This window comes from Onychostoma macrolepis, chromosome 06 (assembly GCF_012432095.1).
Source record: "Onychostoma macrolepis isolate SWU-2019 chromosome 06, ASM1243209v1, whole genome shotgun sequence".
Lineage (NCBI taxonomy): Eukaryota > Metazoa > Chordata > Actinopteri > Cypriniformes > Cyprinidae > Onychostoma > Onychostoma macrolepis.
Genome location: NC_081160.1, coordinates 30,007,310 through 30,551,133, shown reverse-complemented (window position 1 = coordinate 30,551,133; position 543,824 = coordinate 30,007,310). Strand labels below are relative to the sequence as shown.

Below are 543,824 nucleotides of genomic sequence, written 5' to 3'. Positions count from 1 at the left end.
TTTTAATGAGGGGGAAGTGAGAATGAGTTCATTTTAAAGGTATATTTTGGGTTAAATGCAAGTGAACGTCGTCTATGACAGAAAATAATTAGGATTTGTACCTCTCTACGTGAAAATGCATTGACATGTATGTGCCTACAATTGAAGTCTGTGGCAAGTGCACTACTTCCATTGAAAGGGCATTTCCCTACACACTTTTTTTTTTTTTTATATGTTTAATCTTACTAAGGTACCAATTATTTTCTGTTGTAGCATTTGCATTTATCCGAAAAAATATTCTTTTTAATTTGTATTCTTGAGTTGTTGCTGTATGTTGAAATGGCAGATTTGGAGCTGGAACGCTCCAAATAATATTTTAATGCATAAAGGAGTTTTGTGGAGTTAATTTGGTTTAAATCGTGCCTCTGTGTTTGGTATGATGGAAAGCTTCTTGGATGTTTATATCTTGCTAAATATATCTGAAAGGCTGTTTTACTCACCATTTTCTGTTTTGCTGCAATGGTTAGGCAATTTCTAAGACATAAACAAAACAAAACATTAACAAGTCTCCTATAATGTTTTTCTTTATTGGTCTATTTATTGAGATAAACGTTGGGTCATGAAGATGAAAGCGTTTAAACAAATTTGCTGCTATCCTGAAGCAGTATGCAAATCAATGAGCCCAAATTGACCTTTCCGTGAAGGCAATAGAGATTCGTGTCAGCATGTCCTGTTAAATTTAACACATCAGGCAATTCTTGTCCGTTTTCCCCCCCAGTTCTATGCACCTGGAAAATTTCGCCATTAACGATACCGACATTGCGTCCAGTGTTTTAGAAATGCTGTGGCTTCAATTTTACATTGCAAATGATCTATGCAGTGTTTTAAGGGACAGTCCCTTCCATATTCCAAAAAGTTGCACTCACAGTTGAAGCATAAAAGAAGTTAATGTTCTGAAACTGGTCACCGTTTTATGTTGCCGTTAGGACAGAAGTACACTGACGTTTCGCCTAGTGCTCAGCCCATAAACAGCTCACTGGATGATGCTATCACTTCATCAGTCAAGTCTTCCTTTGAGCTGTTCTTAGTGAATGTCCTCATCCCAAGCGCTGCACACTTCACAGCCTCCTTCCAATTTATAATTACACTCTGGATGTTTTTTTTTTTTTTTTTTTGGTGTTGCTTATGCACGTGAGAAGTGTGATTGATTCATTGCTGCATTATTGTCTTTTTTTCTTATTTCTTTATTTTTTTCTGTTAGATCTGTTGGGTTTTCTGCACCGTGGCATGGTGTATGACTGAGCGGAGAGTTTGCATAGAGTCCTATGATAGCACAGTGAAAAAGAGAAAATATGAAAAGCCTTTTCCTGTATGTATAATTGAACATTTGTATGATTAAATTAACACTGAAACAAATGATTCTGTCGTCTCGTGTTTTGCATGCAGCATACGTGAGCAGTGTGATTTGTTAATGCAGCTCCCAAAAGAAATGATAAACTTCTTGCCCTTTTTTTTTTTTTTTTTTTTACCTTGAAGCATGACAAAGCAAAAAAAAAAAAAGTAAAATAGTTCACCCAAAAATGAACCTTTGCTAAAAATGCACTCACTCTCTAGCCATTCAAGATGTCGATGAGTTTGTTTCTTCATCAGAACAGATTTGGAGAAATGTAGCATTCCATCACTTTCTCACCAGTGGATCCTCAATGGGTGCCGTCAGAATGAGAGACCAAACAGCTGATAAAAAAACATAATAATCCACGCGACCCCAGTCTATTTTTTAATGTCTTGAGAAATAAAATAAAAAAACTGCATGTTTGAATCAAATCCATCATTAAAGGGATAGTTCACCCAAAAATGAAAATTCTGTCATCATTTACTCACCCTCAAGTAGTTCCAAACCTGTATGAATGTCTTCGTTCTGCTGAACACAAAGGAAGATATTCTGAAGAATGTAGGAAACAGAGCAGTTCTGGGGCACCATTGACTTCCATAGTATTTTTTTTTCCTACTGTGGAAGTCAATGGTGCCCCAAAACAGCCTGGTTACCAACTTTCTTCAAAATACCTTCCTTTGTGTTCAGCAGAACAAAGACATTCATACAGGTTTGGAACTACTTGAGGGTGAGTAAATGATGACAGAATTTTCATTTTTGGGTGAACTATCCCTTTAAGGCATTTTAACTTTAAACTGCCACGTCTGGCCAAAATAGCCCATAATAACACTTATTTCAGTGAGAAAATCCAAATTCTTTGTTTAGAGTTGCTTTGGACTTTTGTTTTGGCTTGTAAACAGTGCTTGATATGTGCATATTTCTCTCCTGATTCCTGATTCAAAGTTGACCTTTTCACTGGAGGAAGTGGTATTTTTAGCTGGAAGCAACAGTTAAAACTTGTTATATTTTTTTTACACATCTTTTCACAAAGATATTAATTGATGGAGTCATGCGAATTACTTGCGGATCATTGTGATGCTTTTATCAGCAGTTTAGACTCTCATTCTGATGGCACCCATTCACTGCAAAGAACTTCTTGTCCCCAAAGCCTGAATGTCATTATGTGGGACCTTTGTCTCTTCGACTACACTCTTAAAAATAAAGGTGTTTCAAATGTTCTTCAAGCGATGCCATAGAAGAACCATTTTTGGTTCCACAAAGAACCATTCAGTCAATGGTTCTTTAAAGAACCTTCTTTCACCACATAGAACCTTCTGTGAAACAGAAAGGTTCTTCAGATGTTAAAGGTTCTTTATGGAACCATTTAGACAAAAAGGTTCTTCTATGGCATCATGAAGCACCTTTATTTTTAAGAGTGTAGCTTCACTTTTCTTCATCACCTTTGAAGTCTCAATGCCTTTTAATCCACTTGAATTCTGGTGATTTTTAATGGATGTATGACGTCAGATCTCCTCAGGTTCATCCAGGTGTCAGAGAAACCACAGGTGTTTGTCACATTAACAATGGACATGTTCAAACTTAACTTTTACAACCAAAATACCGTAAAATCCATCAAACTTATTTTCTGAGGTATTTTGCTTAAAATGTACTATTTAAAATAATCACTTAGTGTGATATTTTTATATCTAATCAGTGAGATTAACACATCTTTACCTGATTTTAACCCATTTAAAGATTCCCAAGTAATACCAAATAGTGGAAGTATATGTTTATGCCTTTTACGACCAAAACCATGTCTATTTCTCATCATAAACTGAATTCCAGTACAACCCTGATGTTCTATGGCCCTTCAGGAAGAATATAACCTTGTTTAAACTAATTACACATAGATGGGATGTGTTGATCTGTGCCGAGGAGACCATATCTGGGCAAATATTTGCTCACATTTCAGGACTTGTGCAACTTGACTTGGCACTATCATATTATTACCCACCTAACAAACATGTAAGATCATAGAAGGCCCTTAAACAAATGCAAAGCATTTCCTCTTGGTTTGACAGCTGCTCTTCCCCAAGACTCACAAGCAATTGTGTGGATTGTAGGAGTTGATGTGGCAGGCAAATTCTGTGGTATTGAGCTGATGTTAATGGGGTCTTGTATAAAAACACTGATTTAAGTCAAATGAGCCTTAAGCATTTTGTTTTGAACTATCAGCAAATGTTTCCTGGTGTGAAAAAGTTTCACTCTGTTTTATGCCATTTCCCTATTTAACTATATAAATCCAATTTTTCCTGGTGTCATTAAAACCTCACGTAAGGCGACAACTGCAAACAAGGAAGTTTCAGACTTCAGACCGCAGGGCATTGTCATTTGTGTATTTCACCAGAACAACTTACTTTAATACTGCAAGGTATATATCATCCAAGACTGTGCGTTTTCATAATGTTTCTGTAGTGTGAGGGGTAAACACAAAAACAGACTTGGTATTTACACAGTTGGGTGTAATAGTTTGTTGGTATTGTAAGTAAACCTGTCAGGCAGTCTCGAAGGGCAAATATCTAATTCCTAAGAGCTGATATGCAGCACTCTTGGCTGATAAATCACAAGCCAGGTGACTATCGAGGTGATACGATGTTAGCCTGGTCAGTTTAGTTGTTTACATGGCGGTTTGGGTTTCGTCAAGCTATTTAAAATGATGTATGTGTGCAATAGCAGCTTGATTACACTGATATCAGCACTGGACTGACCGTTTCTAACTGACTGCAGAGACTTTGACATGGGACTGCAGGTCTATATGTACATTTTAAGATGACTTATCATCCGTATACCTATAGGTAAGGTAAATACAGGTAAAACTGGGTACTTTCTGATTGGTATTGTTTTTAAAATCATTCCATACTAGTTTAGCATGAATTACATAAATGATGAACAATATCATAAATGAGGTAGGTCAATACCTAAGTGTCCCACTTTACCTGCTGTAGTAAGGCGATTGTTTAGCTGATGAAATGTCAGTCAACTGGCTTTCTGAAATAACTGAAAGAAAAAAAACTTACAAAAACTCCATAAAACTCCATAAAACAGATTTGAAAAGTGCAAATTGTGAAAATTACTTAATCTGGGATCTTTATAAAATGTGTGTCATTGTGAAGATTGCAAGTCTTGTTTTCATCCGTGTTAAATTTCATTATGGCGTCTAACAGTTTTAGTCTTAAATGCTATTCAAGAAATGACTCAATTCAATGTGCTGAGTGCTTAAATCGACAAAACTGTTTTTTTGTTAGATTTACATCGATATACTAAGGTATAACACAACACAGTAGACGCTAGATAGTTTTAAAAGAAGCTAGTTTGTCCTTGAAAATCCTAGCATAGTTTTACAAACTATGTTTGTACAACTTTAACTGCTTCATGAACTTGTGTACATCTAGAATAAAGTGATAAATAATGATGTTTTGCGTTAAAATGTCCGTTAGAGATTGCCAGGAAAGCGGCGCTCTAGCGGTTACTGTTGCTATGGTTACTACCTCAGGCGAACGCGCGAACTGTTTGGCGCCAAGTGATGTGTTCTGACGTATACAATCTAACTTTTCAGTTTATTTCGCTATACTACAACTTGTTAGCTGTACTGCTACTAAAACAGTGCATCTTCTCACGTTTCTACATTTAGGCTAATCACTTTCAGATTGTGAGGCCTTACCTTAGGTGATCCTAGTTTTGTGCATGACTCACTTAAGTATCTGTAGCAACACGTTTTAGTTTCGTTTAACCCTCTAGAGGTAACATTTTACAATTGTCTGCTATTTTAATTGGGCAGGCTAATGTGTTTGCTTTTTCCATCCACTATTATAATAATTTGCGTAGTTATAAACAAACACATGCAAAAGTGCCTGTATGCTAGTGATAACATCTGCACATTGTTTAATAATCAGAAAGTTTCTTGTCTTTTTTAACTAACTGAATCCTCTGATGAGGGTAAAGATGATGAAGCACACTAAAAACTTGGAAAATGGTTAATCGTGCTTATAAAAAATCTTTAACATTAGTGTTTCATTCTGAAATCAATGTAGAAAGGAACTGTTCAAGTTCACAGTTAAGTTTTACATTGATATTTATCAGTAATTTATTTTTGGAAATCTGCCCGTAAAGTGAATTCTAGTGAAAGTTCACTTTAAGTTTAATTTAAATGGAAAAAAGCAATGGTACATAACTGTTTTCGGCATTCTTGAACATAGGCCTATTTGTCATCCCCAGATTTTAATTGTATATAGTCATTGTCAGATTTTGTGAGTTTAGTCATTACAAAATATCTTACAGAATTTATTATAGAAAGTTTTGTGGGAAAAACCCAGGGTATATGCCACAAAAGAGGCCTACTCTTCGTTACTTGCAGCAGAACTTTCTTAGTTTTCTTTTAGCTACTTCACTTACACACAGTTGTGATAGTGACCACAAAAGCTACAAAATAAATTCTTCTCATTACCATCTTGCACAATGAACAACGGTGCTAGAGCATTTTGTTCTTTTCATAACAAGTTTGGTTAGCTAATTTTAGGTTTCAACAACAATACTTCCTAATTGACAGCCTTTTATGAGGGTACATCTACACATAAATAAACTTATGCCCAAAAGGCACTATTCCTAATGCTTTCAACATCCATCATGGAGAAGTCTGATGGATTATGGATTGAACCCAACTCAAACTCTGGCTTTCATGTGTACAGTCTCTTTCACAATGAGCCATTGACAGCATCAAGTGAGTTCTAGGTGTGCACGTTCTGACAAATGGCTCAACTGAACTTCATCATAAACGGACACCTTTGGCGGTAGCAGTAACCTTTCTGTCCATAAATGGTTATATAGTGCATGAGAAAGTTGTTTCAAAGCAAGACGGTGAACAGAGCACATCTTATACCTGCGGTCTTTCTAACTGCCATGCAAATGAACCCCCTCTGGGAAATGTGCTAGACAAACAAAAATACAGACAAGGAGTGCAAAGTAAACCTTTGTTTGGAGCAAGACATTCCACAAGTTTCCCAATTCTTATCTGAGCAGTTGTCGCTTTTTATAGTATGGAAATAACATTCAAACCTGTGTTAACCTGTTATAGATATTCAGGGATGATATTATGCTGCGTTTGGACTAGAGCACTGCAAAAATCCTAATCCTAATATCTTTGTAATTTTTTCACAGTAAAAGTATCAAAATATTCTTAAAACAGAATAAATTGACAGTGTAATTTTATTTTATCTTGTTGCATTGGCAGGTTTCTTCACAGACATTTTTTTGCAATGTAAAAAGATACTAAAATTATCAGGTTTTCTGAAGAAGTCTGTGGAATAGCATGTAAAATGATGGTCTGATATCAAGTCGTTCTCTCTCTCTCTCTCGCTCTCATTTTCTATTATCAATAAAGTCTCTATTAAGTGTGTGTGTGTGTGGTTTGCATTGGTGTGTCTGTTTAACTGTGCAAACATTTTGGCCTGCTGCGTGCTTGCAGACGTATCATCAGCACATTGACGCACAAACTCTCACACTCAAATGCGCAGAAATATCTGGAAATGTACTGTGTTTTGCATCACAATTTGTTACCAAGAGAAACGCCTTGAACAGTGATATATCTGTAACATCTGCACATAGATAAATATAAAATTAAAAGAAGGCACGCATTTCTACACATATGCATCGTTCTAACAGATTTTTGTTCATGAAACATCATGAGAAATGAATTATATTTTGCATAAAGTATAATTATTGTATACAATTACTGATAAAATCGTTAAAACTTTTTATATAATTTGCTTTATGTAAAAGATTCATTTCCTATGGTGTGATATTTTCTTTTTATTGTGGGGTGACATTTTTATCTTTGACCATTTCATATAGTCCAAATAAAAATTGTATATATTTTTCAGAAACTTATTCTATAAAATTATAATTATAATAATTCATTTCTTTCTGTGGTTATATGATTTTGTGCACATACGACAATAAAATAAAAACTATGGACTGAAATGAAATAAAAATTCACAAAACATCTAAGCCATCTTGCCATATTTACCCTGGTCGTATTTCTCATAACTGTTGTCATTTAAGATTAAAAACCGGATGTCAGACATTTAATCAGGCAGTTCCTCTGGTGTCTTTCCTCCTTTGAGGGTGGGAGTTAGTGGTCCACAACAACGGACTGGCATGTCAAACGCCTTCAGGCTGGGAATGGGACTCTGAGACAATGTTTACACAACTTAATAAGGCCTGTGTATAAAAGTGCGACGGGAGTCAATGAAGCAGGCATTCCTTCACTAACTCTTACTTGAAGTCTTGAGCACACCCACATCAGGTGCAGTCACACACACACACACGCTCGTGTCACAAGCAGTATTAGTCATTGAGGTTAGTAATGTGGCACTCCAATTCCAGCGTGTCGTGTTCCCTGCTGAGTCTGTAGGAGGCCTAGAATTAAACCCACATTTGAGAAACAAGCAGAAACCAAAGGAATCAAGCAGAGGCCTTCCTGATCGCACCTGCAACACTGTCTTCACCTGGACAGGTAAGTCTGCACGGCTACCACTTTCAAGGGCAACAAACCTGTTATTGGTATTTTTATCTGTATTTAAGAAGGAAAAGCAAATATTTTGTAGTGTTCATCACCAATCAAGAGTTTCAGACACATTTGACTGAATTTCTGACATTAAAAACCTGCGTACCCAGCTAACAGTGAACGTTCTCAGAACGTTCTGACAAGGTTCTCTCAACATTATGAACAAATATTCATTCAGTAACGTTAATAGAACATTCATTCAAAGTTATAACGTTCTCAAAACATTAGCAAAAAATATATATTATTCATGCATTTTTTATGGAATTTTTTCTGAAAAATTTTGGATATTCGTCTGATGGACATTCAACATTCAAAAGCAACGTTCCTCTAATGTTTGGAAAATATTAAAATAAAACGTTCCCCTTTTAATTTTGCCTTCACAAACATTCACATGATCAAGAAAAAGTTTTTTAACATTTTCATAGGTTAATGGAAATGTTAGCACAACATTCTCAGAACATATTTTTGCAAATGCCTGAGTGCTTTTGAATTAGTTTTGGCTACCCCTAAATTTTCATGTAAAACTATTAAAATTGCATGTGTTGGAGCAGATAGTAAAGAAAAAGCATCATTGCACATGTTCATCTTTCACTATAGTGTTTAAAAGCATGCCAGGATGGGCCTCAATAAGTTGGGAAGAAGCTCAGATTTGCAACATGTGTTTGTCACTAAATCATTCCCATTCTTTAATTTTCACTACTTTATCATTTTTATGACTTTACTATTCTTGTCAAATGAAGAAATTCGTCAGAAAGAAGGAGGAGGTCCAAACCTGTTCAAACATTTGACCGGTAATGCAGTTTTTGTGTGGCAAAACACACAAATGCATTCATAAATATACAAATTTAAGTTCTCCAGGTAAGCAAGCAATCAGCCTTATCACCAGCTCATATTATTGATAGGGGCCGATATGAACTCGGATGATTCTGAATGCACCTGTTCTCAAGCTGACAGTTCACCTGTCGTTCACATGCGATGTGTCCTTATATAGAAAGATAAAGAGAACTTGTCTCAAAAATTAAAAGGTGTAAAGCTCTTAGGTTTTCGAATGTCATCTGGCTGGCTTCCAGAACACCACCAGCAAACCACAAATGACAGTTTTTTTCCCCTGAAGGGAAAAGTGCAAGTGACTTGTGCTCTGGCTCTCATCCAAATCCTTCAGAAGAAGAAAAGTGCTCAATTCCCAAAGGCAAATGTAAAGTTTCTATTGATTTCCACTGAGGCTAAGCACGGTATTGTGACTAAAGTGTTACATTGTACTGAGTGACTTGGACTAAACTGATAATTGAGTTTTGTTGAGCTTACAGTAAATGTCAACTTTTCCTTTAAGCAATAGATCAAAAGTCTCATGTTCCAAACTTGCATGACTTCTAATTTTTCTCTTTTTTTCTTCTTCTTCTTTTTTTTTTTTTTAATAAGAGTCTATATATAACTTAAAATATAGTGCATGCATTGCATGAACTAGCCTACTTTTACACTGCAAAAAATTATTTTGTTATTATTTAGATTTTTTAAGCTTGACAGTAAAAACCACAATTTGCCTTCATTATATGGAAAACAGTTGCTCAAATACAAAATTAGGGTTTGGGACGACACGCAAATTACAGAATTTTCTTTATTTTTAAGTGAGCTATTCTTTAAAAAATTAGATATCTGATTCCAATTTTTGGTCACAGTATCAAATGGTGTCAAGTGAGATTGTAGATAACCTAATTAAGATGTCTGAGAAAACCTGGCACAGGTACATCACACCTGCTCTGGAGGTCGAGGAAATAGAACAAACACGTTAGCAGAGGAGAATAAATGTGATGTTGAATAATGAAGAAATCCCCTGTACGATTTCACTTGAGCTCCCAGAATGAATCAGAGATACTTATCAAAGGCGGCTCTCAGCGGTTGAGTGACTTAATATGGCACTTTGCATATTACCATGCCATGCCAGTTTTTGTTCAAACAGCTGGGTGGGTTGTGTTTGTAAAGAAATTATGGCAAAATTCAAAGTTTTTACAGTCTGACAAGATAGATGATAGCCTTATAATGTCACAGAACAATGCAACAAATTTGCATTTTCATTTTACATCAGTGAGATGCACCATAGCATCTCTAATCTTTAAAACCATAGTTTCCTTACTATTGTGGGCCAATAATTCCAATCCGAGTTTGTTTATTAATGAAACAACAAAATTGTGAATATTCATATATGACATGAAATTTATTATAAAAAAAATATTTTGGCTATTAAAGCCCCAGCAACACTTTAGACACTTAAAACACACTTGAAAATGTCAAGTGTCTTGTATGGTTTGGACATGGGCTTTTCACACTTGAAATAGTTAACCCTGGGTCATTCTAATCCCAGGTAAACACAGGCTAATCATGGATGAGTTATCTTGATTCACCTTTCATAGTGCTCACAATTGACATAGTTAACAATTAATCTTGGGTATCAAACTTGTACACTGTAAATTCCTAGACTCCGTGTTAACGTTATTATGTGCATATTTTCGACGTCAGTGTCACTGACCGGCTACATCAATTTTTTCCTGAATGAACTTGTCGGACGATGAAGGTAAGAAAAAAAATTACCTTAAATCTAACTGACCCGTTTTCCGTCATCATCTGACATATTCCCCTCAACCGCTGAATCTGTTTACACAACGCGCCGTATTTCCGTAACTGTCCAAAGCACGCGAATATGAGCTACGCGATTGGCTTACGGTTGCTGAGCGTCTAGTCATAACATTTAACTTTGCGTTGTTTCGGATGTTAGAGCAATACCGGGTTAACACCGCAAAAGTGCTGCAAACTGTCCTAACCCCGCTTATAAAACGGATAGTTCCGGTCCTTGATTCTGATTGGCTGAGCCACGTTCGAAGCCGTTGAAAATTACGCTACAAACCTACACCTGACCTTTGTTTACCTTGTGTGTTGCTTGGCAACCACTTTGCTCCAACCATAGGTTCACAACTGTTTCTGAGGAACTACATTGTTTGGTGGAATAATACTGTTTTTATTAATATCATTACACTTATTTGCTCTGTTTTGTTTTGTGAAACCTAATAACCGTTTTATAAAAGCAATGAGCCCCGAGAAGCCATGGTTTACAGTGAATTTATAACAGCTAAGGCCCATTTTTTTGTTTTGAAAACTAAAAAAACTAGTTTTTTTATGTTGCTAGGCAACCACCAAATCAGCTGTCCTGTCAGTCTAATCAAAGGATTATAGTGGGAACGCTCTAAAAAAAACTAAAAACTTTGGTTTTTGCTGTTAAGTAAACGTGTCATATTAGCAAAAACCTTAAAAAATAACACACGACAGACACCAAAAAGTTTCTCCTCCATCGTTGCAGTCTCCGGACTTTCTAAGCAACCGTAAACATTCGTCACCACAACGGAAGGCTCTCCTTTCATTCGATTGGACAATGGAAAAAAATGCAATGACGTGGGCCGCTTTTTCCGCTCAGAGTTGCTTTTTTTTCAACTTCAGGCTCCTTGAAGTTGAAACTTTTTCAACTCCGCTTCACGTCGTGCCTAACAACGCCTCGGCCTTAGTTGTTATAAATTCACTGTATACCACGGCTTCTTGGGGCTTATTGCTTTATTCTAATAGGCCTTTTCACACTGAACTTAACCCTGGGTTATAGAAACCTCGCTTTTAACCCCGGCTAAAAAGAACTTCCCAGATTCAGTAGGCTATATTCAGCGAAGACTTGATAGTACAGAAGGCAGTATGTAATATTATAATACCCAATGGTAGATTAAAGCAATAAGCCTTGTTAACAACCCCCTTAGCTGTTATAAATTCACTGTAAACCACGGCTTCACAGGGTTTATTGCTTTTATAAAACGGTTATTCCATATAAGTAGTAAGGTTTCACAAAATAAAACAGAGCAAATAAATTGTAATGATATTAATAAAAACATTATTCTTCTTCCAAACAATGTAGTTCCTCAGAAACAGTTGTGGCTCCAACAAAGTCGTTGCCAAGCAACACACAAATGTAAACAATGGTGTATGTTTGTCGAGTAATTTACATCAGCTTCGAACTTGGCTCAACCAATCAGAATCAAGGACTGGAACTATGAGTTTCACAGTTAACTATAAGAATTTTATAAGTAAACATGTAGCATGCTGTGTTCGTCCAATCAATGACACTGACACTGCCCTGTTAACCCAGGTTTAATAATGTAGAGTGTCATTTTATGTACCCATTGTTATTTGTTGACCCGGGGTAAAACAGCAGCAACTATTTCAAGTAATCTACCTGCCCTAACCATGATTTTATAGTAAAAGTGTAGTGACTGTTTTTGGACGGATTGCTTACCATTTGTATAACCACAGTTTTACTACAAATACCACGGTTAAGCTATGGTTAGTATAGCAAAAGCATGGTTAATTTTTGGTTAATATGGGGTAACTAGCTACTATAACCATGGTTTTTGGTTTTATTTGGAGTAAAGCCATGGATAAATTTTGTAAGGGTGGAGTTAAAAGCAAGGTTTGGAACAATGACGATAACCCAGGGTTAAGCTCAATCTGAAAAGCCATATTTTGTTATCTAATATTTAGTCAATTTTAGACTCTAAATACTTTTTGGGGCCACTTTACGTGGATATGAGCATTTGTAGCAAGCATTTTGACCTTGGATAGTGTTTTTATTGGTTCTGTTGATGGTTTTTCAGAATCAGCCAGTCGTTGTGCGACACATCACTGGAGCTCAGTCATATGTTGGGGGAGCCAGCGCACTAATTGCTTGTAATGATTGCCAAATCTTTTATGTCCTTATGATGTGAACAAGCTGAGTATTGCGCAGCTGTTGTTGAAACCCTGCAGTCGACGGAGCATTTCTTCCAGTAAGAGACGTTTGCTGTGAGCACGGCATGTGCACACTGATACACAACCTAATAGACTCATTGAGCGGTGAGACTCGTTATTAATAGGTAATGTTTTGCTATTGAACTAAGCCATGCTGGTTGCTATGCTGGGAGAGAGTCCAACACATAAACATATAACGAACAGAGAAACTAGAAAATTAGGAGAGCTAGAAGAAAATTAAGCCTAATATGGTATTTAATTAATAAGAAAATTATGTCACATTGCAACAAAATATATATTATCTTTTATTTTATTTCCTGTATGCTTTTAAAAGTACACCATGCATAAATCATGCATACCATTTAATATGTTTTTTTGTGTTTGTTTCTTTTATCATTTATTTTTGATCATTTATTTTCTCTTCTGTGTGTTTTTTATTTTTATTTTTATTTTTTGCACCATGCATAAATGAATCACTATAACTGAAGTCTATTTTAGGTCAATTATAGATTCTTATGAAAATTAAAGTTTTATTTATGGACTTTTTTTTTTTTTTTCAATAATTGATTATTATGAATGTTTATTACTTTATTTTTTAATCACTGCAATATAATGACAAAAACATTTTTTATTACCTTTTATTTTATTATTATCATTTATTTCCTTTCCTGTATGCTTTTTAGAGAAGTGCACCATGCGTGAATACAGCAGGTCTTCTGGTGTGAAATGCTGATAAACAGTGGTTATTTAGCACTGAATGCTGCTGACCTGGCAAATGGAGCGGCTCTTAACCCTTCCAAAATGAATTTTAGAGTCTTTAACCAAACTCATTTAAGGATCAGTCACGGGCCTAATCCCGTGCCTGGGGAGCGTGTTTGCATCTCCTCACCGCTGTTTTTTCTCCGCTGGCCAGAGTCAATATGACTAAATGTGCCTGTCTAATGGGCTTATCGCAAGCTGTTGCGAGCAAGAGTGGACACTAGGTTACAGACATGAAACTAAGCCGGCCCCAAAAGCACGCTCCATTTTTTTCCTTGGAGAGGAGAGGGAGGGGGATGTGAAATCAGCAGGCGTTTGGAGATGAGAACAGGGATTCCAGGAAGGATAACTTCATTTCCTTTAGGGTTTACTCCAGGCCAGCTTCAAAGATATGGTCCGGGGCCTCCATTTGTGTTTGCATACAGAGATGTGAAAGAGCGAGAGACAAATGGTTTGACCTCTGGCCCTCTGCCATTCCATTGCCACATCCAACGTGATACATGCAGCAGCAGCAGGGCCGTTTTGACACGTTGTACTACTTGAAGTCTTGACAAATGAAACACCATCAAATTATGCTTGTCATACATCCTGGAATTGAAAAAAAAAAGTACTTTTCATACAACAAAAAATAAATGAATAAATATACTTAATTTATAAAGACTCAGTTGTTTTCAATATTTAACATGATGATAATGATGGCGATAATTCGTTTTTTTATTTATTAGTTTTTTATTCTTTTTTTGTTTTGTTCAAATTAAGAATTAAAATATAAAAGTACAAATTGTACACATAAATGGCAGATAAACTGAAATATAAAAATTATAATAAAAGTAAAGTATAAAAATAAAGTATATTAAAAAAGAAGCTTGATAAATACTAAATGTATTGTTAGTTGTTAGTCAATGGATTAACTAGCATTAAATAATTGCAGTTACCACAATATAAGTTAGGGGGGGGAAATAGCGGGGAAAATTGAAAATGCAAAGATAAATTTTTGCGATTTTAAAACTTTATAAATTTATTATAGGGGTGAATGAGGTCTGGGACAAGGGAAAAGCACAAATTATGTCACATGTTACTTTTGAAAGCTTTTAAAAATGAGGGAAAAGTCAACTGAGAGACACAACAAAAGCTTTAAGCCATTATAATCTTGAATGATTGTTTTCTTTTTATATCTCTTTTCCTCTGCTATCGCTGGGTGTGGAGCAATCTCACCATTTTATGAATGACGGCAGTGGTGTGTCCAAACAAACGGAGGTTGTCCAAGAACATGTGGTAGATGGGGAATGTCCTGTAGACATACGCTCTAATGACAACAGATTACCGACAAGTGCGTCTTACTCTCCATCTGTGCCGTGAACTTTAAATCAAACTATTACGGCCACATATTTACCTATGAAGAGAGGAGGCTGCCCAACAAATACCCTCACAGGATCTAAATATGAAACTTTTATGGCTATCAATAAAACATACGAAATCCAAAGCAGTGCAAAGAGGAAAATGTCAATGCAGGAAGATCCAGAAATCAGAGATGTGGTTGCATGCATGAAACTTCTGTCATCATTTAACGACTTACCTGTACGACTTATGCAAAACACAAAAGATGCGCATTTGATTTTGAAATGATGACCGAATTTTCATTTTTGGGTGAACTGTCCCTTTAAGACTGGAGAAAATCTTGAAGATACTTGTTAACCGTCTATTTCTGCATTTACAAACGCAACTGTGACATTCGAACATTCAGTGTGTCCAAATTACAGTTGTACTCACTTGACCTGAAGCTTTGTTCGTTCCGACAGCCCCTCATTGGCTGCCTGTGATGTTCTTCATGTTATGTGGAGGCCCTGACAAGACCTTCATGACTTATTATGTTCCTTGTTTCTGTCACATGGAATATTTTACAGCTTTCTTGCGTTTCCTCAGAGTAGTTTCTTAGATGCCCCTAAGATATATTTTAATATTACACAGCCTTCATTCAAAGAACAACTTTTATTTTTAGGAAAGGTTCAGTGTCATCATCCACAGCGCGTTTGCATAATTGTGGAAACCTTTGCATGGGAAAGAACCACTCATATTTTATGAATAAGAAAATATAGTACAGTTTATTAATTATTTGATTTAGCTCTTCATTTTCATTTTAGTGTAAATTTCAGTTTAAGTTTTGTTATGTGCATTTTGGCATTTTAATTGATTTTTTTTAACATTTATTTGTTTGTTTGTTTAGTTATTTATACATTTATTTCAGTTAGTTCCAAAGCAATATTTCAAATTTAATTTAATTTAGTTTTTCATTTACTATTTATATTGTTTTTTTCAGTTACTGAAATTTAATATATTTCTAATTAATTCATATTCAATCATCTATTTTAGTTTTAGTAATTTTAGATTGATAAATAAATACATTTTATTTAATAAATAAACACATAAATGAATAATTATTTAAATATTAAAATATTTTTTATATGAATTACAAAATATATACATTTTTCATCTATTATTTATATTTTTACAGCTTTTTTTTTTTTTTCAGTTAACAAAATCATCCCTGGTTTATATCGATGTATATCACCGTTTTGACAGCCATGTGTTGATGTGACCCGTAGTGTCCAAACAGCTTGTCGTCTTTGTTCTTTAGCTTGTTTTTCCTGCAATATCTCTTCTCGTTTTACATGAAGGCATATTTCGCTTTTGTAGATAACTGTTTCAAGACAAACTGTTTAAGGAAACTCTTGCTTTCAACCGGCAGTTTAAAATGATGGCTATTAGTGCTTCGGAAGCATAATTATCTTCCAGTGAACTTGTAACCCGAGCTGCTCTTTCCTTCAAGCAATCTTCCCACCTTTGTGTCTTTACCTCTTGGCCACTGGAGATAGATATCAGCTCTAGCCCCGTCTCTGCTGTCATCCTACATCTGAAGCATCTTTTCCTCTTTGCGATTTGATTAAAAACTCATGCTGACACAGGAGACAGGAGACCGGGGACGGCACCTTGAAAGCAGTCCTCCAAACCGCTGCTCTGCTCCAGTGTCAGTCACCATTCTGTACAAGTGACCCATGAGTAAGTGACTCAGTCAAATCTAGTTTGCTTCCCCCATGCTGCACTGACATTCTTCCTGGAAGCCTTAAAAACAGAAACAGCATCACTTTGGCTCAGAGTTCTCTTTGGGTGGGATGAGTTGCTTGGCTATGAAGCACCTTCAAGAACCAGCAGTTTGCTGAATGTTCTTGTGTACGGCTGCTCTTTCACACACTACATAGTCGTAAAATTGTATAATATCAAGGCATATGGTTTAATAACAATTCTTCTCTTTAATTTCTGTAGGAGATAATGGCCAGTCCTGTCCGAATCCAGTCAGACAGCGCTGTTCTTCAGCCGCCGCACTCCACAGGCTTCACCGAGAGCTCGCTGGCCCTCCTTAAGCGAGAAGATGGCTTGGAGATGGTGGACCATAAACCCCGTCTTGACAGCTCGGACCGAGGACATCCAGGACTCTATCTGTCCTGCTTTGACATGCTGTTCACCGAGGACGCCGCCTGGCTGGTGAGGGTGTCGGATTCGTCCACGCCGGCGGGCGTCGGGCCCAGACTGGAGCCGTGTCAGGAGCCAGAGCAGTGTCCGGTGATCGACAGCCCTGGACTGGGAGCCTCCCCGCTGTCTCCTACTCTGGAGGAACAGGTGGAGGAGAGATCTTTAGAACAGGTGCAAAGCCTGGTAGTGGGAGAAGTTCTGAAGGACATTGAGACCGCTTGTAAACTTCTCAACATCACACCAGGTAATCATTCTAATCATTCCAATTAAATCTAAATACTGAGAAAATCACCAATGCATATTACTAATCAGAAATTAAGTTTTGATATATTTAGAGTAGGAAATTTACAAAATATCTTCATGGAACATGATCTTTACTTAATATCCTAATTATTTTTGGCATAAAAGAAAAATCGATCATTTTAACCCATATTGTTGGCTATTGCGACAAATATACCCCGTGCTACTTATGACTGGTTTTGTGGTCCAGGGTTACACGTATCACAATATTAATATTATTTAAATTAAATTAATTAACTATTAAAATGATTAAATATTACCTTTTAAATTATTAAATTAATTTAAAAATATACACATTTTAAAGAAAAAAAAACTAACATTACTCAAATATTATTTTAATTAATAAAGATAATAAAATGTATGAATATTTATATATTTAAGAAATATAATAATAAAATATATTAATTGTATTTTTAAATAAAATATTATTGCAATATATTTTAATTCATTAAAAGTAAAGAAATACATAAAATGCTCTTTTTGGTGCAAAATTTTACAAAGTGTTACAATGTATTTCATGTATTTAAAGTGTTTAATGTTTGTTAAATAATCCTCAACTTTAAAGATGCTTAGCCAAAAGATAAAATAAGATTGTACAATCTGAAACTGCAAAATAAGATTAGATTTATATTAAAACAATTTTTTTACTAAAGAACCATATAAGTAGCTATAGTAATATATAATAAAGATATGATATTGATGCCAGATACATACAAATAATGTATTTAGACAATATTAAACTGCTATGAATTCAAATTTTGTTTACATTAGATTCAGATTATAATTCTATATGCAAATATATCATGCATATTCACATATAGCAGAGTGAGACATGTTATACATTCAGAATATGTTCACAAGTATATCACCTAATAGACAAATACTGTAACACACTTCTCGTTCACAGCCTCTGCAGTAAAACACAACAGGGTGATATTATCATGACACTTATTCAAATGAACAACTCGCCATTCATCATTCTTGTTCAATGTGAGTGGCAGACAGATCTGAGTTATGATTGAGCTGTGCAAACAGTCATAATGAAACTGTTAGAAAAGGCCTTTGACTCCAGCAGCCCTGAAGGCAGCTGAAAGCATATAGACCAGGATCTGCCTAATCCTCCGGAGTTTCACTAATGTGCTGAGAGCTTTCCTTAAGGACATCAAACCCCTCCCGTATAACGATGATGAGCAAGCAAACATTCAAATACGTCTGGCAGATATTATTTTGAAATATCTGTGCATCTTGAAATATCTCATAATTGTCAGCGGCATGTCATATTACAATTTATTGATTTGTCCGTATTTTACTAGCACGTTCATGCAATTTGTGGTATCATGCTTAATTTTGCGTCTTTATACAGTCACACCACCTTACGTAAACACCCATCCCCACTGTTTGCTCTTCTGAATGGCGCTCTCCTTCAGTAAGACGTTTCAAAACATTTGAAGTCTGTCCAAACAGCTCTGAATCCCAACAGTGTGTTTTGTCAGAGATGCCTGAGCGCTCCAGACTGATCGCTTATCTGATCTGATCTGATCTTTCAGACCCGATGGAGTGGAATTGTGGAAACGTTCAGAAGTGGCTGTTGTGGACGGAGCATCTCTACAGGCTCCCGCAGGTGGGAAAGGCCTTCCAGGACCTGGATGGCAAAGATTTATGCTCCATGAGCGAGGAAGACTTCCGTCAGCGTTCGCCTCAGTGCAGCGAAACTTTACACGCACATCTGGATATATGGAAATCAGGTGAAATACAAATAGTCTGATCACTGTGTGCTGAGTTAACTATGTTACTACAGTGCATGCAAAGGACTGTTTGAATTTAGGGCTGTGCAAAATTCAGAATAAAAGAATTCACTCCCTTTCATTGAATCAGCGTGAATTTGAATTGAATTAGCCAAACAGGAAGTCGAATCAGATTTTGAATGGCAGGAAACTTACTAAAATGCAATTCAAGGAAATACAGCACAGTGACAGTGTTGTTATTGTTAACTAAAACTAAAACTAAAACTATTCGATATTGTTTTCATTAATTGAAATAATAAAATAAACTTCTAATAAAAAAATAGGTTAAAAAGTTAAAGATTAGAAAGTTGAACTTAAACTTAAAAACTAACTGAAATATAGTAAAACTAAAACTGAAATGAAATAAGTTAAAGCTAAATAGAAATATTTAAAAAGTAATCAAATTCACAACAACACATAACAAAATCACTAATTTCATATGCTATTTCATTTTTTGTGATTAACTTTGACTAATAACACCTATTTTATTCTCCTACTGTGTGTACAATGCATTTTTTATCTTATTTTTTAAGACCCATTTCTTTAAGTTAAGAAATACTGCAAAAACAATTAACAGAGATTATTAATGTTATGTTTACAGGAAATTCATATAATGAAAAATAGTATTTCTTTATCAGCCTACTTAATTATTTATTATTAAAAACGACTTTCAGCAGCTATTCTTGCCTTTTATTTAATTCCATTCCATTTGAATTCCACTTCCTTTTATTCAAATTCACATTTCAATTTTGCATCCTGTCTGAAACCATAAATTCATAAGGCAGCTTTAACTCAGTTCTGTAGGCTGAATGTTTGCATGCATGTGTATTCATGCTGCATTTCTCTCTTGTTTTGTGCATTCAGCTGCTTGGATGAAGGAAAGATGCACTGGTGGAGAGACCAGGATGAGAGGTACGTCACAGAAACATCACAGATGATACCGATATACAGAAAAATACCATGGCATTACCTTACAAATAGACCACAGACAGAGCATGGCACTAGTGAAAGCAAAGGACTGTCATTGTCATGTAATGATTAACCTGTTCAGATCAGATCGATTAATACCAATAAACAAAAGAGGTTAACGTGAGACATTTTCCATAAAGAATTTTCATTGAAATTTATATCACACAACTTGTACAAGTATTCTGGCAATGTCATAGTACTGATGCTTACAATATTCATATACCATTTGATTTCCATGGAAGTGTTATTATTGTTAACTGAAACTAAAACTACTACTAATTGTTACTTAAAATAAAGCTGAAATAGAAATAAAAAAGTAAGTATTGTTAAAAACTTATTCTACTTCAGTGTATTTCATTATATTTATATTTTTGTGTACGTTGAAGTATAAAAATGACTAAAAAACTGAAATAGAAATGAAAAATAAAGCTAAGTAGAAAAAATAGAGAAAAATGATGATGATGATTTAATGTACATTACTAAAGCTTAAACTAAAAATTTAAATTAAAACTGAAAATCTAAAAATAAAGCTAGTTCAAAATATTAATAAATACTAAAATGTTATATATAATACTAACACTGGTCCATGATACATGTACATGTTGATTTATATTTTCTTTAAATTACACTTTCACTCCATCTGTACTGCAAACAAACTGTGTGACAAAACAAAACAGAACACTCCCATTATAATCAATGAAGGGATGTGAAATGATTGACAGAACATGCTTGTGTCACGCACTTTTAGACCAGACAGACTTATTGATTTTTGAGTTCTGTCACATGCTTGTAGTTCTTTTATAAAAAGAATAGCTCTGGCTATGATTTATTCTGACTAAATTCAGTTTTTTTTATTATGGGTTATTACTTGAAATGTAACTATAATGCTGTATGTGTGTGTGTTGCCTCACAGAAGGTGAAGAGCTGTGGTCTGAAGCGGATTCATCTTGTTCTGGTCAGCCGATCCATCTGTGGCAGTTCCTCAGAGAACTTCTCCTCAAACCTCACAGTTACGGACGCTGCATCCGCTGGCTGAATAAAGAGAAAGGTGAGGACATGACAGCTCTCCTGCACAATAATGGCAATAATGGATGCCTATGGTCTGTTGGGGCCACACTTTCCATGATACTTTACACCATGCTGCATTCTTAAAAATAATGGTTCTTGGTATCTGTGGTTCCATTAAAAACCTTTAACATCCATGGAACCTTTCCATTCCACAAAATGTTCTTTATAGTGGAAAAATGTTCTTTAGATTCTTAAAATGTTCTCCAATCTAAGAACTGATCGCTGAAAGGTTCTTAAGGAACCTTATAGAATCGCTGCAAAACCCATTTTGGAACCTTTATTTCCTCTTTAGATGGTAAAAACATGTTTCTTTTAAGAACTGTTCACTTAGAGGTTCTTTGAGGAACCAGAAATGGTTCTTTATGGCATTGCTGGGAAAAAACAACAACAACAACAAAATTTTTTATGATTGTACATATCCAAGACATTGTAGTACCATCCTGCTATTTCGTGTGTTAGTAAAGTTTCTTAGCTAAAGCCATAACGGACGTGTTTTGGATGTGTGTCTTCTTCACAGGGATCTTCAAAATCGAAGATTCAGCTCACGTGGCGCGTCTCTGGGGTTTGAGGAAGAACCGTCCGGCTATGAACTATGATAAACTCAGCCGCTCTATTCGGCAGTACTATAAAAAGGGCATCATCCGCAAGCCAGATGTCTCGCAAAGACTCGTCTATCAGTTCGTCCATCCGGTGTAAGAGAGATAGTGAACTCAACCACTGAGAACTGACAAGCCCTCCTACACATCTCCTGAGACTATTTCTGGGTTTTGCATGACAGTGAAACCAAGAAAAATGCAAGAAAGTTCCAAGATTTTCTATGTGTAAAATATAATTGTGCTTGGAAACGTCCAATATATACTTGCACTCTTTTAAAAACTCCTGTGTGTCTGTTAAAATGTAGTATCAGCTTTGCACTGCTACTTTCTGTTACTTTAAGAAAAGCCTGTCAAATAAATGATGATGTTTAACAGAAGCACTAAGAGAGACTTAGTAGATGTTCTTTGAAGTATGTTACAGGTTACTCGCAAGGTCTGCCTGTCAGCTCATAGTCAGCGTGTGACTCCGTGCCAGCGTGTCTCTGAGCAAACCTTGGTTTCCCTGCCCATGATTTGCAGTGGAAAGACTCGAGTTTGCGTTAATCTCTGGCTGCCACCCAACAAACATCCCCTTTTTTCTGGTTTGTGATTAATTGCACTGCAAACCTTTCAAGTCTGCCCATGTGAACTTTCTCCACGTTCTTCTTTGCACGCACCTCCCTGCTCACGTCACGTTTCACACTGATGCAAATGAGGGCTTATAGCGGCCCGTGGATTTTCATGTGATGTAACGGTTAATTGACAGGTTTAAGTTAGGAAGTCCGAGTTTAGGAGAGAAAGTCATTTGGAGCCTGAGGGAGGTTTGGTTTCTATTGTGTATTTTTGTAAATCTCTATTGTGAAGTCTAATCTAGAAGAGTCACTGGATAACAGTTGTTTTCACTAATGCCAACATTACGAAATGTTATCTGTACTTATACAGTTATTTCGAAGCAGAGAGGTAATTTTTCATGTACATTCAGTTGTTGTTCCTTATGCATTTCTTTATTAAATATTCTTTTTTCATTTTGTTGTGTCCTGTATCATTCACTTGATCTTTTACAATCATTTTAACACAATAGAATAATAACACATACATTTTTGGACATGAAACTACAGTAGAATTTTGATATCAAAGTACAGTACCATGGTATTACCGTCAAATCTATTGCTGTACCATTATTATTTATTATATATTTAGATTTAAGTTTGTTACATTTGAGATTTTTCTGCTGACATGTGAATAAAATTAAGACACTTTTCAGATGAAATGTGACCCTGCTTGTAGCAATAGCCAAAAATACATTGTATGGGTCAAAATTATCGATTTTTCATTTATGCCAAAAATCATTAGGATATTAAGTAAAGATCATGTTCCATTAAGATATTTTGTAAATTTCTTACCATAAATGTATCAAAACTTAATTTTTGATTAGTAATATGCATTGCTAAGAACTTCATTTGGACAACTTTAAAGGCGATTTTCTCAATATTTAGATTTTTTTGCACCCTCAGATTCCAGATTTTCAAATAGTTGTATCTCAGCCAAATATTGTCCGATCCTAACAAACCATACATCAATGGAAAGCTTATGTATAAATCTCAATTTTGAAAAATTTACACTTAAGACTGGTTTTGTGGTCCAGGGTCACAAATATTATACATATATAATTTCATAATTTCAATATTTTATTCTAATAGTACTTATATTTATAAATAATTAATTATATTTTTTATGAAACATAATAGTAATTAAATTAAATCTACAAAGCTTAATTTTCATTAAGAAAAATATTACTTATTGGACACTATAATCAGACTAGTAAAGGACTTCTGCAATCCTGACCTCTAGTGGTGACCCAAAGCTTTGGATTTCACTCATTTGCATTGGTCTCAGATTCATGAGGTTTTTTATTGTGAACTTGAATGGAACAGTTACTACACTGACATGAAGAGTAAAACACGTCAGTCCGGTCTAAACATACAGTATATATATACACACACATCACCTCTTCCATCCACAATCCATAACAGCTGAGCCTGAGCGAAGCTCTCAGGCTAAAAACAAGGCTACAGTGTTAAAAACATGACAAATTAAATCACCATAGATTATTATTAACATTGTTGCGCTACAGTAAGGAGTTTGCCCACTGAATCAGTTATAGATCGCATGTTAAAAGACATTCCCAGTCTCATAAACAGGCAAAAGGCAGAAGAAAAAGCATTTGAACACACTTTTCAATAGCATGTGCCCAGATACCACTGTGAACCACAGTTCAATGGTCATGAAATCATAACTAATATCCCGACTCAAACATTCTGAATTTGTATCATTAAATCTGAAAACTTCCATCAGCAGTCCTGTTTCTAGACACTTCTCCAAAGTTCTGCACTCTTTTAAGAGAAAGCTTACAATTTGTTCACAGGATTTTACATTTTCTTAAAATAGGTTTTTAAAAAAAAGAAGAAAAGTGAATTCAATGTGTTTTGAGGCATTATTTACATTTGGAATTTTTTTTTGACGCATTAAAGCAAAACTGACCCTATTTACACACGTTTCTGGTATTATTGTGCACAATTCATCGAGAAAAATATGTTAAAAAAATACAAATGCTCCGCCTCTACAACGACTCTCCTTGTTGAATGATGTCATCAAGCCCTTTAATTTTCAAAGCCCTCCCCTCAACCATACGGATCCATTCTAGTATGAAACGCCCGCTCTTCTGCATCCAATTAGCATAAAAGCAAGTCCCGCTCTACATTTTTCTCACTGAATATCCATAAATACATCAAATTATGTAAGCGAAATAGATTGAAAATGCCGTTTCACGTTGATACACGAGAAGGGGCCACTAGGTTTAACACAGAACCTCCACTTCAAAATAAAAATCTAGTATACACATTGCATAGCTGATTCTCGCTATGCTAGGCTTCATGGACGTCATTACATTAATATTGTTACAGGAGACCATACGCGAACACATGTCAGCAGCACAATAATTCATACTGAACATGGCTACACAGACGCACAGAATCATTCCCTGCTCTCGTTGGGGTAGATATGTGTTTTGGATACTGTAGGTTTTTTTCGTTATGGTATTAAGGAAATGCTGCGTAAAGCTTCTCAGCAAGTCAATCAGGCAAGGAAATTGTAGTTTCTCTGAAATCTCTTAATAGTCTTTAAGGCCTTCTTCACCCCACAAGGCAACTAAACATGCTCGACGTAGTTAGCTGGGTACAAGCCAAGCTGACCGCTGTCCAACCGGCCTTTGCACCAACCCTGCTCGTCCTCGTCCTCCAGTTTGGTCAGCTCTTCTCCTGCGAAAACATATGGACCTATGGTTAATATAATCATTTTAAGAATAATACACTGATTTTGTAGTAACTGTGCTAGTTTCATGCCTCTTGTCTTTTGATCCTTTTGTCTTTTTTTCAGGGTTCTTTGAGGAATAGAACGTTTTTTTTTTTTACATTTAAAATAGTCTATTTTAACATTATAGATGTCCTTACTGTCAATTGAATGCATCCTTGCTGAATAAAAGTATAGCTTCATTTTAAGAATCAACTAAAGTTTAGTTCATCAACAGTTCACTGGCATATCGATGACCTCAAATGACATGAAAAAACATAATAATGAATGCTTTATATTCATAAAAAAGACTAGAGACTTAGATCTAGATTTTAAGGATCAAACACCAATTTTCTAGAAGCTGTTTTTGAAAACATTTATAGAACATAAATTGTAGGCTATAACATTTTCAGAGAATAAATAAAAAAAATACTTTTATTCATCAAAGATGCATTAAATTGATAAATAGTGACAGTAAAGACATTTATAACGGTACAAAATATTTATATTTCAAATAAATGCTGTCCTTTTGAACTTTCTATTCATCAAAGAAGGTTTTCGCAAAAATATTAAGCAACACAACTATTTTCAACACTGATTGATGATAACGATAAGCAGTCTCTTAAGCAGAAAATCAGCATATCAGAATGATTTCTGAAGGATCACGTGACACTGAAGACTGGAGTAATGATGCTGAAAATTCAGCTCTGCATCACAGGAATAAATTACATTTTACAATATATAACAATAGAAAAACGTTATTTTAAATTGTAATAATATTTCACAATTTTACTGCATTTCTAATCACATAAATGCAGCCTTGGTGAGACTTCTTTCAAAAACATTTAAAAATCTTACCAGTCCCAAACTTCTGAAGGGTAGTATGGCTCTCATAGGCTCACCTGCTTTAAATGTGAGCTCGTCTTGTTCTTGGCCGTCGTAGTCATACAGCGCTCTCACTCGCACTCCTTTACTCTCCTCTTCGAATGGATTTCCACCGCCGTTTGTTTCGCTGACTGGTTGAGCCGCAGGCGGCGGCTCGTCATCGGACCATTCGGCAGAATACTGCTGGTTCTTCTCATAACTGCTCACGCTGAGGAGAACAACCAGATGAGAGAAGCTCACGACAGTTTCTTCATAGATTAGAACAATAACAAAATGCTTAAATAGCACAAAAACATCAGTACCTGCCCCGGTTTGAAGTCTGAGGTGTTCCCTGATCTAAACCATGTGTGATTTGAGTCAGCGTGACTCCATCATGGTTCCTCTTCACCTTCTCTTTCTTATTAATGGAGTGGCTCAGCTCTGGGTTGAACTCCTGATCCAGAGACAGGATGGATTATGAGTAATCAGTAACTAGCACCAGATATGTGTTGTTGCACATCCTCAGAGATCCCACATACGGACTTTACCTCAAACTGTGGCCAGTTCATGTGCATGCCTGGCCCGTGGACGTTGTTGAACCACTTGAGGTCTTCCTGAGCACTGGCTGAGGCGACGCTTCGCTCTAGTTCCCTGTAGACTGTAGCATAGCTGTAGAGATTGAATTATAGAGACTATTAAGAGACTGATGACTGGTTTAGTAAATGCAATTTTCTTATATATTCACGTATTTCCTATTTCAATAGGAAGTTAGGGCAGGGCATTGAAAGGCTATTAAAATTATAATTTGTGAATTTTGTATATGGGCCAGCATAAATATTTACAGAAAGACTGTAAATTATAAATCATATAGTTTGGGAACGGTATGATTTTTAATGAAAAAGTCTATATAATATGTAATGTATGTGTGTGTGTGTACATATATATTCATATAGGTTTGGGGTTGGGAAGATTTTTTTGTTGTATGTCTTTGAAAGTCTGTTCTGCTCACCAAGGCTGCATTTATTTGATCAAAAATTACAGTACAAACTGTAATATTGTGAAGTATTATTAAAATTGAATAGAACTGTTTTCTATTTAAATATATTGTAAAATATAATTTATTCCTGTGATGGAAAGCTGAATTTTCAGCATAATTACTCCAGTCTTCAGTGTCACATGATCCTTCAGAAATCATTCTAATATGCTGATTTCCTTTATAAATAATATCTTTACTGTCACTTATTAATTGAATGCATCTTGGCTGACTGAAAAAAAATCTAACTGACCCCAAACTTTTGAATCTGCCAAAAGTTTAATTCCTCAACAGGACACTAGCATATTATAGATGACCTCAAAAGACATCAAAAACCAGAAATCAAGTATGTTTATGAATGTATTATGTTCATAAAAAGAGAAGACTTCAGACCACCAGGCTTAGGAGATCAGATCTGTGATTTGAAGCTTACGTTTGGCTCTCGGTGAGGTTAAGATGGCGTTTGACATCCAGAAGCACTTCCCGGAGGAAGTTCAGCCTCTTCTCCTCAAACTGCTGGCACTGCTCAAACACCACCTCCATGTTCTCCATGTACTGCGGCGTGCACTTGCTGAGCTCATCAAGGCTCTTCTCGTATTTCTCTTTGGCCTGAAACACAAAACAAATAGCATCTTAAACCCTCTGACTTGCTGCATATGAGATGCCTCATTTATGCAAATGTGAAGAGGTGAGCCAATCATAACAGAGAGTTCTGTATTATTAAAAAAGTGTATATTATTATGCTGATTAATTTAAAAATAATTGTATTACAGTAATTTAAGAATCACCATAATACTGAAAATAAGAAAAAATGCTTACGAAATTATGAACACACCAAAATAATAAACATTTGTGAGGGAAATGTGACTAATTGTCTTGAAAATAATGACGAAATGTTAAGATCATTTTATGTGAATATCTTGATGAAACATGAGTAAACCTGCGCTTCTAACCTGCAATACTTGCAACAGCATGCACAGATTATCATAATTGACTAATATCATTATATGGGTTGGTTTTAGAAATGCACATGGGATGGTTTCATAGACAACTACAGCCGTCACTCAACTGTCCAGCTTGTCTATTGTTGTATTGTGGCTCAGCTGATTCCTCTGGGACTTCTAATGGATGCTGGGTTAGGTTAAAGGCTAATGAATTGGCTGTACAGTGCGTTAGAGGGCCATTTATTGAACGTCCCTGTGTTGTTTCCCATTAAATGTTCCAAAGGCAGAGTAGTAATATGAAAGGAAGCTCTGGGGAGTCGGACCTGCTGGTGTAATGAATAGCGGATGAAATTGCTTGAGGATATTTCCATTCGCTGCCGTCTGTTGCTTCTATTGTGTTGAACTTTAAAAGCTGATTTTTTTTTGCTAACGGACCGGTGAAAGAAATGCCACATAAAGTGCAACATGAATTTTACATAAAATACATTATCGAAAGAAACCAAGCCAGCAGGTCAACATTTTATGGATACTGCTAAAATACAAAACCAAATATTGACAATAATTTATGCCATTCACACAATTTAAAGGAATGTCCCAGCTGTTCCATAGACTTTCAATGTAAGTGCATGACCGTAAACATACTTTTGGTTTGCTTATGCTATGAAATTGTTATTAAAATTGCATGTTGTGCATAATATGCATTATTTCCTTCCTGACCTTTTGAACGTCGTTTTTGCACTTGTCCAACTTCTCCTGGAGTTTCTTTTGCTGATCTGATGTGACTGACGCCTCTCCTTTGCTATTGGCCTCCCTTGTGGATGCAATTTTTTCTTCTTTGCAGGTCATGTGGTACACTTTCTTTGCTGTTTCCAACTGCAGATTGAAGATAAGATGAACTTGATAAGTCAATTGTTTGTAGTTTTGAGAGAAGATATTTCCAAAATATCTTGCAATTCCAAGTCAGGACATAACATTAAAGGTGCACTAAGTCAGTTTTTGTCTATGGCTATATTTGCAGTGGAATACTAGAGCACTGCTTGCTGTGTATGTGAAACAGAACACATTACTTAATGACAAACATTTCAAACAGTAGTATGCCTACTTGCATTGCGTGTTTAATTCATGTTTTATTTTGTATTTTTAAATCTATTATTTTACTGATATTGATTCCATTTGTATTGTCACTCTAAAAATGCAATGTAAAGTTGAGCACATTGCATTCTGGGATATAGTTGTCCCACACAGTGCTTTAGGCAAATATACTCTAGTCTAGTATTCCATGCATACAGAAAATATGCACACTGTGCACAGTGCAAACACTATTTAGTACAGAAATAGTATACCAAATTGCCTCTAATTCATCAGCATTTATGTTATTTCACTTCAGGTCACAAAAATAAGAAGCTGATATTCACTAGCAAAGATATTTTTTTTGAAAATAATATTAATGTTTTTGATTGGGAAAATTACTTTGTGTGCCTTTAAAAATTGTAAATTATAAATGTGCACACTAATGTTCAAAGTTTTTGGGTTTGGGTTTTGATAAACGTTTCTTTTTTCTCACCAAGACAGCATTTATAAAAAAGTACTATTGCGAAAAATTATTACAATTTAACAGACTGTTTTCTATTTTAATATATTTGAAAATGTAATTTATTCCTGTGATCAAAGCTGATTTTTCAGCATCGTTACTCCAGTCTTCAGTGTCACATGATCCTTCAGAAATCATTGTGATATGCTGATTTGCTGCTCAAGAAACATTTATGATTATCATCAATGTTGAAAACAGTTGTGCTGCTACACTTTTTTGTGGAAACCATGATACATTTCATTTACCAGGATTCTTTGAAAAAAGTTCAAAAGAACAGCATTGCACACTGCATATTTAAAATAGAAAGTGTCACAAAGCTCTGTCTGCTCACCTCTTTGAGTTTTTTGGACCAAGGTTTCTGGGCTTTCCGGAAACCCTCTTCTGCCTCTTTGGTTTCTTTGAAGCCGCCCATCATTTGTTTGTGGTAGGCCTCTTTCTGCCAGTTCTTCACCTTCTCCAAGTCCTCGTTCAGCAGGTTATTTTTCACCTCCTGGTGCAAGTCGCTCACCTTTTCTGCTTCTGTCATCAGAGCGACCCAGGCTCTCTCCAATGTCCCGTACTGCGGCCCTGCGAGCGGCAATAAACAACGCATTCAAACTGATTGAGTGAGAAAGCGAGGGTGAAAGAGAAGCTTATTTAGCTTAAAAAGCAACAAAACATTTGCTTTTAAGATTGTCACTTTAAATCTATTCAAGGATTTGTGCACAAACACGGTTCTCCGTGGCCACATCATCAATCATTTAGCACCTCTCTCCACCAGCTGCCTCCACCTCTTGGACCAGTCGGTGAGCTGCTGGGCATAGGCCTTCTCGATCTTGGCACGCTCCTGGATGCAGCTCATCATGTCATTGCAGAGTCGATGGCCATCCTCGATTCGCTTTACTGTACGCTTGTAGTTCCCAACCTGAGAAACATGGATACATTCTGAATTAGGTCAAGTCACGGACAGGGCAGCAGTACAGCATTAGAGCCAAATGATCAGTAATTCAATAGAAAACAGTGACTGTCCACTTCTTCGGTGTCCTTGGTTCCATATAGATTTTAAAAAAAACATACAACAAACAAATGTAATCTAAAAAAAAAAATTATCTAATCTAAAATACGAATAAGAATAAATCTAATTAATTTAACCAACCAATAAAATTTTGATTTGAAATGAAAAAAGTATATTCAGATCATCTAAAAAAATTGTTCTCTCAATAGTTTTATATTGTAATATATATATAGTATTAATATTGTACTGTTCTATTATATTTATTACATAATACTATACGTGATATATCATGAAAAATGATATAACTAATATTCAAAAATTACATAAACATTTTAAATATGAAATTGCATAGTGTGTGCCGTATGCATACTATATACTACAGCAATAGTAAGAGTAGTATAACAGTATAGACATAGCCCATCTTCTTAATCAACCAATAAAATAAATAAAATAAATATATATATATAATTTTAATTAAATATAATATATTTTATAATGACATAGTTTAAGAGCATCGGGATACTTAATTACGTCATTTGGAAGATCTCACTTAGGATTATGGGTACAACCAGAAATTGTATTCTATCAAACACATTTTCATATGGAGTCAAAATGACATTTACTTGTTTGTAGCAATCTCAAGTCTCACGGTAGGTCGGGCTTGAAAGGTTTATATTATCTGTTAAAAATAGATTCCTCTGCGGAGAAAGTGAATGGGATCTTACTAGAGTCTGCTCTATAATTTATGGCAGATAAATCAACAACAATGACACAGTTTTACTTCTAATACTATGCTAATACCATGCTGATCAATACAATGTTTGGTTCCCTTTGGCTGTATGACACACTTCCACATCACTGAAAGTCGATTAGTCAATATGATACAACATCACGTGACAGTCGCTAACAGCATGTTTGGCATCTAATCAACCACCAGCGCTTCACAGCCGTGGTTGCCTGTACATGCCTGGACGAAACAGATATTTAACCTACATGTGTGATTAATAATATTAAAAAACAACATGTAGAAAGATTTTGAGCCTGACCTCCCAGAAACTGTCCGTGGTCTCGTCGGACATGGCGGACTCATCGTAGGCACCCGACATGCTGTGAGATTTGGCAGAGCAGGACTGAAGCTAACAAATGAAATTCACCATGTACTGCAGAAAAGAGAAATGAGAGAAATGATGAGTGTGCAAAAACTTACAAAGAACAACAAAGTAAAGTATTTTACCCTCTAACAGGACCTCCTACATGAAAATTATCCTTTGTTAAACACATTTAAAACATCAAAATGTCAAGTTGGACCACGCATTTAGTAGTTTAAAAGAACAGTTCACCGTAAAATGCATTGGATACTCTGCAGTGAATGGGTGCCGTCAGAATGAGAGTCCAAACAGCTAAAAAAATCATCACAATAATCCACAGATAATACACACCACTCCAGTCCATCAATTAACATCTTGTGAAGCAAAAAGCTACAAGTTGGTACGAAACAAATCCATCATTAAGACGTTTTAACTTATAACTGTTGCTTCCGGCTAAAATATAACGTCCATAATATTGCTTTCTGTAGTGAAAACGTTGTCTCTTCTGAATCATGAGAAAAATCTGCACAGATCAAGCAAAGTTTACAACCAAAAACAGTCCTAAACAAAGATGTTGGTGGATTTTAATGAGCGTTATTATGAATTATGAACTAACGTTAGTATTTTGGACAGCTGGGCGATATAACGTTACTGGTTTCAACGGTAAATCGGTTTGAATTACGGACACGGTATAAATTAAAATAAATCATAATAATAAAAACATGACGCATCGGTACGTTACAAGCGGCAAAGCGAAGTTAACTGCATACACTTCTGACTAATGATTGGAGAACTTTCAGAACCATTGATAAATTAATGCTTAGTTAATTAAACCAACAGTAAACGGCTGTTGAGGCCAGAGACGCTGAAGACGAACGCGAAGAAAACACTGTAAGGTTATCAGGCAGAGAAAACTCACTTCACCACGAGCGAAATATTGGAAGAAAATCCTACATGCTCATTTGGGAGTGGGGGGGGGGGTTGACATGTTCAGAAATATTTAGATGGTATTTTCTTCTCATCTTACCTTCATATTGCGTATTAATGTAGTATTTAAAAGAGCAGCGCTGCTTTGTTTACAGCTGTAACCAAGGAAACGCTTAGCTGTTCCACAAGCGCCCCCTCCTGGCAGAGACTGAATTTGTTACATCCATGTTTTATGTGGCTTAAGTTCACAAAGTTAGTCAGAGACCATTATGTTTTTGCTTCAAATTGTGAAATTATACGGTCCCACTTTATATTAGGTGGCCTTAACTACTATACTTACATTTAAATTAATCATTTGATACAATGCACTTATTGTGCACATGCATGTTTTTACATTGTACTTATATTTTTAAAAATACCTGTATGTAGTTACATCTGTAATTACATTTATAATTACTCTGTTGACCCATCCCTTACACCTACCCATACCACCAAACCTGTCCCTAACCTTACGCGTATCCCACCTCAATAGCAGTAAAAGTGTTTTGCAATACAATAAGTACATTGTACTTATTTTTTGATGCAAGTACATAGTAGTTAATGCCACCTAATATAAAGTGTGACCAATTATACAATCTAATTTACATCAAAAGCTGCTCATGTAGCATGTTTGTTTGTATCTTAATTCAAATGCAGTGGTTCTGTTTCATGCATTCTGATTCATATAAAGGGGGTGATATAAACCGTTAAATCAGAATCCTAAATAAAAAAAATAAAAAAAAACATTTAGTGCCCAGCACTAGCCAGGAGCTATGAAGTTGAAGTTAAAAACGTCTTGGAAATGTCTAGGTTCATTTCAAACATGCAGCTTTTCACTTCACAAGATGTTAATTGATGGACTGGATTGCTTGTGGATTATTGTGATGCTTTTATCAGCTGTTTGGACTCTCATTCTGACGGCACCCATTCACTGCAGAGGATCCATTGGTGAACAATGCAATGCTACATTTCTCCAAATCTGTTCCTATGAACAAACAAACTCATCTACATCTTGAATGGCCTGAGAGTGAGTACATTTTCAGCAAAATTTCATTTTTAGGTGAACTATTCCTTTAAATAATCCAAAAAGCATGAAAAGTGAAGTCTTTTGTTTTGTGTTAGGCATGAATTTAGTTTTCTGAGCATTCAAGACTAATATACAAACTTGCACAGATGTCCATAATGGGTGACCTGTCACTAATTATTACCAACCCAAGTAGCCAGGGCCGGATTATCCATAGACGGGATTGGGCGAGTGCCCTGGGGCACCAGCCAATAGGGGGGCACCAAGTGATTACGATAATGACAAGACCTTTAAAATATTTTTTCATGTTTTGTATATATTATTTTGCTGGAAGAGATACAGATGCATAGAAAATGAACAGTTAATGATACAATATACAGAGAGAATATCAAATATATGCACGCATATAAAGAATTGCGATTGGGTCAGGTCCCAGTGTATTTGCCCCTCCCCAGTCAGAGTCGAGCATATTTATTCACAAATGGATAGGCAGCATCGACTTGGCGGTTGTGCGAAACGTAAATTTAAAAAAAGAAGAGAAAATATCATGACACATTGCCAGGGCTATACAGGGCGACTGAAAAGTAGCTACTGTGTGCGACTATCAAAACATATTTAGGAGCACCTGTGCGACTAACCCGATCAGCCAACCCATTCTCACTCCCAAGGCGTCAAAAACTGAAGCATGGTCAAACGCCTTTCGCGTCACTATGAAGACGCCAAAAGTGCCCTAGGCGTCATTATATGACAAAATAGGAACTCCATTGCTTTCAATTGCTTGCTTTATGCGTCAGGTCAAGACGCTTATGGAAAATGACAATCGTTCTCCGCCGTTGTTTTCAGTTGTTTGTCTTAGTTTAATGGTTTGCATGCATTTGTAAAAATATAAATAATTTTATATACATTTATACTTTTATTGGAGCACCTTACCCACCCCTACCCTAAACCTACCCACTTCAGAACAACATAAAACACGTAACAGTTAACAGGCAAATGTAAGTTAAGTCACCGGTGTTTATTGCAAAACTGCCCATAAACAAGCAGTATAAAAGCATTACAAACAAGTCGTGCTGCATTCCAGGTCTTCTGAAGCCATACGAAGTCTTTATGAGAAGAAGAGAGCAAAACATAAGGTTTTAATCGCTGAAAATGATCCCGCTCCGTTAACGCGCTCACATCTCATTCAAAAGATACTCAAGTCCCGTAGCATGACGCAATTGGTCACGAGACACAGAAGAGCCAATAGCCTGTCAGAACAGCAAAACGCAATCGGTCACGAGACACACAAGAGCCAATAGCATTTCACAACCAAGGCTTCTTCTGGCGGCATTTTTGAATTCGCGCACAGACTGCATAATGGGATGAGCTTAACGCGTCTACTCCTCTCACAAATCAAATGTTTTGCCTCGGAAGACTTGGAATATTAATATTTTTGAATAAATTATGACAGTAGTTGTATCTGCCTGTTATATCTTGTGTTTTATTGACAAATTTAGGGGCAGGGGTTGGGTTATGTGCTCATAATGTGTAAATAATGTAATATAAATAAAACTGTTGTGGCTGTTTACATTGAAAAATCACACCCCAACATATATGCAATAATGGCAATGTTATTACACAATATATAATTTAATTATGACGATAAAATTCCCAGTATGGCGTCGGCATATTGACGCTAAGGGTTTCCTATTTAAAGCAACGGAGGACCCTGCAAGTCGAAAAATGACGCTAAGGGTACCTTGAGCGTCAAAAGCGACGCCAAGTGGTCCTGACCAAGCTTCAATATGTGACGAGTTGGGTGTGAGAATGGGTTGGATCAGCATAGGCTATTTGTGTTTGCGCTGAGAGGAGCTTCAAAGATTTCTACTTGCGTGTTTGTGCAGCGTTGAGTAATGTATCGCAGACATATGTTGATTCCTTGAATGCAATGTTAATCAGAATCCACTCACTGCTCAAAATACTTTTGTTCATTGCTGAGTTATGCACGCTCACAAATGCTCTCGTTATAACAAACAAAGTGTAGATGGTGTAAATAAGAGATTCGTTGTGCAGTGTAGAGAGCTTCATTGATTATAATGGAGTTTTGTGAGATTGCTGAAGTGAGTAACAGCTTTTAAAGATTATTAAAGGTGTTTGTAAATGTGATATTAAATTAATACAACAGCTCAATAAACAATAAGTTATATAAAGTGATGTACATTGTATGACTTTTAACAATATTGCCTGATTTTGCTCTATTTAGTCAAGGAACATAGTTTCAAACAGTCACAGCCGAGCAGCTGCGTCTCCATTTAAACATAGCGGTGTTTCATTTATGAATGAACCTGCGTTTTTAAATGAGTCTAGTGAGTCAGTGATTCAATTACCCACTCATAAAGTGAGTCACTTGCTTCGTTCCTGAATGAATCAGCTGTTCAAACGAATCAGTGATTTACCGCCACCTGTTGGCAGTTTTATTTTTATGTTTAAAGTGTCCTTTCAGTTATTTAAATAATTTCAATCAAACAATAGTTCTATATTCAAAATGTTATATTTAAAACATTAATCTCACAACATTGTTATGAATTTAAAACATCCATGCCACCTCTGAGCCTCTCTAAATGTCTGTAAATTTACCTACATGCCACTTTTGTGTTCTTCTGTGCCACCTTTGTAGTGGAAACTAATTTTGTTAAATGATTTCTTTTGATTAGTAACTTATTCTTCTTATTCTACCTGTTCTTATGGAATTTTTATTTTTTTATTAAAAAACGGGGGCACTTCAAATGTGGTCACCCTAGGGCACTACACTGTGTTAATCCGGGCCTGCAAGTAGCCTCTTCAATATTAAAAATGTAATTTGGTTACATGCCTTTTGCTAAATCATTGACAAAAACAAAAACAAAGTGAAGCCCAAAACAGCCCTGGAGGAATCTTTTAGCAATCATGTGGAAACTAGATCTGTTGTTCTGGACATGCACATTCTCAGATGGATCGGCAAGGTTATTTTAAACCAATATAGTTCCTCCACTAACCCAATATTTCTGCGAGTGACGATTCATGATAATATGTTCATCAAAACAGAGACGCTGTCTGACAAAGCATGTCGCTGCGGTTTCCTATACAACACAGGGAATATTTGTAATAGTAATGGCTTGTAAGTTATATTGTTTTGTGTTTATCTAAACCCAGACAATACCTAATTGAATCTGTCACAGGAAACTTAATTAAAATGTCATTTTTGCCAGTACAAAACATTCAATAACATGCTAATGTGACAAATTAGTAATGTAGAGATCTATGTGATTGTTCTGTATATATACACGTCTATATTCTGATATATATATATATATATCTGACCAGATTACACAAATGATTCAGTATGATTAAATCCCACTGCCACTTTATATCTGGCCACATTATGCTCGGAAACAAACACTCGGCTTCAGTTTGTGTTCATGATAATTTAACTCTCTATCAGTGATTGACAACCATCTCGTCAAAGTGATGGACATCAATCAAAGTGAAAACACTGAAGGAAATGAACGAGAACCCAGAGACAAGAGACATATCCAATGTCATGGTATCATACAAACATGACCTGAACGCACAATAAAATCTTAAGACATCTAATATAACCTTGGAAGAAAAATTATGAATGCCATACTATGGCTCGCTGAAGGCGTACTATGAAAACGAACGAAAACGACATTGACAAATGACTCAAGTGACTTCTGAGTGTTTGCAATGATAATAAAATTACAGGCGAGCCATGATGATGTCATGCCATTATTCAGACCTGACAAGATGAGACGTTCTGATTTAAGGGCCTCCGGTTATTTATTAAGACACCGGAAGGGGGGCTGAATAATAATTGTGTCAATTGAAACCAATAATTTTGAACGCAGTTCAGAGAGACAAAAACAATGACGGCACAAATGCACCAAAATTAGCAACAAAGAAATCTTAACCCTATAAGGCTTACTGGATCATATTTGATATGCAAATTTCTAAGGCTTTTAAGTGATCTACATGTTGCACACAATCCTTTCTGTCATCTGATTGATAGTTCGTATCACAAAGCCTTTTAGTATCACTGTACAAACATCCACCTTCAGATTGTGGTTCATGTGTCTTTTTGCTGTGAAATCTTTACTAATTTTTATAAAGCAAATGTATAATAACTTGCGAATATTGTAAGTAATGAAGGTAACACTTTACAGTAAGGTTCCATTTGTTAACTATATTTAATGTATTAGCTAACATTGAGCAATATATTGTTACAGTATTTATTAATCTTTGTTAACACTAGTTAATAAAAATACAACTGTTCATTGTTAGTTCATGTTAGCCCAGGTCCATTAAATGTTATATATTAATAGATAAAATTTTTGATTTTAATAATGTATTAGTAAATGTTGGAATCAAAATTAAGATTAATAAATGCTTTAGAAGTATTTGTCATTGCTAGTTTATGTTAACTAATGTTGTTAATGACACAAATGGAACCTTATTGTAAAGTCTTACGGTAATTCTTCAAGATGAACACTTTATGGACTTTATGGACTAAATGTTTTCTATTTATTTGTTCATCTCTCACCATCATGTATTGTATTGCATTGCATGCAATATTATATGCATGTATTGCATTTTATGTTTTAAAACTGCAAAGCTTTTATGATAAAGATTTTATGTAAATATCTGCTATACTCATTGATTTACATTAGAACCAGAATTTCTAAGTTTTTGGTCATATAAATATCAGCATCTTGCACACTTTTGCTCAGTTTGAGCTTCTTAATAAACCTGAGGTCTTTTTTCTTGAGTTTGAGCTCCATATTCTCCTCTGCATCATATATGAGACATAAAAGTTGAATACATCATATATGAGTTGTGGACCCCAGGAAAACTAGCAACCACTTTGTGGAAGGTAATGGGATCCAAATAAACAATAAACAATAAAAGCCTGATGTATCAAAGACTCCAAAAACAAAACAAATGCAACTTTTGACAAATATTTTGTCTAAAGCTTCAAAAAACTTTGCAGGGTTAAAGAAATTATTGTGCAAGTTGCTCAAAACAATTTGGAAAAATGGCCTCAATTTGGGCAGCATGTTCAGTTAATCCATAAAACTGGCAGTGGGCGGCGTTTTAATCATTGCACATGACTATTTGGCACATCAGACAAAAGAACTGTAAAAGTGGTTGGGCATCCTAAACTGTTGATTGACTTAGATCATAGCAACATTCAAAACATTGCATCACAAATGCATGAAACAAACACTCGGCTTCAGTTTGTGTTCATGATAATTTAACTCTCTATCAGTGATTGACAACCATCTCGTCAAAGTGATGGACATCAATCAAAGTGAAAACACTGAAGGAAATGAACGAGAACCCAGAGACAAGAGACATATCCAATGTCATGGTATCATACAAACATGACCTGAACGCACAATAAAATCTTAAGACATCTAATATAACCTTGGAAGAAAAATTATGAATGCCATACTATGGCTCGCTGAAGGCGTACTATGAAAACGAACGAAAACGACATTGACAAATGACTCAAGTGACTTCTGAGTGTTTGCAATGATAATAAAATTACAGGCGAGCCATGATGATGTCATGCCATTATTCAGACCTGACAAGATGAGACGTTCTGATTTAAGGGCCTCCGGTTATTTATTAAGACACCGGAAGGGGGGCTGAATAATAATTGTGTCAATTGAAACCAATAATTTTGAACGCAGTTCAGAGAGACAAAAACAATGACGGCACAAATGCACCAAAATTAGCAACAAAGAAATCTTAACCCTATAAGGCTTACTGGATCATATTTGATATGCAAATTTCTAAGGCTTTTAAGTGATCTACATGTTGCACACAATCCTTTCTGTCATCTGATTGATAGTTCGTATCACAAAGCCTTTTAGTATCACTGTACAAACATCCACCTTCAGATTGTGGTTCATGTGTCTTTTTGCTGTGAAATCTTTACTAATTTTTATAAAGCAAATGTATAATAACTTGAATATTGTAAGTAATGAAGGTAACACTTTACAGTAAGGTTCCATTTGTTAACTATATTTAATGTATTAGCTAACATTGAGCAATATATTGTTACAGTATTTATTAATCTTTGTTAACACTAGTTAATAAAAATACAACTGTTCATTGTTAGTTCATGTTAGCCCAGGTCCATTAAATGTTATATATTAATAGATAAAATTTTGATTTTAATAATGTATTAGTAAATGTTGGAATCAAAATTAAGATTAATAAATGCTTTAGAAGTATTTGTCATTGCTAGTTTATGTTAACTAATGTTGTTAATGACACAAATGGAACCTTATTGTAAAGTCTTACGGTAATTCTTCAAGATGAACACTTTATGGACTTTATGGACTAAATGTTTTCTATTTATTTGTTCATCTCTCACCATCATGTATTGTATTGCATTGCATGCAATATTATATGCATGTATTGCATTTTATGTTTTAAAACTGCAAAGCTTTTATGATAAAGATTTTATGTAAATATCTGCTATACTCATTGATTTACATTAGAACCAGAATTTCTAAGTTTTTGGTCATATAAATATCAGCATCTTGCACACTTTTGCTCAGTTTGAGCTTCTTAATAAACCTGAGGTCTTTTTTCTTGAGTTTGAGCTCCATATTCTCCTCTGCATCATATATGAGACATAAAAGTTGAATACATCATATATGAGTTGTGGACCCCAGGAAAACTAGCAACCACTTTGTGGAAGGTAATGGGGATCCAAATAAACAATAAACAATAAAAGCCTGATGTATCAAAGACTCCAAAAAAAAAAAAAAACATATGCAACTTTTGACAAATATTTTGTCTAAAGCTTCAAAAAACTTTGCAGGGTTAAAGAAATTATTGTGCAAGTTGCTCAAAAACAATTTGGAAAAATGGCCTCAATTTGGGCAGCATGTTCAGTTAATCCATAAAACTGGCAGTGGGCGGCGTTTTAATCATTGCACATGACTATTTGGCACATCAGACAAAAGAACTGTAAAAGTGGTTGGGCATCCTAAACTGTTGATTGACTTAGATCATAGCAACATTCAAAACATTGCATCACAAATGCATAAAACATGCCACATTATTTAAGATCATAAACTTTAATCACTTTCTATCTTTAGATCACATTAAAAATGTCTTCAAATAAGTCAGATATCCTTATCTTGGCATTTAATACTATCTTTATCTCATTTCAAATGATATGAGACTGTATTTGAATGTGCTTGTACTATTTAATACAATCTAAACGCTGATAGATCAAAGGTCACTGAATGTATGAATGCACTAAAATACACACAAAAACAGAGACTCCAGCCAGTTGCATGAGCATGTAACTCTAATAAATCATAATTAAATGTATACCTTGAATGCAATGCAAGCAGCATGAAAGCGTCTGCCAAATGCATGAATGTAAATATGAATCACAGACAAAAACAAAACCCCACGCTTCCCCCAAACAAAGCTCTCCTCCAACACATGCATCATCTCCTCCATACTGATGACGAACGCTCCAGCCACGACAAAAGAGGAAAAGCAACAAAAGGCTCACCGATCCCCCACGTTCAGCCAGGGCACAGGCTGCCTTCAGATCCCAGGCATGTGGGACCCGCGCACCGCCAAAAACCAACCCAATCGCCACTCCTCTAAACACTTTTGTTCAGTTTCACCTCTTTGTTCCTGGGTTGAGCGTTTCGTTAGGCTTAGAGTAACTGCAGACGCAGTCAAACTCACTGTATCTCTAATGTTGGGTAGTTAAAAATGCTTCTTGGTGAAAAAAGTGGGTGTTCACAAGTGCAGCAGTGTGTGTGTGTGAGTGAGAGAGAGAGAGAGAGAGAGAGACTAATCACATTTGACTTGAATTATTCTGACAGAGTGAGGTGGGGGGCTTGGGGTGAAGGGGGGTGAATTCAGCTTTAAGGCTTCTATTTATTTTCGACAAAACGACACTGAAGAAAATATTTGATGGTACTTTCAACAGATTTGTATTATTTTATTAACTTATCTTATAGTATATAGAATATTTTATAATATATATTTAATATAAAAATTATTTAATTAATATGACAGTACATTAGGTTACACTAAAGTCATTTTTAAACATCAGATCAGACTAACTAGAGAAAGTCTCACAAATCTCACAGAAATTATATAAAATTCTAACTGCAAGATATTTTATATTGGATTGGAATTCAGCTTTAAGGCTTCTATTTTTTTTTTTTTTTTTACAAAACACTGAAAACAATTGGTGCTGTTTACAATGGATTTCCTTCATAATTATAAATGTATAGCATTTTATTCCAGTTATACAGCAATAGTATGATAAAACAATCTCATGAAATGATGGAAATGATGCTTTACAGTTATGTTATATATGTGAAAGTGATAAACAAAGACCAGGAATGACAGAACCGCTGGAACATTTCCTGACATTTTTCTATGACAGTATTAAAAACAGTGATGTCAATGATTGATGAATGAGTTTCTGTGTTATAAAAAGACAGGGACATAATAATGTCTAGTGGCATGTTAACGACTGTTTACCAACCAAAGCTTAGCATACATTTCTCATTTCTCATCAGGCCAGTAATGCAGTTGAGTATTAAGTAGGGATGCACCGAAAATTTTCGGCCGAAAATGGCCCAAAAGTGCATTTTCGGTTTTCGGCCGAAAGACTTTTAATCACCGAAACAATACAGCCGAAATGTTGTGATGACGCAAACAGAAATCGCGACCTGCACGTGCTTGTCTGAAGCAACATGTCTGCGGTGTGGACGGATGTTTTCAAATGGAGCGGCATTTAATACACAGAGCCGTAGTTCACTGACAAGCTACGCAATATCACGTTCAATATCGCGGACGATTCATCTGCGATTCTGAGCGCGAATTGCGTAGTTTGTCAGTGAACTACGGCTCTGTGTATTAAATGCCGCTCCATTTGAAAACAGGTGATGGAGATTTAGCGCTAATCACGGAACCGGCTTTACTGACGAGATGCGCATGACTATCGCATGCAAAACATTCCGATCGCTACGCTGAATATGAGAGGAACGCGGCACAGACAAGGAAAACGCCTCCGAGCACGCCCACTCCGTCTGTGGCGGACGTTTTTGAAAAGGCAAGGAAGTTTCCCAGTGATGGTGTCAAGGCAAAGGGCATAAACATACACAAAAGTTAACATATGGGCTATGGCAGTCTTTGTTTTGATACACTATTATGTTGAAGGCCTACAGAGAAAATATTACTGTATCTTTAAGCAGTTGCACTTGTTCTGAATGCACTTTCTTGTAGTAGTCCTACAGAGAAAAATTTAAAATGCACTTGACCTAAATGCACTTTGTTTTTATGAGAGAACATTTAATTTTACAACCTTTCAGCAGGCCAGTACATTATTATTTAATGTACACATGAGTGGGGTCAAGTTAAACATTTTAGTTTGAATTTTATTTTATACTGTGCATTGTTGCAATGTGCTAAATAAATATTTGCATAATTTGTAATTGATTTATTCTTTGAAACTTTAATATTAATTTATGCAATTGCAATGCCTTGATTTTAGTAAAGTTAGTACACAGTCATGGCCATAAATGCAATGGTACTAAAAATTGGCAGAATTTCTTTCGGTGTTTCGGCCTTGGTTTCCTCTTTTTCGGTTTTTGGTTTCGGCCAAGAATTTTCATTTCGGTGCATCCCTAGTATTAAGTTATAGTTAAAAACAATCTAACCAGTTTGTTTGCTTTTGGAAATACCGAAAATGTAAGCAGATTTAATTATTCTAAATATATACTACCTTTCAAAAGCCGGGGGTCTGTAAGATGTTTTAATGTTTTTGAAAGAAGTCTATTTTGCTCACCAACGCTGCATTTATTTGATTAAAAACAGTAAACCCAGTAATATTGTGAAATGTTATTACAATTTAAAACAATTGCTTTCTATTTGAATACGTTTTAAAATCCAGTTTATTCCTGTGAATTTTTAGCATCGTTTCTCCAATCTTCAGTGATCCTTCAGAAATCATTTTAATATGATGATTTGCTGCTGAAGAACCATTTAGTTTGAGCGACGAATGGAGCTCAAGCATAGTTCAAGCAGACCACGACGTGCCTGCTGCATTAGCTGATCGTAACTCCTCCCACTACAATTAATAAGTTATATAAGTTCATCCATACTCACACTTGCCATAGTCTGTCGCACAGACATGCGCTTACCCTCCTCCATCCCCAACTCCTCCTTATGCAGATACATGATCACTTAACTGCTTGCCCACAGAGATATATCATCGGTCCAGCTCATTGCTAAATTGTCCAAATTTATTCAAAGTACTATATTACTCTACTTGGAATACACAACTGTTGCATGTAAAATATCTGGCAATTGCTTAGGCTTCAGGGGGTTTAAAACCTCAGCGAGGTTTGCCTGCATGTGGATAGCTCAGAACTGAACCCATCAGAGTGAAGCCTGCTGCCAAATAAAAAGTTCAGGACCTCTACAATATTCGGACTTGAACAGAGTGGTCCTGACTGAACTGATTATTAAAAAAATAATAAGACTGCATATTATTAAGCTGCTTCATATTCTTGTGGAAACCATGATACATTTTTCAGGATTCCTTAATGACCAGAAAGCTCAAAATGACAGCATTTATTTGAAACATTTATAAATATATTTTATAAAAGTCTTTTGATCAATTTAATGCATCCTTGTGCCATGAGACAGAGCAAATTAAAGGAACAGTTCACCCAAAAAAAAAAACAATTCTCATATCATTTACTCTCCCTCGTGTCATTCAAACCCAATAGTTTTAGATGAACTATTCCTACAACTCTTTTGACAAATCATTAATCAGTTATCATTTACGTATATACTGTATATATTAAAAACATTAAAAACACACTATATGACACCTTTCAGCATTACAGAATGTCCTGAATAAAAGTGTCATCATCAGGTCAAAACCGTGATGAATGGAGTCTGACCACATCACAGATACTCAAAGGAATGCTGCTGTTCAGATAACTTATCTGAAGCTGCTCAACTGCTGTTCAAAGTCTGAAGGTGTATTATGGCTATGTGTGCATGTCGACAGCCCACATCACGCTCAATCACAGCTAAAGAGAAACCCAGCTAAGAAAATGGAAATGATATCAAAAGTTAGAGATAACAAAGATATGTTTCTACCGGGGGAATTTTTAGGCAAAGAGTGAAGCAGGACCCCTTAAATCACTTTAACATGTCACCTCAAGTGGATTATTGCTTTTATAAAATGTTAAAAATGACCGTGAATTTAACAGTAAAAGACTGTAAAAATGCTACAGTAAAAACCTGTTAAATGATTAACAGTAACATTAAAATGTATGCAGATGACACTGTAATTTATATACACGGAAGTAGTGTGTCACAAGTTGCAAATGAACTTACAGAATCCCTGGTTCATGTTACAGCTTGGCTAGAACAATGTTGCTTACAGTTAAACATCTCTAAAACAGTGTGTATGTTCGTTACCAAAACTAAGAGTTTAAGTGTAGTGCCAGATGTATTTGTATCGGGGGAAAGATTACAAGTTGTATCTGAATACAAGTACCTTGGTGTTCTGATTGATTCCAAACTTTCATTTAAGGCACAGGTTAAAAAGGTCTGTGACCGGGTCAGATTTAGTTTATCAAATTTTAGATTTATTCGTGATTATATGTCGTCTGAGGCCGCTTTGATGTATATGCATTCCATGATTATTTCTCATATTACTTACTGTTTAACTACTTGGTCGCAAGCTAGCATTACTACTCTGAAACCATTAGAGTCTTTGTATAAACAATCACTAAAAACTCTTGATAAGAAATCAGTTCAGTTTCATCATTGTTCAATATTACAAAAATACAATTTGCTAAGCTGGGATAACTTGATCAAATATGTACATATCTGTCTGCTATTTAAAACTATGCATAGCCTGACTTCGCCACTAAAACAGTTTGTGAATATTAGAACAACTGCTCACCGATCTACAAGGGGTGGGGAAAGAGGGGACTGTATCATTCCTCTCAAAAGAAGTAAATTCAGTCAGTCTGTATTTTCAGTCAAAGCAGCAAGGAATGGAACTCCATGCCAACAACAATTAGAAGTTTACATACTTTTGGTTCTTTTCAGTTTCATCTTAAAAAATGGTTACTGACAACTCAGCACTGTCAACATTAGTATTGTATTTTTGACAATAGACTTCCTTGCACTAATTGCTCTTGGCTATGTTGCCTTCTCCTGTTGCCATCTCTCTCTCTCTCTCTCTTTTCATTTCCCTCATGTTTACTTTTTTTTAATATATATATATATATATATATATTAACTTATGTTTTGTATTTTAGTAGCAATTTTGTTTGTGTGTGAATTTTAAGTTTTTTTTTTTTTCTTCCCTTACTCTCTCTTAATATGATGTGTATATGTGTGATGCTTTGTCTTTGTTTTTAGGGTGACGTTTTAACATTCTGTCATGGGTCTACAGATGTAAAATAGCCTTTTGGGCTAATTCTGGCACATTTACAGTTATGTTTATTAATGTGCATTGCCCCTGTAAGTAAATAAATAAAATATAAAAAATAAAATAAAATAAAAAAATAAAAAGAATGTATAATTTACAGTGAATAACCATAAATTGACATTCCCAGAATTCCCTGTGTTACATTTCAAATTTGATGGGTTTTTTTTTGTTGTTGTTGAAATAACAGTTTCTTCTTATCAGTTTTGTACATTAGGGTTGTATGTTACATCTAATGTTGTTAAATTAATGTTTATTGCATTATTTCAGTTTCATGTGTCTTACCATTATGGTGTTTAGTGTTTGTGTGAATGACACTGTGCACCTTCTATATATGCGATTATTTAAAAGCTGTTTGTGATGGGCTTTGGTTCATCATGTGACTTTCTCATCACCTTCTGCATTTGGTGGTTATCAGTGCATTACAAAGGTACAAAACAGATTTCAGTACTTCAATAGGTTGGTATATTAACATTATATCAGTTAATGAAATTACGGTATTTAACTGTAAATTTAAGTTAAAAGTGTAAAACCTAAAATGTTGCTACCATATTTTTTATGGTAAAATTCCGGCAACCACAGCTGGTGTTTTTTTACTGTAAATTTTATGGATTTTTTTTTACAGTGTACATATATTGCAAGTAAAATCTGCAGTATATTTCTCTGGTATGCCTCAAACCACCAACCTCACATGAGATGGAAGCAAAAAGGATGGAGTGAAGAAAGAGGTAATGAGAGATGGATGAGGAGGAGAACTGACTCTTATTGATCAGTCAGCAGGAGGAACAGCATGAGCAGCAGCAGAAGTCAAGCCTACACATACACACACTCAAACCTTAAAGAAATTTAGCCATTTTTATGGCAATGCCTCTTAAAATGTAGAAATATAATTTGATAAATATAATAGATAATATAATATAAAACTTAATTTATAAATATTATTTTATACTATTTTTATAGTACAAATTAATATAAAATAACTATACAATTTTTTATATTTGATACTTAATTAAATATTTTATACTTAGCTAATTTTTATATGTTATATTTTTGCTGTTTTATATTCATTTCTGTTAAAAATGTGCAGAAGTAACCTCATAGAAGCTATTTCTGTCTGATCAGATGTAACCTAATGCAGTCAGGTTAATTCAGTTTATAAAATAAATAATACAATATAAACATTTATTTAAATTAATTAAAAAAAATAATAATAATAATAATAACAACAATAACTATTTTACTTAAAAATGGTTAATTTATATATTACCAACTTTTTGGTTACCTGACAAACAATTTTTACAGTCTATAACAACTCGCTCTTTCCTCCATTCTAAGGAATAGTTGAATGAAGGTCTTCAGTGAATACTGACTCAAACTGTTCACATAGTCTGACCTGTAATAACACTTAAAGCCCCTAAAGTGTCCTGCTGCTGTACATCTGCAGTGACTGCATCTCTGCAGTCCTCCACTGCAGCACTCATGAGACCTGCAGATCAATAAAGACAAGCACAGCCTATACGCCGCTTCCGTACCTCAAACATACACGCGCTTCCAGATCACAGAGCCTGACGACTCCAGCTGCACAGAGTTCCATGGAATTCCAAAGAATTCTGATGCTTGTTAGTCATTCATTTAAACATATTCTCTTGCGTTTGTATGTTCGTTTGCTGAAAACTTGGTCTAATTTGATCATGCTTTCAGCTGCCAATAAAAATCTGGCTTCTGTTTTATCACATATCCAGCTAACAGGGAATGTTCTCAGAAAAAGTTCTTTTCTCTCTAAAAGTTATGACCCACACTGTAAAAAAATTCGTTTTCAAATGTATTATTTGTCGTGCATTCAGTTTCAGTCTTTCTACTTCAAAATGTCATATTTAATTCGATGTGTTGCCATTTCTTTGTAATAATTTGTGAAATTTACTAGCAATTTCTGGGTGAAAACTGCCAGCAAATTCAACACCGTTTTTATTTTCAGTGCACGTTTGCCATTTCTGAAAATGCAAGAGTGGCAGGATTATGATCAGCTGTTCTTCTGAGCCCAGGACTGATGAATAATTAATCGCCTTCAGTTAACGGATCACAGCGACAAACGATTCTAGAGTCCCTGCATACCCACATACGTCAAAGCACTATAACTTGAGCCATGTGGGCTGTATTTTCTCTCGGTCGGCTGAAATGCTTCATCATGCATGTGTGATGTGACCCCGGATCTGATGTCACGGCTCATGATGCTGATTTCTAAAGGTCTCATAAGATGCTGTATGGACATCTATTCTGATAAACAGCTTTACATTTGGGCAACTGACACAATGTTTTAGATGTCCAACAGTGTCACATGCTATATAGCCCACGGAAAACTACTTTAAACATATTTTTTATCATGCATTGTTTGACATCACATCAATTGAGAAAATATCTGGAATATAGAAATTTTTGTCAGGACTTGGAAGTGAACTGCAAAAAAGAAAAGTGGTGATATTTGTTTTTTGTTTTTTGTATTATTAGCAGGGTCCAAAATATGAGACCCCCATTGAAAATTCCTCTATTTTCCATTTTACTGTCCTCTAATACAATATTTTAATATCAATGCATATAGACACTGTAAAAAATGCTCACCATTTCTTTTCAATTATTTGTAAATAGCATTAGAAGTTTCTGAGTGATTTTAGATTTTCAGAATTTTGCTTTTTTTAATTTTTTATAAATACTACAAATACTAAAATAATGCTACTAAAATGTGCAGAAGAAACCTTAAAGAAGCTGTCACCTAATGCAGTCAGGTTGATTCAGTAATAATAAATAACAACATAGAAGTTATAGAAAATTGCTTCAAAGTAAAATAGAAAAATGATACTATACTATTTTAATAATATTACTTTTATAAATATTTCTATATTATAAATTATATTTTGTTTTGTATCCATTTCTATCACTGTTAAAAAGGAAAATGTGCAGATGTAAGAATGTGCAGAAACTGTTTCTCAGAAGCCAATGCAGTTTAAACAATGTTATAAAAATGTTTCAAAGTAAACCCTACACCAATCTTCTTTCAGTGTCTTTTTTCTGCATATAAATGTGTGATTTTCTATCCCTTATTCTCCTCAGCAATGACCGGCTTCTCTTTGCTGTCTGCAGCTATAAATAAAGTATATTCAAGCGGCACCCTGCACCGAAACTAAACACCTCTCTCCCAAAAGCACTCCACACGGCCAACAAAAACAGGCCGGCTGTCCAAACACACCGAGGCCGTCGCTGACACGCTGCCCTGCACAAGTCAACACAATTTCTGCCTATCGGCATCGAGTTGATTAGAGCGGTCCTGAACGGTGACGGTACTGAAATAAGAGAACACGTAATTTCCTGAGCTGAGAGGGAAAATCTTCAGCACATCCTCAAGCAAGTCTGTGATACTGACCAAAAGCTTCACGTTACAGCAATAGGGGCTGTAAAAGCCCTGTAGATCAGTGGTTTTCAATCCTTTTCCTCGGGACCCACTGCTCTGCACATTTTGCATGTCTCCCTTATCTGACACACTCATTTGAGTTCATGGAGCTCTTTCCTAATGAGCTGATGATCTGAATCAGGTGTGTAAATTAGGGAGACATGCAAAATGTGCAGAGCAGTGGGTCCCCAGGAACAAGTTTGAAAACCACTGCTGTAGATGACACACTCAATCGTAATGCATGATGTCACTTTATTAATGTGATACTTACAGGCATATTTGCATAACTGACGTCTGATGTCACTGGAATTTCTTTCATTCATCATCATTCAATATAACTCACAAATTTTCAACTTTTGTCATCTTGACTAACGTTCCAATAAATTACATTTCACCGCAAAATCAAACTACATTATTTATGTGATGATTAAGTATATTTTGTTCTAAAATTCTTTCATTTTTATAATGCATCTAGATGTTTTCATTTAGATTTTTTAGTTTTTTGTAAATTCTATTATTATCAATATTGATTCTAAGTAGATTCTATTCTATTATTTTTATTATAAAATAACTTAGCAAAAATCAAAGCCAATACAACAAATATCATGATAAATAAATTATTAAATAAATGATTATGTCATAAATAAATTACACTATATCCTTATTTTTCACATATTGGTAATCATATAAAAAAATAGGCTTAATTGTATAGACTGAAAAAAGTGTTGAATTTACTTTGAAACAATTACTAGTAAATTTTACAAATAAATAGCAAGCAACATTGAATTAAACATGAAATTTTGAGTAGAAAAAACAGTATTTTCTTATACGCTCCAATAATCTGTTGTATTTATAACGATAAAAAATACTTTTTACAGTGTATGAGCATAATATAATATAATATTTCTTTTGATTTTGGTGTGAAATAACCTCCTGGACAGGTTTCATGACATTCACCCTTACACATGCTATAATTTACTCAAGACAGACGTTCAGTATTTGGTTTAGACTTAAAATATTTGTTCAGTATAAGACAATGCCTCACCTGGTGAATCCAGCCAAAAAAAGCAAGATGTTCCAGGACCTGCGAGTGACACTGGATACTCCTGACATCAGACCAGTGTTGGACTAATGGGTGTGTCTAAAGCTGCCAAACGTAACTTTACCCACTCTCTATTACAGATACACACACACAGTATACATTCATTTAGAAACATTTGCTCTGACACACACTCATGCATTAAAGTGAACTTTGACAACCCCACCCAGCAAGATGGCAGACGATCAATGATTAGCCAGAGCAATGACAGGTCAACATTACCACACACGGAGTCTTAAAAAGACAGACACAATCTAAAATAACGCAGCAAAAATAATCAAACTCATATTTCAGGTCAAGTCTTCATTGAAGGGATGTTGTTTGTTACATGTTACACACCCCTTTTTAGTGCATACCGTTTAGTGCATACTAGTAAGTGAATTGGGAAGCAGACATGGGTAATGCCCCAAAAAGTAGGTGAGAGAAACATTTCTAATTTTTTTTTTAAAGTGTCGAGACTAATACTGATGGATACAGTGTTGTTCAATATTGTGTCCAAAAAAGGGAGCAAAATGGTGCTAATTGGCAACTAAAAGCTATTCAGCACACAGTGGACTGGATCTGGTCCACCACAGGAACCAGTCAATAGAATTGATCCGGCCAGACTGAGGCCAGCAGATATCAATAGCTGAGATGCTCAGTGCTGAGACTATAGGCTAACTAAACGGCTCATGTTAGTAGAGTTTGCAATTAGCTGGCTATTGCTCATACTGAGGGTTAATGATTCAAACAAACCAATAACTTTAAGTGTTAAAATTGCTGTCTGTGCTGCAGACATAAATTATGCTTCTAACTCTGTGGCTCATGCCACAAGCACAAGAAATGCTTTTTTTAAATTATTTTGTTTTAAATCAGACTTTCGGTTTTTGCAAGGTGAGAAAAAAGGGGAACAATTTTAAAGGGATAGTTCACCTAAAAAATGTATCATTTATTCAAACCTGAATGATTCGTTTCTTTTGTATTTTGAAAACTATTGGTAACAAAGCAGTTTTGGTTACCAATGACTTCCTTTGAATGAACGAAAAAAAATGTTTCTCATATTATCTTCTTTTATGTTCCATAGTTTACGTTAGGCCATTGTAGCCTAAACATTTATGTGTAATAAATTTTATGTTGAATCAAATCAAATATTTATTTTTTAAACTACTATTTGTAATGCCTACTTAATACTTTCTCATTTAACACAAAAATAGCTTTAAATAATCTTTTCACAGCCAAATGTAATTTGCGATTAATTAGATTATTTAATCAACACATCATGTAATTAATTAGATTCAAAATATATATATATATATATATATTAGTGCTGTCAAACGATTAATCGCATGCAAAATAAAAGTTTTTGTTTGCATAATATGTGTGTGTTCTGTGTATATTTATTATGTATATATAAATACACACACATACAGTATATTTAGAAAACATGTATTTACATGTCTATATTAATATTCATATAATTTATATTATAAATAAATGTTTAATATATAAACATAACATATTTTTCTGAAATATATACATGCATTTGTGTGTATTTATATGTACATATATAAATATACATAGCACACATATATATATATATATATATATATATATATATATATATATAAAAGTTTTGTTCTATTCTGCAGTGACTGTACTGATCCTCACAGTGCATATAATGACAGAGATGATGCAGGGTTTGCGTGGGAATCAGAGTTTGATAGGTATCTCGCTCGTCTTTTCGTCTTTAGCCAGCTCAGCGCCTCGAGTCAGGTTAATTGCACTGGCTAATTTCCAAAAGATGAGCCTCGCAGATTCACTCTGCTAATGTCTTGCCAATTTCACATGAGTTCAAACGCAGTTCACGCTGACAATAGCCTTTTCTTCACCTTCAGAAGTCCAATTTTCTCTACGACCCAAAGGGAAATTCAAAGGGTGCTCTTCTATTCTGTGCCTAAATAACCATATTAATGTTCAGGCCGTGTATTTTCTCTCTCGGTTCGTTCCTCAGCATGAAATCCAATCTAAGAGCAGCTCGCTGCAAACCGGATACTAATGAAAGCCACATAAATGAAGCATAACAACTAAAATGAGCAGTCAGCAGCTACCAGCAAATGAGTTTTTTAGGCCTTTACATTATTTCAAAGTTTCTTTGCATAAGATAGACCCGTACGGTACATGCTTCTCTCGTCCTCACGCTTGAACCTCTGAACACAATAAATAGATATCTACCACACATTTCTTGGCTCCTGTTCTGTGCATTCAAGTGTGAAATACAGTGGCTGAGGCAGCACAGAACATCCATTACCAACACTGCATTCACACACACACACACACACACATCTGGTTTGCTATCCTTGTGGGGACTCTCCACAGGCATAATGCTTTTTCTACTGTACAGACCGTATATTCTATCGCCCTACACCAACCCCACACCTAAACCTACCCCTTACAGGAAACTACAGGCATTTTTAGATTTTCAAAAAACTTCATTCTGTGTGATTTATTAGCTTTTTTACCCATGGAGACCTCAATTCAGGTCCCCACCATGACATGAGTGTCCATGAGTCTGTGTGTATTCAGGTTTAAGTCCCCACCTGAATAGAAAAACAGTTACACACACACAGCCCTGAGCTCAATAACACTAAAGTGACAGGATCTGTTTGACATGAGAGCCAACAAATGTTTACTGCAGTCACACTGACTGGTATAATAAAGGAGTAGTTAACCCAAACATTTTAAATTTGCTGATATTTCACTCACCCATAGGCCAACTAAGATGTAGATTAGTTTATTTCTTCATGGGAACAGATTTGGAGAAATGTGGATTATTCTGATGTTTTTATCAGCTGTTTAGACTCTCATTCTGACGGCACCCATTCACTGCAGAGCATCCATTGGTGAGCAAATGATGCAATTTCTCCAAATCTGTTCCGATGAAGTAACAAACTCATCTACATCTTGGATGGCCTGAGGGTGCTAAAAAAATTTTTTCTTTTAATTCATTTTTGGGTGAACTATTCTTTTAAAGAATGATGAAAAATAAACTTTGAATATAATTTAATTTTGAATATAATCTGACAACAATGACATAAAATTTTTTGCCTCTTTAGCTCAAATTTTCAATAAGCTGGTTGGCGTATTTAACTTAAAGGCAGAATTTACGTTCCCACAGCAGCCATAAAAGTGATATAATTTATGCAAAACAATTGCATTAGATAATGACTTTGTTCGTTCCTGCATTTGGCAGAGGCAAGGTTTAAAACACAGATTTTGGAGTTCGTTCAAATCACTAACTCTTAGTATGAGTGTTATTTTAGTATTATTTAGATACTATTGGAGTATTTATTTAAATTTTCATTTTAAGTTTAAGTTTCATCTATTTTTATTTCAGCTTCACTTCAATCAGTGATTAATAGTTAAGATGAATTAGTTTCTGTTAACATAAACAATACCACGAAGCATGAGCAATAACAGTGGTTCCTGCCAATAATAACCGCCTCTGATTAATGGAACGCAAGTGCTGTGTTACTAGTGTTAGTGAAATACAAAAGCTCCACAGCTGTGTTTGGATTTGAACATCACAGGTGATGCTTTGTGTAAGAAAAGAGACATAAACAGAGTGATTCATTCATTCGGTGAATCCTCAAGAAAGCGATGCACACTCCCTTTATCTCTCTTGTGCATGCGTGTCTTAATAATGTGTTGGAGGGGTTGCGTAACTGCTAACAGCACTGATGACAGTCACACCCCAGAAAAGCAGCACCGCTGAGGCTCTGAAATCCATTTGAACAAAAAAAACACTCTTAAAAATAGACGATTCAAAATGGGGGTTTCACAGCGATGCCATTGAAGAACTATTTTTGGTTCCCCAAAGAACCTTTCAATGAACAGTTCTTAAAAAAAAAACATTTTCCTTCTTAGTGTGAAGAACATTTGAATAATTTAAAGAATGTTTTTCCTCTGTAAAGAACCTTGGAATGGTTCCATGAATGTTAAAGATTCTTAATGAAACCATTGATGCCAATAAAGCGTCTTTATTTTTAAGAGTATAAGAGTCATTCACACAATGAGTGTCCAATAATATACAAATCCAAAACAGTTTGAAACAAATGGATTTTGATGTTAGAGGACAACAGGGGAGGGATTTGTTCATTGGAGGCAGTGTTATTATTACTATTTTGGCCAGAAGCAATGGTTAAAAACAACTGAATAATGGATTTGTTGTTTTACAAACATGCAGCTTTTCACTTCAAAAGGCATTAATTGATGGACTGGAGTGGTGTGGATTATTGTGATGTTTTTATCAGCTGTTTGGACACTCATTCTGACGGCACCCATTCACTGCAAAGGATCCATTGGTGAGCAAGTAATGCAATGCTACATTTCTCCAAATCTGTTCCTAATGGACTATTCCTTTAAGAGACTGAAGTATGCAAGAATTACTCTCAATCTTGGCAAATTTTAGTCAGTAAAAAGAAGCCTAGGCGAACAATAGAGATTTTATAGAGATCTCATTTATGATTTTTCTTTCTTATGGGTGGGGTTGTTGAAATATCTAACAAACTGTACTTAGTTCTCACTCCCACATCTTTTTAGCATTCGTGAGGCACAAGTAAACATCTTCAGAGACGTTTAGAAACCAAGAAAAGGATTATTTATATCGGATTGCTGCAGACTTGCTGCTTGGCAATGTTCAAAGCATAAATCTCGCATCTCTCCTCAGCATCTCATTGGTGTCTTCTTCTCTCAAGCGTTTAGTCTCAATCGATATGTCCTACCATCCACCTCTTCAATTAGTTTCTCTCTATCTCTGTCCATCTCACAGACAGACAGAAACTTGGGCAAGCAGAGAGAGATCAATGCAGGATCTGGCAGCAGCCAGAGTCGTATCTGTGCGGATTTGCATGTGTTCGTGTGGTAAGGCAAGGTCACAGCGCAGCTGATATCCACACCGGCTCAGACACACATGAGAATCTGTCAAAAAGCAAGCCAGCCTCCTGGTAATACGACGCTGGAGAGCTGCAGCAGCTGAGATCTTGTTGCATGGATTCCCTAAGGCTTCAAAGAACAGCGTAATCTATCCTATAAAAGACGTCATATGGGCCTGGACTCTTAAAATGCTCTCTATACTGGTTCTTCGCAGCAGCTCAGGTTCAAATTTGACCAGAAACAATGCTTTGATCATATCTCTCTCTCTCTTTTTTACCACAGAATTCTGCTCTTCCTGTACTGTCTAAATAAAGATGACAAAAAGATCAAAATCTACATTTTATAAAGTCCTATACTGAAACCACATATTGATTTGAATCATGTAAATAATAACAAAGGAATAGCAAATAATTTTTAAAATAAATATAAATGTACAAAATACATTTATTTTATAAATAAAATAGTAAATTAATTTTATTAAAAATGTTAAATTCATTTTAATTAAAAAATACCAAATAACATATATGAACTACTGAACTAACTATAAATAAAATGCTAAATAACTGCATTAATAATACAAAATTACTTTTTAAAATAAACTACTAAATTACTTTTATAAATACATTTCAATTAAGTATTAATAAAACACTAAATTACATTTTGAAATTAACTACTGAATTAATTTTCAAAATTAATAATTTCAAAATTAATTTTGTTAATAAAATACAAATTACATTTTAAAAATTCTACAGAATTAATTTAGTAAACAAAATGCTAAATTAATTGTATTAATAAAATAGCAGATTATGCTTAAATAAATCATATATAAAATGAAATAATTGAATTATTTCATAATTGAAATAATTTTATAAATAAAATGTATTAATTCAATATCAGCTTACATTTTCAAATAAACTACAGAACTAATTTTATAAATAAAATGCTCAATTTTATTTAATAAAATACCAAATTGACTTTAAGTATACTAGAAAAGTATTTTACAAATAAAATGCTAAATGTTTTAAATAAAATACTAAAATTAATGTTATAAACAAAATGTGAAATGAACTGAATTAATAAAATACTAAATTAATATTCTAAATAAAACAATTTCATATTATTTTCTTTATTATATTCTTTCTATAAATTATTTTTATAAATAAAATATTAAATGGATTTTATAAACTGAATTAACTTTAGAAATACAATGCCAAAGTGATGATACAAATACTAGGTAGCAAATAAAATTAGCAAAAAATTACAAATCAGAGTAAGTAAATCAGAGCAACAGGAATTAGCACTGTAACCAGGTTACAGGTTGAATCCCACGAGAGGTGTAAAGGATGAAAGTAGGATGAAACCCGGGTGATAAAATCTGTGCCTTTGAGCCTGACCCTTGACCCCAATCATCCTAAAGTGAGCAATGACACAGCCCTGCTGAACTCTGGGTCATCCTTCACAGTGACAGGCGCTTGACCATGAACTTGCTTAGACTGATAAAATACAAATGATTCAGTGTGGGTTATTCAACCAAACAGACACATCATTCAGAATGGAATAGTGTGCTACTCACTGCATACAAGTATGTGATACATTAGGCAATATGCAACGATAATATACTTTCTAAAGGAATTTCAGCAGAGTTTTAAACTGAAGCATATCTTCAGTTGCACTGAGATTTTTATCCCACTGATAAGCGTTCAGACTGTAAGGACCTTGTATTGTCCCTTGAGTTTAGTTAAAACCCTCTAAGGACACGCTCTCCTTGGTTTTAGTTGCCATCTGAAGCTATATAGAGGCTGAAGGACAGATTCAGAATGAGATTTCAACAATATAAACATCAAGGTGAATGAGTCCTCCAACACAATCCAGTTGAAGAGCTACTGTGTATTTTATTAATTAATTAAGAATTGCAAGATATAACCTCAGAACTGTGACATATAAACTTGATATGAAATAAAAAATGTCAGAATTGTGGGATTAAAAATTACCTTTCTTATTTTTAATTCTGTGGTGGAAAAATAAAATACATTTTTCTCAGAACTGCAATTTTATTTCTCACAATTCTGAGTTTATATCTTGCAGATATATCTTGCAAAAGACAGAATTGATAGAAAAATGTCAGAATTGCAAAAAGTAAACTCAGAGACAATTGTCAGATATTAAAAAGTCTCAATTGTGAGATCGAAAGTTGCAATTACCTTTTTCGGTTTTTAAGCTTCCGTACAAATGAGATGAAAATGTAGAAAAAAATTAATATACATAAGATTAATACTAAGCACTACATAGAATCTAAAGTACAAGAAATGCCAAATTCCACCTAAAACAGCATAGAAATCAGAAGCTTTCCCTGGCAGAACAAATATGAACTGACCCAGAGCTAAAGAGTTCAGGTGCCAAGGGACGATTCAGGACCTTGGACAGTTCAAGACCCTCCGAGGGGAGGATTTCACCTTTGACTTGAACAGAAGAAGTCAAAAGGACATCTGGTGTCTGTGAAGCAGCAGTTCACTTCAGACACACGCTCACATGCGTATTTACTGTTGGTGGAGACAGATGGGATCAGCAATGTAAGACCAAACTAAATGACAACAAAAACAAACATCAGACATTTGCTAATCAAATAACACACTGTTGTAATGATTCATCTTCACAGCTGTGAGACCTGCTATTGATTTATTAAAGCAGACCTTTGCAGTTTATCATGCAAGAAGATAGTAAAGTCTCCTTTGGGAGCAACAGAGATTGCATTTACTAAAACAGTCTATTGTGCATCTCAGAATAGAGGACTGGGATAACAAGTGCCCTAAATTAGACTCCTAATTCACATGCCACACCAAGGTATTTCAATGGCACCATGTCTAAAACCATACTGCTTGCAAATTTTTTTTTTTTTTTTTGTATTAATTAATTAATTAATTAATTAATTAAATTATTATTTTTGTTACTACAAACCTTTTTAAAGACAAAAACTGTCAATTTTAAACTTTCAAGTTGCTAACCCATTTTAGCATGATGATTTAAGTCAAATTAATGAGCTATTCATAACTTTAAAGCATCATATTTCCAATATATATAGACAGCAGTATTTTAAACAGATATTCTAAACAATTATATTGAAATATGGTACAAAAACACAAGGTACACTTATAAAAAAAAAAATTTTAAAGTACAAAAAAAGTATTAAAAAAGTAATATTTTAGTACATGCAACTGCATTAGCATATGATGCCATCACTGCACCATGGTACTTTTTGCAAGCTTATCATGTCCAAAAAGATATAGCCTATATGTGCCATACATGTTCATAACTTCAGAATAGCTTATCTAAACATTAATTAGTAAGTACATTCTATAAATAGGCTATTAAAACAATCATCCTTAAGTCTCTCTGTAAAATGGCTTTAAAATATGCAATGTTTTCTAATATTAATAGTTAACCTAAGTAGTTTATTTTTGTTCCAATACATCATATTTTGCTAAATGCATGCAAAACGGTATGATTGTCTATAATGATGCAGAAAAGTCTAATTTATTCATGTAATTCAACTTCATTCGACACACGCATATTAATTCAGGTGCACACAGCGTTCACTGTTCAGCATTGCGAAGAACCGCAGCGTTCTTAAATGACTGCGCAAGCGTTTAGAAATAAATGACATAACGCGAGACTAGACGTCTGTCCGCATATATCGACACGCAACCTCATTTCTGCTGCTAAATGACAACAAAAGCATGCGTTAAGACATACCAAATACAGATGAACGAGAATCCAGCCTCTCTGTGATACACACGATCCTCCACTCTAGTAAACACAATAACGGTGAGCCGTCTGATTCAGTTTAGGGAATCGGTTCGCTTTAGCGAGTTGGCTCAAATTCACCGAGCCTGTTCGCAGAAGTGAACAGTTTCATGTAATCAAATAAGTATTTCGATAAACATTTTGTTGAACACGGAATGTTCATGTATTTGCTGTAACCATACAGTCGTAGTTACAGTGAAGCGGTTAACAAACGCATTGCAAAACTGTTCAAATGAATCGGTTTGAATGAACGAATCGTTCGCGAATAGAACATCAGTAAAACACAAAGGTATCGGATGAACACAGCCAGTGTTGTGCTGCTGGTGTATCAAATGGGGGATGGTCAGCCAAGAGACCCACGTTACATATTAATGACTTTTACTCAAATAAGCACAGCACTAAGATCAACGAATATGTGAAATATATTTGAATCATTCACTTTCCAAATTTTCGTCCAAGACTTACAATTGACTATATTCAATTCAACTCCTAATTCAGTCTATTAACAAAAACAAAACAAAACAAAAAATGCACGGTTGGGATGTTTTACCAAAAAATAAAAAATAAATAAATAAATAAAGGTTGTGGTACCATGATACAGTGATGTTAATACCATGGTATATACTATGGTACTGAAATGTAGCTGTGTGGTATTTACAAGGGTTCACATAAGGGTTCATTTTTGCCACCTATTGGTGAAACATTGCTAATGCTTACTTATTGGGGGCTTCAATGTGTGCATATTGCAGTAAAAATTACATCATAATATTTTATACAATATTCATTAGGCCTAGCTACTTTTTGCATTAAACCTGCCACTTATAATATCCAGGGTTATTATCTTTTAACTAAAACTACAATGATAACAAAAGTCATTACTTGAAAATAAGTTATGAAAAATATAATAAAATATAAAAATATGTAAACTTATTTTAATTCAGCCAGTTTCAACATTTTCTCATTTTTGTTCAGTTCTAAACTAAAGAAAACTAAATAAACTAAAAATATAATTTGTTTTTTGTTTGTTAATATACTGAATAAATAAATACTTAATTATTCATTTTAAACTTCAACTAAAATCAAAACAGAAAATATAAAAATAAAATCTTATTCTAATAAATACATTTACAAATATATAGAAATAACCTCAATGATACTAAAGTAAGAGTGGTAGTAACCATTTCTTGCAATCTGCTCTTAAATGTAAGATTATCTGAATGGAATTTGACTGCAAAGCCAGTGCGGCACAGGTGGTCTGTGTATGAAAGCAGATGGAGGTGTTGCAATGTTAACTTCTCAATTTGTTGGCACAGGTGGAACAACAATCAAGGTTCATTCCCAAAAGTCCACAAACCTCAGACACTATACACATCACCGCCTCGCAACACAGATGGGAAACAGGAAAACACTGTTCGCTGCCAAACGCAAACTGCCAGAGAAATGAGCTGAACGCTGAAATATTAACCGACACATTTCTCGTTAACGCATCCAGTGAAGAGGTTTAGTCTGCAATTGAATTGAGCAATAGCTTTTGAAATGTTCCCAGATCTCATGCCAAAACCGAAACTTCAAGAAAAAAAAAAAAGAAAAAAACACTTAAAATATAACTGTTTACCTGAAAACAGCACATAAAACCATACATTTGATTTCTCTCATAATATAGACCTACCTTAGTTCAAAGGTTGACATAAAAACACCTTGTTTCTCATCAACCAAAGAGCCAGTAACTCTAGAATCAGGTTTGAATCCATACTTTGAGTTCATTGCAGATAAAATATAAAGTAATCCATGAAATGAAATAATTAAGAATAAGAGGTCACATACCATACACATCCTTGATACTGTGTACACTCAACTTCATTGTTAAATTGCATGCTTACTTCTATGAAGGATGTGGGTGTTTTCTCTGTCTCTAGATGGTGATTGTGAGATAGAAATATACTCCTCAAGCAGCCATGCAGGGAAAAAGTAATTTCTTTTAGCATTCAACTCTATCCAGCCAGAAAAAAAAGGCAGGGCGGAGAACTGACTACTGAATAAATGGTTGTGACTGTATTTGATGTCACAACAGGACAGTATTTATAGTCAAAACAGCCAATGTCTGAATTGAACTGGTCACTGTTTTCCATGCAATTACAATGAACGAGCACTGACGACATCCACTGTTTTTCAATATTTTTAAAAATGATTTGAAAAACACCTAATGAAAATTCTATATATAGCCTATCTTTTTATTTTAATTATGTCTCTATATATTTAGATTTGCAGAGTCACAGGGCTCAAGTCCAAGTCTTGAGTCATTGTGGTCAAAGTCCAAGCTTCTTTGATTATGTCATGTTACAAGTCCTCAAATTTGGGACTCGAGAGACCGAGTCAAGTCCCACAACTCTGACAGTTACAGTGTAATATTTAATTAGCCCTGTAAAAAAAAGTTGAGCCAACTTAAAAAAGTAAGTAAAAATAAAAGTAAAAATTTTTGAGTTTTCTACAACAAGTTTATACAACAAAAATGTGAGAATCTCCCACAAAAATAAGCTGAAGCTGGTAAAAAATTTTTTTAAGTTAGTTCAAATTTATTACTTTTTTTTTTACAGTGCACTGTTGTAATATTACAACATCATTTTTAGCTTGACTAAAAAAAAAATCCCTGCTCATGTTTTTTTTTTTTTTTCTCGAGAAAGACCACATTTATGCAATTAATAGGTCATGCTTTTCTGGGACTGAATAAATCAACATTCAAGTAAGAAAAATACCTAAAATATTTTTTTTTCTGTGATTAGTAATATGCCTAGATCATGTAGACATTAAGGCATTGTCAAATGCTTTGATCATTTTAAATTTTGAGCTTGTTATGTCAGTGTTGTAATTTTCTTAAAACATTTCCCAAAAAATTTACTAAAATGTCAAAACCCATTTATTTCTGCATTAGAGGCCTCCTACAACAACGTTAACAAAGAACTTTTCCGTATTGTATTTATATATACATCTGTGACCCTGGAGCACAAAACCAGTCTTAAGTCGCTGGGGTATATTTGTAGCAATAGCCAAAAATACATTGTATGGGTCAAAATGATCGATTTTTCTTTTATGACAAAAATCATTAGGATATTAAATAAAGATCATGTTCCATGAAGATATTTTGTAAATTTCTTACCATAAATATATAAAAACTTCATTTTTGATTAGTAATATGCATTGCTAAGAACTACATTTGGACAACTTTAATATTTTCTCAATATTTAGATTTTTTTGCACCCTCAGATTCCAGATTTTCAAATAGTTGTATCTCAGCCAAATGTTGTCCGATCCTAACAAACCATACATCATGTACACATTTATGTATAAATCTCAATTTTGAAAAATAAGACTGGTTTTGTGGTCCAGGGTCACACACACATGTATATATATATATTCATGTTTGTTTATTTTATTCATTATTTCTTATTAAACCAATCTGTGACAAATTAAAAACACCTCCAATACACTAGCTGGCGCCTCGCGCTTCACATGTGACTGAATAAAGCGCAGCGAACTATTACAGGAAGTAGAGCCGAGGACGTTCTTTCCGGCTCCGGTCTCTCAGCAAGAGTAAAGGTAGGCCGTAACAAGAGCCGAAAATCCGTTCAAAATCTTCATCATCTTACTATTTGATGTGTTGTTTCAGCCGGATTTATTTAAAATAAATCCTTATAATGAATATATCTTAGTCTTGAGGTAATATGCAGGCGGAAAATACTATATATAAGGCAGGATGTGCGTCTGTTGTTCGCTACGGCGAGAGAGTGCTTCACGAGTCGTATTATCAGTCAATATAGGAACACGAAATGAGAAAATAAACTTAAGTAAAGGCATTTTAGATGTTGTTACAGAAAATAAGTCAATTAATTGCAAAAAAACCCATTGAAACCGTTATTGTGTGTACATCAACACGTTTAGCATGCTAACTTAGTGCCTTCAGAGCCGCGCCGAATGTCAAAGCTGACAAAAATGACCATGTTATTACATGATGTTTCTGGCCTTGGTACTATCAGACTACTATATTTGTGTTTTAGTATGTACATTTAATACCGTTGCATTATCATCACTGTACTGTGGTACTACAGCAGTACTTCCTTGTATGTGGCTGTACTTTGATTCAGTGATATTTTATAGTAATAACAGTGCTTTTAATGAAATACAATGTTACTGTTTATCGTTTATAATATGCAAATGTATTATGTTAAAGAATACCGTGATATGTATGGTGCAAGTCTGACACGTTGCCTTTAAACTATTCTCTTAGGAAAATTGGTCTCTATATCATAAAATGTATGAAGACATGCTTCCATTTCTTGACTATCCTGATTCTTAATCTTGTCTAATAAACCTAGCATCTTTGAAGATGCTGTGGGTAAAAGTGTTTGCTAAAAGCATAAATATGAACTGGAATAATTGTATTTCTGTTTTAATAGATGTTGATGCCCAAGAAGAACCGCGTTGCTATCTATGAGCTCCTCTTCAAAGAGGGCGTCATGGTGGCCAAAAAAGACGTGCATCTTGCAAAACATCCAGAGCTTGCTGACAAAAATGTACCCAACCTTCATGTGATGAAGGCCATGCAGGTCAGTCCTTCTGACCATTATGAACTTGGACCAGTTAATGACATGTAAATGTATATTAAAATACTTCTACCTTGACAGTCTCTGAAGTCATGCGGGTACGTCAAAGAGCAGTTTGCTTGGCGCCATTTCTACTGGTACCTGACCAATGAGGGCATCCAGTACCTGCGGGACTTCCTCCACCTGCCCCCAGAGATCGTGCCTGCCACCCTCCGCCGCCAGACCCGCCCCGAGACCGCCAGACCCCGTCCCAAGGGTAAGAGGCTCATATTCCTCTCCTAAAAAGCGTTTCAAAATGTCATTTATCTTTGAAGAAAATCCATAGAGCTTTTCCATGCAATGATGTTCACAAAGAACAAAAAGCCTCATTCACTAATTTGTAAAGTCATTAATACTAGAAAGCTATATTATGGGTTCTGAAGAGAATGAATATAGTGTTTCAACCACTTATTCTGTTCCTATTTGGCGCTTTACTGATAAATGGTTGTATGTTAAATGTCATTCATAATGTGCTGTAGACCTTGACTAGAGTGTAACATGGTGTTTTTCAGGTCTTGAGGGAGAGAGACCGGCCCGTCTGGCCCGTGGCGAGGGAGACAGAGATGCTTACAGACGGTCTGCAGCTCCGCGTACGTACACAATACATACTGTCGACATCAGCGTATTCTTCTGCCTCTGTGCGGCATTGTGTTAAACTAAACACTCTTCGTTCTACAGCTGGTGCAGACAAGAAGGCTGAGGCTGGTGCAGGTGCTGCCACAGAATTCCAGTTTGTAAGTATTGCTGTTTAAATACCATTTAAATGCATGACTCCAAACAATTACATAAACGCAAGCTTGAATTATCCTACTGGGAAACGGAAATTGTGACCCTCAATTTTGCATGCGCTCTCTTTTGTGTTTTCAGAGAGGTGGTTTTGGCCGTGGCCGAGGACAACAGCCACAGTAATTTTCCAGATAATCTCTTGTACAATAAAGGTTCAAAAGTGCTTCTCTGTCCGACTCGTTCATATATTGGTTTGCAGGTTCTTGTTAATGCATTCAGTGTGAGATTAAATGCCTTAAAGGAACTGTTTATCCAAAGCTGTAAATTTGCTACTGATGAGTTCAAACAGCTGATAAAAACATCACCACTCCAGTCAATTAACACCTTTTGAAGTGAAAGAAACTAATTCATAATTAAGAATGTTTTTTTTAGCTTTCAGCTAAAATAAGAGTCCATAATATTGGTTTCTCCAGAGAAACAAGTCATCTCATCTGAATCAGAAGAGAAATATGCCGTTTACAAGGCAAAATGATCCTAAACATGTGGGAGAACAACAGGGGATGGACTTTTTCCACCAAAGGAAGCGTTATTATGGACTCTAATTTGGGCCAGAAACAGCTGTTTAGAATATCTTAATGATGGATTTGTTTCTTACAAACATGCAGCTTTTCATTTCACGAGATGTTAACTGATGGACTGGAGTGGTGTGGATTATCGTGATGGTTTTTATCAGCTGTTTGGACTCGCATTCTGACGGCAACAATTCACTGCAGAGGATCTGGTGAATAAACAGAGTTATGCTAAATTTCTCCAAATCTGTTCTTATGAAGGAACAAACCCATCCTCAACTTGGATGACCTGAAGTGGAGTAATTCTTCTCCAAATTTTTATTTTTGGATGAACTTTTTTTTTTAAAAAAATGTTTTTATTTTCTTTTTGGTCCATCATCCTGGAAGGAACCTGTAAATCTTAAATGTACATATTTTGACAACATTTTAATGTTAAACTAGCATATGTAGTTTTCCTCAAAACACAATGTTAAGTAATTCAGAATATTTGGCATGTGAAAGCATTACAAATTTAGCATGTGGTACAAAGTCACTGAGACCTTGAGGTGAAATACTGGTGTTTATTAGTTGGCACATTTATATTACATTCTTATACTGGTTGATTTCACAATCCCAAAATGAAAAAGCAAAATATTCCAGTGAAGGGTACGGCTGTGGAACTAAAGTCTCAGCTTTTGTTTAGGAGTGTTGGGAGATTTCAGTCCTAGTTCCAGCATCCCATTTAAACCGATTACATCATGTTTACCAGGCTGAACTCTTATTGTACCCAAGTTTACATTCAGAGTCACAAGCAGGGCAAATTTAAGGTGCTTTCCGTGAGATGTTCGTCAAGGATATGGGTATTTCACATGATCTGTGATGTACTTCAAATGCAGCAGTTTAGATTTCACATCCTTGTTTTTTAGGACTTTGAAACGACTGTGCTCAAGAGAAGATCATTCACAGCAATGATCGGCTACAGACGCAGCCACTTCCACTTACTACAGAAGTCAAAAAGTTATTTTATATGCTGCTGTGCTAAATGAGGGGTACATTAGTATGGCCACCATCACGTATCTCAATCAAGAAAACAGAACAGATTTGCTATTACATGCTACACTAAAAGTGAAAGAGAAAGACTTGCAATCAGCTGCAAAATCGATGACATTAGCGTTGACATTAATCGAAGGCATGTAAACATAAATCACTGATAAATGTATGTTCATTCACGTTTTAGATCTTGGGTTCATCATTACTCATTCTTGCAGTCAGACTAACAATAAAATGAAATCTTGAATTAAAAATGTACTTCATAAGGATTTTGCATCATAACGCACTTAAAATTCCCAGAGGTGCGAAAATAACGCGGTTCAGTTTCCAGGAAATAAATCACCCAACCTGTGTGTACCATATCTATACATAATGACAAGCACTGGAATTTGACGTTTTGATCTGTACAAGAGCGATTAAAAGACACCAAAACATCTGGCTAACTACAGTGGCTCAAGATTCACAGTATTGCGCCAAGCGCTTTACAGAGCGTGCAGTTCGGCTTCCAAGACGTATTTGACATTTCAAAAGAGAAGATGTTTAAATGAGTTGTAGATGATGATATGGTCATTTCTAAAAAGGGTGAGAGGTTAAAACAACCAAATACCTCATCAGCAGGACTTGAAGTCCAAGAAAACAGAATGCCAGAAAACACCTTCGGCAACTGTCAGAAAAATATTAATAGCCAAATCTACTAAAGGAAGATGAAACCATTTCTGGGGTCTGCTGAACGTTCATAAAAAGTGCCCTCAAAAACATGATGTGAAAACTGTCCTAGTGCAGACTAGAGCTAGTTTTGTGCAAAAAATAATATGCTATATAAACATCTCCCCTGCAATAGCTCTTTAGGTGTCATTTGAGAGTTGTTATGGTATTAACGAAATGTAAACATCTGCTAACAGCTAAAATGAACATGAAACCCATTTTACTTCCTTAAAGAGATAGTTCCATTTAAAAAAAAAAAAATCCTGTCATTATTTACTTACTTTCATGTTGTTCCAAACCTGTATGAGTTTCTATCTACTGTTGAACACAAAAATAGAATCAATAGTTAACGGTAGCCATCGACTTCCATAATATTTTTTTCCCATATTATGGAAAAAGAAACTCATACAGGTTTGAAACAACTTGATAAGTAAATAACGACTATTGAAATATTCTGATATATTTCAGTATGTTCCATAAGAAAAGGAAAAAAAAGTGGTTTAATTTGATCCAAGTTCAACTGCTCATTATTGATGGCATTTTTTTCCCTCTGAAACAACGAACTGAAATGAATCATGCTCAATAATACATTAAACATATCGAGAAAGTAAAAAGCGTCTATTTTGATTTCATGTTGTTTGCAAAGATTTATGAAACCGCCAGGTAACATAGTTCATCGTTTTTTTTAACAGATTGCTTTGAAAATCGAAGTGAATCTTCTAGTTTAGGGAGAGGATTTCCAAGCTACTTCTTGATTTAACTGTCCACTCTATCTACCGTGGCACTTCTTAAAGTCAACATAGTACGTGCAACCCATTTTACTTCTGTAAAATGTATAACGTATTGTAAGGAAGAAATTAAATGAATCTTGAAAAATGGGTGTTTCGTTCCAGAATGGGATTATACAGTTGCATGGTGCACCGATGAAACCAAGAAAATATATTAAAAAGTAAATTGAGTCCATTTTGTTTTCATGTTGATTTTAAAAAGTGCTACAGAAAACCATTACAGCACAACAACAACCTGCCAAATCATACCACCGCTCTATCACAGTCTGCTTAAAAGGGAATTGTTTTGTTTCTACATCACTAGCAGCACCAAACGGAATTACAGAAATAATGTCCGAACAATTTAGTTGCAATGAATTGGTGCTGCTAGTGGCACAAGTTTACACACAAGATTCATTGTAAAGTTTGCAATACTAAATTCAAAGTCCTTCAAACCTCAGCGGGTTGGGGAGAAAAATGTACTGGATTAAACAAAAAGTGCGCTTGTAGAATTGCGCTCCAGTCTAATCAGGTACTAGTATAAATTAAATATGTTTTTGCAGGCCCACAAGTTATTTACAAGATGGCAAGACAAAAAAAAAAAAGGGTAAGTTAAGAGCATTGATTTAACACGAAGTACAGGTTAAACATTCATCGCATCACGCAAACTCATAAGACAAATAAATACCAGTGTTCATGCAAAACTATTAACTTCTCACAGTTCCACCATTCAGAAGACTAAACGTTTCCTCTCGCAACCACAGAAAGAGAGCTAATGAAAAACTCGTTCACACTCGTTCACGCAGAGGAAATCGAATGTGTAAAAATACTGAAAGCCACATGCTGACGCACCATGTGAAGATTTTTACATCACAACAGTAAAAAGTAGTTCTTGCATTCGTTTAATCTCACTCTTGGGCCGCTAAAAGGACGTGGGTCGCGGGTTTCATGCAACAGTCCGCATGAAAGGAGGATTAAACAGGAAAAAGCAAAAGTGTTACATTTACAAAACATCGTTTCGAATATTCAACCAACACTTGATATCTGCGCCACCTTCTCGGTGCTCAAAAAGCCTTGGCACCCGTTGTTTTTGTGTCTTTTTTTTTTAAAGAAAAAGAAAAGGATAGAATAAGGAAAGTAAGAGCAAGAGTGGTGGAAGCATCCGAAGTGTCTATGTTTTGCATTAGTTATCTGATATCAGAGACGGAGCTCTGATTAATGCTGTAGGTGGGCGACAGGTCTCCCCCTATCGTGGCCACCAGGGGCGTCCCGTTACTGTTCAGACAGCCTTCCTGTAGGGCCGCGAAGTAAGTGGCCTGTACTGGTTTGTGACACTGCAACACTTCTATGGCATCTTCGATTTTGAACCATTCCCTTTTTCTCCCTGTCAAAACAAAAAAAAGATAAGCAGCTGTTATGAGCCAAATAATGTGATAATGGCCAACAGAAGACAACTGTACATTAGATTTTTCACACTTGCTAATCCCACAATGGCTCTGACGAGAACAGTCTGATATTAATTCGAATTTGGTCATATTATGATGAGATGTCCGTGACATTGCCACATGCCTGCGTTCATCTGAATAATGGGGTCACGTATGCACTTTATTCAGTATATATGCTGTAAAGAACCATTCTTTCATACCGTTTCGAAAATTTGGGGTTAGTAAGATTTTTTGTCCCTTGCTTTTAAAAGAAATGAATACTTTTATTCAGAAAGGACACATTAAATTACTCAAAAGTGACAGTAGAGACATTTATACTGTTACAAAAGATTTCTATTTCAAATAAAGGCTGTTCTTTTGAAGAATCCTGAAAAATAAAATGCATCACGGTTTCCACAAAAATATGAAGCAGCACAACTGTTTTCAACATTGATAATCAGAAATGTTTCTTGAGCAGCAAATCAGCATATTAGAATGATTTCTGAAGGATCATGTGACACTGAAGACTGGAGTATGATGATGAAGATTCAGCTTTGATCACAGAAATCAATTATTTTTAGTAAATAAACAAACAAGTTTTGAACTGTAGTATATTACTCTAAAGTACTAACCAATGTTTAATGAATCCTCCCAATCTTCTAGAACTTCAGTTACGATGAGAACGTAGACGTACGTTCTGTGTTTCCTATCTTGATTCTAAATATAAACCAAAACGTTATTTAAAACAGTCAAGACAAACAGCACAACACTTTTACAGAAAGCCATTCTTTCTTATAGTACTTACCTCAAATATTCCTACCAGTCTTCCTAAAGTGCCCTTGACACCAGCCTGTAAAACAACGAATGAACAAAACCAAGTCATTGCGTTTTTATTATAATTCTTATTATTTTAAAGAGACAGTCATTACTACATGATCAGGTCTTTCAGTTTATTGTCATCAATGCAGAACCAATAACTGATGCATTAATTAGTAAGTGAATTTGACAACTGATATGTTTTTGGAGGTCAAGAAAAGAGTAATGGTGAAAACAAGCAGGACAGCATATCAACAGGAACATGAAGGCATTCTTCAGTCTGTGACAGTCTACACCTGTCCTGAGTGATAGCGATCCATCATGACGCTGTTTAGGCCAAATGTCATGTACACAACATGGCGCTGACCTCAACTTGAGTAGCTGATTGTCGTCAAACATGGTCTAAATTTAGTCTTGTTTACATAGTGATGGTCCAAAAGTCTGAGACCACTAGTGAAAATGTTCAATTTAATATTCACTACCATTTTCTTCTGCTCATCAAGACTGCATTTATTTGATCAAAAATACAGAAAAAACAGTAATATTATTTCAATTATAAAAAAACTGTTTTCTATTGTAATATATTTCAAAATGTAATTTATTCTTGTGATCAAAGCTGAATTTTGGGCCATTCATGAGTGTCAGAAATTATTCTAATATGCTGATTTGCTGCTCAAGACAAGCTATTTATTATAAGTAAAAATTATTTGTAACATTATAACTGTCACATTATAATTTATCAATTTAATGATCCTTGCTAATTTAAACGTATTTGTTTAATTTCTCTCTCTCCAAAAAAGAAAAAAAGATAATACATTTAAATTAAACAAAAAATATATATATATATATATATATATATATACACACACACGGATTTAAAAATAAATAAATAAAAAAAACTTACTGACCCTATATATATATATATATAACAAATAACATTATCAGGATAACAGTTTGAGAAAGTTTAAGTTTGCTTTCTTTTGCTTAAATGGCCTGATGATCATGTTCTTCAGCATGATTCAAGATCCAAAGAGCATGTTAAACTAAAGAATATCTGACCAAGAGTCCCGTGATCAAAAAACACTCATTTACATTTGATTAGTCACACAGAAATGCAGAATATTCATTACTATTTTAACATCATAACATTACATTTAGATTTCGAAATCTTAAAACTTTTCAATATGCTCTCAGACTTCAGGACAATCCCACATATGCAGTTCCTTCGAACACAACATTGTGTCATGGGACGTTTATAGTGTACGGCCGCTCTTGGCTACTGTCTGGCAGTGGAGGTGTGAAGAGCAGCTCTTAATCTGAGCGTAATGCCCTTTAAAACTGTAAGGCGATCGTCCCGGCAGAATGAGCCACATGTTTGCCGTTTGTCAGATGGCCAGCGAAAGTAAGAGAGTATGGTGGGTCTCAGCTGATGGAACATTATCACTTCTCTTTTATGAGAAACCCCATAGGTTAAGTGTCAGCAGAGAGAAAACCTAGAGTTTCCATGTTTGCACAATGGATCGAGTCAAAAATATATGGCAAAACATCAATTATTGCGAGTAGTGAGAGGTGATCAGCTGATTAATCAGGGGATATTTGGCCATATTAAAATGATCGGGTCCATCAGTTGTGTTTTAGAGCCAAAATTGACTGATACTGAATCTATTTTAAGTAAATATTGTACAAAAATGAGTGTGAAATTAAATTGCAATTACAATTTTAGGCATCAAAAAATCATGTAAACTGTATATGATAAATTAATGATATCTACTACAAATGGCGTGAGAAGCTTTTTGTAATGGACAGCTGATTATGATAAATAATAAAAATGATCATCTATTTCATGCATAATCCTGGAGATGAAAGTCAAACCTCTTCACAGACTTCTCGGACAGCAGCGACGTTGGGCTCTTCCTCGGGCTCCATTCCTCCTCCAGGTACGATCCATTTGTCTGGATATCTGCTGCTGCTCACCAATAACACCTGTGAGGAAACATTTTACAAGTGTTCAGTCTGTTGGACTGGATGACAGGACAGTAAATCGGCCTGGCCAATTAATAATGGGCCATTGAGAAATAATCACTGCTCATGAACAAAAGCAATAGTTCAAAATCTCCCGGCAAAATTGTTTTTAACTAATTTTGAGTCACTGTTTGGTACAATAGATGCAATATCAGCATTTTTTGTGAAACTCTGGGGCCTCATTTGTAAAGATTTGAAAACAGTTTCTGAAGTGTTTTTATGAATGATTTATATAAAGCATGTTTCTAAATATATGCATCTTTATAAATCTTTAATATTTATATATTGTCAATAAAATCGATCTATAAATGTTTTTTTTTGTTTGTGTTTTGTTTTTTTGGAAATCATTAATATAATTATACAATTCATATAATTTTAATTTTAAAATGTTATTAATTAAATATCAACAGTACTGTAATTTGCGTTTGTGAAGTAATACTAGTATGTAAATACTAATATGTAACGCATTTCTCACAAATAAAATGAAAAGAAATCACTATAATCAATTAACATACAAATAAAACACTAATAAATACAAATAGCTGTAAAAGTTACAGATGGCCAAAAATATCGGCACCCTTGGTAAATATGAACAATGTAGGCTGTGAAAATTAATCTGCATTGTTAATCTTTTATTTTAAAAATTCACAAAAATCTAACCTTTCATTGGATAATAAGAATTTAAAATGGGGGGAAATATCATTATGAAATAAACGTTTTTCTCAAATATACGTTGGACACAATTATTGGCACCCCTAGAAATTCTTATGAGTAAAATATCTCTGAAGTATATTCCCATTCATATTCACAATTTTGAGCACTCCAGGGTGATTATGAACATGAAATGATCCAGTCATGGCTTCCTGTTTCACAGAAATATAAATAGGAGGAAAAACAAAGCCCAAATTCCCTTAATCATCCGTCACAATGAGAAAAAACAAAGAATATATTTCTGATGTGCAGCAAAAGATAATTGAGCTTCACAAATTAGTGAAGTGGCTTTAAGAAAAGAGTTAGAGCAGTGAAAATCCCCATTTCCACCATCAGGGCAATAATTATTTATAATTATATTAGAAATAATTATTTCTGCCGGAGGTCCTGGACATCTTGTTTTGACGCATGGCATCATGGATTCTATCAAATACCAACAGATAAAAAAAATCAATAAGTGACTGACTCTGTTAGAAATCTTATAATGGGCCATGTTTGGATCTTCCAGCCGTACAATAATCCAAACACAAACCTCAAAAACAACACTAAAATGGGTCACTGAGCACAAAACCAAGCTTCTGCTGGCCATTCCAGTCCTCTGACCTGAACCCTGTAGAACATGAGTGAAGAGAAGAGAAGAGAAGAGAAGAGAAGAGAAGAGAAGAGAAGAGAAGAGAAGAGAAGAGAAGAGAAGAAGCAACAACATGGAGCTGTGAATGTAAAGGGTCTGGAGTGATTCTGGATGAAGGAATGGTCTCTTGTCAGATAATTAATGAATAAATTTCATTTAAGTAATTATCACAAAGCAAAACAGTTAAAATGTTGCTCATTTTGCTTATATAGCATTATAAATGACGCCTTTATATAAATCCTGATTTGTTCCTCACCTCTGCTGAACTCCATAAAATGTGTGGAGCTAAATGAGGCCCTTAATTATGCTTTTACATGATGTAATCAAATGCTTTTTTGTAAGCGATGGTCCGATCATCAAAGAATACCATGGTACGTCTCGTTAGCGGTGCTCAAAATAAAAAGTACCATGGTATTACGGACATTTACAATATGGTTTTCCATATTCATGAAATACATGCATTTCAGTACCATGGTATATTTCAAAGTACTATAGTATTACCTTATACCATCATTGCACCTCCACAATACTTGTTTTAGACATGGTCCTCCAAATATCTTCAAAGAAAACCATGGTACTTCTTGTTAGTGATGCTCAAATAAAGTACCGCGGTATTTTGGACACAATGGTGGTACCATGGAAGTAACATGAAACGTTAAACGCCATATTTCAAATGACCATATCGGATATACCATGATACACCACAGTACTTTATTGCAAGAGACTCTTTAAAATCTCTCATTTGAGATTTAGCATTATAGGCTAACCGAGGCATGATATAGCACTTAAGTTACATATTATTGCTCTTTTGTTGGTTTTGATTGCCATCATTTGTAATTCGCTTTGGATAAGTTAAATGTAAAAGTAGCACATGATCTCAGATCAGATGTATTTCAATAAATCAATCGAGCTGTCAACGAGTCGCGCGTTCTCAGCGCAGCTTCATTGATTATCGCTTGTCGAGACGTTTAACGCTAGGCTAACTCCGCTAATCAGTCCGAGGCTAACCGCTGCTAGCACGCCGCTACCGCGCTGCCAAAGGGCTTGAGATCCGCCAGTTGACGCGCTGAGATCCGCATCGCACCGCACGCATCGCGCGTTCCCCGGCGGCGCGACTCACCTCCTGCTCGGTGTCGTTCCTGAAGCACAGGCAGGCGGCCCGCTTCTTGAATCCGTCTCCATCATAGGTGCGCGTTTGGTTCGACTTCAGCTTCATCATCTTAGGCTGCGCGTCGCGACTGAGATCGGAACCTGAACCAAGAGAGGCAAAGTCCGTCCGCGAATGGAAACCCCGCGTCAATCACTGGAAATAAACTCTTCTGCGCTTCATTTTTCCAAAGCCGAGCGCATCTCGGAGACAGACGCCATTATCGAAACCGCTACGGGATGTGCGCAACTGGCACAGCGCAGATAGATAAAAAGCACGTTGTTGGTTTTAGAGAATAGGGCCTGCGGATATGAAATTCCGCATAACAATCCGTTCATTGTGTACGCGTTAATATTATTGTAATTAATAAAAATAGTTTTATTAACTTTTGTTAATTAATTATTGGTACATTAACAATTATTAAATTGATCTAATCAGTAGGCTATTGAATAAAATATACAGAATATGCAATATTATATTATTTTTTAAATTAATATTATATCACTTTTATTATTGTACAATACTGTATTTTGTCTTATAAAAAGATTTTTAAAAATCTGTATAGCCAATTAATATACAAATAAAATAACAATAACAGTGACAAATAGATATATACAGATCCATCAAATACTAACTATAAACCAAAACATCTTTCAAAATATAGGCCTATCTATTACCTCACTTTATTTAGTATTTAAATTGAAGTGGAAAACTTCATAAACATAAAAAAAAAAAAAAGTAAACATAAATATCTCTCTCTCTGAATTAAATTAAATTCTCTCAAAATACATCTATTTTTTCTGTTGCACCGTATTTTGTAAAGTAGCAGTCTAACACATTTCTTTAAATTATTATGATATAATAATAAAATATTAAATATGACAGTAACTATTAGTCTTGAATAATATGAAAATGCACAAACAATTTGAAAAAGTATTTTTTTATTAAGATCAACACACACTATACATACAAATAAAGTCTATAAATCTAATACACATTTTATAACTCTAATATTGTATTAATAAAATGTCATACACCATATGCCTCTGTAGGCTATTTACTGCTACACGGACAATCACCGCTGAATAAAGGGTATTTCTACCACAGAAGGGATTGGCGTTGTCTTGGGCTTTTGCTGTTTGTTAATGACACCGTAATACCTGAGGTGAATATTTCAGAAGTTATGAGTGCTTGAATGCATAAAATGCAGTCCAAAAGTGGATTAATATAGGCTATAATTTACATTGCACTTTTGCTCAATATATGTATTTCAAGGGAGTGTATACTTTAATTTTTTAGGGACCCTGAAAAGAATAAATCTGAATCCTTGAGAAGCATAGCTTATTGTCACTGTTGTGATCTGTCATGTACACAGCTAGATGATTCAAATAAATATTCTAAAAGCACTTGGGTGTGGAGAACCTTGAGCTGATACCTGTAATGCAAACAGTCCTTTGAGGGAATGCTGTAAGAAGGTGGTTTGTGAATGTTATGTATTATTGGTATTTGAATACATTTCAATGTTCGTTTTTAAGGATTTTTTTATTTACTTTTTGGTACCTTGAGTCACCACTTGATGGCGTCCTGAAGCAAAACCACCCGAGAACCATTTCTATAAGCCAAGCATATTAAGGGAATTATTTCAGTTGATGTGTAATTTCTTTCTTCACCATTACATTTTTATGCTTAAATCTCTTTTTAACTGTGTAAGAAACAAAGTGCTGTGCCAAATTCATTCCCCATTAGGAATTAGTACAATAAATGTCATCATGTAGTTCCAAAACACCAATAGCTGGAATTCTTCTAACACAATACACCAGCAAAGACGTCTGTTTTCTGCGAATCAGTTTAAAAGTGCAATTTGTACCCGCAAGGTCGGTGTCAGTGATGGCTTCAAAATTTAACAATGCTTCCATAAACTTCAATAGTGACAAACAAATACAAACAAACACAGAATTATACATCCAAATACAAACCTTTGCTATTATCCTCAATGCTGATTCCTGGGGATTCTAGTGGAAAACATCACATAAGCTGCTGTTAAAGGAATAGTTCATCCCAAAATGAATATTTGCTGAAAATGTACTCATGCTCAGGCCATCCAAGATGTAGATGAGTTCGATTCTTGTTTCTCAAAATAGATTTGGAGAAAATTAGCATTACGTCACTTGCTCACCGATGGATCCTCTGCAGTGAATGGGTGCCGTCAGAATGAGAGTCCCCATATTGTCCTCTCACACCAAAATCCACCCACATGTTTGTTTAGAATTGTTCTGGGATGTTTTGTTGTTGTTGTAAGTGGTGTTTGATCTTTGCATATTTCTCTCCTGTTTCAGACGAGAAGACTTTTTCACTGGAGGAAGTAATATTATGAATTACGGACTCATATTTTAAGTATATATGGATAAATATGGATTTTTTTCTTACAAACACGCAACTTTTTGCTTCACAAGATGTTAATTGATGTACTGGAGTGGTGTGGATTATTGTGATGTTTTTATCAGCTGTTTGAACCCTCGTTTTGACGGCACCCATTCACTGCACAGGATCCATTGGTGAGCAAGTGATGTAATGCTACATTTCTCCAAATCTGTTCTGATGAACAAAAAAAAACTCATTTACATCTTGGGTGGCCTGAGGGTGAGTACATTTTCAGCAAATTTTCATTTTTGGGGGAACTATTCCTTCAAGCTAAATCTATGTGCTCCCTCAAACCTGGCCTGGGTAACTTATATTTGATTACAAAATATAAGAACCTGCCTTGAAACAAATTTTCACTGAAGGTTGCACAGTAATATACTCTAACAAAAAGCTAGGTAAACTGTTAATTGGTAAACTGTAAACAGCTACATTCAAAATGAATGCATTCTATGAGAACTATTAAGCCCATGATGTTACACATTAAATTATAGCTTGATCTAAATCTAGTCTACAACATGGACAAATCTAGTCTACAACTACAAACAAAGTATAAGTAGAAAAGCACCTCAGTCCGATAGATATATAGTAAAAGTAACTGGATACACATGACATTTGTATGCAGTGTGATTCTGGTTTCTACAGTATATTTGATCTAATGACGTAAAACTCATGTATCTATTACTGTCCTTTTGTGGCTGTAGAAAGATGTGAATGACATTCCATGTTATTCACAGGTTGGAGAGCAGACGGTTGGTTGGTTGGTTGGTTTGTTTGGTTGAGTATGAGGTAGTGCTCCAGTTAGATTGTTACTGCTCCTCCTCGTCATCTTCCTCAGCATCCTCAGATGAGTCCTGAGGTTTTTCCTTTTCCTGTGTGAAATGGAATCAAACATTTGGGGATGAAATGCATGGAAGCAAAGCTTCTCTCTTGCATGCTATATTTGACATTTCCAATGCCATTTTAAATAGGTTTAGCAAGATAGTTTGACCTTTAAATTTGCACATTAATTCTGTGCAACTAGAAAAGAAATATAAAATTTAAAGGGACAGTTCACCAAAAAATACACTGCCAGCCATCAGCAAATTAGAATGATTTTTGAAGGACTGTGACGCTTAAATTCAGCTTTGCATCACAGGAATAAATTACATTTTAATTCATATGTTCTTACCACAGGTGACGTTTCGAGCCTAAAAGCTCTTCATCAGACAACATAAATACATATTTTCTGCTTTTGGAGCTGTGGTGTGCAAACTTTGCTTTTCCTGCTTGAAATAGTTTTTGTGGTTGAGCACCCACATTGAACTTTTGGCCTGTTGGATGTGCGCACTTTGATTGCAATTTGAATACATATTAAAATCTGTTATTTTGAATAATAATATTTCACGTTCCTGTTTTTACTGTATTTATGATCAAATAAATGCAGCCTTGGTGAGCAGAAGAGACTTCTTTCAAAAACACTTGAATTATTTCAAACTTTTGACCAGTAGTGTACAATTACTGAACATTTACTCTCATGCCATTATGATTTTCTTTGTTCCATGAACATTATGCACAGAACTTGATGCTGCAAAAATGCATGTTAAATATATTCAACAGGGCTCTGTGCTTTTAATGCATTGGCCAAGCGTTCACATCTGTATACTTGCATAAAGTATAGATTTTTTTCCATAGTCAATATATGCTGCAAAAACAATAACATAACATAACATAATATAATATAATATAATATAATATAATATAATATAATATAATATAATATAATATAATATAATATAATATAATATAATATAATATGTCCAGATTTGTGTTCCACAGAAGAAAGTAAATAATGATAGAATTTTCTGCACCTCTTTCTTCGGTTTTCCCTTAGGTTTGCTGCCAGAAGCCGATGATTTCTATTGAACAGAAAATGAAATTAACAAACAATTATTCAAGTGTCAAAAAATCTGTGACTTAGTTGTAGGCAATAAGCCCTCCCAGGCTAAACCACTGGATAAAACCAAGGGCGCTTCTATTTTTTTCAAATCATTTTCACAGGCCAATGTGGCATTGCATGGCAAGTGCACAGTAGAGGGAGCCTGTTTCTGCACATGACAACAGATGGAGGGGGCATTGAGTTCATTGAGGACTCTTGAGGCGGGAGCTGACAGTGCATTGCTCAGGGCTAAGTGGCTAACAGCAGGTCACCTGCATTTGGTCAGCGGATGAGCTGTCGACGAAAAACCTGCATAACACTATTCATAATTAATAATGCATATGTCTCTGTGTGTTTGCAAACCAGAGACAGCTGTGTTGTACTACTCGGCAATAGTGAGAAAAATAGTGTCTATATTTACATGGCTATGCCATAATCACACAAAGAGACTAATTATTCATGGTGTGAGTTAATTAAAAAGAAGAAGGCTTACTCTCTTGGATGGGCCTTTGTTTTTGCTGCCTTTTGGCCGCCCTCTTGGTCTTTTCGCAGTTGGCGACCCACTCGATTCCTGCAAGAAAACATGTTTATTAAGAAGTTGCCTTAATTCAACACTGTAATGTTACTAAAACTGGGGATGCATCGACTATATTGTTATTGCATCACTGACAAAATAAAAGCCCCATGCATTATTATATTCTTTTCGCCCAGAAAGTAAACTGGTTTAATATTGATCACAATAATTTATCACTAATAACGCAGTGCTATATTATACCTTTGGATGTTTCCTTGGTCTTCCTCGTCCCCTTTTCTCAACTCCGTCCTTTTCTTTAAGGGAGACTGTTTGTTTCTCTGAATCACTCATGTTTCTTGGCTGTTTAAATAGAAATTCATTCAAAACCCCTCCTTAACTCAAGTATCAAAAGATCTGGATGCAATGAATGACTGATTAAGTTTAAAGGAAGGATATATTGTGATCATTTTCACGCATACAGCATTGAGGGTCTCTGGGACATTAAAACAATGCACAGTCAGTCTCAGAAAGTTTAATAATTGCATTCATGTCTGTAACCCTTCTGGATACTTTGGAAAATAACTGGTGTTGATGCACAGGCGAGGCGCTCAGTCGGTTATGCAACGATAAATCTGTATGGAAGCCATATAGCGCGCGCTGCACTTACAGACAGACGTGCAAATGAGCATTACAGTCCTCCTGCAACCATTTAAAACAGAACCAAACATTCACTTACATGCACTTACAGGAAAATAATGGTGTGATACGCGCTGTTCTGTTCGGTGGCCCCACCTCCCGCACGATGTCTGCTGATTGAATTAGAGCGCAAACGACCGTCTACCAATAAACCACGGTCTAATTCCGAGGTAAACAGACGTCTGCGTGTGGAAAAGAGCGAAATTAACTCTGTCGCTTCCGATCGTATCGAGGGAGACGCGGAATAGATGCGATTAAAGCGAGTTCAGGAATAGCCGCCTGTCACTGGAATAAAAGGCCAATGGAAAAGCGGGATGAGCCGCAGGTTGATGGGAAGAGAGGCGGATCTCACGGGCCATATGCTGCATATAATGGCTGTGACAAATTACTGGCGCCAAGTACAAAATCAACTTGAAGAAAAATAACAGAAAGAAAAGAGAGAGAAAATAAATAGATAAATAAATAATTCGTCATACTTCTTTAAATAATAAAATAATATACAAACAGCGGCACAAATAATATATAAATAAAACAAACTACAGAGATAGATAGATAGATAGATAGATAGATAGATAGATAGATAGATAGATAGATAGATAGATAGATAGATAGATAGATAGATAGATAGATGATGGAACGTCTTCCATGCAAATTACTTATACCAAGTATATTTAAAAAGAATAACATTATAAAAATAATTCTAAATAACTTTTACTTTTAATTAAAAAATAAAATAAAAATAAAGTTGACAAGCTTCTTTAAAAATATAATATAATATACGCATGGCTTCACAATAAATAAATAAATATTGAAACTACATGTACTTAGATAGATAGATAGATAGATAGATAGATAGATAGATAGATAGATAGATAGATAGATAGATAGATAGATAGATAGATGATGGAACGTCTTCCATGCAAATTACTTATACCAAGTATATTTAAAAATAATAACATTATAAAAATAATTATAAATAACTTTTACTTTTAATATAAATAAAAACACTAAAGTTGACAAGCTTCTTTAAGTATATAATATAATATACACATGGCTTCACAATATATAAATACTGAAACTACATATACTTATATAGATAGATAGATAGATAGATAGATAGATAGATAGATAGATAGATAGATAGATAGATAGATAGATAGATAGATAGATAGATAGATAAATGATGGAACGTCTTCCATGCAAATTACTTATACCAAGTATATTTAAAAATAATAACATTATAAATATAATTATAAATAACTTTTAATAAAAAATAAAAATAATAAAGTTGACAGGCTTCTTTAAAAATATAATATACACATGGCTTCACAATAAATAAATATTGAAACTGCATGTACTTAGATTAGATAGATAGATAGATAGATAGATAGATAGATAGATAGATAGATAGATAGATAGATAGATAGATAGATAGATAGATAGATAGATAGATAGATAGATAGATAGATAGATAGATAGATAGATAGATAGATAGATAGATATCGTATAATTTTATAACTAAAATAAAATAAATTCCTTTTACTTTTAATTAAATAAAAACTAAAAAGCCTAAATGACAATAATATAATACAATATAATATAATATAATATAATATAATATAATATAATATAATATAATATAATATAATATAATATAATATAATATAATATAATATAATATAATATAATAAGACAAATTATAATTGCAATATTATTACATTTTACAAAAAAGAATGAATAATACGTGACTGGACCTAGTCGGTTCGTTTACGTGACATGGCGCGTAAATGTGACGTTGTCAGAGTACGTCATTGTGCTTGAAGACAGCAGACCAGAAGAATCAAAACAATGAGATGTACATGATCTGTATGTATGCGTTTCACATGATCTTTTATTTGAATGTATTCTGGAATGAAACCGAATCGAACTGATGAACTGAAACGCGTGGTAGTCGTGTTTTGTTGTGTGTTGAATGGCTGTGAATGGCTTGTGTTGTTTACATTGCAAACAACTCTAGAACATACAGCCTTATTAGTGCAAGTCAGTAACATTTTGAGGGGGAAAAATGTGCGTTCGTACTGCAAATATATTGGATTTCAAAGATTTGTAAAATAGTGGTTGGTTGAAGTGACGCTCTTTATAGGCATAATCAGATAGCCTGCTAACTAACTGGGATTACAGCTTTAACCAGCGGATCTGTGTGCTTAGAGACTGTTGAGAATGCTGGTGTATCAACAGAGGATGAAAAACTATTTTTAACATGCTTTACTAAAATAGTAAAATACGTGTATGATTGTGATTTATTTATTTAAAAAAAGATAACTAGACAGGTCAGGTGGTATGTTGCATTTCCTATAACAGTTACCATCCACAAAGGCACTGTTTACTCGCATCTGGTGCTTGGTGAGTGTTCATTTTGGACCTTGCCTCCAGGTATTACCGACTATAAAAAGACCTGACCACAGGTTCTTTCTCCGAGTTCAGAGAGCTAGTTCAGCCGCAGCAGTGCTTTGAAGCCACACCACAAGCCACACATGCCCAGATGCATTGCCATATGTTGCCTTTACGGCAGAAGTCTGTAACATACTCTCTGTTTTCCAGGACTGAACTGACGTGATCTGCTGGCCGCTCCGCCTCCTCTACAGTAATGTGTTGTCAATAAAAATGGGAGGCAGCGGATCCAAAACCAAAGGAGTCTGGCCTTTTAGCAGCTCAGGAGCCGGAGGAGAAGCTCCCGGTGAGGTCAACGAACAGTGTTTAGCACGTCTACGAGGCTCCAAAAACACACCATTTGTCTTTACAAGGAGAAGGTAAATGTTCAGGTCAAAAAACCTTTAAGATCTGAGATCTGTTAAGTTTAGCCTGGTCAGTTATTGGTGGTTTGGGCCATGTGAAGTCATTCTCATGTCAAGAACGCTTCATTTTTCACCTCAAAACCAAGAAAAAGAAATAAGAAGATATATTTTGTTCATAGAACGACACATTCTTTGAGAAATTGAGAGCATTGAGAAAAATGGTATTTACAATAACAGCAGTGCATTTCAGTCAGGTGTGCTCAAATTGAATAATGCCAGAATCATCCATTCATACATACATATATACATGCATAAATAAATAGTTCTTTTAAATAAACATTTAATTTAAGAAATAAATATTTCATTAAAAAAATTAATACAGACTTTCTTAACAATTTCTTGTTTTTTAGAGGGGTGAAAGGAGACCTGTGTGTGTTTTGTGATATTCATCCGGCTGCTGTTTGTTGTTGCAGTTCCTTGTATTTTGATGAAGATGGAGATCTGGCTCATGAATTTTACGAGGAGACTGTGGTGACCAAGAACGGCAGAAAGAAAGCTAAATTGAAGAGAATTCAGAAAAACCTTATACCTCAGGTGAGAGATGCATGGAAATGTTTAGTGCAAATTGACAGGATCAACTCAGGAAATCATTTGAAATGTAAATATAATGATTAGAATTTATCATGATTAAGACTAAATTAGATTTGATAGGAAAACCCATGATTTGCTACTTGATTTTTCTGGTCAGTAGCACATGAAATTTATAGTTTATTATGAAATATTTTTGGTCAGCTTTTCAGTAATAAAAAACACACCAAATAAAATGTGTATCTGCAAAAAAAACATTGACTACAAGCCTATTTTTTTATTGTATTATGACTTGACTTGACTATTTATCTAAACATTTCTTTATTTATTTCTATTCATTCATTCATTGTCTCTCATCTAAACATTTAATTTACCTTCATTCATTCATTCATTTGATAGGCTATTTGTTATTAGTCTCTTATCTCAAGACATTTTTGTTCTTGGTGTCTTATGTTAACATTTCACTTACCTTAAATCACATAATTTAGCTTTTAGAGCATTGTTTTGTATGTTAATTTTTTTCACAGTATTTTTGATATTTCATGTCTACAGGGAATCATTAAGTTGGATCACCCACGAATCCACGTCGACTTCCCTGTCATCCTGTGTGAAATATAAGCTCACAGACTCTGTGGGAAGTGTCATGACTCTAGGAGCGTCACAATCACCCTAGACTTCCTTCCACCTTCGGTGTTCTTCTGAGAGGATTCTGTTACGACAGCGAGGGTGTTCTGCCCTTCACGTGGCTTTGACCAAAAACATGAATCATATTTTCTGATTTGTATTTTGGTGTATAGACAGCAGACATACGGTGTCTTGTCTTCTGTGATGTACAGTAAGGAATGCATGCGTGATGAGAGCGTGTAAGTATGGAGCCTAAAGCAGTGCAGGGATTGTACAGAAATCACTCATGTTTGTTGATGTCGACCAACTGCAGTGTGTGTTTATCGTCGTATTGTATATTATAATATTCTGTTGAATCAAAGTCTGACTCTGTTTGTTGGGTTGCAACCCACATCTGCACTTTTTTCTCATTTATTGTACAGTAAATTATGAGTTGATATACTTGAATAAAACAGTTTAGCAGATTACATTATTATTAGTAATTATTTAGTAATTTATTATTAATTATGTAAGACAGTCACAGTCCATTTTACATCCATAATGTTAAGGTGAAACAAAATATTCAGTGAGAAAAGATAGTGCTGAAAAAAAAAAATTGGAGACTGAGAAATTTATCTGCACCATATCAGTTATTAGTCGATATTAGAATATTTGAATGCATCTGTATCAGCTGATATTGGATATTTAATTGTGGATATTTAACACTGTTAAATATAATCTTTAGCAAATTTCAAAATAAATATCTATTTTTTCAAACGGTACATAGTGTTGTGACCAGTGGTGTTTTAGTATCACTGATATACTATTGCAGTTTTTGATCATGTTTTTAATTCGATTTCATTTTCATATTTTCTGTTTTCATTTTAATTTTAGTTAAAAGTTTTAGTGCTTTTGTCTTTGTCATTTTTATTACTTTGTTTAATGTCTGTATAGTAAACTAACTTACACTAAACAAAATGAGAAATGTTAAGCTGAAATAAAATACGTTTTTAAAAATCTATTTTATTTTATTATTTTATTTTCAAGTAATGAAAATGGGTTTTGTGGTTTAGTTGCAACCTTGAAATTAACAGTTTTTTAGTATTTTGTTTTTAAAAATAAATGATTATTTATTCTAAAAATGATGGACATTAATAATAATAATTTATAGTCATTATTAATTTTCATCTATGCTATTTATCAGTTTTTGTCACTGAGATTAAAGTAGTTTCTTGTCAGAATCTCACTACTGGTGCAACACAATGTAGTTGTAATACAATAGAAAAAGATTTTACAAATACATTTTTTACATTTTTTTAAATAATTCATTCTGGACTCTTTCTCTCTGGGTTGTGAACTGAATATTTAGTTTATTTTGGCTGTGGGTTCTGTAGTTCGCCTGGCACTGGGGATCTGGGTGTGGTAGATGGTGAAATGTCAGAGGTTAAGCTGTTTTCAATGTTTCCTCGCTTCTTTGAAGTTCACCGCCGGGAGGCTTTCACTCCTGTACAGTGGCTTGATCTCCATCGACATGAGATAGACGCTTTATCAGAGCCGGCCAGGCCCTCAAAGTTAGGTTTCATTAGAAACAGATGCCTGTCTCGATGAAAATGACTTCACTGGGAATGTTTGTTCAACCCATGTGAATGAAATACAGGAAGCTCCGACAGGATGCCATGTCTGCGCACAATCACTGACACTGATAAGAGAGAATAAACGCTTGGAGGGTTTATGAGAGAATGCGTGATGAGACACGTGAAGGTTACAGCGGCCCTCAGGGGCTTCTCTGTGTGTGAAAGTACTGTTAAAGGAACAGATCACCCAAAATTATAATTCTGTAATCGTCAACTCACCCTATAATGCTTCAAATGTATATGACAGGGCCGTAAGTAACCACCATAAACAATTAAGGGGACAAGTCCCACCCCCCAATAATTACAAATAACTAAACTGTCAGTCAAATTAAAGTAGGCAGACTGAACAGATTGTTTCCAGAAAGATATCCAAAGATGCAAACCACTCAACTTTTTTTCACAAACAGCCGTTTTGAATTGAAAATATGGTTTAATTTTTCTAACTGAATTCAATTCCTAATTTAATGTGATGAAACATATTACATATTACGCACAGCTAACCAAAAAGTGCATGTGTGGATATTTTAAAATATTAGCAAATAGTTCAAAATGATTAGCCTACTTCACAACTATTTATATACAATGGTGAAGGAAATTCTATGTCTAATTCTAGTTGGGTAGTAGGTTAATCATTTAAAAAAAAATGTATGTGTGTGTGTGTGTATGTGTGTGTATATATATTGCTGTTCCTGTTCACTTAAAGGAAAGGCATTTTTCAAAAATCTGATAAAGCTGCCGGTTGACCTTTGACCTGAGGGTGTGCTATGGGAGTGTCTTATAGGAGTAGAGATGGAGTGATAATACAGGGGAACCACTGTCTCTGATCTCTCCTTGCGCTCGAGGATGTGAGTTTGCCATTTTTGGGAGGCGGGTGTGATGGGTGTGTGTGCGTCCAGTTCCTCTCATATTGTTAAAGCTTCCTGGCTCTGCCTAGTTGGAAGAAACGGTGATGTAAAACCCCAAGAACGGGGAGAAAAGGAAAAGGCCCGAGGAAGGAAGCGGCCCTCTCTCTTTCATGAACACACACATGCACTGACAGAGACGACACATGAGTCAGCAGAATATGCCGCTACGGCGGAACAGGATCTCTGCAGGTCATTGTCCGAAAGGAACCACTTGAAAGCCGCCCAATGCTACTCTGATTTCATATTCATCATGTGCATCCTCAATCAGAAAAAGTTTCAATGAATCCATGCTATTTTTGCTCACACAGTTTTATAGACCAAACCAAATACCTAATATGGCCAAATATTAAAAGGAATTTAACCTTACATTCATATTACAGTTATGTGATGGAAGAGAAATTTAAATAAAAAATTAACTTAATGAAACAAAACTAGCTTAAATGGTAAATTGTTTATATTATTATTTATAAAAAAAAAAAAAAAAAGAATTTTTTTTTTTTTAAATTACAATTTGTTTTAGAATCAATATATATGTCCAAAGCATTACCTTATTTATTTATTTATTTAATTGGTGTTAACAGTGAGCACGTTCTTTTGGACATTTGTACCTTTTTATTTTATTTTATGTTTTTATTACCCCTCATTTTAAAAATAAATTTACTTTTACTGTTTTATTTTTATTTTTTTTACATAATTGTATAGTGTTTAATATTTAGGTTTGAAGGAAAAATTGTGTGTAAAATGTCTTTTGGGCCCGCAATGACCACGTTATAGGCCTATATCATTTGCATAAAGGAAAACACGCCCTCAGTGAGCTGTAATAAAACCACGCCCCCTGCACCTAATCAATGAAACTTATGAGAGCGGCGCTTTGAAGTTGTTGCTCTGCCGCAAAGATAAAAGCGTTTCAGATGAAGATGTGAGAACATTGACAGATAAGACCTCACGCGACATCAATCCGCCTGATCTTCAAGTCTTCTTGACCGGAGGAACACTCGCGAAAGTCTCTCTGTAGGAGGCAACAGGCGACGTGGTAACAGCAATGATTTACATCGCAACCACAGGATGGAGTTATTTATCTGGGAATGAATGTTATTTTTAATGTCAAAGGTGAGTTGTTTCCATGAAAAAGTTATTTTTTTTGCTCTATGAATGATTTGAACAGGCTGATGTTGGTTTTTAATTGTATTAAACACTCACAAAAAGTTTCATGGCACTACGCTGATAGCCTGTGTGTAACTAACATGGTACTACCACGATGAAGTTGCATGTATATGCCGTGAATTTCAGGACCGTGGTATTTAAAGTATTGTAGTTTTACAATTTATTGTTCAGATGTTGATTCTTAATAGCGCTGGAAATTTAATGGGGTTGTCAGTAATGTTTTATTTAAACATCATCAACCACAGTCCAATAGGAGAAACAGACATAAATGTGTCAAATGTCAACAAAGAGTAAAAATATTAAGCTATAAGATAATGTGGAGAGCGGAAGAATTTAACAAATTATATCTTATATAATGTCTTATATCTGAGTAACATCTGATGAGCAGGAGATTTAAGCTAAATTTCCCATTTGCTCTTTATTTAATCCTATTAATGTACAATTGATATCAAAGAATTTTGGTCATTTTTGCTTTTACTGTCCCGTGGGTCACTGCCTTCAGCCATAATATCATATACATAAAAGTAGCATTTAACATTTCTTTAAAACAGTTTATTAGAGCTTCCTGCAAATAATATATGTGCATAATAAAATAATATTATTTATTATTACAATTAACTATTTACTTATATTAAATATTTATTTAATTTGATAATATTTTATATAATATTAAATTCAGTAAGTGGGGAATAATTTTATAATATTAACCAACTTTATTTCAAATAAAAACTCACCTCCAAGTCATAATATCTTTGATTCATTTATCTGGGAATAATTGTTATTCTTTAATGTCAAAGGTGACATATTTCATGAAAAAGTTTTTTTTTCATGGTTGTTGATCTATGGATAATGTGAACCGGATGATGTTGGTTTTTAAGTGTTTTAAACACTTTTACACTCCTAAAATGTTCCATGGCACATTGGTGCCACGATAACACTTTATTACTATACTATTATTATACAATTTTAGAATATTAACCAACTTTTGTTTCAAATAAGAACTTCTCTCCAAGTAATAATATCATTGATTTATTTTTCAGGGAATGATTATTTTTAATGTCAAAGGTGAGTTATTTCCTCCAAGTCATGATATTGTTGATTTAAAACCGACTGTCGTATTACGTTTGCTTCAGTAATTATGTTTCCTCTGTGAAAGATTTGTGCCTTCTTGATTCCTTTTTAAATGAACGCTGATACCAGAAAGATATCAAATATCAAAATTAAGCTCCTAATGGATTGTAATACACAATGTGTGTTTTTGTTTTTTGTTTTGTTTCAGCAGAAGTGAAGGCCTGAATTGCGAATGACTGAAGTCATGGCTTGTTGGATCCAGCTTCATTGGAGAATCTGGTTGTTGGTTCCACTGGCTCTGGATCATCTTGCTCTTGCTGAAGATCTGAAGCCCACCAGATGGCCTCTTTACCCTCAGAAGCCTCTGGTTCTGGTCTGGAATGCCCCGACAGAAGACTGCAGGCCTCGGCACAACGTCCACCTCCAGCTCGATCAGTTTCAGATTGTGGCCTCTCCGAATGAAGGCTTCACCAAGCAGAACCTCACCATGTTCTACAAAGACCGCCTAGGCCTGTATCCATACTATCAGGATGGAGTGGCCGTCAACGGTGGACTACCACAGATCGCCAGCCTCACGGAACACGAAGAGAAGATGCCGGAGGGGATCGCAAAGTACATTCGCGACCCGTCTGCACGAGGCCTGGCCGTGATTGACTGGGAGGAATGGCGTCCGATTTGGATACGGAATTGGGACACCAAAGCCATTTACAAGAGCCAGTCGCAGCTCTTAGTGGCCCAAAAAAAAACAGAGTTGACTCAAATCCAGATAAACAAAATAGCCCAGCAGGAGTTTGAGATGTCCAGCCGTATGTTCATGCTGAAGACGTTACGGCTGGCCAAAAGCTTGCGTCCAAACCAGCTTTGGGGCTTCTACCTCTTTCCTGACTGCTATAACCATGACTATCTTCGCAGTCTGGAGAACTACACGGGACGCTGCCCGGATGTGGAGGTGGCCAGGAACGACCAGCTGAAGTGGCTGTGGACTGAAAGCACGGCTCTGTTTCCATCCATTTACATGAAGTCTGTGTTGCGTTCGACATCCTCCGCTCGCCAGTTCGTCCGAAACCGGGTGAAGGAGGGAATGAGATTGGCATCAGTGGGAGAGGGATTGGCACGTCCTGTTTTTGTCTACAGCCGCCCTACATATGACGATGAGCTGGAACTGCTGACAGAGGTGGGTTTTTCTAGAAATACACTTGATTTGCAGTAACAAAAAACACAATTTCAGCTTATTTAGTTAAGCTTTGCCCCCCTTAATTACTGTAGGTAACTCAGACAAGCTTTACAGAACGTCCCATAGGAATGACCTGAAGAATTCTGCAAAATTCTGCAGAAACACCAAAAGTAGTAAACATTCATTGGATGTTATTCTTATGTAAGCTAGAATTAAGTGCAGCATTGCAAATTATATTGCTGCAAATTATATTTATTAGGCTATTTTTTTTTAATTTATTTTGTCTTTAATGATCTTCTGTGATGAAAACACGTCAGATTATCTAAGAATTTAAGAGAAATTTTACCATTTGCTCTTCATTTAATCCCATTACTGATTTTTGTGAAGAGTGTGATTGTAGAACCACAAAAAATGGTAATATTTATTGGATATTATTCTTAATATTGTACTAATAATCCGAGTCAATGTGAAAATGAAAGAACATTAAGTTCATTTAAAAATGTTCATTTTTGATTTCTGACTTTGCAGATTAAAGTTACGATTATATCTTGTCAGATTTGAGTGGTTTGAGACACTTTTTTTGATGGAAAAACATCTAAGACTGAAGCAAAACTCAATACTTTAAAATGGATAAAATATGCCCACAGCCATATCACCCTGCAGCCCAAGACCGGTTGCCCATGGAAGCTAAGCAGGGCTGAGCCTGGTCCGTACCTGGATGGGAGACCTCCTGGGAAAACTAGGTAGCTGTTGGTAGAGGTGTTAGTGAGACCAGCAGGGGGTGCTCACCCTGTGGTCTGTGTGGGTCCTAACGCCCCAGTATAGTGATGGGGACACTATACTGTCAAAAGAGCACCGTCTTTCGGATGAGACATTAAACCGAGGTCCTGACTCTCTGTGGTCATTAAAAATCCCATGACACTCATCGTAAAGAGTAGGGGTGTAACCCCGGTGTCCTGGCCAAATTCCCGCCACTGGCCTTTGTCAATCATGGCCTCCTAATAATCCCATCCACTTGATTGGCTCTATCTCTCTCTCCTCTCCACCTGTAGCTGGTGTGTGGTGAGCGCACTGGCGCTGTTGTCCTGTGGCTGCCGTCGCATCATCCAAGTGGATGCTGCACACTGGTGGTGGTTGAGGAGAGACCCCCCATGATTGTAAAGCGCTTTGGGTGTATAGCAATACACAATGAAAGCGCTATATAAATGCGTCGTCAGTAAAGAATTTTTTTTTTATTATTATATATATATATTTTTTGCTATGAAATGTTACTCATGGTCTGCACTCTAAAAATCTCTTTATTATTTAAACGGGAGATAAATACAAATAACAAACGTTTCGTCTTGCTGCCTGTCACGAATCCAGTATGTGCACTTCCGTTCATTCACCACCAGAGGTCACTCGCTCATCATATAGACTTTCACACCACACATCACATGGACTGCATTTCCCATCAGCCATCTCACCAATCACACGCACACAGCCGTCACCAATCACTCATTGCACTAATCACACGCACACTTGATCACACAGCTCTCACTAATCACACACACTATTTAAACCCTGGACTTTCTCTCCCTTGTGGCCGAGTATCGTTTGCGTTTACCGCTCCCCTAGCCGTAGCACTCTACAGAGCCCCTGTTAGTTTTTCCTAGTTTTCCCCTGCCTGTCTTGGTTTGTTTTCCCGTGTTTGATTCTAGCCCGTGTTCCCTGGATTATCTCTCTGCCTTGCCCACTGGATTCTGTTCGCCGATCATCGACCTTTGCTTGCCCTAGGATTACTCTTTGTCTTGTCCCTGCCATACCTGTTTGCCATTGCTCGACCCTGCCTGTATTTATGACCATGCCTATAAATAAAAGCTTGCACTTGGATCCGCATGTCTCACGTCTCGTCAGCCCTGTTACACTGCCTTTGTCAGTGTCAGTGTTTTTTTTGCTATGGCCTTTAATAATCTGAATCAATATGCAAATGAACTAACATTTAAATTAGTAATTTTACATTTAAAAATACATTTATTTAACTAAATGTATTACTTTTATAATAATTATTTATTTAAAATATTATAGATTTAAATTTTTACATTTAAAATATTTATTTACATTTAGTATTTAAATTGATTTAAATCTAGGGGGGGGTTTACTGATGTTCTAAATGGTCATTGATGTTCACAGATTTGTAAAAGTGTATGGGAACAACATTTTACTACAGTTTTAGATCATTTCTGTGAAAGTACATTTAAAACTATCCAAAGATACAGATTCTCTATAGATTTACAGCAAGCTTGTCTGATAGTATCGTGGATGGCAACGGTTGCTAAGGTAGCAGAGCCTTGTAACATTTGTAAGGCAGGGCTTAGCAAATAGAAAATTAAATATATGTAAATTGCTTTGTATGACCCGCATGTGACAGAATGTGCGGAAATGAATGTTGACCTTAAAGGACGAAATATTCCATTCAGCTGTCAGTGACTGTCCAGTCTGTTTGTTCAAAGGCCAGAGACGTCTGCAAATAAGTCTTCTATTGTGTACATTAGAGAAGTTCACATGCATAACTGTTTTTGTCCCCATAAAGATATTCAGGTTTTATGCAAAAAAAAAAAAAAAATCTAAACATCTTAAAAACAAGATATATTCATAAAGATTTTAAGTTATAATAGGACTTAAAGGTTTTTTTTAGATTTATTTTTGGCATTTTTTGCCTTTATTATGATAGAGAAGACAGGAAGTGAAGTGGGGGGGAGAGAGAGGAGGGTGGGATAGGTCCTTGAGCTGGGATTCAAACTCGGGACACCTGTAACGCAACAGTGTCACATGTCCCTGCAGTTTTAGTGAAGATTAAAGCGAGTGTATTGTGTATATGGTCTTTGTGTGTTTATCACAAAACGTTTCCTTATGTAATCATCGGTGGCCTGTTGCATGAAGCTAGCAGAACAAACTCAGAATTTCAGAGTAGACAGAAACCGGCTTTGTGCAACAGGCCTCTGCTCTTTATCTTTGTTTATTTGTACGTGTGTGTGTGTGCAGGAGAACAGGAAGGGTGCTGGTTACACTTACAGTGCCACCACCCACCACACCAGCTGATTTCCTTCTTTATTTCCACTGTTTAAGTTGCTGTTACATTCAGTATGTGTGACCTAAATGAGCTAAATTAACTTTTTGTTTTTTGTTAAAACTTTGTTTAAAAAAAATCAAGAACCTATCACAGTGATTCCTTTATCTGTGTCTGTGCAGATGGATTTGGTGTCCACCATTGGAGAAAGTGTGGCTCTGGGTGCAGCTGGTATCGTTTTCTGGGGTGAAGCTGCTTATGCCAGCAACAGTGTAAGCACTCACACACCACATTATATCAGAGATAGTGCTTGTTAAGGGGTTTCTATTGATGCTAGTTCTAATAATAATAATAATTTTGTTAATGGTGCTACTATTGATCATATTAACCATATAAAGCCTACTGTATCATATATGTGACCCTGGAGCACAAAACCAGTCTTAAGTCGCTGGGGTATATTTGTAGCAATAGCCAAAAATACATTGTATGGGTCAAAATTATAGATTTTTCTTTTATGCCAAAAATCATTAGGATATTAAGTAAAGATCATGTTCCATGAAGATATTTTGTAAATTTCTTACCGTAAATATATCAAAACTTAATTTTTGATTAGTAATATGCATTGCTAAGAACTTCATTTGGACAACTTTAAAGGCGTTTTTTCCTCAATATTTAGATTTTTTTGCACCCTCAGATTCCAGATATTCAAATATTTGTATCTCAGCCAAATATTGTCCGATCCTAACAAACCATACATCAATGGAAAGCTTATTTATTCAGCTTATTTATTCAGCCTGGTTTTGTCGTCCAGGGTCACATATGATACTGCATTATATTTGATGCACAAATTTCTATGGCCTCTAGTTTAAATGATCAGCCTGATCAAAACTTTGCTGAATAACCTGTCATACACAATCCAGTACATGGCGCCTGATTGATAGTTTATACTTTTTGTTGCAATTTTTTAGTTGAATTGAACAGCCACCTTCAGCTCATGGTTCATGGGTCAGTTTGCTGTGAAATCTTTACGGATTTTTATAAAGTAAATGCAAGAATGACTTTTATGTTGTTGTTACTAATATTTCAAGATGAGCATTTACTGGACTGAAGCAACTTATATTTATTTGATTATCCGTACATCATTTTCTATAACAATCATGTCAAAATGTAAGTATCAAATATGATCATCAGGCAAGTTTATTTGTTCATCTCTCAATCATTGTATTGCACTGCAATATGTTTTAAAACCACAGAGCTTTGATCATAAAACTATGCATTTAAATATCATCTTACTAAGACATATTTTGGGGTGATATTAAGTGACGGCTTATATTTATAGCCTAAGTAACTGCTATACCGTAATAACAATCTCACTGATTTACTTAACAAGCTATCAAAACTTCATCTTACTTTTTGACCTTATAGATAACAATGTCTGAAAAAAATGTGTACCATAACAAAACAAAACAAAAAAAAAAATTTGAAAAACACCTTAGCAACAGCATAGTGATATACTAAAGTGCCTAAAACACTCTAGCAACTGCCTGCACTTACAATTTCTTCAATAAATGTACAATTCTAGATTTTACTTGACATAATTTCCTTCTCTTTATCTGTTTCATCATTCAGGCCATTTGTTCCAGTTTGAACCAGTACTTGCGGGGTCCACTGGGCCGTTACCTCCTCAACGTCTCCACAGCAGCCGAGCAGTGCAGTCGCTTCCTGTGCAGTTCCCACGGTCGCTGTCTGCGCAGACATCCGGACACGGACACGTATCTGCATCTTGACCCACAGACGCACACAATAGTAGGCCAGGGGAGCGAACTGCGCGTGAAGGGAGACGTGAGCGTGGAAGAGCAGCGGCGGCTGAGCGAAGACTTCCAGTGCCAGTGTTTTAGTGGGTATCAGGGCGAGAGGTGTGATCTCGTGGACCCTCTTCAGCAGCGAGGAGACGGACATGCACTGAAAGCATTATGGATTTACCTCCTAACTCCATTGCTGCTGCATTCACTGACCTGAGCACACACCATAGACACTTGAACTCGTTTTCTTGCTTATGAAATGTTTGACTGGTCAGTGCGCTCCAAATGCTGTTGTGAAAAGGTCCTTTGCTTTCATGAAGTCATGTGGGTGAGCTTGAAATCGAAATTTATAAGTATAAACACAGGAAACTGAGTTCCTCGGAGTTTAAATAAGCACTTTTGTTTGTTGTCACACGTTACTCACACAACATTTGAGCCAGATGTAGGATATTGTGCAACAGGAAAATCTTAATGAAGATTTATGACTAACTGATGAGTGGATTCATTCAGAAGAAGTCTTCGCTTGTGTCACTGTTAAAACAATTTGAAACGGTGCACATTTGGTTTTAAGTGGCAGTCTTGGTTTGAGTGTAGATTTGAGATACGAGCAAGCCTTAAAGGAACAGTTCAGCCTAAAATGAAAATTCTGTCATTATTTACTCAATATTACATCCTTTATATTTAAGTCTTTACCTGAATGACTTCAGAAGACTTGGAATATAGTACATGAGCTGCGTGAACCACTTTTAATAGTTGTTAAAGGAATATTTCACACAAAAATGAAAATTTGCTGAAAGGTCAGGCCATCCAAGATGTAGATGGATTTGAATTTGTTTCCTTATCAGAGCAGATTTGGAGAAATGTAGCATTGCATCACTTTCCTCTGCAGTGAATGGGTGCCGTCAGAATGAGAGTCCAAACAGCTGATAAAAACATCATTACAACAATCCACAACACTCCAGTCCATCAATTAACATCTTGTGAAGGCATTTTTAACTTTGAACCGTGCTTCTTTTCATTTTATGCATGTTTCTCTCCTGATTCAGGACTTGTATTTTAGCCAGAAGCAACAGTTTGAAGTTCCAACAAATCCATCAAGATGTTTTTTTTAAAATCACAAACTAACTTGTTTAAAGGTTCTGGATTATTTACACTACTTGTAAATTATTTTTTTATCGGCTATTTGGACACTCATTCTGACGGCACCCATCCATTGATGAATCAGTAATGTAATGATAAATTTCTTAAAATCTGTTCTGGTGAAGAAACAAATTCTACATCTTGGATGGCCTGAGGGTGAGTACATTTAAAGCAAATTTTCATTTTTGGGTGAACTATTCCTTTAAGATGAGACTTCTAGTGTTGGAAATGTGGATGCATGTCATGCAATGTCGCTTATGCTGGCTGACCTGAGTTTGAATCTGGCTTGTGTGTGTCATTTCCTGATCACAACCCCCATTTCCCATCCTGTCCTGTTCTATAAAGGCAAACCCCCCCTAAAAAAATAACTAAAGAAGATACTACTAAAGAACTGATAGTTATTTATATCCTGTTATTTAAAAGTGTTTGGCAACTTTGGACTGTATCCTCTTTATTACTGTTTCATGGACTAATTTAACTGTTGCCAAATCAGCATATATTTTTATGCACATTTTTTGCTTCATTCAGCATCTCTATCAATGTTGTAACAGTGATTGTTATGTTATGAGAGTTATGAGACAGTGCTTATATTCGTATGTGAAAAAGGCACTGGACTGTGAGAGAAGAAGCAGATTTTCATTATATCTTTAAATTGCAAAAACAATTGTGACATTATTATGAATTAGATTTTCTGAAATAGTGATGCATAGAGAAATGATTTTATATGTGATTGAAATGATTTCTGCGTTTAATTAAAAAAATTGACTGGTAATATTGTGCATTAATTTTATTCATTAATTTTTGTTCATTTCTTTTCACATTTGTTGTCTCAAATTGATTTTGTCCAGTAACCATTCAGTGTTTCTCACTGTAAGTTTTTCTGAGGAAAAAAGAACTAACTATATGGAGGAAACATATGAGACTACAAACCTTGGATCTGCTCAGCACAAGGACCAGCCCAAATTACAGGGTTTACAAACCAAGAAGTTATATTTGTTGCTTTTAACTCTGTGAGCATTTACTCAAAATAGAATCGGAAGCAATATGAATTATGGTGTGTTTGTTAATCTTTAATCATTCTAGAAATGACTTCAGATGCTTTGCATGCAGCTGCAGAGTTTTATGGTGTTACCCACAAATCTAACTTTCCGTTCCCAATTAGTTAATTTTAGCTTTTTGCACATATAAAGGATGTTTTCTGACTATCGAAATAAGAGATCTGAAAATTGCTTCCTTGTTTTCGAGAATTAAGGTCATAATTTTAAAATGTTGTTACCCACATGACCATAAATGACAAGCCATACATGGAAAGCAAATTTCCTTTAAAACAATGACATTTAGAGCAGTTTTTCAGTAAAAAGGTACAATAGGTTGTACTATTGCACAGTAATAATTTGATATAGGCCTATACCATGGCACTAAATGTTTACCATATTGATGTGGCATGGCATTTACAATGATATTTCAAATATATAACCAAACATTGCAAAAAATATGATATTGCTGTGGTCTAGTAAGTCGTCATTTTAAATAAGTGCTTTAAAGGGAGCATTTTGATAAGTCTTATCCTATAAAAGACATTCAAATTGTATAGGCCTAAGTCTTTCCTACCTGAAATAGGCATATGTAAGAAATATGTGATGAATGACCTAGAAAGCACAATTTTATAAAAATTAAACAAAACAAAAAAAGTATCTAGATATAATTTTTTTGTTTCATACTTTGTTAGTGTATAAAGCGGGCCAATTTGATACACTACTGTATCACTGTACTAACATGTTTTTTATACATTTATTTATTAATTTGTACGGCCCGACGTCCACGCGTCCTGTGTGAACGTCATGACGCTCCTCTTTAGACCCCGCCCCCTCTTTCCTATTGGTTAGACAGGAGTCGTCCTGCTTTTAACAAGAGAGAGAGTCACGGGGTAAATCTTAAAACATTTGTTGTTTCGTGAGTGATTCTTAAAGATTTACTGGATCAGTAAGTACGATTTATGTTTAGATGATATGATCGCTTGTATTTCATCACATAAACAGCGTGAGTTGTGTCTACATTCTCGGTGTCTGTCGGTTTTCTTGCTTAAAGTCACAGTTCCTCTTTTTAACACAATCGAAATATAAATAACAAAATGCATTTCACTATAATTCTTCTAATAATCATAAACATCTAAACTTATTTTGTCAGATCTTGACAATGTAATGAGTGTCTTTAAATTCACGTTTTGTGTAAATTACCTTGGTAGCCAACACTAACATAAAGGTACCATAGTAATACCATGTTTTTTTGGCTGTGGTACACTTCCCTTAGAAAGTATTGATAGTAATACTATAGTGCTTTGAAATCATGATACTACAAACTTGTACTGTTCGATACTTATGTTTTTATTTGGATACTTTGTACTAACTTTACCATATAACAGTCAACACAGATGTAATATTCATATATCAAGACATTAATATGATACTCTCAGATATTTCAAAGGATATTATGAAAATACCATCATGATTGTGTCCAAAACACCACGGTATTACCGGTATTATAATATAACATTATTAATATAATGTTAGTAATTTTCACTTTGAAAGTGAAATCTCTACCTGCCTCTGTTTCACAGTGAAATGAAAAATCATGTACATTATAAAGTCACGTTTCAGGGGAAAGGTCTGCACACCACACACACACTTAATGTAGTGCTTCCTGAAGTGGATGATTATTATGGATAATGAGTTGTTCAGGATAAAGTATACCTTTGTTCAAAAAATTACCTCTCATCATTGAAATTACCTTTTGAAATTAGACTGTAGCTCGGCTTCATTTCCATTTAAATTGCCTCTGCTCATGTGACATCAGATGTGGAGCTGGATGCTAAATGCTCTGCGTTCCCGTCATTGCAGGTCCAACGTGTCACCTTTTGCAGGGATGGACGGGCTTGGACGTGGGACATGTCCTCTGGCGGTGTTCGCCATATGTTTTGCGTCTGTTCTGGGCCGTCCATCCTCCTTTCTCACCCATCTCCCGTTTTTTTCCGTATGGAACGCGCCAACAGAGCGATGCACGTCTCGATTTGGGGTCGAGCTGGATTTAAGTGTCTTTGACATTGTGCACAACCGTGACCAGGCCTTCATGGGAGACAACATCACTATCTTCTACTCTGACAAGCTGGGAGAGTATCCTTACTATGGGATTGGCGGTCAACCAGTATATGGAGGCGTTCCTCAAAACGCCAGCCTGGACCAGCACATCTGGAAGGCCGACAACGACCTGAGGACTGACATCCCAGATTTGGGATTTCACGGGCTTGCTGTCATCGACTGGGAAAAGTGGAGGCCGCTGTGGGAACGTAACTGGGACACTAAGGAAATCTACTGGAATGGCTCCAGGGCTTTAGTGAAAGCCAAACATCCTACTTGGAAGCCGGATCAGATAGAAAAGGAAGCGGTGAGGGAATTCGAGGACGCTTCACGGGCCTTCATGGAGGAGACATTAAAACTGGGCCGTAGAGAGCGTCCTGGAGGGTTATGGGGGTTTTATGGCTTCCCCTGCTGCTATAATTATCAGTACAAGAAGAATGAGACATACACAGGTGAGTGTCCTGCTCTGGAGATGAAGAGGAATGATAAACTGGCCTGGCTGTGGAACGTCAGCTCGGCCCTGTACCCTGATATCTATCTGGATCTCGGGCTCCGGGGCCGCGGTCGGGATATCTTGCTGTACAGCCGCCATCGGATCCTGGAGGCCCTGAGGGTGAGGGAACAGACCACCCATCTGCCTCCATCTGTCTTCCCCTACGCCAGGATCGCCTACACCTACTCCATGGAGTTGCTCTCACAGGTCAGCACAGAGTAAAGGCCCGTTCAGTTTCTTACCCTTTATTATACAGTTTTATATCTGTTTAACAAAGATCTTAGTCGGGGTAGCGCCAGGGTTATTATAGTTAACTACAATATTAAAATTCAAATCATAAAAATAATTTTTGTAACTTGAAATAAAATTAACATTACCTGAAATAAAATTAAATAAAAAAAATTATTTTTTTAAATGTTTTGTTTCCAAGGCAACATTTCTCAATTTCATTTAGTTTAACTTGATGTATTAAATAACTTAAACTGAAATTAAAAAATATATATTTATAATAAATAAATAATTTTATATATTAAAAAAATGTATTACGTCAGAAATACTTAAAATGAGAAAACACCATAAAATTACTAAAAATATAAAAAATGTAATACATAAAATATTAATAAAAGCTATAATAGAATCTCAGTGATACTGAAATAACATTGGGTAGTAAAAATATATGAAAATGTAATTTTTGACTGGAAAGAAAGTTAGGCTTAAATTCAATTTGTCGTCTAATCTAAGGTCTATACATGTTTTGATATTCAAGTGATTCACATGATTATTGATTATGATCTACCTTGCAATAAAGGCGTGTTCACACCAAGAAGGATAACTATAACAATAACTAAATGATATTGTTCTGTTTATTATAAGCACGTGTGCAGTTTGGTCACATGCTGCTTTAAATGCTTATGCTTTTTAACTCTGATTCTGAATTCTGATTTGCTTTATCTATCGTTATAGTTATCGACTGTTGTGGACTGGCCTAAATGCTAAATATAGTTGATCTATGTATCAAGGTTTAAAATATGTAATTTAACAAAAGAGGTTTGTGTCACTCATATGTGTTTTCAGGAGGACTTGGTGCACACTATCGGTGAGAGTGTAGCTCTAGGAGCTGCTGGTGTCGTGCTGTGGGGAGATGGAAACTACTCTCAAACGAAGGTTGGAGCGATGTTGATTATTACACAAATGCACTCATACACTTCTAATAATTGTATATTAGTGGTTGGCTAGAAAGCTGAAGTGCATTATGCATTGACAAGCTGTTTTCAGATCTGAAAAAATGACTCCTAGGGAAACTGGTGTCACACTAGAATCATTATGTCAACTCATTCTCATGTGAACACATAAAAGCGGGTACGCAAGCACATATCTTTTTACTGTATACAAAATAATTCTAGTTCAGTTAACTCTGACCTCCAAGTTCACTTAGTCTGACCAATAAAGCATGTAATTGTTACAGATTCATGCCCTTTTTAAAAAATAGAAAACCTGAAATAAAATAAAATGTAAATATATGATGAATAATTTCAGCTTAAACAACATTTTTAACTCAAATAAATGTTTACGTTGGACTGCTAAAATGATTAAAACTGAAACAAACTGAAAGAAGCTAAAGCAAAATAGAAATATTAGGAAAAAACTAAAAATGACAAAAGCATGTAACAAAACTACTAGGACTTAAATTAAAATTAAAACTGTTGATATAAAGATAAAACTAACTTCAGTTAAACAGAAAATCTACATGGTTTGCAGTGTTATAAGAACATTTATTATTATCAGTGGAATTTATTTATAACTTCTTATTTATACAAAACACAGATTTTTGCTAATTCATTTATATCTGATAAATATTTAAATTGTTTCAGAAATGTATGATATCTAGACATTGGAATGAATAATTATAAAAATTATAATTGTTTAGTCATTTTTAAATTCACATCAAGCACAAATTTTATTTTTTATATATATATTTTTCAAAATATTAAATTATTTTGGGAAATTGGCTTCCTATGGTGTAACATGCTTTGCTATTTTAAAAAGCATTTTGTTTTTATTATGCTTCACCATATATTAAAAGAGATTTCTATAAATTAAATAAATTATAAATTAAATGACATATTATTAGAATTTAAATAATTAAATATAAATAAATGATTATTTGTAATGAACTAGTGAAAGAATTAAAAAATAAAATGAAAAACAGACCAATTGCCATACCTAAGATACATGCTTTCTTCTCTTATAAATGTATATAATTTTTAACTTCCACATTTAAAGTGTATACACAAACCACATATACTTGCACACATAAACACAACAAATGGCCATGGCTTGTCTCCTCTGTGCAGAAGGCCTGTGAAACGGTTCGGGACTACCTGGATTACACGCTTGGCCACTACATTGTGAACGTGACGGAGGCGGCATTTCTCTGCAGCCAGACCGTGTGCTCGTCAAGGGCCGGTGTATCAGGAGAGACCCGGCGGCACGGCCTACCTGCATCTCGACCCAGCCGAATGGTCCATCGTTCCCAGAACTAAGCTGCTCGGGCCCGTTAGCAGGGGTCCGTCTTATGTAGCCCACAGGAGGTTCAGGACGGTTGAAGGAGAAAGTAGTAGATTCGCAGCCAGCTTTAGGTGCCAGTGTTTCCCAGGCTGGGAAGGAGAACAGTGTCAGAAACCAGTGCCTGTAGAACCGTTTACATGATAGAAATGACTAGAAGACTGTGGGGTTTAAAGCTCAGGGCGGGTCACCTGAAGCTGAACAACATATTACCATATTGTGGACTTGACTTTACAGGGTGATTGTGGCTTTAACAAATATACTTGAAGTAATTTTTGACTGGAAAGAAAGTTAGGCTTAAATTCAATTTGTCGTCTAATCTAAGGTCTATACATGTTTTGATATTCAAGTGATTCACATGATTATTGATTATGATCTACCTTGCAATAAAGGCGTGTTCACACCAAGAAGGATAACTATAACAATAACTAAATGATATTGTTCTGTTTATTATAAGCACGTGTGCAGTTTGGTCACATGCTGCTTTAAATGCTTATGCTTTTAACTCTGATTCTGAATTCTGATTTGCTTTATCTATCGTTATAGTTATCGACTGTTGTGGACTGGCCTAAATGCTAAATATAGTTGATCTATGTATCAAGGTTTAAAATATGTAATTTAACAAAAGAGGTTTGTGTCACTCATATGTGTTTTCAGGAGGACTTGGTGCACACTATCGGTGAGAGTGTAGCTCTAGGAGCTGCTGGTGTCGTGCTGTGGGGAGATGGAAACTACTCTCAAAGCGAAGGTTGGAGCGATGTTGATTATTACACAAATGCACTCATACACTTCTAATAATTGTATATTAGTGGTTGGCTAGAAAGCTGAAGTGCATTATGCATTGACAAGCTGTTTTCAGATCTGAAAAAATGACTCCTAGGGAAACTGGTGTCACACTAGAATCATTATGTCAACTCATTCTCATGTGAACACATAAAAGCGGGTACGCAAGCACATATCTTTTTACTGTATACAAAATAATTCTAGTTCAGTTAACTCTGACCTCCAAGTTCACTTAGTCTGACCAATAAAGCATGTAATTGTTACAGATTCATGCCCTTTTTAAAAAATAGAAAACCTGAAATAAAATAAAATGTAAATATATGATGAATAATTTCAGCTTAAACAACATTTTTAACTCAAATAAATGTTTACGTTGGACTGCTAAAATGATTAAAACTGAAACAAACTGAAAGAAGCTAAAGCAAAATAGAAATATTAGGAAAAAACTAAAAATGACAAAAGCATGTAACAAAACTACTAGGACTTAAATTAAAATTAAAACTGTTGATATAAAGATAAAACTAACTTCAGTTAAACAGAAAATCTACATGGTTTGCAGTGTTATAAGAACATTTATTATTATCAGTGGAATTTATTTATAACTTCTTATTTATACAAAACACAGATTTTTGCTAATTCATTTATATCTGATAAATATTTAAATTGTTTCAGAAATGTATGATATCTAGACATTGGAATGAATAATTATAAAAATTATAATTGTTTAGTCATTTTTAAATTCACATCAAGCACAAATTTTATTTTTATATATATATTTTTCAAAATATTAAATTATTTTGGGAAATTGGCTTCCTATGGTGTAACATGCTTTGCTATTTTAAAAAGCATTTTGTTTTTATTATGCTTCACCATATATTAAAAAGAGATTTCTATAAATTAAATAAATTATAAATTAAATGACATATTATTAGAATTTAAATAATTAAATATAAATAAATGATTATTTGTAATGAACTAGTGAAAGAATTAAAAAATAAAATGAAAAACAGACCAATTGCCATACCTAAGATACATGCTTTCTTCTCTTATAAATGTATATAATTTTTAACTTCCACATTTAAAGTGTATACACAAACCACATATACTTGCACACATAAACACAACAAATGGCCATGGCTTGTCTCCTCTGTGCAGAAGGCCTGTGAAACGGTTCGGGACTACCTGGATTACACGCTTGGCCACTACATTGTGAACGTGACGGAGGCGGCATTTCTCTGCAGCCAGACCGTGTGCTCGTCCAAGGGCCGGTGTATCAGGAGAGACCCGAGCGGCACGGCCTACCTGCATCTCGACCCAGCCGAATGGTCCATCGTTCCCAGAACTAAGCTGCTCGGGCCCGTTAGCAGGGGTCCGTCTTATGTAGCCCACAGGAGGTTCAGGACGGTTGAAGGAGAAAGTAGTAGATTCGCAGCCAGCTTTAGGTGCCAGTGTTTCCCAGGCTGGGAAGGAGAACAGTGTCAGAAACCAGTGCCTGTAGAACCGTTTACATGATAGAAATGACTAGAAGACTGTGGGGTTTAAAGCTCAGGGCGGGTCACCTGAAGCTGAACAACATATTACCATATTGTGGACTTGACTTTACAGGGTGATTGTGGCTTTAACAAATATACTTGAAGTCATTTTAGATAAAGTGTGTACTAAATGACTACGTGCTTCCATTGCTTGCTAGCTAAACTTTATAAAATATTATTTTTTTAAATAAATCAAGATGCAGTTTAACTTTGAGTGTTTGTTTACATCAAACATGCGCAAAACCCTGAGAATGCAAATTAATGTTGATTTTATTAATATTATTAATCAAATTTATTCATAAACAGCATCAAAAATCAAATCATTGAAATCCCATGGAATATATGGAATAAACTATTTTGACAAATTGTGTTGGTCTACTTTTTTTTTTTTTCTTGTTTTCCATTATGACTGCGTTTTATACAGTTTTCTGCCAAAGAAAAATTTCTGTTATACAAACAGTTATGCATGCATGGTTAAGAATTGTTTAATTTACTGTAAAATACCCAAACTGAAAAGCCTGTGAGGCTGAAACAATAGTATTAAAATCAGGTTTTTTATTTTTTGGGTTTTGGTCGATGGTTATATGCAAAAAGCTATATCTGACTGACACCATCTTTATAGTGTAAAAGTGGCGATAGATGAATAAATGCACGCAAGAAACAAAATCACTATTTAGTATGCAAAAAGATAATTTAGCATCCAAATATCATAACAAGTGATATCATCAGTCATATTTTGAATGCAACTTTCTAGCAATGTAAATCAAAAATCAACATGAAGTTAGTCAAGCTGATAAAATAAAGTTTTGTGGCTGTTGGATTTGAGCTCATTTAAAAGCTAGAATACTCCTAAATTTAACAAAATCAACGTTTAGCAGATATATGCGTTTAAATCATCTTAAAATCATCTTTTAAGCATTTAAAATACACCGTCTTTCTTTCCTGGGTAAACAAACATCGCATACTTTTCTTGCATTCAGGTATATGGAGATTTTGACCAATAAAACGCTCTCTAGATTTAGCATGCCCCGCCCACTAATACCACCTAATCTGGCCAGCAAATCAAAGTTCAGGGATTCAAAAAATTATATGAGGCCAAACGGTTTTGTTCCAATAAGAAAGAAATACATCAGCTAATGGATGACACTAAATTAACTGAAGAAAACTGTGAGGAATAATACAAAATTTGAGGAAAATCAAAACAGTGCAGCCTTGTATGAAGGTAAGCTGACGGTTTTGTTGGACAGTTGCTGTTCGCCGTGTCACTGTAACGTTAAGTGAAAAGCAACTCAAACCGTCTGAAAGGGCCACTAGATGACAGTAGACGCACACTGTCAAGTGTACTAAGATGACTGGTAACATCCAGTTCAAAACTCTTTGTATAATATGTAGAGATGGCAAGCATGAAAGACTTGTTTACTAATTGTCTGGGCTAGAAATACTCCGGCAACTCAATGAAACTTAGCATGAATCACGATAGCTTTGATCAGATGTGGATGTGTTTGTTTGCTAAGGTGTTTAACTTGGTCGTTGGCATGTTACTTGGCCTAATTGTTAAAGATGGTCTTTAGAAATGGCTTTGTTATGTGTATTACTTCGATTTGTTCAATAGAAATCGTCGGCCTCATTATGCATTTAACCTTGCTTGTACTATGAATATTGCTATTGCTCATACTGTTGATAATTCCACCGAAATCATAATTCCAATCCAATGTTTTAGACATGTCAATTATGTAGATGTATTTCTCTTACAAAATGTATTGTTGTGAGACCATGATACAGTGATGGTAAAACTATGATACTACATGGTACTGAACAACATGGTAATTTACATGCTACCCCAAGGTACTGCAATAGTACATGTCCAAAATACCATGGTACTACCATAGTATTTTACTTTCTTGTAGGCTAAGTGTTGTGAATAGGCTTGGATTTAGAGAGTGAAAAGAAAAGGAAATCTTTGCAATCATAGATGTAATCTCCTCCTCGTTATTGCATTATCTTGGAGAAAATGGAAGTTATTTTAAGCTATTTGGGTTTGACCTTTATGGGGGTCAGAGAGACCTAGCACACTATTAAGGGAGTATTTTTCAGTTGCAATAGGTTACAGAAGATGACTCCAATCAGCAATTTGAACAAAATAATTTAAATTTTAGAATTTGGTTGTAACTAAATGTAAAAGTTCATTCGGGAATTGGAAAGAAGCTCCAAATTGATCAACCGCTAATCTGAATCTTTTTGAAAAAGATTTTTATGGCATTTTTGTGTTTTTTTTTTTTAATATATTTGGTGCATAGAGACATCCAAACCTATGCACTGTAAAAAATGATTTTATCAAAATTGTGAAGAAGAAAAAAAAAAGATGATGCATTTTACAAGAAAATACTATTTCAGTTTTTCTATTTGCCATTTCTTTGTAATTATTTGTGAAATTTGCCAGCAGTTTCTGAGTGAAAATTGATCAATGTAAATCCTACACCAATTTATTAGTGTATAGGATGTGTAAAAGTGTAAAAAAAAAATTGTTTAAATATATTAATATTAATAGGGTAAACGTACCTATTAAGCTCACCAACGTCTACATTGAGACATTTTTAGTGCACAAGATATTGCTTTCAGTACAAAAAGTTATGTTAAAATAAAATATTAATCTCTCACACAAAATATTTATTTTTATTTTAAATGACAAATGCATTTCAATTAAGATATACATCATTAAATTCAAAAAGTCTGGCTGTGCTTAATGGGTACATTTTTGTATCCTTTAAGCACACCCCTGTTCCCATTAAGCTCACATCATGTTTTATTAAAAAATCTTGTTTATTTTAAGGAAACTTTTTTTTTTTTAAAAGAATAATTGTAAAAATATATATTTTTTGAAGGTACAAAGTCAATCACAAAAAAAAAAACCAGAACACTAAAATCAAGCAACAAGGCATTCAATTCGATCAATAATATATTCATAATGAAGTGTCATTTAAACACATTGCAACATCTAGACTAGTCCGCGTTTAGCTAAGTAACACAGTCAAAAATCAAATAAAACAAACCAATAAAACATTTAATTCATGGGGATGAACACAGAAACTAGCCTCATTATGAAACCTCTTGTTAAATGGATGTCAACTTATCTATAGTCTCTTATGGCTGGAATACACTACACGATTTCCCCCCGATTTTCCACAGATTTACAGTCTGGAAAAGTTGATGCTAGTTGCCAAAGATCAGAGCCAGTCTGCAGATTTGAGTCGACAGAATCCATAGAAAATCGATTAACTTAACTTTAAATATTTAAAGTCTGTTTATGAAGTATTTACATAGCTGTTCAATGTGGAAGAGCTTACAGAGAGCACACTGAGCTTAATTGGTACAGCAACAATTTTTCATAAATATATTTAATGTAATATTTATTAAAATGACAGGATTTGTGCTAAATAAATAGTCTAGGTCATGTATTAAGTTCATACATATTTTAATATGAACAACTATTATTAACAATATCTATGAAGCTATACTTTTTCTTATTGATGTCACACTGAAGCTGTGTGATTTTCATAGTCGTGCACCCTTTAAGCTCACCTTAAAATAATATGAAATCTTTAAAAATTACAGCAGTGCAAAACCACAGACCAGCAATAAACTATCAATTTATAATATTATGGATGTAAAAGTACAAGCCAGTAATGCCTGTGAAGTAATATGTTAGCGTAGCACACACAATCTTATACAGCTAGTCAGCTAACCGTGTTCTGTAGCATCTGCACTGTGCCTGACAGTGTGAACACACGGAGACTCGTATCTTAGTGTGCAATGATCTGATTGACTTGAAATTATAGGAGGTATATAGTAACAAACATATCAATTGGTTAAGACATCAAGTAGGATAATAAATTATTTTTTCTTTTTATAATCTGATCTCAAAAATGGAAGTGTGCTTAATAGGTACGTTTACCCTATTTAATTTGTAATGTAGGCTATACAAATCTGTATAGATCTATTTGACTAATTGCTTGGATGTCTTAAATAAATAGGCTGCTTTTAGGTTTATCTGAACCTAAACTAATGAACTTTTGGTTGTTGAATGACTAGTCGAATTATCATCCATTGCAAGCCATCCATAGAACATCTATACTTAGTGTTTTGATGAAGTCTGACTCAAGTGAGACTTTTATTTAGTTAAACTACTGAATCCAAATGTCCTTTTCATGGTTGATTGCCAGTACAAAAAAATCACACATTAGACAAAACCTACAAAAATGGCCGGATCACTGATTAAGAGAAGAAAAACTTAACATTTCGGTCATTCTGGTCTGTGGCAGCGGTGAGAGAATTACCCGCGCTCATGAGATAAGGTAAACAAAGGCCGTTAAATTTAGGCTCACTTCCATTCCCCCAGAACTGATTGCATTGACCCAAAGTCACACATTTAGACCGATAAGCAGCCGCAGAGCATGATAATAGACGTCCCTTTGCAACTTTTGTGTTTTATCGGTCTCCAACCTGGAACAGCGGTCCCTTAAGACAGCTCTCCACAGTCTGAGAGACAGCAAGTCTGTCCAACATCTGAAAAACCCTGCTTTTACAAAGTTAGTAACATTACGTCTGCTAAGATCTCTTCATCTGGTCTCTTCTTCTCACCAAGGCTGCATTTATTTGAAATATTGTTAAACTTAAAAATAACTCTCTTCCATTTGTATATATATATATATATATATATATATATATATATATATATATATGTAGGTTATTCCTGTGATCAAAGCTGAATTTTCAGCATCATTACTCCAGTCTTCACAGGATCGTTCAAAAATCATTTTAAAATGCGGATTTGCTGCTCAAGAAAAACATTTCTTATTGTTTTCAATGTTGAAACAGTTGAGTTGCTTCATATTATTGTGGGAACCATGATATACTACTATTCAAATTATTATTTTTTTAAATAAATTTTCTTTTGTTCAACAAGGATGCATTAAATTGACCAAAAGTAACAGTAAAGGCATTTATAATGTTACAAATTATTATATTTAAAGTATGTTGTTCAGTAAACTTTCTATTCATCAAAACATTCTGAAAAAAACAGCTTTCAACATGAACAATAAGAACCATTATTAACAGACCACCAACAGTACTTGATAAAAATTGAGCAACAAATCAGCATATTGATTTCTGAAGGATCATGTGACACTGAAGACCAGAGAAACGATGCTGAAAATTCAGCTTTACATCACAGAAATAATTTACATTTTACAATAAATTAAAATAGAAAACAGTTATTTTAAATTGTAATAATATTTCACAATATTACTGTTTTTTTACTGTATTTTTAATCTAATAAATACAGCCTTGTTGAGCATACAAGACTTCAAAAAAACATTGATAAAATCTTAAAAGCATCTGTAATCCTGTGCATGCAGTTCAGGTGAACATATTAAAATTAGCATCTGATGGTGCTGTTTTAAAACGATTAACAACTTTTCCAGTTCAACAGTATTACAACCTTCACCGTTAATTAAAGCTGTTGTTGGTTTCAGATACCCACCTAACCGTTGCCAGACACTAAACTCCATTTTTCTGCTTCTGTTCCTCTCGTCTATTTTCTTTGGTGTCGTGACCTGAGTCCCGTCCTCGGTCATGCTTTCCATTCCCCTGCTGTTTGGTGGTCTGGCGAGCGCCAGCATCATCTCACTCTCTCGCCGCTTTTAATAAGCGCTCCGTCACGCACGGCCTCTGTCCTTCAGAATGAGTGGGCACACAGATCGCATGTGAGGGGACTCTGTATTTGACCAAGACTCTGTCTTCAGTCATGGCTGCCTATCTTTTTACTTTATTTTGGAGTTTGGAGTTGTAGACCTTTTGGAGATGAGGGCCCTTAATGTTTGTACTTCACCTCTTTGGACCCTTATGTCAAGATATTCAATAAACAGGTTTGACGTTGTTAATTCCAGTGTATCTTGTAAGCAAATAGTGAATAATGACTTGAATTTCAGCCAGTTTATCACACTAAGTTATAGTATCTAAATTTGAATGCATACAATTTCCATCCATTACACAGTTTTAAACAATGTAATGCATATTTATGAGTCATAAATGAAACGGGTAAGAAACTGCACTCAAAAAAAAATCATGGCCTAGTTTATTATCTATTATTTGAAGCTATTGGATATTATTAAATAATCAGTTTCAAAATGCATTTATTCAAATGCTTAAATTTATGCTTAAAACCAGTATAAATGTTTTCATTGTGAAAACAGTTTAAATTTATTCAGTTAAAGTACAAGCATTAAAATATGATTTGCTGTGGAACGAGAAATACTAAATTCGATAAATGTATAATATTGAAAGAAATTGGATTTATTGATGATAAATATATAAACCTGGTTATAGTGCATTCAAAAGCATTCAGTTTTTAGTATTATTACAGACATCTGATCTGTTTTTATCTGTTTCGTTATGTATGACTGACAAATATGCATCACATTATGTTTTTTAGTTTGTTTACAACTCTGTAATCCAAATGGATGGAAATTTTATATGGAATTTAAATACATAAATCTTAAATTTAGGCCTAAATATTTTTTTGAATGATATAGCATATACTAGTCGTGTGGATAACCTTTATAGTGCTTATTTTTTATTTTTAGAGCATTTCGTTAAAAAAATTAAAAAACATGGCAGAAGCAAATTTGCATTGGTGAGTATTACATGTTTACTGTAAATGTTGACTGCACAGTTTTATTTAGATATATTTTGTGTACTGGTGAAGAAGATTAGCTGGAAATATTGCAAGAAAATACTATTTATTTTCCAAAGAGGCAGCGGATTTTGGAGGGGAAAAAATACATGATGAGATTCATAAGCACCATTTACAGAACTAAAGTGCATCATCTGCGTGTTATTTATTTGTTAAAACTTTCCTGTCTTTGTCAGTAAGTGGAAAAAAGAGCAGAAAATATGAACTTAACCAATGCGTTTATATTTTTTTCCACCAAACCAAAGTTAAACATGCAGCCCTGTCATAATTATGAATTGCATATTTTGTTCCACAGAAGGAACAGTCTGGAGTAATAGATTTTGAACACTCTTTTTTTAAAAAAAAATTTTTAGTTACAATAATCATGCAACTTAATTTTCAGAGATGCATATATTTATTTGGAATTTGCATTTAAAATTGAACTGAGATTGAATTGATGTGACAGTTTTATTAGCCTACGTTATCAGACTACGTCAGACTTCGCACTTCCGCTCAATTTCATTTCGCTTCTGTACTCTCTAGAGTTTGGTATTACCAGGCTACAGTTTTATACAGTATGTATCCACTCGAAACTAGTTTCTTACAACTTCTTACCTGAAACCATCATAAGCACACACTCAGATAGACTTTGAAGATCCAAAAGAATGCAAAGACTTTGTCAGATCTGATATCATCAAACTTTGGCATGTATGACAACCAGTCAAAGATGAAAATCAGGCATTGCAGTCAAATATACAATTTGCGCATTACAGCCATTTATGCATTAATATGCGGACACATGCCGGTATAATAACCCATTTACCTCCTCAGCCACATTTATTAGTATTTCATTTGAAAACCTTCTGTTTTTATAATTAATTTAAATAAGATTTCTGCTATGCATTCCCATAATCCAGTTTTTTCAGCATTTACTCGCTAGCCATTCTGAATAAACATTTCTCTTTCTCTACGCTAATCTGGCTAATAAATTGGATAGCGCAGGAGCAATGTGTTTGCTATCGGTGCCGTGTCGCTTCACTGCCCATCGGGCCGCCTCGCCGAAGAATTGGAGTGACACCGTGGTCACTTATTTGAAAGTGTGTGCTGATTGCTCTCGCAAAAATGGCAACCACACTTTTTGTGTGAAGGATTACAATTTATCTGCAAGGAGGAGAGAGACTCTCTAATCAACCTTCAGAGAGTTTCTGTTGTCACAGGCATTGGTTATTTGGTGTGTGTAGCCTGATATTTGACCCACACTGCCTCTGTTTTTACAGGTTTTAGGGATGGTATATCAGTTTTCATCTTAGTCATTCATATATTTGATTTCTAGGTTTGTTTATGTACTGCTTGAGTAATACTAGCATGCAGTTTAGGGACAGTTTTATTGCTTGTTGACAGTAGTTATGTTTGGAATGGGAATAGTGTATTGATTACAGCATAATGCTCATTATGTCCTGCATACTACGTATATACTACTGCATATATGTATATATATAAGTTACAGTGCATATTGTTTCACACACTGTCTTTTTAAGTAATTAGTATGCAGTATGTAAATAGATTTTCAGTAAATAAAATATATATCATAAATATGAAATACATAATTAATGGAGTATTAATGGTGTAATTCAGTGCTGTCCAGTCATAGCAAGTAAATGAATAACTGTATAAAAAAAAAAAAATAAAACAATAAAATATTTATGCTTGAAGAAATTATTGCAAACTGTATATGGATTTTCACATACCATTTTTAAGAAATACATAAATTGGTACATAAATATAATATAATATAATAAAACAATATATATCTTTATTTGTTAAAGCACATTACAAGTTACATATCCTTTTGATTTGTAGTAATATACATTTTGTAATATAAAATAAATATTGATTACATTTTATTAAATAATCAAATACTCATTTTAACATAAAATATTCTTAAATAAATTTAGCAAATACACTTAATTTAATTTTGTGTAATATGTTATAGTCCTCCTGTCAAGTAATGAGAATTAAAAAATCTTGGTTGCTGTCCTTCTGGTTCAGAATAACCTTAAAAGGTCAATGCATTGCTTAGTGGGATACAGTATTCCAAGCAAAAATAGTGTGTGTATTTGAAATAAGTATAATTATATTGTATGAGTCAAAGATAATGTCATTGCACCCACACTTTACACCTTAGTGTGTGTGAGAAAAAACCCTGCTAGATAAGAGATAAGCATCTGTGATCATCTCGCGGCGCAGTGGTTGAGGTCTGTGGTTTGATAGAATCTGTTCAAACCTAATGCTGTCTGAACACAAACCACACGCATAAAACCAGCACGACTGGGTCTGATTAGAGCTCTTTCCATTTGCACTTTTTTCTGCACATCATTTGTTATCCCAGTTTCAGTCAAATTAGCCTGCTTGCTCTTATCACTCACCCCAATGCATTGTGGGTTATTGAGCAAGGCTTTCTTTTAATTAACTTACAGGCCTTAGAAATATGTGCTTTTTTATTTTGAAGAGCAGAGAATTAACTTTTCTATTGTATCTTTAGGCATTTGAGGCTGTGCTGTATTGTTAATATAGTTACGCCTGAACACCATAGGGATACACGAGTTGCCTTATTGTTTTTTATGAGACGATTATTATAAAATAAAAACATTAAGGTCACACATTCTCATTAAAATACTTTTTAATTTAGCACATTCATTAGGTGCTGCCCTTCGTCTGAACATTGGATATTGAGTGTCAATGTGACGCTGTTTCTATATCATATAAAAGAAAATGGAAAAAAATAAATTGGCAAATGTTTTTTGTTTTTTTTGGGGCTTCTACAGAATGACAATTTGAATTTGAACCAAAATAAGATAAGAGTTCGATTTGGCACTAGGGTTGTCCGATAGACGATGCCATTGTCCATTGCCGATGGCTGATAGACATCACGATGTTGAGCCGGCATCGTGACCCCCGCAATCCGCCGCATCACAATACTGCATTCAGAAAGAAAATGACGGAACCTAAAGGGAATAAATACGAGATGGGAGGAAATGATAAATTTCAATACTTTCTCTCGCAGTTATATCATTGGGTAATTATACATACTGTATATAAAATTGCGGGCATGAGGGAACCGCCATTATGCCTAGCATTGAACTGCTTTTGAATGCACGATCGCTTTTTAGTTTCATTTTCACTTTCGAGATTCGGGATCACACGTACTCTGTTTATACTATGGAGTGGCATTTACTTACCGCTAGGGTTGGGTACCGAACTCAGTACTTTTAAGGGTATGGACCGAATTGCGTCGGTACTACCGAGTATCGATTCACATTAAATCATTCGGTACCAAATTTCGGTACCTGAGAACGCATTTGGGCGCATACAAGAGAGAGAGAGAGGAGACCCTGTGACTTGTCACCCCTGCAACTCTTTAAAACACAACACAGAGGGCAAACCGAAATGTTCTGAAGTGTGCTTACATTTCTAGGGTCATATGACGCGGACAGGATGGCGGAGTCCATTCATATAAACGGAATTTACTCTAAATCGCGGAATGCCACGGAATTCGGCAAGTTTTGGATGAATAAAAGAATGTCTGTCACTTAATTCGAATCGCGATATGAACTAGTGTATGTGAATATTAAAGCAAAAAGACGGTTTAAATATGAATCCTGCATGTTCCGTTAGCCTCGGTATGTATGAATGGCGGAGACGCGGTTTTGTTTAGTTAACAAATACTGAAGCACACGTGAACTCGCGGTGATTTTCGGCCTCTGCATCTCACTACATGAACACATGAACTTACAGGCTGTGAGAGTCACTTCATGAGAATTTTACCGTTTCATTTGAGAAAACCAGCATCATATCATACTGTATACACACAGAAACTTCACGGCAACCTGTCAAAATAAAAGTGCGGTTTAACATGTAACAGAAATATATTACTCTTGTATTACTTTTGTACAGTATAATGTACGTCTTTATATATTCCATTTACTGACAAATTTAAATAAAACAATTAAATTCTAAAAATAATTATTACTACCACATTAACGACTTAATTGTAGAAAAAAATACAATTATTATTATAATTTTTTTAAAGGTATATTCACATAATTTTTCTACCATGTATTAATTTTAACAGTAAACCTCTGTTTGTTAGCCAAAAAAATAAAAGGGTTTAATTTTGATTTGATTAATAATAAATAAATGTTTCATGCCTTCATTTGATTATCAGAAAAAAAATAAAACACAAGAATTTCTGGAAGAAAAAAAAGAAAAACAATTGTAGGGTCCTATTGTTCAAAATGTTGAAATTGAGAGTTTTGGACTTATTTTTTCACTGAAATAAATGTTTTTGTTATTACACAGAGAGTAAAGTACCGAAAAAAGGTACTGTTGGGTACCAGTACCGAATTTCAGATACCGGTACCGGTACCGTACCGGTTCAAATGTGAACGGTACCCAACCCTACTTACCGCACATTTTACAAGATTAGATTGTCAGTGGTGCTCAGTATCTGTAAATCATTCACCATCATCCTCATTCATCTCTTCTTACTCTGTTTATGTGGTAAGTGAAATTTTATGTACTGTAATGTAACAGGCAACCATTAGCAATTACTATTTGTTTTCCGTGCCTCTCTGAATACGGACTGATGCTTCAGTCACACCCCCCAACCCCCCCACGATGTCATTGTCCATCGCGATATTTCACTGTAGACATCGTCTGATGCCAAATTTGTTGACATCGCCCCAACTCTATTTGGCACATGACCTTTACAATCAACAATGAAAGATTTCTTTGAGAAGTGAGAAGTCTTCCCCACTATTAATATTAATTTTAACATTTAACAGTCTGATAAACATCAGTAATGAAAGATATGGGAAGTCTTCTCTGCCAATCTAATTATATAAATATTAATTTTAACAAAATTTTGCAAATACATATTTAACACAATTTTGTGTAAAATATTACAGACATATCAAATAATGGGAGTTAAAATCACATGATCTTTGACCTCAACAATCAAAGGTGTTTGTCATAAGTATTCTCCACTAAAATGTTAATTTTAGCATAAAAATATTTACATTATGATCAATTAAAGAGAATTGAAAAATTGCTGTTAATCTATTTATATAAATATTAAAGCAAACATATTATTTAATTTTTACAAATTAATTTTTTATATTCAATTTAGTGAAACAAATTACAAGTCTTCTGTGCTAATATTTATATAAATAAATAAATGTTAGCAAGTACATTAATTCAATTTTGTGCAAAAATTTTACAGTATGATCAAGTAATGATAATTTAAAAATCATGTGACCTTTGACGACAATAAAACATGGGAAGTCTTCTACCTTTTTTATGAGCCTATTTACCGTATTTTTGTGATTTTTAACAGTGCACGAGTATATGTGACCTTGGACCACAAAACCAGTCATAAGGGTCAATTTTTCGAAATTGAGATTTATACATCATCTGAAAGCTAAATAAATTAGCTTTCCATTGATGTATGGTTTGTTAGGATAGGACAATATTTACTAATCAAAAATTAAGTTTTAATATATTTACGGTAGGAAATTTACAAAATATCTTCATGGAACAATAATCTTCACTTAATATCCTAATGATTTTTGGCATAAAAGAAAAATCGATAATTTTGACCCATATAATGTATTTTTGGCTATTGCTACAAATATACCTCAGCAACTTAAGACTGGTTTTGTGGTCCAGGGTCACATATGGCTAGTTGTATTTTATTTAATTCCCTTTAGGATCACAAGAGATCTGATTCCCATTTTTGTGTCACACTGCTCTAAAGTATTGCAAAGAAAGTCAAAAACTCCTGGTAAGCGCTGTGATTCAGACTCTTTACCCTCTTCATTCCTTCTCATATTCTTTCTCCTCACACACAGACATGGCCACACATACACGTACAAAGTGGGCCACTATTATTAAGAATCTAGTAGTTGTTGGTTTCAGCAGAAATGTCAGCGTGCATTGTAACCTTTACTCGAGCATGTTATCTGCCTCCATGGCAATGCAATGGGAAAATGAAGGATGGAGACAACGCAAAGGGATTTGAAAGGTCCCCATCAGCGTCTGGCCCTGAGGCGTTCTCCCCTTCACAGTTCAACAACGCGGATACACGGCTTTATGCGTGCGCGCACACACGTGACCCCATGGAGAGAGCTTCAAATGTTGCTATCTGTCTCTGTGCATCTTTATCTGGCCATGTAGGGCTCAACATGCACTGGGGGAAGCGGCTAAAGTCACACAAACAGCTTTGCTAAGCGCATTTGCTTGGACAGTGGTAAGTCTAACTGACGCTGTTTACTGCAGTCAACAAAATCAATAATCAAAAGGTGGAAATGCTTACGGTTTGGTCAGCCGGGGATGTACGTGCTGTGTAATGTGATTTACACTAGTGGGACATGTGCATCAACACTTGGCAGTCAACTTTGGGGTCAGTAAGTTTTAAATGAATGCTTTTATTCAGCAAGGACACATTAAACTGGTCAAAACGGCCAGTAAGATCATTTATAATTCAATTAAATGTTGTTAAAAGAATCTGGCGAAAAATATGACGGTGTGAAAATATGAAGCAGCACAACTGTTTTAAACATTGGTAATAAACAGTTTCTTGAGCAGCAAATCAACATATTAGAATGGTTTCTGAAGGATCATGTGACACTGAAGACTGGAGTAATGATGCTGAAAATTCAGCTCTGCAGAAATAAATGCTATTTTAAAATATATTTAAAATAAATAAAAATTATTTTAAATTGTAATAATATTTCACAGTTTTACTTCATTTTTTAATAAAATAAATGCAGCCTTGGTGAGTAGAGACTTTTCAAAAACATAAAACTTGAAAAAATTAATTAAAAAATACAAAATATCAAGCTTTTGAAAAGTAATGTATAAATATACAACCCGAATTCCGTAAATGTTGGGACATTTTTTAAATTTGAATAAAATGAAAACTAAAAGACTTTCAAATCACATGAGCCAATATTTTATTCACAATAGAACATAGAGAACATAACAAATGTTTAAATGGAGAAATTTTACACTTTTATCCACTAAATGAGCTCATTTAAAATTTGATCCCTGCTACAGGTCTCAAAAAAGTTGACACAGGGGCAACAAAGGGCAGAAAAAGCAAGAACTTTTGAAAAAGATTCAGCTGGGAGAACATCTAGCAACTAATTAAGTTAATTGACATCAGGTCTGTAACATAATTAGTTATAAAAGGGATGTCTTAGAGAGGCAGAGTCTCTCAGAAGTAAAGATGGGCAGAGGCTCTCCAATCTGTGAAAGAGTGCGTAAAAAGATTGTGGAATACTTTAAAAACAATGTTCCTTAACGTCAAATTGCAAAGGCTTTGCAAATCTCATCATCTACGGTGCATAACATCATCAAAAGATTCAGAGAAACTGGAGAAATCTCTGTGCGTAAAGGACGAGGCCGAAGACCTTTGTTGGCTTTCATCAACTTAACGTTACAGGTTATAACGTTTATTGTAGCTATATGGGCTACAATTAGCTTTTCTTGTTGTTTAATACACCTGGCCAAAATCTCTGATATGAAGCGCTATATGCACAGGATATTTAAAACGTACAAATGTATACTGGCTACAACTAGACGGCAAATGTAGGCTCACTCTTCAAACACACAAAAAATTGGCCTTTAATTAGCCAGGCATAGTGTTTAAGTAAAGAAAACGCTGTTCTTATTCAAACATAAGTTATTTATTTACCCTTGCATTACGACCAAGCGGAGATCTGTCTCCAGGCTGTGCACGGCGCTTCATTCTGACTGGAGGCAGGGTGAAGTTACGAGGTTTCGCTGATAGTTTGAGGATCCAATGGCGTTACGAAGTTTCACTGACAAGCTCTTTTAATTGCTTTTCATTAAAGGTTTTTAAAGCCCTCAAACAGACATAAGGAAGACCAATAGTACTGATTTAAAATGATATTAACAAAATATAGAGATATGAAGTTTGGATAATTTTCCATGGCACACCTGACACGGCGACTGCCATACTCTGCCATACAGAAACGCCGCCCCTGGTCCCTTCTCTCTCACGCACGCTTCAGTGCTGCTGACGTGAGGTGAGGAGTTTGTACCATCACAGTTTGCTCTTGAGTTGCTCAAGAATGACTGGTTTACTCATTAAATATCTTGCAAAGATTTAATACCATGGCAATCCAGTGATTTAGTTCTAGTTTTCTTTTGAAAATTGTCCATAGAGTGAAAATTTACTATTACTATTTTAGGCATTTATTTTGGTATGTCCAACCCAAACAATCACTTAAAGGGATAGTTCACCCAAAAAATGAAATGTACTCACTCTCCAAACATTTCTCTGTCAACAACAAAATAAGATAATTAAGAATTTGACGGTAGCCATTGACTTCCATAGTATTTTTTTTCATACTTTGGAAGTCAATGGCTACCGTCAACAGTTCAGTGTTCAAAATATCTTCTTTCATGCTCAACAGAAGAAAAACTCCTACAGGTTTGGAACAGCATGAGGATGAATAAATGAAGACAGAATTCTCATTTTTGAATGAACTAACCCTTTGAGTGATATTCAGAAATATTATTAATCTAGTTATTTATTAGTGTGATATTTACAAAGCCATTGATTTATTTTTTAGAGTGTAATGTGAGCTATTGCTTTAAAGGACAAATTCAGTGATATACCCATGCTTTATCTTCTTGTTGGGATCTCCGATGCGGTCAACATGTTTTTTTTGCCATACTTTGCTCTACCTGCTCCTGCTGAGCATCTGTACACACACCATTCCCTTCTTCTCTGCCGTTTTTATCGCCATCTTCCCGGTGCCAGTCCTGTAACGGTGCGTCCGAGCCTCGCATTATCGGCATGGGAGGCTGGCTTAATCTGGCAACCCATCTTTTAATGCCGGTTCATAATTGAGATTTTTTTTCTGAACAGGTGATATCTGTCAAGCATGACGAATGGGATCTCTCTCACTCTCGCCGTCGCCGACTCTCTCTCTGCTTTCTCTGTGCTCTTTTTCCAGCGCTATTAAGGGACCTCTGCCATTTTCTTTCAGCCGGGAAAAAAATAACAAAATGGGAAATTAATGAAGATGGTGCCTGTCACAGGGAGAGGGCTGGTTAATTGCTTGTTTCCACTTTTACTACAGATAGATGAAGTGTCTTACAGCTGTATCTCAGCATCACTGTGACCCTGAGTGTGGAGTAAAAGACTGATCCAAGACCAGCAGACCACCTTGGGCCGGTTTAAACTGTGGCTTTTGGCAGGGAGTTTATGTCGGTTTCTGCTAGAGGAAGGAAGCTTGACATTGGTTATGCATGTGGTTGACATTGATTATGGATGCGTGATGAATGAAGGATCTTCAGTGGCAGCATCTAATCTGTCTGTTTTTATGCTCCGTTTTCTGTCATGGTGGAGCAAAACATTTTTTCATGCACTGGTCAATTTTGTGACCTTTTTATTCTTTATTTTTTGACTAGAAAGAATCCAATTATACATTTAAAGTGTTTGTTTAATTCGGTACACTTCATCTATTTGCCTCTGTAAATTTCAGGTAGCCTGCGGTTTTCATCTCCACTTCAGCAGTACTTACATTATATTTTAGAGCTTTACTCATTCTGTATTACTGTATGAAGGATTTTATAGGAGGGCTTCTTCATATATAATTCACCTGATTTTATACAACATTTTAGCATGGTGATTATTGCCACTTAAAATAGATATGCACTTTAAGTATGTACTACAAGACCGCATACTTTCAATGTGTTGTCTGCACACTTGTAAAAATATGTTTCAGGCCTATTAGTGCTGTGTCTGGGGATTGCATATTTGATCTGATCAACTAAGTAACTGTGATATTAAAGTATGTTTTGTGTCAGACTCAGTACTCTTGTTGCCCTTGGAAAGTACCCTACATAAAGTAGTGAAATCTGTTTTATTTATACATTAAATTAATCTGAAATCAACATATTATGAAAGATAAGAATCACAGTATTAAACTGTAAATTTCATCATAATGCCAATGCCTTATTGCTTTTACTGTACATCAGCTGACATTTATGCTATGAAATGACTTGTGTATATACATGTGTGTGTGTATGTAGGCTATATGTGTATATTATATTATCTTATATTGTAACTTATTATATTATAATTTTTTTTTATAAGTAGATATTTATTTAAAAAAATATTTTTCATTTGATTCATTTGATAGTGTATTTATAAAATTGAGAATGATGCATGCCTAATTTTATCTATCAGTAAGATAAAATAATTCTAATCAGAATGCTAAAAGTATTAAATGAAGTGATTTTTTTTTTTTTTTTTGTATTTGGCTTTACACAAAGCTTGCCTTAATGTCTTAAAGTCTTTGGTGAGTGAATGAAAGGTGACTGGTAAGGAAAAAACTTTTGAACAATGGATGGGAAACACCTGGAGAGGTTCGATTCATGGTTGTATGCCGGCAGATTACAGTCTGTACTGTATGTTGACACATTGAGTTTGTTTCTATGGATTGTGTGGGTTACTACAAACTAGTGTTAAAACTTTGTTCAGGTTAGATTTGATTTTAAAAGCTGTTGCAAGCCTTTGGATCTCCATCAAGCTGAGATAAGGGGATTAGAGAAATGTCATCCTGTGGTAACCTTTTCTGTTGTGTGCATTTAGATGACAGATGCTTGGATAGGTTTGGGCATTGACCAGTCCGAAATGAGACGAGTTCATCTCGAACGCATCGTGAATTACCATCCTGTCATGTGTGATTTGTGATTTCTCGAGAGCAGATTAGGCGTAAAACGGTCTTTGTCGTCTCAAGGTCACTTCATCAGAGCGGCTCGCTAAAAAATCTGCACCCCGCCAGTCTTGGGCTGCCTGCTACGTTCTCCATCCCGTCTTCAGAGTCTGTTTTCCTCCTCCCTCTTTTCCATCACTGCTCTTTTGTTCATTTTACCCCCCACCTCAAGTGCAAGTGCTCTAAACCAGAGAAGTCTGTGTGAAGCTCTGTGATTGGCTGCGCTGGGTGGCGGTGTTCACAATCGATTATGCCACGCCGCTCTCCGACTAACAGCTTCTGTGTGCCGCACACTCTTCTTTTATACCACCGTGCCGCCTGCACAAATCTGTAACCCCTCTGCCCTCTGCCCCGCTCACCCAATCTGCTCTTTTTCTATGGTCTTTTCTTCCTCCTTCCCTCTTCTTCATTCTAGTCTTTCTGCGCCACACCGTCAATTCACTTCTGGCCAAATCACCTATTTCATTCTCCTCTCTCTCTCTCTCTCTCTCTGTGTTTTTCTTTCCAACCAGTTCTTCCCATAGGAAAGAGACAAATCACAAATGAGATTTCGTGTAATGTCTCGAATGCTTCTTCTAGTAGACAGAAATGAGATTTAATGGAGCAAGAACATGAACTCCAAATGGACCTCATTAACTTTAATAGTTATAGGTCTTAAAAGTGCACAAATCATGAATGTTAATCTTATGCTAGAACATAGGCCTACATGTGTGTGAATATGTGAAATGTGTATTATGAAAGTAAATAGTGTCTTTTTTGAGTTTGTGATGTTTGTCTCCATAAAGTCTCCTAAGCTAAGAAAGAGCAACATCTGAGCAATAACATATTTATATTTATATTTATATTTATATTTATATTTATATTTATATTTATATTTATATTTATTTATTTATATTATTATTATTTTATTTTATTTTTTTAAATTCTAGATGCATTATTTTTTCCATCAATCCTTTTTCTGTCTCTATTTTTTTTCTTGAAAGAAAGGAAAAAAAAAAAAAAAAAAAAAAAACCCTGTGTGTGGCTTTCTTACACTTAATTTACCAGCTATTAAATTATTACCCGGCCATTTCTCCCCAATGATCTCCTATCATTCATCCAGCCTCTCTCCTTCAGCCACAGGGACAAAATGGCCTATGAAAACCATTATGAAAATAATTCGTCTTTGTGTTTGAGAAATGTGGCATACATGTTTGGAGCTTCTTGATTTTGTTCCTTTTTGTGTGGGTGTGTTTGTGCTGCGTTTTGTTGAGGTCAGCGTAGAGAGAGGAGAATTGCCTGGAGAACACTGGATAAAATGTTTCTCTTTCTCTTTTTTTTCCATGTTTTTTTTTTTATTATTGAAAGGCAGTGAAGCGTTCCCATAGAAGCAGCGAGATGAGAGCTGGACGGGGAACGCCTTCGTCTGCCTGGACACAATGTTCTGTCTGTCTCTCGCTGTCTTTGACTCAATTTCTCTAAGAAAAACACAGAAGTCAAATGTACCTTGTGAAAATGAGCTATCCCACCCCATATGATTCCTGTGTGTTTGTTACTTGCTGGTCTCTGTGTTTTAAGGCCAGTCGTATTCTGTTAGAGTCTTCTAGCGCTGGGCCTTTATATTAAAACCAGCTATAACACTTTGTCAGTGTTTTGATGATACAGTATCAATATTAGGGGTGTAATATTGTTTCTCACAATCCTCAAAGTAACTAATGATAAAAATCCACCCAGTGTTTTTTTTTAAATCCATATTTGAAAATCCCCTTTCTCAAACCAGGCTGTTCTGAGATTCCTGTCAGAATGATGTAGTTCTGCACAGGCCGCTCCCACAATAGTTGATTGACAAGGCCGTTTTACCTTAGACCTGCCCTGAGTGAGCTGTCATCCATCCGCCATTGTGTCGACTCCGGTGCAGGGGAAGACAAGAATGTCTCAGATTAAGCGATTGAAGTGTTTAGTTGTTGGATGTAATAATGAACATAGCAGTCGTCATTTACTCCCGACATCTGAGCCGCTGAAGACGCAGAGGAAACGTTCAAAACGTTGCTTTTGTTTTGAAGGAAATGTACCGATCCCCGATCTGCCTAAATGCGTCTATGTTTGCCCGAATCATTCGTGATCCAGCTTTATCTAAAGAAGAAGTGAGTATAAGGGATTTTATGAATCTTTGCAAATCGCCTTTCCTAATAATGTGCTATTTAGCCAGTTTCATGGCTGAAGTTTACAGTCTGCTCCATAGATATATATATATATATATCTCTATGCCTCATTATCGACTGTTTCTATGGGCCGCGATATGTAAGCCATCTACCAATTTTGGAACGGTCTGCGAATCATTGAGCGCAGTGACTGTGTGCGTCTACAACAGGAAGTTATACGTGTGTATATCTTTGAATATTCATTGATAATTATGGTGAATGTGAGATGGCTGAAGTGTCAATGTATCTGGAGCGGTCGAATAGGGAATCTACACATATCTATGGTCTCCTCGTCACTCCACGGAAGAGAGGGGTGGAGTCAGCAGAGCTCATTAGCATTTAAAGCAACATGGACTAGAACAGCGTGCTGAAAACAGAGCTGATTTTGACAGGGTAAAAAGGGTGTTTTTTTTACACTACCATTGAGAAATTTGAAACAAAGTATGTTATAGACTTTTCATTAAGACCCTAAAGAATCATATCAACTTGTGTAAAATTGGCATCCGATGACCCCTTTAAAATTGAATAGAGAAAATAATGAAATAATTTAATAACTAAATAATTTTTAATTTAATAATGAAATATTAATAAATGTTTAATTAAAATAATGGCACATCACTTTCAAATATTTCTCAATCAAGTCAACATTTCTTCATTTTTTTCCCTCAAGCAATCATTCAAGTAAACCGTCATAACCAAATAGGCTAGTTAAATTAAGATGATTTTCTTTTTTTGTCTATTTTTTTAATTATAATAAATTATATATGATAATTATTTTTTTATTTTTTTGTTGATTTTTGTAGTACCTTATGGCTGTCAGTATCTATCTATCTATCTATCTATCTATCTATCTATCTATCTATCTATCTATCTATCTATCTATCTATCTATCTATCTATCTATCTTTATTAATTCAGTATATTTATGCATGCAATGCATATGCTAAACTTTCACTTTGTCCGAGGCATATACAAACTAGCTGCAGTGGCGTCCTTGCAGACAGCGAGATGAGCTTTGGCTGAGAACGGTGAGCGGTGAGATTTCTTCAGGGGTTTGGGCCGGTGGGCGGCCGGGAATTGGCCCGTTTGTGTGTGGAGTGTGTTGTCTTTTTTGATTCCTCTTACTAAAGGATCCCTGGAAAACGCCCTCTCGGATGGATAAGGTCATCGGCGTCGGTAACAGCCAGCATGGATTCCTCTATTAAATTAACTCGCTAACTCTGTGAAACACTGACTCCATAGCTTTCTCAAGGTCAAAGTGCATCAGCATGTATTTCAGCGCTCTCAGGCTGCTATTGATTGGTGTAATGAGGTTATCGGGTTATCAGAGATTAGACTGAGTGCTGATGTAAATAATCTTGGGATATGTGGGTGATGTTTTCTGGAGTAATACGGAAAATATTATTTCTAGGGATGTGATGAGATTTCGTGGCACGCTTATCTTCCGTCAGGAGGTGGCGACAACACGTTTAAAAAATGTTTTTGACATTGAATCATTCATTCAGGAGATTCCAGTAGTGAAACAAGCCTTTATGAAGTGAGACACTAACTCCTTCATTTAATTTAATTATTTTTTTTTTTTCAAATGAATATATATATTTTTAAAAGACTTAAGCAATGAACATTTTGTCAGAACAATTAGTAAATTGCGTTATTTTGTGAATCGTGATCTCCAATTTATATATAAAAAAAAAAAAATTGATTCTCAATTTATCCAGAATCGTGCAGCTCTAGTTTACATGTTGTTTATTACTGCATATAATTCATTAAAATAGAAGTTTAATTTCATAAAGTATAAGTTGATTTCAAAATGCACCTACATTTTTTTGCATTTTGTGTTTTTCAGTTGAATAAAATACTATTTTCCTTATGTATTTCATCATTGAGGATTTTTTTTTTTTTTAAAGTCTAAAAATCTCGTCTCGTCGTCTCATTCTCGTGAACTCAGTCTCGTGTCTCGTCTCGTGGGATAAGTGTTTTGTCACACCCCTAATTATTTCTATTTACTTGCACTGGTATTTTACACACATAGTTAGCAATGACAGGAATTATGGGGAAATATGCAAGCTAGACTTTTGAAGTAATGGCAAGTACTGCTGGTAATTGAGGCAAAAATATAAGAATAAACAAAATAAGTAACAAAAATAAGACCTTTTTGTGACTTTTCACATTAAAAATGATAAAATATGGAAATTAGACAATCTGTTTTGCATATTATATCAGAAGTTATATAGATGCCACTCTGCACAGATAGCCTGTTTTATTTTAGCTTTTATTTTTGTCGATCAGTAGTTGGTCTTCTTCAAAAATATTTACACTACCATTTAAAACTTTGGGGTCAGAAAGTTCAAATAAATGCTGTTCTTTTGAACTTTATTCATCAAAAAAATATAATTACAAATATAATACAAAAAAAAAAAATCACATTTTACAATATATTCAAATAGAAAACAGTCATTTTAAATTGTAATAATATTTCTCAATGTATTACTGTTTTTACTGTATTTGTGAACAAATAATTGTAGCCTTGGTAAGCAAAAGAGACTTGCTTCAATTGTTTTTTTGTTTTTTTTCTTCTATATCTTACCGACCCCAAACTTTAGGGGTCGTAAACAGTAAAAAAACAGGAGTGTACACTAGTGCTGTCAAATGATTAATCGCATCCAAAATAAGTTTTTGTTTACTGTGTACTGTGTATATTTATTATGTATATGTAAATACACACACATGCACGTATATATTTCAGAAAAATGTGTTTACATTTACATTTAGTCATTTTGCAGACGCTTTTATCCAAAGCGACTTACAATTTGGGGAACACATGAAGCGATTCATCTTGAAGAGGCAATTCGACAAAGGAAGTGCTTGTAACACCAAGTCTCAGGCATTGTTTAAATAAGTACAAGCTAGCAAGGGAAGGAATAAGTAAGGAGAAAGATTTTTTTTTTTTTTTATGTGTAGGTTGAAGTCAAGTAGTGTCGAAAGAGATGAGTTTTCAGCTGTTGCTTGAAGATTGACAGGGATCCAGCACTCCGAATATGGGTGGGAAGATCATTCCACCAGCCAGGAATGGTGAACGAGAATGTTCTGGAGAGTGATTTTGAGCCTCTTTGTGATGGTACCACGAGGCGTCGCTCACTAGCAGATCTCAGATTTCTGGAGGGGATGTAGATTCTTAATAGTGAGTGCATGTAGGTGTTTGTGTTATTATGTGTTATTTTTATATATTAAATATATTTATTTATAATATAAATTATGAGTATAAATATAAACATTATTTTCAAAATATATACTGTATGTGTATATATGCATAATAAATATACACAGAACACACACATATATTATGCAAACAAAAACGTATTTCGGATGCGATTAATTGTTTGACAGCACTAGTGTATGCATATATGAGATGTATGAACAAAATGTCACTTTTTAAAGTTTCTTATAATTTTTATTCAAAGTCTAAATTGTTAAATGTTTCTAAAATCATTCAGGTTACTCCTGTAATAGTGTACTGTAGCTAAATAATGGCTGCTTTTGCTCTCAGGATTACATTAATAAGGTTTCTGTATTTTCACTTCAGTGTAAACTTGAAAAGTTACATGATATGAACATCTCAGAATATTACCATAATTACTGGTTGATTTGATCCACACTCTGACCTGTAGGCTGCCTTTGTACTTGTGAGATCAAAACATTACATCCATTTGCACTGTGGCTGATGAGCTAGATACACCGGGACAGCAGCGGTGAGTAAGGTAGATTACAGCTGACAACTAATGCTATCATAATGCAAGTGTCTGCTCATCACTTTGAACTCCAATAACTCTCCATATCTCATTTCTCACCCTCTTTAGTCATTTAGTGTGCAGACAGGCAGTCTACATATTAGCACATGAAAGCAAGACACTGAGACTATTACAGACTCATGCACTCCCATCTGCCTGTTTATAAGAACCAAAGCTATAGACTCAAAAAATATACTTTATCACCAAAGGATCCTTTGCAGTGAATGGGTGCCGTCAGAATGAGAGTCCAAACAGCTGATAAAAGCATAACAATAATCCAAAAGTAATCAATACCACTCCAGTCCATCAGTCTTGTGAAGTGAAAAACTGGAGTTTGTAAGAAACAAATCCATCATCAAGATGTTTTAACTTAAAAATGGTGCTTTTGTTTAAAATAAAAGTCCATAATCCATAATATTGTTTTTTAGAATGTCCACCTGTTTTTAATGATTGAAAAACTGCGGCAGGTGCTGTATATGGATCACAAGTGTCCAAAAACTTTGTTCACATATCTTGTGTGTTTCCTGTTTTTGGAAGTGATCTAAATATTTGTGGCTTGAAACAGGCCATTGCTTTGGTTCCAGTCATGTGACCGAAAACTGAAAAAAAAAAAAAAAAAGTCTGCATGTTGATAAAGTACAAAAAGTCAAATATTCTTAACTTTTAATTGCACCATTAATGCAACATTTGGACTGTCAAATTTGCATAAAGTGCGCATGCATTTGCATGAACTTTTCCAAAGTTTACAGTCAGGTGGTTTTGTTTTTTAATTACTATTTTTGAAAGCCGCATGTACCCACAAGTTTAAAACCCTTTTTGTACCACAACAGTTTAATTATAGTTGAGTAGGTAGTGCTTTGCCTTTGTCCGGGATGCATTAGAATAATTAGCATTGTTAATTTGCATTAATTATGTAGTCTGGGTGATCGAAAATACACAGCATGCTCGATTATTAAGTGGAAAAAGTTAATTTTTAATTATAGTGTGAATCAGTTTGATCAATTCTTCTAGGTACTGAATGAATTATATTCTAATTTGGAATCTTGAATATTTTTTCAACCTGGTTTCAATGCATTCTAGGATTCTGTTCTCCAAATAGTGATAATTTTGTAGGCCAACCCAGAAGTTAGAATCATGTTTCCCTTGAAAAAAAAATTAAAAATCAACTGGATTTTGGATCATCCCTGCAGAACTCTATACCAGCCTCCTCCATGTAAATCAGTTTTTTAGTTGGTCACTGGATTCCTATTTCTGCAGTGTCATGTTGTGAAGCTCCACCCACTGGTTCAAAAATCCACTCCTAACCCTGAATATTAAACATCATGTGTGTTCTGATTGGCTGCCGCTGCACTGTGCAGAATGTTTGCTTTCTGTGTGGACAGATACATTACAGCACCTGGTTAGCATACCTATGATGCCTTAGAATGATGTCTAGGTAGGCAGCACACTAGGGTTCGGAGCAGAGCTTATGTGTTCAAACGCGAACGCTCGATGACATGAGATGTGTCTGATCTTACATGGCCTCCACCTCTTCCTGTACCTTCTGCCACCCCTGTTTTTTGCAGTCTGTTTCTCCTCGGCTTGTGGAGAGGTAATCACAGTGTGTCAATGTGCCCTGTTCTAATTGGCCTGTCACCCTCCATGTGCAGGCAGGGAGGGGACGGCCTTTGTGTGGCTGCCATAGCGACCGGCCGAGTTAATGAGAGGGAGAGGGCTGTGACTAATGACACTGGTCTGTCCATCTGAGAGCAGAGCAACAACAGCACATACATTCTCACACAGCAGACGGGTGCATCTTCTGTTTGTGCTTTACATCTTTTAACATGCAATATGCTAATACCATGGTAGTTCTTTTGAATATGCACTATATTAATGCTAATGTCATGAAAGTAACTTGATTTCATTACCCGTTCAAGATATAATGATGGTATCAAATGATCATTAAAATATACCATGGTATTATTGGTAATATTAACCCCATGCACGGCACTACCACTATCTTGGTACATTTTGCTACTTTTTTTGTAAGTCCTGTAAATAAAAGTACCATGGTATTACCATGTTGTAGATATTGTTACTGCATAATTCTACCATGTTTTTGGATATATACCATATATTGGATATATGGGTTTAGATGCTACCATGGTGCTGTACTATGGTACTTTAAAATATACCATGGTATTGAAATTTATGTACTATGGTATTTATATGGTACTCCAAGAAAGGCATGGTACTACCATAGTACAAACCTTTATTACTGTGGTACCTTCTGGTACTTTTTTTGTAAGTTCAGTAAATAAAAGTATCGTGGTATTACCATGTTTTAGACGCTATCATGATGGGAATACCAATGTTGGCCTATTGCTTAAAATTAATCATAGTAGCATGTTTTTGGATGACGCTGGTCCATCCATCTGAGAGCAGAGCAACAACAGCACATACATTCTCACACAGCAGACGGGTGCATCTTCTGTTTGTGCTTTACATCTTTTAACATGCACTATGCTAATACCAAGGACAAGTCAAGTCCATCAACACCTGGACAAATCAGGAACTTATGTGAGGATCCTGTTTGTGGACTTCAGTTCGACCTTCAACACCATCATCCCAACACTCCTCCAGACCAAACTAACCCAGCTCTTGGTCCCTAGCTCTATCTGTCAATGGATCATCAGCTTTCTGACAGATAGGCAACAGCTAGTGAGACATGTCAAATTCATGTCAAACTCCACTCCACCAACACTGGTGCCCCTCAAGGTTGCGTCCTCTTCCCACTGCTCTTCTCCCTGTACACCAATGACTGCACTGCTAAAGACCCCTCTGTCAAGCTCCTGAAGTTTGCAGATGACACCACACTTATCAGCCTCATTCAGGACAGTGACGAATCTGCCTACAGACAGGAGATTAAAAGAGCTAGCTGTCTGATGCAGTCTCCATGCAACCTGGAGCTAAATACGCTCAAAACTGTGGAGATGATCGTGAACTTCAGGAGGAACCCCCCCCCAGCTGCTCTCATGAACAGCACTGTGGCTGCAGTGGAGACATTCAAGTTCCTGGGATCCATTATCTCCCAGGACCTGAATTGGGACACTCACACCGACATTGTAAAAAAAAAAAAGCCCAACAAAGGTTGTACTTCCTTCGCCAGCTGAGGAAGGTTAACCTGCCACAGGAGCTGCTGAAACAGGTCTATTCAGCCGTCATCGAGTCTGTTCTGTGCACTTCAATAACTGTCTGATTTGGCTCAGCTACAAAATCAGGCATCAGAAGACTACAGAGAACGGTTTGGTCTGCTGAACGGATTATTGGTGCTCCCCTGCCCACCCTTCAAGAACTGTATACAGGTGCATCTCAATAAATTAGAATGTCGTGGAAAAGTTATTTTCTTTTGTAAGTTATTTCAAAAAGTGAAACTTTCAAATATTTTAGGTTCATTATATGTAAAGTAAAACATTTCAAGTTTTTTTTGTTTTATTTTTGATGATTAGAGCTTACAGCTCATGAAAGTCAAAAATCAGTATCTCAAAATATTAGAATATTTACATTTGAGCTTCAATTAATGACCATCCCTACAGTATAAATTCCGGGTATCTCTTGTTCTTTGAAACCACAATAATGGGGAAGACTGCTGACTTGGCAATGACCCAGAAGACGATCATTGACGCCCTCCTCAAAGAGGGTAAGTCACAGAGAGTTATTACTGAAAGGTGTGGCTGTTTACAGAGTGCTGTATCAAAGCATATTAAATGCAAAGTTGACTGGAAGGAAGAATTTGGGTAGGAAAAGGTGCACAAGCAACAGGGATGACCGCAAGCTTGAGAATACTGTCAAGCAAAGCCGATTCAAACACTTGTGAGAGCTTCACAAGGAGTGAACTGAAGCTGGAGTCAGTGCATCAAGAGTCACCACGCTCAGACGTCTTCAGGAAAAGGGCTACCAAGCCACTTCTGAAACAGAAACAACGTCAGAAGTGTCTTAACTGGGCTCTGGAGAAAAATAACTGGACTGTTGCTCAGTGGTCCAAAGTCCTCTTTTCAGATGAAAGTAAATTTTGCATTTCATTTGGAAATCAAGGTCCCAGAGTCTGGAGGAAGAGTGGAGAGGCACAGAATCCATGTTGCTTGAAGTCTAGTGTGAAGTTTCCACAGTCAGTGATGATTTGGGCTGCCATGTCATCTGCTGGTGTTGGTCCACTGTGTTTTCTGAAGTCCACAGTCAACGCAGCCATCTACCTGGAAATTTTAGAGCACTTCATGCTTCCTTCTGCTGACAAGCTTTATGGAGATGCTGATTTCATTTTCCAGCAGTACTTGGCACCTGCCCACACTGCCAAAGGTACCAAAAGCCGGTTCAATGACCATGGTTTTGGTGTGCTTGACTGGCCAGCAAACTTGCCTGACCTGAACCCCATAGAGACCTGAACCCCATAGAGAGCTACTGCCGTGCGAGGTGAGCACAATATTCTTTTTTCCTCGAGAGACATCATGGCTTGCAAACGAGCGACAGGACAGCCAGGCAAAGGTTTCTTCCCCCAGGCAATTCACCTTATGAACAGTTAAATGTTCCCAACCATTATGCAATAACAATGTGCAATAGCCTTATATTTATTTGCTACCACCTCCATCCTAGTACATCCCTGCATCTCTTTCTATTCTATTCCATTCTATCATCAATAGCACAAGTGTACATACAATTTATTTATTTTTCAAATGAAATTAAAAAAAAAAATTGAATTGTTTTAAAAAAATTTGTGTATTTATATTTACATATGTGTATTTTATTTATTTTTTTATTCTCATTTTATTTTTATTGTCTATGTGTCGTTGTTGTCTCTGTGAACTGGAAGCTTATGCCACTAAAACAAATTCCTTGTATGTGCAAGCATACTTGGCAATAAAGCTCTTTCTGATTCTGATATATATCATGCAGTGTTATTTTAGTATTATTTAGTAATATGTTTTTTTTTTTTTCAACAATGTCTATTTAGGTTCAAATTAAAAGCCTATGATATGTGGTTTCAAATGTTACTAGGCAGGGGACTTTACTATGGTACTTTAAAAGATAACATGGTATTGAAATTCAAATTCTATGGTATTTATGTGGTACTCTAAGAAAACCATGGTACTACTATGGTACCTATAGGTAATTTTTTTTTTTTTTTTTTTGTAAGTTCAGTAATTAAAAGTACCATGGTATTACCAAGGCATTCATTGAAATACATTAGTGTTTTTGGAGAGTATGTTTTTGGAAATGTACCATGCAGTGTTATTATTTATACATTAAAATTCATTCATTCAAGTTTAAAGGTTTAATATTTATTTATCTATCTATTTTTTAGTTTATTGTTCCTCATAACAGTTATCATTGGTTGTTTTTTGTTGATTAAAGCCATCTCACTCCTGCAGCACATCCCAGCAGAGCTTCAGATGAATGTGGAATGATTTAATGTAACACAGATTGATAATCTCTGACTGCATGGCTAACTCTCATTATCTACAGTACAGAGTTCACTGTAAGGAGACAGATGGTCATGTCGTGTCTTTACACAAGAGAAACCAACCATACAGCCAACAAGTATCGACAATAGAGATTATCCTTGTCATTCATCGGCCTCTTTTCATTTCACCTTTTAAAATTCCATTACGAAAAATCCCGCTGGAGAACCTCAATTGAAATTGGACATTTATTTTGTTTTCTATTGAATTGTTCTGATCCAAATTGATGTTTTCAGGTCTTAGTATCTGTTCTGAGCCTTTGTTGCGTTTTTCTTTATAGAGCATTCATAAGTTTCATTTAAAGAATTATGTGTGCTCTATTAAAAAATCAAGTTCCCTTTTCATAATAGAAATTTTCTTTCAGTGGAGCACAGAATATAGCAGTCAGAATATTCTGACTGTTCTGGCATTATTATGTTTGGCTCTTAAAGCATTACTGTTCATAAATGTGTGTTCTGTAAGATTTTTACGTTTTTGAAAGAAGTCTCTTCTGCTCAGCAAGGCTGCATTTATTTGATCAAAAATACAGTTAAAACAGTAATATTGTGAAATATTCTTACAATTTCAAAGAACTGTTTTCTATTTGAATATATTGTAAATTGTAATTTATTCCTGTGATGGAAAGCTGGATTTTCAGCATCATTACTCCAGTCTTCAGTGTCACATGGTCCTTCAGAAATCATTCTAATTTGCGGATTTGCTACTAAAATAAAAAAACAAAGTCATCATTATGATCAAAGTTATGTTGATAACAGTTGTGCTGCTAGTTGTTGATGGCTTAAAGTTTTAATGTTTTTGTGGAACCATGACTTATATATTTGATGAATAGAAAGTTCAAAAGAACAGCATTTATTTGAAATACAAATCTTGTTACATTATAAATATCTTTTCTGTCACTTTGATCAATTTAATGCATACAGTACATGCTATTTACAGACACAGATGAAGGTCAGGCTGGGTCAGGTCTCACTCTCTGTCTCTCACACTCACTCACACACCCACCCACACCCACCTGTCGCTCTGAATTACAGATAGACCTGCATCATTTCTGGCAGTGATATATTTCAGAACTGACTAGGTGTGACTCCATTTCCACACAATTAAACTCATTCCCTTTTAATTACTGTCTCAGTTTGATACCAAACGTCTCGCAAATCAGAGTAGAGATTAACATGCTTGGGGAAACACAGTCAGAGTTCATGATGATTGAAATGTTCCTGTGGAAACATTCCTAGTGTCCTTTATCTGCTCACACTGCCGGTGACCCCTGTGTAGGGAACGGCTGTATACTGGATGTTTACAGTATTGTTGGTATGTTTGTTTGTTTTCAGAGTATTTATTGAATGATGGAATATTTATTATTTATAGTATTGTTTGATTGTTAGTTTTTGTAGTATTTTATATAGTATTTATTATGTTTACAGTATTGATTGCTTTATTGCTTTCAGAGTATTCACTGAATTTTGGAGTAGGCCTTTTTATTATGTTTGTAATATTGTTTGATGTAATGTTTTCAGAGTATTTACTGTATATATTATGCTTATTATTTGATTGTTTTCAGAGTCATGTTACTAATTCTGTAAGTAGAATTTAATAATTTTTTATGACTTCTATTTTTCACTGTGAGCAGTATTTTATAGTATTGTTTGATTGTTTTCATAGTATGTATCAGACTTGGGAGTATTTACGTTTATAGTATTATTTGATTGTTTTCAGAGTATTTTTTGGATTTTGGAGTATTATTTTTTAGTACTTGTTTTCAGAGCGTTTATTGAATTTGACAGTATTTATTATTTTATAGTATTTATTGGATTGTGGAGTATTTATCATGTTTATAGTTTGATTGTTTTAGAGTAGCTGTGATGTTATTAAATGTGATTATTTTCTGACTTCCATTTCTGACTCTGAGCAACATTTGAAGGTGTTGAATGATTTATTCTTAATTTTAGTATGATTAAATGTGATTATTTATGGGAAATTGTTGTCTTCAGCTGGCATATTTCTGCTCCTGCTAGTGAATATGGATAGCAAAAGTGACTTTTAACCAAGTTTCTGAAGCATTTGAGAACCCTTTCAGCACACTTTCTGTTGCTAGACCCCCACAATACGCGCTCAGGGGAGTGGTAACCATGGTGAAAAAGAACATCGTCGCCATGACAGCGTTCTACCTGACCGCGGTTGACAGTTTCAGTCAGCGTGTGACAAATTACCTGTCATTAGACCCTCAGCAGCAAACAATACAGTCCCCGCCACGACATTAGTCAGCTAACAAACACGTAAATCCATCTGCCGCAACAGGATCCAGGCATATGCTCCAGAGAGATGTCTGTGTGTAAAAGTGCTCTTGAAACTCGATGATAGAGCATGTCTCATTTGTCCACTCTTACACCTGCGCACACACAAAGCTTTTTAGTGTGTCACCGATGCAGCCTCTGCCCAAAACTGAAGGCAGCTGCGTCGCTGACTGATCAGACTGGTTTCAGATGGGCTTTTAAGGCACCATCACGTCATGTCTGGTGATCGAATACAGTGGTTTTCAACTGCTGGGTCATGACCCACGGGTTGCAGGTCAACAGTATTAAATGCAAATAGTAAAATGGGTCTAACCATATACTTGTGTACAACTTTAAATAGGCTTCTCATGTCTTTTGTTGTTGATGTCAAAGGTCATGTGCTCAGTCATTTGGCTTGTGCCCACTGTGTTTTGAGTTATTTAAAACCATATTCAAGAGACATTTAGAAATGAAAATGGCCATCATTTTAATATGATTTCTGTTTATGGTCATATTATTTCAATTAAATGTTTTGTTTTTAATGTCTATTTGTTTTAAGTATATTTTTGTTTAGTTCTACACAAACATGTAAAATATTAGTTTTAAAATTTCAAAACAAATTCAGTTGAGAACTACTGTTACAAACTACTAACAGCATTATGTAATTTAATTACAAAATAAATGTAACTGTACTCCATTACAGTTACTGAGAAAAATGTGTAATTAAATTAGATATTTATTTAAATGTTAACGATTACAAAGAGGGTTGCATCTATTAATATTTTCTGCAAAAGCTAGCATATGTTGAATAATATTATTTGTTTCTTTGCCTGTTTTTGGTATGCAAAGTGCTTCCTGCCATTTAAAGGCCGTTTAGTAAAGCAGTGCTATTCTGATGCTTTTGATTGGTTCTCGTTTAAATTTGCAGCGCACCACATCTGCCAATTACATCAATCTACATTGCCGCTGAAAGCTTTAGGCTTCAACCTGTCATGGTGAGTCATAAAAATGCATTCCAGTGCTGGGAATCAAAACCATCTCAAAGTAAAAAGAGGTGTTAAAGTCTGATTTTTGTGGTGGCTGTCATTAAATTAAAATCTTAATTCAAGTGATGAAGAATTTTGAAAGTCTGACAGTACTACTGTAAGGGTAACGCTGCCTGGTTGAAATGTTTGAAAAAGATTGACATTTGAAAACACAAGTTAGAAATTTAGAAAAGCCTTTGCAAAACGTATTCAAATGCAATCAGTTACATTACTTTAATAAATTAATTGAAATAGTTACACTACTTAGGCCTATGTTTTGAATAGGGTAACTTGTAATCTGTAACAAATTACATTTCAATGTTTTTTTGTTTTTTTTCTCAGTATAAGTGGAATCATTCTAAAAATGTATAAGTTAATTTATGTAATTCGTGTAACTATAATACATAACTATACAGTCATGGCAAAAAATATTGGCACCCTTGCAATTCTGTCAGAAAATGCAACACTTCTCTCAGAAAATTGTTCCAATATTACATTTTATATCCAACTCAAAAATGGACTGGACAAAATTATTGGCACCTTGTCAAAATTGTAAGAAATAATTGCTTTTCAAGCATGTGATGCTCCTGTAATTTGTATTTAGACACACCTGTGGCAAGTAACAGGTGTGGGCAATATAGTAATCTTGCAACCAGTTCAAATGGAGAAAAGTTGACTCAACCTTTGTGTTGTGTGTCACACTGAGCATGGAGAAAAGAAAGAAGTGTAAAGAGTTGTCTGTGGATTTGAGAGACAAAATTGTGGAAAAACATGGACAATCTCAAGGCTACAAGTCCATCTCCAGAGATCTTAATGTTTGTGTGTCCACTGTGCTCAATATCATCAAGAGGTGTACAGCCCATGACACTGTAGCTAACCTCCCTGGATGTGGACGGAAGAGCAAAATTAATGAAAAATTACAACAAAGGATTGTTCGAACGGTGGATAAAGAACCCCGATTAACTAACAAACAAATTCAAGCTGATCTGCAGACACAGAGTACAACAGCGTCAGCTCGCTCTATCCGTCGCATCTGAATGAAAAGGGACGACCCAGGAGGACACCACTGCTGACACAAAGGCATAAAAAAAGCAAGACTGGAGTTTGCCAAAACTTATGTGACAAAACCACAATCCTTCTGGGAGAACGTACTGTGGACAGATGAGACAAAAGTAGAGCTTTTTGGTAAAGGACATCATGGCACTGTCTACAGAAAAAGAAATGTCCCTACAGTCAAACATGGCGGAGGTTCAAAGATGTTTTGGGGTTGCTTTGCTGCTTCTGGCACTGGATGCCTCGACTGTGTGAACGGTGTCATGAAATCTGATGATTAACAAAGAATTTTGGGGCGCAACATAGTGGCCAGTGTCAGAAAGCTGCGTCTCCACCAGAGGTCATGGGTCTTCTAGCAGGACAATGACCCGAAACACACTTCAAAAAGCACTCAGAATGGCTCGCCATTGAACAGAGTGTTACAAACTACTCTCTATCTTCTTTGCTTTTTGCGGCACCTGTACCACTCAAAAAAGTGGCCAACACAAACATTGCGATTAGTAGCTCTCTCAAAATATGGTATCAGGTACGGAAAGCATTTGCGTTGTCATCTACCACACTGTCCCCTACTGCTTGCAATCATGCCTTTAAGCCATCACTCAAAGGAATGGTCACCATGAGAGACTTGTATGTGGATGGTAAATTTGCTACATTTTATCAGCTGAAGAAGAAATTTGATCTTTCACCAACGCATTTCTTTAGATGCCTTCAGCTGAGAAATTATGTTCGCACGTCAATCTCACAATTTGAACTGCTTATAGATGAAAATGAAGTATATAAATTGCTTTCTGCCTCCTCTAATGCCTTTAATTTGATTTCCCGCTTTATGGGTGTCTTTACCAGTCAGCTCAGCATATCTACCTTATATCTGAAAGATTTCTGGGAAAAGGATTTAGACATTCAGATAACCGACGAGGACTGGCTTGAGTATATCAAGGCCATAAATACATGTTTTATTAACTCAAGGTACCAACTAATTCAATATAAAGTAGTACATAGGCTTCATTACTTCAATTTACCCGTCCATCTCTTCTAAATGTACCAAATGTGAATCTGCAGAGGGCTCTCTGGGACATCTTTTTTTGGTCATGCCCGAAACTTTATGAGTTTTGGAGTGAAATTTTCAGATTCTACTCAGTGGCTTATTCCTGTGACCTCTCCCCTGACCCAGCAATTGCTGTCTTTGGCTGGTCTAACTCTCTTCATGGCTTAGGCCATCAAATTAAAAAAGCTGTCCAATATGGAATGGTAGTAGCTAAAAAAAAATCATCCTTTGTCAATGGAAAAAGGTATCAAAACCACTTTTTAAATCTTGGTTGACTGAACTTACTGCCACTTTGCATTAAGAGAGACTCGGACACAACCTTTCTGGTAACATTGCTGGCTTTGAGGCCATCTGGGAACCATTTCTTAAATGTTTAACAAATGTCCAAGGTAATAGCTTAAAGGTTTGACCCTTTTACTGTCTGTATTATCATATTGCTCGTTACCACTGGTCTAGAAATAGATGTATAACATCATAAAAAATGTGTATAGAACTGTCTTTTTCATTTCTTGTCTTTTTTTAACTTTTTTAAACTGTTTTATGTTGTCATAATGTTGAAATAAAAATATATCAAAAAAAAAAAAAAAAAACAACACTCAGAAATGGTTACAAACAAAGCGCTGGAGAGTTCTGAGTCCAGATCTGAATCCCATAGAACACCTGTGGAGAGATCTCAAAACAGCAGCTGGGAGAAGGCATCCTTCAAATCTGAGTGACCTGGAGCAGTTTGCAAAAGAAGAGTGGTCCAGAATTCCAGCAGAGAGGTGTAAGAAACTCATTCATGGTTACAGGAAGCCATTGATTTCAGTTAATTTTTCCAAAGGGGGTGCTACCAAAGTTAAGGGTGCCAATAATTTTGTCAAGTGCATATTTTTGGGGTCTGTGGAATTGTATCAGATTTGACTTTTCTTCTCTGTTTTTTATGTTATTCCAATGCAAACAAAAAAAATTAAATAAACGTGAGTACCAAAACATTTGCAACTGCAACAATTTTCTGAGAGAAGGGTTGCATTTTCTGACAATTGCAAGGGTGCCAATATTTTTGGCCATGACTGTATATAGGAATTAACTTAAAAATGGAATACTATTAAGTATACTATATAGACAATATAATACATACTCTGTACAGCTCTATCTGAACGTCACACAGAATTGTGGGATATTATAGGCAGCGAAGGATAGGATACATCTACTGCATGCAGCCTTCTTCAAAACAATATTAGCTGCAAATTTGAGATTTGTTTGTGCCTTTAAGTCTTTGTACCTCTTTGTCCCTACAGTCCCAACCTGCTTGTGAAAGCAGCTTTTTCATGTTTGGAATACAATCAGCAAGCAGCAGCAGCATAATCTCTCTTGTTTTACCACTAGCTTGATTGTTTTTCCTGTTGGACAGTTTCGGACACACATCGCTCCGCTCTCTCCCACACACATCACCCAGAACGTGGAGCGTCACAGCTGTAATATTACCGGGAAATGATGCGGTTTTCATAAGCGTCCGGATCACCCCATGATTTAGAGTGATACAGCGCATCAGTCTCCTGCTTTGTCCAAGTAGCCATCGCAGAATCGATATCAGCTCCAGCAAACCGCGAGCAGTTTAATGGCGTGTGAAGTGATAGCAGCGCATGCAACACAGTTTTTATGTTTTAGAGATGGTTGGCAGGTGGCATCCCACTGTCACTCATGTGAGTGGCTGTTAACGGTGACCTTTGACCCCTGTAATCTCACTAGTCATCCAGAATCCTTCACACTGTTGAGAGGAAAATACACAGCAGATCAATGATGGCATATTGTTTATTGCAGTGTTTATGACTCTGCAAATGTAGGCTACTTGATTCAAATGTATTGTATTGCTGTATATTTGAATTTACAAAGAAAGGTTTGCTTTGTTTTCCTCCATAAATATTCTCAAATTATCTAGGCCTATATTGTTTTTTGACCTGTGACCACATTTGGTATATTATGGATGGATATGAAGGTCTTATTATGTGGTTTGATATATTTTATTTCAGCAGTGAATATGGAAAGGTTAGTCAGTATATATTGGTCTTCTTTTATTGCTATTATTAGTGATTATTATTTTTTCTTTATTATTGGTGGTATTGGAATTTTAATTGTGAATACTCATTTCTGCCATCTGCAATTTTCTGCCATCTTCTAGCACTGACTTAGCAATAAGTTTGTACTATCCATTCAATATTTTACCTTTTTAAAAACAGTTTATTTTAATTTTTGTTTCTAGAGTTTTTTTCCTGTAATATAGCTCCCATTAGTTCTATTATAATAGACATAACTTTTTCTCTTTTTTTTAATTCAAACTGTCTTTTTTTCAAAATGAATAGCTATTTATTATATTGCGTATTTCATACAACAAAGATTAGCAAAAATGTTAGTATTTTATTTTATTTTATTTAAAAATTTTTAAAACCAAATAATATAGATTTTTTAAAAAGATCTATTTATCAGTTTAAAATAAAATAATATAAAAATAATTAGCATTTTTCTGTTGGTGCATCCCTGTTAGTCAATGAAGTCAAATAAAAATATAAAATGGTGCAGTTTTAAATTATGCAAATAATTTCAATGTAGATAAATTCTAAATGTATTTATTAATAATTATTTATTAATAATGACATACAATATTTCTGTCATACAAATAAATGAAATGTCTAAAGAAATCTAAATTCCTCCCTTTCTAAAATACTGTTTAGTCTGTTTAAAGTAAGTGTGATATTTTAATAGTATATTAACATAAAGATGACTTAAAATCTAAAAAATATGGACTAAAAACCATCATTTTGTGGATTGTATTGCACATTCTTATTGTGCAATTATAGTGTGTTATTTCGGTATTGTATATTATGTAATTTATGGACGCTGTGATGTTAATGTTACTATAAGTGCATTTTGTCACTGTTGCTAGGCGATGTGGTCTAATGGGATGTGTTGCTGTATAAACGGAAAATTTAGTGGAATGGATTTTGTGCAGTCACTGTTTCAGTGAATTGGTGTGACCAAGCAGGCGGCCCACCGCTCAGCGACTGAATTATACAGTGTCATACACTCAATTTACCCCTGGAAATACACTTAACAAGGGACCCAGCCACACAAACACACTCACTAGGGTACGCCACACGCAATAGGCTTTCCTTTTTAGCATGTTTCTGAGGTTCCTGCCATCCTAATATCACATTCAGATGAGCTTCATAGAGCACGTTCTGTCTACGGTATTACATTTGCTTCGTGTTTAAGGGCACGAACCCACACAGCTTCATTATCAATCTACGCTGTTGCTCACACATTAAACAATTTCCTCCTGCTGCAGTTCCACAAGTAATCACTCAGACCTGCGCTATTGAGACAGCGTTTGACTTTTTCAATCTGCATTTAACGTAGCAGCACTTAGAAAACAGAGGGAGAAAGAAAAATCATATTTTTTTTTATTAAAGCTGCTGTGTGTAATTTCTCAACTTGCATCGCACATCGCATTTTACATTCTGTAATCATTTCAGCAGCACTTGCCCTTGAAAAACCCTTGTCACTTTGCAAGGGTGTTATGATTGGTTGCTAGGGAGTTGCTATGCAGTTGCTGAATTATGAATAATTTTATGTGCATTGAGGTTGCTATAGTATTATAAGTGGTTTCCAGGGTGTTCTGAATGGTTTTGTGTGCATTTGGGTTGCTAGAGTGTTATGGTTGGTTGCTGAATTATTATGAATGAATTGGTTTAAGTGCATTGTTATATGGTTGCTAGGGTTTTATGGGTGGTTGCTAGGGCATTGCTATGCGGATGCAGAAGTGTTCTGAATAGTTCTGTGTGCATTTGGGTTGCTAGAGTGTTATGGGTGGTTACTAGTATAATGCTGTGCAGTTGATGAATTATGAATGGTTTTGAGATTGTTAGAGAGAGTGTTTTGGTTGGTTGCTAGGGTGTTGCTATGCTGCAGTGTTTTGAATGGTTTTAAGTGCATTACTGTATGGTTTCTAGAGCGTTGCTATGCAGCTGCTGAAGAGTTGTGAATGGTGCATTGCTGTGCGATCGCTAGGGATGTATGGTTGGTTGCTAAGGCATTGTTGTGCAGCTGCTGAAGTGTTCTGAAAAGTGCTATGAGCGGTTGTTAGAGCGTTATGTTTGGTTGCTAGGGCATTGCTATGCAAAGTGTTCTGAATGTTTTTATGTGCATTGCAACAGTTGCTAGGGTGTTCTATTTTTTTACTTGCTAACTTTATTCTTTAAATTGCATTGCCATCCGGTTGCTAGGGTGTTGCTATGCAATTGCTGAAGTGTTCTAAATTCAATTCTAATAATAGTTTCTCCTCAAATAATGGAGTGGATGTGCTGCTCCTCCATACGTCTCTTGTTCTCTAGCTGCTGTTTGTGTGACTGTATGTATCGACACTCATCAGTGTGTTTCCTTGGCTCTGTGTGTATTTGTCCTCATCCATCTGTTTGGGTTCCGCTCCTTCTCTTGCTAAGCGCTCTCATGTCCCTCTTTAATGCGATCTGCTCAGTATGAAAAATTCATTGTCATGTCTTTGGCCGCGGATCATCAAGGTGTTCTGCCCTGGTCGCTAGCCGCTCCTCTCCGGTGGCGTGGTGAACAGCTGGTGGAAATTAGACACCAGATTGTGTTACTTACACCAGGCAGTAGCAGAGACGCTGATGGCTCCATAATCCAGAGTGCAGTCTGTCAGATCCCAGGCTCTTGGGGTACGGCGACCAACCCCGGGTGCAGCTCCGGGTTTATTTGTTTGTTTGTGTTTTGTTTCTGTGGCAGTTTGACCTTAGCCTGTAAGGAAACTGAGCAACAGCTGTCTCTGTTAGAATGGGTTTGAGGCGTAGAAATGAGCTTATTTTGTTGTGCCCATCACTTGCATAACATCTTATTTGAATTAATTGCAATTATTTTTATGTGATGATGAAAGGAATAGCTTAAAATGTTAATAAAAATGATTTATTTTACATTATTAAATGGGTTTAAAGCGACCTTGATGTCGCTTTAAACCCATTTAATGTTCCTTCCTCTGTATGTTTTGATGAATTTCCAGGTGGTTCTTGTCCAGACAATAGAAGTGGGTGACCAATTGCTGTAAAGCTCCATAAAGGACAAAAATGGTGTATAGAAATAGTCCATAATACTTTTTTCTGAAGTCCTGCAAAAGCTTTGTATGATTTGTAGTTTAACGTTTTAAAATTTGCATACTATGCACTGAAAGTATGCACTACATTAATGATAGAACAGCGTGCCAGTTTATGGATCTAAGTATCACGTTTAGTTGGTTAGTCCAGTTAGAACATTGTCCTTTACTAGCGACTATCTTGAGCTGTGATGTCAGAGTCAACAGACAAGGAAATATTACCTAATCAATTTTATACTTTTAAAAGCCTTCCAAAAAAAAAATGTCAGCTACAACTATATTTATTTATTTATTTATTTATTTTTGCCTATTTTATTGTGTGATTTAATTTAATTTGATCTGTTTTGTCACGTTATTTTCTTTTTTCTTTTGTAATTTTCTCTTTATTTTATTACATTTTTATTATTGAGTAATATTGACACATGATTTTTTAATTTTTTGTAATTTTTAATTTATTTTATTTTATTTTAGAAAATACAATGCAATGCAGCTATACAGCCCGTCATTTAAAGATGCTCTTTGTCAGCAGAATGGTGTAATTGTGACATCTACCAGCAGGGGCTAATTAGAACATACTAACTGGACAAATTTTGACATCTTTGATTGGATTTGTAAAGTGCTTAGTAGTATATTGCTAAACACTGAAAACTAAGAAATCACTGTTTATACAGATTAAATGTGAACGTAATGGGACTGATGTTAATACAGTGCAGTAAATCTAAGCAAATAAATGCCCCGGTGCTTACTCGACTGAGAGTGATAAATGATATTGAAACGTTGCTGGTAGCAAGTGTAGTCATGCCAGATCAAGTTCAGTCTCATTTGCAACACTAGAGCGGCGTTCACCGCGCTGAATGCTGTGATTGACGGCTGTTGCCCTGTAAAAGGGAAAGCGTTCGTTGCATCTAGCTGTGCTTTCAACAGCACAAGTTTTCTTTTTGACACTGTGGCCGTAACACGTTTTGTAAGCATATTTTACAGTCATCAATCAACAGCATAATCTGCATTGACAGTGTTGCTTGTGCTAAGGCATTTTTTGGAGTTTGCTTTGATTTGATGGGGGCTGCAGTGAATTTAAAGTGATCTGAGAACACAGAGCTGACAGTTCCAGACAGATGAAATTTATACCGAGCAAGATTTCTATCTCTCTCTCCAGTGACAAAATGACCATATGTAACCCTGGACCACAAAACCAGTCATAAGTTGCATGGGTATTTTTGTAGCAGTAGCCAACTTGTATGGGTAAAAATTATCTATTTTTATTTTATGCCAAAAATCATTATTTAGTTCCATGAATATATTTTGTAAATTTCCTATTGTAAATATATCAAGATTGTATTTATTATTAGTAATATGCTTTGCTAAGGACTTAATTTGGACAACTTTAAAGGCGATTTTCTCAATATTTAGATTTTTTTGCACCCTCAGATTCCAGATTATCAAATAGTTGTATCTCAGCCAAATATTATCCCATCCTAACAATGCATACAACAATGGAAAGCATATTTATTCAGCTTTCATATGATGCATCAACCTCAATTTTTAAAAAATTTACCCTTATGACTGGTTTTGTGGTCCAGGGTCACACATATGTATATAATATACAATACACATGCTGATATGATTCTAATATATATATATATATATATATATATACACAGTCTTTGAAATGTATTTTCTTGCAGCCATTTTATAATATATTTTGAAGTTTACAGTTTTGAAAGATTAGAAAATTATGTATTTTTAAGTTTTTCTGTTACAAATTTAACATGTATTTGCAATATATTTTGTATGTATGGGTTATTGATGGTTAATAGTCTTTATGATATTCAGTTCTCTAAATATGTCATATTAATGTAAGTATGTGGGATTTGTTTGTGCACATTTTAAAGTCTGATTAGACATTGGTTAGCAATAACATACAGTAGATACATGATAACCCTAATACGAGCAATAATAAACACCCCGACAAGTAAAAACCATCCATCCTTCTGCTATTAACTTGCAGGTTGTAAAAAGTACTGTCCTTTTCCTAAGCGGAACCTAATAAATGAACACTTCTTCTCCGAGCATGTCAGCCTCTCCATTGTTATTCTGACTGAAAGACGACACCATGCTAATGCTCCCTAAGAATATTACAAATGATGACCTTTAATAACCGCCTCTTACAATCAATCAGTTTTTAATTTTTCACCCTCAGAAGAGTTGGAATCGCAGACAGTCGTATTCCAGCCATCATAATGCGAGGAGGACTGTGATTGATGAGCGTTTCCTCAGACGGAGACAGCTAGCAGATTGTGATTCATTTTCTGACAGCAAGAATCTACTACAATCGTCCCCCCGAAACGTGACTTTTTTTGGGGGGCACTCGGGTGTCATTGACCGGATGCGGGCGCTGGAGCTCTCGGTGCTCTCTTTAATGCATCTTTTCATTTGCTTGTGTCACGGCACCCGAGGCCCGTGCCGCTGCTTGTGATGCAAATTACCCAAACCATTCAGTCGTGCGTTCATATCGTTTAAATGATTCTTTATTACGAGCTGGGGTTTTTAAGATGAAAACGAATTACCCTCTGACAATGACTTCCAATTTGTAGAAGCTTTAGTACAGTGAGATGAATTGAACGACCTCGACTCAATCGAAAATGGATAGTTCCCATTGTGCACGAGTTCTATTTTTGACGCTGGAATAAAATCTTTATGAGCGCGAGCAAAACGTGGAGTGAGAAGTGCCTTCATTGCACATCTTGAAGCATTTGGTTTGATTCGGTGCATCTGCTTGGCGTGACTTGAAGGTTTTCTATTTTTTCATGTCTGTCAATGCTGTAACTCAGACAAATAAACAAACAGATTTGTATGAGCTGCCGTCACCGAGCAGATGCATTAAAATCCACGGCTGCTCTCTGCCAGGTTAGTAATTGCTCTTTTTATGGTGGTAATTATTTCCTCTAAGGTGCGCACTGTTGCACAATGCAATTATACATGTGCCACTATCGGCGAGTGCTGGAGAGGGCTGGGGACTTTCATTTGTGTTTGTGTGTGTTTGAGAAAGAGTTATATATTGACGACAGAATGGAGTGAAAGACAAAAGCCATCGACTCTTGGCTGCTCTTAAAATGGTCCAGGAAAACTGTTAAATAAAAACCAATAGTATTAATTAGTGATATTAGCTAAGACATGGGCTACAACATTATTACTATTGCTCACACTAAGCGTTAAGGCCCAGGTATACTTATATTTTTGCTGCTTGATATTGAAAATTGGTGTGTCTTACCATATTATTTTAATGTATTATCTTAATTATGGAAACACTGTTTTGTAGTGCAAACAGTTTTACCGTTTACATCAAGTTTATTCTTCTCGTTATTTCCCTATGGCTAATGAACCGGAAGTCTTGCCCACAGGTTTACCTCTGCATTGAAGAAAAAGGTGGATACTCTGCCATGAATGAGCGCAGGTGGATGCGTTCGACACATGTGCAGTACCAACCATAGACTGTAAAAAAAAAAAAAAAAATAGACGACACGTATCCACTTCCTTCCACTATAGAAAATATAGTGTAGATATCCCAGATATGGCTGCTGTCATCTTCCGTCAATGACTTCATCTAGAGCAGGGTTCCTCAAATCTTACCCTGGAGGTCCAATCCACTGCAGAGTTTAGCTCCAACCCTGATCAAACTCAGCTGTCTGTGATTTTCTAATGATCCTGAAGACATTGATTAGCATGCTCAGGTGTGTTTGATTAGGGTTACAGCTTAACTCTGCAGGAAAGAATCTCGTGGTCCAGATTTGAGGATCCCTGATCTAGAGCCTGAGTCTGTGTAGTAGTGATTCATTTGGAGCCTGAGTCGGAACAGTGAAGTATTTCATTTTGAGCTCGAGTCTGCACACAGTAGTGATTCATTGGAAGCTTGTGTCTGCACATTAGTGATTCATTTGGAGCCCGAGTCTGCACACAGTAGCTCACTAAGCTCACAATGTCAAATGCAGAAACGTTAATTCATGCGTTTATGACCTCATGGTTATATTATTGTAATGCTTTATTGTAATGCTATATTCTGCATGCTTAATAAACAAACTCCAGCTGGTCCGAAATGCAGCAGCTAGAGTTCTTGCTAGAACCAGGAAGTATAACCATATTAGCCCGGTTCTGTCAACACTGCACTGGCTCCCTACTGAACATTGTATACATTTCAAAATCTTGTTAATCACTTATAAAGCCCTGAATGGTTTAGCTCTTATTGCATTATAGTCCTGCAAAACTCTGGCCATTTGATAATCAAAATCAACTGCGGGTGACAGATCCTTTTCCTATTTAGCGCCCAAACTCTGGAACAATCTACCTAACACTGTTCGGGAGGCAGACACACTCTGGCAGTTTAAATCTAGTTTAAAGATCCATCTCTTTAACCTGGCCTACACATAACACACTAACACATTTCTATAATTCAAATCCGTTAAAGGATTTTTAGGCTGCATTAATTAGGTCAACCGGAACCAGGAACACTTCTCATAATGGCAGAATGGCATCTCAGAATGGCATCTACGCTAATATTAGCATCCGCCACTTCCTACGCAAAAGTTGGGATTTATAAAAACAAACTTGACGGGAAAATTTGCGCAAATTTTTAGCGAGAACAATAATCAATGCACTTACTTAGAACAACAATTTAGTGCACTTACTTCGATATCATCGCGGACACTGCTGGATTCGGTGGTCGAACGGTTTTGTTTTTATAAATATTTTGATATATTTATTCTAAAACATAACAATGATATTTGATGATTTTTAGCAGTAAAATTCAATGTATGGCACAAATGGCATTTATAGTCCATATTTCCTTAATCTCTTGTACCTTTGACAGTGTTAAACATGGTGTCTCGTGGATGAGAATATGCATGGAAGTGATATGCAGATGAGGTTATGCATAGTAAAACTAGGTGTTGTAAGCTCCATATATGGTGATTTCGGGGAGGAGACGGGGTGGAGATGCACGTACGCACAATCTTCCCCTGACTGGGATTTATAAAGGGATTTTTGCGCAGGTTCTGGCATACGCATGGTTTTATAAATCTGAAAACTTTTGTGCATATGCAAAATCTAGCTTTTGTGCATACGTACACTTTTAGGATGAAATCTACGGAGAGTTTTATAAATGAGGCCCCAGGACACCTAGATGAGCCCCAGAGACGATCCCCAGTGAAGACCTCGTCTCCTAGACGGCAATCGGTACAGGACCACGGGAACCAGATGAGTAATCTGCACAATCTGACTCTGCTGCAGCATGGAACAACCTGCTGGTTCGTCTGGCCAGAGGAGAACACACTATCTCCCTGTTTAATACTGTAATGCTGAATGCTGTAATTGACTTTGATCTATTGTTTGATCTACAGGAATGCATTACAAGGAATGTAAAGAAAGTGACGTGACATGTGGCCAAGTATGGTTACCCATACTCGGAATTTGTGCTCTGCATTTAACTCATCCAAAGTGCACACACACACCATGAACACACACCCGGAGCAGTGGGCAGCCATTTATACTGCGGCGCCCGGGGAGCAGCTGGGTGCCTTGCTCAGGGGTACCTCAGTCATGGTATTGAGAGTGAAGAGAGAGATTCACTCCCCCCACCTACAATTCCTGCCTGACCTGAGACTCAAACTCGCAACCTGAGGCCAACTCTCTAACTTCCCCATTAAGTCGTGACCATATTAGATCCGGGAGACTGCAGTGACCATCTGATCTGGATACGGACTGGATCTGGTGGCTACGGTGACCTCGGAATAAGAAATAAACAGACTAATATTAGTATTATAAGTCGTGACCATATATATGTATATATAATACTTAAGTATTATAAATTTAATGATTTGTGATGGATTATCAACTAATTATGCACCTTCCTTGTAGGTGTGTTCAGAGAGTATATATATATATTTTTAAATTATTAATCTCAAATTGCATACAGCACAAAGTCTGGCAGTTAGGGCAAATTCTGTTAACACTTGTTTGAAATATATATATTTTTTCTTGTGCTTGCAGGTTCATTCTGAGAATCAACCCTGGTGGCATACCATTCATTCAGATGGAATTCTGCAAAGAAAAAGCATCAGCCTGAATCCCCTCATGGTGTTTCTCACCAGAGAGCTTGTCAACTTTGCCAAAATTACTGAAATTTAACACAACGACACAAACTAATTTTTACTGTATTTTATTTCTGTGAAGTCTGTTTTGCCATGCTGCAGATACAAAGTCCCCAGGGGACTGTGATGATGCCCTTTTTCAGCTAGCACATGCTAGAGATAAAGATTTGTATTTTTAAAAAGAACATGTTCAACAATTAAAAAGAATATTATAAAGACAAATGCTAATGAGTTATTGTGATCATTATGGGGTTGGGGTTGTAAAATAATATGGTATACAGTGTTGTACTGCAATTTGAATAATAATAAAAACGCTTGCGAGCATCTTCCGGAGCGGACAGCAGCAAATGCCAATAAAGGTACATTTTCTTTCTATTTTTGAATTCACTCACTGTTATACTGTACATTTGTTTATAATTTAAATATATTAACAAATATATTTAATCGTCTTGTATATGACACTCTCATAATAATCTATTTAATTAACTGGTTTATCTTTTAGGAAGCCTTTGTGAGTTGAAGCAGGGATGGGCAAACGTGGTACTGGAGGGCCACTGTCCTGCAGTCCGACGGAGGTCGGAGCCCGCTGCAAATGGGTGGGCCAGAGCGGGCCAGCCGAAAGTGGGTGGGACTTAAGCTGCAAGTGGGCTGTACAAACCAACAGAAGATTTTGATTGGTTTGTTTAATATCAAGGGGGGTGGCGGTAGTGGGCGAATTTTTTGCGATCTGTGAAAAACACGAAGAAGATGACTTTCAGCGGCAGCACGGTAGATGAGTGGAAGAGGTAAGCGTGATGTACAATTTTTGTTTGTTTTGTTTTGTAAAAAGTATTACAAGCTGTGAAAAGTGCATTTTCTTGGTGGCTTTTGTACATCGTTTTCTTAGTACCACACACAGTTTACAATCTGTAATGTGCCTGACAATATATTTTTTTTCTACAAACAACTAATTTGCTCTCCAGGTTATGGATACCGAAGACCATAAGCAGGTAATGTAATTGCATGGCATTGTAATGTTGTAACACTTTCTATGAAGCCCATATTTATAATACATTATAAGGGTATTTGTAAGGCATTATAATGAATGCATAATGCATTATAAAAAACCTTATAATATGTTATATCATCTTATGCATATTCATAAGAACAGTTTTATATGTATTATAATATTTACTTATTAGTGGTTATAGCTTTTAAGAGTATGATGATTTGTAACACACAGTGAACACGTTGCATCCACTTAAGTTACAATGGATTATATTTCTCATAGTTATAATGTATTATAAGTGTCATATCTTGCCACCTTTCTTATGCTACTTTACTTAAAGCCATCAGTGACCACTTATAAGTATAGTAATAATAATAGTAATATTGTTTTCTCTCAAACAGCCATAAGATCAGATATCAGATCAGATTGCTTTGAACTATTTTTATTTTAATATCAGTTTGATTATTTTGATGGTACCCTTTAGACAGCTGTTGTTAAGTAACTCTGCAACTACGTCAACTAGCAGTCATTGGAGTATTAGTAGTATGTCTGCTAAATATACGCTAACACTTTATTTTGATGGTTCCCCAACAGAAAAACTGACTTTTTTTTAGGTGTTACCAATTTGTTTTGTTTTTTTGTTTTTTGTTGATCCAACTGTTCACTTTTTACAGTGTAATTTTCTAAAGAATAAGGTACATTTTCAAAAGTATTAGAACACATCTCCTAACCTCCTAATCCACAATGCAATATAATTAAATACTAATAATAATCAATAATCAGTTTTGTGTAAATGAATGGTGAATTTTTGTTTTTAAAAGGAATACTTCGTTTAAAAATAGTAATAAAGTCTAATTTACTTGGCCTAATGTCGTCCCTTAAAATTTCTGGACACCATTTACTTGCATAGACCTACAGAGCTGAGAAATTATTCTTAAATTTGTTTGTACATGTTCAACAAGAGAATAACGTCATGCATATTGGATGGCATGGGGAGAATGTTTTAAATTTGGGCTAACCCTAGTGCTCATTGTGCTTCTTGTGTACCCACCAGGTTATGTTGGGAAGGGCAAGCGAGGCGAGCTCCTTGGAATTTACTCTGAAGCAATGCATCCAGGCCCGTCGCCAAGGGGGGGACATTAGGGGGCAGTGCCCCCCCAAATGACTCGACGTGCCCCCCTGCTTACAAAATCACGAGTGAACTTAATATTGAGAACGAAAAACGTTTATTTTATTATTTTCTATTCTATGAATATTGCGGGGGAAAAAATCATGTATTCAGCAAAATTTAGCTCAAAGAACCACTAATCTCTACAACGGTAACTTATTAGGAAGCTAATAACACAGTGGCGTAGTGGACAGGCACGCAGTGCGGGCGCGCAAATAGCAGCACATAAGGATTCAAACCGTCACCTCACGCACCCGCAGCGCTTCTGTGTAGGGAGAAACGCATAATAAAACAACATAGGCCTATAGAAAAGTAATAAAATAAATAGTCATGAACGAAATGTATTTCACTTAAATAATTAACAAAAAAAAAAACCCTGCGGACATGTCTACACTGAGTTTCGTTTTATTTTTGGACCGCAAGTTCAAGGAAACCGAGAGGACTGAAAGCTCACCTTATTTGTTTTATTTATTTTACAAAAGCACAATGTTTTGTTTTTATTGTGAGGCCTACACAAATAAAAGTGAATCCAAGCAATCCTGCCGGAGCCTCTCGTGGGATTTGTCATTTGTATTCGTGCTGAATTCAGTTTCTCTTTAAATACATTCGTTTTGGCAGGATTTTTATATGTTCCTTATAATGAATGCCATTAGGCTATAAAGTGTGTTTTATTTTATGATTTGTATATATAAATTTATACTATAATTGTATAGCTGCTTAGACTCCATTTTCTGATTTTTATGTTCCTTTGTTCTGAATACCGTAAAATTTAAATGATTTGTTGACAACTTGTTTTTTCTCTCAATGTAATTTTGAGATATGTGTCTAGGCTATAGCAGATTATTTAATTTATTTTTAAAAAAATATAATCCATGCAGCAAATGTTTTAAAAATAGCTAAAAAAAAATTAGCAAATTAGGCCTACTTGATTGCATTACAGGTGCTTTTAAAGAACTTTTCACGATTAACTTGTATAAAAAAATTTATAAAACATTGTCATAAATTCGTTGTATTCCCTTTTTAAAATACAAATTCACTGTTATAAGCCTACAGATAGCAAAAAAAAAAAAAGTGTAGCATGATGTATAGATAAATCATATAAGATAGTGTCTTAACTTTAAAACATAGCCCAAAACCCTTAAATTCCTTTAAAAAAAAATCTCCCTTTGCTCAGCTGCGCATGCGATCTTGAATCAAATTTTGGCGGTGACATGCAACAAGTTTATCATGTAGGATAAGTGTTTTAATAAAGCTCTCAGGAGATTTCACTCAAAGACCCTCAGCCTTCAACTATTTTAATGGCGAGGCTAGTGCGCTAATATGCTTTATAGGCTATTACCAATTTTATATTGCTATTGTTTTATTATTATTGTGTTGTTGGAAATTAAAAAGCTTTAATTGCGAGTCATGTCCTTAATGCATAGACACGTTTTGTCCGATCCATTGATATGGTTATTACATAGGCTACTGCAATTTCGAGAGTAGGCTAAATCTTTCATTTGTGGATGTCACTCCGAATAGGCTACTTTGTAGAGTGTACGTGGCATTTGGTTCTCTTAGCAGCATGATAAACAAAACTTATATTCAAATTCTGAATGGATAATATATGACATAGAAAGCTCCCTTTATAGCAATTAAAAAGCTGTCACCCATAGTTCATCACAATCTCACAAAGTTGTTATAATCAACAAATCTCTCTCTACACTGCACAGTGAATCTCTATTTAGCCTATACATAGTGTTATAAAGAGAAGATTCGCGAGCGTGCAGAACAAAACTCTGGCGATTTGAGCGGTGATTCTAACATAGCCTACATAAAAGCCATAATATAACATAACACAAAAGTCGACAGATTATGGACAGACTACCTTTTTAAATATGTTTTAATGTAGAACTTGATCAATTTAAGTAATAATACAGGTTGTTATTATTTTGGTGAATGTCTGTTTCTGAGATCATAAAAAAGTGTGCCCCCCTATGAAAATGAAATGCCCCCCCACTGAAGATTTTCTGGCGACGGCCCTGAATGCATCTGGGATTTTGCAGTGTCCACTGCATGCAAGTCTATTGTGCTGAATGAATTGTACATAACTTGATTAATCAGAAATAAAATCATTTACCCACCCTGAGATTTCAAATGAATACATTGATTTGTGTAACATCTGAAGAAGAACATCAGTTCTGTCATTTGATTTAAAAAAATATGCAAAATAAAAAATGTGCAGTACAGGCAAATGGTAACCACATTTTCTCAACAGTACTCAACATTTTATTTATCTATCACACATTTACCTCCTAAGTGCAATTGCATCTCACTTTAATGTTCCTTGGTAGGCTACTGTAGAAGAATTGTAGAAGTAAAATGTAATATCCAGAAATATGCTTAAATTAATACAGTTAAAGGATTTAAAATGACACCATCACGAAGCATGGCAAAAGGTGTAAAGACATGATTTCAGTGTTGACAGTGAATGGTATTGGATACAAACAATAATGACAATACTAAGAATAAGACATGATTTCAATGTTGACAGTGAATGGTATTGGATACACACAATAATGACAAAACTAAGAATTTCAGTTTAAACTACTATGAAAATGCGTATTTATATCATTTTAAACTACACTGAAATCCAGCCTACTTGCAGCATAAGCTCCTCCCACTTGCTGTTCTTGGCTTAAGCTCCTCCCACTTGCTGTTCTTGGCTTAAGCTCCTCCCACTTGCCGGTCTCCGGGCTGCAGCGATAACTACATGGAGTGGCCACCGCTGCCTCTACAGATGCACAAATCACTTTTGCTCCATTTGTCACACAGATATGTGGTGCAAAAGGGAGAGTGCACGAAACTTGTCATTTGCAAGTGAAAAACAGCATCTGAGACTCGTAGCAGCAGATTCAAGCCGTTGTCATTACGCACTTGTGTTTGTGCTAGAAAAAGCATCCAAGAAAAAAAAATATGTGTAAGAAAACATTCTACAAGTGTGCAAATCTCATTGCAAGAATTCACATACTGATTTACGGATTTACAAAATTTGTCTGCGACTTCACATTTTTGATGCAGGTGTGTGAATGTGTTTTGCACCATATTTACTGCAGCAATAGTAGCAAAACATGTGAGCGTACGAGTTTCTTGATTTGTGATTCGTAGAATAGGATTTGTGTATCTGCAATGAAGGATTCGAGAAGGTGTAACTGTTGTGTTGTGTTTGTGGGAGAGAGAAAAAATCTTTGCAACTTTTGTCTACGGCTTCATATTTACTGATACACATGTGTGGCTATTCTCTACAACTACAAATACTGCTGTTACGGACGCTCAGTTGTTTTGCACCAAAAATACCTTCATACATTTGGAGCCCGAGTCTGCACAGTAGTGATTCATTTGGAGCTTGAGTCTTCACAGTAATTCATTCGAAGCCTGAGTCTGAGCAGTCAAGTATTTCATTTTGAGCTGGAGTCTGCACACGGTAGTGATTCATTTGGAGCTCGAGTCCGCACAGTAGTGATTCATTTAGTGATTAATCTGCACAGTAGTGATTCATGAGCTGGAGCTGCAGTATCAAAGTCTTGCCTAAACTCCCACAAACCCAACTGTATGCTCACAATCATGATGCCACACCTCGTTTATAGCATCAAATAACTAATTGAAAATAAATTTGAACATAAAAATGAGCATTTGAACAAACATCAGCTTGATAATAACTACCTAAAATGTTGGAAGCCATATTTGGCTAGATTTATTTGATGTATAAATTGGTTGGGGTCTATGATCTGTAATGCAGCCAGCCACCGGATGGCGATCAAAATATTTTGGCTTCACTTTTCAGAATGTGTGCGACACACTTAGTACCACCTGGTGGACTCGTTCTGTCTCGGCCAAAGAACATGGCTGGCCAAAGTATACTTTGGGCTTTAGTTTAGTTTAAATCACTAACCCTAAGTATTAAACTAAAGTGTGTAAGTCGTATGATTGATACCTCACAGGTGTTCTTTTTTTTAATTGATTTTGCCTGACTGATGATAAAACGGGTGTATAATTCCAGCAGATTTACTTTAAAGGAGGGATCTGGGACCAGAAGCAACACACTAAAAGCAACTGTACTGTATACAGTAGCAATACCAATGCAACTGTTCAGAGCAATGCATAGCAGCTCAATAACAGCTGCTTAGGACACACTAGGAACCACTCAGATTACTTTAGCAACAGTGGCACCCTGGCATTCACTCAGAACACCTTAGTAACCGCCTGGCAACCATGTAGCAACTTAATAAACATTCCAATCCCCTTTGCAAATGCAGAGTGTTCTGCCATAAGATTTTCTTTCTAATCTAGTTAGTACTGTTTGCTGTCAGACCTCACAGTCACAGTGCAGCACACGAGTAGAGTCGCTCTACAGAATCTAGAGGGCTAAATTTAGTTTGAAAGCATTTGTTGTCTGGAAGCACAGGAGGTGTGTCAGCTGAATTAATCACAAATTACATTTTTAAACACCAGCCAATAATCTCATGCTTCCTTAAACATCATTTCATGCTAATCAGAGAGTTAATGCTGTAGCACAAAGTTTCACCGATTTCTCAGAGGTATGACAGCAAAATACAACACAGTTAAAGGTACAGTTAGTCATTGTTTGCTACTACTACTAACTACTTATTTACACATCATGTGAGCAACAATTTCACAGAATATTGTCATTTATTTGATAATGACTATTAGCATAAAGAAGATGATATACACAAGACGGTCAGCTGATATATATTAGCATCCACACCTATTTTATTTGCAGTAAAATCACTGTTGCACAACCTCTAATGGCTTATTGGTTTATGGTATAACTTGAGATCATTAACAGTCTATACTGTAAACTACCAGCGCTAATGCTAAAGTGAGGAGGTCTGTCATCTCGAATCTTGTGCGCGCTCATTCGTTTTGTTGACAATCAGCAGCAGATTGTTATTGTGGCACCACTTTGTCAGTTCCGCCACCTCCTGCCTTCTCATCATTGTGATTGATTAGCTCAATTATCCTGCTTTCATCATGAATTTGGTCTCGTGGATGTTGCTTCATGCTGGGAAACACTCGTGAGTGAAGCAAACAGGTACTGGTAAAACAGCAGCATTTAAGAGCACAGCCGTTCAGATTTAATCTGATTACAGTGATATTTGAACTGCTCCTGCTCTGCATGCTGGGAAATCTGTTTAGTTACTGATGTCACTGCACATGCTTGGAAGAAAAGATCTTGCTTGGACAATATTTTAATCGAAGAGCATCATGGATGTTTTATTTGGATAATCCAGGTTTTTTTTAACCTATATAAAAAAAGCAACTGCTTCGTTCTAATTTATGTGTATGTGTGTATGTGTGTGTATATATATATATATATATATGTATATGTGTATATATATATATATATATATATATATATATATATATGTGTGTGTATATATATATATATATATATATATATACATATACGTACATACATACATACATACATACATACACACGCACACACACATACACATACATGCATGCACACACACACACACACACAGAGAGAAATAAATAGAAAGGTAACTGCAACTTTTTTTTTAATCTCACAATTCTGTTCAGTTTTTATAAGTTTATATCTCAAAATTTTGAATTTTCTCCTCAGAATTCTGTTTATTTGTCCGAATTGCAAGATAAAAAGTCAAAATTGTGAAATTAAAAGTCACTCCAAATATTCCTTGGCTGAAACATGCTTCCATACTTTTATATGTTTTGGTATGATCGGATGTAGATATTGTGTAAATGAGAGCTCAATACAGCTGGTCACCAGCATACTGTATGTTGCGTTTTGGATTCTTCAGATTGTTTCAGTTTAGCTTTATAAAGGTAAAGGGTTTTTGGATAAATGTTTACTGAATTAAATGAAATTGCAAAATAATGGTTGTTTCAAACAGGTGTCTCTCTGCCATTGGTCAGCCAATCACATAGTCCCGCCCCCAAACTCATGCTCTTTCCAATAGAGAGAGTAGAACCACAGATACGGTATCATTCAGAATATATTCATAGATCTGTCTGTTATAAGTGGACCCGTGTCACAGATGAAAGAAAGTGCTGGTCTTTCTGTAACCATATAAAATCACACGTCTACACTTTATCACCGCTCCAACCATGGAAATGTCACTGCATGCTTATCATTCAGGCATGACTGGGAATGTGACACAAACAAAATCGGCGCAATAAACATTGAGAGCAAAAGGTTGAAAATATCCTGAACGGCGGAGTCATCTATCCATGTTTTCAGGATGTGTAATATTCATTGTCAAGGCCAAACGCTTCACGAGTTTCTCCTTTCAAGAGTTTTGAGCATCTCATCTTCCTTGCTCGCTGAGAGCTTTAATGGCAGGTTTAGTGTTTTGAACCTAAAAATGGGCATGAAGGTAATGCATTTGTATTGTGCCGGGATGTTTGTGAAAGTGGGTTGCCTGTTATTCCCTTTGTAGTGAGTAATAGCCAGCAGTCTTGGCCATATGGTGAGTGCTTCCCAGCTGTGACTTTGTCTTTTGTATTCTGTCTGCTTGCATGATCAAGGTTATATCTGTGTTTTAAGCAGTTTCTTTCAAAGGAACTTAATGCAGCATTTTTTTTCTTGTAGGGATGAAGAAGGACTATAAGTAGCCCTTGTGCTGGTTCTCATCTCAAATTTTGATTGAGATGGGTTTAACCCTGAATGACCGCAATCTACCACCACATGGACACTGGTGTCTGATGCAGTGCATACTGGAGAAATATGCTAGATTGTTCCCAGCGTACAGTGCATACTAAAACCTGATTTGAACATTGGCTAAATGTTTCTTACATATAGTGCACTTGAAACAAATATTGTTTGAATATTCTGTAAATGTTCCAAGCATGCAGTGCATACTAAAGAGGCATGTGTTGAACACTGGCTAAATGTTTTAGTATATACTGCATACTAAACAAAAATTCTTTGAATGTTTCGTAAATGGTCCTGTAGTGAAATGCTTATAAAGAATCCTGATTTGAACATTGCTAGAACATACTGGAGTGCAAGCTAAACAAACATTCTTTAAATTTTCTGTAAACGTTCATAGCATGCAGTGCTTACTGAAAATACAGGTGCTGGTCATATAATTAGAATATCATCAAAAAGTTGATTTATTTCACTAATTCCATTCAAAAAGTGAAACTTGTATATTATATTCACTCATTACACACAGACTGATACATTTCAAATGTTTATTTCTTTTAATTTTGATGATTATAATTGACAACTAAGGAAAATCCCAAATTCAGTATCTCAGAAAATTAGAATATTACTTAAGACCAATACAAAGAAAGGATTTTTAGAAATCTTGGCCAACTGAAAAGTATGAACATGAAAAGTATGAGCATGTACAGCACTCAATACTTAGTTGGGGCTCCTTTTGCCTGAATTACTGCAGCACTGTGGCGTGGCATGGAGTCGATCAGTCTGTGGCACTGCTCAGGTGTTATGAGAGCCCAGGTTGCTCTGATAGTGGCCTTGAGCTCTTCTGTATTGTTGGGTCTGGCATATCGCATCTTCCTCTTCACAATACCCCATAGATTTTCTATGGGGTTAAGGTCAGGCGAGTTTGCTGGCCAATTAAGAACAGGGATATCCTGGTCCTTAAACCAGATACTGGTTGCTTTGGCACTGTGTGCAGGTGCCAAGTCCTGCTGGAAAATGAAATCTGCATCTCCATAAAGTTGGTCAGCAGCACGAAGCATGAAGTGCTCTAAAACTTCCTGGTATACGGCTGCGTTGACCTTGGACCTCAGAAAACACAGTGGACCAACATCAGCAGATGACATGGCACCCCAAACCATCACTGACTGTGGAAACTTTACACTGGACCTCAAGCAACGTGGATTGTGTGCCTCTCCTCTCTTCCTCCAGACTCTGGGACCCTGATTTCCAAAGGAAATGCAAAATTTACTTTCATCAGAGAACATAACTTTGGGGACAACTCAGCAGCAGTCCAGTCCTTTTTGTCTTTAGCCCAGGCGAGACGCTTCTGACGCTGTCTGTTGTTCAAGAGTGGCTTGACACAAGGAATGCGACAGCTGAAACCCATGTCTTGCATACGTCTGTGCGTAGTGGTTCTTGAAGCACTGACTCCAGCTGCAGTACACTCTTTGTGAATCTCCCCCACATTTTTGAATGGGTTTTGTTTCACAATCCTCTCCAGGGTGCGGTTATCCCTATTGCTTGTACACTTTTTTCTACCACATCTTTTCCTTCCCTTCGCCTCTCTATTAATGTGCTTGGACACAGAGCTCTGTGAACAGCCAGCCTCTTTTGCAATGACCTTTTGTGTCTTGCCCTCCTTGTGCAACGTGTCAGTGGTCGTCTTTTGGACAACTGTCAAGTCAGCAGTCTTCCCCATGATTGTGTAGCCTACAGAACTAGACTGAGAGACCATTTAAAGGCCTTTGCAGGTGTTTTGAGTTATTTGGGTGATTAGAGTGTGGCACCAGGTGTCTTCAATATTGAACCTTTTCACAATATTCTAATTTTCTGAGATACTGAATTTGGGATTTTCCTTAGTTGTCAGTTATAATCATCAAAATTAAAAGAAATAAACATTTGAAAAATATCAGTCTGTGTGTAATGAATGAGTATAATATACAAGTTTCACTTTTTGAATGGAATTAATGAAATAAATCAACTTTTTGATGATATTCTAATTATATGACCAGCACCTGTACGTGTTGAACATTGGTTAAATGTTCATAGTATGTACTGCATGTTAAATAAATAAATGTTGTTTTCCAAAAATACAGTGCATAGTAAAAATACTTGCTTTGAGAAATTTTTTGAAATGATTCTAATATGAAGTGCATGCTAAACAAACATTCTTTCAGTGTTGTTTGTAAATGTTCCCAGCATGCAGTGCATACTAAAAATACATGCCTTGAACACTGGCTAAATATTTATAGTAGCTATATAGTGCATATTAACCAATCCTGATTTGAACATTGGCTAAATATTTCTAGCATGCATGCAGTGCATGTGAAATAAATATTCTTTCAATGTTCTGTGCAAATGTTCCAAACATGCAGCGCATACTAAAGAGACATGCTTTGCACATTGGCTAAATTTTCCTATAGTGTATAATGCATGCCAAATAAACATTCTTTAAATGTTCCGTAATTGTCCCTAGCATGTAGTGCATATTAGAGATTAGGCATTGAAAATTGACTAAAGGTTTCTAGTATATAGTGCATGCTAAACATTCTTTGAATGTTCTGTCTAAATATTCCTAGCATGCATTGCATACTAAAGAGACATACTGTAGTGCGCATTCCTTGAATGTTCCATAAATGTTCCTATAATGCATTAAATACTAATTCATCCTGATTTGAACATTGGCTACATGTTCCAATTATATACTGCATGCTAAAAAACATTTTTGCATGCTAGAAACATTTATGGAACATTCTGTTTATATTGTGCATGTTGAACAAATGTACTTTAAATGTTCTGTGTAAATGTTACAAACATGCAGTGCATGTTAAAAATTGTAAATATTCCTGATTTGAACACTGGGTAAATGTTCCTGGTATTACTATATAGTGCACGTTAGACAATGTTAAATGTTCTAATCACGCAGTGCATGTTAAACATACATGCTTTGAACATTGGCTAAATGTTTTTAGTATGTAGTTCACAGTAAAAACTTCTTTGAATGTTCCGTAAATGTTCTAAGCATAAAGTGCATACTAAAGAGACATATATTGAACATTGGCCAAATGTTTCTAGTTTATACTGTATATTAAACAAACATTCTTTGACCATAATGCATTGCATACTAAACAGACATTGGCTAAATGTTTCTAGTATATACTGTGTGCGCTAAATATTCTTTGAATTTTCATATATAAGTGCACACTAAAGAATCCTGATTTGAACAATGTTCCTAATATATAGTGCATGCTGAAGAAACATGGTTTAAAATGTTCCTAGTATGCAGTGCACGCTGTTTTGATTCATGGCTTTTCCTAAATGTTTGCATTTCCCATTTTCTGCGGACATGTACTAGGATGCCAAACCAGCAACAGATACTCAACAAATACTGTCTGAAATGGGAAAAACCTTGAGTGAGGTGTGTGTGTGTGTTCGTGGGTTGTGTGTCTATATTTGTTTGAAATAGGTCCATTAGTGGAGACTGTATGTCTGACAGGCTGAATTGATTTATACTCAACAGATAAAAGCACTTTTAGGAAATCTCAAATTAATGTTCCTCTTTTAAATTGCAGGATATGGCATGAATGTATTTGTTATTTTGCCTTCATTTTTGTTTCATTTCTTTGTCACATTTTTGTTTTGCTTTTTATTTTATTATGTTTGTTAATTTATAAGAATGAGAATTATTCTAAATTCTAGTATTTATATTCTGCAAAATGTTACTTATGTTCTGCTAATCTTTCTCAGTATTGATGATAGATAGATAGATAGTAGTGCTGCTAAATGATTAATCGCGATTAATCGCATCCAAAATAAAAGTTTTTGTTTATATTATATGTTTGTGTACTGTGTATATTTATTATATGCACACACAGAGTATATATTTTGAAAATATTTACATGTTTATATTCCTATATTTTATATTACATATAAATATATTTAATATAAACAAAACATATTTTCTTAAATATATACATGCACATGTTTGTATTTATATATACATAATAAATATACACAGTATACACACACATATTATGTAAACAAAAACTTTTATTTTGGATGCGATTAATCGTTTGGCAGCACTAATAGATAGATGGATACATTTAAATGATCCTATAAATTGCACTCATAAAATAATCTGAAGTATTCTTGAAGTTGTGTATCTTTTAGTTCTGATAGTTTGAGATCAAAGTATAATCCTGCAAGTTTACTAAATTAGTTATTTTAATTAAAAAACATTTAAAAGGGAAATTCATGCATTTCATACAGGAAATAAGCAATATTATGGTGCCATTAACACAGTTCATGATGTTTGCTTTGAGATTGTATTTGTCATCACTCTCCAGTCAGAATTATTGCTGTTCATCTTCTGTAAGCCTGTCATGTCAGCTTAGAAAACATTGTCTTTAACAGTGGAAAAACATCTTATCTGTTGTAGCGTGTGGAGATGCCGGTGTGTTTTAATTTCCCTCTCTCTTGTGCTGGCTAGCATTCTCAGTCCAGATAATCGTCCTGTTCCCGATCTGCTCTCATGACCTCATTTTGTAAGATCCAGTCTTGCAGGTGAATCTCTTTCATCTGCAGCAGAGTGGTTTGGGAGCAGCTCACAGCTATATTTATCATTTCTGTCTCGTTTTGAACACTTGAAGACTTAGTTATCGTAATTCATCCTGAGATTTGCCAAGCACCTCCCAATTAACCCGCCTCCCCTCTCCGGGTGACCTCATCAGTGACAGCGTTACACCCGCACGCTCGCCAGGGCCTCTGAAACACACACACACACACACGTTTGTTTTTGTGAAAGTGGGGACATCCCATGGGCGTAATGGTTTTGATACTGTACAAACTGTATGTGGTATTGCCCTACACCAACCCTACACCTAACCCTACCCCTCACAGGAAACTTTCTGCTATTTCAGATTTTCAATACACTCCATTCTGTGTGATTTATTTATAATTTGAAAAGTGGGGACATGGGGTAATGTCCTGAAAAGTCACCTTCTCCTTGTAATACGTATGTCATCATACCCTTGTCATTATACAAATTCATGTCCTCATTTGTCACAAAAACGCGCGCACACACACACACGTCAGACGGTCTGAGAAACACCACGTGCAAGACTGTTACAGATTCTATCACAATATCACTAAATACACTGCAAGTGTGAAATGTCACCCTCAGAAAGCTAGTTAGTGTGAATTCTGTTAACGTTCCCATTCATTTAAATTTTAGTTATTCAGCTAGGTTAAGGGAAATATTTGAAATGATATTTGGACTGTTTATGGTTCTTTTAGCTTGAAACTGTAATAAAAAATAAATTAATTGTAATAACAAGCTCCTACATTATTATGTTGATTCAAATGAAAGACTCATGTTTGTTTATTTAATTATTTATTTTATTTATTTTTATATTAGTTTGGTTATTTTATTTTACTATTTTGTTTAGTTTTCCCCAAATTGTTCATATTTTATATATATATATATATATATATATATATATATATATATATATATATATATATATATATATATATATATATATATATTTTCCCTCAAATTTAAATTTGTATATATTTTTATTGAATGTGTTGTGTGTGTATATAAGTGCTCATTTCTAAGTAGCTTTTACAGATACAAAATATTGTCCAGATTGTAAATTGAATATGTGTTCTGCATTCATGCCATGTGTCTTCAGCATTATCTCATCCCAGTGATGGTAATGTGCACTGCTCATAAGTGCTGATATTCTTCTTGATGAATGAGTCACACGTGCCTCATAACTCATATAAATGGCCTTATGCAGCTTTGATTTCAACCTCTGCTGTCCTATTGTATGTAGTCCTAAATTATACTGGTATATTCATCAACTTCTCTGGAGTTGAAATGAGGGACTGCTTTGTGTAGAGAAATTACATGTAGAGACTGAACACGTGCAGGTGCTGTTCTACCTCATCTGACCCTTGCTAGCGCTTATACTCTGAATTAGAGATTTCAACAAACCCCTAACATCAACTTTGGTGTGCAGACGAGATGTGCTGTTACTTTATTAAGTGGCCAGATTTGTGCTTCTATTTTTTTTTTTTTGCCTTGCAGTTGACAAAAGACCAGAATATAATGGAGATATGAGAGTGGACTCTTTTGACTTGGGCCAGTAAAAAAAAAAACACCTAGCAACACCTTTGAGACCAGCCACAAAACACATAGTGGTGGTGAGCAAACTTATCTATCTGTTTGTCTGTCTGTCTGCCTGCCTGTCCGTCCGTCCTTCCTTCCTTCCTTCTTTCCTTCTATCTATAACTTATATATCATGCAAACATGTGCCAACCATCTTATCAAGCGCTTAACCAAAGAAAAGCTTTAAGGGCTTTTTGTGTGTTTTTTTGTCAAAATAAAGATAAAGAAATTAAGACATAAATAATTACTATTGTAATTTTACAGTTGTAATATGAAATAAAATGATATTTTCTTAAATACTTTTAAAAATATTATTTTACAGTGAAATATTACTATAGTAATATTTTGTATTTTATTTGTAGTATTTTTTTAAAGATTTTTGTAATAACTAAATTAATCATTTGTAGTGAAATGTTAGTTGTAAAACACAAATTATTATTATATTAATAGTTTTAGTTTAACAACAACAACAATAATAATAATAATAATTGCACAGTTATTAAATTATTAATATTATATTGTCTAAAATACTTTTAAAAAATTATTTTGTATTATTTTACAGTGAAATATTAAAATAGTAATATTGCATATTTCTTATTTGAACACTTTTAATAATAATAATAATAATACATAGTAATTTTACAGTTGTACTGCAAAATAAAATTATTAATATTATATTGTCTTAAATACTTAAATTTTATTATTTTACAGTTAAATATTAAAATAGTAATATTGCATATTTTGTCTAAAATAACTTTTTTTAAATTTTTAATAATGATAATAACTAGTATTGTAATTTTAAAAAGTTAATATTATATTATTTTTCTTATTTTAAATTGAAATCACAATTTTTCATCAGAAGATTTGCAATTCTATTTCCCCCAAATCTTGCATCCCTAATTTAAAGTAATTTTATGGTATGTGTTTTTGGATATTTTTCAGCACAAATCACCATCACCCGCTTGGGGAGCGAAAAGAGCAGCGTGAACATTCATCAGAACGTCTCCTTTTGAGCTCATATGTATTTGGAACGACACGAAGGTGAGTAAACCATAACACATTTTCAATTCTTGACTGAACTGTCTCTTTAAATGTATGCATGCATGGTATGCTTTGAATAGCATATATGTGCTCCACTGTATGTGCATGATTGAATCTGTCAGCGGTTTGTGCCTGCAGCCCATGTGTGAATACAGTCAGCAGTAGTGTTGGATCAGACAGAGATAATGAGAGATTAATCACAGGGATGTGATAATCACAACAGTCTCTGTCTTTACAGCACAGCGGGCTGACGCTGCTCTTATCAGCATGTCCCATTTTCTTAAGTCATCACCCCATTCCTCCATCCATCCCCTCCCCCCTAGAGCAAGATAAGAGTGATCGTGCAACAAGAGTGGAGGAAAAAAATGGACAATAGATAGAGAGTGCATGGTACAAATGGAGAGAGAGAGAGAGAGAGAGAGGCGTACAGACGCCTGGCTGGCTTTTATTCAATTACGCTCGCTGACGAGCATCGGCAGCTCGGAGCTGATAAGATAGAGAGGCGGAAAAGGCCTAGTTAACATGAGTCTTATGCTCCGGAGGTTGTCACCACGGTTACCGCTCAACTGCCCCCTCACATCCACCCAGTCCCACCCTCAGCGGCCGCCCAGGACCACTGTGTTGTTCTCGATAAACGCTGCGGCCATCGTTGGCTCGTTCCCGGCCGGTCGCTCTGTGCCATGTGGTGATAAGAATGGCCTCCACACCTGTGGTGGCACCCTTTGATAAAGCGCGGTTTGTACCGCCATTTGTTGTTGCCGCCGGTGTCGGAGGAAACAAATATTACACTCTCACCCCAGGAATTAGCCGTGGGGGCCAAAACAGAAATCTTCCAATTTAAAAACATACAAGCGATTAAGTGTTGCTGCTGTTGTTGTTGTTATTGCGCTGGCACTTGAGCGCGCTCGCGGAGGGTATCATTAACGCTAATATGTAGTTTTAAAACACAAAGCTGATGAAATGTCTGCGCTAAGCAGTTATTTATTTCTCGTGAGCTGGCAGGCATTGTAATACAATAAATGCTGATGATAACAGATTTGTTTATTTGGCTGAGTTATCAATCGCTCTGGATGCCGCTAATGCTGGGATGCAGTACGTGTGATTGCACATAGGTGGTGCTGTAGAGTCCTCGTGATTGGGTTATACAGGAAATTGAAGTGATCAGTCCGTAAAGACCTTTTAGACAGCTGGATAGTCTAATGTCTAAATAGTTTGAATGTCTAAATAGAGAATCTTAATAGTTTGATGTATATTGAAAGCGAAACAAGCCCGTATTTATGCTCTAATATTGTGTAATCGCATGGCACAAAAGCTGTGGAGTAAAAGTGCCATGTAAAAATTTACGGGATTATCAATTTATTAATTTTAAATTTAAAAATGAACAAATACGCAATTGGTAAATAGGCCTACTCTTTTAAAATGCACATTTTGCATATATACAAAGTGAACTTATTTTATTTTACGCTACATTTTAAATTTTGATTTATATAATTTTTATGACCCATGAAATCATGGGTTTCTTGGCTTTTAGGCCATGTCTGTCAATTGTGATGTTATTTATATACTATTATAGCATATTTTGAATTAGCTAATTTTCAAATAGTCAGTTTTCAAATTACTCTAAAATACTCTTTTAAAATGCATATTTTAAAAAGAAATGAACTAAAAAAAAGTATTGTTTTATTTTTTAAATATGAAATCAATAGTTTTGGCCACGTCTGTTAGCTGTTATTTTAGAATTATTTATACACTATTATAGTATATAGTATTATAGCATATAATCACAAAATTATACAAAATAATTGTATGTGCTTGTTATTTTTTTTAATTATTATTTAAATATTCATATTTAAATTTATTCAACTTTAGTTAAGTACATAAACTTGCAGTTATTTCAGTTAGTTGCTAAGGTTTTCCATCTAATAATTATTTCATAAAAATGGTTTGATTTATTAAAGTGTTAGTCATTTATAAATATCAGGAGTTTTTTTAATTCTATGAACATTTCGCTACTTCAGTAGATGAGAAACAGTTGTAGTTATCTGAAAACTACCTGAAAACACCACAGGAACAAACGGTCTTGTAAGCACCGTATAAGAGTTGCTTGTGTCTTGCGTTGAGTTAAACTGGTTCTAGATCAGTCCTCCATCACAGAGTCCCGCTGGGTCTCGAGCGCAAACGGCCGAATCACCAGCAGGGATGCTGCTGCATTGTGGGCCGTAATTGTAATCTTCAGAGCCAATGAAAAGGCTTGTTATGTTTGTTAATTAAAACCGCAATCAAATTTCTCCTTTTAACCATCTGCAAAAGCAAGTCTCTGTGCAATTCAATTCAATCTCACCTACAACACACAAACACCAGGGAGAAGAGAATGGAGGGCAAATTGTGTCACATGCTAGTCTATTGTGCAATTGACTGTTCCCACTTGATAAAATGGGCTGTGTGTGAGGAACATTAGAGAGAAATTAGATCCAAACAATCAAGAAAAGTAGTGAGCTGCATAGACAGCATTTTTAGGCGTTCAAGTTGTGTGCATTCATTGTTGTTTTCATCGCACATTGTTCTGTTGTTATAAACCAAGCTATAAACATGCCGACAGTTTAGCTAATTTGAACTAATCTGCTTGGCAAGATTCTCTTCTGTCTGTAGTTAACCTAAATGAAGAAGTCTATTTATGTTTATAACCTGTGCAACGCTGTTCGTTCCATTGAAAATGTAATGCGCATTTGTGTTGCCTTATGAATTGCATTGGCATATTTCATAAAACATTGCATTAAATTGGGCTTGTGTAGCTAGAAGCATCATGCGTTTGTGTAGACTTGATGGAAAGGCACTCCCAAAATGCATTGCAGCATTTACATTGAAAAATACTGGATGGAATTAATATATAATATTAATATTTTGATTTGGGGGTTTTTTCAAACTTTTTTGTTTCAGATCAAATTTTGTAATTTTACTGTTTGTGCCATTTTTAGTAGTTTTTTGGGTTTATATTATTATTATTATTATTTAAATTTGGAGACTTAATTTAGTTAAACTAAATAACTTTTTTTTGTATATTTATTACTTTATTTCACTTAACATTTATTTTATTTCAAGCAATGCATTTTTTGATGGTTTTAGTTTTAATTAACTTATTTTAGTTTTGGTCACAGATTTGTGAACAATATTTGAGAGAAATAGGCCTTTTGTGTACATAGAAAAAGTCTTAGATCTTTGAGTTCAGCTCATGAAAAATGGGGGCAAAAACAAAAGTGTTGCATTTATAATTTTGTTCAGTGTATTTAATTTTTTTTTAAAACCAGCATAAAGTTGTTTTACAAACTTGTCAATCTAGTTATCACAGTTTTTCTTAAATGCTTCCACACAATTCAAATACACAGACTACTTTCCTGCCCAGTGAACACTTGTGAGATCAATAACACTGTAACAAAAAACTCTTGTTAGGATTCTTGGATTATTTTGCAGCCCAATGTCTGTCACTGTATACAACATAAATTAAATTACAGATACAGATGTATAATACAGCAAGGAACTTTTGGGGGGAAAAAATAATTTTCCTTTTACTACTGTAAATTAATCTTGAAGTAGGCCTAGATGAAAAGCACTAGAAAGGTTCAAATACCAAAGAATTGTATATGAACTTGGTATGCACCACAAAACAGTACAGTACAAAAATAAAGTTAAATTCAGCATCCTCTACGCATTTGGCCAAATTTCATTACAGTATACAGTACTATAGCAGATTTTTGTCCTGACACAAGACCTCTATAGGCAGTCATTTCTCAGTTCTGCAAAAATGCAGTAGCCTACACATAAAAATGGTCAACAATAAAAGTTGACAATCACACACTTGACGGTGTACAACATGTGCTACAGTTTATACTGTACAGAATAGTGAAATTTCCATCATCTAATGTACTTGTACTGTGTAGGCCTACTGTAATTATACTGTATGCGTAAGTAACTACAAAACCCCTGTAGAAGGTTGGTTCAGCTCTCTCTCTCTCTCAATTGTTAGGAATAGGATGCAGAGATTCTGATGTGTCATCAGTTTTGCTACCTAATATTTACTCATTGTTAAACATTTTGAGAAATGTGTCTTTGTTTTGAGAATTGAATTAATGGTTTAGGAAAATGGGCCAACTTAAATCACTTATATTATGTGAGCAATCGAGAAAACTGCAATACGATTGCAACTTACCTAACTCTGCTATTAGTGTCCGTGATTGGCATCTTCTTATTGATTTCATATTATTGTTTATCGGATGGCAAAAAGTCCGATATCCATGATGAAAGTGGAGCGGGCAGACGGAGAATCAGATCAACAACAATACGGGATGAATCTCAGACATATCCGGACGGGATAAGATTTCTCAGAAGACTTCTGAGTTAGCCGAGAAGCATAATTTTATGATTCACGAACAAATGTAAAAACAATTCGTTAGTGAATTGGGCCGCGCTTTGTGTTTTTGACTCACAAAGAACCGGCTCATAAGAGTCATTTGCACCCATGCACCCATCATGCATAGTTATTGAAAGACGTGCTTTCTTGCCATTATTTTACATTACGCTCATCGCTGCTGCTGAAAAGTAGCACATAATACTGCTTATATTTATATTTTATTATGTGGTTGTTCTGGGGTGGCAGGTGGGGTGCCACCCCGGAAGATCCGCCCCTGTGAGTACCACATTGTGAGTCAATCCTTTAATGTAGAGCATTCTAAATCAGTCACATTTCAGTTTTTTTTTTTTAGGATGCTAACTAAATAGCTTACATGGTAGCTGTCTATGTAGGCTGTGTGGTAATTTGTAGAACAGAGCTTGTAGAGTTTGTGTGCATCTGCATGCATACAAGTGTGTTTGTGTGTGTGTGTGATTCCTCCGAGTGTATTGATTCAGCTGGATTCGATTAGTTCCTTTGAACTGCTGTGTGATTTCACACAAGAGCTGCCGCTACATATCAGCCTGCCTCACTGAAGAAACACACACACACACACACACACACACACACACTGAGTCTGTCACCTCTGATAACCCTCACCCCAGCAGATGGCCTTTGTTTGCTGTCCTGCTAACCTTCACCTCTTTGTATTCACAGACGTGTTATATAAGAGCATGTACACGAGTGTGACGCTCCGGTTTGCATGATAAATGACGGATGATCTGCACTAGTGTTTGTCCTGTTGGTTAATGTTATCCATTAGAAGCAAAATCTTTTAGAACAAACAAATCCGCTGCCGCAGGCAACGAGAAAACACGAGCTGGAAACTGATCTCATATTCACAGGAAGTTCTGCAGAAGGCATGCTCATGCACATGACAAATTTTCACATTGCATATTTGTAATTTTTAACTAGCATCTTTGTATAGTTTCTGTAATAATATCTTGTTAAATTGTCATTAAAACAAGATACATTTACTTTTCATTTTACTAACTTTCTATGAGATAACAAGGTATTGTAGATACATTCTCTGTGTGGCGTTATCTATCTATCTATCTATCTATCTATCTATCTATCTATCTATCTATCTATCTATCTATCTATCTGTCTGTCTGTCTGTCTGTCTGTCTGTCTGTCTGTCTACCTATCTATCTATTTATCCATCCATCCATCCGTCTATCCAACCATCCATCCATCCATCAAACCATCCATCCCTCCATCTATTGTCCCATCCATCCGTCCATCCATCTATCCATCCGTTCATCCGTCCGTCCATCCATCCATCCATCCATCCATCCATCCATCCATCCATCCATCCATCCCTATCTGTTGATCCATCCATCCATCCACTCACCCATCATCCATCCATCTACACATTCATCCATCCATCCATCCATCTATCCCTATCTGTTGATCCATCCAACCATCTGTCCCTCCCTCTCTATCGTTTCATCTGTCCATACAACCATCCATCCATCCATCCAACCAACCATCCGTTCCTCCAATCATCCATCCCTCCATCTATTGTCCCATCCATCCGTCCATCCATCCATCCATCCATCTATCCATCTGTTCATCCGTCCGTCCGTCCATCCATCCCTATCTGTTGATCCATCCATCCCTATCTGTTGATCCATCCATCCATCCATCCATCCATCCACCCACTCATCATCCATCCATCCATCCATCCATCCAGCCATCCATCCATCTACCCATCTACCCATTCATCCATCCATCCATCCCTATCTGTTGATCCATCCAACCATCTGTCCCTCCCTCCCTCTATCGTTTCATCTGTCCATCCAACCAACCATCCGCTCCTCCATCCATCTCTCCATCTATTGTCCCATCCATCCGTCCATCCATCTATCCATCAGTTCATCCATCCGCCCATCCATACCTATCTGTTGATCCATCCTTCATCCATCCATCCGTCCATCTGCCCATCCATCCCTATCTGTTGATCCATCCGTCCATCCATCCATCCCTATCTGTTGATCCATCCGCCCATCCATCCATCCCTATCTGTTGATCCATCCATCCATCCATCCATCCATCCAACTGTCCATCTATCTGTCCCTCCCTCCATTGTTTCATCTGTCCCTTCATCCATCCGTCCATCCATCCGTTCCTCCATCCATCCCTATCTGTTCATCCATCCATTCATCCATCCGTCCATCCGTCCGTCCATCCATGCATCTGTCCCACCCTCCCTCCATTGTTTCATCTGCCCATCCAACCATCCATCCATCCATCCATCCGTTCCTCCATCCATCCCTCCATCTATTGTCCCATCTGTCCATCCGTCCATCCGTATGATTCTCTCTCTTCATCTTGTGGTTTTGCTCAAGAGTTGTGAAACGTAATAATGGCTGCTTCATCACTGTAAAAGACAAAGCTCTTCCCTTAATTCTGCTGTCAGCTCATTCAAGAATTCATATATTCAAAATTCAATATAGTTTTTCAGATCTAATAGGCTGAATTATACTTTTGACCTCTAAAGACGACACTGAATATATCAACAGCTACTTTGAATGCAGTTGTAGTGTGATTCTCTACATCTCTACATCAGATATTTCACAGACAGTCATATCTGGTATTCTCCACCTTACAATGAAGACTTTCATTACAGCACAAATTTCACTGCGTTTCTTGTTGCGACATCATTTTGTGTAAACAATCAACATTTTCACCTCCATTGCACTCTGTCCAGCATCTCCTGCTCTCTCTTTCAAACAATTACAGGTTGTGTACTCAGTGTGCATGTGTTTGTGTATGTGGTGAATGGCTCCAGTCATGTCTATAGAACTGAAATGAGAATGAGCTTTTGCAAACAGTAAACGGAACAAGTTCATGCTGTGAAAACTCATGATTGCTTTTTGCTTTGTTACTGTATGTTTGTGCGTGTATTTAAGTGTGGACATACATTTACTAGACATTATACAGCATTCATTCATGAGATTTACTTTATTTTATAATCCAACCTGCACAAATCTAATTGTGTAGATTTAAACATCAGTTGCTAAAATTATAATGCATCAAACAAGGTAATAATTGTATATGTTGTAAATGGAAATGTTATGTTCACATATGTACAGCGTAACTCATTTGGCTGCTGTTTATTTACTGTAGGACAGTGAAGTCTCTGAGGTGCTGTGTGTTTCTTCATGATAAGGATTGGCTGTGTGTGTGTGTGTATTTGTGTGTATGTGTTTTCTATGAGGTTTATCTTTTTCCATAAGCAAAGATGTTTGAAAACAAAATGAAATTTGAATCCGTACTGTAAACAATTTTTTTCCTTCATTTTAAAACTGGCACTTGTGATTGCCAGAGAGTTATGTTAAAGTCTCAGGCATTACTGTATAAGATGCCCTTTTGGTGATTTGTATATTGTACAGTTCATAACTGTATTCATCATTAACTGATGTGAATGGTCATTCAATAACTTGACTTTCTACATGGTGATCCATACTTCACAAAAACAAAATTTAAAACAATATTTTATGGTAAAAAAACATTAATACATAAAATTTTACCATCTTAATTTGTTTACATGTACATCTTTATATTAAAGCGATTGTAGTTATTTACATTTTATTTAGAATATTTTTAATTACTTTAATTTATAGTTTTTCCTTCTAAACTGCTTACCAAGGCTGCATTTATTCCATCGAAAATACAGTAAAAACAATAATATTGTGAAATATTATTACAGTTTAAAATAACAGTTTTCTGTTTGAATATATTTTAAAGTTACTAAATTGAATGCCCTTTTCTACGTAAATTATAAGGTGATTCATATTTCATTAAACATAACTGTACAAATTTCTAAAAGTGTTTCACTGGGGGATATTACCTTAAAAAACCTTCTATTTATATACATATACATTTAGCAATTTTTTTGCATTTTTAGTCATTTATTTATTCAAATATTTTAGATTTTTTACTACTTTAATTCAAAGTTTTATAATGCAATATCTAACCCATTTAAAAAAATTATTATACCATTTTGGCATATACTTTTTATACAGTGCAGAAGATAATTAGTTTAGTGTTTTGATACATTGTGTTTGGTACAGTGATTTTTATTTATTTATTTATTTTTAACTAAATAAAACAAAGATTATTGGAGTATGTTTTACAAGAATACTACTTTCTACTTCAAAATGTCATGTTTAATTCAATGATACTTGTTACTTGTAATTGTTTGTGAAATTTACTAGACATTTCTGAGTGAAAATAGGTTCTACAACAATTTATTTTTGTGTCTGTATGTATATGTGTGTGTGTGTTCTTTATCTCTTGTGTGTTTGTTGTACGTGTGCTCATTGTGTGTGCTTTGAGGTCAGTGTTATGTAACCTTATGGCATATTATGGCTCAGCTATTAACCCCAGATTAACCTCAGACAGCAGAGGTCAGTGAGGAGAGAGATGACAGACAGCGGGACAGCCGTCTCACATCCGCAGATTTCAGCTTTATGAAATGGATATACTTTCTCGTTCTCCCTCATTATCTCAAATACTAATTCAAAAGCCTTTTCCAGCCAACTGCCATAAAACCTGATGAGATTTCACTGTGAACAGGGACCCACAGCGCCGTAGAAATACAAACCAAACCACTGACAAACTGGTATATTGTTCTTGTTTTATATATGAAGTACATTACATTTTTACATGTTTTTTCCATTGTGTCTCATAAATCAGTCATAAAATCCAGCATGATCTGACTGTGATATTACAGTCTTTATACACATATTTGTATTTTATCATCTTTATTTTTCTTATTGTCATTTAAGTCATTTATTTATTTGTATGATTTATTTTTACTTAGAATTTCTTAATTTCCCTTCTAAGCACAATTTTTCTTTTTAAATACGATTTTATTATTATTATTATTTTTAAAGAAGTCTCTTATGCTCAATTAAATGAGCATAAAATTGATCAAAATTCAGTAAAAACAGTAATATTGTGTGAAATATTATTACAATTTAAAATGACTTTTAATATATTTTAAAATAAACCAATGACTTGAATGCCCATTTTTACAGATTCATACTTCATTAGAAACAAACAACAATGGCAAACATTTTACAAATTGAAAGCAATATTTTACTGGGAAATTATATTACCTATTTGTATACTTGCAGTCTGACTTATTTAATTACAGACATTTAGTTATTTAAATTTGATTTAGAATTATAATTTTTTTTAATTACTTTTTATTTTCTTAGTTTTTCCCTATAAAAAAACATATATTGTAATATAGTGCTGGCTTATTCTGTTTTAAAATTAGCCAAATTTTCCACTGTCAAAAATCAGTTGCTGTCAGTTTAATATGATTTAAGTATCAAATGAAATTATATTAAACTAACCTTAAAAAAATTAGATGAATCTCGTATTACAAAAGTTGAAATTGTTTAATTAATTTTGATAAGTTCACGTAATGTGTCATAGCTTGCCATAGCTTATTAATTATATAATTTTTAGTTTGTCAGGGAAAAGACTTTTTAAAGAACATTGTGAGATCTGCTTAATCTTTATTGATTGATAACCATTATCTGTACTTATTTAGTTCAGCACTTTTGTTTTTCAGAGGGAATCATTTTTGTTTGTGTTTTTGTTGGTTTTCTCTTTTTTGGCAGCCCTTACTGAGAATCTTTGGCACACAAACAAACACACACACACACACACTCAGCAATGCATTACCCTACAGTCCATAAATATAATCCATAAATTGGTTTAAAAGTTCCTATAACTCTAAATCCTGTTAGCAGAGCCATTTGGGATTATTGTACCTTCTGAACGGTATTAACGCAAACACGTTGACCAATCGGAAGGCTTTGGTTGGCATTCATACAGCTGTAACTCAAACATTGTGTTTGTATGACCTTCACTAAACGTGTTTGATTCCTCCGAGACTTTGAGAGAGTGCAGCGGGATATATTTATCCAGGAGTTTTAGCGTGCGACTCCAGAGGAGTTGGAGCAGGATTTGTTTTATTGAGGCCCGATGATGGAATTTCAGGAGAGGGAGGAGGCGGTAAAGCAGCCATGAAATTGGTGGTCGGATCAGATGTGAATCAGAGCGCAAGAGCGAAAGGAATAGAGAGGTAAGGAGAGGAGAGAGACCCTGCTGGCTGAAGGTTGGTCAGGATTAGAGGACTTCTGGGCTCTGGAGAGCCGCTCGAGAGCCAATTTTATTCTCTGGTAACTCAATCGAAGAGAAAGTCACTGGAGCCCTTTGTGTTTTGTGAGAGAGAGAGAGAGATGGCAAGAGGGAAACACACCAATTCAGAAAATAGACAGATATTGACAGCTATGTTGCATTAATTATCAACTATTTATCTCTAATATTTCTCCTGCAAGTCCTTCAGAGAAATAAAAATCCAAATGTACTGCAAAAAACATTGGAGTACTGTTCAGAATGCTTGGGGCTGGTAAGAGTTTGAATATTTTTGAAAGAAGTCTCTTCTGCTCACCAAGGCTAAAATGATTTGATTAAAATACTGTAAAATCAGTAATAACGTGAAATATTTTCTTTCTATATGAATATAATTTTAAATAGAATTTGATGCAAAGCTGAATATTCTACTCCAGTCTTCAGTGTCGCATGATCCTTCAGAAATCATTCTAATATGCTGATTTGTCGTGCTGTTTCATATTTTTGTTGAAACCATGATACATTTTTATTTTCAGGATTCTTTGATGATGTCATGAATCTGGTCTGCACTCCCGTTCATTCACCACTAGAGGTCACCCGCTCACCACATGGACTGCATTTCCCATCAGCCATCTCACCAATCACACGCACACAGCTGTCACCAATCACTCATTGCACTAATCACACGCACACCTGATCACACAGCATCACTAATCACACACACTATTTCAACCCTGGACATTCTCTCCCTCGTGGCCGAGTATTGCATGCATTATCGCTGCCCTACAGAGCCCCGTTAGTTTGCCTTGCCTTGCCTTGCCTTGCCTTGCCTTGCCTTGCCTTGCCTTGCCTTGCCTTGCCTTGCCTTGCCTTGCCTTGCCTTGCCTTGCCTTGCCTTGCCTTGCCTTGCCTCGCCTCGCCTCGCCTCGCCTCTGTTGAATCGTGTTTTCCCCTGCCTGGACTTTCGCTGACGTTTTGGACTACCTCTCCTTTGGATACTGTTTGCTGATCATCGACCCACGCTTGTCTCTGGTTACTCTTTGTCTCGCCCCTGTCATACCTGTTTGCCACTGTTTGACCCTGCCTGTACGACCACGTCTCTGCCTAATAAAGTCTGCATATGGATCCGTACATCTCCTGTCTAGTCAGCCCCGTAACAGATGAATAGAAAGCTCAAAAGAACATCATTTATTTACATCGTAAATGTTTATTGTCACTCTTGATCAATTTAATGTGTCCTTGCTGAATACAATAAAAAAATCTAAAGAATTTCTAAAAAATCGTGTTGACCTCAAACTTTTGAACAGTAATGCGTTTTTTTTAGATAAAATGAAATAGTTTATTTTTCCATCAGATTTTTTTTCTTGTTTTCAGCATTAACTTATTTTTAGTTTAGTTTGGTGCTGAAAACATTTAAAAAAAAATCTTAATTCAATAAATATTCTCTAAAAACACATCTCTCTAACAATTATAAAAATAAAATAATAATAATAACTACTGACTAAGTACATTTACAAAGAATTTTGCATTCTGGAAAATTTGACTTTACAAGTTTTTGATTCTGCTGATTTGTGGACAGTGCTATAATTTTCAGTAAAATGTGCTTAAAAATCCAAATCGATACTTGTGTACTGGACTGAATTTGTGACATTCTAAAGCATTTTATCTGCTTAAACTTGCTTTAAGGAATTTATTAAATTATGCACTAATGCAATTACAATAAAATAAAAATTAAACCGCAAAAGTCACAGTTTGTGCTCCATTTAATCTCACTGCTGTTGAAAGATGGATGAAAAGGGAAAAATTAAAAGTAATTGAAAAAATTAGATCAATTAGAGACCTAAAATAGTAGAGGTTGAGACTCGGGTTCAATCTTCTGCTTTTAGACTTCAAAGATGTGCTCATTTACCATTAGCATTAGCACAGTCACGTCAAGAGCCTCTCATGAGCACTTGAGCTGGATGACGGAAGGATCCTGAACATTAAAGTTTGTCTGAGGAAACTCTGCATTCTCGTCAGTCTTCCTTTGAAGCAACCTTTCATCAGTCCACATCAGACTAGCAGTGGGATGTTACTGTTACCATGGCAGCTACATGCTAGAAAAACACCCTCACCTCCACGTCTCTCACCTCCACAAACACTCCGACAGCCACGGCCTGCCGCAGTCATTCACAATTCAAAATCTTTATCATTAAAAGCTGTGTAGTGAAGACAGACTTTGGTTTGGATGGTGCATTTTAGCTGATTGATTCATTCAGTGAACTGGTTTAAAAAAAATGCTGATTCATTTGTTCAGTTGTGTTTGCAAAAGTCATTTTGGACTGTTTAGTTTTGGTGATTCAGGTGGTTCATTTTAATAAAATTAATAAATAGATTTATTCATACATTTCTTTACTAAATAGTGTTAATAAAGTCAGATTATATATATATATATATATATATATATATATTGTATATGTATGTATATATTTTGTATATGTATTTATATTATGTTCTTAATTAGCTTCAGAGTAGCTACTTTTTGTTAGTATCTTATGTGTAGTGGACTACTTTTCAAAAACTTTGAACTGATTTAAATGACTCCTGTTTGATCACTTATCTGTATGTGAGTGAGTATGTGTTTGTGTGTGTGTGTGTGCAGGGCTGGACTGGGACAAAAAATCGGCCCTGGCATTTTTTGGTCCTGGTGGCCCACCACCATATATATATATATATATATATACACACATACAGGTGCTGGTCATATAATTAGAATATCATCAAAAAGTTGATTTATTTCACTAATTCCATTCAAAAAGTGAAACTTGTATATTATATTCATTCATTACACACAGACTGATATATTTCAAATGTTTATTTCTTTTAATTTTGATGATTAGAGCTTATAGCTCATGAAAGTCAAAAATCAGTATCTCAAAATATAAGAATATTTAAATTCTGGGTATCTCTTGTTCTTTGAAACCACAATAATGGAGAAGACTGCTGACTTGGCAATGATCCAGAAGACGAACATTGACACCCTCCACAAAGAGGGTAAGTCACAGAAGGTCATTACTGAAAGGTGTGGCTGTTTACAGAGTGCTGTATCAAAGCATAATAAATGCAAAGTTGACTGGAAGGAAGAATTTGGGTAGGAAAAGGTGCACAAGCAACAGGGATGACTGCAAGCTTGAGAATACTGTCAAGCAAAGCCGATTCAAACACTTGGGAGAGCTTCACAAGGAGAGAACTGAAGCTGGAGTCAGTGCATCAAGAGTCGCCACGCTCAGACGTCTTCAGGAAAAGGGCTACCAAGCCATTTCTGAACCAGAGACAACGTCAGAAGCGTCTTAACTGGGCTGTGGAGAAAAAGAACTGGACTGTTGCTCAGTGGTCCAAAGTCCTCTTTCAGATGAAAGTAAATTTTACATTTCATTTGGAAATCAAGGTCCCAGAGTCTGAAGGAAGAGTGGAGAGGCACAGAATCCATGTTGCTTGAAGTCCAGTGTGAAGTTTCCACAGTCTGTGATGATTTGGGCTGCCATGTCATCTGTTGGTGTTGGTCCACTGTGTTTTCTGATGTCCACAGTCAACGCAGCCATCTACCAGGAAATTTTAGAGCACTTCATGCTTCCTTCTGTTGACAAGCTTTATGGAGATGCTGATTTCATTTTCCAGCAGGACTTGGCACCTGCCCACACTGCCAAAGGTACCAAAAGCTGGTTCAATGACCATAGTGTTATTGTGCTTGATTGGCCAGCAAACTCGCCTGACCTGAACCCCATAGAGAATCTATGGGGTATTGTCAAGAGGAAGATGAGAGACACCAGACCCAACAATGCAGATGAGCTGAAGGCCACTATCAGAGCAACCTGGGCTCTCATAACACCTGAGCAGTGCCACAGACTGATCGACTCCATGCCACGCCGCATTGCTGCAGTAATTCAGGCAAAGGAGCCCCAACTAAGTATTGAGTGCTGTACATGCTCATACTTTTCATTTTCATACTTTTCAGTTGGCCAAGATTTCTAAAAATCCTTTCTTTGTATTGGTCTTAAGTAATATTCTAATATTTTGAGATACTGATTTTTGACTTTCATGAGCTGTAAGCTCTAATCATCAAAATTAAAAGAAATAAACATTTGAAATATATCAGTCTGTGTGTAATGAATGAATATAATATACAAGTTTCACTTTTTGAATGGAATTGGTGAAATAAATCAACTTTTTGATGATATTCTAATTATATGACCAGCAACTGTATATATGATATACACTACCATTCAAGTTTTTGAACAGTAAGATTTTTCATAATTATTTTTGAAAGAAGTCTCTTCTGCTAGCCAAGTCTGCATTTATTTGATCGTGAAATATTTTTACTATTTAAAATAACTGTTTTCTGTTTGAATATATTTTAAAATGTAATTTATTCCTGTGATCAAAGATGAATTTTCTGCATCATTACTCCAGTCACATGATGTTCAGAAATCATTCAAATATTGTGATTTGCTGCTCAAAATACATTTATTATTATGTTGAAAACAGCTGAGTATAATTTTTTTTCAGGTTTCTTTGATGAATAGAAAGTCCAGAAGAACAGCATTTATCTGAAATAGAAATCTTTTTGTAACATTACAAATGTCTTTATCATCATTTTTTTTATCAATTTAAAGCATACTTGCTAAATAAAATAATTTCTTTCCCCAAAAAAAACCAAAACAAAAATTATACTGACTCCAATCTTTTGAATGGTGTATTGTATAATGTTACAAAAGCTTTTTTATTTCAGATAAATGCTGATCTTTGGATCTTTCTGTTCATCAAAGAATCCATTAATAATAATAAATATTTCTTGAGCAGCAAATCAGCATATTAGAATGATTTCTGAAGGATCATGTGACACTGAAGACTGGAGTAATAATGCTGAAAATTCATCTTTGATCACAGGAATAAATTCAATTTAAAAATATATTCAAATAGAAAGCAGTTATTTTAAATAGTAAAAATATTTCACAATATTACTGCTTTTGCTGTATTTTGGATAAAATAAATGCAGGCTTGGTGAGCAGAAGAGAACTCTTTAAAAAAACATTCAAAATCTTACTGTTCAATAACTTTCGACTGGTAGCGTAGATGTGTATCATTGCATCTAGTTGTTTTGGATAATAAAAAAACGTCAGGTCTGACAATATCGTGTCTTTTTGAATTTAAATCTAGATTTATTCGCATTGGCCCATGGAAACCTCTATGAACACACTTGACATGACTTGGCCAAAGAATCACGGTGGACGAATTTACGTTTTATTAAAAAGTGTTCGCTTATTCTGCACTAATGGCGCGCGCACACAGGATAGATGCCTGACTCCGGTGCGAGTCCCGATCAAGCACTTTACCGATTCAACTGCTCTCCTCTCCTCCTCCTCCTGGATCTTTACGCCGCATCACTCACCGCAGAGCAAGCCTGTTCTTGATAAAGCTGCTGTGAAAACGTGGCAAAAGCCGACGAGGAAGAAGTTGGGGTGAAGCGTTCTTTATATAGGCGGAGCAAAACACTTCATGGCTCAGTCTATAGCGCATTGTGATTGGGTGGTTTACACTGTCAATACAGGAGACAAACCAATTCAGTGCGTCGGCCCACCGGGAAAATGCCTGGTATGCCCGAATACCAGTCCAGCCCTGTGTGTGTGTGTGTGTTTGTGTATGAGGTGGTCATTCTGCAGTGTCACTTTGCGCTCTGCTGATTTAGGATTCGACCTCATCAGAATTCCACTCTTGTCAAGCGTTAAAGTAGGAGAGAGAATTGACTGTCACTCCTTAATTGATAAACTCAGGCTCTTTCCCCTCCATGAGCAGCAGCAGCTGCCAATCAATAATCATTGTGCTTCTGCAGATGAGGGAATGTTTAGATACATCTAAAATCCTCTGTGCGTGTGTGTGTTTGAGACGTATTTGCAGATTAACGCTAGGACACGCTGCCTGCAGTGAACACTAAGAGAATTCCTGCTCCCTACGACTCAAGGGCAAACGTGTGTTGGTGTGTAAAGGGCAAATGAGTGTGTGTGGGATGTGCAGTGTCTGTCAAACAGTGTGCTTGTGTATTTGTCTTTGAAAAGAAATTGTATGTACATAATATTTGTCACCTGTGTGCAGAACAATAGAGTGCCGCCACCATCTTTCCATGATGTTAAACAATTATTTTACAAGTAAGTTATAAATGAAAAATATTTATGATTATAATAAAATTATCTTAAATAATATATTTTAAAAATTTTATCGAAATTATTTTTACTTTATACATTTGTAAATACAGCATCATTACTAAATATATTTCATGAATTAAAATCATATAATCTCATTCATTAAAATATCATGAGTTTTGTCAAATTTTGTAAAAATGTAATTGATTATTTAAGTTATATTATGCATAATTCATCCGGGCCACGTTTACAATTATTCTGTGGTGCATTTTGTTGTTTTGAAGATTGATAGCCCTAGTCCTGATTTAGTTTTATTAAAGTATATGGAAAGTAGAGGCCAGTATGTTTTCAAAAAAACACTTTGTGTGTTTCAAATAAGAAGAAAAGAAAGAATGAGTAAATGCAGATCATTTTATTTTACATTCTTTGTGACATTTATAATTTTTTATGTATAATTAAGCATACAGTATTTGAAGCAATCACTCACAACATAAAAGCTATTGCTTTTAAAAAGCAAAAGTTTTGCATCGTCTGGCACCACTCAAATTTGCTTTAAAAAATGTAACTTTAGTTTTTATAAAGCCACAAATTACAGAAAATCTATGTGATGGCTCCAGTAGTCTGTTGTGTGTAATTTTGTCGTTCTGCTTTAATGTGTAAATGTGTTGAGCAGAAGAGTTTATCTGAAGATATTCAGTGGTAATTCCTGGGAAATCTCTGCGGGAAGCTGCGCTTTCTCCAAACAACCCTCATTCACTATCTTACCTCTGCATCTGAGGTGCGCACGCGCGCGCGCGTGTGTGTGTATTATGCCCGCTCAATAACTTTAGCATAATTGTCTCAGAGGCTGCTGCACTTATTTCTTTGTAGACATTATCTGTCGTCTAATCAGAGGGAAGATGATTGGGAATGCCTGGAATATACTCACTCATACATTCATACAAGCCTCAACCAATCAAACACCATCAGTTATACACAATCTCTACTGGTGGTGTTTCAGTCTGTCAACTTCTCAAAGATAGTGAGACTTATTCCAACCAACTGCTTCAAGTTAAAAGTGCTGTATGTCATTTTTTGACTGTTTAGTAATGCATAAAATACCATAATTTCTTTGCAGATATTTAGGAAACATGCTTAGTTCACATACTTGTTTCTCTGAAAAACAATGCAATAGCCAGTTATTCTGCTTCTGAAATGTGCGTTCCATGTCAGAATGTTTATGTTTTGGTCTGTGTGACTCCACCCACTGCAAATTTAGTATTACAGATGTTGGAAAACGCTTCGTTTTGCAGCCATGGGAGCCAACAGTCACAGTTATTTACCCAACCTAAAATGCCTCAGCATGCATCTAAAAATCTGTATGACCCAGAGTCATATTAAACTGATAAATTAATGCATGAACAGTGTAAGGCTTGTCACCATTGTTACTTGTACTCGTTCACATTTCAACCACTAACTGCCAGTATTACATACTGCAACATTAATGTAAATGCTGTTTGAAATCGCTGTAAAAATAACCATTCTTTATTGGCATTGATGGTTCCATGAATAACTGCCATGTACATTTTCCATTCTACAAAAGGTTCTATAGTGGAAAATGTTCTTTTAATTAGTAAAATGTTCTTCACACACACACACACACACACATGCAAATGTTTTTGTTTTGTTTTGTTTTTTTTAAGAAATTGACTTAAAGGTTCTGTTGGAACTAAAAATGGTTCTTCTGGCATTGCTGCTCAAAAAAGAAATAAAATTGGAACCTTTGTTTTTGAGAGTGTTTCTAATAAGCATCTTTTTTTCCTTTTTGCAATAATATGCATTGGTTTATCATTAAACATAAAAACAGAATTTTAGAGTATTTTAATGTATTTAGGAAAGTAAATATGGCCGATTTTTATATCAGTAAGTATATTCCCAATATAAGCCATAAGACTTTTAGTATAATATCCATGTTGTGAAGTGTACATGCTAGAACATTTTGCCAGAACATTGTGCTTTCATGCATTCCCCCAGTGGTTTAAATTGGTTAAACATGGCACTCACATTCATTATGCCATACTTTAATGTTTTTAGCATGTGTATATAGAAAATACGTAGTCAAAAATCATCCTAGAATATGGTAATTTTCTTGGCCCGTTTTATGCGGCACGGCAAACCCAGACTCTTGTCCAGAAACAAAAGCCATGTGTGTATTTGGGATAAAAAGAGTGTTTTGGTGTATGTGTATGCCATCATGTGTTTTGGCATTTAAAAGCCTGCATCCAAGATAAGCATCAGCGTTTAATGTATGTTTGTGAGTTGATGAACACTGGTAATTGATGATGTGCTGCCAAAAAAATGTCTGACAGATTCCCAAAAGTAAAAAGATATTTTGGAGCAGATAAACAGAGAGGGATTTTGAAAGCGCCGGTCTGTGCCCATAGAGAGCCCATTAGTCTAATTGATGGACGCTCGCCACAGAGTCCAGCCTGCTTCAGACCTCTTATGAAGCCGCTGCACGTTTAAAGGACACAAGGAAACATTTAATGGCTTTGCAAATAAACAAATGAACCGCCTCCCATATAAGAGTATGAGTTTGTGGGTCGTTCTAAGCAGGTGCCTGGTTTAGTTTCATAAGATGATTTTTAAACATTCTCTATCAAATAAATAACGTGGTTGTGTCAGTAAATTGCATCTTGTCATCTCAAACTGATCTGAAATATTATGTCCGGATGAAAATATGCCTTCAGAAAGATAAGTTAGACATGGTTTACTTTAGCATTGCAAACCTTGTACTCAGAGTCATGAAACTACAGGATGCGTTGTAGAAAGAGAATTTAATTTAAATATTCTGTTTTGAGTATTATAAATGATGCATGCAAGACTGACAAGAACAAAATCTGATAAAACTAACTTTAACTTGTCCCTGAAGAGTTCAAAAACACTTCAGAAACAGAAGGAATAGTTCATGCAAAAATAAACATATGCTGAAAATGTACTCGCCTCAGGCCATATACGATGTAGAAGAGTTTGTTTCTTCTTCAGAACAGGTTTGGAGAAATGTATAGCATTACATCACTTGCTCACCAATGGATCCTCTGAATGGGTGCCGTCAGAATGAGAGTCCAAACAGCTGATAAAAACATCACAATAATCCACTTAAAAACGCCTAAATGATGGATTTGTTTCTTACAAACACGCAGCTTTTGACTTAACAAGACATTAACTGATGGACTGGAGTGGTGTGGGTTATTGTGATGTTTTTTTATCAGCTGTTTGGACTCTCATTCTGACGGCACCCATTCAGAGGATCCATTGGTGAGCAAGTGATGTAATGCTACGCTTCTCCAAATCTGTTATGCAATAGAAACAAATTAATCTGCATCTTGGAAGGCCTGAGGGTGAGTAAATATTCAGCTAATTTTCATTTTTGGGTGAACTATCCCTTTAAGGATATAGATAAATACAAGTGATGACAGACTTTTCATTATTGGCTAAACTGTCCTATTAAAGCTCATGTATATGATAACTCACTGGTAATTAAATCAGCTTCCCATTAATTGTGTTTATTATTTGAACAGACTTTTCTGTAGAGCAGTGTTCATCACCGGTCTGTCTGCAAAAACAGAAGCACTGTTGAACCGTTTCTATGTTTACATATCTAATTATACTGCAGATACAGGTTTAATTATACAGATATCTGTTGTGCAAATTGTTTTTTGTGTGTCTGCTCCGTGAGGTCTCTAGTGTCTCCTTGTTGGATACAAACACAGATCCACACATCACAGAGCGCACATGGTGTGTATAATGTGACCAGCTCAGTGTGGGTTAGCATGTGTGCCATGCTGTCCTGCGGGACTGAGAGACGCATCTGCAGCCGAATCACTGGAAGACCAGACCAGACCTACAAACACAGTATGACAACGAAAATGGTATTAGAGGGTATTATGGAGGTGGTGTTTTTTTGTTTTTTTAAAAAAAAAACTAAATAAAAGTACATTTTAAATGATTAAATTTAAGTAAAATTAGCATATGAATTACTGATTGTATTTGCTTTGCTTTTGTCAAATGTTATTGGGATATTAAATAACAAATACCACCGTGGAAATAGTATGTAAAATATAATTAAAAAATAAATATATATGAATATAATATGTTGCCATTATATTGCCACATGCACAGCCTTTTTCCCCACCTAACTTGGTAGCAATGTAATATGTCAGCCAATCAGTGGTATTTTAGTATTATTGAGATACTATTAAAGTTTTTATTAATATTTTCAGTTAATTTTTATATTAAAATTTCCCATTTTCAATTGAATTAATTAACATTTTAGTAATTCTTTTTTTTTCAGATTTATTGTTTTTTTATTTTTATGCAACAATATATTTTTTCAGTTTTAGTTTTTGTACATCAAATTACAAAAAAAAAAAGTAAATGTAACAGAAATAAAATAAGTTGTAAATATATGTATCCGTTTATTTCAGTTAATGTTTATTTTATTTAAAGAAAAAAATGTTTTTGGTTTTAACTAACACTGTAAAAAATATTTCCAAGTTATAGGCCTAAATATAACAAAGATTTAAGTTTTACAAAAAAATTATTTAGGTTTTCCATCTTCAAAATTTCATGTTCATATTACTGTGTGACATTTACTAACAATTTTTGAGTGAAAATTGTTTCTACACCATTTTCCCCTCAGTTTATAATAACTACAGTAACCAGCTAAGAAATATTGTTCATAATGTTTACAGTTTGCAAATTAATATAGAAATCAACTGACCAGATTTTGTTTTATGAAAACTATGTTTTACTTATTTGCCATGATGAACCCTTGATAAATGGCTTTTCAGACATGCTCTGCTGCTTAGTACCATGAACTCATTAGTTAACTCATAATTAAAACAGATTACACATGCATATAGATAAAGTCATCATCACGAGCCGGCATGCCTTGGCTTTAGGGGCTTTTCTTATACAGATTTACCTTTTGAACAGCTTTGTTTTGTTTGGTTTACCTTGTGAACTGGCCTTTTGTTCTTTTCTGTCCACCGTCAGGGTTTGTTTACCATGATGACTTTAGCATCTAGCTGAACCCCAGCCACAGCGCTGCAAAGTCTGCCTTAAACAGCATCCATACAGTTCAATGGCCTTAATTTAGACAATTATAGCTGCCAAACAGTTCATTTGCAGTCACAGGTGTTTGTGTATATCAGCTATTTTCATGAAAGTGTCAAACATGGCTCATCCAATCAGATTACAGAGTCTGTTTAAAGTCCATTTTACCATAAAGTGTAGCCTGTGTGTGGTATAATTAGGCCTTATCTCTTAATACACTCATTAGGACCTTATCAATGGTTTAATGCTAATTAAGACACAGTTTAAAGTGACAGCTAATGAGCAACCAGATGCAATGTTCACTACAATCTGTTAGCACATGAGCATTCTGCAGTTAACACTCATGCACTATAATAAATTCACACTACAGTCACACACTTTCATATTTACACATTAACATTCATATAAACAGTCTTTCTCGTACAGATCAACACCAAAGCATCTGTTGATGTCCCGTTTTCGTTGTAACCCTCTCATTGACCCGAACACCGGCCAGCCTTCAGTTCTCAACAGTCTTCAATTAAAGCCAGCATGTGTTACTCAGATCCTCCTCTATAAATATCCACCGACTGTTTTAAATGGCACTTTTCACTGCATCCGTTCACTGACTAGCATTAATCAAACCAGAACTTCCTCTCCAAATCCACATAGACCCAGACTGCATTGCATGTTTTATTTTATTTATTTATTTTGGACATAGGCTGGGGGCCAAAAGTTTAAGATTTTTAATTTAATTTTTTTTCTCTTCTGTTCACCCAGCCTGTGGTTATTTGATCAAAAATGCAGGACAGTCAGTAATAATGAGTAATATTAATACATTTTACAATAACTGTTTTGCATGTGAATATATTGTAAAATGTCATTTATTCCTGTGACGCAAAGCTGAATTTTCAGCATCATTGCTTCAGTTTTCAGTGTCACACGATCCTCCAGAAATCAGTCTAATATGCTGCTCAATAAACATTTCTGCTTATTATCAATGTTAAAAACAGTTGTGCAGCTTCATATTTTTATGGTGTATATGAGAGATGTTTTTTTTTTAAATATAATATTTTAACATTATAATGGTCCTATCAGCTTTGATCAATTTCATGCGTCTTTGCTTAAATCATACTTTCCTCACGTTTAAATGGTAGTGTATACCATTTTCCATAAAATATAAGCAACTTTTTTCAACATTGATAATAATAAGAAATGATTTTTGAGCAGCAAATCAGCATATTTCTGAAGGATCATGTGACACTGAAGACTGGAGTAATGATGCTGAAAATTCAGCTTTGCATCACAGGAATAAATTCTATTTTTTAAATGTATTCAAATAGAAAACTTTTACAATATTACTTTATTGTATTTTTGATCAAATAAATGCAGAGGAGAAGAGACTTCTTTCATAAACAATAACAAAAACTGAATTATTGCAAACTTTTTGCCACCAGTGTATACCATGATGATTCCTTTATATGTTAACAACAATATTTTGCAGAGCTTTATGGGTATTCTGGATTGTGGGCGTCTCTCTCGTGTTTTGGGGCAGTAACTATAGAGTGTTTTGGCACGGGACCGACTCAGTTCTGCACTCCGTTGGAGACGGATGCGTTACACGCTCAGGCCTGACATCACTGTAGGTGTTATTAAGATGGATGAAGAGATGAGCAAATGCAATCGGATGTTTTTAACAGCATAACCCTGAAGCTCTAAACACTTTTGAAATCCTGAGACGGACGCGGTATCTTGTTAGAGGTGTTTGCTAAGGCAGCACTGCTATTATTATTGCTTTGAATAAGATTTGAAAATTCGCCAAGTACATTTATGCTTACGTTTATGGATTTAGCAGACGCTTTCATCCAAAGCAACTTACAAAAGAGGAACAAAAGCAATTTGTCAAAGAGCCAACTATATTTGTAATATTCAGTGCAGGTTTATTAGACAACTAGATTAGGAAGCAAACTAGAGCAAGTAGCAAGTACAAACATTAAGTACTAAACATCAGTGCATTGTTTTAATACCTGCTTAATATTACTAGCATCATGTTGTTCAAATAAAATTGAAATTCTCAAACTAAGCATAATATTCCATTTAATATATAACAAATTTATAAATTTGGTTAAAATAATGAGATAAAGTCAGTAAAGTATTATACTGGCTGAATATTTTCAAAGAAATAGTATGTTATGAAAAATTATTTTTTTAAATATTTATTTTTTAATATATAAATAATGTATTCTCTCTTATTTTACATTTAATTGTAATATTTGTAAAAAATTATACATATTTAAAATGTGTATTAAATATAAAACATATGTAGAATTTATCATATTATGGATATGTTATGTTGAGTTTTTCCCCTGTATGTGTTGACTCTGTTCCATTTTTACCTCTTTCCATTTATCTTTCCTTTTGCTTTTCCCCATTAATCAGTTTTTCTTCCTGTCCTACACACACACACACACACACACACCTCCTCTGCTGAGGCATGCATGAAAGAGGATTTCCTGAAGACCAAAGAGGTCCATTACCCAGGGGTCATTAGGCCTCAAGTAGAGCATGTCAGCGCTGTAACTCTATTTGTGGGTGTGTGTGTGTGTGTGTGTGTGTTCATAACACACATTTGCATGAACTTCTGTACATGCAAGAGAGATGTGTGTCGCACGTTTTCATGTAGCTGCATGTGAGTTCAAAAATGACTGTAGACTCTGATTTAGCCAACACAAATACTTTATTTTAAAATTTCAACATTTACATTGTTTTCAATCACCAAATAACATTTGGTTTATTATTTTAGACTTCATTTGTGGTTATTATTCAGTCATTCTTCTATTCAGTTTTAGCTGGACAGGCTTTGGTTGTCGTCTTATTTAAAAACAGCATTATTCTTGACATTTAAGAAGGTCTATAGCATGATCACCCCCCTTAAAGTACATTTAGCCCCTGCTGGCTCCTGCCGGTTAAAATGCCTGAGAAACAGCATTAAAAGCATGCATATTTTTATTGCTCATGCAATATTCAGAGTAAAATGTCTTTTACAGTCACATGTCGTCGTGGGAGTTAAAAACGGGATGGAGAGAAATCTTCCAAATGCACAAATCTTATCATAATAGAAATGAAATTTGTGAAATTGCATTTTTTTTTCCAGTCGAACACATTTAAAAGCATTATTCAGATGGGACTGCATTTCCCTAAGGAGGTACATTTGTGTTTCACAGACAAACTTTGTCATTTCGGTTCCATTCAAGCTCTAAACTTATTCTGCTTCACTCATCTGGGATAGATTGAGATATGACATACAGTATGGCCTTTGTACTCGCAGTCAAATGTTGAAATGTTTGCACAGTTTTTCCCAGGTCTCCTCACACACTTTGCATTTCTTCAGTCGAAATGATAAGGGCTCCACACAGAGACTAATGTTTCTTCAAATGTTTTGCTTTGTTCTTTGCTGCCATCTTGATGCACATTAGTGAGCGTCTGGAACACCCACATCCAGAATATAAGCCAGAGATCCAGTCCTGTCTGAATCAGTGCATGACAGATGCTCTGTGTTCATAACTGTAAGTCAAGAGAGCTCATTCAGGCCAAATAGTGATAAAAATGTCTTCAAGACATCTCAGATCAGCTGTTAGTGCACTTCCTCCAGCTCTAATGAATCTGACTGATGAAACATCACTGCCTTACGCCATCTCTGAGGGTTGTCTGAGTGAGTGTGTGTGTGTGTGTGTGACTCATCATCAGTTTAAGACACTCTGGCATTTGAGCATAAAACTCTCAGAATGCCCTGCAGCTGGTGGGAAAGGTCTCTGCTAGTGTTTTGCAGTCTGAGGACGACACTGTTATCTCCTGTCAGCCGCTGATGAATCTTTATTGTAAATCAGATGATGCCCATGACAGTTTATTGACTTGCCATTATGAATTCAGTTTGTTTATTTAGCTGTATAATGTAAAAGACAGCTAAGTTTTTTTTAATGCCAGGGGGTTGCAAACAATTGGAAATATGAAATGATTTAGAGAGAAAAATAAAAATAAAGCTTTAGTGTTACAGAATTTGAGATTATTACAATTTAATTTTGCTTTAAGATGGAAATGGTTGGAAATCATGAAATATGATTTAATATATAAAATGGTAAATATTGAAGAAAATATGTATGTATTTATATGATTTATTTATTTATTTATTTTCAAGTTTTTCTGTACTGGTAAATATTATTTATCATAACAAAATAAATATTTATGTTTATGTACATTATTATAATACTACTTAATTATAATAAATTATTATTTATTATATTATTTTATATTATATTATTGGCTTAATTGTTCAACAAGTGTTATTTATAATAAATAGAGAATGAGTAAATACATATTTTAAATATATAATTGATCGATGTAAAATATAATTAAAAAGATAATTAGTTAAATTATATATTTTATATTTTTATATTATATTTAATTATCTTTTATTTTTTATGTTTTAATTATCTTTTATTAGTGTAATTGTTCAACAAGTCTTCTTTTAAGTATATGTATTTTAATTATATGGATTCTTTTTTCTTTTAAATATATAATACATAGGCTAATAAAATGGTAAAATAAATTAATAAAAATCAATTATAAATAAATAAATAAAAACCAATCAATCAATCAATCAATCAATCCATCAATCAGTCCTCATATTTGGGGTGGATTGTCCTCCCTACTGAGTTCCATGTTTCACTAAATACATCACATCACGGAGCAAAATGGGTTCTGTTTTTGTTTTCACGCTGACTGGAAGTGTGAAAAACTATAGTAAGAGCTATTATCATAGTTCCTTGGTTTTTCCCAGGCTTATATCAGCAAACCTAACTCTGTGTGGTGTAGTAAAGCGGTGTTAAACACAGACCAGCACTGAGGGTCTGTGCACTCGGCGGGCAAAAGGTCTGTTGTCCAGATCGTTTTTTCGTAAGCTGAACATACCGCTGCACGGCCAGAGAGAGGAGAAATGGATAAAGAGAGCAGAAGATAAGACAAGCGCGCGTGGGCCACTGGAGCCCGCATGTGGACGGGTTATTTTAGTATTACTGAGAGAAAGCTTCGTGCCCTCTTCCTATCTTAGAGACAGGAGCCATACGCTATGATTAATTTCTCTCCAAGCATGTCCTACTTGCGTGTGTGTGTGTGGGCCGTGCATGCATGCATTTATGTATCCAGGTATGCGAGTTTCCCCCTCGGCTCTGCCTTCAGCATCTGGGATTAACGCTACTCGTTTCTGCCTCTTTTCCCTGATCAGTATCTGATGGCTCCTGACAGGCTCTTTCACCACTCACGGCTCTCAGCCCGGCGGGGATCGATGGAGTTTGAGGCCATTCGTCTGTGTGTTTTACTCTCGGCCGTCGTTCAGATGCTCCAGTATGCTGTGTCTCGTTGAGGAGAAGAGCGATTGCATTTTACCTTATTTCCTACCTTGTCTGTCTTTCTGCCTCCTGTAGGAAAGGAAAATCCCAAATGTGATCTCCTTAACAGCTCAATGGTTTTTCCTAGACAACATTCAGATTAAATGAAGACTGAAATCAACATGAAATCATACTGATTGTATTTATGTTCCTGGTTAAGTTCATTGATGAATGCAAATCCAAAAATAGTTTGTCTTCACAATCTTTCAAAAATTATAATTGTAATTTGCTCCGCCGCTGAAACGACTTTCCGTTTTGGATGATGTCACCTCGGCCGCCCAAGCTGTTGGCATCGATGTTCTTATTATAAATGTTCTAATTATTATGATAACATTTGTTTTATTCATAAAAAGAGTTTGAATGCTGTTTTACAGGGCTGCATGATTAATCGAAATAAACCCGAACTTAGAACATGGCTTTGTGCAATTATCAAATAAATAAATAAATATTACAATAAAAAGTTTACGGCTGTACTGTAGATTTTTCCCCAAATCATGCAGTGAACAATCCCAGTTGTCAGATGTGTCTCCTCTAGATGTTAAAATATCTTGACTGTCTCAAACTATGCTCAGATTTACCAAAGTCTGACAATTAAAGATCATATATCTCAATACAAACATCACTATTTCTCATTAAATTCTTCTAAGATCAAATAATCTGTATGTAAATTATGCTATACGCATTCATTTTGTACAGTAGTATTATAGTGATTGTCATACCAGCACCGGCAGTGACAAACACACATTTTTTCAGAAAAAAATCTATTTTTCTTTCTTCGGGCATTTTAGGAGAAACATCTGAGAAAGCTGATCCTTAAACGAAAGCGAACTGTGAACTCCATTAAGATCAGCCTCCGAGCTATGAAATTTTCCTCTAGGCTTTTCACTTTCTCTCTGTCTCTTCCGCAACACAATGTAAGACTCAATTAGGGAGAACAGCGATCTACAGCAATGCCAAACACACTCCATTGGTCTCCTCTATGCTCAGTTAAGCTGCTTGTGTGTCAGGCGCGTCTGCAGAGGAAGAGGGATCAGTGCCTACTTCTCATTTTCAGCATTGGCCACTTCCCAGGAATCAATACTTTTCTGATGGTTGGCTGGATTCGGGAAAGGGGGCGGCGGGGTCTCCTCATTACGCTTTCACTAAGGGACTGATGCTTAATGTGTCTAGCCTGAAGGAGGCCTGCTCAACCCATTTACTCTGGTAAAAATAACATATACACTCATAATTATACTGAGATTCAGTGGCAGTGTAAATTACATATTTCACATTTAAGAGATCTGTTCACGTAAATGTGAGGGTTGGAAAAAATAAATGAAATTCTAAAAACACAATGGTTATGCACAGCACATTGTCACGTTCAGTGGCATATTCATAATTTATTCAGTATTTATTTCGTTTACATAAAGTTTGATTTTTTGTTTTACTTTTTACATTTTATTATATTTTAAACTTTTAAAAGTATTTTTATTTAATAAATTTTTTTTAAATATTTAATTACATTTTTTATTTATTTTATATTAATTTAAATTGAATTAATTTTTTAATATTTTTAATTTAATGTGTTTTATATTTTTGTTTTGTCGAACTTTTTTTTATTAGAATGAATAACATTAATTTAATTATTAATCTCATTATTTAATTATTTTATTAGTTGTGTTTTGGTTGATTAATTGTTAAATCAATGGTCAGTGTTTATTTAAACGTGAAGGTGAATGCACTAGCAATTCAGAGGTTGCCCTCCATCTAAGGTGACTATTGATTATCATTAATCCACCTATAACTACAGCTGAATTTACACGACGGATCAATACAGTATGCAGCTTTCTACCACTTTAGCTCCTTCCCAAAACATTTTCCCTGCATCTCCCTCTCCTTAAATGCCACATATCTTTAATCATGTTCTCTTGAATCTCTGTGCATTTTTATTCAGTCGCTCTCTCTCTCCAGTCTGTCTTTGCTTCTCCTTCACTCTTATCATTCAGGAGCGGTGTGATGTGTTTTTACAGAAACTCTGATGCACTGGGCTCTAAAGAAATATGCCATCATCATGCATTAGACAGTCTAATAATTAATGGCCAAACATCTCAGGTTTTACATGTCAGCATGAATGCATTCTTATATCCAGCCAATCAATTCTTCTCAACTCAGTGTGAAACTGGACTCATGAAAGTTGCAAAAGCAAGTTGACAGTAGTGAATTAGTGACTACAGAATTAGTATTAATCAAATACACCCTAAAGACCAAAATGGTCTGTCATAATATCTGATCCATATCTGTGATCTTAAATCATACTGTAACAATTAATGAGAAAAAATCTCATTAGCATTTGTATTTGCACTTAACATTTACATAGACATTTATGAATCATTTTTATTTATAGTGTTTATCATAAATAAATATTTGAAGTATGATGCTTGATTCTCCTCATTATTTTGTGCTTAATTATTTATGGTAAGATGTAAAATTATAATAATATATTAATCAGAATGAATACATTATTTGCTTATATTTACATCCACATTTTATGAATCATTTCTATTTAGTGTATACCATAAATAAATGAATAAATATAAGTATGATAATAAGTATGAGCAATTTTTTTTTTCAAATTGTTTTTGGTCCCTAATTACGTAAAGGTGCCATAGAATGGAAAACTGTATTTACCTTGACATAGTTGAATGATAAGAGTTCTGTACATGGAAATGACATACCGTGAGCCTCAAACACCATTGTTTCCTCCTCCTTATGTAAATCTCATGAATAAAAAAGACCATTGAAAAATAGGCAAATCAGAACATAACACCTTTACATAACACATTTCACTTACCACATAAACAGAGTAAGGAGAGATGACTGAGGATGATGGCGAATGATTTACAGATCCTGAGCACCACTGACAAGCATCTGATCTCGTAAAATGTGTGGTAAGTACTGCCGCTCCATAGTGTAAACAGAGTTTGTGCGATCGCGAATCTCGAAAGTAAAAAGCGATCGTGCATTTGAAAGCAGTTTCAGTGCCCTGCATATTAATAGTGGCTCCCTGATGCCCGCATTTTATATACAGTATAAATTACCTGACGATATAACTGCGAATATATATTTTCCTCCCTGTATTTCCTTCCTGCTGTGTGTGAGCTACTGAAATGAGCCGCACTGTGAAACAGCCAATCAGAGCAGAGCAGAGCTCAACATTATTATTCATGACCCTTCCAAATAAGCCAATAACAGACCATTTCATTCTAAGGAGAAATCCTAGGGCTGTAAATGCACATGTAGAACCGTTTCTGGAGAATTTTTGCCCTTACCTAAGCCACATACCTTCTATGTAGATATCAGAGAACAATTTAAAATATTGTATCAATGCATTCTATGGCACCTTTAAAGTAAGGTGTAAAATGATAATATATATGTGCATATTCTAAGTTTACATCTCACTTTAATTGGCCACCATTAAAGTCGAAAATATATAAGCTAAATCAAGCATTATTATTACTATTGCTTATAATTAAAAATGTATTAATATATAATATTTATTTTTAATAAAGATTTATGTTTCTAAAGCTGTGCATATCAAGTCAAGTCAAGTCACCTTTATTTATATAGCGCTTTTAACAATCCAGATTGTGTCAAAGCACTTAACAGGATCAAATTGGAGGATAGAGTGTCAGTAATGTATAATGATAAGATTAAACACAAGGCATTTCATTCTTGAATTCAGAGATGTCATTGTTTAGCTCAGTTTAGTTTAAATAGTATCTGTGAAATCAAATTGACGATAATCGCTGGAAATATGCAAGCATACTGTCAGTACAATTATTTCCTATTATTTTCCAATTACATTTAATATTAATATAGTGTATACCTTTAAATTACTAATAAAATTCATATATTTTTTAAATTCCTAATTTAAACTCAAATACTTATCAAGAATATGAAAAATGTAATGTACCGTGACAATCATTTCAGTTGCAATTTTCTAGAGATTTTAAATTGTCATTGTCAGTCTCTTCAGAGTCCACTACTGCTTTCAAAATGGACAAAAGAGGTTTACTTTGTTTGAATCTTTCGAACGTGTAAATGATTACAAACACACAGCAGGGAGCAGAAAATGAATGGAAAGGAACTTAACAGATGCTGCCAACCTAAATCATCATGCAATTATCCATCATGCAAACGCACACGGGAAATAAGGACACACTGAATGCAGGAGTGACAGTGTCGTGTGTGTGTGTGTGTGAGAGAGAGAGAGAGAGAGAGAGAGAGAGAGGGAGGCTGACACTGTGTTTTGTCAGCTCTGATCAATACTGAGTCAAGGGCACCTGAGACGGCGTGTTTGAGGAAGAGGCACTGTGTCGTTTGTCCCTTTCTGATCGGATCGTGCGATAACATCCTCGTGACGCAGCGGCCCTGAAGGACATCTGTGTTTCATGCTCTAACTAGTACAGACAACAAGAGAATAACCAACTCATGAATTAGGGAATTCCCACAAGATGGAATGAATTCAGGCTTTCTGCTCATTGAGCACAGAACACAAAGCCAGTGTTTGTGTATGTTCACTTTTTTGGACTATCTGTGCATTGATTAAATGTAAATGTCATTGGATTATATAACACGGTATTGAATGCTGCAGGAATTTTTCTCTTCACTGACTTCACTGTTCTTCATTTTCGCTCGATGTCTTATGATCAACTGGTGTTTTTAATCTAGCTCCTCGCAAACATTTAAAAAAAATAAAATAAAAAATTATATATCTATTGTTTTATCATCTGAAGCCTAACAAACTTTGTTTTGTGAAAAGCTGTTAGACATTTAAGCACATGAATTTCAGTTCAATAGTAGGCTACATCTCTCAAAGTACACTATTACTATGTGAAACCACGTTATCATGATGTTGTGACAAGAATATCACAATATGAACTGACATCGATTCTCTGTCAGCACGATTTTGGCTGATACCTCAAAACATGGCGTGATACGATTATGATTTGATTTAATATTTAATCGAATCTCTAAAAAATGCAAATCTTGTATCCCAGTTGGGAAATCCCCAACAAAAGATACACTTTTAAATAATAAGGAAAAATAAAAATGATATTTGCCTTAAGTTTTACACATTTTGCACATTTGGATACATGCTGCACACCATATGGTTGTGTTGACTTGTGTGTTTACATACAGTGGTGGCCAAACTGATTAGAACACTAGTATTTTCACCAGCTATAAAATAGTTTTAAATGAGTTATTTCTATCTTTTGCTGTAGTGTGTCAGAAGGAAATATCAGTTTACATTTCAAAACACTCATTTTGCCATTAATTGTAATAATCCAGTGAGATTTTTGTCTGACAGCAGCCAGTGCTCCACACAGAGATCTGATCCGATCATCATCAGTCTGTCTGGAATGACATGAAGAAACAGAACAAACTGAGACAGACTAAATCCAGAAGAACTGTGGCAACGTCTCCAAGATGCTTCAAGAGACCTACCTGCAAAGCTCCCTGAGAAACTACGCTCAAGTGCAAAGAGGGCAAAAGCTGCTTTAAACGCAAAGGATGCTCACACCAAATGTTGATTTAATTTAGTTAGAAGTTTATTGATAAAGAAATTCTATTTATGACATTATTTTTGACAGCATCCTCATTTTACAGCATTTTTACACAAGTGTCTAAAACAGTACTGTAGTTTTGCGGGTAGGTTTCTTGAAGCGTCTTGGAGACGTTGCCACAGTCCTTCTGGATTTAGTCTGTCTCAGTTTGTTCTGTTTCTTCATGTCTTTCCAGACAGACTGGATGATGACCAGATCAGGGCCCGTATTCATGAAAAATCTTAGTGCTAAGAGCTGCTCCAAGTAACAATATTCTAAGAAAATTCTTAGAAATGTGAGTGTTTCCTCTTAAAATTAAAGAAAAGATCCTAGTAAAGAAAAAAGTAATTCAGAAAGCATCTTAACCCTTAAAAGAGGTCTTAAGGTCCAAAATTGTTAGGAGTACGAACGAGGACTTTTAAGAGGCTTAAGAGTTTCTTTAGCAGTGGAGAAAATGGACGAAACATGAAGAGGGAGAAGAAATGTGTTGCACACAATGCATGTCAGTGAGTTAATAAGACGCTACATATTAGATTGTGCAGGGATCATGTTTGTGACCGATCTTATTAGAGATACGCTAACACCGAGCAGAAATGCCATAGCGCCAGAAATGGAAGTAATCACTGCATTAACTACATGAACATATTTGGAAAAATATGGAAAAATACAACTATGCAGCAGTGATGATTTGGGTCTGTCACAACCTTCTACACTGTAAAAAAAAAAAAAGTTGAACCAACTTAAAATTTCAGGCAACCAGCTTCAGCAGAGTTTTCTCAACTTGTCGTTTTAAGTTAATACAACAAAAATTTGAGAATCTCCCACAAAAATCTGCTGAAGATGGTTGCCTTAAAATTTTAAGTTGGTTCAACTTTTTTTTTTTTTACAGTGTATAAGCAAAGTGATCACACAAACAATTACAGCACTTTCAGAACCTTATTGTGTCGCTGTTCATTTCCTATCAAATACGTTAAGTACAACATTAACAGCATGGCAAATAAAAAAATAAAGAATATATAAACATATATAATGTGTGTGTGTGTGTGTATGCCTATAATTTCAAATTGACAGCTTATATTAGACCCTACTCTTAAAAGTGCTCTTTTATTTCCTTCTTGGACAACCAACCAATCACTTCAAAAAACTGTGTCATAGCCAGCCCCGCCTCCTCAGTAAGATAAAAGTTTTTGTCTTTTCCTCGCTCAGAGTTGCTCTTAGATTGGTCCTGAATCACTTTTAAGCCAAGACTCCTATGTAGAAATTTTTTAACTAAATTAGGAGCTCTCAGAGAGCATTCTTATAAGCTTTAAGAATATGGGCCCTGATCTCTGTGTGGAGCACTGGCTTTTGTCAGACAAAAATCTCACTGGATTATTACAATTAATAGCAAAATGAATGTTTGGAAATGTAAACTCATATTTCCTACTGACACACTACAGCAAAACATAGAAATCACTGATTTAAAACCATTTTTAGCTGGTGAAAATACTTGTGTTCTAATAAATTTGGCCACCACGGTAGCTTTAGAAACATAGATATCTTCATTAAAAAATAATGTATATTTTAAATGTATATTAAAAATGAAAACACATATATACAGGTGCATCTAAAAAAATATCGTGAAAAAGTTCTTTTTTTTATGTAACTTATTTCAAAAAGTGAAAATTTCATATATTCTAGATTGATTATATGTAAAGTAAAACATTTGAGAAGTTCTTTTGTTTTAATTTTGATGATTAGAGCTCAGAGCTCATGAAAGTCAAAAATCCAGTATCTCAAAATATTAGAATATTTCCTAAGCTCAATCAAAAAAAAAAAAAAAAAAAAGGATTTGCAAAACAGAAAAGTTCAAGTTCTTTAAAGTATGTTCATTTATGCACTCAATACTTTTTTCTCCTTAGCCCAGGTACTATGCTTCTGATGTTGATTCTGTTTCAGAAGTGGCTTGGTAGCCCTTTTCCTGAAGACGTCTGAGCGTGGTGACTCTTGATGCACTGACTTCACTCCTTGTGAAGCTCTCCCAAGTGTTTGAATCAGCTTTGCTTGACAGTATTCTCAAGCTTGCGGTAATCCCTGTTGCTTGTGCACCTTTTCCTACCCAATTTCTTCCTTTCAGTCAACTTTGCATTTAATATGCTTTGATACAGCACTCTGTGAACAGCCACACCTTTCAGTAATGACCTTCTGTGACTTACCCTCTTTGAGGAGGGTGTCAATGATTGTCTTCTGGACCATTGCCAAGTCAGCAGTCTTCCCCATTATTGTGGTTTCAAAGAACAAGAGATACCCGAAATATATACTGTAGGGATGGTCATTTAATGAAACTCAAATGTAAATATTCTAATATTTTGAGATACTGGATTTTTGACTTTCATGAGCTGTAAACTCTAATCATTCAGATTAAAACAAAAAAACTTTTGAATTTTTTTTACTTTACATGTAATGAATCTAGAATATATGAAAGTTTCACATTTTGATATAAGTTACATAAAAAATTTACTTTTTCACGATATTCAAATTTTTTTGAGATGCACCTGTATATATATTTTTTAATTATAAGCAATAGTAATATTAATGATGCTTGATTTAGCCTCCCTAGATTTTTTCTCATTTAATAGTGGCCAATTACAGTAGGGTGTAAAATTAGAAATAATTAAAATATTAAAATAAATGTATGTATAAATACTGTTAAAAATACAATTTATTTTTACATAATATAGCCTAGAAAAATAAATTAATAAAATTTCCCCTTAAATCTTAAAATCGATTTCTATCTTTTTTTTTTTTTTTTTTACATTATATTGATACATCACATCACTTGATTGATGCAAAAAAAAAAAAAAAAAAAAATATATATACATATATATATATATATATATATATGGTGCATGTTCAAAATAATATATGGGATTATCATGGTATCTTGGCTAATAACTAGTGTGGCCTGATTCTCACTTTCTATACAAAAAGTAGCACAAGCACAAAAAACACAGTGGTGGTAAAATGCAGTGATGCTATCAGGTGGTGGTTATGTAACGCACAATCAACTGCTAGCTGTGCATTAAACGGTTTGAATGCACGACGTGGAGGCGAAGAACCACCCGACGCGCTGTTAACTTATGCCATGGTCATTTGCCAGCATTCACATATCAAAGATGTTAATAATATTTGCGCTGCAATATTTGACCGGAACTATAAAAATGACTGTTATTTTCGTCTGTATTACTGTATGTTACTATGGTTACCAATGTTTATAGGAAGCGCATTAATATAGAACGTGATTAAACTGACCTGGAACTACCTGTGCAGTTAAACGAATTTAATCAACACCTGCCAGCCAATCAGAATCGAGTATTCAGACAGACCATGGCATAAACTCAAATGTAGGCTACCGGTATTATTTATGTTACATACTTCAACGAATAGTTTTTTGTTAGTGTATACGGACATTATATTTCACATACAGCCTTTGTCTTATTTAATGAGTGTAGTTTGGATAACTACTGGACAAGAGGGTCTTCTTAAGACGCGCGCCCCCGTCTGTCGAGCAGTGAAAGCGCGCGCGCGCGAGAGAGAGAGAGAGAGAGAGAGAGAGAGAGAGCAAATAAGGCTCAGCGGCGGCAGCAGCAGCAGCGCCAGTGGCGGCAGCAGCGTCAACGCATCTGCGCGTCTCCGAACTGTCTTGTCTCGGGCCAATCAATCCCTCAGCCCCGTTACCGATTGAGATTTAACAGCGGCTTTGGATCTTAACGAGCCTTCTCCATCCTCGTCGACAGCTCGGCTTCAGCCCCCGTTCGCTTGACTACCGGTTCCGTTTATATCTAGACAGTTTCTTGAATTTTTAATGGAAAATGGCGATGTTTGCTCAGTCCCCCGGTCTGTTGTGCCTCCTCTCCGTTCAAACTGTGCTGCTCCTCAGCCTCTCTTCACCAGGAACGGCGACGCTCCTCTTTCCTCAGCACTACACGTAAGTACCTCAGGAAGCGCGAGGCGTCGAACGCGCGCGTTTCACAGCGTCCCAGTTCCGCGATTCACTCAAGATATCTCCGTTAACGCGGACGTTAACGCGTCAGTCTGTTTTTATTTTTAATCACCGCTCATATTTGTAGTCCTAAGCAATTCTGCATGATTGTTTACCATTTCCAGAGAGGTTAGTAGTTCAATTATTGATCGAAAGAGGCGTGATAGGAGAACGGCGATAGTTAGTGCTTCAGCGTAGATGTATTTGTAGTTGCTTGCTGTTTTAGCTGTCATGTTACCGAGTACGGATACGGTAACGACCGGAGAGTGTTCGGTGCGTTTGAACGCAGCTACTTTTTGACGGAAGCGCATCACTCAAACGGGTTTTTATTATTGTATTGATTGCTATTAGATGCAGGATTCCCACAGTCGTGAATAAACTTAAAACATCAGGGAATTAAAAAAAAAAATGCTGTTTTATAGTCGAGGAAAAGTCATTTTAGGATTGTTTATCTAGTTCCGCTCAGATCCAAAATGCTTTTTTTGGTGAGTGCAGTGTCTGTAAAATGACAGTCATTGGACATAAGGGCTGGGAACCATGTAACTTGTTTCTTTGAAACGTAAGTTAGTTTTAGTTATGGTTATACCCTGCTATAGTCTCTGGTTGAATTTAGATACCGAGAGCATGATAACTTGTCTGTATCAGTGATCCGTTTGAAATTGAGTATTGCTTATAAACTACCCATGATAAGTGCCTTGAGGACAATTTCTTCTTTGTTTAAGCATCAACTTTGTTTGAGATGTTTCCTTAAAATTAGACACAAGTAAGACAACTGTTGACATACAGTAAGAGAATGTTGTTTTCCCTGAATTTAATACATTTATTGGTGTTTAAGAGAAACAATTGTGATTTGAAATAGACCTCTTTTGAATTTTTTCTTTACTGTGGTTGAATCAGTTTTCAATCATTTTCCCCTTATCTCTCCAAAAACCGCATTAGATTTCTAATGCATTTAGTCTGATATGCAAGTATTACCACCATTCATGAAGTTTAGAATTGGTTGTTTGCCTTGAAGGCATATAAGGCGTCTCATTTTTGTGCTGTGCACCAGCCGCTTTCTGAAGTGAGGTTGTTGGGTCCATGCCAGTTGTGCGCTCGTATGGGGCAGAGGCTGGATTTGTCCGCTGTGTGCCCACACATGCCAGTCCCCAGTGGATTATCTCGTCTCTCATGCTGTAAGAAATTATAGAATTTTGATACTGTTTATGTAAGTTTTTACGTAATGTGAAATGAAGTTGTGTGTCATCTTGTTGTTGACATTTGAAGCTAAAAATTATATCTCTCTTTTTATATAGGAAATTATACATACAGTGGTTTTCTCAACTCAACTGGTGTGTTGCAATCCCAAAATAGGTCGCAAGTCTGTACAGATAGGGTTGCAATACTGCAGATAACTGTGTGATCAGGCATAGTTAGGATAGTATAACATATAGACATTATTAACTTTTAATTAAGAGGAGAAAACATTTTGTATGTCTTTTGGTTTTTGATGTTAAACATTTTTGGTACATCCGTACAATTTGGCTACTCAGTGTGTAAAAAAAAAATATATATATTTTACATATATATACATATACATATATATTTTATAAAATTATAGTGTTATTAAATATATTATTTTAAAGTGTAATATATTATATTATATTGTATTATATTATTTTATTGTGTATTATATTGCGGCATATTATATTATACATTTATTTATTGATTATTTTACAGTTATATATAATATAGTATAATGTATATAATGCAATTGGTTATTTTATCCTCACTGTTTGAGGCAATTATCACTGTGTCAAGTACAATTTTTAATAATAATTGTATTTGAGACAGTGATGATGATACATCTTTGTACAATTTTAGACATTTGTACAATTTTATAAATATATCCCTTATGTTTTGTGTAGTATTGTGTCTTGGCATTATATCAGAATTTTATGTAAATTTAATAAAGATGTATTATTCCATGCTTGGCACGATAATAACTAACCTATAGGTCTTTGAATTACTCCTGCCTTGCATGAGAACAGTGTCGTGCATTTGAAAGGATTGTTTCACTTTGCAAACAGTGCAGCATATGTAATCTGTCAACCTTGATAAGCGGCGTCTATCAACCTGTCAGAAGCACAGAGACGCTGCCAGAGAACAAATAGTCCATGTCTGGATAGTATAATGCCTAAATAGTACATTAAGCTGGTTTTCAACTCCTGTATGGTTAATAACTGATAATCTTCATAATACGCTGATATAGACTGTCTTTTGCTCTCTCTGTTAGTGTGTTTCCTGCTTGCGGTGTTGTGGCCTGTAGTCACAGAGATTTGTAACGCTTATTTTACACAGTGCTTTGAGCCTTGAGGCCTGCTCCTCTTTACCAAACCCAGTCAGTAAGCTAGCATGACCACTATGGAGAAGGATTTAACAAAAGCAAAAAAAAAAATCTATCAATAACCAAAACCAAATCATGCTTACGTTTATCAAAGCCTATTCCATTCAGTGTTTTAATCTTATAAAGGTGATAATAGACATGTGCTGGTATGTTTTCTTTTTTTTAATCTTTCAACCACGGTTTTAGTGGCATAAAAGAAAGTGGCTGCCATGTTGTTTTTAAAGCTTTGTTCCAAAACCTAGTGAGCTGCCTACGTTGGCAGTCTTTTAAGGCACATTCCTGACAAGGAGGCTATTTTGAAAGTCATTAATATGGTGGGCAGAGCAAGAGAAATATTGATTGAAAATGTTTTTCTTTCTTTATCAAAAAGTATTGATAAAATAATTTTCATCTAATTCAAATTTGTATGTTGGTGACTCTGTAAATCATTTCAAATTTCTCAAGTATGAAGTTCCTTTGTCAAGTATGCTTCCTTGTAAGGCAACAAGACAGCTTACTAGCTTATAAGAAGCTTACTTATTTTGAAACAGAGCCTAAATGGCATAAAATCCTGATTGTTAATTCATAAACATCATCGATTGAGTCAATCGTGTACCTGTTGTTTAGGTCAACAGGTCAACCCAAAAATCTCCTTACTGATAACATTTAAGGGTGTTTTGTGTTAAAGATTTGCATCATGATGACGCAATTTGAGTGAGAGACATGCGTTCTCGGTACCGATTACCTCCAGGCACAAGGCAGGCTGGTTAATGGCTAAATGACTCAGCATTTAAATAATTAATTTTGAGAGGAAAGTAACCTCTTCTTAGTGACACAAACCGAGTCTTCTTTCAGCTGTGTTTTTTTCTTTTTCTTTTTTCATTTTATTCAGATATAGCTTTGAGCTCACAGTTTGAAAAAGCCTTGTGGGTATGGTTGTGCACCTTTTAAATGTAAACTTTAAATGAAAAATATTATTCTATTCAATTTTAAGGTAGCTAACAGGATCCAGTGAATAAATATCATAATTGGTTACTGATGTAATTATTTATGTTTTGTCACAACACTATTTGAATTGCAGTTCAGTGTATTCCCCTTCCTGTTCAAGGTCCTGTGAGGGTGTGGCCAGTTCAATTCAAATTCCAGTTAATGCATTGAAATTAGGAGTCCTAAGAGTTCTTAAAATATATTCAGATTTTCACCACATGTTTAATTCTAAGTGTTATTAGTGCACTAAAAATGTGTAGAAACTATTTTTACTTTGTAATTAGTAGTAAATTTTACAGTTAACTGCAAAAACAGCAACACATTGAATTAGATATGAATTTATGTACAAAGAGTGAAATAATATTTTCTCATAAAACATATTTATAACTTCTAAACAAACTTTTTTACAGTGTAGTAGTATATCACAGTCCTGAATGGCATTTATTTATTGTATATTTTATGTTATAAGATTATTGATATAAATTATGCCAATGAAGAAGTTTACACTTAGTTAAATCAAGACAAAAGGCCATGTGATATTTAAAATAGAATTTGTTTTATGTGTAAATAATTAAGCTGTGTACAGACAAATACATTTTAATGCAATGTTTATAAAATAGTCTAAAAATACTGTCAGTCTCAGTGTTATTTATGTCTTTGTAGTGCGCTCTCCATGGTGCTGAAAGGTCACTGTTCCACCACATTTACATGTGTGCTGGGAATTTTAGCTTTTTCTTCAAAGAAAAGCAATCGTACATAAACAACTTTTTTAAAAAGCCTGTAAGGATGAAATGTCAGCCATGCACTCAAAGTACTTTTGTTTTCTGTTATGAAATGATGAGCATTGTCTGTAGAGATTGTGTGTAATGAGGTTATTACTGTGCCAGGATCAGTATATGAGTCACAGACAGTAATTGGTAGTAGGCACTAAAATTTAATTTAGGTTATTTTTGATACTGAACACAATAAAATAGCCTATAGCATATCTTAGTGTTATTGTGAGGGTTTCGTCCTGTCTAACATGCTTTAGGCACCAGTTTTGTGATTGGTTTTCAATCTTTGCTATTCCTAATCTGCCTTTCTGTTACATGTGCAGTGAATATGAAACTCTGCTTTAAGAGAGCACCTCTCTGGATCTTACTTCTGGTTTTGTGGTATTTAACCAGGGATATTCAGGCTGGTTAGTAAGGCAACTTCAAAGACGAGATATTTGAAAAGAGAAGTTGTAAAAAGCAATAGAGAGGGGCCAGTGTGAGAGAGTTTTCACCCAGTTGAGAAAAGTAACATTTACCCTGTAGGTGGTTATGTAGAGAGGTTTTTATGGCTTGTAAATGCAAACTTAGTTAAATTTCTTGTGACGTATTGAACATTGTTGCTGATTTCCAAGATAACATCTATCTATCTGTCTATCTATCTGTCTATCTGTCTTATGTTTAAAATGATATAGAATTCTCAAAACATGTATGATATTGTTTTATATTTTACAATAGTTATTTTATTTATTTTAGCATTTATAGATAATGTATATATGTGTACATATATATTACATACACAATATACATTTTAAATTTATTATAATATATAATGTAATGTATACATAATACAATATAGTGTTGTCAAAAGACCCGGTACTTCGGTACCAAGTCGGTACTAAAAAAAATGAAAATGTCACGGTACCAGGTTTTTTTAAGTACCGGTGGTACCGAGTACCCGGTCAATGTGTGAAATTTGTACCAAGAACCGTGGATTTTCACTGGTATCGGTACCGAATACTGAAATTTTGGTACCGTGACAACACTAGTGTCTAATGTATTTTTGAAAATTTTATATAATAATAATATAAATATAATAATAGTATTAGTGATGCTAATATAAATAGTAATAGAATATAAATTCTTCAAGTAGTACCTAATAATAATAATAATAATAATAATAATAATAATAATAATAATAATAATAATATTAATTAAAGCTGCAGTCTGTAACTTTTTGGGTTAAAAAATATCCAAAATCAATATTTGAGCAAGTACATAACCAGTGAAATTCGAGCATGACACTGCGTCATTACGTCACGTCTGTAAACATAAAGAAGCTGTCCCGGCTACTAGAGCCCTGCGCGGGACTGTTTTCTTAAACCCGCACCCGCCCGCTCCCGCTGAATTTCTGACCAGGACTGCCCGCAACCTGCGTGTTCCACTCCCGCCCGCCCGCAATGTTTGTGTCCACTCCCGCCCGCTCCCGCGGACTTTCTCTCAGAGCTTGTAAAAAAATGTTGGCTACACAAATGCTCAAATATTCGTTCAACTTATCATCCACAATAGCAGGATTTAAACGATTGCGTTTAAATAAGATGAAGTAATGCTAAACCAAAGCACCACACCTGACAAAAACATTGGGTATTTTTTTTTTATTAGCGTTATTAAACATTAATCGTTAATCGTTAAAACAAAAGCACAAATAGCAGTACCTCAGTTTTTAAAAGTAGCCTACTGCTTGATACAGAAGCACCAAACGATTTACTAAAAAAACAGTTTAAAGGTCATTTCACACCCAGTCTGAAATTTTTGCACGTTAAAAAATAAATACAACCTCACATTATGTCACACACTGCCTCCGAAAATTTCGTCCTTAATAAAAAAAAAAAAAATAGGATCAGGTTCGAGTTTCTGCTTTTTCACATCCGTAGCATGCATTTTGATAGGAAAGGATGAGGAATACGAAAAATCGGAAAAACGCATGCAAAAATTTCGGACTCAGTGTGCAATGACCTTAACTGTTAACAAACAGTTTAAGTATGCTAAATAAGCCAAAGCAAAATATGAAATAACTTTAACTTAAGTAAATAAACACATAGATAGAACTTAGAAAATAGGTATGTCGCCTCAGGCAGAGGTGCCAGATTTATGTACTTGTCCACATTTGTCGCAACTTACGAAGTTTAACTCTTTCCCATTTTTTTTCAGTGACAATTGAGAATTGTTTCCAGATGTCTGACTTGCCTTGCTTTGCTTTTGTCATGTAAACAGCAGCTTTAATTTTCTTCTCAACTTAATGTGTTGACTCCATTTCTATTACACACCAAATCCCACTGTTCCCTGCGGGTCTCCCGCGAAAATTTCTGACCGCCCACTCCTGCCCGCAGAAAAGGTAAAACCGCTCGCTCCCGCGAGATTTGCGTTGGGTCCCGCGGGAGCCCGAACCCAATGCAGCCCTCTACTGGCTACTAGGCTATCGCATGTGAGGATCCTGCAGGTGGCAGATCGTTTATAGCCTTTTCTCACAGCAGCTAGAATAATTAAATGTCAAAAAATCATTTTGATGGCGGATTGTAATCCAGAAAGGATTATATGAAACACATGTGAATGACATTAAATTATATTCCAGTTTTAAATGTGCTTCTGATTACAGATAGCCTGGGATTACACAAGATTTGTATTTTAAAGAAAACCAGTTCGAAGGGAGCATAGTTTGCTTTTTGGGTTAAAAGAATTTCTTAATATGAAATTCGAATGGTGTGACAATTAGAGATTAGACTGTACAGAAATTGAAATCTACACGCTAATATACACTATACTCATTGTCACGCAATGCTGATGTTGTTAACATCAATAATTTGAGAATAAAGTATAACAATAATAATAATTTGCACGGTTTGATGTGATATGAGCTAACCGATCATTAGATTTAATCATTAGATTGGTAACGCGATTTAATGTAATGCTTTTTTCCTCAGTTGGTCAGAACAAACGTGGCAGACTTGTTACTTACTTGTTCAGATGGCAGTATACGGTGAAAATCCTTATTTGGGTCATATATTCCAAGACGTAGGCTAGAATCTGTGATTAGTACTAAGTACAGGATTCACACCGGTGCGGTGACTGACTGCCACACATTCACCTCAAAACATTAGATTCATCCACGCTGGAGCCCATCCCACGCAATAGAAATAATTGCAAGGAACTGCAATTCCAGGTTTTCAAACAGAGATGGCGACAAAGAGGCAAAACTTACGGACTGCAGCTTTAAATAATATATATATATATATACAGTATAGTACATATATTTCACAAATATAGAAACAACTTAACAAACGTAACAATACAAGTAAAAAATCTACTGGTATATCGTGGCCAGGCGCTATATAAAGGCGTTTGGATGATGGAGTCATAAAGCATGACCTGGCACATTTTATAGCCTGTGAGAGTATAAAAGAGCAAGCATTCTAGATTCTTGCACATGCTGGAAGTGTTGTCATTAGCGGTTAGCATCAGTACTCCCTCACTCTGAAAACCTTTATTTTTCCCTCTGTGACCTTTTTTCGGTTGACACGTTTCCTTCAGCAGCGCCGTCATCCCCACAAACCTTTTATTACCATCTCCTCCTAGATCTTTCATTAGGAGCTGTGTAATCTAAACATGCTCAATCTCGTTTCTTCACTTCCTGTGTTTCTGTCAGTATCAGATCGATAGATTACAGGAATCTCCCTCTGCTGTGGCTCAGCCACTTGTATTTGCATAAGGGGTTTCTGAGGTCACAGCACTTATAATAACAGGGTTTGGCTTAGTTCGGTTAATTATGTTTGAAAAGCATGAAACGTGAGAGGAAGCACTGAATCAGAGAAGGGTCTCTTGGGGAAAAAAAAAAAACGCTTTTGGGAAAAGCTAAAGTAAATGATGCCATTATTTGATTCAACATATGTTTTTTTTTTATGGTAAAATCTTAGCAAACTATGGGACATTTGTTCCTGCCTGAAAGATGCTGAGTTGGCCACAGAGTGAATTGGCTTCCTTTTTCCTTGAGTGAATTGAATCTCAGCTGCCAAAAGACATTTCACTTAACCGAATCAACCTCTAATGGATGTTTTGTAAGATGACACTAAACCAAAGTAGCCTTCAAATTGAATTGACTATAGGTAACTGCTGCTGGTTTCCTCATTATTACTATTACCATATCTCTTAGGATTATTGATCTGAACGCACCCCTAATTTAGTATGCATGCCAGCATGCATTGACAAGTCTTTTATCCATTGCTTTCAAGGTATTTTATCATTAATGTATTACCTGGGAACTGAACCCATGACATTGATGTTGCAAGCGCCATGCTTTACTAGAAGTCTGCTAGAACATACTTGAACACACTTGTCACACATTTGAGCTGTGGACACAAGCTGTGTGCCAATGAAGAGATTGTGCTGCACTTTTATGTGTGATCAGAATTAGGATTGAGATTCACTTGAACACATTCAGAACAAAAAAAATAAGATTAAAATAAACATTTTGTTAAAGGGGTCATATGACGTTGCTAAAAAGAACATTATTTTGTGTATTTGGTGTAATGCAATGTGTTTATGCGGTTTAAGGTTCAAAAAACACATTATTTTCCACATACTTTACATTATTGTTGCTCCTCTATGCCCTGCCTTCCTAAACGTGCCGATTTTTACAAAGCTCATCATTCTGAGAAGCGAGGCGTGCTCTGATTGGCCAGCTATCCAGTGCGTTGTGATTGGCCAAATATCTCAAGCGTGAGGTGGAAATGTTACCTCCTTACCGTATTGTGATGCCGTGTCCCGGCGCGACGACACAAAAACAATAAAAGCCATTATAAACGAGGCATTTGTTGCATCCAGTGGGGACATAATTACTGATTATAATGACTTATACTGTCTTTTTACGCGTTGTGTTGCAACGCGCCGCGTAAACATTACCATGTCTGCATTTGTGATCGGAGAAACGACAAACAACAAGCACTACTCTACACTGCTCAAAACCCGCGCAAAACTCAAAACATACTTACAGGCTGTGAGTCAGAAGCGACAGACTGTCCTTGCATAGTTGGAATTGCCCCACTTTATAGAAACAGTCTTTGAGCATAGCTGGCAGCTACTCACAGGTTCAGGAAATAGTCCTCCGTAAAATGTGCTGCACACACTCGAATATTTGGGTTGAAATATTGAATGAGCCGTTTAGGGGGTCGAGTCTTAACTTTTATAAAGAATATCTCTTTGGTTTTGAGACGTTAGTCTTTGCAACTTAAGGGATCTTATCTATGCACGAACAGCTTGTAACACTCCAAAGAGAAAGGAAAACTTGAAATCGCATCATATGACCCCTTTAAAATATATATATATTTTTTATTTAAATACATAAAATAGAAGAAAAGGTAAATAGGTTAAATAAATAAAAATAGATTTAAATAAATAAAGATTAAAATAACTAAATAAATGAGTAAAAAATAACACATCTAACAGTACAATACAAAAAGTATAGTTTTCAGGCCAACTCAAACAGTGGCAGTGAGTTTTGTATAGGCAAGCACTTCGTAAATTTTCTTCAAAAAATGAAAAAGTAGTTTATTATGTGTTGTTTGGCACTGTAGAAGAAATGAAATGCTTGTGTGCTGTATGTACTTTGTTGTAAATCTTATATCTTACAAAACATGGTGATTTGTCACTTGCGTTTGAGGAAAACAGTGCTTTAACCGCATTAGACGGCAGTTGTGGATTTGTGAAGAAGTGTGTTTTCTTTGTTGCCGTCGTGACTCATTCTTCTGCTGATCTTCCTATCCTTGTCATTCAGATGAAGCTGACATTTCACGTTGACATTTCTTTTTCTGTGCTATCATTCAGTGACAAATGACCATGTTGCTTGGCTGATGGTGGAGATAGATGTTGTTACTGGCGTCTTTGGATTTGCAGTGAAACAGCTGTAATAGAGAGAGTAAATATCTGAAATCAGTGCTCTGAAAGCCCTGGACTATTTGCGGGTGTTTTAAGGTTTACTCAGCACTGAATGAAGTTACGATTGTGTTTATGCATGCCATTACTTTGGTCTCAGTCAATGTTTCTTAGTGCTTTTTACCCAGCTCAATGTTTCTTAGTGCTTTTTACCCAGCTCATTGTACATTGAGATGTAGGTGCTAAAAGCCCTTAAAGCTTTTAGTGTGAATATGTGCGTGTATATTAGAAAAGCCAGTCCATTCATTGTGTATTCACTCATAGGTGGGTGTGTTTTTGGTAATGTGGACATCCTTTACCTTTTATCTTCAAGTTCTGTCTGAACTCGTAAATGTGCTCTAATACGTTAAAGCTTCTGTCTATACTTGATTTGATGCCTCATTGTTCCTGAAAGTTCAGACCACATAATTGCACAAGCTAGCTGTTTTTTTTATATGTATGTATTTTTTACTTTCAGGTTGAAGTTATTTTTGTGTCTTTGTTAAAAAAATAAATATATATATATATATATATATATATACATTGGACCACAAAACCAGTCTTGAGTGTCAATTTTTCGAAATTGAGATTTATACATCATCTGAAAGCTGAATAAATAAGCTTTCCATCGATGTATAGTTTATGTTAGGACAATATTTGGCCGAGATACAACTATTTGAAAATCTGGAATCTGAGGGTGCAAAAAAATCTAAATATTGAGAAAATCGCCTTTAAAGTTGTCCAAATGAATTCTTAGCAATGCATATTACTAATCAAAAACGACGTTTTGATATATTTACAGTAGTAAATTTACAAAATATCTTCATAGAATATGATCTTTACTTAATATACTAATGATTTTTGGCATAAAAGAAAAATCTATAATTTTGACCCATACAGTGTATTTTTGGCTATTGCTACAAATATACCCCAGCGACTTAAGACTGGTTTTGTGGTCCAGGGTCACATATATATTTTACTTTTTTTATGTCTGCAACATTTTTCTTTGTTTGAAATAATTTTTCTTGATAAACGTTATTTATTTATTTATTTGCTTTTCATATCTTTCAATTGGTCTGTTTTCAATGGAATAAAAAAAGTCAATAATATATTCACTTATTTGTGTAATTTGTGTAGATGTTTAATACACTTAAAGGTAATTCTTCAATTTCAAACTATAATAAAATCATATAAAAATTAGAAGATTAACTAAACATTTTTAATAAGAATTTATTATTTTGTTTTCTGTTCTTTTTGCTAAATTTTATTTTATTTCATTTTAAATTTGTACTGTCACTTTGTCAACTCCTGGACAGTCGGTGTCATTCCTTTTTTTTAAAATTTCATTTAATTAATTCCTTTTATTAATTTTTGTTTTTTTGCTCCATGCTGCCTTTTCAATTCTTGCACAGTTGGAAAGAACAAGCACTGTCATTCCTGATTTTAATTTTAATATAAAATACATTTTATATTAATAAATACACTATATATATATATATATATATATATATATATATATATATATATATATATATTTTTTTTTTTTTTTTTTTTTTTTTTTTTTGGCATTTTGCCTTTATTGTGATAGGACAGATCAGTCATTACGGGAAGCGAAGTGGGAGAGAGAGAGGTTGGGGGGGGGGGATCAGGAAAGGTCCTCGAACATGGGACACCCAAAGCGCAACGACGCAAATACATTTTTTTACATTTATATATTTACAATTTTGTTACATTTTATTTTTGTAATTAAATTTTATAATACAAAGTAGTGTTTTGCTGAAAGTAAATGGTGAAGATGACTTTCAGTGAATAATACGTAAATTTCATTATGTTTCTCACACAGAGCTATCATATGACTTTAAACAGAAATGTTTAAAACAACAGCATGTTTTATGTGTTTCGTGATACAAAGAAAGTCAGACAAGTTTGTAACAAGTTGAGGGTGAGTAAATGATAGACAATTCATTTTAGTCTGCACTATCCCTATAAGTACGTACAACAAACTGCAGACGTGCAGTGCAGTCACTTTAGCTCATTCACGTCTGTGTTTGTGTAATCTCGTACATTACGTTCCTGGCCTAAGAAAGCATTTTCTTACCTTCCACTTTCAATCCATCTCTCTTCTGCTGAATCTCATTGTGTTAAGAGCTTTAGGAGCTGCAGGCAGATATACAGCTCTGATCTGCGGACGTCTGATCGCTTCATTCGGGTTTGGCCCAGTTAGCAAGTGTTGTTGCTGCTTAGGGAGGCACTTCTGTCAGAACCAGCCTTTCTTTATCATTCGGCTCCTTAAACATCCACTCTTACCTGCCAACAGCCGAGCAGCCCATTGCCAGAGAGAGAGAAAGAGCAGATGAAAGTTTGGAAGGGTAGTGATTAAAGTCAAGATGAATCCAAACTGAGCCTGTTTACTTTCTTAAAGTGACAGTTCATCATTTACTGCAAATATGTAAGCCGTTCTTCCTCCTCCTGAGACATTCAAGGTCACAGGGTCACAGTCAAAATAAAAGCATTTGTATTAATAGTTCATTATCACCACTGTAGTATGAAACAGACTGTCAGTTTTCTGATATAAAATCACTGTCAAATGCTGATAACTCATAAAAGCGTGCTGTGTGTCTGAAAATACTGTGTTGGTCTTTATCCATCTGTTTTGATTGAATGTCTTTGACTTCTAATTTATAATATTTTTCACGTTATGACAAATAGTTAATGCTATCAATGTCAATGCCATTTATTTGCTGAATCCCAAATAGCACAACTATTGCATTCAGCACTAAACTGTATTAAAAAAAGGAAAATATACTGTTAATTATGTGTCAGGACATTATCCGTTAATGTTACAGACAATTCTGTTAACCCTAAAACACAATGCAATGTGCAAAATTCAAAATACAGGTAGAACACCTGTAAAATATAAATACAGAAAATTCCTTTATATTATTATTTTGTTTTTTCGTATTTATTTATTTTATTTTAATCATTTAAAATTAATTTTATTATTATATTTTAAATGTACTTTTAAAAAAAAAATCTTTATTTTATCCTTCACAAAACGTGCAATTTCTTGTCTAATCTTGTCAGTATAATCTGGTTCTTTTAAGCTACAAAAAAATGACAGAAAGTTCATACGGTTCACACAATAACTTAATGTGATGACAAACCACAAATCACTTCGTTCATTCATTTGATTTATGAAAGAAGCAGTAACAGCTGTTTGGTGATTGAATTGTTTTTTTGAGTCTGATCTTTTTAATAAATCAGTTGATCCAGTTCACAGAGTGATTCGTTCACGATCTAGTTTCTGGAGTTCAATTCGATGCTAGTCTATGGGGAAAAACAAAAAAATTGGAATGCACACTCTTAAGAAATATATTTATTTTGAAACGCATTATATTATTAAATGCTAATAGAATAGCTGGGTTCAGTCATTCTTATCAAGTAAATAAGAAAGCTCAGTCAGAAACACACACACATGCAGAATTTCTTTTGGGGCTATTCTCAGGCTGTGTAACACAGATAAGGGTTATTTCTGACCCCGGGCCGTGGTTGCAAATCTCTGACCATTAGGCAAGAGCAGATAAAACTGTTATAGGGTTTGTGTGACACTGCTGAAATTCCCCTGTAATTTTCTCCATCAGTTTCCTGAACATTGAATGTTAAAACACCTCATGACTGCAGATGTGCTCTAGTAGATATTACGCTTTTTATGAAATGTCACACTGTCTGTAAAACCAGTATATGAATATAGAGCGGTAATGTAGTCTGTTTTCAGATCGCTCACTGGAATAATTTAAATATAAGACCCAATGAAATGAGTCGGTGAACACGGTTCTATTTAATGTGTTGACATATTACCTCTTAAAACAAGAAGATGGAGTGCAGTAGATGACCTTAAAGCTAATGGACATGCACTAAAAGCAATGCAACTCCAATTTTGATTTCACTGAAATCTTTAACGTTGTAATTTAGAATCCTTTACTACTAATACAAAAAAATAAAAATAAAATAAAACAAAAAATAAAATAAAACACTTGGGAAGTTAAAAAAAAAAGTGTAGGTTTGATAGCTCCTGAGACACAAGGTCGCAATAAAAATCAATTGTATTAATTATCACCCCTGCAGTATGAAACGGACTGTCTGTTTTCTGATACAGAATCATTGTCAAATGTTTCTTTTTTTTCTTTTTTTTATTGTCACCTTTTCAACTCCCAGACAGCTGGAAAAAAACAAGCATTGTCATTTAATTTAATTTTTTTATTTAATTTAATTATAGTTGCCTTGCCAACTCCTAGACAGCTGGTAAAAAATAATGGCTGTCATTCCAGTTTTATCACATTTGGGTTACATTCTATTCTATTCCATTTATTTTATTTTATTATTTTATTTTTATTTTCTTTTACTATAGTCATCATGTCATCTCATAGACAGCTGGAAAAAATAAGTGCTGTCATTCCAATTTTATCACGTTTCCGTTTTTTTTTTTTTGTTGCCACACACTACATAGGGCCGATAGTATGTGAATTGGGATTTAGCCATTATGTAACGTAATTATTGCACATTTGCATTGTTCTTAACCAGTGCTCTCTGTGTCTAACAGGATGATGCACTGGGCAGGTCGCATAGAGAAGGAACTGGAGAAGGTGCTGCAGCTCGTCACCGGAGTTCAGCAAATGAAAGGAGTAAGTTTAACCTCTTTAACTTGTTTTACACTGTACTGCCGTGCTAGATGGAAAAATATTGTGTAGTTTAAGAGCTTTAGGGCAAAGGCGCCTCTCTTCAGTATCAGTGTGGAAGCGACCATAATATTCACACTGTATTATTTACCTTTGTTGTGGTGCCTTAGGAGGAAGCTTTAACTTGTTTCTGATGTTATGATAACAGTGGTTGCATAAGATGATTACAGTAATAGCAGTGTTTTTTGTGGTCGTTTCAATAGTGACATTTCATAACAATCATTTTCTGTTGACAGCGGTCACTCGGTCTTGGGCACTAAGCAATAATTTCACAGTAGTTTCTGAAAGCCTGAAGTACTATACAGTGGGGCAAAAAAGTATTTAGTCAGCCACCAATTGTGCAAGTTCTCACACTTAAAAAGATGAGAGAGGCCTGTAATTTTCATCATAGGTATACCTCAACTATGAGAGACAAAATGAGGGAAAAAGAATCCAGAAAATCACATTGTAGGATTTTTAAAGAATTAATTGGTAAATTCCTCGGTAAAATAAGTATTTGGTCACCTACAAACAAGCAAGATTTCTGGCTCTCACAGACCTGTAACTTCTTTAAGAGGCTCCTCTGTCCTCCACTCGTTACCTGTATTAATGGCATCTGTTTGAACTCTTTATCAGTATAAAAGACACCTGTCCACAACCTCAAACAGTCCAACTCCAAACTCCACCATGGCCAAGACCAAAGAGCTGTCAAAGGACACCAGAAACAAAATTGTAGACCTGCACCAGGCTGGGAAGACTGAATCTGCAATAGGTAAGCAGCTTGGTGTGAAGAAATCAACTGTGGGAGCAATTATTAGAAAATGGAAGACATACAAGACCACTGATAATCTCCCTCGATCTGGGGCTCCACGCAAGATCTCACCCCGTGGGGTCAAAATGATCACAAGAACTGTGAGCAAAAATCCCAGAACCACACGGGGGACCTAGTGAATGACCTGCAGAGAGCTGGGACCAAAGTAACAAAGGCTACCATCAGTCACACACTGCGCCGCCAGGGACTCAAATCCTGCAGTGCCAGACGTGTCCCCCTGCTTAAGCCAGTACATGACCGGCCCGTCTGAAGTTTGCTAGAGAGCATTTGGATGATCCAGAAGAGGATTGGGAGAATCAGATGAAACCAAAATAGAACTTTTTGGTAAAAACTCAACTTGTCGTGTTTGGAGGAGAAAGAATGCTGAGTTGCATCCAAAGAACACCATACCTACTGTGAAGCATGGGGGTGGAAACATCATGCTTTGGGGCTGTTTTTCTGCAAAGGAACCAGGACGACTGATCCGTGTAAACGAAAGAATGAATTTGATTTGAGTGAAAACCTCCTTCCATCAGCAAGGGCATTGAAGATGAAACGTGGCTGGGTCTTTCAGCATGACAATGATCCCAAACACACCGCCCGGGCAACGAAGGAGTGGCTTCGTAAGAAGCATTTCAAGGTCCTGGAGTGGCCTAGCCAGTCTCCAGATCTCAACCCCATCGAAAATCTTTGGAGTCAGTGTTGCCCAGCGACAGCCCCAAAACATTACTGCTCTAGAGGAGATCTGCATGGAGGAATGGGACAAAATACCAGCAACAGTGTGTGAAAACCTTGTGAAGACTTACAGAAAACGTTTGACCTCTGTCATTGCCAACAAAGGGTATATAACAAAGTATTGAGATGAAATTTTGTTATTGACCAAATACTTATTTTCCACCATAATTTGCAAATAAATTCTTCAAAAATCCTACAATGTGATTTTCTGGATTTTTTTTTTTTCTCATTTTGTCTCTCATAGTTGAGGTATACCTATGATGAAAATTACAGGCCTCTCTCATCTTTTTAAGTGGGAGAACTTGCACAATTGGTGGCTGACTAAATACTTTTTTGCCCCACTGTATATGTTGTATTTTATGCAATATTTCACCTGTATGTTTCACTTTTTAAATGAGTATTCTGTATTATTTGTGAAATTGTGAATTTGTTAATATTTAAATAGAACAGGAAAATACATTGTTGTTTTTAATGCGTTTTTCTATTACAAATTAGATTGTGGGGTAATAATATATAAAAATTAAAAATAAATAAATAATAATGATAAAAAAAATAGTGTAATTTGAGACGGTGATAATGTCTTAAACAGTGAGACATAATAAAAATATCAATAATAATAATAAAATATAATAAATACAAATATGTAATGTGTGTGTGTGTGTGTGTGTATTATATATATATATATATATATATATATGCGTGTGTGTGTGTGTGTTCAGAAATATTTTTGTCTCAGACTATTGTGTATGTATACCATTTTAAATATATATTTAAATATTAATAAATTATTTCAGTAAATTTTATCTCAGGCTATTTCAAGCGTTGGCAGTTTTTGTTTGTTAGCATTAAATATATTCTGCTTGCATACACAGCAGAGTAACTGATAGGGAGGCTAAACATTCTCAGTTATTTGTGAGGGCGAAATATATTTTAATTTGTCCATCCGTATATGTGTGTGTGTCTTTTAGAAAATCCGTTTGGGACACTGAATGCATGCAAGTCTGTGTTTGCACTCTCAGTAGCTGGAGGTTGCTGAGTCTGTGGTCTGAGTTTGTGTGTGTGTGTGTGTGTGTGTGTGTGTGTAGTGAGTCTGTGAAAGCGCATTTATCTCCGGCCCAAACAGGAGTCGTCACAGGGAGTGCTAAATGGCCCAGCATGTGCAGAAAAAGCCATTTTCTAAATGGATGCCTCTCCCTATATGTGCATCTGATAGAAATCTTCCCTGGGCTACGGCGGCCCGCTAACAAGATTGCTTTCCTTCGTCACTCTCTCTTTCCTCTTCATGCCCAGTTTATTCCGATATTCTTTTCCCACCCTTTCTGAAAAAAAAAGTCTTGCAAATGAATTCTAAGCATTTTTTTTGCTTCTCAAAGTTATTTTGGAGAAAGTAAATAGAATGGACCTGCCGCATTCAGCGCGCAACAATCTTGAATACATTTTACTTGAAAAATTGCAAGCAGGTGAGTTGGAAATATTTGGGATGGAGAGAAGGAGAAAAATGGAGAACTTAACACAAGCTGAACGCAAATAATTAACCATAGCGAAAATTCAGATAGCAGATGTTATTCAGACCTCTGGATAGATAAACTCAGTAAACACGGTTAGGACTAGTGACATTGGCCGTTTTGAGATGATCAGTATCGGCTGATATCTTTACCTGTTTGGCTGAATGTGAACTTCGAAGTATAAATTTTTTGGAGTGAATTTTGAGTACATATATAGTGTTGTTCAAATATAGTGTTGTGTCTTTTAAAAATGAAAATTAATATGTTTAGTTAAAATGTAAAGCATGAAAAAAACAATACTTTTTATACTTTTTTTTTTTTTGTAGTTTTACATTGTCTTTACTGATTTGATTTTTACAAATGCTTGTACATTTAGTTTCATTTTTTTTCAGATTCTCTGATACTTTTTTTGCCTCAAATAAAAAAATTTTAATGTGATTTTTTCTGGGAGCCTGTTAGTTTGGTTTAAAGCTTGAAATTGTTTTAAGTATATGGAAAAAAATTAGTGAATAGTATACTTTCATATCTTAAGCCACATGAGATCAGAGTATTTTCTATTGTTATTCATTTTAATTAATTTATAAACCATGGCATTTTATTTATTTATTTGTATTAAAAAGTGCACAAGTGTGTGTGTGTGTGTGTGTGTGTGTGTGTGTGTTTTAATGATTTTAAAAAAATCATGTTTTTTATTCTGCATTCCAATGAATCTGTTAAACTGCAGTTGGGTTATTTTGATTAGGTTAAAAAAAACGAACACACTAAAACACAATAAAAACATGATAACATAATAAAAACATGATTTTTGAAAATTCAAAACTGAGTTATCTGTTTTTGCAAATAATCTCTACACACTCACACTCACACACACACACACACACACACACACACACACACACATACACACATATATATATATATATATATATATATATATATATATATATATATATATATAGCCTTTAAAAACAATGTTTATAATTGGATAGTATAAATATAAAAGTAAATAAAGAAATATATAATGTTAACCAAATATGTAGGTATATCTATGGACAAAAAATGAATGGGAAATATACTTATAGAATCCAGGCTGTTGGAAACAGAAAATTAGTTTTACAGTGATATTTTTGTTTACAATTCAGAAATTTCCCACAGACCTCCTGGCTATTCGAGAGAGAAATCTGGATAGAGAAAGACTGTTGTAAAGTACAGTAGTCAGGTTGATTTGGTCTTTTTGTATATTTTTGACTTGAATAAAACCAAAGGAATAAAACCACTGCACATTTTGTTTTACTTGACAAAACATTTTTGCTTTGTATGTGCTGGGAAGCTAACATTTTCCAACTAAATAATTCAGATTAAAGAGATTCAACTGACAAAAAGAGTTCGGGAACCCCTGAGATACATGAACATCCTTTCAGTTGCATCATTTCCATCCTGATTTACTTTGCTTCTGGAGATTAAATAGAACGGACGTTGAAAGCGCTGCTCCTTTTCTTTTTCTCTCTGTTTCTATTTCTGTCTCTCTCTGTGTCTTTAGTCAGTGATGTTAGATAAGCAGTCATACAGCTTTACTCCCACACACACTCCCTAACAAACTACACTTAGTTCAGTAGCACGGCTATAAATAGAACACACTCGTGTGGCCGTTTCTGGGCTCCTCTTCAAGGTTATGACAGCTCATGTTGGGCCAGTCATCTGCATATTTTATGCCTTGTCCTAAGTTTATCTCTTTCTTGTTTAGTTCTTTTTTCTTCTTCTCTGAAGCCAGCTGTGTGTGTTCGTGCATGTGTTTGTTGGGTGTTTGGACACCTGGACTGTTGTGTGTTTTGTGTAAGAGACAAAAATAGACACTGAGTCAAGAAAAGGTTTAGAAATTGCTGCAGAATGCATGCTATTCTCTGATTCAGATAGAAGTATGAACTAGATTTGCTTGTCCTATATAGAAGGATAGTAGTAATATGCCGATGGATAAATAGAAATATAAAAAGTCTAAGTCAATCTCTGTGAGACAGGATATGATGTCACTCCTTGTCTTTGTCCTGCAGCCAGAAGCTAGTGTTTTGAATGACTTAATTAGGATGAAGTCAGGAATCATATTGGAGTAATGTGAACTGTTGAGGGCGATGCTATAAAGCTGCCCTCCGTGACCTTTGATCTCTGCCTGTTTCTGCTGGAGACCATGCATAATTCAAACTGACGGGTCACAGCTAATAATACTGGAACTGTTACTGATGCCCCCTAAAGAAATACAGCACAAGCCACGAGTCTGCAGACAGGATGATTTGTTTTATCACATGTTATGTAATAAATTTTATTTAATCTCTTTGAAGTTGCACTATACTGAAAATGTAGTGAAACTATATCAGACATTAAAGGAATAGTTCACCCAAAAATGAACATTTTCAAAAAATTTTACTCAGACTCTAAAATGTAAGAAGGTTTGTTTCTTCATGGGAACAGATTTGGGGAAATTAAGCGTTACATCACTTGCTCACCAATGGATCCTCTGCATGTTCCAGGCTGAAGCATCTACAACATCAGCCCACATAGTCTGATGTTTTGTAAACACAAGCACAAACTTGAGATAGAGTCTGACTTGATTCTAATAGCTTGATGCTACAACATCAACATAGATTTGATTAGCATGTGGCAAATCCACCTGACGATAAAGATTTAATTTGATTGCCACTTTATCTTAAGTCTCAAATGTTTCTGCTGAGAAAAGTAGATTCCAGTAGATTTCATAATGTCTCAGAGGAGATCTCAGATGTTTCTCATTGAAAAGCAAATTATCTGAGCTGCTATCCACATTGATTTTATGGCTCTATACACTTATTGTATAATAACTATTTACTGGTTTGTATTATTATTTAGGAGAAACATCTGACAAAAAATTTCCAGAAAGAGGAACTTCACATTTAGCGGTTACATTTTCCTCTGGACAGGCTTGATTTCTAAAGCTAAATGATGCAGGTGTGTGTGTGTGTGTGTGTGTGTGTGTGTGTGTGTGTCTGTGCGTGTGGGCGGTTTGTTCTCAGTGGTCTTTATAATCATAGCTTCAGACTTCAGCTGACAGCAGCACTTTGAAATCATCTTTTATACATGAATTGTTCACACACACCCATACACACACACACACACACACATGCGCACATACACACACACACACACACACACACACACACTCTTCTGGACGTTGGCGTTTCATCAGGGACTGCAGATGTAATCGCTGATCAGTGGTTTGGTTTAATTAAGTTTCTGGTTTAATTGCACTTAGTACTGAAGTCAACATGAAATTACATTTGACTGAATGATTTCAACATTGATAATAATCAGAAATGTTTCTTGAGCAGCAAATCAGCATATTAGAATGATTTCTGAAGGATCATGTGACACTGAAGACTGGATTAATGCTGAAAATTCAGCTTTGTTTCAAAAATATTAATTAATTTAACAAATATTTTCAGATAGAAAACAGTTATTTTAAGTTGTAATAATGTTTCACAATATTGGTGTTTTTGCTTTATTTTTGATCAAATAAATACAACCTTGGTGAGCAGAGGAGACTTTCTTCAAAAACAGTAAAAATTGTATTAAACTTTTGAATGGTAGTTTAAATATATTTCTCACTGGTTACATTTTTGGTTATATTCATGTTATGTTAGGGCAATAATTCTGACCATTTTAATATAATTAAATACAAAACTTTAACGCTTTTGGAGGATTAAAATGAATGCCATTTCATATTGACCTTAAGTGGAGAAACACAGCATCCTGGTGTCTTATGAGAAATAATCTCATCTAAGCTAACACAGAAACCCCAAAAATATTAGGAGATTTGTCTTACACTAAACTATCAGTGTTCTGTTTTCTCTCGCAGCCTGAAACCAAAAAGAAAAGAAAATCACATAGACCTCAAATGTGCCAAGAGCACTTTTCTATCTTTCAGTGATGAAACCCTAAAGCGAACCCGGTGAACCAGGTTCACCCATCAGTGTGTTTATGTCTATTAATGTGCGTAGCGTGTTTTTAAATGTAGGGTTTACAGGGATCGTTTCCCCTCCTTTGTGTATTTGTGCCTTTAGGATTGTCTTAAAGGCATAATTCATTCAAAAAATAAAATTCTGTCATCATTTACTCACCCTCATGGCAGATTTGGGTGAACTACCACCAAGTTTTTCACTAAACTAGTTGGGATGGACATTCCAAGCAAAAATAATATTCGAAAATCACCCCTCCTCCGCATGCATGCACAAAAACCCATAAACAGAGAGGAGGGAGAGAGACGGGATTCGTGCTTTTCAATGATAAATGTATGATAAACTGTTAAATTCAGAAGATAGGCTACCTTATCTCAAGCCATATAATGATTGTAACGTGCTGAAACATAATAAACATAACCGAATGATGGTACTTTTTAGCATAACAGTCCGTCGATTAGCATAAATCAACTGCTTATAAGGCTAGGACATTTCCATTTCAAAAAATGGAACCCCTAAAGGGAAAAGATACTAGATGGGAGGAAAAATATGAGAGGGACAGTGTGTGTCTGTGTGATGTGTTTGGGGTCAGTGTGGGTGACGTGTGTTAGCGGTCCTGCGCTAGCTCTAAACAATATCTTGTGTCGCAATTATATCGTTGGGTAATTATAATGTATATAAACTGCGGGCATCAGGGAGCTGTTATTAATATGTGGGGCATTGAAATCGCTTGTGAACGCGCGCTTGTTTTTTACTTTCACTTTCGAGATTCGTGATCACACGTACGGAGCAGCACTCGGTAGTAACGTTACTTACCACACATTTTACAAGATTAGATGTTTGTCAGTGGTGCTCAGGATCTGCAAATCATTCACCATCATCCTCCGTCATCTCTCCTTACTCTGTTTATGTGGTAAGTGAAATGTTATGCACTCTAAGGTAACAGGCTACCGCTAGCAAGCGGCTAACCATGTCCCTTTAGTGGCTCTGTAGAATGCGTTATTTGTTTTCCGCACCTTTCTGAATACGAATTCAGCCACACCTCTAACCCAGTCGGAGGTGTTTGTGGTCCGCACAGCATTTTTATTTGACAATCATCCCAAGTTACTGTAACCGTTATATGCTACGCAAGTCTTTTTTTTTTTTTTTTCATGCCACGCAAGTCTACAGTGTGTGCGTGATAGTGTTTTTCTGTTGTCTTTGACAGCTTTTAGGTGTGTTATTGGCAGCACCACCCTCTGCTTACATGAACGCTTCCCCACCGCATCAGCATGGAAAACATGGGGAAATTTTTTAAGACAATAATCGCACAACCTATTCGATATTCTATAATTAAATAAACTAATTGAATATTTAAAAATCGTGACCCATCCCTATAAACTAGTTGACATTGGTATTCACGTCATTACCCATGGGAATGCAACATCACAAATGAGATCTCTTTAATATCTCATTTGTTTTGCCTAGACGGCAATGAGATTACATAGAGAGCAAATGGAGATTAAATCTCCTGTTCCTAAAATGTTTCTCCTGAGACTCTAGTAATCTCAGAGTGTGTCCTCTTTAGAAGAAAACAACAGTGTGCTCAGATTCGAAAACCAACTCAAATGTTTCCTTTTAAAATGAATAGTCCAAAAATGAAAATGAACATTTATTCATCCTCAGGCCATCCAAAATTTATACTATATTTATGAGTTTATTAATTTATATTTATACGAGTTTGTTTCTTCATCAGAACAGATTTGGAGAAATTTAGCATTGCATAACCGTAATTGCTCACCAATGGATCCTCTGTAGTGAATGGGTGCCGTTAGAATGAGAGTCCAAACAGCTGATAAAAACATAACAATAATCCACAAGTAATCCACACCACTCCAGTCCATCAGTTAATATCTTGTGAAGCCAAAAGCTGCATGTTTGTAAGAAACATTCATCATTAAGATATTTTTAAAGTTAAACCGTTGTTTCAGGCTAAAATATGAGTCCTCCATTCATAATATTACTTACTCCGCAACAGTTTTGTTACTCTTGTGCTGTGTGGTCTTCAGCAAACAGCTTTTTGCTTGCATATGCAAATGTTATGTTTCACAGATGTCTATTTGACCTGAGCTGAAGAGATACAGGAAGAGACAATCCTCTGCATTTCCTTAAGTGAAGACAATATTGTGTATCGTCTGAAAATCTGATTATTGCGCTTTCAGTGCATCTCCCTCACAGACTGAAGCGTTGGAGTTTCTTTCATGTAGCAGCATTATATTGATATTCTTCAATCATGTTAATTTATTTTCTGCAAATTTCAGCAGTTAATTCACTTTGAGCAGCTTAATGTACAGACTCCATTCCAACTTTTTGTAGATGGTTGATTTCTGTATGTATTTTTATGTATTATGCTTTAAAAAATTTAACATTTAAACTTTGAAAATCCCTTACTTGACAAAAAAATATTAAAATGTTTAGAATCTGCCAGACAGTGATGTCACCATAACATTTGCATTTTATGTTACAAGTGGTCTCGTTTCTTGCATTTATTTGTGTTCTAAATTGTGATTGGTCTTCACTTTCTTGTATCTATTTAACCATCCAAGTTAAAAGAGCTCTGATGTGGAACTTAATTTACATAGCACAAGAGCTAAAAACCCCATGAGAAAACTTTTCTTATGCTGCCTCACAAGAACTTTTTTGCCTGCTTGGCAAGTCTGTCCCTATCTTAGTAGAGCTATTTTTGTACATTCTATAGATATAGTGAAAAAAACAGCCAGTGGCTTTTTCATTTTTTGCTGTAAAATGATACATTTGAATGAGAGATTGTGTGTGTCAATCTGTGCATGATGCATGTGTGTTTGTAGAAGGTCTGTGATGTTTGAAAGAGGATTTGCACATTCTGTCTTTTAGTGTCAGTTTCCTTGCGGTGGAAAGATTAAGGTTGTATCACTTTGCTCTCTGTCGTTTAAATACATTTTCTTTCCCATTGATTTCTTGCACAATGAGATCAAAAGACGTGTATGCTGGCTGTGGTGTGTTTTACTGTATGTGATGTAGAATGATGATTTCCACTGTTCGCTCATTCTTCACCAACTCCCTACTGGAGATGTTGTCAGTCCTGTATCTTATCTTCTCCTCCTCAAAACACACACACACACACACACACGCACGCGCGCGCACTAGAAATCGTCATACAGCAGTACCTGTGGTGGTTACAAACCTCAGTACTAAATAGAAATGTAAAATTAAACTGTTATTATTTAGGTAGCTAGCTATAATCAGTTTGACAGCTTAACTAACTTTAACTTGCTCAGAGAGACTCTCTGATTTGCGTGGTGTTGTCTTGCAATATTATTTTTTTAAAATGATAATAATATATTACGTTTATATACTTAGAATATTATAGACTTTTAATATTTTTTATATTTGTATATTTACATTGATATAAAAACAGTAGTATTTATTGTATTTTTATATTATATTATATTATATTTAGGGCTGCAACCAACGATTATTTTAATAATAGATTAATCTGTCGATTATTTTTCCGATTAATCGATGAATCGGATAAAAAACAAAAAACAAGAAAAGCATTAATTTCCAACCCTTTATTCAAAAACAGAACTAAAATCTTTAGAAAGTGCACAAACATGTTGCTCCTTGAACATCCCTCAACTGTTATAATAATAATAAAATAAAATAAAAATGGACTAACACAAAAAACATACACATGTATGCTTTACATCTGCCAAATATATATACTTTTTTTATATATAGCCACCTGAGCTGCCAGAACAATAAATAATTTATAAAAAATAAAGAACAATACAAATCAGAAAATTTAACAGGATTTGTTTGAATGTCAGAACTTGTTCTCTACACTACACTGCAGACGCACACACTCACAGACGCACACTTTTGCAGACGCACACACTCACAAACTCTCACACTGACTTTTTTAGATATTTGGACTGGAAACGAGACAAAATTACTAAGTAAGAAAAGCTTTTATTGCAGTGTAGCTATACATGACAACAGATTGAAAAATTAATGGTCCAAAAAGTGAATAAAAACGTGTCTTTAGTCTTGCAATGCAAAGTGCAAAGTAACTATACCACCCCTGCTTTACTACTGTTATTATCGAGCTAACGCTAACTTGTCAAGCTGGATAACGAGTAAACACCAGCACCAGGGACATTACGTTCCTCACTTCAAAACGGAACAAAAGTAGGATTCTGTAGTGACTTATGCTGCGTTCACGCCATATCGTAATTACCGTAATTCCGAGATGACAACACGTGACATTCAATTTGGGGCTGTCCACGTCCTCCAACTGGGGATTATCTGTTTCTATAGCGACAGTCAACAAAATGTTGAGAACAACAACAAAATAACAGTACGAACACGGTATGTTTTTTATAGTACATTATAGTATCTTTGTACATGCATCTATTTTCCTCTTTTTTTAGAGCAGTAATATAGCTTTCTTTGAAAGTGCCGGCATTTTTCTCTGGTTCCGCGTTAGGTGTAGCGGTCACGTGGTACAAGCCGTAGCTTTCAGAAAGCTCCCAGTTCACAAGTTGTAATTACAAGTTCTGCGAGGACGTGAATGCTTTTTACAAGTTGGTATCTCGTAATTACGGTTATTACGATATGGCGTGAACGCACCTTTACCCTGCTGTTGAACTCCCTTCCTCCTCATCAAAGACTCCAACATGTTTGCGTTTCAGGTGCTGGATCATTGCCGTGGTGCTCCCGTGCCATGCCATGTCGCTTTTGCATATTTTGCAGTTAACACACTTTTTCTGTTTATTTAGTGTGAAATGCTCCCACACCTTAGATGACTTGGGTCGCACGGATTTCTCTGCCTCCGCCATGTATCTTTCCTCTACCTCCGCTCGTTTTTAAAAAAATTTTTGCTCAGCCCTGTCTATGAGGTGCCGAACTCTGCTAGCATCAGTGCGCGAGAGAGACCACGAGTGTGTTCACTCCGCTCCGCACTCAACGAAAGTTTTTTTTTTTTGTTTTTTTTAATAATCAAACGTCTCTGCGTCGCGCGACACAACGAATCGATTATCGTTTTTTTTAAGTACCGGTGGTACCGAGTACCCGGTCAACCCGGTTCTTGATGCGTACGGCCGTATCATTTCCGCGATGCAGAAAACGCGGACGGAACCTCGGAATCCAGTTATAAAAACGGAATTTACAGTTTAGCACGAAATGTCACGGAATTTGTCAAAGTTTGGATGAATTAATCAAAAGTAGGTCATTACACTTAAATCAAATCGCGACACGGACTAGTATCTGTAAATATTAAGCCGCAAAAGTCGATTTAAATATGAATCCCGCATGTTCTGCTAGTCTCTGTGTGAATGAATGAATGGCAGAGACGCACGTTTTTAAATTTTTTTAATACACACACTGAAGCGCGCGTGACGCTCGCAGTGATTTCAGCATCTGCCGTCTCAATGAAGATATAAATACATAAACAACATCTCCAGAACTGCTCTGAGAGTCACTTCACGAGCATTTTACCGTTTCATTTGAGTAAAACCAGCGTCATGTCATATATAGCTACACACAGAAATTTAAAGGTATTCACAGCAAACCTTCAAAATAAAAGTTTATCTTAAAGACATTGTGCCAGAAATGTATTACTATTATTTAGTAGAATGTATGTGATACTATTACTACTGTTGAAAAAAAATTTATAAATAATTATTTTTAAAGAAATCACACAATATTTCTTCCATATTTTAATTTTAATCCCCTTTATTTACCAAACAAATAAAATGTGTTTAAATTTAATTAATTAAAAGACAAATCAAATTTGGGTGAAACTTGTTTACTGTTTTTCATACTTTTATTACTTGCGGAAAAACTTGAAACACAATTGAAATAAGTATAAAGAATGGCATTGATTTTTGTACATTTTATTTTTGTTTGACTTTATTATTAAAAATAGTGTGTTTTTTTTAATTATCATGTGGTACCGAAATTGGTACCGAGAACCGTGGATTTTCACTGGTATCGGTACCGAATACTGAAATTTTGGTACCGTGACAACACTAGTTACATTTACATTACATTTACATTTAGTCATTTAGCAGACGCTTTTATCCAAAGCGAATTACTAATGAGGACAATGGAAGCAATCAAAATCAACAAAGGAGCAATGATATGCAAGTGCTATAAAAAGTCTCAGTTAGCTTAACACAGTACATATAGCAAGGTTTTTTTTTAAATTATATAATAAATAAAAAGAAAACAGATAGAATAGAAAAAGAATAGAGTAAGGTAGTGTTAGAGGCCTTTTTTGCTTTTGTCAATTGTATAATAAATAAAAAGAAAACAAAGAATACAAAAAGATTAGAAAAGCTAGTGATAGGTTTTTTTTGTTTAAGAATAGAATTAGAATAGAGCTAGAGTTAGAGGCAGGGTTCGACTGGGTGCTTGAAATCCTTGAAAATGCTAGAATTTTAACACTGTTTTCAAGGTTTGAAAAGTGCTTGGATTTTGGATAAAGTGCTTAAAAGTGCTTGAAAATGCAGTTGCATTGGTTTCATATATATATATATATATATGAAAAAACATTATCTTACGGAATACTTCATATATTTTTTTTTACATAAAATAAGCTACAGCTCCGCTCGAGTCCGTGTGGCTGTAGTGTGATCTTTCTGATCTGACACACGCCCTCTGATGGAACCGAGTGGGAGATAAAAACACGTCGGGAGGTTGCTGCTTCAGTGAGCGTTGGCTTGAAAACAACAAATACAAATTATGGTTAAAATAATGTAAAGTCTCCTGTAAATTCTGCTTTTTTTCATGGGAGAACTCCTGTTTTTGAAGGAGTGATGGTTGATGTGCCTAACTGGATGGTGAAATTGTGATGAAACAATGGGTTTGCTGGAACCAAGCAGTTCTGTCTTGGCAAGGTTGAGTTGAAGGTGATGGTCCTTCATCCAGCAAGAAATGTCTGTTAGACAAGCTGAGATGTGAGCAGCTATCGTCGGATCATCAGGATGGAATGAGAGGTAGAGTTGAGTGTCATCGGCATAGCAGTGATATGAAAAGCCATGTTTCTGAATGACAGAACCTAGTGATGCCATGTAGACAGAGAAGAGAAGTGGTCCAAGAACTGAGCCCTGAGGCACCCCAGTAGTTAGATGTTGTGACTTAGATGCCTCACCTCTCCAAGATACCTTGTTACCCATGTTATGATCAAATCAGACTCAAATCGAAAATTACTTGCAATAATAATATTAATAATAATAATAATAATATATGCATACAACATATGCATACAACAAATGTATTTTTATATTAGATATATTATGTATTAGATTTATATATTTACTCTGTTATTATATACAGTATTTAGACTGTTTTTACAGACTCAAATCCAAAATTGTTTGTGTAGTAGTAGCAGTAGTAATAATAATAATAATAATAATAATAATAATACTTGTAGCAGTAGTAGTAGCAGTAATATATTTACTATTAATGTTAATTATTATTTAATTAATATATTTCTATTAATGTTTTTTTATATCATTTTATAAATCTTACATATTGCTTGGTAGTTGCTAGGGTGCTCTCAGGGATTAAAGTTCTCCGTCGCTACGATGGATTTCCGTTATTTGCAGGGTTCCCGCTTGTCCTTAATGTCTTAAATTCACTTTTCATAATTTTAAGGCCGTGAACAGGCTTACATTTCTCAAATAGTGTAATAAATGCCTTAATTTTAGTTTGAATAGGCCTTAAATTAAGGAAAGTCTGCTCCGTGTTCACTCCATTTTAAAAATTATCAGGGATTAACGACGGATTTCTGTAAATTGGAAAAAATGAGGGGAAAAGAAACATGTAGCTTATTATTATTATTATTATTATTATTGTTGTTCTGCTGGGACATCAAAAATCATCCCAGCCACGGCTGCTGCTTCTCACTGACAACATAGTAACGCTGCTCGCATCATTCACAGTCGGGTTATTAGCAGAGAACACAGAGAAGAACTTGAATTTCAGCGCGGGATTGCGGCTATTAATAATAATTCTACTCATTCCTGCAGGTTTCCACGGAATGTATCATTTGCACGTGCTTTTAAGTCTTGAGAACTCACTCGCGCGCTCTCATTTTCTGTGCACAGATCGCGATAAGGAGAGTGACAGCTTTTAATAATTATTAAGGGAGTTTGCAAATGTGATATTGGTTTAGTACAACAGATCAATAAACAAGTACTGCATGATTTTGCTCTATATCATCAACGAAAATAGTTCTAAATAAAGTAACAGCTGAGCCGCTGCGCATCTCTAAAAGCAAACACAGCGGTGTTTCATTCATCAATGAAAGTGCGTTTTTGAACGAATTGAGGGAGTCAGTGATTCATGATTACCCGTTCATAAAGACTGTCACTTGCTTCATCCCTGAATGAATCAGCCGTTCGAACAAATGAACTGAATGAATGATTCAGTGGTAAAATCAGTGACTTGCCGCCACCTGCTGGCGGTTTCAGTTGAGGGGCTACTGTATAATTTCAGTTATTTAAATAATTTAATATTTCTGTATTTAAAATTTTATATTTTAAACATTAATCTCCACATGAATCTATGAATTTAACTGCACTCATGCCACCTCTAAGCCTCATTAAACGTCTGAAAATGTGCCTACAAGCCACTTTTAGGACAAGAGCTCCTAAAAAGAAAAGAAAGCATAGAGCCATGTATAACATATTAGATCCTGTGCATGAGGTCTTAAAGATACAGCAATAGATTATAGTTAGACCTAACTGAAAAAAAAAAAAGTACTGATAATTTAATTTGTATCTTGTTATTGTTTTTGTTTGTGCTATTGATTGTCATTAATTTATTTGTTCTTATTTTATTATTTACTTGTCTTTTTTAGTTAAAATAAATTCAATTCTGAGTGCAGGTGATTCTTGGGAGGGAGGGGGCGTGGTCCATGGGAAATAGTCCTGCCACCACAGCAGGAATAGAGGAAACACTGTAAATGCATTTTTCTAATTTTATTAAATGCAATGGTAAAAAGAAAATGCCCCTGTAAATCACTTTGAGTCAAATGTCGTATTAAGAAGGCAAATTTTTGATCAGAATTATCTATTATTGATTAGAAGTTGCTCCTAATTTTTTTTAAATTTTTTTAATTAGGAGGACAAGCGCTCCTAATTACAAGAAGAAAAACACGGCTCTTAAACTGGGTGTGTGACAGGTATGGCTGTGGAATGGGGTTTATCCGAGGAAAAAATTTCAGTCAAAAGATTTTTTTTTGCTTTAACCCCTGTGCTCTAGGTGGTTGCTAGTTTTTCTTACTATTTTAGAGTGCTTTAGAGTGGTTTCCATCTTCTAACGATCTGCTTCTCATTTCATTGTGTCAACCTGCACCCAGCTCTCCTTTTCCCACCTAAACCACGAGCAAAGGCAGGCAAGTCGCCGATCTGACTGAAAGGACACGGCAGCTCGCAGGGAATGCTGGGCAATGTGCGAGCGGATGCGTTTAGCTGAATTCAGATCAGCGCTCCGCTTCCTATTGTGTTGGCTTCTTCTCGTGGAATCTTCGAACGCCCTCTCGATCCATTGTTATGCTCCTAAAGCCGAACGCTTATCCATCCTACCCTCTGAAGCACCAGCCCACACCTCTTCTTTCTCGCTTTCTCCCTCATATTTGTTTATTCACTCTGTCTCCTCTTGTTTCTCCAATGGATCGGTTCAGATACACTCCTCATGGTCTGTCTTTCTCTCTCCAGCATGCACACACTCTTGAAGCTGGCTTTGGTTCTGATCTGTGCCTCTGGCCCTTCTCCCAGGGTTCGTTGTTTGATGGGATTTGTGCTTTGGCATTACAATTGCAACATCTCTCTATCGCACACACACATATAGACTTCCTGCAGTACATACAATACAAATGACTGCATTTTTAAACTCTGCACATGTATGCCGGCTTATAAAAGCTAAATCAGACAGTTGCATGCAATTCCATTACTGTCAGATACAGAGCAGCCCACATGCACACATATGCAACAAAGACAAAGAATCACTCTTCACTGCCATATGAGTGCAGATGCATAAATGAATGCGAGAGGAATTAGAATAAAGGTTATCTGTGTTCGCCTCTTCTTCCGGAGCTTTTACTATGGCTTGGTTTCCTGTCAGCCTTGATGCTAAATGATTAAATGTAAATGTAAATGTATGTAAGCTGCATTGGAGCAGTCTGCATGTTTGTGCTGTTGAGCGTGCATTATATGGAAGTGTACAGTATGTTTTGTGCCTTTTCAGTGACCTTTCCCAGAAACACATTTGTGAGATTGATGTTTGAAGAGTATGTGGGTGGGTTTACTTGGCTCTACTCCGGAGACACAATTTTACAAATTTTAAAGTAAATCTTACAAATCCTCACTTTTGAGAGTAAAACATTTATTTGTTTATTTATTTATTTGTGAAAATATACAAAGCTAATTATAATTGCTATAAATATCATAAGTAATATATTATGCCCTTTTTGGTAGGTGGGTGAAACTCATGAAGACTTTGTTCCTCATCATCAAAAGACCATGTAGGAAATTATATTTTGCATTAAGGAAATTATGCCCATTTGGGATTGTTACAATTTTCTTGCAGTGTGACAATATTTTAATGGTAATTTAGCCCATAATTCACCTCAAGATGAAACATTTTTTCAGTCTTTTTATTGTAATGCAGTAATTAAAATCATTCTGTCAGGACATAATGATTATTTTTAATGATTAAAATTAGCATGAAATAAATTCAGTACAAAAATACTACAGTGTTGTGTGATGAAGTTTGCTTAAATTTTAAATAACATTTCTTTTTCACATTTTGATCATGAGAATTTTTAGAAACGTATTTAAGTAAATAAATAAATTTTAATTATGTTAATATATATTATTAGTATTTTCATTAGATTTTTCTTTTGATATATATTTTATATATACATATATATGCACACAATTTTTTTAATATTACAGACCTATATTTCTATTTTTAAAAATATTATTAAATTTTCTACTTTGGCACAAAGATTACTGTCAAATTATATATTTAAATATATATTGAATTAAATATTTATTTCAATATATATTTAAAGTATATCAATTTATGTGTCATTATATTATTAGCATTTTTTAATTTTGTTGTGAAATTCTCTGTGAGATTCACTCAGGCGACCTACTGAGAGGAATGTGTAAATTTGTACATGTACAGCTGTATTTGATAAACTAAGTTAGTGACATAGCGCTTGACATGGAGAGAACCGTATAGTGTGTGTGTGTGTGTGTGTGTGTGTATGGTGGTGGCTGGCACTAGCAGCTCATTTCACACACAGCCGAGACTTCAAAGGCAGCCTACATTAACCCTGTGTGGCGGAACCCTGCATGAAACCGCATTTCCCGTCTTGCCTTGCTCTCCATCGTCTCCCTTCACACCCACATTCATATTGAAATGACCTGATGTGTGCCTCGTCTGTCAAAGATAAAACTTCAAACGAGTTATGCACGTGTGAGATGAGTCCAGGACTCATCCGTGCTCAGGTGTGTGTAAAGTCAACGCCTCGCCTCAGGTGTAGCATGAAGAGGACGATCTGAATAGTTCTGCAATCAGTGTTGATGATATTGGGAAACTCACTTCCTCTGTGTCCTAAAACGTGTCAACTTAATCATGTGACATCCACTTGGAACAAAACAAAGTTATGTCAATGCAAAATCAAAATCGATGGTTCCTTAGTGCATGTTCTGATCTTATTGTATGTCATAACTCGACGTCATGATGCACTAACCACAAACGCATCGCAACGTAAAATCAGCCCCTGTTGGTCAAACTCTGCAACCTTTCAGAATCAGGCTTTAGAGATCTACCAGTTAATTTAACTGAGCGTTAAGTATTTGTGAGAGTCCTGATGATGACTCTGTGACAATTAGGCTGATTATAGTGATGGTAGTTAAGATGTTAATAGTCTTAACGACAACACCAGAAAGCTAATGATGGTCACATAACTGTGCGCTAATGACAATGATAATGACAAAACTTTGTAACATGATATGATGCTGCTGATGGCCTAATTATGATGATATACATCTAGTCTAGATGTTTAACCATCTTAAAGTTTTCTCCAACTAAATGTCTCAAATATCTTTTGAAGATTTGATGCCATGAAGCTCACAATTAGTGCTTCTAAGTGTTTGGTGACGTGCATATTTTATTCTATTTTCTTATTTTATTTTATTTTATTGCTTTTTTAGTTTATTAGAAATTAATAATGTAATAACTAAAGTAGACATGGAGTAAAACCAACCCAGTATTTATTTATGTCATTAAAATAAGTTAGATCTAGAATAGTATTTCTGCCATTTTATTTTATTTTATTTTATTTTATTTTATTTTATTTTATAAATTAAATATTAATTTTTTTTAATTATTTATTTAGCAATTTGTGACTCCGTGGAAGTGTTTTGTGATGTGCATAATATTTGATTTGATTTGATTTATTTCTATGACAATAGACAATTGTTTTATTTTAAAAACTGAATAATATTAAATCATCTTATACATAAATAAATAATTATTAGGTTCAAATTATTATGTGAGGATAAAGAGACTGCGGATTGAGAGACATAGTGGCCATTTTAAAATAATATTTAATTGCAGCAATATGTTGAAGACCTGGGTTAATGAAAAATTGCTGTCATCTCTGCTCTGTATTTTCTCTCACAGATACAGTCTCTCTTGTGACTAACACTGGTTTGATCTCAGCAGTGTTGGTGTAGTGTGCTGTAGATTTGTAATTTCTACAGTATAAACTCCGACTGTGTTTGGGGCTGTACTGCAGGGCTTTGGCTCTTGATGAATTATGAATCTCTAGCTGGACCGGTCTGTTATGTCAGGGATAATGTTGTGTGTGTGTGTGTGTGTGTGTGTAGCTGGACCGGTCTCGGGCAGGGATAAAGCCGTTTGTATTGGATAGGATTTACCCCAGAAAGCAGATGATGAAAACGATGGGCAAATCTCTGATTGAGTTGTATAATAGAGTTTGTGTGTCTGGAAGCATGTGTGTTTGTATGTCACTGGGAATAATTAGTTATTTGTCATTTAACAGATGTTTTTATACTCGCAGCGACCTGCAGTGCAACTTTAAACAGGTTCAGTTGCTGTGGAGCAACATGAGGTTAAGTGCAGAATCATCAGGACAGAGATTTCACCACAAATCTGCTGCATCTGTGACATGATGTGGATTACCAGAAATTAATTTCATCCTCAGTTTGTAAAAAATATTGGGTTTCCACTAATGCACTTTTTGTGGATGTCTATGTGGAGAGACATTGCACTGGGATTAATGTTAAATTGCATTCTGTTTCAAACATATAGCGACAACAACTTAAACTTTATATGTGACAAATATTATGGTAGAATCACTTAAGGTACATCCAACATTATACAAAACACAGAAACTTATTGTTGCCATGAAGCAGACTTTGCCAAAAGCAGAAATACTGCTTCCATGTAAGTGTTGGGTGATTTTTTTTATTTTATTTTTTTTTATATATGTATATTTATTTTAATGTATATTTTATTATTTTATTTATAAATAATTTGAGAAAATAAATGAATAATATTGATGCACAGAATTGATACAAAAAATATAAGCTGCATGTTTCTACTTGTTCCAGAATGTCCATAGACTTCCATTTTAAGTGCATTAATGTAAACTATGTGGCAAAAGATGTTTTCTGTGCTAAGCGACAGAAAAGTACAGAGCTTTTTAAACTGGAAAACTCTATTCTTCTATTATATAAATTTTTTTAGAGTGTTTACGTGTCTGACGGCTATACAGCCACTGATGATCCCACTGTGTGTGTGTGAGTTTTAGGTGAAGGTTTAAAGCGACTAAATCCTGCATGTGTGCTCTGTCTGCATTAACCAGTGAGACGTTACTGCTCTAATTAACAGCTTTTAGTCATGGCTTCCTGAATGACCCCATTTAGCACAGTCCTGTGAAGTGTTACAGCAACCTCTGCACGAGTTCTTCATCATATGGTTTAAGCAAACACTAGCAGCATGGATGCGTTTTACACATGATAGCAGAATGTAATAGGATTTATGTAGTATGTAGGATTGTAAATTTGCTTGATTGATGGTCAGTAACTCTTATTAAGTTACATCCATCCAATATTACACAAGACAGAAACTCAACTGAAAGCAGCAAACTTTGCCAAATGCAGCAATTAGTGCTTCTGTGGAAGTGTTTGGTAATGTGCAGATTTTTTATTTTATTTTATTTTTCTAAATTGAGAAAATAAATAATATTAAATAAAATACAATAAAACCCACCCAGCATTAAAATAAGTTTGGAGACCATTGTTTCTATCACTAAGATTACTTTAGAAACTTCAAATAATGCATATTTTTGCACATAATTAATGTAATATATAAAAATAAAATATCCAGATGTTTAAATATCATAAACTTGTCTCAGACTAAATCTCTTGAATATCAAGATTTGATGCCATTAAGCAAACTTTGCCAAATGCAACAATTAGTGTTTTTGATGAAGTACATTTTATTTTATTTATAAATTCTTTTTAGAAATTAAATATTGTTAAATAATATAATTATTTTATTTATTTAGTTTTCAAAAATTATTAAGTAAAACATATCGTAAAACCCTGCATTTATGTCATGGCATTAAAAATAATTTTGGGGATCTATATCATTATTTCCATGGCAAAGAATGGAAAATAAAGAATGATAAAACCAGGTTAATTGCTTGATCAACACAAAATTGGTGTCATTTTGAAGCTTTAAAGTGCTTTTAAGTGCTTTTCAGTTTGCTGAAAACAGACTTGTAACATATTGTACCATATTTCAGTTCACTGCTCAGATTTTCCACTACATTCACGCAGAAAGGGTGATAAAAATGTACAAATTAAACTCAACAGCATCGTTTTTTGTGTTAGTGTGTTAAGCATGTGGCAGACGTACAGTATGAGACTCTGCTTCATTTACAGTAAGTGCTCATCATCATCATTGCTTGTTGCACATTTTTGCGCTTTGTCTTCAGTGCTAGTTCCTGGTTATATATCCTCTAAGCGCTTTTCCTCTCTTCTCTTTACATTCCTGAGCTCATCTTTTTTCCCTTCACTTGCTCTGTCTCGCAGCTGCGGTGAAATCCTTGCGGTTTTGTCTGGAAGGCGGCGTGAATTCTCTCCGATTCTGCCTCTCTCTGTCAGGTCCTTTGTCCTGCCGCAATTATCATAGTGATGGAAATGAAAGACACAAAAGAAGGAACATGATTTTCAATAGGCAGCTTTTCAAAGTCTTTGTTCGTTTCTAATGTGACTGAAAGACAAAGCAGAAAAGGGGAAAACACAGGAGAGAAAAGGCACGTTTGTTTTGTAAAATGTTAACATGCGAGATGTATCTTTTGCATTATGGCCATGTTCAGCTGCCACCTCTGTCTCTCTGTTCCTCTTCCAGACAGGCTAAGTTTAGTGCTTTTGTGGAATTTGTAACAGCAGAAAGTTTCCTCGAGTCTAAACGGATCAGACACACTCCTTAGTGTCGGTTTTCTGCATCCTTTTTAGGGTTGACTGCCAGTTTAAAGGAATGTTCCGGATTCAAAATTATCTCTACGGACTTGAGTTTGTGGTATAATGTTGATTACCACACAGATAATCATTTGGACTAGTCCTTTATTTTGCAAACGCAAGCAAAACTTACATTCACAGTAATGCACTTATAATGGAAGTCAATGGGGGAAGACATGGAAGCTTTAAAGCAGAAATGTGTGGTGTAAAACCGCTTATATTCATTCTTCCATACTGAAAGTATGTTATTTGAGCTTTAAAGTTGCCTAAATCCATCTTTTAGCTGTGAGACTACTGTTGGAAGAGCTTCTAGACATGCATCACCAATCAACATGAATATTTCTGTAAAGTTACCAGGATTACCAGCTTTACATGGCCATTGCAAAAAGTGAAACATTGGATATAACTTAGCACAGACAGCATTAGTAAATGGTTTTATCTTGTTAACATATGTAAAGCTTAAATCTGGTGGCTAAACTTACCAAAAAGTGTTCGCTCACACAGGTTTTCCCCCACATGGTTGCACTTTTGGTGTCCCTGGTCAAAAATAACCGATCTACAAAAAATTGCTTGTAAATCTCTCGTTATGCTATATTATTACCACCAAATATTGGATTCAATCTTTTTATGAAATTGTTTTCTTTAAATAAGCACAGGGTTTGTATTTCTTTTTGCAACTGATTGATCTGAGCTTAGCCACCTCAGTTTTTGAGGGAATGTTGCCAATATTATCCACAAATAAGTTTTTTTCCCACTCAATAGCTATGGTGCATAATAAGGCCAAAACATGCTAATTAAAAGAAGCTGATAAAAAGATTGAATCCAATATTTGGTGAAAATGTAGCATAGTGAGTGATTTACAAGGTGGGTCATTTTTGACCCAGAACACCCAATTAGAGGATTTTCAGTACAGCACAAGGGTTAAAAAGGTCTCTTGGATTTTCACTTATATTGCAAATACGTGTATTTGTGTTGATAAGGTGACACAGTTTTGTTTTTCTTTACTTTTATTGTTTTTTTTTTCTTTTTTTTTCTTTTATAGGCCAAGTGATGACTCAACAACAAATATCCCATTGGTCTTTATATGTGCTTTCAGAGAAAATTTCATTGAACGCAGAAGTAGACTTTTTGACATGGTCTTTCAGTTTGGCGGTTGATTTATTTCAGTGTGCTTTTAATCTATTTGCAAAATCTTACCAAAAAAAAAGACTAAGAGCCCCATTCATTTGTTTCTTGATGACTCTTTCGTCACAGTGATGCAGCATCTTTTTATCCATGTATTTAGCAGTCAGTGGCTCTGTAGTGAATGACCCTGTGATTCTACACCTTTTATCAGAGCTCTGCTTTTGTGTTCAGCGAATTTAATCACTTCGTAATTGGGTGTTTTTTTAAATATCAAAGTGGAGTGAAATTATAGGCTTGAGGTTGATAAACAGCAGAGAGGGCTGTGAGAGAATCAGCCATGCTTGGCCAGGTGAATACGGAGTCACATTGGCAGAGCAAAATGACCCACAATTCATTGCCTGCTTAGTGAGCTTCTTTGAAATGTCACAATATTTTAATGCAATAGGTGAGAGGAGAAAGTATATTTTATCTAGAATAATTTTATATGTTTGTTGCCTGCATGCATATGTCCGTAAATTAATATAAATGTCTTGTTTGTTGAGCATGATTTTGCTTATAGCTAATTTTGTAGAGAGATTTCTTCCAACTGCAAAAGGATGAATGTCACAAAGTTTTATTAGTTATATTTCATCTAAAGATTGATAAAAATGTGTGTGTGTGTGTGTATATTGCATAATCCATAAAGATACTACATTTAGCCATCCATAATGTGCACATTTGAACAAAATTGAAAAACGACTATTTTTAATTGCTTTTTTAATATTGAAGTGGCACTTGACACAAACCCCAGTATAGTCTCGGGTTAATTTCAAGGTTATTAGCACACATAAAATGTTAAAAAAAAAACCCACCTTCGTTATTTCAGTTAGCTGAGCTCCCATGATGCTTGGGATTACCATATTATTTATTTCTCACGACTGCAACTGATTTCTAGATGCCTTTTTCTGGACGCAACAGAATAGGCAGCTTTTTTGGCATAATGCGCCCATAAAATCACAAAAATACCCTCCGACAGCTCTCACAAGGCAAGATAGAAATCAAAGCTTTCATAAAAGCACTTCTGGCTCAGGTAAGCCATTTTAGATTACACATTTGAAGCCGAGCGAATATCTCGAAATGGCAGTCTGTAAAAAATCTCCCCGAGCAGAAATGGTAGTGCATTTGAGAAGAACCCCAGGGTTATGATGCCCTCCGTGGACGTCTGGGAGTTTCTGTGATAGCGGCTCAGAGAAATGAGCGCCGGTCACATCTTCAGTCAAACCTCCAAATGAGTTTGTTTTAATAGTTTATGTCTGCACTTCCTAAGTGGCTTTTAATTCATTCTGACACCGAATATAAAGACCCAGCCGGCGCTGAAACGCAGATAGCGCTCGGTGTATTAATATTACCAGGCGCCATCATTTACAATCACCCCTACGATTGCGAAATCGCAAGCACCGCTGTTTATTACTCTCCGTACAGCGCTGGATGCCGGTTGTAGATGAGATAGGGGTGTTTCTAAGTGGTACGATCCCTCTCCATTGCTACGGTGGGAAGAACGAGGCATTAATCTTCGCCGCTTGGACAGAGGGAAATTAATGATCATTTGCGCTGACGACATAATCGGGCTTCACGCTGTCCTCCGATACTAAATTGCCGTCTTTGTTCCACGTAATATCTCTCTCTCTTTCTCTCTCCTGCTCTCAATCTTTGCTCGTTGCCTGGTCGTTTGCTGTTATCAGTCATTAAGTGGCTGGTTTCCATGGCAACGGCGGTTTGGAGATGCCCTGGTAGGGTGTGAACTGGCCTCTGGTCTAACGCGGTGAAATTACCTCGTCACGCTGCAAAGGTCTGCGTGCTCTTCTAGGTCACCGTTGTGCTTTTGTCGCAGCTGTCGGTTTGCATGCGAAGGTCACGGTGTGCATGTATGTGTGAGACGGAGTTAAAGGGTTAGCTCACCCACAAATGAAGGTTCTGTCATTGCTTGCTCACCTTTGTGTTGTTTCAAACCTTTCTTTTCATCTATAGGACACAAAAGGAGATATTTGCCGAATGGCCTGGCTGCTGTTTTCCATACAGTGAAAGTGAATGGGGACTGGGATACATGTGCATTCAAATAGCACCTCAAGATGCATTGCATATGTTTTTATGTTGATTATGAGATCAATGACAAAAATCTGTGACAAAAATCAATGCGCCATTTTTGAATGAACTTCTAATTCCATGCAATGTAAGTTAATAGTGACTGGGATGCATTCCCTAACCCTAACATGATGTTTCAAGATGTGTCACGCTATCTTTGAAGTCAATGAAAAGACTTATCATCAGTCGATTGTATTTGATGTCATTGACATGAAACATGGTTTTGAGGTGCCTTAGTTACATGTACATAAAAACATGTACATGAATAACGACTTCACTCTGTTCCTCACATAAAACTATTGAATGACTTTAGAAGACTTTTAATGTAATGCACAAGTCATATAGATGCTTTCGATGGTGCTTTTTTGTCATTTTTGGCACTTGACCGCACCTGGTCACCATGCACATTATGTTTGGAAAAGAGCCGCTTCAACATCACATTTTACATTTAATTATGCATTTGGCTTTTATGCAAAGCAACTTACATTGCTTTCAGGGTATGCATTTTATCAGTTCATACAGTTAACTGAAACTAAAACCATGAAAAAAGTCTTACTTCAAATGTAATCAATTTAAACTGAAATAATATAATATATAAATTTAAACTTATTTTATGTCAGCTAATTTCCAAGGAGACTTTTCTCATTTTCATGCAGTGCTAAAAAGTTGCTAAAATAATTACAACAAAAATTAATAAAATCTTAAAGACATTAAGCAAACATACAAAAACTAAAACTGATTAAAAAAAAAAGACAAAACACACAACAGTATATCTTTAAACCTAAAGTGAAAACAAATAAAACAATTCAAAATATTAATAAAAATGAACTAATAATCTTATTAACTATATTTCAATCCAAAGTTTTGAATTTTAAGGGGTTGTTCACCCAAATATGAATTTTCTGTCATAATTTAGTTATTCGAAACGTAGGGCCCTATGAAATCCATTTAATTTTTTCCCAAATTCCGTTTTATTTTTTCAAAAAAAAATTTTCTTTCAGTTTTAATTTTTCTAAACTCAGTTTTAATGGTTAAATACAATTTTATTGACAAAAAACATGTATAATTAATTGAAAACATGAAACTTACACAATTTAACAGCAATATATTAAAAGTTGAACAAAAATGACTTTTTTAAGGCCCTATGAAATATTAAATGCTTTTCCTTCCAGTGCCAACACCCCCCCAAATTCAGATAAAGTTAAAGGGTTAGTTCACCCTGAAATGAAAATTCTGTCATTAATTACTCACCCTCATGTCATTCCAAACCCGTAAGACCTTCGTTCATCTTCGGAACACAAATTAAGATATATTTGATGAAATCGGAGAGCTATCTGAACCTCCATAGTCAGCAACACAATTGAGATGTTCCCAAGTCCAGAAACGTAGTAAATACATCGGTAAAACAGTCCATGTGACATCAGTGGCTCAACTTCAGTTTTGTGACGCTACGAGAATTTTTTTTTTTTTGGTGTGCAAAGAAAACAAAAATAACAATTTACTCGGGTTCCGCCATTTTAGAAAGTATCACAACGCATACACACTCTTTCCCCTAAGCGTAAACCAGGCTTATTACGCAGATTGCGTTCATGCGCAAGCTTTCCTCCCGAACGTAAACAACGCTGATTACGTCAAATACATTCTTAGGTACTCTCCGAAACGGCGGAAGACGTAACTCGGGGGAGAAGAATGGTTGAGTAAATTGTTATTTTTGTTTTCTTTGCGCAAAAAAAAAAGTATTCTCGTAGCGTCGCAAAACTGAAGTTGAGCCACTGATGTCACATGGACTGTTTTACCGATGCAAAATCCCCAGAGTTAAATCAACTCTGCTCGGAGTACATATTGTCCTAATCTACAGAGTGTTAAAGTAACACTGAAGCAAAGTTACCACTGTTGAGGATTATGAGATAAGTTTTAATGTCTAAAAGCCAGAGCAGTAGTTGTTCATCTTCAACATTGTTAACAGCGGGTTTTCTTTTCTAATGCTCAACTCATCACTTAATCGCATAATTATCCCAGCTTCAGTGTTACTTTAACTCTGTAGATTGGGACAATATGTACTCTGAGCAGAGTTGATTTAACTCTGGGGATTTTGCTGTGTATGTTTCTGGACCTGGGAACATTTCAGTTGTGTTGCTGTCCATGGAGGGTCCGATAGCTCTCCGATTTCATCAAAAATATCTTAATTTGGTGTTCCGAAGATTAACGAAGGACTGACGGGTCTGGAACGACATGAGGGTGAGTAATTAATGACAGAATTTCCATTTTGGGGTGAACTAACCCTTTAATGGATGTAATCATAGCTAATGATACTAAAATAACACTGGGTGGCACAGAAGAAAGTGGCATGAGAGTGAGTAAATGACGCTCATTTATGGGTGAGTTACTCCTTTAACAAAATCAGGATTTCTCACGGATCACCCATTTCCTGACCTCCTCAGAAACTCCTCGTCCGGTTTTTATTTGCTTTTACGGAACGCACGCATTAACACAGCGTGCTAAAAGCCTTATCTCCTTACACTTCTCTTTAAGTGTCCTTTCTTCTCACCAGTCCCTTTTAAAGGGCTTTGACCCTATTGGCATTTTACATGGGCGGCACGTCCCTTTAATTACTCTCTCATTTTGTCTCCCAACGCTCTCTTGCTTGCTCTATCTGCCTCACCAGGCAACGCGTTGAATGTCGTGTGTGTGGGTTTGTGCATTTATGCTAAATGCTGGTGTCACATGGTATTTGAATATCCAGGGCTGCTTTGTAATGCAAGACATGCTTGTTTTATACATATTTGAGATGTCAATCATGCCTGCAAATACGTAATATATGAAAATGCTTTATAGATGCTGGTATATCTATGCATAAATACAATTTCTGTTTTAAGCAGACAAAAATACACTTATAGATGTATGCACTCAGTCCAGTGCAGTGGTATTGCACTGCAGAGAGTGTGATTCATGTAGTTTAGGTGTTTACTGAAGGTGTATAGAGCTTTGTACACACGGATATGGTTTAAACAGTCAAGGTCATTGATGGAAAAGCTTGCGTTTCCCTTTTCATTGGGAAAAATATAAACTGAATGTTATATGTAACTGTTCAGATCTGAGTTTTCAGTCCTGTCATCTTTTATATAGTTTTAGTTTGCATGTATTTCTTAAGTTTTGCTTGAACATTAGACTTTGTCATGCCGTCAGAATTTGGAAATCTTTGTTTACAAATTGTGAATTTGGAAACGGTTGTTAATGAAGACTTAGTATCCCTGTTGAAAAAAGCAGCATATGCTGGTTAGGTATGTTTTGAAGCATGGCTTCTGGTCATGAGCTGGTTTAAGATGGTTCTTAGCTGGTCATGTGCTGGTCCTAAGCTGGTCTTAAGCAACTAGCTCCTGCTCAGGACCAGCTTAGGAATACCACATGACCAGCTTAAACCAGCTCAAACCAGCAGCCATGCTTCAAAACATACCTAACCAGCATATGCTGGATTTTTCAACAGGGATTGCATTTTCCAAAAAACTGTGTTTAATTTAAAGTCAGGATGATTTCGGGGTTAGGGAATCTCACAAAACCTGTTAAGTATATATTTTACTTCAAAATCATAAGAAATTATAATTAACATAATAAAATGAAGCTTATTTTATTGTAACTGAGAATTGTTGTTGCATTTTGCAATAATACATATATTTATTGACTATTTAAAAAAATAATATATTTATTATTGTTGTTGTTGTTAACATTTAATAATAATTATGTTTAAAAAATCATAAAAATATGTATACACTTTACAGTAATTTGTGCTTATTTGTCATAAAAATGTCATAAAGCAAAAATCTTAATGGTTCTAAAAACCTTTTTGCTCATACAAAAATGAATGTATTTGTATTTTTTAGGAATGTACATGTAATGTGTACATGCATGAAATTCACCCTGATTCAAATCTGACACACTATGTGCAGCAGTGGGGGTTTTTTCTTTTCATTTCATTGCATTTTTCTTTGTCGATGAACCTCCAATGAACAGCAATCTTCAGTGTTTTTCCTCTAGTCGGCTCAGGAACACAGCTATTATCAAGTGCGAGTGATCCCTGCAGATATTTAGCTATCACCCTAGAGTTCTCCGTCGATTGTTTGAGGATTCTGCAGTATGCCCTTGGACTTATTTTTGTAGGACAACCACTCCAGCAGAGAGGAGCAGCAGTGCTGGATTTCATTCTGATTGTGAAGCGAAATCCTTTGGTAACCCTTTGCAGTCTTATGAGCTTCAACAGCCCTTCTGAGGTCTTCTGAAATCTTCATACTGCACTTGAACAGAAATCTGTTTGTGAAGGGCTGGTAAACACACTGCTCATGCGGCAGCGAAGGTCAAATGCACTTGTACGATGATTGGAAAAACTTGCCCCAATTATTGTTTTCAACAAGTCATTATAGTTTCCTCCAATGACCTTGTCAGTGATGTTTGCTAAAACTTGCATCCCAATTACCATTTCTAACGCCAAGTATTAAATGTAGTTTTTTAGTAAAAATTAAACTGCCTTTATTGTGACGTAGTTGATAAAATCAGATCAGATTTTAGGAGCCGTTCCTGCAGAAATCTAGATCATTTTAATTGTGTGTATTTTGGAGCCATGTTTAAAGATAAAGCCACACTTTGAATTCAAATAAAATATCTCATCAGTGGACACGAGCTCAATTCCGATTTATCAAAAGATTCCTCGTGTGTTAATTGCGTTCCTCAGGGGGTATAATGGTGAGCAATTAAAGGCAGATCAGACCTGTCGTTTCACCAGCGGGATGCACATCTGGCAAGCCTTCATCAACCTCCTCCTCCTTGGCTGTCTGGGTTTGCAAACTTCCTGTCAGAGTAGTAGCTGTAAAGCAGTGTTCTTTTGCGGTTTGAATTTAACACTATGTGGCCATCAATTAAATTATGTTTTCTGCAATCAGCAGGGCTCCAGACAAAAAAATCGAGTAAGGAGCCATTGGCTCCTATAAGAAAAAACTTAAGCGCCAAATTATTTTTTTAGGTGCCACAGAATAAACGCATTTTATTTATTTGTTTTTTTAACATTTTGACATTTCAATCATACAGTCATGTGTTTGTCTACTCTTTTCTTGAATTTATCAGCATTTTAATCCATCTTGTAGATGACCTGGGAACTAAGGTTCACTTAAAGTGGGAACTAAACGTCTTTTCCAACTTGAAATATACAATCACAAAGCATTGTTTATTACACAGAATCTGTACCAATATCATGGACCATAAGAACTTTTAAGTACCGTATTGACAGCATGACGATGTTTTTTTCTTGGAAATACATCTGAAAAAACGCGGTCGTCTTATATTCGGGGTCTAGACTTTGACATGTCAGTAATACACCCACAACAATAGGTGGCGCCAAAAACGTATAAAACGAGTGTGCCATGAAATATGTAATATGTCGTAACTGTCATGTTAGCCTGATGGGAACAAACCTCCTCTGTAAGTGATTTTAAAACATAAGACAGTACCCAGATTTGAAGACTACAATTTCACTTCTACTGTTAATAAAATTGAAAATTGAGATGGATAGCTTAAATGTTATATACCGTATTGACCCGAATATAAGACGATGTTTTTTCCTTGGAAATACATCTGAAAAAACGCGTTCGTCTTATATTCAGGGTCTAGACTTTGACATGTCAGTAATACACCCACAACAATAGGTGGCGCCAAAAACGCATAAAACGAGTGTGCCATGAAATATGTAATGTAATGTGTGTTGTAAAGATCGCGAATGAAAACAAATGAAAAAGAAAAGCTTACAGCAGCATGATCGTGACTGTCATGTTAGCCTGATGGGAACAAACTTCCACTGTAAGTGATTTTAAAACATAAGACAGTACCCAGATTTGAAGACTACAATAAGATTTCACGTCTACTGATAATAACATTTTGGTAGGCTACTATGAGTTGGATAGCCTAATTGTTATATAATTCAGATGGGCTACCTGTTATTTCAATGGTATATCAAAATTTTCCAATGTCATTGTTGGTACATTTGACCAGTATTTACCATACTTTCAAAACAAAAATTAGAATTGGAAAAATATGCAATATGAAAATAATTTAAGAATAAATGTGTTTTACAGAGAGAGAGAGAGAAAAAAAAAAACAAGATTTGGTTTTCAAAAAGCCTTTTTCCAACAGGTACATCTGGAAAAAGGGGGGTTGTCTTATAATCAGGGTCGTCTTATATTCGGGACAATACGGTAATTCATATGGGCTACCTTCAATGGTATATCAAAAAGTGTATATTTTCAATGTCATTGTTGGTACATTTTACCAGTATTTACCATACTTTCAAAACAAAAATTAAAATAGGAAAAATATGCAGTTTGAAAATACTTTAAGAAAAAATGTTTTACAGAGAGAGAGACAGAAAAAAAAAACAAGATTTGGTTTTCAAAAAGCCTTTTTCCAAAACGTACATCTGGAAAAAGGGGGGTCGTCTTATAATCAGGGTAGTCTTATATGGCAATACGGTAATTGCAATTTAATAAATTTAAGTTGGTCCAACTTAAAATAAAAAGTGAACAACACATTTTCAAACTGTTATTTGTCAGTGTAACTCAGAATTGTCAAGTTCACTTAATGTGTTTCTTTAATTATGCATTAAGTTGGCGCTTTAGGAGCAAATATAGCGGCTTCTCTGAGATAGGTATAAACGGAGGTTGAGCCAGCTCCAAATGGGCGGGACTTATTAATATTCCCTACACCAAACTCATATTTATTCAATGACATCATTGCCTTTTGAAGTTTAATCCAGCTGTATCGCGGTTCTTGTCTTTCCATCCCCAACTGTAAGACCTCTTGAAATTATAATTAAGACTTTTCTTATACCATTTAACCTATTTAAAACTTTTTATGCCCGTAAATTTTATACAAGTAAGTTGAGAGTTTTTAAGGACCCACAGTATTTAAGTTAGCCCGCTGGGCAGGGCAGTGATACATTTTGGTAGCCCAACTGGAAAACGCAATAGCCCCGCGATTTTGCGAGCCCTGGGTTTCTGCAATTTTTTTAAAGAAAAGTCAACTGATAGCTTTTTACAGTGTTAGTTTGGGCTCCTCCTCATTGCATCCTATAGAAATGTCAAATCTCTCACACATCCAGTCAGTTTTTGCATTTTTTATCATGTAGACAACAGGTTAAGTAAAAATATTAATAAGCAAGAGCGAATAAATATAGCAAAATGCTGTATAGCTGACTGATGAGCTTATGGATGGCCAGTGGTTGGGTATTGTTACGTGGCATTGTTTACAAGCTTTGCAAGATTTCCACAGTTTGACACAGAATGAGCGATTACATGAGACATTTCAATAAGTGTAAGCTCTCTTATAAAATAGCCTAAAGCGATTGCGCCTGCCGCATTAAAGAGCGGCAAAACCATATTTATTTTATGAATTTTATGAATTTGGCAGAATGTTAAAGCTGATACTTCGTTAAAAAGTAACAAAGCACAAAACTTATTTTGATTACTGGACGGCAAGTGCACTGCAAACAGGCTAATATGAAGTTTGCGCATTTACAGAACTCAGCATATAGACTAAAGATCTTGATAACAAGAAGCCATATTAGTAATGATTAGAAACGAGAATTGTTAACTATATCGCCAATATCCACACAGCTGACAGCTTTACCTGTTGAAGTTTGTTCAAGTTGTGCATGAAATAGACACTGCTTTTCTGCACTTTCACTTTGCACGTCTCCGTCATTTTGATCTCTCGCGCTGCACAACTGAGCTGCGTTTAGCAGGCATTTCGGCAGAAATGAGGACTGTTTGAAACTCTTTTTTTCCATTAAAACTTTGATGCGCATCGTCTCAGTTTAATACGTGGACATAAAAATGTGATCGCAAAACAATCAGGAAAAAAAATCAAGTCATAACATAGTCACTCGCAAATTAATATTTTTGATCATTTTAGTCGCAGTTTGGAGCCCTGTATCAGGATAAGAAGGAGAGGGGAAAATAACCAGCAGGGATTTGGACTATAACTGGGTGGAATCATTTTGTCACATGGGAGCGCATATTTTTAATTTTTTTTGAGCATACGTGTCAAAGTCAACATGAAGTTGCTTTTCTTGAATGAATGAATGAATGAATGAATGAATGAATGAGGCATTTAATTTCTTGCCTGTGAGCAAATCGTCAGTGCTTCAGGTAAAAAAAAAATTAAAGTAATTTTACTTTACATGTACGCTCCCGATAAAATTATTTAGACTAAGCGTCAACATTCACAAACCACCGTTCATTGTTATTTTTAACAAAAAAGAATGCAACATGCTCGTAATCAGGACTTAATAAGTGGGAAATAGAAAGTTTCCGATAGCACATGAAGGCAGCAGAGAAGTGCTCTTGCTCGGCACAGTGGAGTGCATCGTTTTGCTAACTTGGGACGTTTGGGACGCAGTAACACACGGCCCTCTCACAATATGTTGCTTTACAAATCTATCACTTTTGCCACAATCATGCTGTACGTGTCAGAAGTTCTGTGCTCCGGTGTGGTTAGCGCTCACTCTACATGCGTACCGCGCCCGAGCCCAACTGAACCGCGCTCTGGCCCACCTCTTCCAATGGCACGGAGCGATCACTTTAGTCAAACGAACCGAGCTTTGGGGGTCAAACGTGCTCGGGCATGTTTAAGATTGCCTAGTGTGAGTACACGCTTATTCTCCTGCATCCAGCAGACAGAAGTCTCTACCCGCCAACACCCGCACCCCATCAAGTGTTGTCCCGCGCATTGGGTCCCGCGATCGTGCAGGTCTCTACTCGGAAGGTGCCTGTTATAATCTCTTTTATTGGTTTATAATTTATTGTTAAAAATCTATTTCCCTAAGGAGAAAATGAACTGAATTTTTACTTCCGGATCCTGACGGTTGAACTCTATTATGGGAGTAAAATGGGTTACGAATGCTATTTCATGTTGACGTTAACCTGCCTTTCTTTTGCTATTTTCAAACATTCCCAAACTTCTCGGTCATCCCATCATTAGCTGTCCACGGGGCTGAAAGCAGTCCACCCCCCGTATACATTACGGTTGACGCTGGCCTGGTTCTCTCACTCACTCATGCCTCATTGCGCAGCTGAATAAATCACTCTAAACTGAATTTAATGGCTTTATATCTGAACGGGTTTCTATGGACTGAGACAGGGAAATTTCCTTAAGTGAGAGCTAACTTTATTGACTTAGCCCGCACAAGGGCAATGGCTGCGCTTTTAGAATTCATTTGACATTTGAGGTGGCAGGGGACTCGTTTGGTGACATTTCGCCGCCATTTACAGAAATGCGTCCGGCAGAATTCAAAGATAAGAAAGGCTGCGATTACATCGGTCTTTTCACGTATTGTCCAAGGACACATTCGTATGTAATTTTACCAACTGACCCGTATATGCTCTGTATGTGGAAATAAAAATCCCCAAATCCCTTCATGAAAGCAGAAACTGCTCTCAAAGCCATCTGAAGTCATCTATTTATGCATTTCCGAGCATTTTCAGAAAGAAAATGCATTTTTATGGAGTGACTTTGGACATCTGGGATTGTAAATTACAGAAAAAGCAATAGATCAAAATAAGTGGCTTGTACACTGTAAAAAAAAAAAGAAGAATTTTTCATAGTAGTAAATAAAACAAAGATTATTGGAGTATGTTTTACAAGAAAATTCTTTGGTCTTTCTACTTGAAAATGTAATGTTTATTACAATGTGTTCATTGTATTTTTATTTATTTTCTTTTGGTTAAATCTACCAGCGATTTCCAATTGTGTGTCTACACCAAATTATTATCAGTGTAGGAAATCACAATTACATCACAGTCTCACTTTTATTGCATTTTTCAAGCATCTTTACTAGAAAAACATAATTTTTTATAGAGTGACTTTGGATGTGTACTATTGTGATTAAGAGGAAAAAATAATTGATCAAAAAATGTCTAAAAGATTATTGGGATAATACCATTTCAGTCTTTATACTTTACACTCACACTGAATTCACTTTTACTTGTGGTTTCTTTGTAATTATTTGTGAAATTTACCAATTTCTGAGTAAAAATAGTTTCAAACTAAATCCATCACCATTTTTTTTTTCTTTTTTCGGTGTAGGGAAATAAAAATCATTATCAGTATTTAGGTTTTTCAACTAGACAGCAGTGGGATTGAATGCAGAGCAAATTGAGACTTTTCTTAAGTCTTCCCTGCTTTCCAAATATTTCTCCTGTTCTTTGAACAATAACAATTCTTTTTGATTGCAGATAACAATGTCTGCAACCAAATGTTAAAGATCTCAATGTGACCATGAAAATTTCTCAACAAATTATCCTAGAACCAAATTATCTAGGCATTGCCATCCACATTAATTAATTAGCTCAATACTATTACTGTATGTCAATGATAGTCTCAGTTAATTCTTTAGACTCATCTAAAGGAGACATAAAGAGGAGAAAGGAGAAGCATCTGAGACAAAGCAGATATTTAAATAAGTCATAACTAATAGTCTCTTGAGCGATGAAAGATCAACTTTTAGGTGATTTAATTTTCCTCACAGGATTGTGACTTGATGCGTTTTGATCAGGAAGTTTGATTGTGTGTCCTAGCACAAACATTGTTATTATTTTTGATTAGCTTGAGGTTCCTGACTAACGTTTGTGATTCAATCCACATCTATTTCCGGTGATACTATGTGTTATCTTAATTCAGTCTGTCTTCTTTGAAGATTAAGTCTATGTTTGGGTCCATGCGTATGGACAATCATAAAACATGCTTCAATCTTCTGCCCAGAGAGGATTAATGATGAATCATTGAGGTATGATCTGTTTCTGGGAGTTCTGGGAGAGTACGTTCGGTATAAATTAAGTAACTTAATTCAAAACACAAACAGGAAAAAAAAGGCTTTTGGGTGTTCAGTAATCGAGAACAATTAGGAGCAACATCTAAACATGCTCTTGTTCTTAATCACACACACTTTAATTTTAGCTCAACCCGGAGTAAAAGCCTGCAGGCTACGGACTCTCACACAGGAGCCAGAGAGAGAGATGGAGGCAAGACGAGACATTAACAACAGAAGCAAATGGAAGTGGTGTGCGAAAAACACCAGCATAATTCTAGGTGTTTGTGGGCATTTAACCAAGCACATACTTCTCCTCAACATGACACATGGTTTGTGCTATGATTTTTTGTTGTTGAAGTTGATTTTCATGCCAGAGTATAATGCATAGGAGCTTTTAAGATCTCTAAGCACAAGTATAAGCAATAGTAATAATGATGATTTAACAAATACCATTAATAATACAGTGATTCAGTGGAGGAGAGGAGACTAAACGTGTGCAGCCGATGGATTGTGCTCATGTTGATGGACAGATGACGACCTTCATCAGCAAAGCAGGAAATAGAGGAGTGATTAGCATGATGAGCTCAACACACACACACATACACATAACTCCTAGCTATCGGTACAATCAGCTCACAAGGGGAGGCTTTGGGGTTTGTAGCCGTGAGAGTTTGTGTGTCAAACTCAATCAAAGACAGCCCGAAGTGTGTGTTTGTCTGCTTGCGTGTGTGTGTGTGAACTTATGTGTCACAGCTGGTTTCCTGTTTCCACCTTCTCTACATTAATTAGTTATCAGCTCTATCCAAGGAGCGCAGACGTAATTGGCAGATTACAGCACAATTTTCCTTAATTGCATCCTGTGTTGTGACATTGACTTTAGGCGCATAACTAACCCACCCACACCGAACCTGAATCTCATCAGCTCCTTGCCCTCCCGTTTATTGTATTGTATCATTGTATAATGTTAAAACAATGTTTATAGGTGGAACTTGGAACATTTCTGTCATTACATGTCTTCCTTCTGTGTAAATTTGCTTATTATTGTGATGAATATAATGCATTCATCAGCAGTATATTAAACAGAATATAATTAGTCAACATGACGTCAACTAAGGGGCTAGTGATTAATATTAACTAATGTTAACCAATAGTTTTAGTTAATAGTTTTGTTTTTAGATTTTTTTGTAGATAATCCAGCCCCCCCCGCCCATATTGGCAATTTAATGTGAAGATAACATTTACAGCAATAGTAGCATAGTTGATAATAAAAACGTAAAATTATTTTTTAAATAATTGTTTAACAAATAGTTTTATTAAAATAAAAAATCTAATATTTAATGAATAAATAATACAATAATGTAGAGAGAAAGAAAGAGGGATTGAGAGATAGAGGGTAAAAGATATACAGAACAGGAAGTGATGCACACGCAATCCCCTCTATCAGCAAGTTAATAAAGAGCTGACGTTTATATCTGTCTTAAAGACTGATACCATAAAGAGATGAGGATGAAAAGATAGATAGAGGCTTTTTTTCTCACTGAGAAGCGTGTGGCATCTCCGTCTCTCATATCCGCTCTTCTGACCCTGACTATGTGTGCTATTTTACAGCTGATGGTGTGTACTTTTAGGGTGTGTTGTGTGAATGTCTGAAATGATGAGCATCAACCAGATCAACTGTATATTTGAGTAGTGAATCGAAGCTGCTGCATTGGTGCTTAGCATCGGCACACTCATCTAATACACCATCTGCTCAAACGGTCAGTTTTCCTCATAAACGGTGACACGAGCCAGCAGTTAATGTGATGTCTTTCAGAGTTTGGCTCAATCAGACACATCATCGCTGAAAGCAGTTGTGATTTATTGCCATTGCTGCTATAGAGTTCAGCCAGAGACTAGCACAAATTTACGTGCAGGTTTAGCTTCAGGCACTTTTATTTCCCAAGAGTTGATTTTTATTAAAACGGTAGATAACAACTTTTTCCTTTTTGCTATATGAAGGTCACATTAAAACTTTCTTGGATTTTTTTTCAACTCTTTTTTTTTTTTTTTTTTTTCAAATGCCTATTATATTTTGACCTAATTGTTTTACTATCATCTCAGAGTCAGTATTTAAAATGTGAAAATCAATAATAAAACTTTAAATTATGGTATTTTTAAAGACATATACATTATGCCTTTATTTACAAATCAAGTCATTAAATAAACAAGTTCAATATTTTGTGAAAATAATTTGCTTGTTTAGCTGTGGCATCATTTCCACTGTATTTTTGTCCCTTAATAAAGTTAGTGTTTATAACATTAATTTTTGTAAAGTTAGTGTACTTGTTTATCAAGGAGAAGTTTTAAGTTGAAATATTCGACATATGAAAAAACAAAAAAAAACAAACAAAAAACAAATGGAGTTATAGAGTTAAAGTCTTTCCTGTGGTAAATATCACTTGTGAACAGTGGTTTTGATGAAATGTATAAAATTTGCAAAAAATATTGATTGTGTTTATTTAGGATGTAATTTTAGTGTTATAGCCGTGGCATTTGAAATAAGTCCAATTTGAATTGAAAATATTGCACAAATATTTGACTTTCATTTTTGTATGTATGATGCAATGCTAATCATGTAGGATGCATTAAATAAACCACTGAGAGTGTAAAAAGTGAGTTTATTTCCACAAGGGAGTTTAAGTCTTCTCTTTACAGTAAATAAAGGCCAAATGTCTTCATAGTTGAAGAGACACAGAGCTTCTGTATGCTGGTCTCTGTAAAACTTGTAAACCAAGGATGTTGTGTTGTTGCAGCTAGGCTGCTGTATAAAATGTCCCTATTTCCTGTCAGGTATCACTGTATAGATGACAAATCACATCTGTTTTTGTGACAGCCGACGAGAATCTGCCTGTCAGTCATTTTGAGCGTTCAGATTTCATTCCTCAGTGTGCATCTCTAATCTTTCATCAAACTTGCTCTGCCTCTCAAACGACTTTCCTTTTCAGGTGATGTCATCAAGACCTCTTGTTTTTAGCCCCTCCCCTTCAACCACCTGTCATATAGACACCTTCCAGTTCAGTAAAAGTCCTGTTGAATGCCCTTTTGTGGAAGTAAATTAGTTTGAACAGCATTTTATGTTGACTTAAATTATGCAATTTTAAAACTACGAGTTTAAATAAAGACAAACGGTATGTCCATGGTATGTCCATTTCAGTATTTTGTGAAACTAATTTGGTTGTTCAGCTGGGGCATCATTTTCATTACAATTTTGCTGCTTAATAATGTTTTAACGTAAGTTAGTCTGCTTGTTAATCAAGGAGACAAAATTTTGAAGTTGAAATATGTGACATGATATATATTTATTAAAAAAAAAAGTTAATATTATTTGTGAACAGAATGTTTTTCATGAAATTTTTGAATATTTTATTGCATCAAATTATGCAAAAATAGTATTTGTATTTATTTAGGATGTATACGATTTATTATGTGTTAATAACATTCAGATTTCATTCCTCAATGCGCGTCTGTAATCTTTCATCAAACTTGCTCCGCCTCTCAAACGGCTTTCCTTTTCAGATGATGTCATCAAGCCCTGTTATTATTAGCTCCTCCCCTTCAACCACCTGTTGAAGACCATGCAAATCAATAAAAGTCCCACTGAATGTTCTGTTGTGGAAGTAAAATGGTTTAAATGTAATTTTATGTTGTCTTAAAGACACCAGCATTCAAAGCACAACATGATAAAAACAGCAGCCACAACAAACGTCCATCTCTCTTTCTCCCGAGCTCGAGTTCCCTGTTTGCTCTTATCCTGCTTGATCTATAGACCTCCTTTTCTATTAGTCTGTTGTCTCCAGCCTCTGCGGGAGTAGTGCTCACGTTATGTATGTTTCTTGTCACTCAAGTCCCTTAGTCCTTTCCGTCTCGCCACATCTGTATCGAATCTCTCCGTTCGAATCTCTGGAGGCCATATCTTTTTCTTCCATTGACTGCTTCGCTTTAGCATTGTCTGACTCAGAGTTTTGCCGTCTCTCTCACTCTCTCTCTCTGTTTTATTGAACTGTTCCTGTGCCTGGCGGGATGCGTGCGCTGTCTGCTTGGCGGAGTCCACTAATATTCCTTAATGACGCAGCATCTGTCTCTGTCAACAGTCCGCCTTCATGGGCTGATAAGCGGAGCTGTTTTTCTCTCCGACGCGAGCCAGTCGTGTAAAAAAAAAAGAGAGAGAACCTCAAACAAATCTTTTTGCGACGACAAAAATAAGACACAAGGTCAAATTGAAACTCTCTTGCTGCTTTGTCTGTGGTGTTTGGAAAGGGAAACTGGCTGTCAGGCTGGGAAAGTATATCTGCTGGAGTGTAATTGCAGGTACGGTCGCGTCTGTTGAAGTGTTTACAGAGAGAGCTGTTTTAAGTTATCATCGTTTACTCATCCTCATGGCTTTACAGTCCTATGACTTTCTTTATCCAGTACACAAAGGACATGTTTAGTATTTAAGCATATCAATAAGCACATTTAATACCATGACAAATAAATGTGAGTTGACTGAACAAGTTATGGTGACTCAAATATTTGAGGAAGGCAATTTAAAAACCAATACTAATGAGTAAGTGAACTTAATTCATTATTATTAGCTAACAATATAATTTCTCTATTCTCAAATATTTTGATTGAAATTTAACAAATATTAGGTATATTATAAAAAATAATGTATAGGTACATACAAATATACAAATGCATACAAGACATATACTGTATACATATTTATATTCATAAATGTTAAAATATAATTTCTTAGTCAGATACTATATGAAGTGTGTGCATGTATGTATGTCAATTTTGTTATAAATTTAAAAATCATTTTATAATTTATAATTATATATTTTTATTTCTATATATTTAAATACATAAATGTAGATGAATACATACAATACAGATACATAATGCAATATTTATATTTATAAATGTCATAAAATATAATTTGTTTGTCAAATACTAATTTGTATAATGTATATAATTATTTATGAATATATTTTAAGAAAGAAATTCTATGTTGTTTTCCTTCTTTTTTAATTAAATCATTAAAAAATGCAATATACTGATGTATTGGGGTGTAATTGTCTTTCTTTCTTTCTTTCTCTCAGTGTCTGCATTTTGTGTGATCTCAGACCATATTTGAGCTTTTTCCCTTATTCTCTTTCTCTTGCACCATCTGTGTGTTTATACTAACACAGTCTCAGTTTGGCATACTGGGATGAGTCTCTTCACTAACGAGACACTGTGTGTTCTGTTTTGTCCTGTTATTGGAGATCACGCTAGCTTGTGTTGTGTGTGTTTGTTTGAGAGTGTCATTATGTACTTATGTGTGTGTGATGTGTGACTGCCAATGGGAGCATATTGAATTGGACGGGCTCTTGCTTGCTCTGGTTCAGTGGTGAGAGTGTGTTTGGCCCAGTTCATCTAGATCTCTTGGCCCGACCCAGACAGCAGACCCTCCTGCCTGCTGTTCCTTCTTCCTCCATCTCAACACACACACACACACACACACACACACACACACACACACACAAACAATCTAAAGTATATTATTTTCTCCACATTTTGACCTAATTTCTTCTCCTGAAAGCTAAAGTCCATGAGTCACTCCATCATTTCACACTTTACTGAATACAAATGTTTACAGATTAAATTTAAACCTGTTTTGTTAATAATAGCCTACTGCATCTCAATAAGGGAGGTTTAGCACTGGCTGTGTATCTAAATGTTGTTTTTCTTTTCCTTTGAACATATCGAGGGCATTTAAAATCCAAATATTAAAAATAAGAAAGATTATTTATTGGTTCTAGCCATATATATATATTCTTTTTAGTACTGAAATGTATAAATATGTAAAAAAGTAATATAAGTAGCTACATTTTTGTCATTTTGATTGGTGATCTTGTAAAGCAATTTAAGACTTATAAACGCTTGATTTAAATGTAAGTCCAGCCTAAATGCATTTATTTATTTTTGTTTGTTTGATTGTTTGTTTGTTTGTTTATTTGGGTGCGTTGAATGAGGTAGTAAAGGAAAAGCATAAATGTGTCCAACATACATCCAATATAACCAGTTGTTCAATATATATTCAGTATTTCTGATTTTTTAAAATACTTTCTGGTTTAGATGCTTCTAAATTTTTGACTAAATTGATCTGATTTTGTCTTTTTAATGATGTTATTGACCTTCCTGGCATTTAGGGGCAGTATTTGTGTTCTGACTGAAATCAGTCTTGATCACATCCTAAGACATAAAGTAAACCATGAACATCTTAATTTGTGTGTGTGTACTGATTTAAATTGGAACTGTGTTCTTGTTTTATGAGATTAGTATCTGGCATAACTGTGTGTGTTTTATATCAAACACGTTAATGACTTTTTCAAGGGCTTTATAATTGTATTCCAAAAATAACAAGTATCACAGTTTTAAAACTAGGTTATGCTAATGTCCCTTCTCTCTCCAGTCGCCAGCCCATTCCATGCAATGGTTTCTCACAGATGCCAATTCTGTCCCAGTTCACTCAAGTTGACGTAAAACAGTGCTTGTGTTTTAGCCATTATCTGGTAACAGGGGAACGTACAGCTTCAGACGCAGTGTTAGAGGCCAGAGCCCTTACTAAAGCCTCCGCCTGCTGTGTGTGTGTGTGTGTGAACGGATCCCTCTTTCTAGGGAGATTGCTATTGGCTTTTTGCCTAGTCCTCATTTTGACATAGATGGATTTGTGGGTAATGGAGTCCCTGGGGTGGAGGGGATAAGTGGGCGTCCCAGGGGGTCAGATTACGGTGGACGGCACGGCGGTGTGCTGAGTCAGACTGTGAGACCAGACCTGGTGTGTGTAAATCACAGCTGAAAAGCGCTGACATTAGGAATAATGCTGACCCATAAGTCCACATGACATTGTGTCCTGACTTGCACTCTTTTTCACTTAGTTTAATTTAATTAAATTCATGTTGACTGTTTTCTAAATGCAGCAAACATTTATGTTTGGATAAATGCATAGACATTTATGTTTGGAATTTGGATAAATGTCTATGCAGCATTTTACTTTTTTTTTTTTTATATGAAATATATAACCACATATAAATATTTTGGGATATTTACAATTATGTTGGAACTTTAAAAGTGTTGTTTGGCAACTGGAGGATGAGTCATTGCATTGAAATTGTTTACATTTTGTTTAATGTATGTGTGCTGTCTTATTAGTATGTGATGTGTATATGCTACTGTGCTGCCAGTCTTGGCCAGGACACTCCTATGAAAGATATTTTTAATATCAGAGAAATAAATATAATTGAATAAGTAAAATAAATAATTAAATATGTATCAAATACTTATAGATTAAATGGAACGTATAATATTATATAAATATGTTAATAACTTTTATTAATAATCAAATATTCATATATGATAAACAACGTGTTACTTGTTTTCTTATTTATTTATAATATTAAATAATATGTAAACATTAATAATGATTTTTATTAATAAATATATAAATTTATATATTTAAAATATATATTAATAAACAATATATAAGTAAAACATACTTTTATTTATATATATATATATGTACATTTACTACTGTTTTTAAAGGAACACTCCACTTTTTGGAAATAGGCTCATTCTCCAACTCCCCAGAGTTAATAAATTGAGTTTACCGTTTTGAATCCATTCAGCTGATCTCTGGATCTGGCGATAGCACTTTAGCATAGCTTAGCATAGATCATTGAATCCGATTAGACCAGTAGCATCGCGTTCAAAAATGACCAAAGAGTTTCGATATTTGTCCTATTTAAAACTTGACTCTTCTGTAGTTATATCGTGTACTAAGACCGGCGGAAAATGAAAAGTTGCGAATTTCTAGGCTGATATGATTAAGAACTATAATCTCATTCGGCGTAATAATCAAGGAACTTTGCTGCCGTACCATGGCGCGGCAGGCGCAGTGATGCATGGCGCCTGAAAGTAGTCCCCTGCTGGGTACCTGGTTATAATATAGCTGGGGACTGCTTTCAGGCGCCACGTAATATCACTGCGCCATGGTACGGCAGCAAAGTTACTTGATTATTAAGCCGGAATGAGAGTATAGTTCTAGCCAAATCGGCCTGAAAATCGCAACTTTAATTTTCTGCCGGTCTTACTACGATATAACTACAGAAGAGTCACGTTTTAAATAGGACAAATATCGAAACTCTTGGTCATTTTTGAACGCGATGCTACTGGTCTAATCGGATTCAATGATCTATGCTAAGCTATGCTAGTGCTATCGCCAGATCCAGAGATCAGCCGAATGGATTCAAAACGGTAAACTCAACTTATTAACTCTGGGGGAGTTGGAGAATGAGCCTATTTCCAAAAAAAGTGGAGTGTTCCTTTAAGAGCTCATTAAAAAGGTGATAAATGCTTTGAAATGGTATGTTTATATATTTAAAAAATCCAACCTTTTACTTGTTATATTTTTTTGTTTTCTAAATATTGAATTTCATATGTAAAATATCAAGATATATTTGTTTTGAGCTGCAAAATTCTATCATTTTTGACGTTTGATCACAAAGAAAATTGCTGCGTGCCTGACCTTTTGACCTTTGCCTCCCACAGATTTATATTGACAAGAGAAATCATTTTGGTGTGGAGCGAAATACGCCCAAGCAGCTGGTGGAGAAGGTGGCAGGAGACATCGCCAAACTGCTCAACAGGAAACGCAAAGCTCTGGAGGTGAGCAGCGCTAACAATCGCTCTCTCCCAGCAGGAAGTCGAGCCATTGATAATCGTGGTGTAAAACTCTTATCTGTTGCATTAAAAAGGGGAATCGATCCACTGTCTCTCTTAATCAGAAAAAAATTGGATTTCTAAAAAAAAATATTATCAATGCCCACTGTTCTCTATTAGCCTGCTTAACTAAGCAGGTAATGAGTTTGTCTTCCTCCAATCTGCTCCCTCTTCAAATCCACAGGACACGACACAGCGACACATAAGATGAATTCAGGGATGAATGGAGCATCACATTTACGCATTTCCATAAGAAATGCTATGGCACTACCGTGTTTGCACCACGGTATTCTTTGAAGATCTTGAAGTGCCTTTTGCTGTGTTGGTTTGAGTCTTTTAGCGGCTGATTAAAACGTGTGGAATATGCCGGCGCATGTGACAATTACAGCTGAAAAATGAGTGTTTATTAAGCTTTAGAAATGAGTCATGTGTTTGGTAAGTAAAGTACTTCAGTACTTTTGACTAAAAGTAGCATATGAACACTGCCTGAGGTCTTTCACTGGGAGACACTCGGAATTTCTTATCATAAATTGGTGTTCGAGCAAGATTAGCTGAGATTCTCTAATGTGAGTCATGCCATGCAGACACACAGGAGACTCAAAATGACTGCTTCACATTCCAGTGTGCTACCTCGCTGAATGCTCCCTATTTTGTCAGCGACCTTCTAATGTATCCCAACTGCACAAATGTTGCTTTGATGGTGCAAATGAGAGTTTTATACTTTGCTGAGAATTTGCATCTTTCTGGTTTCTCTTTGAGAAGTGGCGTCACCTTCATAAGCACCATTGTAAACATATTAAGGCAGGTAAAAAGGGTAAATAAATGTAGCCAATAGATATCACCATAATTTTCTAGATGAATGATTACATTAATAATAATTGCATTCATTTTAATGCAAATAAGCCATTATTTAATTGAATATGCACTAATACGCATACATTTCCAGAACAAAAAATTTAACATTGGACATAGCCAGGCTCAAAATTCTTTTTGTTTTATTTTGTTGACATATTAGAGTTGAAGGTTTTTTACTGATGGGGTTTTGGCTAACTCTTTTTATCACTTCATAGAGAAAATACTGTCAACAGCCCCAATCAATCAGTCAGTCAATCAAATCAATCAATGAAATCAATCAATCAACCAACCAACCAACAACAATAATAATAAATGTTTTAAGAATTTTTTTTTATAAAATTAGGCAAATTATATTTTAACAAACCCATCTGTAAAACCTTCAGAATATACATAATATATAATGAAAAACTGATTTAGAGAAAACGGCCCTTAAAGATATACATAGTAATTGAAATTTACAGGTGCAAATAGATAAAGTGCAATTAAATAAAAATACAAAGATTTTGGATGTTTTTATTGCAATAGTCTCAAACGCCACATTATGAAAAGCCAAATAATTTTTTTGTCTGGTATGCCCAAAACTGTATTAACAGTCTCCTATCAGCCAAGAAGTTTACTGAGGAAGCCAGAGAAAAGCAGAAGCAGGAGACAAAGTAATGATGATTAAAAAAAATGAGCAGAGTTTATTGAATAATCTTAGATGTACAGTATATGTTTCAGTGCTCAGACTTCTTGCCATATAAACCTGTTATTCGATTTCAGCTTCAGTATACTAGCTCAACAATTCTGGCCCATCCGTACCAGCTACTTTTATATTTGTTCTACTAATGAAAAATAGTTTGTTTACGATGCTGCTTGTTGATTGAATTGGAGTTCTTTTTAGAAAACACAATCAAACTATATTTCCCTTGCTATTTCGTCCAATCATTACAATGCATTTCGGGATTGGATTTTCTGCGAATAATGCAAGTGATGCTGATATTTAAATGTGTGCCAAAATTAGACATCTGGTAAAGCAATGTAATTTTGCTGCCTGCCGAAAATGTTGCTCGTTGCTGTCTTGCTAGGTGGCTCACTAGGGTTTGGAACGGAGCCGATGTTTCAGTGCTATGGAATTGAGTTGGTTGGCCACAAAGCGGCAGCGCTCCGAGTGCTTTCGAGCAGCTTTCTTGACTGAACAGTTAAAGATAGGGCCCGCTGCTATCGGGGCCAGCAGTGTGCTGGCGACTAGACGAACCATCACCCAAAGCCCAGCAGACTCCCGACAACTGAGAGAAAGAGAGCGAGCGAGAGAGATGGAGAGAGAAAATGGGCCCAGAATGAGAACGGCCCTTCAGGCGTCAGGAAATGCGAGGAAATGAAGTTCTGAAATCATTGATTTCAAAATGAGCTGCAGACGGGAGAAATCGAGAGGAAAGAGCGAGCGATGTAGGACGTAGGATGTAGAACAAGGTAAAGCAAGAGAGAACAAGCAAGAGAGGAACGAGGAGACATCTTGTAATCTCATGATAAAGAGTTGGAGGGGATGAGTTTTGACAGTGTTTAATAGAAGCACATAGTTGGATCATATTAAATCTTGTATTGTGATTTGTGGCTGTTCGCACAATTGAATCTGTATTTGAATGTCAACAAATTAGCTGCGATGTTATAATCTTTCACACATAAAAAAAAAAAAAAAATTTAAAGCGTGCACAGAATCAACAGAATTTGGGAAAGCCATAGTGAAAAATCTTAAATCATAATTCAAAAACATATTAGGGTTTTCTACAATAGTTATTCATTTTTGTTTAATGTATTATAGAGTTATTTAACTATTTTATATAGAAATTTGTTTTGAAAATTGAGTAAAAGAAATGCAAAATATGTATTTTTGCTTTTAAGTTTCTACGGATTAGTTCAGAAAAAATGTATTTCCCGTTTCCAGCAGAAACTGGTTCACACCTGCGTTGACCTGTTTATTCGCACCTGCTTCTTCAGGTCACCACTAATGAGTGTGATAGATAGACCCCGCACCCCAATTCACGTACTATCCGCCCCAAAATAATATGTGAGATTAAGATTAGTGTGTCCCAAATCATAGTCCGTTGAAAATAGTTCAACAGTTCAATAGTTCCAGCGGCTTTATTAATGAGCAGAAATGCAAGCAGAACGAATGTCTATGTAAATTTAGGGTGTCCGCGGGTCCTTAAAAAGTCTTAAAATGTCTCAAATTCAGATTGATGAATTCAATCTGTACGCAGTAACCCCTGGTATCAGTTGTGCTGCCTGTCTCTTTGTGAGAGACTTCAAAACAAATGAGCATAACAGCACATATAAAGAAACACAGAAGAAACACACTGAGGTAAAAATTCAAAATGTGTAGTTTATTTATAACATGATATAGTTCAGTAACATACCAATGGAGCTATTTTGCTGAATATTCTCACGATTGCAAATGTTACATTGATTTTAGGCCAATAAACAATTAAAGTTAGTTAAGTAGTTATTAAGTTACTTACATTTTAGACTCAATATTTACTGTTTTGTTCTGTTTCACCAACGAAAATAGTTCCAAACAAGGATCACAGCAGAAGTGTAGCACATTCTCCAAGCAACACTCGGCAGTGTTTTGTTACTGAATGATTCAGCGTTTTGAACTAATCAGTTGAATGAATGACTCACTCATTAAGTGACTTACCGCCACCTACTGGTAGTTTAGTATGTTGAAAAGTATGCATATACATGCATGTATTTGACATGAAAGGTGATGCATACATTTAAAAAGTAAAAAAAACAAAAACAGGCCTTTATAAAGGTAAATAAAAATATGCAGATTTATGTAAAAGGCTGATAGAACACTGATGAAAATATTGCTTACACCACCAAAAATCTCGGTGATTTGGTAGTTTTGTGGGGATATTTGGTGTGGAATATTGTCTGCTGATATGAAGTTCACTCTATATCATAGTAAAAAATATAATTTATGACAACGGTTAAAAAAGTGGTAAAAGGTGGTATTAAAAAAGTTTCGCAATGGATGATGTTCGTAAACAATTCTAATATAAATATTCTCTTTGTTCTTTTATTTATTTATTTATTTATATAGCACTGTATAAATACAACTAAGTTGCCCAAAGTGCTTTACAAAATAAACACAGACAATAATACCTCAACATAATGATCACTGGATCTAAGTGATCTAGAGGGAACATGTCTTACAAGGAGGTCTGCCAGATAAGATGGTTCACGGTTATTAATAGACTTAAATACCATTACCAGGATTTTGAACTCAATTTTATATTTTACTGGTAACCAGTTCAACGAAACAAGAATGGGAGTGATATGTTCATATTTTCGTGTCCGGGTTAGGAGTCTAGCTAGCAGCAGTATTCTGGACTAGTTGTAGCTGATCTAGAGTTGACTTATTAATACCGCAGTAGAGCGAATTACAGTAGTCTAGGTGGGAGAATTTCAGGGCGTGGATGATTTTCTGAGTATCTGAAAAATTTAAAAACGGTTTAACTTTTGCAATTTGACGTAAATGAATTCCGAACCACAGAATTAACTTGTTTATCCATTTTAAACTCGTTGTGAATTCAGATGCCCAGATTTTTGACACATGATCTCATATTCGGGTTAAAAATATTTTTCGTTTTGTTTTAAGCATTGCCATAGCAGATGTTGACCCAAATAAAATGATTTCTGTCTTGGATTCATTAAGATGCAAAGAATTCCACTTGAAGACAGGGTTTCTAGGGCATTTTTATGTCCTTTTTTGATCGGCATGTATAATTTGCGTGTCGGCGGCGTAACAATGAAACGATATCCCGTGTTTCTCAAGGATATTGCATAATGGGAGCATGTATAAGAGAATAAGGTTGGAGCTAAAATGGATCCTTGTGGAACACCGCAGGCGAGATGCACTGTGGAAGAAGTGAAGTTGGCAATATTAACTGAGAAAGATCGGTTAGTCAAATAAGCTATAAACATTTCCCTGAAGACCAATACAGTGTTCTAAACGGGAAATAAGAATAGAGTGATTAATAGTGTCAAACGCTGTTGTTAGATCAAGAAGTACAAGAACCACAGAATCGACCGATAAATAGATATCATTTAATACTTTCAGAAGCGCTGTTTTGGTACTACGCTGGACCCTAAAACCTGACTGAAATGTATTAAGAATAGAATTAGTACTCAGAAAGTCATCTAATTGTGTAGAGATCACTTTTTCTAAAATTTTTGCAATAAAAGGTAGATTTGAAATCGGTCTAAAGTTAGACAATATAGCTGGGTCTAAATTCACTTTTTTTCAGTTGAGGTCTGGCTATTGCATGTTTTAACTGATCTGGTATAGTTCCAGTGCTGAGACATTTATTTATAAGAGAGAGCAAACAAGGTCCCAGTGTCTTAACAGTCTGCTTAAAAAAATGTGGAGGGATTGTGTCATGCGGGGAGGCAGACGGATTTAAATGATCTATAATTTCGTAGAGTGAAAAAAGGGTAACAGGCTCAAACTCACTCCAGGTAGCTCGACAAATATGAGGTTCAATAAAAGTGCAAGCTGGAAGTGAAGTAGTCCTTGATAAGTTAGCTATTTTAGTAACAAAGTTATCAAGGAATTTTTCACATAAGTCTGAGGATATCTACATATCTGATTTTGAGGGTTAAGAACATTATTGATAGTAGCAAAAAGAACAGAAGGTGTATGCTGGCTTTTGGCAATGACATTTGAGTAATATTTATGCCTGGCTTCCCTTGCAGCTTTCTGATAATTGGCCAATGAGACTTTTAAGAAATCTGAAGCTTGTCATTTTTCCATTTTCTTTCTGCCCTCCTACAGATCTGACGAAGAGCGCAAGTGTTACTATTATTAATCCATGGAAGAGGGTTTGGTTTTATGGGTTTAGATATCAATGGAGCAACTGAGTTCATAACATTCGAACAAATATTACTAAATATTGTTAAATGTTCTTCAGAGTTGAACAAATGTAATGGTGAATCAAGTGATGCTGACATGCTCGCATCCTCAAAAGCTGTAATAAAATTGTTATGGGCCATAGAATCTATTCTTCGAAACTTGCATACCGTTGGCAGTGAAATACAAGTTTCAATAGGAGCAGAAACATTAAAAAGAACAGGTTTGTGACCAGAAAAGTTAGTGTCATACACCACAGTATCATTTACAGATAATCCATAGCATAAAACTAAATATGGCCATTAGAGTGTGGGGGCGCATTGACCACTTTATTTAAGATCAAAAGAGTACACAAGACTTAAGAAGTCCTTGGCTAGTGGGTTTGAGTCGCAACACACATAGATATTCAAATCCCCGAGTAACAAGAGCCTGTCATTTTTGCAACAATTGTCCCCAGAAAGTCCACAAATTCATCCATAAAGTTAAATTTTGGCGGGCGATATATTAATGCCACTGTCAATGGATTTGCAGACTTCATAAGAAACGATTGCAGTTCAAAACTATTGTAGACATCCGATGGCAAAGCACAAATATTAAGATTCTTATTAAATATGGTCAACAGTCCTCCCCCCTCGCCCAGTGAATCGGTGGGTATTGATATAACTGCAGTAATTCGGTATAAGTTCTGAGAGCACACTGATATTACCCTCATTAAGCCAGGTCTCGGTCACACATAATATATCCAATTCGTGAGAGACAAAAAAGTCATTTATAATGAAGGTCTTGTTTGCCAAGGATCTGGCGTTAATCAGTGCCAAATAAGTCGACGGTACCTCATTTATCTGTACTGGTTAACGGCATAGAGAGCACAGGTTGTAGAAATTTACGCCTCTAGAATGTGATTTGGATGGTATATGCATAGATGGGTCGCGTAGAGTTGTATACGTGGTCGGATAGCACAACACCTCGGTAAGGCAGACAGGCTCAGCATGCCTGTGTCCTCGTGTTAGTTGGCGTAGACGAGGTTGTCGCAAGCGGGCAGCTTTCCAGAGAAGTTTGCGTTTAACGGCAGTGCCACCTCGTCTTCCGCGTTTCCTACAACATTTCCTCTTCGTGGGATCACCATGCCACCGATGCAGGTAGGCCGGTATGTCCGACAAAACAGGTGGAGGAGAGTAAACACAGGGGCTCTGTAGAGCAGAAACAGTCCAATCTTTGGTTAAGTTTCGGAGATTGAAGAGCATCTGGCGATCATACACTATTATGGATGAACTGCTTTGGATTAAAAAATATAAAATGAGGGCTAAAACAACTAAGTTCTGTGGGACATGAAGACGGCAAGCCGCAAGCAGAGGCACCGTCTTGAAAGAATATGTGCATGCATTCTCTTTGAATTGGTTCTGTACATTGCCAGTTTCTGTGTAAATCATTTAGAAAAATTGACCATTTTGGGTAAATGGTTGTAAATTGTCACATTGAATTGATTATGTACATAATCAATGTCTGTGTAAATTGTTTGTAAAAAATGTAAGTTGTCACTTTGATTTGGCTTTGTACATAGAAAATTTCTGGGTAAATCTTTCATAAAATCATATCAAATCATGTGCGTTATAAAATTATTTCTGATTTAAATGGTTTGTTGAATTGGCTGTATATGTAACGAGTTTCTATATAATCTGTTTGTAAAGTAATTCTCACATAAAACTAATGCACATCAAATTTCTGCAATAGTCCATGCTCAAATATATTGTCACATTTATTTCCAGATGTAACTTTTGGAAAAAGGCTTTTTGAAAACCAAATCTTTTTTCTCTCTCTCTGTAAAACATTTTTTCTTAAATTATTTTCAAACTGCATATTTTTCCTATTTTAATTTTTGTTTTGAAAGTATGGTAAATACTGGTAAAATGTACCAAAAATGACATTGAAAATATACACTTTTTGATATACCATTGAAATAACAGGTAGCCCATATGAATTATATAACATTTAAGCTATCCATCTCAATTTTCAATTTTATTAACAGTAGACGTGAAATCTTATTGTAGTCTTCAAATCTGGGTACTGTCTTATGTTTTAAAATCACTTACAGAGGAGGTTTGTTCCCATCAGGCTAACATGACAGTCACAACATATTACATATTTCATGGCACACTCGTTTTATGCGTTTTTGGCGCCACCTATTGTTGTGGGTGTATTACTGACATGTCAAAGTCTAGACCCCGAATATAAGACGACCGCGTTTTTTCAGATGTATTTCCAAGAAAAAAACATCGTCTTATATTCGGGTCAATACGGTAAATTGTTTGCAAAACAGCATAGAATTATGTGCATATTAACTTCCGTTCTTATTCGTTCATCAAACATTTCTCACAAAAATTGTTGCATTGGCTTGATTATGCACAACAATTTTTTTTATGTAACCCAACTTAAATTTTTACATACATTTTTGCATTCAACAGCATATATAACAAATTCCTATGCAAATGTTTTTAAAGTCATTCTTACATAAATTGTTGCATTCAGTTGTTTCTTGAATGAGATCCCTCTCTGCTCTACTTTTTCCAACATTTTTTTTGTACGTCTCCCTTGTTTTACTCTAGAGTCTTGAAGTGCATTTGGGTCGGCATGTTGTCCTGAAACGAGTCGCTTCCTGTCTGGTAGTTTTGTGGCTGCATTTAGTAGCATTTTAATGATCTGAGACAGGCTCCTCATGAAGGGCTGATGTTGTGCTTGTGGAGAGATGGAACGCCCTGACTGTTTCTGCCCACGTTCGTGTGTTAGTGTCCCGCCGCGTTCGTGTGTTAGTGTCCCGCCGCGTATTTTTAGAAGCTCTTAAATCTTTATTACTGTGACCGCGGTGCGTGTGACGGACAGATGTCAAGGCCGGGCTGGGGAAGCTGTCATGTAAACGAACAGTGTTGCAGCCGTACGGATCACAGCTGAGCTCAGCTTTGTGTCTCTCGCCCTCTCTTTCTCTCTCTCTCTTTTATGGATTGCTTCCCAAACCAGCTGATACTGCTGAACAGAACCTGTCAATCAAACTCCGCACATGGCATCACTTACGTTGTCACTTACAGGCTTGTGATGTCATATTCTCCTTCTCCTAATACAAACTAATGCAGTCATGCAGACTAGTAAGCATCATTTCCAGTAGCTGGTGGTGTGTGTGCTTATATATAATGTAGACTGTGAATGACCGACCCTGACTAGGACTGGTATAACGAACTGCATTGTATCGACTGGATGTTGCGCAGATGCAGCACGTGACCGGGCGAATCGGGCCGTCTTTGCCGTGAAATCCAGTATGACATTGTGGAAGCAGACACTCAAGGGAAGCAGGAGTTTGTTGTAGTGTACTGTATTACAGCGCGCACACTTCATCATATCATGATTTGTTTTTTTGGACTGAGACACCCTGGTGGGCTCTGCTCTGCCTGCGTTTAATTGGCCGGCCCCACTGATCTTCGTACGTGCTAAATTTAGTCTCATGCTCTCTGCCGCCCCTAAAAATAAACACACTATTACTCCTGCTGTTTCACTAATGAGAGGACGGTTTTGATTGGCCTCATCAGACAGAAAATACTCAGTAGGGCAACACAACACTTTTGTGTTTCTGTAGGGGCACATTAGCAGGGACGGGCAATGGTTTAACTTTGTTAATTACGGTAACAAGCATTACCGTGAAAATAAATAGTCCAGACTCTAAAAAAAAATACTTCAAAAGTTTTTAATGCGTTTGAAAGAAGCCTCTCACGCTCACCAAGTCTGCTTTTTTAAATAAAAAATACAGTGATATTCTGAAATATTATCACAATTTAAAATTACAAATTTCATTTTTAAAAATGGAAAAGTTTTGTTTTTTAGTGTATTGCAGTTTCTACAGAAATATGAAGCATCACTTCACAACTGTTTTCAATATTAATAGTAATAAGAAATGTTTGTTGAGCAGAAAATCAGCATATTAGAATGATTTCTGAAGGATCATGTGACACTGAAGACTGGAGTAATGATGCTGAAAATTCAGCTTTGCATTACAGGAATAAATTACAATTTAAAATATATTCAAATAGACAACAGGTATTGAAATTGTAAGAATATTTCACAATATTAATTTTCACTGTATTTTTGATCAAATAAATGCAGCCTTGCTGAGCAGAAGAGACTCCTTTCAAAAACCATTAAAAATCGTATATAATATTATCTTTATTATAAAAATATTGCTGTTACTATTTTTATTCACATTGGTTTATAAAATCATTGAACTGATTCATATAATTTCATATATTTAATATATTGATCTATTAAACATTACAATGTTATTTATTGATATGTTAACTCAATGATTCGTGTAAAATCAATGATTTAGTCATGAAAGTCATTATAAAGCATTTCAGAGAGTTATACATTATATGGTTGTTGAGTTATGTTCCTCTTTTTTTTTAATCGAAAATTGATGTAAAGGCCCAAGTTTTCAGCAGTGGTAAATTGAATCAATCTATTTAGGGTTTATTTGAGATATCTGCTTTAATTTAGGAGGTTTTCTGTATGTAGACTTGATTATAGATCCAAATTGGGAATGTGAACTAAACAGTGCATTATATCTTCCTAAGCTTCCCTAGCTGATGTAGTTATCAGAGGTGTGTAAAACTACATATTAACTAGTTGATTACTTATTCTTTAATAAACCTTGTATAATTAGGCTGCTAACTGGAGTGTTCCTGATTTTTGACAGAATCCATGAACAGACACAGTTCTCTGTGTATTTTACACTGCAAAAAATGCTTTTCTTACTTAGATTTTTTTGTCGTGTTTCCAGCCAAAATATCAAAATATTCTTAAATCAAGAAGGATTTTCTAGACAAGTAAAAATTATTGTCTTGTTTTCAGAAAAAAAAAGTTTTTGATAAGAACAAGCTAAATAATCTGCCAATGGGGTAAGAAAAATAATCTTATTTCAAATAAAAAACAAGATTATTTGGTTACACTTTACTTGAAGGGGTGTGCATAAGACTGACATGACACCTTCATAATCATGACATGACACATGTCATGAATATGAAGGGTTTTTATGCATGTTTATGACAACTGTCATTAAGTGTCATTCACTCAGTTAATGCAAAGATGACATTGTTTGAGATGTCTTTGTTATGGGTTAGGGGTAAGGGTAGGGGTAGGGTTAGGTCAAATAATGTCATCTTTGCATTAAAAATGACATAACTGAACGAATGACACTTAATGACAGTTGTCATAAACATGCATAAAACCTCCTTCATGTTCATGACGTGTCATGTCATGATTATGAAGGTGTCATGTCAGTTTTATGCACACCCCTTCAAGTAAAGTTTTACCGATTATTTTGCTTACCCCAATTGCAGATTATTTTGCTTGTTTCGAGCAAAAACACATTTAATTTTGACTTGTTTTTTTCTGAAAACAAGACAATAATTTTTACTTGTCTAGAAAATCCTTCTTGATTTTAAGAATTTTTAGATATTTTGGCTGGAAACAAGACATAAAATCTAAGTAAGAAAAGCATTTTTTGCAGTGTATAATTTCAGAGAACGGCAGCATCACGGCAGATGCTGTATTATTCATCAGTACAGTTGAGTTTGTCATTTGTACAGTTCACCTGACTGTGTGTCATGCCGTGACTCGTGGTTTTTCAGTCCGGTCATGTCATCGCCCGGTGAGTGATGAATAAAGGGAAGCGTGACCCAAAGTTCACTCTTGTTGGGCCTTTGAGCCGTGTCACAAACATGGAACCCAGAGGGAGCCAGAGAGTGCGATCCAGGCGACAGACAGTCAATTGGTCTCTGTGAAGACTTGTCAGGTTTAGTCGGCTGGTATTATTGTGCTGGAAGCTCCATCTACTCTAGAAAAGCCTAGACGACTTTGCTAAGATGCTTTCTATTGTTTACTGTAAACATAGTGAATCACTGGCATTGAAATTTGATTTTGGGGTTAAACACGACACAGGCAACACAAAGAATTTGAAGTGTAACCAGATCCAGCTTGTTAGTTGAAGGGATGAACTGGATGGGATGTGTGAGTCTGGTGTAGTTTAAGAGCTCTGCAGCTGACTTGCGATGGTTTTGAAAAGATTTTATTTAATTTTTTTGAATGCATGAATTTAAGGAGTTAAAATACTTTTAAAATTAATTAAAATATGATTCATAAATTATATATAAATATATTGTCGTTATCATTAGTAGTATTTAAAAATGTACGAAACACAACAAATCAAGAGTTTATGGAGCTGAAATAGTCTCAAAATTAATGTATTTACAAAATAATATTCACAAATTCGTAAGGTAATTCACATTAATTCACAAAATAAGTTTATAGAACTCATGACCTAGTTCATATTGACAAAATATGATTTGCAAATGTTCACAACTGCAAAGCACAATTCATAAATATATGCAGTTGCGAATGTAAATTAAGTTGTGCATTTGCGAAACATATTATGTCAATATAAATTAGGTTTGTGAATTGGTATTTGTGAATGTATTACATTTTATTGTGAATGTGAATTAGTTTAGGCATTTGTGAACCATATTTTGTAAATGCATTGATTTTAGTAATTTTCTTTTTAGTGGCATACTGTGATGTCTAAGCGGTTTCGTAATTTCTTACTTTAATATTAAATTAAGATTGTATATTATGTAATATCATATTATATATTAGAACATTATTAGTTATTGAATATTAAATTAATGCACATTTACAAATTATTTGCCAAATATTTTGCTAAATAATAAGCATTTGTTACAGTTTTTGTATGTGCTATATATTTTTGTTGTTTAATAAACTATACTTAAAGAAACTAAAAATATGTTTTTGACTTCTACAGTTAGAAAATGTTACATTAAAAACTAACTGACAATTTTTTTTTTTTTGAATTATTTTAAAGGGTTAGTTCATCCAAAAAGGAAAATTTTGTCATTTACTAACCCTCAAGTTGTTCCAAACCTTTGTGAGTTTTTTTTTTTTTTGTTTGTTTGTTCTTCTTCTGTTGAAAAAACAGTATGGAAGTCAATGGCGACCAACATCTGTTTGGTTACCAACATTGAGGGTGAGTAAATGATGACAAAATTTTCATTTTTGGGTGAAATGTTTTCCCTCCGAAATTCCCCCTGGAAAGCAAATCTATTTAATTGCCCTTGTGTTTCAAATGGTATAAAATCTTCAAGCTAATGGTAATGAAATACCAAGTTCCTGTTGATCTGTGGTGCAGAAAAACTCCAGGATGCGGAGCAGTACTTGCTTAGTCAGGAGGAGGCGAGTATGACGATGACAGATGGAGGAGTTATATTGAGAGGAAGGCGGTGTTGGGGGCTGCTAATGTATGCAGAACAATCGCACGACTTCACAGCGCTAATCTACATGCACTCACGCACTTACTTCAGTAAACTTTCCTCCATTTGCAGTCTTGCTGTAAACCTACTCCATGACTATACTGTTCCCAAACTTATCATTGGCCTGAAGTTTGTGCGTCCACTGGTATGCCGGTAACAAAAGCAGTGCGATTGTGCTCCCCCGCCATCCAAGTGCCTCAGAAAAAGAGGAAGAAAAAACTAAGAAAAGCAATTTAGTTTTCAATTTCCTGCAGGCCCACAGTGAAGCGGTTATAGCGCTCCGGTCCCTTTGGAAAGGGAGAGAACTAGGCCGCAGTCTCCTTGCACGAAAATAGCACACATCAACATCAGCGTGTGAAAATCACACAGAACCGCTCAAACCATTTGACTTGAATAGCTGTAAATTATCTGTGCGCATCCTGTTCAGATCATAGCAGTCATTACAGCACAGTTCTGTGAATTACGACATCAAAGCAACACGTTCCTCTCAGATCTACAACAGGTTTGTCTTAATTTTTCTCAGAAATCCCAAATGAGACCGTTTTAATATCTGGAATGTTTCTTGAGCAATGAGATTAAATGGAGAATCCTATTTCTCAGATGTTTCTCCCAAGAAAAAATTTTGTAATCTCATATGTGAGTTCCAGAAGATATAATTGAAGATAATTTGTTAACCAGGGTTATGATGGTCACCTAAAACTGAAACTAAAGCTAAAAATACTACAAAATCTTTTACTAAAAGTAAAATGGAAGATATTCAAACAAAACCTGATTCAAAATATTAATAATATATAATGTATATCTATGTAGTAAAACTAAAATCGTATCTCAGTGATACTATAACACTGAAAATTACTTTCAAAATGTGTATTAATTTTAATTCATATTTATTTAATACATTATTAAAAATCAAAAGTTGCATCTGATAATATTATTTAATAGACCTGATCTGTTTTACCTTTGTGTATGTCAAGTACTGATTCATTTATGTTTATTTGTACTTTTAAAAGGGAATTTTAAGAGAAATATCTGAGATAAGGTTAAATAAAACATTCCATGAAGTTATATGAGTTTTGAAAGAGCAACCACGGAGTAAAACCATTTTCTATTCTTGTTCTCTTTTTCTTCTGATTTGTATTTCTCTCCATCTCACTATTTCTCTCTCTCGACTCGTCTTTTTCTTTAGCGTATATCACACCACCCTCTAGCCTGTGTCATTCAGATCTATGAACATCCATTAGCAACCATCTGTTACCACCTGCAGCAAAAGCCATTACACCTCTTTCCTGGCCTCTCTCGGTGTCTCTCTCTCTATCTCTCTATCTCTCTCTCTCGTTCTTTCTCTTACACACACACACAAACACACACACACTTGTACACTTACAGCTGCTTGTTGCCATGCTAAGCTTCACTCTCCTGCTCGGCTTATTAGACAGATGAACACCTTTATGTTATTGAAGCTCCAGGTCAGAACATCCGACGATCGACGAGTCGATCTCACTCACTTGCCAGTGTCAAAACATCACAAACCTTGAAGCAAGTCAGCTACAGAGCTCTTAAACTACACCAGACTCACACATCCCATCCAGTTCATCCCTAGACCTAACAAGCTGGATCTGGTTTCACTTCAAATTCTTTGTGTGTTGCCTGTGTCATATTTAAAGGTGGGGTAAGTGATTTCTGGTACCCAGTGTTTACATTTGAAATCACCAAAACAAACACGCCCCTACCCCAAAAGGGTCTCGCCCCTATTTTGATAGCTCCTTGAGTTCTCTCCAGCGCTGGAAAGCCGATCCGATATTTACACGGGTTCTACTTCTTGCCTTATCGTAACACCGTGTCTACACTGGGCACGAGCAGCACTGTGCGACCAAAATACTATATAACTCATTAAATTATATTATATTATTATATTATAAATATTAGATTATATGTCGCGCCACAACACAACAAATTCCCAACAGTAAACTGCTGCCGCTTTCTATTTATGACACATTGACACAAATTTCAAATGATTTTCAACAGTTGCGTTGTCATATCCAGTGTAGACAGACCACAACAAGACTACTGTCGCGTCCGGTGTAGACACTGTGTAGCCTTATTTTGTTCCACAGATGTTTTCCTCTTGTTTTTTTATCTGCCATCTCTATCTTTCTGTTGTCGCTCGGCTAATTTCCGTCCTGTGCACTGATGAGCGCTCTCTCCTCCACATATTTATTTTAAAAGTTGAAAAGCACAGTTTATGATAATATTTTTTCCTTTTAAAAAAAAATGATTTTCAGGGTTATGACTTGCTTTGCATATTACCAATATGGCCACCAAATGGAGTGATTTACTTTAAAGAGACTTTGAATGCAGTCAGCAAAACTGAAACCTCATAATTGCCATGCATTTATATGTAATGAATATCTTGGAACGTCTACCACCAATCCAGAGTCAAGAATTCAACAATGCATTAATATAAAAAGAGAATAACTTAAGAGAGGCCAGCAGAAATCTTGAGGGAGCAGCAAGATTAGATCACCTATCAAAATCAGACTAGAATCTGTCCTTTATTAAAACTGGATTAAAGCCTATAAAAAGTCCAAAATCCACAAATAGAATCTAACACCACATAAAAAAGGTCTGTCTGACCGACAAAGGAAATGTTATCTGTTTAAAACAGCTCTAATCCACTAAAGCTCTCAGTATTTCAAAAACAATCTGCATTTCTTTATGATTCAAATAGGCTTTTAATTTCACTCAAACATAACACACTTTCCATTTTAACAGGAGTACTGCATCATCCGACACAGTCCTTGATTGCATTGGCTGTTGGGGTCTGTATGCGCGTCCGATGGTATCGATTTGTTGCCTTAATTGTTACGAGACGCTCTTGAGGAGACAGAAATGGCTCCTGTGTTTGAGCAGTTGTTCGACTAGCATCTGTTCGCAGTACTCCCGCGTTTCCTGTGGAAGAGCAAGACAAGGGCGCCGAGATGAATAGAAATTAGCACTCTTAACGTTTTCTGTAGAGACACGTGAAACATACGCAAAACGCTGTTGCTCTTGACGAAGATTAAAACGTCTGAGTGTGGCATGACAATTATAGAGTATCTCCTAAAATACCAACTGTATCTGAAGTACATAAACAATGATTTTGGCTTTTTTTTTCTCTGTTGTTTTCTGTGGATGCGTTTAGAGTTGATTCACAAGTCTATTCAGCTTGTTGTTTTTCTCGGCTGCGGGCTACAATTGAAAGAGATCGCTTTGTGTGAAAAAGAGCTTTTGAAAATGTTCCCCTTTACGATCTAATATGAACAGCGACTCTCTGCTGAATAGCAAATAAAGAGTAGTGAAGTGTGTGGAGTTTGTAGGAATGAGAGAAATATAGGCATGTGCACGTGTGAGATTTGCAGATCTGTACATTTACATGTGTAGGATAAGAAAATGTAGATTAGATGTCATATTTAAGGTAAATATCAAAAGGCCTTCACAAATATTTTAGTTCGGTAACCATAATATTATGTGAAACAGGATATGCAACAAGGAAAAAAAAAAATCATCATGGCATTTGGTTTTATCAATCTATATGGATTTTATTTTATTTATATATATATATATATATATATATATATATATATATATATATATATATATATATATATATATATATATATATAAATATAAATTCATTAATTCTTTCTTTCTTTCTTTCATTCATTCATTTTTTAATGATTCATTTATTTATTTATTGATATTGATTTGATTCATTTATTCATTTTTATTTTAGATTATTTTATCATAAATTATTTTTTATTTCATAGTATTTCTTTTAGTTTTTTCTTAGTGTGCACTGAGAAATCATGTACAATAAGTTATAATATATGTATGAAATATGATATATGTTTTTAAAATTTTGACTGAATGTTGACTTTAAAGGGATAGTTCACCCAAAAATGATTTACTCACCCTCAAGTAGTTCCAAACCTGTATGAATGTCTTTGTTCTGCTGAACACAAAGGAAGATATTCTGAAGAATGTGGGAAACAGAGCAGTTCTGGGGCACCATTGACTTCCATAGTATTTTTTTTTTTCCTACTATGGAAGTCAATGGTGCCCCAGAACAACCCGGTTACAAACTTTCTTCAAAATATCTTCCTTTGTGTTCAGCAGAACAAAGAAATTCATACAGGTTTGGAACTACTTGAGGGTGAGTAAATGATGACAGAATTTTCATTTTTGGGTGAACTATCCCTTTAAGCTAGGACTAAAATAAGCTGAAAACAGAATAACTTACTAACTTCGTAGTCTTTTCTCTTTGTCATACTGTACTCTTGTGTGCTTAGTTATTTGACTAAACATTAAAATATGCAATACAAACCATGGTTGTGCAAATGCATTATGTGCAAGAAATTAGTTTGAATCAGAATTTGAAGCTGACTTCAATTATTCTTCTTGCTATCTTTGTCAATAAAAATGATGAAGAGAGCAAAAACAAAACAGATAAAACCAAAGAAATATGTTTTCCCCTACTTTTTCCACACAAAAAAAGACACATTTCAATGTTTATCATTGACTGAACAATATAAGATGTTTAATTCACAGTGTAGTTGAACTTAGAATATAGTGAAGAGAATAATTTGTATGTGGTCTTATTTTCTTTATTTGAGGAATCATTTTGCATTGTACGCAATCGTTTTTTTTTGTATTCATGTATGTACATGCATTTGTGTGTTTGACTTGTCCTTCTTGAAGAGTTGAGCTTTCACTCTCACTTTATTCTTGCTTTCTTCTCTTTCTGTCAGTGACTAGTAGGAGGAGACGGTCGGGCTGCAGTCGCTCTCAGACAGGGTTTGATCAGGAGTCTGTCCGTAACACACACACACACAGAGACGGAACGCTTTCATGTCACCATATGAAGTTGTTTGATGAGCAAACGGCAGCACCACGGGGTCGGTCACAGTCGAACAAGGTCTTTGATTTCCATTCAAGCGGCTAAACGAAAGTGCTTGTGTGAAAGACAGAAATCACAGCTGTGGCGAGAATAATGCACTGAAAAAAATCTATTTTGTAATCAGTATTGTTTGCCCACATTTCTCTATCCAATCAGTTTGAAAAGGATCAAATCAATTTTTAAAATTCAAAAATAATATAGGGTTATATGGGGTTAATATGTTTTTTTTTTTTAAATAAATGAAATGTTTTTAGAATAAATTAGAACAAATTCACAATTTAATTATCTCACTTATTAGGAAAAATTGTATATATAAATTGTGTGTGTGTGTGTATATATATATATATATATATATATATATATATATATATATATATATATATATATATATATATATATATATATATATATATATATAGTTGAGAAAACTTTAATTGTTTGATGAATTAATTCTTACCTATTAGCTAATGTTTTTTTAGATTTAAATTAGAATATATTTTCTAGTTAAAAAAGTAAAATGGATTGCAAACAAATACATTTTCTTACCTATTAGCAGAAGTTTTCCTTTTTAGAATAAATTACAATACATATTTTATAAAAATAAAATAAAATAAAATAAAATAAATAAAATTTAAAAATTAAAATAATATCACAATAAATAAATAATAAAAAATGAGAAGAAGAAGAAGATAAATCCATAAGACAAGAGTAAGACGGAGTAATATGTTTCTATTGTTGTCCCATGTTTCATTGGTTGGCATTAGAGCTGATAAATTATCATTCAAAAATGAATTAGACTCAATATTTTAGTCTTGCATTGTCTTTTTAAGTGGATCCTTTTAAAGTGGCCTTCATTAGCAGTCCACTGGCTCTACAGATTGAACCTAATTAGCTGAAGCGCTAACCTTTCCGCCTCGTTCTGTAGCCGTCCTATCTCTTATGCCTCGCTATGTGGCTATGCAAATATCATGAGACGTGAGGTCAGTGGCGAGCATTAGCCTGGGTTTCTGTCCGCGAGGACGGCTAATCTACGCTTCACCTCTTCTTATCTTGCCGACTGGCCGCTCGCTGCTCTCCACGGCTCCGCTGAGGGAGAACGCTGCTCTCCACGGCCTTCAGGCTCCAGAGACTTCTGCCGAATTATCATCAGCGCTTCCCCATCTCTCTCCTGCTTTCCTCTCTCTACTTCTGTCGGCCTGACTGTCAGATTTGGAGAGCAGACTGTGTTTTCAGGCTTGAAGGTCAGCGTGTGGGAAGTCTGGAGGATTAGCTTCGTGGCACAAATAGTGCGTCTGCACTGGAGACTCGTCTGATTTTCTTAAGAGAGCAACCAGCATATGCCTCGACAAATGCTGAGTGTTTTGGCCGTGCTGAAGTGTTGTAGATCATCAGATTGAGATGTTTGTTTGTAATGCCGGGTTAGTTTCAGCAGTTTCCAAGGTGATTTTCAAGGTGGAGATTGAGGCTGAAAACTTTCGTCCATCTTGTGGACAAAAGGATATGATGACACTTTAAGTCTGTGGTTTCTGTTTTTAATAAATAATGCACAATCTTCTAGTTTTTTTCTTCTTCTTTTCATTCACTGTAATTCTTTTGTATGCTGCCAACAAGTTTTGTGTATTTATACACTACAGTTCAAAAGTTTGGGATCGGTAAGCCTCTTTTTCTCACCAAGGCTGCATTTATTTGATTAAAAATACAGTAAAAACAGTGATATTTTGAAATATTTTTACAATTTAAAATTTTCTGTTTGAATATATGTTAAAATGTAATTTATTCATGTGATGGATTGCTGAATTTTCAGCATCACTACTCCAGTCTTCAGATTCACATGATTCTTCAGAAATAATGATTTACTGCTCAAGAAACATTTCTTCTTATGTTTAATGCTGAAAACAGTTATGCTGCTTAATATTTTTGTGGAAATCATGATCATTTTTTTCCCCCAGTTTTCTTTGATGAATAGAAAGTTCAAAAGAACAGCATTCATTTGAAACAATACAAATGTCGTTTTGCCACTTTTGATCAATTTATTGCATCCTTGCACAATAAGACTATCAATTTCTTTGAAAAAAAAAGAGAGAACAATTTAAAAATTGTTAGCCCATTTTTGGTGCGTTTGTTTGAATTTTTCATTATCATAAAAAAATCTAAATGAATTAAAAAATAATTTAAAAAAAGGTTTTACACACCTTTTATTGTAAACAATTCAATTTGATGTGCAATTCATATCTGATTTTTGTTGATTATGTAGAATTTGCTGTAATAATAGTGATGCTTGTCTTAAAACCCCCCACAAAATTAGTCTCCAGTCCAAGACGTTTGCTGCTTTGACTTAGTATGAGGCAGCAGCTTGTCTGAGATTATTGCAGAAGCGGCGTTTGATTTGTTACACCAGAGCACCAGAGTCTGAGGCCGAGTCATTTTTTGATATTATAAATGATTGTCTATTAGAGTGGATGATTGTTTATTGTGCCCTAATACCCTCATAAATAACAGGCTGCTCCATCAGTTTACAGCAGCAGTGAGTCTGCGTTCAGCCTCAATCTCAGCCGATCACTGTCAGAGAGCGCTCCAAACGCCTGCCTGCGCCTGACAGCTTGTCATTTTTTGACGCTATCTCACTGGGTGAAGACCTGACTGTCATATTGATTGGCAGATTGTTTTTTGCATGTGTTTGCGACATAATTTTCATTAGCTTGTATATTTGCTAATTTCCTTCATGTGTTTAGCTGGCTTGTTGCAGATGTGTGTGCAGGGCCTAAAATTGACACTCACTGAGTGAGTAAAAAAATTACAAGGAAAAAATTGCATAAAACTTATGTTATAATAATAATAATAATAATAATACTCCAAACGCCTTCTCTGCAATTGCTGAGTTTGAGTTGCTTATAGTGTGCATTTGAAAATGCACCAAACGCCTTCTTAACTTTGTAATGTGAATGGCTTACAAGTTGTCAACAAACAATAAGTTTCCCTGTTGTTTTTAAAAAAACAAAATCTTTATGGTTTAATGTTTGAAAGCAAAGAAAAGACCCATAAATATTAGTACTGTGATTGTACTGTTGTTATATTATTATTATTATTATTATTATTATATATATATATATATATATATATATATATATATATATATATATATATATAGTAGTAGTAATAATAATAATAATCATAATCATATGAATTCCAATTATTAATTCTATTCAGTTTATTTTTAAAGCACATTTAAATACACCACAAAAGAATCAAAATACTAAAAAACAAAACAAATCCAGAATCCAACAAAGAAGGAAGTGTATATTATATATAAATTATATTTTATATTAAAGATATTATTATTATTATTATTAAATACTTTACAGGTCTTTAGTTTTATAGTGATATTTCTTTTTAATTTAATTTTAATAATGTAATTAATAAATAATAATAATAATAATCATCATCATCATCATATGAATTCCAATTCTTAATTCTATTCGTTAATTTTTAAAGCACATTTAAATACACCTCAAAATACAAAAAAACAAAAACAAATCCAGAATACAACAAAGAAGGAAGTATATATTATTTATAAATTATATTTTATATTAAAGATATTATTATTATTAAATACTTTACTGGTCTTTAGTTGAGTGATATTTATTTTTTGATTTGTTTAATTTTAATAATGAAATTAATAAATAATAATAGTTGCAATTAGATGTTTCTCCCCAATTTGTTCTGCCTACTTTTTACTGAAGTAATGCACATACAGTTTCATGGCCGGTAAAAAAATATTTATGGCCGGTAAATTTTCTCGTCACCAGCCATTGGCACACAGTTGTTATTTTTAGGCCATATGTATGTGTGTGCATGCATGCGTCTTTTTTTTTTTTCAGCAGACCATCGCATTAGCCGTTCCGCCGGCTAAATGAACATGTGAAATGAGTTCTACTTGCTGATTGGTTTATGGCTTATGTCCATGTAAAGCCTGGAGGAGAAAGGCCATCTTTGACCTTGACTAAATAACCTATGGGATGCGTGTAGATTGCCTGTCGCTCCTTTTCTACCTCAGTTTTTTTCCCTTTCCCTGTCCTTCATCTCGGTCTCTCTCTCTCCTGAGATCTCTGACTTCAGTAATCCAAGTGGCTCAAGATAAAAGCGCTGGCGTTGACTCCAGTGTCTTCACTGCTTTAATACAAATTAATCCCCCTCATTGATTACAAACTTACAAGCTTATGCACAGCTTATCAAAATAAGCCTCTACCTGGTTTAAAGCATTCACCCGTGCTGCACCGTGCCACACTTGTGTCCATTTGCACGTCAATGCATGTGTTGCTCGATAGATGCTTTATTTAGCGGTTTTAATTCTTACATCTCAAGAGATTTCTTTATCCTTTTCATGGTAATAATGAAACGTCTCTGGTGTCTCCACTGATTATTAGAGGTGTTTGCTAAGTGAAGCATCACTATTATCATTGTTCATACACAGGGTTAGGGATTGAACTTTGATGTAACCCGTGTTTGTTGAGGGGAGGTGTGCCATCATGTTTCTGCTCTCTACTTTTATTTCTACGATTTAAATTGCAGCAGTACTACACTGGTACGCAAAGGTTAAAGAATCATAATAAATGGCATTCACAAAAACGGTGGAAAATGGTTGTGAAAAACGAAATTATATGTAATTATATGATTATTATATTATCCTCTCCTCTGGAATATTTGCTTTCTGAATAATGACCTTTGTATTTGCATTATCCCTTACATGCTATATTTTATTATAAATTATTATCATGTTAGCCTTTAAAATATTTGCTTTTGGAATAATGACCAATAAATTATCCATTGCAGTTATTTTATTTTTGTAATTACTTTTATAAATGTATATTATAATCTGTATTACATTATATTTTATTTTATTTTATAATGAATCATATAATTATATTATTCTTTTCAATATTTGCTTTCTGAATAATGAGAAATGCATTATCCCTAAAATGTATTAATTCATTCGTTTTTTATTATATTATATTATAGTATAGCTTAGCATAGCATTGTATAGCATAGCATAGTGTTGTATAGTATAGCAGTTTATTTTATAACAAATCATATAATTATATTATTCTCTGTAATATTTGCTTTCTAAATATTGACCAGTGTGTTAACCCTAATTATATTATATTATAATATATTATGCAATGATCATTATTCAGAAATCAAGAAGATTGATTAAAAGTTGTTAAAGTGCCCCTATTATGGGTTATGAAAGGTTCATATTTTGGTTTTGGGAGTCCCCAACAACAGGCTGACATGTACGCAAGGTCAGAACACACTTTCATTGTCTTATAATATGCATTTATTTTTACCTTACTTGCTCAATGACTCCCAAACGATTTGCTCAACAATGTATTTTTCCAAACCCCTCCTTTGCATGACGCTAATCTGCGGTGATTGGTCCGATTGGTCTCATTTTCATTTCATCATGCATGTAATGCCTGATAAAGCAGAGTTTGTGAGCTTTGTGTACAGCCGTTACCGGGGAAACCTCTATTTTTACCCATAGATATGTTACATATCTATGTTTTTACCACTCCAAAAGCAGCACCTAGTGGCAAAGAATGAATTTGCATTTTCATTCAGACCAACGTGAAAAGACCAGCAAGTGAGCTGGGCAATATGCTAATGTTTCATGTTGACGTCAGCGTGAAACGGCTTGGGATTCGTTTTAAAAACGACTCGTTTCAATGATTCAGAGTGTGCTTTTTCTTTTGAGAGACAATAACTTTATACACGGTGCGTTTTCAGATTTAAAACTTTGCAGGATGTTTTCATTCACTTAGAGCGGTGTTACACACTACATGAAAGGTAATTTTCAAAAATCCATAATAGGGGCACTTTAAAATAATGTGTGAGAACTATTGTGAATATTGAGAAAATCTTCATGGATAAAATCCACACACTAAATGACTGAGTTCAGCGGTGTGTTTGCTGATCTCACATGGTATCCAGGCTTCATTACATAACAAGTAAGAACTGTGAGATTTTATGGGGCACAGATACATTTGGGACACCCCAGAAAATTTCAAAGATTGCTCAGGATGTAGACAGCATTAACCTCAAGTTGTCTGTCATGTTGCATTACTCATGACTGATTTCCCAGCAGCACTTTATCAAAGTGTGAAGATTTGATATGTCATTATAAATTCAGGCTGTCTGAACGTGTGCTGTATTGTAGAAAATACATATCACTACAATACTGATTTACTGCATACCGCGTAGTTTACAACATAGTTTGTGCAACATACTGTTATGTTAATTCATTGAGTTGCATGTTAAAGATGGCTTGAAATGAGTAACAAAAAGTAAATAAATAATACTGTATATGCTTATATATATATATATATATATATATATATACATACATATATATATATATATATATATATATATATATACAGTGAGGAAAATAAGTATTTGAACACCCTGCTATTTTGCAAGTTCTCCCACTTAGAAATCATGGAGGGTCTGAAATTGTCATCGAGGTGCATGTCCACTGTGAGAGACATAATCTAAAAAAAAATCCAGAAATCACAATGTATGATTTTTTAACTATTTATTTGCATGATACAGCTGCAAATAAGTATTTGTAAATAAGTAATATAACGTTTCCTGTAGTTTTTCACCAGGTTTGCACACACTGCAGGAGGGATTTTGGCCCACTCCTCCACACAGATCTTCTCTAGATCAGTCAGGTTTCTGGCCTGTCGCTGAGAAACACGGAGTTTGAGCTCCTCCAAAGATTCTCTATTGGGTTTAGGTCTGAGACTGGCTAGGCCACGCCAGAACCTTGATATGCTTCTTACAGAGCCACTCCTTGGTTATCCTGGCTGTGTGCTTCGGGTCATTGTCATGTTGGAAGACCCAGCCTCGACCCATCTTCAATGCTCTAACTGAGGGAAGGAGGTTGTTCCCCAAAATCTCGCAATACATGGCCCCGGTCATCCTCTCCTTAATACAGTGCAGTCGCCCTGTCCCATGTGCAGAAAAACACCCCAAAGATGATGCTACCACCCCATGCTTCACAGTAGGGATGGTGTTCTTGGGATGGTACTCATCATTCTTCTTCCTCCAAACACGTTTAGTGGAATTATGACCAAAAAGTTCTATTTCTGACCACATGACTTTCTCCCATGACTCCTCTGGATCATCCAAATGGTCATTGGCAAACTTAAGTCGGGCCTGGACATGTGCTGGTTTAAGCAGGGGAACCTTCCGTGCCATGCATGATTTCAAACCATGACGCCTTAGTGTATTACCAACAGTAACCTTGGAAACGGTGGTCCCAGCTCTTTTCAGGTCATTGACCAGCTCCTCCCGTGTAGTTCTGGGCTGATTTCTCACCTTTCTTAGGATCATTGAGACCCCACGAGGTGAGATCTTGCATGGAGCCCCAGTCCGAGGGAGATTGACAGTCATGTTTAGCTTCTTCCATTTTCTAATGATTGCTCCAACAGTGGACCTTTTTCACCAAGCTGCTTGGCAATTTCCCGTAACCCTTTCCAGCCTTGTGGAGGTGTACAATTTTGTCTCTAGTGTCTTTGGACAGCTCTTTGGTCTTGGCCATGTTAGTAGTTGGATTCTTACTGATTGTATGGGGTGGACAGGTGTCTTTATGCAGCTAACGACCTCAAACAGGTGCATCTAATTTAGGATAATAAATGGAGTGGAGGTGGACATTTTAAAGGCAGACTAACAGGTCTTTGAGAGTCAGAATTCTAGCTGATAGACAGGTGTTCAAATACTTATTTGCAGCTGTATCATACAAATAAATAGTAAAAAAATCATACATTGTGATTTCTGGATTTTTTTTTTAGATTATGTCTCTCACAGTGGACATGCACCTACGATGACAATTTCAGACCCCTCCATGATTTCTAAGTGGGAGAACTTGCAAAATAGCAGGGTGTTCAAATACTTATTTTCCTCACTGTATATATATATATATAAAAAGTATTCAGACCCCCTTAAATTTTTCACTTTTTGTTATATTGCAGCCATTTGCTAAAATCATTTGTTCATTTTTTTTCCTCATTAATGTACACACAGCACCCCATATTGACAGAAAAACACAGAATTGTTGACATTTTTGCAGATTTATTAAAAAAGAAAAACTGAAATATCACATGGTGATGTCCATGCCAATTCTGATGCTTCAAGCTTTATATAACATATGTAATAATGTTATATAAATAATCAAAAAATTATTCCTTATACAGTGAACATTTTAATATGCCTTTAAAATGGTGTTTATGCATAACATTATGCATATCAGGATACTTAATATGAGACAAAAATAAATACAAATAAAATGGAGCAGTCTGATGCAACCCACCAGGTTTATTTAAACATTATCCAATAGTAAACTGTGGAGGAAAAAATAAACATTTAACCTCCTAAAATTGAGAAGTCTGATGTAATTTAAACATTGTCCAATACAGGTCTGAGCAGGACAAAATTAATAATAATAATAAAAAAAAATAAATTAAAATAAAAACATTTAAACTCCTAAAAGAACTAATTGGAGTAGTTTGATGCAACTCATTAGGCTTAATTTAACATTGTCCAGTGTTGGAGAGAGGACAAAATAAATGGAAACATTTAAACTCCAACATGGAGAAGTCTGATGTAACTCGTAAGATTTAATACTGTCCACTATAAGACTGAAGAGGAAAAAAGAAATAGAAACATTTAAACTACTGAAAGATCAAAACGGAGTAGTTCGATCACGGTTGGGCTATATCCACGGGCGCTGCGGATAATAAAAAAATGCATTCCTGTTATTTACGGGTGGGTTGCGGGTGCATGGATAAAATAAATCATAAATGATGCAAATATAAACTACATTTTTTTTTTTTTAAATACATTTTTTCATCAGGCAGACGATTTCATTTGTGTGTGTGTTCACCTGATCGGGAAGTTGCAATGACAGAAACAGTGACTTTCCAGATAAAGTTTGAAAGGTGTAAATCTTGTTATGCTGTTCAGTAGGCTAATATGGCCAAAGACGATCTTTTGTTTTATAAATAAATGTTCATTTAAAAGCAGCCCACGATCAGTGTATTATGTTACCGTTACCCCTTACAACTCCGACGAGGTTTTGTTCCGTCCTCCACGCGATGCCAACTCACAAAAGACTATATTTAGCCAAGCAGCGCGGTGAGCTGCTTTGGAAACGTGCCACGGCTAGCCGGTATTAACACAAGCATTGACTAGAGCAGCCGAGATCAGCTCCGGTTCCCGTGGAGCCTTACCGTGCTGCAGACGTGTGCGGTGATGCGCAGATCAGCTCTAACGTCACTGAATCTGCTGTTAAAAATGAACCATCCATTCATCATGTCATCATGCAAAACATACATGACAAGTAGCGAATTTTTCATTGTTTCTCGAAATGTCATAGCGTTTCCTCACCGGCGATGACAGCGCCAAATCATTTATGTCCTCATGTATCATGTACGTCCTCACCAGGGACGGACTGGGAGTAAAACATTTTGGGATTTTCTCCCAAATAGGCCCACCACAACTACAAACAGCCGCTACTATCTCACAATATTACAGCAATCAATGTATTGCATTTATGGCAAATAACATCACAAAACCCATGGTGACCCTGCTGAAAGAAAACAATAGAAACCATCACAGAAATTCTAATGGTTTCCACTACAAATGCCTTTACAAACATTACACAAACCATCAACTTTTAATCATTAAAACCATTAAATAATGGTTTCCTGTAGTGTGTTTTGGGACATCTTCCATTAGGATTTAGTGGTTTTACCATTAATAATTAACAACAATAATAGGCAACCAATTACCAGTAGAGACCAATAGAGTCCATTACAATTTCCATTAAAACCAATACAATTTCCTTTATAACCAGTAAAACCATTACAAATTCTATTGATGGTTTCTATTTATTTATTTTTTTTCAGCAAAGGATTGAAATAAATGTATTATTATATGAACTTAAATACTTGAAATCTACATAAAAAGAGCAGAAAGCAAAAATGTATATGACATAATAATAAACATAAACTCTAGAAACTTGAAACTACATTCTTCAATTTGAATATTCATATATGTGTGTGTGTGTGTGTGTTAATCGGAGCAATCACCTTATTGGCTACTTCATTTATTCTATTTTCTAACTCAATATCTCTCAAGTGTAACCAGTCTTGAATCGCTGCTATCTCTTTATGAATTAATGGAATATTCATGCCAGACAATGCGGAGTGACAAATAGCAGTGGACACTCGGACTTGGGTTGTCCTGGAATTTTACTATAGTGCTACAGGCTACATGCTGTGTGTAGTGAGAGAGGCGGGCAAAAATAACCTGTTCACTTTTTTTCCTTTTGGCTTCTCCCAACCGCCTTTATCTTCACGTTTTTTTTTTAATGCTTTATTGATTCAATGCCACAAGAACAAGAGGTATTACATATTCACATAATCATTCACGTTTTTTGCTTGCAATCATGTTAGTTTCGTTTTCTTATAAGCAAAAATAGATTGCATTAGCGCCCCCTTTTGTCGGCCGTTAACATCACTTAATTTGACACTTTTTCTTTGATGAACCTGCCAGGCCGACGGCCATCGAACGGACGGCCATTCTGGACTTCTCCAGAACGTCCAGATGGCCAGTCCGCCCCTGGTCCTCACGCGTTGGCGTCATCAAATTGCGATCGGTTTGTGAGATCGGCCAAGTGTAGTGAGTACCGATCGAGTCATAAAATGTGATTATTGGCAGATACTGATCTTCGGCCGATCGATCGAGCATCCCTAATATATATATATATATATATATATATATATATATATATATATATATATATATATATATATATATATATATATATATATATATATATATATATATATATATCAGGGTGCAAACTTGTCACCTTCGTGAAATTAGGTCATTCACGTGAATCGTATAGATCAGTAAAACAAGCAAAATAATCTGCATATGGGTAAGCAAAGTGATCTTATTTAAGATGATTTTGACTTATTTTTTTCTGTAAAATTTTTTTTTATTTGATTTAAGAATTATTAGATATTTGGACTGGAAACAAGACAAAAAATGTAAGAAAAGCATTTTTAGCAGTGTAACATTTTCTCCCTATAAAGCACTTTGACTTGCCATTGTGTGTGAAATGTGTTGTGTGAATTAACTTGTCCTTACTTTTAACTTTTGTGTGTTTGTTTGTGTGTGTGTGTGTGCACGCGTTTTTGTGAAAAATGAGGACATACATTTGTATAATGACAAGGGTATGACAGGTATTACAAGGGGAAGGTGACTTTTCAGGACATTACCCCATGCCCCTACTTTTCAAATTATAAATAAATCACACAGAATGGAGTGTATTAAAAATCTGAAATAGCAGAAAGTTTCCTGTGAGGGGTAGGGTTAGGTGTAGGGTTGGTGTAGGGCAATACCACATACAGTTTGTACAGTATCAAAACCATTAGGCCTATGGGATGTCCCCACTTTTCACAAAAACAAACGTGTGTGTGTGTTGGGGGGGGGGGTTAGGTTTGGTTTGTCACCTTTTTCACCCCTGACGAGTTTGCACCCCTGTATACACACACACACACACACACACACACACACACACAAGACCTCAGCATTATTATTAATATTATTTCAATATTATTATTAAATAAAAAATAATAATAATAGACATTCTCTCTATTTTAAATATTTAATTTTTTTTTACAAGTATAAAACTGTTATGCTTTACTGTGTTACACAAACAATTTTTTAAACATATTAAATAGTTAAAGCACTATATGATTAATTTATTTCAAATATTGCGCTCTTTTGTTTTGGTGTAAATCTACTAAATAGCAGCAGCAGTGAATGTTAATTCTAGAAATTCCAGAAATCCGTGGCGCTGCAGCAGAGTTTTGGCCGTATCATTTCAGTCGATCTCACTGCCAGTAGCGTCCCTTTTCCATCTGTCTGAACTTTTCTTCCTTTCTCTATTCGTCTCTTTCCATCTGTCTCAGTCATTTTATTCTCTCTCTCTCTCTGATGGATGTAATGTGGGGGTTGAATGGAGAGATCGATCAGGCGCTGTGCGTTGAAGCAGTCAGGCTGCTGGGCCTCTGCGAGCGCAGATTATATCCCAAATTATTACAGCCGCCAGATGCTTGTCAGAAGACTCTCTCCGTCAAGGTTAGACTCTCTCTCTCTCTCTGCCTCCCTCCCTCCCTCCTCCCTCCCTCTCTCTTTACTCCTCTTTTGTCTTCTTTTTCTCTCTTTTCTCCTCTGGTCTTGTCAATCCATTAGCATAACGTTTTCCACACTGCAGCTTATTTTGGCCAGGAAGCGCTCACTTAGTCAGGAAAAAGTTGTGATGCCGATGATGGATGGGTTGTGATGTCACTATACGGCCAAGACTTCACATTAATATTAATTAGCTTATGCTGATGTTGCTCCATAGTCTTCCAAAGACCACATGGTCACGTTAACAAATTAATATTCATGATCCAAGTCAACAGATTTATAAAGTGACATCATGGGCAGATATCCTGTGTGACCTTGCAGACTTTCCACATTGTGTCCACAATGTTTTTTGTTTGTTTATTTATTCTCAAAACATTATTATTTATTGTCAAAACATTTTTATATTTAAAATATTATTGTAATAAATAATATAACTAATTAATATAAATAATATGCATAATAAATAGGTGCACAAATAATAAATTATGTGTGTGTGTGTGTGTGTGTGTGTGTATGTATGTGTATATATATGTGTGTGCGTATGTATGTATGTATGTATGTATGTATATATATGTGTGTGTATATATATATATATATATATATATATATATATATATATATATATATTAATATAATATATGAAAAATCAAATATAAAATAACTTAAACAATTAAAATTGCTAATAGTACTTTGAATGCCTGTTTTTTTTTTTTTTTTAGTATTTATTTATTTATTCTTAAATAAGTTGTGCATGTGAAAATTGCATATAGTCAGCCAATAGGATAGAAGCTTGCCGTTTTGATAAAGCTCTTGTTTGATTGCAGTATCTGGGACTGTTTCTTCTCTCTTGTGTTCACGCTGTCCCTTTGGTGTGGTCTTTTGTCATAGTGGCAGTCAAAGTAATTCCTGTCGGTGTAAGGAATGTAATTACTCTCTGCCGGAGTGATTATGATCGCAAAATGTGCGTTATTTGCCCGAGACCGAAATAAAGAGCTCTTTTGGATGTAGATTTTATAATTATGCAATTGCAGGTCCACAATTGGCATCCAAAAACACAAATATCTCCCCCATTAAAATCCTACGGGCTGAGCAGCCGTTAATCAGCTTATGTGTTTCCTCTCAAGTGATTACGCCGCTCTAAACACTACTACAGAGCGAGCAAGGGACGTTACCTACTAAAAACACATCTCACTCAACTCCTGCATATTCAAGCAACTTTTGATGAAGATGTTTGTTTTTCATTAGGTTTGCACATTTGAGTTAACTTTTCGAAGATTAATTAGCCAAATGTTTAATGCCTCTAAATTGATTTAATGCAGTTTACACATTCACCTCATTTGACATTTAAACCGGCTTTATTTGGTTCTGTCCTCCTCCTAAAGACTGACGGGAATAGAAGCTCAGGCATGCATGTTCAGTTCAGTCTCATTAATTTATAAATCTAATCCAGATGGGACTTTTAACAAAAATAAGATCATTTGCAAGCTTTCTATGGCGGAACATAATTATTATTGAGCTCAACAGGTATGAAATATCACCTGTGAGCAGAATCACATGAAATCTGCACCTGCAGGATTACAGCGTCCCGCAGTCATGGTTTTCTACACGTCTGCTTTTCCTTGTGGTTGTTTGAGATATTTTAGCTAATTTGATTAAGCTTTCACAAGAGCATTGCAAAAATTAGCTCAATCAGTATGATTTTGTCTTGTTTTCGGTCATTATGAATTAAATAAAACAATCTAAAATAAAGAAAAAGCAAGAAACAAGAAAAAAGGGGAAATAACATTTTGCTAGGATTTTTTTTGCAGTACAATAAGTACTTAATAAGTTTACAGAACGTGTGCAATATGTGCATATTCAAATATTCAAATGAATTATTTGAATCTGTTGACATTCCTAGATTTCATATATTTGTTTTCTGATGTTCTTCTGTAAGCAAATTTCAGTCATATCACTGTTTGTTTATGAGCTTGAATTGGGCTGATGTTCATTTGGGAAGCACTGTGGCCTCAGGCTCTCTCTTGTCCAGACCTTTTAACTCTCATGTCTTCTGTTGCCATGTTAGTCTGCTATTTATTATCATGATTAGTTATGAGGTATTTTTTTTATTTAATTTGATTTCATTTGGACAGACTGGATATCTATTCCAGGAGATAGAGCAGGTTTATGCCAAGTTATCAAGGAACTGAAGACCATTACAGCACTTCAGTTTGTATGCTAATTGTTCTATAAATATCAGACAGGTTTACAGAGAGTGGAAATGTTTGGAAAGACCTGTGATGGAGCTTTAGAGTGACGATATGCCAAACTGTGAACAAATGTTTGAAGACACCATGAGCAGCAGTGAGTGAGAGAGAGAGAGAGAGAGAGAGAGAGAGCGAGTGAAGGGGAAAAGAGAGTGAAGGAAACGGATAAGAGATGAATTGCTTTCTCGGGAGAATAAGAAAATGAGATTAGATCAGAAGTTTCAAGGCAGCTATAGCTTATCCTTTCACTATTTAAACTATTACAATACAAACAATCTCCTCAGACGCTGACGCTCTCTCCATACCTATCGAGTGTGTGTCGTCAGGAAATGTACATGCGAGTGCGTAAATGTGCGTTCTTTCATCTTAAATGACATAATTGATGTGTATGTTCAAAATGAAATGCTAGCATACTGTGTACTGCACAGTATGTTATATTTAATGTGTACCGTTTGTTTAAAAAAGTAGTATGGTACAGTATTGTCTCATTATGTAATGATTAATTCAGATAGTGACTAATTAGATATTATTTTGAAGAAAATAGGGTTATTTTGCAGTTTAAATTAAGTTTTGAGTAAAACAAAAATGATTCAAGAAAGTATGGAAGCTTGTTTCTGCTATGGCCAAAAAATAAAAATAAATAAATAAAAATAAAATAAAATCTCAAAAAAATGGAAATTGTGAAATGTAAATTCAGAATTTTAAGAAAAAAATAATAATTCCAAGATCCAACTCAGGATTCTGAGAAAAAAGACAAAATTGCGAGATGCAATTATATGCTTAGAACTTGTTATTGCATGATATAAACATGCAATTCTGAAAAATGGTCAATTGTTGGATCTTAGTCAGAATTGTGAAATAAAAAAAATCATAATCACCTTTTTTTTTATTCCATGGCGGAAACAAGCTTTCATAAGAAGGAGATGTTTAAAAGCCATGATTAATATTTCTGATTCATTCATACTTCTGATTCATATGCCACAGTAGAAATGGAAGGCTGAGTGCAATGCATTCTGGGATGCTGTATTCCAAGCACTGTGCTCTAATTGTATACTTGAGTATGCCATTCTGAACATACTATGTCAGAACAGACAGAGCCAAAAACGCCTTAAATGGGTCACTTTTATGCCTGAACTTACTTTCTGCAGAAAGTGTGCACCCTAAAAAGACAGACAAGGTTTCTAAAAGGTATCTGCAGGAAATTTGCTATTAGATCAGGTTAAAATCCAGGCCAGTTGTTCTCAGAAGACGGTGACAATTTAAAAAGCTCATCCTGGAAGATTAAAAACTGATGTTATGAATCCTCTAAGGACAGATGCGTCCCGCGACACGATCAGAGTATGCTGTGTAGTCTAGATGGAGTTAGTGCTTGCTTTAGTTTATGATGTTCTGAAGTACGTTCCTGACAAACATGGAGAATTGTCACTAACAATGGAAGGTCATTCATTTTATTCATAATTATTCAAGAATGTTTAATCTGTTATTATGATTGATTGATTTATTGTTTGTATATTTTAATGTTTGTGCATTTTTTATTATTAGATTTTATTATAAAATGCACCGTAGCTATAAAATGTTGTAGGTAATGTTATTGCATATTTGTTTTTTTTTTTATAACACACATACACACACATTACACGTACAGTGGAAGTACATTCTGATTCTAATATATTCTAATTATTCTAATATATAATACAAAAATGCATTATGATTATGTAGGCCTATTATTTATTGTGTTGTATGATTTATATTTGTATGTTTTATTATAAAATGTCTTGTCTTGTATATAAATAATGTATATATTATTTTATATACATAAAATAATATAAAAATATAACACAAACAAATGAAATAAATGACTTTAAATTCTATAAAAATATTTTACAACACATTTTATAATAAAATATGCAATACATAAATCATAATACCAGATTAAACATATATTTGAATTATTGTTATTATATATTGGAATTATTAAATATATATAGTGTGTGTGTGTGTTATATAAGTGTTATTTAGGTCAGCATATTTCTGTTGCATCTCTTGCTCTGTGTTTATCTTTTCCCCTTTCTCATCATTTAAGAAATCCTAATCCATGTCTATATCTGATACCCATTTCATTTATTACATGTCATGGTTGAAAGTGTCCTTTCTAAATCAAGGTCACCCAATGCTATTGAGTAGTGGCCGGTATCTGTTATATTTTTTGTAAGGTTTTAGACCCTAATTATGTCCTGTATCATCCGTGAATAGTGACCGATACTCAATCATGACTGCATGACAAACTAAAGAACAGTATATTGTTCTGGTCCCTCATTTGAAGGCCCAGCTCCTGGTCTTGGCTTGACATTAGCAGCATCTCGGCATGAGGATTTCTCAAGGGCCTTTTACCTGATTAGACTTAGATTAGAGAGCTCTTTCTGTCTCCCACATACATGCTACATCTCTTTCCTTTGCACTTTTTCTTTTTAAAGTCTTCAAATTACACACAATCCTTCATTTACATCATCTTTAGATGAATAAATGTATTTTTGGATCAGCGGACGACCTCCAGAGGACAAAGCTGTCTGTCAAATCAAATCTTTGATTTTACAGATCTGTCTATCAGAGGGGCACATGAAGAATCCAGTGTGAGTTCAGGCTGATCAGTGCATCACTCTAGCAAATGTTAGGTCACTCTAGTGCAAAAAACTTTCCTGAAAAAAGTCGTTTGGTGCAGCTAGTGGAGAATAATTTTTTTGTTTGTTTTTTATGCTATACCACAAGCGTATATGCACATTTTTAATGCTTTTTGATCATAAGAAATAACTTTTCTGAGACAGTTCATGTCCGATTTTATTGCTGCTTTGAAATATGTAGTTAAAATGTGAGTTTGACAACAGTTTCAGATTTCGGTATGTCCTCATTTAAGTAGATAGGAGTTGGTCTTGCATGACCAAAATACTGTGCCAGTGTGGCCACTGAGGGAACTGACTTTCCTTGAAAGAGATTTTAATTGAGCTTGAATTGAATCCAGAATATTGATTCAAAAACAGCTTCTGAAGATGTTTTGGTGGTGCTCAGCAGTGTTATTTTAGTATTATTTATATACAACTATAGTATTTATTTTTATATTTAATTGTTTAAAAAAAATAGTTTAAGTTTTAGTAATGTTGTTATGTGCTTTTGCCATTTTATTCTTTTTAAAACATTTTCTTAAATTAATTTATGTGTGTTTTCATTTAGCTTTCATTTATTTTTATTTCTGCTTTGGTCATTTTATTACTACAACTTAAGGCAATTTTTTCTTAAGATTAAGTTTTTCATCTAATATTTATATTTTAGCTTTATTTCAATTATTGAAAATGGTTTTCAGTAGTTTTAGTTAACAATAACTGCACTGGTGCTCAGGAAAGCATTATATCACATATGTTAGTTCGCCTACTTCTAATGCATTATGTTAGCATACTAAATTCCAGCATACTACAGCAAGTAAACGGCAGTCAAACCAATGTAATTTCCGCTGTTAGACTGGACCGTTTTCATGTTGGGTCTTGAAATAAGCAGCGACTGGTATGAAGTCCATGTAAATGTAATAAAGTGAGCGAGTGCTGATTTTGGAGGTGGGATGTTGAATTGCTCTGAGCTGCTCGTATCATGGAAATGATTTTACCCCCCTCAACATCCACCCGTCTATCCACGTTTCCACGCTCCGTTTGCTCAAGGCCTCCATTTTAATTTGCCAATCTGTTGTAATTGCTTTGAGAGCTGGCTGGCTCTGCATATTTTCTTCAAACCCCCTCCGAATCTGACACACATGCATATGTGTGTGTGTGTGTGTGTGTTCGCTCGTGGACGTCTCAAACACCAGCTCCGACGCACACGAGCGCACACACTCACGGAAAACACGGCCGACGCGCGTTGTCGAACACAAGCGCTGTCTGTTCACCAAAGCGCCGACATTACGACGCTGTCATCTCACCGCAGATCTTTCCCTCCTGAATATGAAAAATACAATAACTCAGCGGCACAGATATCTGTCACCACGTGCTCCGCGTGACCTTTCTTTTTTCTCGCAGCGTTTCATGATTGCCGCCGTGGATCTGAAGCTACATGAACGTGATTGAAGTAAAGGGCAACGAGATGGGAAGCAAAAATAAACAGTTCGCCCTTGAGCTCCAGACTCTGTGTGTGTGTGGGTTTCTGACGAGGAAGGGAGAGAAGGACGTGGAAGAGAGAGGCGGCTTGATAGACTAAGATAACGCTGCCATGTCAGTACCTAAAAGAACATTGTTGGCTGTCATCTCTCTCCGACTATCTCGTCCGCTCTGTCTGTCTCTCTCTTCATCTCTGCTGTGTGTGTATTACAGACTCTGTTCTAAAGCCTGGTGCTGTCTAGTCCAACCTAGACAGCGTGTTCTGTATGACTATATGAGTATTTTTGGGGTCCAGTGAAGTTGGTGTAAAATTATAATAATAACAAGCAGTGTTTCTTTTTTTCCAGTACTTTTTATAATGGTATACAGTTTACAAAAGTATGTATGCCGTAAACTATTTGAATCTGAGCTGTTCCGAACCCAGTAGGCTGATTGAGCTGTTTTCCCTCTTGTTTTTAAGTAAGTGTGTAGTTTTCAGAAATGTGATTGGTGTTCATTTTAGTAATGTTGTTTTTCTCTGTAGTTTTAGATTGGAATTGGTCTTGCATGACTGTAATAGTTACTAGATTTGAGTCCGTTTTCATGTTGGGCCTTGAAATATTCAGCAACTGGTCAGTTTGTATATTCATTTCATGTTTAATATAAGAAAACCTAAGGAATATTTTGACGTGGAGGAATAAGGAATCAGTGCTCATAAGACTAGACAATGTCAAGAAGTATGAGATGCCAATAATCTTAAAATGGACAAATATTAGTTGATTAAACTGTTTTGGCCATTTAATATCAAAAGTATTCATTGAAAAGTATTACTCTAACTACAATTTAATAGAATGTACTATTTAACCCATAATGTACTATTTAAGTGGTGTTTACTAAGTTAAGTCTCGCTGTTACTGTTCATTGTAATAATAATTTGAACAAACTCCAACCTTAAGTATAGAATTTTGGTGTTTCACAGTTTATTTATGCTACAGACATGAACGATATCTTAAATCAAGTGTTTTCTAGAAGTGGTATGCTGATACTACGATTTTCACCTGGAAGAAAAAAAACAGTAAATAAAAAAATAAAAGCAGTTAAAAAATACCTTGACTAATACTGAAGTAGTGTTGTTTTACTATTATTGTATATACTATTATTATATAGTATTTATTAATATTTTCAATATTTATTTATTTATTTTTAATTTAATTTAACTTTTTTTATTTCAGTTTAAGGTTTAGTAATTTTTTCTTAGTTTGTGTATGCTTTTCTATATAGCTTTTTATTTCATTTTTAGTTTGTCATTTTAGTACTTCAGTTTATTTCTCTTAGTTGATAAGGCAACATGTTTTCAAGTTTAAACTTTTCAAGTTGACATTTTTCCTTTAATATTTACATTTTATTTTATTTCAGCTTAATGTCAGTTACAAATTTTTTTTTTTTTTTTTTATAGTTTTAGTTTTCATTTATAATGACAACAACACTACTTTGAAGAAGGAACCTGAGCCATATTTAAAGACCAGAATATCACAGAGACCACTCAGAACACCCTAGCAACCACATAACAGCATGTTAAAACACAATCAGAACACCTTAGCAACCGTTTTGACTTTATGGCTTAAGCACCACTCATATTTTCTTCAGAAAATGCATGAATCTAGGAAATATCTAATGTATATCATGTACTGTTTGTCTTGTTAAAGCATCAAGTTGTTAGTACAGCAGCATGCTTTGAAATTCTATTTAGAAGCAGTGTATGCAAAGTTATCGCCTATGTAGTGTTTCTGAGTTAAGATGCTCTCTTAGAAGGTAGCTGTCTATGTAGATAGCAAACAGTGAGGACACTGACTTGCAGCAGAGCTTATGAGACCCGAAATGCTGACCTTCCCTTCTGCCTCTAGCCAAACGCACATCGAGATGATATTCGGATCAACATCAGAGCGCCACCGAGGGGTTTTCAGGGCGCTGCTGTTTGTGTGTGAATGTGCGTGTCCTCTATTTGCTGTACAAGCACAGGTGACGGACTCAATGTGGCGACGTGTCTCTCTCTGTTTGTTTGTGTGGAACAGGACGGCAGGCTGCGAGTGTCCTCATGCCGTCCTCTTCAGCCCACGCTTGGCTTTTGTACAGAAACTGTTGAGGCTATTCAGCCGGTGTCAGCACTTATGCTACCTGCACAGGCGCGTGTGTGTGTGTGTGTGTGTGTGTGTGTAAGGTTTTGCTATCTTTGTAGGGAACACATGTAAAACTCAAAAACCCTGCATTGTGGAGGCATATCTTATAATGCCAATGAAGAAAACAGCTCATAAAGGGAGTAAATTGAGTGTTAATATAGTGTTAATGTCAATTGATTGTGCTTCCATACAAATGCATACAATTTGTCAGAATTGATTATCAAATAAGAAGTCCTCCCGATGGGTGTTGCTCAACTATACAAAATGTTAAAATTAATCAAATATCATTCAAAAAGTGGCTTTGCCTCAAAAAGTCTTTGTTTTGCCTTTGTAGGATAGTTTAATTATCTTCTTTTATAGGTGAAGTATGTTGTTTTTTGATGTTTAAATACTAAACTTAATTAAATAACTAATACTTTAGCTTAAAGGAATAGTTCACCCAAAGAGTCAGCATTATTCATATTATAATTACTGTATAAGCTAGACTGGTAATGCATTAACTAACAATGAGCAAGATATTTCTCACTGTATTTTTTAATCTTGGTTATTGTTAGTTAATAAAAATACAGCTGTTTGTTGTATGTTAACTCAGATGCACACTTTGATTTTAATAATGCATTAGTAAATGCTGAATTATGTTGTGTTGACATAGATTGAAAGTGAATGAGAACAACCTGATTACAAAAGTGTATTTTTCATGAAAATTGCTTCAAATTGAAAATATTCTTATTTTTTCATTTTTTCATTTCTTTCTTTTTTTAATTTTTCATACATTTTGCTGTCTTGAAAAGACCTTTTCTCCTTTTTTTTACAGATTAGGAATGATATAAGGGTGAATGATGAGAGAATTTGCATTTACATTGACTGCAAAAATGTTGCTACATTTCCTACAAATCAATGTTTAACGTGATTCTCTTGTGCATTTACACACAAGTGCGGACGTCAGATTTAAGAGTGATGTTTGCTATTTCGTGTCACGACCAGAAGCTTCAGTGTGCTGATTGACAGCAGCCGTCTTGAGTGTTTTGTCGGAGGGAAGGCCCTCTGTCTGGGACTCTGAAAACCCCTGAATTAAACAGACGGAGACATCCGAAATTCAAGGGTTTTCCAGAGAATGGGCTTTTTAGATTGTCTGAGCAGACATGTAGATTAGTGGTGGATTTCTACACCCACTCCACTTTTGTGTGTTTGTCATGTTTACTTGCCATCAGGCCCATTATCCTGTTTATTCTCGTCCACTTGTGCCTGTTGTCTCAAAAGAGTTTCAATTAAATTCAGACAATCCTGGCTTCAGTCAGCTGGAGTGAATTAGAGAGGCTGGTCAGACAGAGGAGAGGAATGAAACCAGGAAGAGGAACAAGAGAAGGAATTATGCTTTGCAACCAACAGATGATATGTAAAACTCTGATGTTTATTACAGTGTGATGAAAAATTATGTTTGAAAATGATTTTGGAGTTGTGTTTGATAAGTGTCTTACATTAAAAGATAGAGAGATAGACAGGTAAGATTTTTGTTAAAAGAAGTCTCTTTTGCTCACCAAGGATGCATTTATTTGATCAAACGTATAGTAAAAACAGTAATAATGTGAAATATTTTAATAGTTTAAAATGACTATTTTATATTTATATTTCTATCAAAGCTGAATTTTGAGCATCATTACTCCAGTCTTCAGTGTCACATGATCCTTCAGAAATCATTCTAATATGCTGATTTGCTGCTCAAGAAACATTTCTGATTATTATTATTGAAAACAGTTGTGCTGCTTCATATTTTTGTGGAAAAAGACTTTTTTTCAGGATTATTCTAGAAAGTAGAAAGTACAGTATTTATTTGAAATAGAAATCTTTTGTAAGGTTATACATATATTTACTGTCACTTTTAATAAATTTAATGCATCCTAACTGAATACAAGTATTAATTCCTTTTTAAACTTTTGAACGATAGTATGCACAGTATATTGCATTATATTTCTAAGTATGTAGTATGGAACATTTCAAACAGTAGTATTCCACATTGTTGTCAAATGACCTGACCATTTTGCATGTTTAATACAATCAATGTCATTCAGTTCTGGAATAAATACAGTGATTTTGCATTTCAATACAAGTTTTACTAAAATGTCTTGAAACATGAAATGACATTGGCACATGTTTTACTTCCATGCTGTGATTATTGTTAGCAAATACGTTGAATAAGTGGGCAAACGAGTGATTAACAAAGAGTGAGAGAAACACTCAGACACACACCTGAACATATGATGGACAGAAGCTGAAAGTTTTGAATTCGTCTCTCTGTGTTTCTCTGTGCGAGCGTGTGCCCATCTGTTATTGTGCGTGTGTTCTGATTCAGTGGCTGTAGTGATTGGGTTTAATCTCAGCTGAGCGCCGAGGAGTGAATGAAGGGTTTAGAGCCTCGCTGCTCCGCCACGTCTACAAACATCTGAGATGCACCTTCCCTCAGGTTGTGATCTGATCTTGTGAAGTTGTGCGTTTGGAGCTCTGGTTTGGACCAAACTGGCTCTGACATGGACAGAGGAAGACTGTATTGCTCTGAGGTTGCTCTTTCATAGCTAATGAAACTCAAATTGTGTTCTCAGTCTCCCATGTTTCTTCTAAGATTCACGCGGTACGAGTGTGGAGGTATGAAGTCGATGTGAATAGAAGCTCGGATCAGAGAGTTTGAGAAGTGTTTGTTTTATATTGAAGTCTCTGACTTTTAATTGCAGTTTAAGTTGTTGGGATCTATCATGAACCCTTGTATGAGACGCATCACTTTTTTCCTGGTTCGTGAATTTGTCTGTTCATACATTCAATTTTCCATCCATCCTTCTGTCCATTTATCTTTCCATCCATCTGTCCAATTGCTTCCTCTTGCAGATGCTTCAGCAGGTACCATATATATTGAATGAAAGCCTTCAACTCTGTTAATTGACCTCAGTGCATCAGATTTCTAGAGTCACATGTTTGGGGCATATTTGCCTATATTTGGAATAACATGCTGCCATACTATTCTATATAGTGCATGCTGAGCGTAAAATGGAGTATGTTCTGTTTTCACTACCCAATCAATTCCTGATGCATAAAATCACTTTGCAATCAATTCAGTCTATTTGGTTTTTTTATTTTCATTCAATATCCTGTTTAAATTGGAGATAGGTTACATTATGGAGGTAAAATAGGTTGCAGATGCCATTTCATTTTGATTTAAAGACATTTTTTGCTCAGACTTGGATTAAAATGCAAAATAACTATATTCATGTACTATATAGTTGAACGGCAGAGAATTAACCATGCAGTGTGGTGCATACCTGTTATTTTAGTATTCTATATTCTATTATAGTTTTCATTAATAGTCTAAATTAGTTTTTGTTTTTATATTTTCTGTTTTCATTTACATTTTTGTTACATTTTTAGTAATTTTGTTCTGTTTTTATTCGTTATTTATGTCTATATAGATTAAATAGTTTTTTTCTGATTTAATTATTGTAGTACATTAGGTTAAACTAAGTGAAAATGTAAAAAAAAATTATTGGCTTAAATAGGTTTAAGAGTTTTTTTTAAATATTTAATTTGTTTACAGTTAATGTTTTATGTTTTTATTTCAAGTAACAAAAATGGTTTTGAGTGGTTTTATGGTTTTGAATTTTAGTTAACATTTTAATATGTATTTACACACATTACAAATAGTAACAGTATCCAGTATATACTGTATACTGTGCTATTATGCATTCTGTTCTGAACACAGCCATTGTGTGTGTGTGTGTGTGTGTGTGTGTGTGTGTGTGTGTGTGTTCTCCTTGACTATGTATGTGAGTGATTATAGTTGCCCTTTGAGTTACTGTGCAAAAGCAGTTATGAATATTAAAGTTTTTCATTTTTACAGCTCTTGGAAAGGATTTTATATTCCTGGAATGACTGAAATGAGAGAGAGAGAGAGAGAGAGAGAGATGGGGCAAGCTGAGAGGGAAAAAAGGGAGTGAAATGAAAAAGGAGGCGAGAGAGGAAAATATCTATCTGTCATTGCCTTTGGTTTATAAGCCATTTGTTTTGTGTATTGATGTAATTTCCCATGCAGGACGGGTCACGTGCTGCAGTTTAATTCTGTGGGTCAGGGGTTTGGGGTTTGTTTAAATCCCTGCAATAGTAATACTGAAGCGTGCTTTAGCAATCACACCAAATACTGTCTGACAGAGAGAGATGGAGCGCAGGAAAGATGGACAAAATGAGCGAAGGAAAAGAAGATGGATAGATAGAAAGGAAGTTAAGGCAATAAGAGGAAAACAGCAAGACAGTACAAAACAATAAGTCTGAGAGATTGAATTGCTGTGACACAGAGATGAGAGACATGATTACTGATCAGACAGATAAAGAAGCCATATTGAATTTTCACTCTACACACTTTCGCTGACTTTTAAAATGCCACTTTGCTGTCTGCAAACTCCAAGACAATGCCTTAATTAAAAGAAAAATATGAAATGGCATTCACAACATTTTTATTATGCCATAACTGAAAGATGGGTGAATTTCATGAAATTTCATTTTTTTTTTTTTTTTTTTATGACAGTTAAGATAGTCTTTAGGCTACCATTTCATTCTCGTTACTGTAAAAAAAAATAATTAAAAATCTTTAAAAATATTCTAAATATTATAATAAATGTTAAAAAATATATGTATAGTGTGAATATAAATGGGCCTAAAATTTGGTTCATTTTATTAATGCAAAATATAATTTTATATTTTTTTGTCTTTCAGTAGGCTAAAATAAGAAATGTTTTCCATTATATTTGGATAATAAAAGTGGATTATGACATTAATTCATTTATTTTTTCATTTAAGAAAATATTCTATACTATATATTTTTTTCTTTACCTGTACGATCTTGTTTAATTTCAGGGATGAAAATGTTATTACATGTTTAATGAAGGATTATAATTGTTTTAAGAATATCTTGCATTGATATATTGTGTGCAGAATGACCGGAGAGATTTATTAAGACAGTACACAGGATCAGTTCTGACTTCTCTTTGTCTCTGTGTATTACCCAGAGAAGGCCAAGCTAAACACGCTTGACAAATTTGCTCTCTACTGTAAATATTGCAGCAATCAGAAGTGTCATAGCTGTTTAACTGTGCATGTGTGATTTGTGCACAGCTTAGTGGTCATCAATCAGTGATCCAATGGCCTCTCAGAGTTAAATGTCAGCTAATGTAGTCTCGACATTAACAGCGAATGCCCTCAGGTTAACCGTACTGAGCTGATTATATTCAGCCACAGATTTTAGAATACTATTGAGTGTGTGTGATACAGTCTGTCACATGCAGCTTTGTGTAACCGAGCCGGTTAGGTAGTTAGTGTAGACTAGCTGTGACATTAAACTCTAGTACTTTTACAAGTAAACTGGTTTTTATAGTGGTGGCTAATAATCGAGGTGCCTTTTTATTTATTTAATAAATTTTTCTTTTTTTCTTTTTTCTTTTTTTTGCCTTTCCAACTTTAATCAATTTATTTGTTTGTAAACAAAAAAAATTTGGAAAACAAAACAATAGATAATATTCATTCATTCATTCCTTTCCAGCTTTACTGAAGTGACATGAGCCTTGCTGCTCAATTTCTGATTGGCTGTCTGTTGTCAAGCATCCAGCAGCAACAAGCAAACACTGCTCCGTTTCACACTGAACAAACTTAGCACCACAATGCGGGGTTTCATAACCCCGGGTAAAATGCGGTGCTAACACCGCTTTCAAATTACAGGTGTGAAACGTTTCTTTACCCGGGGTTAAAAGCGGTGTTTAGAACGACGATTACCCGGGGTTAAGCGCAGTGTGAAAAGCCCTATTTTTTCTCAGCCCTACTCCTTTTTTCAAACTTTGCAGCTTTCGCTATATAGTCAACAGTGAATATGTAATTTTGCGTCTCTAATGGCAACAATAACAGAGCTGCAGTGATACTGATCGTTGCCAAACATTGCAGCTCTGTTTAGTGCTGCAGAAATTACACACTTGAACTTCAACAACAAACATTGCTTTACACTTAATATCTTAATTAATGTCTTACTTATAAGCTTACTCATAAGCACGACTGTGACTTAGAATGCATGAAAAGCATAGGATGGCGTATAGATGTGGATAATGTCCCTCACGCAAGTCTGGTCAATAAGACATAGTGTTTAATACGGTTTGAATTGGCACCCTGGAGTGGAGTGTCATTTGGCGCTTGCATTACTCCTAATGGTGTAGCCATTAAACGCAACTGCCATTGAATTAGACTCACCTCTCAAGCGCTCGCTCTGTTATTTCTCTAACATTAGGTACATTACCGCAGCCAGCCTATTAGTTGTTTAAGCCGCAGTTTGAAAGCTTTCGAATGCAGTCAATGAAAGGTATGTAATTGAAATTTTCGAAGGCTTTATATGAGGGCTCATTTGTCGAGAGTCGAGTGATGGAGATCGTCTGGAAGTCTGCCGGTGTTCCCACTGGAAACAGGTGGGAGTTTTTGCACCTTGAGCCCGGAGACGGGCGGCAGGTGTTCGTGGGTGAGTCTGGACGCAGATCAGGTGAATCTCCCCAGGAGAATCACGAAGAACAGGGCTTGAGAGCGTGAATCACCTGTGTGGGAGCTGCTCTGATTACACTACGTCCGTTGGTGTCCGAAAATGGAGATTGAAAACAATATCGCGCTCCCACGCATGATTAAATCAGTAGCTCACCCAGAATGGAATATTCTGGCTAATTTTTTACTCTCTCTCATGTCGTTCCAAACCTTTCTTTCTTCTGTGCTGAAAAAAAGGAGATACTTAGAGGAATGTTCACACTGCTCTTGTCCAAAAAGGCAAAAAAGCACTGTAAAAGTAGTCTTGCCTATATGCATTTGACAGATTCTTTGGATTTAGAGTGCGTTCAAGATATATTTGCACAAGAATATAACGCATGATTTTTCAGGGTTGGTGCACTGAAACACATTCTCAGTTCAGAAGTGAATTGAGAATGCCTTGCAGAATTGCAATTTGAATTTTTTCCTCATGGAAGAATAATTCTGGTTTTATTCAATCAGGTTGTTCACCTGAATTGATTGATTGATTGACTTATTTATTAAATTAATTATGTTTTTTTACATGTCCAAAATAAATAGCAATAAAATAAAATAAAATAAAAAATAAAATGCACTTTTATTAATAAATTATTTTATATATACATTCTTTTATTTATTATAGATTTTATTATATTAATAATTCATATATTATAAATATTATTATTAAAACATGAATATAACATATATTGCTATTAATAGAAATATAAAATAGAATTAAATTATTTTATAAATTATTTTAATATAATTGTACATATAATTACTACCTGCACCAAAACACTTTCATATGTGGCATGAATTTGATTTAATCGTTTCAGTCTGAATGGTCAGTTTGGAACTAAATAGAATGCAAATTAATTAAAATTCAAAGAAATAAAACTAGAAAATTAAAGTTTGAATGTCTGATAGATTGACAGACAAACAGATAGACATTTAATTTCCCAAAATGCATCTGTGTTGACTTCTTTAAATTATATTACTGAAAATTCCCATAAGGATCATTCCGGTTCAACTTTCTGTGAAATGTGGCAATTCAACACACTCATGAATTGAAAGGGAACCGATTCTTCAGTTCAGAGTTTCTTAAGCAATTTTTTGTTACCCTGTATGGGAAAGAAATTGAAGAATTTCATGTCCAGTTGTCCTTTCATTATTTTGCTGGCATCTCAACTGTGAACCTCCAAGCAAAGCTGCTCTCATTAGAAGAACAGCTCGTTCAAACTCTGGAGACACGGTCTGAACAGTTCTAGCGATTATTAGTGGAAAAACTTTTGCCAGCTTTCCTCCGTCTTTATCCGGGCAAGCTCACTGATCTGTGGTGCCGTCTGAAGCTGTCAGGTGTTCGTTTCTCCTTCATGAGCACAGGGAGTGAGAACTGCATAGGTCAGATAAAAACTCCACTCTCACTTCCAGATGGGGAGAGCATCTTTTCCACAGTTTTACTACGATCAGCTACAGTACTTATAAAATTTGCATGGTCCACATTTAACCAATTAGTAGTGCTGATGCAAACAATATGCAGCCAATTAAACACATGCTTCCTTTAGACGGCAGCATGTTGGACTGGAGTCTGTTGCTGCAACTCAGAATTTCCTGCATCCTGTTTGGAAAAGTGCAATTCTTAGTAGTATGCAAAATTAGCATTAGTGCATCATTTGGTGTACTATTTTCAAAATATGCATGGTGTTTGGACTAATATTGACCATACAGGTGTTACTTATTAGCATCGCATCAAAAAAAAAAAAAAGATTTAAGATGCACTAAGGCTAATTTTGCATACTGCTAAGAATGCATACGCACTTTTGTATTGTTCGTACTGTAACACCATTGGTACTTCAGTACATTGCTGAGATTTAGAAAATAATGAAGTGTACTTTATTGCCTAATATTACCCAAAATCATGGTGTGCTATATTATTAGGAATGGTTATTTTGTATTAAATGTTTCACAATAAATTTAAAAAAAGAAGTTTTAGATGTGTGTACATAAAAATTAATGATTTTAAAAATAACGCACACACAAACACTTGCATGCAAACACAGATAGTATGCAACAAAAAAGCTGCTTTTTTTTTTTCATATGAAAACACACTTTGATGACTATACTATTATATGTCCCAGTACTTCTATACTTTTTCATACTACAAACTCATAAGTACATACTTGCCATTATCAGTGAAGCACATACTTAGTGTGTAGTAGAAGAATGCAAATTGTGCCGCAGCCTGTGAGTCAGTGTAGTGGAAAGTGAATGTAGATTTCTGTGAAACATCTGTCACACTGACTTTCTGGGAAAAGTTTGCTGACACATTGAGCAGGTTGAAGTGAATTATCACCATTAGCACAGAGGAGTGGGTTGTTTCTGTAGAGCCGGAGCTTTTCAATGATGATGACGCATGTAATGAATCTATAACATGCTGAGCGGCCCACGTGTTCTGAGAACTGTGTCAAGAGACGATTTATCCTATGTTAAAAACAATACATCAAACGCTTTATGTAAGATTTGTACGATTCCAGTGCCGAATTTTTTGTGCTAATTTGTAAAGACTTTTTTTTCTCGCTGTTATAACTTGAAATGAAGTAAATAAACTGATTAGGCAGCATTTCCAGAAAATAATAGTATAATGCATGTTGTTTTAGATAAATTGCAATAATTGCATTGCATTTTATCTCAGATAAAATATGTACTCTTGTGTTTCTCCTTTTACTACCAATGAAGCTTGTTGACAAATACTTTGGGAAAGTGATTCCTGCAGTTTGACGTGCTGCTCTCCATCTGAATTGATCAAAATCATGTGCTAATTTGTTTATAATTATTATAAATTATTATTCGTGCAGCATGAGCTCGTATTAATTGAGAAACTTCATGGAATATTTGTACTTTTAAAAATTCATTTCTCACACCTTATAGCCTTTTTTAAATTGAGCTAGTGAAGACAAAAAAGTGTTTGAAAACGTGAATGGCTCCATCATTTTGAGTCACTTTGACCCAGAAACACTTTGAGTTTTAAGCTCTGAAATAAAAAGCAAAGTCTCAGCCATCATTTGAATAATGATGCGTCTGCAACAGTTTGAAGTGGAAGCATAAAAATAATCATTCAGATTTTACTTAAAAGCACAAAACTTGAGTTGAAGTAACCCAAAATGATGGACCAAGTGGTCACTTACTGGACCTAAAATAAACTTTTTACCTTACATTCATACACAATTTTACCCAAAATCTTGATGTTGATTTTAAAACAATTGTCATTTTAGATTTCAGACTTCAGGTCATTTGTGTACTGTCACCCATGATCCTTCACCTTTGACATTTGTATCTTTCTTTCTTTCAGAAATTGGCTAGAGAAGCTGAAGACATCCAACGAGAGCATTCATGGCAAGATGCAATCAAAGTAAGAATATGATTTGCTTTCTTTCTTTCAGTAATTAATTAATAATTAGCCTACTGCCAAAGACATTAGCAGTTTCTATGAATAAGTTTTATTTTAGTATCATTGATATACTATTAAGGTTTTTGGTCATATTTTGAATTTTATTTAATTATTTGTTTGTAAATTTGTTTAATTGTTGTTTTTAGTAAAACAAAATTCAAAATTGTAGTAATTTAGTAAAAGTTTTAGTAGTTTTGTTGTGCGTGAAATAATGTTTTTTCTTAAGGTTTTATTTTTATTTAATGATAAAAAAATCCATGTAAGACCTTTCCAAAGTGGGTGTGAAAAGTTTGTAAGTCAGATAGATAGATAGATAGATAGATAGATAGATAGATAGATAGATAGATAGATAGATAGACAGACAGACAGACAGACAGACAGAGAGACGACAGATAGACAAACAGATGACAGATAGACAGACAGGCTAAAGTTGCTAATGTATTGACATGCCTGCAAATCCCACTCCTGCCTTTTCTATAGCTAACTGACAAGCTAATGTTAAGCGTATCAGCCGGGCTGTATTTTTATATAGGCGCACAGTTGCTTGGAAATAGTCCCTGGTCTGGGACGCCCCATTGACTACTCACTGAGCCTATTTTTCAATGCAATTGACTGGCTAAGTTAGTCACGTTGTCAAATGCAAGAGTAACTCTTTCATTGAGAGCTCCTTGAGCAAAACCCCCAGGCGCCCTTGGAGGGTAGGAGCTCAGACGCCATGGCAGCATTATGAGGAAAAGTCTGAATCTGTGAGCTTATATGCAGTGACAACTGAAGGATTGTGCAGATCACTGACTAGTTTGTTCATCTGAATGTTAGCAGACATTTTGCACTTGTAAAAGTTACTGTGGTGGTACCATGCTAAAGTGATATATAAGTAATATAGTGCATGGTAAAGTATTATATTATATTATTAAGTATTTAAAGAAAATATTGTATTGATAATAGTTGATAAAAAATATATATTTTTAACATGGCCCTGTCAATATACATTAATATATAGAATAATAGTATATACAGTTTATATATAGTGTATATATATAGATATAGATATAGTTTAGAGCAGGCCCGGTCATGGCTACAAAAACACCATAGCAATGCATTCCATACGTAGAGACACACACAGACATAAACACACATACATGACACACACACACACACACACACACACTGCTGTGTGATTTCGGCTGTCTCCAGGGAGACCGTGCCTTGCTGTCATGCTACACTTCCCACAAATGGATTTTTAACCCCGTTGCTCCCGCGGGATATTTGAGAAAAGGCTCTAAAACTAATAATTATGAGACCTCCTCTCTGAGAGCCCATCTCTATTCATGGCTGCTTAGCCACTAAAGTCAGCAGTGAAGGAGGGAGGCGATGGAGGACGCAGGCCGCTGTCTGTCACCCCGCATGAGGCCGCATCAGCTCAATGACCTGACAGATTTCTGACAGACTACAGATTATATTACACACACACACACACACACACATACAGTGGGGCAAAAAAGTATTTAGTCAGCCACCAATTGTGCAAGTTCTCCCACTTAAAAAGATGAGAGAGGCCTGTAATTTTCATCATAGGTATACCTCAACTATGAGAGACAAAATGAGAAAAAAATCCAGAAAATCACATTGTAAGAATTTATTTGCAAGTATTTTATCTCAATACTTTGTTATATACCCTTTGTTGGCAATGACAGAGGTCAAACGTTTTCTGTAAGTCTTCACAAGGTTTTCACACACTGTTGCTGGTATTTTGTCCCATTCCTCCACGCAGATCTCCTCTAGAGCAGTAATGTTTTGGGGCTGTCGCTGGGCAACACTCCCTCCAAAGATTTTCGATGGGGTTGAGATCTGGAGACTGGCTAGGCCACTCCAGGACCTTGAAATGCTTCTTACGAAGCCACTCCTTCATTACCCGGGCGGTGTGTTTGGGATCATTGTCATGCTGAAAGACCCAGCCACGTTTCATCTTCAATGCCCTTGCTGATGGAAGGAGGTTTTCACTCAAAATCTCACGATACATGGCCCCATTCATTCTTTCGTTTACGGATCAGTCGTCCTGGTCCCTTTGCAGAAAAACAGCCCCAAAGCATGATGTTTCCACCCCATGCTTCACAGTAGGTATGGTGTTCTTTGGATGCAACTCAGCATTCTTTCTCCTCCAAACACGACAAGTTGAGTTTTTACCAAAAAGTTCTATTTTGGTTTCATCTGATTCTCCCAATCCTCTTCTGGATCATCCAAATGCTCTCTAGCAAACTTCAGACGGGCCGGTCATGTACTGGCTTAAGCAGGGGACACGTCTGGCACTGCAGGATTTGAGTCCCTGGCGGCGCAGTGTGTTACTGATGGTAGCCTTTGTTACTTTGGTCCCAGCTCTCTGCAGGTCATTCACTAGGTCCCCGTGTGGTTCTGGGATTTTTGCTCACAGTTCTTGTGATCATTTTGACCCCACGGGTGAGATCTTCGTGGAGCCCCAGATCGAGGGAGATTATCAGTGGTCTTGTATGTCTTCCATTTTCTAATAATTGCTCCCACAGTTGATTTCTTCACACCAAGCTGCTTACCTATTGCAGATTCAGTCTTCCCAGCCTGGTGCAGGTCTACAATTTTGTTTCTGGTGTCCTTTGACAGCTCTTTGGTCTTAGCCATGGTGGAGTTTGGAGTTGGACTGTTTGAGGTTGTGGACAGGTGTCTTTTATACTGATAAAGTTCAAACAGATGCCATTAATACAGGTAACGAGTGGAGGACAGAGGAGCCTCTTAAAGAAGTTACAGGTCTGTGAGAGCCAGAAATCTTGCTTGTTTGTAGGTGACCAAATACTTATTTTACAGAGGAATTTACCAATTAATTCTTTAAAATCCTACAATGTGATTTTCGGATTTTTTTCTCATTTTGTCTCTCATAGTTGAGGTATACCTATGATGAAAATCACAGGCCTCTCTCATCTTTTTAAGTGGGAGAACTTGCACAATTGGTGGCTGACTAAATACTTTTTTGCTCCACTGTATATACATAGACATAGGTTATGTTGTTTTATTTTTTTTCCTGTGTATCACCAAACAGTGACTGTTTCTGAAGATTTTGTACAGACTTATTTTTGAATGATTCTAAATGCATGTAATTGATCTTATTGTGAATGATTCATCCATGCATATGTTTTGTTTAGAATGTTTTTTTTTTTTTACCTTGTAATCATAAAGTTGGTATGAAATGGAAATTGACCCTATGGTTGACCACAATGAATGTGGATCGCAGCTGAGATCATTTGAGAGTTTAATTAGAAATATTTCTGCTCATATGTAAGTCTTAGACTTCAGTATCTTAAATACTAAGGTCTGTAATCGGCAATAACATGAGAACTGTACAATGGGTTAGCACAGTTGCACTTCAGCAAAGCATGTTTCTGGCCTTAAAGGAATAGTTCACCCAAAAAAGAAAATTTGAAAGTGAAAGTGACGTAACATGTGGCCAAGTATGGTGACCCATACTTGGAATTTGTGCTCTGCATTTAACCCATCCAAAATGCACATACACAGCAGTGAACACACACACCCCGTGAACACACACCCGGAGCGGTGCCCGGGGAGCAGTTGGGGGTTCGGTGCCTTGCTCAAGGGCATCTCAGTTGTGGTATTGAGGGTGGAGAGATAACTCCTCCCACCTACAATTCCTGCCAGACCTGAGACTCGAACTCGCAACCTTTGGATTACGACTCTCTAACCATTAGGCCACGACTTCCCCGACAATGCATTTGTTGATTTACTGATTGATTTACTGTAGATGAGTTTGGTTCTGCATCAGAACAGATTTGAAGGAGTTTATCATTACATCTCTTGCTCACCATTGGGATCTTCTGCAGTGAATGGGTGCCGTCAGAATGAGAGTCCATACAGCTGAGAAAAACATCACAATAATCCAAACCACTCCAGTCCTCCAGTGAAAAGGTCCATCTCCTGTTGTCCTCTCTCATCAAGATACACTGACATATTTGTTAAGTAATGATCTGAACTGTTTTCAATTGCAAATGGTGCATATTTTGTGCACATTTCTCTCCTGATTCAGGCAACACAACTTTTCACTGAAGAAAGCAATATTATAACTAGAGGACTTATTTGAATTATTTAAAATGTCTTAAAGGGGTCATCAGATGCAAAATTCACTTTCCATGTTGTTTGAACAAATGTGTGTTGGAAGTGTGTGTACACATCCATCCTATAATGATAAAAATCCACCCAGTGTTTTTTTTTAAATCCTTATTTTAAAATCCCCTTTCTCAAATCAGGCTGTTCTGAGATTCCTGTCAGAATGATGTAGTTCTGTGCAGGCTGCTCTCATGATAGTTGATTGACAAGGCCGTTTTACCTTAGACCTGCCCTGAGTGAGCTGTCATCCATCCGCCATTGTGTCGACTCCGGTGCAGGGGAAGACAAGAATGTCTCAGATTAAGCGATTGAGGTGTTTAGTTGTTGGATGTAATAATGAACATAGCAGTCGTCATTTACTTCCGACATCTGAGCCGCTGAAGACGCAGAGGATTATGTTTGTTTTTCGAAGGGAATGCGCCGATCCCGATCTGCCTAAGTGCGTCTTTGTTCGCGCGAATCATTCGTGATCCAGCCTCACCTACAGAAGAAGTGAATATAAGGGTTTTTATGAATCTTTGCAAATCGCGTTTCCTAATAATGTGCTAGTTAGCAAGTTCTGTAGCTAGATGCAGCTAAAGTTTACAGTCTGCTCGTCATCCCATGGAAGAGAGGGGCGGGGTCAGCAGAGCTCATTAGCATTTAAAGCAACATTCAACAAAACGAGTTGCAGTGAAAAAAGCAAAAAGGGTGTTTTTTACACTAACATTGAGAAATTTTAACCAAAGTATGTTGTATACTTTTCATTAAGACCCTAAAAATCATATCAACTTGTGGAAAATGGGCATCCGATGACCCCTTTAATGATGGATTTGTTTCTTACAAACATGTAGCTTTTCACTTCACAAGACATTAACTGATGGACTGGAGTGGTGTGGATTATTGTGATGTTTTTATCAGCTGTTTGGACTCTCATTCTGACAGCACCCATTCACTGCAGAGGATCAATTGATGAGCAAGTGACGTAATTTCTCCAAATCTGTTCCCATGATGAAACAAATTCATTTACATCTTGGAGGGCCTGAGAGTGAGTAAATTTTCAGCAAATTTAAAATTTTGGATTAACTATTCCTTTAAGTGAAAGTTTAAATTTAGGCTGATTGCTCATTGCTTGGAGAAACAATTGACCTATCGGTAAGCCCCGCCCCCCTTAGTTACTGTTGCTCCCTCGGACAAACAAACGGAGTTGCTCACTGTCTTACACTGTCTTAGCTGTCTGACAGCTACAGTATGAAAACCTTGTCCCACGATGATTTTGCACAATTTTGGACACAGAAGGCCACCAAATGGGAATTAAATGTTCCATGGAGGGATTTATTAAATATTTACAAATAAATACGGTGGGTAACTCGAAGCGAGGGTTTACAATCACAATGCAAGCGGGAGAAGTCTCATATTACGGTCGGTCATCATGATCGCGGATGACAACATGCAGGATCAACACTGTTCATGTATCGCAGGGTATGATTAAATTCATGTACATTTAACCAGTTTAATATGAAGAGACAGTGAAATGTAGACCTTCGTTTATGTGTTTTTGATCTACACTGTACGAGACGTGAGAACAGTTCGCTATTTAGGTTTTTACATTAGCATGGACTCATTAGCTAGTTTTAGCCAGAGATACCTTGCTAAAGCACAAAATAACATTAACGTTCTGCTTGAGCAGATGAAAGTTGTAACTTAATGAGTGTATGACAACCAGAAAATCAATGTTTTTGTCTTCATTTGGATTGGGGTTGAATGCTTAGGGACATTTTGCTCTGTTTTGTTTGGATTCAGGAAATGTAATAAAATAAATTATATTGCCCATCCTCTCAGGATACCTGGAATCAGTGTTACAAGTACCCCAGGCACATCGTTTTTGCATTTTTTGTAGCATAAACACCATCAAACCGATGCAAGCTTCGGATCTTCCAATGTTTCTCTATGGCGCTGAAACCTAAAGATGTCCAAGTTCCGCTCCCTGTGCAACTGATACTCGACTGCCATTGGCTCATCTGCGTTCGAGGGGAGGGGCTTACCGATAGGTCAATTGAGACATTAATGAGAAAGTATTGTTAGACTATTGAAACCAGTCAAAGCACTTTTGCTTGTTTTCTAATGTTAAAGGTCAGAACTGTGGCACGATTCACATTTTTCCTTTCTTTTACAGTCTGTCGTTCCTTTGTTTCATCACGTCTTTCGTCTGTCTATTTTTGCAGTATTCATTTAGCCGTCTTTCATATACGGCTTCTCTCTCTCAGTTTTCATCACTCTCTCCTCTCCGCTCACCTTCCTCTTTCACTATCTCACTCTTTCCTTTCGCACTTCCCTCTTATCTGTCCTCGTTTCTAATCAGGCGTGAAAACAGTTTGAAAATATCATATTGTTGCAAATACTGCAATTGAATCCTAATGGCATGCAGACATTAATAATGTATTGCGGGGCTGATTTAATTTGCCTTTATAATTAGGCCAGGTAATGAAGCACTGTAGGGGCCAAACCAATTCACCGTCTTCACAGGAGAGACAGGAACGAGAGGAGGAGCGTCGAGGATGCTGGGATACGGCGAGGGGTCTCTCCATTTGTGGGTTTTAGATTGGTAACAGTTTCGCCCTCTCTTTTGGAGCGACGCTGTAATTAGATTAGTCTCACATGCTCTTTAGCACATTAGGAGTGCAAAAACAGAGCGACGGCTGGAGGAAATACGAGAGGCGGTGAGAAAAAGAGGCCGTTTGTGTCACACGGATCAGATGCAAAAGGGTAACGTGCTTAGAAATAGTGTTGTGGAAGCTAGTTTGAAGTAGTTAACATGCAGCCACATAGTTATCTACACTAGTCAGAGGCAGGTGATATTAGTGAGGGATGCTTTCAGGGGAAGTTCAGACAAATGATTCAATTATTCATTGTTTTTTCAATCCAGGGTTATTATCATTATAGTTAACTAAATCTAAAATAAGAACCATTTAAATATAATTAAATAAATAAAAACTTTTTTGGAACTTAATTTTTAACGGAAATGTATAAAATATATAAAAACAAGATTTCTTGTTTTAATTTAGTTTAACTTGATGTGTTAAAATAACTACAAATGAAATAAAAATGAATGTTGACAATAAACTACTAAAAATGGCAACACACAACAAATTAATAAAACTTTAACTAACGATAAAATAAAAACAGAAAATATAAAAATAAAAGCTGGTATCAAATATTAATAAAAACTACAATAGTATCTTAATGACCTCAAATAACACTGGTTAAATCTTCTTTTTAAAAATGATATTTAGTTAATTATGGTTTTTTTGACAGCTGTATACATTAGTTCTAGTTTTAAGCATCATTAATTTGTATTAATATAAATTTATCTGTTTAGTTCAAATCAGTGTTATTTTAGTATTATTTATATACTATTATAAAATTTTCAGTTTTCATTTTAATATTAGAGGAAGTTTTAGTAAATGTGCTATGTACTTTTGTAATTTCTATTTTGCTTAATTTATTTTATTTTCATGTTTTAATGTTAGTAATTTTAGTATATCAATCAGTATATCTGTTTAATTTTATTAAGTTTTAATAATAATTTGAATTAAGTTTAAAAAATGTTATCTAATATTTATTCTTTATTTTGATCTTTAAGTAAACAATAACAACACTGTGGATTTAAAGCACTGTGGGATTCTCTCTAGTGACACCTGCAGTTAAAAAATAAAATTGCTATTTAAAATTAGATTTTTGTTTGATCATGTGACCTCATGTGACAGTTTAAAAAGATTTTGCCTGTTTAAATGATTTCACTGCTTGTAATGTTCAAGAGTTTTGCCTGTATTTTAATTACTTTAAATAATGGGTAGTTTTAAAGTAGCTTCCCCAGCTCTATGTTGTTGTTTTCACATCGAGGTCACAGCTTGCATTGAAGCCCTGACACAAATGAAATGTCCTTTAGCATGCAGCCGCGTCTGTTTGCTTAAGTGTATTCCCATAAACGCGTCCTCATGTGTGCTTCTCTATGCATGGCCAACTGTGGGAAGGAGAACACCTGGCCGTCCGCGTGTGTTTGTGAAGCTCTTGTTCGGTACCTGCCTCAGTCCATCTGTGCTTTGTGCTAACAGAGGTGACATCATCGGCCCAGATTCCCAGAATACCGTGGCTGCTGTTGCCGTAGCGACCGGCAAGGCAACTCGTACTTCTTTGCGCGAGTCACCATTACTTTGCCCTGTGTGCGCTTCCCCTGATGGCCAGACATTGCAGCTGCCATACACACTTAATTACCATGACAGGCGTGATAGATAACCGCACACCTCATCTGTTCAGAAAGTCCTGCGTCTGTCCTCGCCGTCACTCTGTTAACATACTCGCACATCACTGTCCTCACTGAGACACATTACATAAACACGTCAGTTAATGACGTACATTATTCTGCATTAATGTGCTGAATAAAATATTCAACTCAGTATTAAAGATGCAAATCATATTAGTTAGTTTATTTTTTACTTAAATTTATTAAGAAATATTGCAGGTATTTCTTTATTTTATTGTCCTGGATAAAATATTAAAGTCAGTATTTTTAAGATGGAAATCATATTAGTTTGTTTATTTTTAACTTGAAAAGTTATTAAGCATTATTTCAGGTATTTCTTTATTTTATTTTCCTGGAAAAAATATTAAACTCTGTATTTTTAAAGATGGAAATCATATTAGTTTGTTCATTTTTAACACGATAATTTATTAAGGAATATTGCAGGTATTCCATGTTATCAGTACCATGTTAGCATTTTTTGGTCCATTTTGTACATAATTAAGTCAAATTAAAATACATATTTTAATTTAATTAAATTTGTTTAATTTAATTTATAATACATCTATTGAATAAAATATAATAATTATATATAGTTTTTAGTCATAATAAATAGTTAATACAATTTTTAAATATTGTAATAAAAATATAAAGTTTATGCATAATTTAATTAAATTATTATATATATATATGTACACACACACACACACACACACACACACACACACACACACATATATATATATATATATATAATGTTCATTTTTTAAAGTTATAGTAAATATTGTTGATAGTTTTTTTTATATGCTTTATACCTTATTAAATATGGATTTTTTTAAATTAATTTCTAATAAATACAGTTAATAAATGTTATAATAATGTAATTAATAATGTAATATATAAAAAGTGTCAGAGCTTAATCCAAGCATATTTCTGAAAGTCAAAACATTCACAAGACACTGCATAACAGGCACGACCTGACTGTCCTTGTCAATATAATGGCATGTGAATCATCAAGATAGTTGCTGTAGCACTGGTGTTAGCATTGTGTGATTCCATATCATACGATATATAGTGTTTGACGTGTTATATTTGTTTGCCCAGCCACCCGTCTCTATACACAATACAGAATGAGCTGTTTGAATGCAGCGCTTGCCATGTTTGACCACAGTATCGAGCTCTCGCGGCTCGGCTTGTAATAACAACAGCGCTAGTCGTGGCACGCCGGCCTTTTAAATCCATCTGAATGCAATAGTGTGTGAAATAGTCGTTAAATTCTTTTATTGCGTCTTATTTCTCAAGGTCGTTTAGGCCAGCCTCTCTGTCACAATTGGTTTGAGAGCCATTTCTTGGCTGATTAATGCGATTGTCTCGTTTAAACTGGTGCAAGCAGCACAACGACTACCAAAAGACTACATCTCCTCCGGCTCGCTGCCCTGCCACTGATTCATTGGATATCGTAATACCATATTTAATACGGTTGACGAGGCACTGTTGAGAAGAATAAACAAGGACTGTGTCGTATCTAGATCTGTACGTGATGAGAACATGCAGTTGTCTTGTATATCTGTCAGGCATGATGGATTTCAACAATGTAAATGCAGTTGATTCAGTAGTACAGTTTGTAGTGTTTCAGTATGTCAGAATTTTTCTGTTTGCCCAATTTATCCAGGTTCCTCTGGTTTTATTAATGATTTTTGCTCAGTTTGCACACACACACACACACACACACGCATACATGCACTCAGTATAATATTATAAAAGTATATAATATTGGGAAAAACATTTGATTTAATAATATTTTTATAACAATATACTATATATTATAAAATAATAATACATTTATACATTTATAATAATATAAAATAATACATTTATACCTTTTTCTTTTTTTGTAAAATATGTTTTATACCTTAATATTAATATTTTAATTTTATAATAAATATATGTTATGACATTAAAATGTATGGAGGATATATAAATATATAATTTTTTTGTTATAAATATAGTTAACATTTATATAATAAAATTTTTAAATAATGTAATTAATAATATAAATTATTAAAGAAGCTTAATCCAAGCATATTTTTGAAAGTCAAACCATTCAAAACCTTTTTATTAAAATACATTTTTAAATCCTGTTTTTGTTTTATTAAATGTATTTAATATTTTAGTATAATAGTTTTATATTTTAACATATTATTTTATACATTACATTTTTAGACTTTATATATTTTATATAATAAATTTAAATATAATAAAATAGTTTTATTTATTTATTGAAAATGTATTTCATTAAGTTATATATTTTAATTTGAAACTTGTCCCTCCCCAAAAACCTTACAAATATATTAGAATATCTATATATCTGTCTATCTGTCTATCTATCTATCTATCTATCTATCTATCTATCATATAAGTACAAGTGCATACATTTATTCATTGAATGCTTCATCAAATTAATTCAAACCTGTAACTACTTAACGATTCATTTTAAAAGATTTGAGTCATTTGTTTGTGAATTTGGCCAGTACCATTTGATGCACATTTGCGTTGACATAAAGTGAAAGTGCATAAAAATAAAAGCCTGGTCTGCTGCAATCGCACACTGTAGCTGCTTTTTAATAAAGCTCTGCAACATGCTATTATGGTAATAGCTACATTTGTTTTTGCTGCGCTTAGCACTAAAGTAATAACTATTTTCAATGTGGCACAACCCATTAATGTGGCTACAATCGTCCTATCACTACAATTACAGCTCTATTCATTATCACTGAATGCGTTTGGATGGTTTGGTCCATATCTGTTTCTGCTAGCGTTATCAGCGTATGTCGCTGTACTTGTAGCTGTCAGTCTGAAAGTAAAGAGCTGCGAGGAAGCCCAGGCCTGTTTGATTAGATGTGTTTGAAGGGTGTTGTGCGTAAGACAGCAGCGAGAGGAGCGAGAGAGAGAGAGGAGGAAAAGATGTGCACTTTCCATCCAATGTGTCAGCAGTATGTTTGAAATGCATTAGCGCTAATAGCTGTGCCATTAGAGGAGAGGAGAGAGGAGAGGCGCTCTGTGCTGAGAGAGACACTGCCGTCTTCCAGGCCATTTGCCATAATCATCATTCTGTAATCAATCAAGCCTTTCATCAGAAAACAGGATGCTTGCATTATTTTCAAGCAGTTCTTCTTTTGACATTGAATTCAAGAAATTCTCCCCACATGTGTTTAAATGTATTCAGACTTTAGCTTCATGTTTCTGCATATGAAGTCACTTAGATGTAGTCTATTAAATTACTCTGATTACAGTATGTACTGTATGTATGACACAGAATTACATTTTTAAAGATTTGTTGGCAATTGCAGTGAAATCATAATTAGCTAGGTATAACTAGGTTTTTGCATTTTTTTTAAAGGACACCTATTATGCCCCTTTTTACAAGAAGTAATATAAGTCACAGGTGTTCCCAGAATGTGTCTGTGAAGTTTCAGCTCAAAATACCCCACAGATCATTTATTATATCATTTTGAAAATGCCTATTTTGAGTGGAAGCAGAAACACACTGTTTCTGTGCATGTCTCTTTAAATGCAAATGAGCTGTTGCTCCCCGCCCCCTTTTCCAGAATATGGCTGTGCCTTTACACCTCTTCTCAGATAATCTGCACATCTGTTTGGTTTTTATTGTCATGTCTATTGCGGTGAAATCATGAGTCTTAAAGCCATATCAGTTTGAACTTCTGATATACGGTTTTCTGAGCGCACAGAAAGCGGCTGTCACACGGCATGTGAGTAGTAAACTAAGCTCTCTTTCATCTCTTATTGCGCTTAAACTGTCAAATACACACACGTTTATGTTAAAATCACACATAAAAACAGTCTGTTATGTCTGTGAAGGTAAACGTCTGGGAAAGAAATCGCATGTTTATATTAGATCTGTGTATCAAGTGACAGCAGCATAATATACAGTACCTATACTGCTGTCTACGCTGATATGACCCAAACAATAAAATAAAAACAGAAAATAACTCACTGCTCTGGACTGAATAACTTCTATAGCTTCAATAAAAAGACATTTCTTATTTGAATGCTGCTTTTAAATGCTGTAGCATGGAGATAAACATGGTGGATTGTGTGCGACTCATTCAGGGCAGAGTCTCTGCTAATACAGCAGTGTCCTTCAACAATTGTGGGCGGGGCTTGTAAAATGTGTTGCTATACAGTTGCTATGGTGTTATGATTTGAGTTGAAACACTATATCCCACAATGCAATGCAACCTTCTGTTTTTCTGTTTCCATAAGCAGTATTGCATTTTTTTTTTTTTTTTTACAAAAATTTGTGATTTATTATTTGATCAGGCTGCCTGTTTTACATTGTTGGGTTTTTGATGATTTAGACTCCTAAATAAAGCACTGTGATAAGGTAACTGTACTACTATTTGACATTTTTGTCACATTTTAAAAAAGATGTAGTATGTACTGCACAGTATGCTAGTATTCCATTTCAGTCAGGATCATGTACACAACTCGATGTATTCGACAGTCATACATGATCAGTAACATTAGACGCCTGAGGGAAACACTTCTCACTCTTCTGTCTTGTTCATTTGGCGACGCTCTCTCCTCTGAAGGGTCAGTAACACAGGCTGTGGTTCCATTATCTCTCCTGTGGAAATGCCTCATGCCTCCAGAAGCTCAACCTGCAGCTATAAAGACTTACAAAGAGTTCACGACTCCTACGGCCCTCGACATCTGCGTTTCACACCCGGCAGCAGATGGATTTCTTAGAAATACGACTCTGTGAAAAAGTGCCTTAAACATTTAAGGAATTCTGTCATCACTTACTTATCACCAAGCAGTTCCAAACCTGTATGAGTTTCTTTCTTCTGTTGAGCACAGAGGAAGATATTTTGAAGAATGTTGGTTACCAAACAGGTGATGGTAGCCATTGACTAAAGAAAAAATAATATGGAAGTCAGTGGCTACCGTCGACTGTTTGGTCACTCATTGAGCTGAACTAGAGAATCAAATCAGTCTGATTCATGAACAAATCATTTAGACCAGTTTGGATCAATTGATTCATAGCAAAGATTAGACTCAGAAATATGATTTCTTCATGTTCCTACATGGCTAGGACTCTCGTTTAAATCTGATCCTCATAGAAAGCTGTTTTATTGATTCAAAAGACTTTGTATGGACTATTTTATGGTGCTTTCATGTCCATTTTGTCCCCAATTGTAATTGCAACAATCTTCATGTGTTTCACTGAAAGTCATGTAGGTTTGGAACAACAATTGATGAGGAAATTGTCATTTTTGGCTGAAATTAATACAGACAACGTGAAAACTGTCTTTAAAAATTGAATGTGATGCATTCCTTGACAGCTCAGAGAGCTAATTCACTGAATGCTTTTTTTAAAGAATAGAATGGTGATTAAAAAACACAATTTAACATTGTGTTAGAGTATCAAGCTGACAGAAAATTAATGAATAGCATAATAAAATGAGAAGGAAGTATGACAGCAAGAACAAATTCACAGCCACACAATCTATGCGCTCAAGGACATAAAAATGGAAGAGGTCCAGAATGGAGGTTGCTCTTATACATCTCTACTTTTAGCTTGATTAAAGGTCTTAAAGATGGCCCTCTAAGGCTGGTAATGTATTCAATGGCTAATGGACCCCAGGCACTTAGAGGGGCCGGGGAGAGAGAGCGGCTCTCGTTCCACTTTGAAGAGCCAATTATCTCAAACACTGTTTTTATTGTGGCAGAACTGTGCTGCTTGGCTGCAGGGCAAAGCTGGCACCAACTGTAGTACCGATCCGTGCCATTAGTGGTCAGAGAGATGGATGTACTGTACAGATACCGGAGCACCAAGACATGAACACCAAGACAGATACCAAGAGCACCAAATATACCTAGACAAAATTATACAGTCTATATATATATATATATATATATATATATATATATATATATACACACAGTGGGGCAAAAAAGTATTTAGTCAGCCACCAATTGTGCAAATTCTCCCACTTAAAAAGATGAGAGAGGCCTGTAATTTTCATCATAGGTATACCTCAACTATGAGAGACAAAATGAGAAAAAAATCCAGAAAATCACACTGTAGGATTTATAAAGAATTTATTTGCAAGTATTTTATCTCAATACTTTGTTATATACCCTTTGTTGGCAATGACAGAGGTCAAACGTTTTCCTTAAGTCTTCACAAGGTTTTCACACACTGTTGCTGGTATTTTGTCCCATTCCTCCATGCAGATCTCCTCTAGAGCAGTAATGTTTTGGGGCTGTCGCTGGGCAACACGGACTTTCAACTCCCTCCAAAGATTTTCGATGGGGTTGAGATCTGGAGACTGGCTAGGCCACTCCAGGACCTTGAAATGCTTCTTACGAAGCCACTCCTTCGTTGCCCGGGCGGTGTGTTTGGGATCATTGTCATGCTGAAAGACCCAGCCACGTTTCATCTTCAATGCCCTTGCTGATGGAAGGAGGTTTTCACTCAAAATCTTACGATACATGGCCCCATTCATTCTTTCGTTTACACGGATCAGTCGTCCTGGTCCCTTTGCAGAAAAACAGCCCCAAAGCATGATGTTTCCACCCCCATGCTTCACAGTAGGTATGGTGTTCTTTGGATGCAACTCAGCATTCTTTCTCCTCCAAACACAACAAGTTGAGTTTTTACCAAAAAGTTATATTTTGGTTTCATCTGACCATATGACATTCTCCCAATCTTCTTCTGGATCATCTAAATGCTCTCTAGCAAACTTCGGACATGTACTGGCTTAAGCAGGGGGACACGTCTGGCACTGCAGGATTTGAGGCCTTTGTTACTTTGGTCCCAGCTCTCTGCAGGTCATTTACTAGGTCCCCCCGTGTGGTTCTGGGATTTTTGCTCACAGTTCTTGTGATCATTTTGACCCCACGGGGTGAGATCTTGCGTGGAGCCCCAGATCGAGGGAGATTATCAGTGGTCTTGTATGTCTTCCATTTTCTAATAATTGCTCCCACAGTTGATTTCTTCACACCAAGCTGCTTACCTATTGCAGATTCAGTCTTCCCAGCCTGGTGCAGGTCAACAATTTTGTTTCTGGTGTCCTTTGACAGCTCTTTGGTCTTGGCCATGGTGGAGTTTGGAGTTGGACTGTTTGAGGTTGTGGACAGGTGTCTTTTATACTGATAAAGAGTTCAAACAGATGCCATTAATACAGGTAACGAGTGGAGGACAGAGGAGCCTCTTAAAGAAGTTACAGGTCTGTGAGAGCCAGAAATCTTGCTTGTTTGTAGGTGACCAAATACTTATTTTACCGATAATTTACCAATTAATTCTTAAAAAATCCTACAATGTGATTTTCTGGATTTTTTTTTCTCATTTTGTCTCTCATAGTTGAGGTATACCTATGATGAAAATGACAGGCCTCTCTCATCTTTTTAAGTGGGAGAACTTGCACAATTGGTGGCTGACTAAATACTTTTTTGCCCCACTGTATGTATATATATATATAGAGAGAGAGAGAGAGAGAGAGAGAGGTCATGTATATTATATTTATTTATTTACTTATTTATAAAATAATATTGTTTTTATATTTATTCAATTAAGAAATCAATTTCATGTATTTTATTAATTGTATTAAATAATACATGTATTTATTCTAAATATTGTTATTTCATTATATATTCAGATTATATTTATTATATTTTATGTAATTTATTTAAAAAGAAGAGATCATGTATGTTATGTTAAATGTATTTATTTACATTCATTTAGCTTATACACTGCATATTGTTATTGTAGTATGCATTTTTATTTCTTATTTTATTTTATATTATTTAAAAAATGTTGGCTGATAAAATGAAGTGATAGCGTATGTCATATGTATTTATTTTGTTTGTGTATTGTACTCTAAATCATGCATTTTATTTTAAAATCTTTGGCAGATAAAGTGAAATGATAATGTTACTAGTGGTAAAACCATGGCAGCTATTACTTTGTCACATTTGAATGTATTGCATTGTGGGATACAGCATACCGTGCATGTAGTAGGTCATCTGCAATGCACAAAGCAAATCTGCATACTGGGCACATTGTACATACTGCATGCTGCTAAAATGGTGTAAGTATATGCTATTGTGAGCTGTGCTGAACAGCCTGAGACATATAAGAGCCTTTTTCATGATGAAATGATTCTTAATATCGTCCAATACTTTCAGTCCAGCGCGCATCAACATGCATGTCGTCTGCACGCTCTGCCTCCAGTGGTTGCCTTGGTGACCCTTCAGCTTTTGTAATTTTAGCATCCTGATTGGAGTCGTCTCTGTAATTTACTGGAGTGTCTCTCCTCCAGGTAGAAACACTCAGGCTGCTTTAGCTCTCAGCCTCCTCTGCACTCCTGCAAACCACGTCTTCACTGAATATTCTGTCGCTTCTCTCCGGGAACCATCACACTTCTGCATGCTGAAGATGCGGTTAGCTTGTATCAAAGTCAAGGAGAAACAGAAAGGTCAAAGAGAAAGAAAGAAAGAAAGAAACTGACTCTATACCTGCACAGCATACTTTCAGTCCTAACGCTAGATCACTCGTCTTCACTTCTACTGTCTGCACTTTTACAACTACAGGTCATTTCAACCAAAAACTCTGTGGAGAAGAGCATTTCTTACTCTCTAGTTCTTCAGAAACCTTCTACATTGGATGTGAGGTATTTGTTCACTTAAATCATGCTGAAAAATATCAATGTCATTGCATTAGATGACAAAATAGAGTATTAGTATCTGCTCGAATGCTGCTCAAAAACTTTGCATTTCTTCATCTTTTTTTTGCTCATGAACATGATTACCCATGAGCATGATCCAATAAATCTTCAAGAATACAATTTTTTTGCAGGAAAATCAACTTTTTATCTTAGACTTCAACAACAGGTTTATCAATTCAAACCTAACAGACATCTTTGTTGTGCAATGTTTTGCTTGAAAAATGCAAGGTTTGTGCTTTACTAACTTTCTTCAGTACATTGCGTTGTTATGTAATGCAATGGCATCTAGACATTTTAAGTGTGACTTAAATGAATAGTTTGCCCAAACATAAAAACTACCTGCAATTTACCCACCCTCAGATCTACCAACATGTAGATGAGATTGTTTCTTCATTAAAACAGGGCCCGGTTGCATAAACTGTTTAGACTAGTCTTAAATAGTTAGTCATCTAGTCATTTTTTTTCTTCAAGACTGGTCATAACTTTTTAAATTCTGTTCTGAAAAGGTGGATTGGTCTTATTTGTATCGAAAAGTAAAGCCCCGTTCACACTGCAAGCGACACCCAACGACAAAGCGACACGATCTCATTCATTTCAATGGAAAGCTGGCAATTTCCGGTGACACGAGCGATAGTGGCCGTTGGCGATGGATGGGGCTTGGGGACGCGACAAAGTTCAGAATCCTTCAACTTTATGCAAATGAAGAGCGACTTTCGGGAGCGACAGCCAATAGGAAAGAAGACAGAGCTCATGTGATTGTTCTCCTCTCAGCTCAGCAGTGACAGAAAGGAGGAGGAGAGGCTGATCCTTGCTGTCATCATTCATTTTTGTTTTTATGTACGGATTCAATTTATATTTACATTATATTTAGTCTTTTGCCTCCAAAATGTTTGTATTTAGCAGCAAGAAAACTGATTCACTGTCAACGTGACAATGCCCACTAGCGACCTCATCGCCAGCCCCCTGGCAACATGCAGCGAGAAAAGTTGCTGCTAGTGTGAACCCAGCTTAAGACTGATTACCCCTTGGCAACTGCTAGTTGGTCAAACTAGTTCTTAAGATACATCTTAACATGGTGTCTAAGTTTATGCAACTGGCATCAGATTTGTGGAAATGTAGCATTCCATAACTTGCTCACCAGTGGATCCTCTGAAGTGAATGGGTGCCGTCAGAATGAAAGTCCAAACATATACCACAATATTAACTTCTTATTTTTGAATTGTTGTAAATAAATAAAAAAAAATGCTGGGAAATCACTTCATGTAGCCCTACAAGAGTGATTACTGATAAGCTGTCTGAAAAAAAGAAAGTCACGTTTTAGAGGGGGGAAAAAAACATCCACTGATCTTTCAAAGCTGCTACACAGTAACGACTTTCTACTTCAAGGACCTTGATAGAAATGTAGTGGAGTGAAAAGTACAATATTTGACTTTCAAATGTAGTGACATTAAAGTCATAAGTTTCCAGTTTGCTTTTTTACTTTAATCTCTAAAATACCTTATAAAGATGGCTATAATGCATTTCTTGATGAGATGGGAGTTCTCTGAATCTAATGTGCTGCGAATACTATTAAGAATACTATTATTGTTTATTTTGAAGCATGTTCTCAGAAACGCTATTAGCCCCATGTATGTAATTGCCATGCAGTTCTCATCTGGGCGCCTGAGGTCTTGCCTTATTACTTGATTTGTATCCCTTGATACCGGCTTTAGTAACTGCCACTTACACCGCATGTGCACTTTTTCGAGTCGCTTTAGTAAGAAAGCATCCACAGAGAACATAATTGTAAATGATTGCGCAGTCTCTATAAATCGGATGAAAGTTCCCTGGCCACGAGGAGTTTGGCCGGGCCAAATGAGGAGACGGGGCTCAGGGGTCGAGGTGTCTCTAAAGCCTCTTCATCGATCCCTCCATACCGATCGATAGCTCCCCAAATCCACCTCGCCACGCTCCACAAGACAACAGCCCATCTCATCACTCGCTAAACCCCCATGAAGGGCTTTCTCTCCGTCTCTGTGTCTGTGTGTGTCCAAGTCTGGCGGCGAGGTGAAAGGAGAAAACTAGCTCTTCTGAAAATGGTAGAAATGGCACATTTTCTCTCATGGACACTTTCACAATTTGTTGATGAGGTTTTTAACACTTGCATCGGATTAAATGATGCTGTTTGTGGAGTCATTTTGTCATAAATTTGATAGTCGCAGGTTCAGATAAAGTAAAGCGCCACATGTTGATCAGCCATAATCTTCTGCTTCTTTTAGCATAAAGTCATTTGGAAAACAATCAGTAGTTTATTTCACAGCTAGTTAGTTCGTCGATGCAGCGTTGATTCAAGTACTGCAACAATTTAATGCATATTTGAAAGTTCAGCATAGAAGCAGGAAGTCTTGAGGGTTTTTCTTGCTTACTTTTGCAAGAGAACATTGTTTATCAGGTGGAAAAATGAAGACTTGGGACCTGTTTTTCATGCAGCATGAGCTTTTTTCTTTTCTTTATCATCCGGTGTCGTTCACGCTAAGGCAAATAACACAAAAATCACGCTTGCTTCTGTACCACACTAAAAACTAAACTGAAATGACTTATAATGAAACGTAATTTATCTGTCATTGCTTATTTTATAGTCTCAGGTGTCTGAATCTTTTTGGATGTTTTGTGTGGTTTTAGATCCTTTTAAAAGTGATTTTTGCAGCAAGATGTTTTTTTTTTTTTAATTTCCAAAAATATTTACAATGATGTTTGCAAGGCATCATTCAAAACTACCATTGCTTAAACTTTTTTATATATTCAGTATAAAGCAGTAACTGTAACTATTTGTGCTACAGTTGATAAATCACGTTGATCTATATTAAAAATAAATACTTAGTGTACAAAAAAGTATGGTGCAAAGTACAAATGCCATGATGTTTTGAATATTTCTCGTCGTATTCTTTACTAAATACTGGTAACACATGAATTTCAGTTCTTAGGAATATATCAAAGTACCATCGTACTACCATCTGATATCATCATAATGTTGCAACAGTATACTTTTGAAAGGGTGGAGAGAAAATCTGTTAGCAACAGCCTGTCATTCATAGCATCCTAAACAACTAATATAATTAAACAAATTATTTGTGTCATATTAGTGTTTTGGTGGAATCACTATTATGAGGGCAGATTAACCTTATGTGGGTGGTTCTCCAAATTAACTTTTCCTTACATTTATTGGATTCATTTTTACATAATTGGACTGTTTTTAAAGGCTATATTATAATAGTTTTAAACTTTAATTCTTTTCTCTCTCTTTTTTTTTTAATATATTTATTTTTATATATTTATTGTTTCTTAATTTTTTGATAATTTTTGATGAAATGATCAATTTGGCTTAATTTCTATATAATTGTATTATTTCTTAATAACTTATTATTGCCTATATGTAATTGTTTTTATATAAAAATGTAAAACCTTTTTCATTTTTGTATTTATGAGTACAATTTTATGTACAACACAACTAAAATATATAAAAACTGAAATAACTGCTTTATGTGCCATTCCTTTTTTTTTTTTTTTTTTTTTGAATAATTCGCAAAATGTTTGGTTTTCTTTGGCTCTTGCTGGTAGAGAGTGTAAAAACAGACAGCATTCGAGGGAAAACCTGTTTTGACAGCCATTTGAGTGGCTGTCGTATGTATGAATATGTTTTTGCTTGTATGACAGATAACAATTTCGCCCCTTCAATATTGCCGGACGTTTTGAGCACATTCACACTTTTCAATTGTAAATGATATCCCTGGGAAATATTAACATCCATTTGCATGGTGATTACAGTGTGTGTGTGTAGATGATGTGGTTATGTGTTGGTCTGGTCGATGCGTATGTGTATTAAATGAGCCTATAGCGCATCTGGACTGACATGCATCCATATATTTCTCTCTCTCTCTCTCTCAGTGTCCTTGACTCGATGTGTATCCTCTCTAAAAGGTTGCCTGTGATTTGGATGTTGTCTGCAGATTTTATGGACATCGCTGCGTTTTGATGGAAATGATTACGGGGTCGCAAATAACAGGGTTATGACGGCAGCGGCTGATTGTTGATTGGCCGCTCTCAGGACGCTCTCAAGAGGGCCAGCGGCTCTTTGGCTCTCTCCTGGAAAAGCGCTCATTTAAAAGCATTTCTAAATAAGGATAGAAAGAGGGGAAAAACGAACAAATGTAGGACAAGATGTGCTAAAATAGTGAGGAAAGATGCATTTAGAGTGAAATGCATCAGTGCTCTTAATGCTGTTGTGATCTGTTTGTTAGTGATGATTGTTAAAGATGGCATCAAAAAATCTATTAATTGAATTCATTATTACATAGTCCAATTATTGGATCTTTGTTAAAGGATAGATAATTATAGCTTTAACCTTTCGTCTTTTACTTTTTTACTGCTTCCCTCAAACTACTTTTTTAAACATTTTTATTTTGTTTAGTTTTTTCCATTTTTTAATTGTTTGTTGAAATGTTACATTTGCCAAAATTTCTCTGTTTTATAATTAATAATTATATAATTAATTATAATTAATAATTAACAAAAAATACAAATAATAATAATTGTTATTATTTATTGTGTTTTTAAAAACTTTTTTATAATTGATTCTGATATCATTAAGTTAATGACTGAGATTGGCTTTATTAGATGTGTTTTTGAAACTGGTCAGTATTTAAGATATTTCATTTTAAATTAATTTATTTTGTATATGTTTTATTTTCCACATTCAAAGTTATTTGACTGGTAACTGTTTTGGCACATTTGTTATTAATAAGAAAATTCTTCTCTGCTATTAGTATTTATACTATTTCATAAATAAAACATTGTTGGATGGAATTTCTGAAAAAAAATTAACTAAGCTGTTATGATGTTATATTAATGTTGTGAACCATATTTAGAGTTAGTGATTTGAACAAACCCATAACCTTAATTATCGTTCTATTTACACAAATTATTTCTCAAAATGTGTTATATGCAAACATACCTGTGATTCCTGCCTGGAAGACATTGAACTATTGAAAAATCCCACTGAAGGAGGGACTTGATCTGTATCTAGAGAGCAGAATATCATAGATGCTTGTGGGTGGGCTCTTTTGACTTTTGATATTGGTCTTTGTTCGTTAAAACACTCTCATCCAGATCAGTTTAAGCTTGTTGCAGTATGTGCGTGTGTTGCTGTGAATCGTGCTGTTATCAGGCAGTGTGTCCACGCCGTGTTACGATTTTATCTGCTGCTAGACACAGACTCCTCAATGGAGCCCTTTCACAGAACAATAGACTACCGTATTACCCACAATGCAACAGGACAGCATTCCCTCGCCTTATCGGAGGATTGGAATATTCACAGAGCGATTGTGCTGCCTGCAGCTCCAACGATCTGACGGGCAATAGAAAAGCCACAAAAGGAGAGAAATTAGAAGGAAATAAGGTGTAAGAAAAACAGGTTATGAAGGAGAAAGGTGGAGAGATCCATAAAAGGATAGGGATTTTAAATAATACGGTTTTAAATGAAGAATGACACAGCGATACAGCATTTGACACTCATTTATAATGCCATTTTACAGCACACCTAATATTTTCATAATAATAAAATCTAGTGCCTTTCATACAAAAGTGTATGTAAAAGTAAATTAGTTAAAAAAAAAAAAGAAGTTGTAAATGAAAAGTTGTATATATACATGGGCGACACTGGGAGGGGGGATTTCAGATTTCACCATTAAAATACTGTTTAACAAAAACAGATATTGCTGATGGAGGACAGGTAATTGAGCAGTCAAGTGTCACTCGTTTTGAAGAAGAGATATCCTGCTGTGAGCCGATGTCAGATCCGCTAAAATTTGGAGCAGTGCCAGTTAGCCAAGCCTCCACAGACAGCATGTATCATGAGCAAGATCCGGTTCACGGACCAAACTTGTCTGCAAACTTTATTGAGTTTGGGCCATTTCAACCAGTAATTTCATTTCCAGCATCGGACTGTAGAAAGTTCAGGTGATTTATGTATGACTTGGATATAGTCCTGCCCTTGATCGTGCTTTTTGTTTCACGCGTCATGCATTTGGTGAGTTCAAGACGGACACATTTCAAGTGAATGGATTTGGATTTTGAAAAATTCAATGAACATCAGAAAAGCAGCGTGCACATTTCTGCAGGGTTAAAAATGAAAAGCTATCAACAGACACGTAAAACAGGAAGCATCGCCACTCAAATCAGCAGTGAACACGCAAAGAGAGTGGATGAGAACAGAGAATATCTGAAAAAAATATGCGAGACTTTGCTCTTTTGTTGTCGTTCCTGTATTGCTCTTCGAGGTCACGATAAAACTGATGAATCACAGAATCGAGGAAATTTCTTAGAGCTGATGGATTTAAGGGCCACTGACAGCCAACTAATTGACCGGCTATTCAAAAAGAGAGAAAGATCATACAATTATGTCCATAGCAAGCACCAGAATGAGTTCGTCAGAATGGCTGGTCAGGTTAAAAATGACATCATACAGAGAGTGCATGAGGCCAGAATTTTTGCCCTTATAGCAGATGAAACGCAAGACATAATGAGCAAGTTGCAATGGTTTTAAGATATGTCGACGGAGACCTCGCTGTCCATGAATCATTCATCGGACTGATAGAACAGATGGTGAATCTCTGGCCAGCGACTTTTCTGGTAAATCTACCACACTGAAACCTCTTAGTGTCACAAGATGGAGCTGCCGCACAGAGGCTCTCAAGGCCATACGTGATAACTTTGAGACTATCGTTGACACTCTAAGTGAAATTTCAGAAAATGATGTGCGAATCGGGGGACAGACAAGTAGTCTGCTGACATCAATCACCAACTTTCACTTTCTGTTCCCTTGCATTTTGATGCGAAGGGTTCTCATGCAGTGCAATGTACTGTCCGAAGCGCTACAGTCATCCACATTACATTATGCCACTGTAAAAAACCTAGTGTCTGCCACAATCTCTGCTCTTTTAGCAATGAGAACTGACCACCACTTTCAGCAGCTTTGGGAGTTCACAGTCGAGTTGTGCGACAAAAGCAACTACTTTTTTTAACTGCAAGAGGTGGTCAGTTCTCCATGCCCTCAGCATCCATGGAGGAAAACAAAAAAAGAAACAATGTATGGACCGAATTCAGACTCAGCACAGGACCATTACAAGGAGTTGCATTTCAGTGTACTGGACAATACTGTTAATGAGATCCGTGAGCGATTTCAGGAAAATGACATAAACACTTTAACTGCACTTAACAACATCCTCCGCTCTAGTACGTGCACCACAGAGGACCTGACATATATTTGTCATCACTATGGATTTCCAGAAGAGGAGACAAGTGCAGAACTGTCACTTTTCAACGCTATGTCGACAGGACAAGCGAGTTTTGATGAACGATTTTCACTGTTCAAAGAGTCAAAGCTAGTCCACACTCTAGTAAACATTGGCAATCTCTTTAAGCTCTTCTTGACTGCGCTGATGAACAGCGCATCATGCAAAATAAAATTTTCTTGCTTGCGCAGACTAAAAACATATGTGAGAGACACAATGAGTCAAAAGAGACTCTCGGACATTGCAGTACTTAACATTGAACGGAACATTAACGTAGATTTGAATAAGACAGTTAATCGCTTTGATGCCATGCCTGGTGGACGCCATATATATATATATATATATATATATATATATATATATATATATATATATATATATATATATATATATATATATATATATATATATATATATATATATATATATATATATATATTAGTTCTGTCAATCGATTAAAATAATTAATTGCGTTAATCACAGTCATGAACTGTGATTAATCATGATTAATCACAAATTTAAAATACTAGGATTTACCTGTAAATGTGTTGAAATAAAGAAATGCATGGCAAACTAGTTTAAGGAAACAGAAACTTTCACACTTCCGCCAGGTAGATAGTGTATAAGGTTATATATTTAACTTCTATAATAACTCTAATTGTACATTTATTTGAATAAATTATTTATAATAAATAATATACCACCTTCTCTACATAAAAATAGTGTATTTAATTTGATTTGTATAATTATAATAGTAATATTATTATACACTTATTTAAATTAATAATAGATTTATTTGAATTGCACCATTGCACTGATCTTCACCAGCACACTGATGTTACGCATTGACTGCATTCAAATTTGCGCTGCTTATTTTAACTCTTTTATCTACATGTTATCTACATGTTATTTGTTTATTGCCAATAAAATGAACATCTGCACACTGCTCGAACACTCAGTAATTGTTTAAAAGCCCTGGGATTGGGGCCGTATGCTAATAGAGAGTCGGATCCTCGGGCCCTCACACACGTTTGCATTTGATGTCAAACTCAAATTGATCATATTTATTTTCTTAACAAATGTAGTTTTCTAGAGTCTAGTTGTATTGTGCACAATTCATAGGTGTGTTACTTTAAAGAAAAAAAGCTTGTTTTACTATTGCTTCATCAAATTATTATTCCCAGCCTCTTTACTTCCTGCTGATGTATTGGTAAGGGAAAATAATATTAACCAATAATAACTTTTCATGTTCCAGTCAACTGCTTTATTTCCCACTCAATTATTTAGAAACACCTCAAATTATAGATGTTTAAATGGACTGTGAATGCTTGTCTTATTGTCTATAAAGTTTTAATTTATTTGTCACTTAATGTGAAGAAATGGAATTGCAAAACGAATCCATTAAAAACTATTTCTAAACAGGCTTCCTGGACAGTATGAGTAATAAATACTGATTATTTCACATAATTATTCTGACATAACCTGGAAAACCAAGCAGAATATTGATAACTGGTTTACTTGCTCAGTTGAAACTCTTCAGCGTTTTTGAGGTGCTAACCTGGTAAACTTGACCAAATCTAGTGATTTTCAGAAGCAAGACTAGTGCCAGGGATATTACAGTTATAAATTACTGTTACAAATAAATAAATAAATAGTTGAAATAAAACCAATACTGACTGAAATAAAATCAAATGTAAAAAGAAAAATATTTACTAGTGATTTCAGCCATAGCTTTCCGGTTTGGTTTGCGATATGCATGAGACGATCAGTGAAGCGCTGAGATGAGCGTTGAAGAGTTAAATCGGACCTCTTTCTCGCTGGCTTCAATACAGTCACATCTCTCTCTCCATCTTAGCTGTGCTGTGTGTAATGAGTAAATCTGATGGGATTTGATGTAAAGTCGGGCTCTTCTGAGTGCAAAACCAACAAGGATCATCTGCTGTATGAGTGAGCAGATCTCACCGTTTCTCTGCCTTCCTGACACTTTGTCTTTCTTTCAAACGCCCACCACTACACTCTATAGATGAGTCGTCTGTCAGACAGAATAAAGCATGCAACGTATTGATATATTCAGGAAACAGAAAACAACTGCACATTAAACTTTAAACACGAGCGAATCTGCACTATTGAAGTTTTTCTGACAGGAATGTGGCGCAGTAATTCTTCTCCGCTCCTCCGCTGCGGATCATCCGTCAGCCGCTTTAAACCTAACTCAATCACCAAGATCAGTCTCTTCCCGGTGTCAAATCAGAATCGACCGTTTACTTTCTTCATATATTCCTGGTTTTATTGGAAACAGTTTGTCAATGCACATTAATGATAACAAAATCTTTTTGTCATATAGAAACACATTCACAAACTGAACGTGAAACCAAAGGATTTTCCAATCTTTGCTACTATTCCTCAATGCAATATAGGTTTTACTCATTTGTCAGCAAGAAGTTTTTAATAATTTCAAATAAAATTCTGTATGATCGCATTCCTTTTATATTTATATTTCACTTTTTCTTTTACTATAAGTACAAATGTTTGTTTTTTTTGTTTTTGTTTTTTACATAATTTTTTTCAATTATGCTGAATGATGATGGAACATTATTTCACCCATATTTTGACATTTTACAAATATAAATTCAAAAATATACATTTTAAATATTTATAATCATATTTATTTTAAACTATTAATATTTAATGTACATTTTATATTATTTGTGCAAAGTGCAGAAACTTATTGTAATTATTATTATTATTATTATCATTATTGTTGTTGTTATTATGAAAATTGCAGTTTATTTGTACATCACCTCTGAAACTTTTGATCCCAGTTTGAAATAATAATTTGCCCTTTTCACTTTTGTCCAAAATTCCTGGTATTTATAGTCATTGTATATTCTTATTATTTATATTATTTGTTATTTTTCATGAATGTGAGGATTTTCATGAACTTGCTCCGCCTCTAGAATGACTTTACTTTTCAGATGACATCACAAATGCCTCTTATTTTTAACCAGCCAACTATCACTGTATTTGTTAATAATCTGAATGAACTTTTTTACTGTTTTCAGCTTTGTTTAATGGTTTATTACTTTGTTACCAATGGTAGACACTTTTCAGTTTTTTAGTTTTACAGCAGTGTTGCATTTCACACCACCCAGAAGCAATAATATTTTGATAATATTTCTTGCTCCGCTTCTGAATCTTTTGCACCCAGATTGAAATCTAATCAATGTTTGATGGACAAAATCAAAACCCGCCCATTTCCCGCTCATACTCTAGGTGAATATCCCGTTTCACTCGGAAATCCATCAGATTCCTTAAATAAATGGGTTGCATACTGTGCAATTTGTGTTTTAAAGATCAGATCGGGGGTTCGGAGTCTGTGTGTGTGTGCTGTAATTATAAACTAATTAGTGTGTGTCTGGAGGAGATACGGGCTCCGTTCTAAGCTGTCTCCATGGATAACACAGAGATCATTTGTAATTTAAATGTCAAAGTGTCTGAGGCTGTCATGAAAGGCTGCAGTGAATGTATGTGGATGGAGATGATGAAATGACGTGAGCCGTGTTCAAAAGAGCCTTTGAAAGATGAAAGATGTGTTCGTTTGAGTCCGTGTGTATTAATTGATACAGAGTAGGTATTAATTGATAAATAGCAGCTTGTAATTTGTGGTTTGTTGCAGGTGGCAGATCATTATGACAACGTTTGCAATGGAGAACAAGCATACTGTTTTCTGCATAGTGTGCAGTATATACTGTATACCGTCCACTAGGATTTTAAAAGTAGAATGTCAGCATGCTTTATGTAAAATCAAATGTGTAATTTTTTTTTAATTCTGAGAGATATTTTACATGTATCTACATATTTCTATTTAATCTATTTACATGTCTTAACACTGCAGACTGATCAAATAATTATATTAGACTTTTTTTTAATTCAGCAGGATATTTTACGTTATTTTAAAATGTTTTTTACATCAAGTTTTTTTTTTGATGTACAATGTCAGCTCTTCAAAGTTTGATCAGACTTTGATCAAAATATTAATAATTTCAGAGAATAGCATGGATATTTTTTTAATTCTTATTTTAAATCTATTTACAATTTTATGTTTTTGTAAAAATAAAAAGTGTGACATGTCGTAGCTCAGCAGTCTGATCAAATAATTGTATTAGAAATAGCATGCTTTATATTTCAGTGAGATATTTAGCATTTTAAATCTCTTTCCTTTTTTAAACATTTTGTTTTGTATAAAATGTCTTTACTCTGAAGTCTGATCAAATTAGAATATTAGACATTTCTACAAATAGCATATTTTTTAAATTCAGCAAAATATGACGTTATTTTGAATATATATTTAGATACTTACTTTTTACTTTTAAAATGTCTTAACTCTTCAAAGTCTGATGAAATAATTATATTATATAGCGTGCTTTTTTAAATACAGCAAGATATTTTACATGTTATTTCAATCTATTTACTTTTTTTTGTCACTTTCAAATCTTATTAAATAATGACTCAAGAATAAGAACATTAAAACAAGTGCATTGCATCATTGGATACAGTCTTCCATGTGCTGTAGTTGTATACTACAAATTTTAGTGAATGTATTAAATCAGTTTGACTGCATAATGCAGAATTAGTCTGGAGTAGTATTCTATAACAAGTGTCTGCTTATTAATACAGTACATCTCCCCCTTCTGGTCATCCATTACAGCTATACCGCTCAAGCATGAAACAAGCAGCTTAACTAGTTATAAAAGTAAATTCTGTCATTATTTGCTCTCCCTGATGTTTTTCCAGACCTGTATGATTTTCTCTCTTCTGAGGAAAACAGGAAGTCCAGGCTGCTCTGCTTTTATACTAAGGTGGCATTTCTAAACGTTGGACCTTTTAGTCTCATTTAACAAACCAAAAAAAAAAAAAATCTGGGTTTCTCACAGGAACAACATGAGGGCGACTAAATGATGACAGAATTTTTACATCTGAATGACCCACCTGTCGAATCGGAGAGCGAGAGGAATGACAAGAAGGTGAAACACGGAGAAATGAAAGGACAAATCAGCATTATTATGGATGTGGAACAGAGATGCTTGTTTCTATAGCAACAGAAGCTGACCGCCAGCAGCATGCCTGTAATCGCAGACCGAGGAGCGCTGAATGGAAACTGTTGATATTTCATTTGTTTTGTTTTTTAATTGTTTTATTGACTGTTGTCATTTTACAACATTTGACTTGCACGCAGCCAAGCTACAAGGGCTTTGGCAGGACAAATGCACACACTGAGAAATGGGTTTGCTGCTTGTTCTAGTTAATTCAAATTAGTAAATGCTGCACAATTCTTGAGCATTGTGTCACAATTTTATTTTATACAATCAATGTAAATTAGTAAAATGGAGGCTTATTATTTCCATTCAATCCATTTGCATTTCTGTTGGCTGTAGCACATTGGAATTGATTTGTGATGTTTTCTAAACTAACATCATCCATGCTTGTAGTCTTTCATTTAATACCCTGCTAAATGAAAATTAGATTTTATATTTCTTGTTATATGCCAGAAAACTATAAATAGGCCTCTGTATGTATGTGTGTTTATTGTGAAGGGATGGAGGGAGTGGAAACAGGGTGCAGATGAGAAACAGACCGGTCAGAACAGATGGGCCCTGCAGCCCGAGGGACCCGATGGACTCGAGTATCCCGGGAACACTTACTGTACTCGCTTAGAGGAGTGATTCCTAATTTATATTCTGCTCTGTCGTTTTTGCCACTTATTTTTGGAATTGATTAGAATATCTAATGTAGAATCAAATCGCACACAAGGAACCATTTCAGGATGGAATCGATATCGGGTGGGATATTGAGGGAATGCTATAACCAGTCTGTTTCGGTCTGTATTATACTTTTATATTATAATCTTTCTATATTGTAGAAAGTAATGAATATAATACATTTGAATGTAATGCGTATTAATTAAATGTTAAAATATATAATAAAAATATTATGATCAAGCTGTTTCTGTTCGGTCTGCATTATTATTTAGTAGTATAATATTATATTTAAAAAAAAAGCAATTAATATAATATAATTGGATTTAATATATACAACAATATAATAAAATTAATATGTAAATTATATTATTTAATATTATAATATTAAATTATCGATAATCATTTATAAAATGTAATTTAATGTAATTTTCCCAATTAGTTGGGACAGACATACAGTACAAAATCATAATATTTCATTATGGGATTTCCAAACAGTGTGATATATAAATATCTTGTTTTTTTTTCTTTAGATTTGGGGGTTAAATATGACCTGGAGAAAGTAAGTGCTATGGCATCTTAGTGATATGATTATATTATTTTAATTTAGATTTTTCAATTACATTTTTTTTTTTTTTATTTTCTGTTTTCATTTTGATTTTAAAGTTTTAGTAATTTTGATGCTTGCTTTGTCATCATTATTATTATTTTTTTTTTTAAATATGTCTATACCGTTTTTAGTACTTCAACTTTCTAAACGAAATGAGAAATTTTGCTTTGGCAACTAGCTGAATGAAAATACATTTACATTTTTAAAATCTTATTTAATGTCAGTTAATGTTTATTTTATTTCAAGTAATTAATTTTTATAGGTTTATTTTTAGTTTTAGATAATGTTAAAACCCTGAATTAAATACAATGGTATACTTATGATGAATTACCATACTCACATACTATGGTACAGTATAGCAGTGTGCAAAGAACATGGTAATACTCTCATACCTGTTTTTGCTAATAGTATGAGAGCCTTTAACATTATGCCAAGTGTCTGTAGTTCATTGTTAGTGTTAGTGACAGGTGTGTTAGTGTGTTGAACACAGGTGTGTAAGGACAGACCGCTTGTGCTGAGCTGCTACACGACTGTAAGATCACAGTTCACATGTTTACAGTTCTCTCTTTCACACACACACACACACACACACACACACTGCAGCCCACTGGCTCACTAGAGACACCCACACTCTGCCAGAGGGATTGTCTCTGCAGAGAACTTCTATTAATAGAGTCTACTGCCGCCCATCTCTCTCCTCTCCTCTCCTCTCCTCTCCTCTCCTCTCCTCTCCTCTCCTCTCCTCTCCTCTCCTCTCCTCTCCTCTCCTCTCCTCTCCTCTCCTCTCCTCTCCTCTCCTCTCCTCTCCTCTCTTCCCCTCCCCTCACCTCCTCCTCTCCTATCCTCCCCTCCCCTCTCCTCCTCTCTCCTCTCCTTTTATGCATCCATTAAGTCCTTAAAATCCCTTTAAGATGAAACAATGTCATTGAAGACGTTCTTTGTCCAAAATAAATGTATATATTTGAATTTGGAAATGGAAAAGGCACCCTTTTTCTCGAATGACATTGGCAGCAGAAGTGTTGTGCATTTGGGCGTTTTGTGGAAAGGATCTTTAGATGTGGCGCGTCCCATCCAGAGAGACCCGGAGGGGCCGGAAGAGAAGTTTGGAGAGGAGAGGGCGGGAGGTCATCGCTCACGACTGACTGGCTTTCTGATTTAAAGGAATGGAACTTTCTCTCGCTCTATTTCTGTCTCTATCTGTTGATCTCCTGACAGAGTCCCGGGAGATGCTGCTGGGAGCCGGTGCTGCGTGTGTGTTGCAGGGTTGTGTAGATTTGTCAGCGTTTTTGACCGCTGTCTTGTGACCAGCTCAGGCACTGTTGTTGTCACTGTGGTGTTGGCGTCTGGTTTGTTTGGATTGGCACTGTAGGGAGAGACGGGAATAGAACTGGCATGGACAGAGAACCAGAAAGATACAGGCTATTTTGGAATCGCATACTAGCATACTACTCATTCTGTTTCCGTAGTATACATGCTGCTTTTAATTATTTTATTCATAGAATACTTTGATAACCTACATGAACAACTACACATTCAGTGACATTTCCATATGAAATAAAATCAGCTCCAATTTTTTTTACTACTTTTTCGCATCATATTTACTGCACTAACAAATTATATTAAGCCAATTAAAAAAATGCATTGATGTAAAATGACTGCAGTCACTGAACTGTTCATACATATGTATAAACAAAATACTGCTGTTTTAAACATTAGTCATGTTTGCTAATTTGCATGTATACAGCATGCATTATACAGTATACTCTGCTGTGTGCATGACACAGTATGTTTCTAAACGTATCAAACAGTAATATGCTACTCTGTCTCATTATGTTGCATCATGTGTAAGTCTGCAAGTGGCATCTGGTTATCTTGAAAATAACAGTTACTAGCATTTTTAATAGGGATGCAACGATACCATTTTTTCAGATCCGATCCGATCCAGAACATTCTGAGTATCGGCCAATTCCGATCCGTAATCCGTTTTGTAATATAAATCCGATCGCTCAAACCACTTCTAGGAGGAGGTCTGGGCCGCATTCCAGACGAAACTGGACATGTGTAAATGCATCTGGTTGTTGAAACCACATATGCTAATTTTACTCCTCCCAAAATGTAAAAAATAATAAACGTGTGAGACCGTGTCACAGGCTATGACATTATAGTCAGATATGACTGCGCTAATGCAACACGCATCGCTGCGGACGAGTAGCTGAGTATCTCTTCAACAAGCAGACGCGCAAACCGCCGCGAATGAAACTGAAAGTAAGACACAGCTAGACGCTCAACACAATCATCTTCATTAAAAGTAGTAAGACAAACTTATCTTTCAGCACACTCTCCTATTGCGGCCTTTGATCTTGAAATGAGCTGATAATTAATAAAATGCAGCGCTTATATATTTTTTTCATTGACATGAATTTAGTTCAATTTAAATATAGCGCGGGAATTGAAGATCGGATTTATATCTGTTTTGCGACTATGTGGCCAAGTGTAAATGGAAACGTTTTAACAAATCAGATTGATATCCGATCAGCGAAAAAACGCACATGGAATGAGGTGTAAACAGGCCCATTCATAATCTATGACAAAAATACTATTATAAATTAGGTTAGTGGATAATTTGGCACCAAAAGTTATTTTAGAAAAATCATGAGTGCAACATTTTATAAAATCTAAACATTTAGTGAACTAAATAACTAAAATAATTTAGTGGGGAACAAATAAAAGTGAATATGTGAAGGACTAAATCTGGTAAAATGATACACATTGCTCTTTGTATTGTTGTAAAATGCATTAATGAAAACAAGTAAATGTATTTATTTATAAATATAAACTACAAAATTAAAAGACATTGCGCAAAAGCATTATAATATGAAAAGCTCCAATACAGAGCGGTATAAAGCCTTATGGGCTTCCCGTGCGCAGAATGACGCGCTTGAAGCAGCACAGAGTCACAGCGCGCAGCTCCGGATAAAGAAGTTCAAAGCACAAAGGAAAGAGATATTGATGCGTAGCTTATTAAATCTGTGCGATAGTTTGAGATTTTCTTTTAACAGTTTTAAATTTTAGTTATTGTGCGCTCTTGGGGAGAGTTTGGTCGTCTTGACTGTAGTAACTGAACGTGACAGTTTGAATGCTGAATGGATGACAGACAGACGCAGCGGAGAGAAGAGTTTACGTGAACTTGAGTTTAAGGACTTCAATTTTCATCTGTACCTCACATTAAACTTTGGAATGGCTTCAGAACACTTGGACTTTGACTTTATGGTGCTTTATAATGTTTTTGTGCTTTCGTGGGGCTTAAAAATAACACAGAATAGTATACGCACAATATCGGATTTGTATCGATCTTGTCTGACCGATACCCGATCCGCAGAACATGCCAGTATCGGAGCCGATACCGATACTGAGTATCAGATCGATGCATCCCTAATTTTTAATTTAAACTTTCATCAATTCAATCAAAATGGGTCAAAGAAATTATCAAAATTACTACTGATAAATTTTGGACTCATTTGTCACTTTGGAAATAGAAAGTCAAGTTTAGTTATTATTAAATATAAATGCTAGACTACTGTTCTGCATTTATTTGATCAGAAATACAGTAAAAACAGTAGGGCACGATACAGGACTGCACTGAATTTCACCTCAGCAGAATTTAGTAAAACAGCTGTTTATTAAACACTGCATACTATAGGGCCATTTCTAACTATAGGCAGAGCAGGCAGTTGACCTCTGCATTACAAAGGGCCTCCATAACTGTACCACAGTAAAATATAGATTATGGCATATGTTTACATTGTTTACATTGGGCACTCCACGCCAGGTACAAAATTCTTATTGTTTGCATCTTGTTTTTATGCCCATAAATAATATTGTACTCATTCTAATATATTTAAAAAATCATCTTTACATTGTTGGTAGGTTATCATTGCACAAATGATACAAACGATGCACACTCTCTACGTTTAAAAAATACACAGACATTCAAGAACAAACTTTTTAGCGCTGTCCCGCAATTTTATCAACTAAATAGCTTAATCGCTCAAGAGCTACATTATCTTTCTCAACAAGGAGCTAGTAACATCATTGTTTCTAAAGGAATTAAAGCCACAGCTTCACTGTTAATAGAGAAACGCGGCAAAACAGTGGTAATTCATACATGCATAAACAGCCTCCCTCTCTCTCTCTCTCATAAATGAACACTTGATAAATTACACTTTTCTGATAATAGAGTATTGAAGTGGATAAGTATCACATTTAGCGGATATTTCCTTATTGCGCAAGTGGGAGGCTCTGTTTCGGGGATTATATCTCTTTATATCAGGCAACCCAGTTGTGTTCCTCTGCGGCCAGATAAAACCTAGTTGTAGCCTATATATTATGCTCTATTCATTATTTTTTAGAAACCTCGCACTAAACGGTGCTCTTGTATTCAAATTAAGCGCGTCACTGCTGCACACGTGCCACAAGCTGGCCCTGTATCGATACTCATATCGTCAAGTCGTATCGATGTATCGAACACAACACTAAAAAACAGTAATGTTGAGAAATATTATTGCAATTTAACATAACTGTTTTCTATTGTAGTATATTTTAAATTGTAATTTATTCCTGTGGTGCAAATCTGAATTTTCAGCATCAATACTACAGTCTTCAGTGTCACATGATCCTTCAGAAATCATTCTAATATTCTGATTTGCTGCGTAATTATTATTGGTAGTTAGTTACTAATAATAGTAAAAAAAACAATTCATATTAATATTTTGTGAAATTGACACGTTTTTCAGGATTCTTTGATGGATATTAGGTTAAAGAACAGCATTTATTTGAAATAGTGATTTAAAAAAAAAAATAACATTATAAATGTCTTTACTTGATCTATTTAATACTTCCTAGCTGAATAAAAGTAATGAATTAGAAAAAAGACTTACCCCAAACTTTTGAATGTATATATTCACATAGAAAACAGTTATTTGAAATTGTAATAATATTTGACAATATTACTTTTTCTGCTGTATTTTTTGATCAAATAAATGCAGCCTTGGTGAGCAGAAGAGACATTAAACACATTAAAAACATTTAAAAATCGTAATTATTCCAAACTTTTGACCACCAGTGTATGTGCAAAGTATTTTGTGCATTCCACACAGAAATGTTGCATACTGTTTGCTTCATAATTAATAAGAGCAAAGTGATAATATGCTGTTCCAAATGGAGAAAACAAGAAAGCAGTGAAAGCTGACCATTTTTCCCCATGTGATGATCCCCCCTGAGTGAAGACACAGACCCCCGTGAGACGTCCCACCGCTGTCTATCAGCTGGCATCAGGACACATGAGCAGTCCTACACTACAGCAGCACATCACATCACATCACATCACATCTATCCTATATTGGTCTATTCCAGCTTGTTCTGTCATGGATGCTTCTCTTATTTTTTGGAAGAATTTAAAGCACACTTCATAGTTTTTCCAATATTATTAGACAAGAGGTTTAATTTACGCAGCCAAGACTTCACAGAAAGGTTTTTAAGAGAAGATATGTCAGTATTTAATGTGAAATATATTTGACATTAAATACCAACATATATCCATTGAAGTGGTGTAAAAACTTTCTTTTTTGTTCTATTAAAATAAATAAATTATAAAAAATTATGCAACTCTAAAGCAATAATTACTGAGACAGGCTACTGAGGTGCAATAATTTATGTTTGCTCCAATTTACAAAAAATTGGAATTATACATAAAATTATGTAACATTATATTTGTAATAATTTTGTCTTTATGTATGTATGTATTTTTTTTAATCATTAGTCCTGCTTCCATTTTCATAGTACACATTTTTTCAAACACATTCACTGCAAATGCAGTGTCTCAGTATTGTGATATGTATATTGACAAACCTAGCATTCACTTTGATTCATGAACACCTGTCAGCTAAACATCTATATAAATGATTAAGTTAAGATAATTGAGTGATGTTAGGGTGAGTGAGTGATCCTGTAAGTTTTGATGAAATAATGATGAGTATATGAACATTGAATCAGAAGATTCTAATGATCATCTGGTCAAAACTAATGGCAGGTGAGGTTTCGTGTCGTGTCATGTGTCAGCAAGTTATTACTTTAAAAGAAGGCTCAGTCTATCTGCTTTGTGAGCAGATGTCTAATTCAGCAGCAGATCCCTAATTCAACAAACAAAAAAGAAACGCGCATGCAACAGTGAATACAAAAGCACAACAGACAGCATCAAAACAAATGACAATTACCGTCTCACGACAGTGCCCTCAGGACAGGCCTGTAATTTCATTATTGCTTTATTTTCTTGGGAAACTAATGAGCTAATAAGGATTTATTTTTTTTGGTCTCACATGAAAACTATAATGCAGAAGGCAGGTAAATCAAAATGACATGAGCTGGAAAGTTATTAATGGTCCTCAAGGCAATCATTTTTACATAAATGTTTACATCACAAATATTTGTGTTTTGTTTTATTTTAGGAAAATGACATCCAGTACTACGACTCCAAAGCCGACTCAGATGTTGTAAGTGACAGATATTTTTATTTGTTCTGTGCTCTTTCAAATGAAAACTCTTCGTTTGTGTGTGCTGTTATCTGGAGTAGTTTCTTGTCTGTTTTTGATTTAATAGCTGTAGAGGTTTTGCCCAAATCTTATTAGTGTTTATCCTCTGATCTTTAAGAAGAAATTAGAGTTAGGCCACAAATACCATGTAACATACGGTATATTTTGGCTCAATCTATTATTATTTCAAAAGTTACATGTGTTCAATATTGATTAACATTATATTTATATTTTATGTAATATTTTAATAATATTGTATTTATTTGTTTGTTTTTATTTATAATGTATTATGTAATTTAATTTTATGTATTATTATTATTATATGAAAAGTAATCAATAACTATTATATAAAAGAAGTAATACAGTTATACAAGTAATATATTATGGTATACTAATCTACTAAGGAAGTATTTTGACTTCCTCTCATGTTTGTTTGTTATTATTAAAAAATATATATATTTATATTTATAAGTGTTTTTATTTCATATTTAACAATAGGCTCATTTAGTTTCCTTACATTAATCATTGTGTCAATTTAAAGCTCATCAATGAATTGTAAAAGAAACATCAATGATTTTAGGAGAACTATGAGACAAAGTTGATTCTTTAGTGGATTCTTAAGCGTTCTGAGTTATGAAAGAGCAACCTTTGAGTAAATTCTGCTCTGCGACACAAATATACACGCCGCCGTATTTTTATGTATCATTTACTCAGTAACAACCTTTGGATTGTATAAGTGAAAGGTGACTACGGCTGATTGATTTCACAGCGTGCAGAAGGACGCGGTTATATCAGGCCTGATGAGAAGTACAATGAGAGGGAGGAAGAACAGTAGAGCACGAGAACTCATAAATCAGAGAGTGATTTTGTAGGGTAGAAGTGTGGCAGGCGTGTGATTAATGATTGGCCGCTTTAGGGGCTGTCAACGTCTCTAATTGGAGGACATCGCTCATCATTAAAAGGGCCAAGGGGACGTCGGCCCACCGACACCCTTGTGACCCCTGCTGGCCCGAGAAACGCGGGGTCAGAAAGTGTGCTGAGCTAGATTCCTTCATGCACGCGACTGCAGACGCACAGCTGCATATCTCCAGAAACACTCCAAACAATAGCAGTGCAGCTTCTACTGTGTTCATGCCCTTATGCATGTATTGTGCAACTTCAGAGATACAAAAATATTTACAAATCCTCTGACGTTTACAGAATACTGAATTTATATTTTGGTTTTATTGTATTTGTAATTCATGAGATTAATTAAATATGTTTAATTACTTATTTATCAGTATAATAGTTTCTGGGTGATTTCTAACAACTGCCAGGAATCATTACTTTTATTAACTTCAATAATGAATAAATTTGTCATTACATTTTGTCCAGCCATCAGAGGATTGGCAAAAACTATTTATTTGTTTATTCATTTATTTATTTTTATTTTTATTGCTATTTGTCTCTGAATTTTTACATATGCAAAGGTGTTTACATTTTCAATATATTGATATTGTTTCGGTGTCTATTCAAATGTAAATAAAAGCTTCATTTATGAATATCTATGAGTACAAATGCAAACAGAGGAGTTGCAGTTCCAAGAAGAAGTGCTTTAGTCGACAAAATCAGATGAGAGCTGGCAGTGGAAATCAGGTCCATCAGCCCAAGCTGAGGTTTCTCTTTTTATCATCACAGTCTTCTCCATCCATTTGGTCTCCGTCGTCTTGCTCGGCAAACCGTGGCACGGTGCCATTCCATTCCCTCCCACTCTCCTCCTCTTCCATGCTGTTTTGCGATTCCCTTTGGAGCTTTGCTCTCCTCCACTTACAGCAGGAAAGATCTGCTCTTTTTCCTGCCCTAGAAGTTGTAATCTTCAGTCCTGCAGGCAGATCTCCATCACGGGCCATTCTAATGGTGTTGACTCTTCCTCACGCCTACCGAGGAAACCTTTGGCTTTTTTGAGATGTGCTTCAGATACTTTACAACAGGAAAATGCAAACATTTTGCCAAAAAAAAAAAATAAAAAGTTCAGTACTTTTAAAAATCCAGATGGTAGACGGAAATCTAAAACAAAAATAAACTGTAAATTAAAATTCATAGTACACCATCATAATCCAGATGGTCCAATGGCTTCATCTTTAATTGATTACGTCGCCATTGGTCCAAAAGCACAAAGTTATTTACATTAAAACACCAGTGTCTGCCTGCTGGATGTCAGTTGCCAAGCGCTCTGATGTACAAATAACAGATTAGCGCAAGAGTTAGAGGTTCACTAATGCCACATACATGCTAGAGGAGAAACAAGAAATCTAGGTGAGTGCACATTTAGATACGGCATAGATGTTTTGTCTTTTATTTCTTCTCTAACACAATATAAGTGTTTTGATTTTAGCCTGTTACAGTTAGTTTAGCATAATATGCCATACACCATACATGCTGTTTTTGCAGTATGTGAATTTTATGTCTCTATACCGGGGTTTTAAAAGGACTTAATTCAACAAATTAAGGCATTAAAAGGGTCTTAAGTCTTACATTCATAAAGTTGTGGCATTAAATATTGCATGTACTGCAAAAAATGAATATCTTTCTCAGTTGTTGTCTTTTTTTAACCGATAGAAATGTATTTTTCTAAATATTTCTAAATATCTTTGTATCAAGATTCTTTTTTATTCAAAATGAAGATATGACGTCTTGTTGAGAATTTTAACAAAATTGAGTTTATGCCTAAAACATGAACACATATCTGTCAGTGGAGTATGAAAACTTTTTCTGAGCCCAGTGGCAGATATTTGCTCATTTTTATATAAATTCACTTGATTTAAAAAAACAAAACAAAAAACAAGACTTCTTCAATTACTTCATTTTGCTTCTCAAGTAAATGTATCTTGATTTAAGAATCTTTAAGCATTTTTACTTTTAAACAAGACCAAAATACTGAGAAAAAATATCACTTTCTGCAGGTACAGTACACTGTAAAAAATTTACTGTGAAATTTACAGTAACTTACTGGCAATTTTGGTTGCCAGTAAGACTGTACATTTACAAAAGTACTGTGAAGCAATAATTACAGTTGTACTGTAAAAATATACCAAACTGTTGTGTATGAATGTATGTGTATGCATATATATACTGTATATATATATATATATATATATATATATATATATATATATATACATACACATGCTGTAAACATTTTTTTTTACAGCTATCACTGTAAAATGACAGTAGAAACGTTTATGAATGTGAGTGAAATTACAAGAGCAACAATGAACTTGCACTGCTACACATACATTTTACAGTAAATTAGAGCATTTGTTGTGAAATTCAAATCACTAAATTAACTACAACTGAGATTTTTCACTGCTGTGATAGTGTGTAAACATTTGGTTAACTTATTTCATTCGAGTCCAAAGAGAAGGAATATATCTTAGCATAAAACGGCAAACACTCTCCAGGCTCTACTCTCCAGCACAATGGTGACCCACACTAAACTAAATTAAACTAATAGCTCTCTCTTGTGCAAAAACACATTAATACAGTTCAGTTAAATATTTACTCTCCTTAATTCTGTGATTAATTAAGTGATGATTGTGCTTCAGAGATGAACAGCTGCTGTTAACAAGCACTGAACGAAAGAGAAACCAGAACTACAACTGACTTCAGCCAAGCCTTAGATGAAATCAACTGAAATAAGACAACTTCTTGTATTACAATTTGACTTCATTTCTGTCATATATCTACAAAAAGTCTTAGAATTAAGAATTAACAGAGGTTTAGATGTTTCTACCCTTGACTTTTTAATGTTGGATTTTTTTGGGGCTGCTGTAACTGTGTTTGCAAAGCACATTTGTTATAGCAAGAAAAGCCAATAAAAATTGTGATTATGTGGTTTTGATTAATTATTGATAATCATTATCTAGTGGCCTGGTTCACTGATCTCATTCAGTGTAGAAATTAGGGTTATTTCCATATTCTGGTGGTTGGGAACAGAGGAATTCAGGTCTTGAGCTATTTGTTTGTAAACCGATTCATGGAGTAATCGGTTGGAACCTGTTTTTAAACATTCAAGTGTTGCTAATAAAACTCATTGTGCTCCATATACATTTGTGTTTTGACAACAGGTTGACGTGTTGTGTTCCTTTCAATTTATTCCTGAAATTTTCTTAAATAAAACCTGCAGAAACCCAGGTATACTGTATAAAATATTAAGACTTAATTCTGCTTAAAAAACAAAACAAAAAAACAAATAGAAAAAAGCCTTTTCATATTAGAGATGCAACCTTAAGAAAACTGTGTTAAAAAAATGGTCCCCTTAAATGATTACATTTTAATTGAATCTAGCGTGTGATGTGATACAGTCATGTGGCGGTATAACATGCTACTGTTTGAAACATTTAATGTTGCGTTATGCATACTGTTTCACAAACTAGATTTAAATAGTAAGAAGATCTGCTCTTTGTGCAGGGTTTAGAAAAGGAGGATGCCATTTTTGTTTCTAAAAGTCATTATTAGGGTTATTATTTTGCTAAATTTGGACTGTGACACTCGCACAATAACACTCTCAAAAGGCAAAAGTGGAAGCGGCGTGTAATTTTGTTTGTGATTAAAATGAACCCTTGAAAGATAAAGGTGCGATTGAGAGAGTCCTCAAATGTCATTTTTGGCCCCCTCAACCTTTAATTAAACCTTCAAAACAGGGTGATAAAATTAACAAATGAGGTAATGAATGGAGTTAAACAGGTGGTGTATGGACGGGGAAAATGAACCAATCACTCCGTCCTGTGTGGATTTTGATCTCCTAATTAGAAGCTGTCTTGGGTAATTATGACTGGGCTCGACTGACACTAAAAACACTCGAGTGAAGGATAGTCAGGTGGAAGAATAAACAAATAAAGGACATCGAGCTGAGATCCCCTCAAAGACGACTTTTCCAAATCAGTTGCTTGAAACGTGTCTAAACGAGCGGAAAATGGGGTGTAATTGTGTGTGCTGGTGATGTGTTGCCTTGAAAAGCATAGAAGTGTTTGTTATCAGGGTGGTGCTTTCCTTCAGTTTAATATCTCGGTTTAACAAGCAGACTGCAGGAGTTTGGAGTGATTTTGTGCATCAGATCAAAATTAACTTTGATGTATGTCCTTTAAAAACGTTCCTAGGTTTATTATAAATAATTAATCCGTGCATTAAAGAAATTCACTGTTTGTTTTTATGTTAATGCAATGCAACTTCCTCCACTTCTGAGTCAGCTTTTCTTTTTTGCTTTTTCTCTTCTATTCAGTATACTGTTGCAGCCAGAAATGTCACCTTACTGAAGTAAAATACATTGCAAATGTCATTTTCATGTTGGCTTTAGCGTACTACAATTTCTGCGGTGTGCAGTATGTACTCTTGAATGCCATGTGAAAATGTTTTTGTATGGAAAAGCAACATGACCTTCTGCATTTGCCAGAATATACAGTGCAAACCTAGAGCTCACTGAGCTGAATACCGTATCTCACAATGCAATGTCCTCCACTTGACCTTCCATTTCCAGTGTGACTAAAGAACCGTAAGTAATATCAGCCACCATTTATAACATCATCTTGATTCATTGTTTGATCCCAATGCCAAATGTTAAGACATATTTACACAAAACTGAACTGAAAATGTGAAGTCCATTTTAGTTTAACCTTTGGTTAATACAAGATCATGACAAGTCTTGCAGAGTAATGTTTGCAGCATTTATCATTGCATATTGAATACTATTTTGTGTTCTATTTTTAAAAAAAGCTTAACCCTACACTGTAAAAAAAAAAAAAAAAAAAAAGTTGAGCCAACTTAAAATTTTAAGGCAACCAGCTTCAGCAGATTTGTGAGTTTTCTCAACTTGTCGTTTTAAGTTTATACAACAAAAATTTGAGAATCTTCCACAAAAATAAGTTGAGCAAACTTATCTGCTGAATAAGTCTGCTGAAGCTGGTTGCCTTAAAATTTTAAGTTGGCTTAACTTTTTTTTTTTTTACAGTGTAGTATTGCAATATAAACACAGCTGCTGTATTTAAAGGAATAGAAATGTAGCATTACTTCACTTGCTCACCAATGGATCCTCTGCAGTGAATGGCTGCCGTCAGAATGAGAGTCCAAACAGCTGATAAAAACATCACAATAATCCACACCACTCCAGTCCATCAATTAACATCTTGAGAAGTCAAAAGCTGCATGTATTAGAAACATATCCAATATTAAAGCATTTCATCTGTAAACCATTGCTTCTGGACAGAATACGAGTCCATAATCCATAATAACTCTTCCTCCAGTGAAAGGTCCATGCCTTGTTGTTCTCTTACGTCAGAATCCTTCATATATTTTGTTCAGTTTTGAATTGTTTTCACTTGTAAACAGTGCTTGATCTGTGCATATTTCTCTCCTGATTCAGACAAGGCAACTTTTTCACTGGAGGAAGTGGATTATGGACATGTATTTTAGCCGGAGGCAATTGTTTGAAGTTTAAAATGCTATAATGATGGATTTGTTTCTTACAAACATGCAGCTTTTGACTTCACAAGATGTTAATTGATGGACTGGACTGGAGTGTTGTGGATTATTGTGATGTTTTTATCAGCTGTTTGGACTCTCATTCTGACGGCACCCATTCACTGCAGAGGAGCCAATTGTGAGCAAGTGATATAATACAAAATTTCCCCAAATCTGTTCCCATGAAGAAATAAACTCATCTACATTTTGGATGGTCTGAAAACTATTCTTTTAAGTTTCTTTATACAGTATCACTGCTGTTTGAATAAGTGTTCAATCCTGTTAGTTCAGGTTAGCTTTAATCATGACCTACTAAAAATTTCTGATTATTAATGCTCTGAATCAAGTATGGAGCCAAAACATTATTAGATATGAACTAGTCATGAGTAAAGTCAATGCACCGTGTCATTTCAAATTATTTGCAAGGAAAACTGAAAGAAATCCCAACAGGTTTTCCCATTTTCATGAGGTTATTTGCAATCCTATATGTGCATGTGCGTGTTTGTCACATTGAGGGGTATTGGAAAACCACCGTCTCCATGTTCGGCTCAACAACAGTTTATAATTGCATTTTAATAGACAATTAAAGGCAGGCCATAAATCAGCCCACACACTTGGCAGGAGGCTTGAATTTAATTTTGAGGAAAACAAAAAAAAAACAAACAGTGTTTACTACGTCAACCCCAATTAACCCATGCCACTCTATTACTGTACACCGCACTTCACCCTGTGATGAAGACAAGGGTGTTTGATTGTGAGATGAAGAATCAAAGACAAAGAGAAAGATTAATGGAGCACAGTGAGTGGAAAATTATTGAATAATGACAATTATTGAAGAAAAGGTCAGACTGAAGATTAAAGATGGCAAAAATTGCCATATTCTGGCTTATTTTGCATGTTTGATCCAATTTTGTGTAAAAATGTCTTGTGCTTGAAATAATGAAAGGAATATGAATCATGATTATCATTTCAGGTTTGTTTGTCACACTGATTATAAAGTTGAGCACATTGCATTGTGAGATACTGTTTTTTAGAATATTAGAATGATTTCTGAAGGATCGTGTGACTGAAGACTGGAGTAATGATGCTGAATTCAGCTTTGATCACAGGAATAAATAACATTTGAATATATATTCAAATAGAAAAAACATGATTTTAGATTGGAATAATATTTTACAATATTACCATTTTTACTGTGTTTTTGATCAAATGAATGCAGGATTGGTGAGCAGAAAAGACTTCTTTCAAAATCATTAAAAAAAATCCTAATTATTCGTAACTTCTGTCCGGCAATGTACATAATATATACATAGTGCAGAACTAATATGGAAGTACAGCATTCTGACTAAATGCAATTATCATGCAGTTTATGCATAGGCTTAATTCTTATGCTTAGCATACAAGAATGAGGTAGTTAATAAATGCAAACTGTTAAAATCCAGTGACCCGGCCATTTTTTATTTATTTTTTGCTGGCTTGATACTTTCACTGAAGTTCTATCAAAGCCAGACTTTTTGAGTCGAATTTTGATTCGAGATGCATTAAAATGCTAATTAGCTGCCTGTGTGGCGGGCTCAAGTAGAGAGGGTAGAGCGGCCGTCGTTCGGCAATCATTGTGGTGATTTATTGACAGGGTTAATCGCCTGAAGGACTTCAATGCGAATGTGATAGCCATCACCGACGCTAATTGATTTTCTGCAATTTGCTAACACTTTGATACCTGCTGTTGTATTGTGTCGTGGATGAATAGACTGGCGATGTATTACGGCTTTTCCTCCAAAGAGCCGTCACCTTTGAGTTGTGGAGGCAGGATTACCTCTGTCATGTCTGTGTAATTAGTGTTTGTCTAATTAATCATGGATGCGTGTGTGTGTGTCTAAGTGATTTTCTGCACAAAGGTTTGCTTTGTGTCAATCAATGCATTTGGTGTGTGTGTGTGCACGCGCGCTGATGTCTGTCTGCTTCTTTTTGTTGCAGCCGGATGATGATGATGGAGAAAACCTCTTGGAAAACCCGAACTCTCTTTCTTTGGAGTTTGTGGATGATCCCAACTTCAAGAATAAAGTCAACTACTCATATACAGCCGTACAGATTCCTACTGACATCTACAAAGGCTGTGAGTACTGACAACAAACACATACGCTACTGTTCAAAAGCTTGGAAAAAGTAGGGTTTTTTTTCTTTTTTTTTATTCAGCGAGGATGCATTAAATTGATCAAAAGTGGCAGTGAAGACATTCTTTGTTGCAAAAGATTTCTGTTTCAAATAAATGCTGTTCTTTTGAACATTCTGTTCATTAAAGAATCCTAAAAATAAAAAGTGCCTCAGAAAAAAAACAAATTCTGAAATGTTTCTTGAGCACATTAGAATGATTTCTCAAGGATCATGTGACACTGAAGACTACAGTAATGATGCTGAAAATTCAGCTCTGCATCATAGGAATACATTACATTTTCAAATATATTCAAATAAACAGTTATTTAAATGGTTAATGATATTTCACAATATTACTGGTTTTACTGTATTTTTGATCATATAAATGCAGCCTATAATTTCACATAATAATAATATCAATAATATTGGACTGCACTGGCTGAGCAATATTCTAAATTGAGTTGGACTGAATGGGAAAATTGACACTTTAATTTTGCATTGTCTTGCATCTTGTATTATTCTATCACATTTTACCTTGCATAGTTTTTCTGATGGTTTTTGAGGATGAGAGCTAGTCACACAAGCTGTCCATGCTGACACCTGACTTGTGAAGGAGGATTTTGCACCCAATGTTTGATTGGACACACTCCCTTTAACATCCACACGGGACATAATTAATAAGTCTATTTTGCTCATGCATGATAACATTGTTAGTAGTTACAATTTAGTAATTGTATTTCATTGTTTCTTTCCCTATTCTATTAGATTAAACCTGTGACCGATGGGTTCATGAATCAACAGTTGAGAACTTCTGATCTATATGAACTGGCTTTGGTTAAGTCAGAACTGTAATTTAATATGAATCAGCTTCATTTTTAAAGATCAGATACGTTCCTTATGCACATTTTCTTTCATGTGTATAATGTTGACTGGCTGTATTGCTGTACTGTTTAGTAAGATTTATTTAGACGTGAACCGTGTTTTACCTCTTTCCTCGTGGGAATCTGGAGTGTTACTGAAGCATTTTCATTTCTCATTTTATGCCGAGTATCTGAAAATATCCAGCGGTTTGTGTGCGTGATGTGCTATCTGTCTGTCTGATGTCTGTGGAGGATTTTACAACCGAATCACAATCTTGTATCTTTGATAGCATCTCTCGGGAATCCCTTGAGCGGTCCTTCGAAATGATAGCAAGATTCAATGCGTATGTTCTTAAAGGCACACAGAATGGTCGAATGACAGACAATTTTAAGATACACACATATATGAAGTAGATTTTACATTAAGAGTGCAGCTTTCGGGGAAAAATGTTCACTCTTTTGGTGTTTAGAAAGTGTTTCTGTGTTGCTCTGTGATTTGTTAGTGTTGACTAGGACGGATGTTTGTAGAATATCCTCAGTGCCTCCTTCATCTGTCTGTGGATGTTTGTGGTCTTATGGGTAATGGATGATTGCTGGAAGATGGATGCTGGCAGAGTGTGATCAAACATTTGGACGCTGTTACCTTTGCTCTGCTGTAATACATAACCATCACATGTCACTGTATAGAGGGTGTCTGGAGTCTCAGAGCACTTTGATGCATAACATGGACGTTTCTTTGACTGAGAACAATAACACAGGATATGTAAACTGTGAACAGAATATATTTCAGCTGTGGTCTAGATGACTATTTACTTGTTATAAAAAGTTATTGCATAAATAGAAGTAAAATTACTAAATTAAGTAAAAATACTTGCTACTCTCTCTCTCTCTCTCTATGTACTATAAAAATCTAAATAAAAATGACAAAACACAACAAAATTACTAGAATTAATTTTAAAAAATCAAGATTTATAAATCAACTTTATAAAATTTTAAACACAAGTATTTCTTCTCCTCTTGAATTATATATTTATATAATATCAAACTTACCTGTGTAATTTTTTTTACATTGGAAAAGTTTTGTGAGGTCTGGACTGTCCGCTGTAATGTGGCGTGACCGTGGGCTCATGGGAATTGTAGTTCAATAAAGGCATGAGCGATAACCTCTCCACCTCTCTGCGGCTCACGCTGCTAATTTGGCTTAGAGGACAGTGGAGGATGAGGAGGGAAAGCAGCATTTAAAAAAACACCGTGACCGGGAACAGGGATTAAACATTGCCATGGCAACAGAAATGTCCTGACCTGACACTCGGAGGGTTAGGAGTTCAGCGGATGAACACATCTAGATAGACGAGAAACGGAGAGTGGAGCTTGTAGATAGTCCCGCAAAGTAAATTTAACTGGAGAGGTAAAAATTGAAACCCTACCTGCTTCACTTCATGCCTAACACCCCCTTAACCACGGTAAAATCACTGTAAGTGGCTTATTGCTTTAAAAAAACCCAATATCAAATCCAAAATTGTCCCCGTTTACTCTATTAATGGCTGTTCTTGGTTTTATTGGGTCTGTCAGAGATGGTTCCTCATAAGTGACTGATTTTTGCTCTGCATAGACAATAGATTGCTCTTACAAGCATAAACATGGTCAGAACACACAAATGTTGTGTAAAACATTTTTTTTTTTTTTTTTAGTATTGTAATGGGAATCAATCATTCATATCTGTTATGTTGAGTTTTACATTAATTGTAATATGTGTAAAACCCAAGGAATTGAGAACTCATTTCAAATGAGGAAACCCATTGCCTCAATTCATTTAAGTTTAGAAACCCGTAGTTATGAGTACTGTGAACCTATTTCATTCGAGTTCACTAAAATGATATATACCTAAAATGCAGTTAAACTCCACTCAGTTATTTAGTGTTATTGAAACTTTAACGATTACGATCTTTTAATTTAAATACATTGACACCTTTGAACAAACTCTGTTCCTTGGGTTTTACACATATTACAATTAATGTAAAACTCAAAATAACAGATATGAATGATTGATTCCTGTTACAATAGCGACAAAACATAACTGAAAGGTTTTATTTAAAACTGAAACGGATATATCTCAGTGGTTTGCATTGGTGTTTTCAAACGAGGAGGCAAAGTCCTCAAGTTTTGTGTATGAAATGTAAATTCATGCCCCAGTCACATTTTCTTGGTTAAATAAAGAAGAAAAAATTATTCTATTTTACATTTTTACATAAAACGATGTAATCAATATTCTATTTATTAAAGCCAAGTATGAATCTCAGCAAGTTTTAAATTTATTCCAAAATATATCAAGGCAGTAACAATTAAATAACATACTTTATTAATGAACTTATGCTCAGCTATTCTTTTTAATTGTTAACTTTGAACTATTTTGGATCTATTTTGGATCATCAGTCATCAAAGCTCATTAAATATTGGCCACAGACACAGAGATTTACTTTAAATTTCACCTCGGTGTTTACTCACTAAAAACTCCCATAGATCATGTTTTCAGGCCATTTCAGGTTTATTTTAACATAACAAAGTGGTTATGCCTAAGTGTGTGAGCTGTTTACTTACTATTTTAAATTAATCTTCCCTTTAACGCCACAATATTATTTATTCAGACTGATTCGTGAACGCAGAACATTCACAAACACAAGAGGCGGGATTTATCGTATCAACCAATCACAGCCGATCGTAACCAGTCATATGCAGTCATATTGCGATGAAGGCATTGCCTTCTCTGACATGACTTTCCCCCATTCATTCTCAATTACCCCCCACCAATGGACTCGAGAGAGACTAGTTAGTCTCTTATTTGAGTGAAATGAACTCATTTCATTTAATAAATATGACTGTTAGGTTTTACGGTGTAAGAGTGGCTTTTCCCCCACTAATAAATCGCAGCAGAACCACAAACGCAGTGTTTCTCTTTGTCCCAGACAGGGTTGTGTCCCGTCAGAAACTCTCCACAGCTGCCTTTGTCCAGACGCGGGTCGAGTGAGGACTCCTGCGCTCAGTCAGGCTTTAGCTGCTGTATTGTGTGGCGCTGATGTGAGACCAAAGCAGAAAGTTTCCGCTAATAGCAGCGGCTCAGAGTAAAAATGCTTTGTGTGTGTGTGTGTGTGTCACTCTTCATGCAGTAAATGGGCCGGCGTGTGTGTGAGTCCAGCTTTGGCAGCTCTGCCAGGCCTCCTTGGCCATTTATTGAGATTGAGAACGTTTCCTTGCCCGACTGTAATGAACCATTTTATGATTCATTATCCCTCCGATGAATTCCGCTGCCAAGTCTGCAAACTTTCTAATTAGCACGGGTCAAACAGCCACACAGTTTCCGTCTAATTATCGACGCCTATTACGGAACGGACACTGGAGGAAAGCCATAGTGAGGTGGGTGGTGCGATGCTCAGACGAGGTGTTCGAGAAATACAGCAGAAAATCTCTAGCTCTTTCATAATGAACATCTCATTTATATTTAACTTCATCTCAGATATCTTAGTGACACTTTACAAAAAGGTTCCATATGTTAACATTAGTTATTAGTTAACGATGAAAAATACTTCTTCATTATTCAAACCAAACCATACCATAATAAACCTCACTATTTGCTTTCCTGTAGCTCAAATAGTAGAGCATGGCGCTAGCAACGCCAAGATCATGGGTTCGATTCCCAGGGAAAGCAAGAGCTGATAAAATGTAAAAACTGTAACTTGAATGCAATGTAAGTCGCTTTGGATAAAAGCATCTGCTAAATGCATAAATGTAAATGTAAACATTTTAATGTTATTTAATGAAACCGAGTATACATGAACCAACAATAAACATTTTTTTAAATGATATTAATGAAGATTGATAACAAATATTGTTAATGCTACTAATAATAAATGCTGCAACAAATGTATTGCTTGTTGTTAGTTAATGCATTAATTAATGTTAACATGGGACCTTATTGTAAAGTGTTAATAATCTTTCCCTTAAAATTCATGGAGAAATTAAAAATAGTTGTATGTTATAGAGATGTGGGTAAAATCGGTATCCATACTTTTACCGTTATAAAGTTTTACAGTCTACCAGAAGTTGGTTTTGTTTGGAGCATATACACGTAAATGGATTGGTCATTCCTTGCTGCATAATATATTTAAAATGAATTTTAACATCGACGTGGAAACCCTTCTGTCCATTAGTCCACTCCTCCAGTGATGAAGACTATCATATCGTCAGCTCGACTCCAGCAGATTAGCTCAGCTGACAGAGAAATGGCCGCTTCAGTCCTGACACACATGCTAATACAGATCAAGTTCGTTCGTTATTATTCTGAGCAAACGTCTTTGATTTTAATCCCGCTGTAAGAAACTGTCCCGTCTCAAGTTGTTTTTCAGGCCTCAATTGTTGTTGGAGATACTGTTGGAAATGGTGCTTATTAAAGTGAAATTGAAAGACTAATTGTGTGTGTGTGTCACTCTTCATGCAGTAAATGGGCCGGCGTGTGTGTGAGTCCAGCTTTGGCAGCTCTGCCAGGCCTCCTTGGCCATTTATTGAGATTGAGAACGTTTCCTTGCCCGACTGTAATGAACCATTTTATGATTCATTATCCCTCCGATGAATTCCGCTGCCAAGTCTGCAAACTTTCTAATTAGCACGGGTCAAACAGCCACACAGTTTCCGTCTAATTATCGACGCCTATTACGGAACGGACACTGGAGGAAAGCCATAGTGAGGTGGGTGGTGCGATGCTCAGACGAGGTGTTCGAGAAATACAGCAGAAAATCTCTAGCTCTTTCATAATGAACATCTCATTTATATTTAACTTCATCTCAGATATCTTAGTGACACTTTACAAAAAGGTTCCATATGTTAACATTAGTTATTAGTTAACGATGAAAAATACTTCTTCATTATTCAAACCAAACCATACCATAATAAACCTCACTATTTGCTTTCCTGTAGCTCAAATAGTAGAGCATGGCGCTAGCAACGCCAAGATCATGGGTTCGATTCCCAGGGAAAGCAAGAGCTGATAAAATGTAAAAACTGTAACTTGAATGCAATGTAAGTCGCTTTGGATAAAAGCGTCTGCTAAATGCATAAATGTAAATGTAAACATTTTAATGTTATTTAATGAAACCGAGTATACATGAACCAACAATAAACATTTTTTTAAATGATATTAATGAAGATTGATAACAAATATTGTTAATGCTACTAATAATAAATGCTGCAACAAATGTATTGCTTGTTGTTAGTTAATGCATTAATTAATGTTAACATGGGACCTTATTGTAAAGTGTTAATAATCTTTCCCTTAAAATTCATGGAGAAATTAAAAATAGTTGTATGTTATAGAGATGTGGGTAAAATCGGTATCCATACTTTTACCGTTATAAAGTTTTACAGTCTACCAGAAGTTGGTTTTGTTTGGAGCATATACACGTAAATGGATTGGTCATTCCTTGCTGCATAATATATTTAAAATGAATTTTAACATCGACGTGGAAACCCTTCTGTCCATTAGTCCACTCCTCCAGTGATGAAGACTATCATATCGTCAGCTCGACTCCAGCAGATTAGCTCAGCTGACAGAGAAATGGCCGCTTCAGTCCTGACACACATGCTAATACAGATCAAGTTCGTTCGTTATTATTCTGAGCAAACGTCTTTGATTTTAATCCCCGCTGTAAGAAACTGTCCCCGTCTCAAGTTGTTTTTCAGGCCTCAATTGTTGTTGGAGATACTGTTGGAAATGGTGCTTATTAAAGTGAAATTGAAAGACTAATTGTGTGTGTGGATGAAAGGCGAGGAGAAGCAGCTTGAACGGATTAGCACCTCCCGTGGATGAGTTTCACCGTTCCTCTCAGACTTTGGGAAAAACAAACCAGGAACCGGTTCTGTCAGAGCAAGTCTGGTTTGATTGTAATGGTGTTTTTCCTTCCTTTCAGATGGCATCTGTGGGAAATAAAAGATCAAGACATGCAGGTTGATATACCAAAATTAGCAATTATATTTATATTCATGCATTTGACAAATGCTTTAATTCAAAGTGACTTGCATTGCATTTAAGCTATGCATTTTATCAGTTCAGATCCATGACCTTGGCGTGATGACTGATTTTAATACAATACAATACAAAATAAGACCAGGAGCATGTAAATATCACAGTAAAAAAAGTGTAAGCAATTTAAATGTAATACATTTTAATGCATTTTTAAGAATAAGTGATCGATTTAAAGATGTTTTTATTTTATTTTATTTTGGACAAAATAAGACGCGAGTATGTAATGGGTATGCAAAAATAAATAAATTGTAAGCTATTTTAATTTAATAAATGGTAATGTATTTTTTTTAACCATCTCGATGCTTTATTTGCAGTCTTTCATCATGAATATTAACTGGTATTAATATGAATTCATTTTGAATAATAATTTTTAAAGTGATTTATGAGTGCAAACAACTGATTGTACGGTGTACTATAAGGCATTATGAATACATTATAGTGAATTTAAGAGTGCCATTATAATGCATTATATAATACTGGTTTCATAGGCAGTGTTAGACCACCAGTAATGGTGTTTTACATGCTTCCAGTTTGTGTACAGCCTGACCGTGTCATTACCAGGACTGAACTGTAGTATCCGGGCGACGTCAATCACAGCATCTGTGTGCGTGCCAATCCAAGATTTCATTTTCTTCCCTCTGCTGGAAGCGAGATATAACTGAACCCCCTTTGAGATGAAGAAGTGGGACTGCTATAAACAGTGGATTTGAAGTCGTTTTCTCTTCAGCGCCTCCTCCTCGCTCCGCACTCGTCCTGCTCAGTGAAGGGGCACTATCGCTCTCCGCCACACTAATTAAAAACCTTAACGCAGCCAACGCCTTCCTTCATTCACCAGCACATTCACAAATTATATTTCCGCTGTTTATTGGTTACAGTATCATCATTTTAATTAAAGCTTTTTTTCCCTTTCCATTTTCCGCTAGCAGTTCTGAGATTCTGCGCTCCGTATGCAGTCGGTTTTTCCTGTTGTTCTTGCGGGAACCTTTTTAAAAAAGAATAATTTTTTTTTTAAAGAGGAAGATGAAAACTGTATGTGGTCAAAACTGAACTGGAGACATGGTTTAGTTAGCACACCATAATCTGCCTTTTATAATATTGTTTACGTTTTTTAAAATGGTTAAAATCAGTGTGAATCATTTCGATTCTTGCATCAAATTTGACTCATTTTACCTTTTAAAAAAATGCAGTGTGCATTTTTCTCTGTAAAATATAATCAGTTGACCTTAAAAACATTTTTTAAATAATTGCCTTTAAAAATTTGTGTGAAATAATATTGGGATATGCTATAGTAAATGTGGTATATATATATATATATATATATATATATATATATATATATATATATATAATATAGTATATAATATAGTAAATTACTTTCTTTGTAATTATTTCTAAAATTTACTAACAAATGTGAATACAAATACAGTAGTTTGTATTCTTAAACTACTACTATTTAAAATAAAGCTGAAATAAATTATAAATATTGGATGAAAAAAATGTTGGCTTGACTAACTGAACTAATTGAAGGAAAGTTTGTTTTAGTACTAAAATTACTAAAACTAAAACTGAAATAAAATAAAAAATTAATCAAACATAAATAGAAATTTGTAACAAAAATTAATAAAAATTTAAGAATTGCCAAAAACTGATATTAAAATGGAATCTGAAAATATATATTTTTAAATTCTATGCAGGAGACTAGAATATTTTTCTATATTCAGTATTTTTTCAATATTTTTTTAATCTAAAATAGAAATATTAGATGGATTTTTTATTTTATTTTTATTTATTTTTTAGAAATGTTGGCTTGGCTAACTAAACTAACTGGAGTTAAGTTTTTGTTTAAGTACTAAAATTACTAAAACTAAAACTGAAATAAAATAAATGAAACATAAATAGAAATTTGTAATAAAAATATCAAATTGCCAAAAACTGATATTAAAATAAAAACTGAAAATATAAAAATAAGAGCTTATTTAAAATATTAATAAACACTTCAGTAGTATAAAAATAATATTAAAACACTGAGGGAGCGCATAGTATTGTCAGACAGTTTTGAGGACCTGATGGCTGGTTGTTGCTGTGGTTTGTAGGGTTCTTGTTCTGTTGTTCTCATCACCTGAGGTCAGTGTGTGTGTATGACATATGATCCGCTGCTCTGACAGACCACTGACACTGATAGTGGATGTGTCTCGCCGTCTCTGGCCTTGATGTACGCAGGTATGGATGAGATGTGGATGCTAAGGTGAGCTTCAGTTTGAGAGCTGTGAATGTGATTGTGCAGCAAACACAGAATGAGAGAGTATGTCTGAGAGTATGTGTGTCTTAATTGTTAAACAGTAAGATTGGGTGATTTTACTTTATTTAACTGTTACAAACAAGCTTCAAAAAACAAACTTATATGTCTGAGTTGCATTGAATGGTAATTGGATTGAATGGATTTTTAAATTGATTTAATACATAAATATATAAAATAAAGAGTTAATATATAAGATATTCTGAAAATATATGTTCAATTAAATATGAAATTATATATTTGCAAAATACAAAAATGTTATATTTTAATACTATAAATAAAACAAAAATATCTCAATAGTGTAGAGTAGACTAAAACTTATTGGTTATTATCAGTGAGTTGATCAAACAGGTTCACAAATCCATCTTAATGATTAAATCTGACTGAATCAATAATGAAAGTGAACTCTGATCCAACCAAAATTAGAATCAGAATGATCCATTTTATAGATTTATAACAGTTATTCTAGAATGAACAGCATAAATATAGCCTCTTTATGTGCACGTTTTCATAACCACAGATTTGTGTATGATTCAGCAGCTGTGCTGAACAGCTCTCATCCAGCACATGGAGTCTCGTAGAGCTGTTTTGCTGAGTAATAAGCATGACGGGATCCGGTATGAAGGATTTCTGGCTCTCAGCACACCCCATAAATCGGCCTCGTAACCTGGGCCGCTCCTCGTGTGCCGCTTTGCTCCATAACAGACCGAGCGTTCAGCACAACCGCTGCTCTTAAAAGTGTCTGAGGGATTGTGCGTGATGGATTCTCTCTCACACACCCACGCTCTTATTTTGAAGGATGGTCCCCACGTAGTTCCACCCCGCCACACACAAATTCTCCCTCGGTGGATATTTTTCTTTTTATCAATTGTCCGGTGCACGTCGCGTCCTCTGTAAATAAATCAACCGGGGCCTTTGTTTTGCGTCTGTTTCCTTATCTACCCAGCCCTCGTAATTCTGCTTAGACGACCTGCCACAGCCCTGTGTGTGTGTGTGTGTGTGTGTGTGTGTGTGTGTGTGTGTCTCAGCTGCTGTCCACTCCGGTGTGGTTGAATCTGTATATACCACCCTGTGTGTGTCTGATAATGCTGTAAACAGTGTGTGAGGGAGCCTGCCGCTGTATCCTTGACTCAAAGACACACTTATACACACACTTAAACATCAGATGCTTAAATATAAGAGTAAAAAACATGAATTTGAATTTGTGCACTTTAACCTATCGTTAGTAATGTTTAGTACTATACAAAAATTTATATTTCAAATAAATACTGTACTTTTGAACATTTTATGAAAGAATCCTGAAAATGTAAATGTATCACTATTTCCAAAAAATATGAAGCAGCACAACTGTTTTCAACATTGATAATAATCAGAAATGTTTCTTGAGAAGCAAATCAGCATATTAGAATGATTTCTGAAGAATCATGTGACACTGAAGACTGGAGTAATGATGATGAAGATTCAGCTTTGATCACAGGAATAAATTACATTATAAAATATATTCAAATAGAAAACTGCTGTTTGAAATTGTAATCATATTTAATAATATTATTGATTTTGCTGTATTTTTGATTAAGTAAATGTAGTTAAAATAAAAAATAAAAAAGTATTTATCTATTTATTATAATTATTTTTTATTTATTTATTTTTATTTTATTCCAGGTCATCTCACTGAATGTGAGCTGCATTGAATTGTGGGATGCACGCTCGTGTTCTGGTGGCATGCATACATGCATGTACATTTTGTCAAATGTAGTTGATCAGCCAGTTGATTCATGCATACAGAAAGTTGACATAGTGAGAACTGTATACATACTCCATACTGCAGATAGTTTCAGAAGAATGCTAGTATGCAATTTCCAATGGCTCTGAAAATGAAGAAACAAGTGCAAAGTGCAAGATAGATATACACTCTAAAAAAAATGGTGCTATATAGAACTAAAAGTGGTTCTTGGCTCGTAATCATAGGGGAACTACTTTTGGTGCTATATAGCACCATATCTTTAAAGGTGCTATACAGCACCTTTGTCAAATGGTGCTATGTAGAACTATAAGAGGATTCCATATTGCATTGTATTTCTTCCACAAAAATGGTGCTAAACAGCACCAACAGTGGTTCTTTGGCTCGTAAAGAACCTTTAAAGGGGCTTAACAGGTTCTTTGTACGGCAGTAGTGCTATATAGCATCTTAATCACCCCAAAGAACTGCTGAAGAACCATACAGCTTCTGTATAAGGTAGCGGTGCTATATAGCCCCTCAGTCATGCCAAAGAACCGGTGAAGAACTGCTGAAGAACAACTACAGCACCAAAAGTGGTTCCCCTATGATTACGAGCCAAAGAACCACTTTTAGTGCTATATAGCACCATTTTTTTTTTTAGAGTGTAGTAGGGCTGGGCGGTATATCGAGTTTATACGATATATCGATATATTCTTTATAAGTGATACGGTATGAGTCAATACTGTTTATATCGATATACAGTAGTTTGATACGAGCACATCTGAGAAATATAGCGGCGGACACAGACTCAGCCGCTGTGGAGAAAGTGCATAATCCAATTTGTTCTAAACATGTGACAAGCTTTATATGAAGGGCTTTAAAAAAACTGGTAAGATAGCCTATAGTTTCTAGTTTCAGTTTAAAGCGGCTCACCCCGTCAGATGCTCTGACAGAAAGGCTGCGTGTGCCGCTGACAGAGACTCGCGCTGTTTAATGTGTTTGAGAACTTACATTTCACAGGTATATTCTCCATCTGTAAATGTTAGAAAGCCATGAAAATATTTCCATTTTGCTGTCAAAAGAGCATGAGCTTTTGCTTTGAGATTCTCCGCTAAACTTCACAGACTTCATTTAGAACGAGCGCCGCCGCGCGCATGCGTGCCAAATAGACAGAGCTCAATGAAATAGTAGCGCAAAAATTCTGACTAAAATATACATTTTGATTAAATATTTGTAGTTGGACAATAAATGTAGACATATGCAGAATTTTAAGCCTACAAGTAAGTGTAGGCTATTTGTATGATAGCTCTAACTGTAAAGTGACTGTAATGTATTTTCATTTTTAGTTTAGCAAATTTAACTTCTGCTTTAAAAGCATTATTTTTGTTTTTAAATTGCAATGTTACAATATTAGAATGTAATGTGATTTTAACCCTTTTTTTGCACATAATTTAGGCGTATGCCTACATGCTTACCTTCACTTATGTTTATTTGTTTAATCCAAATACAAAATACCAAGATAAATACCGTATACCGCAAATCAGACAAAAAATACAGAAATATGAATTTTTGCTCATATCGCCCAGCCCTGATAGATAGATAGATAGAACATGCTTGTGTGAGGAAGCAGAGAGTAAGGAGGTGAATGAGAGGTGTGTTAGTTCAGTAAGAAGGATGTGAAGGAAAGGAAAAGAGAAGAGGAAGAGATGGATGGAGGAGGACGTTTTCTGGCAGCGTCAGGTCAGCGTTTGCGCTGCGTGTCATGTAGGTGGGTAGCTGTGGATCGGACGCTGGTGACGGAGGGAGCACGAAAGATGGAGAGACATTACTGACACGCTGAGCGTAACAAACAGAGACAGAGGAGGACAACAGAGATCTGAGCTGAGCGGAGCAGACAGCCGCAGGTGCAGACAGACAGCTGAGAGAGTGAGACACGCTGCAAAAGTTTTACTTGCTCTCTGAGACAAACTGCATGGGACAAAGGTGGAGTACGCTTGCAGAGAGCTGTCAGTTAAATGAAGCTCACGCACCTACTGTACGCCTGGGTCCGAGAACCTTCTCATGCGGTGTACGGCGGTGGGAAGATATCAAGACACGACCGAATCCAATCCTGTCCACTGAGACTCCTTATGAAGAGCTGAGATATAAGTGCGCATTAAACATTTGCTTAGTCTTCTCTAAAGCTCACTTCAATTAGTTCAAGATCATCCGACATGACGATGTTCTGCGTTTGGAAGCTGGTTTCCATCTGTATTTTCATACAGAACTTTTTGATGTTATGTCAGTTATTGGTTAGCAAATCGCTAAGGCTGCTGGCTTTGTTTTCAGACACAGTTTTGGGTTTGTATTTTTAAAAAGGGCATTTTCTGCCTAGCTGATCTAACCTTATGATGGATTTATTAACTTTATGACCAAGGACAAAGACCTCTGAAATCAAAAAGGTGTTTTTGTGGCTTTTAGATTAGTTCTGTTAGATTTAAGGTCATTTAAAAGCTAGTGTACAGCTAAACATTTATAAAATTCAATAGTTTGGGGTCAGGATTTTTTTTTTTTTTTTTCTTCTATTTAAAAATTACTAATTTTATTCAGCAAGGACACATTAAATTGATCAAAAGTGACATTGAAGACATTTATAATGTTAAAAAGTGGGTTTTTATTTATTTATTTCAAATAAATGCTGTTCTTGCTATTGATACATTATCATGGTTTCCACAAAAAATATTAGACACAATTGCACAATTAGCACAATTGTTTTCAACATTTATAATTATAGAAAATGTTTCTTGAGAAGCAAATCAGCATGTTAGAGTGATTTCTGAAGAATCATGTGACACTGAAGACTGGAGTAAAGATGTTGATTCAGCTTTGAATCACAGGAATAAATTACATTTTGAAATATTGTCATTTTAAATTGCAACAATATTTCACATTATTACTGTTTTACTGTATTTTTAATCAAATAACTGCAGCCTTGGTGAGCAGTAGATAGTTCATTAAAAAAAATTCAAATCTTTCAGACCCCAAACTTTTGAATGGTAGTTTAAACTTAAAAAATTTTCCTCTTCTAAAACCAAAATGGACCAAAAATGACCCATTTTGACGGGAGACGGGAGTGTATACAAATAGTGTCCAATAATATGATCTCCAGACACCTATTAAATGTGCAAATACTAACAGGTCAGGTTTTGTCATTGTGTCTTTGGTTGTTCTTTTTGATAAACTTTGATGTTATAATGCATCTTTGGTTCTTTAAAGGAGCAGTACATTCTGTAGATGCAGAGCTAGAGAATAAACACATCTTCTAGATCTTCTCCTCTCCTGGGTTCTCCTTTAAGAGTGTGTGTGGATCAGCAGCGAGCAGTTTCTCTCTCCATACAGTGATGACCTTGCTCAAGGTCAGGCGTGATGTCTGGACGCTCTCCTCGGACACCGCAGGGATAGATGTGTCCGACCGTTCGCAAGAGTCACAAGTGCTTCTCTGAATATTTCCATATTTATGGAGTCCTGATGTGTGTGTCTCTGTTATCAGAAATATCTGCTTCTCGTTTTTTGGTTTGATATCGGTTGTGGATATAAAGAGATTTGTTTGTCAGCGGTTTAAAAGGCCATATTTCCTTTCGGTTAGCATGTTCTTCAACAGATCACCTCTGTGGATTGTCTTAAAATCAAACAAAAACATTTTTTGGATATTTTATTTGTAAGAAGCACATATAGTATTATAAAGCACAAAATGTAAAGACATTTAGAAAAAAGGTGCAAAACTGTATAAGCATGAAAATTAAAATACACTACGGTTCAAAAGTTTGAGATTTTTTTAATGTCTTTCAAAGAAGTCTTCTGCTCACCAAGGCTGCATTTATTTGATGAAAAATACAGTAAAAACAGTAATATTGTGAAATATTATTACAATTTAAAATGATTGCTTTCTATTTGAATATATTGTGATTATAATTTATTCATTACATGAATGTAATTTATTCCTGTGATGCAAATCTGAATTTTCAGCATCATTACTCCATTTTTCAGTGTCGGAAATCATTTTAATATGCTGATTTGCTGCACAAGAAACATTTCTACTTATTGATGATGAAAAAATTAAATACTGTAATAAATAGGTTAAACTACGTGATATTTTGCAGGATTTATTTAAAATAGACATTATAATTGCCTTTAATGTCCCTTTTGATCGATTTAATGCATCTTTGCATTAAGTACTAATTCCTTAAAAAAAAAAAATTTTAAATCATACTGATGCCATTTTGAACATTAGTTTAGTAGAGCATTAATTTAAATCAAATGTGAATGCTTGAAGCTTGTCCAGTTTTGAAATGATTTTGGTGTGTCCCGCAGCTCCCACGATCCTGAATGAGCTGAACTGGACTCAGTCTCTGGAGAGGGTCTTCATTGAAAACAGCCGTGAGGACCCTTCGCTGCGCTGGCAGGTGTTCGGCAGCGCCACCGGAGTCACCAGATACTACCCAGGTAAAGCTCTTCTGTAGGAAAACCTGCTGTAAACCACAGTACATCCATTTCTGCCAGCAAACTCTTGAGTGTGTCCTGTTCTCTCTCTAGCCACAAAGTGGAGAGCACCCAACAAGATTGACCTGTATGATGTGAGGAGACGCCCGTGGTGAGTGCCGTCAGCCGGCGCAGGAAAGACTCCATTTATTCTGACTTTGATCTTGTTGTTTTCTCCGGCTCCCGGCGGCCTCTGCTGCAAAGAGCAAGCAAGCGTGTGAAGTTCAAATTAAGTCAGACTGCCGCAGTTTACAGTGCCGCCTAGACCAGGGGTCAGGATGTGTCAGCGGCGTCCGGCAGGGTCAGTCTGGCCCCATGTGCTCACTTCAGATCCATAGGGAAGACTTTACATTGTGATTTCCTGCGTCATTGCGTTCCTGCACCAGTATGTACTGCGCAAGGGACTTTGTAGCAAGCTTTAGCATAAACCGTCTTCTACAGTCAGTTTTCTCATTCACATCAACTACTGTCATGGCAGAACATGTGGTTTTGATGTGTGGGTACAAGCCTGGCTCAAGTGCAGCCTCCGAAATGAGAATTAAACCTAGCTATGAAGAGCAAATCAATGGAAAACTGGCTGAAATTGTTTGCAACATTCATTTTTTAGCTGAATTTAGTTATTTAGTTATTTTTAGTTAGCATAATTTATTTTTCATTTACAAATTTATGTATTTATTTAGCTGAATTTAAATGAGATATTTAAATATTATTTCAAATAAACTAGTCATTTTAATTAATTAATTTGGTCACACTTTATATTAGGTGGCCTTAACTACTATGTACTTACATCAAAAAATAAGTACAATGTACTTATTGTGTTCATATTGTATTGCAAAACACTATTGCTGCTATTGAGGTGGGATACGGGTAAAGTTAGGGACAGGTTTGGTGGTCTGGGTAGGTTTAAGGGTGGGTTAAGGTGTAAGGGATGGGTCAACAGTGTAATTATAAATTAATTACAGATGTAACTACATATAGGTATTTTTAAAAATATAAGTATAATGTAAAAACATGTATGTACACAATAAGTGCATTGTACCAAATTATTAATTTAAATGTAAGTACACAGTAGTTAAGGCCACCTAATATAAAGTGGGACCATTAATTTTATTTATATGAATTTAAAATATTTATATTTTAAAAGTAATATTTAATAATATTTTTTACTTGTGCTTTTATTTATCTGAAGATATTTTAATTCATTTATTTATTCTGCATGTTATCTATTTATTTACTTGTGCATTCATTTAGCTGAAGTTATTTCATTTGTTTATTTATACATTTAAGTTTAGCCTAAATTGGTTATTTGTATTAATTCAGCAGAAGTTATGTATTTAATTTTTATGCATTTAGATGACGTTAAAATATTTATTTATTTATTTATTCATGCATTTTTAAGCTGAAGTCATTTTATTTATTAATCACTTTTATTCTAGATAATGTATTTATTTTTTACTTGTGTATTTATTTAGCTGAAGTTATTGTTTATTTAATTATTTTAATGTAGCATGTGTTTTTTATTTATTTAGCTGAAGTTGTTAGATTTAGTTTTTATTCAGGATTTATTTATTTATTTTGCTAACAGTATTCATGCCTTCATTTATGTCCACATGCATATTTATGATGTGGTAGTTTGTGACAGTATGGGCCAAATTTTGCTGTACACTCAAAAGTATATTGATTTTCTCATTAACAGCAAAGCACGTATTTTCGTGCATGATGTAAGTAGCAGCGGTGCATTAGCCTGGGCCAAAGTGCTTAGTAGGTAGCACATGTAGCGGACGCTTTCATCCAGAGCGACTAGCAGTACACTTGTTATTGGAACAATCCCCTCAGGATTAGCCCGGGGTTAGGCGTCATGATCGAGGGCATAACTTCAGCCGCTACGCCACATCACCCCTACAGAGAGACGATCGCCCACAGAAATACATCTCTGTCTACTTAATGAAGAAAGAAGAAGCTGTTTAGAGGGAAAAGCAAGGTGTTTAAATGGAAAACAAGTTGTTATCAGGTGCTGGCGTGTTAGCCGGCTGGATGAGCGTGCCACAGTGTTTCCCAGAGTACTGGAGTCTTAGCGAGGCGCTAATGAGCCTCTTCTTTGACAGAGTAATTAAGTTCACACTCAGGGAAAGTGTCTCCGGCGCAAAAAAAAAAAAAAACAACAAACAACAATCCCCAATATACCTGTAAGAAGCTTTTAAGCTAAAGACGAACAACACGAGCAGGCAGCTAGTTAGCTTGTTTGGCTGACAAAGCGCTAATGTTGCTGATGAGCCGGAGCGAGCTCTACATTGTTTTTGTTGTGATGCAACACGCTCTGCAGACTTAATGAGCTGCTTTTAATGCTTTTGCGAGTGTGTAGGCTAGTGGTGCTGTACAGAAGCACAACAGCTCTATAAGCGCAGGGATGATGAATTGGTTTGGAGCGCGCTATCAGCAGGCGCTCTGCTCCACATGCTGTTTCTGTTTTTATACGTCTCTGTGCGGTGTGAGGTATGACCAAACTCCTCCTCAGATGAGCGGGCTATTCATTCGCCTTGGACCCCCTTAAATGAGTCATTTCCTATCGTGATTATGGTGCATATCACAGTATAAGCAAAAATGTTTGTACAGGTGCTGGTCATATAATTAGAATATCATCAAAACGTTGATTTATTTCACTAATTCCATTCAAAAAGTGAAACTTGTATATTATATTCATTCATTACACACAGACTGATATATTTCAAATGTTTATTTATTTTAATTTTGATGATTAGAGCTTACAGCTCATGAAAGTCAAAAATCAGTATCTCAAAATATTAGAATATTACTTAAAACCAATACAAAGAAAGGATTTTTAGAAATCTTGGCCAACTGAAAAGTATGAAAATGAAAAGTATGAGCATGTACAGCACTCAATACTTAGTTGGGGCTCCTTTTGCCTGAATTACTGCAGCAATGCGGCGTGGCATGGAGTCGATCAGTCTGTGGCACTGCTCAGGTGTTATGAGAGCCCAGGTTGCTCTGATAGTGGCCTTCAGCTCATCTGCATTGTTGGGTCTGGTGTCTCTCATCTTCCTTCTTGACAATACCCCATAGATTCTCTATGGGGTTCAGGTCAGGCGAGTTTGCTGGCCAATCAAGCACAGTAACACTATGGTCATTGAACCAGCTTTTGGTACCTTTGGCAGTGTGGGCAGGTGCCAAGTCCTGCTGGAAAATGAAATCAGCATCTCCATAAAGCTTGTCAACAGAAGGAAGCATGAAGTGCTCTAAAATTTCCTGGTAGATGGCTGCGTTGACTGTGGACATCAGAAAACACAGTGGACCAACACCAGCAGATGACATGGCAGCCCAAATCATCACAGACTGTGGAAACTTCACACTGGACTTCAAGCAACATGGATTCTGTGCCTCCACTCTTCCTTCAGACTCTGGGACCTTGATTTCCAAATGAAATGTAAAATTTACTTTCATCTGAAAAGAGGACTTTGGACCACTGAGCAACAGTCCAGTTCTTTTTCTCCACAGCCCAGTTAAGATGCTTCTGACGTTGTCTCTGGTTCAGAAGTGGCTTGCAGCCCTTTTCCTGAAGACGCCTGAGCGTGGTGACTCTTGATGCACTGACTTCACTCCTTGTGAAGCTCTCCCAAGTGTTTGAATCAGCTTTGCTTGACTGTATTCTCAAGCTTGCGGTCATCCCTGTTGCTTGTGCACCTTTTCCTACCCAAATTCTTCCTTCCAGTCAACTTTGCATTTAATATGCTTTGATACAGCACTCTGTAAACAGCCACACCTTTCAGTAATGACCTTCTGTGACTTACCCTCTTTGTGGAGGGTGTCAATGTTGTCTTCTGGATCATTGCCAAGTCAGCAGTCTTCCCATTATTGTGGTTTCAAAGAACAAGAGATACCCAGAATTTATACTGTAGGGATGGTCATTTATTCAAACTCAAATGTAAATATTCTAATATTTTGAGATACTGATTTTTGACTTTCATGAGCTGTAAGCTCTAATCATCAAAATTAAAATAAATAAACATTTGAAATATATCAGTCTGTGTGTAATGAATGAATATAATATACAAGTTTCACTTTTTGAATGGAATTAGTGAAATAAATCAACTTTTTGATGATATTCTAATTATATGACCAGCACCTGTATATGAAGTAACCATGTAATCTGATATTCCAGTGGATAACATTTACAAATGAAAGATATTACATTTGATTATTTTCTCCTTTTGTTCAAACTTAATGAACACAAACCAAAATATAAGATTATGCATAAAATGCATAAATAAATGATAAATCTAGCATCAGTACAAAAGCAGTTTCGTATGTTGTAACGAAACAATATTCTCAGCACAGTAAAACTAACCAGCTGTCAATTATAATGGGTTTATACACATATTTAATATTATATTTATATTACATTATAATTATATTCATGTAATATATTACTAAAAATAATTTTAGAATGTTAAATATTATTTTACATTTCGATATGTAAACATTAGTTTTTTATAATATTGCTGTTGCACATTTCATTATATAGTAGCATATGTCACATGGCATTTAGTGCTCAAGTGATTCACTCAAAATAAATTGGGGCAGGTGAGCAAAGATGGCAGAGGACGATTACTCTGATGAGTGTGAATGCTGAATGTCTCTTTGCAGGTTTTACAGATTTTAGCTTCAGACACATTTGTAGCAGCAGCCCTGGCATCTAAGCGTGTGTCACACTAGCCGTCTGCCCGCTGCTCTTTAACCCCCTGCACACAGCGCCGGAGCTGTTTCTCAGACTGTTGCTTGGCAACCTGCACTCCACTCTGCTGATTGGCAGGCCGTGGCAGCAGGGGGAGTCGGGATATGTCAGGTCAAGTTTGCATGATTATGGTCAACACGCTGTCATTGTGTATTACACTCTTTGCATGGCTTGACCACTCAAATAACAGCCTGCTGCTTAGCTCAGCTAATGTCTCAAAGACGCCAGAGCAGGAGTTTGGAGGAAACTCGAAGGAAACTTTTAATATACTGTGCATTTACAAAACAGATAGTTCTGGTGCTGGATGCTGATTAGTTAATATAACATTGCGGTCAAGCTAAAGATAATATAGTAATAGCTGTGATGTAAAACCTGTCACTGTGAAGCATCTATAAACTATTAGCAACTATTAACCACAGGTTTGCATATAGTTCTATTTACATTTAGTTATTTGTGAGAACTCACATTATTTTTAGCTGCGAATATAATTATCTATAGCGCAACACTTTTGTTTTTGCCCCCATTTTTCATTAGCTGAACTCAAAGATCTAAGACTTTTTCTATGTACACAAAAGGCCTATTTATCTCAAATATTGTTCACAAATCTGTCTAAATCTGTGTTAGTGAGCACTTCTCCTTTGCCGAGATACTCCATCCACCTCACAGGTGTGGCATATCAAGATATCAAGGGGGGGGGGGGGGGTCCGGGGTCTGAAAACCAGTCAGTATCTGATTTGACCACCAAAAATGAACATCCTGTCATTATTTTTTTACACTCGAGTTGTACAAAAGATGATATTTTGAAGAATGTTAGTAAACATACAGTTTCTGGTCCCCATTCGCTTCCATGGTATTTTTTCCATACTATGAAAGTCAATGGCTACCAGCAACTGTTTGATTACAACATTCTTCACATTCATCTTTTGTGTTCAACAAAAGAAAGACATTCCTGCAGGTTTGGAGCAACATGAGGTTGTAAATGTCAGTAAATGATGACAGATTTTTCATTTTTAGGTGAACTATCCCTTTAAGGAGAAAAATCGGCACACTTAAGATAAAGTCTCCATCTGTTCTTCATTAAATCTCATTGGTGTCTATGTGAAACAGTTGAGCTTTTGAAGAGATGTTTGGTGGAGGTGATCGGCACTCTGACACTCTCTACATCAACTCTGACTCTGACTGGAAAATAAATGACCCAGTCAACACACTTAATTGTCTCCAATTGCTCTGACATGAATTATTAACACGCCTCTATTATAACGTATGTCTACACACGTTAGCAAAGGACGACGGGAGAAGGTGAAGATTTAGAGGAGAGAGCGTGAGCGACGGTTAAAGGCGCTAGGATTGATTGGAAGAGTTTGAAGGAGAAACAGAGAGAGGTGTATGTTTTGTTATCGGAGCGTTACAGAGAAGCCATTACCATGCAGGTTCAGCCCAGCGTAGCAGATATTCAGCACAGCCAAAGCACATATTGATTTCTGAGAAAAGTCAATCTGGCTCCTAAGTAAATATTATGGCAGCTGCTCAAACGCCATGAAGAGCCGCCCAAACTAGATGGAGGCCTGTCAGTCCTGTTTCTGCTCTCCGGTCAAATTAAACACTGACGGTGAAACTGTCAAAATGCACTTTCGGAAACTCATTTGCATTAATATTTGCAGTCGAGTGATAAAATCCGGTTATTGAATGAGGGATCCCATTTATATTTCAGTCCCATAGCTATATATTTTAAAGTACCATATTATGACCATCTGATACCAGTATCGTACCATAGTTCTGCCAGAGTCCATTTTTTGGAAAGGAACACTTACAAAAAAGTGCCATGATAGTACCGTGGTATTCCTGGATGTACCCTGGTAAGTGAATTTCATTACAGTGGTATATTTCAAAGTGCTGTTTTTACCATCTAGCATGGTATTTTGCACATGTAAATACCCTGTTACATGAATTTCAGCACCATGGTATTTTTCAAAGTACCATAATACTGCCGTAGTCATTTTTTTACATGTTATTTTAAGGTACTGCAATGCATACTGTGAAATTACCATGCTACAAGTTCAAAAAATAGGCCCATGTTCAAAAACCATGTTAATACCACAGTATTTCTGGTACTTTTCAGCATATCAGTTTTTCAAAGTATCATAGTATTACCATCATTGTACCATGGTACAGCCATAGTACTTTATTGTACAGGAACACTTAAATAAAGAAAAGAGTACCATTGTTTTTCATATATTGACTATGATAGTATTGATGGAATTACCGTGGTACATGAATTTCATTATAATGGTATATGTTGAAGTACCATAGTATTAATAGCAAAAACTAAAGAAAAAACATTTTTTATAAATCTACCTTGGCACTGTTATGGTATTTAGGACATGTATCATGTAAATACCATGTTACATACATTTCAATACCATGGTATTTTTCAAAGTACCATAATATTACTATCTATACTATGTACTGTACTGTACCATAGTGCTGCAACAGTACTTTTTTTTACATGATGTTGCAAGGTAAATCAATGAATTCTGCAAAATTACCATGGTACATGTCAAGAAAACTCTGATAGTACCATAGTAATGTTCAAAAAACCTGTTAATATTTTGGGGTTTTAAAACGCCTTAGTAAATAAATTTAAATCCAATGCTATATTTTAAAATTACTGTAGTGTTACCATTTGATACCATGATTGCATTATGATACTGCCACACTACATTTTTGTAAGGGAATACTTTCAAAAAATACCATGGTATTACCATGATGTTCTCGGATATGGTACGTGAATTTGATTACCATGGTCCGTTTCAAAGTACCATCCTACTGAACTACCAAAAACTACTATGGTATTTAGTACCACGTTACATAATTTTCAGCAGTAATATTTTTTCAAAGTACCATAGTATTACCATCTGTATTATATGAAGTACTAAATTACTGCCACAGTACTTTTTTACATGGTTTTCCGAGGTACTTTAATGAATACTGTAAAATGACCACGGTACATGTCCAAACAATCATCATAGTACAATAGTTAGTCTACTATTTTTTGTTAGTGTATCGCATGTAAGATCAGCATTAAGATCCTAACATCACTTAGACTGAAAATAATGATGATAAGATTTGAAGAGGTTGTGTTTTGAATTCAAGAAACGTTTTAATCTCTATAAAAGCCTAAAAGGACAAACTGACTGGTCATCCATCCATACAGATCAGCAGATCTCGCCATCAATTTATTGAATAATCAAGCAAATAAAAAGCGGAATAAACACACGACAACATCTCTTTCCCACAGCTCACCTGCTTCACAGGCCTCAGTGTTTTAATCTTAATTCAATCTGATGAAGAACACATCCAGAGGAGAGCCGAGAGAGCAGCGGCCCATAAAATAATAATCCCATGAGCGCGCACACACACAAATCCTTCAACACACACGCATTTAAAGGGAAGTGAAATCAGTACATTTCAGTAAACTCCATCACGAGCTGCATCGCACCTGCAGATTGTGACAGTCAGAAACCGGCAGCTGCACACATGTGTAAGTCAAGCATATCATTTCAGCCCCGATAAGCGACTATAATTGACTAATTTTTAATGTGGGAGCGTGAGAGACAGGAATAGGAGAGCGAGACAGGGAGAGATAGACAGGCAAGGTCAGAGAGCATAAACGCGCTCGCTCTCGAGGTAATGCATTGATTTTTACCCACGCTGCACCGTGATAAAAGTACCTCATGAATTCCAATGTCTTTCTCCTATTGAGGGAACGCAACACAATTACAGCGGCACGAGGCACATTACAATGTCAATCCGTGCTTTTACTTTTCCAGCACCTTCCCGGGAAATGTGTTTTCTGTCAGCGCTTGGAAATGGGACGTTTTTGTGATGAGGTTTTTCAGCCCCCTCCTGCCTTCGCGAGCTTTCACACAGACGGCCAGATTGTCTCTCCCGTAGAGGCGTTTTGCTGGGTTAACCTGTTTACTGTGCACGATGATGCTGTAGTCTACAGTATTACTATGAATACTTGTCGTTTTCTGGCTTTCTCCTGCTAATTTATTTTGAAATCACGTCATGCGCATATGGTGTCGTCTTGTCAAATGCAAGTAAAACTTTGGCTTTGGCCTGTAACTTTGTGGAAATGCTTTTTGAATTGGGCTGTGCATGGAATGCATGTTATTTTTGCAGTATATGGTTCATAGTATGCAAATTCCCTAATACTTAGAAAAATGTGCAATATGTAATAGAACACTTTGCTCGATTTGGCAGTTTCTTCATCTTGACCATTTTTTCCAACTCCTTTTTTTCAACATTATTTGATCAGATTTTTGTTAAAGTAAATTTTGAAATAGCAAAATAACAAATTATTGCTGGGATGATTTTACTTGCTATTTTGAACAATTAACTAATACATAAATATTAAATAAATAAATAAAATTAATTAAATAGTATTCAAAGTATGCAGAGGTTCCTATTACCTGGAAAAATGCTCAATATATAATACAAAATGTTATTGTGTTTGCTTTTGCTTTGCAGACTGGTGAAAGTTGAATTGTTTTTTTTTGTTTTTGTTTTTAGAAATTTTGATTGAAATGGCAAAATAACAAATTAATACTAGCTAGTATTTAATAAATTATTATTATTTGATATTTATTTATTAAATCAATATAAAATGATAATAATAAAATTAAAATAATATTATAAAAATGTTTTATAAAATTATATATTATAGTGTATTTAATATTTCAATCACATACTATTTCATTTAAAAAAGTTTAAAAGGATACATGCTGTTTTTAAAATTATATATTATATGTAAAATAAAATAATATAAAATGGTTTATAAATGATATTATTTAATATTTCAAATATACTGTTTTATTTAAAAAAATAATAATAATAATAAGAGTATGCAGTTTTTCATTCTTAACATCAGCATGTTTGAACTGCAGTGGAAGAATGATATTTTGGCCTGCTGTGTTTGTTCTTTTGTTTTAAACTCTGAGTTGTGACGCATTCCTGCTGTTAAGCCAACACAACAAACAGAATCACTGTGAGTGACCTCAACTGTTGTGTGGCAGGTGGTGTTTCACAGAAAGGCTGGTTAATGTGTAATGTCGGCTGGAAAGAAAGGAAAAGCCGCTAAATAATGTAAGAGAGCAACAAAATGTATTTATATAGTCCTGTAGCTGAACTGCTAGAGCATGGCAGTAAGTAACCATTTGAATGTGAATTCAGTTCCCAAAGAATGCACCGATTGATTAAATAAAATATATACCTTGACAAACAGAAAAATACTCTCAATTTTTAAATAAAGATATTTTAATTATTCAATTAAATGTAAGTGTATATACCTTCATATTTAATACAAAAAATTGAAATAAAATATTATAAATATTAAATTGTTCATATGAACATATGAGTGTTTATAATCATTTCTTTTATATTTTTTTATTTTTCTCTTGTCTTTTCTGCTCTAGCTTGTGTATTAATCTAGTTTATACTTTAAACATGGCGTTGTGAACTACGAATATTGTTGGCTCTTAAGAGAAATTGTTTGTGATGTTCTTCATTTGTGCGTCGCTTTGTATAAAAGCACCTGCTAAATGTAAAAATGTAAATATCAAATCACTTGCCATTTGCAAGTTTATTTTAGATTCAGGTTACCTTTATACTACCAGTCCAAAATATGGGCACACTTGACTTTTTCATTACTTTTTAAACCTTAAAAATATAAAGCTACTTGCTTAAAGGTTTTGAACATAAATGTAAATTGAATTTTATTTTGCATGAATATGAATAGCATTTTTAGTGAAGGAAAAGCATCACGTGATGCACCTCATGAAGCAGAGCTGGAATCTAGAGGAAACGCTCAAATGTAAGAGAGTTTGGTCACTAATTTTCATACTCCATCATGTTTTTCATAGCTGAGATGGCTTCATTATTTATATTTCCGATAATTTCCGAATAATGAAGATTGAGTAGGTGTGTCCAAAGGTTTGGTGGTGCCGCAGCAGATGCTCTGGATGAGCGTGCTGCTGAGGGGCCTTCTTGAGCGTGTGTGTTTAGTGGGCAAGCGGGTGGACGGGGGTCCTGGTTTGTGATGGCCCATCTGCATGTCACCTGGCCGGGGCGCTGGGGAGTGTGGGTAATGACTGGGAAGGAATGGCATCGCTGGGCCTCGGTGGAGGGGTAATTACGGAGTGTAATCCATGCAGAAACTGCACATCTGGATCCATCAGGCTGATCCACGGATGGTACAGTGAGCTGAGCACAGATCGGGAACATCACTGTCATAGAGCGGAGATGAATATAGACTGGAGTGTGAAAAATTACCATTGCCAAAAGAAACAGAGCCTGTAGAGTGATGGTGAATGATAGTGACACGGCTCAGATCTGCTGCCCACCTTTAATAGACTCCTAGATATGTTAGCATGAGTTAATCTAACCTTTTACTGTCCGACCAAAGAGATTGTCATGGTTTCGTCAGTGTTTCTCTTAAAGTCAACAATACATTTTACTTTTTTGATGCAACTTTTTTCAAAGTAAGGCTGGCTTTTCCACAAAAAAGAAAAAAAAAGATTTTATCCATTTTATGTTGATTTTAAGGTGCATTCACACTTATGGCATAGCTATACTATACAACTACAATTACTTGTTGACAAAAAAAAATATTTATTCATTTATCACATTAATTGGACACAAATCCTGATATATTTAGTTTAATATTATTAATAAATGTGATTATAATAAATAACAAAATGAAATTATTTTAAATAAAACATTTTATATAAAACATTTTTGTTTTCATTCCATGTTTTATATACACACATATACATACATACACAATTTTGTGTATGTTTTTCTATATATATATATATATATATATGTGTGTGTGTGTGTGTGTGTGTGTGTGTGTGTGTGTGTGTGTATATATATATATATATGTGTGTGTGTGTGTATGTATGTATGTATGTATGTATGTATGTATGTATGTATATATATATATATGTATATATATATATGTATATATATATATATATATATATATATATATATATATATATATATATATAGCGCTACTTGAAAGTTTGTGAACCCATAAATATGACCCAAAACATCATCAGATTTTCATATAAATCCTGAAAGTAGACAAAGAGAACCCAATCAAACAAGTGAGAGAAAATATTTTCTTTGTCATTTATTTATTGAGAAAAATGATCCAGTGTTACATATCTGTGCGTTGCAAAAGTATGTGAATCTTTGCTTTCAGTATCTGGTGTGACCCCTTTTGCTGCAGTAACTGAAGGTAAAGTTTCTTGTAAATGCTGATCAGTCCTGCACAATAACATGTAGGAGTTTTAGCCCATTCCTTAGTGCAGAAGCACTTAAACTCTGTGATGTTGGTGGGTTTCCTCCGATGAGCTGCTTGCTTAGGTCCTTCCACAGCATTTTAATTGGATTAAGGTCTGGACTTTGACTCAGCCGCTCCAAAACATTAACTTTGTTCTTCTTTAACCATTCTTTGGTAGAATGACTCGTGTGCTTGGAGTTGTTGTCTTGCTGCATGACCCACATTCTCTTAAGACTCTGTTCTTAAACAGATATCCTGACATTATCCTTTAGAATTTGCTGGTATAATTCAGAATTCATTGTTCCTTCAATGATGGCAGGCTGTCCTGGCCAAGATGCAGCAAAACAGGCCCAAGCCATGACACTACCTCCACCGTGTTTCACAGATGGGATAAGATTCTGAAGCTGGAATGCAGTGTGTTCATAACAGCTTCTCATTTAAACCAATAAGTTATTTTGGATTCATCCATCCATTAAACCTTTCTCCAATAGTCCTCTGGCTTGTCCACATGATCTTTAGCAAGCAATTTTATTTTTGGAGAGCAGTGGCTTTCTTCTTGCAGCTCTGTCATGCACACCATGGTTGCTCAGTGTTCTCCTGATGGTGGGCTCATGAACATTAACATTAGCCAATGTGAGAAAGGCCTTTAGTTGCTTAGATGTTACCCTGGGAACTTTTGCAACCTCGCAGACTATTACGCGTTCTGCTTTGGAGTGATCTTTGTTGGTCGACCGCTTCTCAGGAAGGTAACAGTGGTCTTGAATTTCCTCCATTTGTACACAATCTGTTGATTTGTGGAGTCCAAACTCTTTAGAGATGGTTTTGTAACCTTTTCTAGCCTGATGAGCAACATCAACTCTTTTTCCGAGGTCCTCAGTAATCCTCTTTGTTCGTGACATGATTCACTTCCACAAACATGATCAGACTTTGATAGATCCCTGTTCTTTGAATAAAACAGATCACGTACTGACATTTGATAGTCATTGCATCGACTGAAAACACCTCTGCACAGATGGACTCTAATTTCACCTTTAAATTCACTGCTAATCCAAGAGATTCACATACTTTTGCCACTCACAGATATGCAATATTGGATCATTTTCCTAAATAAATAAATGACAAACAAAATATGTTTGCCTCATTTGTTTGATTGGGTTCTCTATACTTTCAGGACTTGTGCAAAAATATATATATACACACACACACACACACACACACACACAGAGAGTTTATTAATAATCTAAACATTAAAAAATTTATCTAGCCTTCATGTTTTTGTGTATGTTTTTCAGACCGAACATTTACACTTATCGAACAGGCCTTTATTTTTTTTTTAGAGTCCACACATTAAATCCTGAGCAAACTCATTTCCTTCATTTAGTCCATTGATTTTTTGTCATATTCTGTATTTATGAGGCATGTGCATCTTTTAGGCTTGGAAAATTTCATTATGTTTTTTTATTGGAGTTTTATCGTTGCTCCTAATGTGCTCCTCTCAACCTCCAATTATGCCTCCTGTGTTTACTGAAACTGTATTCATGGAAATGTGTGTTTGTTTGAGCAGAAACACAGGGTGGCATTATTGGAAGTAAGAACATGAGCAAACACGGCACAAACTGAATCCAGCGCGCTGTGGATTGATTGCATAAAAGCAAACAGAGCTGAAAATGAATTTTAAATACGAAGAAATCTAGTGTACCTCTGTTTCTCGCTGAGATGGAGCAGAAATTAATTTTGCAGCGTCTGATGTCATATTGTGTGCTTTGCTGTTTGAGCGCGCTGATGTTAGCATGCTAATTTGAAACTGTAGCTTGCCAAGCTATAAGATACTCATAGTGTAATTGAATTAAGTAATTAAACTTCACTCTTATATCACTCCAAACCTGTGTGACGTTTGACCATGAAGCACAAAAGGACAGATTTTGAAGAATTATACCGGTCGAGGTTGGACTGGAGCTTTGAGCTTCAAAAATATTGAAAATCGCTGTACATGAGTCATAATAGTAGAATACACCATAATGCCATGTCCTTACATATAATGCATACACTACCATTTACTCCATTACTACCATTTAAAAGTTCTTTTGAACTTTCTATTCATCAAAGAATCCTGAAGAAAATGTATCACGATTTCCAGGAGCTCAACTATTTTACAAAAAATAACAAGAAATGTTTCCTGAGCAGCAATAGGAATAAATTACATTTTAAAAAGTATTCAAATAGAAAATAGTTATTTTAAGTTGTAATTATATTTTAAATTATTACAGTTTTTCTTCTATTTTTGATCCTTAGTAAGCATAAGATATTTAAATGTCTTTCAAAAACATTTTTAAAAAATCTTATCGTCTCCACATTTAAATGTATAGTTGACCCCAAAATTTTAATATTTTAGAACTGGGGTCCAAATAACATTCACTGTATGGACTAAAAAAACAACACATTTTTCAAAATATTTCTCCATATATTGTTCTTCTAGAAGAAAGAAAGTCATACAGGTTTGAAATGACACGAGGGCGAGTAAAAAGTGACAGAATTTTTATTTTGGGGTAAACTATCCTTTTAAAACTCAAACTTTTTTGTCCCACTACACAGATGAGTTAGTAATTATTACTAAGATAAGTAAAAGTATTTTTATATTTGTGTAATATAAACTTGTAATAGGGGTTCACATACTTCCTTAGTGAAGTTTTCACATACATACTGGTGTATCAGAAGCATAGTCTCCTTTTTCTCACTCACATTATATTTATTAAATGAAAGACTTTTGTAATTAAACCGATAAAGTTTGTAGAACTGTGCTTTATTTTTGTAGCCAGTGCTCATGGAGAAGCTCTGACCTTTTGGGTAGCATCTTCAATTATCAAGAACTAAATTAATTTCACCCACTTCCAGCTCCAAAAGCTTTATACTCATGCCTGAGCATTGTTATTGTTAGCTTTAAACAGTCTTTCAGCTGTGTTTGTCCTTTCAACCAACTGTAATAGTCCTCCTTCCACGTCTAGTGCTCTCCAGTGGCATTAAGACCAGATTGGCCTCCAGAATGAGGGTCAGAGGTCAGCGTACAGGCTTGCAGTGGAGTGCGCTAGTTAGCGTTCATGGCTCACCAGGGCTTTTCCATTTTTCCAGAGCTTAGCCATGCTTCAAAACCCTTCCTCAACGAGCCGCGGGCACCTGGCACCACTTCTCACGTCGTCTCTTCAGCCTGATTACCGCGGTAGAAGAGACCCTCGACGATCGGTCTGCTCCTGCGAGCACAAAACGCTAACTACCTGTCTGCACGACAGCCAATCACCTCGCTCCGCAAAAGCAGAAGCAGAAGCGCTTTTCCAGGTCTTCTGAAGACAACGGCTTGACGACGTGCATCAATCTCTTGCTCTGATTGTCAGGTGTAATGCCTTTTTAATTGCACGGGGAAAAGTGAAAATGGCTGCACTAGTGTTTTCTATATGTCAGCCTCTATCAGCGGTGGACAGATGCGGCGTTAGGCCGTTTATTTATTTATTTTGTTGCCGCTGACACAAAAGTGCCACGCATCGCTCATTGTCTTTCTGCGTTCAGATTGAGCACCATGCTAAAAATGGCTTGAGACAAAGCGTCTCTCCTCGCCGCACGATCTGCTAGCGCTTGCACAAAGACGCAGAGAGACGGGCGGACTGCATAATGCGTTTGTCAGCGGGCCGATGAGTCAGCCGGAGAATAAACGGCCGTCCGGTTTGACGTTTCACCTGACGCTGTGCTTCTCGGACTTTGAGGTTAACTTAGCGCAAATACAAGACAAGTCAAAGGAGCATTATTGGGGAGAGTGAGCTGGAAAAAAGGACTTGTGCTTAGTTTTTGTAAACTATTTTTATGAAACTTGACATGAAGTAATAGTTTATTGAATATGTAATAACAATATAAAAGAAAATCTACAATAAAAAGTTTGCACATGTGTTTGATACATCAGGCTTTTATGTCTCATATAGTATGGTACTGGAGAATGGTAAGGAGCTCAAGGGGAGAAAAAAACAACAAACTGAGCTAAAATATGCAATTTGGAAAAATAAAGATGAAATTCTGATTGTAATGTAAATCAATGAGATCTTTATACCAGTATAGAAAATCCTTACATTTAAATGCATATAAATATCACTTGTCGGATGTTAGATAATCAAGCAAACCGAGGTTGCTTCCGATGTTCTTCTGGACATATTACTAACAAAAGAAAAGTTATTCTTCCGTTTAATTTATAAAATCAGTGAAGATGGGAGCTATAGGTGAATGTTAGTACAATTACACTAAAAGGCCTTTTGCTTGTTAAATAGTGTAAACTATCAATCAGATGACAGAAGGCATGTATTAGATTGTGTACGACAGGTTTTCCAGCAAAGGTTTGATCATGCTGATCATTTAGATGCCTTAGAAATTCATATATCAATCAAATATGATACAGTACACTTCGTAGTTGCTGTGTTGGTTGCCTGTAAACCACCTGCAGATTGGTTTATGAACTAAAGCAGAGTCTGGTAAAACCATCGGTAAGACTTCATATTGTGCCTTTAGTCATGGTAAAATCACTGTAACTCACAGCCTCATATGGCTTATTGTTTTATTTTAGCGTTTTAAATCAATTAACTCTTTAATATCAGCACTGACTAGTCCTGTTTTATACTTTTACTAGGTACATTCAAGGAGCTTCTTCTCCAAAGGACATGGTCATCATCGTGGATGTGTAAGTATCCTCTCAAACACGTTCTCCATCTGTCTCTCTGTGTGTCTCGTATGCACTGCATTAACACACACTGTCATCTGTGTTGATAAATGTGTTGTTTATGATGCCATAACAGCAGTGTGGTGCTCTACTGCCACCTGTCGGCTGAGAAGAACATTATTCCATCTTATTAACCTCGTGCCTCAACATCAAAATGCTACCGTGTTCCTGAAATATGACTTAGAGGTTATATGCAGTGAAAAATTGCATTACTGTTGCCGATATCTGATATGCTGGTGGAGAATTTAAAACGTCCTGTGACTCTGATTTTATCTGACCTCTAAAATGCATAATCTCAAAAACGCTTTCACATCATACATAAACAAATATGTTTACAGATGAATTTATTGAAAAGGTATGCATTGCATTTTTTTGAGTTCATAGAATTGTCGTTTTAGCTATAATGAAGTACGTGATCATTTTGTTGTTAAATGCCACGTTTAGTGAATCATCGAGACCTTTTATTTATCAAACCTTAAGTGTTGTGCATTTAGAGTCATTGGTAACACTGCTGCATAGTTTAACAAATAAGTGATTGCCTCAATCATACAGCCATTATGTGCATAATCGTCAAAAAATCATTAATATTCTTAAGTAAACCTCTCAAGTAAAACTGCTTAATGGAGGTTAATTGTCACTGGCTGGCAATCCTCCATAACCTTAAATAGATACCGATATCTAATTAAAAAATACACCAATCGTAGCTGTCGCTTTGCCAAGGCAATCTCATGCCAATCAAAAGCACCATCGCTCTGAACATTTCTGACAATCTTAGACTAATCTCATTGTGACGACTGGAAGCATGAGACAATAGTGCTGTCACCAGGGATTTTTTTTTTTTCCCAATGTGTTCGGCTTTATTAAACCTTCTAACTCTGGAAGCCAAATTACACATGAACTCGTGCTCTATGATTGCTTTTTCAATAGCTGCTGTAGGCTATTAATAAATCCAATTTGCAGCATAGAATTCAAATGTAGTCTGTTTTTGAAGATCGATTGTCTCCGTTCTGTCTGTGAAGATGCTGCTTTTTAACATGCTGTCTACAGTTTACTTTTGATGGACGGGGATGAGGGAGACACTTAGCAACAGGTTCTGCTTGGCAACGGCAGTTATGGGCTTGTGTTGCTGTGCGGTGTTGTTTTGAGGCATGACTGGTTTGTTAGATAAATGTTGTAGCGTTCAGTGTGTGTGATGTTTTCTGTGTGTTTGTAGGAGCGGTAGTGTCAGTGGACTGACCCTGAAGCTGATGAAAACCTCTGTCATCGAGATGCTGGACACACTTTCTGATGATGACTACGTAAATGTGGCTCGGGTAGGTTTTTAGATTTTTTTTTAAATGGTATCAGCAATTAAAGGCATAACCCCCATTACATATATTGTATATGTATTACAATTTTATGTTCATTACTTAATTATTATTATAAATATTAATGGAAAGTAAGATTTGTGTGTGTGTGTGTGTGTGTGTGTGTGTGTATATATATACACAGTTGTGCTCAAAATTATTCATACCCTTGGTAAATATGATCAAGGAAGGCTGTGAAAATAACTCTGCATTGTTTATCCATTTGATCTTTCATTCAAAAATTTAAAAAAATCTAACCTTTAATTTAAGCAACAAAAAAAAGGAAAAGTGGGGGGAAATCACATTATGAAATTAATATTTTTCTCTAGTACACAATGGCCACAATTATTGGTACCCCTAAAAAAATCTTATGATTGAAATATCTCTGAAGTATATTCCCATTCATATTTGCATTTTTTTTTTTAATCACACATGAAATCGTCCAGCCTTGGCTTCCTGTTTCACAGGAATATAAATATGAGGGGAAACAAAGGCCAAATTCCCTTAATCATTGATCACCATTAGTAAAATCAAACACTGTATTTCTGTTGTGCAGCAAAAGATTGTTAAGTTTCACAAATTAGAAAGTGGCTGTAAGAAAAGAGCTAAAGCATTAAAAATTCCCATTTCAACCATCAGGGCAATAATTAAAAATTTCCAATCAACAGAAAATGTTACAAATCTGCCTGGAAGAGTATGTGAGTCTATTTTGTCTTAAAGCAAGGTGAGGAGGACAGTTTGAGTGGCCAAAGATGCTCCAATGATCACAGCTGAAGAATTGCAGAAAACAGTTGAGTCTCGGGGTCAGAAAGCCTAAAAAAAAAAAAAAAGATCAAACAGGACCTACATCACCACATGTTGTTTGGGAAGGTTTCAAGAAAATTCTAGAAAAGAAAACACTTTAATCCAAAAACAAACTCCAGCATATTCATTTGCTAGACACTACTGGAACTTCAAATGGCACTGGCTTCTATGGTCAGATGAAACTAAAAAATGAGCTTTTTAACAGCAAACGCTCAAGATGGGTTTGGTGAACACAGGGATAAAAAAATGTATCCCATGTGTACAATGAAATATACTGCTGTATCTTTAATGTTGTGGGCCTATATTTCTGCCAGAGATTGTGGATATCTTGTTGGCATCAAGGATTTTATCAACTACCAACAGATAAAAAATTAAAAACTGACTGTCCATGCTAGAAATCGTACAATGGGCTGTGGTTGGATCCTCCAACAGGACAATGATCCACAAACAAACATCAAAATCAAAACAAAAATGGGGCACTGAGAACAAAACCAAGCTTCTGCCATGGCAGTCAAAGTTCCCTGACCTGAACTCTACAGAAAATGAGTGGTGAACTGAAGAGAAGTACTACTAACATGGAGCTGTGAATCTGAAGGGTCTGGAGTGATTCTGGATGAAGGAATGGTCTCTGATCTCTTGTCAGGTGTTCTCCAAACTTATCAAGAATTATAGGTGAAGATTCAGAGCTGTTATCTTGGAAAAAGGAGGTTGCAAAAAGTATTGAATAAAAGAGTATGATTAATTGTGGCCAATGTGTATTAGAGAAAAACATTTATTTCATTGAGATTTTTCTCCCATTTTAAATTCTTATTCTCCAATGAAAGGCTACATTTTTGTAAATGTTTAAAATAAAAGATCAAAAGTATTAATGATACGGATTTATTTTCACAGCCTTCTTTGATCATATTTACCAGGGGTATGAATAATTTTGAGCACAACTGTATATATGTTGTGTATATATATCATATGGTGGTGCATTTTCTTGCAATAACCAGATGTTATTTTATTGAAACAATATATTTTCTTGTAATAACGAGATGCTAGGTTGTTAAAAGGACATTTTTCTCATTAAAACATTTTCTCTTAATAGCAAGATAAAGTGTCATTAAAACTATATATTTTCTCATAATAACATGTCAAATTTTATTTTATTTTTTTCTCGTTGTAACAAGATATTACATCATCGCTTGAGTGGGAATATGCTGTTATTGATAGTGATTACATTTAAGACAACACCAGCATTAATATTCAGTTGTGTGAATCCTCCAGGAATCTGAACCTGTATGAAAATGTAAATGCAGAAAATGTAACATTCAATCTAAAGAGGGTTGATTTATTGCGATCACACAATAGCAGCCCACAAACGCAACCCACACAAGTAAGCATGCACATATACACAGACGCACACACATAATGAAACATTAGCGTTTTGGAGGCCCACGCCAGTAATCCGGGCTGATCCGGGGCTCTTAGTGTGTGTTTCCTAATCCCGGCTCTGAGAGCGCAAAATGAGCATCATAATCTGAGCCGGAACACAGCTCATTCTACAGCCCGCTGAAGAAAAGCAGTTTTAGACCACATTAGAGTCGCTATGTGTGTTTACTGCTGTTTACCTCCAGACGCCTAGAGTAACGTGAAATCAAAATGGACCCTTTTAGCTTTTTTAAAGGGCCAATTCAGCCAAAAATTACAATTTAGTTTGCGTTACGCACCCTCGTTTCCTTGTGAAACACAATAAGAGAGATTCAAACTGTGCTGGTCACTCTTTTCCATGCAATAGCAATAGCTTCAAAAAAAAAAGCACAATAGTAGTAGTCCATAATCGATTTGTGTGCACAGACTGTAAAACAAGTCATTTTTTGCTGATAATCTTCCCTACAGTGAACTGCAGAAACACTGAGTCAGTGAGTTGAACTCGAGAACCGAATCAGTCCGACTCAAAAGAATGATTCGTTCATGATTCTGGGATTGGTACATTTCTCACATGAAGACTCAGTTGGCTCTCCCTTTAATCTTTTCTCTGTCAAGGAAGAGTAAAAGAGATCTCAAAGGGAATTTTCTTTCCTATAGGCAGTTTTAGGAAACATTTCTCGTTTCATTTTTGTTTGCATTGGCATTTTCTTTCCTCCGCACCTGCGGTGTGGAACCTTGTAATCAAGACTGCCGGATGCACCTCAGATTGTCACAGCTGTGCTTCCTCACACACACACACACACACACTCTCTATAATAAATGCTTAATGCTGAGTTCTGTGCAGTCAGTAAGTAAAGCTGTACTGATGTGAAAGGTATTTATGGAAGCTTGTTTCCGCCATGGGATAAAAAAAAAATTAAAAAAGTTAATTGCAACTTTTTAATCTTACAATTCAGACATTTTTCTCGCAATTCTGAGTTTATATCTCACAATTCTGACCTCTTCACAATTTAGAGAATAAAGTCAGAATTTTGATATGTAAAGTCAGAACTGCAAGAAAAAATCTGAATTCTGAGTTTATATTTAATTGTGAGTCTTTGTCTCAGAATTCTGACCTTAAAAAATCACAGTTATTTTATTTTTTATAGAAACAAGCTTTCATAGGTTTAAGCTGTGTGTCAAATTAAAATAAAAAAAAATAAAAAATTAATTCAGTAGTGCTAGTGTACCTGCAAGATCTGTGCTAAATCAGGACTTTTTTTTAAGGATTATTATTTAAATTTTTTTTTACAGTACAAATACCTAAACATCCTTAAAACAAGACCAGGTTATTTGAGAAGCAAAAATGCATGATATTAACACTTTTTTGGCAAGCTGATTTTTTTTCTCCTTGTTTTAAGCATAAATCAAACAACATTTAGTGAGATCTATGTTTAAAACAATAATTATTCAATAAAATTATGAATACATTTTCCAATAAGGTCAGAAAAATAGACTAAAATAAAACTAAAATAAATTTCATAAAAATATAACATCCTTCTTTTAAGGGTAAGGGTGAAAAACAAGAAAACAAGACAAAATGTCTTTCTTTCAGTGTGAGATCAATTTATTGAGAATTGTGAGAGCTATGTTTAAAACAAGAATTTAAAAGTAAAACAATGAATAAATACATTTTGACAATATCTTACACAGTTTTGCTTCTCAAGAAAATTGTAATTGTTTATCGAGAAGCAAAAATGCATTATATTTAGACTTGTTTTATATTTTGGTGGCATATGTATTTTTCTTTTTTGTTTTAAGTGTAAATTGCACAAAATGTTGTGAGATCTGTGTTTAAAAAAAAACAACAACAAATAAATTTAAAATTAATAAAATGAAACTATTAGAAAAACAAACATAATTAAATATATTTACGCATATCTTATACAACTTTGCCTCTCAGGGAAGAAGAATCTTATTTTATTTTTTTTTTTTTTTCCTGGAATACCAGACAAATATATTTATTTTGGTATGTTTTTAGTGAAGAAGAGGGCTATTACTTTTTCACTTGACATGAAAAAACTAGTAACCACCCAGAACACCCTAGAAACCACATAGCAACACCTTGTCAACCACTCACGTGTTGCATGGTCAAAACAGACTCATATAAAGATGTTCTGATTTGAGCACTATTAAACCATCCAGATGATTAGTGTTGTGAAATAGATTTTAAATAGATTTCAAGTTTCATAAGAGTTGATTCATCTGCAGTGGAAGCAAATTATGAATTGCGAGAGAAATCAATCAGGTGTAAGTGACTCCATTAGCGAGTGTTAACAGCAGAAATGATGATGCTGTGAGATCTAATGGTGATGAATAATGAAGCTTTTAATGGACTTGCTGAAGCAGCTGCTGTCTGTCGCTCTCTCTCTCTGTCAGTTCAATGAGAAAGCGTACGCCGTGGTGCCATGCTTCACCACGCTGGTCCAAGCCAACATAAAGAACAAGAAGATCTTCAAAGAGTCTGTGATGAACATGCAAGCGAAGGGGACGACAGACTACAAGACCGGCTTTCAGTTTGCCTTTGACCAGCTGTTAAACGTAAGACTCACACACTCATGTTCACCTACTGTAGTTATCTGCATGAAGATACACTAGAATTTTGTAGTCAAGTCTCTAAATAAAGTTTATTATAATGACTACTAACCCTAACCTACAGGAGTCCTAAGAGGTCATGAATTATTTTTTTCTGTTTGTTTTCTTGTGATGTTAAATTAATTATCTTTAATCAAAAAGTTTGCAATTTTTTTAAGTTTTTAAAAGAAGTCTCTTATGCTCGCCAAGGCTGAATTTATTTGATCAAAAGTAGAGTAAAAACAGTAATATTGTGAAATATTATTACAATTTAAAATAACTGGTTTTTATTTGAAAATATATTTTAAATGTAATTTATTCCTGTGATGCAAAGTTGAATTTTGATACATTTTATTAACAATTTTTTGATGTATAGTTCAAAAGAACATTTGTTTGAAATAGAAATCTTTTGTAATATTATAAATATCTTTACTGCCACTTTTGATCAACTTAATGCATCCTTGCTGAATAAAATTGTTCATGTCTTTCAAAACAAATAAATAAATAGACAATATTTTAGTCTCAATCTCGAGAAAGCAACTTTTTTTTTTTTCACAGGGCTTGCATACTAACTCAAATGTTAACTTAAAATATAGATATATATTTTTAGAATATAAAAAACATGATTTACTTCAGCCATGAGTCATTTTACCTTTGAGAAGATCCCTGGATGTTCCCAAAGAGAGTTTTTTTGCTAGATTTAGCTGGATTTGGCTTAGTTAAATTTGTTAATGCCAAAACATCCTCTTACCAACTCAGCAGAAAATTGTATTGCTCAGTTGTTGCTTTTTCAAAGCGTTCAGAGATTTAACAGAGTTCTCAGTTATATTTAATTTAAGTGTCAGCTTTTTCTCATATTTCTGAGCAATAAAAACAGACAAATGAGTCGATAGTGGACATTCAGTAAGCCTTGCTGAGGAGAAATGTTTGAGATCGTGAGAAATATGGCCATGCAGAAGCATGTTGATGGTGAGTACAATGATGAGAGATTTGTTGATGGCCACATGTGTGGCTTCATCACATGCATTTTAGTTTTGGCCGACTGCTGCTCGAACGGACGAATCTGTATTCTCTTCCGACCAAAGACACTCGTTCTTTCTGACTTTCTGTTTCACTGTCGCTCTCAGATCCATAAGCGCCAAGGCATTTTAATTTCTGCCCGCTGACTCCTGATAGGCTGAGAAGAGAGCGCTGTAAATTTGTAATTGTGGCAGTATTATTTATCTTTATTAGAATCTTGTCAGAGTGATGTGGCGTAGGCCGAATGTCAATGACAGCTGTGATTGGACGGGATAGGAAGAGGGGACTTTTGGCTAACTCATCAGAGATAGGACAGTCGGCGGCAGCTGGCACAAAAGCAGACGTATGATTAGAGGAAGAGACGTGCCTGCGCACACACGCACGCACGCACGCACGCACGCTTAAGTGCTCGGACACATGTGCAGTGCTCTGCCAAATGGGACGCTGTTATAACCAAGGTCATTTGTGTGGTGGATTGATTCAAGCAGGCCTGAAACGAATTCTGTGCAAATATGTCAGTGCAAACACTTCGTACACATATTGGCCACAAACACACTGCGGCTAAATTTGGTTCTCCGTTCACCTTTTAGTGCTTAAAGGTGCATGTAATAATGACAGCTAGCGGTTAAAACGAGTACTGTGTTCTAAATTCTAAATATTGGAGAGAGTTGTTTCTCCTGCCTTCACCTCCTCAGACTCAAGGACACACAACAGGAATAAGCACAAGTGACAATAGGAGTCGACAAGCTTTAGACTGTAAACTGAAGAGTTGATTTATCCACTGTTTAATATGCGTCTGGTCGGTCATAGAGCTTTTTAGGGTGGAATCTGTGATCTCTGATCCAGTCCGTTTTTTGGCTTCAACGACTGCAGTGTGTTGTGTTTTCCTCCAACTGGCCACCTGGCGTGGCGAAACCCTATTGGGTAAATTGGCAGTAGGCAGAGTCGCACAGTGACATTCTGACACAGAATGCATGTATTATGGTATTTTTATGATTTAGTACAGTCAAAAAATTACATACAGCCCCATTTACTCCTGGTGTGTTCCGTGTGTGTGTGTGTGTGTGTGTGTGTGTGTTTTCACCACTGTGTGTTTGCACATGGATGGGTTAAATGCGGAGCACAAATACTTCACTTCACTTCACTTTAATCCTGCTCTGTATACACACAGTTCAGTAATATACAGGAGTGACAATTCCAAACAAATTGACTACCAGTAATAACAATCACATTTACAGATATTATACGCAGTGTGTACGGAACCGAACTAAATAGCTAGTTTTTAATTATGTATTTAAATATGTATCAGAGTTTTTTTTCTTTTTCTGTATGTGCAGTGCAAGAAATCACAGAGTACGTTTTGACTCATTAGTGTGGCCAGATGTTGCTAAAAAAACTAAACAAATAAGAACAAGCCCATAATAAACTCAAATCCTAATGCATTATCTTGGAAATTAGTCACATGTCAAAATATAGCGAACTGCACCTGCCTATTAATCAATAAACTGGATCACTTTATGATCCAAGCCCAAAGACACATAATAAGCATCGCTTATAAATAAATAGTCATGGCAACCTTTCAAGAATGTGCTCTGCAAAGCAGACTTCACGAAACATCATGGCTCAGTCGACTGTGGTTTAGTTAAAATCACCGAACATAAAGAGGTTGCTTTAATATGACACCACGGTTACCATGTGTCAATCATTACAGTTTCAGGAGTGACTGTTATATACACGCAAAAAAATAATTTAGAGGATTCACTCCCGTATTTAAATGTGATTGTCACTTTACAGTGTGTATGTGGCCATTATTATTAAATGACACATTGCAAGGATAGTGTAAAGCACAACGGTTTTCACAAAGAAAAGCATCTGTTTATAAAGGCAGATAAGCATCAGTGAGTTTCAAACTGACCTGGCTCTTATGCATTCCTGTTTCTGTTTCTCACAGGAGACCAGCGCTCCGAGAGCAAACTGCAATAAGATGATTATGATGTTCACAGACGGCGGTGAGGATCGCGCACAGGACATCTTTGAGAAATACAACTGGCCAAACAAAACAGTGAGTCGAGGCAATCGAATTCAAAACATGCCGGTGTTTCCATCTGTGGTAATGACCTTCAGTGACAAGCAGTTTTTCTGTCCTCCCTGAAACAGAAAATAGCATGTGACAACAAAATCAAAGTCAATCGGAATATTTTTATGTTTGTAGCTGTGTGGAGCAATGATTTCAGACCGAAGAGATAACATCATAAATTTGATGTCATTCCAATATAAAACTTATCCTAGCACAATATACAGGTTCCTGCAGGTCCTTAAAAAGTCTTAAATTTACTTTATCAAACTTAAGGTCATAAAAAGTCTTAAATTGTACAAGAAAGTCTTAATTATGATTTCAAGAGGTCTTAAATTTGGGTACAGACCACAATCGGGATACAGCTTAATGTGAGGATTAAACTTCAAAAGGATATAAATAAATATGAGCGTTGCACGTTTCAAAGTCCAGTGCTGCCCTGCTTTGTGTTCTGCCGTTACCGCGGAAACAGTTCCGAAAGGCCTCCTGCTGGCAGAGAATGAATGTGCATGTTCAATAAGGCTGTTGTTGTGAGTAGGGTATTCCTGCAATACCGGAGGCTGTAGTTTCAGAACTGGATTTCTAGGACCCTATAGTTTTTTGTTTTTTTGTTTGTTTGTTTGTTTTTTAATTATTTTATTTTATTGTATTTATTTTTTTTTGTATGTATGCATTATGTCAGGTCCTCCAGCCAGTTCTATCAAACCTTTACAATTAATCCAAAACGCAGCAGCAAGATTAATTTTTAATGAGCCAAAAAGAATGTAAGAGAGAATGAAGAACGCCACACCTACGTGTACTGCGTTAGGCTAAATGAGACTTGTTATAGCACTTGCATATCGATGCTCTTTTGTTGATATTGATTGCTTCCATTGTCCTCATTTATAAGTCGCTTTGGATAAAAGCATCTGCTAAATGACTAAATATTAGTGGCTCATACTATTTTATAGCACTTGCTATTCAATTCTGTATATAATTATTTTTAAGGAATTATGTAGTTATTTAATTGTATACACTTAATTATTGTCCTAACCAACTCCTAACCCTAAACATACCCATTGGTAACCCTCTTGAAATATTCAACCTAATTTATTTCAATATATTCTGGTTTAAAAATCAGTTTTCTTGGAAAACTGTGTGAGACTTCAGTTAATTAGCCGCAGCGTTCATGTCTGATGTGCTGTTTGTTTGCATCTGTTTGTTTGAATAAGGTCTCCTCTGTTGGAATAGATGGTGCTGTCCCAAAAAATAGGGTTCTATGCAGTCCTAGAACTGCAGCCTCCAGTATTGCAGGAACATTGGGTTGTTTTTGTTCAGACCAATGGAAAAATCGACCCATGTTTTTACTCTGCAAACACGCAGAGCTGTAAATGTGAACTGGTGGATCGATAAGAAGATAATTCATTATAAAAATCAAAACAGCAAAATGTGTTTGTGTTATTTAATTAATATATTGATAATTGTTTAAATTAATATAATAATTAATACTTTTGACTCATCCATTTTCTTAAAAAATGGTTTAAAGGCTGAAATGTGAAGTGTATCATTTCATAAAACTTTTTGTTTTTGTGAAAACTTCTATCTGAACTGTAAGTCATGGTTTTTACAGTCATTTTACAGTTTACCATAGACATTGCTCTACCCTGCTCATATGGTATTAATTTTATTTGTGCAGGTCTTAAAAAAGGTCTTAAAAAGTCTTAAATTTGAGCTTAAAAATCCTGCAGCATCCCTGAATATCTCACAAAAACATGTTTGAAATGATAAAACAATACACACGCTGTTAAATGAGGGTCCTAACACAGAGGGACTACTCTGTATTTTTAGACCTTTTTGCTACACAGATCTAATAAACCGTCTTCGCTCCACAGGTGAGAGTTTTCACATTCTCAGTGGGGCAGCACAACTATGACGTCACTCCTCTGCAGTGGATCGCCTGTGCCAACAAGGGTGAGATAGTGAACTTTACAACTGTTCAACTGCATCTGTACTTCTGTACATCTGTGTTGTTCGGCACAAGTTGAAGTATCATGGCAGGAACACAATGCAGCACCCTATAAACTGCATATTAGTGTTCTAAAAATGTAAAGAACACGTTCTGCAAGCAAATTTCAAACATCATAGCAACTTGCTAAAAAAAAAAAAAAAAAACTTCAGTGCATCGCAATACCCTTAGAAACCACATAGCAATGTGTTTAAAATGCCTAAGTACACCTTGACATAGTAACACACTAGCAACCATCCACAGTACTTCAGCAACCAGCCAGAACATTGTGGCGGCAAACATCACTCAGAAACTTACTTCACTTTTCTTCAATTATTTTGCTGTTAATTTCTTCACCCTCAGGCCATCCAATATGTTAGTGACTTTTTTTCTTTAGTAGAACAGTGAAGAGGATTTTTAACTGAAACAGTGTTCCATTTTTGAAAATGAAAAAAGCATATCATGAAACACAAAATTAGTACCCGTGGCTCCTGACGATATACAGTATTGCGGCCTTATGAAGTGAAATGATTGGTCTGTGAAAGAAACTGAACATTATTTACAACATTACAGACACCTGGGAGTGATGTCCGGTTCACGAAGAATCATTCTTTTGAACTTATTCTTTTTTGGTGAAGTAGTTGAATCAGTTCACCAAATTGGACTGAACCATCTGAAACAGCTCAAGCAGCTCAGATCTACAAGTTACTCCATCAAAACTCACATTTGGACGTGTCTGACAGTCACTCCAACTCAAATGAATGATGAATGATGAATGATGACCCCTATGATGAATGAACTCTTTCAGCACTCCAGTTTTGGACGACCAATGAGCCGCTGATATGTGCATGCGCAAACTGAGCGAAATTAACATTTTTATGGTTTCTCGTGGTTTGTGTTAAATGGTGAGCTGATGAAGACTAGTTTATTCACTTTAAGCATGTAAAACACCCACATTTTACATCATTATTAGGTGCTTTACCATTACTGAACCAGTAATTAGATTTCTCCATTGTCTGAGGCTCTGGATTACAGGTAATAATGTTGTAAATAATGTTCAGTTTCTTGCACAGACCGATAATTTCGCTTCATAAGACCGCAATATATCATCAGGAACCACAGGTTTTATTTTGTGTTCCTTGATATGTTTTTTTTTTTTTATTCTTAAAAACGCACAGCCGCTGACTTGCATTTTATTAATCACCAATAACCACGGTTTCAGCTAAAAATCTTCTTTTACTGTTCTACTCAAGAAAAACGTCACCTAAATCTTGGATGGCCCGAGGGTGAGTAAATTAACAGCAAATTTTTTTTTGGGGTGAACTATCCCTTTGAAGCCAAAACTGTCCATTTTATAAATGCACTAAGAGCTTGCATGTAATCCTGGTCAACAGCGCTCAAGTAATGTCGACCTATCTGACCTAACAAGTTAATTCCAGGCCTGTAGCGCAAACACTCTCCCTCTCAGCTCTGTCTTAACAATCATCCCTCTCCAGCTCTCTGATTAGTTAATGACGAACGGTGGTAGAGCACTTCAGAGACCCCTGCCGCCCTCCCTTCCTTCTAATTAATTAGCCAAAGAGGAACTGCCGTCGCAGCGATAACCACGTCCGCAACTTCTCGGCGTCTCCAGCCAAAAGCGCTTCCACTTAAGGATTAGCCCTCTGTGCGGCCATGTTCTCCGCTGTAATGACTGGCAGTGAGGGGACGGAGTCTGGCACAGCAAGCAAGACGCTTTTCTCAGCGGACTCCATCTCCACCGCAGGCTTTCATTTCGCTCGCCGATATCACAAAGCAGCAGAGGAACGCCCCTGACACCCTCACAAAGCCCACATCCACGTCCGCGGCTCTCCCTGTGCTGTAGAATGCGTGTTCAACAGCGTATCTGACTGAAAGCATTCGCAGCCGCTGCTAGGTTCGTTCAAAAAGCAACAGTAGCACGCATACGCCACGTTTCCTCCTCTGAACGTACGCGGAGCACTCTTTAACGGGCTTGTTAAGATGCGGATTGCATCGGATTGTCTGCGTCTTATTGTTTTGTTGTACATGTCGCCCGTGTGGCGGAGACAAATGGATTCAGCGTTTTGTAATCATGACCAAGTCAAGGGATCAGACTGGCGGCAACAATGAGAGACATGTTTGTTTGACACGGCTTAGTGTATGTTGTCACTCCACCGGCTGTCTCTCAGCGAGCTCGTTCACACTCCGCTGACACAAACAAAGTCTCATATGGCCGGCGCTGAATCAGAGCCAATTCCCGGTCTCTTTGATTCGCGGAGACTCGCATTGATTTGATTAGATTCTTTCTAGTGTGCTGATTGGTTTGACCCTCAGACATCTTCTGAACACTTTTTTTTTTTTTTAGTTTTTATACTCTAATTCTTTTGACTTTGATACGCTTTTAAAGACTTTTAAATTATTTCTGATTCATTAACTGAGCTAGATTTGACTTCCTTATCTGCAGTCATTTTAGGGGCCGTCGCCTTCTTAAAGAGACGTTACGGGTTCAACACTCATTAAGCTTTATCTAATCCAACATTTGTGACATGATGGCAGTTACCACAGAAAATCATTTTGATTCATCCCTTTGTTTTAGGGGCCAGTTTGAGTATAACCATATTAAAACAATAGAAAAGTATATTTTGTTTGAAGGGGGGGAAAAAATTTAAAAAGGGAAAAAAATCATAAAAGACTTTATTGAATGTGTTATAAATAATTGTTATATGTACACTGTATTTATGAATGAATATTTAGTAAAAGAAAAATGAATTATCTATTAATATATTTTCAGTTTTGAGATCAGTTTTGACAACAAAATCAAATTTTTTCATTTTCATCTGGTTAATCCATAGTAATTTTTTTCAATTATAAAAACATTGTTCACGTAATTGTGATATTGGGGGAGGGGGGAGAACAAATTAACATTTTTTTTTTTTAATCTAATGTCCCTCGGATTTTGGGGACATTCTTGACCCATTAAAACAAAATAGGATATTTTGTTTGAAACAGCTCGATTAAAGAAATGAAACAAAAATGTTTTAAATTAATTTTGACTATTTAATAAATATTTGTTAATGTGTACACTGTATTTATTTATCAATTAATATTTATTAAAGGAAAATTTTAGTTAAGGAAAAATAAATATTTATTATTACATTTCTGTTTTGACAAAACCTTTAACCATAGTATTTTTTTATTTTTTATTATAAAAATTCTATGTTCACCTAATTGTCATATTGTGGTTTTTAAAAAATATAATATTTATTCAAAATATTTAAAAACAGAAAAGAGAGGCAAAGAGGAAACAAATGTGTTTTTGAACTTTAAACCACGTAAAAACATCGTATTACACCAAATACACCAAATAATGTTATTTTTAGCATCGTCATATGACCCTTTAAACCCTCAAAGTGCATGGCCCTGTTTACTTTCATTATAAGTGAATTACTGGTTTAAAAGAGCTGATCAGAATGACTTTTCTTTGGTACCCTGACATTATGCCTCAGATGTTGTTGATAGAGCTTATCATATATTGAACCAATGACATTTCTTTAATATAGATGCCAGATAGCAAGAAAACCACAGACGTATCTTGCTAGCCACTCACAGCCTATGGTTATGTGAACTCTACACCCGACCTCTGTGTTAATGATGGTTTCGACTCAAATGAGCCACAAAATGTTGGTCCTGAAGTTATTGAGACTGAAATTGTTCAGTGATCTTTTTAGCAATAACGGCACACTGAGGCTGAACTGATTTCATGTGCACATGAGTGATTTCAACCACGTTTGTGTTTTCAGCCCACAGATAATTAGAAAAACACATGGTACCTGCTTAGAAAATATGCACATTGAAAACTATTGGGTCAATACAAATCAGTCTGTAGTGTCAACCTAAAAAGGCTGTTTCAAGATGTTATTGATTCTGATGAATTTGTGTAAATGTAGATTCATTTTAATGAGGATTATATAAATCTGTCTTATTTTAACACCAGATTTTTGGTATGTAATAAAAACAATAAAAACATGTTTACAATTAATTATTATTATGTTATGGCATAATTACAGTAGTTCGATTTTTAATGCATCACGACAAATTCACAAGTAAACAAAAAAGTCACTATCAAATATCTAATCTAATACTTTAGCATGTAAAATATGTAAGTATTAATTTCTATGTGTGTGTGTGTGTGTTGAGAGAAAATGGCTGTAAGTTTGAAGTGGCAGTCTGAAGTTTCTTGACTCTAAACACTTAGATGTTCTTCACTTTGTTCAGACACTCTTGTGTTAAATAACGTGTTGAGCAGGCCATATTGACCCTTTCTGTGTGTCCACTCTCTCAATAATCAGCCTCTGAAGCGCAGCCTCTGAATGCTTAATGAGACACACAGAACAAACCACAGCAAAGCACATTCTCTGGCTAACATATGCATAGCACTCGGTCAGTCTGTCTGCATGCTGAAAAATTATGCATGTTATATTTGTAAGTGTGACAAAATAGCTCTCACAAAATGAAATAATCTTTTTTTTTTCTCGATCAGTTTCTTTCAGTATTGAATAAACTACATTAATCATCAACAGTTTGCCACAGTGAATTCTGCTGTAAAAATGTTTTAGACTTGTGTCAAAACAAGGTAGTTTAATATAATCTTGCAGGTTTGTCTATTCTGAACAGCAGTTATATTTGGAGCACACAAACCCCTAAAGCTGTTGCCTAGTTAGTCAGCTTACTCTATTTTGGTGTGGAGCAAATATGTCAGCATTAACTAGCCCTGTTATTGTTTTATGTTTATTTCTGAACAGGTTACTACTTTGAGATCCCTTCCATCGGAGCCATAAGAATCAACACACAGGTTTGTCATTTCTACTGCTTCTTACTTCACATTTATATAGATACAATACCATTTAAAAGTTTGGGTTCAGTAATATGTTTTTAAGAAATTAGTTTGTTTAGTCAGCAAGGATGCATTAATAGTGACAGTAAAGACATTTATAGTGCTACAAAAGAGTACTATTTTCAATAATTTGTTCTTTTGAACTTTCTATTCATCAAAGAATCCTGAAAAACAGATTCACATTTTTCACCAAAGTTTTAAGTAGTTTTTAACAGTAAAATATAAATAAATATATTATCTATATTTATACAGGTTGTTTTAACTTATTTAAGAGGTGTTTTTATGAATGGTGGTAAAATCACTGTAGCGCATTGCCTCGAGTGGCTCAATTCTTTATAAAAATAGCAACAACAGCCATGTGAAAGACAATACTGATGCATTAAAATCAATCACAATAAAGAGTTTATCTTCAGCTGATACGCATTCACAGGTATGCTCATATCAGCCAATCAAATTTTCCGTTTTAATAAAGCCTCTATACATGACTCCAGTTCACTGTAAGTTCATTCAGCTTCCTGAGCTTTGAAGCCCTGTGATGTTATCACGATTTGGAGATATATATGTCACGCTAGAAAGCATAGAGAGAACTATAGAGATGAACGGATAAAGCGATACAGACTTCTATATTTAGCATCAATAAGATTCAAATGGGACTGTGATTTCTCTAATCCACTTCCGTACAGTTTTCATTATCCTCCAGCAATCTTTCCCGAGGCCCACGAAACCCGCCGCAATATCATCGCTCTTCTCCGAAAGCAGTCAGTCCAATTTCCCCACCTCTTCTGTGTGATTCCTCAGTGCTCTTCACTGACGTCTCGGCCTTTCTTCTTTATCTCCTCTCTATCACCTTTTACTATCTGTTCCCCTCTTTTTCCAATCCAACTTAGCTTTATTCATTGGTGTCTCCTCCTTCCTCTTTCTCCCGCAGGCGAGCTGATCGGGCGCTTGAATAGACCATCAGCTGTTCCATTAGGCTGAGTGTAATTTTATTCAGAGAACTGCCACTTATTCTAATAGCCTGCGTGAGACAGGTGTGGGCGCATAACTGTATATATCGACAGCAGCGGCCGCCACACCTGTGCACCTCCTCACCACCTCCTCTCCTGTCACATGCTGTTACCTCCGAGAGCCGTGGACAAAAATAACCACCAACTGCACTTCCACAACAATCACTCGCAGATGCTGGTGGATTTCTGACAGGACAAACTATCCAACCTGCAAAAAAGTTCTTCTAATGAATGTATGAAAGTTGCTTGAAGAAAATTTCCAAAGACAAGTCTAATTATTTGTATAGTTGGTTTCACAATGCCCATGGTTGTAAAGCAGCTTAACAGAAAATCATGATGTAGAGGTTTATAATATCTTGATATCTTCATGCTTTATAGGCGCATTTAGCAGATTATTTCTGAGCGATAATATAGTTTACTTTGTGCAATGATACAAGCAGTTTAGCCATTGAGGCAGATATTAGTTAGTGTAAATTACGGTTAACTAAAACCATAAAAAAAGATTGTTACTTGAAATAAAATACAATGAAAAATACAATTTATTTTTTATTTTATTTCAGGTAGTAAGGCAATGTTTCTCATTTTTATGTGGTTTAACTTTGTGCTAAAACCTAAAAATGAAATAAAAATTAATTTTAAAAAACTGCATAGATATTAAAAATAATAAAAATTATTATAAAAAAAAAAAATTACTGAGACTTTACATGTAAAATAAAAAATACACATTTTGAAAATTCAAAATTTTAATAAAAACTATAATAGGATCTCAATGTCATGGTCTCAAATCTTACTTACCTGAACTATCCAGTATATGAACTTCTGGGTTAAAAAGATTTTTTCACATTTTATTGACAAAAAAGCTCTCTTATGTGCACCTCGTATATATTTACTGTATATCAAAAATACAGTAAAAGCAGTAGTATTGTGAAATATTATTACAATTTTTAAAAACTTTTTTTTTTTATATTTTAATAATATAATATATAATATTATAATAATATATTTATTTATGTGATGCAAAGCTGAATTTTCAGCATCATTGTGACTTCAGCATCACATGATCTTTCAGAAATCATTCTAATATGCTGATTTGCTGCTCAAGGATTGATGTCATTTTTTGAGCTATAGAGTATATAGGATTATTTTGTCATATAATACATTTATGCTTAATATGAACTCATGCTGTTTGCATAAATTCTCAGGCTATTAGTATGATTAGAAAGCTAATGAGTTGATTTTGAAAGTGCTCAAGTGGAAAAAGCTGCTACCTTTACTCTCTACCTGTATAACATTAAAGTGTCACATTGCTAAGTATAATGAGATCAGTATGAATATGAATGCAGCTCCTTTATAATTGAGCTGCTGCATTGAGTTCATGAATGTTTATGGACAGACTGGAAGTCTACAAGCTGATCTGTGCGGCGGCCTGCTGTGCCACTGCTCTTTATCCCCTCGTACCGCAGAGACCGCCATTACTGGCCCACCGCTGTTTACCTTTCTCTTTTCTCCCGCGTGAAAAGGTTCGCCTGTCATCGTCTCTGCTGAAATGTGTCCCCACGGCACGTTAAATGGTGTTTTAGTGAGCTAATAGAATAGGTTACGCTTGTCAGCACTTCCATATTCCAGCAAGAAATAAAAGTGGCCTAATGCTGCAGTTTCATCAAAAGGCCACACTTACACAAGCCACTGGCTTTCAGAGAGACAAAATATTCCCCACGTGAGCTTCTGGCCCTCCATTAGCTGTGTTAAGATGTTGAAACTGGAAGATTGCATTATTAAATGTGTTTTCTCAGCCAGGCATCGACGTAGAGTGGTGAAAGGTCCGGGTGAATCTCATGAAACCGGAAAAAATAAATTATATTTTGTGTAAAGACTCTCAAAGTCACTAAAATCATTCGAAAAATGTTGAATAAGAATGTATAATAATAACTGAAAATTGAATAATAAAATATAATAAAACATGGACATATCTATAGTAAAGTATCTTTAGGATTAATTTAGAATTATTTTTTATTATTTAATTATTAATTATTTTAATGACAATTGTGTGTGTGTGTGTGTGTGTTTATCTATTTATTTATTTACATATATTAAATTTAGTAATCTCTAAACATCTATTTATCTATTTCTGTTTGGCCTTAATTTATATTTATTTCAGTTATGTTCTTTGTATTTTATTACTTCAACTTAAATTTATTTTAATTTGTGCATTTCTAATTTGTGTTTACGTTTTTTACATGTTTTTCATCTAATATTTATGCTTTATTTTATTTCAGCTTTATTTCAATTAACTAAAATAATTTTCAATATTTTTGATTTAAATAATAACAGCTAGATGGATGGATAATATAATAATAATCTGTAATATATATATATATATATATCAAATTAAAATTTATATATGTGACCCTGGACAAAACCAGTCTTAAGTGTCAGTCTTAAGTGTCAAGCTGAATAAATAAGCTTTTCATTGATGTATGGTTTGTTAGGATCAGACAATATTTGGCCGAGATACAACTATTTGAAAATCTGGAATCTGAGGGTGCAAAAAAATCCAAATATTGAGAAAATCGCCTTTAAAGTTGTTCAAATGAAGTTCTTAGCAATGCATATTACTAATCAAACATGAAGTTTTGATATATTTACGGTAAGAAATATACAAAATATCTTCATGGAACATGATCTTTATTTAATATCCTAATGATTTTTGGTATAAAAGAAAAATCTATAATTTTGACCCATACAATGTATTTTTGGCTATTGCTGCAAATATACCCCAGCGACTTAAGACTGGTTTTGTGGTCCAGGGTCATATATATATATATATATATATATATATATATATATATATATATATATATATATATATATACATACTTTTTCTCCCTCACTAAATAGAGATTTGTGTCATAAAACGAGCATAATTTCCTTTTTCTTTTTTTTTTTTTTTGACCCCATTCTTTCAGACAGTTTTGGTGAGGTTCACTTCTTTGAGTGATTAACCTCCCAAAGAGCGTTGTGTTGAAAACAGAATTGTCATTTATAAACATGTGCTTACGGCGACCCAACAAGTGCCGTCCTGTGGCAGCCCACCCTACCCCTCCAGAGCGAGAATGTGCTTTCTAACAGCTGTAATATGCTTTAATAGCTGCTTTATGATGATTTGTTACGGCTGGAAGTGCCTCTGTGCAGCTGGCTTTACTGGCCCCTCGGGCGGACGCTTTTAACAGCGTGCTTTATGTAATGGAGCGGCGAGTCGCAGTCGTTTGCTTTATGACAGAGGGAGGTGTGGACTCCTGCCTTTAGTGTCGCACTTTCAGAGCTCAGAGTGTTATTAGTTGTAACCTGTTGAGAATAGATGGTTTCGATTGGTGATTCTGGGTGTGTTTGTTGTAAAACTGAGCTGCAATACAGTTCTTATGATATATGTGTTGAATTCAATTTTTTTGTTATCAGGAGTATTTGGATGTTCTTGGACGACCAATGGTGCTGGCAGGCGAACGAGCTAAACAAGTGCAGTGGACCAATGTTTACCAAGATGCTCTGGTATGGAAGATCATCATCATCATCATCATCAACTCAAAATTGCAATGTATAATTTCAAATATGGCCAATGGATCAGCCTGCACAGAATCTGAGCCCACTTGAATTGAGTGTTTGTTTATGAAATGCTTGTGTTTATCTTGCAGAAAAATGCAGTTAAGTTAAACATCTATATTAATATCATTATCAATAGTAGATATAAATATTTCTATGACCTTTCTTGACCTTTACACAACAGTATTTTCAACTAAAAACAAACACTTTTTATGCATTTTGGATGTTCATTTACACAACAGTGGCACACGTTTTTTAAAACTATACTGTTTTGTTAAAATGGTGACGTCATATGCATATTGACATATTGGCATAAGTGACAGCGCCAACTACTGGCCTGGTATTCATAATACAGCATTTTTAGGGGACTGTTTTGACACTCAAAACGTTTCTCTTTTTAGTACAACATTGTTGTGTAAACACCCTTAGGTTACACATCTCAGGATGAAATGTAGCTTAGAAAAGGAATCGTTGCACAGAGATTTTACACACTTTTAGGCTGAGAACTGCAAAATAGCATATTGACAATAAAAAGTTGGATTTTATTGCATTTCTAGTGCACAGCAGGCTGTCTAATTCACAGATAACTCCACTGATTCTAATAGAACAGTCTGAATCAGTCAGATGACTCACTTTCTGAGTGAATCAGCTCGGATGACTCACTCACTGAACCGCAGGTGTCATGTTAAGCCTGAGTCATAAACTTTTTGAAATATATGTTCATTTGTAAGGTTAGTAAAACTTTATTTTAAGTCTGCTTACTGACTGGTTGGACAAAGTGTACATAAATATACATATGCACAACAGAGCTCTATTAAAATAAGTGTTTTGTTTATAAACTGTTGAAGGAATGCTATTAGTTATTGTTTAGCGCGTTAGGGGTTTACCGCACCCCGCCGCAAGAACTGCATCCTGTAGGAAACACTGAGACGCACAGACGCATGCCGTTATTCATTGATTTGAGACTGAGAAACTGTTTCAGATTGCATTGTTAGCGGCGGCCACTCGCTGTGATATTGTTCATTCTTTGTTTTCATTCCAGAATGCACCAATTTGAATCTCCACAGCTAGTTTGCTTTGTCATTGACCATATAATTTTACTACGAGTTGGACGGCGGTTTTTATGCGGCAGCCTTGTATTCATGTGTGCAGTGTACTGTGAACTTCCTTTAGCTCACAGTCATAAAAACAAACATTTTATATGGCAGTGTTTGTTTTTGTTTTGTTTTTTACAGGGTTTGGGTCTCGTCATTACCGGCACAATGCCAGTCTTCAATCTCACCACTGACGGAGACTCCAAAGTAAGTCGCAAGAAGATTCCTGTAAATGAACAACCAGTCATTTGTTTCTCGCAGGACGATACAAATGTTGCATTATGGAGTTTTTGCATTATTAGTGTGATCACGTTCCAGTTCTAATTCTTAGCATGTTCCCTAACTGACATTGACGAACTGTTTGAGAGCGGCATGTTTCACAATCGTGTTGAATGCATATTGAATAGGGCTTGACTTTGACGATGCACGAGGGCGTTTGAGTGTGATTCAAAGTTTAATATCATAAATAGTGCATGCAGTTGTATTTGAACACTTAAACCATAGTTCAACTGTATGAATGTTGTTCAGTTATCATAAGTATTTTGATTATTTTGGGGGTTTTTTATCAAAATAAAATAAAATAATTATAGTATTTAGTATTTTACATCTGGCCACCTTGTTGTCAAATGTTAACAAAATATGTCCATAATTAGCATGTTGATAATTTTTTGATTATTTACAGAATTTTGGTTTTATATATTTATGTACGGTGGCTGAGAGAGCTTAACGCGCTGCAAATAGAAAAAACACCTGCATATAAATAAATGTTAATTAACATTTCCATTCACTCCAAGCTATTATAATAAACAAAAGTCTATATATATATATATATATATATATATATATATATATAGTAGCCTGCAATTAATGGAAAGATTAAATAACACTTATTAACAGCATTTGTGTTTTGTAGTAATATTAATTGCCTTGAATGAAATTGCCATCAGTTCCATGACTTATATTTCCAAGTAAACTGTATTTTAAACATTGTCTGTTTGGCTGGATGGTTCAGAATTGAATCAGTAGTGTTTGCACACATCTTTAATTTGTGCACTGATAGATGAGTAACCTTTTCATTAGATGATCAACTGTCCTGCCAGTGTGACTGATAAATGCAGAGCGCATTATAATTCAATACACTGCCTGTCGTCACATATCGGTTATTTTTCCTGGAGGCACATTCGCTTCTCGCTTTAATTTATGTCCTAAGCAGATGCTTTCTTACCAAAGCTATACTTTTTTTTTTTTACTTTGACAATGGTAATAATAACTGATACAACTCAACATTATGTATAACATAAAAATGGAGAAATGTGCTTGTTTGACAAACAGTTCACTCTCCAAGCATTAATCCAATTGTTTTTGACTGTCTGATTTGACTGTTAGGTTACCTGTAGTTTTGTCAAATATCAATTCTGCCCCCTTGTGGTCGTTTGATGTATTTTTCAGTCTGTTGGTTTCTTTATTGCAGAATCAGTTGATTCTTGGTGTCATGGGTGTAGACATCGCCCTCAATGAAATTAAAGAACTCACACCAAGATATAAGGTAAGTCAAATAAATCTCTTTTTCATTTGTTTTTATTTTCGATCAACAGTCAATAATTTGCATCTCTGTGCCCAGCTTGGAGCCAATGGTTACACGTTTGCCATAGATCCCAATGGCTATGTGTTGCTGCACCCCAACCTACAGCCTAAGGTGAAAAGCATTTGAGTTTGTCACTTGTTTATAGACCTTAAATTTAGTCCGAAATGTACTTTTTTTTTTTTTTAATGCATGTTTATCTCTCTAACCATAATTATTTTTCCTAATGGATTTGTGTAGATCATTAACTTCAGAGAGCCGGTCACATTGGACTTCTTGGATGCTGAACTTCCAGATCGCAACAAGGAGGAGGTGAACATCTCTACAATGAGTTCTCCCTGCAAATGTGCCAAATACATTATTAAAATGTCATTCAGTTACTCATCAGAAAACACGGCTGAGTTTAGCTAAGTAGGACGTGCTTCTGAATGAAGAGCGTTTTTGGGTCTTGGAACAAAATTCCCAATTCACTTACTTGCTTGTTTGGGATCAAGATTTTTTTTAATTAATACTTTTATTTATTAATACTTTTATTTTAATTTGATCAAAAGTGGCAGAAATAACGTATACAAAACATTTACATTTAAAAAATGCTGTTATTTTTAACTTTCTATTCATCAAAGAATCCTTCACTTAAAAATGTATCATGTTTTCCACAAAAATATCAAGCAGCACAACTGGTTTCAACACTGAAAAAAATAAGAACTGTTTCTTGAGTGGCAAGTCAGCATATTAGAATGATTTCTGATGGATCATGTGACACTGAAGTAATGACGCTGAAAATTCAGCTTTGCATGACACTAATAACAGGGTTTCCGCGGGGTCTTAAAAAGTCTTAAATTGTACAAGAAAGTCTTAATTATGATTTCAAGAGGTCTTAAATTTGGACCAGAATTGCGATATGGCTGAATGTGACGATTAAACTTCAAAAGGCTATGATTTAATTAAATAAACATGAGCGCTGCATGTTCAAAATCCGGTGCTGCGCTGCTTTGTGTTCTGCCTTTACCGGGAAACCGTTATATTTCTGCCAAACACGACACCTGCTGGCAGAGAATGAATCGGTTAACATAGGTTAAACTAGTGCGCGTATGAGTGCTTTCTTTCACTGCACGATTCAGTCTGTTAAAATGCATTTAGAATGATCATATAATTTAAGATATTAGGGCCGAAAATGTATACCCTATATTTATATCATTTCATATAGTTAATATCACACAAAGAGTGCCGTTGTTTTCTCCAAAAGTCAGCATGATTACAAATGTGATATTGATTTTATGCAACAGTTCAATAAACAAGAAGTTAATATTAAGAGACTTACGTTTTATATCTCCTGCTTTTGCTCTATTTCGCCAACAAAAATCATTCCAAACACAGCAACGGCACTGTTTTGCGTCTCTGAGCAACATGACGGTGTTTCGTTCCTGAATGAATCAACCGTTTAAATTATTCGGTTCAGTCGCAATGACTCACTTGTTAACAGTGACTTGCTTCCACCTACTGGCGGTTTTAATTTCACATTTAAAGTATCTTCATTTTTTTAAATAATTTCAAACATCAGTTTTCAACGTTTTTTGACACATTTGTAACTGCAGGTTAGCATTCTATGTCCCTCTGAGCTGCATTAAACAGTGTGTAAATACATCTAAATGCCACTTCAGATGCATTGCAAAGATGAATTTTGCTGATACTGATTTCATTTGCTTGGTAACAGCCCAAATGCAAGAATTTGACTCAAAAGATGATGCACACTTTTAGAAAAAAACGGCTTAAGGGTAAAAATGCCAATAAAACTTATTTTCAGAAGTTTAATTTCTATCATTGCTGTGAACTGACCACACAGAATATGAAGAATATCAAAAAAAAATTCAGGAGTCAGCTGTCCACGGTAATCTTTAAGATACCAGCACAATAACACACTCGGCAAAATATCGTCTAATTATCGTTATCGATAAAATCCCAGAAAATGTCAAGATATCATTTTTTGTCAATATCGCACATGCCTAATTCATGTTATTTAATTTATTTAATAATTTGTTGATAATAATTGTTTAAATCAATATAATAATTAATAATTTTGACTTATCCATTTTCTTAAAAATGGTTTAAAGGCTGAAATGTAAAGTTTATCATTTTATAACACTTTTTGTTGTGAAAACTAGTATCTGAATTGTAAATTATGCTTTTTACAGTAATTTTACAGTTTAATATGGTACTATAGGCATTGCCCTACCCCGCTAATATGGTATAAATATTATTTGTGCAGGTCTTTAAAAAGGTCTTAAAAAGTCTTAAATTTCAGCTTAAAAATCTTGCAGAAACCCTGAATAAATTACATTTTACAATATATTTAAATAGAAAACAGTTACTTTAAATTATAATAATATTTCTCAGTATCGCTGTTTTTACTGTATTTTTGATCAAATAAATGAAACCTTGGTGAGCATAAAAGACAAAAACATAAAAAAATTAAAATAAAAAATCTTACCAACCTCGAAAAAATCTCACCTTTTGAACAGTAGTGCGAAAACTTTACAGCGACTTGAGAAAGTCATAGCTTGATTTTAAATCACATTTACATCCCTTCAATGTGTTTACAGTCCAAGAATTGTCTTGTTTTTATCTTATTGTAGATCCGCCGTCAAATGATTGATGGCAAAGGAGGACAGAGGAGAATCAGGACACTGGTGAAGTCTGCGGATGAGGTGAGTCCCATGACCTTATTAAATATAATGGCATACAGCGTGAAGATCTTACGGCTGGTTGGTGATGTGCTGCTCTTTGTGTGTGTGTTTTCAGCGTTACATTGATGAGGTCCAGAGGACGTACATATGGAGTCCAGTGGAGGGCACAGATTACAGGTCAATATGACACACTCGCTCTTTTACTCTGCATTTCTGTTGATTTCAGTCACTTCCTCTCTACATCCTCTTGGCTATTTTAATTTTAGACTGTAAAACATTCAGTGCAGTTTTGTTGAAATTAGACATGAATTTTTATTTAATTTTAATTGGTTCTCCAAGTTGGTCTTTTCAGCAGGGCAGTTTGGACATTAATAATTATTCCAATGAATTTACATCTGTGCATGGTAATGTCTATGAATAAAGCGCAAAATAGGGCTTGTAACGCTTTTTTTATTCTTGTTCAGAAAACGTTGTTCATCCACCTCAGTAGATCAAACTGTATCAGCAGTTTCTCTCTGTAATATAGTGGTCTTTGCAACCTTGTTAAAAGTAGGATTTGGGACATGAGGCCTGATTTGGGCATTTTTATTATTTTGTAGCAGCATTCTTAAGTTTTCTATAGTAAATGTATCTTGATAGATTTAAGAATGTTCAGATATTTGTACTGGAAAACAAGACACAAATACTGAGTAAGAAAATAATTTTATTTGTTCTATTTGAATATAAAATAATTTTCTTTCTCAGTATTTTTGTCTTATTTTCCAGTACATATATCTAAACATTCTTAAATCTATCAAGATACATTTACTTTAGTTACATAATGTTTTCTGAAAAAAATGATCAAAATTGAGTTCTTGCTTAAAACAAGAAAAAAATGTCTGCCAGCAGGGTAAGAAAAGTAATCTTGTATTTCGTTTAAGTTTATTTTCCTTACCCTTTGGCAGTGTTTTCTTGTTTTAAGTATAAACTCACTTAATATCTTAAGTCATTTTGCTTCTCAAGTAATTGAAGTCTGATTTAAGAATGTTTAGATAGTTGCACTGTAATAAATAAGAAAAAGCATAGACATTAAATGCAGTAACATTTCATGCTTTGTACATTTTAATATTAGATACTTGCTTTAAAAAAGTGTGATTGGATGTTAGGTAGTATCCTAGAAAGTGCCATATATGGTTAAATTCTCCCTTTCCTTCTTTGCAGTCTCGGTTTAGTTCTGCCATCCTACAGTGAAAACCACATCAAGGCCAACCTGAGCGACCAGATCCTCCAGGTCCAGTGTAAGTACCAGGGGCAGGCTAACGCCAAGCCCGCTTACCTTTCTTTCTTCCCAAAGAAACTTCCTGTTCCCCCCTCCCGCCCCTCTCGTCCAATCAACGGAAGCCCCTCCCCCTTTCTCTGACATCACAGCAGCGTCGGGTCCGAGCGTGGATTCCCGGGAAAGCGAGAGTGGACGTGTTCTTCTGTGAAACCCCACCCCACCTCTTCCCTCTTCCCTCCTGTCCTCATGCTGTTCTGTACTGAGGTGATTTTTCTTTCCCTGCACGGATGCAAAGAAAAAACCCTCACTAAAAACCAGAGAGGTGAAAGCTGTGGTTTTACTGTGTTTACTGAGTTGAAAATAATGGTGACCATGTGCTATTATTTTTCCTTTTGCCGAAACATAAAAAAATGCTCTCGTCTTCTCTCTCACAATGACGATTCTGAAGCATCTTTTGTCTGGACAGGTTTTGTGTTTTTGTTTTCGTTAGCAAGATGTGAAAAGAGGCATGCTTTTGCTTTTCACTTTGTGCTTTATGTTCTGTCGTGTTTATTATTTGCTTTGATTTGTGTGGATGCTCACTGTGCTGTATTGTTTGCCGGCAGCTTTGGAATCAGTCAATAAATAAGAAAAATGTGTCCCACAATGCCCCCTGACGGGCCATTGTCCCGCACGGGAAATGGAACGCTTTGGTTTTCCTTTCTTTCTTTCCTTGTTTTTTTGTTTTTTTTTCTTTGTTTATTTATGTTGCATTTAGTTCATTCATTTGATCTTTAGGTCAGTTTGTTGATTCTACTCAATCTCTATTGTTTATTTGTTTGTTTCATATGTTGTTTATTTTCTTCCATTTGTTTCATTTGTTCTTTATTTCTGTTTTATTTGTTCTTTAGTTTTTTTGTTTGATCTTTAGTTGTTGTTGTGCTTTTCCTTTGATGTCGCTCATTTGATCTTTCATTCTGTCACTTTTGCTTGCATTTTTGTTTGTTCATTTGATCCCTAGTTTCTTTCGTTCTTTTTCTTTAGTCTGTTTTCTGTATTTTTCATTTGTTAATTCTTTCTTTCATTTTTTTTATTTCATTTTTGTTGCTTTTGTTCCTCCCTGGCTTTATCTTTGTTCTTTTGTGCCATTCTTTCATTCTCTCTTATTTGTTTGTTTCATTTGATTCATTTATATCTCTTTCAGTTCTCCCCCTCTTTCTCTCTGTAATTTGTTATGTAATTTTTCACTTGTTATATTCATTCTTTTATTATTATTGTTGTTTTTTATATATATTTAGTTTATTCTTGTGTGCATTTTATTTCAGTTCTTTTGCTCTTTTTTTTGTTTGTTGTTTTGTGTATTTTTATTTTGTTTATTTATTCATTCATTAAGTATGTAGTTCATTTTTTTGTTCATTTTATTTTTGTTTCATTTTTTTATGCTTTCATTCCTCTTTGGTTTAAAATTTTTCTTTCTTTCTTTCTTTCTTTCTTTCTTTCTTTCTTTCTTTCTTTATTTCTTCCCAAAGCGTTCCTCTCTTCCTAGCTCATATGTGATTCTCATTTTGTGACATTATTTTTCTCCATGTTTCATCATGCGGTGAAGGTTCATTAGTTCTGATTCTGCTCACGTGTCCTCAGATGTTCTCTCCTCGTCTCCGTCCTCGTGGAGTTCATTCGCTGCCTCTGTCTACTTGTTGCATATATTCTTTGCGACGTGTCATTCATTTTGGTTTCCTGTTCTCAGTTGTTCATTAATGTTTTGACTGACTTGATTTTCCTTCTTTTGAGAAAAACAATATTTTTATTCAAACAGTCATTGAATAAAATATTGTCTGTGACCCCCCTCCTCCCCTTACCCGTCCCCCCTGTTTCTTTTCTGCTCTCTCCTCCTCAGACGGATCAGTCTTCAAGGGCAAGTATACACCATATTGGTCCACTACCTTTGTTACTCTACTTCCTTCCTCGTACCCTTGTCCTGAACTCCCCGCTGACGCCCACCTCCACCTGTTCCAGCCTGCTTGCCTCCTCTGTTCCTCCTGCCCGCCTTGCCTTCAAGACCCTCCTCTTCCTCTCTCTCCTCCTCTTCCTCACTCCCTCACTCACCCACCCTCTTGCTGCGGCCAACACCCACATCTTTCTCTTTTCTCCTTTTCAAGCTCTCTCTCTCTCTCTCTCTCTCTCTCTCTCTCGGCTCGGACAGCCGTTTAAGGTCTCTCCCTGACATCTCCTGAAGAAGAATAAAATATGTTCTTTCTCTCACTGTCAAACGTATTTCTGATCCCTGTGTCCATTACGTTTGGGAATATTCTCCTCCATCTGTCTCCTCCTCCTCCTCCCCTCTTTATTCCTCAGTGACAGTGTTAAATCCTCAGGTTGGTGCATTTGCTGTAGAAATTGTCAGTTGTTGTTTGTTACAGCTAGTAAAAGTCATACTCTGGTCATATAGATGCAGTGTTTAGTTTGAAAGCATCCCTAAAGTTAACTTTACACTTTCAGTAGTACAAGTTAGTATTACGGTAGTGCAGGAGCTTATTGTGGTCGTTATTGAGAAGTTATGTTTGCAATTTGAGTGTAGCATATCATTGTGTGTTTGTTCTGAAAACTCATCATTTACTCTCCCTCATTTTGTTCCAAAATCATTTGACTGACTTTTTCCATTAAACACAAAATAATGTATTTTGCAGAATTTTCACGCTGCTCTATTTAATTCAACAAAAATATACAGTGCCTGTCAATATCCAAAAAGATTAAAAAACACCATAAATGTCTGACATTTCCTGATCAGTGTTAGTTTAGTATAGTTTATATATTATTTTAGTATTTCTTAATTTTCTTAATTGTTTTATATATATATATATATATATATATTGTTTTTTTTTTTTTTTTTACATTCCTTTTATATGTATGTTCATTTTAGTTTAAGATAAGTCACTTTGTTAATGTGCTTTTGTCATTTTTATTAATTTTTGTTTTGTTTTTTAAATATTTCTATTCAGCTTTAATTTAAACTTCTTTTTCATCTAATATTTATATTTTATTTTATTTTGTTTCTATTTAAATGAACAAAGACATTTGAAATAGTTTGAGTTTTAAGCCAAGATAATTTTATTTATATAGGGGATTTCATGTGCAATGGTAATTCTAAGTGCTTTTCAAAGGAATTAAAAAATAACAAAGACATTTAAAATAATCATAACATGCATAAGAAATAATAAAAATTAACAATAAAAAGCAAAAAATAAAAATGTACTAAAAAGTAATAAAAACAAATAAGAATAAAAGAGAAAAAAACATAAGATGATACAGTGCAATGAGTAGTAATACAGTAAATGTACAGCTAAACACTTTTTTAGTCTGGATTAAAATGTGGCTACTAGTTTCAGTTAACAGTATACACTATATGCGTTCACTGAATAGAAAAAAGCAGTTTGAACATCCTCCAAAACATCTCCTGTTGTGCACCACATAAGTCTGAGGGTGAATAAATGATCTTGAATTTTTATTTTTGTCCAATCTCTTCCATTAAATCTTAAATATTGAGCAGAAATGTTTGCCATTTGTTAGCCTCTAACACTTAAAGACTTAAAGATGTCTATGAGCATGTAATGTTGTCTTTAGTTTAGCCAGCAGGTTTATTCCCTTAGGTTGTCTCTTACTATTCATATTATCAGCAGTTCATGTTTTGGAATGGACAGGAATAGGTTACGGATGAATTTGCTAGATGGCCTCCTTTAGGTCCTCTCTTGTTGTTTTGGTGATGGAGCGCTTGGCAGCTCCCGGTTTGTTTGTCGTCCTCCTCTTACACCCCGTGTTCTCATCAGCTTGACCCCTCTGTACGTCTATCACCCCCCAGACTGCCACCGCGGATGCTCCGCTGCGTCTTCACTTATCCTGACCTGGAAGTGCAAGGAATTGTGGAGGGAAAAACTTCCTGGGCACAACAGTGGCTGTGGGTTTTAAGTGATACATATTAACATAGATATTTATTGGGTACATATATTCATGTAAACATTTCTTCTATACATACATTTACGTGTATACACACATGTATATGTATACAGAGTAATGCAACATTTGCTGCTTGTATACTTTCTTTACATCATTATTTGTCGAATATCAAGTCATAAACAACACAGCCCTGCATCCTGAAAACAAATTCTGCTGATTTGCAAAAAAAAAAAAAGGCCTAATATTACCTAATTTGATGATGTGGAGTTCAAAATATCAATAAAAACTTTCCATCACATAGTTTTTTTTGTTTTGTTTTTTAAATAAATAAATGCAGTCAAATGTCAAACGTTTCAGTTTTAATGACAAAAATGTGTCATTTAACTTAGTGTGCAAAGGAGTGGAGAAATATGTTCAAATACTTCATTTAATATCAAAGAACACAAGCTTTTTCACAAAATCTGTCATTTTCTGTCACAGTTTGGAAATAGTAAAACACCCGCAGATGTAAAACATCTGGCTCATGTTTGCATTTTCTTCTGCCACTGGCCATAATTTTAACCCTGAAATCAGGATTAGCCATAAAATAATGTGATACATATGAACATTTACTGAGAATTGAACAAGTTGTAAGATGGGAGTCTTTTTTTGTAAGATGTTTTTTTGTCTGGTGATTAAGGACTTCTTCACCTTACAAATGCTTGTCAAAAGGTAAAAACTGCTACAAAATGCATCATATTTTGTAAGTGTGACATGCTCAAGCAAAACAGGCACTATTTTTTGAATCAGCACCCTGAAATCAGAAACAAGTGTTGGATCTCATTCAGCAGATGTGATGAATAACATGAGGATCGTGTGTAGTAGATCAAACTGGGTTGCCCTCTCTCTTCCCCTCCACAATGCTGGGCACTTTCTCCAATTGAGTCTCTGGAGCGGCTCCGCGGTGCCAGTCTGAGGGGCGATCACCTCCATCAGGACCCCTGCCTCACCCACTCCCAGCTAAACGGTTGGCCATGTTGATGCCTGTTGAAAAAGAAAGCGGCACACCACGCAGTTCGTGGAAACGGCGTCAGAGAACTCGCTTCGTCTCAGTGTGTATCCCGAGGGTCGAGCCAGTTCTCCGACTTGCAAAAGAACGAAATTCGGACGAAATTCGAATCGAGCTAAAAGTGTCTGCTTTCCAAATTAGCCCATTATTTCGGCCAGTGCGACTCCATTGAAGGCACCATAGTGGCTAACGCTGGTATTCCCCCATGATTCCTCAGTGTTGCTATGGTAACGTCCCCACTGCGTTCCTGCACCTTTTGAAGAGCAGCTGATGTTAATTTGTTTCTCAGAAGCCTCCCTGTGTTCTCCGTCCTCCGCTTCCCCTGGATAATCTTGCCCGTTTCTGTTGCAGATTTTGAGTCTCTCCTGCCAAACACTTTTGAGTCAGAGGGACATGTGTTCATTGCCCCCAGGTAGCTTTGTGTGACTTCTTGAAGCCACGCTCCTGTTTTCGTGCATACGTCCATCGCTAACTTCCTTTTCAACATACCGTAGTCACTGTAGTCTCTGTGTGTGCTGTGCGTAACGTGTCTTTCCATTTTAACCCAAGTGAATGTGTTTATTTGTTGTGTTTTGTCTGTCGAGACTCCTCGCCGTCACCCGTAGAATAGAAAAATCTTGTTAATATCTCAGTTGTATCTCCTAGACAGCATCAAGAGCAAATGGAGACTTTTAGTGTTCTGGGTTCATCATAAGTACACTCTTAAAAATGAAGGTTCTTTATTGGCGTTGATGGTTTCGTGAAGAAGCTTCAACATCCATGGAATCTTAAGTACTAAGAGAAATTGTTCTTTTTTTAGAATGTTTGCTATATATTGCTATAAAATATTTTTTTAAAGGAATAGTTCACCCAAAAAAATGAAAATTTGCTGCACTCACCTTCAGGCCATCCAAGATGTTCATCAAGTTTGTTCATAAGAACAGGTTTGTAGCATTACATCTCTTGCTCACCAATGGATCCTCTGCAGTGAATGGGTGCCGTCAGAATGAGAGTCCAAACAGCTGATAAAAGCATCACAATAATCCACAAGTAATCCACACCAGTCCAGTCCATCAATTAATGTTTTGTGAAATAAGAAAGTAATTCATCATTAATGTGTTTTAACTTCAAACCGTTGCTTTCGGCCAAAATATGAGTTCACAATCCATAATAACACTTGCTTCAGTAAAAAAAAATCCATCCCCTTCTGTTCTCTCACATTAAAGTCCACTGACATATTTATTTAAAACTGTTTTGGAGTATATTCAGATGTAAATGGTGCTTGATCTGTGCATATTTCTCTCCTGATTCAGACGAGATGACTTTTTTACCGGAGGAACCATTTTTATGGATTATGGATAGTGGTATTTTATTTGGAAACAACAGTTTGAAATTAAAAAACTTGATGGGTTTGTTTCTTAGTAGCTTTTCACTTCACAAGACGTTAATTGATAAACTGGCGTGGTGTGGATTAAGAAACAAACTCGTCTACATTTTGGCCTGAAGGTGAGTACATTTTTATTTTTGGGTGAACTATTCCTTTAAAGGCATTGCCACAAAAAAAAAGGAACCTTTGTTTTTAAAACTGTAAAGCTTGATTTCCACAGAAAATAGTTTTGCTCGGTTTATATAAACAAGCGATATGTGTACAGCCAAATATTCAGAAGGCTCTTTCTTAAAACTCTTATTTTACATATCTTCTAGTTATGTTTAATGCAGTTTCTGCAGGTGGAGTATGTGCTCTATTAAATACTTTTAAATACTGTGTTAAATGAGTACGTTTACAAAAAAAAATGAAAGTAGAAACAATTGGTAGTAAATTTGAAAAAAAAAATTAAAAAGGCAAGTAGCATTACAATGTCTGGCCTGATAAACGTTTTTAAACCATTCTTAATATATTATTATAAATGTGCTTTTGTTTGTTTTTACAAACTTGAGCGACAAGTTGATCATATTTTCTGTGGTAATGATGAAGCTGCTGATAAAGCAGAATTTGTTTTGAACCTGGAAAACTCCTGATTTTTATATTTTTAACCTGAGAAAAAGACATTGATAATCTTACATAATCTCACATATGTCTCCTTTAGTTTCAGAAGAGATGTTGCAAATTGTGATTTGATTTTCCAAGATACCCAAGTGTCTGCTATTACTGTAATTTTAAAATGCACTCAAATGTTCCTCTATGCCATTTTCAGTTTTATAGCTCTGTACATCAACATTGCATTTTTCCTAAACAATTTAAAGACACACTAAGATAAAGTTCATACTTGAAGCGTATCTGAAAGCCAGGCTATGAAAGCGCAGCCTCTGAGCAGTAAATATTCCTCTGGGTAACTCTGTGTTTGAATCATTGTCGTCTGCTGTCATGGATAGGTATCTTCTGACGTTCAGTAGATTCTCTCATGTCTTCTCCACATCTCATCGCTGCAGCTCTCACGCGTCTCCTCCGTTCTGTGTGTGCATGGCGTTCTCCTCACTTCCTTACATACGGCATCAGTATCAAGGGGAAGGTTGACTTTGGTTTGCATGTTAAAGCACTGATGGATCTAGAGAAATTCACGTGCATGAGTCTATGAATGATCATCTTTCTCTCTGTTTTTAAAGCATATACACTCCAAAATCATGTTCTTAGTCAGTAGTTTTGTTATGTTTTCCAGTAAAAACATCTAAACATCCCTGAACAAGATGAATTTACCCGAGAAGCAAAATTGCAATAATTATTACTTATCACAAATTGCTAGTGAATTTCACAAATAATTACAGAATAACTGCAAGTAACACGTTGAATTGCGCGTGCAATTTTAAAGTACAAAAACTGAAATAGTGTTTTCTTTAGAAGTAGTGTTTGTTTTATTTACAACTGACAGCTTTTGTTTTAGACCAAATGCGCTGCAGTGTTACTCTGGTCGATTTGTCTTGTTTTAAGGATGTTTAGGTATTTTTACTGGAAAATCAGTCAAAGATACTGGTTAAGAATTATTTTTGCAGTGCAGTTATGTTTTATGTATGTAATTGTGGTGTTTTGTGTGTTTAAGATGTTTACATGAATGTGAAATATTGGTCAATGCAAAACTCTGTCTGTCTGTTAAGGGTTTACAGTCTATAATATAACTGTTTATGATGTTCATCTTTATCAGAGAGAGTTTTCCAGTGTGGAATGATGTGTGTTTTCCTCAGGGAATACTGCAAAGACCTGGAGCTGTCTAACAACAACACGGAGTTCCTGCTTAACTTCATCGCTCTGATGGAGAAGGTCACGCCAGACTCCAAACAATGTGAGACACAGATTTTGTGTGAATTATTCAATGACTTCGTTGCATTTTAAAGTACTTTCTGTCAGTAATTTTCATTGTACAATCACTTGAGTGTTACCCAAATGTCATATGTTCCTGCTAGAAAGAACACCTTAAACCTGCCATGCTGGTCTGAACAGGTCTGTTGGTTTTAGCTAGAACACTAAGCTAAGAGCAGCTGAGACAACCTTAAAAGCCTTAAAAGCAGTTCTTTTTTTTTTTAAAGGTAGTTTTTATTTGAATTTCAGTTTAAGCTTTAGTAATTTTCTTGTTTTTTTTGCTTAATTTGTAAAAAAAAAAAAAAATAATAATAATAATAATTAAAAAAAAAAAATTAAACAAGCTAAATTTAAAATGCATTAAAAAATGTAATCAATACATTAAAAAAACATACTCGATACATAATTATACTGTAATACAGAGTATGTCAAGCATGTATAGACATTTTTAGTAATTTTCTTATGCACTTTTGTCATTTTTATTACTTTTAGTTTTTTTAATAATTTTTTTTTTCATTTTAATTTTAGCCATTTTATTATTTCAACTCATTTCAGTTAGTTGCCAAGGCAACACTTCTAATTTCCTAATTTAGAAGCTTATTGAAGATTAAGGTTTTCATGTCATATTTAAATTTTTTATTCTATACTTCTATATTATTTTGACTTTATTTCATTCACCAAATATATATAACAATAACAACACTGACTGAAATTCACATTCTGACTCTCTCTTTGACAATTCTTGAACTCAAAACCATCTTGTTTGAAGATATCAGCTCATATGTCATAATATTATCATCATTATTCCACACAGGTGACAATTTCTTGCTGCATAATCTGATCTTGGACACGGGCATCATTAAAGAGCTGGTAGATAAAGTCTGGAAGAACAAGGACCTCAACACGTACGTTCATATTCAGGATGAACCACTGAAATTCCTCAGATTCATTAGTAGACTGACATGTTTATGAGGCATTAACCTAGAGCTAGTGATAAATGTGAATGAATATGTGTGTTATGATGCTCTAGGTATGGCTTTATGGCGGTTTTTGCAGCCACAGATGGAGGTGTCACACGAGTTTTCCCTAATAAGTGAGTCTTGTTCTTTTTCTGTATTTGTCAAAGTGTTGTTTCAAATAGCTACTAAGCTAAAGTGTGTGTGTGTGTTTGTACATCAGGGCCTCTGAGACCTGGGAGGAAGATCCAGAGCCATTTAATGCTAGTTATTACCGTCGCAGTCTGGACAACAAGGGCTACATGTTCAGAGCCCCCTACCGCACCGGTGAGAGAGAAACACACAGCACATGACTGCACACTCATACCCTCATATAATAATCTCTGAGGCAATGTTTTCACAATGTAAAATGTCATTGAAATAATATATTTAATATGAAGCAAAAATTTTGAAGTAAAAATAATTTGTAAAATAATAATTATAATTAAATCTAATATATAATAATATATTTAATTATATGGTAACACTTTATTTTAAGGTGTCCTTGTTACACATGTACTTACTATAATAATTACAGTTAATTATGCATAATTGCATGCAAGTAAACCTAAGCCAAACCCTAATCCTAACCCTAACCATATAGTATGTACATGTAGTTAATTAATTTTACTTAGTACTTAAATGTATAATTACACTGTAACATGGACACCTTAAAATAAAGTGTGTGTGTATATATATATATATATATATATATATATATATATATATATGTGTGTGTGTGTGTGTATTATTATTATATTCAAATTATTATTTATTAGTGCTGTCAAACAATTAATCACAATTAATCGCATCCGAAATAAAAGTTTTGTTTGCATAATATATGTGTACACTGTGTATATTTATTATGTATATATAAATACACACACATGCATGTATATATTTCAGAAAAATATGTTGTTTATATATTAAATATTTATTTATAATTATAAATTATATGAATATAAATATAGACATGTAAATACATGTAAATATTTTCAAAATATATACTGTATGTATGTGTATTTGTATATGCATAATAAAATACACAGAACACACACATATATTATGCAAACAAAAACTTTTTTGTATGTGATTAATCGTGATTAATCGTTTGACAGCACTATTTATTCATTTAATAATAATTATAATTGATTATTTATTAATGAAAATCTTTAAAGTATAAATACTTTCTGTAATTGCTTTACTTTTGTACAAACTTTTGTAATTTATGATATATATTATTTTTAATATATAATCTGAATATAATTAATTAGCAGAATACACTACTCTTCCATTCTTTAATTAATTTACCATGTCTTCAAACTCAGCTCATCCAATTAGAATTTTTTTCAGGAATTACAGTATCATTTCTATAATATTAATTTTATGATTTAATAGTTTTCAAGAGATGCTTTTTTTGTTTTGTTGTCCAGCCAATGATGAATCCATACTGAATCCAGAGAACGACACCATCGGCATTCTGGTTAGCACTGCAGTGGATGTGACTGTAGGAAACAGAAACCTGAAACCTGCAGGTAAAATACAACTTCACGTAGACCATATGTGACTCAGACACGTGCAGACGCCTGCCTCTCTTGCAGAAACAAATTGTCTGATGACAAACTGGAATTATTTGAGTGTTATTAGTATGAACAACAGATAGGGTCCACATGGAGGTCATTTGAATCAGACAAATGGCACAGTTTACTTGCACAATGAAGGCAAGATCAAATGTGGGATTTGAGATGATAAATCAACAGGCCTTAAAACTTCATCAGAACTAACAGATGGTCAGCAGCTGTGTTTGAATACACGAGCTCTCTCAATACAATACATCCAGAGACATTTTGCCATTTTTGACTTAAAGCTCTACAAATTGACGGTGATATGCTCACTGAGCTCATGATCATCCCGTTACGTTAGGATTACCTGACATGAGGATTAGCAGAGATAAGTGCTGCTTTATGCATCTGGCTTTAGAAGAATGACATATTCTGCTCTGAATATTGTTGAAAAGTCAACTCTGGTGAATTATGCTGATGTAAATGTGTCACCAAAGATGATAACACAGTTAGTTTGAAAATTAGACAAATCAGAAAAGCTTTGCACTATATGGCATATGTATGTTATATACTATTTTATTCATCTTTATTTGTAGATCAAAGATTTCTATTTTGAATAAATGCTGTTCTTTTGAACTTTTTATTAATCAAAGAATCCTGAAAAAAGTATATTAATCAGCTCAATTGTTTCCAACATTAAGTGCGTTTACATGGACCCTCTTAATGCGATTATAATGATATTTTGGCGATATTGCGATTATGCTTTACCTCATGTAAACGCAATACTTCGATCTAAATAATGCGATTAAGCTCATAATCGCAGCAAGCATAATCGTATTAACATAGGTGGCGTACGCCGATTTTAATCGGAATATACAGGCATGTAAACACCTTAATCGCAGTATTGCCGCTCTGACCAAAGTGCGCATGCGCTTGTGACATATATGAATAACGTGACACGCACCTGTAATAATACGGAGATTAGAAACGATGGAGGGGAAGAAAGCATCGCATTCTGAGGAAAACACAACAACCTGCCAGCAGTCTCTGTTCCTTACCCTCATCCAGAGCAGAACGTGACGGCAGCGTATAGGCAAACAAACTCCATCACATTTCTACGGCGCCGAAAAAGCATGGAATACAGCCATACAAAATCATTATGCATTAGACGGAAATAAATTAAAACAGCGACCAACACTGCTCTTTCTGAGTCCATCATTTGTGCTGTCCAGTGGGGTATGTGAATAATGGCAGTAAAAAAATTAACCACAATTCTTAGCGAATAATAAGAATAATGGAAATTGCATGTAAACGGGAGTAAGAGCTTTGTTCTTGACATGTAAACGTCAAAATGCGATTAAGTCCTTACTCTGATTATTGGAAATAATCGCAATATTCGTGCGCATGTAAACGCAGTCATTGATAATAAATCAGCATATTAGATTGATTTCTGAAGGATCATGTGGCACTGGAGATTGGAGTCATGGCTGATGAAAATTCAGCTTTGCATCACAGACACAAATTATAAAGTATATCAAAACAGAAAACTATTTTAAATTGTAATAATATTTCAACATATCACAGTTGTTTTCTGTATTTTTATTCCTGATGAGCATAAGAAAAAACATTAAAAAAAAAAAAATTTTGTAAAAGGAACTTTTGTATTGTAATTGTAAGGTGGGTGGAAAATGGTGAAATGGTAAAGACCATAAAGGTTTAACGGTTTCTCTTTCTCATTCTGTTTCTGTCTTACACTGTTAGTTCTGGGTGTGAAGCTTGATCTTGAGGCTTGGACTGACAAATTCAAGATCCTGGCGAGCAACCACACCAACAGCAACCGACAGAGCTCTCAAACGGTAAAATGCACACAAACACACACTCTTCTATATATGTATGGCTATACACAAGCACATGCTGCTCTAATACTGTTGTTTCTGTCTGACAGTGTGGACCCACCAGTGGCTGTGAAATGGACTGTGAAGCCAACAGTGATGTAAGAAACTCTTAATGCACTGAGATCTGTAGCGCACTTCCATACATTCACATCCCTCTTTTCAGAGTTTGTCCATTAAGCGTAGCTGATTGATCTAGTGATTTTTCCATTAAAATGACTGCTTAATGACGTAATGTGTTCTTAAAGCTGTCCATCTTTCTTCGCAGGACTTGCTGTGTTATCTGATAGATGACGGCGGCTTCCTCGTCATGTCCAATCAGAAAGACTACTTGAATAAGGTCAGGATGTCGAACAGGAAAGTGATGTGAAAACAGACCGTTTTTGTTGCTGTTTTTCACTCTGTGCTCTTCCTCTTCTGTCTGTAGATCGGGATGTTCTTCGGTGAGGTCGATGCCACCCTCTTTTACGCCCTCTATAACAACTCCTTCTATAAACGCAAGCAGTCTTACGACTATCAGTCGGTGTGTGACCCCGTGCCCAGCAGCAACACAGGGGCCGCCCCGCGAGGAGTGTTTGTGGTACGAGCAATGCCTACGTTTACATGCATCCTAATAATACGATTTAAATATCAATCGGACACCTCAATAAATCCAAATTGAAATAAATCTGATTGAAAAGGCTGGTATATATTTTAAACATGTTAAATATGAAAATAATAGCTATGTAAACTTTTAATCCCGACTGCCGTCGTAATTGAAACACTTTTCGCACATGTGCAGTGCCAGGGTTTCTGCAAGTTTTTCTGAAGGTGAATTTAAGAACTTTTTAAGACCAAGTAAAGAAAATATAGGGAATTAATTGAAGGAAACACAATACATCAATATGTAAATATAAATGTCTTTACTTGCTAAATATTTGCTAAAAGGCTTTTCCAGCATATTTTGGATATGAGCTATTGTTATGCACTGTGCATGTGTATGCACTGATGTTTTGTTTGTAATAGATATAATGCATATGCAATTAATATTTGAATCATTCCATATAAACAATACATTCGAAATCTGCAATTGGATTGGTTATTGTTAAGTAAAATTACAACTATTCAAATTTTTATTTTCATTCACTGAAATAAAGCTGAAATATGTGTATATATATATATATATATGAAGAAAAAACTTAAACTGAAAATTCTGAATGAGCAATTAACTGAAGTAAAATAAGTTAAAATTACTCAAATTGAAACTGAAATAAAAAAATTTAAACTAAATAGAACTAAAAAACGAATTAAAATGACAAAAACACATAAGAAAATTACTAACTAAAATCAATAATCTTAATTAATTTATTAATATAATAAAAGTATAAATAATTCAAAATATGAATAATTACTATAACAGTATATAAATAATACTAAAATAACTGACTGAAATGGATTGGGGGATAGATGGATAAAGAGATGTGTGTATGGAGTAGGTGTGTATTTGGATGGATGATGAACTGTAGCATGATCAAATGTTGTGTGTTTCCTCTCAGCCTACTATTGCTGATGTGTTAAATGTTGCCTGGTGGACGTCAGCAGCTGCCTGGTGAGTTTCTCTTACAGTCAATTATAATGACTGAACTCAATGATGTAGTAGCTTGTAAACATGTGCAGACATCATGTGCTCACACTCAGGAGTGTGTGTGTGTGCGTGTGTCCTCTATAGGTCACTGCTGCAGCAGATGCTGTATGGGTTTGCCTATCAGAGCTGGTTCATGACAGGTGCGTGAAGTTTACTTCGATGTTAAAAGGTCATTGTTTAAATAAATCAATAAGAAGACTAATCTAACGTGTGTGTGAATGCAGATGAGGTGGATGCTGAAGGACTCGATTCTAGAGAGACCAGCTGTGTGACAGTGCAGACACAGTTTTACTTCAGTAACATCAGCAGCTCCTACAACATACTGCAGGACTGTGACAACTGCTCCAGGTCAGACCCACGCCAGTCATGCTGCCAATATACATCACATATATACAGATCATAGTCTCTTATTAATAATAACGTGTCTGTATTACAGGTTAATTCATGCTAAGAGAATAAACAACACCAACCTGCTGTTTGTGGTGGCTGAAAAACTGTCCTGCGACTCCTGTGAAATAGAGAAACTGTCTCAGGTGGAGACAGAATGTATCCTTTCCCAAAAACAATGCATTTCTTGCATTGGTTTTAATTTGATGCAATGTACACTGCTGTTCAAAAGTTTGGGGATGGATGCATTTATTTGATCAAAATACAAAGCAACTTAAATGTATACTAATATAATAACCGTTTTCTATTGTAATATATGTTAAAATGTAATCGATTCCTGTGATGTAAAGCTGAATTTTCAGCATCATTACTCCAGTCTTCAGTGTCACATGATCCTCCAGATATCATTCTAATATGGTAATTTATAATCAATATATAAATATTGATATTTTTCAGGATTTCTTTGCGAAATAAAAAGTTAAAAAGAACAGTGTTTATTCAAAATATACATTTTGTGTTACAATATACACTACTATTCAAAAGTTTGGGGTCAGTGAATTTTTTCTTTCTTATTTCATATTATTCAGCAAGGATGTGTTAAATGAATAAAAAGTGATAGTAAAGACTTGTATTGTTAGAAAATAGGGTCACACTTTATATTAGGTGGCCTTAACTACTATGTACTTACATCAAAAAATAAGTACAATGTACTTATTGTATTGCAAAACACTTTTACTGCTATTGAGGTGGGATACGGGTAGGTTAGGGACAGGTTTGGTGGTATGGTAAGGGATGGGTCAACAGAGTAATTATAAATGTAATTACAGAAATTAATTACAGATGTAACTACATACAGGTATTTAAAAAATATATATAAGTACAATGTAAAAACATGAATGTACACAATAAGTGCATTGTATCAAATTATTAATTGAAATGTAAGTACATAGTAGTTAAGGCCACCTAATATAAAGTGGGACTTAGGACTTTTTATTAGCCTAATCAAAGAATCAAAGAAAAATCAGTTCCAAAAAATATTAAGCAGCACAACAGTTTCAACACTGATAATAAATCAGTATATTAGAATTATTTCTGAAGAATCATGTGACACTGAAGACTGGAGCAATGATGCTGAAAATTCAGCTTTGCTTTTTTGGGGGGGTTCTGTATTTTGATCAAATAAATACAGCCTTGATGAGTATAAGTGACTGACAAGGTCAATTGTTTATTACGTTTATAATATAGGCCTAACATAATATAATCTAATATCAAAACAACTGAAGCATTTAAACTGATAGAAGAGAATAGAAAACAAACTGAAGCATTTAAACTGAGATCTGTTAGTTAAATTTTTTTTAAAAACGTGAACGTGAATTCTTATATAGCTATCTAAACATCCCTATGAAGTACAGTTTGCACAATACACCTGTGTGTGAGACTGTAGATGTCTCTTGAGTTTTGTTACTGTTCTGTGCCCATCATCCGCTATTTCCAGCCACTCTTCTTTAATACACCAGGACGTTTTATTTCACATGTCATTGCGTTTGGCTCTCGATTTGAGCTATTTCGTCCGCAACCATTGAAGTATTCGGTTTCTACAGCGACTCATTTGGCGCACATCATTATCTGAAACCTGTACACCGCATTCACCGGTTCTAACTCTATATCGGCAGCAGCTCTATAGCGGTTTACCCGAGCATTGCAATTCTTTCGTTTTTACCAGAATACAATCAAATGGCTTTCCCAACTCATTTTTGCGTGTGCAGCACATTATTTCTATGCGCGACTGCGGTGGAAGAAGTGCGCGGCCGCGCGCACGCAGCTTAGAGGGAACATTGGTCGTGCTGCTTCATATTTTTGTATAAACTGGGATAAAAATTTTTTTTTTTATGATTTATTGATGAATGGAAGAAATAGTTCAAAAGAACAGCATTTATTTGAAATAGGAACATTTTGTAACAATATAAATGTTTTTACTGTTACTTTCAATCATTGTAATGCCTTCTTCCTGAACAAACATATAAAACATAAAAAAAACTTACTAACCCCAAATTTGCTAAAAAGAGATTCCTTAACACCCTCTGTTTCTCAGATAAAGAAACGAATACATGCGAGACAATAGCCACAGCTCGGTATAGAAAAGGAACCACGAGCTGTTTCGACTACAGTGTTTTAGTAAGTACACATGCACATTTCCACTTGTTTATTCAAAGAAATATGGATGGCATAATGAGCTCTGTAAACTCCGCCCACAAGAATAGCATCAGCAATGCATGACCAAGACGTTTAGCTAGCTAATATTTTTAACTGAAGTATAATTCGACTTAGAATAAGTGCCTAATCAAATACGAGTTTCACAATTTTGCATTTTAAACCCATCAGAACATTTATAGCGCATTAATAACCCAAAGCGCACGTTTCTCTGTTTCTCTTCCAGGAGAACACATCAGACTGTGGGCGGGGTCACTCGTTCCGCCCCTCCCTCCTCACTTTACTCCTCCTCCAGCTCCTCCTCCTGTGTGTTCTGGCCTGCCCCTCGGTTTAACTCCATCCTCCTGTCCTCCTCTGCCTCCTTCTCGTCTCCTTAATTCCGCATTCCTCCTTTATCTCCCCGTTGCTCTAGTCATAGGTTATATAAAGGGACTTCCTCCTGCCCTTATACGGAAGCCCAGTCGTACTGCTTCATCCACTTAGCTTCACAGGTTGTTGCTTAGTGACCGTTGCAGAACTTTGTCGTCTCCTGCCAATCAAGAGCATTTGTGGGAGGAGCTTAAAGTGTCTTTACGAAAACAGGAAGCTAGCGATGTGATCACCGACGGCCATCTTGGACCAACGAAGAAATGGTGGAAAATGACACGGACTGTTCCCTCCTGCCCTTGCGGCCGAAAGGGGGTCGGGTTTCGTTTGACTCCACCTCTAAAGGTGAAAGGTCATCCTCATCTTCATCCTGTAACCCGTGTTGCGAGATTACAGGACATTCTGACGCCGTCTAGCTTCCAGTAATAAGAAAATAACTGAATAAGAGCAGAACTTTAAGCGATTCTCAAAAAAAATATCAATAACAACATGTGAGTATTAAAAACATACCTCCATATATTAGGGTATTTAACGAGAAAGGGAAGACGATAGATGATATTTATTCAATTATCTTTTGTTTATTTATGCACTATATCTACTTCTTGCCAAAATGAGACTTGTTGTGTGGTCTAATTTTTCTAGCCAAATTAGGAGGTAAGAAAACCACGGAAAAAGAAAGTAGAGAAATTTAAAGAGGTATCACACCATTCCTTCATCAGTCACAAGGGCTTCATAGATTTATTATTTCTATTTATATCATAACCCTGATCCGATTACGTTAGGCTTTTTATTTGTGTTTATTATTAATGCCTCAGTAATATAATATTTGCAGCTAATATGTAATGGCATGTGTTCATTTTTAAAGGACTAGTTCACCTAAAATGACAATTTTGTGTGATTTATCATTCATTTATTTATTCCAAACCCATATGCTGTTAGTTTTTCACCAAATGAGAATTTTTTTAAGAATAAGGATAGTGACCATGATTTCCAGCTCCAAAAAAAAAAAAAAAAAAGAGAGAAAGCGTTCCATAAAAGTCCCACAAAAGCAGTCTGTATTAGGTTTTCTAAAGTCATATGATAGTTTAGTGTAATGAACACACCTAAAGTTATTGTATGGCCTCAGACCTGGAATATAGCATATAAATCATATGGACTACTTTTCTTTCTTTTTTTGGAGAATGACAGACAAGGTCACTGTGAACTGTTATTGAATGGAAAATATTTAGGTGAACTGTTCCTTTAAATAAGATGAGATGTGCTAATGAAGCGATTTTTGATGGATTGAAATGCAGTTCGAGTGTTTTTAGCGATGATATCTGTTTGCAGTAATTCTGTGCTGTACAGTTTTTCACAATCTCAGAATGTCAACCACATATTGCATCTGATCGCATCACAACACATGCTGTTTGTTTGCGCCATTATTTGCACTGATGGATTTGTCTGTGAATGGTAATAGTAACCATGATCCTAGTCGATATGATTATTCATGTAGAAGAGCAATGTTTCATTTTTCATATATACATAAGGGTCAAAACATACTCAATGCAAACATTTCTAGAAATGTAGGCTGGATTAAATGTTCAATAATGCCTCGATGCAATTCAAGCATTTGCATCTGCTTGCATACTCGAGTATGTTTCAGGCCTCGATGTCTGTCATTACATTATACCTTACGTTGAAATGTTAGTAATGCAATGAAACTTAAGCAAAAACCCTTGTTCTGGGCCCGCTATCAACTTTCTATTAGCTGTGCCTTGATGCACTTTTATATTGGACAGCTTCAGTATCAGTCAGTTTAGTGCAGTAAAAGTCTTTCATGGGCCTTAAAACTCACAGGTTGTGTTCGACATAAAATACTATCATACTGCATACTATATTATTCATGCTATTTTAAAAAAATACTCATTAATCTTCACTAATGAACCTTTTTATGCTTTGTTCTGGTCACATGATTGCTTGGATGACCAACTACATTTTTTAAAATAACCATTGCAATAAATGGAATACAGTATTTATCATGTTTAGCCTCTGCCAATTAAGAAAAATGGTTCGTTTACCAAAGTTTGTTTAAAAATGTATGGTTAAATAATCAAGTCAAGAGTTGAGTGTATCGATACTGTATTCATTATTGCATGTATTGTAATGCATATTATGACAAATGTAGTTGTTCATCAAGTAGTCTACACATCTGGAAAACCTGCATACTGTGTGCAATGTGCATACAGCAGAAATAGTATGGTTAGTTTGCTAGTATGCTATTCTGAACGCAGCCAGTGCCTCCAAACATCATCACCTGACTGAAATAATTTATTTTTTACATTTATTAGAGTATTATTGAGCCGCAGTGTTTGCCATAACCTTCAGCTTCATCCCTGCAATGTACACAAACTTGACAAGCACCTTATGCATTTCTTTTGTCAACAAACGGAGCTAAATCTGAACCTTTCTGACTGATTCTCAGTTGCACGTTTAAAGCTCCCTGGCAAGACTTTTTCAAAACAGCCCATCGTTTTTAGGATTGTCTTTGTAAGAGCTTCTCACGCATTCGATCCTAGTTGCTACTGAGTTTTGTTAAAGTAGATGTTGGGTTTGAACTGACTGCTCTACATAACCTCAGTCCATCTCTGGCTGGTTCCTTACATAAATATGGGAATGGCTTTACTGCTGTAGTTTGTTTGTCCGGTAAATAGAGTGAGAGTTTATTTGAGGTTTGCTGATGGTTGAGGAAGTGAATCTGTGTTTGCCGTTATGTGAAATAGATGATTTTATGAGAAGTATTTTGAGAATATTGTCAGTTGTCGGTGTTGAAGGAATGATCTGTGTCAAACGAATGTTACATATCTGTCTGTCTCGAGGCAAAATCTGTTAAAGCCTGCTTTAGTCGCCAGTGCAATTTTAAAAGACAGCACTTAACATGTTAAACATTCCCTCTATCTGTCCGTTTAAAGAGTTAGTTTACCCGAAATATATCATTTTATTCACCCTCATGTCGTTCCAAACCTGTATGACATCCGTTCATCTGTAGGAAACAAATGTATGGAAAGGACATCTCCATTTGTTTTATGATTGAAAGAAACTCATATGACATAAGGGTGAGTAAATGAGAATTAATTTTGGGTGAACTATTATTTATTTTCTGTCAGGATGTCATGTATTTTATACACACCGTATTTGAGAGGTGAAAATGCATGTGTGATGCTAGTGGACACGAATCTTACGTCACTCGGTTTGTTTGTCATCCACCTTCAGAACTAATTGGTTATAAAGAAAATTAAATATATATGTTAAGCTTCATTCAGTGGACTGTACATATCACTAATATTTGAACTTGAATGCAATCCTCATCCTGACACTATCACATATGACTCCTGTTTATAACCCAGAATCCATCTACAGTATGAATATATATAATTTAGTCCCCACTGAGACATAGAAATGGAAAAACCCAATTTCTGAAATATAAGTGCAAGGTCATATGTGGTACTGTAAAAACACACACAAAAAAAAAAAAAAAAAGTTTTAAAAAGACTGTTTAAGCTTCAGTATGATGTGCAAAGTTTAAGGGGATAGTTCACCCAAAAATAAAAATCATCATTTACTCACCCTCAGGTTTTTCCAAACCCAATATGTAAGTGTTTTCATATAAACCATAAAAAATATAGCAACCAGGGGCTTTCAAGCTCTTAAAATGACATAAATGCTCAATAAAAATATCATAAAGCTTGTCGACATGTACTATATTACAAATCACTGAGAAGAATTTAAGTTGTTCATTAAAAAATGGTTTGTAATGACATGAGAGTGAGTAAATGATGAGATGATCTTAATTTCTGCGTGAACTATCCCTCTTAACATGTTAAATGGCTAATGTGGACCTCTTTCTTTGCCTGATTATGGAAACAATCTGCAATTTTATTTCATATTAGGGCAAAGAGCACTCCGAAAAGTGGAAATATGCCTTGTTCTTTATTCTGGTTGTTTTAAAACTTTGCCACACTTTTTTTTTTTTTATTCTTGTGTTTTATTTTTGGGGGGAAAGTGTGTAATTGTCTTAAAACTGGAACACTGTCGATGTACAGGGGCACTGAACTGCCCGAATTAGGCAAACACATTTTGGCAAGACACTGCGATTAAATGATCATGAATGTGTCGGTCTTGTGTCACAATTCCAAGTACACTGTGGAACAAAAGTCCTTGTTTTTAAGTGGTCTGAAAGATTTGCTTTTGCCAAAAAAAAAAAGAGAAAAAAATAGTATTCAAAAAGAAAAGCTAAAAAGAGGAAGCAGCTTGCGCAAGGGGAGGGGCCTGATGTATAACCCACCCACCAGGAGGAGTCATTAGCTCAGACCCTCCCCTAGCCCCTCCCCCTCCAAAGCAACATCATTGTAGGCGCGTTTCCATCAGCGAGACGTGTGTATGTGATTACGTAGTCTTTAGTCTGGTGCTCCGTGACAAATGTGTACAAAAAAAATATATATTCCAAAAAAAAAAAAATACGTACAAAGGAGAAACTGAATTTAACATGAGTGAGGTTTTAAAATGTATTAACGATTAAAAAAAAAAAATAGAAACACAGTACTGCTGATAATACTCATGAGTTGAGGTCTGAAATCATGGTGAGCGTGTTTTGTTTTTTTTTCGTTCGTTTATTGGATTGTGTGTTGGGGGCTCAGTGCCTCGTCTCTGGGTCCATGTTGCTCCATTTTTTTGTACAGACAACAAAAAAAAAAGACAAGGGAAAATTTGTAAAATATTGTGTCTGTGACTCCTTGTAAAATATTTTCAAATTGTTTATTACAGAGAATCAGTTATTAAATAATGTTCATATTTTTCACTTCAGTGCATTGTGTAGTGGTTATTTTTCTGATGCAATCAACACATTTTAGGGGCTCATTAGAGATGCATAAACACAGAAATGTGATTTGAAGTCATTGGTCCCTATTTTAACACATGTAGCATCATAATACTGTATTGTATTATTAAAACGTTCTTAAAGTATATTTAATGATTCATTTTTAAGTTGCAGTTTCTATTTATCTCTTTTGAAAGCAAAAAGGTACTATAAAGCTAAATAATAAAAAAAGTTGGGAAAATAATACACTATATTGTCAAAGGTATATTGACAGGTAGTATATGTGACCCTGGACCACAAAACCAGTCTTAAGTCGCTAGGGTATATTTGCAGCAATAGACAAAAATACATTGTATGGGTCAAAATTATCAATTTTTCTTTTATGCCAAAAATCATTAGAATATTAAGTAAAGATCATGTTCCATGAAGATATTTTGTATATTTCTTACCGTAATTATATAAAAACTTCATTTTTGATTAGTAATATGCATTGCTAAGAACTTCATTTGGACAACTTTAAAGGCGATTTTCTCAATATTTAGATTTTTTTTTTGCACCCTCAGATTCCAGATTTTCAAATAGTTGTATCTCAGCCAAATGATCCTAACAAACCATACATCAATGGAAAGCTTATTTATTCAGTTTTCAGATGATATATAAATCTCAATTTCGAAAAATTGACACTTAAGACTGGTTTTGTGGTCCAGGGTCACATATTATCACAAAATCCATGAGAATATTGCATCCATTTATGAATTTAAAAAAAAAGAAAATTCAAGATTAACTCTTATTTACTTTTATACAATTATTCCTTGCACGCAATTTGAAAAAATGGCTCTATCGGTAAGTTTCACAGTCTAATCAGTTCCCAAAGGATAAAATCAAGTTCCATCCTGTTATTTTCTCATTGACTATCCTCTTTCACTCAGAAGTACATAAACTGGGTTGCAAACAGCATTTCATGTAAACACAAAAAGTCAATTAATGCAGAGTTGCACAGACAAAAGCTAGTGTTTTTGACATAATCAGATAAGTGTGAAATTAAACGTACTTCATATTGATCACTTATGTTATTAATGTTTAGATTAGTACACTTTTACACCATTAGGGTTTTTAACATGATCACAACAACTGTAAGAAGTCCAGGACTGCCTTATGCCAGGTCTCTGGATCATCAAGATAACAAGGATGCCCCGCCCCCTTCATTACCACCACTTTGTGATTGGTCAGATTCTTCAGATTGCTTAGCGACGCTTCCCCAAGCTGAGTGTCCTGGTCTCCATAAACTATAAGAGCTGGAGTCTGTACAGGTACATAAGAATGAACATCACTCATTTTTAGCACATTTTGTAACAGGTGGATGTGTGTCTCACCTGTACGCTGCGGTACTGCTCTGCTGTGAACTTCTCTGTGCAGATGGGAGCTACAGGGATGTAGGCCTTGACCTGCTCGGAGTGCTGGAAGAGGAACGGCAGCGAGTACATGCCACTGAGAGACGGGCTGATGATCACCACGGGGCCGGTCCGCAGAGCCTCACACACCTGTCTGAGGAACACACCTGGAGCCGGCTGACCCACTGGAGCCGGGGCCGGAGCCGCCTTAGACTGACCCAAACCTGAGGGAGCAACGGCACGGACACAAGCGAGCCGGTTTAGGAGGAAATCTCTTAGTGAAACTTCTCTATGTATGAAAGCTTATGTATTGTGCCAAAATTGCACTTAATACAATATATGGTCATTTTATGGTAATGTTTACCAGTGTGTAATGTCTGAAATTGATCTATATGGTAGAAGAGATTAATTTTTTTATACTTTAATATATATTAAAAGTTGTTAAATGTCATCATATTATCAATTATTTATATTGGGTAAATATTCAATTATATATTATGACTTAATATATACATTATAATAAACTAAATCTGTTATTCTAACATATATAAAATATTATTATTAAAATAAAATACTAACAAAAAGTTTCGACATGGTAAATTTATAGTCATTTTTGCCAGAACACAGTATTTTTGTAATGGTTGCTAAAACACATCTATACAGTAGTAAAAGATTTGAACACTTTTTAAAATAACTGAAAATATATAGCATTTTATTTTACCTACAGATTAATACACTGGTTTTTATAGACTATATTTTATATTGTTTTAAATATAGCATTTCACATTTTATATGTTCTCATAATTTTTTATAATTAAATATAATATTACAATAAATTAAGCTATATGTTCTATATCACATATTAACACTATAAAATATAATATATTTAATATATTAAATATACCTTTTAATGTAATTTTTGACTCATATCGTTTTTTATAAAATACATTTAATGTTTTAGAGCACTTTAAAATTGTCCCCCCTAACTTGTGTATGGATTAACTGGTTCTTTCCATGAATATAGCCATAGATGCTGGGATGACATAATAGTTCAATGTAATTATATTGATATAGCCTAAATTTAATAAATAGTCATAGTAACAATATAAACGAAAAATATAATACATTTTAAAATTACTAAAAGTACTACCCTGGTTTTTTCGGCATCATACAAAAGAGTCTGGCTATGTTCCATGGTAATAATATGGATGTATGTAAATAAATACCATGGTACGTAATTATGGTAATTATCCAGCACTATGGCATTTCTTAAAAAGTATTTCCATCTAATATGAACTCTGTAGCATGGCACGAGCGCAGTGTTTCTGAAGCACACCTGGCAGGTCGATGGCCACAGCTCGGTGACCCGCGGCAGCTAAACTGTCCAGAGTCCCGATCCTCAGCCAGTTTTCCGACGAGAACCGGATCCCGTGCAGCAGCAGCACGCAGAGTCTGGCGGCACCGCTCGACGGAAGCGCCTGTCGGTAGAACAGCGGCTGATCTCCGCAGATCTCCACCAGAACCGAGCCTTCAGAAACCTCAACCGAAGACATGGTGATACACACGAGCAAAGTTCAAGAGCAAAACACGTTCGCGTTGATTTCTGCAGAGATGTATAGAAAGTAGCTAAAGTTACAATATAAAGTATTCCACCAATCTATTTAGTTAAAGTTTATTAATTCACCTATGAACCGGAGTTTGACATAGAAAGATACTTGTGTACCAGAGTAAACAGCTGCAGAGGTTTGAGTCCCGGAAGATTCTGTCAGTTTTTACCAGAGACACACTGACCTCTAGCGGCCCTGGCGACAATTACAACCTCCAGACACGCTCCACAAAACACCTCCCTCACTGGTTTGTTATTAATTCAGAATTAATTTATTCTTGAATGACTGAATTGCAAGCAGCTTTTAAAATCATTATGTTGTTACTGAATTAAAAATATATATATATATCTTAACATTTCATGCATTAGCCTACAATATATGTTTGATGACTTCCGAATGGAGCGATTCTTTCACAATGAGCCTTGGGCTCATTTACACATTTAAATGTGGTTTAGTCTTATATAATTGTGATCAGATCACCTACAACCTGTGATATCAGGTGCAAATGGGCCATCGTGTCAAACAGCGCGCTTACGTTTGTAAACAAATCTTTTAAGTGAACGAGTCGTTCTCCTTGACTGCAGTCATATTTTGCATTCACTCAATCATTCAAGTAAGTCGGTAATAATTTATTGGGTCACCATCTATTCAAAGCAAGCTATGATTGATTGATTGATTAAAGCCATACTCTTGGGGAAAAGGTAGGATTTGTAAGGAAAATGACTTTTTTGGTTTTGGTCGTGAAAGACTCGAAAGGAATCGTTTGAATGATTTAATGACTCACTCGTGTGAATTAGCCTATTTAATGACTTGCTCAAAAACAGTTAGTTGTGTCTTTGACATAAATGGAGAAATCCATAAGTAGCTTACATTTTATTATATATTATCATCCTATTATTAACAATAGGATGATATTATGTAATAGAAAGTAGTTATTTATTAGTAGTAGGAGTATTTAATTAATTAATCATTAAAAGTAATGTATTATTACCTCAAACTGTAAGTTACTACTAATAATAGGCTTTGTTATTATTATTATTGTTGTTACTATTCTTATTAGTTTTTGGCATATGTTTGAGGTCAAGAGTTGTTTACTTTAGCCAAATTTATTGGGAAATGTCCTGTTCTATCAGGTCATCTGAGAAGTAAACACACACACACACACACACACACACACACACACACACACACACCACCCCCTTCATCAATTCTTCCAGTCGAAAAGAATCAAAGTCCTCAGATGAGCTCTGCTGTTGGAGTAAAGCAGCTCTTGTACCATGATTCCACTCGTCTTTCTCACAGTTCTGCTGCTCTGGCCTGACACAGTTCATGGTAAGATCAATACTCTCATAATTAATGAGTTCTTAATTCACAGAAAGTATTTTGACACTTTAAATATTGTTGTGTTTTAAGGTGAATTGATTTTAGACAGTCTAATTGATTAGGCTCCCAAACATATGTGACTCCATTCTGCTCAAACACCATAATACTATCCAACACTGTCACAAAACAAAATTACAGACAGAATATGAAAGTTTCCTAATCTTTAAGATCATATAATAATTCAACTACGGTGATATTTTGGCTGAAACTGTTACTATGGTATGTTTTTAAAGAACAGAGACCGAGCTAATAAAGAAAGTTCACAATACAAATGAGCTAGAGAGATTTACTGCAGTGGTTTTCTTGATATTTGAGTAACTCTTACAAACATTCCATGTGGAAAACATGGAATTACCACGGTAAATATTGGACTCACACTGTATTCTTGTCACATTTTATGTTATTAATGGCCCTTTTTCATCATGCGTACAGGCACATATTCATGTAGATGTTTAATGAATTTAAACATTAGCATGTGTGTACAGCTGTGGACTGGTTTCTGTGCCAGTTTCTGTGTACTGTGTAGTTATTTGGGCATCACTTCATGATCATGCCATGCCACTGGGAATATTGTGGAACAGATGTAGTTTACAGATCCAAAGGTCATGTGTGTTTAAGCCCCTCTAAGGACACACACACACACACACAGAGAGAGAGAGAGAGAGAGAGAGAGAGAAGGAACGTTACAACATTTAAACCGGCACAAAAAGTTTGCTATTCACTAACAACATGCCAAAAAAGGTAGCTTTATTTATTTTTATTTTTATTTGACATGCTACCATGGCATATGATTTGAACATGCACTTTAAGCATTTTTCATGTCATGGTTTTCATCTAACAACTTCTGTCACAAAAAAAAAATCCTGTCATTTTGTTTTGGTTTTGGGTGTTTCAACTTGATTTTCTTTATTCTAAATAAATCCAATGACTAGCATCTTTCTGATGTGTGTTTTCACAGCATTTCGCAGTGCACTGAACGATTTCCAGCGATCCGAGGGGAGAGAGCTGGTCCTGAAATCCTGGAACGTCAACCGTCTTACTGAACTACCGGGAATCACTTTGGAGGATTGTGCTAAACGCTGCACAGAGAGTCCAGAATGCAGGTCTCATATCCCCACATCCCTGTCCCAGCATGCAACAGTTTTACACTCTGTCTTAAGTGTCAATTTTTCAAAATTGATATTCATACATCATCTGAAAGCTGAATAAATAAGCTTTCCATTGATGTATGGTTAGGATCGGACAATATTTGGCTGAGATACAACTATTTGAAAATCTGGAATCTGAGGGTGCAAAAAAATCTAAATATTGAGAAAATCGCCTTTAAAGTTGTCCAAATGAAGTTCTTAGCAATGCGTATTACTAATCAAAAATGAAGTTTTGATACATTTACGGTAAGAAATTTACAAAATATCTTCATGGAACATGATCTTTACTTAATATCCTAATGATTTTTGGCATAAAATAAAAATGTATAATTTTGACCCATACAATGTATTTTCAGCTATTTCTACAAATATACCCCAGCGACTTAAGACTGGTTTTTGGTCCAGGGTCACATATAGTAAAGTGCAAACTAAATCTAATGTTTTCAGACACTTAAATGCATGTTATTTATGATTAAATTAAAATATATTGTTTTTGGTATATTTGGTAAGAGTTTATTTTAAGGACCGATTCTCACTATTAACCAGCATGCATATTACTAACATATTTACTGTTTATTATGCAATGTTTATTATTATTATGCAAGCCAAGAGAGAGAGAGAGATTGGCTGTTTATTAGTACACCTTAAGAACATATTTAATCCTTTGTGTGTGTCTTTATATACACATAATAAATATTCACAGTACACACAGATATATTATATAAACAAAAACTTTTATTTTGGATGAGATTAATCTAGATTAATCGTTGCCCAGCACTACTTACTAACTATTAATAAGCTGCAAATAAGCTCAAATTAGGAGTTTGAGGCAAAGGTTGTCACTAATAGTTAGTTAATATTTAGAACTGAACCTTAAAATAAAGTAAACAAACATTTATTTTAAATGCAATTAGTTAAACTTAGCATTTTTGACTTTAATACATCTGTTTCTATGCAATTTTGCCATTACTGCTTTTTAAAAAGTGCATTAAAAAACAGTCATGAAATTGTCTGCCTTTAAGCACACTTAAATGGCCTTTTATTTCATTATTATATTATCTGCAAGTGCAAATCTTTAAAAAAATATATACTTTAAAATATATGTATTTTAGATTTACAGCACACTACAAGTGCACATTGAATACACTTAAGTATGTTTCTTTTTCACAAGGGAACACGATATGTATTTCTGACGTATTTTTGAACTTTCCAGAGCTTTTAATTATGAGTTTCGTCCATCTTTGGTGTGTAAACATCTGCCCTGGGTGGGCGACGGAGACAATGCAGACGTCAAGAGAAACGTGAACTGTGACCTTTATGAGATGAAAGGTGACACATTGATTCTCAAACTGTTTTTCAGTAGATTTTGAAAGTATTAATTTGGAAGATTATAAGGAGATATAATATGTCATCACTCATTAAAACCCCATATCGCTTAACCACCACTTGATATAAGTGCCTCTGTAGTCACGTGTTCATAATGTTCTCCTGTACTCAGTCTATGTAAGGAAGTGCATTGTGGGTAAAGGAGAAGACTATCGAGGGAAAGTGTCGACGACTAAGAGTGGACGAACATGTCAACAGTGGTGGTCCAAATTCCCTCATGACCACAGGTATGAGATCAGACATGGCATATACTGTAGTATGTTGCACAAACTTCATGTAAAATATTTGTATGCAAAATATGTTTTTTAATTATTATTTAACTTTCTAAATTCTTGCAATAGCCTGTAAAGGTATTTGGACACTTTTATAACTGTCTGAATGTCAGTGCATTTGATACAAAATATCAAATCAAGTTGCATCTGCAAACACTTTCTTTTTTTGTTTGTTTGTTGAAAGAAAAAAAAAATCCTTTGGAATAGCATGCACTGATAAATCATGCAGACTACGTATCAAGAAAGTAAACAGGGTCAGTTTCATATTGTCCACTGTAGATGGTTAACAAAAGCAAATATATTAGCAGTTTTTGTTAAACATGATGTGATTGCATTCAACATACCATTTAAATGTTTGGAATTGGTAAGATGTTTTTGAAGGAAGTCTCTTATGCTCTCCCAGGCTGTGCTGATTTGATATCTGATTTGAGAAATATCAGTAATATTGTGAAATATTATTAAAATTAAAAATGTTAAATTGACTCCTGTGATCAAATTACTCATTACTCCGGTCTTCAGTGTCACATGATCCTTCAGAAATCATTCTGATATCAAGAAACATTTCTTATTATTATCAATGTTGAAAATAGTTGTGCTGCCTCATATTTTTGTGGAAACTGTAATGCATTTTTTCAGGATTCTTTGATGAATAGAAAGTTCAGAAGAACAGCATTATTTTATTTCATTTAAGATCCTTTTAATGACTGAACGTACAACTGTGATATTAGAATGATGTGACCACTGTTTGGAATAGATGGACTCCGTCTGCTACTAATGGCCTGGAGCTGAACTATTGCCGTAATCCGGACGGCGACCGCATCGGACCCTGGTGTTACACCACTGACCCTGAACGCAGATATGAGAGCTGCGACATTCCCCAGTGCAAAGACGGTACGGCCAGTTACACATGTTTGCACTGCAGTGGTTTTACTTTCACAGTCAGAAGCGGTTTGTTCTGAGCAGATGTTTCTTCATTAGAGGTGTGCATCACTTGTAATGGAGAAGACTACAGAGGTCAGGTGGATCACACAGTGAGCGGGAAAGAGTGTCAGAGATGGGACCAACAGTATCCGCATCAACACATCTACCAGCCAGAGAAGTAAATATGACATAATCATGTACCAAAGCACTGAAATCAGAATATAACTGCAGCGGATGTCAATATATCAGCATTTCTGTTTCTGCGCTCAAATGCTGCAGGAGGCAGTATGGCAATGAATTTTAATCGTGGTGTTGCAGTGATTTTTAGCGGCTGCTGATATAATCATATCTGATGTTTGTGCAACCAGATATCCTGATAAAAGTTTGGATGATAATTACTGCCGTAACCCGGATGCGTCTCCGGTGCCCTGGTGCTACACCGCTGACCCGACGATGGAGAGAGAGAGCTGTGATATACGCAAGTGCCGTGAGTGTTTCTGCTCCTTACAACAAGGATATGATATTACATTTCATGGTATTTTAGATTTTTAGATTATTTGAAATGTTTTAGGTTTTTTGTAATTGTGTATGACTTTTGTTATTCACTTTGTTCTCACCATAAAGACAGCCTTGCTGTTGACAAGGTGTAAAAAATAACGAATTAATTAATGTTATCCTTTTATGAGCCTCCAAAACTAAATAGGTACTGTTAAAACAACCGTACTATAATCAGATGTTATCAATACATATGTTGCTTGCATAAAATAGTTTTTTTGAGTGCACAGATATTTTTGAATGGTCATTATGCATTATGCAATGAAAAAACATGCATTTTATAACCATTTATTTAGTATGATTACTACTTAGATTAGTTGTTATTAATATTTTGAATCAGTTTTATTTTTATATTATCTGGTTTAATTTTAATTTTAGGTAAAGTTCACATCAAGTTAAATTAAGAAATGTTATTTTTGCAGTACATCTATTCCAGAGAGATTTTCTGAAACATTATTTTATATAGACACATAGCAGAGATAAAACAGAAGAAATCTTTTAAAAAGAACTTCTAAGTCAATTTGTGATGCAATGTCAAATGCTCAAATGTTTAAAATGCTCGCACAACACTAATAACCTTTACCAGTCGTTTGCATTCTGTTAGCAGTGCATGAATTTCAATCTCCATGCAAATCATTTGGATTATTATTCATTCGTTCTGTTTAAAGGACACAGATCTTCATCTTCCTGGGGACATTGCTGTCATTTCCAATCACGTCAGTGCTGTTCAAAAAGACAACTATATAATTGAAAGTCAGAAACTCACGTTTGGTGTTCTGTTTGAGAGCACAACATTAATAGCAGTTTATTGCATTGGGTTGACAAGACGGACGACAATATTATTCTTTATGAATATGCAATGATTGATCCATCAGGAGCATGTGTGACATTCACACAGTTGAGTTTCAAAATATAAATGGTGCTAAAGTGGAGTTGCTGAAATCTGTTATTCTCTGTCATTGACGCGATTGGACAGCTAATTACTGCATCTGTCCAATATACAGCCATATTTACAACTAGTTATAGCTCCGCGTTTACCCTGCGATAAGAATGATCGATCAATGAGATATCTTTAGAATCTCAAATGTTTCTCTTACATGAATTTCTTCCACTTCTTTTTTCCCGTCCTATAGCTGAGTCTCCCAAGCGCCGTTTTCGCTCCGGCTACACCACTAATTGTTTCCGGGGTCGTGGAGAGGATTACAGGGGCAAAGTCAACGAAACAACCTCTGGAATCCCCTGTCAGCGCTGGGCAGCCCAGAAACCCCACGAACACCCGTTTTTCCCCAAAACCTACGAGTGCAAGTGAGTTAAAGGATTAGTTTGCACAAAAATTAAAATTAGGCGGAATTGTTTTACTCACTCAGGCCATCCAAGATGTAGATGAGTTTGTTTCTTCATCAGAACAGATTTGGAGAAATGTAGCATTGCATCACTTGCTCATAAAGGATCCTCTGCAGTGAATGGGTGCCGTCAGAATGAGAGTCCAAACAGCTGATAAAACATCACAATAATCCACACCACTCCAGTCCATCATTTAGGAAGTGTTATTACGGATTATGGACTCATATTTTGGGCAGAAGCAACACCTTAATGATGGATTTGTTTCTTACAAATTCCACTTATTCACTTCACAAGATGTTAATTGATGGACTGGAGCGCTGTGGATGATTGTGATGTTTTTATCAGCTGTTTGGACTCTCATTCTGACGGCACCCATTCACTGCAGAGCATCCATTGGTGAGCAAGTGATGTAATGCTACATTTCTCCACTTCATCAGAACTGTATAAATTGGTTGATTGTGACTCTTTGTCCTTCTCTGTCTTTCATCTTTCCACCTTTAGGGGTCTGGAGGAGAACTACTGCCGTAACCCGGACGGTTCCGAGGCACCCTGGTGTTTCACGTCTCTGCCTGCGATGAGGACGGCTCTCTGCCTGCAGATCAAACGCTGTGCTGATGACATTGAGGCTGAAGGTACAGTTGGCGCCCGCTAGTGATTAAAATCATCAACTACAGTTTCATTTTTAAAGACATTTTGACTGTGCTTTGTCTTTGTGGGAAGAGAGAAATTTTCAGGAAAAATCAGTGCACACTTCATGTGTACTTAATATGCATATTGCATATAGACTGCCATTCAAAATTTGGGGTCGATAGTTTATGTATTTTTGAAAAGGATTAATACTTTTAATAATGATAACATTTATAATGTTACAGAGCATTTCGAATAAATGCTGTTCTTTTTAACTTTTTATTTATCAAGGAATACTGAAGAAAATGTATTACCATTTCCACAAAAATATGAAACAGCAAAACTGTTTTCAACACTGATAATGATTAGAAATGTTTCTTGAGCAGCAAATCGTGTGAGCAAATCAAAGGATCATGTGACACTGAAGACTGGAGTAATGATGCTGAAAATTCAGCTTTGCACCACAGGAATAAATTACATTTTACAATATATTCACATAGAAAACAGTTATTTTAAATTGCAATAATATTTCACAATATTACGATTTTTACTGTGTTTTTGATCAAATAAATGCAGCCTTGGTGAGCAGAAGATACTTCTCTCAAAAATCATACGGACCCTGAAATTCTGAATGGCGGTTTAAATAACCAGGTTTTCTTCTCCTTAAACTAGACTGCTATAATGAAATCGGCAAAAACTATCGGGGTGTTGTCCGCAAGACCCGTAAAGGTATTCTCTGCCAGAAATGGAGCATCAATACACCTCACAAAACCAAGTAAGAATAAATCCCATTCTTTTTCTCTCATTTAAAGTTGGTCTAAAGTATAAATGCAAGGTCATTTATGCACATCTATTTGCAGGATAAACCCCAAAACACACCCAGAGGCCAACCTGACCGACAACTACTGCAGGAACCCTGACGGAGACCATCACGGGCCCTGGTGCTACACCACTGACCCCAAGACTGAGTTCGACTACTGTGCCATCAAGCAGTGTGGTGAAGCATCAATGTCTATAGACGTATAGAATATAGATTTTAATAATATTAATTAAATCATTTTTAATACATTTATTATAAACCATTAATGGTAATATATTCAAAATATTAATTATTATTAATATATTCATTATTAATTAATTAAGCTATATTTTTGTACTTATAATAGCTGGAGAGAAAGTGCCAATCATCGGGCCAACAAGTAAGTCAAAAACAATACACAGTGAACAGTACAGACTCTGATGTGTATGATTGAGCTTCTAACTTGCCCTCCACTGTGTGTAAAAAGCGGAGGTTGTGTTTAACGAGTGTGGGAAGCGGGACGACCGGACTGTGAAGAGCAGGTTAAGAATAGTGGGCGGCACACCTGGAAACTCTCCCTGGACCGTCAGCCTTCGAGACCGGTTAGTCATACTATAATCCATCCCAAATTATGTCACTTTTATGGAAGTAAAATTGATTTGCAAACAGTGTTTCTTGTTGACAAATATATTTGTGGCCACTGCATGTCTTCTCAGGAAAGGAAATCACTTCTGTGGAGGTTCTCTGGTCAATTCCAAATGGGTGATCAGCACTAAACAATGCTTCTCATCCTGGTAACCCAAACTTCTTCAGTGATTGATTAATGTTCCGAGTTGGACAGTAATTATTAAATATGCACATGCTTGTTGGTGATTGTATGCAGTTATGTGGACCTCACGGGATACAGTGCTATGATGGGCACCTTGTTCCGTGATCCAAAGGAAGGCGAACCGGACAGACAAACCATTGCTCTCACAAAGATCGTCTGTGGTCCTTCTGAATCCCACCTGGTCATGCTCCAGCTAGAAACGTACTTCATAGCACACACAATCACAGCCATTTACAATGCACTCTTAAAAATAAAGAAAGAGGTTTTCAATGCCATAGAAGATGCCATTTTTGGTTTGAAGAACATTTTAAAAACTCTAAAGAACTTTTTTTGGAACCATTAATGCCAATAAACAACTTTATTTTAAGAGTGTGCAATAATTTTTGGAATGCTATTCTTTAAAAGTGTCTCTACTCCAAAATGGCCCTCTAATAAACACATATCTGGCTCTTCTTCTGCAGTCCTGCTCAGTTTAATGAGCGCGTGTCTCAAATATGTCTGCCTCCTGAGCGCTACATCGTTCCAGAGGGAACCATCTGTGAAATCGCTGGTTGGGGAGAAACAAAAGGTGATACGCTAGTCTGTTTTATCTATAATACCTGCTATTATACACTATTGTTCAAAAGTTTGGGTTCCAAATTATTTTCTTTTTTAAAGAAATTAATGCTTTTATTCCTCAACACTGCAAAAAATGCTTTTCTTACTTAGAATTTTTGTCAAAACTTTGTCAACTTTTTTTTTGTTTTTCTGAAAACAAGACAATAATTTTATTCTTCTTAATATAAGACTTTTTAGATATTTTGGCTGGAAACAAGACAAAAAATGTAAGTAAGAAAAGCATTTTTTGCAGTGAAGGATGCATTAAATTGATCAAAAGTGACAGTAAAGACATTTATAATGTCATTAAAGTTTTTGTGTCTTGAGCAGCAAATCGGCATATTATGATTTCTGAAGGATCATGTGACACTGAAGACTGGAGTAATGATGCTGAAAATTCAGCTTTGATCACATGCAATACAAAACTTTTTCAAATTATATTTGACAATATGATCAGTCTCTGTGAGCATAAGAGACTTGTTATTTGAGTTTCCAAGTTGGAAACACGTCTTGTCGCACTTCTCTTAGTAGTAAGCTGGAAATTCTGCCTTTCCACACTGAATATAACACATTAACATCCATCATATATAACTGGATATGATTTTTTTTTTTTGTCAAGCAGTGTCTGGTTAGATGTAGAAGTTGAATGCTAAAAAAAAAACAACTCTGCAGTAACATTCAGCATTCCCTCTTTGCGCATTTTTTCTGTTGTCCTCTTTCGCTTCCCCTCACTGATCCTCTCTGCTTCTCTCTCTCAGGAAAGGGGGATGAGACTGTACTGAATGTGGCTCAGATGCCTGTACTGAGCAATAAAGACTGTAACCCGTATTTCAAGGGCCGTGTCCGTGAGAATGAGATGTGCACTATGCCCTTCGTGGCCGGAGTTGGCGCCTGTGAGGTAGATGTGTGAACTGTTTTTTGTTCTCCACTTTTACGTTTTAAAACCATATAGGTTAAGAATCACTAATAAAATTATTGCCATGGATAATTTGGAAACAGATAAGAGTTAACCTTCTTACGGCAGCAAGTGCACCCTGTTTGTTTTATTTCGCAAAAGCACAATGTTTTGTTGTTATTGTCAGTGTACACAAATAGAAGTAGGCCCTTTTTAGATTCGATTGATTTTAGTCTTATCTGTATCTGAGTATTTAAGGTTTCTCTGTGAATCAGGAAAAACTGAAAGTGAATGCGCTGGCGCGCAGAGGGTTAAAGACGCTGCATTCAATTTTATCTTTAGACGGTAAATTTAAATTTCAAATTCAATATTGATTTTAGAACTGTTGAAATGATTTACTGTATGTAAAGCAAGTACTTTATAAGTTACTGTAATTAAATTACCTAAAAATGAGCAGTAATCCTTTACTTTACTTTTTCAGTGGATAAGTAATTTAATTACAGTAACGTGTTACACCCAACACTGGTCCTGGCCACTGTTTTTCTATATGTTCTGACACAAAAAAGCAATACTAAGTTCAAATAATAAAATGCAAGTAACTTTTTTTAATAAATCAAAGTTAGTACATAAATTTTTTTTTAAAAAGAAGGAATCCCATTTAATTTGTTAAACATAGATTGAATCTTTTAATTTTAAAGGTTTTTATATAATAAATACTTTTAATTGTATTCATCCATTTTTTGGTAGGAAATTTGATTTATTTTTTTATTTTTAGGATTTTTGTATGATAAACATTATGGTTGGTTTTCCCGTCTTTTGTTGGAAAATTAATTTAATTTATTAATTTTAAGCATTCATCCATCTTTTGGTAGAAAATTAGATGTAATCCTTTAATTTTACTTTTAGTTTTTTTTAATGATAAACAATTTTGGTTGGTGTGCAAAATCTGGCTCCTGAAGTAAAACTAGATAACCACTGATCTAGACATTGCTTAGCTTGCAAAAAGCTTTTAGAGCTTCAAACATTTCCTTTCTATGCGTTTGTGTGGCTACGTGAGTTATAAGTTCTGTTTTTGCAATAGATGTAAGTGAGGATTGTGAAATGAGTAAGACGAGCTGGGTGCAGGTGCACTGTAACGTTCTTCTTTTTTGCTCTTCCAGAGAGACTATGGTGGCCCTCTGGCGTGTCAGAATAGTGACTGTTGGGTTCTAGAGGGAGTCATCATACCAATGCGCCGCTGCGGACACGCCGGCCAGCCAAACATCTTCATCCGTGTGTCTTTTTATGTAGATTGGATCAAGAAGGTCATGGAGATGACCTGATGACAGAAAAACTTACATAGCATGCCACATCAGCACGTCTTTTAGCAGACATTTCATACTGCTTCTATAAGCTAAAATATAAATATAGTAAGTAGTTGAAATGTAATATACATAAAAAATACTGTGTTTTATAAGATTATGTATGCTTTTTTGTATCATTCTGAATTTGGGGTTTAATTTACATATGTATGCTTGCATTTGTGAAATATATAGATATACAAGTGCACATATATTTACACTAAACCTGACATCACCAGTCTGGACTATATAGAATTTTGTAGATTTTATTATTAATAAAGTATTCAAAATTCTGTTTTTACTCTTCAACATTCTTCTAATATGTTACATCATGTAAAACATGGTAGTAACATAGTTTGCATATATATATATATATATATATATATATATATATATATAAGAAACATTCAGTGCTGCTTGAAAGTTTGTGAACCCTTTAGAATTTTCTATATTTCTGCATAAATGTGACCCAAAACATAATCAGATTTTCATATACGTCCTGAAAGTAGACAAAGAGAACCCAATCAAACAAGTGAGAGAAAAATACTTTCTTTGTCATTTATTTATTGAGAAAAATGATCCAGTGTTACATATCTGTGCGTTACAAAAGTATGTGAATCTCTTGGATTAGCAGTGAATTTAAAGGTGAAATTAGAGTCTATCTGTGCAGAGGTGTTTTCAGTCGGTGCAATGACTATCAAATGTCTGTACGTGACCTGTTTTATTCAAAGAACAGGGATCTATCAAAGTCTGATCATGTTTGTGGAAGTGAATCATGTCACGAACAAAGGAGATTACTGAGGACCTCGGAAAAAGAGTTGATGTTGCTCATCAGGCTAGAAAAGGTTACAAAACCATCTCTAAAGAGTACACAAATCTATGGGGTTAGATCTCTGCCACAATTCTGAGCATGAAAGATCATATTTTGAGCACGCAAAAGTGCATTTTGCACGCGCGCAAACTGAGTTTTGTGGAGAAAATGTTTGTCTCGCAAGAAGAAAGTACTTTGAGCGCATGAAAATCAATTTTGCATTTAAAATAAGTTTTTGGATGTGTGCAGAGCTTCTCTGTTGCGCGTGCAAAGTTTCACTAGCTTGCTCCCCTGATGCCATAATTCCCCTTGCTCAACACAACGCAGCTTACAATATGCCATAATTCCAGCCAATCAGAGACGAGGCTGCTAAATTCTGATTGGCTGCTTTTGACAACCAATCATAACATTCCCTGCATTACGGACAACAATGGAAGAGGAAAAATACAGTGCGAAATTATTATAATGCAAGTTGATATTCTGATCATACTTTTTCCAAGCACAATTTACCAATTCCAAACGACATCAATCTTAATAACTACTATTAATCTTGTATTTAATCATTTATAACTGACATATAATTGTTAATGAAGGCTGGAAGTGAAAAACGCTTTATATTCAGGCGTGCATAATTATTAAGCAGGTTATCTTCTACAAATAAAATCTCAAGATGGACTAAAAATGAACTCCCAAAACTTACTGCCAGATTCTGGAAGATAAATTCTTCAAACAGTGGTAAGAGGATGTGGTTCTGGTCCTTCAAGAGTCACTCTAAACTTATCTGTCTATAAAGCCTATAAAAAAAAACAGTCTTCAAGTATTTTACTACACTTCAGTATGTGATTCTTAAGTAGGGGTCATTTTCTTGACACATTGTACTTCTGGAGACTCCAGGTGGTTGCAATTTTGGAAAATGCTGGCACTGAAGACTAAATGGTTCATGATGGTTTCACACCTAATTCTTCACCTTAATTCTTAATTATTTTGCAGTTAACATGCATCTTTTCTTCTCCACATGTTTTTGACTTACCCTGCTGACCCACTGAGTATTTTGCTGTCCAATGGTCATGTCTTAACTTTGCAATTTCTAGTATTGCATTAGTTTTGAATATTTCTCATGGGCATTTAATAATTTATGACTTTCAGTCTGAGTTAAATCTCTTTTTTGGCTCATTTTATTTGTAAATGAAAACCTGCTTAATAATTCTGCACACCTGAATATAAGGCGTTTTTCACTTCCAGCCTTCATGAAAAATTATATATCAGTTATAAATGACTAAATACAAGATTAATAGTAGTTATTAAGATTGATGTCATTTGGAATTGGTAAATTGTGCTTGGAAAAAGTATGATCAGAATATCAACTTGCACAATAATGCTCGCACTGTATTTTTCCTCTTCCATTGTTGTCTGTAATGCAGGGAATGTTGTGATTGGTTGTCAAAAGCAGCCAATCAGAATTTAGGAGCCTCGTCTCTGATTGGCTGGAATTATGGCATATTGTAAGCTGGGTTGTGTTGAGCAAGCGAGCCATCGGCATTTAGAGAGCAGCACTGAGGGCGGGCATCAGGGGAGCAAGCTAGTGAAACTTTGCACGCGCAAAAGAGAAGTTCTGCACACATCCAAAAACTTACTTTAAATACTAAATTTATTTTCGTGCACTCAAAGTACTTTCTTCATTGCAAGATGAACATTTTCTCCACAAAACTCTGTTTGCGCGCATGCAAAATGCACTTTTGCATGCTCAAAATATGATATGATTAATCCCATACAAATCCACAGTCAGACAGATTGTGTACAAATGGAGGAAATTCAAGACCACTGTTACCTTCCCGAGAAGAGGTCGACCAACAAAGATCACTCCAAAGCAGAACGTGTAATAGTCTGCGAGGTTGCAAAAGTTCCCAGGGTAACATCTAAGCAACTAAAGGCCTTTCTCACATTGGCTAATGTTAATGTTCATGAGCCCACCATCAGGAGAACACTGAGCAACCATGGCGTGCATGACAGAGCTGCAAGAAGAAAGCCACTGTTCTCCAAAAAGAAAATTGCTTGCTAAAGATCATGTGGACAAGCCAGAGGACTATTGGAGAGAGGCTTAATGGATGGATGAATCCAAAATAGAACTTATCGGTTTAAATGAGAAGCTGTTATGAACACACTGCATTCCAGCTTCCAGCATGATAACAACCCCAAGCACACGAGTCATTCTAGCAAAGAATGGTTAAAGAAGAATTTTTATTTAAGTTAATGTTTTGGAGCGGCTGAGTCAAAGTCCAGACCTTAATCCAATTAAAATGTTGTGGAAGGACCTAAGCAAGCAGCTCATCGGAGGAAACCCACCAACATCACAGAGTTTAAGTGCTTCTGCACTAAGGAATGGGCTAAAACTCCTACATGTTATTGTGCAGGACTGATCAGCATTTACAAGAAACTTTACCTTCAGTTACTGCAGCAAAAGGGGGTCACACCAGATACTGAAAGCAAAGATTCACATACTTTTGCAACGCACAGATATGTAACACTGGATCATTTTTCTCAATAAATAAATGACAAAGAAAATATTTTTCTCTCACTTGTTTGATTGGGTTCTCTTTGTCTACTTTCAGGATTTATATGAAAATCTGATTATGTTTTGGGTCACATTTATGCAGAAATATAGAAAATTCTAAAAACTTCACAAACTTTCAAGCAGCACTGTACATATATATATTGTGGGCATAGTATCATGGTACTATTCTGTTTTTTTTGTTGTTGTTTTTTTGGACATGAACCATGCTATTCTTGGACATACCATATAAATATTTACTTGATTTTAAGTAGATACCACGATATGTCAAAACCACTATATAGCCGTAATACCACGGTACTTTTGGGTACTTTTGCTATTGCTTTCTCATTATTCTGCCAGTGACTAATTTTGTTTTCTTGAAATACTTCATTAGGATAAGAAAAAAAATCCCTGATTACTCATTCCTTGACGTTTTTACTAATATTTATCATGTCACTGAGGCAGCAGACACAATAATACCCTAGTATGTGCTTGCTCCTGTGCTTGCTAACGGGTCGTGTTGTCAGTTGTTTAGCACCTGCCTTTTAAATAAGCGTTCACTGCCTTCATTCATGACTCTTGTACTTCGTACGCGACGCCAATCAGAAGAGGCGCCTCCGCGGCAAGAAAACGCGACGCGACACAGAGAACGCGTCATCCAGTGGACCAATCAAAGCGCTTGCGGCGTAGCGCTCGCGTGCAGTCAGTGTTGTTAAAAAGGAAGCGATGTAACGTTAGACGAACATGAATGCCTTTACAAAAAGCGACAGAAGAGCTGCAGAGGCAACAGGACGAGCAAAATGAGGCGTGGCGCTTCAGTTCCGCAGATCTGAGAAAAATGATTGACGTAAGGATCTGGCGTAAAAAGGAGGCGGGTCCAGAAATGATGTCAATCATGTAATGTTGATGTAGATACTCGCGGTCTCATCACACGCGACGCGGCTGCTCCAGGTGAACGCGAAGTGCTGAGGACAACGCAAGCAAGGTAAAGCGGTCTGCCCGGGGTATTTACAACTTATTGTTTTTTTTTTTTTGTATTACAAAACAATTTGTTTATGCTACAGTTGTCTTGTTATTAGTACTGAGAGAGCAATCTGATGATATCACTATCTGGATATCGCAGATTTCATGTCAAGTTTTGATATTGCATGTTACATGTTTGAATAGACAAAGAATACTAATACGTAATGCAAAATACTATTAATTGTTATTCTTGAAAGTACCTTGTAGTACCATGGTGCATAATGTTTCAGTACTATGTTATATACAAAGTATATCGGATATCACTGTACCATGGTTCCACTACAGCACATTTAGCAAGAAATGTGTATAAGAAGGTATTTTATGTACTTTCATATATACCATACAATATTGATAATACCATGGTATTTACATAGAACTTAAAATAATACCAGAGTGTTACCATGTGGTATGTCCAAAACTATACTACCATGGTATCTTGTCCACAAAAACATGGTAATGCCATCGTACTTGTAGTTACTTTTAGTAATTTTAGCTCTATTGTTGTGTTAATCACTGACGTTTTTCTTTTCTGTGGCTGTTGAGGTTGTTTTTGTAGTGTCTTTAATAATATTTTGTTTCTCCCTGTTTAAATGTTGCTAGGGCTGTGTTTACATCCTCAGGACACCACAAGCGTGCTCGTTACGCTCTGTAGTTCACGACCGCCAGCTACATTTTTCTGTAGGTCTGAAAATATGTGAAGAATGTGGGCTGTTGTAATTGCCCACCATATGGAAAAAGAACTTAAAGACCACTAAAAAAAAACACACTGAATAGCTTGTTTGCCATTTCCTGCTATTCAAGACCTTTATTTTGATTTAATTTCATATTTTATTTATAACATGATAAACCACGTGACGAAGCCATAATGTTTGGTACTTTTTGATAAAATGTTGCAATACTATGGCAGCCTATATTTAGATACTTATTTTGTTGATGCTACCTGGTACAAAAAGTACCTCATTACCCCAAAAGTAGACATGGGAAAAACCCTGTTTTTTTTTTGTAATCTACCATAATGGGAATGAAGTACCTTACATTGACTTTTAAATACCATTGCATATGAAAATGCTAGTCAAACAGTGCAATAATATTGCCGCATGTATAGCTTATTCTGTCTACTTATTAGCAGCCACTGAGACGTAGTTTATGGCATAAAGCGGTTAGTTATATATGCATGAGAGGAACATGGAAAGTTATGTTTTATGTGAATAGATGCCATTGAACAGGCTCCTAAAAGATCTTTCTCTGCCAGCAGGGGTTAAATAAGCTGTCATTGATGAAATTCATGTGTATATACATTCACGGCCAGTAAATTACATATCATACGAACACGCAGCAGTAAGACCGAAGAGTCTGCAGTGAATTCTAGTGAATACTTGTGCCACTTTTAGACAATAGAAATTACTCTTACGTTTTCTTTGGTTTTATAGCCTCATGATATATATATAGAGAGAGGCTTCATTTCTGTGGAATATTCTCACACCCCAGGTTGTTACTGTTAAAATTATGACTAATGCTGTGTCATTGTAGGAATGAGATGATGTGACCGTTGAAGATGAGAAGTTAATTATGAGAAAGAGATTTTTGGTCAAATATAAGAAATATATGAGAGTGATGAGGATGTAACACAAGTTGAGGTGATTGTGTTGTGTTAAATCACTGGGATTTGTGCTGAGTTAAACTGAGTTAGTAAGTAGTTCTGTGTTTTCATTTTAGATTCATTCATATGCAAAACGTTTTGAGTAAAATATGTATGCATAATTGAGAATAAACTATAATTAACCTACATGCAGTCGTTGTGCTGGTTTCATGTCTTTCGTATCACTCCTCACTCCCTTTCCTCTCGCATGATAACATTATCTAAGCTCAAATCAATATTTCTTATTTATTTGGTAAGAAGCCATGTTATAAGTGCATTATTGCAAAATAAAGACCTCTCTACTATATATTTTGATTTAAGGCATATTGTTGGCTTTTACACTGATGTAAAGCTCTTTCTTTTCCACATTCATCTTGTTCAGGTTGTGTGTGTCCATGCATGCTTGAGAAGGTTTGGGATCAGGATGGATGTGGAGGAGACCGGAGCAGGTCAGATGGAGACAGCGACCCCAGAAGAGGAGGCACCAGCTCCCAAACGTGGAAGAGGACGACCCCGCAAACCACAACAGGTCAGAGAGGTACAATGATGGAGATAGATAGATAGAGTTCTTTTGGAAAAATGAAATAAATTGAATAAAACCAAGTGAACTGTATCCCTCAGGAGCCTGTTGAAGCTTCTGCTCCCAGGAGGCCGAGAGGAAGGCCAAGAGGCAGTAAAAATAAAGGCCAGCGGGTAACAGCCAAAGTAAGAGAACTTACTGGAGAGCACTTAAACTTGAGCTGAATGATGCTTGTTCAGATACATAACACTCTCTCATTCCTTCATCTGTTTTTGGATGCAGGTAGAGCCACCTAGAGAACGGAGACCACGAGGTAGACCAAGAAAATGGGTAAGAATCGCACATCCTTTCCTTTAAACTCTGCAGCATAGCATATCAGCATGAGCAGCTGATGAATTCAAATATAGCAGAATTTACATGGAATAAAAATACATTTTAAATGTATTAAAACATATATGACCTGAAAACGGTTTCTGCAGCTTAGCTTTCGTAAATGGTCTAGTAGAGTATGTCGTAATTGTTCATTACTCTTTCAAAAGAGTAAACAAATACTTTTTTCTATTTTATATCCCTTTTAAATATGGAACCAAAATTACCTGATTTGCTTGATTGGATATTCCTGGTTTTACTGTTAAATGCATATTTTGCCCCCCAAAAAAAAAAATCTTGTTAAATATCCTGTTTTGCTGTTTTTGTGTTGAGAGTACTGGGCCTTAGCAATTTTCAAAGGTAAAAATGTCTTATTTTTCCCCTCACATTCTTTGTCTCTTTAATTCATAGCCTCAGAAGACCGTTCATCAAGAAGAACAGCAGGTAAAAAAAAAAAAACATGTAACATTTAATAAGTCCATATAATTTCCAGTATACACTTTTATCATTTCCACAGTCAAATGTAAATAAAATATATAGTCCCTCTGATATTTCAAACATTTGGATCAGTGAGATTTTTCTTTTAAAAAAGAAATGCTCACAAACGCTGCAATTATTTCATCAAAATCCAGTAAAAACAGTAATATTGTGAAATATCATTATGATGTAAAACAACTGTTTTCTATTGTAATATATTTAAAAATGTAATTTATTCCTGTGATGTAAAGCTGAATTTTCAGCATCATTACTTCATTACTTCAGTGTCACATGATCCTTCAGAAATCATTCTAATATGCTGATTTGCTGTTATTATCAACCAGTTGTGATGCTTCATATTTTTGTGGAAACTGTGATTAAAAAAAAAATTCAGGACTCTTGAATAGAAAGTTAAAAAAAAACAGCATTTATTTGAAAGAGAAATCTTTTGTAACATTATAAATGTCACATTTGATCAACTTAATGCATCCCTGCTGAATAAAAGCAGCACTTTTTAAAATAAATATTAAGCACTTACAATTACAAGGCTCGTTTTCTGAGAATACAGCAGTTTTCAAAGAAATGTTTTCCACTAATTAAAAGTGGCAAAAGCTCGATTAGTCGAGTCGATTATTTTCATTATCGATCATGTGGATTAGTTGTTTGCAGCCCTGCAACCCATAATGAACAAAATGAATAGTCCTGCTTGAGAAACGTCTCATTCCGTTATACACTAAACCTGATAAACATGTCAATCAGTGACTGTCAAGAGTTGCAGCCCTTTCTGAAGTGAAACCGGCAATGTATTCAGAAACCGTGTAAAACTCCCTGTTACTCATACAGTTCTCAGGTTAGCACAGAGATAAATGACTCAAGTGTGTTGAAGGGAAACCTGGTACAGCTCCCTAGATTTCTTGGTTTCCTGTCCCAACTGTCATGATTCTCAGGTCATGCACGCACATCTACATGCACACACATTCCTCATGTGTTCTCTTTCCTCTCCTCCCAGCCTCATCCTGCGGTTCAAGGGGTGGAGTCAGAGGAGCCGCCCATTCAGACTCCGCCTGCTGCGTTACCATCGCAGGAGAGTGACTAAGACTACCTCAGTGATGACTTTGTTACTACGTTGGGGTAATTCTCCATCTCAACTGTAAAAAGTGAAAATGTGCCATTGCTCAAATCACACTCAAATTTTCAGGAAAGATCAGACTACATTTTTCAAAAGTCACCCTTAAGTCTGTTTACTACCATCACAAGACTTCATGATGAACACCGTTCTTCCAGTTACACTGCCATTTAAAAACTGGAAATAATATCTTCTCTTTTTGTTTATTATTTGGATATGGTTCACTCGAAAATGGAAATTTGCTGAAAATGCACTTACTCTCAGGCCATCCGAGATGTAGTTTCTTCATCAGAACAGATTTGGAGAAATTTAGAATTGCATCACTTGCTCACCAGTGGATCCTCCGCGGTGAATGGGTGCCGTCAGAATGAGAGTCCAAACAGCTGATAAAAACACGACTCTATCAATTAACATCTTGTGAAGTAAAAAAATCTCTGTTTGTAAGAAACAAATCCATCATTAAGATGTTTTTAACTTCAGATGTTGCTTCTGGCTCAAATAAGAGTCAATAATTCATAATAATTCACATTTTCAGCAAATTTTCGTTTTTGGGTGAACTATTCCTTTAGTCGACTAGAAATCAAATTTGAACTTAAAACACATTTTATTGTGCACAATTTGGCATCCAGAAACTGTGGTATGCCTTATTCTTATATAAACAGGACTCCAAAATAACAACAACAAAACATGAACTTGATTTGCTTAAGACATTTAATTAATGTTCAAGGATTTAAAAAATCCAAAGATAATAAAATGTAGAAACTGTAATCATCACCGTATATGGATGATGCTTGGGTTATATAAATTAATTTAATCTTCTCAGGATTCTGGAAACATTGTATTGGCAACGCTTGATATTTACTCCTCAATCAAATGTTGCAACTTTTTAAATGACTGATCTTATGTGATGTTCTTTTTATTCTTTTATTTTAATGTTTACAGTGAAAAGAATAGATTCAAATGCATCTGTTTACACCAAAGAATAATGACCCGATCAAAGATGTAAAACAACAGTCATTATGATTCACATGATGATGGTGAAATTCAGAAACCTCAGTGATTTTGTTTGCGCATTCTAGACAATGGAATATTTGCCATTTGTTTTTAAATGCATATATTGTCAATGGCCATTCTCTGGAACAAGGTAACTTTTTTGGCACTGTATTTTCATAAATAGCATTTTTTAAATCATCATCTAATTTGTACTGCTATGAATTATGTTATTGCGCTGATATGGGAACGATGACTGATGTTTAAAGCATCTCCTATGTGTCAGCATACAGTAGATGCACGTAAAAACAGGTATAATGGTTCTTTACAAAATTTTGATCAAGAACCTTTTTCTGATCAGGAAGTTTTTAATGTGAAGTTCATTGTTCAAATGCATCATGGTATATGTCATCAGTTTAGTCATTTACTTGTTAAAACATTTGACAATGTGCCTCATAAATACAGGCTCAGGTAACTTACCTCTTTTTTATATTCTTCAAAGGCCAGTAATGCTGTTTATGCAGCGGTGTGTCAATGAATAAAGTTCCTTTTTGAGACATGTTTACATCATCCATCAGTTATTGTCTTTATTGCATTAACAAGAATGATTCCCTAGTTTTCAATAACACCTGCACATCATAGTGTAAATATCTATTTTTATTATGCCCTTCATTGTCATAAAAGTTAAAAACATCTTTAAAATGATCCACCACTGGTTTGTGGTGCACATAGAATTATTACATTTTGTTTATTTCATCTACACCCATGCACACACACAAAAAAAAAATCACTTTTTTCATTGTAAATCTTGCGTAATCAGTCAACATTCATCATTTATGCAGATTCACAGGCTGTGACAGAACGTTTGTGTTTCAGTGAACCGAAACAGTTCATTTCACATGGAAGATCTTTATAATACTGCATCTGAAATGGCTGACTGATGTCACCTCTGACACTTCATCACAATTTAAATTAAACAAATGTTACTTTAAAGCTAAAAATTCTGTTCTCAGGGAAAGTTCATGTAATTCCTTTCAGTAAACTTGTCAGTTTACAGAACACCTTTAGCTGTGAATAAATAATGAACCAAACTAATAAAGAATTCTAACAAAAAAAGGGGTTAAAGTTGCATTTGGAGTCCCTTCTTAAAAATAAACATTATTTTATCAGTCATTCTGATAAACAAGAAACACAATGAGCCTCATTCAATGTTTCTAAAATTATTGTTTTGTAAATTGTCACATTATGCACATTTTACGAATCATTCGTTCTGCTCATGTTGCATGAATGAGGCTTTTTTTTATGGCTAGAGATGACAATAAAGTCCATGTTGCATGAGTGTTTATAACAGTTGGACAGATCCAGTTGACTTCTGTAGTAGTGCAGAACTTTTTTTTTTTTGCAGATTTTTAATCACGCGTCCTTAAACTGTATAATGCAATATTTGTCACTGTAAAAATGTTTTCATCATTGTTTATTTGTTGCAATAATTTCTGTCACCACTTGCACTCAGAGATTCTGAGTTTATGTTCTTTGTCATCATTTCAAAGTGGTCAAAATTTTTTTACTGATCTTAAAGGAATCTGGATACACTGCAGTGAATGGGTGCCATGAGAATGAGAGTCCAAACAGCTGATAAAAACATCACAATAATCCACAAGTAAGTTAAAATACAAGTCGTCTATCCATAATATTGCTTTCTGCAGTGAAAACGTTGTCTGGTCTGAATCAGGAGAGAAATATGCACAGATCAAGCACCGTTTACCAGCCAAAATAGTTCTAAACAAATATATGGGTGGATTTTGATGAGAGAGGACTTTTATCAGTCATATGTTTGGACTCTCATTCAGTGAGCAAGTGATAGATTGCTAAATTTGTCCACATCTGTTCCCATGAAGAAACATCTTGGATGGCTTGGGGGTGAGTAAATTTACAGCAAATTTTCATTTTGGAGTGAACTATTCCTTTAACACTGCAGGTTGTAACTTTGGCTTAAGGAATTATTAACTACAATGGCAGCAGTTCCCAGTACCCAATGTTATACATTTTATTTTTTACAGTGTACTATATCATACCAAATATTCCTGAATCCCAGTGTCCAGTTGTCCAGAATTCTGTGTCCCTTTTTTCCTGTGCAGCATGAGTGTCATCATGCATTAATGGCATCAGCCACGTCAGTGAAAACAAGTCGACTGGGTTTTTGAGTTGTTCCCTGACTTGTGGTCAGTGTCTGTGGCATGAAAGAGAGAGTTAAAGTAAACACTACAGGATATTGACTGTAGAACATTATAGAATGTAATTAATAAAAATGCAAATCTAGTCCTACAATGTAATATCGCACAAATATGAATTAGAAAAATAAAATGAATTCTGTTATGTTGACGGTATGAGAATGAGAATAATGAGGCTCTTGGTGCCAGAACACAAATGGAGGAGAGTTTAAATGTGGATTCAGTAACAGTTGTATTTTGATGATTAGTGATATTAAATGGATGTGTGGTAACTGACACATTTACAGTGATGAATACTTTACCACAAATAACAAACCACATGGCCTGGTGTCAGAACTTAAGAGAAATAAGAATGGTAGAAATGTAAATTAGGAAAAATCATTCAAAAACGTATGAGTGAAATGTTTTTCAGAGACTCACCTTAGTTTTATAATAATTCAATTTTATATAAATAAACTAAATTAACTTTTTTTTTTAATTTATATTATATATATATGTGACCCTGGACCACAAAACCAGTCTTAAGTCGCTGGGGTATATTTGTAGCAATAGCCAAAAATACATTATATGGGTCAAAATTATCCATTTTTCTTTTATGCCAAAAATCATTAGGATATTAAGTAAAGATCATGTTCCATGAAGACATTTTGTAAATTTCTTACCGTAAATATATCAAAACTTAATTTTTGATTAGTAATATGCATTGCTAAGAACTTCATTTGGACAACTTTAAAGGCGATTTTCTCAATATTTAGATTTTTTTTGCACCCTCAGATTCCAGATTATCAAATAGTTGTATCTCGGCCAAATATTGTCCGATCCTAACAAACCATACATCAATGGAAAGCTTATTTATTCAGCTTTCAGATGATGTATAAATCTCAATTGACACTTAAGACTGGTTTTGTGGTCCAAGGTCACATAAATTGAGATTTATACATCATCTGAAAGCTGAATAAATAAGCTTTCCATTGATGTATGGTTTGTTAAATATATAATATATATATATACACATACACGTATACACACACACACATATATATACACACAGTCATGGCTGAAAATATCGGCACCCTTGCAATTCTGTCAGAAAATGCAACCCTTCTCTCAGAAAATTGTTGCAGTTGCAAATGTTTTGGTACTCACGTTTATTAAATTTTTTTTGTTTGCATTGGAACAACACAAAAAAAAAAAACAGAAGAAAAGTCAAATCTGATACAGATATAAAAAATATGCACTTTTTAAAATTATTGGCACCCTTAACTTTGGTAGCACCCCCTTTGGAAAACATTACTGAAATCAATCACTTCCTGCAACCATGAATGAGTTTCTTACACCTCTCTGCTGGAATTCTGGACCTCTCTTCTTTTGCAAACTGCTCCAGGTCACTCAGATTTGAAGGATGCCTTCTCCCAGCTGCTGTTTTGAGATCTCTCCACAGGTGTTCTATGGGATTCAGATCTGGACTCAGAACTCTCCAGCGCTTTGTTTGTAACCATTTCTGAGTGTTGTTTTTTTTTTTTTTTTATATATTTTTATTTCAACATTATGACAACATAAAACAGTACAAAAAGACAAGAAATGAAAAAGACAGTTCTATACACATTTTTTATGATGTTATACATCTATTTCTAGACCAGTGGTAACGAGCAATATGATAATACAGACAGTAAAAGGGTCAAACCTTTAAGCTATTACCTTGGACATTTGTTAAACATTTAAGAAATGGTTCCCAGATGGCCTCAAAGCCAGCAATGTTACCAGAAAGGTTGTGTCGGAGTCTCTCTTAATGCAAAGTGGCAGTAAGTTCAGTCAACCAAGATTTAAAAAGTGGTTTTGATACCTTTTTCCATTGACAAAGGATGATTTTTTTTAGCTACTACCATTCCATATTGGACAGCTTTTTTAATTTGATGGCCTAAGCCATGAAGAGAGTTAGACCAGCCAAAGACAGCAATTGCTGGGTCAGGGGAGAGGTCACAGGAATAAGCCACTGAGTAGAATCTGAAAATTTCACTCCAAAACTCATAAAGTTTCGGGCATGACCAAAAAAAGATGTCCCAGAGAGCCCTCTGCAGATTCACATTTGGTACATTTAGAAGAGATGGACGGGTAAATTGAAGTAATGAAGCCTATGTACTACTTTATATTGAATTAGTTGGTACCTTGAGTTAATAAAACATGTATTTATGGCCTTGATATACTCAAGCCAGTCCTCGTCGGTTATCTGAATGTCTAAATCCTTTTCCCAGAAATCTTTCAGATATAAGGTAGATATGCTGAGCTGACTGGTAAAGACACCCATAAAGCGGGAAATCAAATTAAAGGCATTAGAGGAGGCAGAAAGCAATTTATATACTTCATTTTCATCTATAAGCAGTTCAAATTGTGAGATTGACGTGCGAACATAATTTCTCAGCTGAAGGCATCTAAAGAAATGCGTTGGTGAAAGATCAAATTTCTTCTTCAGCTGATAAAATGTAGCAAATTTACCATCCACATACAAGTCTCTCATGGTGACCATTCCTTTGAGTGATGGCTTAAAGGCATGATTGCAAGCAGTAGGGGACAGTGTGGTAGATGACAACGCAAATGCTTTCCGTACCTGATACCATATTTTGAGAGAGCTACTAATCGCAATGTTTGTGTTGGCCACTTTTTTGAGTGGTACAGGTGCCGCAAAAAGCAAAGAAGATAGAGAGTAGTTTGTAACACTCTGTTCAATGGTGAGCCATTCTGAGTGCTTTTTGAAGTGTGTTTCGGGTCATTGTCCTGCTAGAAGACCCATGACCTCTGGTGGAGACGCAGCTTTCTGACACTGGCCACTACGTTGCGCCCCAAAATTCTTTGTTAATCATCAGATTTCATGACACCGTTCACACAGTCGAGGCATCCAGTGCCAGAAGCAGCAAAGCAACCCCAAAACATCTTTGAACCTCCGCCATGTTTGACTGTAGGGACATTTCTTTTTCTGTAGACAGTGCCATGATGTCCTTTACCAAAAAGCTCTACTTTTGTCTCATCTGTCCACAGTACGTTCTCCCAGAAGGATTGTGGTTTTGTCACATAAGTTTTGGCAAACTCCAGTCTTGCTTTTTTTATGCCTTTGTGTCAGCAGTGGTGTCCTCCTGGGTCGTCCCTTTTCATTCAGATGCGACGGATAGAGCGAGCTGACGCTGTTGAACCCTGTGTCTGCAGATCAGCTTGAATTTGTTTGTTAGTTAATCGGGGTTCTTTATCCACCGTTCGAACAATCCTTCGTTGTAATTTTTCATTAATTTTGCTCTTCCGTCCACATCCAGGGAGGTTAGCTACAGTGCCATGGGCTGTACACCTCTTGATGATATTGCGCACAGTAGACACATAAACATTAAGATCTCTGGAGATGGACTTGTAGCCTTGAGATTGTCCATGTTTTTCCACAATTTTGTCTCTCAAATCCACAGACAACTCTTTACACTTCTTTCTTTTCTCCATGCTCAGTGTGACACACAACACAAAGGTTGAGTCAACTTTTCTCCATTTTAACTGGTTGCAAGTGTGATTACTATATTGTCCACACCTGTTACTTGCCACAGGTGTGTCTAAATACAAATTACAGGAGCATCACATGCTTGAAAAGCAATTATTTCTTACAATTTTGACAAGGTGCCAATAATTTTGTCCAGTCCATTTTTGAGTTCTGTGTGAAATTTGATCAAATTTGACTTTTCTTCTCTGTTTTTTTGTGTTGTTGCAGTGCAAACAAAAACAATAAGCACGTGAATACCAAAACATTTGCAATTGGAACAATTTTCTGAGAGAAGTGTCGTATTTTCTGACAGAATTGCAAGGGTGCCGATATTTTTGGCCATGACTGTATGTGTGTGTGTGATTCATGTTTATTGCATGTATAATTTGTATCACATTCAACAGTATCTATCTATCTATCTATCTATCTATCCATCTATCTATCTATCTATCTATCTATCGATCTGTCATTCTATCAATCGTTCTATCTGTCTGTGTGGTGTTGATCTCTTACTTTGGAGTTTGGTCCTGCTGGGCTTCCGTCGCGTCCGTGGTCCAAGAGTTCCTGCTCTAGATCATCCTGTTCTTCAGCTGGATCAAAGTTATACATGGGCATCAGCTGGTGTCTCAGTTTCTCCAGCCTGTAGAGAAAAACCATCACAGCTTCATTAAGGACACTCTTCTTTGTGGGAAACATCAGAGGGTTCCAATTAGAACCAAAAGGGGATTTTCAGTTTTGCTTTAAATATCTGTAGTGGAGTGATAATTGAATGCACAATTTCTTACCTTTTCTTTTTCCTGATGTACAGAAGCTGGTGAGGAGAAGAAAATGCAGAAATGATATGTAAGATTCAGAATTATAATCCAAATTTCAAATATCAATTAAACTGACTTTTTAAATATAAATGTTCAAGAAGTCTAACGTGTCTAAAGTAAACAAATATATTAGCAAGAAAAATCAATGACAATCAAGTGTGAAGGATTACAGTGAAGAGGGAAATATAAGTAGTATTCTAGTCAAATAAATGTGTTATCATCTATTCTCATATAACCCAAAATATGTATGTATGAATTTCAGTAAATTACACGACTCAATAATTTTGTCAGAAAAGAGAAAGAGTCAATTTAAATATGTGTATGTGCTTAAAGTAAACTTTTAGATGAACTAAAGTTTCAAAAGTTTAGGATCAATAAGATTTTATTAGTCTCTTATGCTCACCAGTCATTATTTATTTGATCGAAAATACAGTAAAAACATTAATATTGTGAAATATTATTACAGTTTAAAATAACTCTTTTCATATTTGAGTATATTTTAAAATGAAATTTATTCCTGGGATGTAAAGCTGAGTTTTCAGCATCATTACTCCAATCTTCAGTGTCACATGATCATTAAGAAATAATTTGAATATGCTGATTGATGCTTAAGAAAGATTTGTGATTATCAGGCACGTGCAGAAGGGGGGGGCTTTGGGGGCTCGAGTCCCTGCCCTTCTTCAAAATTATTCAAAAGTGCCCCTCTCGGACAAATAGCAATGATATTGTGGTCAATAAAACAAAATGCATTTGAATTCTAATTAACATGACAATTTGTACAAAACAGTAACTAATCGCTCAGGTCGGAAAATTCCTGTTTATTTTTTACATATCTGTCAATCTGAGCGTTGCTATGTGATGCGTGCGTTTTGCTCGACTGACTGATATTCCAGTCTGTTCAGAAACCGAGGCTCTCGAGCCATATATGGTTCTTTCAGTGAGTGCCTATGGGTCGACGGATGGAAAAAATAAACCAAACAATAGGCTTTTTTAAACATTTTTCATCAATAATCAAAGCTAGTGTGTTGAGCTTATGTAGAGCGATCTGGATCTGTGGTTTGTCTCATTTTATAAATCAAATTACATCGCTGAGAAAATAGATGACTACAAAAGCACTGCACAAAACCGTCCAGTGCCAAAAGTCGCAATAATGGTAATCAGTAGGCTATTCAGTTCACTTATATTTATGTATGATATACACCGTTTACTATTCGATGAAACTATCATAGTTATTTAAGCCTAAGTGTCACCTACAGGCCTATAATGTGAAGTGTAAAATATTGCAATTTTTGATATTTATGCAATATTATGAATGTGTCTTATGCTCATCAAACCTGCATTTATTTGATCAAAAATACAGAAAAAAACTGTAGCCTAATATTGTGAAATATAATTACAATTTAATCAAATTTTTTTAGATATATTATATATACTTTTATACTATTTTAATAAAATATCATTTATTTCTGTGATTCAAATCTGAATTTTCAGCATCTTTACTCCATTCTTCAATGCATGGTCCTTCAGAAATCATTCTAATATGCTGATTTATTATCAATGTTGGAAACAGTTGTGCTGCTTTATTTTTATTTATATATTTATTGGAACCTGTGATACTTTTCTGGGGTTCACTGATAAATAAAAAGTTAAAAAGAACAGCATTTATTCAAAATAGAGATGTTTTCTAACAATATCAATCTTTACTATCACTGTTTCTATCAATTTAACAAGTCCTTGATGAATAAAAACTAACTGCTTTAAAAAAAAAAAAAAAACCTCAAGCTTCTGAACGGTAATGTATATTGTTACAAAAGTTATATATTTTAAATAAATGCTGTTCTTATTTATCTTTTTATTCACCAAAGAATCATGAAAAAAGTATCACAGGTTTCCAACATTGCTAATAAATCAGCATTGCATAAAATGCATTAAGTAAATAAAGTAAATTAATAAAGTATATAAAAATTTTGATCGAATAAATGCAGGCTTGATGACTATAAGTGACCTCTTGCAAAAATATAAAATAGTAATGTAAAATAGTAGAGCCCCTGCCCCTGAGGAACTCTCTGCACGTCCCTGTTAAGAAGTTAATGTTGTCATTATCATCGAGTTCGCTCACCACAACAACAGCCAGCCCAATGACTGTAATGATTCCAAACGGCACGAGCACCATCCCCATCCCGGCGCCCTCCACCGACGCCACGGGCAGCTGTGTGGAGTTCAGGCCGGTCTCGTTCGCGGACGTCGTGACGGAGCGGAAGGTGGTCCTGAACGTCACGTTCTCCGGCTCAGTTCTGGGCTCTGCTGAACTTGTGAGAACAGGAATGAAGGTGGCGAGGGGGAATGTAGGGGCCGGGAACGGGGTCAGGGTTTGGGTGGAGGTGAACATATCGGGTTTGGTGGTGGTCAGAGACATGGTTCTTGCAGGACGCCGGCGCGGAGGCGAGCCGAGTGCGCTTTGAAGGCAACCCTACAGGGATTCAGTCCTCCAGCAGGCCTCGGCCATGATGCTCAGGGTGATCCTGAACTCCTGCGAGAATCCTGTGAAAGAACATTTGATGTTAGATTGATAGATACAATTTGGCTTTGTTTTTAAATATAGTGAGCTAACATCCTGACTACTAACCTATAGGCAGCTAGTGGGTCTATGGAAAAGTATAGAAAAACAGGGAATACAACGGAATTGTAAAAAGGATAATAAAAGTAAATATTATGACACTTTATACATGCATTTCATTTTTATATTTCATATTGTTTTTATATTTTATTTTCAACAATATTTCATTCTTTCTGAAGACTGAAAATAATGGGAATAATCACTTTATTTTATTCTGTTGACAGCCATAGATTTCTTTCTTTTCAGGTTTGTGTATCTAAATATATTTTACTGGTGGGTAGAAAAAAGAAACAGTGTAACCTAGAAACATAAATGTTTTCCAGATCATATTACATACTATAATATATTTGTTTTTCACAGTACATATTGGGTCTTCATACTTGAAAATATATCGATTTTTTTAATGTCTCTTCTGCTAACCAAGGGTGCATTTGTGAGATCAAAAACAAAATAAACAACAGTAATATTGTGAAATATTACTACAATTTAAAAGTTATTTTCTAATCTTGTGAATTTTCAGCATCGTTACTCCAGTCTTCAGTGTCACATGACCCTTCAGAAATCATTCTAATATGCTGATTTGCTGCTCAAGAAACATTTATCATCAATGTTAAAGTTGTGCTGCTTCATATTTTTGTGGAAACTGTGAAGGATTCTTTGAGAAAGTTCAAGAGAAACACTACTGTCACTTCTGATCAATTTAATGCGTCCTTGCTGACTAAAAGTATTCATTTCTTTAAAAAAAAAAAAAAAATCTTACTGAACAAAGATGGGATTTGGTCAAAATGAGGTCTTTCAAAAGACACATAAGTGTTACTCCTAAAAGAAAATGCTAAACCCAAGTTTTCAATCTCTATACGGACATCTGAGATTATTAAAACTTTAGTCACTGTATTTGAAAGCACCCTATCGATTAGAAACTCACAATGGGAAAAAGGGAATTTTAGACATACATGTTTGGAAAGCAGCGGCTCTATCAGTGAGAAAATCTGTGTGTGATTGCTTGATCTTGACTGATAGTGTGGGTTTGTGGCGTGAGTGTGTGTGTGAGTACACGAGTACAAACCCTGTGGACGACATATGGATGTGTGAGCTTTTAAGATACTGTTGGCAAACCGCAAGCTTCCTTCCACATTACAACCGTTAGGATCCGCGTGTATGTGCGTTTGTGGATGTGGGGGCAGGAGGCAGGAACGAGGTTCGACGCTTAAAATAGAGAATAGGAGAATCTGCTGTTGAGATCTCGGTGGATATGAATGAGAATGTAGAAATCTCCTAAACCGCAGCCTGTCTCCATTCACAAAGAGCTGCTTGTGCAGTTAAAGGGCCGTCAAAAAACGACAATTCAGTTATCATTTACTCACCTTCATATCAAATCTGTATGACTTTCTTCAAGTCATGGAATGGAATTCTTTTGAAGCCACATGATAACTTTGATATTTGCTGAACATTTGACTTGAAACTACATTTTTGGTGTGTTCCTCACACAAAAGCTATTGTTTAAATTCTGAAGACTGTTCTGTAGAATATTGTGCACGAGTCAGACTACTTTTATGATACATTTATGGTGCTTTTCATCCAATCTTTTGTTGTATGGACAAAAGCAGTGTGAGTATTATTTATTATAATACATCTCCTTTTGTGTTCCACAGAAGAAAGTAAGTCATATGGGTTTAGAATGACATACAGTTCAGTAAATGAGTGTAAAAATTCCTCCATCCAGAAGTGACAATTTTGAATATTTAGCTTGATCAACACAAATATACAAGACTTTTAAAACAAAAATAAACGGCAGGGATCGCCCTTTTTAATATTAAATTTAACATGTACAATTAAACAATTTGTGTCACTTTGTCCATAGAGCAAATTTTATTCCGCAAATACAACACCATTCAAAATTTTGGGCTCAGTAAGATTTTTTGGATTTTTTTATGAAAGAAATTAATACTTTCATTTAACAATGATGCATCAAACTGATCAAAAAGTGACAGTAAAGACAGTTCTTGTGAATTTGTATTTTTCAAAAAATCCAGCACAGCTGATATTGATAATAATCAGAAATGTTTCTTGAGCAGCAAATCAGCATATTAGAATGATTTCTGAAGGATCATGCGACACTGAAGACTGGAGTAATGATGCTGAAAATCACAGCTTTGTATCACAGGAATAAATTACATTTTAAAACATATTCAGATAGAAAACATTTAAATGCAGCCTTGGTGAGCATAAGAGACATCTTTCAAAACATTAATAAAATCTTGTGGATCTCAAACTTTTGAACGGTACTGTATGTATGGAAGTGTGCATGTCTGAACGTGAATGATATAAGTGTAATATTTCACCCCAATACCATTTTAATAACAACCTAAACACATTTTGTTCTCATATTTTGTGTCATGCAAAAACACCTCCCTAATGTAATGTAAAACTAAATGAAACTTTACACTTTAAATTGAAAAATATGAATGGTATTTGTTGTACTGTCTTTAATTTAGCTGATTTCATACAAAAAAAAAAAAAAAATGAATAATGAAAAATTGGGATGACCAAACTGTCACAATGAAAAAGATCTTAAAGGAATAATTCACCCAGAATATCTTCTTTAGTGTTCTGCAGAAGAAGGGAAATCATACAGGTTTTTGGCAAGTAAATGATGACAGACTTGTCCTAATATGTTTTACATAATATCTTTTTTTATTGTTTTTCATTTGAATTGAAATTTAAATTGGACATATTTACATGAGATTCACGCATAGTTCTCCTGAAAGTGTCTGTGTGTACGTTTTTGTTGCCGTTAGGTAGTTTTCTCCCTCCCTGCAGCAGCAGCCGGGCAGCAGTGGGTGTCGTGGCAGGATGTGGGTAAAGGGTGGCACAGAGAGAGAATGAGAGACAGCACCAGTCTGATACTGTATCTAGGAAGGCAAGTACCCAGAAACACGGCTCGTGTTGAAAGAGATGCGTTTCGTAAGAGATGCACACAGATGTGCTCTTGCTTTCCCTCGCTGTTTCTCTCTCTCATTCTCTCTCTCACTTTCTAACAACAGGCCACCTGCGACTGACAAGCTGACTCCGTTTTCTCGTATACTCACACACTTGCATATTTTAGATGATCAGGAAAAATGAATGTTGTTTGCTAAGTCAAACTTAGTACAAGTGATTTGAACAAACCCTGCACCTCTTCACTCTTGGACTCTTATCATTTTATTTCTAAAGTATTTAGAATTAGCTTTTATTTTAGACTTAATATATATATATATTCCTATATAGCTTTCATTTTTATTTCAGTTTTAGTAATTTTAGGACTTAAACTTAATTATTAAACTTATTTAATTTGATCTAATATTCTTATTTTATTTCATATTCTTTTTTTAATAAATAGCTTTATTTATAGCTTAATGCACTGAGCACAAACAGTAATTTCAGCTCGTCTCTCAGTATGTATAAACAAGCAAAAACCGCCTTTCCACTAATGCATCTACAAAACCAAAGTGTTTAAAAGCAGAAATATGCAGCTTCTGTTTTCTTTAAAGCACTTTGAATAATTCTTCCGTGCACTTGAGTTGTTAAAATCTAAATCATCTATTAAGCATCAATTCCTGGATGAAGTTTGCTGTATGTAAAGTAAACGCTACTTTGTTCAGATCCCTTTCTAGTATCCTTGCACACGTTATACAAATTTACCCCTTTTCATTGTCATCAGGGAGTCGTATATATAATTTTGGGGTCTTACATAAGATAAGATCATAAGCAATCCTTATGATTTTATTTTATGTAATGTTTAAGTCTTTTGACTGCATGTACTTTCAAAACGGTATATATTAAATGTATGCTGATGCTCTATAGACTTCCACTGCAAGTGCACTGCAGGTTTGTTTAGAAACAATGAAATAGTCAACAACAGAAATCAAAATTCCTACAGGTCTTTGTCTACCTGTTTACTGATCTTTTTCCCCTGTCAGAGGACATTCAAACACAGGAGACAGAAATATCTGCAGTCGATCCCAGTAATCTGTGTATTTGAGGGTGGTTAATTATCTTCTTACATAATCATTTAGGGTGAACGCTCTGTCTCATTTCACAAACAGTCTGCACGCTTAATGAAGAACATGTTAGTGCCTCAGCCAATCAGAACGCTCTGGGCTCTCTTAAGCCCGCCTCCTCGACCAATCAGAGGCCACCGCAAGACAAAGATAGACATACCAACAAAGACACCAAAATAACATGCCTGCTCCTGTGCCTTATCAGTTATAAATCTGTTTTTCTGCATGAACTGAACTGTATCGAGCATTTAAAAAGTGTAAAATGAGAGTAAATAAGCTGGAGTCTAATAAGAAACTGTTTGGCTCTTGTCAAAGACTGCTGATATGAGAGACACTGACCTGTTCATGAAGAAATGTGGCCACAGCTGATGTCCTTCCAAGGTTTACCAGGCAGACGATGGAAAAAAGGAGAGGGAATTTCTCCTTTCACCCCTCCTCCTTCGTTCCTCAGCTAGAACAGAGCAGCTGAGGGGCTGTGAATTGAAAGGTTTTTCCCCTCTAGGTCCCTGCGTTCACCACATTTCTCTCTCTGTACAAAACTACGTCTCGTTTCTTCCTTCTCAGCTGTTCTCTGGTTTTCTTTCATGGCATTTTATTCAAAGACAAGACTTGAGCTACAAGGATGCTACAAACCCAAGCTATGTGATCCAGGAATGTCCCTCCTTCTTTCCTGAACTGCTATTGGATGGCTGTGGGGCAGCTTTACGCTGTGATTGGCTCGTCTGGCCGTCCGTCAAGCTTAGCAGGGATGAGGAAAGGATTTAATGGTTGGACACACCAGATGCTGTGCCCAGGGAAGAGAGTTCAGGGATTTTAACCCCTTGCTGGTGCATTATGTGAACTGAGGTGAGATGTGTGATGAGTGATGGTTAGGGTCTCAAACGTCTATAGAAAAGCGTTTTTGTAGTTCATTTTAGTTGTTTTATTCAGTATTAATGAATTATTAATTAATGTGTCAGGAACATGTGAGGGTCACTTCTGTTTTCTTTTTAAAGATGTGTGTGTTTAATTGTTTAAATGTATATATTATGTTAATATATAATATATAATATATATATTAACATAAGAATGGCACAACAATCATCCAATTCTTTCTCTCTCAATACAAAATTGTATATATATATATATATATATATATATATATATATATATATATATATATATATATATATATATATATATATATATACATACAATAATATTGCTGTCATGAAAATTTCACAATGCAAAAATCTTAATGGTCCTGGCATAATTTTCTTTATGAAAACTACAACAATTTTCAATTAAGTTTAAATTAAATATGACATGTACGTGGTATATAATGATATATTTATTTAATTAATTTATAAAATGATAATATTATTGAAATAAACAAAATATCTAATGTCAGAAAAAATGATCCCATTGTATTAATAAGCCTAATACTGATAATAACTGTATACATATTGTTATATTTTCTATTTATAATACCTAATCTTTAAATACCTAATTTAAAGAGAATTATTAATGAATATTTTGTAATAATTTGTAAAAGTATTTTTTTTTACAAATTAGTCATTTGTTTGCTTGTTAATTGTAGGCAAACAAAATGAAATGAGGTAATACTGTTATTTATTAAAAATTATTTATTAGTGCTTCTGCTTGTTCTCAAGTCAAGTGCTATTTTGTTAATAAAAAAAACATGCAAAATATTACTGGCAAAGTTTTGAGGGTGTTTCAGTGTAGCCTTTAACTCCTCATCAAACAAGGCTCTGCGTTCTGCATCCTGATTTTTTAGCCTCTTTCATGGTACTGCACCATTAAAACCCTGCAGCCTTCACTTTTAAAGGTGCCTTTACCTGTCAAAACAACATTTTATTATCAATATTAAACATTAATATTACTAAAGTGCCTTTTATCCAACATATGTGTTGATGCTAAGTGCTAGCCGCTGTGTGTGTGACAACAAATCCTTGATTAAAATGAATTGTTAACTAAAATTAATCCAAAAGATGGATGGATTATGAATGGTGTAATTCTAAAAGTGGGCAGAAGACTAAAGCACATCCATTGCCTAATGTTTTGTAACAATTAAAATGCCACTGTCATGTGTTCATTGTAGTAGGCTACACAATCTGCAGATGGCGTCGTCCATATGCTATTAAAAATATCTTTCTGGCCAACGCTGCCTCCTAGCGGTGACAATTCATTAGTGCTGATCCACTCTAATCCTCTTATTTGTCTGTTTATGAAACACAAGCCAAACTGCTCTCAAATTAACTGTCTAACATGCTAAGAGGAGGAGATAAAGAGTAAATATAATCCTTAGTTACAAGATAATACATGTAAGCAACACTCAGTGTACCATATGTGATTGATTTATTTTTTTTACTTTAGCCAAGTATGTATTTCATATCCCTTCCATTTCTATAGTAAAAAATACTTTAGTAAATTGTTAATTTCAAATTATATTATATACGTAGCAATTTGAGTGGAAATGTTGATATTTGGAAAAACTGATGGATTTTAGACATCCATTATTTTTGTTGTTTATTTACAGAGGCCAATATAAGAAATTAATTAATTAATTTTAAAAACTTGGTTTTAGTAATCAATTAGTATTATTTTTAGATCATGTAATGCACAGCACCATTGAAATTAAATAGTATAATATAAAATAAATATTGATGGTATTTAATGAATATGAAAATTGCATAGTATCGTGACCCAGACATGGTTTTGTGAGGTTTTGTAAGATTCAACCACATAGGTCATCAAAATCAGAAATGATATGTTACTCCTTAACTAATAGCCTAAGCATGATTTTCATCTTAATTCACATTAAAGTCTGAAATTAACTTTATTGTGTTAAATGTTCAGTCAGATGGTATTAACAGTATGCATGTCAAAACAATATTTTTCACAAAACAGGATGTTATTAGACTAATCCCAGCTGTCAAATGTAAAATATTTGTCAAATAACCCTTTAAGTACATTAAAGTCAACATGCAATGACATTTTACTTCCATATTGTGACATATTTCTGAATAAAACAGGATATTCTGTGCGAAAAAATAACCATTGGAAATGGACTGTACATTTAATCTTCTCTTTATGACAGGTGGTTTGAGAGCAGAGGATGTCGTGATGTCAGCTGAAAAGAGAAGCAGAACATTTGTTTCATGTTGTAGATATTCATCACGCCTTGTCACTGTGAAACACTAATAACTCTAGTGACAAAATCTTGTGAACTAAAAAGAAGTTCTGGATAATTTTACCAAAGCTCCTCTCATTGTCACTGATGAAAATACTTCTCAAAAAGCATCACATAATTGCTTGAAGTTCCTGTAATTCCTCATTTCAACACTAAAAGAACTGTTAAAGGGATAGTTCACCCAAAAATGAAAATTCTGTCATTAATTACTCCCACTCATGTTGTTCCAAACCCGTAAGACCTCCGTTCATCTTCTGAACACAATTTAATTTTGTCAAATTCTGCAAAACAAAAAGTATTCTCGTAGCTTCATAAAATTACGGTTGAAGCACTGATGTCACATGGACTATTTTGTCGATGCTCTTGGTACTCTTCTGGGCCTTGAACATGGTAGGACCTTGCTCTCGGATTTCATCAAAAATGTCTTAATTTGTGTTCCGAAGATGAACGAATTTCCTCCAAATACCTGTCCTGAATAAATGTGTTACGGGTTTGGAACAACATTTTTTGGGTGAACAATCCCTTTAAATTGCCATGGTATTATTTGTTTGTTTGTTTGTTTTTGTACATGGTACATAATACCAGGGTATTATTTGAAGTACCTTGAAATACAATGCAAATACATTGGTCAGTGATGGTCAACAAACTAACAAATGAATACCAACGCACTGCATAACTCATGAAACATGGTACCATTGTAATACCATGTTTAACAATAACAAGTACTAAAAGTACTACAATACTTCTACTGTACTTCCCATTAGAAGCATCACTTTCAACAGCTTTCAAACTAAATTAAAGCTTTTCCTCCATTATTAGAAGTTTAGATTCATTTTGTCCTCTCTCTTGTTGTTGTTGTTAATATATAAAAAGAATGAGGCTAGTTGTCACATGTCAAATGCTGGTCTCAAACACCTAGTTCAATAAAGTGGTGCTTCTAATGGGAGGTATAGCAGTGTACATTGTAGTACTTTTAATACTTGTTATTGTTAAACATGGTATTACAATGGTACCATGTCTCACGAGCCATGCAATGCATTGGTATACGTTTGTTAGTTTGTCAACTATATAATAGATTTAAACATTTTTAATTGCAGGCTCCCGTTGGGGCATGTTGTCACAAAAGGCCCACATTTGTTAAATATCTTCTTTCTTTCTTTCTTTTTTTTTATGACAAGGTGGAAATGTTCAATTGCCATTTGTAGTCTTTAAGATGTGTGCCTATAAACTGACTTCCTAAGATAAACAAATAAAAATATTGTCTGGAGTAAAGAAGGAGACAAAATATATTGTCTATTGTGTATTGTTTTCACATGTTTATTTTTAATCACTTTTTTATTTTGTTATCTGTCTTGTCACTTGTCATTCTGTCAATTTCCTTGTGTGTGTACACTTGGCAATAAAGCTCTTTCTGATTCTGATCTGATTCTGAAAAAGTGTGACAACTTGCCCCAGTCTTCTCCCCTAAAAGTCTGTGCTCAGGTGTATTTTATAAGTTTGTTATAATGGTATAGCTGTTTTATAATGACAATATTTCGATGCAAATAACAGTAGAAAGACGCTTGGCGTCTAAAAACGTGCAGCTGTGTGTACAAATGTTGCTAAATTGGCTTGGAAACGTTTCTGTCAATTCCATTCCTGCGTAAGAGCGCCGCTTTTCTCGCTCGCTGCGGCGTGGGGTTTCCCAGGGCAGACTGCAGGGTTACCGCGCCCATCTCCGTCTGATGGCCGGATGAGAGGTGAACTGAACTGGAGAGAAGTGCTCCTTCAAGGAAGGCAACGGGAAGTGGCCACCGACGGACTTATTCGTTGACCAAAGTCTGCAATCGGACATTTATGAGTGCAGTTTTTCATCGCAGTTGAGATCCCCCCTCAAACAGGCTCATTTCCCGCCCGCTGGAGCGAGTTTTGTCGCTGTGGAAGTGGACTCGGTACTTCTCCCACTGCTAGTTAGCGAGCTAGCTCGTCTTGTTCGTTGATGCGTGGATTTGACAGCCACACCATCGTTTTTTTCGGTCAATGCCATATAAACAAAGGCCATTTACGACTGAGAACAGGTATGGAACACCATATGCTTATTTCAAGAGTGTGGAACTGGTTATTTCGTTAAAAACGGATGAATTTGTTGGAGAAAATGCTGGTCACCATAGAGAATGAAGGGGGGTGGGGTGAGGCGCAGGTAGCGGCTAGCCGACCGATTTACATACACAACAAAGCCAGGCAAATTGACCAAAAACAGTCATTTCGAACAGCTATTTACGCTTATTGCGATTATATAGTGCTCGTTTCGTTAATATAGCGCGAATGCAGTCGGCCGACTTCACCGGAGGCCGTTTTGCGCGAGTCAGCTTGCTAGCACCTAAAAAAACGGCGTTAACGTTACCTCAGAAATCAAACCGATTGAGGATTGTGAGAAATCGCTCGTGTGGTGGTTAGAGGTGTTTAAAAAGCGTTAAAAGTTGATTTTGGGCAAGGGTGGTATGGGTTTTGGTTGAGAGGCTGGTCTGTAAGCTAACTGGCTAATTACTGGAGCCTCTGCTGGCAAAATATTCGGCTTTTCGACCCAGTTAGGCCTTCCTCTGTGTTACAGAATCGAGGATTTTTGCTCGCCTAATGCTGGTTAAGACATTGCCTTGTACTGGATGTGAATATTGATCGAATTGCAGTCGGTAAATAAAGATTAGTCATTTATTTGTTCTCCCGATTGTGTATTACAATCTGCAACATCTGGCTGAATATTACAAGCAATTCTAGCGTGTGCGTGTTTTATTTATATATTTACGTTCAAATGGATTTATTACACGAGTCCTAATGGCTTAACCTGAATCCCAGTGTGCATTTAAGCGACTCAGCGTGTAAGTGTGTTTGTCTTTATTGCATTAAGCGTGCACTGCTGCTTTTAACTAGTCTTTGAAACAACCTAATTGGATTTCCTTAACTATGTACAAGTCTCTATTTAAAAGGCCTTGCTGGTCAGGTACATAGGTGCACTGCCTCCCTCCCCGACATCTCAGTGATGCTCCACTACGATCCTCCCTAAACTGCTTTTGCTGATGATAAAGCCATGTTAAATGTGTTTTCTCCCGCGATCCGGCCAACATTTATCACAGTAATGCAGCAAACAGCGCTGCAGCTCTTTAGATACGCGAAATGAATGGAGCCTGATGGCCTTTATTATCGCTGCTGGAATATTTTAAGAACGGGCGAGCAGCTCAGTATTGAGGTCACTATTAAGGGATTGGTCGGGGGAATATAGGCTATGGGATAAATATGTTACGCCCTCCTCCTTTTTTCCCCTACCGATCGAGTTTGCCTTTCTCTTCGCTGGCATTTAGATAAAGGAACACCGTTCATGAATAAATAAACGGAATCAATGAATTCTTCAATGTGGGGCCCAAGAACAAGATGGCGTCCGTAGCCTCTCTCCGGCTTCCCTCTCCGCACTCAGAGCAGCATGCCGTTGATTTAACCCACTGAAACGGCGAGGAAATGCACCTTTCCGCTCTAAACACGGCGATTTGTCTTAAAAACCAGCTCTGGTAAACATTTAGATGCAAAAGTCGATGCATTTTGGAATGAAACGCTGTAGTGTCTAGTGCACTAAAGCTGCACGTCCATCGTTTTATGCCAAATGAATGTTGAAATAATCGAATAGTATTTCGAGAGCGTTGTGACATAATCGTTCACACATCAAACGCATTTTTGATTTCAACTTGTGCTATTCGGTGCTCAGCACTTCTGTTGATTGTTTTATCTGTAGAGATTTGTGTATTAAGGTGCACATAACGCTTTCAATGCCATGCTGTGTTTAGCTCATGCGAATGTATGTGGTTTATTAATTTAAAACGAAAGCAAAATAGGTGCTGTATTGCAAATATTGATTTTATAGTTGATAAAGCCATGCAAACATCGCAGTTGGTTCCCTTGAGTTCATTTCTTATGTTTATTATATTCAGTGTTCATTTGTAATTTAATATTATATTTGCATGTTGGAAATCCTTCTGAATGGCTTATTTATGATATGCATTGAATACACACGCATCATTGATTTATTTTTGTAATTGTGGGTAACTAAAAGCATCAGTTTGATTCCCATTGGACGCCTTAGAAGCTGATAAGTGGAGGGCTGTGATGGCAGAATTGATTTCTGTTCAGATAATGGAGTTTCTGAATATCCTTTTTTATATTCATATTGACACCCATTTGTCATTCAGATGTTGAGGTTATTCTTGTAAATTCACTACGTATCTTTCTCTTGAAGTTTTGCCGAAAGGTAATTCCTGTGACGTGGATCCGCAGCAACTTCATTTTATCGTCTTTTCTTGATTAAAATATATGTAGAAGTCAATAAGACAAGTAATAAAAATTCAGTATTTTGTTGAATGCATAGTGCAAGGACTTAAAACAGTCCCACAAATTCTTAGACTGCATGCCCAGCTCCGCACAGCTGTTTTTCCATGAGTGACACTGAGAGGGATTACAGATTTACTGTACGTGGATTTTAGCTTTTAGGATTACAGGCTTGGATAGTGATAGTGCTGGTTACTGTCTTTCCTGTGATCCAGCTTTAGCGATATGCATTTTATTTTTCTTCTGTTAATGCCTAATAAACCGCATCATCCTCCAGGAGTTGGAGTAATTTATGTTGATGTAATAAAGTTCTGTTTGGAGATCAGCGGCTGCGTGCGTTATCAAGTCAGACATTTTTAGCATGTTTGGATCATTTACAAAGGTTTTTGTGAAATAAATGTTTTCTAAAAGGATCTAAGAAAGATTTGCCCTGAAGTGACCTGTGAATACGCAGTCTGTGGCACCTTTAGGCCATTTCTTACAGCTCTCTTTTTGTCCTGCAGTCAGCTGACTCTGATCAAGTGTTTGTTGAGAGGGTGAGATTGAGCTCTGCTAGCACATATGTTGATGCCTTACTGCATTCGACTTTGCTTTGTGCTATCTTATACTCTGGTCTTTGGCACATAATATTCAGTATTTGTGCATAATGAAGTTTCATTTCGGCAGACAATAAAAGGTGAACCCCGCTCATGATGTGGCTTTGTAACACTGAACTACGTCATGTTTATGTATATTGATAACTATATCAGTTTCAGCCAATATTTGTGTTGTATCTCCCTTTTTAAATGATCAGCATCGTCCTGATTAACCTGGCGCTGTAAGCCTGTAATATCCAGGCTTATTATTTCCATTCCTTGTTTTCAATAGTTATAAATAGTTAATAAATGGTCATCAGCTGTTTATTTTGTTTTACTTGTTAAAAGTGATCTGCATTAGCCTGATTAGGTCAGTATTGAAAGCTGTTAATGTTGGAGTTTATTTTAAATATGAGTTTATTTTTTTATGTTCTATGCAGTTTTCTAAGAAAATTTATATAATTTTTTTTAAATTATTTTCCTACTTTTGTTATAATATCAGGGCCTTTTTTTCAGTTTAAGCAGCTCTTTGCTGTGATATCAAAGCATTGAAAGTTACATTTTGTCCCCCATTTGTTGGCATAAGATTTTTATTGGCATGGGATAGTTTGGATTGATATTAACTGCCAGTAATATTAGGAGTTTTCCCCAATTCAAGCAGTGGACTCTTTATATGCATAAATGAAGATATATTTATATTTAATATAGATTATTGTTCGGGTGTTGACCAAATAAAAATGGTAATCTCTATCCGTATCCACCAAATTTTTCATATTGGTGCCTCTCTGATAAATATTCATGTTGGGTTGAGTAGCTGTGCTGTACTGAAGGTGAGATGAGGGACTTACCTTTTGTAACCATGTCATTTTGATCAGCAAGATTAGAGGACTTAGGCGTATTGTCTCGATGCAGGCCCATTTAAGAGGTCAGCCAATCAGGAAGAAGCAAGTGTATAGGAAAGGATAAGACGTTCACCAAGAGAAACATTTTCTGGCTGTCAAACACAAGGAGCCTTGTGCAAGCCGCGTAAGGTAAGAAATTCAGAGTATAACCTGAAACTTTAAGGAACTTTTAAAGGTCTCGGCCACGTGACGGTGATTCTGGTGTCTCAGGAATTTCTCAGCAAGTAGCAGGAAGTTACTTGCAAGTGCTTGTCATCATCAACATACTTTTAAGTATGTTTCTGTGAGCTAAGACCATATCCTTAGTCTTGTTGAATTTTAAGCATGTTTTCTTATCTGTTGCCTGCCTTTATCAGTTTTTGAGTTATGTTTGCTATGCATGTAACTTCCCAAATGTCTTTTAACCGTTTGATCACTCAGGAAACTTTACTTGAGATGCTTAATTCTTTCATTGAGTGACATTCAAGGAAACTGTCGAGAAATGTTTGAGAGATGTTTCTTCTGATAGCATATACGCCTTGCTTCGACTTTCACTTTTCAAACATTGATTTCACAATTAGGCCATGGCATAATGCACCAGAGGGCAATGGCAATTACAGGAAATGGATCCAACCAAATTTTTAGTGCTCCAGTTAGATTGCCCGACCACAGACATCTGGGAGTAACAAGCATATGTGTGGCTTCGCTAATATCACTCAAAAGTATTGATCATTGCCTGACAGTCCTCAGCTGACCCATGCGGTGTAATTGTCATCCTTTCTCCCATCAGCCCTTCCTTGGTCTTGATGTTCTTCTAGACAGTCTTTGCTCAAGCTTAAACCTGCATTCATCTTCCTCAAATCGGGACGACTAAGACCAGGCTAATGGGAAAGATGACAGCTGCTTGAGAATCGAGATATTGTGCAGCTGCAAATTGGTCTATATTTGAATTAAAAGTCATTTCTCATGATTCTTTTCTAAAGTAGGTCATACGATGTCAGTTCACTCATTTGTAGAACATGAAACAGTTTTGGATGTGCAAAATGGCATTTTTTGAAATGTTTGAGTTGTTCAGTTGCCTGCTAATGAGCCAAACTTAATGTTTATGCATTTAAAAAGCTTTTTTTACATGCACCAGCACCTTAAAGTAGTAATATGCTATCAGAAATAGTATGTACTTAAATGAATCGACCATAAATGTAACTTGCTCATCCAAATCTTACTCAGTATATCGGTGGAATAGCAGCATGTTGCAGTGCACATGACCACGAATGTGCCACAGTTGCAATAACTTGAAGCCTTTGTCCGCCACTGCATCTCCCGCAGCATGCAGATCCTTTCCTTGCTCTTCACGTACCTCTAAAATTAATCCCATCATTAGCTCCCTTTCTCCAGCGTTAGATGCGTACACTCCGTTGGCCCATTAAAACAGCTGCCTTCATCAGCCGTTTGTCTGAGCGCATGAAGGATTTGGGTCAGCAGGATAGGTGCTGCTCTTCCGATCAGTGTCCCCGGTGTGTCTTAACTGGATTTGCCTGAAGGAGCTGAATCAAGCGTGTCCCAGGATTATGTCAATGACACTGTGGAGAGAGAGGTGTGAAAACACGGCTGTGGGCTGGGAACGCTAATAGGATAAGAGCTGGCCTAGAAGGACTCGCTGTTGTCAGTCGAGTGCGTTTGCTCTAAATCGAGATTAAAACGGACCGGCTTTAAGGGTTTCAGAGTGCGTCGGGTTATTTTTATAAAGGAATCGCTGTTTGGAATCAGCATTTCAGCCTGGAAACCAGACAATGAATAGTTGCCCAGTATGGACATTGCAGCATATTAACCTTTAATGCTAGCTATTATAGTTGATTGCTGTTAGTCTTTTGGATGAAATTAAAAGTAGCCTATTTCCTCTCCTAATTCACATTCCAGGTGCCCATGATGTTTGTCTGCACGATTGTTCATTTAAATTAAATCACATGCTCCGCCTTTGAAACGCCTTTGCTTTTCAGCTGATGTCATCAAGCTCTTACTTTCTTTGAGTCCCTCCCTCCAACCACATGACCCCATTCTTGGATGTAGCGCCCAGTTTTCATCATCCAATCAATTCCCAATGGATAAAATCGAGTTCTGCCCCACATTCTCATTGAATATCCTGTTTCACTTGTAATTTGGCACATTATGGAAATAAAATGCAATTTTATGTGGTCTTTAAACATTTTTTTTTTCCTTTGCTCTGATTATTGACATCATAAAAGGACAGGATCGCAGCTTGTTTCTTGCTGTTGTTCTCTTTGTACTTCTGCATTTTTCATTAAGGAGCAACAACTCATTTCACCACAAGAGGAAATGGTTCTTTGGTTGCTTTCAGTAGCTAATGCGGTGGGGTGGGATCTTGAATTTACACCCTTGTGTATTGATAAACAATCTACTAGCGATCCATTAACCTATGTCACATGACATGGTAAATGCAGAGTGTTCCTCTTGTAGATGCAGTCAGCGTGCAATATTACTGCGAACAATATGGTTGTTTCTGTATCTGATGCTGGGACCAGTTTGCTTGTTTTAAAACAGGAATTACGCACACTGAAATTCAGACTTTTGTTAATCGATAGTTTCAAGATGGCCAAATATCCCTCCTTCCATGTCTTTTGAAGCGATAACATTGGAATTAGAGTCTAAGTGTTTTCTCTCTTTTTCTCTGCTGTAGATCAGAACGTGTCCCGGCAGTAGGAGTGAGGCAGAGCTTTAGAAGAGGAAAATGAGTGAACTGGACCAGTTACGCCAGGAGGCCGAGCAGCTGAAGAACCAGATCAGAGTGAGGATCTCTCTGATCTCATACACAACTGCATTCATTAATCCCTAATCCATACCTGTAACACAACACATCTTGAAAATGTATATGGTATAATGCAATTGAAACTTTAAGTTGCTGAAATCAAATGAATGGTAATTTGACATAATATACAGTATATATATTGTACTCCACAATTGCAAAATGTGGACTAATGGATTGCCCTGGTTAATATTAATCTTATTACTTTAAAAAAATAGAAAAATATCTATTGATTATTCAGCATTTTAAGGTCTGGAACAACTTGAGGGTGAGTAAATGAGAGAATTTTCATTTTTGGGTAAACTATTCCTTCAAGACTCCAGTTTGAAAGGAGTCAGTGTAGCGTCCAGTTGTTGTTGTGGAAAATTTCAACCACCAGAAAAAAAAAAAATCCTCACATTCATGATTAGAGATTTTGACATGCCTGCTATATTTAAAATATCTTCTCTTTTTCTCTCTCTCTATTTGTTTTTAAACTAAACATATTTCCAATCTAGCTATAAATATGTGCATGTTTTTTACAACCTGATTACTTGGTAGTCTCTTGTTACTCAGAAGTATTTGCATAACCAAAAGACATTTAAATACTGAGGGCGGTTATTTACATAGTTTAACACTGCAGGAAAAAACATTTACTGTAACTGTACTGTTCTCATTCTTCACTAAGTTCCAGAAAGAATTTACACCCGATACTTCCTCCATGAAGCCACATTACATTTTCTCTCAGCCTGAGATATTTTTACCAGTCCTCAGCTATTATGTTTTAAAATTTCTCAAATCTTTGACCTTTTAGCCACAATCAATCAAATCAATGATTAAATTAACATTAGCAGGTCAATAATGCTACCAATTTGATTTCTCAGTTTGAGCAAGGTGTTGGATGTGAACATTTTTTAAAGAAGGAATCGTATGTCACTGTTACAACACATCTTATGTTACTGTATGGTTATGTACTAAACATTAACCCTAAATCTAAACAGTCCACAGTATCTAAACTTGTTTTCTCCATTTCTTTCTTTCCTAGGATGCAAGGAAAGCTTGTGCAGATGCCACACTATCACAGGTAAGAAACTGTTTGATTATAGTTTTTGTGTACATAATATATGTATGTGTGCTGTGTATATATAGACACACATACAGTATATTTTTTGAAAATATTTACATGTATATATTTATATTCATATTTAATATATAAACATATTTTTCTTAAATATATACATGCATGTGTGTGTATTATAACAAATATCCACAGTACACACACACATATTATGTACACAAAATCGTTTATTTTGGATGCGATTAATCGTTGCCCAGCACTAGTTTAAATGTTTTAAGGTAACTGTAATTTAAATAAACAGATTAATCTATACAGCTGCTATCTGTGTGGATGTTTTTTAATTCGCGCACACGTTTTCAGATCACAGCCAACATCGACCCTGTTGGCCGAATCCAGATGCGCACAAGAAGAACACTGCGAGGACATTTGGCTAAAATCTACGCCATGCACTGGGGCACCGATTCCAGGTACAGAACCGCTCCGTCACGTTATTTGCATGATTTGCCTGACCTTATTTGTAAGCCCTTTGAAAACATCCTTGTACATCAGGGCGAGATACACCGAGGGGTTTCCCATTCGCAGTGGAGGTGGATGGGTTCATGGCTCATGTGGTGTCCACTGCATGCTATCCCTATTGCATTGAATCATGTTCTTTTATTGTGTTTGTGTAGGTGGTGAGTGATGGTTGTAAGTAGGTGTTATGACTAAGCATGTTGTTACTATTATAGCTACAGCCAAGAAAAATCCATAACGGTACCATTTTTGTGCCCGAATGGTGCTGGGAATAGTTTGAGATTGTTCCGGGAGACAATCCTCCTGATTGTTATTGTGCAGGCTGTGATTTTTATATCCACGTTCTCTCTTAGGGATGTAAACCCCAATCACTCAACTGTGCTCTTGTGTTTTCTGTGCAGGCTGCTTGTCAGTGCCTCCCAGGATGGAAAACTCATTATTTGGGACAGTTATACCACAAATAAGGTATTATATTTGTACTTGTTATTCTTTGATTTCTTGATTTGTGATTTCATATAGAGAATTTCAGTATCACAGTATGACTTTTGGCAAGGTGCACCTGTTTTCTGAAGTGGTTTTTATTTTTATAATACATCTTTATTTTTAACCACAGGAAAAAAAAAATCTAATTCTAATTAGGGGTGTCGACGATTCGAGGAGCCTGATTCGACTACCAATCTCACAGTCGAATATTTGCGGGGTGTTATGATCATGCCATTTTGGCTATAAGGGGGGGGTTCAGTGTCTGATTTCACATAGAACTACCGGTTTTCTCCCAATAAGTTAATATACAGCCTATTATGATAATGCTGTAAATAAGAATCTTAAAAGAAAGAAGCTTTAAATAAATATTAACGTGCGTGAATAAATCCAGTTTCACCTATAGATTAAAGTTTCGCTTTCTAATCCGTCACCGACAGAGGAGCATCTTGGCGGCAGGGATGTAAATCTTTAACAAGACTCAAATTGAAACAGGCAGAGTTGAAGACTTCATTTTTTTTTTTTTTTTTTTTCGATCAGGTAGGGTACAACAAGTGATTTCAAAACGTTTCAGTCGGTTTATTTATATCTTGTATATATTATTTATCTCGTATAAGATGCATTTGGTTGAGTTACGCTATAGTAAAGCGCTTCATTGGAGTACGGTGATTATCTCTTCAGCGAGCAGGACAACAATGCAGAATATTAATAACTATGACTGGCACTGTCGTATGCATAGCATTATAATGAGAACACTGTTATAATAAAACGCTGTGGTTTTTTTTTTTTTTTTTAGTGTTTAGTTGTGTTTCTGCATGTTATTGCGTGAAGAACGCGTCCACAAAAGGAGTTCATTCAGAGCCGCGCAGATGTGTTCGTGTGCATTCGGGGCATTTTGTGCAGATAGCCTATAAGTCTTAATATTAACGTTATGTTATATAAATAACGAAGCGTATTCTATGTGAGATAAATGAGTTAAATTCTACTGGTCATCTTCAGCGTGCGCAGCTCAAAACAGAAATGCAGAACATATAACTCGTATACATAACAATATATTGAGAGCACTATTGTGAAAAAAAAAAAAGTGAATTCTTGAGATTCGCTGACGTTTAATGTTAACTATCTTTTAATCAAAACATAAAACATTATTTACCCCGTTTGTATCTGCGAGGCGTCCGTTACACATTTTCCCTGTGTATTTATGACTGTCGAATGTCTGACTTGTGTAAAATGTATTGTGACAAAATGTATTTTGCCCCGCCCCCAAATATATGATTCGACTATCAGTTGACTATCGGCATGATTCGAAAATTCCGATTCGACTATGAAAATCCTTAGTCGGGGACACCCCTAATTCTAATTAGACTGATGTTGTAAACCTTTTATATTTTAAACTTTTTATTTTTATTTTTTATAAACACATTTTAATTATCAACCTCATACAAAATAATTGAATATTAACTTATTTCAGTGAATTCCTATTTATTTTCTCGACTGAATTGTCACAGACCAAGCATCACTATTACTTGAACAAACCGGTAAAATAAAAAAATAAATAAAAAATAAACCTTGTAACTCATTGTGCCGATGTTCCAGGATGGGCACGACTTGAACCTAAAATGCTCAAAACCCTTCAGCAAAAAAGTTACCCATCTTTTGCATAGGCAAGCACTTGCATTTTGTAAAAGCCTAGTTTCTGAAATGTCATTATAAATATTATCATTTTTGCCCTAACACGAAGTAATATAGACCCTCTGTTGATCAGCTTTTTGAAATGGTTTGTGCTACAGATTACTTCCATGTCTTTTCCTGAGCATTCATGTGTTGTGTTTCAGGTCCACGCCATTCCTCTGCGCTCCTCCTGGGTGATGACCTGTGCCTATGCTCCTTCAGGGAATTACGTTGCTTGTGGAGGATTAGACAACATCTGCTCCATCTACAGCCTCAAGACTCGCGAGGGGAACGTGCGTGTCAGCCGTGAGCTGGCCGGACACACAGGTACAGGACGTGTCCTCCCAAAACACTCACACACTCTTGATCTTGCCTCTTGTGAGTATACACAAGGGTCTGTGTTGAGCCAAGCTGTGATTACAGCATGAAACTGCACTAATGTTTTTTGCACCCTTTTTAATATACCTCATCTGATTGACTTGAATGACGGCATCAGCAATTACACAATGCACTCTCATTCTGTAATGCAGTGTTCATCCTCCTCACAATGAGATATTGTTCATTCACAGATATTATTTTGTTTTAAAGTATTATACATTTCTTAAGATTTTGAGAAGAAATATTGGTTTGGAGTCATGTGTTAAATTTCCTCCCGTCTACAGGATACCTCTCTTGCTGCCGCTTCCTTGATGACAACCAGATTGTTACAAGTTCTGGCGACACCACCTGGTGAGTGTGAGGAATTGTATCCCAGCAAACCAAAACTTGGATATCTCAGATACTAAAGCTTACATCTACAATTAGGACCCGATTTTGCTATCAATGCCAACAGGAATATTTTTATATTTAAATTTTTCTTTAAAGTCAGGAATCAGATTATACATAAAAATGTTTTATTTAAATAGCATACGCTTTGTATTTGTTATGTCTCGATTCTTTTTTTTTGTTTAAATTGACCATTCTATAAAATCAACATTCAGGAAGTAACATCATTTGAACCATTGCATTATGGGGAAGACAAAAATAATTTCTTCACACTTTTTTATTTTTAACCCAATTTATGGTGTTAATGTACTCACAGCGTCCCAAACACAAATATTTTAAGGATTTATAAAAATTAATCACTGTCTGTCCATCTGGGATTTCGGTTTGGAGATAAAGGTTAGATTATAATGTTTTGGTAGTATTATGTCACATTCTGGGTGTATATTCGTACCATTTGTTGTTTTCTTGTGGCATCTGATAGAGCGTTTGGACCCAGAAGCGGTGACGCGTGACGTCAGGCTTAAGAATCGGATTGTAATAATAAGATATAGGCACAAGAATAAACCGATTTAGCATATAACCTATAATATTTATTATTAGATAGTTCATTATTTTATTTCTTTTTCTTGTAAATGTAGACATGATCAGATTTTCCAGCTCTTATCTGCAGCTCTGAGAATTGTTGCAGCTCATTTCCACTGGCATTTTGATTTCAGAGTATGAATGTGAGTTTTGAAGCATTGTGATCTGTCCCGCAGTGCTCTCTGGGACATAGAGACTGGTCAGCAGACGACCACGTTCGCGGGTCACACCGGTGATGTGATGAGTCTGTCTCTGGCCCCGGACACCAGGCTGTTCGTGTCAGGAGCCTGCGATGCCTCCGCTAAACTCTGGGACGTCCGTGAGGGCATGTGCAGACAGACCTTCACTGGCCACGAGTCGGACATCAACGCCATCTGTGTGAGTGTTCCTGCCTCATTCTGACTAGCAACAGTACTGATTAAAACTAAAAACTGTGTTCTTAGGAATAGGCGCAGTAGTGCATGCAGTTTCCTGAAGAATTTAAACTAAAAGGAGCTCATATTCCCCCCACAGTTCTTCCCCAATGGAAACGCGTTTGCGACTGGCTCTGACGACGCCACCTGCCGGCTGTTTGACCTGCGTGCTGACCAGGAGCTCATGGTCTACTCTCACGACAACATCATCTGCGGCATAACCTCTGTGGCCTTCTCGAAGAGCGGCCGCCTTTTGCTCGCCGGCTACGATGACTTCAACTGCAACGTGTGGGACACCCTCAAGGCCGACCGCGCTGGTGAGATTCGCACACGCAGATGGCTGAAAAACTGCAAACATATGCTAGTAATAGTTACGATCAGTGGCCTGTGGTCTGGTGACCTCCCCAAAAGCAAACAAACCAACCGTACTACACACACACACACACACACACACACACACACACACACACACACAGTGGTGTTGTTTTACATATGGTTCAGTGCCTGGCTGCCTGCTATCTAACACGCCACATTGGTTTGTCTCTTTTGCATATGGCAACATGCACAGTTCAAGTTCACTGTGTTTCAGAAAATTTAAAACATTACTTTTTAAGGCTTTAAAATGTGGATTGTTGATCAACAAGCACCTTTTACTGTGCATGTATATTTGTATTTCCAATAACTAACTTTTGTTTGATCTTTTTTTTTTGAGTGAATTTCTGAAAGAAATCTTGAAAAAAATCTTAAATGACTAAATCCAACTGAATTAAAATAAATATATATATATATGGATGTGTGTATAAATATAAAATGGCATTTGCAAAGTTTTCACTCCATAATTGGCTAGTAAATATTACAATTACAAAGAAGCAGCAAGGAACACACTGAATTAAACATGAAATTGTAAAGTAGAGAAAAAAAAAACTAAAATGGTATGTACTTGTCAAATGTACTACTATAATCTTTGTTTTATTTGAAACTTCAAAAAATTTGAAGTGTAGAAATGAGACTTTAAGCTAGTCACTTTTGCAAAAATGCTGTTCATCCTTTCCGTTAAAAAAATTGGTAAGAAATGGCAAGTAGCATTTTCAAGTAGAAAAACTGAAAGTGTTTTCTTGTAAAATATACTCCAATAATCTTTGTAAAACATGATTTTTCAAAGTTGTGAATAAAACACTGTATGGTTTACTGACAATTGGACTTTTTCAGGTGTGCTGGCCGGCCACGACAACCGAGTTAGCTGTCTGGGTGTAACCGACGACGGTATGGCAGTGGCTACAGGGTCCTGGGACAGCTTCCTCAAGATCTGGAACTGAACGCTGAAGGTGCTTTCAATACAACGTGTCCGATACAGTAAGAGTCAGCCTCCTTCAGCACAACCTAATGTCAAACAAGAGATACTTTGTGTGTTTTACATGCCATTTAAATGTATCCTTGTATAACCTCCTGCTATTTTTGGCCACACGTTAGTGAAGATCAGAGGGCAGGTTTTTGTCAAATGGCCACTTTTTATATATATATATATATATATATATATATATATATATATATATATATATATATATATATATATATATATTTATTTAAATAAAATGTTATGATTAAATTTGATAAATATAAATTTTGTAATATAATTGCATTTTAATTTATACTCTTTTTATTCTATTTTTCACTTGTCTCACCGTCAATATAACTGTGGTAGTTGGTATGGTGCTAAATTATGAACAATCAATCATAATATTTTATTGTTGTTTTTCTTAGTTATTTTTAGTTTCAGATTTACTTTGAAAAATTAACTCAAGAATTGTTAATAAATTGTACAAATAATTTCAAAGAAGCTGCAAGAAATTGAATTAAACTTGACATTTTCAAGTAGAAAGACATACTTGAATAACTATTTGATTTTCAACTTTTGAAACTTTTTTTTTCACAGATATTCAATTTACAAATAAGAGTATCTGTTATCCAAACATTTATTTCTAAATAAATAGCTTGTTAATTTCTTGCAGTATAATGGAAACGTTATGTTTTAACTTGTGTATTTATAACGGAGGATTATATGGAGTTGTCTGATCTAAATAAGTCATTCTATGAATATCTGCTTTATCATTTTGGTCTCTTTTTATCTGTCCGCAGATATCATTTGAACTCCAAAGTTGACTGGAAGACCATTCCAACTTTAGAATGTTAAATTTCACAGCATCGTCAACAACAAAACACCTTATAAAACTGACTGACACCACCATGAAAAGAAATAAAACTTCTAAGGGAAAACAATGCCTTTCCTACACCAAGAAGAGCACAATTTGTTTTATCACCCAGCTTAAAAAAAAAAAGAAAAAAAAGAGAAGATTTCCTGTGGTATCAAATGAATAACTTGCATTCCCTCTCGGACCATTCTGTGTCACCCTGTAAGAGAAAACACAAAACACTATCATCCCACGCTTATGTATCATGTGTCTAGAAAGCAAATGTTGGAGTGTAATTGTACAAATTATTTAACTTCTTTTTTTTTTTTTTCTTCTTCTTTTGTTCCTTTTATCTGATAGTTCCATCTTCTAGATCTTTTTCCCGCCTGTTTTTTCTGTTTAGATGATATGTTTCTGATTAGTAAAACTTTTAATCCTGTTATAAAACCATGTGAAAACAAGAAAAGTCATGTAAAATGCTGAAACTAGACCAGGATGGAAGAGCAGCTTTTTTGACGATGCCAATCATGTGTTTTGTTTTGTTATTTTCGTGTGCACTAGGTTGCTCTAGAGGTTGTGTAGTTTTCATGAACGTGACTCGAGCGAGAGGTAAAGTTCACGTGCCCTCTTGTGAAAGCTTAATATTCATATTTTTGGGCGTCCCCAGACAGCGTTCACCTCTGATCTGTTCCGATTGTTAACATCGCTGGGCTATTGCCGATCACCGGCTAATAAGAACAGCCTTAGCTTTCTAAAAAAAATAAAAAAATGTAATCCTGATCTGTGCATTAGTTAACTTTCAGTGTGAATCCTGGTCCTTTGTCATTAAAGAAAAAAAAAGAAAAGAAAAGAAAATGCCATAAAAATGCCATATCTCTTTGAAATACTTTGCCATTTCTGAGTCCGAGGTACTCGCTTCATTTATCTACGAATGGCCGTTGTAAATATGGGTATCCGACTTGCACGCGAATGCAGCATTATATCCTAGCTAATGTTTCTTTCCAGTCTCGTCACAGCTTTGTTTGCACAATAAGAAACTTGACTAACGTTTTAAGCGTTAACTAACCAAGCACATGCCGTTAATCACATTGAATGCTAATTTTAATGTAGAAAATGCACAAAAAAAAAAAGTACAAAAAAAGTGGAAAAAAAAAACTCGCAAAAAATACAATCCTATCTTTCATCGGATTAAAAACAGTTCAGACTAACCCCTTAGCTTATCTTCTGGTCTTACGTTTATACGTTCCTTCCAGCTTTTGGCTTTAATTCCGATTTTTTTGGGGATCGTTTTGGTTGGCGGGCGTTGGGGAGGTCGGGCGGGGAGTGTTTAGGGGTTGTTGTTTTTTTTTTTTTTTTTCAGCGGTGTCGGGATCGGTGCTTGGAAAAACCGAAACCTTTTTTCTTTCCTTTTTTCTTTTTCTTTTTAGCCCAGTTCCAGAGAGAGAACAGATAGCCCTGTCTGTGCTTGGAAATACAGTTACTACTATGTGAATGGAAATGTTGTACAAATCAATGTCTGAAAATAATGATAATTCTGAAATTTTTAAGTTAAGCGTTTTATTTCATCTGCCATGAATTAACGTAGTCGCATGCTGTAGAATTTGCTTAAACAGGCGCTGACGTCTTTAGGCCCACTTACCTCCACCGGGACGGCGAAACCGATATGAAACAGAAATTTTGCCCATTGAAGCGTCGATTCCAGATGTTTTAGACATGCTGTGCATACATCCTTTACTTTTACTGGCGAAGCTATGCACCTGAGGGAGAAACGACATATATTTCCTGCAGACGACCTGTAAATCATGGCCATGCTTCCTGAAAGTGTCCCGAATTTAAAAACAACAGTTGCGAAAAGTCCCGTTTGAGACGCTCGAAAAACCTTAGCGTGAGTTTTCTAAATCAAAACGTTTGATCGGAGTATCGCGAGAAACTCTTTTGGCTTTTCTTTAAACGTTTTGAAATGGCATCTGACATGGCAGAGTCTTCTGTTCTTTTTCCACTGTAAACAGATGCACTTTCTTTAATAGTTGTGACTTTTTTTATTGTTTTTTTTCCTTTCTCTGCGATAATGTACAATAATTGTGATGTATTTGTGTGTGCTGCCACCAGTAAAGATTAATTGCAGTTCAATTAAAATGGATTCCCCTTATTTTCTCTCTTCATTAATAACTGTAGATCTCAGCACTCCCTATCTCACCTTTTGTATTTAATTTCAGTCTGTCGGTGTACCACAGAAAGCTGGATGCAACATAGATACTATATTAAAATGTACTGTTATTTAAGATGTAATAAAACAAGTTTGAGATGTCTCTGATGTGCTGATGTTTTGCTAGAGTTTTCCGCAGCAGAAAATAACCGTAATAAAAGCTTTTGTTTTTTTTAAGGTCCGTTCTGACTGAATTAGCAGTTCCTCGTTCTTCAGACTTCCTGGAGTAAATCATACCGTCGTCATTTGATATTTGGGTATGTTTCCAGTCTGATGTGTGCCCTTTGCTAGAAATGAGTTCATTGAGTCGTATTAATCAGTTATGAACAACGTTTTATTGGTGATTTGTGATTTCCAGGCCTGGAAAACTCATGGGAGTTCATAAAATCTTAAAAGTTCTTATTTGCAAGTACAGTTACTTTTATATACAATTTTAAAGTTCTCTCAACAAAGGATAATATTTATTGGGCGAACACTGTGGGAACCCTGGCTTTGGGTCAACAACAACTAAGAAAATGTGTACGATTCAGCAAAAAAACCAAAGAAAAGTACTAAGCAAATATAAACTGTTAAAATGGCTGTATAAACAAAAGCTGTTCCAATGAAAACATCGCCATTGTGTCCAACCAGAGCATCTTCTGTCCTGCACTTAACAGAGTCATTTGACTGATATGCTTTGAGTTTCCTTTTTTGGTAGCCTACTTAAGAGCTCTTCATGCTGTCCAATAACTGGAGACTGTAAGTGGCCATTAGTGTTCTTAAGAAAAAGCTGATCATCGCAGCAGGTCCTTGACTTTCACTGGAAATGGAGCTGGTTTAATGGATTACTGTTCTACATATTGTTCTGTTATTAACCTTTGTCATCAGAGTTTGAGTCTTGATGTTGATCTGGGATAGTTCAGTCAAAAGTGACAATTTGCAGTTGAGTCCTCTACAATATTGCTTCCTCCAGTGAAAAAGTCAAATCGTCTGAATCAGGAGAGAAATATGCACAGATCAAGCACCGTTTACAAGCCAAAACAAATGCGTAGGTGGATTTTGATGTGACAGGACAACAGGGGATGGACTTTTTCACTAGAGAAAGCATTATTGTGGATTATAGACCCATATTTTAGCTCGAAGCAATAGTTTGACATTAAAAACATCTTGATGGATTTGTTTCTTACAAATGGGCAGTTTGTAAGGACTGTTGTGGTGTGGATTATTGTGAGTTTTTTATTTATTTAACTGTTTGGACTCTCATTCCGACGGCACCCATTCACTGCAGAGGATCCATGGGTGAGCAAGTTGCTCATTTGCTACAAATATGCTACATTTCTCAAATTTCTGTTTAGATGAAGAAGCAAACTCATCTTGGATGGCCTGAGAGTGAGTACATTTTTAGCTAAATGTCTTTTTTTTTTTTTTTTTTTTTGTGAACTATTCCTTTAAAGGTAATAAAAAGTTTCTCTTTTCTGTGGAACACAAGGAGATGCTTTGAAGATTTTTGGGTCCAAATAACATTGGATTCCATTACCTTTCACTAAATGAATAATTCATTTAAAAGATTATGTTCTGCAGAATAAAGTTATACAGATTTTGAACGATATGAGGGAGAATTTGTATTTTTGTCGGAACTGTCCCTTTAAGGGGGCTGAAACAAATCAATAAATACATAATGGGCTTATGAATTTGAAAACAATTGCTAATTTTACATGTGAATGTCTCTTTGAACATGCATCTTCAACAATGCATTCTTTGTGGATTTCTACAAGCGGCTCATTGTTACCACTTATTATGCAGTAGTCAGCAGTTATCTTCAGGAAAAGCAGACAAACAAAAATAAAACCTTAGAATTTGGCACATCTGCTTGTTAATACAAATGTCTAACCAGCCAATCGTGTGGCAGCAACTCGGTGCATAAAAGCATGCAGAAGTTCAGCTGTTTTTGAAACCGAACATCAGAACAGCTAAGAAACATGGTGTAATTGCAGATAATTATAACATGAATATGTTGACAAAAACATGATTCTTCTATCATGTCATCATGTGTCTCTAGGCAAGATATGCAGTGTAGAAAGACTGCATGCGTATTTTAGTCCTTTTATTAATGGGGTTTTTAATAAATAGTTTTCAGTGCAACATTGGTGGTCGAGAATGTTTAGATGAGAACGAGTACCTCAATAACTCGGTCAGATATCTGTTTTCTCTTTTTGGTGTGTTGTTTTTCCTCTTTTTCTCCAAAGGAAATGATTTTGGGCCAATTATACTTTATCTGGCAGATCTATTCCTGTTTCTTAGGAAAAGTATGCAGGCTAGACCATATGGAAGATGCCTCAGTTTAGCAGTGACTTCCTTTAGAAACAAACGCGTTTCTGAGACACAATCACACTCGTGATTATGCTGTTAGAAATCAAATACCAGCTAATTACTTCCCATCTGCATTTACTAAAATAGCCCACTTTATTTAAAAGCAAATTGGGACACAGAATGCATTACTCTACATTTAAAGGTTTCAAATGGTTGTCTGTCGTAGGACTGTCACAGATTCTGAGTTTAGTGACTCTGGCAGAGGAATAAATGTTAATAACAGAGTATAGCTTTTAAAAGCTAGCGAGTAGGAGACATATACTGTTAAGCTCAGACAGTATAGTTCAGAGTTTAGTTTGTATAGTTCAGACAGTAGTCAAGACCAACAATTTTGTTTTTGTGATTTTATTAAAACGGACTTCATAAGCAACCTTCTTCACATAGTGCTTTACAAAAAACATTTTTTACATGCCTTTTAACAATAAAAAGTAAAGACCATAATAAAATGAAACAAGAATGTCAATGATAACATATAAAAGTAGTAAAGCTGTGCTGCATGGATGCCTTCATGAATGCATTGAGGTGGCATTGATAATACTGGCCCTATGCAATGAGAAAGCAAAATGTTGTTTGCAAATCAGCAGATATCATTTCTGCCAGTTTGCCTCTAAGAAATATATAATGCAGGTTTAAAGACTGATTAACCTGATTGTCTTGGTATTTAGAAGCAGTCAGTGAAATTAGTTACACACTCTTCCCGTCTTCAATCATGTTACCTGGAGTTGCAGCCAAGTTCCACCAAATGTTAGACCAGATAATGGTCTTTTATGTAAGCCTAGCTGTGTTTTTTATTTAATTTGGGGGGGGGGGTATAATGTTTCTTTTAAGTCTTTGAAGTTTTAGAATTCTCACTTTCAGAACTTATACGATCCAGTGATAACATGAACGCAATGAATCATTTCTGATAAATGCAGATAAAGGTTTGAAACCTTAATCAAAGCAGATAAAGGCTGCTTTGAAAACACCTTCTGCTTGCCTGGAAACTTGACTAAAATGGCAACTTGCAATGAACTGTTCAAATGTATATAGCATATATATAATGAAATGACATAAACGACTCAACTGTTGTCATACAGTAGAAAAAATTAAACATATCAGATATTTTAGTCTTGGAACAATATGATGGGAAATGCTCGAGCTCACATCTTAGATGTTTGACTTTTGATTGCAGGTTTTTAAATCTCAGCCATTTTTGAGATTTTTTCTAACTCTAGTGAAGCACATGAGATGTCTTTCTGAGAAGAAAGAAATCAAAGCAAACGTCTACATTTGCTGCCCATTTAACCTCATTGCTGTCCAGGGAATCATTTCTGAGATTCAAAGATACCATTTGTGACTTTTATTTCCTGCAGGGAACAATGATTTCTGTATCTTACAATAATGTCCTCTAGTAACAATGGAAAGTATATTCTTGAATAAGCTTTGCTGGTTTGTGATAAAACATATGCTCTTTTAAACACAGAGGTTCTTTCTTCCATTACCATGTTTTACTGTGTTTATACTAGGGGTGTGACGAGACGCTTACTCCACGAGACGAGACGAGACACGAGATTGGGTTCACGAGAACGAGACGAGACGAGATTTTTACACTATTTTTAAGAAATCCTCAATGATGAAATATATGAATGGAAAATAGTATTTTATTCAAATGAAAATCACAAAATGCAAAACAATTTAGGTGCATTTTGAAACCAACTTGTAATTAATGTTATTTTACTTGTATTTTAATGAATTCTATGCAGTAAAGAACATGCAAACACTGCAAAATGTTTTGCTATGAACTCTACCGACTGGCTTCTCCCCTTTACGATTTCACATGACGGTGGAAGAGATGCAAAGGCATTTAGAGTTGTTAGCCCTTTTAATTTTTTCGTCACAGGTGCGACTGGTTTTAGTAGAGAGCTGTGGTAGTTCTGTATGTGTCTTTGCATAGTGCTCGTGTTAGCCGCGGTGTACGGCATTGTTTTCTTACAATGTTTACATATTGTGTTCGTCTTATCTGTCACTCTTTCGCCGTTTCTTATTTCCACTGGAAAACCAAAATGTTGCCACACAAATGATTTAAAAGTGGCAGGGGGATCTTCAATACTAATTTCACCCTCAAGCTCCATCATGCTGACATCACAATTTACGAGACAACTTTTCACCTCGACGAGAAATCTCGTCGCGTTTTAATCTCGCGAGATCTCGTAACACGAGATCTCGTCACACCCCTAGTTTATACCGTTCAGTGTTTTACCGGAGTGGACGTGGTCTTAAAGGTAGAGCGCTTATTATGTGCAAAACTACAAATGTTTTATCCGTCTTATTAGATTGATATTTGTGATAACTCTTGCTCTTAATCGTCATATTAGGTATTTATTCTAAATAGGGGTTAATTCTATTGAAAATAGAACAAGAAAAATATATGTAAGGTAGCGATAGTGGACGGTTTGTGTAACTTGTGAGAGACGAACACGGTTTGTTATTAGCGTTTTTGGCGAGGTTATTAACGTGGATTGTTTTTATTGTTATTAGCGCTGCTTAAACGCGGTAAACTCCGGCTTCAGTGCTGTTTTTAATACAGAACGCAGTTGCGTTAAAACCATAGACTGTAAAAAAAATGGACGTAGTGTCCGTGACGTCACCCGTAGGTTTCTGTAAAGCGTTTTTGAAGCCTAAAGTGGGCGGAGCCGACCGCCGCCATCTTGGAAGCGCGTCACCGCGCGTCACTCCCGGATAATCGAAAATGGGCAAAAAGGCGGGACGTGGGTGAAGCTGAGCTGAAACCACGCCCATCATGCAAAGACAAAACACCATAATTTCGTTTTTGGTCGAAAATTAGTTATTGATCATTTTGGGACATTAATGACATGTGTTTAAGTAACATGGAGAAAAGCCCCGGAGAAACCAAGGCAGAACACAGTATAACATCAGTTACAGCTCTTTGATTTTGTTTTTGAAAGCTCAATTAAGTTACGGTGCTCTGCATATGTTTGCAGTCGTTCGTCAATACTGTGCGTTTATTGTGTACTTCTATATCTGTTGGTGCTTCATTAGTCAAACAAATGAGAGAGACCGCGATCTTAATAAACTGCTCCATATAACAAAGCACTGTAAGCAATAACGATTACAACATCTAATTGCCAGATTCCCAGTGTACTACCTATAATTATTTTCTCTGTACAAATACAAATCTTTAAAGCCAGTTTTCTAAGTTTCGCACTAGTGAGTTTCACTGCTCGCGGCAGTCCACCTGTCACTCAAGTGGCCACGCCCTTAATTATGCAGAACTTTAAGGCTTAATATAATTTAAACGGATGAGTTATAAAAAAATTCATCCCCCTCACAGTTGTCACGAAGGGCAAAATTAGCTATATAGACCAAAATAATTTTTTGTACCAGGCTGTAAACATGTTTTTTTCTGCTGTAAATTTGGGCCTTTTAACATGGGGAGTCTATGGGATTGACTCCCTTTTGGAGCCAGCCTCCAGCGGCCAGTCGATGAATTGCAGTTTTAGTCACTTCCGTGTTGGCTTCACGAGATAAAGCGGGAGGTTGCCGCTTGGTTAAAACGCGAGACGCAGGGCAGTGGAACGAAAAAAAAAACCGCAAGGTCTAAAGATTTTTTTATTTTATTTTTTACAAAAATTTTAAAGACATACTTTAAAAAAACTTTAACTTCCTTTACTTGAGAGCCGCGTTTTGCGCGAGACGCTGCAAAAGACGCGACATATTTGATCGAGACGGGAGCGCAGTGGAGCAACTTGGCCGTCTAGCGCTTGTTTACATAGAAAAACAATGGGAAAAGTAGCCCAACGGAACGGGAAAATGCGCTCTGCGTGAGACTGAAACATCTTATAAGACTGTTTAATAATAACATTTGGTTTACTTATGCTCTTAGCACCTGTTTTAATTTACACATCATGTTTTTATTAAACAACATCTAGGGCACCAGTTTTTTATTGTGTCATTGCGGCGCTTGGGTCGCATCACAGACATTTATGGTTCCATGAAGAACACTTGGTGTAAATGGTTTCTTTAGATTATTAAAATGTTCTTCATTAAGAAAAAAAAAAAAAAAAATGGTTCTTTAAAGAACTGTTTACTAAAAGGTTTTTTAAAGAACCATTTTGGTTTCCCAAAAAACCTTTTGGCAATGCTGTAAAACCCACATTATTTTTAAGCGTGTACCCTGATGAATCTTGCAAGAACATGTCCAGGATGCAGTTTTCTTGGGATAAAAGCATTTGCCAAATGCATAAATCTAAACATGACCCTTTTCTGAAGTTGTGTGAGATTCACCCGCATTTTATCTAATGCACAACATCTTTCACATCTCAGTCTTTTAGTTAAGAACTTTAAAAAAAGGAAATGGAAAAACAACCGAGATGCTATAGGTTCACATTTTCAAGACAACAATAAAGACACCTATTCTATACACTCAGATTTCTTCCTCTTCATGGAGTGCAACTATCTTTTACTACTGCAAATCATCCTCATGGACTTGCTTTTCTTCAGAGTCAGACAGTTTGCATTGCTTGTCAGCCTTGCACCCATCAGGTTTCTTTTCGTTTATGACCTGGCAGGAGCAGGGCAGACAGTCTTGGCGTACAGAAGTGAAGCCTTGGCGCCTTGACTTCTGCGAGCTGCTTCGACGTCGAAAAGATGGATAAACACCACTATTGCTGAATGAACCTAAAGTCCTTCGATCTGACACTCTACGGATGGCCGAGCGGAAAGTCTCTCCTGCGAAGTAGTACAACAAGGGGTTGAAGCAACTGTTGGACGCCGCCATGCACAACGAGATGACCAGAACTTTAACGAGGTACTCAATGACCGGGCAGCTCTCATTTAAAACCTTGGCATAAAGATGGACCGTGCGAGCGATGTGATATGGTAGGAAACACAGCAGGAATGTGCTCAGGACAACGGCGATCAAATACACCGAGCGTCGGCGGGTGTTTCCCTTTCGATTACCGATTTTTCGTCCTTTGATGAGTTTGGAGATGATGCATCCGTAGCAGACGAGAATTATAATGAATGGAATGATGAATCCAAACGAAACCCCCACGTAGTTCAAGCTATATATGCGCTTCCATGACTTGTTGTTCCCCGGTTCAAAGCAACGCATCTTGTTATGCCGCTGTGTAGTACCTGTCATGAGGAATGGCACTGACGAGCAGGCCACAAAAATCCAGATCGCAAAGCATGATACTCTGGCTCTCCACACCGAAACCAGGGACCTGTTGCGAATGGGGTGAACTACGGCGATGTACCGTAGTACGCTAAGACCTGTAAGAAACAATACACTCGTGTACAGGTTGACGTAAAAAGAAAATACACACCAGCGGCAAAACCAGTCTGGAAAATCCCACTGACCGCCCCTAAAATAGTAGACCAGACGGAAGGGCAACGTCAAGGAGAAGCCAACATCTGAAACAGCCAAGTTAGTCATGAATACAGTGTTGGCTGACTTCTTTGGAGTGAGACGCAGGAACACAAACAAAGCCACAGAGTTGCTGATAAATCCAATAGGGAACACGACACTGTACGTGACTTTGTACGCCAAATATTTGAAATCTTCACTTTCCTCACAAGTTTGATTCATGTCAGGTTCTTGGGTGATGTTGAGCCAAGATGGAGTTCCAGATGTGAACACAGGAGCTGGAGGCAAAAAGAATAACAATTAGAAATGAGACAGTTGTGTTGCGATCAGAAAAAGCACAGTCATGGCATGCTTTAAGTATGCAAAATAACTTCATATTCTCTAACGAATATCAGCTACAACAAGATGTCATGCTCTAGTGTTTATGGTTTTAATAATTCATAAAACACAATAGTAAAAAATCAATTTGAAATGTTCAAATCTCCTTCAGCAAACATTACTGAGCCAAGAGGTCAATGGTCAAGCATCTTTTGGCAAACGTGCAGGTCACCCAACTTGAACTGTTGTTTGCAGCAGATTTGACTAAAAACTAAAAACTTTGCATGCGCTTGCATTTTTGCTCCCAATGCATGCGAGTCTAGTGTGGCTGCACCGCAAAAGACTGTGCATGCTGATAAAGTGATGAAGAAATTACATTAGAGACAGATAAGTATTACGCTTAAGCCCTCGCTCAACAATAGCTTACTAAACCAGGAAAAATACGTGTTTTATTTAAAACTGGGGTTTATAAACTCCCCTTGCTTTTCAGGTTAAAAATTTACATTGCCATAGAGGTTTAATACACAGACAGCAGGGTAGCATAAGCATAATATGCTTTACTGCATCTAAAACGTTTTTATACACTATTTCTAATCTTGTACAATTTTTAAAGCAGTTTTATATTTAATAGAGTTCATATTAATTCTGTATGTAACAATTTAGTATTTCAATAGGCTATAAAAAATCCATTTGCTGTATAAGTGAACTGCAAAAAGGGGGTTAAAATTATGATTATTATAATTATTTTAAAAAGGGAAAAAATAAATGCAATACTTTATATTTGTGTGTCTATGTTTTCAACTACCCAAATATCGTTATTTTATCAAGTCTGTTGTTTCCAGTAGTCCCATCCATAGTTCATATGCAAAACATATGCAAAAGAATATTCAGAGAGTGAAATGAAAACAGTGGCACACTAACAATATTCAAATGACGGCTGTAAAAATACACCTGAAAAACAAAACATAGGCTGTTGTTCTGCATAAAGAAAGGCATTGTTAATTATTAATGTGACTAATAAACCAATTTTCTGTTAGTAACTTAACTGGTCTGGTTATGCTATTGAAAAAAAAAATTGTAGCCTGCTCTTCACTGGAATAACTCGTAACAAGTTTTCCAACTACTCTTACGCTAAAAGCACCTAAAGGTATCAGCATATTTTTCAAAACTTACCATGATCATTCTTTACACAAAAGTACTCTGGAGGTACTATGGTGCAGAAATGGTAAAATAGTTGATACTTTAATTTATACCATGGTACTGAAATAGTAGTATTTAAGGTTCTTCTAAGAATAGTCTGGTATTACCATAGTGCAAATCCAAAATAAAGTGTTTGAACTATTCACCATATTTATTTAAGTATATTGGATGTCAAAGACACTACAAAAAGGTAAAAATAAATATCACTGAACGTAGGATACCATTGGAAGAACCCTGCAAATGTAAATTAATTTCAGAACTATTAAATCATACACTCACTGTGCTTTTTGTATTTTTAAAATCAGTATCAAAATATGCAGCTCAATATGACTCATAATGAGAGTTTTACTCACCTGTCATTCTCTCTTGACCATCCTCCTCCTCATCATCAGCGGACTGATGAATCCGGGTTGCGTTAAAAGTGTCTGTATGAGAGCGTTATGTAACAAAAATGTCAAAATGTTGTTCTCTCGGCAGTTTCAAGTGTCTGCTTCCTTTATCATGGTCTTGAAGAGTGCTGCCTCTGTACTTGGGTGTCCCATCTTTGATTCCAGCACGTAATAGCACGAAGTGCACTGGACTCTCCAGTAGTAAAGAAAGTTACGTCCGAATCTTTTTTTTAGAATCGCTTGCTTTCAATGATTCACACGAACCGATTCGCACAACGTTTTATTCGACTGCAAAGATGTGAAACAAACTACACAGCATTTAAAAAAAAAAAAAATAGCCTCGTCGGTATACAGCATATTTTAAAAGCATATAACACAAAATTAACGTAAAATGTGACTTTGGGGAATTTTTTAAATAATGATTCAAAAGAATAAGCGAAATGTTTTATGGGACACATAATAGCCTGTTGAACGAAACGAATCGATTCAAAAGAAATTCAAGAGAAACCACACCTTCAGGAGGTTTTTTTCTTCTGTTGGTAGTTTCTCTGAGCAGGTGTGACATCTTTGTGCGTAATTCATATGAAATATAATTACGTAATTCTCTTAAGCATGACATTTTTTATTTATTTATTTTTGTTATAAACTTATAAAACAAGAAAAAAATCATAGGCCTATAGGTATTAATAGCCTAGCTAATAGCCTATATTAAAATATAAATGTAAAATATGTTTTATTAATCATAATACATAACGCTACTCTAAGGTTTTCATTTAGTCAAACTGTTTGTTATTCTCTGACCAAATGTCACGCATTGGCGTGATTAGAGGAAGAGAGGCCGACGAAAAAGGCTAAAAGAAACTACATTTCCCATCATGCAACAGTAACAACACGCCATATCACCTAAAGGCATTCTGGGAAGGAGAAGCTTGTAGACCATTTTAGCTGCAGATGACATCGAATGACCTGACGAAGAGTGTGATCTTTCGTAGAGAAGGGATCTGCTAGCAGTCGTTAGATTTCTCAGTATATGAGAAATATTTCATTTCAACGCTTCGTTGAAATATATTTGGTAAGTTTTCGTTGTTGTGGTGCGTGTTTTGCGCCTTTTTCAACGACAACCCGACGACACGGTCTCCATTTTGAAGCGTCTTCCTGTAGCTCGCTGAACTTCTCACATAACGAAAATGGAGACCACACGAACAAAATACATTATTATACTACTACCATACGGTTTTTTAGACAATGTGCCATGGAAATGGAAATATCTTGTATGGGCATGTACCATGGTATTCTTTGAAGTACGTTGAATTACCATGTAAATACCGCGCCATTGGAATGCATTCACTCTTGTCCTGTTATATACAACTTGTTATAAGTATCATAGTATTTCCTTTACATAAGTATTGTAATCTTATCAAATGGTAATACCATGGTAATTTGATATGTACCGTGGAATTTATTAACAATGAATTATTATTATTTATAATTGAACCAAGAGCCATTCCAACACAAGCCTTTATAATGTCATATGTGATGATGTGCAACAAACTAATATTGTTATATATTGATATTTTATATGTGCTATATATTCAATAGATATTGACATATATATTTTTTAACAGGCCTTGTATTGAGAAACAAAGATGGGTGCAGATAAACGGTGGGTGTTTTATATTGAAGTAGAGTTACTGTAAGCTAATTGAAATTTTTGACATCCCAACGATGTTCATGAAATATTGTTTTTAACTAGGATTAGCCGTACAGAACGCAGCGGCAGGTATGGCTCAGAACAGTCTCGTGATGATGACCGCAGGGACCGACGAGATCGTGATGACCGTGGATACGACTCGCATCGCTGGAGTGACGATCGCAGAAGTGAGCGCTATGATGGTGAACGAAGTGACAGAGGTGATCGATACTGGAGCAGGGACAGTCCTGAGGTGAGGACTACCGATATATATGTATTTGTTTATTGGATCTTTTAATATGAGAATGATGCTAACTCTGCCAAATCTCACTGGTGTTACAGCGAGGGAGGAAGCGGCGCGGCAGTGATGGGTCTGATGAAGGACACCATTCGGATGGTGATTACTCTGAGCATGATTACAGAGGAGACCCAGCTGATGAGAAAGAGAGCAAGACCATCATGCTCCGGGGTCTGCCCATGAACACTTCAGAGGCAGATGTAAGTTTCCCCCACCTAAAAGCAGTGTCTTAAAGGCTTTCCACAGTATTGGAATACCTGAATATATCAGGAAGTTTTCTGAAATTGCATAGAAATTTCAGAAAAAATAATTATCAGTAATAAATCAATGTAACACATATTTCAGAACTGGAATTAAATCTATATCATGGACATGTTTGTACTTGATAATAATAACAACAATCATTTGTGACCCTGGACCACAAAACCAGTCTTAAGTCGCTGGGGTATATTTGTAGCAATAGCCAAAAATACACTGTATGGGTCAAAATTATAGATTTTTCTTTTATGCCAAAAATCATTAGTATGTTAAGTAAAGATCATGTTCCATGAAGATATTTTGTAAATTTACTACTGTAAATATATCAAAATGTCGTTTTTGATTAGTAATATGCATAGCTAAGAATTCATTTGGACAACTTTTAAAGGCGATTTTCTCCATATTTTGATTTTTTTTTTTTTTTTTTTTGCACCCTCAGATTCCAGATTTTCAAATAGTTGTATCTCAGCCAAATATTGTCCGATCCTAAAAACCCATACATCAATGGAAAGCTTATTTATTTCAGCTTTCAGATGATGTATAAATCTCAATTTCGACAAATTGACACTTAAGACTGGTTTTGGGTCCAGGGTCACATTTTAATAAATATTTCCAGGCCCAGGAAAAAAAAAAGTATGATATAATATTATGCTGTGAATAAAATTTAATAGTAATAATTTTAGTAAGTATTCCAGGCATGGAATCAAAAAATCTTAGAATATGGAAATTTCTGCTTTATGTATAATTAATAATAATACTACTACTAATAATAGCAAATATTTAAATGTTTGCCCAGATTTAAAAATAATAATAATAACAAATTAATTCAGTAAATATTTAAGGCATGGCATCAATAAATTGAAAAGTAATTTTATTTAAAAAAAATCAGTGAACATTAGGCCTGTTGCGATAGTCGATATATCGACTTGTCGCACGATATATGGAAATGAGCGCGATCATTTTTGGTGCCGCGATATATTGCGACGGATCATTTTTTTTAATAATTAAAAATAATGATTATATAAATTTTTTTACATAAAAATGAATATCACCAACATTTTAGTCGATTGCGCTGCCTCTGTCATCTCGTCTGCTCTCTGTGGCGGAGGCGGGGCGGCAGCGTCTCCCCCACACACACGCACACAGAGCGGACAGCGACAGGTGAAGAGAAGGCGTGAACCCACTGCGTTATAAAGTGTTTCGTGACATCTACAGCCAGTTAGGAAGAACAAGTCCCAATGGACTTGGTTTCAAAGCCGCAATCTTAAGCTCCGTTGTGGGAACATTTTGGCTTTAAGCCGAATGAGAGAGGAGAGCCAGTTAACGTGAATGAGCCGGTGTTTGTTTTATTTATTTAGCGCATTTTTTTTTCACATTCCGGTTCCAATGTCTAAATATTCTTAAGAATAAAATGTTCTTTGTTCTTTGAAAGAGTGTACTTGCATTATTATGCTATTATATTGTCATATTGTAATTATATAATCAGTGAAATAAAATTGTCTTAAAATGACAATAATATCGTTTATCGCAATTAATTTTGGTGCAATATATCGCACAACGAAAAGTAGTTATCGTGACAGCCCTAGTGAACATATGAAATTATTTTAATAAATATATTAAAGATAAAGTGCAAATAAAAGTTGTAAATTCCAGCCAGTGTTTAACTTTGATATTTTATCCTGGATTTCACTTTGAAAGTCGAAATAGAAGCTGGCTTGGTTTTGGCAAACAAACTAGCAAACTTGATCTGACTTTTTCTTTGCAATCCACAGATTAGAGCAGCCATTGAGCATCTGGAGGGGCCAAAGCCAATGGACGTGAGGCTGATGAAAAAGAGAACAGGTGAGACTGATGTACCGCGGATCCTTCCTCTCCCAAACAAACCTGTGTCCACTGGGCCAACCTGCTTCCGCTCAAATGCCTTTTGCCATAGCAACATGTTATATGTCCAGTTTTACCCTTTCAGACTACTGAGTTAAAAATGGTTGCACATTTGTTACATGTTTGGAGGTAAGTTTTGTCTGGGTTTTGTGTGGCTCAAAATTGGCAGAGTTTTATTTATGCCAATTGAAGTTACATGAACATAGATGCAGTCATGTAGCTTCTTTATATTGCTTAAGTACAAACATATTAAAGATCATCCAAAGTCAATCTGATGGCAGCATCTGTCTCATAAAGATTATTTGCTTGTTAATACTAGCTATGTTTATGACTGTTTGCTTTGTTTTGATTATTGATTCAGCGTGTTAGACCAACAGCTAGAATATTATAAGCTGCTGTTGCTATGGTAAAAGCTTCCAGGCAACCCCCCTACATCTCTTTGGCCTCTCTGGGTCAAGGGGGTCACGAAGCAGTTTGTGACAGAGTTTGAATGTTGTACCACTGAACCATATAAACTAACACGCCTCCCGTCTGTATATCTGAATGCCTCTCTAGGTATAAGCCGAGGTTTCGCCTTCGTGGAGTTTTATCACTTGCAAGATGCTACCCGATGGATGGAGACCAATCAGGTTGCTTCCTAATCACCAAGTCTAGCTTTTGCCCTGGGGAATAATGCAAATTAAATAGAAAAATATAAATGGAAGGAAAACAAAAAACAAAGTTGCTGCCCCAGCAGACTATATGGACAGAAATGGACCAAAGCCGCTGTTTTTGAAGGCAAGGTGTGACCAAAACATAGAAGAGCCATTTGATGGATACTCTGGCTTCATGTTATTTACTTTACCAGAACTCTGTTTGTTAGCACGGGTAAAATAATCACTGATTTTAAAAAAAGGGAAGTACATAATACATTTCAGGTGTGACTTGAATGACTCAAATGGGGTTTAAGCCACAATTTTTGTCAATGCTGTCATCATACTTTAAAAAATGTTTTTTGTCTGTTTGTTTTGTTTTGTTTTTTTTCATAAGTGATGTTAGGTTTCAAGGCTAGAAGTAGAATTGTTGGTGCTGTATTTAACGTCCCACTTCATGGACATCACTATTAAAATATATGAGCAGTTTTTAATAGTAATTAGTTGTTTTGCGCAGAGAGAGTAAATGTGGTAAGCCTATGCTTCGTCTTGAAAGTCCCCCCATCCCATTTAAGAAAGGAGTGCCTTTTTTTTTACACTCTGTTCCGGCCCCATCCGGACACTCGGGTCCCAAACACACACCATCTTACACGTTAAACCCTCCCGGGCGATCCTCACCCTAAACCCTCGTGGCTAATGTGGTTGTTCTTGGGCTGAGATTAAACCTTTGTAAGAGAGGAAATAACCAAACCCTTTCTTCCTTTTCCAGAAACTGCTGTCCATTCAAGGCAAGACTGTTGCCATGCACTACAGCAACAACCGTCACAAGTTTGAGGACTGGCTCTGCAACTCAGTAAGTTTCATAGGCTTCCCAAGATTTTGAACTGCGTTTACAATGCCAGTTTCATGTTGAGTATTGTTCCGGTTTATTCTGAAATTTCATTATTAGATATTTTTAAAATGGTTTCAGCTGAAAAACCGAGAGATTCTGGTTCAGCGTTTTTTGGAAAAGAAAACGAATACATCTATCACTCAAGGTTGCAATAAATTGACCAAAAGTGACAGCAAAGACATTTACTATGTTACAAAAGATTTCTATTTCAAATAAATGAACTTTGAAAGAATCCTAAAAATGTATTGCTGTTTCCACAAAAATTTGAAGTGGCACAACTGATTTCAAAATTGATGATAATAAGAAAAGAATGATTTCTGAAGGATCATGTGACACTGAAGACCGAAGTAATGATGCTGAAAATTCAGCTTTGCGTCACAGGAATAAATTACAGTTTACAATATAAATCGAAACAATGTTTTAAATTGTAGTAATATTTCACAATATCATTTTTGCTGTATTTTTGATCAAATAAGTGCAGCCTTGTTTAGCATAAGAGTTTTTGGGGTTTTTTTCAAAAACATTAATAAATCTCATTCACACCAATATTATGAACGGTAGTGTTAATCTATGGTATAGTTGTTGTTGTTGTGTTGTATTTTGCGTTAAAATAAATGTATACTGTAGCAAATAAATGACTCATCTAAGCTAGCTAAGCTTTGATTTGGAAAATTAGTTATATATGTAGCATCTCAGTTTTTCAAATGGTCCACTTGGTGGATGTCCATTACAGTAAGTGTTCAAGGCCACTCTAGTGTGCTTGTTACCTGATGCCCCATAGCAGAAGTGTCAATTAAAACACTATGACCGGTTGCTTGCAGTGTGGCCTTTACAATTTCCGGAGGAGGCTGAAGTGCTTCAGGTGTGGCGCAGCTAAAGTGGGTAAGTAGCTCCCTGAGCAGGAAACCGCTGTGTGCACCCATCTGGATGGTCCAGTCAAACACCGTCATGACCTTGGAGCAATTTATTTATTTATTTATTTTTTGAGATATGTTTATGGGGGTGTAATCATGTACAGTGTTCCAAACTAATATATAATAATAATTAATTGTTTTTATCACTCATGATAGCTGGAATTTGCTTTTTATTTTTAATTTAATTTTTTTATTAAATAGCTTATATTATCGCTCCACTTAAGTGTTTTATAGGCTTGCTAGTCAAATCAGCCCCATATGAAGGCTATGGGCAGGTCATTATACATTATCCCTACAATCCCAGAGTGACACTGTCCTCAGTCAGAATGAGTGTTTTGTTTTTAAAATATTGGCATTAAGTAAGCAGGTACTGCAAACCAATAATATGAGTACTTACTGTGCTCTGTTACACATTTTAATGGCTCTTTTAGTGATGTGGTTTGTATCAGGCTTCTGTGTTTAAAGAAACTCAGTGTGCTTTTATTCTTTGTGCTTATTTCCAGATTCTGAGTCTAGCAGCACCACAGGAACCACAGACACCCAACCCAGCGGAGATTATTATGGCGATAGTAAGCACTTTTCCATAAATATCACCTATGAATTAGGAATGCACCAAAAAATATTATTTATAGGGGTCATATGACGTTGCTAAAAAGAACATTATTTGGTGTAATGCAATGTATTTATGTGGTTTAAGGTTCAAAAAACGCATTCTTTTCCACATACTGTACATTATTGTTGCTCCGCTATGCCCCGCCTTGCTGAAACGCGCCGATTTTTGCAAAGCTCATCGTTCTGAGAAGCGAGGCATGCTCTGATTGGCCAGCTATCCAGTGCGTTGTGATTGGCTGAATACCTCAAGCGTGAGACGAAAATGTTACACCCCTTACTGTATTGTGATGTCGTGTCCCGGCGCAACGACACACAAACAATAAAACCCATTATAAACGAGGCATTTGTTGCATCCAGTGGGGACATAATTACTGATTATAATGACTTGTACTGTCTTTTTACGCATCACACCGCGTAAACATTACCATGTCTGCATTTGTGATCGGAGAAACGACAAACAACAAGCACTACTCTACACTGCTCAAAACTCGCGTTTGAATAGTCAGTGGCAAATTCTTTAAATATGAAAACATACTTACAGGCTGTGAGTCAGAAGCGATAGACTAGACTGTCCTTGCAAAGTTGGAATTGCCCCACTTTATAGAAACAGTCTTTGTGCATAACATTAGCTGGCAGGCTACTCCCAGGTTCAGGAAATAGTTCTCCGTAAAATGTGATGCACACACTGGAATATTTGGGTTGAACTGTTCTGGAACCGTGTGGTAAATACAACTTAACCACTGATTTCTAGTTGTGTCCTCTTTTAGAAGCCCAAACAAAGTAGTTTCGCTTTCACAAAGAGAAACAGTGCCTCCAGGACATGGCACCGGCTGCAGCACCAATACTACAGCGAGAATAAAAGTCCCGCCCTCTTTCTTTGCATATACATTTGGGCGGTGTTTTGCAAATCTCCCCACACCGTGACGTAGACATGTGGGGGTGTGTTTGAATGAGCCGTTTTAGGGGGGTGTGGTTCAGTCTTAACTTTTATAAAGAATATCTCTTTAGTTTTGAGACTGTAGTCTTTGTAACTTTAGGGATCTTATCTATGCACAAACAGCTTGTAACACTCCAAAGAGAAAGGAAAACTTGAAATCGCATCATATGACCCCTCTAAAACGTCAATTGCATATAATTTGGTAATAAAATTATCCAGTGTAGGCTGAAGCTGATAATTTAAATGTTAGCTGATACTGGTATGACCTTCAGTATGCGTGTTCTTCAGTGCTTGTTTTGCATTGACGCTGATATGTTTGCATGTTTTGACAGCCATCATCCTGAGAAACATCGCCCCTCACTCCACTGTTGAAGCCATTCTGACGGCACTCGCCCCCTATGCCAACCTCTCGCCCGGTAACATCCGCCTCATTAAGGACAAACAGACGGGCCAGAACAGAGGGTTTGCCTTCGTCCAACTTGCCTCTCCTTTGGTACCTGTTTTATCCCTTCCTCAGTCTATACAAATCTCTTTAGTTCCAAAGATCATCTTATGGCGCTTTTCCACTGCGTGGTACGACTCAGCTCGTTTCTGCTCGGTGCGGTACCATGTAGTGGAACAGCGCCATTAAACAAATAGAGAGATTGATCTTGTAAGGGGAGACTAGTGTAAAATGAATAATAATCAATGAGATTAAACCTGCATGTACTTTTGCATTTTTAGCATGTTCTGATGATGTTTGTGGTTTTGCAGGAAGCATCACAGCTCCTAACCATCCTTCAGGGCTTACAGCCACCTCTCAAGCTGGATGGGAAGACTATTGGGGTTGACTACGCCAAGAGTGCTCGAAAGTACGCATCTCTCGCGGTTGATTTCCTTGGAAGATTTTTTTCCATTTGCTGTCGCTTGATTAATAATTCAGTTTACTGACATGCCTTTTTGTTTCTCAGGGACCTGTTATTGCCAGATGGGAACCGTGTTAGTGCTTTTTCGGTTGCCAGTACAGCCATTGCAGCTGCTCAGTGGTCCTCCAGTCAGGTATGAACAACTTTATTGTAACCGTGCCTCAATGTTAAAACAGAATTGTGCATGCATGACTGGTTTAATTGACTATATTTCACTTTGCAGCCTCAGCAGAGTGTGGAGCCGACATCAGAATACAGCTACCTGCAGGAGGGATATATACCCTATTCACAGGTCAGCTGACTGCACCATATGAAACGACACAGTGCATTCATATAGCCTAAATCGTTTTGCTATTGAGCTAAGCTAAGATGGGTTTGTGTTTAGGAGTACCAGGCGTACTATCAGCAGCAGGCTGGAGCTGTGGACCCTTCCCAGGCTAACGGCATACTTGGAGGTAGCGTTTGCATAGCATTGTCTATTTATTTTAGTTGGACAATCATAATAGGATTTTGCCAGATCACAACATATATTCTTTTATGAAAGTAAAAGCAGTAGTGGTGCTTGCTGTTTCTAAGCTGAAAAATTTGCAGCGGCTCCAGGTGTGAAGGTTCTTCCTGCTGCTGCGGGAGTGGTGATCTCTCAGAGTGCACAGGTCTATCAGCCTCATATCATCGGCCAGTCAGCTGCTCAGGTGACTTCATGCTATGACTTGTTAATAAATTTTTTCATTAGATAACTTTCACTATTACTAACTATTAGATTATAGTGCAGCGCTTCTTAACGGGGGACAAGGATGTACTTGAGGGCTTTGTCAAATTGCCAAGGACTGTAAGATGACTAAAGTATTTCAAATAAGACAAACTAGGCTTTAAAATAAATTAAATGGCTGAAAATCAAGATATGAGCTTTTTTCTTTTTCGTTTTGTAGGTGTTTTAGGGTGTTTTCTAAACCTCATTTTTAATAATGAATATAAGTTTCTACTTATATGAACCTTGAAAATTGATATTTGTTTAATGTTAACATTCTTAAATATCCAATAAACACGAATCTCTTCAGCTTACCTGGGAACTTGGGTGAAAGTAGCTCTATTCCAATATCAGATTTTTCCTAAATGATTTCAACTGCTGATTCCAAGAAATTTGTAGAAAATAAAATCCCCATCTCCCCCATTCACTTATTGAAACTTCTGCAACTTATTAGATGGACTTATTTTTAATTATTTTAATGTATTGCCACTCCTAGTTTCTGTAAACAAAAAAAAATAGAAAACAAGCAGCTTTGACATTACAGTAAAAGTGCTAGAAATATCTTTGGGGGTTTGAGAACCTCTGTGCTAGTGTAATGATCATTCTAATCTCATTATAACCCATTTTATTGTCAGGCATTGCAGATTGAAGGCAAAGCTCAGCCCATCACAGCCACCATTTCCTCCCCAGCAACCTCTGCAGTCGCGGCATCGGCCGCAGCAACCAGCACAGCAACAGCTACCTCTCAGGAAAACCAAGCCAGTAAGAACAGATCACTAAATCCACGTCGTCACATCAGAAGACATGATCAGGCTACATGTTTCTGATTCTTTTGCCATCTCGTTTCCTCTAGCTGTCCCAGACACTTCATCTTATCAGTACGATGAGTCTTCCGGGTATTATTATGACCCCAGCACTGGCCTGTACTATGACCCAAACACACATGTACGTATGCCATGCGCTTTTCAACAAGGCAATACTGTATTTCATCTGAGTGCGTGTAGAGGGTTCTAAGTAATATTGTTTTTCTGTAGTACTACTACAATTCCCAGACTCAGCAGTATCTATACTGGGACGGGGAGAAGCAGGCCTATGTACCCGCGGTGGATGCCAACAACGCGGCTCAAAGTGCTGCTGCTTCCACTTCTCAGAAGGAGGGCAAAGAGAAGAAAGAGAAACCTAAAAGCAAAACAGCTCAGCAGGTAATAACAATTCAATTGTCTTTGGAAGCTTTTAAAGTACTACTGTGTTCTAAGACTAAAGAGATCTGCTTTTGAAGAAATATTGTATTGTGCTACAGCGCACATTCTATTAGCTGCAGTTCTGGCGTCTTCTCAGTCTCAATATACTGTACAACGTGACATACATTCACTTCAAATGTTACCTCAGCGGTAGACTTGCACTCATGGGACACTGCACGTATTTTCAATCAAAAAGTACATTATTTGCATGTGTTTTAAACCCTTGCCGGTTAAACATTTAATTTAAACGTTACACTTGCAGCATGCACACATTAAAAACATGTTGTCCCAATCTGTATTAATTTCTTTCTTGAGCTGAACACAAAAGAGGTTATTTTGGAGAATGTGGGTAACCAAAAAGCCTGTCCCCATTGACTTTGATAGTAGGAAAAAAATTACTATGGAAGTCAGTGGGGACCAGTGTAGGGGAATTTACAGTAAAGACCCTCGGACCAGGTGTGTTGAATGAAGACCAGAAGTCAAGAGATTCGATCAAAAATGAAGAAAATTTACTGAAGATAGTTTGCAGTTTCATCCGCAGAAGTCGGCTTCAAGACTCACAATCGAGTTCGTTGGCCGCTCTGCGTACATGTCAAAAACACCAGCAATTATACCCTAACAGAGGTTGCTAATTGCCAAAATTCTGATAGGTTCTAAAACCTAGATAAACTTAGACAATCTCCACATATGGATGTAAACGCTTCAAACATATCTCCATGAGATTGGGCAGACGTCAGCGATCAGGGATCATACAAGATAGGTGTCTTCCGGACACCTGTTTTTGGTCAGGATGGCGGTAGCTGACAGAGACGGTCTTCTAACACACAGAGAGAGAGAGCTACCAGCACACATACATGCATACACACAGAGCACTTATCAGAACTTCAAGGCCGCCTAGCCCTAGCTAGAATTTTATCAGTGTGGTTCGTTACACACGCACTATGAAGTCATCATCTTAGAGAGTAGACGTACAGCATAAAGCAGGATTCTTTAATATCTCATAAGCGCACATAAGGTTACACATTTCACTCTTGCCATAACTTGATTAATAGTCAAACAAGAAATAATATAATTAATATCAGTATGAAGCATAGGGCAGCTCGGCATCCACTCCTTCACCAGCAACTGTTTGCTTACCCACATTCTTCAAAATAACATTTATGTTCAACAGAAGAGAAAAACGCATTCAGGTTTAAAACAATTTGAGAGTGAATTAATTTGAGGCCACTGTCCCTTTAATGTTAATAAAACAACAAAACTCAAAGAGAAAATCATTCACTGCTCTTGACTGAAGAACTTTAATACAGTTGGTTTAATAAGAATCAATGTATAATTGATGTGTATATAGTTTTTTTTTATTTAATTCAACTTCTTGAATGCTATGCTAAATATACCTACTGTACTTGGAAAAATAAAGCACGGTTTGTTTTATTTGTATATGAAGTGTATTTGTAATATGTATCTTAATTTTTTTTAATAACAAAGATAAAATGACAGATTTTTATCTTTGCCCACTTTGGCCTAAATATCTGCCATTCTTTAATATTTTGTTACCTTGTAAGGCTTTGTTTTTAAAATAGGGAAATTAGTTTGTCTGTAATGCTCAGACAGCTTGCAAAATAGTAAAACCAACATGACAAAGAATAGTGATAAAATCGTGAATCGTGATGTTCCTGTAAGAAATCGTGATCTGATATTTTTGCCATATCGCCCACCCCATGTGCAATTCATGATTCAGTGTTTCAGCTTCACCAAACATAAAAGCTGGATGATTTAAAATTTGAAACATTGAGAAATGAACAATGTTAATATTTGTATTGTAATTTTGATTTTGCAGTATAAAATATTACTTCTATTTATATTTTTTAATGATGTTTACTCATTTTTATTCTGTTATTATTATTTTATTTCTTATTTAAATCTTTTGGCTCTTTTGCCTCAAGGGTCCCATTTTGACTTTCTCAAACCAACATCAAACTTAAGCCTCTAGTTTCCAAAAATTGTTTTTAAAGTCACCTGATGATAATTCCTGTATTTTATCGTATTGTAATATCTATAGAAGTAAAACAAACTTTCGTAATGTCCGTTTTTTTCAATATTGTTCAGCCCATAAAGACTCCATGTGATTTAAATCTAGGAATCAGACATTTGTACAGACTTAGAACACCCTAGCAACCTTTGAGAAATGTCCTAGCAGCCATTTACAAAACCCTAGCAACATGCTGGCAGCACTCATGTTCAGAAAATTTCAATCCTCCACTGGTGCTAAAAAAATATCTTTGTGTATCAGATTGCGAAGGACATGGAGCGCTGGGCCAAGAGTCTAAACAAACAAAAAGAAAACTTCAGGAGCAGCTTCCAGCCCATCAGTCAGGAGGAGAGGAAGGAGGCGGCGGCAGCAGATGCTGGCTTCACGCTCTTTGAGAAGAAGGTATAAAAGCTGAAGGCTTAGATGATGATTATCTCTCTTAATGATGATGGTTTTGTCATAATGCATGGTTTATGTGTTTTCTTTGCATGCGAGTAGACAGGAGCACTGGAGAGGCTTGTAACAGAGGCGTCCAAAGCCACAGAAGAAGAGAGCTCTTCATCAAAGGTCCCAGATGCACCGTACACCATTACAAAACATATCAAGTTGTCAAGTCGTGTTAGATGATTCGTTTAACTCGCTGTGCTGTGCTGCAGGTGGGGCTGGTGGCAGCGTACAGCGGCGACAGTGAGCCTGAGGAGGTCATGGAGGGTGATGACAAGGAGGACAAGCTGACCGACTGGAAAAAGATGGCCTGTCTGCTGTGCCGAAGGCAGTTCCCCAATAAAGAAGCTCTGATCCGCCATCAACAGCTCTCAGACCTGCACAAGGTAATTAGCCGAGGCTGTTTGAGTTGGTTTACAATCATTGCCATCACATTTAAACATTTAAAAATCCATTTCAACTTTACTTTTATTGGTTTTTCTTTAACATAAAAAGGTTGGGTAACACTTTATTTTAAGGTGTCCATAATACAGAGTAATTACCTAATTAAGTACTTAGTAGTAGCTGTTGTACTTGCATGAAATAAAATGTACTTACCATGTAACTAAGTTATGGAACAGCCTATAATTACAGTTTGTAATTGTGTATATGTAATAGGCAGCTACTGTTACACACATGTAACTTCATGTGTATCTATACTGTACACCTTATCCAGCTGCACCTTAGTTTGATTTAACCCACCAGTACACAGCTTAAATGCATGTAATACTTTTCTAATTACATTAAAATGACAGAATATTACACAGGCGTAAGCTACTTCAAATAAAGTGTATCAAGATTGTACTTAAGTGTACAAGTAGCTGTGTAACAGACTCGGTCTGTTACATATGTGTAACAGTAGCTGCTTATTACATCTACATAATTACACACTGTAATTACAGGCTGTTCCATAACTTGGTTACATGGTAAGCACATTTTTATTTCATGCAAGTACAACGGCTACTACTAAGTACTTAATTAGGTAATTACTCTGTATTATGACACCTTAAAATAAAGTGTTACGAAAGGTTGTAATTTTTTTTATTACATTTTTTTTTTTTTAATGAAAAGTCTCTTCTGCTTTCCAAAGCTGCATTTAGTTGATCAAAAATACAGTAAAAAAAAAAAATATTGTGAAATATTACAATTTGAAAGAATTGTTTTCTGTTTGAATATGCTTTAACCCTTTGATGCGTACGATCACACCGGTGTGATCAGTGAACTGCTGAATTCAAATCTGCTTTAGCTGGCTGAGCGCTTGTCATATCACAACTATTCAGTGTTTTCAACCATATATGCTTATTTTAGGTTTCAGACATTTAAATACACAAGTACTAGCAAAACCATACATTTATGGTTATCGGTTAGCCTAATGCAGTACATGTAGCAAGGTTGTTTTTTTTTTTTTTTTTTTAAGAAAACAAGTAGATAGAAAAAAGAAGAAAGCTAGTGTTAGAGGGTCAGATAGATACAAAGAAGACCGATAGATCAAATAGAATTAGAATAGAGAGTGCTAGAGTTAGAGGGTCAAATAAAGATGGAAGAGATGTGTTTTTAGCCGATTCTTGAAGTTGGCTAAGGACTCAGCTGCTCCGATTGAGTTGGAATGGTCATTCCATCAGGTGTTTAAACTACCAAATACATTTACTTGCACATATTTCAGAATAGGAATATCAGCTGTTTTATAATATAGTGAGTATGAGTACAATAATAATAATAATAAAAGTAAAAACTAAATAAAAGCGATCCATGTGTCATACAGCGCTATTGTGGCTGCGGTGTGGCATGATGCGTTGCCATGAAAACAATAAGGCTAAACATTCTAAAATAACAGTATATTTTAAACTCACGTGTGAAAGGTTTCAAATGTAATTTACATTTACATTTTACATTTATGCATTTGGCAGACGCTTTTATCCAAAGCGACTTACATTGCATTCAAGTTACAGTTTTTACATTTTATCAGCTCTTGCTTTCCCTGGGAATCGAACCCATGATCTTGGCGTTGCTAGCGCCATGCTCTACTATTTGAGCTACAGGAAAGCTGTATTTTATTTTTATATTTTATAATTTATTCCTTTTCATCCAGTTTTCAGTGTCACATGGATCCTTGCTGCTCAACAAACTTTTTTTACAATTAATAAGCTCCATATTTTTGTAAGCAAACGAGACTTCTTTCCGATACATTAAAAAAAAATCTTAATCATTCCAAACTTTTGACCTGTAGAGTGTTTTCTATTTATTTACATGTTTAAATATATACATCCGTGCATTCCAGCAAAACTTGGAGGTTCTGAGGAGATCCAAACTGAGTGAAGCAGAACTGGAGGAGTTGGAGAGGAAAGAGACCGAGGTGTGAGCCCTCATTATAAATACAACCACACTTCCTCCTTTTAAAGAGTATTTTCTGGATGTTACTGACACCCCTTTTCCTTTTACCTTCTACTGAACAGATGAAGTACAGAGATAGGGCTGCTGAGAGAAGAGAGAAATATGGTATCCCTGAACCTCCTGTGCCCAAGAAAAGGAAGTTCACCCAGCCAACACCTGTAGTGTAAGTGCAAGTGTTTATTTTAATGCACAACGTTATTTCAGTAGAGATGTTTACTAATACAATACAATATAACAGTGCTTTTTGTGCAATGTGGTATTACAGAAATTACGAACAGCCCACTAAGGATGGTCTGAACAGCGATAATATCGGTAATAAGATGCTGCAGGCCATGGGCTGGAAGGAAGGCAAAGGTCTGGGACGAAACCAACAGGGCATCACAACACCTATTGAGGTACGACTCATTCTACCCGTCATGTTACCATGGTATACTTAGTATTCAGTTTAACACAACTGTCTTGTACAATTAGCATAGATGTATTTGTCAGTGTAGGTGGTGTCTGTTAGTATATGAAAAACATACGTGCATGGACAAACGTTTACAGTTTGGCAAGCATCAAAGAATTTTTGGTTGTAAATCCAAAGTGTCCTAGATTTATCAGTCTTTCCAGCAGTGTTATTTTAGTATAATTGAGTTAATATTATAACTTTAATGTATATTTTAATTTTAATTTAGCTGATTTTTGTAACTTTTTCTGTATAATTTTTATTCTTTATTTTACGTTTATAAATAAATAAATGAAATGTAGCTGAAAATTAAAAACAAATATATATATATATATATATATATATATATATATATATATATATATATATATATATATATATATATATATATATATATATATATATATATATATATATATAATATATATTAGTGCTGTCAAAGTTAAGGCAAATTCATTTTAACGGCACTAATTTTATTAACATGCAATTAACGCAGCGTGCATTTTCTGTTTATTTTCTGTGGCCTAGCCAGTAGTTGGAGGAATGGCGATGCGCAATGTTGCCAACTTAGCGACTTTGCAGACCCCTTTAGTGACTTTTTTTCCCCACCTCTTCAAAAAAGCACCTAGTGACAAATCTTTAAGATTTGCCCAAACCTTATTTAGTTCCTGAGGTACTGCTGCGCGAGCGCGAGGTCTCTCTTTCCCAGCGCGCACACACCCCTCTCTCTCTCTCTCTCTCTCACTCTCTCTTTCTCTCTCTCTCTCTCTCTCTCTGTTACTCATTCATTCCGTTGTCTGACAACAGAAACAGTAAAATATACCAATGAAAACAGTTTTATTGAGAATTTAGCTGCATCAAAACACAGTATGTGGGCACAGAGAGGCAAACAAATCTAATAATAAATAATAAATGTACATTTTGCATGTTCAGAAGAAGTGAGCTGCCCTGTGTGCAAAAATGTAAACAGGTTAGTGTAAGGAAATTGCTCTGTGCAAAGAAAGAGAAGTAATGGGAACCTGGTATTTCTTTTGTCATGTGTCTAATAGACATGAACAAGTTCTTTGAAAAACATCTATGACCTTTAAAACATCTAGACTTCATGCTCTATGTTGACTGGTTTCAATAATAATAAACATACATTTGCATAAAGCATCCATATTTGTCTATGCCCATGTTGATTAGAGTATTAAAAACTTAAAGTATTCATTTTACATTCTTGAAGTATTATTTCATAAATGATGCCGTGAGTGTTGCGGTGACATGCAGTGGGAAAACTGAATTTTTTTTATTTTTTTGCAACTCAATAATAGTATACAGGTGTGGCAGAAGGTTAATTTTGGATCCGGTCACACCTGAGTAGGTTTATGTGCAGATACTTGACATAACTAAGACATGATTCTTTGTCATCTTGTCTGCAGGCTCAGTTGAGAATGAAGGGGGCCGGTCTGGGAACTAAAGGAAGCAACTACAGTCTCTCTGCTTCAGATACTTACAAAGATGCCGTCCGGAAAGCCATGTTTGCACGCTTTACAGAAATCGAGTAAATGAAGATCTTGTCTTGTCAATTTGACTAAAAAAAAAACAAAAGTCTGGATTGTGGCCCGTCGTCTGTGCTGAGGAGTGTCATGTATTTATTTTGACTTCATCTCAGTTAATGAACATGAGATATGTGACTAAAAGAATGTGTACATATGTATAGAGTCCTCGAGAAATGTGAAGAACGTGTTTTTGATTTTGATTATTACTTGCTTTTTCCAAAATAGATCTCGAACTGTGTAAAGTTTATATATGATCTCATTTTTGTACATAAGAAAATAAATGAGACTGAACTGAATTTGAATGTTTTCATCTTTTGGGTGTAATTTTCTTTTATAGGACTTCATACTGAATGGATTGTTTGTTTTTGAGAAAACAATATACAAGTCAAATCTGAAAAGCTATTATGCTGAAAGCTAAAACAAATTCTCTAGTAAAGACTTTCCTCTTTGACTTTACCACAACACCTCTACTAAACACATGACAGCGTTTGCTGAATTAATGCTCCGTCATGCTACCAAAAATCGAGAATGTTTTTCTTTCAATATGAAGAACTGCCATGTGCCATCTACAATATTAATTTAGCAGATTTTTTCTGTCCAAAACGACTGGCAGGCAGGCATGGTGCATCTGTGAATCCACTTAAACATATTCAAACAGATCTGACTTGCCTTTAATAAGTAAAAAATGTAATAAGTTTCTGCTGTGTTGTGAATGCAGTAACTGTTTTCGTAATGTTGCATGGCTTTTGCCTCAAGGCGCTTCTTGTAAATCTCCTGCGTGTTCGAACGTGTTTGTTTTGCTGGTTTAATTCGTTCACCGCCTGTGGCATCGTTTTTCATCCATGGAATGCTAGAGCAACACCTTATTCACAGGAATCGACTTTTCTTTTCTTTCAAGAGAACAATAAACTTGTTTGTAATGTCAAGGCTGACAGACAAGGTTGAGAAACTTCACATGTCCGTGACACCAACAAACTTTCATCAAACAAGCAAAGAATGTAAAAAGTATGCAGTACATTTTCATGTCCCCATCCTACATATCCACCTTAATATGTTGGATTTTTTAATCACAATACTACAAAATGGAGCGAATTAGATAATTGCAGTAACGTTACTTGGTTGACAAAGTTGCTGTTTTTGGGTTAACTTTTAATAATCCGTGAATTATTCGTTGATAGTCATCGGGGGAAACTTTTTAAAGGCCATTTTGTCAATTATTTTCGGAGCGTGTGTTCGAGGTTGCGGTTGTTATGGTTACAGTCTGTTTTAGCGATCGTCATTTTAGCTCCCAAAGCCAAATATTTCACACCCTTACACATTTTAATATGAAAATGTATTTATTTAATGTTTTCATCTTTCCTTTCTATTATCGAAATGTCAAACAAAGAATTAATTTATAGTTTTTTCCTGTCTACTATTAGTTTTTTGTCGTTGTTATTGTTGTACAGTCCCTTTAAATAACAAACTACAGTTCCCAATGACATAATTTTACAGGAAGTTACACCATTTTGGCAGGAAAATAACAGCACAAAAGATAAGTATTTGGTGTGAATTCTGACATTTAGACATGTTAGTTGGTTTGTTTCACTCCAAAACGTTCCATTCGGTTTGATAAACTGTCAGTCCCTCTGTTTCCAATGAAAACTCTTCAGTCCTGTCAGAAAATATATGCAAATAAGTTCAATCAAATTATAATTGATTTGTTTTTAGTCATTGCCTGAGCTTGACCGGAACGTATTTATGATGTAAACTTATTTTATTTTTAATTACATGTATTTAGAGTAGGGGAGAGCGGGGTGATTTGTGCCAGGGGGGAAGTAGTTCCACCCCTTGTTTCTGGAAAACCATAGAAGAAATTGGTCATGTGACCACATAATTTTGAAAAGCCATCCATTTTACTCATCCTCCAAAGAAGAGAGACACATGGCATGAGAGGTAAGCACATTTTAGCTCAAAAACTGTTTTTTTCCTTTCAAAGTAAAATGTCTATGATCAAGGTTTTTTGATTGTAGTGTCTGAACAATTATATACAAGTTTGAAAACATTTCACATGTTTTAGTGCTTTAGCAGGCTACACAATGAGTCTATACAGTCAGCATGATGTTAGCTCTTAACTGCTGGATCATTATAGTTTTTCAAACTTGTGGGTCTGGGGTGATTTGTGCCAAAGAGCCTGGGTTAAGTACTCACCCCCACTTATGATTATTTTCAACATATTGTTAATTTGTAATTGTACATTGTACTCTTACATTTTAGCACTTAAACTATGTGACATTCTTAATTTTAGACCAAAACCCATCATGCCACGCACTTATAAATGGAAGACAGACAGTGCTTCAACTCCTCTTGTGGAGTTGGACTGAGCAGTGAAAGAGGTGCAACAGGGAAAGACCACGTCAGGTGGCAAGGGAGATGAAGATCTGCAGGATGACCTTGAAAAGATTCATGGAGAAGAAAAAGATAGGAGAAGTAACAAAGACGGGGTATAAGAGAACAGGACTTGCCAACCAAGTCTTCAAAGACAACATGGAGACAGAGCTGGCAGACAATATAAAGGCACTAGCAGCAATGTTTCTAAGGCAAAGTTGTAAGAAGTCTGTGGATGGAAAGCCCATCTTTACATTTAAAGGTCCCATGACATGCTGCTTTTTGGATGCTTTTATATAGGCCTAAGTGGTCCATAGTACTGTATCTGAAGTCTCTTTCCCAAAATTCAGCCTTGGTGCAGAATTTCAGTTACTACCCAGACAGCAAGCAGTGTCGTGTGAAATCCATGCGGGCCAGATGTGGGCTGGATCTGGGCCAAAACTATGTTGCTGTCTGGATACGAGCCAGTCCCACAATGAGCTTTGCTTAGGACGTGCCATTTCTGTGTCTGTAGCTTTAAATGCTAATGAGGAGGAGAGAGGCGGGGCAAGGTGGAGGGTGGGTGTGTGGCCTTAACCAGCTTGCGCTACCATGCGCTAATGTTGACAGTGGATGTATCGCAATGGCTCGTAGACACGCAGTCGCTTTTCAGTTTGACCCAGAATCTGATCCAGATGGAGAAGCACCGGATGAAGAAGTTGCAACTCAGCGGCTACAGCAGGACGTCTCCGAATGGTTAGTTTAAAATATTGTGTCTGGATACGGTACTTTAGTTGGTTTGTTTATGTATGCTGTTACAGTTATTATCATGTAGCTAATGCTAGCCATAGGCTCGGATGAAGGAACTAAAGAAATACTTCGGTGTTCATTTGTACATCCAAACACTGAGCAACTATCATGCTTTGCTCGTTTGCAAGCCATGATGTCTCTCGAGGAAAAAAAAATATTTTAGCTTGCCTCACATGGTCATATCTCATTTTCTCATGGGCGGGCAAAGCAGAGAAAGGGGAGGTAACCTTTCCCCGTATGACGACATAAAGGGAAGATTCCAGATTGGGCCATCTGAGCTTTCATGTTCTCAAAGGCGAAGCAGGATACCCAGGGCTCGGTTTACACCTATCGCCATTTCTAGCCACTGGGGGACCATAGGCAGGCTAGGGGAACTCATATTACTGTTAAAAAACCTCATAAAGTGAAATTTTCATGCCATGGGACCTTTAAAGAAAATAAAGGAGTCATCCCTAGAGGTGATGTGCTCAAGAAACTACCCACACCCCAAAAACTTGGTGGTACAGCCAGAAGGGAGCAGAGGTTTATATTCCCCTGCAGCATTGACAAGTGGGATGTTAAGTAGTAGGCCAGATCCAGACCACCTAGACCTACATACCCACAGGGGATAATCTGGAGAAGTGAGGAGATGGGCATGCCTCATCAGTGTTTGACTTACCTGCCATTTGTTTAATTTAGCTAACACTGATTTCAGTTTTGAGTTTGCACTATGTTATTAAAGAGAAGTTTTATTCAGTTTTTAAGTGGCCTAAGTCACAATAGGATGTTTAGAAATTAGCCTAGTCACTTTATTCTTATGTTACGTAATTGACAGACAGCGTCCTATGTATGTCAACTGGCATCTATTGCCAAAGCCTTTTTGCCTGAAATGATTCACAAATATCATATATTGTGTATTTAAGTTTTTTGTGTTTTCCCAAAAACTACAAAATATGACTTATTCCAACAGTTTAATAGGGTGACAATATTTAAATAAACCTTAAATGAGTAATTTTGTATTGAATTTGTCTTGCTTTCATATAGCATTACAGTTCATAACATTAAAATGTTCTGTTTTACTTCAGAAATCACTGGCACAATTTACCCCAACGTATTCTCCCCAAAGGCACAACTTACCCCGCACCAGGGGCAAGTTGTGCCGCAAGACCACTTTTTACCCAAAAGCTATATTTCTGAAACAATTTATTTCAGATCCAAAGTTATTGTTCTCAGGGATGCACCACATCCTGAAATATATGTACATTCTTAAGTTGAAGGCATTACTGTCATGGCCTCACTTTAAAGTCACTTTGAGTAAAAACTGGCACAGCTTACCCCACTTTCCCCTACTTGAGTCTTGTTGGTCAATCCATCCACCGTAACTCGATCTTCAGTCCGCTCATCCGGGTCAACAAAACAATAAATATAGGTAACATTAAAGCCATTTTGTGTGAAATACAGTGGGGTGTCAGGTTTGGTGACCCTGCTGTATATCTGCAGCTTTTCACATCAGAGCAAAGTGAATCTGGGTAACATTTATGCCGTTTTATATCAAATACAGAGGGCTAACAGATTGCAGTGACCTCTAATGCTGGAAATTGGTGACTCCACTTTAAATCTGTTCACATCAGACCAAAAATCTCTAGCAAAATAAATATATTTAGACATAAGTTGTAAAATAAGTGACACACTTGTGCAACCATGTGATAATGGAGAAAGCAATAAAATAATTAAATAATACTCAGGGAGAACTGACCAAAATTGCATGATCATGTGGTAATTTTCACCATTTGAAACCACCTGTACCGTGGTAGTACTAGTTCCACAGTACTTTTAGTAAGGGCATTTTGACATTTAGCCACATCTCAGAGACTCGGCGTTAATGTTGTTGGAATGCATGAGAGATTCACATGTTCACCATTACTATTTGCTGCTCCAGTTATTTCATTAGATGTTTCCCAGACAAGCAGCTCAGTGTCTGTGCTGCTGCTACGGACACGAGATCGCAGTCACATCTGACGGATTAGAATATCAAGGTGTAGGAGAACACCATCATTTGGAGCTTTAGATTTATGCATGTTTCTGGTGACTGCAGCATCTTCATAGCAGTTCACAGTGGATGCATTCTTGCAAAGGTTAGTGAAAGACATCATTTATTAATCCGGTCATTGTAAAATTACTTAACAGGGCAGGTCTGAATTTTTTGATAATTGCAGCATTACTTTAAACCAGAAATACTGGAAATGTAAGTCTTTTCAAATATGATTTAATGCATGTTTTTGACAGGAGTGGTTATTGGTGACAGACATGGGTGCTAGTTGGACACAGAGCTGGAAGGAGGAGTTCAAAGTTCACAAACTCCACCTTCTCACCTCTAAACCAGAGCTTCTGCTTCAGCCACGGGTGAGTTTGAGTCACTAAACTTCATGCACTGACACAATGATTTGTGTGGAAGTTAGTTCAGATACGTATATGCATGATGGAAACCCTGCTGGAAGAATCGGGCCAAAGGTTTTTGCTGGTCCAAGGTTGTCTAACAGCCCTAAATGATTTGGTCTGATAATGTACCAAGAGAAAACCAGATCTACTTGGTTGTTAGAAAAACAGATCCACTGGTTATGTCAGCAAGGCCACCAGTTATAATTTACGTGTAGATAAATGCATACAGGTGCTGGTCATATAATTAGAATATCATCAAAAAGTTGATTTATTTCACTAATTCCATTCAAAAAGTGAAACTTGTATATTATATTCATTACACACAGACTGATATATTTCAAATGTTTATTTCTTTTAATTTTGATGATTATAACTGACAACTAAGGAAAATCCCAAATTCAGTATCTCAGAAAATTAGAATATTACTTAAGACCAATACAAAGAAAGGATTTTTAGAAATCTTGGCCAACTGAAAAGTATGAGCATGAAAAGTATGAGCATGTACAGCACTCAATACTTAGTTGGGGCTCCTTTTGCCTGAATTACTGCAGCACTGTGGCGTGGCATGGAGTCGATCAGTCTGTGGCACTGCTCAGGTGTTATGAGAGCCCAGGTTGCTCTGATAGTGGCCTTCAGCTCATCTGCATTGTTGGGTCTGGCATATCGCATCTTCCTCTTCACAATACCCCATTGTTTTTTTATGGGGATAAGGTCAGGCGAGTTTGCTGGCCAATTAAGAACGGGGATATCCTGGTCCTTAAACCAGATACTGGTTGTTTTGGCACTGTGTGCAGGTGCCAAGTCCTGCTGGAAAATTAAATCTGCATCGCCATAAAGTTGGTCAGCAGCAGGAAGCATGAAGAGAAGTGTTTTGAGTTATTTGGGTGATTAGAGTGTGGCACCAGGTGTCTTCAATATTGAACCTTTTCACAATATTCTAATTTTCTGAGATACTGAATTTAGGATTTTCCTTAGTTGTCAGTTATAATCATCAAAATTAAAAGAAATAAACATTTGAAATATATCAGTCTGTGTGTAATGAATGAATATAATATACAAGTTTCACTTTTTGAATGGAATTAGTGAAATAAATCAACTTTTTGATGATATTCTAATTATATGACCAGCACCTGTATGTGTAAAATATAGGTTACAATGTAAACATCAGTTTCCAAAATTCATCATATTGAAATATGACATTGAAATAACTGTTTTTGTTTGCAGTGGGATATTCCTCCATTGTTGTGGCTTCTGTACAGATTTTTTATGCTGGTCTACACTTTCAGCTGGTTTATTTACACGGCTCTTCTCTTCAACACACCTAAATTCCTCATTTTTCTCAGCCATATCTCATACTGTCTTATGGCTATCTACTATCTGGTTTCTCTTTGTAATCTGGCCTGGGCTTTCTTGGAAATCAGATGCTGCTCTCACCGAGTGAAAAGAGGTAAAATTGTTGTGCAATGTGTTGCTGATCACAGATACCACTGATTGCCACACAGATCCCACACAGCGACTTTATAAATTATTCTAAGTCATGCTTAAAAAGCATTTAAGTCATACTTATGTTATTGCATTATAAGAGCAAAAAAAATAAAAAATCTTAAGAGAAGTACAAATTGAGTATTCACAGAAGTCAGTATGGTTTTGCATTGTGTTTTTCAGCAAATATATTTATGAATTTAATGATTTGTAGTTGTAGTTCAAATATAAATGCATTACTAATATAAATGCATTACTGTATGGCATTTAAATCTGTTCACTTCAGACCAAAACTCTCTAGCAAAATAAATTAAGTTAAGTTAAGTCGTGACGTATTGTCAAGTATGGTGACCCATACTCGAAATGGTGCTCTGCATTTAACCCATCCAAGTGCACACACACACACACACACACACACAGTGAACACACACCCGGAGCAGTGGGCAGCCTTGCTCCAGCGCCCGGGGAGCAATTAGGGGTTCGGTGCCTTGCTCAAGGACACCTTAGTCATGGTAACGAAGGTGGAGAGAGTGCTGTTCATTCAACAATCCCCACCTTCAATTCCTGCCGGCGCGAGAATCGATCCGGCAACCTTCAGGTTACAAGCCCGACTCCCTAGTATATTTAGACATAAGTTGTCAGCAGTTGTAAAATAAGTGACATACTTAGTTAATAGTTAGTTAGTTAGTGGAGCCAGTGAAATTATTTGAACAGAATTTGAGCTCAACAGAAAAAGTCCTTATTGTTGGGAACAGCACTATTTTGAGCTTTTTAACAGTGATTTCATTTAACCAATGTTGCAGTAAAATCCTTTGCTTCAGTTTATACATATGCCATTGAGTTTGTGTTGTTTTTTTGTTTTTTTCTCACCAAGGCTGCATTTATTTGATCAAAAATACAGTAATATTGTAAAATATTATTACATATTATTCCCGTGATGCTGAATTTTTTGCATCATTACTCCAGTCTTCAGTGTCACATGATCCTTCAGAAATCTAATATGCTTATTTACTGCTCAAGAAACATTTCTTATTACCATCAATGTTGAGAACAGTTGTGTTGCTTAATATTTTTGAGGAAAATGTGATAAATTAAGGATTCTTTGATGAGTAGATAGAACAGCATTTATTTGAAATAGAAATTGTAAATGTTTTTACTGTCACTTGATCAATGTAATGCATCCTCGCTGAATAAAAGTATTAATTTCTATCATTTATAAAAATGAGCAATTAAAAAAAGAGGCCTATACATGTGTTTCATGCAGTTCTTTCCTCCACTAGGTGTCAGTAGTGAATGTGAGAGCCTCCTTTCTCTCCCCGTCTCTCTCACCGCTGCTCTCTGTCTGCAGTGGTTCTTGCATTCTGTGATGGGCTGTTGTTCATTTGCCGTCTCCTTTCTATACTGGACCATAATTCACCCCTCTGATCAGGACTCCTTCACAGCCTTCAACATCAACATCCATGTTATCAACAGCATCCAGATCGCCGTGGATCTGTTGTTGTCCTCCACACCCGTTCATCTCACTCACTTCTTCTACGCTGTGTTGGCTGGAGCCCTTTATGTCATATTTGCTGTTGTTTATTGGCTAATGGGTGGCACCAACATGTATGGTGAACCCTACATCTACAGCATTCTTGATTTCAGTGGGAGCCCCCTAGTGGCAACGCTTTGCATTCTGGGAGTTTGTCTGCTTTGTTTACCATCCTGCCACTTTGTGCTGTGGAACCTGCAGATGCTGAGGGAGTGGATGGTGAGCAGGGAGGAATCGAGGAGAATTGCTTTAAGGAGGGATGTTTGGTGGCGGGTGAAGGTGTCTGGAGGAATGACCTTTGACCTTGTGCCTTCACTGGATCCAGCAGCCTCTGTGTTTGAGACGAGCAGGAGGACAGCCATGTTGGAGGACCAACAGTCTCAATCACTCAGTCTTGTTTGAAGGAGTTTCTGGTCTGTCTGAAGATTCTTCTAATCTCTTGGAAAACTTAATCATAAACTCTTTGGACTTGGCTCTGTTTGGTCCAAATGTTGTTGGTCTGAAATGTCCTAAAACAGTTTTCAGGAAAATCAACCCACACTGCGCAAAAAATAAATAAATAAAAATCTGAAATTGACAGTAAAAAATGGCTCTCAGAAAAAAGAGGTACACTTTTGTACCTTTTAGATAGTAATATGTACACTTTAGGTACTTTTAAGGTACCAGTATGGACCCTTTAAGTACAAAATGTACCACACCAGTGACAGCTTACCTTTTTTTCTAAAAGTGCAGCTGTGGTTTTTCAGAATTATAAGAAATAATATGGTAGCAACATTTTAGGTTTTCATGTATTGAACTTTACATACATTTATATTAAACAATAACAACATATTTTATGAACTGTTACAGTATTAATATACAAACCTATACTGACGTACTAAAATCTGTTTTGTACTGTTATAATACACTGACATCCTTCACAGCTAGCTTTTCCACTAGCTGAGGTGAATACTAAGATAATATTGAAGGTACACACACAGATACAAAACACACTAAATAACACTAAATAATGCAATAAACATTAATTTAACTACATAAGCTATAACTTAAAACACTAATGTACATGTATGACAAGAAAAGAAAAAAACATGTGGTGTCACAAGTGTCATGTGGAATTCTGGGAACGTCATTTTACGTTATGTATTACTGATTTAATAATATTTTACAATTACATCTATCTAAAACTGTCGCTTTAGAATTACAACTTTTTATCATATAAAAGGGAATTTACCATTAACCAATTAACAGGTTTTACCATAGAACTTTACAGTCTTTTACAGCTAAAATTACTCTTTCTTTCTTAGCAATGGTTTACTTGTTCTTGTCACTGTATGAACTGGGACAGATGTATATTGTACACAATTTATGTACATTTTTTCAGATGTTATGACCTAGTGTTTCATAATTGCAGCCACAATCAAATGAACCAACCTGGGATTGGTAGAGGGTATATCTGGAGATATCTTTCTCAGGCCTAGATCAGAAAAGATCTGATGATGAGAATATGTGAAAGAAATGTATTATTCAAGGTTTAATGATGTGAAATCCAGGAGCACAAGCTAAGAATTAAGTTGATGCAATAAACATGTCAAGCACTAGATGTCAGCAGTGTATTCTAAAATAAAATTTCAGATAAAAATATAATTCCACATATACACTCCTGCTTATATGTGAGCTGACATCAAAATGCATTTAATGTCTGATATTCAGGAGGATTCAAAGGATGTGCCCACTTCGAAATCTTGGATTAAATTTTTTTAATTTTAAATGTAAAAGTAATTTCAGTATTTACAGTATACATACTAAGATTGTTTTTTAATTTATTTGCCTGAAATTGTTTAGCTCCTTTTTTCTTTTCTTTTTTTTAAATTGATTTAGAAAAATTCCAAATGTAAGCGTTTTGTAGTCTTATTTGCCCCAATACATATTTAATTGGACTTAATAATTAACCAGAATTGTTGTCAGAGACATGTTGTCACGAAGAAGTCATGTGCTATTCATAATCCAGCCCAGTTTTTATTATAATTTTTTTTGCATTTAATATTTTGATATTTTGCAGATATTTAGCATTGTTTTGCATTTGTATTTTGCAAGAAAATATATTTTACTATTATACTACTGGGTACATAAATTCTTATTAATGTAATAATGTCAATTAAATTACTTGGGTGTGCTTAATAATTGTCATGGAAATAATTATATTAATAATAATAATAAAAACTAAATATAATGAATTATTTCATGTATATTTCATGTATTTAAGATTGTTAAATGACTCAGTCTCAGTCAGAGCAGTTAAAGCAGCAGTGTTGGACTGTGGCCTGTGGTCTCGTCTGGTGTCTTTCAGAGAAAGAGGATAGTTTTCCCGCTGTATTAGCATCGAGTAGGAGTGTGTCTGTGCTGTTTGCCCTTCAGCGCTGGTACAATAACACTCACGCTCGGTTGAGAGGGGTCGTGGCAGCGGCACACAACGGCCTTTAGCCTGAGTCACTCTAGTTGTTTTTGGGCTCTCATCTCTGCCATCATCATGACCCCTGCTGAATCAAAGCTTTCAATATCTGTCTGTGTGATTCAGAGCTGAGTCAGAGCGCTGAAGCAATGCCACTGAGATGCTAGTGTTTGCTATGTGTGTGTGTTTGCTTTTATGATTCATCCTAGCTCAAAATTTCTCAAATTTGTGCCTTTGGGTATTTTATAACTTCCTCATATTAAAAAAATATTGAGCCATAACTTGAAGGAGTGTAGAGTTTTATTTTTTTAATAACTACAACTTTGTGTGTGTGTGTGTGTTCCATAAAGGTTGATAGATTCATTGATTCATTGATTTGGCACACAAAATAATTTGACATGTCTGGTTCCTGATGTTCCCTACATTTAGTTTAGTCAACTTGGTTTCTCTTGGGTTCTGTAACAAAATGCTTGTCTTGACTTATGTACTTACAAATTCACACACACACTTCCCTTGTGTTTTGTATTGGAACACTGTATCCCACCACATCTAAACAGATAATTGATGACATTCTGGAACTTTCTCACATGACATGTACTTTGGGAAGGCGCATGTTTATCAGTCCAGGTTTGTTTTCCAGTGTGGATCCTTTGAAGAGAGTCTCTTTAAAGAGCATTGATCTGATCTGTGGACCCACACGACCAAGGTCTGTGTACATGTGAGTTTGTTTTCGAGAGGTTAACTCTAGCGTCTTGATACCGGTTCTGTATACTATCTTGTTGTTGCACCTTTTTTTTTCAGTTTGGATTTTTTAGAATCGTCACTGATGGTGTGACAAGGCTTGATCTAATAGTTATGGATGCCAAGCTCTACTATATACTACACAGAGAGTCTCCAATTGAGCATTGTTCCAAATCAAAGCTGGATCTGATTCAACTTTTGTGAGGGCATATTTATTAGGAAAATAATGAGGAATTGAAGTGTTCTTTCTGTGTTTAGGTTTACCGCTTTGATTTTTTTTTCGGAGGTGTATTTACTCAAACTTTCTGAACCGACCTAGAAATACTCCAGCTTTCCACGAATCATATCAAGTATTCACAGCGCTTCACGTTTTCCGCATTTTGTTATGTAACAGCCTTATTTCAAAACAATACCCCATAATCACGTGAAAGAAGTTTGTTTGAAATCTTTGCAAATTTATTAAAAAAAACAGGAAAGAAAAAAAATCACATGTGCATAAGTATTCACAGCCTTTGCTCAATACTTTGTTGAAGCACCTTTGGCACCAATTACAGCCTCAAAATTTGAGTATGATGCGAAAAGCTTTTATCATCATCGTTTGGCAATTATCTGCCATTCTTCTCCTCACCTCTTCACCTCTCAAGCTCTGTCAGGTTGGATGGGGGCAGACACATTTTCAGGTTTCTCCAGAAATATTTGATTGGGTTCAAGCTCAGGCTGTGGCCGGGCCACTCAAGGACATCCACAGAGTTGTCTATAAGCCACTCTTGCTGTGCGCTTGGGGTCATTGTCCTGTTGGAAGGTAAACCTTCTGCCCAGTCTGAGGTTCTGAATGTTCTGGACTAGGTTTTCATTAAGGTTATCTCAATATTTTGGTGCATTGAGCTTTTTTTTTTCTACTTTGATGTGTCGCTCAGTCCCTGCCGCTGAAAAACAGCCCCACAGCATGAGGCTGCTACCGGCACACTTTACTCTTGGGATGGTCCTCTGCAGGTGATGAGCAGAGCTGGTTTTCTCCAGACATGATGCTTAGAATTGAGGTTCATCAGACCAGAGAATCTTGTTTCTCAGAGTCTGAGGGTCCTTTAGGTGCTTTTTTGCAAATTCCAAGTGTTTCAAGTATGTCTTCACTGAGCATAAAGCCCAGATCGGTGGAGTGTTGCAGTGATGTTTGTCCTTCTGTAGGTTTTTCCCATCTGAATATATGATCATGGAGCTCAGCTAGAGTGACCATCAGCTTCTTGTTCACCAGCCTAGACAAGGCCCTTCTCCATCAATTGTTCAGTTTGGCCAGGAGGTCAGCTCTAGGAAGAGTCCTGGTTGTTTCAGACTTCTTCCATTAAGGGTAACAGAGACTATACTTGCTTCTGTGAACCTTCAATGCTACAGAACATTTTCTGTACCCATCCCCAGATCTGTAATTAGAGGTCTTGGACTTCATGGCTTACCAAAAAGTAGTATACTTCAAGTTTATTTTATTAAGTATACTTAAGTAAAGTTCAAGTATATTTTTAAGTATACTTTATATAGTAAGTATAAAAATATCAGTGCACTAGTAGTATACTTGTAAGTGTACTATTTCAATACTCCTTGGGACTAAATTGGCCCACTTTCTAGTATATAAAAGTATACTTTAAGTATAACAGTAGTAAACTTTGAGTACTCAACTAGTTTACATCAAAGTTTTTAGCTTGTACTGCAACTATACTAAAAGTGAACTTATAGGTGTACTGATAGTTTACTAATTAAATATCTGTAGTAGCATTTTTAGTACACTTTGAAGTATAGTCTCATAAAGTCGTAAGTTTTCTTTAAGTGAACTTTACATCTTACTTTAAGTATACTACTATGTCCCTATTTAGGTATTAATTTGTATATATTTTGTTATATGACTTTCTGAACATTCAAAACATCAAAAGAAAGAACAGGGTATCTGCTTACAAAAAAAAAACAAAAAACATTTTATTCTAGCTTCATGCATTCTTTTTTAAACACTTGAATGTGGGCAAGTTTCATGAATAAAAAATAAAGAAATAAACAACATTTTGAACAAAAAGCTGAAGAAAAAAAAAGACTATGAATTGGATTCAGAATTATATAATCAAAACGTAGATGGAGTCGATCAACACCCCAAAGCTTGACAGTCATTATTACCTCTTCATTGGTTGACATTTTATTCCATGACGTTACACAGTTTTGATGCTGTTTAATGTCCGATGATCATGTTAGATTATCCCTGCGTTGCATTCGGAAGGGTTCATCCCTATGCACTAATCCCTTCAAAGGGTTTACCCTCCAGAGTGAGAGCTTTGAAGGGTTGAAGGGTGTAGGGAACCAAACAACTGTTTCTTGAAGTGCCCTTTTGCGTCATCATCCTGTGCACACACGGAGGCGCCGTCATCATGGAAAGAATCAGCGCAAAGGATCATGGGGGCCCGAAGTGTCCATTAGTTGTACCCTTCGAAATCCTTCATTCCGAAGGGCCCTTTGAAGTGGCCAGTTTTGAGCACTTCGGTTTGGAAGGACCCTTCAATATGGCGGCCATGATTGTTTTCACTCCGAAGTGAAACACGATAAATATCGTGTGGAACGCACCGAATATGTGGAAGCATCTGTTGTTTCAGTTTCTTCTTAACTTGTGTGTTTTTTTTTTTTGGAAATTCAGTACAGATGATGTGTACTAGTGCCCTGTACCGTATAACAATGAAAACACAATTCTAGGAGCACAGTATAGCTCAAATATATTTACACTTTTTCTAAGTATAAGTCAAGTATACTTAAATGTCATTTTAAGTATATTTCTGAGAAGTACATAAAAAGTAGACTAAAAGTATACTTTCCTATTTTTTAGTTTAAAAGAAGTATACTAATAGCACACTTGAATAAAATTCTTTTTCGTAAGGGTTGGTTTGTGTTCTGACATGCACTGTTAACTGTGGGAGGTGTGTACCTTTCCAAATCATGTCCAATCAATTGAATTTACCACAGGTGGACTCCAATCAAGTTGTAGAAACATCCCGAGGATGATCAGTGGAAACAGGATGCACCTGAGCTCAATTTTGAGTGTCATGGCAAAGGCCGACTACTTATGTACATGTAATTTTTGTTTTTTATTTTTAATAAATTTGCAAAGATTTCAAACAAACCTCTTTCACATTGTCATTATGGGGTATTGTTTGTAGAATTTTGAGGAAAATAATGAATTTAATCCATTTTGGAATAAATCTTTAACATTACAAAATGTGGAAAAAGTGAAGCGCTGTGAATACTTTCCGGGAAAATATAATTTTACATATAAGAACATGCACAGATGACCAATTCAAATGACTTTTTTTTTTTTCTGTTATATTTTTAACAAATGTGGCATCACACACAATAAGGTTCTTTATTGTCATTGATTAAAGTCCAAATATCCATTCCACAAAAGGTTCTTTAGAATTAATTTTTGAAATATTCTTTACACTACGAAAGAACAGTGGTTCTATTTAGAACTGTTAACTGAAAGGTTTTTTGTGAAGCCAAAATGGTTCAATGGAATCCAACCCCCCTTTTGAAACCTTTATGTTTAAGAGTTTAGTGGATAATGATTAGTTCTGACAATTTAAAGGTTGCAGGTTCAAACCCCAGTAGGAGAGCTTCATTATCTGAAGACTTGCTGTGTTTTTCTTCTCCACTATCCACTTGAGCAAAACACTTCAGCTCAGGCTGCTTCAGGGAAACTGAACCTGCACTTTGTGTATTGCATGTTTTCCGATTAGTTGGTTGGTGTTGCTTTGTGGTTGCTGTGATGTTCTGGTTTCTAGATATGGCTCGGATCCATCCTTCACTGTGTCTGTAGCACAAACTTTGGGGTTTAAGATACATGCTAAAGTTTAATATTTAGGGTTAGTGGTTTGAAAAAGCTCCCAGTAGTCCTGATGTACTTCATGTTGGCTGCTGTTCAGCCCTCATTGGTAAACTCTGAGTCAAACTGACTTCTGTTTGGACTCGGCGCTCCGTGGCATTCCCATCGCTGTGTGAGAGCACTGAGCTGACGGAGACCCCGCTGAAGTTCAGCACATTGCTGTTTAATGAAACGTAAGCTGACGAGGGATGCTGATTAACTAATCTAAGCTTGTTAGTCCTGAAACCTTGATTTTCTTTTGGGTTTATAACTGTTGCTGCTGATTAGAGATGCCTGATTGTGTGATACGCTCATTAATTACATGCCACACATATTATACCTTATTTAAAGATTCACTTTATGATTATTCTAGCTCTAATTACACTTTAATTGCTCCTGGTGAAGCAGCTGGAGTCTTTACAATACTGATGTCACAACAAAAGTTAGATATTGCTATATATATTTATTTGCTATTTTACTGCTATGTATATATATATACATTTGGGTACATTACCAGTGTTTTGGGGATGTTACAGTAATAGGTTGTTGTCCAGATTTGTACCAGATCACCCAGTCAGAAGTCCATGTGAGCAAACGCCCACTGCGCTCTGCAAACAGTACATTATGGATAAAAGCTGTAACTCTAAAAAAAAAAAAAATAGACAGTTGCGAAAGTAATTTCACAATCAAAAGAGAGGATGAGCTGTGTTAGTCAAAAGTCCTGCTCCAAACCTAACAAATCTGATAGATAGATAGATAGATAGATAGAGATGGTG

The 543,824-nt window shown here is 35.5% G+C and overlaps 17 protein-coding genes and 3 long non-coding RNA genes across 44 annotated transcripts; 13 read left to right on the top strand and 7 right to left on the bottom strand.

The window, feature by feature from the left end:
• Window positions 1-7,682: 7,682 nt before the first annotated feature.
• Window positions 7,683-22,760, top strand: LOC131542833 (SAM pointed domain-containing Ets transcription factor). Its single transcript, XM_058779855.1, has 6 exons — window positions 7,683-7,922; window positions 16,869-17,319; window positions 18,923-19,120; window positions 20,024-20,071; window positions 21,042-21,176; window positions 21,714-22,760. Exons 2-6 carry the CDS (start codon window positions 16,875-16,877, stop codon window positions 21,890-21,892), a joined length of 1,005 nt encoding a protein of 334 aa, XP_058635838.1. The 5' UTR covers window positions 7,683-7,922; window positions 16,869-16,874; the 3' UTR covers window positions 21,893-22,760.
• Window positions 22,761-23,663: 903 nt separating this feature from the next.
• Window positions 23,664-59,473, bottom strand: pacsin1b (protein kinase C and casein kinase substrate in neurons 1b). Of its 6 annotated transcripts, none has more exons than XM_058779848.1 (10): window positions 59,379-59,473; window positions 31,592-31,705; window positions 30,299-30,455; window positions 29,883-30,118; window positions 28,678-28,833; window positions 27,450-27,625; window positions 26,532-26,652; window positions 26,307-26,437; window positions 26,022-26,212; window positions 23,664-25,088 (listed from the first exon to the last, which is right to left on the bottom strand). In XM_058779848.1, exons 2-10 carry the CDS (start codon window positions 31,649-31,651, stop codon window positions 24,979-24,981), a joined length of 1,338 nt encoding a protein of 445 aa, XP_058635831.1. In that variant the 5' UTR covers window positions 31,652-31,705; window positions 59,379-59,473; the 3' UTR covers window positions 23,664-24,978. The 6 variants fall into 6 exon arrangements, with proteins under 6 accessions (XP_058635831.1, XP_058635835.1, XP_058635834.1 ...); XM_058779852.1 differs by lacking the exon at window positions 59,379-59,473 and adding an exon at window positions 58,003-58,154; XM_058779851.1 differs by lacking the exon at window positions 59,379-59,473 and adding an exon at window positions 50,664-50,846.
• A 3,414-nt stretch (window positions 59,474-62,887) lies between these two features.
• rps10 (ribosomal protein S10) lies at window positions 62,888-65,015 on the top strand. The gene is made up of 6 exons (XM_058779166.1): window positions 62,888-63,023; window positions 63,881-64,030; window positions 64,109-64,283; window positions 64,579-64,656; window positions 64,745-64,800; window positions 64,934-65,015. The coding sequence occupies exons 2-6, from the start codon at window positions 63,881-63,883 to the stop codon at window positions 64,973-64,975; spliced, it is 501 nt and encodes a 166-aa protein (XP_058635149.1). The 5' UTR covers window positions 62,888-63,023; the 3' UTR covers window positions 64,976-65,015.
• Window positions 65,016-65,907: 892 nt separating this feature from the next.
• nudt3b (nudix (nucleoside diphosphate linked moiety X)-type motif 3b) lies at window positions 65,908-74,892 on the bottom strand. Its single transcript, XM_058779799.1, has 5 exons — window positions 74,587-74,892; window positions 71,975-72,085; window positions 70,092-70,136; window positions 69,919-70,003; window positions 65,908-69,246 (listed from the first exon to the last, which is right to left on the bottom strand). The coding sequence occupies exons 1-5, from the start codon at window positions 74,683-74,685 to the stop codon at window positions 69,050-69,052; spliced, it is 537 nt and encodes a 178-aa protein (XP_058635782.1). The 5' UTR covers window positions 74,686-74,892; the 3' UTR covers window positions 65,908-69,049.
• A 1,870-nt stretch (window positions 74,893-76,762) lies between these two features.
• Window positions 76,763-80,519, bottom strand: hmga1b (high mobility group AT-hook 1b). Of its 2 annotated transcripts, none has more exons than XM_058779263.1 (5): window positions 80,200-80,519; window positions 79,725-79,823; window positions 79,443-79,520; window positions 78,882-78,929; window positions 76,763-77,903 (listed from the first exon to the last, which is right to left on the bottom strand). In XM_058779263.1, exons 2-5 carry the CDS (start codon window positions 79,812-79,814, stop codon window positions 77,841-77,843), a joined length of 279 nt encoding a protein of 92 aa, XP_058635246.1. In that variant the 5' UTR covers window positions 79,815-79,823; window positions 80,200-80,519; the 3' UTR covers window positions 76,763-77,840. The 2 variants fall into 2 exon arrangements, with proteins under 2 accessions (XP_058635246.1, XP_058635244.1); XM_058779261.1 differs by having other exon boundaries at window positions 80,210-80,519.
• A 1,376-nt stretch (window positions 80,520-81,895) lies between these two features.
• On the top strand, window positions 81,896-85,080 carry tusc2a (tumor suppressor 2, mitochondrial calcium regulator a). 2 transcript variants are annotated; one of them, XM_058779303.1, is made up of 4 exons: window positions 81,896-82,025; window positions 82,761-82,969; window positions 83,428-83,548; window positions 84,095-85,080. In XM_058779303.1, exons 2-4 carry the CDS (start codon window positions 82,824-82,826, stop codon window positions 84,158-84,160), a joined length of 333 nt encoding a protein of 110 aa, XP_058635286.1. In that variant the 5' UTR covers window positions 81,896-82,025; window positions 82,761-82,823; the 3' UTR covers window positions 84,161-85,080. The 2 variants fall into 2 exon arrangements, with proteins under 2 accessions (XP_058635286.1, XP_058635287.1); XM_058779304.1 differs by lacking the exon at window positions 81,896-82,025 and adding an exon at window positions 82,033-82,106.
• A 2,439-nt stretch (window positions 85,081-87,519) lies between these two features.
• On the top strand, window positions 87,520-97,763 carry hyal2a (hyaluronidase 2a). Of its 4 annotated transcripts, none has more exons than XM_058779546.1 (5): window positions 87,520-87,794; window positions 88,889-88,913; window positions 89,131-90,093; window positions 93,325-93,414; window positions 94,772-97,763. In XM_058779546.1, the coding sequence occupies exons 3-5, from the start codon at window positions 89,152-89,154 to the stop codon at window positions 95,159-95,161; spliced, it is 1,422 nt and encodes a 473-aa protein (XP_058635529.1). In that variant the 5' UTR covers window positions 87,520-87,794; window positions 88,889-88,913; window positions 89,131-89,151; the 3' UTR covers window positions 95,162-97,763. The 4 variants fall into 4 exon arrangements, with proteins under 4 accessions (XP_058635529.1, XP_058635530.1, XP_058635528.1 ...); XM_058779547.1 differs by having other exon boundaries at window positions 89,128-90,093; XM_058779545.1 differs by lacking the exon at window positions 88,889-88,913.
• Window positions 97,764-97,891: 128 nt separating this feature from the next.
• On the top strand, window positions 97,892-104,960 carry hyal1 (hyaluronidase 1). Of its 4 annotated transcripts, none has more exons than XM_058779550.1 (4): window positions 97,892-98,011; window positions 98,982-99,918; window positions 100,786-100,875; window positions 102,066-102,519. In XM_058779550.1, exons 2-4 carry the CDS (start codon window positions 99,007-99,009, stop codon window positions 102,252-102,254), a joined length of 1,191 nt encoding a protein of 396 aa, XP_058635533.1. In that variant the 5' UTR covers window positions 97,892-98,011; window positions 98,982-99,006; the 3' UTR covers window positions 102,255-102,519. The 4 variants fall into 4 exon arrangements, with proteins under 4 accessions (XP_058635533.1, XP_058635535.1, XP_058635532.1 ...); XM_058779552.1 differs by lacking the exon at window positions 102,066-102,519 and adding an exon at window positions 104,215-104,960 and having other exon boundaries at window positions 97,929-98,067; XM_058779549.1 differs by having other exon boundaries at window positions 97,929-98,067.
• A 46,030-nt stretch (window positions 104,961-150,990) lies between these two features.
• LOC131541910 (uncharacterized) lies at window positions 150,991-152,392 on the top strand. The gene is made up of 3 exons (XR_009271616.1): window positions 150,991-151,061; window positions 151,239-151,265; window positions 152,319-152,392. It is a non-coding gene; the product is annotated as an uncharacterized LOC131541910 (long non-coding RNA).
• A 12,858-nt stretch (window positions 152,393-165,250) lies between these two features.
• LOC131541909 (uncharacterized) lies at window positions 165,251-193,707 on the top strand. Its single transcript, XR_009271615.1, has 3 exons — window positions 165,251-165,357; window positions 166,265-166,363; window positions 193,500-193,707. It is a non-coding gene; the product is annotated as an uncharacterized LOC131541909 (long non-coding RNA).
• Window positions 193,708-202,822: 9,115 nt separating this feature from the next.
• Window positions 202,823-440,341, top strand: cacna2d2a (calcium channel, voltage-dependent, alpha 2/delta subunit 2a). 3 transcript variants are annotated; one of them, XM_058777845.1, is made up of 39 exons: window positions 202,824-203,214; window positions 217,937-218,018; window positions 263,387-263,503; window positions 312,322-312,381; window positions 349,793-349,837; window positions 358,349-358,487; window positions 373,825-373,956; window positions 374,047-374,104; window positions 390,754-390,804; window positions 392,057-392,156; window positions 396,825-396,986; window positions 399,991-400,101; window positions 401,985-402,063; window positions 406,900-406,949; window positions 411,455-411,544; window positions 412,831-412,896; window positions 414,161-414,235; window positions 414,311-414,385; window positions 414,512-414,583; window positions 416,905-416,976; window positions 417,071-417,132; window positions 418,156-418,232; window positions 420,090-420,107; window positions 423,543-423,603; window positions 426,348-426,445; window positions 427,277-427,367; window positions 427,493-427,555; window positions 427,642-427,745; window positions 428,891-428,992; window positions 430,781-430,875; window positions 430,965-431,012; window positions 431,180-431,251; window positions 431,339-431,491; window positions 432,447-432,499; window positions 432,620-432,675; window positions 432,760-432,883; window positions 432,972-433,081; window positions 435,015-435,097; window positions 435,360-440,341. In XM_058777845.1, the coding sequence occupies exons 1-39, from the start codon at window positions 203,099-203,101 to the stop codon at window positions 435,465-435,467; spliced, it is 3,330 nt and encodes a 1,109-aa protein (XP_058633828.1). In that variant the 5' UTR covers window positions 202,824-203,098; the 3' UTR covers window positions 435,468-440,341. The 3 variants fall into 3 exon arrangements, with proteins under 3 accessions (XP_058633831.1, XP_058633828.1, XP_058633829.1); XM_058777846.1 differs by lacking the exon at window positions 420,090-420,107; XM_058777848.1 differs by lacking the exons at window positions 349,793-349,837; window positions 420,090-420,107 and having other exon boundaries at window positions 202,823-203,214.
• LOC131541866 (uncharacterized) lies at window positions 212,998-215,739 on the bottom strand. The gene is made up of 3 exons (XR_009271606.1): window positions 215,644-215,739; window positions 215,435-215,572; window positions 212,998-213,326 (listed from the first exon to the last, which is right to left on the bottom strand). It is a non-coding gene; the product is annotated as an uncharacterized LOC131541866 (long non-coding RNA).
• Window positions 438,984-444,399, bottom strand: abhd14b (abhydrolase domain containing 14B). Of its 2 annotated transcripts, none has more exons than XM_058777850.1 (4): window positions 443,430-444,399; window positions 443,082-443,348; window positions 441,728-441,969; window positions 438,984-441,656 (listed from the first exon to the last, which is right to left on the bottom strand). In XM_058777850.1, exons 2-4 carry the CDS (start codon window positions 443,296-443,298, stop codon window positions 441,477-441,479), a joined length of 639 nt encoding a protein of 212 aa, XP_058633833.1. In that variant the 5' UTR covers window positions 443,299-443,348; window positions 443,430-444,399; the 3' UTR covers window positions 438,984-441,476. The 2 variants fall into 2 exon arrangements, with proteins under 2 accessions (XP_058633833.1, XP_058633834.1); XM_058777851.1 differs by having other exon boundaries at window positions 443,469-444,399.
• Window positions 444,400-444,524: 125 nt separating this feature from the next.
• mst1 (macrophage stimulating 1) lies at window positions 444,525-455,722 on the top strand. Its single transcript, XM_058777849.1, has 18 exons — window positions 444,525-444,684; window positions 445,694-445,838; window positions 447,097-447,212; window positions 447,382-447,496; window positions 448,296-448,432; window positions 448,520-448,640; window positions 448,831-448,949; window positions 450,151-450,322; window positions 450,863-450,993; window positions 451,661-451,763; window positions 451,849-451,985; window positions 452,155-452,187; window positions 452,275-452,389; window positions 452,504-452,581; window positions 452,671-452,817; window positions 453,078-453,184; window positions 453,972-454,111; window positions 455,269-455,722. The coding sequence occupies exons 1-18, from the start codon at window positions 444,630-444,632 to the stop codon at window positions 455,428-455,430; spliced, it is 2,133 nt and encodes a 710-aa protein (XP_058633832.1). The 5' UTR covers window positions 444,525-444,629; the 3' UTR covers window positions 455,431-455,722.
• A 3,700-nt stretch (window positions 455,723-459,422) lies between these two features.
• Window positions 459,423-465,524, top strand: si:ch211-161c3.6 (high mobility group AT-hook 2b). Of its 4 annotated transcripts, none has more exons than XM_058779904.1 (6): window positions 459,423-459,814; window positions 461,855-462,010; window positions 462,094-462,177; window positions 462,275-462,322; window positions 462,773-462,805; window positions 463,848-465,524. In XM_058779904.1, the coding sequence occupies exons 2-6, from the start codon at window positions 461,897-461,899 to the stop codon at window positions 463,932-463,934; spliced, it is 366 nt and encodes a 121-aa protein (XP_058635887.1). In that variant the 5' UTR covers window positions 459,423-459,814; window positions 461,855-461,896; the 3' UTR covers window positions 463,935-465,524. The 4 variants fall into 4 exon arrangements, with proteins under 4 accessions (XP_058635887.1, XP_058635886.1, XP_058635889.1 ...); XM_058779903.1 differs by having other exon boundaries at window positions 459,429-459,795; XM_058779906.1 differs by having other exon boundaries at window positions 459,440-459,795; window positions 461,855-462,001.
• On the bottom strand, window positions 463,880-479,021 carry si:ch211-161c3.5 (uncharacterized protein C3orf18 homolog). 2 transcript variants are annotated; one of them, XR_009271805.1, is made up of 6 exons: window positions 478,508-479,021; window positions 473,631-474,052; window positions 471,482-471,507; window positions 471,210-471,336; window positions 467,030-467,184; window positions 463,880-463,986 (listed from the first exon to the last, which is right to left on the bottom strand). XR_009271805.1 is itself a non-coding variant. In XM_058779902.1 (5 exons), exons 2-5 carry the CDS (start codon window positions 473,925-473,927, stop codon window positions 467,104-467,106), a joined length of 531 nt encoding a protein of 176 aa, XP_058635885.1. In that variant the 5' UTR covers window positions 473,928-474,052; window positions 478,508-479,020; the 3' UTR covers window positions 465,585-467,103. The 2 variants fall into 2 exon arrangements, 1 of the variants encoding a protein (XP_058635885.1); XM_058779902.1 differs by lacking the exon at window positions 463,880-463,986 and having other exon boundaries at window positions 465,585-467,184; window positions 478,508-479,020.
• Window positions 479,022-482,986: 3,965 nt separating this feature from the next.
• gnb1b (guanine nucleotide binding protein (G protein), beta polypeptide 1b) lies at window positions 482,987-499,972 on the top strand. Of its 2 annotated transcripts, none has more exons than XM_058778735.1 (11): window positions 482,987-483,418; window positions 489,863-489,970; window positions 491,013-491,051; window positions 491,406-491,512; window positions 491,960-492,023; window positions 493,874-494,036; window positions 494,372-494,438; window positions 495,233-495,434; window positions 495,570-495,786; window positions 496,679-496,794; window positions 497,606-499,972. In XM_058778735.1, the coding sequence occupies exons 2-10, from the start codon at window positions 489,914-489,916 to the stop codon at window positions 496,783-496,785; spliced, it is 1,023 nt and encodes a 340-aa protein (XP_058634718.1). In that variant the 5' UTR covers window positions 482,987-483,418; window positions 489,863-489,913; the 3' UTR covers window positions 496,786-496,794; window positions 497,606-499,972. The 2 variants fall into 2 exon arrangements, with proteins under 2 accessions (XP_058634718.1, XP_058634717.1); XM_058778734.1 differs by having other exon boundaries at window positions 482,990-483,418; window positions 496,679-496,822.
• Window positions 499,973-504,467: 4,495 nt separating this feature from the next.
• On the bottom strand, window positions 504,468-509,777 carry cysltr3 (cysteinyl leukotriene receptor 3). Its single transcript, XM_058777872.1, has 2 exons — window positions 509,453-509,777; window positions 504,468-507,859 (listed from the first exon to the last, which is right to left on the bottom strand). Exons 1-2 carry the CDS (start codon window positions 509,457-509,459, stop codon window positions 506,676-506,678), a joined length of 1,191 nt encoding a protein of 396 aa, XP_058633855.1. The 5' UTR covers window positions 509,460-509,777; the 3' UTR covers window positions 504,468-506,675.
• A 622-nt stretch (window positions 509,778-510,399) lies between these two features.
• Window positions 510,400-527,684, top strand: rbm5 (RNA binding motif protein 5). 3 transcript variants are annotated; one of them, XM_058779203.1, is made up of 25 exons: window positions 510,400-510,560; window positions 511,114-511,151; window positions 511,248-511,431; window positions 511,521-511,676; window positions 513,507-513,576; window positions 514,171-514,244; window positions 515,017-515,100; window positions 515,961-516,021; window positions 516,557-516,622; window positions 517,935-518,095; window positions 518,356-518,453; window positions 518,553-518,640; window positions 518,731-518,799; window positions 518,893-518,962; window positions 519,084-519,199; window positions 519,891-520,017; window positions 520,109-520,200; window positions 520,290-520,457; window positions 522,787-522,927; window positions 523,024-523,092; window positions 523,182-523,355; window positions 525,287-525,361; window positions 525,462-525,562; window positions 525,665-525,794; window positions 527,269-527,684. In XM_058779203.1, the coding sequence occupies exons 2-25, from the start codon at window positions 511,135-511,137 to the stop codon at window positions 527,392-527,394; spliced, it is 2,517 nt and encodes an 838-aa protein (XP_058635186.1). In that variant the 5' UTR covers window positions 510,400-510,560; window positions 511,114-511,134; the 3' UTR covers window positions 527,395-527,684. The 3 variants fall into 3 exon arrangements, with proteins under 3 accessions (XP_058635186.1, XP_058635187.1, XP_058635185.1); XM_058779204.1 differs by having other exon boundaries at window positions 511,242-511,431; window positions 519,099-519,199; XM_058779202.1 differs by having other exon boundaries at window positions 511,242-511,431.
• A 1,588-nt stretch (window positions 527,685-529,272) lies between these two features.
• Window positions 529,273-538,649, top strand: LOC131541897 (uncharacterized). 2 transcript variants are annotated; one of them, XM_058777901.1, is made up of 6 exons: window positions 529,273-529,323; window positions 529,676-530,490; window positions 532,463-532,658; window positions 532,810-532,926; window positions 534,187-534,409; window positions 535,725-538,649. In XM_058777901.1, exons 3-6 carry the CDS (start codon window positions 532,596-532,598, stop codon window positions 536,375-536,377), a joined length of 1,056 nt encoding a protein of 351 aa, XP_058633884.1. In that variant the 5' UTR covers window positions 529,273-529,323; window positions 529,676-530,490; window positions 532,463-532,595; the 3' UTR covers window positions 536,378-538,649. The 2 variants fall into 2 exon arrangements, with proteins under 2 accessions (XP_058633884.1, XP_058633885.1); XM_058777902.1 differs by lacking the exon at window positions 532,463-532,658.
• The last annotated feature ends 5,175 nt before the right edge of the window (window positions 538,650-543,824 follow it).

Excerpts from the sequence above, each read along its gene's own strand:
- nudt3b (XM_058779799.1), bottom strand. The coding sequence starts at position 74,685 with ATGATGAAGCTGAAGTCGAACCAAACGCGCACCTATGATGGAGACGGA. Across the intron at positions 72,086-74,586 it reads GGAACGACACCGAGCAGGAG|GTGTTATTGGTGAGCAGCAG; the intron begins GTGAGTCGCGCC and ends GTTTCCTCACAG. Across the intron at positions 69,247-69,918 it reads GGAGGATTCATTAAACATTG|GGAGAAAAAGGGAATGGTTC; the intron begins GTTAGTACTTTA and ends TTGTTTTGACAG.
- mst1 (XM_058777849.1), top strand. The coding sequence starts at position 444,630 with ATGATTCCACTCGTCTTTCTCACAGTTCTGCTGCTCTGGCCTGACACA. Across the intron at positions 448,950-450,150 it reads CTGTGATATACGCAAGTGCC|CTGAGTCTCCCAAGCGCCGT; the intron begins GTGAGTGTTTCT and ends CCCGTCCTATAG. Across the intron at positions 452,582-452,670 it reads AAACAATGCTTCTCATCCTG|TTATGTGGACCTCACGGGAT; the intron begins GTAACCCAAACT and ends GATTGTATGCAG.
- abhd14b (XM_058777850.1), bottom strand. The coding sequence starts at position 443,298 with ATGTCTTCGGTTGAGGTTTCTGAAGGCTCGGTTCTGGTGGAGATCTGC. Across the intron at positions 441,970-443,081 it reads TGTGGCCATCGACCTGCCAG|GTTTGGGTCAGTCTAAGGCG; the intron begins GTGTGCTTCAGA and ends TTGCTCCCTCAG. Across the intron at positions 441,657-441,727 it reads AGCAGTACCGCAGCGTACAG|ACTCCAGCTCTTATAGTTTA; the intron begins GTGAGACACACA and ends GTACCTGTACAG.
- si:ch211-161c3.6 (XM_058779904.1), top strand. The coding sequence starts at position 461,897 with ATGGATGTGGAGGAGACCGGAGCAGGTCAGATGGAGACAGCGACCCCA. Across the intron at positions 462,011-462,093 it reads AACCACAACAGGTCAGAGAG|GAGCCTGTTGAAGCTTCTGC; the intron begins GTACAATGATGG and ends TGTATCCCTCAG. Across the intron at positions 462,323-462,772 it reads GAGGTAGACCAAGAAAATGG|CCTCAGAAGACCGTTCATCA; the intron begins GTAAGAATCGCA and ends TTTAATTCATAG.
- LOC131542833 (XM_058779855.1), top strand. The coding sequence starts at position 16,875 with ATGGCCAGTCCTGTCCGAATCCAGTCAGACAGCGCTGTTCTTCAGCCG. Across the intron at positions 17,320-18,922 it reads ACTTCTCAACATCACACCAG|ACCCGATGGAGTGGAATTGT; the intron begins GTAATCATTCTA and ends CTGATCTTTCAG. Across the intron at positions 20,072-21,041 it reads TGGAGAGACCAGGATGAGAG|AAGGTGAAGAGCTGTGGTCT; the intron begins GTACGTCACAGA and ends GTTGCCTCACAG.
- hyal2a (XM_058779545.1), top strand. The coding sequence starts at position 89,152 with ATGACTGAAGTCATGGCTTGTTGGATCCAGCTTCATTGGAGAATCTGG. Across the intron at positions 90,094-93,324 it reads AGCTGGAACTGCTGACAGAG|ATGGATTTGGTGTCCACCAT; the intron begins GTGGGTTTTTCT and ends GTGTCTGTGCAG. Across the intron at positions 93,415-94,771 it reads CTGCTTATGCCAGCAACAGT|GCCATTTGTTCCAGTTTGAA; the intron begins GTAAGCACTCAC and ends TTCATCATTCAG.
- rps10 (XM_058779166.1), top strand. The coding sequence starts at position 63,881 with ATGTTGATGCCCAAGAAGAACCGCGTTGCTATCTATGAGCTCCTCTTC. Across the intron at positions 64,657-64,744 it reads CAGACGGTCTGCAGCTCCGC|CTGGTGCAGACAAGAAGGCT; the intron begins GTACGTACACAA and ends TTCGTTCTACAG. Across the intron at positions 64,801-64,933 it reads CTGCCACAGAATTCCAGTTT|AGAGGTGGTTTTGGCCGTGG; the intron begins GTAAGTATTGCT and ends TTGTGTTTTCAG.
- tusc2a (XM_058779303.1), top strand. The coding sequence starts at position 82,824 with ATGGGAGGCAGCGGATCCAAAACCAAAGGAGTCTGGCCTTTTAGCAGC. Across the intron at positions 82,970-83,427 it reads TTTGTCTTTACAAGGAGAAG|TTCCTTGTATTTTGATGAAG; the intron begins GTAAATGTTCAG and ends TTGTTGTTGCAG. Across the intron at positions 83,549-84,094 it reads AGAAAAACCTTATACCTCAG|GGAATCATTAAGTTGGATCA; the intron begins GTGAGAGATGCA and ends TCATGTCTACAG.
- gnb1b (XM_058778735.1), top strand. The coding sequence starts at position 489,914 with ATGAGTGAACTGGACCAGTTACGCCAGGAGGCCGAGCAGCTGAAGAAC. Across the intron at positions 494,037-494,371 it reads TGAGCTGGCCGGACACACAG|GATACCTCTCTTGCTGCCGC; the intron begins GTACAGGACGTG and ends TCCCGTCTACAG. Across the intron at positions 494,439-495,232 it reads AGTTCTGGCGACACCACCTG|TGCTCTCTGGGACATAGAGA; the intron begins GTGAGTGTGAGG and ends TCTGTCCCGCAG.
- si:ch211-161c3.5 (XM_058779902.1), bottom strand. The coding sequence starts at position 473,927 with ATGTCTCTGACCACCACCAAACCCGATATGTTCACCTCCACCCAAACC. Across the intron at positions 471,337-471,481 it reads TACATCAGGAAAAAGAAAAG|GCTGGAGAAACTGAGACACC; the intron begins GTAAGAAATTGT and ends TTTTCTCTACAG. Across the intron at positions 467,185-471,209 it reads CAGCAGGACCAAACTCCAAA|ACACTGACCACAAGTCAGGG; the intron begins GTAAGAGATCAA and ends TTCATGCCACAG.
- hyal1 (XM_058779552.1), top strand. The coding sequence starts at position 99,007 with ATGGACGGGCTTGGACGTGGGACATGTCCTCTGGCGGTGTTCGCCATA. Across the intron at positions 99,919-100,785 it reads CCATGGAGTTGCTCTCACAG|GAGGACTTGGTGCACACTAT; the intron begins GTCAGCACAGAG and ends ATGTGTTTTCAG. Across the intron at positions 100,876-104,214 it reads GAAACTACTCTCAAACGAAG|AAGGCCTGTGAAACGGTTCG; the intron begins GTTGGAGCGATG and ends TCCTCTGTGCAG.
- hmga1b (XM_058779263.1), bottom strand. The coding sequence starts at position 79,814 with ATGAGTGATTCAGAGAAACAAACAGTCTCCCTTAAAGAAAAGGACGGA. Across the intron at positions 79,521-79,724 it reads GACCAAGGAAACATCCAAAG|GAATCGAGTGGGTCGCCAAC; the intron begins GTATAATATAGC and ends GTTTTCTTGCAG. Across the intron at positions 77,904-78,881 it reads AGGGAAAACCGAAGAAAGAG|GAAAAGGAAAAACCTCAGGA; the intron begins GTGCAGAAAATT and ends CATTTCACACAG.
- cacna2d2a (XM_058777845.1), top strand. The coding sequence starts at position 203,099 with ATGGCGATGTTTGCTCAGTCCCCCGGTCTGTTGTGCCTCCTCTCCGTT. Across the intron at positions 203,215-217,936 it reads CTCTTTCCTCAGCACTACAC|GATGATGCACTGGGCAGGTC; the intron begins GTAAGTACCTCA and ends TGTGTCTAACAG. Across the intron at positions 400,102-401,984 it reads ACAACTGGCCAAACAAAACA|GTGAGAGTTTTCACATTCTC; the intron begins GTGAGTCGAGGC and ends TTCGCTCCACAG.
- pacsin1b (XM_058779848.1), bottom strand. The coding sequence starts at position 31,651 with ATGTCGGGTGCCTACGATGAGTCCGCCATGTCCGACGAGACCACGGAC. Across the intron at positions 27,626-28,677 it reads GCAAAAACGACGTTCAAAAG|GCCAAAGAGAAATACGAGAA; the intron begins GTCAGGAAGGAA and ends TTTGTGTTTCAG. Across the intron at positions 26,438-26,531 it reads TGAACTGGCCACAGTTTGAG|GAGTTCAACCCAGAGCTGAG; the intron begins GTAAAGTCCGTA and ends TCTCTGGATCAG.
- rbm5 (XM_058779202.1), top strand. Across the intron at positions 518,800-518,892 it reads GATATATACCCTATTCACAG|GAGTACCAGGCGTACTATCA; the intron begins GTCAGCTGACTG and ends GTTTGTGTTTAG. Across the intron at positions 525,795-527,268 it reads GCATCACAACACCTATTGAG|GCTCAGTTGAGAATGAAGGG; the intron begins GTACGACTCATT and ends TCTTGTCTGCAG.
- LOC131541897 (XM_058777901.1), top strand. The coding sequence starts at position 532,596 with ATGCATGTTTCTGGTGACTGCAGCATCTTCATAGCAGTTCACAGTGGA. Across the intron at positions 532,659-532,809 it reads GTGGATGCATTCTTGCAAAG|GAGTGGTTATTGGTGACAGA; the intron begins GTTAGTGAAAGA and ends TGTTTTTGACAG. Across the intron at positions 534,410-535,724 it reads CTCTCACCGAGTGAAAAGAG|GTGTCAGTAGTGAATGTGAG; the intron begins GTAAAATTGTTG and ends TTCCTCCACTAG.